The sequence below is a fragment of the Hibiscus syriacus genome, unplaced genomic scaffold, assembly GCF_006381635.1.
Source record: "Hibiscus syriacus cultivar Baekdansim isolate YM2019G1 unplaced genomic scaffold, ASM638163v2 tig00110206_pilon, whole genome shotgun sequence".
NCBI classification, from domain to species: domain Eukaryota; kingdom Viridiplantae; phylum Streptophyta; class Magnoliopsida; order Malvales; family Malvaceae; genus Hibiscus; species Hibiscus syriacus.
In genome coordinates, this window is record NW_024062627.1 from 1,971,771 (window position 1) to 2,525,805 (window position 554,035).

The following is a 554,035-nucleotide window of genomic DNA, read 5'->3' on the forward strand; positions in this document are numbered from 1 at the left end:
GTCTCACTGCCCCCAACCCGAAACTGAAACCTAAACACTCAAGAAATCCCCCCACCGGCGTAGATCTACGCTTAAAGCCTCGTCTTTTGCCTTTCTCGTCGGTGGCTTTTCGACTTCCAGCGTGATCTGGTTATTTACTAGTTTTGCTCTCCTTGCATGTGGGTTTTGAAATGTTTTTTTTGTTTCGTCTTTGGTTGGTTTCGTAGTTTTTCGTGGGTACTGTTGTTGTTGGCTTTCTGTGGGTTATGTGTGGTGGTTGATGTTTACCGTGTTCGGTATTGTGGATTCTCTGTCTCGGTTTACTGTTTCTGTTGATGATCTTTGTTCTCTGTTTGGGTATTGATGATGTCCTCCACACCGTGGGTACCCTCCCCTCTGCATGGCCTAACCGGGGGCTTTTTATAGCCCCGGTGTTGGCCGTTCAGGTTCCGAGATGAGCGGGATCGTGGTGGGTTGTTGCCGAGTACCTCGGGATGGTTCAGTCCCGGGGATCTCGGCCGGACTCTTCTGGCCGTTTGGCATGACTGGCCGTTTGGCATGACTGGCCGTGTTGGTTTCCCATACGGCGCAGTGCTGTGAGACATGTGGGAAACCCTAAGGGTCTTGGGCTGGTTCAGGCCCAACTACTTGACCTGTGCACTGGACTGGATTCTTGGACCTGTACAAACACCCAAAAACGATAAAATAAATAATAAAAACAAAACAAATAATAAATAAAAAAGAATAAAATACTATATGATAAAAAATGTTTTAAAACTTTATATAATATATATCTCAAAGATATTTTCAAAATCATATATTATATAAATTTAAAAACGTTTTAAAACTATATTATATGTTTCAAAAAAAAATTTCAACTATATATTATATAAATTTCAAAATGATTTTAAAACAATTTATTATATAAGTTTTCAAAATGGTTTAAAAAACTATATAATATATATGGTTTCAAAAATATCTTCAAAAACTATATAATATATATGTTTTCAAAAAAATGTTTTTAAAACTATAATATATATGTTTTCAAAAATGTTTTCAAAAACTATATATATATATATATAAGTTTTCAAAATGATTTTAAAAATTATATATTATATATATTTTCTAAAATGTCTTTTTTAAAACTATATATTATATAGTTTTAAAAACTATTAAAAACTATATATTATATACGTAGTTTCAAAATATGTATATATATATAAATATGTAGGTACATATAAAGGGGGAAAAAATGTGTCGACGAAAATTAGTGTCTACAAATGGCTTGCTGAAACTTGGATAAACGAGTGTTTTTACACTATGTTTGGATTCAATTTTGCATGGAACATGCATGTCTTACGTGGATACTTTATCTTTCTTTACGGGGGCTCGTTGTTCCAGTTGTACATGATGCCGAGAAAATGAATTTTGCTGAGATTGAGAAGACAATCAACAATCTCGCAAAGAAGGCAACTGATGGGACCATATCAATTGATGAAATGGCTGGAGGCTCATTTACAATATCCAATGGTGGTGTTTATGGAAGTCTATTGAGTACCCCCATTATCAACCCTCCTCAGGTTAGTGCTTACAAACTGAATATAAATGCATTTACACTAGCGACTCATCTGTTAATTTTCACTTTCAAAGCTTGAGCTCAATTTGAGATAAAAATCGAACTGTTTGAGCTCACTTAATCAAACTAGTTTATCTGGTAGAAAAGAGCTTGATTTTAAAGTCGATTATTTATATTCGAACTTGAGTTTGAATTAGCTTTTTCAATACTTTTAGAAATAAAAAGCTCGACTAAATTCCTTAACTGCTCAAATGAAATATCCTAATACTCGAATTGGAATTGCTCGATAGGTTGAATTGTTCAATCTTAAACTCATCTTGACAGTGAGTTGATTTCGAGCCCCTTTTTTTTTTGGTTTTCTAAAGTCAAACACAAGCGTTTCGTTTATACCCTTAATTGTGAATAGAATCTTAAATGCGTAAACAAATGGTTTTTGGCAGTCGGCGATCTTGGGTATGCACTCGATAGTGTCCCGACCAATGGCTGTTGGAGGTAATGTAGTCCCGAGACCGATGATGTACATTGCACTAACTTATGACCATAGGCTGATTGATGGAAGAGAGGCCGCCTTCTTCTTTCGTCGTATCAATGATGTTGTCGAAGACCCTCGCAGGCTGCTACTTGATGTATGAACTGCGAAGTCCTAATTGGTAAGATTCCATGGTTTCTATAGCACATTTAGCTCTTGATTTTATACACATCGTATTTAAAAAAGAAGAATAAATGCCTCAAGTTTTCGTAGGGCTTCATTTTTTTATTCACCTTTGATAATGAGTTTGGAAATTGCGGATGGCCATTGTTGAACCATAAAATATCTCAGTATTTTAATTACACATTTCCAGTTTTTGTTGTGAAACATGTTTTTCCAAGTTTTTAAATTTTTGTTTGAGACAAATGTATGATCAGGAGTTGGATGTTAATTCGCAAAAAGGGTTGATGCAGTCAATTGACAATGAATATAAACGTACATATATCTTATATACGTAGTTGATGAATCAAGAATTTTTAAGGATAATCTTACAACCATCACTCTTAGTGGGTAATCTGTAAATTTTTATGTAAATCTCAATTGGATCTTAGGTATGTCCCGGTGTTTGACTAGGAGAGTCACTCCTGACCTAAACTTTTAGCAACAAAAAAAATTAATTCTCACAAAAGTTATTCCTACTTTTTAATTATACTAATTTAATCTTTTAAACTTATTGAATTAAATCAATCGCATCCTTTGATTAATGGAATTTATCCTTATGATATTTATTATTAATTATTATGATATAGACGTGACAATATTATATTATTATGTTAACTTATAATTTTCATATTTATACAAATAATTATCAATCATACGTTAAACTCTTGAACGCATTTCTTTCTCTTCCTAATTGAAATTATATTTTAGATGTGGAGAACGAAAATAAAATCATTTTGAGAGAATGAACTTTAATCATTCAATAAATTTAGTAACCAAGAAATAAAATTGGGAAATGACAAATTTGGTCATATGAATGAAGCTGAAGCCACAAGTAATAAGATTACATGAGAAAGCATCTATTAGATTGTTTTGGTAACGACAAACCGGGTGAAAACTGAAAAAGAAAAAGTCAGCGCTTGCTATAAGGTCGCCATTAACATAGCTCGGATTTTGGCTCTTAAATCATTAGAAATCGTGGTGGTAGCAGATGGCATGGATGAAGCCCTTCCCTCCGCCTCATCCGGGATCGGGTTCGATATATCCGCAGAAGCTTCCCTACTAGCAACATTACCCTCGCTCAACTTAGATTGATCTGATTTTGCATAAATCTCTCCTTCCTCCAATGCTGCTTCTCTTCCTGCGTGAGATCTCCTCCTTTGATGATGGTACTCATCATCGGAGGACCTATGGTGCTTATATCGGTGTCTAGAGCATCGATACTCATCCCCAGAGGAGTTTTCATGCTTGTGCCAGTGCTCACCCTCGAACGAACCACTATGCCTATTTCCGCATCCTGGCCTACTGTGTTCAGTGTCTAAAGTGGTATATCTCTTCCGTTTGTGTCGAGAATGATGATGGTCGCTATCAGAGTTGTCAGACTTTTGACTTCGCTCATCATCGATGCTACTATCATGCTTATGCCGATGTCGAGAATCTCTATGCTTTGAAGAGGAATGCCTTTCCCTATGCTTCCGCCTATCCCTACTATGGTGATGCGATCTCCGCTTTTTACTGGAGTGCCCGTCCCTTACTTTCTCTTCTTTTTCTTCTTGTTCCACCTCCTCCTCCTGACCGCTATCTGTTTCATGTCTTTTTGATCTAGAACGGTACTTCCGCTTTGATTGCCGTTCATTATGATCAATACCAGAATTCATCTCTTCATGCTTTTCATTTTTATCGCAAGTATTAACATCCGATGCAACTTGGCTGCCTTCCCTTTCTTTTCCGAGTCCACTCTCAACACCAGAACCGCAAACCCCCAAGTCAGGTGGTTCAGCAGATAAACCACTCAATGCTTCAGTTTTATGCGGTGCAGAACCACTTTTGATCATGGCTGCAAACATCTTTGCCCGTTTTAATCGCTCGGCTTTCAACTTCTCTTCTTTTGTCAAACATGCCTCGGAGGAATCAGCCTCACTTGCAGCTACAATAGCTGCTGTCTTTGCAATTGCATTGGCAACAGGACCGGAAACACTTGCCTCACCTTTATGCCCTGCCTTCTGCTCAGAACTTTGAGGCTGAGACGAACGGGAACTACCAAAATTTGGGGCATGCCCGGCCTCACTGGTCGGAACCTGGCTGCTACCATTTATCGATGTCTTTGAGAGAACCTCTAGGTTAGGTTTCTTAATGCCTCTTGTGGCAACCTGAAGAATAGCAGCTGCGGCAGCTGCATCCACACTAACTCCAATTTGTGGCTGGGCAGCTTTGGAAGGGGGATCTTGTCCATCCTTCTTTGATTTGTTGATTACCATTTTAAACTTCTCTTTCCTATCTGAATTATACGGTATGCCAGATCCAACAGATGCACTATCACTTTCTCGGGACGAAGCAGCTTTCTTCTCTACACCACAGCCAGATGAATCATGCTTCATGGAAACAAAAGCTTTACCAGGTAATTTTGACTGCAAAAAAAAATTGAAAGTGAAGTATTGTAACTTAGAATTGAAGATAGAACCAAAGAGGCGAAGAATATGCTATCATGATGTAATCAGAGCACAATCACAATCAAATGTTAATGAATATGCAATACCAAAACAATTATAAGAACAGAAAAAGTTCAACCTATTTTATCCCATTGAAAAGTGAGAAACATACCTTTTTGGCATTTTGAAGAGCTTCTAAATAATAAGGGTGATACAGATTGGATGGCAACAGAAAAGGAAACCTCCCATGCTTAACATCTTGTTCAACCAGAACTGCTTCAAACTGTCTACCATTCCTCAGTATGAATTCGACAATCTTATCAACCACTCTCTTTAAATCTGATGGGGGCTCCACGACAGGTAATTCAACCTTCGATGTGGGTGGCAAAGAAGAAGCTCGTGATTTCTCAGCTGCAGAGGCATCACTTTCTTTCTTCAACCCAGTCGTCGTTCCAGCCTTAACTGTTGTTATCAATTGATTTCCTTTTATCACAGAAGCCTTTTCCTTTAAAGGAGCTGAATGCTTAGTCACCGTATCATATTTTCTATTAACACTTAAAGAAGATTCTTTCTGCTCTGGTCCATCAGTTGATGCTTTATCAATAGCAACCCCAGTTCTCACAGATTCCGTTCTCTTAACTTCAGTAGCATTTTCCGTTTCAACATCCTCATCTTCTCCGGAACCATATACAGTACCAAGCAAAGATAAAGCACCGCCTCTAACACTTGCCTGATCATGTGCACCATCAGCTTTGCCCTCCTCATCGACAGAATTGCTGCTCAGAAGTTCTTGGTGATCAACAAGAAACCTAAAGTATGGGTGAAGAGGATGGTCCGGCATCAAGAAGCCAAATGTTGGGTTGTCGCCCTGTTTGACCCTCAAAACAATCTCCGATTGTCCACCATGTTTGCTTACAAATAACGCCGTCCTTGCTATAATCTGATGTAATTTCTCCGTAGGAGGCTAAAGAAAAGATAGAAAATAACAAAAACAAAAATTTTCAAGTCAATAGTGAGAAACTTAACAATTGTGAAATCCAAGAGTGATTGAAAACTTACAATTAATCCCAAAGAATTAAAACTGAAAAAAAGAAAACTACAGAATCTCACATATATTCAGATAAGCACAAAGATCAAGAAATAAAGAACTCCTAGGAAGATATGTATCATCCCATTTGCTCAAGTGAATAAGGTTCCTGTAAGGTAACAAATTTCTATCATTCTAATCCCACCTGCAGGCACCCTTGTCATGACATCAAAAGGAAAAAAGAACTGCATCTGCGCTCCAAGCATCTGAAACTTAGACATCGTAAGCCTTAGAATAACACACGCACCTTACTCAACTATCAGACCGCCACATTGGATAAGTATCGACAAACAATTATATCTATATTATACAAAAAGTAAAAGATATAGTTTAAGATGAGCATGTACTTACTAGGTTTTGAAGTAAGGTTTTGGGCACAAGAAAGGGTGGCTGAAAACTAGACTCCACATCAGAATCCTTTAGCCCATTGGATTCACCAGTGTTTCCATATGAAAAGGAAACAGCATTATATTGATCACCAGAAGCAGGAGGTCCCTCATCATTATCTCCATATGGAAGCAAAATAAACCAGAATCAGAATCATATTTAAACAAAGATATTATACAATCATCATGTTAGAAACACATGGCAAACAGCACCAACAACAAGCATAAAAAAGAAACTGGCCAGGATACGCTAGAGTAAGGTAAGAATATTCTTACTTGTCTCCCCGAAACACGTAACTGTTGCAAACTAGATTCCTTCCTGCAACCTTGGAAAAGCAGTACAAGTACAGCACATATAATGTTCATGCAAACTAGAAAGTGAATCACCCATTGCTCAGCACAATACCACTATCCAAAATCAACTAATTTTTTTTATTGTTTCAACAATCCAGAATGAAAAGGCAAGGCAAGCACCAAAGACTGGTAATTCATGCCACAGGTTAACTTTCCTTAAACATCTTTCGAAACTCAAAACCCTAATAGCCAATACAGCTTTCTATATAAACAAAACGAAATATTATCTACTCTAAGTCTCTAACAGTAACAGGAATCATATGGTTTATTTAAGATGTCATGATTTTGTTAGAACAAACACAAGTTCAAACATAAGAATTGAATTCATCTGCTTCTTCATAGATATTTTCCCACAAACAATGTTGAAGCACAAAACCCTCAACAGTGACATGAACCAAGGAATTAAACAATCAAAGATTCTACTTAGCTCATATATTATACAAAAAAACGTAATAGAACGCTCTATTTTCCTTCCCACTAACACCTATCAGTAACAAAAGCTAAATAAAACACAATCTAACAGAAGCTAAGGAACTGTTTGGTCGCCACTCTTATTAAGAAAATGGATAAAAACAGCAAATCTCGAATATAAAGTTCTTTATTAAAGTAAAATGATTTTTTTTTGTTATTAGAAAGGTTAAATTTTTAATTTTTTATCCAAATGAAGCCTAAAGATTGAAATGATACTAATATTAATTTCTTAATTCACTAAAAATCTCATAAAAAATATCACAAGATAGCTCATTTTAATAATTACGGAAGGAATAAAATATTTGCATAAATCTAACCTTTGTTTAAACTTTTTTAAAAAAAAAGGAAAACAACTGTTTATCGTTTCTCACCTTGATGATCGGACAGCGAGGTAGAGGGAGGCAAATCGAGGTAACGCTCACGGTCAAGATCGGACTCCATCGTATCACCGGCGGTTTCGGATGGAGAGGAAAGATGGCGCCTCCTCTTACGACGGGAGGGAAGAGGTCCGGACAGAAGGTGGCGAACATCGTATCGGTCGATGGAGAGAGAGTTCCAGTCGACGAGAGCCTCCAGAGAGTTGACGAACGACGCCATGGCGTCATCGTCAAAGAGAAGCGCGTGGCGGCCCACCACCTCTAGATCCATCGGGGTTACGATAGGATTTGTTTAGAAATTTTGGATTTACTAAAAAGCGAAACGAGAGAGTTTTTTTTTCTTTTCCTTTTTTTTCCTGAACGAGAGGTTTTGCTTTTCAAGGCTAAGGAGAACCGTGTTAATTTACCTCTAAAAAGAACAATTGTTAGTAGGAGCTACGGGTGTAAACGAGTCGAGTTCGAGTATTGTTGAGTTTGACTCGACTTGAAAATTTTGAAATAGAGCTCGACTCGACTCGAAAATTCGCGAACTTAAAATTTTCAAGCTCGACTCGAACTCGAAATTCTGAACTGAAGCTCGTGAGCAGCTCGAAAAGGCTAAAAATTAAAAAAAAAATTCTTAAACTTAACTCGATTGAAGCCTCAAACTCAAACTCGAACATGAACCTTAAATACATGAAATCTTAATGTATTTTTAAAAAAAAATCAATACATAAATATTATTATTATTATTAATTTATTTTTTTTAAATAAAATCTTAATATATTATATTTTCGAGCTGCTCACGAGCTTTTCGAGTCGAATATCGAGTAGCTCGTTTCAGCTCGTTAAGAACTCGAGTCGAGCTCGAGTAGAGTCCATTCGATCCGAGTATTTATCGAGCCTTGATCAAGTCGATCTCGAATAGCTCGCGATCTGTCTCGTCTCATTTACAACCCTAGTAGGAGCCCTTGTAATAATTATTAGGTCAAACCACATGTTTAATAACCTGACTATCATTGTGGTTTCATTTTGATCATTTAATTACTTTTTAAAATCGTACTTAATATTAAATTTTAGTTTTGTTTTAGTCATCCGTTGTTAAAATTAAATATAACTGTTGATGTGGTAATTTTTTATTTTTATTTTTTTGAGTGATGATGTGGTATTATCTTATAGTACATATCAACATCACCGTAAATTTTTTAACAATGAGTGATCAAAGTGTAAATTTAGGTATGGTTTATAAAAATATAAATAAATAGGTGACCAAAATGAAACTTAAGTAATATTTGGATGATTAAATACATAATTTACCCTAAATATTATATATATTTTATAGGTGTTTTAGACACTAAAATTTGGAAATAAGACGAAAAAATAATTTAAAAAATATAAGTGTGAGAATTATTTTTGAATCTAGTTCATTTATAACAGTGTACGTGAAATTTATTATGAGAGTGATGAGTTTCATAAAATATATTTAAAAAATAGAGCTCTTCAATGAATCGAAAGAAAATTATATAAAACTTGTCATGAGGATATGACAAGTTCTAATTGTTTATTATATTTTATAAAACTCGTCATTTTCTCGTAACAAGTTCCTTCTAAACCGTAACAAATGTCCTAAATCATAAAATAATTCCCAAATACTAGTGTTCTTTAAAAAATTCTGCGTGGATTAATTAGCCAACAAGGTCTATTTCGGATGATAAATTTTAAATATTTTTAAAATATTAATGTTTTGAAGTGATGCGTTCATGCACTTTATATATTTTTAAAATTTAATCTTCTTACATTTGTTTATGAGCATTTAATAATAATTAAACTTGAATTTTTAAATTTAGAAAATAGAGAAATTAAATTTTTAAAATAAAATACAAGTATGAAATTTCAAATATATTAAGAGTATAGGGGGTTGAAGCATATTTTTAACCTAAATGAAAGGTTACGAGTAATTTTGAAAAACGAATTTGAATAATAAATTTGACAAGCATATTTCTCTTTTTTTTAAATGTGGTAACTTTTGAAAATTTTCATCAGTTTTATTTAAATAAGTATTTTTAATAGAAAAATCGATAAGAAAAATATAATTTATCCTCGTGATTTCTTCTCCAAACATAGTTTTAATTTGCTTAAATAACCTAACTTTTAAATAAAATTAAAATATTTTTTACAATAATATTATATTTTTTTCATCCCATAAAATTATAAATAATTAATATATTGAATATTAAAAAAATAAAATATTTTTAAATTTTCAAATTTATTAATATTTTAATAAATCAAACTCTTTGTATATTATTACAATGTTTATAATTTTGAGTAAAGTGCAAACAAATAAAAATCGAGAAGAATCATTATAAAAAAATTCATTAGTTCAAAGGTATTCTTATTCAAAGTGGTTGGAATTGTATAATACCTAAGAATTTGAAAATAATGACATTCACACTATTTTAACTAAAAAATGTTACCATTTACAAAAGAGTATTCCCTTATAATAATCTTTTATGTGAACTAAATATGATAATGCAATTTCGGAAAAGATTATTCCCTTTAGTAATGATTTTTTCCGCAAATCAAATGCCCCGAAAATATATTCAAAACACAGCAGCACCAAGAATTCTTAAACATTATGCATAATTATTTCTTAAACATTATTTAATTACATTAATAATATGTTAAATATAAAATTTAGATCGAGTCTATTTGAATTTTTTTTATAGACTCTCATATCAATATTTAATATTAGACATAACATCAAAAATGTCTTTAATATTTGATCGAATAATATCTTAGATTTTTATATAAATGAAATTATTAGTCAATTAACGGTTAACGACTTGAGATAATATAACAAAATAACGTTAGATGAAACGCTGACATGGTATAATACTATAATGTCCAACTATCCAACCAAACTACGATTTTGTGTTATTATCGACACAAATTATACTTATTATAATTTTTTTATATAATAATAAAAAAGAAATTTCTTAATTTTAATGAACAATGTTTTATTGGTTGTTGCAAAGCTGCAACACTTTGTCAGCAGAACGAAGTAGCAAAGTCATGCATGAAACTCCTGTCAATTACTTCAGCATACTGTAGCTACATACAACTGAACCTTCGTCAACGGGGATGGAGAGAGGCCGCGAGTACTCGTTCCTTTTAAATTTTTTAAATTATTATATATTTTAAATAACTTTTTTGTATTATCTCTATTAATAATATATATTTATACTTATAATTTTAAAAATTCGTGGCACTCTAAAATTTTAAAAATTCATTCCTAATATCAAATTTTATGTTCCTTCATATTTGTCAAAATATATTCGACACAACATCACACTAATTAACACTATGAAGCACACTAATTAACACAATGAAGAAGACAAGATGAATTAATTCAGGTTACCAGTCGCATCAAAACATTCTAATCGACAAAGCAACAGTAGGTGAGAGAAGCATATGATTAAATCATCAAAGCCGTTCAAAAATGACCAAATCAACTAATCAGTTATTAATCAACAATAGAAAGCCAAACCAATCACTAATCAGATTGAAGGTAAATGACACTAGTTAAAAAAACAGCGTATAGACCTACAAAATAACTGAAGTAGAGTTAAAAAAATAAAAAAAAATAACTGAAATAATAACACATGTTATCGTCGTAATGGCGAGAAATATAATATAATTAAAAATATAACAGTAATTTAAATCATTGCATCCAATATATTAAGTGCACCGACACCAATTATTTACTTGGTTGAAGCTTTCAAACAATCAATTAAACAAACAATCCTACCGATGATGATGATAAGGACGATAATGGAAGGGCACTTGAAGGGTCTGGTAATAATGGATTCACCAACAGGTTTACAGCTAAGCTGAATCTTTTGTTTCCTGTTTGTTCATTGGTTTTGAATCACGTTCAATTTCTTTACAAAATCCTCAACCAGACCCTGTGTTTCTCTTACAGGATCCAACAATGTCTCCTTTTCCATTCGATTTGATCCCCGACATACTTTGTCGGCTTCCAGTGAAGACGCTTCTCCGCTTCAAATGTGTGGCCAAGTCATGGCGTTCCCTCATAGATGACCCGCATTTCGCCAAACTCCATCTCGACCACTCTTTGAGAACCAGCACCAACGTCAAGCTCTTCCTTGATAATTGTATCGAATGATGACACGGCTTATGCAGTGGATTTCGACTCTCTCGACAACTTGGTTCGATTCCCTCGCCCTTTCATGGCCGAAATCACCAAATACCGTTCGAGAATAATCCGTTCTTGCAATGGTTTACTTTACCATCGTGAACAAGGCATTGCTTTGTGGAATCCATCGACCAGAAAATGCCGTTATCTGCTGCCGTTGGACGACGATATAGCCAGGGATCATAATGCCTTACCTGGTTATGAATATGTTAAGAATCCTGTGCTTGGATTTGGGTACGATGAAATAAGTAACGACTACAAGGTGGTGAAAATGCTGAGATCCAGGACACAAAATTCCTTCAAAGTTATGGTCCAGTCTTAAAACTGATTCCTGCAAGAGAATCGACGATTGCCCTTACGATTTTCCGACGAACTACAATGACGGCGCCTACGTACAATGCCCTTCATTGGGTAGGCGATGAAATAGGGGAATTCCACGGAGGACAAGTGATCTTCGCCCTTGATCTCGCCAATGAGAAATACTATGATGTTCCTGAAGGTGACACAAGCTTCAAAATTAAAGAATGTGGCGGCGAGTGTCCGTATTTTGGGTACATGAATGCTGGGGTACTGGGGGGATGTTTATTTGTTTCTAGAGACTACTCGAATTGTCCGGTGGAGGATCATATAAATGTATGGGTGATGAAAGAGTATGGAGTGAAAGAGTCATGGACCGAACTACTTTATCTGTCTCGACTCTCGAGATCAATGGCTCACCAACATATTTCATACTAGAGCCGTGGGGTTTTCGAAGAATGTAGATAAAGTATTGCTTGATGATGGCGGAGGTAGTCAGCCTGCATGGTTCAATCTGGAGGATGAAACAGGGGAAACTCTGAGAATTGCAGGTGCACCCCAACTTGTTTCCACTGTGATTTATGTCGAAAGCCTTGTCCCTGTTTAATAATTATCAACTTTTGGCTCGATTGGAAATAAAGATTGAAGTATTGGTTAGGTCTTCTTGTAATGTTTTTTATCTTTGTCTCTGTTAGGTTTTTTGGCTTTGATTATTGATAGGAGGAAAAGAAAACGTTTGATTTACTAGTTTGTTATAAATAAAAAAATCCATGAAATTGCAGTCCACAAACAAGTTCTTCGGATCTTCATGTTCGGAGCCGCACTACGGACAACTGCATTGAGCTAGAATCATCATAATCTCCCGACTCCTAATAAAGACTTTACAATTAATGATGATAATTTCTTAACTGAGAATTTCATACATGATCCTGTACCCAAATGATTCTATCTTCTATATCACAGCATAATATTGTTTCCTTGGTGATCTCGGTCAACTAATCAAATATCGATTGTTTTCTATCAAACAGATATCTACAGAAAATATTATCCCAATTGATATTATAACGCTTCGAAATTTCAAGTCAACGTATGAAAAGGTATATGGACATGAATTGATATTTTGAACCATTGGACCGCCGAATGTGTGCCTAATTGAATTCGATTGGGCCTGATTTGCCATAAAAGAGAATTTTTGAATTGGGAATAAAGGAAGAGGGACCAAATGAATAATTTACCGATTTATGAAAACCAATTAAATAGCAAGCTCCTATCAATTGCTTCAACGTATTGTAGTTGCACATCATATTATAATATGATGATATGTTTGAACTACGAATCTTTGAATTCTGTTTTAGTTTTGATCATATATTGATCGATTTCTATTCAAAATCAGGGTGAAGGTTTATCATTTTTAGGGTTTGAAGGTTTTTTTATTTGAGGGGTTTGGGGTGTTCTTCCAAAGATTCGAATGATAAGAATGTAAGATTACCAGTGGGAATAAAAGATTACCAGGGAATAAGATTACTGAGAATGTTGTATTTTGTGTTTGGTTGGTTTAGCATGAATGTAAGATTATCGTGTTTGGTTAAAGGAATAAAAGATTATTGAAATGTATATTTGACCAAATTGTCCTTATTATATATTTGTATAATATTACAAATTGTAAAATATTTATATATTTTCTTTAAAAAATTAAATTCATAATATTTATATATATTTTTTACAAAATTAAAAATATAAAAAAGTTTAATGAAAGGGTAAAAAAAATTAATCCCTGAACTTCATATAAAATTTTAAGGGTAAAGTATAGTAATGGTCACTGAACATTTCTAAAGCTTGCATTTAGGTACCTCAACTTTTAAAACTTACAATACAGTCCCCCAACATTTATTCTGTTTGTAATATGGTCCCCCAACTTAAACCACCGTTAGAAATTAGGGTAAATTATATAAAAGGTTATTGAACTTTTCAGACACTTGAATTTAGGTCCCCCAACTTTTAAAACTTGCAAAACAGTCCTCAATTTCATTCTAAACCTCAATTTCCAAAGTAATTCAATTTCATTCTAAACCCTAAATTCCAAAATAATTCAATTAAATTCAATTATGTCAGATTTATTATTATTTAATTTTATCTTATTTCACGTGATACGTATTTTTTATATAAATATAATAGTATAATTATTATCTGTTGAAGAAATTTTTTAATTAAAAAAGTAGTTAGGATATAGAAGAGGTTGAAAATAATTCGAATTTTAAATTTATAAAATGTTATTTTGACGTATAAATAAAAGTGTAAACTACTAGGTTGACAACTTAACTATCTAGCCCTTTTTACTTTTGTCATCGATCTTTTAAATTTATCAATCATACAACATAATTATTTAACTGTTTCAACTAAGCCACTAGTCGTTACCAATTGATACAAATGATGAAGTGGCAGTTAAAAGGAATTGACATTATTATACATTCAGTCTTTATTATTTATATAATCAATTTGGTCCTAAATTAAATAGAATTTAATAAATTAATCATTTAATTAGGATCTGACATGTGTTAGCACATGATCATGACACGTGTCATTGGTGACACATGTCACCACCTAATTATTTATATATGCTATCAATTTGGTCCTAAATTAAATAAAATTTAATAAATTAATCATTTAACCAGGATCTGACATGTGTTAACACATGATCATGATATATGTTATTAGTGACACATGTCACCACCTAATTAGAAGAAAATTAAGTTACAAAGAAGTAAAATTTGGGTCTTGGGCAAACTAAAACCTGAGTCACGTAAATGAAAGATACAGGGTGGAGCCACTAAGCTAACATCATCGTTTGTGTTAAGAGATATACAATAATACATATACTAATAGTATGACCAATGCCAGAAAAAAAAGAATATAATGGAAAATGGAAATAATGAGATTTGAACTTCGGCAAAAAATTTGAAAGGAATAAATAATGGGAAAAATATTATATTTTTTTACAATAAAAAATATTATACTTGATAAATTGTTTGATAGATTTAATATATTTTTTAAATATTAGTTGATACAATATTTTAAAAGAATAAATTTAAGATTTATATATTTTTAAACTAAATTTAATAATTATATTTTTCATATTTATAATTCATGATTATATATATAATCTTAAGTTGAGTATTTCTAATATAATTAATAATTTTAATTTCTTATTAAAAATAAAATATTCAAAAAATATAAATGATTCATACATTAATATATGAATATATTTTTTATTTATACATCTAAATATAAATATACATTTATATAAATATATTTTTATTCGTATATTGAAATATTTTGATTAAAATATAAACATATTTTAAATACTAGTTTATACAAGAAAAATAAAATATATCAAAAATATAAATGATTCATACATTTAAATATAAATTGAATCATTTATATTTTTTATACATCTATATTTAATAAGAAAATAAAATTATTGGGGGACTGTTTTGCAAGTTTTAAAAGTTGGGGACCTAAATTCAAGTGCCTGAAAAGTTCAATGACCGTTTATATAATTTACCTTAATTTTCTAACAGTGATTTAAGTTGGGGACCATATTGCAAACAGAATAAATGTTGGGGACTGTATTGCAAGTTTTAAAAGTTGGGGGACCTAAATGCAAGCTTCAGAAATGTTCAGTGACCATTAATATACTTTACCCAAATTTTAATTATAGATTTTTTTTTGTAAATCTAAAATAATTTAATGATAAATTTATAATTTAACCTTTGTAGAATTTTTATTATTCAATGACAGAAGAATGATATTTTTGAAAAAAAAATATATAAAAAATTAAGGACATTTTAGTCCAAAACGTCGATAATGTTACAATACCTATGGGAAGGGAGGTAATGACATTCCCGGTAATATACTCAAAAAAATCTACTATTGGTAATAAAACATTATCGAGAATGAGATTATCGGCCAACCAAACATGGGAATGTGGGATTCCCATCCCATGAGAATCTCACAATCCTTGAACTAAACACCCTCTAAAAGATTAACAATATACCTCAAAATTAGTATTATCCTTAACCACCAATAGAGATCGAAGCATTATATGGTCAAAGCTTTTGATGAATTTTTGTCAGTCCTAAATCAATTTTATGAAAAACTAAATTGATAAAAAAAAAAAGAGAAATAACAATATTTTTAGTATTAAATATGTCATGAACGATGACGAATAATGACCGAGAGGTCTAGTAATTTTTGAAAAAGAAAAAGAAAATAACATTATCGTCTCATTAATTCTTTAACGATATAATCACTAAAAATCAATTCAGAAAATTTAATGCCTTCGTTGAACTTTTTTATAATGAATGATTAAAACAAAACAACATTAAAAGATTAATAATTAATAATATGATTTAATCATATTTTTTATCCAACATATTTCATAACTAAAACTTAAATAAAATTAACTATGATTTTTAATAATATTTAGATTCAAATATTATTTATTTATTAGTTTAAATAAAAAATAAATACTTTAGTTATTTATTTTGATAAAAAGATATTTTAAGTACCTGATTTGAGTAAAATAATAAGTTTAAATATTTATTTTGACTGAAAAAATACTTTAAATATTTAATTAAAAAATAATGTAGTTTAGGTTATTTATAATATAAGTATTATTTATTTTTGGAACCACGTGTTTGCTTGCCCTAACGGCATGGCCACATTTCCTCAGCCTTATTTGGTCTCCTTTATTGTGCCACAAATGGTCCAAATTGCCCCCTTTTACTTTGTACTATACCATGTGAGAATAGCTCTACCATATGCGTCAACCTTCATTTTTCAGCAAAACCAAGTTATTTAATTATCATATATTTTATTAAACCATTCCGAAAATTCAAAATAAAAAAACCAACTGTTAGTGTATAAATAATTATCAATAAAGGGTTCGATCAATACATTAAAAATAAGTTTTTTTAAGATTTTTTTCATATAACGGGTTTCTAAGCGTCGCTAAAAGTCTTTGCGGTGAAAAACAAATACTGCAAAGAGTACCGCAAAAGATAGCGGCGTTTATTGGTCATAAACGTCGTTAAAGGTAATGTTTTTAGCGGTGGTTTGCACAAATGCACTAAAGATAATGATATATAGCGGTGTTTTTCACAAACGCCGCTAAAGATAATTGATGTCTTAACAAGTTAAATAGATTATATAATTACTGTTTTTTTACCGAATTCCTTTTATTGAGTTTAAAATATCACAAATCACTTTCCTTTAAATATCACTCGTGAACAATAATAATTTTTGTTACGAAAAGTTTACTAAGCGTCGGTGCTCCCTTAAAAATACTAATAATTAAATCGAGATCCCTAAAAAGTAAAGAGAAAAAGAGTTGAAAGCACTCAAAAATATAATAAATCCCAAGGCAAATAGGCTACTAGTGCTAATTAAACAAAGCCTGTAATTTTTATGAACCAAACTTGGGATCCATGAACGATATAAGTAATCTGAGTTGCTTAAGAACTAATACAACCCTACATTTTCTATTTTATTTTCCCTCAATATCATAAATTGGTTACTCAATTAAGCTCTACAATTCCACCACATGTTTACCTATTTCCCGTTTCTTAGGTCAACTCCTCATTTAATTTATTTAACACCAAAAATTTCTTAATTTCGAAATACGAGAAATAATAAGATTTGAATTCATATTTATCAATCAATAAATCATAAAAATATTACTGATTAAAAGTTATAATAATTATTAATAACCCATTAGTTTAATCTCATGCGATATTATATCTTTTAAGTAAAATTATATGTTTGAATCTTAATATTATAAAAGAAGTAATTTAGGTTAGATAGGTCACCACACAATGAGACTTTACGGTACCTATTCTGAATTAGTCTATAAGATGTTACAGCTAAACTCTCATAGAGGCTCTTCTTTTACCTAAACCGCAAACAGAACGTGAATCCGAGACATGTTAACAAGTCACTAACCAGGTTTCTGATAAGTTAGTTTCCACGCCACCTTTGGAAGTTCCTTCTCTCTTGCAGCTGGATTACATTGGTCGTATTATAGAAGCTGTTGTTTAGCCCTCGTTCTCTTTATTCATCAAAAAAAAATATTTATTAATAATGTATTTTAATATAATTCATTAAGTATTAAATTTATTATACACTATCACAGCATGAATTACAAATTATTTATTAAACGAATTTGTATTTAATATGTTATCAATCCATAAGTCTATATACAATAGTGAACTTTTAAAAACCTTTTTTAATAGAACTTTTTAGAAACTTTTTTCTAATAGAAAAAACTTAAATTTAGTAATAAGGATCATACCATAGCTCATCATTAGTTTATTAAATATAAATTTTTTATTAAAACTTGTTTTACTAAAATTATATAAATTACTAAGGTATATATATTTAAAAAATTATAATTAATGTTATCTGAACCTGTCAAGTGGTCTTAGTGATTAAATGAAGTATTATTCTTCCTAAAAACTTTGGGTTTGAGTAACTATGTCTACAGAGTGTATGTTTCTATAGTTTAAAAAAATTATAAACATGTATTATTTTATAATCATTTCAGATTATTTAAAAAAATTAATGGTGTTTAATTTATTAATTAATTAATTTGATCGTATATTATAGAATCTCATCATGAAAATGATCCTCTTAACTCATTTCTTCATATACACAATCATAATTTAAACATTTTATCTTTCTTAAAGGATTTAATATCTCATTCCATTAGATTGAATAATAATATATTAATATCAATTAAACTCCTTTGATTTTCTTATATAAACCCAACGTCCAATTCCCCACTTTTCCTTCACCAAGAACTCTCCATATATAGCCAGCAAAGCTCCCTAAAATCCAAGCCTTCAACTTCTCCATTTCCTTAACCTAAAAAGAAGAGCCTTCAAGAATCAAAGAAGACTCAAGAACCACACAGAAAGGAAATGGAGTTTTCAAAAATAATCGTCGTCACCCTAACTCTAACCTTTGCCATCACAATGGCGGTGGCAGATCAATCGCCATTGCCGTCCACAAGAGTGAACCGTTTCCTTCAAGCTGCGAACCCTATAGCGGGGCAGCATTGCCGGAAAGATGGAGAGGTTTGCACCGTCCAAGGCAGCGCCGCCACCTCGACTTGCTGCAGCAACAAGTGCGTGGACTTGGCAACGGACGACAACAATTGCGGCTTGTGTAACACGAAGTGCACGTACAGGGAGGTTTGTTGTCGAGGAGAGTGCGTCGACATCGCCTACGATAAACGGAATTGTGGCGCTTGCAATCACCGGTGACAACCCGGCGAGCTTTGCTTTTATGGAATGTGTAACTACGCGTGATTTGCTCACATATACACAATAAGAGGGGGGGGGGGAGCCACGTTTGAGGTTGTTTTTGAAGATCATTTATATAAATAATATAAAGTTTGTTTTTGTGTAACTACACTTCTTTCTATGCATGTTAAGGTATGCCTGAAAAATGTTAAACAAAATAATCTCAAAATTACTTCATACCGTTATAGTTTAATGCTCTCTTTATTGTTATAGTTTAAGGTCGGTTTAACATTATTTTTAAAAAAATAGATTTTGGGACCACAAGCAATCAGGGAGGAGCCAGAATTAAATATTGGCAGGGCTGAAATATTAGATTATTTAAGAAAAATATAAAGACTTATTAGATATTTAAACTCGAAATTCAGCATGAACCAAGCGACCTTGGTGATTACGGGATTATTGTTATCCATGAGGTCTCGAGTTCAAGCACGTATGTAGGGGTATGAGCGTTCATTGTCAAATAGTTGAAAGTCTTTGTATATACATTACCTTGTATTCACCTTAAATTAAAAAAAAAAACTCAAAACTCAAAAGACAACTTCTATTTGTCTAATATTTAAACTTACAATAATTAGACCAAAAATTTGAGAATACATACTTATCATTATTTAGTTCGACCCCTACTAGATTAAATATTTAATAATTTTTTATATTTTTTAAATTTAAATATTTATTTTTACATGAACTAAAATACTATTAAACCAAAATTATATCAAATATATAAATTTTAATAGGGACGTGCCCCCTTGAAACATACGGGAGCTCCGTCCCTGACCACAAGTAATTTTAAAATCATAAATAATGTTAAATATATAAATTCTCAAGAAAAAAGTTTAATGTCGCCCGCTAGGCATCTCAAATACATTTCCATGCATTAGTTTAAGGCTTTGGTTTGTCCATTAGTTTAGGAACGGTAAGCAAAGCTCATGTATAATTCAATTCAGGAATTAGAAAATAAAATAGATGAATTTATGTTAGAGGGAGTGAACTTTTAACATTTTACAAGTGTACTAACTTATAAAATTCTAAAGACGAAAATAAATTATCAATTAAAAATATTAAATCTAAAATATATACTAATTTATTTTTTTTATAAAAATGTCTGTCTCCGCCCACCCTTCAGACCATCCTTGATTCAGTTCAGTACAAGTGTGTGAGTTCCTGCAGAAATTCACTTAAGAACATTCTGCCTCGATCATTCACAATGGTTTAAATTAAACCCAAATTACACAAACATCTCTTCTTTGTTTGAAAGGGTAAAAAGCTAAAGGCAATATATTCTTTGTTTCGTATGCGGTGATTCAAGCAAAAGGGTTAAAGGATTTCTTAGTTTAAGGGGCAAAGCATATGAGAAAGTAAAGGCCTGAAACACGAGTTACAGTATCAATCTAATATGTTCACTTCATGGTTGAATGTGTAAAACAGTTGGATTATATAAACTGTTTATTATTAAATTTTGTAGATAATTTTGAGATAGAATTTCTCCACACTAACCCATGGAAGCAACCAAAAAGGAAGAAGGATGGGATATTGATGACATATCATATATGTATACGTTCACACACATATATAGAAATAGATAGTAAACAAAAAGGATAACAAACATAAAAAAGATGCAGTCCTTTGCTCTGCAATTTTTTTTCATATTGGCCTTAATCTCTCTTTCAATTGCCGCTTCTGGTTTTAAGTCGTCGACTCCTTGTAGTGGTGATTTCCTACAAATGGTGGCCTACAAAGAGATGAATAGTAAAGTAAACACCACCAAGTGCAGGAGATTATCAACTTTAGAAGCTCAATTCGCTTGGAACTACGACAAAACCCGTCACAACCAGACCCAAATCACCGTCCTCATCGGCATCAAGTTGATCCCAGCCGATATGGGATGGCTAGCCTGGGGTGTGAACCCTGACGTGCCACAAATGGTGGGGACTCGAGCCATCATTGCCATTAAGCTCCCGAACCAAACCACCCCATTGCTCAACACTTACAACATCACCGAAGATATTAAACTAGGGTGCAAACTCCAGCCTTCAATAGATCTTGATTTCAGGGTCCAAAACATGGCCGCAGTAAGTGATGCAGGGTTTTTCGCAGTGTTTGTCACACTGATTCTTCCCGATCGACAATACGATATATCGAGCCTGAATCATGTCTGGCAAGTCGGACGTTTCGCAGATGGCTTGGAACCGATGATGCATTCGACGAGTCTCGGGAATTTCGATAGCAAAGAGGTTTTGGACTTGAGGACAGGGCGTTGTAGGAACATTGGACGCCATAGGCAACATCTAAGAAAGGTAAAACAATTTGACTATGATGAATGTGAAGCAAAGATTTATTGAATTTTTGGGATTTTGCAATTTGATAGGTTCATGGGATTTTGAACATTATAGGATGGGGAACATTGTTGCCTATCGGAGTCATTGTTGCAAGGTACTTCAAACAATTTCCATTTAAACTTGATCCTTGCTGGTTTTATTTTCATTACTCTTGCCAAGTTCTGGGCTATACCCTTGGAAGCATTGGCTGGGGAATCGGACTGTTGCTCGGACATGAATCGAAATACTATTCCTTCCATCGACACCGCGTTCTCGGCGTCTGTATTTTTGGATTCATTACCTTGCAAGTAACTCAAGAAACCTCTTCTCTTTTTTTTCTTCATTTGATTTATCGAATGTGACTTTTTATGAACAAATCAACTTATATCAGATTAAAGATTCATATTGATTAATCGTAATTTTTGAATTGAAGTTAAAATTAACATGTCTAAATGCATATACTGAACCGATGTCATTGATTATTTTGTTGTTGTTGATGAAAATCGATGTAGATGTTAGCATTTCGATTCAAACCGGGTCGAGAAGACGAGTATCGAAAACATTGGAATGTTTATCACCATTTTCTTGGGTACGCATTGCTTGTGATGATCCCAGTGAACATATATGAAGGGATTAAGATACTGAGGCCTGATAATAGAATATGGAAATGGGCATACGATGGGATCTTAGTGTTCCTGGCTATGGTGGTTTTGGCACTTGAGATTTACACATGGGCTAAATTCTTATGTGCAAAATACTATAAGAAAGGTAATCAAGGATCAAATTCAAGGCCTACCGATGGCGGTCGCTTACAGAAGGAGATGCAAGTCGAGAAAACTGATCAAAGAGCCTGAAATCGGGAGCTAGAAACAAATGTTTTCTTCTTTTTTTTAAAAAGTATGTCCAAGAATTTGATGATTTAATTAGTATTAGGTTATTGATTATTTTTTTTTTCATTTTGTTATGGTCTTTGATCGTTTGGCTTTTGTTTGAATTGTTGAAGTTGATTATAACACCTGAATTATGAATTTTGCTGAAGGAAGATAATCCGTCTCTAACATTGAAGAACAAAGTCATTTTTTTATAAATTACACCCCAAGTCGCATATTAAAAAGTTATATATAATTTTATTCATAACCATGAAGTAGATAAATATTAAACAGAGACGAGGCTTTCCACGTAAATCGTAGTGGAGACAAGTTGGGGTGCACCTGCAATTCTCAGGGTTTCCCCTGTTTCATTCTCCAGATTGAACCATGCAGGCTGACGACCTCCGCCATCATCAAGCAATACTTTATCTCCATTCTTCGAATACCCCACGGCTCTAGTATGAAATATGTTGGTGAGCCATTGATCTCGAGACAGATAAAGTAGTTCGGTCCATGACTCTTTCACTCCATACTCTTTCACCACCCATACATTTATATGATCCTCCACCGGACAAGTCGAATAGTCTCTAGAAACACATAAACATCCCCCCAGTACCCCAGCATTCATGTACCCAAAATACGGACAATCGCCGCCACATTTTTTGATTTTGAAGCTTGTGTCACCTTCAGGAACATCATAGTATTTCTCAGTGGCGAGATCAAGAGTGAAGATCACTTGTCCTCCGTGGAATTCCCCTATTTCATCGCCTACCCAATGAAGGGCATTGTTTACGTAGGCGCCGTCGTTGTAGTTCGTCGGAAAGTCGTAAGGGAAGTCGTCGATTCTCTTCCAGGAATCAGCTTTAAGACTGTAGACCATAACTTTGAAGGAATTTTGCGTCTTGGATCTCAGCATTTTCACCACCTTGTAGTCGTTGCTTATTTCATCGTACCCAAATCCAAGTACGGTATTCTTATCATAGTGATTTCCAGGTAATGAATCATGATCGTTGGCTATGTCGTCGTCCAACGGCAGCAGATATCGGCTTTTTCTGGTCGATGGATTCCACAGAGCAATGCCGGATTCCCGATGGTAAACGGCGAGTAAACCATTGCAAGAACCGATTATTCTGGAACGGTATTTGGTGATTTCGGCCACGAAAGGGCGAGGGAATGAACCAAGTTGTCAAGAGAGTCGAAATCCACCGCATAAGCCTTATCATCGCATTCGACACAAGTGCTGGTTCTCAAGGAGTAGTCGAGATGGAGTTTGGCGAAATGTGGGTCGTCGATGAGGGAACGCCATGGCTTGGACACACATTTTAAGCGGAGGAGCGTCTTCACCGGAAGCCAACAAAGTATGTCGGGGATCAAATCGGATGGAAAAGGAGACATCGTTGGATCCTGTAAGAGAAACACAAGGCTTGGTTGAGGATTTTGTAGAGCAGGAAACAATGGATTCAGCTTAGCTGTAAACCTGTTGGTGAATCCATTATCAGACCCTTGAAGTCAAACCTTCATGTGCCCTTCCAATATCGTCCTTATCATCATCATTAGTGGGATTATTTATTTAATTTGTTGTTTGAAAGCTTCAACGAAATAAATAATCGATGTCGGTGCACTTGTTGGATTGTATTTTCATATCTGAATGAAAGTTGACCATCAAAATAATTGTATTCTGAAAATCTTCAAAGATATCATATATATATATATATATATACATGTATTTAGGGACTAAGGTTGGTCATGACTACTAGCGAAAGCTCTAGTGTCGTTCATATCGTAACACTTTTAATATGTTCTAGTTGGGAATTGAATTGGAGATATCACATTAACGGATCGAAATTTAGTCGAAGTCAAATTAAAAATAAATCGAAGAATTAGAACATTCATAAACCAACATGTATTAACTCCATTAACATGTATTATTAATACATTAAGATGAAAGCCATATGACAAAAAAGAAATCAATGATTTTGGCCTGCATCGTTGCACTTCCCACCATGAGTAAAACGTACACCAAAAACGACTAAGAAGAAGATGAGAAGCATCCTCGAATTCAACTCCACGCAGAGGGCACATGAATTGGTCATCTTTAGAAACTATATTATCTTAGTATTTATACATGTGAATCGTCTTCGACTAGACTCATATATTTCATTCCAAAATCTCCTTTCTGCAGAAATCCAGCAACGACTATTTAATTTGATTATTTATTATATTATGATATCGATTAGTTTATGATCTCTCTAACTATATAGGATACATATATAATTATTTATATTCTTTTTCACATTTGTAAGTAAGTACGATTTATAATATTATATGTTTCAAAAATAATATTTGTAATATTATTTTATTAAATTAAATATTACAAATAAGTTAAGTCTTAGTATTCATTGTAGCATTAAAAAAAGCAACACACCATTTCTACAATAATTGATTATCCAATATTTAAAAAATTTAATATTTGATTAAATTATTCTTTCGGTCCTAATTTTTTAGAGTATTTTGATCTTCAATATTTTATTTTGTGACAAAAAGGTATTGTGAATAGAAATTGTTAGTTAACAAACTATTAACACTCTAAAATAGATGTCTTTTTACCTTAAAATAAAATATTATGGGTTAAAATGTTCTAGAAAAAATATCAAAATAATTATTTGGTCAAACATTAAAAATCTTTTTATTTTAAAATCAAACATTGGACAAAAATACTCCAAAGAAATAGGAGCCAAAATGATATTTTGGTAAGTTTTGATGGGTAAATTTGGTATTATGCCAACCATAAAAAGAAGAAAAATTCACATCTCTAATTTTCCTTATCCAAATAAAAACCATAGAAAAGAGGGAAAATATTCATATTTATTTTCTAAATTTGCGCCACTTAAAAATAACAACAACAAAAATTAATTAAAAAAATAACAACAAAATTAGAAAGTAGGAAAAAAATGGCGGCTCCAGCAGTGGAGGGAGTAGCCGTGACGGCCCTCCGGTCTGTTCTACTCCGAGTACGACAGGCAGCAGAACGGGCAGGGACTCAACCCGAACGTGTCCGTTTTGTGGCCGTTTCGAAGACTAAACCCGAGTCACTTATCCGGCAAGTGTACGACGCTGGTCACCGCCGTTTCGGCGAAAATTATGTCCAAGAATTTGTTCAAAAAGCCCCTCAGGTGTTTTATGGGAAAATTAAATTCATCTGTTTTTCAAAAATAATCCTTCCAGTTTTTCTTTTTAATTAATTTTGTTGTTTCTGGCAGCTGCCTGAGGATATTGAGTGGCATTTTATTGGACATTTACAGAGTAACAAGGTTAAGACGCTTCTCGGTATGGTAATTTTTCTTATTTCGATTAATTATATTTATTATTTCAAGATTTTTTAAACAAATTGGTGAATTAATTTAAAATTTGTTCCCAAATTATAAAATAACATTGTGAAACATATTACTGATAATTCTTGGGTTACATTTGTTTTTGCTGCAAAAATAAGCTTCAGATTGCCAGAAAAATTAATATATTAACTTTAATAAATTCTAATAAAATGATTAAATAAATGTTAATCGATGCCAATATGCAGTTTGGCGAAGCTCTTATTAGTTATGCTGATGCCAATATGTATTGGATATGAATATATTCAAACCTTTTATTAGTTTTTCATGTAATTGAATGGTCATATCCTCAAATTCACATCCAGATATTGTAGTGTTATATCTTGTTAAAAAGATCATGGTCATTTCTGCATAGTAGAGGAGTAGCCGTGATCAGGGTTTCAAAAAACGGTCCGTGACTGCGATTTCGTCCGTGATATAGCGGTTTTTCCGCCGTCCAAGTTACCCGCGACGACCGCAATAGCGCCCGCGACGGCCGAAATCACGGTAGATCCGAAATAACCGAAAACGTGACCGCGACCGCGATTTGAAACCCTGGCCGTGATGGCCCTCTGGTCTGTTCTAATCCGTGTACTTCAATAGAAAATGAAGAGTCGAAGCAATCTGTAATTCTGTATAGTATTATTATAACTTGTTATAAAGATTATGGTCGTTTCTGCATATATTTACCTTTGAGTTTGTTTCCCCCTAAATGCAGGCGGAGTGCCAAATCTGGCCTTTTTTGAGGGTGTTGACAATGAGAAGGTGATGATTTGGTCCTCTCTGTTCTAATTTTTTGTGTGTATAAAGGAAAGTTAGGTATTTGGTTTTCATCCAGAACATCTCATGTTTGCCTACGAGGCATAGCAAAATACCTTCATTTAGACAAAATATACAATGTCTTGCTTGCATTTGTGATTTGTAGATCGCAAACCATCTTGATCGTGCAGTTTCAAGCCTCGGGAGAAACCCTTTGAAGGTTTTTGTACAAGTAAATACAAGCGGAGAAGCATGTGAGTCCTTGCTTTTAAGATTCAAATCTTCAGTTCTATTTGTTCGACCCTTACAAGCATGCCATTTAACATTGTGTATTTGACCATTTTGGTTAATCTTTCTAGTTGTATATGGCTGAAATTTTGGTTACTCGGCCACTTATTTATGCATGTCATATACTCATATATGGAGTAAATGGACATCATGTTTTTTGGTTGCTATGCTTATGTTTTCTGTATGTAAAGCCTTGTCTAAAATCCAATAGACTGATCGATTGATTGTCTCTGATGTTGTTTAGCAAAAGCAGGGATAGATCCGTCAGTTTGTGTTCGGCTTGCAGAACATGTTAAATTGCGTTGTCCGCATTTGGAGTTTTCTGGCTTAATGACTATAGGGATGCCGGACTACACCTCAACACCTGAGAATTTCAGGGTAATGGATTCACTAAGAAATGATTCTCTCCCTAGCATGAACTGGTCTATTTATCTTTATTTTCTGTGGTGGTTGGTTATTTTTGGTACTTCCAAACCCGAATTAGGCTTTTTCCTATTCCCTCTTTTCGTATATTTCATTTGTCGGGTAACATTCTTCAGCATTATTTTAATTCTTCTGATGTACAGACACTATCAAACTGTAGAGCTGAGGTTTGTAAGGCACTTGGAATGGAAGAAGATAAATGTGAGCTATCAATGGGCATGTCCGGCGACTTTGAACAAGCGGTAAGAGGAATACATTAAGATCAGACTTGAACAAACTTACTTTGGTTTGAAAAATTGAATGCATTCACTGAAAATCCTTCCATGGAAAACCGAAACTGGATAGAGTTGGGGGGGGGGACAGATACGAATCTTCTAAAACTTTCATTGACGCTCAACAACATCAATGGAGAACTCTTTAGCAAAGTTAGAAAGCTGCCCTCGTCCGTTTTTTTGTTATTGTTGTCGATTAATACATTTCCGTATTTGGTTAAACATCAATCTGCAGATTGCACCGTTGATAAATGTCACTTACTGGACTTTTGCAGATTGAAATGGGCAGTACAAATGTGAGGATTGGCTCCACCATTTTTGGACCAAGGGACTACTCAAAGAAGTAACTAAATTTATGTCTTCAGAATGTGTTGGATGTGTATTAACCAATTCTAATCTATGATCTTTTGTAATAAGCCCAATGCAATAAATATACTTTTAAATAGGCTATAAATAAAACGTTCAATCCACTTATATCTAAAGTAAATAAAATTTAGTAATAAAAGTATCTTAAATAATTTAAAATAATATATAATTAACTTAATTAATGTCTTAAATTTATCGTTCAAATATTTTTTTTATAATTTAGGACAATTACAGTATATCTATTCAGGATTTTTTTATCTTTTGATAATAACCCTATAAACAAAACCACTTGAACCTAAAATATTATTCTTTTGTTACAGATGAACGCTACAAAACAGTGGACAAAACATTTTCATCTGTAGTCATGTCTTTAACGAAGAGACACTGAACATCAGTAGGTGTCTACATTAATAGTGTAAAACCTAAGTTGCTAGTGCGTCTAGGTCGTGCTACGGGATTTGCTACACTGTTCACTTCTCGACTTACATAGGATATCTTGGCATTCCCATGGGAGTTAAGGTGCCTACGAATCCTGCAAATGATTGATGCTTCCTGCGGTTGGTTTGGGGTTAGGGAGTTGAGGATTCTCACAATCTCACTATTATCCACCTCCACGTCCACATGACGAGCCCTACACTTTCATGCTAAGGCTAGTACATTCAGCAACGTTTAAAGTTCGACATGAAATATTGAACAACCTTAAATGTTCTTGTAGAATCCTGCTAACCACACTCCACTGTTGTCGCGCAACACTCCTCCGTTGGTGGCCATCGTTGTGCCTCCGGTATTCGAGGGTTGTCATTTTTGTTTCGTGTCGCGAAAAATAGAGTTGTGATCAAGTTTTCTGATACAACTCTGAATATGTATCATATACGTTAAATAAGGAGTGTCAATTAAAAAAATTTAAATGTATATTTTAAAGATTTTTAAAGTAAAAATATTTTTCTAAATGTAATTTTTTATCCTTATCATAGAATTATTATGATGATTTTTCCTTTTTCATCCTAAATCAAATAATGAGACTAAAATATATTTTTTTTTTATTTGATTAAAATCTCCTTTTTATAAACCCTATCTGCATTTGCTATTCATCAACCTCTCTCTCGTCTGTGTTCATTTCTCTCGCATCAATACTGTTTCCTCTCGCCGGTGCTTATACTAGACGTCAAAGATGACCGTACTCGGCCAGTCCCCTTGTACCGCATCATAACTCATACAACCGAAACCTTCGTCGATTCCACTTCACGCCAGGCCTCTTCAACAAAGTCACCTCCACCGCAGCCGCCGCCTCTTCCAAATACTTCCCCTCTCCGACACTTTCTTCCGGAAGCGCTTCCGCTTCCAATTCGTCCCCTTCCAACATGGAAGCTTCTATAGCCGCCGTGGAGAGGATCCTCAACATTTTTGGTTAATTGAGTTGTTTGTAGCGGTACCATGAAAATTTTGCATTGTTATCATTGTTTAGGTGATTCCTGGTGAATATGGCTTTATTGCCCAGCTGAATGAGGGCCGCCAGCTTAAGAAGAGGCCAACCGAGTTCCGTGTTGATACGGCACTTCAGCCATTTGATGGCAGCAAAGTCAACTTCACCAAAGTCGGGCAAGAAGAGGGTACTCTTCCAGTTTGAAGCAAGTGAAGATGGTGAAGTTCAGTTCTTTCCAAATGCTCCCATTGACGTTGAGAATTCTCCAAGTGTCGTTGCCATTAATGTAAGCTAGTTTTACTTGTTCGAGTAGAGAACAATACTACCGTTCACCATTGCTTACTGAAAGTACTTTTGGGGCTAAAAACACTTTTGGAATCCTAAGCAATGTTAAATAGATAATTTTTGGAGAAAAATGCTTTTGAAAAGTGTTTTTCAATCCAAATGTAAACGTCGAAAATTTTAGCTTTTACATTTGGAAAAGTGCTTACGGAGTCAAATTACAGTTTTAACTTTCCTCTGCTTTAGTCTATTTATTTCACAATTTATAAATTTATATTTTTTATCAATACATAATTATATGATTAATAAATTATTTGTGGCTTTAAAATTTTTATATCGAATCATACCAATTCTTTAGATAAAAATTATTTTAAATTTTACATATTTTCATGGAATAGTATAATCATTTTTTATTTTTTGTATACATTTCAACAGGTTAGTCCCATTGAATATGGACATGTGCTGTTGATCCCTCGGATTTTTTAATGCTTTCCTCAGAGGATTGATCGGGAGAGCTTCTTGCTTGCACTTTATATGGCAGCTGAAGCCGGGAATCCATACTTCAGATTGAGTTACAACAGCTTGGGTGCATTTGCTACAATCAATCACCTTCGCTTCCAGGGATACGATTTCCTTATCTGGTACTTTGAGATATAGTTATATACCAGTTAGAAAGGAAAAGGTTTTAACTATTTGAATCGGTCCAGGCTTACTATTTGGCTATGCCCTTTCCCATCGAGAAAGCTCCAACCAAGAAGTTTACAACTTTGACCGGTGGTAACACTCTCCAGTCAGAGGTCTTGTTTTCGAGGGTGGTAACACTCTCCAGGACTTGTCTGACACTGCATCCGACGCCTGCATTTGCCTCCAAGAAAACAACCTCATCTCTGATTGTGGAAAGCGGATCTTTCTCATTCCACAGGTAACAAACTAGAACTGTATCGATGCAATTTTACCATCTACGTGAAATTGCTAGTTCTTACAATCAACTGTGCAACAGTGTTATGCCGAGAAACAAGCTCTCGGAGAAGTGAGTCTGGAGCTTTTGGACACCCAGGTGAACCCAGCCGTGTGGGAAATTAGTGGTCGTATGGCATTAAAAAGGAGGAAGGACTATGATGAAGCATCTGAAGAAAATGCTTGGAGGCTACTTGCCGAGGTTTCTCTCTCTGAGGAGAGGTTTTGCGAAGTCAATGCACTTATTTTTGAAGCCGTTGCAGGCCGTGAAGATGTTATTGGAAATGGGACCGAGACTTCACTTGAGGCTCCTTCTCTCGAAGAAGACGATGTCATTGCTGAAAGCTCCCACCGCGGTATGGTGTCTGGCGCACAAGAGTGCCTTGTTCTGGAGTAACAAGCAGAATTTTAACTAGAGCCCTGCCCCTTTGTGTCTGGGGTTCAGCATTTTGGTGTCTTCTGTCCAGGACTACGATTGTGTTTAGAACTTATGTTACTTGGGTTCAAATGGGAGTGTCCGGTTCCAAGTTTGTATCTGACACGGGTAATGCTTTCGTGATTCGCATTAATGGGCCACTTCCATGTTCACATTTGCATTTGAAGGGCCACTAAAATAATTATAAAAAATTTCCACGGTGTGAACGGATCTCGTCTCTACATGTATATTGCAAATTGCAAAGGTGTTTGACTTGATTCCACATAATGAAAATTATGGGTTCTTTTAGTACGTAATCAGTGAACTTTCACTGGCACAATTCATGCATTTTGAATCTTTAGTTTATAAAGTTCCTCTTTTTTTCTTCGTAGAAATTCATGTGAAGGTTGTATGATAAGTTTAACTCTTGGGTTCTTCCTCTTTTTGTATGTATATTTGAGCTGTCGAGTACAAAAGATGTTTCTCTTTGATGTTGTTTAGGCCCCTTTGGACAAGCAAATAATGGTCTTTATATTAGGGTGGCTCTTTTAAGATTGTTGCTTGTGTTGTGGGATGGTAGGGGTACAGCTTTTTATCTTGACAACATTTCAGAAATCAACCAGAAAAGCTCAATAACCATTTTTTCCCTATATATATATATATATCTGGTCATTTTTCTATGTTTAAGTAACATTTATATATACATGTAATATTTATATTGTTTTTTGAATTATGACATTTTCATATTTATAATTATTGAAATTTATCTAGTGATAAGGTACCTTGTACTCCTAAAGGAAAGAGTCATGTATTTGAATATTGAAGATATTATTATTAAAACGAATAATTGCAAATTTTAAACATAAACATCCATCAAATAGAAATTAAAATGCTATGAAAGAAAAAAAAATGAATTTAGAAAATAAATTGTATGCTTGTTAATTGTGAAATCCATAACGTATATTTTATAATTTATCATTATAATGTAATTTTTATAAAAATATGGTTTTGTATCATATTTTTATTTTTTTATAGTAATGTATTATAAATATATATTTTTTTACATTGATATGCTCATGTATTTAATTAATTATCATTTTATTGTTCATAACAGAAAAAAGGGTGCGGGGATTGAAATTCTTAAAACAGTAACAAAGAACCAATGGTGTTACAACACAAACACCTTTCCTACTTAATACATAGGAAAATTGGGATCAACATCGTTGGCCCATGACTCGAGTCCCCCGACAATATCCTTGGCTAAATCGAATCCCATGTTTTGGAGGCATTCGACAGCCCTTTGAGAATCATTACCTCTTCTGCATATTACATACAGGTTGGCTCCCGATCCACCGCCCTCCTCTTGCCCTTTAAGTGCAGAAGAAATCTCGGGCACCCGAGCCTCTAAGCTCGTCAGTGGAATGTTCAATGACTTGGGAAGAGAAACTATCTTGTAGTGGTGTTCTGGTCGCACATCCACTAAAACGTGCGGTTCCCCACTTACGACCCTCTCTTTGTACTCCTTACTGGTTATTCTAGATTCCGGGGTGAGTAATTTCAGCTTTTGTGGAGACTGCATGCAGCAAGTGGCAAACGTATTCAGTATATGGTTCATTTGGATACAATAATTGGTTGGGAAATGGTGTATTCATATCACTCAAAAGTTTGTTTTGCATGTGAATTGATTCCGAAAATAAATTACAAGTAAAATGCAACCTATAGAGTGATTAAGAATATGGGCAGCAGAGAAGGAAACTTACCGTTGACAATGGCGATTGAGTGAACTTCTCATAGTCAAAATCTTTGAAACGCTGTTGGTTAAATGTTGTATTTTCTCCGCAAACTTCACATTGGGGTGACCTGCCTCTTATTTTGACCTAAGAGGTAAGAAACTTGATATTAGAAAGTAGCATATATCCGGTAATAGCATTTTAAAGTGCAAATTTGCACCAAAGAGCAAAAGAATGAGTGGATAAGGGGGGACCGTACACTACGAATTCGAGCTGACAGCGCATCAAAAAGAAGCATCTGCCCAGAAAGTGGTTCACCGACATCACTTGCTATTTTAATGGCTTCTAGAGCTTGAAGGCAGCCAATAATTCCAGGAACTGAAAATAAATGTAGATCGATATGCATTGTAACTGAAAACTATGACAACTACATAGGGTTCTTTGGACTCTATTTTCATGATGTATTGCAGATTTGGATCGCAAAATGGAAAAATTATTTTGACATACCAACTCCTAGAACACCACTATCCGAACATCTTTGACAAGCAGTTGCAGGAGGTGGCATTGGAAATAGGCATCGATAGCACGGACCTCCTTTGTAATTATATACAGTCAGCTACACAATAAACCAACCGCATAACTAAAATTTGGAGTTTGAGCAAGATGTGCTAAACACACTTAAAAGGAAGCTAATTCATGTACCCCATGAAATGGAAAATATGGTTTGTATAACATACCTGCCCTTCCAATCCTAGTGCAGCACCGGATACTAGAGGCTGCATGTAAACACGGAAACAATCAACACTGGAATCAGTGGGCACATATGCATATTCAGACTTGATTATGAAGATATGACCCTCCAAATACATGGAAAACTTGGGGGGGGGGGGGGAAATCAACATACTTGTATCCGAAACCTGACTCCAAGTACAATGGTTTAAGATAAACGAGCTTGCAAATTGGAGATACATTTCTTTAACACTACAAATAGTTTAATAAAATAAGGAGATAGCACTGATATAGGTACCTTTCCCAACACAACACAGCAATCACTGATCATGTAACGACTAGGAGCATTGTCTGTTGCATCCACTACTATGTCATATCTAACAAATGTCTGCAGTCACGGAAATCACACCTCACAATCTCACATGATCCACTGAACAATAAATGAATAATAACATTTCTATGCATCAAAAAGGATACTGGCTCATAATTTCCAAAGCATTAGATGTGCGTAAAGCTTGTTCATGTTCGACAATCTGTATAGTGGAGTTGATCCTGGAATTGTAACTCCATATTAGATAACAACCAGCAAAGCAAACAACAAAAGAAATCATGACACGAGATTACAAGCAGCAAGTTTTATCCAAAACTAGATATTGTAAAAGAGACGGATCCCATAAATGTTACATACGATTGACAAGCTGCAGCAGCAGACTTCACTTTAGGCTGACCAATATATGTTTCAGTGTGAATAACCTGCATCACAACAGATCGATAATTATGTAAAGAGAAAATAATCTCAGTGACCGAAAATTCCTTATAATATACGATTTTGACCAATTTTTTTTCGATTTACCAAAATGACAGCAAAATCGCAATGCGATCTCTCCAGTATCGCAAATCAGTTTTCAGATTCGCAACACGAATATGTAAATCGTAACGCGATAATACAATTGCGATTTTCAAAGCGCCATAAGTATCGCAACGCGTATTTTATTTTCAAATTCCAAACACAAATATTAATATATTCCGTAATCGCAACTCTTAACCTAAAACCGTAAATCACAACTCAGTCCCATCTCCATCTCTCACTCTCTACGACGACATCCGTCCCCATCTCCGACGAAATCCGTCTATCTCCATCTCTTAGAGCCACCCTCACAATCATTCACGGTCAGAAATGGAAAATCAACCACCGAGGGTTAGTTTTTTAATTATTTTGAAATTTTTGCATTATTATTAGGTTTTTCATATTAAAATTGATGATAAGTTTACTATTAATTTCAATAATAGATTAACTATTTCAGTTAGATTGCTTATTAAATTCATTCGATTGCTATCAATACTGCTAAATTATTTAGTCTTTAACCCTGTGAAGTAATGCAATTCATTCAAGTTTCAATTTTAGACAATGACTATTTGAAACCGAGAATCGCAACGCGAAATGAAAATCGCAACGACAAAATCGCAATGCGATTTTAGTTTCGCGTTGCGATAATCATTTTAGTGTTACGATTTTCATGTTGCGATTTTAAGTTTCAGAAACTATTCTTCTGCAAATTTAAACTTGAATGAATTGCATTACTTCAACCAAAAAACAAAGACAAATACAAAATTAACATTGTTACAAATTTAAGTTTGAAGAATAAACTACTACTACTCTTTATGTTTATTATTGTTTTTTATATATCTTCACAGTGTAGCTTTTGGTATATCTAACTTGGTATATTTATTGTTTTTGTAGAACTTTTTTTCGGCTCAATTGACCTTAAGGAATAAAATAAACCTAGTCACTACAATTGCGTCGAAGCTTTCACCTGTACAAAGAAAATTGTTTGAGGATACTTGCTCCGAGCCATGGTTGAAAGTAAAACATCCGGGTGGAGATGCTATGTTGACCCATTTGTGGCTTCAGACCATGACTAGCGATCTACCCGAGAGTATAAAACGTGGCATTGAAGAGATGGTTTCATTTTCCACCGGCGTATACGTGTTTTGGGCGGGAGGAGTTTTGCTTAATCATTGGTCTACGCTTTGGACACGATGATGTAGGTCTATACACTAGTCATATTACTCGCTCATCATGGTTATCCCGGGTTTTTCCTGAGCTGTCAATGGAGAAGCCGAATTTACACGTCGACGACTTGACGAGATTATTTAATAAGAAAGATGGTTTTACTCGGATGGATGACGTCGATGTTGTCCGAGTATTCCTTTTAGTACTTTTGCATGCCGGCTTTTTAGGCAGAGAGGCTAGACAACCTATTCCTAAGGACCTAATATTATTGGTAGAAGACCTAAATGCATGGAACCTGTTTCCGTGAGTTCGTATCTATGGAAAGCTACCTGGAATAAATTGTCGCCTGCCTTTGATGACCGCAAAAGCTTGCGTGGCTATGATTCCAAATACACTTTGTCAGGTTTTATTTGTTCCTTTAAGGTAAAAATTTTTATATAATGTTTCCAAAATTATAATTAATTATTTAACAATTACTAATGTTTATGTATTATATTGTTTGTAGATTTGAATATTTGAGGTTTTTCCCGACATGCAGACATATGCATTAAAAACTTCAAATGATATTCCTAGGGTTATTACCTGGAAAAAGAAACGGTGGTTGTTGATTTGGGAAGAGTTACTACGGTATACGACAATAAATGATGTAAGTTAACACAAATACTACCATATATAATCAAGTTATTACTAATATACGTTTAACTTTGTTTGAGTTTTTATATTGTTAGGAGACCAACACTCCATTACAAATGCTGACACCCACGGAGACTGAGCTTGCCACTGATTGGTAGCAAGCTAGTAAGCGTTTTTTTGATGGCACGGATTATGAGCAACCTCCACTTCGAGAGTCATCACCTCACCCAGAGACATCACCTGATCGACCACACTATACACCTCTACATCATCGAGCCATCACCTAACGGAATAGGTGATGGCTCTCGTTGTAGAGGTGTATAGTGTGATCGATCAGGTGATGGCTCTGGGTGAGGTGATGACTCTCGAAGTGGAGGTTGTTCATCATCCGTGCCATCAAAAAAACACTTACTAGCTTGCCACCAATCAGTGGCAAGCTTAGCCTCTGTGGGTGTCAGCCTTTGTAATGTAGTGTTGGCCTCCTAACAATATAAAAACTCAAACAAAGTTAAACGTATATTAATAATAACTTGTTTATATATGGTAGTATTTGTGTTAACTTACATCATTTATTGTCGTATACCGTAGTAACTTTTCCAAAATCAACAACCACCGTTTCTTTTTCCAGGTAATAACCCTAGGAATATCATTTGATGTTTTTAATGCATATGTCTGCATGTCGGGAAAAACCTCAAATATTCAAATTTACAAACAATATAATACACAAAAATTAGTAATTGTTAAATAATTAATTATAATTTTGGAAACATTATATAAAAATTCTTACCTTAAAGGCCCAAATAAAGTCTGAGAAAGTGTATTTGGAACCATCGCCACGCAAACTTTTGCGGTCATCAAAGGCAGGCGACAACTTATTACAGGTAGCTTTCCATAGATACGAACCCCACGGAAACAGGTTCCATGCATTTAGGTCATCTATCAATAATATTAGGTCCTTAGGAATAGGTTGTCTAGCCTCTCTGCCTAAAAAGTCGGCATGCAAAAGTACTAAAAGACATACTCGGACAAAATCGACGTCATCCATCCGAGTAAAACTATCTTTCTTATTAAATAATCTCGCCAAGTCGTCGACGTGTAAATTCGGCTTCTCCATTGACAGCTAAGGAAAAACCCGGAATAAATATGATGGGCGAGTAATATGACTAGTATATCGACCTACATCATCGTGTCTGAAGCGTAAACCAGTGATTAAGCAAAACTCCTTCCGCCCAAAACACGTATACGCCGGTAGAAAATAAAATCATATCTCTTCATTACCACGTTTTATACTCTCGGGTAGATCGCTAGTCATGGTCTGAAGCCACAAATGGGTCAACATAGCATCTCCACCAAGATGTTGTACTTTCAGCCATGGCCCGAAGCAAGTATCCTCAAACAATTTTCTTTGTACAGGTAAAAACTTCGACGCAATTGTAGTAACTAGGGTTATTTTATTCCTTAAGGTCAATTGAGCCAAAAAAAGTTCTACAAAAACAATAAACATACTAAGTTAGATATACCAAACACTACACTGTGAATATATATCAAAAACAATAATAAACATAAAGAGTAGTAGTAGTTTATTCTTCAAACTTAAATTTGCAACACTGTTAATTTCGTATTTGTCTTTGTTTTTTGGTTGAAGTAATTTAATTTATTCAAGTTTCAATTTGCAGAAGAATAATAGTTTCTGAAACTTAAAATCGCAACACAAAAATGACTATCGCAACACGAAAATGACTATCGCAACGCGAATTTAACTATCGCAACGCTAAATGAAAATCGCAACGAGAAAATCGTAACGCGAAACTAAAATTGCGTTGCAATTTTCATTTCGTGTTGCGATTCTCGATTTCAAATAGTCATTGTTTAAAATTGAAACTTGAATTAATTGCATTACTTCAACTAAAAAACAAAACAAAGACAAATATTAACTTCACATGGTTAAAAACTAAACAATTTAATAGTATTGGCAGCAATCGAATGAATTTAATAAGCAATCTAAGTGAAATGTTTAATCTATTATTGAAATTACCAGTAAACTTATTATCAATTTTAATACGAAAAATCTAATAATAATGCAAAAATTTTAAAATAAAAATAATTAAAAAAACTAACCATCGGTAATTGATTTGGTTGATTTTCCATTTCTGACTGTGAATGATTGTGAGGGTGGCTCTGAGAGATGGAGATAGACGGATTTCGCCAGAGATGGGGACGGATTTCGTCGGAGATGTGGACGGATGTCGCCGTAGAGAGTGAGAGATGGAGATGAGACTGAGTTGTGATTTAAGGTTTTAGGTTAAGAGTTGCGATTACGGGATATATTAATATTCGTGTTTGGAATTTGAAAATAAAATACGCGTTGCGATACTAATGGCGCTTTGAAAATCGCATTGCGATTTTGTATTATCGCGTTGCGATAGTCAGAATCACGTTGCAATAGTCAGAATCGCGTTACGATAGTCAGAATCGCGTTGCGATTTACATATTCGCATTGCGATTTCCTAAAATCGCAACGCGATAGTCAAAATCGCGTTGCGAATCTGGAAACTGATTTGCGATACTGGAGATCGCATTGCGATTTTGTTGGTCATTTTGATAAATCGAAAAAAAATTAGTCAAAATCGTATATTATAAGAAATTTTCGGTCACTAAAGTTATTTTCTCTTATGTAAAAGCAAATTAGTAATAATTCAAGATCGTAAGGAAGAAATCTGCGAGGACTGACACATAAATATAGTTCAAACAAGAATATTGAAGCTCTAATTTAACGCTTCAATAACATAAAGTGAACACTCATATGCAGCTTATTCTATTTAATTCACCCTTACGATTTCTCACCTTCAGTTGTAATTGATGAAAGAAAAGAAAAATAAAACTTAAGGATGTAGGAAAACAAATGACTAAAAACCTGCAGCATGTATACTGATCTTGTGTAATTCACGAGTAAACATGATCAGAACAGCCGGATATAATTTGAACGGGAACAACAGTACCATTGTACATAAACAATATCATGAATGTATAACTTATACCTGTCTATGCATGTTATTAAGCTCAACAACATCATGATCAACGATTCCCAAGCGACCTACAAATCAAACAAAACAACTAAAAAAACTACAAATCCATTTTCAATCACGATGTCAAAAGAACTAAACGAAATATTGGGAATACCAATGCCTTGAAAATTCTGCATAGATACTTACCAACACCAGAAGCAGCAAGATATAATAGAGCCGGTGAACCCAAACCTCCAGCTCCAACAACCAATATTGAAGACTTCAAGAGATTTGATTGCGCTATAAACCACACCAGGGAACTAAATTACTAAAAGTCTAAAAGATAAATAAATAATTAAAAAATGGTTCCAAGAGAATCAAAATAACCCACATATGTTTTTCTATTGCACGTCACAAAAGAAGCTAATTTCTTTCAAACAAGCATTTTCTACTACAGCTAGCATTAAACATTCAGTTCAAGAAATTTATCATTTGATTTTTTTTTAATTTGTTGACATTTAAAGGGAAGAATAAAAGCTTTTAATTCAATTTAATCACGTAAAATCAAAGAAACGAAAATATTTCCTTTTCTCGGTTTTACCTTGGACTCCAAAAGAAGGGAGCAAAAGATGGCGACTGTAACGGTAAATACTACCCGCCGTCAATCCGTGAGCCAGATTGGCATCAGCGGCGGACAGTGAAGGACAACACCCATCGCAGACGCTTTCGTTTTCCTGCTGCTGAGGTGCTAATGAAACTTCTTCTCGGAGCTGATTTTCGAGCTCTAAAATCTTTTGCTCTATCCGAGCTTTTTCGTCCTTCAGAGCTTCGATTTCGCGACGGATTCGTGATGCATTGCCGCCGCTTGACTCCATATTTTAGCAGCGCCTGTGACGGAAGAGAGAAAATTAGAAGTAAAAAGGGAAACCCTACACGGACGACAGCTAATGGTTTTGGCAGCGCTCTCAGTTGGCCTTAGTCCCTTACTACCATTGACCGACCAGGGATAATTTTGTCTATTTAATATTAGGTAAAGTACACTGTCATTTGATTGTTGAGTAAGTTTTTATTTTCTTCACAAAAATTTTATATTTTCACCATTTTCATTTTCCTTCCCAAACAATGATTGTTTGGTGAGAAAATGAAGAGGTTCATGGAAGATGTTCAACAACAACTAATAATCATTTGGTTCAAAGCCTGTGGATAAAATACAAACCCAATAACTCTTGTTCTGAAGCCTAAACCTATTTGCACCCAACAGTGCGAGGTAATGCCTGTTGGACTTGGATCAAACCCAATGCAACTCTTTTACCGGAGCAAACTAATTCAGGGGACAGGTAAAGACAACTGATCCGTACAAATTTTAAATTATTATATATGAAATCTCTACGTTTTTTCATGTTTGGATATTGAAGTTATCATAATTGAAGACTCACCTGCCCTAATCCCTACACCAATGTCTTCCGATTAACAATAATATAAAATTACTTTATTATTATTTTTTGGTTATCCAAAAAAAAGAACATCAATTTCAAAGACATAGGTCTCACGGATCAAGTGTGAAACAATATGTTAAATAGACCAATGTCTATCCTTATCATTCCTACCAAATCAAATGTCAATTTTTGTCCACATCCATCGTCCACGTGTCTAAAAAATCATAATTTTATGTATAATTATATTTTTAACAATTCAATAACTAAATTTATTAATTTCATATATATGTGCATCACATTTAAAAACTGTGTTGGTTAACATACGTGTATTCATCTTAAAAAATATTTCTAGATCTGTCACACACTATGCATATGTAATTACACAAACTCAAAAACTTTGAAAAAAATAATACTATTTATCAATGAGATTGGTTTAAGTGGTGAACAGCTTTATATTATTTAAGCGTATCTCGATTTTGAATCTTTGTATATACATAATATTCATGTTAAAAGACTCACCCATCACAACCAGATATACGATTTGAGTAGCATTTTATTACTGAAACCACATAATAAATCCAGATAGTACATAATTAAAAGCTACATTAAGGGAGAGGTTACAATTCTATAAATATATGGTCATTCCAAAAAAAATTATATTTGAAAACCTATAACTCTAGCCGTTTAGAAAAAGGAGCAGTTCATAAGTCTTCCAAATACTTCAACCATTTAAAAAAAAACAAAAACCAAAATCGTACTCGTCACGCGTTGACAAAACAACACTATCATGAATTAATACAAGTTTAAAATTTAAAAAAGTAGGGTTACTTTTAGGCAATTTTTAATATTAACTTTTGGTTTTTTTCTAAAAAGAAAAACTTTTGGGAAAATCACACTAGTTGGTCATTTAATTATAATATTTTCATTTAAATCACCAAAAATAAAAAAAATTACAAACAAGTCACCAAACATAGGTTTTGCTTTCATTTGTCGTCACATTTCTGTTCTGTTTTTATTTGTCACTCATGGTTAATTTATGTTAATGATATGTTAATAACATGTGTTACCTTCTGATTGATTGAATTTTTTAAAAAAAAAATTAAAGGTTACCGGAGCAATAGTGCCAAACAGTAGCAGAGGGAAAGAGAGAAGGGCTAGGTCTATTTTAGAAATAAGAAACGTAAATGAAATAAAAAAGAAAAAATATTAAATTAATATTTTATCTAAACTTTATAGATAAATTAAAAATAATTTATTTTTTAACGTGGCATATCATTCTAATAACATGAGTTAACGACTCAATAACGAAAATGGAACAAATAGATAACGTAAGTAATCAAAATATAAAATTTTAAATTGTTGATTAAAATTAAAGTAAATTACTAAATAATACAAAGTTTGCATGATATCAAAATTTCTTCTATGTATTATTTGATTGAAACAAGGGTTCATCAACTTTTAAGAATTTTTTATAATTTAAATAAAATACTTTCTTATTAATTAAAAAAATGATATATACTTCACCGAAAAAAATTGAGCATTACCGTAGGTGTTGTCTCGGGTGAGAGCATTACCGTAGGTATCGTCTCATCAGCCATATCCCCCTCATCATCAGACCGAGGATCCTCTTCTGTAAGCATCGTTGAGCCTTGAAAAACACCTGTAAAAACTGTAGAACATGTTACTGTGTCTTTACACGTCTTCTCCGGTTTGCCATCCGCTGTGAACTCATTCCTGTCCACTGGCCTGAATCTTTTGCTTCCCCCACTAAAGTTTTCTTCATTTTTCGCCGGCTGTGTCACCAAGGTGACATGCGGGGTTGTTTCTTGCATGGTATCTCAATCAAATTATTTAATTATTTTTACATGTTTTTTGAATTGAAATATACTGTACCTTTTGTCACAATCCTAAGGCTAAATTACAACTTCATACATAAAAATGTTAATTGTTTCCAATAAAATATTTAATTCAACCCCCCCTCCCTCCCCCCCCCCAAAAAAAAAGACTGTAGTCTTTTGGATGGTTTTTTAGGTTCAGTAAAAAATAGAAATAATTAAACTCGTAATACTAAACTGAATAAAAAAAATTAAGTTAACATAGAAATAAAATTTCTCAAATAAAGTATATTTAAAATTTTATTTTTAAAATACTTCCCAAAAAATAATAAATTAAATTATTTTCAACATTTAAAAATCTTAGGATTGAAATAGACTTTGCCTTTTGTCACAATCCCAAATTACAACTTCGTACATAAAAATTCCAATAAAATATTTTAATGTCCCAAAAGAATATTAATCTAAATTAAGCATACCCACATCTAAGAATAGCTTAATAGCTGTCCCTTTTTCTCATATGTATGGGGTAAGGGGGAAGTAAGATAATAGGTTACCCCCAACGCCATGTTGAGAGCAGCTTCCGTAAGAGACTTCCGAATTATGAAATGCCTTCCGTGGGACTCGATCCCACGACCTCAAAATTAAAAACCTTGTGCTCTACCAATTGAGCTGGATGATCATTTTATACCCACATCTAATAATCTTTTGGAATAATTTATCAAAATTTGATCCAATAATAGAACAAAAACAACGATTAACTGTGAATGCAACGTTCAAATTAAGGGCAAAATAAAATTAAACAAAAAATGTCATTTTCAACAAATTATTATTGTTTGCCTTCCTGCAAAAAGTTAATGTATTATACATCCACATAAAGACAAAAAGTACATCTACTAATCACCGTTTGATTCGAAGAATCAGCATTAAAGATAACACTTGTATGGCCACGATGTACTATCCAGATCTAAATATAAAATATGGGTTAAAAAAACAGTGCTTGTCGGAAAAAAACGGTCGAGTTTGGTGGCTGCCATTGTGATTTTCAATCCCATTAGTTGGGTTTCCCCACTAACCCCACTCTCCCGTATAAATTAACGTTAAAATCACTTCATTTCTTCAATAATCATTAACCATTTCATTTCTCTTCTTCTTCAAAGCTCTGGCCATGGCTTCCCGAGCTTTCTATCTTCTAGTTTCAGCCATTGTTCTCTTGTCCGCCATTGTTGTCTCAGGTATGAGCTTCAAAGTGAATCCTTTTTTCTTCTTTTTGATGTCTGCACTTCAAGCGTGGAAACCCAAAGTTGTTTTTTTGGTTGTTTGTTTTGTTATTGCAGATGCCGCTGGTTCGGTCGGGATTAACTATGGTCGTGTCGCCAACAACTTACCATCGCCGGAAAAAGTCGTTGAACTGTTGAAATCTCAGGGGATAAACAAAGTGAAGCTTTACGACACAAGCGCCACCGTTCTGAATGCGTTGGCGAATTCCGGGATCAGCGTCGTCGTCGCTCTCCCCAACGAACTCCTCGAAGCAACCGCCACAGACCAGTCCGCCGCCGACAACTGGGTTCAATCCAACATAACCAAGTTCTACCCTCAGACAAAGATCGAAGGCATAGCTGTCGGGAATGAAGTCTTTGTGGACCCGAAAAATACGACGAAGTACCTCGTACTCGCCATGAAAAACATCCACGCTTCGCTCGTTAAATCCAAGCTGGATTCCGCCATTAAAATCTCTTCCCCCATAGCTTTCAGCGCGTTGCAAAACTCTTACCCTTCTTCAGCCGGTTCGTTCAAGCAGGAATTGGTCGAGCCGGTGATTAAACCCATGGTGGATTTCTTGAAAGAAACCGGGTCTTACCTCATGGTTAATGCGTACCCGTTTTTCGCTTACTCGGCAAATTCGGATCAAATCTCACTTGATTACGCTTTGTTTAAGGACAATCCGGGTGTCGTGGATTCGGGTAACGGGTTGAAATACCACAGCCTTTTCGAAGCTCAAATCGACGCCGTTTTCGCCGCCATGTCGGCTATCAAATACGACGACGTAAAGATGGTAGTGACCGAAACTGGGTGGCCTTCAATGGGCGATGATAATGAAATCGGTGCTAGTGAAGAGAATGCGGCGTCGTATAATGGCAACTTGGTACGGAAAGTTTTGAGTGGAAGTGGGACCCCGTTGAGACCTCGGGACCCACTCAACGTTTACTTGTTTGCTTTGTTTAATGAGAACCAAAAACCCGGTCCTACTTCGGAAAGGAATTACGGTTTATTTTACCCTAACGAGCAAAAGGTATATAACATACCATTAACACAAGAGGAGATTAAAGGAGGCCAGTCAACGCCGGTCAACACGAACACTAATTGGGTTCCTGTAGCCGGAGAAGTGTCGAAGACACAAGTTGGGCAGACGTGGTGCGTTGCCAACGGGAAAGCCGATAGGAAGAAGCTGCAAGACGCGTTGGATTATGCCTGCGGCGAAGGAGGGGCCGACTGTAACGCTATTCAACCCGGTGCCAATTGTTATAATCCGAATTCACTCGAAGCACACGCCTCGTTTGCCTTCAACAGCTATTATCAAAAGAAGACGCGTGCGGCAGGTACGTGCGAGTTCGGCGGTGCGGCTTACGTTGTCTCGCAACGCCCCGCATATGGGAATTGTGAGTTTCCAACTGGAGAGCACTGAAGTGGAGGGGGAGGAACAAAGGGAAAAGAATTGGTGAATTTCAGCAACAGATTTGATGAAAAGAGTAGGTGGAGTTAGATGATTTTACTCTCTTGTTTATAGTGTGTATTTTTTTTAATATTTATATATTATTATTATAAATAATGTTGTGGAATTTGATTTTATACGAATTTTTCTGGTATCTTCCATTAATATTTTAAAAATTAAAAATGTAATAAATAAGATATGAACTCCAGTTATAAATTATGGAATATATAACCCTCTATATTAGTCGTAGAGACCAGACCAAGCTCACATGGACCTTGATTTGGGCTACAATTTTATTAAAACTGGGCTAAAAAGACAATCTCAAAATATCTGGGTGATGAAACGAGTAAGGTATAATATCCAACGATTAAGTATTTTAACTTTAATCCGATTCATTTAAAATTAAATTATCATGAACCAGAGGTCTTAGGTTCGAATAATTATGCATGAAGGGTTAGGGTGCGTATATATTATCAATGATTCTTAAAAGACTCTAACAAATATTATCTTTGTAATAACTCTAAATTATTAAAAAAAATTAAATCATTATATTTATTAGATATATCATATTTAAAAATATTTAATTTTAAAAAAGTATAACGAAAGACCGTATTTTAATTTCATTAAAGTTCTCTTCTATTTATAAATACTTGGCACCCTTATTTCATCTTATATATTCAAATTTAAGGGCGTCTAATAAACAAGAATACAAATAAATAAATAATAAATTTCATCACTCAATTCCTTCTCATTCCTATTTCAATTACTTAAATTTAAAAAATTTCAATTTCTTCCCACTCAATTTTAGACATTAAATTGTTTTGGTTACTCCTCCAATTTCTCCTTTTTTTTCTTGCTGACATAACATTATTTTTCTGGTGACAGCATTTTTTTATTAATTTTAGAGTTGTCATGTAAGTGACCATTAATATTTTATTAATAATATTTTTTATATATTTTTTTATTGAATTAGATTCTCCATCAACCCCCTCGCCTATTGTATTTTCGTCCCCGTTACACCACCTCTCATCCCAAATCAACAATTATTTGAATGCTCACCGATGCATGAACCATTATGTCTTCTTCTTCGAAGTTCAATTCAAATGTAATGGTACTACCATCAATTTGAGCCATTACCAACTTAGTTCATCATCTCTAATAACGTTAACCCAATTCATCACCACCTACAATGACTGTTAATTTCCAACCGTTGTCTAAGTTAATTCATCACCATTATTAATGAGATGTTTATGGTCGTTTTAGCTCTCTCTCCCAACCTAAAAATAGAGATCATTTTAGCTCTCATTTCAATCATTCGAACATTCTCTCTCGACTATTATTCTTTTTTATGTTTTTATCAAAATTTTGAGAAAAGTAATATCATAAGTTTTCGCTTCATCCTTAGGTTGAAATTTTTTTGAAGGATCGTGTTAACCTCAGAAGAGAGTGTCCATTTTCAAAGATTATAACAACCAAGGCGATCTTACTTCTAAGATGAAGATTTAGTCCACGACACAATCAACGAATTCTTACTTTCAATTTTTATTATTTCTCTGTCAATGTTAACATCTCCATTTTGTAGTAGTACTTTCGTACGACCAACAAAACATATATACATTTTTTTCTTCTAAATAAATCAATATATCAGATGAGCTTTTTCAATATTGTGAGTAGAAAACCCCTAAAATCAGGTACCATGAACGTAGTTTACATAGCTTGGAAGAAAACAAAGAATTACTTCTTCTTTGGTGCATTTTAGCGCTGAAGACAAGCTTACAGGATTACTTCTAGGAAGTATTTCCGCGGTTCTGAATCTTCAAGTGCTTGCATTACCGCTTAACAGACTTTTCGACCCAGTTCCCAAAATCCTTTTTTGTAAATCGCCGGGGAGCAGAATAGCGTCGTTGAGGATTGTTCAGTAGGGATTCAATGAAATCACAAAAGTTGTTAAGCCGATAAATAATGGAAGTTGCTCTTTCTTCCTGGAAATATTGGGAATTTGATGAAATTAAAATCTCTTAATTTGAGTAAGCAGCAGCTTTCCGGTGAGTTGTCTATTGAGCTTTTTGGTTTGCCAAGTTTGCAAGTCGTTGCTATAGAAGAAAATAGGTTATCTAGTGATGTTCCTGAAGGTTTTAACGGCTTGCTTAGTTACCAAGTTCAGTTTGTTGAAAACCGCGTTCCTCCCCAACACTGTAATCTTGCTACCGTTGTATTTTCCTTTCATGAAAATGAAGTTCATCGACGTCAACGATCATATTTCTTCTCATGTGGAGAGTGTGTAGAACCCTTGCACCCTCTCCACCAGTTTTGAGCTTAAACCCGGCCCTTGCGGTAATGGATCGTCGATCACGCTGATTATTTCAAACCATGTCGCCGATGTATTTGAGGGTTTTGAAGTAGAGGCTATTTGAGCACGGTTAAACGAACGTTTTGAAGGATTTACCAGCTCATGGCCTCAGCAAAAAATGCAACAGTTTGAATATTGCTGACATACTCATTGGCAAGCATGTTAGACTGGATGACAGTTAAAATTGACTCGAAGAATGTGTATAATCAGTTAGAGTGGAATATCACGCAGACATCCTTATTGATATCATATGTTAACTTATTCAAAATTTTAAAGTAAAATGTAAAATGTTTTGGTATTCTGAAAAAGTGAAACAAATTAGAGGGTTATTGTGTGTGTGTGAATGATGGTGACATGGCATAACATTATTGGTCAACTAGTAAGCTTATCCCGACTCTTACCGGACACTACTCACAAGGTGGGCTCCATTTCTTTTCTCATTTCTTACCGAAAATATATATTTCCGGTAATATATCAAAAAAATCCACTATTAATAATTTTATATTATCGGAAATGAGATTCTCGGGCTAACCAAACGGTGGAATGTGAATTCCATTCTCGTGGGAATCTCACGTTCCCCATCCAAACGCCCCTTAGCTTTATCCGTTTGATTTTTGAATAACATTCATACATTTTTTTGGTTTACTTTTTAGTCCATTTTTTTTATTTTTTTTTTGTCAATTTAATCCTAGATACACATCAAACTTAATTTTTAATCAACTCATCGTCATTTAGATATTATTATTTAAATATATGTACATGTATAATTCGTAAATTGTTTAATCGCTAAATTTTAATTAACACTAAACATATTAAATCGTTTTAATATAAACTAATATTTTGATAATAATAAAAAACATATAATTATGTATTATATATAGAGAGATCATGTCTATATAATAAAACAAATTAATGATGTCTTTATGAGTTTATTCGTCAATTAAACTATTCAAAAAGTTTACCTGGAGATAAAATTTGGCAATGGAAAATGGACACATATACCTTAAACTTGGGTATATAATACATGAGATATAATAAAAAAACGTAAAGATGTGATATTGGGCGATGTCAAATGTGCGTAAATGACGTTCGACATTACACGTTGCAGTCTGATGGTGCTTGCTGCTCCCTCAACCAGCTGTACTTGACTCTACCAACAATTAATACCTAATGTTTTGCTTCACATGGAACATTAATCACATGTGACCTAAATTTTAATTTCTTTTAATTTTTCTGAAAAATAAAAGTTTGTAAAATTAAAAAAAAAACTCTCAAAATATCTCAAAATTCATAAAACTACAAAAAAAACATATCTAAAATCTTGTCATAAAACTACCCTCATTGGACTATCACCCTCATTGGACTATCATAACCTCAATTTCCAAAATCTCTAAATCTCTAAAATTAAAAGTTTGAATTTGGGTATTGGGATTTAAAGATTTAAGTTTAAATTTAAAGAATTGTGTTTAGAGATTTAGAGATTTTGGAGATTGAGATTATGATAGTCCAATGAGGGTGATAGTGGCGAGGTGGACCAACGAGCCGGGTTAATAATTTGAGATTAAGATTTTTGGGAATTTTTTGAGATTTTATGGAATTTTTTTATTTTTTAAATAAAAATAATAATATTTTTAAATTATTTTAAATAAAATTTTTAAAAAATTATAAACGTACCGTATGTCATATTTTGAGTAGTTGAATGATTTATAATAGAATTTTTTAACGATTGTGTTTGATTATACACCTAAAATGATAATATAAATATTTTAAATATTTTTATTAATTGAAAAAAATATAAACACCTAAACAAACGAAATATATAGTTTTAACAATTTTTTATATTAAGCCCTTTATAAATGATTGTACAGTGAAATCAAGAACCGAACGAGACCAACTTTCAGACCTCGTCTTCATCTTCCTTGTTTTCCTCTGAATTCTCGTAGGATTAAGATATCATTAAAACCCGAATTCTCAGCTTCTCACTCACTTTCTTCCCTCTCCTTTGAGAACCTAAACAAGCCATTCATTCATGGGAGACAATAGGGAACCATTGGTGGACCGATCAAGCTTCAAAAGAAGCATTTCCCACCCACTAGATGAGTTCCAAACCTTCCGAACATACTTACGTTGGATGTGTATGGACCAATCCAACATCTGGACAACTTGCTTGTCCTGGTTCTTGTTCATTGTTTTAGGTCTCGTGGTTCCTTCTCTGTCTCGTTTTCTCTTGGCTTGTTCCACTTGCGATGCCAAGCATGCGAGGCCTTACGATTGGGTGATTCAGTTGTCTTTGAGCAGCGTCTCGGCCACATCTTTCGTTTGTCTGACGAGGTTCGTCAAGAAGTATGGGTTGAAGAGGTTCATGTTTTTTGATAAACTTTATAATGAAAGTGAGACTGTTAGGAAAGGCTACACTGCTCAGCTCAATGTAAGTTTTCCTTTCCTTTTTTTTTTCCCATTTAATTCTTCAGTTTCTGATGAGATTTGATATGGGGTTTTGATTTCATTTCTGGGTTTAGGGTTCAATTCCTTTGAAAAATCCCAGTTTTTGAATGTTTAGTCGAAGATCCATAATTTACTGAAATTACAGTTACGATCATTGCTGAATTTGACTTGATCAACCGTTAATGAAATATTAACTGGAATATATTACCCGCCAAGCGTTTGTAAATTTGTCTCTTTCGGTTAACTTTTCAACTCTTCGTTTTGGCTTATAGGTTTGAAAATGTGGGACTATAAGCTTTTGAAGAAGTTCAAATTCTTTGTTTTAATGTGATTTATTTTGCAGAGATCATTGAAGATCGTATCCATTTTCGTTCTTCCATGTTTCCTAGCCGAGACTGCATACAAAGTATGGTGGTATGCCTCAGGTGCCTCACAAATTCCTTTCTTAGGCATCGTCTGGTTGAGTGACAGTGTAGCCTGTTTCATGGAGTTATCGTCGTGGCTCTATCGGACGACGGTTTTCTTCCTCGTCTGTGTCCTTTTCCACCTCGTCTGCAACCTCCAAGTTCTCCGGCTCCAGGACTTTGCCTTGTTCTTCCAAGTCGAGTCGGATGTGGGTTCGGTATTGATTGAACACCTACGAATACGAAGGCATTTGCGGATCATCAGCCATCGGTTTCGCTCGTTCATATTATGGTGCTTGATCTTGATCACTGGCAGCCAATTCACGTCATTGCTTATCACTTTAAAGGCCACATCGGAATTGAACATTTACAAAGCTGGAGAACTTGTTGTAAGTGTTCATTCATCAAAATATGTTCTAATCTTTAACTCTTTAGCTTTGATCCAGTTCTTTCACATCTTCTTATTAATATATTGTCTGTAGATGTGCTCTTTAACTCTACTCACTGGACTCTGTATACTATTACGAAGCGCGACAAAAATAACACATAAAGCGCAGGCGGTTACATGCCTTGCATCGAAATGGCACATTTGTGCAACGCTAGATTCTTTCGATGTGAATGATGGTGAGACACCAAGGACTCCGGTCATTCACGCCCACCAAGCATGTCCTCGTGTTGGAACAGATGGTGAATCAGAGAGTGAAGATGTTGGCGACGAAGAAGATGACTTGGATAACAATAATTTGATCCCGGTTTATGCTTACAGTACCATTTCGTACCAAAAAAGACAAGCTCTAGGTAAAAACATTGCTTTTGTTTATTTTTACTTAAATATATCAATTTTGCTCCGAGTGCAAAATCTTGACTTGACTAACCAAGTTGTGTAAGTTCGATTCAACTTGATTTGACTCTAGAAACTCAAAATGACCCCAACCTAAAAGTTCTTGAATCCAATTGTCAAACCTAAATGACATCAATGTTTGTTCACGTGTTTGATGACATTAATTTTCTTTTTATGATTACAGTGACATATTTTGAGAACAATCGAGCAGGGATTACGGTCTATGGATTCATGTTGGATAGGGGGACGCTTCACACAATTTTTGGCATTGAATTATCTCTTGTTCTATGGTTATTGGGGAAAACCGTTGTTTTCTCTTGATTCGGGTATTCGGGTATTGGTTTTTTTGAGGGAAATATAGTGTTGGAGGGTACAACGGGTTTTTTTTCTTCATTCAATTTTTTTGGGGGTTTAAATTTGCATTATATGGTTTATTTCCAATTCACTGTCTTCTACTTTAGTTATATTGTTGTTCATTATTTTCAGAGCATTTATTTTGGAACTTAAATTTAATGTTAATTTCCCGAGTTAAATGAAAAACTCATGATCTGAGATACCCTTAATATAACTCATTATAACATTTTGTTTTTGTTTTATAGTATCTTGAGAGAATATATGGCATAAAAAATGTAAGCATTATATCTTTTTATCTTTAACTACTCGAAAATCTGTTAAATTGACTAAACAAATTATATTTATATTCATTAATTTATTTGGGTACGATAATTTTTTTTTATTATCAATTATCGATGAGCCTAGAGATATATCTCTCTTACAATAAATAGAATAAATTATATTTTAACATTAAATCTCACTACACGGTTCTTATTATGTTCAAGTACAAGCTTTATAATTATTCGGTTAAATATAATGTTTGACTATGTCAAAACGTAATGTTTATTCCATTCACAATAACTAAAATTTTAATATTTGATTTTTTTTTTAAAAAATTAATGTCTCATCTTACTGAAATAATTGATAGTTAGTCTATGCTTTTATTCTCGTATATCAAAGACCAAGCATCAAATTACCACCAAGACAATAATACACTTGAGGAATGTTCAAATTTACAAAGCCACTTAATGAAACGCTGTCGTCTCAAAAGGATAGTTTCGTCAACCGATAAATAAAACGAACTCTTGTTTTATTCTCTCTCAATGCAAATTATTTCGCACTAAAAATTTCTCCCCTCCTTAATATATTTATTTTCTTCCAGAAAAAAACCCAATAACATATATCTTCAAGTTTCCCCTTTTTGACCCTCTAAAACCCTAAACCTTCTTCTTCCTTCCTTCTCCTTCTTGTTCTTCAGAGATGTTGATGTCCAGGGCTTTGTCACGCGTCTCAAGGAGCGTTGGTGCACGCGCCTTGCTTCTGTCTGCTCCCAAGAGCGTTCAAACGCCAAGCTTTCCCCCTCAGTTTCACTCCCTTGTCTGTGAATCACCGAAGAAGGTACATAAATATTTTCAATATATTAAGCAAATCAATAAAACCTTTATTTATTTTTATCGATTCTGAGAGGGATTTGATAGGGTTTAAGCATTCAGTTTAAATTGGCTCAAATTGTTGACTTCTTTCATTTGCTCATTCTATTCTCTTTATCTTTTTTCATCATGTTGGAGTTCTCTAAGTTTTTTGGTTGGAAGTTAAATTGGCTTAAATTTAAATGGAAGCGGGTTCATTTTTTGTAGTCTTTAGATTTGATCTACTTGTTTCATTTTCATTTGATCATTTTTCTAACTTATTATTAATTGCCTTAATGTAGTCATTACATTAATGATTTATAAGCTGCAATTTCAATTTACATATTCATTTAATCAAGGTCTTGTTTGGTTTTAAGATTCCTTTTTTAGTCAGTAATTGAATGATTATGCTGAAATTTTGGATCTTAAACTCATATTTTGATTCCTAGAAAACATAATCAAGTTCATAAAAATCGCATGCGCTTTGTCTTTGCAGGTGATTACAAATGATTTATTTAAGCTGCAGTATTCAAACCTAAATTTCTCTGCATTTCGACGATTTGGGATCTCTTCATCGGCCTCTCCTGAGCCTTCCGGAAAGGAACATGGGAGTACTGTAGAGAATAATGGTGAAGATCCTGCGAAGCCAAGTGGGGATACGAATCCTGGAGAGGCTGAAGTTACAAAAGAATCAGGTTTTAACTCAGAATCCCAAAATACATTGCCTCAATCTCATAAAAGGATGGGAGCCACTAAACAAACTGCATTTTCTGATTCAGATTCTGAGGGTGATGGTGACCTATCAATGTCTGATATGGTGAAACTTGTGGAGGAAAAAGAAGAACTCCTGAATGCCAAGCAAAAGGAAATTGAACAAATGAGGGACAAAGTTGTTCGGACTCTTGCAGAAATGGAGAACGTTATGGCCAGGACAAGACGGGAAGCGGAGAACGCAAAAAAATTTGCCATACAGGTAGTGTAGGTGAATCAATAATCACTCGATTTCTATTTGGAATATCAGGACGCGAGTGTAATTATTTGCTGATGTGCTGCAGAATTTTGCAAAAGGCCTACTTGATGTTGCAGATAATTTAGGAAGGGCTTCTACACATGTTAAAGGCAATTTCTCTAAGATCGATGAATCCAAAGACACTGCTGGAGCTGTACCCCTCCTTAAGACACTCCTGGAAGGGGTTGAAATGACCGAGAAACAGCTTGGAGAGGTAAGCTTTCTGTTATTTCGCCAGTCAGGTTATTAGTTTAAAATTTCAAAGCTTCCTATGATATTGGGAGGTCTCGTGAAGCTGAATTGTTATTGATCCATGATTGAACTTGTAGGATTCAATTTCCTTTTCCTTTCCTTGGTAAAGGAGCAAATTTGGTGAACTAAAATCACTTAACTCATTGGACTTTCTTCTGAAAACTTGTACTCAGTCATGTGAATAGTTAATTATCCAATTTGTTGTTTCTTCCTACATTTTTATTGAAATATCCGTATTTGGAAAATCTCCTATCATGGGTTTAGGGAAACCCTTCAAGAACCCTCAAAATATAAGAAAAAAACATGAAAAGATTGAAGATACTCGTGTTGGATATATGCCCATATCTGACATCTACACCAGAATCTGAGTAATATAGTTTTCTTCTATCTCTACATGTGTTCTATATCGAATTACTAACCAGATAGAGATGATATTGCTTTCAGGTATTTAGAAAGTTTGGAGTGGAAAAATTTGATCCTACAAACGAACCATTTGATCCACACAGGCATAATGCTGTATTCCAAGTACCAGATAATTCTAAGCCTCCTGGAACAGTTGCTCATGTTTTGAAGGTATTATCTTCTAATCGAACTTTATTGAAACAGTTCCATTTGCCTATAGTTCGTTATAATTGATTCCAATTGAAGTTTGATTCAAGAAACAGATTAGCTTCCAGTTACTTTATTTATGTTTAATTACCATTAAATTCATGTTGCTGTTCGTTATTACAGGCAGGATACATGCTCTATGATCGTGTTATTCGACCAGCTGAGGTCGGTGTTACTCAAGCAACAGATAATGATGCAGCTGAGAATATCACAAGCGACAAAGGCTCTGATGCTTGATGGTATCTTAGGTAAAGTTTTTAATGGCAAATTTTCAAAAACTGTTGCCTTTGTGATAAAGAATTATACACATTTGAGGGTTATCAATCTCTGATTACACTACTCATAGAAGACATGTATGTGCTCGTAAGTTATTCGAATTTGGTTTGATCGATATCTAGCTGAGCTTGAGTAGTTAACAAGTTGAGTTCGACCATTCAATACTTTACTCTAGTAACTGACAAAATTGAGTTTGATTTTAATAAATATTTTCATCATTCCCCCACCAACGACCGATGCAAGAAAAAGGTTTGCTGGACACGGCTAGGGATAGGGCTTTAACGGGGTTGGGCGGGGTGGATTTTTGTCCGTCCCATCCCGGAAACTAAATCTACACCGACCCTACCTCTCCCCGCCCCGGGTCTTTATGTATTGCAATGGTCGTAGTTTCTCATTCTTAAATCATTAGCTATATGTTGAAAGGAGATGATCTCAATCTAAGGGTTATGTATAAAAGCACAAATTTTTTAAAAGATAGAGAAAGAATACGAAAAATGTGTCACAAACGTAGATTTATTCTTATTAAAAACTAAAAATGAAATAAAGAGAGAAGAAAATCGGTGATCGGTAATCAACATTATTGTTGTCTTCTGTTAAATAAAATCAAAGAATAAAAAATTGATCTAATCTATAGAAAATGACAAACTCTAAAGAGAAAGAGGTAGAAATAGAGAGCGGTTTGGGTAAAGTTAGATGTAAACTATTTTAAAAAATAATATCAATATTTTGGATATTAATTTTTTTCTATGAGCCAAGCATTCAAAGTTATGTATTTATTTTGTAATTCTTACGCTATAAATTTCAGTGAAATATTTAAAAAGAAAAATAAATTGAAGGTAAATTTCAAATGGTTTATGAAACGCACCGTTTATTACGTACAAGTTATCAAAATATCACACACACACACACTCTTTTTTCTTTATCCTCAACAGCCAAAGCTTCAAGCTTCCACAAAGCAGCAACAATGGCGTTATCTGTTAACTCCATAAAACTCCACAATTTCAACCAAAAAACCCATTTTTTTGTACCAAAAAGCACCATATATCTTTCCTTCAAAAACCCAATTTTCCAATTCAATACCAAACTCCAAAGGGAACCCTTAACTTCTTTTGCCCGCCAAATTCAGTCGCATCAACGGCCAATCTCATCTCTTGTTAAGGCTTCATCAGCTCCTTCAAAGACTTCCAAATCCGAAACAGATAAGCTCCCAGCTGATGTAAAGGTCACTGAATCTCAAGAGCCTAATTCAAGAGTAAGATTTTGGTGGTTAATTCATAATTTAGAGCTCTTGGTGTTTTCACTGTTTCTTCATCTCATTTATTTATATATTTTTCATTAACACGTTTAAGACTTACTTTCTTTATCTTATCGAACGCTTTTATAGGTAAGATTGAACGTAGAAGTTCCGGCCGCCGTAGTTGAGGATTGTTACCGAAGGGTTGTTAAGGAATTTATGAAGCAAGTAAAGGTAATTTGGTTTACAAAGAAGTCTTCTTTGTTAAGCATTTCTTCATTTTAGGTTTTGATTTCATGCATGATTCTATAGTTTTGTTCTTTAAAAGATAACGTCATGACATTCTCGGTTGTAACTGTAATTATTATTATTTGCGTAACTTTTTAGTGTTGATATGTAACAGTTTAGGTTAAAACCGATCGCAATGTAACATTCTCGGTTGTAACCAAAATTATTACCAATTATATAATTTTTTAGGTTGGACATGATAACGTTTTAGGTTAAAAACTGCTGCAAATTAGCCTTAGGTTAGGCCGTGGAACAGCATAACTACCCTGATTCTATAGTTGGTTGAATAGCTAAATGTAGGGCTTCAATAGCTAGAGATGCTCTTGTGCTAGTTCCTTCCTTTGTTAGATTCACTTTGAATGCTGAAACTGATTGTTTTTAAACATGTATCAGATACCTGGATTTCGTCCGGGAAAGATCCCGGAGAGTATTCTTCTGAATTATGTTGGGGAGGAAAGTGTTCGGAAGGCAACGGTTGAATCGATTTTGAAAAGGACACTCCCCCATGCTATGTCTATGGTATGTTCAATTATGTTTGCTTCATCTTGTTCAAAGTTCCGAAAATTCTATAATCCTTTTCAGCCTGTTCGTAAAGAACCAACTTCATGATACTCAGTTGATCTTATTCTACAGGTAGAAGGAAGGGCTTTGAGAGATTCAGTTCGCGTAATAACCAAATTTTCCGATATGGAGAAACGCTATTCTTCTCATACCTCTCTGAGGTTGGCAAATATCACATCCTTAAATATCACTGGCATATTGATATGAAGGTTTATGGTACAATAATACACGCAATCTTAATTAGTTTCTAAACGTGCTTAAGCCCCTATTGACATTGATATGGAGGAAAGACTTAACATAATAAGTGCACTTAAGCTTCATCGGCAATGATACAAATGGTCATTGATTTTATTTGTTTTCTAGTTACGATGTCATTGTAGATGTGGTACCTGAAGTCAAATGGATAACCGAGAATGGGTACAAAAATCTGAAGATTGTTGTTGAAATCGACAATGAGATAGAAGCTGAAAGAGCCTGCGAGCTGGAAATAAGGCGCCGCCACAAGTCCATAGGTTCACTGAAAGTTGTAACTGACAGAGGACTACAGGTTATTCAAGCTTAAGAAACTCTCCTTCATTTCTTAGTGGTTATCGCTTTTTTCGATTAAACTTTCCTTCACTAATCTTTAGCTCCAACTGCTTTCGCACATTTTTTGAATTTATAGCTTATGGTGGGTTCAAATATTTCCAGGTTGGTGATCTTGTGGTCCTTGATATATCTGCAACCACTATTGACCAAGATGAATCTAATGTTCAAAAGATTCCAGCTGCAGAAAGTAAAGGTTGGTCGTATTGATCCAAACTGCCTTTATTTCGATTTTTACTGCATTCGTTCATGTATCCATTCTGTTCAGAACTTCAAGTATATGAGTATGACTACCGGGAAGTGATGGTCGGAATTAATATTAGAAAGGAAATATCACAATGTTGGTTCTGGTTCAAGAAGGAAGATTTCTTATCAATATTTCAGATCTAACTAAATGAGTAGCTTTTGTTAAATAATTGAGTCATGCAGTTGGTTGGATTCTTGATGTTACTAGCTTGAAGCTCTTCCCCCCTCCTTCCCCTTTCAGGATTTCATTTTGACACCGAAGATGGTGAGAGTGTACTTACCGGTTTCCTTGATGCCATAATTGGTATTCAACGAGGTGAAACGAAGTCATTTCCGCTCGTATTTCCTGAATCATGGCAACAAGAAAATCTCCGTGGTGTTGACGCGCAATTTACTGTGAGTTCCATTCGTTTTGTGATTCCAACTTTATTGTAGATTTATAAGAAAGTCTCCATAAAACTTCCGATTTCAGTTTACCTGAAAGGTGACACACACACTGGCAATTTTCCTTATAGGTTGAATGCAAAGAACTATTCTACCGGGATTTACCAGAGCTAAATGACTCTATTGCTGATAAGCTTCTTCCTGGATGCACTGACTTGAAGCAGGTTACAATTATGAACTGTTAATTTTCCTTTTTGCTTTATCTGATTCTAAACCTGACATTTGCGTTTAGATGAAACTTTCTGCTGCATGAATCTGCAGGTCAAGGAATCGTTACTACAAAGGTGCCAAGAAGTGGAGCAAACTGCGAGAGACCAAGCAACGGATAATACAATTCTAGACCAGCTTTGGAAGGTTATCAATCCTAACATTAAGATCAGTTTATTTTAATTGAGAATACCTTTTTGATGGTTGCTACTATGACGCTAACATTAAGATCAGTTTATTTTAATTGAGAATACGTTTTTGATGGTTGTTACTTTGACGCTCGATCAGATGGTGGAAATCGATATTCCTCAATCCTTGTTCGAGGAACAAGGTTGGCAGCTTTATGGAGCCAAACTTCTAGAGATTCAGGTAACCAGTACCTGTTTCTGATGACCGTGTACTTATAAATAAAGCATCGCTTTATGTTTGTCTTCCACCTGCTCGACTTTGATTTTGCATGTGTTTTACATGTATGCATGGTCATGCCATTGCCAGCTATAATCTGTTGTTTAACCATTGTAGGCACAAATGAAGCTAAGTGAACAGCAATTGGATTTGCTGTCAAGTCCGAAAGCGGTGAATGAGTTTTTGGAGAACCAGAGAGAGAACATAACGAAGTTGATAAAACAGAATCTTGCTGTAGGTGATATTTTCAAACGAGAAAATTTGCAGGTAATACATGTTCAAACTTGAGACATAATGGATACAATTAGAAATTCTATTCGAAACGTGTTCCGATTTGTGTTCACACTGCAGTTTTCATCCGACGAGCTTGTGAAAGAGGTACAGAATTCAATTGCTGAATTTGAACGTCAGAAGCAAAACTACGACGAGGAACGTGTGAAGGAACAGGTCAGGGCTCGGTTCTTTTGCATCTCTACATTCCCTGAACTGTTTAATAACAAGAGAGATTTCGGAAACTTCGGGTGCATTCAAATGCAGTTATTGGCACACACATGCTCCGTTGTTCGCATTTCTCAACTTTTTGGATCATGCGGTGCAGCGATGAATTGATGTCGTTCTGAAACTGTTTAGGTACAAGAAGTGCTTGAGGGAGCAAAAGTGCTCGAGTGGCTCAAAGAACATGCGGAAATACAGTACATAACTCGATAAGACGAAGAATATGCAAACCTGACCGGACGGAATCGGATTTGAATCGGGTTATTGTTCATACAAATTAATATCGCCATCCGGATATAGTAGAATTTGCAGTTTGTTGAGCCATTATCAAGTTTTGGTAAATATGAAACTATTGAGAGGTTGTTTAAGCAGTCTCAACATTTGATTAATTTTGCAAGAGAACAAACATTCTTTGCATCCTCAAAGTTCTGCACAAATAATGAGTTCAAGTTTTGAATCGATGATCCACCTGACATCATGTTCCAAAAGATCCTCAGTGGAGACGGATTACTGAAGAAATTCATTTTGGGTAAAATACAATCAAGGTCACTGCCCTTTAAATGTTAGACGAAATAATGACAAGATATAATAACAATTTTAGACTTCAGAATTTATTTAATAAATTTAGTCCTAATTCAAACCAATTTAATAAATTTAATTTTTCATACTTAAAATTTTAGCAATTTAGTTTTTATTTTCTTCTAAATTGCTTGTTTCTCTGCCAAGAATGCTATATTATATTCATGCTACTCTTGTGGTATAATAACAATTAATAACGGGATTATATTTTGTTTTGATTTTATTTTGATAACTTATTGTTAAAATATTAATAGAACTATTGACATAATATTTTTTTTTATTTTTTCAATGATGATGATCATATAATGATACGTTAATATCATCGTTAAATTTTTAACGCCGGGCGAATAAAATTAAATGTTCGACTGCGGTAGAGCACATAAAGAAATCGCTTGAATTGCTGACTAATCCATCAGCCAGTCAGTAATTTTGTTACAATGGCTTCCCTTTGAATCATATGGCTTTGATTTATTTGTAAATTTTTATTTATTTATTCAGAGTTTGGAAATTATGAACAACTGTTATTTGACTTGTAATTTCCATTTGAGAATCAGATCATATTTCATGTTTTTTATTGAAGATTTTTTTTCGGATTTTCATTTTTCGTCCAATGTTCTTGCTAGTGAGAAAGCAATAAGATTTTGGGTAAATTACGTGTTTAGTACCCTAACTATGACTTTTATTTTGTTTCAGTAACCTAATTATTATTTTGTGAAGATCATATTTAACGTTATGTTTTAGTTTAATTTTGATTATCTGTCGTTAAAAAAAATAATAAAATTATTGATGTGAGATTTTTTTTTTAAATTCAATGATAATGTGATATTATTTTATGGTGATAAGTTGACATTACCGTTAATTTTTTAATGGTAAATGATCAAAATAAAATGAAAGTGTAATATTAGATATGATTTAAAAAAAATTGTTGAAGCGATCAAAACAAAAAAAATAATAGTTGAGATGTTAAATGTGTAGTTTACCCCAAATATTTTTAATGAAATCCTCAAATTGTAAGCTGGATCCAGTCCTTCGACATTTTTCTATTGATTATTTGTTCAAATCTGTAACTAATTTTCATGTCATTTTTCAACTATCAATCAAATTATAATATATAATATATAGTGATATTATTTTTTTATTTACTCTTTCGGTTTCAGGATTTCACTTTGACTAATTTAAATCGACTCACTTCGTATACATGACTTTAGTGGGTGAGTCTCCCAATAAGAATTTTTTGTATACATAAGGTCTCGAATTCTGCTTAAACGATATCAAGTTGCTTATTACTTAAACTAGAGGTGTTCAAAATTCGTTTTAACCGAATTAACCGACCGAACCGAATTAGTTCGATTAATTCGGTCGGCCACCGAATTAGTTCGATCTAGGAACGGTTAAATATTTTTTTAGAATTCGGTTAACGGTTAATTCGGTCATAATACCAACACCGATTTAATATAAGCCAAGTGAGACTATTAACCTATTTATCAATAATATGATTATATCTCAAATTTTAATATTTGATTTAAGCAATAACTAAATATATTTGATTTTTTTTCATGGTTACAACCAAATGTTAAGATAATTAAATTCGACTTATTCAATATTCTCATACTGGACGCCACAATAATCGAACCAAAATTTTCCCGAACCGGATTAAAGATAGTTATAAATAAACAGCTTTTGTTAATCTGGAGAATGTTAAATTTCTCTTTACTTTCAATTATAAAGGTTAAGTTCTAGGATCCCAGCTCCTGCTATTTTCTTGCATTTTCCCAGGAAACCAAGCACAAGGTAAGTGCAATTATATCTGATCCGAATTTCATTTTTGCTTTGCTGAGAACCAAATCGTTTTCTTTAAAAGAACTTTAATTTTCTGTTTATGCAGAAGATTTGTGTAAATCGAGATCGGAATATGGGTTTCTTGGTAACAACCCTAATTTTTTCTGTGGTTGGTATAATTGCATCAATTTGTACCAGAATCTGCTGTAACAGAGGTCCATCTGCTAATCTGTAAGTAAATTTTTTTTCACATTTAAATTTATTATTTTTTATTAAGTTCTCTTGGGTTTAAAATTCATATGCTAAAATTTGTAGCCTTTTTCACAGTCTGGGTTGATAGTACTTCAATTGAAGTTTAAAGTGTGTATTTTGATTGATATACATTAATTAGACACGCTTTAAAATGGTACACTGTAAGTGCGCCTTTTGGATTGAATAGCAAGTTAGCAATGTGAAGTAACTACTGATTTCGTCGTGCTATGTTTGCTTACTGAACTTGAATGAATCCTGTCGTCTCTAGTCGATTCAATAAGAGATTGTTTGTGATCTTGCAAACCCTATATTGCCGTATTTTCTTCTTGATTAAGCATAGCCTGGTTTGTTATATACAGACTAGGAAGTTTTCTTTTCTTTGATTTTCATCTCCTGATATGATTCCCTCTATTTTTCTTTGCGCTCGCTGGAAAACTGCATTTTGCTTGTTTTATTATGCAGGTTGCACCTAACATTGGTCATTACTGCAACTGTTTGTTGTTGGATGATGTAAGTTTATTTATTTATTTTTCATTTGTCTTTCTTCTCTAGTAGCTTGACTATATATATATATTGGAATACGATTAGAGTTTTGAATCCAATATCTCTTTCATATCGATCGAGAATATTGTCTTTATCAATATATATATTCATATAATCCACTGCTTAAACATATGCCTATGTGCCATTCATATGAATAATCCATTTCCTGCGTTCACCACATAAGCATGCATCTTCAATGCTTTTCCGCTTCTTTTCTCTTGAAGTACTCGTGTCCGCCATATTTTCAGACAACTTCATCGAGTTTGATGAACATGCCTCATTTCATTTTCCTTCTGGTTTGTGATGTTAAATTTCATTTGCTTTTGATAGGTGGACAATTGTATATCTAGCACAAATGAAGCCACTCATTGTTCCCATTTTAAGTGAAGGAGAGTGAAGTTTCTTTACATTATTTCTTCTGAATTCATTGTTCATTACATGGATGATTCGGTGTCTTTTCATGTTGGTTTTGTATGATCTTTGAATTGGCATTGTGTTGGCCATTTGATGTTGCCAGATCCTCATTTGTTACATATGTTGCAATCATGTATCCAATTTTCATAAAAGTCAAATGCTGTTCTTTCAGACATTATATGTAATTTTTATAAAAACAATAATTTTAAGGTGATTTTGTTGAATGTTTATTTGATGACTAATTTAACATATCTATTGATATTCATGAATTTGAAATTCAATTGTTTATGCCCTTCCAAATAAATATATTTGTTAAATCTTAATTAATATGAGCATTTTATCTTTTTAATGATAAATTAAATCCAAGGCCACAAGAAAACTGACAAATTTCTCAATATAAATAAAATACAAGCAGAATATATTCTGTGATAACTACATAATACATATATCATATATGAAAAGAAAAGAAAAAGGTTTATAAGTAAACATAATGAGCCTGAAACTATGGAGATGATTTACACAAATTACCGTCGAAAAGGTAAAATTTAATCAAAGGAAGATTGAAAGCTCAGGTTTCGGGGTAAATGATAACATACTTTCACCAAAAAGTTCAAATAATGATGCCAACAAGTTCCCTGCATCTGTATCTTCCTTCCAAGCCTGAGCTAGAACAGTTGATGTCTTTGAAACTCGACTGCCAGCCTCCCTTCCTAGCATGTTATCATTTGATAATGGCCGAGACATTGATGAAGCGCCAATATTCGAACCTCCTACGGAGTTAGAAAAGCTGCAAGCTGCCCCTTGTAAATCAGCTTGCATGGAATTTATAGGCATCATTCCCACTGCACTCTCGGTTGCTATTTTCTTGACCGGTGGTTGCTGCATCAAGTTGTCCGTGCTTGCCTTTCGTTTATCTAGATTGATCAGGATAAGACGGAGCATAAGGGTAAAAAAGAGACTTGTGTATTAAATGTAAAAACGATGGTTTCAAGAAACCATACTTGTCCTTGTGACTTTCACGCTGTTTTTCCAGGCAGGACGAGTTGGAGAGGCTAGCAGACCGGGGAACATTTTAAGCCGATCATACATGCACAGCCCAGCTGCACGCTGGTAGCAGAAAATTAAACAGCATTGTTAGTTTTACTGCGTGGTAACATCAACTGCAAATACATGCGGGGATGCTCATAATCTGGTGTATCAAATTCGACAATAAACTTACCAGCAGAGCCCCATAAACACAATGAGCTTCGTGTCTTTTTATTTCATTCTTCTGCTTTTCCAGTGCCATTTCAGGTTCAAGAAGCTGCAAATATGCTTCAAGATTTGGCAGTATAAGTAGACGAACCTACACACGGAAGAAAGGTCATTAGTGAAACATAAGAAAGACATTTATAGGAAAAAACAAAAGTACTAGGTATAAGTGATGCCATGATTAAGATACCACACTGGGTCCAAGGGCTGCTAACCCTTGAATTGCACCATAATGCTGGGGAAATGTTTTGGTTGGGTCCAAAAAAACATGGAGCAGAGTCCTTGTCACACGTGGCTGAAGATTGTGATAAACATGCCCAAATCTGCAAAACATTATGTATGTAAAAGTCTGCATATAGAAGACAACCACTATGCCAGAAATTAAGGTTAATCCTTTCCGATTTAACCTAAAAGCAAAGCATATCTTAGTTAGATCATTGTAAAAAGAGTAGCCACGATCATCAAAATAAGCATGCCAAGCGATCCACATGACAAGCATGTTTGTACCTTTTTCATTGCACATGCAAAATAGCATAAAAATAAATAAACAAATGATTGCACCAGAGATCCAAGTTCGAACCAACACGTTCAGATACCTGAAATTCATAAAAATGAATATGCAATGTATAAGTCCAAAAGAAATGAAATCTTCACCTTTTGCATATTGATGCCACTAGCTTTGCTGCAAAGTTTCTAAGTTCCCAGTGATTGTCAGTGAATTTATTCCCTAATCTTTTTGCAATGAGGCAGGTAATAATAGATGGCATCAATTGGTGTAACTGTAGAACATTTTCAAAAATCAGATAGGCAGAAAATAAACCACTAGCATACGTGTATTATTTCGGGTACGTCTGAACACAATTGAAACAATAAACTCACGTAAGGTTCTATATGTATGTGATCGTTCTGGTGAAGGCTCCGGGTGACACGCATCAAAGCAGACAAAATAAGGAAATTATTTGAATTCCGTGCAACCTGGGATAAGCATGGGAAAACAAAAGCTCGAGATAACCAACCAGAGGTTCTTTTGCCACACACATATTAATAAGGTATGAAAGACCTTTAAGACTACCTCATCAGCAATGAAATATGTAAAATAGGGAACTAAGGGATGTAGTCCCGAGTCAGTTGACAAGTTTAGTATTGCTTGTTTAAAGAGAATTGAGAGAGATCTATTCATGGTAATCTCCATGATCTTGTCAAAGTAAAGCTGCATAGCAACCAAATCAGTCTCTTAATGTCATTCCCAGCAAAAAAGTCTTTTAACATAAAAATGTTTTTGAAGATGTAAAACATACTTGAAGTTCTCTCGATAATACATGCTTAACAGGTAATTTAACATCAGCAGAAGTTCCATCCTCTTTGTATTCAGCCTTTTTGCCATCAGAAGGTGCTGCAGGAAAAGAAAATGCCAATTCCATATAGAAATTAAGATAAGTTCGTAATAGATTAAAGTGATAAAACCGAAAAAGAATACAAACTATGAGTCTTCAACATGAATACCTGTGCAGACATATCAAACCCCAAATCTAAATTTCTAGTTTGGGGTTTTGTGGAAATAGATAAAAAGGCCAAGGAAGTTCAATATTCAGGATCTTTTATCCAACCAGTGTTAACTAAGACGTACCTTCAACTGAAGCATTCTCCGGAATTTCCGGTTGAATGCCTTCAATTGCAAGCCAGTGAGATGTGACAGATGTATCAATTGGTGCTTTTGCCAAAGACGATTCAATAACCTACACAAAGTACACGAATATAAGTTAAGATAGTATTCAATAAAAGGCAGTATCGATGGAACTTCTAAGATCAATGATTAATTCTTACTTCTTTAAACTCCACATCCTTGTCATCAATATAGAACAAATCCTTATGCCCAGCAGCTCTTTTGAATCGTAGTGCATCACGGGAAGTAAAGCCATATATCGGCTGATGCAAGATAGAAGCATAACACAAGCCAATTAACCAAAAGAAAAAAAATTAAGGCATGACTTAAACTAAAGATTCAAACTTTCAAAATTTAGTTTATAAAATTCCACTTTTGGTCAATTTTATGGATTTAGTACACATGACCTTGAAATTAATACGTCACTCCTAAAATTCATAAATTCTTACAAAATTATACTAAGAAATAACACTAATTAGTACTATTCTCAACTAATAAAAGAAATATATATGTAAGAAATTTACAATAAGCATAAAAAACATTATTAAAACTTGAAAATGTACCTCCACATTTCGCAGATTAAGAGCACTTTCAACGTCATCAGCTGCCAAAACCGTCCGCCGTGAGTGGCGCATGCATTTAATTGCCTCCTGCATTATGACTTGAATTAGAAAGAAAAAAGTTCCAAAAAGGCCGTATGAACAATATTTAAACTTCTTAAAGTAAACACTAGAATTTGAATCTATAAAAAGGGGGAATCGAAATTTACCTGCATGATTTCTCGAACACGATATTCAACATCAGGAGCCAAAGCAATGGCAACATCTGGGGATAAATTCGTAATGCCAATACTCTGCGCTATCACTTCAATGGCTTCTTTTGGAACGTTACTCATTCTTCCTTTTTCCTAACTTCAAATTTAATCGTGTTTCTAACTTCAAATTTGGGGTAGAATTTTGAGGATTGAATTGGGATTTTTAGGGCTAATCGTAGAGGACAATTGACGAACTGGATTTACAATAATGGTACTTCATTGTTGGGCTTTACTTCAGCCCAGTGCAGCTCTCTGTTTTTAGGCCAATATCCTATACGATTCTTGGGGCTAAGATACAGTGGTAAGGATGTTTATGGGACGGATTTCAATTAAAGGATAACGACGATTTATTATTATTTTTAAATAATAATAATTAAAATAATATTATAAACATGGATAAAGTTTGGATATTTATAAACTCAATTAATATTCTAATCGATTATTATTATCATATCACAATTTTAATATTTTTACAAAATAATAATATTAATCGAGTTAAAATTCAAACGGTATTAAAAATAAAATAAAATTTAATAGTCCAACTAGAAATAAATGAAATAGACGCGGTTAGAAGATTGGTGAATTTGATATTTTTTTTATCTTATTTGAAAAACCTTTAAATATATTTATTATCTTTTATTTTCATATAGTATATATCAATTTTATCATCTTGGTAAATAAAATTTAACTTAAAAGATTAATTTTTAATTTTTTACTATTCATTAATTAAATAAGAAAATTATGAAGAAATATAAAAAAAGTTACTTTTAAATCTTACAAATTATGAAACGCACGAAATTATATGAACCAAAAAAAAGATAAACCAAAATAGGAAAGGCGTTATGTCAAAATTAACCCTTAATATTTATCAAAATTATTATTTTGACCCTTATTCTTTTCTTTTTTGAAGTACTTTGACCTAACATTCCATTTTGAGATAAAAAGATCCTTCCTTGGATAAAAAAAATTAGTTGACAAATGATTAACATTCCAAAATAGGGACCAACAACCGGTTGATATAGTGGGATGAGGCACTAGGTCCCTTAAGCAACGTCAGGTGTTCGAATCCTGGCGTTTGCGAATGGAGCAAACTGGGTTGGGAGGGTCGCCCTTGCCTCTGCAATACCCGATCAAAATTAGTCGGTCAATAGATCAGATACCAGTGATTAATTCAAAAAAAATTCCAAAATAGGGAACTTTTATTCTAAAATCAAACGTAGGGGTCAAAATGTTTCAGGACAAAGGAATAAAGGTCAAAGTTATTATTCAATTATACCTACAATGCTCTAGAAAATAATACTTCTTCCGTCCCACTAAATCTGTCTTTTATTGACTTTTTAAAAGTCAAAAATTTTAAATTTGAACCATAATTATCTTAAATTTAAACAATTATTTTTTATAAAATATAAATTTAAAAATTAATTGATTGAAAGATTTTAAAATATATTTTTCATATTTTTATCAATAATAGATTTTAAATAATAATGAATTAAAGTTTAAAAAAAAAATTAAAAGAAGTCAATATAGGACATATTTAAGGAGAGAGGGAGTATGAGTAAAAATAACCCTTTTAATAAATGTTAGATGCTAATTTTGATATTTATGCCAATAAAAAGAGTCACGAAGTTTTCCAGACATTAAATCTAGTTTCAAACTCGAACAAGGGCAAGCTAAGCTTGTTGTTTTGGCTGTATCATTACAAGTATTTGACGAGCGAGTATAAACCGACCACCACAATCAGGATTCCGATCACCGCGAAGGGCGTGCACATACACCAGCATCCGCCATTGACGCGCTTGTTCAAAATCCCCAGCTTTTCCTGCACTCTCTGTTACAACAATAAAAAACACATTTTTCTTCATAAATGAACCCAACCTGGAATGATCCAAGCATAATCCAATTAGAGCTGCTTGAATGATCATGTAATCAAATACTGCAATGCTGTTCCCATGGCATGACATATTCTCTTGAGTAAATTCATTACTATCATATGAAAAGGTACGATGCGTACCGCTTAACTGAAACGATATTCGCCGGTAGGACGGATCGGATGAATAATTAAATGTAGTAAAAAAGAAGTCATTGGTTTCATTCAAAGGAAGATGTCATGTTATCTGCAAGTGCTTTTTACCTGCAGGCGAGAATCGGTGACATACACATGTTGGTCGAGGTTGTCCTGCAGGAAAGAGCGCAAGATGATGTAAAGTCTGCGGACAATGAATCAATTCATCGATATGATTTTAAAGAATGTGCAACATACAATGAGTGTGGTATGCAGATCAAGTTCTTCTCTGACTGCCAATGCGGTGTGCTTTGTGCTCACGATTGTTTCCTCCAGCTTCTCTAGATCCTCGTCTTGCTCTGCTCGAAAACACACCGTCAAACGTCAACAAAACTTGAGCCATTTTACGACGTAGCAGTAATTGAAATTACTTGCCTTTCATTATTTGGCATTGAAGACCGACAAGGCCGGAGTTATCCAAACCAAGTGTTCTACTCATAGCATCTGGCTTGGTTTCCGGCCCCAGCAAGCTGTCTCTGTTAGCAATGTTTGACATGTTGAATGCAGAAGCCATCTGATTCGCTTTCGATCTTAAGTTCGAAGTCATGTCCTTGCGACGATTCATCTCCTTCTCTGTTCTGAAAACAACGTATGAAGAATTAACAAACAGTCAAACCCGGATTATTGATAACGTATTCGAATTTGCAACCGACATAAGACATTATCAAAACACTAATCCGACATGTTAATGATAAATACCCTAAAGGACATTATTAGAACACAAATCCAATACCAATTCACTCCTATTAAGATGACTTACAATGGCTTCCCGGGGGGCCTAGACAAAAGGGACTGCAATCCGTCAAGTCGAGTCCCTAAGATTGTAATCTTCCTTCGGACAGCTGATGCGTGACGCTGCATTTCGGGTCCCAGCGCAGGCTTTGAACTCTTGCTGGATATCATGCCATTGATATCATCTGCAATTTTCACTGCTTCATTATATTCTCGTATCCATGTGTCTGATGAAGATGCCATTAGCCTTTCACAAAGCAATAAAATGGACTTAATATATAATAAAAAAGCATAAAATTACACACTTGAACATCATTAAGAACAATAAAAAAAAGAACAGATGAGAGCTAACTTAGCTACTTTAACCTTGCAAAGTTGATCAAAGATTAATTCCCGAGGGGAAAAAACACCTTTTTTTTGGCTCAGAAGCGAGGGAATCAAATTTTAGTTTAAATGATGCTAAATGAAGCTCAATTCTCTGGGGACAAAAAGGCCTATATTTAGTGGCTTCCTTGATTGATGTTCAGAAAACGATAACCTTTTTTATTTTACTAAAAAGGGGGCTAGAAGAAAGAAACTTGACTAAAACCTCATTAACAAAATGCAAACTTTCCAGTACTTCAATGAAATTAAACAAAAACTCATAACATAGAAAGGCAAATTTTAATCTAAAAAAATGAAATCCTGGAGGATCTTACAGTGATGAAAAGTAAAATTGGATGAGCTTATTTATTAAACCCAGAAAGTTTAAAGTTTTCAAGATAGATTTGATTAAAAGAATTGGCAATAGCTATTTTTTTATTTTTTTTATTGAGATATAGAATTTAGGAACGGGGAATAGAACGAATGCTAAGCGACATAGGTCATAGCGATATTAACAAACGGCCAAGTCTAGGAATTTTTTGCTTCCTTGTTTCTTCTTATCCATTAGTTTAATCCAATGAATTTGTCTAATTCTCAAATCGCAACATTTATAATCTCTTCTTTATATATATAATCAGTCGAATAGAATTCATTTTCCTCAAATCCATTTGAAGATGCATTTGGCATAACAACAACCCAGAGAAGATTGTTCAAGCATGTCAATTTTAAGGAATCGAAAAGGGCAGCCATTGAATATGAAGTAAAGGCTGAAAGGGGTTTTGCCAAGGTTGATAATATGCAAACCGGTTTGTTCGACAGCAAAACCGATAGGTCGGAAATGAGAAACGAGAGACGAATTTGGACTTCAAATGTCGGTGAAAGTATAGCATGGCATAAGAAAACAAACATTTTCAGACAATGTATAAGACAGCTAGAATCTTGTTTCAAACAGCAGCTTCATCTTCGTTTTCAGATGATGTATATGGCGAAAACTGGAATCTTGGTATTCGGACAATATAAGGTATCTTATGTACCAAAAAGTAGCATTTGCAGAATCTGATAATAGTATACTAACAAAAAGGGATCTCAGTGAGGGAATGTACAAAATTAACTCTGCTTATGAACCATTCTTCAATGTATCTCGAGTCCAACATTTAACAGTTAGTGAGGAATGTTCAAATGTTGAAAGCAAACAATTTCTTTTAGCAACTCTGATTAGATTAGATCGACATATAACATGAATTTTCCACTAAAACCAAAAAAAAATGTGAACAACTTCAATGGAAAAATGGATGATAATTCAAGAAGAGGAGACTTTTGGTTGTTCCTTTGTCCCCATCTTTTCTGCATGGGCCGATAGGTCGGAGTATGAATTTAATGGCACCAACCTGGTAATCCCACATATCAAAATCTGAAATCGGGATCCACATCCATTGCCCAAGCAAACTTTGCCAGAAGAGACTTGTTGAAAATCTGTGAAGCAATATATAATAGGCAAATGAACCTCGGTTGAATAATGCGTCATCCCAATAGTGAGAATTGGATAGATATGGTTTACCTTCTCGATGGGAACTTCGTGCCGCTTGCACCATGCAACCGTGATCCTAGGGTCAAGGTAATTGATTTTGGATGTGCCCAATGCCACAGTTTTCAGATCCTCCTTAGTTTGCATGTCCCGTTCCATCTTCTCGATCTTTGCATTTGTTTGTGCAATCTTTTTCTGTATCCTGCATCAAACATGAATCAACCAAGGAGTTGGTAAGCAAAAATTTATATGGAAGGCTTAACAAAAAAAGGGGATGAGCTATTATACGCTTCAGGGGTCAAGTTTCTCTTCTGCTTCCCATCAGCATCCTTCAATGGCGGCTTCCCTTTCTTAGCTCTATCCAAATCAGTTTTTAGCTCTTTTAGAACATCCTAAAAGCAATACAAAAAAGTCAGCCCAATGGTTAAAATGGAAAAGCACCAATTCCAAGAATAAAATGTTTAAATTTGAAACCACTCAGGACAATATCCTACGTGCCTATGTTACTCCGGCTCTTTTTCTTCAAGTATGTGGCAACACTCATGTCAGTCACTTTTCCAGACAGAGGTATGGGGATATAACCGTCAAAATACATGTAAAAACTTGAAAGTTCACCAAGAAATTTTCTAGAAGTGTAATTACCTTGAGTTCTGTTATTTTCTCAGTCAACCTTGACATCTGTGCACTATGAGATTTCGAGATACTACGTTGATGATTACAAATGATGGCAACCTGCAGCAAGAACAATCAGAAATCTAAATACTGAAAGTTGAGATTGATAACGTCCTCGGCTCAGCATCTAGCCAGAAACAGTCCTTACCTCTTTGTTTGCTCGCTGATAAATTACTACTTTCTCTGCCACATCCCCATCTTTGGTTTCTTTATTTAACTGTCATTATTAACACGGGAAAATAGGAAAGTAGTTAAAAAAATACATTACAAAACCATAATTGCATAATGCATGCTATCAATCACAGTGTTTGCAACTACACTGAAAGCTCTCATAAGTTGTTTATATATCACTATAACCATTATGGTCCAATACATTTGCCTCATATACTGATGTCTCACAATTAGGCTAAGCACACATGCATAATAGAGTCGAATGCATGTATGTCATGTATAGGCTGACATACCATATCATCCAATGTAATGGAAGCATTATAGGTACGGAAGACTTTTGCTGTAAGACCAGGCATGAGTTCCTTCAGATGAGCATTTAGTTTGCTTGTATCAAGCTCATCAAAAAGATCATCAGTTTTGCTTTTCCCTGCATAAAGGAGAGATCACACTCTTTAGCTCAAGTCATGTCATACACGTGAATTTTAACCACATGTGGTCAACAACTCACCAGTTTGAAACTGCCCTATTGCCTTGTACACAGGAAGCTCAACTTCTACTGTGTTCACATACTGAATTGAATCTTTACCGAGGAAGTCAAACTACAGATCAAAACAAAAACAAAAATGTTAAACATTAATATCGGCTAGCTGGTAAATGACTAGCTGCCATAGAATTCAACAAACAACAATTTCCAAACCTAATACTAAATTCATGTCAACCAAAACTAACCAGTTTTAAAATGCAAAGGCTTACAACAATTAGGCTCATTCCAACAAATTACAAAAGAATACTGAATATCTCTTCTTGGAGCATAATCCAGCCTTACCTTCAACTTATTTGGAGGAATACATTCCACATTTCCTACTTTAAGCGTGCAGCAACCTACAGTATCAGCTTCATCGTCATCCTGCATATGGAAAAATCAGCTCAGACCTTCTATTTCCTCATTGAATTCAATCCTACACACAGTTAATGTACTTGCATACAAATCAAAAGAAGCAGAACATGGATTGTTCATGGTATAGACATGATATACCTTCTCATTACCAGCCCTAAGAGCTAATTTATCAATAAGATATGTAGCAACAGCAATTTGTCTCTTTGTAACATCTTTCGCCGTAAAATCCTTAGTATATGCTGCCCTGATGTTCTTGATATAATCCTGCATTTAAAGCGCATATATCCATTTATAGATGGTTCACGAAATAAAAACTAAAAGCACCATCATATTGGTTATTACTTTCAGCAGCCTTGATTTCTCGTATTTCTCCTTGTCACTTTGCCCCTTCAAAGAACTACTGGCTGCCAAAAATACATATTTGAATTCTTTCGGATTAATGGGATCATTCCAGAAAGCTAACCATGTAACAGTATTGTCGTGTTTTATATCTTTCCATCTGCCAATCAAACAAAAAAGTCCCAGAATTAATATAACTAAATTCTAAATAATTTCCAATCTTTTCATATATTCTAGAAAATAAATACTCTCTGTCTGACTCTTAAGTCTTAACCTTTCACCAGGGATTGAGCATTCTGGAATTGGGGCATCCTTTCCGATATTAATGGTAATGTCACATGGACGAATACGCCTTTTCAACTTTCCCATCTGATAAACAACAATAAATTGAAAAGGCTTAATATAAGAATCCCATAAACTGAACAATCAAACTAAAGCGTGAAGTTTTCTACTGCTTTGAAGTTGTGAAGCATGTCACCAATACCTTTGGATGCTCCCCTCGACCTCGGAAAAGCCCAGGTGGTTCGACTCTGAAATTTCCTACCTGAAGTTAAAACAATCTGAATTAGAAAAAGGAAAGTGACACAATTGAAAGAAAGCTATTACTTTTTTGTAGATTTTGGTATTGGCGGAAAAGGAGAAAGAAAAAAATGCATTACTCTCCAAACACAGCTTAGAATGAGGATAAGCAAAAACAAATTAAATGAAATCAAGAAGTAAAGAAGTTTTAAAAGGGATAAATCGAATTCTACACTGAAACAAAATTTTCACCTTCTCTTTGACACCATCAACAATAGCCCACATATACTTTTCCTCCTGCTTCATCTTTTCTTCTTTCAGAGCCTTCTTTTCCTAAAAAAAGCAAACATGCTCAACAGTTATAAAACTTTGTGATATTATTATGAGTTTACTTTGAATGAACATGAAGCAATTAAATATTCAGGTTCTAAGACAGATGTAGTACAAAAAGCTATAGCATATCGAAGCCAAAAATTATTTTGAACCAACTTACTTCAGAACTCATTTGCTTCTTCTTCTCTTTCTCCTGCAGATGCCACTCGTATATTGGAGTGAAATCACATTTTTCCAAACTCTTAATGATATGGTTTTTCCCCAGTATCTTACTCCAGTCCTCCCAGAAATTCTTCTTGAACTGTGGCTTACTCATGTAATCTGTATCTTTCATTACAGCAAACATTGTTGCCACCTGCAGAATGAACAGATCGGGTTAAATAACCAGCAACAAGTCAAATGAGAACTTTGACATGAATTGCAATAACATTAATGAAAACAGTTCTCAAAGAAAACATATGATAAGAACATATAAAACAATAGATAGATAGACAAATAAATATATATATACATAGAGAGAGAGAGAGAGACCTCCTCTTGCTCAGAAGTGAGATCAATTGGTCGTCCATTGTACAGCATCATAACCCCATGAGGCTTGTATGTAGGTGGGAAAATGACACCATTGTGAACCAAGGTACTCCACTTTTTCTGACCATCACCAGAACTAGGTGACAGCTTTGTTGACTTACTATAATTAGAATTTTTCATATCTTTCTTCGATTTTTTATTCGTCTTTTTAAATGATGAAGAGACAACTTTGGTCGCTTTTTGCTTCATGGATGATGTTTTACTGTTTGATGAAACTGACTTTTTTATCCGCTGGGAAATTGGAATATGGTCATCATCTTCTTCAGCTTTTTCTGCTTTCACTGTAACTTGCTTGGATTTCATTGTTGTAGGTGTATCTGAAATCTTTGGCTTTTTAGCACAAGACTGATCTGATGAATTGCCCTTATCAAGAGGTCTCTTATCCGACAACTCAGAAGACTTTTGCTGCTTGTCTTTCATGGTAGAACCATTCTGCCGAATTTTAGAAGCCATAGGTTTCTTCTCATGAGATTCATACGGCTTACTACTCAATGTCTCTGTATTCGACTTCATTTTGAACCTTGCAGACAAAGGAGCTTCATCATCAGGATCTTCAGCAGATTTTTTTATCTCGATCCTTGGTACCAATCGCTGTGATTGGGCAGGAGTTGAAGTGTTTGCCCCTTTGTTGCCCTGGCTTGAGATACCCTTAAGCCTTGCACTCAAAGGTTGTGAATCATCATCATCGTCACTGTCGGTGTTTGTTTCAGTGGTTTTAATTGGGCTTTTCTCTTCCTTGACAGCAGTAAACTTATTCTGCTTCGTTGCTTGTTTTGACTGATCATTTAGTGAAGTGGATGCGTTAGAATTCATTACTGGTGACCTCACTGGTGATGCCTTCACAGATGAATTTGATGATTTTGGGTTCAAAATAGGTGATCGCACGGGAGGTGACTTGGAAGGTGGGATGGACTTGATCTGGGAACCGGAACTTTGACCATTGAGAGCTCTTGCATCAGAGGCCTGCCTCCCAGATTGTCCATCAGACCTTTGAGACAATGTCTTCTTTACTTCTGAGTTAAACTGATTTTGCTTAGAGGACGAGGCATTATTCCTCTTGAACACTACGGGCCCATCGTCATCATCATCATCAAAATCGTAAACATGTTTGGCAGGAGCCTCAACAGCCATTATCTGACCACGAACTGTGTTGGCATGTATATCAAATCAAATATCTGATTAAAACAGAATTTCAATTACTTTGGAAACAAAACATACTTTACATCTACAATACTCATAAATCGAGGACAAATTAGTTCAACAGATTGTAGTTACAGTACAAGCTTAATTAATAAACCATAAAATAATTAAAAATCCTGAAAAAAATCCCACTAATTTAACCACACCAGTTATGAAACGTGCCTAAAATCAGAAAAACAACCCAATAACTATCAAAGTAGCCAGAATCCCAAAAAAATAAACAAAGATTATTTCCTTTGAACCCTAAATGCTTACCATACACATCGAGGTGCCAAAAACCATAAAACCCTGTAAACCATCCCATTACAAAACTAAATAGGTAACAATAATAGCATAATATCGAATAAGAACCGACGAAACAAACAAGAGCTCCAAACAAATTCCACAAGGTAAGAAATACCCATTACTCCAAACACCCCAAATTCAAAAACCAATCTAATAATTAGCCCAATCATCGAAAATCTGCAAAAGGAAAAAGCGGTTTCCTTTAAACCCATGAGAATACAGATGCAAAATGTCACCAATAAGATCAGACTAATAATCTTCTAAGTTCTACCTAGCTTAAAATGCCAAAAAAAGAAAATGGACAAACGCTTCCGATAATGATAAACCTAATCAACAAAAATAGACCAATTGAAGCTCTTTTTTTCTCAGGAGAAGCAATAAAGCTAAATTCTTTTCTTCTTTTCCCAAAAAAACAGTGTTTTTGCTCAGAAAATTAACCGAATAGTATAAAACAGTGAGCTTAAAATAGCCTAATTCTTGAGAAATCTACAGAACTTAAAGCATTTAAGCAATTGGGAAAACAGAAGATTAACCAACAAAAAAATTCCCAAAATTGAGTGAAGGGAAACCCTAAGCATGAAAGAGATAGGGGATAGAAAAAAGGGTTGCTGAAATTAATGGGTCAAAGGAGTTACCTTCGAAACAAAAAGATCAAAGCTCGGATAGATCGATTCAACCCTTATCTATTTCTTTGTTCTTCCCTTTATCTAGGTTTTTTCCCCTTTTTTTAAAAAATATATATATCTATCTATTTTCTTTTTCTTCCTTGTTTTCTCTCAGATTCTGAGCCGTGTGCTAATTGCTAAAGGCTAAACTTAAAACGATAAAGTTATATAGACAAAATATTACAGTTTTGGTAGGAGTAGGAGAACAAGGCAATCTCAATGGGCTTATTCTTCTTTAACATATATACGCCTTTAGCCCATTTTATATAATTAGCTGACCCTTTTTCCATATGTAATAGGATAAGGAGAATGTAAGGTAGAAGGTTGTCCCCAACGTCAGGTTGAGAGAAAGAACTCCAATTATTAATTGTCTACCATGAGACTCGATCCCACGACCACAATATTAAAAGTCTTGCGCTCTACCAACTGAGTTGGACGGGCAATACCTTTAGCCTATTTTATGTTCTTTAAAAAAAATTAATGGATTAATATGTATTTTAATATTGGGAGTTTAAGGTTTAATTTGATATTTAATTTTTTTTAATTAGATACCTAAATTTATATTAGTGTCCAATTTAACATCTAAACTTTTTTTCCAAATTATATATCTAAATTTAATTTTTTTTTTCAAATAAATACTTGAATCCGACTTCATGATTCAAATTTATTAAAATGTGTCATTTATTATAATTATCAATTTAAATAAAAAAATTAAATTTAACTATCAATTTAAGTTACGAATTCAAGTACATATACTTAATTAGATTAAAAATTTATAGGTACCAAATTAAATTTAGATATCTAATTAAAAAATTGGCACTAATGAGAAATGAATATGATTTATATTTGATTTTTAAATTTTAATTTTTTTTATTAATACTAATGTTTCTTGGGGTTTCAGTTGAATTGTTTGGAATTAAAGGAAGTATACATAGAATAATATATCATTATCTTTTGGGAAGATAATGAATTAAGAAAAGTAAAAGGATTGTTGTGTGTGTGAAGGTTTGAGTAGTGGAGGATGACGATGGACAATACAAATGGATTAGTAAGGACTAAATTGATAGAATATTAAATTAGTAAAAGTTATTTTTTAGAATTTGATCTAAATTTAAAATAAAGTATAAAAATTGAGGATAAATTTATTACTATATAAATTTTATTAACTGTTATATCATCTTTCACTAGTTATATAATACAAATAGCCAATTTATTACTTTTTTAGGGCATAATATTAAAATTATTCTTAAAGTTTGACTAAATAATCATTTTGGCCCCTATTTATTCTTTTTAGAGCACTTTCATCTCTCAACTTTTCATTTTAGGGGAAAATCTCTTATTTTGAAGTGTTGAAAGTTTGTTGACTAATGATTTCTATCTACGTATGTGTTTTTTACCCAAAATAAAACGTTAAAATGACTATTTAATCACACATTAGAAATATTTTTGATACTGTACCTTTTTTAAGGCGGATTACCATTTTCTAAATTTTTATAATCGAAAGTCCCAATAAAACATTGCACAGATTGCTTTGCTCACCTAGACAGAAATGCCTCAAAACAAGGTATGCATTATACGATGCTTCTTATTGAAAGACCTTAGTGGTAATGGCCATGAGATTGTGTGTTTTAAGGCACCCACAATTGTTTAAGGTTATCATTGAACTATATTCCTTTTGTTGGCATGCTACGGTGGACCTTTTGGTCATCTCAAGTAATGGAGCAAGTGGAGACTTTCCTGGTTGTACAGATTCAGCATATTCGAAAGCAATCCAAGATGGTGTAGATGTTATTGACTGTCCTGTTCAAATGACAATGGATGGAACACCTATTTGCTTGAGCTCTATAAATCTCATAGATAGCACAACAGTGGCTCAAACAAGTTTTAGCAATCTTTCAACAACAATTCCAGAGATTAAGCAGGGCAGTGGAATATTTACCTTTAATCTGTCTTGGAATGATATTCAAAGCTTGACACGCAAGTTAAATTCAGTTCTTATTTGTTTGTGCTTTATTATACTGAACTTCTGCTTTCTTTTATTTTTTTTATTTTCTCTCGTTTTCCAACTCTTTCTACATTACTTTGCCTTATCATCAAAATCTGTGTTCCAGTTGCTGATATTTAGCTGGCTTCTTATTTCTCTGATAGATATGATTTGCATTAGCTTTTCATGAACTTCCTTGTTTTAATCTATCGTTACTTAACTACAGCTGTAATATCAAGCCCACAGTCAGATTTTGAATTGTTTCGGAACCCGAAGTTCTGAAATGCTGGGAAGTTCTTATCATTATCCGAGTTCTTAACCATGGCAAGCAATGCTAGCTCTATTCAAGGTGCCTTGATCAGCATCGTGGTCGGTTCCTTCCCTTCTATATTTTTGCTCTTCAATTTTCCTGCATTGGAGTTCTGTAATTTTATTCTCTATTTCTTCTTACATTATTGAACCTAATGATGGATGTTAAGAGTTTATGCACAGTGATTGTGAATGGTCGCTATTGTTCTGAGAAACATAGTTTAATTAATGAAAACATCTTTTTGACTGTTTACATTGCCTAAATCACTCTTGAACTACAATAATTCTATATGAATATCTCATGATCTTTCCTCTATCTGGGTAGCAAATGTCAAAATATTTTCTTGACATCGAGTAACAAAATTTCCAATCGTCCTCTCTTTTTGGTGATACGAAATCTACCTCTCCGGAAACTCTAATCTGCTTAAAATCTTCATTCATGATGATTAAAGCTAGCTAAAATTTTTCATGTGAAGAGTTTATATATTTTTTGACTTGTTTATTCCTTTCAGAATGCGGCTTTCCTTGCAGAGCAAGGATTTGGTGTAACTGATGCAGTGCTTGATGCCTCGAGCAAATTAGGCTACAATAACCAGACAGCTCTGAAAGTTATGATACAGTCTAGCAGTAGCTCTTTCCTAATGAAGTTCAAGAGTCAAACCAACTATGATCTCGTTTACAAGATTGATGAAGATATCGGTGGCACTCAGAATTCAACGATTGATAACATTAAGAGATTTGCTACTGCTGTGGTAATTAGCAAGGACTCTGTATTCCCCGTAAATTCATTATTTACCGCTAGTGCTACGAATGTTGTACCGAGGCTACAAGCTGCGAATCTCTCTGTCTATGTCCAAACCTTCAGTAACGAGTTCACATCTCAAGCATGGGACTTCTTCTCGGATGCAACTGTTGAGATCAATTCATTCTTCGTGGGGGGTTGTATTAATGGTGTCGTTTCAGACTTCCCGAAGACATCTAATAGATACCGGAGTAAGTGTTTACTGGTTGAATTTTAGCACTGCTATATGCTGAAGCTATAAAATTTCCTTGGCATCAGGCTACTGGCCTTGCATTTTTACGAATAGAATATGAATCTCTCACAAATCAGTATTGATGCGATAATCATTTTGTAGGGAACCGATGCTTGAACAGAGGCAATCGTACACCACGTTATATGAGTCCTGTGCAGCCTGGCAACCTTTATCAACTAATCACAGATCCTTACTTGCCACCAGCTGCCAGCTCCAAATCCCTACCTGACTGATGTGGAACTTGTCGAGCCCTCTTTGCCCCCCGTCGTCACGAAATCCCCAACTACTACTCCAAATAGTACTGCGGCTGCCCCAAGATCACCAAATGGACAGCCTAAAGTTGCTACATCAGTCATCATGCCGCTATTGACCGTGCTTCTAGCCATTTCTGCACTGTTTTGAAACCGTTAGAAACCCGGCCCCCCCTTAAGCCATTTCCCCCCATGTTGTCGTACCTTATTGCTTCGATATCTTGTTGCAGGCAGAAGATACTACATTTCTTTTTAATTCTTAGAGCCCAAACAGATGTTGATTCTTTTAGCATTTGGTTTTGCAGTTTTGTTCATTCTTCTCAGTTGTAATTTTCAAAAAACAACAAAATTCTTGAGAGGTACATGTCTTTGATGCCTAAATGATTTGTATAAAGATATGGTGTGATTATTCTTTTGTGGCAAAAATTTTGGATCTGGAATAATATATGTTGTGTTGAATGATGTATAGTGATATAATTGTTGAAAATAGAAGCAGATATATCTTCAGAGACCCAAAAGCCAAACCCACAAATTCATTCCATAGTTGCACGTTATATTATTAATCAAAGGGTAAAGTACTCAAATGACTACTTAACTATGGTGTTGGTATCGATATTTCGACTTTAGCCTTATGATCACAAACTATTTAAGTGATTTTCATGTAATCAACTGCCATTACAAAACAATAGAGTAATTGATGTGGACCTCTAACTCGTTGTTATGTAAATAACAGTTATATTATTATTTAAAAAAGTATTTTTAATTTGGGATTGAGTTTTTATTTACTTTTAACCGTATTTGGTGTGAACCATATAATAATATCAATAACAATTATGTGTCTTTTCTTATATTACTAGACATGTAAATATCGAGTAATAGTAATATATAACTGATAAAAAAAATGTAATACATAAAATGTTGTTGGAATATTATTATTTTAAAAAAGTATTTTTAATTTGGGATTGAGTTTTTACTTATTTTTAACCATATCAAGTTTAATTTTCTTAATTTAGGTTTGAGATTTAGAGTATAAAAATATAATGAGTTTATTTTAGGTTTGAGGAATAATGAGTATATTAATTAGGTATGGACTTGTGTCAATATGTTTGAGATTTAGGGTATAGATATATATAAATTAATATTAATAATCATATCAATAATATTTATAAAACCTTGAATTTTCTGATAAGGATCAAATTATAAATTTTGTAAAATTAATATCCAATGAAACTATACAAAAACATTATAATAGTTTGTTAAATATAGCACATGTCTTTGGATTTGGACAATAAAGTTCTTTTCTAACGGTATGACTGTATGAGGTAATTATAAGATGTATTATTTATTATGAATTTTTTTGAATTAATTACTGGTATCCGATCTATTAATTGACTAATCCATATAATGACTGTAGAGGCGAGGGCAACCCTCCGAACCCAGTTTGTTCCATTTGCAAATATCAAGATTCGAACCCCTGACATTGCTTAAGAAACATAGTGTCTCATCCACTAGATCAACTGGTTATTGGTTATTATGAATTTTTTTAACTAGTTGAGAATATATACATTTCCTACAAATATAAATGTTCGAATATAAATTCTTTAACGAAAATAACATTTATTTTCCAACCCCAAAGATAATTAATAGGTTCAAACAATAAAGTTAAAAATAGGGAATAACATCATCATTTTGTAATCCGCAAATCATCATTTGCGAAATTGATTTCGATTTCCACACGTTGTTTGTTGCTTTGCAGACATTAATTTGTTGTAGTTTACAATTATGTATGTAATGGATTAAGCTTTTGACTTGACTTTAGGTTTTTCATTATCCAAACACACGCATAGACCGTCGGATATTTATCCCACATGTCATGCTTTTGTTCTAATGATGTCATTAGATTTTCAACTAATATCTCACATTCTAAATAATTGAATTGTTGTTATCCCTCAAGATCTCATGTAGTAATATCGTATATACATGAGTATATAAATGTATATTATTAAATGATTAAAAATTTTTATACATATATTATCTTATATTCATATCTGATTAATCGAAAAATAATAATAATTGTGTTTAAAATTTTAAATACATTATTGAGAAAAATCAATAATTAATCACTACCTCTATTTTTATTTTATGTTTTCCTTTTAAAAAATTGTAACATTTGATATATTATATGTCTATTGAATAATATATTTTTTAAAAAAGTAATTTTTTATTTAGATCATATAGTTGAAGAAAAACTAAAATATTTTTATTATCTATTTGTAAACAAAAAAATGTAGATAATAAAAATAAATTGCGTATATTGTATATATATATAGTCAAGAATTTTAAATTCACCATTATATATTATAGAGAAAATAACTTCAGTGACCAAAAATCCTAGATAATATACGATTTTGACCAATTTTTTTTGGATTTACGAAAATGACCAACAAAATCGCAATGCGATATCTAATTCGCATTGCGATCTCCACTATCGCAAATTCGCGTTGCATTTTGCGTTGCGATAGTCTACAGTTGTCGTTGCGATTTTTTAAATTCGTTGCGATTTTTCAAATTCGTTGCGATAGTTAAAAAAAAAGATTTTGTTTCTTAAGAATTTTCTCTAAAAAGATAGTATCCGCGCGGACGTGTCAAAGATACGTATTACCACGACCATGACCCAAGACGAGACGGACGGAGGCGGCGGCGGCGCACGAGAGTCCCCCTTGTTCTCTATCACTCAACAAGGAAGTGGGAAAGTCAAGCCTTAAATACCATTCCCAATAGTGTTTCCAATACTATGTTAGATTGAGCATTACCAACACTTTTTTCCAATACAATGTGATTATTCATGAAACAATTAACAATCATGCACCTTAAAACAACTGAATCAGTAACTAATTGCATTAGTATTATACGATTAAATATGTCATAATTAAAAGTCAATCTACAATCAATCGCGATTATTGCAATTTTAAGCAAAACATTAAAAAAATAATATCACTATTTAAGGCTCAATCCCACATAGTATTGGGAACAAGTGTTGGTAATGCTGAAATCCCACATAGTATTGGAAACACTACGCCGCCGTCCGTCTCGGGTCGTGGTCGTGGTCGTGGTAATACGTGTCTTTGACACGTCCGCGCAGATACTATATTTTTAGAGAAAATTCTTAAGAAACAAAATCTTTTTTTTTAACTATCACAACGAATTTTCGCAACGAATTTGGAAAATCGCAACGATACTATCGCAACAACAACTGTAGACTATCTCAATGAATTTGGAAAATAACAACGACAACTGTAGACTATCGCAACGCGATTTTCAACTATCGCAACGCGAAATGCAACGCGAATTTGCGATAGTGGAGATCGCAATGTGAATTAGAGATCGCATTACGATTTTGTTGGTCATTTTCGTAAATCCAAAAAAATTGATCAAAATTATACATTATCTGTAATTTTTGATCAATGAAGTTATTTTCTCTATATTATATATTTTTCTCTATATTATATATTAAGTGACTAACTGAATTGGTGTATCGATTGAGAAATGAAAAAGTCACTTTTTATTATTATTTACAAGTATATAATATTAGATAATGTTATGATAATATTTTATATTTTTATATTTTTATATAATATTTTCATAAATAAGTTGAAAAGCATTACATAGTAAAGATTAGATACATATAAATAATTTATTATTTTATATGAGTGGGTAAAGATAAACGGTTTGATCAATCAACTAAAAATATATACTAATTATATGATTATAATTGAATTAATCTAATTAGAACACCTACATTGACTATAATGAAAGGCTCACGGGTTACGTGTGGACCCTTCCACAACCAACTGCATGGGTCACCACTACGAGAAGTGGTCCATACAAGAACTTAATTTTCATGGTTAATCATGATAATGCAATCAAATTATCTTTTAAAGGTCATTTATTACATGATTTGAATGCACTTTATCCTTTTGGGTGCAGTATAAGCAATATCATTTATTACCGTTTGGTTGGTCTTAATTAATGGCCTTGGCAACATTATTTAGGCTTCTATATCATTTTTAAAATTTATGTAATTTAAAATTTATTGTACCTAAAAAGAAAAACACTTCAATAAATGATTAACAAAGTTGAAGGAATTTTGAAAATACATAACGATAAAATTAGTCTTCAACGTTTGTCGAAATGATCATTTTGCTTTTATTCTTTTAAAAAAAATATTTTAACCTCTAACGTTTTAATTTTTGTCAAAATTATCTCGTTGGATGAAAATCGTTTATTGACTAGCGGTCAACGCATATTACTGGTGTGATATTTTTACATGTGCTTAACTAATGATGTAGTACATGTTATATTACCACTTTGGATGATGTGTCGTACGACACAACATAACTTTAGGTGATGTGATACATATTACATCATCGTTTTGAGTGATATGACACATATCACATTAGTATTATGAGCAATATGTGAAAATATTATGTCAACAACATACGTTAAAAATTAATCAACTAACGATTTGATTATTTTGACAAAAAAATAAGATATTATACTAAAATACTAAAAAAAAGATAAGAATCAAATTAACAATTTAAACAAACCTTGGGGACTATTTTTATCATTATACATTTTTAAAACTGAAAAGCAAACAAAATTATAAGAAAATTGGGGGCAACTTATTCCTTTTGGCAGGGGGAAATAGGGCAATTCACAAATCAATATGGGTTGGGATATATTATCCTCTCGTGTTTGTGTGACCGATAAATTCGTCAACGTTTTGTAAACCGAATCCGAAGAACTAATGACATAGTTGGATTTAACACGTGTGGATCATTGAATGGACGTGATCAAAACAGGCATAATCAGACATCATGGGAACGCCATGCTGACGTAATTTGAAAAAGGCTATTAACTTAAGCACAAGGAAACTCGCATCTGGTGAGTCCTTAATAGGCGAGGCCGCAACTCTTGGCCCCCACCCCTTCTCACCTTCCAAAATCCAATATTTTAACAACTCTCTTCTTTCAAACTTTTTCTCTCTCTATATATTCCTTCACACCCTTCACCTTTTCTTCACAAAATCTCATTAAAAAAAAGAACATTGAACTGAAAACAAACAAACCTACGAAAGAATGCCTGAGAAAGACAATTGTGGTGTCGGCATAAATGAGCCAAGATTGGTGGTGAGGAAGTTCCTGGCAAGGCCGCAGCATGAAGGAGTTGGAGCTGTCGTAAGAAGAAGCATCGGCCGGTAAGTCAATAATTTTTTCCCATTAAAATGAATGAATTTGAGTTTTTTAGATGAAAGGGTATATTCTTCTTCTTCTTCTTCTTTTTCAGTTTCGAGATAAGATACTTTGATCCTTTCCTTGTTTTGGATGAATTCTCAGGTTAGTGTCTCTGTTTTATGTTAGCTCTGTTTTCTGTATTATTTTCTCCCTCTTTTCGTATATTATAAAGATATTGATTTTGGAAATTGCAGTCACGGCACCTGCTGGATTTCCAGATCATCCACACAGAGGTTTGATTTCATTTCCCCACTAAATATGTAGACTCTGTTTCTGAAAATGGAAATGTATTTGCATTCTTATACAATACTCTGTTTTTTCTTCTTCTTTTCAACAGGATTTGAGACAGTCACCTATATGCTACAGGTATAGAATTTTCAACATTCAAAGATTATATGTGTTTGATTATAATATATTTAAAATTTAAATTTTTTATATATTTGAATATATTAAAATTGCATTCGGTGGTGGTATATTTGATTTGATTTCGCAATAGGGGTCAGTTACACATGAAGACTTTGAGGGGCATAAGGGGACCATTGGAGCTGGTGATGTTCAATGGATGACTGCTGGAAGAGGCATTGTCCACTCAGAGATGCCTGCACCACAAGGAACCCAAAAGGGTCTCCAACTTTGGGTCAATCTCTCCTCCAAATATAAAATGTAAGTTCAATCTTAAAAAAAAATGGGTTTTTTTTAAAATTAAGAAAAGAGATTTAAGAAAAAGCTTTGTCGAATCAAAATAATGTAATTCAAACAATGGAACAAAAAGTAAATACTACAATGATTTGGTCATGTTAAAGTGGTCTTGAATTCACCCATCTTAGCATATCTTTGCTGGATATGGTCAGCTTTTGAAATATGCCTTTATTTGAGACCCATTTTTGAAGGATGAGTCTTTAATCATGAAATGGTTTTTTGCTTGTCCCACTAGATACACATGATATCCAAAGCCTTTTTTGTGTGTGCATCTTGCCCAAATTTAGGTGGGTGTTGGATACTGAGCATATTTCCATGTTACTGTTTAGGATTGAACCAAGGTATCAAGAAATGTCAAGTAAGGATATTGTTGAAACCGCAAAAGATGGAATCAAAGTTAGGGTTATAGCCGGTGAAGCCATGGGAATAAAGTCACCAATCTATACAAGAACCCCAACAATGTACTTAGATTTCACTTTGGATCCCGGGAGTCACCTCCGACAATCGATACCGAAATCGTGGAATGCCTTTGTTTATGTGTTGGAAGGAGAAGGTATCTTCGGGCGGTCGAAATCATCACCGGTGAATGCTCACCATTTGCTTCTTTTGGGAGTCGGGGATGGCTTAGAGGCATGGAACAAGTCATCTAAATTGTTAAGGTTCGTTTTAATTGGAGGTGAACCACTGGGTGAACCATTGGTGCAATTTGGACCGTTTGTGATGAACACTCAAGAAGAGATTGATCAAACAATTGATGATTTCGAAAATTACACCAACGGATTTGAGAAAGCAAGGCATTGGAGATCTGAATTAGGTCTTAATCTAGACTTTTGATTCCTTATTTTGTTTTAAGAATTTATCAATTTAATTTTATCAATAAAATATAGAAAAATGATAAAATAATATGTACAATAACTTAGAAAAATAATATTTCTATAGACACGGTGTTGATTGAATTTCATCTATTAATTTCCGTAGTGTCACCTTAAATTTTACCTATAATATTTAATAAATTCGAGAGTGTCACATTAAGTCCTCTAAGCAACCAACGAATTACTAGCAATCATTTTTGTCATGCCCTAAAACATGGGCTAAAAATTGTGAAAAGGTAAGGAAAAATTTTGACCCTAATTAAAAAAAATGGGATTAATACGAGAAGATGAAAAACTTTTTGGACCTAAATAAAATTGAAATGTAATGGTTTAATTATTATTATTATTATTTTATTTTATTTTTTGAAAATATAGGAACCTAATCGATAGGAGAAAACTTGAGAGCATTTCGTGAACCTTAGAAAAATATAAGGTCTTGCCTTTTAACTTGCCCTATAATTAGGGCTACAAATTCTACTTCCAAATTTCACTATATTTTGTCATTTTGATTTTTAGTCATAGAAGTTACCCTATCTTCTCCCTCTTTCTCACTCTCTTTATCTATAAATATATTTTAAAAAATATATATATTTTTGAATCTATAGAACGATCTCAGTAGTTAGAAAAATATTATTTTTCTTAATAATTTTGAATTCAAACAATTATGTTTACGAAGTGGTGTACGTTATTGATATTTTTTTAAAAATAACATAAATTATTTGTAATTTACTTAAAAATTATATTTTTTAATTTTACCTCAGATTTAAATTTTATATAATTACGAAAATAATACAAAAAATAGAAACATACTAAACTGGTTGGATTTTTAGTTTTCGCTTTTCAAACTAAAACCAATAATTACAATCTCGAAATACTACATTTTTTAATTAAAAAAACATAGTAAGGAAAATTTCATCCATCCATCATTCTTTATCATTACTTCTCGTCCACCCATCCCAGCCACCACCAATACCTGGCGGTGAACCACCACCAACATCTGGCGGTGAACCACCACCAACATCTGGCGGTGAACAACTACTTTACGGCGGACAGTTCTCCAATAAACATTCCATACCGTAGACCCCATTTATAAAAGCCGTCGCCAAACATCACATCGTAGCCCTGGCCAATCATCCCATCATATTTGCCTTGGTCTTTGAACCCGAACGTAGCTTTAAATTCATGCGAAGCTTATTTCGAAAATGAGTTTATAAAGATAGCTGATATTTTGCCCGCAAAGGTGGCCTTGAGAACCGGGTCCAGTTGGTTTCGGTGTCATTACTCCGAGACATTGAGGGCCTCAATTTGTGAAGGTGGGAAGATAAGGATGGATCCTGGGAAGATTGAGATGTCGAGAGGAGGTGAAAAGCTTGAGGATGTTATTGGTAGAAATGAAGAAGAAGAAGAACTGCCTCAGCTTCATGATGGAGCTTTTGTGGTTGAAGGTAATGGAGGATCAAGGTTAAAGAGAAGGAAGCTTGTTGGGGAAGGGTTCTTGGATGAGTTTATACCTGTTGAGGATGATTCAAGCCATCCTATCAGGGAATTCATCGGGTCTATTGTTATTGTTGGTGCAGATGACTTTGATTGCCAAGAGTTTAAATTATATTTCGTTTGATTTTATGTAGATATGGATTACAATTTCATGCAATTCTCAATGTTAAGTTCTGGTTTTATGGATTCTGATGTGCGAAGCTCTGATTACAGTGGGTGGATGAGCCTACACTTCTGGTAACAAGATTCGAGTATGCTAACCTTTTCCACACGGTCACCGATTGGTACAGCGCGTACGTGCGTCTAGGGTCACCGGCTTGCGTAATCGGCCGCATTTGATCTTTTTCGATGCTCATTGTCAGGTACACATTGATCGGTATTCCATGTTCGGTTTTTGATGTCAACATTCTTCTATAAATGACATTATCATTCATGTACCAATATATGATCTTTACAATGCTGATCTTTAGTTCTTGGTTGAACATTTCCAGACACAATTAGATGAAACATGGAAAGCATTGTTTTCAAGCTTTAGATTCGCCAAAAGCTTCACTGGTCCAGTCTGTTTCCGCCATGTAATTTTCTCACCTTTGGGATACGAGACTCCTTTAGTTAGAGGGCTTAGTGAAAAAATAAAGTGTCATGGAGTTTCAGCTCATGATCTACAGCATAGTCCTGATATCCACAAAACAGATCGATTATCTGAGTTCGGAGAAATGATAACAGCTGCTTTCGGTCTTCCGGTAAACAGACACCGTGCCGGTAAGGCAGCCTCGGGTCATAAGGTTCTTTTTATCGGTCGATAAGATTATTTAGCATATCAACGCCATGAAGGTAAAGTTGAACCAAGACTTAGCAATGAACAAGAAGTGTTCAGTTCACTATCGAGCTGGGCATCTAATCATGTTGAATGCAAAGTGAACCTCATCAATGGGCTGTTTGCACATATGCCGATGAAAGAACAGGTCCGAGCCGTTCAAGATGCCTCGGTTATCATCAGTGCTCACGGTGCTGGTTTAACACACCTAGTATCTGCATCACCAAACACAGTACTTCTCTAGATTATCAGCAGAAAATTCAGACGGCATCACTTTCAATTGATTGCACAGCGGAAAGGGTTGGAATCTCATGGCATTCACCTTTATGGACCATATGTCAATCCTCAAATCGTCATTAATCGGCTTGACAGGATAATGAGGAGTCTTGGTTGCTAAATGAAAGGGTAATCCTTTCGTTATGCCTTTAGACTTGGCCTGACATGATTTTGCTTCTTCTTCTTTTCTTCCTGGAATTGTTTTTGGTACCAACTGAAGAAACATAGAAGAGAAATTGATTACACTTGAGAGGTGTTCATTCCATTATGGATTGAAACAATTTATATCCTAGTGAAAGACTACAAGGATAAAGAAGACGTTCAAATCTCTCTATTTGATGATGGATATAGGCAATGTTCATAAATTCATACATGGATTAAAAAAATTAGGGTTTTATATGTTTCTTTAAAAATGTAGACTCACAGATTTGATTTGATTTTCTTCCCTTCCATGGTTATAACTTTTCTCGTGGAATAATGAGATATATATATATATATATATCTTTAAACGTTGAATTCCTCTTGGAACTGCGTAACTCTATTTTGATTTAGAGTTATATATATAGGCAATGTAAAACTCTTTAGTTTTACATAGATTTAGGACCGTTGGACGAGTGAAAATAGATGACTGATATTTACTCCTTGATATTTTTTCAGTTAATATATTATAATTTTCTACTGTTAATCTTAGTTATCTATTTTCGCTCATCCAACGGTCCTTAATCTGTGTAAAACTAAGAGAGTTTTACATTATGTGAGTGGATCCTATCTCATATATAATTATATATATATATATAACTTATAACTTAAAGAAATATGAGAAAATAAAGATACATAACTTAGCCAACGGGTCAAATTTAAAGATTGTTTTAACTTCTAAAAGTAATTACATCAAAGTGTATTTAATATCATTTATAAGACGTAATTATAATAATTACAAATTTTAAATGTATGATATATATATATATTTAAAATTTTAAATTTAATCTTAATTCTATCTAGAGAGGAAGGGGAGTAGACTTAAGGGAAGAAAAAAGAATACTCCTAATATGTCTAGAACCGACGAACAAAAATAACAGCTTGAACATAGATAAATGTGCTTATTTTAAACTTATATTTAATTGATAAAATGTAATTTTATTTTAATGATGTACGTTAAATTTTGTGTAATTTAAATTATAATTTTGAACATATATAAATTTAGGTTTTAAATAATATTAATTATTAAAAAACTTTAGCATGTTTGTTTTTATTTATTTTTTAGAATCCTAAATTGTTGAACATTATCAGAATATGTTTTCTTATGTTTAAAAGTTATGTTGTACGTCTTCTGATTTATTACCGACTGCAATCTCGGTCTGAATAAGTTGTGGAGCTTTCATGCATAGTTGCAGCAGCATAGCCAACAGTAGGGGTTGATTCAGAAAACTCAGAATTATTAACCTCTCAATGCCAAAGAACAATATGACAGGGAAAAGAAAAAAGAAAGGAACAGTATAGAATACATGCCTCAGCACTCCACCGATATCGCCCGGCCACGTCCTCCAATGGGAAGCTTCTATAATTACCGTCGAGAGGACTCGACTGCAATTTAGAAACGAAATGACTTTAGATGAATGTATTGACGTGCTCTTCGTACTAAGATTACTCTTCTTACAAACGCTTAAAATTTGTGGACGATATTATTCTGGATCGGAGGTCTAGTGTTTATACCTTGACTTTACTTAAGAAATTAGTGATTATTATCATTATATCAACCGGTTGTTGGTTATTAAAATCGTCTTTAATTTCTATTATTTTGGAAGTCTTTGTACTGTAATGTATATTTTTAATCTGCATCAACCAAGCGATTTTCGTGGTTAACAAATGATTTATTTCCAGAGATTTTAAGTTCGGACACGATATTTGTATGTGTGTTTGAACGTTTATATTCAAATGGTTGAAAATCTTTTGAATATATATTATCTTGTAATCATCTTAAACTAATCAATATATATATAATTTAAATAACATTTATTAAACTTGTTAAGTTAAAACTTCGTTAAATTATATTATTATATTTTATCAGCTAAATATTATAATTATTATTTTAATAGTTATAGTTTCTTAAATCATTTTAGGATGTAAAACACACCTACAAATGATAATATAACATATTTTTTAATACTAAAACATGCTTTTGAAACTAATCCAAATCCGATCTAATTCTTAGGGTTTTTTTAAAAAAAGAAAGAAAATATTGCAAGCACATACTGATCCAACACCTGTGAGGCCCGGTTAAAAGAGAAGGGCTAGTGCTCTCTGTTTAACACATCAATTTGTAAATCAATTTGTAACATAGGTGAACAAAGCTTGATTCGAAAAAAATAATTTTTTATTTAATTTTATTTGAATAGAAAAAACTCAAATTTAATTGACTCAACTTATAATTTTATAAACTCGACTCGATTCGAAAAGAATGAAATGCAAGTCGAGTTATAAAATATAACTCGAATAACTCAAAATTTTCAATAAGATTAATTTTCAAGTTTGAGTAGAGTCTCTCAATTATGTGTAATATATATATATAGGGGTGTTCAAAATTCGGTTTTAACCGAATTAACCGACCGAACCGAATTAGTTCGATTAATTTGGTCGGCCACCGAATTAATTCGGTCAGGGAACGGTTAAGATTTTTTTGAAATTCGGTTAACGGTTAATTCGATTCGAAATCGGTTAATTAACCGAATTAACCTTTAAATATAATTATATTAAGAGGCCAATCCATTTAAAACCAAATCAATGTTAATTAATTAAAATAATATCAAAACTAAATGCAAAATGTTTGAATCAAATAATTATATATTATTTATAATTAGATATTATTTAAATTAATTGTAAATTGTTATTTTTAATTAAAAATATTAAATTCAAAAGTTTTAAAAAAATTTGGTTAATTCGAAAATTAACCGAATTATTTATTCGATTCGGTTAATATTTTCAAAAAAAAAATTGGTTCAGTTAACGGTTAAAGAAAAAAAAAAGTTACGTTAATTCGAAAATGGTATTTCGGTCGGTTCGGCCACCGAATAACCGAATGAACACCCCTATATATATAACATTAAAAAAATATGAAGAAATATATATGTATTGCATATAGTTATAGAAAATCATTTAAATTGAAATCACATAGTACCATAATATTATAAATATTTACAATTAAATTTAAATATAGACTCGAAAAACTTGATTCGATTAAAAAAATTAAACAAAATTTGAGTTATAAAATACTACTCGTCAACTCAAAACTTTTTTACTTGACTCGATTGAATGCTCACCCCTAATTTGTAGCATGAAGCAAACGACATTAATAATTAAAAAGATGATTGTTATTTTAAAGATCTGAGTTTAAACATAATATCTACAAAGGTATTCAAATATTTATTGTCAAGTAACTAAAAAATATTTTAGACAAAAATTATATTTAAATTATTAAAAAGTATATATATAATTTGTAATCTTAATTCCATGTTATTCAATAGTAGAGGAGTGGTCCCACAAAAAGAGCATTCATTTATTTGTTCCGTTTGCTTTTCTTTCCCATCAAATAAAGCATTGGGTTGGTTGGACGTTTAGGATTGGATTTGATATTTTTCTATTTTAAAGCAAGTCTCGAATAGTCTAAATCCACCTAATTGTTGACCCTTTGAGATATAAATCTCACTTAATAATAATAATGTAAAATTAAAATGGGACTAGTTGTTAATTTTACCGATCTTAATTAACAGGATAACATTCATCTTAGATAGTCGTTAACTCTTTTAATAGATAAAGAAAAATTTGAAATATATGAATAGTCATATGATTATTTTGTAACTTTTAATAATTAAAGGACTCAATAAAACATTATCTATAATTATGACTCATTTTATAACTTTTAATAATAAAAAACTAGACAAAACAACACTTTATAATTAAAAATCATTTTATACTTTATCCATTAAAATAATGTTATACGGTTTGATATTTTTATATTACTATAATTTGAAAATTCAATTATTTAATTACTTTAAATTGATATGATGTTTTTATTACTTTTGTCGGAATATTGTCTATACACTTGGTGGTTGGAATTGTTTACATAATACATATATTTTTCAATTTACTAAAATTTTACATTATTAATTTATTCTAATATAGTATAAATATGATTATAAAATTATTTAAATACTAATTATATAACAAATTATAAGACTACTTGAATTTCACATTATTATAAGTGATTGATACCTACCATTATATGTGTAAAAAAATTAATTCAAAACACCCTGAGTTAGTTATACAAATATCGGAAATTGTTGTGAGGACTAAGCGATAAAATAAAATATATTTTTTTATAAAATTTAAGTTCGAACAATAGGTTATACTCAGAGCCGTGGTTAGGTTGTCGGGGGCCTTGTATAAATTCTTAAATGGGCCTCTATTTTCTAGATATATTCGATTTCGGGGCAACAATAATGACGTTTTTTTTACAAACGCTGCAATTGTCCATCTATAGTAACGTTTTTTCAATAAAAGTCGTAACAATAGTGACATTTTTTTGAAAAACACCGCAATAAGTTCATCTATAATGACGTTTATTGGAAAAATGCCACTTTAGGGGCCTACACGGTCGCCCATCTCGCACCGCCCCAGTCACGACACTGGTTATACTTGTATTACCAATAACTGATAAATATATTAAACAAATTATACCTTAAAATCACTATAAATTATTAAAAAATATATATATGCGGATATTAATTGTTTTCTGATTGAAAGGCTCAAATGGATTGTCTGAGTTTGACCGGAAACACAAAAGCTTTGAATTTTTGGCAGTGCCATTGAAGACGGTATATGGCTATGGTATTTTTGAGGGATTCACATCAACCCATTACTATTTCAATTCCAATAACTATGATAACTTAGGGTAAATTATATGTAGTACATAAATTATTATTTTTTATTTTGTTTTGATACTCAAACTTTATTTATTTAATAGTTTAAGTTTTAATTTGGTATCATTGTTAAAAATTTAACAGAACCGTGATATTTTTTTAATGATGACATGATGTCACGTCAACATCACCACTAAGTTTTAATAGAGGAATACTAAAATGAAACTTAAACTAAATGATAGGTATAATTTTAAAAAATAACAAATAAATTTAGATATTAAAATGGAATAAAAATAATAATTTAAATACTAAACATATGATTTACCCAAACCACGAAGTATTTGAGCATTTATTATTACGTGATTAAGACTCTTTTGAATATATATTATATTATAATCACTCTAGATTAATAAAAAATTAAAGTATGTATTATATTTTTTATTTTTAAAGAATCAAAATATAATAAAATAATATTTTATTTTTATTAAAATGTTGACATTAATTATTATTTGTCACGTTATTTCCATCCCATTATTAACAAATAATTAAAATTCCAAAAAATATTTTTTTTTGTCTTTATGATTTTTTAGGGTTTTTTTTTGATTAATTCGGACTAACCTGCGTCACACATTTTACTTTAGTGAGAGAGTCTCATAACAAAGATTTTGTGCATATACAAAACCTATTGAACCCGCATGCGTTAATTAAAAAAAGTTATTTAATTTTATATTAACTATTTCTTTTTATCATTTTTATCATCTCAACTTTCAAATATTAATTGTAAATCATCAATTAATCATATATCAAATTATTATAAATAATTTATCCATAAATACTATCAATTCTTTTTAGGTCTCCTTGAGATCTAATATATAGTTATATAATCTACGATTTTTTTGGATGAAAAATGGTGTCGGTGCTTATATCATAATGTGAAATACATTTCGGATTTGTACTTTTCAATATACACTCGGAAAATAAATAAAATAAAATAAAAATATAATATATATAAACATTTTCTCAATTATAGGGTATTATTTTATTAAATTATTGATTATTAAAAAAATAATATATATAAATAAAGTATCGATACTTTCAAATTTTATATAACAAGTTTTGATCCTCATAACATAGGTATCGATATGTTATCTTTCAATCTTATCTTTATCAAAGTTTCGATACTTTGTTATTTTTAACAAGTTCCGATCCTCATAACAAGTATCGATCCTCATAACAAAGTTTCGATATTTTGTATTAAAGTATTGATATTTACACTATCAATCTTTTTCTTATTTTAACCGGTTAAGTTAACATTATTAAGTAACGTTATAGGTTGTGCCTTGTTATTTTTAACCAGTTACCTTATAACTATGACTAACATTTAAGATTACGCCTTGTTTTTTAAAAATTGGTAATCTTATAAGTAGGAGTAACATTAACGGTTGTGCCTTGTTATTTTTAACAGGTTACCTTATAAGTTGGAGTAACGTTAATGGTTGCGCCTTGTATTTTTAACTGGTTACCTTACAAGTAAAAGTAACGTTTACGGTTGCGCCTTGTTTTGTTTTTATCGTTACCTTATAAGATGGAGTAAAACGTTAACGGTTATCTTACAAGGAAGTAGGAGAAAAGGAAGTAGGAGAAACGGAAGTATCGATATTTTAACTTATTAATATTTTAATTTTCGAACTTATTTGCATACATTTTATATAAAAAGTTTAAAACTCAAGTATTTATAAGTAACTTGAACAATTTTTTCAAATGAACAAGTATCGAACATCAGAGCATAAGTACTTTTCTATCTTAACTTAAACATTTTTTCTTCAAATAAACAAGTATCGATATTTTAATTTTCATCAAAATTTTCAAATGCTAAAGTATCGAACATCATAGAAAAAGTATCGATATTTTACCATTCATCAAATGCTAAAATATTGACCATCAGATCATAAGTATTGATATTTTTTTAAAAAAAATCTCCTCCAAATAATACAATTACATATTAAAGTGTAACCATATATATTATAGATATTCATAACATTATAATTAATTAACTTATTTTGTTTTCGTGGAATTGTCTAAGCTCCATCAGCTTAAACTTTGGTAACATTTTAGGCGCAACCTAATATGTTAATAATATTTATAACAAAATAAGTAATTACTTATTTTGTTATCGTAATATTTATAAGACTCCATCAGCTTAAACTTTGGTAATGTTTTATGTTAATAATATTTATAAAAAAACAAGTAATTAATCTATTTTGTTATCGTGGTATTTCTAAGACTCCATTAGCTTAAACATTGGTAATATTTTAGGCGCAAACTAATATGTTACTAATATTTATAACAAAATAAATAATTAATTTATTTTATTATCATGAGATTTCTAAGGCCCATCAGCTTAAACTCTCATAACATATTAGGTTACAATATATTAGACGCAATCTAATATGTTGATAATATTAATAATAAAATAAATAATTAACTTATTTTCTTACCCTTTATAATATTTAGGCGTAAACGTTTCTAATAATTTACTTAAATTACTAAAATCAATATTTTCTTTGCTCATTTTACATACAATAATAATATTTCCAATAATACTTTTATCGAATCACGTCATTTATTAATCATATTTTAACCGCGTGACAACATAACCTCCCATATAATTTCTCTCAACCGTCACACAATATATCATAATATGAAGAGAAAGATCCATGAAAGAAGTGATGTTTTGAAGTAGTGATTGACGTGGGCGCTTGAGTCGATTGAAATTTTTAATATTTTTATATTTTATATTATAATTTATTTATATAATTTAGAATTTATCCTTAATATAAAATTTGATTTATAATGATTAAATTAATTTCAATGTTTATATAAATTGTATTTAACTTTTTTTTTTAAGTATTGTAGTTTTAAAAATTTTATTTTTTTATCAAAATAACTTATGTTGGTTAGAGATTATTAATTAACTACTTATTAATATATATTATTAATATGACACATGTATTTAATTGGTGACATGATATATATCATAATATAAATTCAGATAAAATGTCACATTAATAATAATTTTTTGGTAATAAGAATAGTCACAATATTAGTGGGTAGGTCGATCTAGCATATTAGCCAGGTCAGAATTAAAGGCGTGTCGAGTTTCTTAAGGGGCTGAGTAAAATGGGTACGTCATCAATATATCTTATCAACATTTAAACATATGTAAAATTGGTATGTCAACATAATATTTTGATCGTTAATCTAATAACAATTATTTTAACAAAAAAAATTGAGAATCAAATATTCTAAAAATTAATATATCAATATATTAATGGTATATTGTTTAATGATTTTATTTAAATAATTATTTAATTTATTTTTAATATATAAAGATTCTTTTTTGTTAATTTAGAAACAGATAGGACCAAATACGGTTAAGTTGTTAACACCAAACTTATCCAAGAACCGTGTGACCTGCCCATTCCAGGACACTCTTGGGAGAGGATATTCATGTTTTGGGTTGGTCTGCCCAAATTTAATTTTTTAAATATTATTTTTATAAAAGTTCATTATAAAATATATTAATATTAATATAAAATAACACGTGGTTTAGAAAAATACAAGTAAATTTCGATACATAGAAAATATAATATAATCATATAAACATCGAAAAGATTAAAGCCTTTGGAAAGCGTTCCTTAATAAGCAGAACTTCCCATAAATTTAATTCTATAATTATTATATAGTTAATACATAGAATGATTATGAGCCCGCATTTCCATATGATCTGTCTCTGACAGTAACCAGTACAGGTAATAAAATAATATGAGAATGAAAAAAGTAAAGTATAGAAATGATGTATGATTATAAGATTATAAAATGTTATTTTATTTAATCTTTTGATTATTAAAATTATAAAATAATTTTTTAATATTATTTGATTAAATCATTCGGTTATTAAAATTATAAAATGATTATTTAAATTTTTCTATTTTTTAAACTTGTTTTTTTGTTAAAAAATAATGATTGTATGAGCTAGATGTAAAATATTGATTGAGATATAATAAAATTTAATCCTATAACCGTTTAAGTTGTATTTTATTGATTACTCCATGTTTATATTATATCATCGAGCCAATGCTTGAAACATTATGTCGTCGAACTGCTTGAAAGTCTTGACGGTGGTATTAGACATTATTAAAATATAATTTTATCATATCTCATATAACATGTTAACCTAACTTGAATAATTGTTAATTTTTTAATAAAAAATAAATTTAAAATATATGAATAGTTAGATGATTATTTTATAATTTAAAAATCAACAAAATAATATCTAATAATCAATAGATCATTTTATTATTTTATATAATGAATAATTTATTATAGATCTTATAATCAACAACCATTTATATATTATAGTCATAAGAAAAATAGTGAATATTTTTTTTATAAATAATAAAACTTTCCATGTCTTTGTAATAATTGGAGTTTAGATAAGGAAAATAAATTATCCATAACATTGCCACTGACCGAACACTCTCCTAACCGACAAGCTTCCATACGCCTCTGCTAGTGAGTATAACCCACCTTTTTTTTCCTTTCCTTTTTGTAATCTGTAAGAGATTTATTCTGTGTCTTGTTTTTCGTTTTTTTCTTTTTGGTATTATATAGTTACAAGTCCATCTTAGTGCCGTGTACAAGCAGTTTACAAAATTAGAAAGAAAAAAAAAAGGTCAGTTCATTTCAAAGAAGACCCGTAAAAGCACCTCGATTTTGGAACCGGGTTTGTGTCAAGATCTTGGATTTCCAGCAAAAATTTTCAGTTTTTCCTTTGACTTTTTTTATTATTCATAGAGATTAGAGCCAGAGTCCCAAGGTGAATATGATTCATGTTCTCTCCTTGTTTTTTATTGTTCTGTAATTGTTCAAGTTAAAAGGGAAACTTGGGAAATTTCTTGTTTTTACTCTGCCTTGGATTCCCCTTTCTGTGATTTGTGAAGAAAAAAGTTAATTGCTTTATTGGAATATGAGCTTTAAGTGATGGGTCTTTGCTTAATATTAAGCCTCAGGTCGAACTAGCTCACTTCAAAAACCTCAAACCTTTCAGGATTTTTCCGTTTCTGGGTAGTAAGGGAATTCTCTGGTTCAATCCGAATGTTGGGTTTTGTAGTTGATTTTCTTTGATTTTTGCTTTTGAAGCTGTTGAGAGTTCAGTAAAAGGGTTTTCTTTTGGTTTCTTATATCGAAGAATTTGTGTTGAAAGTAAGTCTACAAAGGTTTTCTATTTTTTGCTTTTGTCATTGCTTCATTGTTTGGGAGTGATTTGAAGTTGTCAACTTAAAAAAAAAAACCAAATCTTTGAGTTTTTGGGTTCTATTTCTTTGAAATTTGGAAAATCATGTTTTTTATAGCTCAGGGAGGGTTTGGGGTTAATAACATGGCATCAATTTTAAATTTCACGTACTAGGGTTTTGCTTGGAGAATTTGGGATTTTTATTCTAATTAGGTTTTTGATTTGGGAATTGCTTCTAATTGGCATTGATATGTGTTTTTTATTTTAGAGAATTTTGATTTCACGTTATGCACTTTGTCTTGTTTTGCCAGGTTCATTTTATTGGTGTTAGCATGGATTCCCCACAATCGGTTGTGTCACCATTGAAGAGCTCTGTTGTAGCCGAGTGCGAGAAGCAGAAACCCAATTTTTTCAACGGATCTGATGTTAACAAAATCGAAGCTGTTTCGTTGAAAAAAGACAACATCCTTGGTGTTCTTGAGGTTTATGTCCATCAGGCAAGGGACATCCATAACATCTGCATTTACCACAAGCAAGATGTGTATGCTAAGCTTTGTCTCACCAGTGACCCTGAGAGCACAGTTTCCACCAAGATCATCAATGGTGGAGGGAGGAATCCGGTGTTCAACGATAACCTTTGCCTCGACGTTCATAACGTTGATTCGTCTCTGAAGATCGAGATATTCATGATGAGTAGAGTGAGGAATTATCTCGAGGACCAGTTGCTTGGGCTTGCATTGGTGCCACTGTCTGAAGTTATCGTCAAGAATGGGAAATTGGAGAAAGAGTTCTCTCTGTCTTCAACTGATCTGTTCCATTCACCTGCAGGTTTTGTTCAATTGTCGCTTGCGTATGTTGGATCGTCTCCTGATGTAATGGCTATTCCTGATGTTGTTCCTGATGAAATTGTGAAGGATTCGGAAACAAGTGAGTTCGAAAAGATCGAGTTTCCGGATCTGAAAATCGTGAATGAGAACCAGATGATGGTGTCCGAGTACTTCGGGATCCCATGTTCGAATTTGGACTCTGAAAGTTTGGCCACCTCTGATGCTGAGAACTCAGAAATGGGTGTTAATGTACTTGAAAGCTTCTCAACTGCTACATTAGATTCAAACCAAGTCCCCAAGCTTGATTCTCCCCCAAGCAGTGTGTCAACCAATAGGGTTTCACTTTCATCTCCATCCGCTGCAGCAAGCTCTGAGTCCTCCGATGGTGCTTCGAAGACTCCCACTCAGGGACACACTTCAGTCCTGAAAGAGAAAACAGTCCACGTTAGAGATGGCGACAACAGGGATTCCTCGGAGGCGAAACCCATTGTTTCTGTCAATATTGAGCCTGAAATGCAGGTGGTACAGCAAGATATAGTGGACATGTACATGAAAAGCATGCAGCAGTTTACAGAATCATTGGCTAAGATGAAACTGCCCCTGGACATCGATAGTGGACCGACCAAATCGGAAAATTCAAGTACTACAACCGATCAGAAAATGCAGGCATCGAAGAACAAGGGGTCACGGGTGTTCTATGGAAGCAGGGCATTTTTCTAAAGCCCTGTGCTTCAGATTTTCAAAAGGAAGACACACAGGTGACTTGAGATTTTAGGGTGGGTGACTGCAATGTGCTGTTTTGCTTTAGACATTCAACATGCCTTTAGATGAAGGGGGAAAACCGTAACTTACTAGCTTTGTTCCACTGCAACTACTGCTAGTATATATATGAATGAACCCATTTTACCCTTGAATAATGGCAAATCCTATTGTCTAATTATGAGTGGATTTAGCGACTTCAACATTTTCCTATTGGGAACCGCCAATGGTGATTTAAATTTGAAGAATCCAGAAATTTAAATCCCAGATTTTCTCGATATCCACAAAAAGGAAAGGAAAAGAAAATAAATAAAAAACCATGCCCCTTTTTACCTCCCTTACGGTGCTCAAATACCCTAAATCCTTAAATTTAATTAGAGAAATATCTAATCCCCTACACCCCTAAATTAAATTAGAGAATTAAGATTGTAGAGTTTTTGGAAATCAGGGTTTTATGAATTTTGCATTTTTTTTGTAAAATAAGAAAATTTAAGGGTTTTTTAATTATAAATTTTATTTTTTAAAAATTAAAGAAATTTAAAATTTAAGTCACATATTAAATATTAATTGATTAACTGATTTTTAACGAACTTTTTAACAATAATTAACGGCTAGACATTTCAATTGATAACTTCTCCGAAATTAAAAAATTTGTATTGTTTGAACATTTATATTTTAATTATGTCTTCTTTTAATAAGGTGTGAAGAGTCTGTTAACATCCAAACATGCTCCTCCTGGTAGCAACTTGTAATATTGCTTTATGGTCATGCATGGGGTGATGTGCAACTCGGAGAACCTGTGAATTTGCGGTGCAATGAGGGGCTATGCCACATTCACTGCAAAAACAGTACCCCCAACTCAGTAAAACCCCAGTTTAGTTCTGGTTGTTGATTTACATCTCAGTAGGGTTTCTTTTTGGCAGTAATTATTAAAGTTCCATCACCCATGTTTGCTCATTCATCAACACCTGAACTTTTTTTCTTTGACAAACATTTGTGAATAAAAGTAGATGGACCGACAAATTAAAGAAGTAAAAGATCTGCTGTTTCTCATCATCAAAGATTCTCTTCCCTCAGCTCCAATGGTCTAATCGCCGGGGACCAAAATGGAATTCGAACCTTGATCCGGTTCATTCAACATGATGACCTGAAAACCATAATCGAATTGGCTTGACTTCCGTCTCGATTGTTCGACATATCGAGAAATTCGGAATTCAAACTCGGGACTAGTTCTGTAGCAACAAGGCAACAAAAGACTATGGAGACTTAAGAGAGGTGATTTGGATGGTGGAAGGCTCCTAAAATCCACATAACAAAAAGCTTACCAACAAGTTCATCTCATTATCAGAGGACAAAGAATGCCATAAAATTATTCACATAAAGTTAAAGAGAGAGGACCACAACCATGTTAGTAAGGATAAGAACTCTCAGTATGGCCACAAAGTAGTTATTCGGAACAGATGGGAACCTCTGAAGAACACATCAAGAAAAGGCAATTAATGCATCATTTGTATCATTCCAGAAAAAGTAAACAGTCCGATTTTCCTATCGTATCCGTTTATCATAACCATACGAACGTCCTCGTGTCATGTTCTTTATATGTCAATATGAAGAAAAACGACGTGTCGATGACGACTTACCGAATGTTATCATATATAATCTAATGAAAAAAATGAATCAGAAACTTTTGTAATTTATTTTATTGGCATTTTTATATGGATATTTCTCAAACGATTCACACTAGCAAATCGAACCGAAACTCCTTAATATCGGGGAGAGAAACAATCCCAGATAATAACAAGAAAACGTAAGGACAGGACCCAGCAGCTCAGCCAGGCATTACAGCAGCTGTAAATTTTAAAAAGGAAAAATAATCAATACCCTATTGTTCGATGTACCATTACTGGCACGCGTTGCTGGAGATGCATGGTACATTAAATCGAACCAATCTTCAGGAGTGTATATCCCGCATTCTGGTTGTAAACCTCACTCAAATACCAAGAGGGGAACCTAAATTCTTTTCACTGTTAAAATAAAGAAGAGAAGTAAACAAATTCAAACCCCAAACCTTGTAGAAAATCGCTTGAAACTGCTCACTCTGAATGTGTATTCAGTATTTTTCAAATCATTAACCGTCGTTAGTCCCAAAAGATCAATCTCCGTGTATGCCAACATAGTAACGAGTCAGTTGTATCGAATTCACAAATTCTTCACATGTTTGTGCATATTCTTTCGGCCTACATTATAGTATCTGATATCCAAATAACGGACCTCCTAGGCAGCAACTCCTGAAGAAGAAACAATGAAATAGATGAATTAACAAATATTCAGAAGCTTTTCGTAAAGACCACTTAATGAACTAAAGAGTATTACCTCTACTGGACTGTCTACTTCCAGCACTGTAATTTCCAACATAATCCTCAGAGGTTCTTGCAGTATCATCTGCAGATGTATTGCCGAGCTCATAACCAAATGAGCTAGAACCATCCAAGTCAGGTGCTGCAAACTTCCAAGTTGAGTCACCATAGACCGGACCACTGCGGTAAAGATCCCCATAGGAACCTTCAATATTACCAGTTGGTCCAGCAAATGATGATGTTGGAGCTACAACAGTGCCGATATTTCTTCTGTATCCACCCCCTCCCAAACCATAGTTGTCATCGGCACTCCCAACGGTATAGCCAGAAGCATTTCCTCCACTTCGAGAAGGAAGAGAAGGGATCCAATTTTCCCCACTATTTCCTAAAGAACTGAAGCTACCATTTCCAGACCCCAAGTAACTAGCAGGGGTGGAAGCATTTGTGGCATTACTAAGGCCTACATTACCCCAGACATTCCTAGTAGTGGGGCTCAAAACAGGATCATTTCTTCCACTTCCGACACCATAGCCAATAGGAGTGTTATACCTGTTTGAATTCCCACCAAAATAGGGACTAATTATCCGCCCGTATCCAAGACTGTTGCCAAAGTTGGAATTCCCACCATAGTTTGGGCTCATTCCCGGTTCTATATTCATACCTATTCCATATCCAGTGGCACTAAATGGAGGAAACCCACTTCGCCCACCAGCGATAGGACTAAACCTACCATCAATCCGAACCCCAATGCCTCCAACCGGACTTAGATTATATGCTTGCGCGCATAACTATTGAGGAAGCTGGAAGCCCTATTCAAACCATAATTATATCCGATTGTAAGGTTGCGGTTGGTGGCTCCTGGAGATAGTTCTTTAGGCACTGCTCTCTTGACCTCAACCAATTTCCCGTTAAGTTCATGAAATGTTTTATGCAGGACTTTGTCTACCGATTCTTCTGAATCATAGGTGATGAAGCCGAACCCTCTCGGCCTTTGTGTGTTATGATCATACATCACCACAACATCAATAATTTTACCAAACTGATCAAAGTAATTCTTAAAGTCAACCTCAGTTACAGTAGATGCCAAACCTCCAACAAAAATCTTTTTTGTTCGTCCAAGACCAGTAGGTACAGTGATGCCAACCATGTTCCTGTTTAGAAGGAGTTGGTCGTCCCTAGGAACAGCCTTCTTTGCCTCAACCTGAAAATTGAGCAGTCAACAACTTGAATCGACCAATTGCAACTCGAATTCTGTCTCAAACAATTAAATCAAAGCCACAAAAACAGTTCAAAGTAGACAATTTGGTGGATTTAACTCGCTGTGATTATCACAAATATCGAATTAATCAAGGAAAAATAACATCCCAATACCAATTAAATCTGTAATACATGAAAGATAAATATAATCAAGGCTCTCACCGTGCGACCATCAATCATATGCTTATCCAAAATTACCCTCCCGGCAACAGCAGGATCGGCAAAGACAACAAAACCAAAGCCACGAGCACGGCCTGTGACACGGTCTCTCATGATCATTGCCTCCACCACTTCACCATACTTTCCGAAATACTCCTTCAGACGTTCCTCATTGGTGTCCCAGGATATCCCACCAATGAAGAGTTTACCAAGATCTGATTCCATCTTATCTACAATCACCATCATCGACCACCAATTTCAATCTCAAAAGCACAACTTGTAATTTTTTTTCAGAATAATGCTTTCCACAACTGGATTAAAAGATTAAATTTTCAAATTCAATCAGAATTCTAGCACCAATTCCATAAAAGAAACTCTTACGCATCTTAAAAAGACAATCCTCAATTATACAGCAATCAGCAGCAGCTGAAAGGATCCATCTTTATGCAGAAAAACAAACCAAAACAGATAAAAATACGAACAATAACTACAATCAAACACGAAAATTAAAATAAAATGCATACCTTTTGTTATGAATTACAGGTAGAATCTACTACCAACGACAAAGTGGATAGCTGTCAAATCCAATCTTGGACCATATCAAAAACTTATGCAGTAATCAGAAAAAAACCCAGAATTCCTGCCAATCATAACCATTTAAAATTGAGATTGAATTATGAGATCAAGACAAAGGACCAAAGATCAGGAAACAGAGAAAAACAGAGACGAAGCAAAAGAACAAACTTTACCATTTTGGAAATGGCCCAGATTAGAAAATGGGAATACAATTAAGATCTGAGATGAGAAATGATGACAATGGAAACAGAAGAAGAGGTTTTTCTGTTCATTTTTTTTAATCCGTTTTCTCTCTTATCCTCTCCCCTCTCTGTTTCTTTTGTATCTTTCTTTGGTTATTCCACTCCTCTTAATTAAATCAAAAGCGATGGAATTTGAGGGGAAAAAGAGGAGAGAGAATATATGCTTAGAGAGGCAGAGAAATTGGGATTGGCAATCCTCTGGGCTAATAATATTTTGGAGGAGATGGTGAGTTTTTTAATGGAAAATTTAAACTTTTATTTTGAATTTTACTATATTTTTAATCTGATTTTAATTTTAGTCTCACTAATTGGTTGAGATTTAAGATTCAACCTGTAGTATGAACTAAACAATTTTAATGGTTAAACGATAACTCTAATCTCTAGATGTTTTGAGTTTAAACGTGATGTTTATAAGGGTATTTAAGTATTAATTGTTAAATAGGTAAGAGTTTTCCGAATAAATATTACGTTGTAATCAACCTCTATCTCAATTTGATATAATTTAATTTGGTTGATAAATATTATTAATTAATATTACTAAAATTTATATAGAAGATTCATTAATTAGTTTAGTGGTTAAGTATCCATATTATCTCATGTTGTCTGATTCAAATTTTGATATTTACCGAATGTAATAATTCTTTATTTAAAAGAAATAATAGATCCATATATCAATTTGAATCTATAGAAGTAGATGCCAAATTTATTTCAAATTAAAACAAAAAGATTAAATCTTGAATATCAACATAATGGAGGGACTAAAACCAAAATAAGACCTTAATGCATATGATATAACTATTCCTTACTTGGATTGCATGTTAGAACCAACTTTTGCATATTTAATCATGAAACAGACTTTTGGACCACTTTATTTAGACCTTAAATTTGCATTATAATATATATATATAGAGAGAGAGAGAGAGAGAGAGAGAGAGGTTGGTTCAAGTTTTAGGCATGCTGTTGTTGTCTTAAGTTGATGTTACAATGAAGGTTAGGATACAGATTAAGCCTAGCTGGCTCACACACACATTAATTAATAATTTGTTTATTATTTTTCCATTTGGATCACACATCATCAATTCATTACAGTTCGATGGCAATCATCATGTCTTGTTGTCTGGATTTTAGGGTTTTTGAAGTAGTTTTGTAAGATTGATGGAACAAATTTATTGCAGTTAGATGGTATGAATTTAATTTCGGTGTAAACAGAAAGCAAGGTCCAATGCTTAAATATAGTTTATTGGAAAAAGAGATTGGTTTTACACTGAAATTAATGTTTTGGGGATATTCAATGATTTGGTCTGCATTCTTTAAATATGAACAACCAAACCAACAAAACAAATTTACAAACGAGACAAAATAGATCGTATACTATTTAAACTCGATTCGATTAAAGTTTAATCAACAATGAATTCAATTTAAATTCGAATTCGACTTGGGTTTTTAATGAATCAAAGTGAGTTATTCGATACCCAACTCGAAAAACTCACAATCAATTAAAAAATGATATATTAATTTTTTGTACGGAATGGACAAATAAAATTTAATGATAGACACAATCAATAAAATAAATAATTGATCAAAGAAAACTTAAATTTTATGATGGACATGTGCCCACCGTGAGCAAAACATACATGCACAACTCGAGTTCAAATTTTATTGAAAAATGTAATACAGATTTTCATATACTTAAGATTTAAATTCAAACTCGAGTTCAAACTTTAGCTTAAGTCGAATTCGAGCTTCAAATTGAAAAACTTTCGTTGAGTTGAGTTTGATAATTTTAAACTTATAAACTTTCAAATCGAGTCAAACTCATCTTTAAACTTTTCAAATTGAGTCGAATTCGACTCAACTAGTGTACAACCCTGGCGGTAATTTAACAGTTTAGCCGACTAAAATATATCATTAACATTTAATTATACAAGGAGTTCCTTCTAATTGTGTGAATACCGAACAGGAAAATTAAAGATTCTACGGATACTGTAATAAACAGCTATCTGTAGGTTGGCATATCCATGCACAAGAAGCAACTATAGCTCGATTCATCCAGCCCAGATAAAGAACTCCATCTCTTTCTTCAAGTGTATACTTATCACGGTAACCTTGAAGCAGGGTCTTGATGGTGGAATTGACGAACGAGCTCAACGGAAGAGGTTTAAAGCCTGCCATGATAAACCTTGATCTCCATTTACCCAAAAGTTCGTGTCGTTCTACTCTCTCAGGCCCTTCGCATGCTATGATGTTGACGATCTCCCGTGCAAGACAGTGTTGTTCAACGCTGATCCGTTCCTTGTGATCCCTTGGTAGACTAACATCGATAGATTCAAAGACGGCTAAGTAGTGGTTCATTGTCTCTAGAAAGCGGGGAACGAATGGGGCAGTATTCGTGTTTGCTTCTTGCTCGACGAGTGTTACCACCTTTGGAGACAAACTCTTTGCCAACCTTAACAGTCTGTCTCGATGGTTCTGAGTGCCCACACTTTCGTCTGGCATGTGATGCAGCATCATGGCAAAGTTTACAGCAATGGCTTCACCGGGTCGAATTCTGAGGTCATCAAGTTGAACCTCAGTACCGGAAATAGCAGCGGCTTGGAACTCAAAAGGAACCTTACATGACTCCGCGAGCTTGCGTAGTCTTTGTCCCACTATTTCAAGTCCTCCTCCCCTGGCATAAGAAGATGTAGAATCATCTATGCCTGTAATACGTATGCTTGGAGGTCCACCTGGTCTAGCAGCAAGAGCATGGATTAAGGTAAGCCATTGGCTTCCTTGTGCAATCTGGAAATCAATTATATGGATTCTACTTTCATCTTTCATGGCTTCAGCAATTGCACCGTTTGCCGACATATAGCCGAACTTGAAATACGGGCAGATCTCATAGAGTATGTGCATATATGAAAGCAGTTCAGCACTGGCAGCCTCTTTGCATCTTAAGGCTTTGTAGATAGAACTTCCTGAAGAGGCCAACCTCGCAACAAGCCCTTCCAACATGTAGGCTCCTAATCGTTGCTTCGGTTCACCCAAAACCGACACCATTTGACGCAATTGTGTCATCAAGCAGTCGGTCATATACATATCTTTATTTTCTATGGCTTTAGCACAAGCACATAGAAGTTCTCTCAAGTCCCCTCGGGCAATCATCTCCATCATGTACTTCCACCTCTCTGATTCAATCGAGACTCCAGTCGATCTGCTGGACCCCGTGATAGTGTGAATATCGAAAATTTCCGAATCAGTGCCTAGCATTGCAGTTTCCAATTGTCTTATCATGTGGCTCAAGTCATGTTCATGGTCTGTCACACAAGAATCACTTACCGGTGAACCGCATGTATCGTCCGGGGAATGATTTCTGCCCATCGGGTAAGATTGGTTCGACTGTGAAACTGAACTACCATTTGGTGAGAAACTGGCAGTACAAGAAGAATTCTGCATGCCAGATGACGTATCAAGGGTGCAGTATCGTTCCAATTTGGGAGGCCGACAATAGGACTTCATCTCTTGCACTGTAATTTTTCGATTCTGAGACGTTTGCATCGGAGAAACTTCTTCAATTCACTGCAACCAATTGTCCGACAACAATAGAAAGAAACACTGGAAAACTTTTCTGATGAACAAAGAGATTGCTTTAATGGCAGCCAAGGCACTTCACTTTGGCATCCAACACCTAACAAATTCAACGCAGAAGATCTCATGAATTAAAGGGTAAAAAGCTAGAATTCACCTTCAAATCAAAGCCTATATAAATAAGACAGTCTATTCATTGAAAAGACGAAATCATAATAGATACATGCGCCAATGCTTGACTTATATGCTTATAAATATAAAGTAATTTTTTTGCAGATTTTCAACCATATATCTATATTAATAATTATATTTGAAAAGGGGGGAAAAACTAAAAGTTCTCTGAGAAATTATAACAAGCATCTTAGATGCAATAAAAGATATGGAAGCAGATATTCATCATATATAATCAAACTGTAAGATTCATATATCAATGAGCACAGAGATACCTCTATACAAGATTAGAAGATAGTTCAAAATCTTTCTTAGCCATTAAACAACTCATTCACACTAACATAGCTGCTTGAACCGAGACATCTAAAAAGAACAACAGCCCTTTTACCACTGAGATCGTAGTTCAATAGATTCAGAAACTTTAAATTTAAACCAGCTGAAAAGCTACTTCATCATCATTTAACTCATTTCAGGCCATAAATAACCCATGTTCATCATATAGAAGCAAAATAAAAAAATACCAAGAAGAAAGCGGCAAACCCATTTCAAAAACAAAATCACACACACAAAAGGAGTTTTAAGTCTTCAACAAATCAACGATTATAACAAAAAACTGCTAAAATTTCAATACAAATTATACAGTTAAGCTTCTTTTTTTCTACCATACCTTATTGGGTTCGCCTTTGAAGCTGATTTTTTGGGTGTTCGTCACTCGGTTTAACTTTTCAAATAAGAAAGATCAAAGCAGAACCCAAAACGTAAACGGCCATGCCCGACATGTCGTAATGTGTATCAACCTCCACTTTATAACGAAGATCCATTAACAATCGACCTTCTTAATTGTGAATATTACGTAACTGCCACTCTCACAATGACAGTTAATACGATCATCCTTACGTAAGGGATTATCGCATCAACCAAATTTGACTGTCACCCAAGAGTCAAAATATTACTAAAAATAATTGAATCTAGCCCCTATAAAATAAAAAATTTAACATTTAACCACTAAATTAAATTATACAATTACTAATTTTATGGGATAAAAATAAAATGCTTTATGTTTAAAATGTTTTGGGGTCAACCAAAAAAATTTATTCAAGTATCAAAATATAATGAAATACATCCTCTTGAAAAAAATATTATTTAATCTTAATAACAATTTAAAATTTGCAAAACATTAAACCGAGATTTTACTGATTATAATATAATAAATTAAAATGACAAATTTAAAATATTGTTTTCACCTATAAATTATATAAAAGCTTGTGTATTTTTAAAGGATTAAATTCCTTTTTTAGGACGAAAGAAAGTCAACACCAAACTTATTTTATTATTCATCTTTTAGTCCTTATCTCTTTGATAATAGGTGAGTTAAGCAGTATACTATTTTTAAAAATTAAGAAATATACTTTTTTTAATAGTTTAGATTGATTATAAAGTAATATCTCTTCAGAATTTTTTTAACCATTGATAATGTACATACACTTTGCAGACACAATTACTCGAACTCATTATATCTTGGAATAACAACACTCTCTTTAATCATTGAGATCATTTAACTGATCTAATCCTAATCTTATCTAAAGGGAAATGGAGACTTCAGGGGAAGAAAAGGAAGTGCTTCGGATGGGTCTAAAATTCATGACCTAAAGAATTATGAAAAAATAAAGATGAATAATTTGATTAACCGATCGAATATAATTGCTTTTATTTCACCCAATTTGAATATATTGTATTAGGCTGAATCCTTCGAATAATAGTCAAATGATATACCTTTTCATGGAATAATTGTAACCCCATTTGTACCATGGATTGTACGGTTGGAAAAGGTCTAAAATTTGGGGCTAATCTCACCACCATATCAAATAATCAATACTATATTGGTTTATTTCTTCGATCTATGTGGTGGGTTTTCTTTAATCAATAACTTATTTAAATTATATGAAGAAATTAATAGAAAAACGGGGGTTTTTTCTATCATAAGTAAACCGTACATGATTACACCCATTATTAAATACCTCATGGGGGCATGATTTTAAAGGGTTAGAAAAAATAATTCTAGAAGTTGTTGCTTTTTATATGCAAGATAAGAGAAGAGAAGTGTGACATGCTTAAAAATTTCCTACAATTGTGTCCACCTTTTCTTCTTTTTCTTGATATGAGTACTCTTTAGAGTTTGAAATGTTAAACGATAATAGATTTTGACAACAAAGTTTGAGGGGAGTTATTTCAAATTTCTAAAACTTCTGAGGGGTTTAATTTAAAATTTTCAAAAAAGTAAGGGTATAACTAATATTTTTAAAAATTCTGAGACCTGACGAAAACATTTAAAAATTTTAGGAGGAGATTTAATTAAAAATGTTAGAAAAACAAAACATAATTTTTTATAAAAAATTGAAAGAATGAAATTGAAATTTTTAAAAGATTAAATATTAATTTGTTAATATTTGGGAGACAAGCCACCAAGTGTCCAAGTGTAACTTTGAAATAGCTTTTGATCCGGTCAAGTGTCAACAACCCACCAGTTGTTCTAGTGAGACGAGTTATTAGATTTTTTTTAAATAATGTTAAGAGTTTGAATCTTGAGGTTCGTGAATTAAATAAACCGGATTGAAAAAGCTAGCCTATATAATGGACTCTACAAAATCTAATATGAATTAGTCGATCGATGGATCATATATTAATATTAATTAAAAAAAGTTTTTACCCATGGTTATTGCCGACCTCTTTTAAGAAAGTTTGCCTTAATTTGTAGTGTTTATTTTCAATAATAAAGAAAAAAAAAGTTTTTTAGGAATATATAAGAAAGAGATTGAAATTTGTCCAATATTTCCTCCCAAAAGTCCAAATTAATTGCGTAATATTATATGGTTTTCAATGCCTCGACCACCATGTCACATTGATGCCAACGTAGGATTTATGAATTGTTATAATGCCTGACGAGAGGCATAGTTTTAGTGAATTCCAGATTTTTATTATCCCAAATATTTTTATAAAATTCACTTAAAAATTTTACAAAATAAAATTAAAATTATACAATCAGCACAATATCACACATTTATAAAATTCGAGTATTCCATATTTATTGAAACTATATAGTATATGATGCCATTTTCTTAAGGTAATAATATCACATTTCAATTATGGAAAGTCAAAAGCTTTCTGCGTTGTCTACGTGTAGACAAAGAGGCAGAACAACGTCATCAAATTAGATACCACATGTCCCATTGATTTTCAAAGGACATCATTTCCAAGACTTTCTTTTGTAGCAAATAGCAATTAAAACAAAGTTCAAAGTCAAGTATTTGAGTATATCAGGAAGTTGACTATTTAATGTTAATGTCCATTTCTTACAAGCGTAGAAAATGTTATTCCTTTTCTTAATTGGAAGGTAGCTTCATGCTAATTATTTAATTATGATCATTTTTATAATAAGACTTCCCTATCATCTTTTCCCTCCCATTGTTATCACGATAAAAGCAAGGTGGCCAATACTTCACCCTTCAATATATATATATATATATATATATATATATATATTATATAGATTTAGGGATGTGCACGAGACCCGAAACCGACGGGTTCTTACCCGATCTGACCAAATCGGGTCAGGATTTTTTTTAAAAAAAATTAGGTTTGGGTCGGATTCGGGTTTATGGTAAAAAATATCCAATCCGACCCGACCCGAAAAAATAATGTTACCTTATATATTTAGGACTAATTACAATAATATCCATCTATATATTTTTTTCAATTAAATCACCGTTTTTATTGAATAAAAATAATATTTTATTATTATTTTGAGTCGGGTCAGATCGGGTACAAATTTTATCTTAAAATGTCGAGTTAAGTGGAAGGTATATATTTTTCGGGTCGGGTGAATAACGTAAAATTTTTAGGTCCGGTCGGATTGACCGAATCCCGATCTATGCTCATCCCTATATATATTACTAATATGGATACATTTTGACGATGGTACGCTTAGTTGTGACATTTTAAGAAAAAATAAATTTTAAAATATTATATATTTATCTATTACTAATATGGATACAAATTGACATTGGTACGTTTAGTTGTATCATTTTAAGAAAAATTAAATTTTAAAATATTATATATTTATACACAATTAAATTATATGTGTATATATTGATAATATTAATTAGGATTAATGATTATATTTTATTTTTTAATATATATATATATATGATTAAAATAAATAACATTAAAATTTAGTTTAAAATATCAAAAACATTTGTACCAACTAATGTTAAGGGAGAGTAAACAGTTAAAATTTTAACTGATTGGTTGGGTTGATTTTTTATTTCTTTTAAAATCAGTCAGAATCTATAAAAATAAAAAAAGTATTTTTTTGGATTAAATCAAAATGATTAATTTGTGTAAGACCAAATTAAATTAATCGAACTAAAATAACTTCAATTGGTTCAATTAATTATTCGGTTAATTTTGAAATTTTGGTAATTTAAACTAATAATTATGTAATGCATATTTAATTTAGAATAATATATCCTTGTTTGCACTCGTACCCGTCTAGACTTGCAACATGATCTAAACTTGAGCCTTTATTTTGTTACCAACTCACTAATATCTAGAAATGGAGATGAGTCGCGTTGGATCAGGTTTCCAGTTAACCAAATACGACTAAAAAAATAAACAATATTCACTTAAAATATGAATAGACTTGAATTTAAAGTGATTTTATCCGATCTAAAATCCTACTCACTTTTTGAGATAAAATATAAATCTAAATCCAACCCAAAAATAAATATATTTATAAAAAATATTAATTTTATTCGATAAAATATGAATATAATTAAAAAATAATATAAAGAAAGATATTATTGGAATTATCTCTAAATAGATAAAGTATAATTACATTATTTTCTTAACTCAAGTCAGATTTTTCATCATAAATTTGGACATGATTTGATCAGAACTTATCTTTTAAAAACTTAATCCAACCCAAATCTAAATTATAGAGTGAGAAAATAAGAGAAAATTAGAAGAAATTGATGAATAAAAAAAGAAGATAAAAATACAAGGGGTTTTTGGGTTTAGTCGGTGGAGTGAAATTTAATTTTATATAAATTAATTTTTACATAAAGTAATTTTTAAATTTTTATTTTTCGTTTTATTTTTTGTGAGATCAATTTTTTTATGGAACAATTGACTTCATAATCTTAGATGTGATAATATTTGAGTTTAACTCTCTTCAAAGTTTAAAGATTTTAAGTAAAAATAATAGTAAAAATATATTCTTATCCTCCTAAATGATAAAAAAACTACTTTGATCCTTTAAAAAAAAAGTGTTGTATAAAACACATTATATATAAAATTTAAAAAACTTAAAAAAAAATGGTAAAAATATTTAAAAATCCAAAAAAATAAAATTAAAAAAACATTCTCTTTTATTTAAACAGCAGGGAACAAAAGCCTAACACTCCCAGCACAGTGATCTCCTAATCGATGTTGGCACTGTTGTTCATTCTGTGAGGATTGTAAACATGTTTGAAACTTTCTAAACACCTACACTGCATCCTCTTCTAAACATGTCATACCTCTCTTTTTCCTGTCATCAACATTTTAAAAAAAGTGTAGAACCATCACTTTTATGTTCTTTTGCCGTGCCGATTCTTGTAAACCGATGGGAAACCCAAGAAAACTGGTTTGCTCATGTATAAATTTGCAGGTGTTATCTTTCAAACTGGCATTCTGACTACCACTACCATGTGTTTCACTCGGCCTAAATGGCTGCCGAAACGCCGCTGCTTTCTATGGTGGGTGCAAAAGGGCTGTCCGGCAGATTATATCCTTCGCTGCAGTTTCGAAACAGCCGTTACACATGAAGCCCGTAATTGAGAATTACAGTACCTCCAAGGGAGACTTTAAGAAACGTAATTTAAGATAAAAATAATAGGGGTTTTTGGGTTTAGTAGGTGGAGTGAAATTTAATTTTATATAAATTAATTTTTACATAAAGTAATTTTTAAATTTTTATTTTTCGTTTTATTTTTTGTGAGATCAATTTTTTTATGGAACAATTGACTTCATAATCTTAGATGTGATAATATTTGAGTTCAACTCTCTTCAAAGTTTAAAGATTTTAAGTAAAAATAATAGTAAAAATATATTCTTGTCCTCCTAAATGATAAAAAAAAAACTACTTTGATCCTTTTTTAAAAAAAAGTATTGTATAAAACACATTATATATAAAATTTAAAAAACTTAAAAAAATTGGTAAAAATATTTAAAAATCCAAAAAATAAAATTAAAAAAGCATTCTCGTTTATTTAAACAGCAGAGAACAAAAGCCTAACACTCCCAGCACAGTGATCTCCTAATCGATGTTGGCACTGTTGTTCATTCTGTGAGGATTGTAAACATGTTTGAAACTTTCTAAACACCTACACTGCATCCTCTTCTAAACATGTCATACCTCTCTTTTTCCTGTCATCAACATTTTAAAAAAAGTGTAGAACCATCACTTTTATGTTCTTTTGCCGTGCCGATTCTTGTAAACCGATGGGAAACCCAAGAAAACTGGTTTGCTCATGTATAAATTTGCAGGTGTTATCTTTCAAACTGGCATTCTAACTACCACTACCATGTGTTTCACTCGGCCTAAATGGCTGCCGAAACGCCGCTGCTTTCTATGGTGGGTGCAAAAGGGCTGTCCGGCAGATTATATCCTTCGCTGCAGTTTCGAAACAGCCGTTACCACATGAAGCCCGTAATTGAGAATTACAGGTACCTCCAAGGGAGACTTTAAGAAACGTAATTTTCATACCTCTCTTGGTCATTGTTGTTAGTCTCTAAATGTTTGGTTTTTACATCAGATGCAGTGCTGGTATTGAGGGCTTCCAAGAGATAATTGAACTCCGCCAATGGGAAATCGAGTTGTTCTGCTCAGTAGAAAAGAAAAAGTGTTGGAAGGGAGCAGATAATGAAGGTGACATTAACTAATATGCTCGAAGTAGTCAAGTTCGATACCTTCCGACACTTTTAACTCATCCATGAAGTAACCAAAGGACTGATGGGCCAGAGGCTTTTGTGCCGAATGCATCTCCGAAGGACGTCTTCTCTGAAGTTGAAAGATTTGGTCTTGATCTTCGATAAGCTGCTCACGGAACAACCTAGACGTTGCATATCCTCTTGAAACTGAGAAAACCATACATCAGCATGCCAGATCAGAATGATGGCTGAAGCTGGCCTAGTGCTTACTGTTTATGTGGCTATGGACTGTAATTTGGATAAACAATGCGTTTGGTTCACGGAATGTAAGATTACCGGTGGGAATAAAAGATTACCAGGGAATATGATTACTGGGAATGTTATATTTTGTGTTTGGTTGGTTTAGCAGGAATGTAAGATTATCGTGTTTGGTTAAAAGAATAAAAGATTATTCGAATGTGTATTTGACCAAATTGTCCTTATTATATATTTGTATAATATTACAAGTTGTAAAATATTTATATATTTTCTTTAAAAAATTAAATTCATAATATTTATATTTTTTTTTACAAAATTAAAAATATAAAAAAGGTTTAATGAAAGGATAAAATTTTATTTTAACCCCTGAACTTCATATAAAATTTTAATTATAGACTTTTTTGTAAATCTAAAATAATTTAAGGATAAATTTATAATTTAACCTTCGTATAATTTTTATTATTCCATGACAGAAGAATGATATTTTTGAAAAAAAAATAAAATTTTAAGGGCATTTTAGTCCAAAACACCGGTAATGTTACAATACCTAAGGGAATGGAGGTAATGACATTCCCGGTAATATATCCCAAAAAATCCACTATTGGTAATAAAACAATACCGGGAATGACATTCCCGGCCAAACCAAACGGGGAAATGTGGATTCTATTCCCGGGGAATCCCACGTTCCCCCATCCAAACGCCCCCTAAAACAAAACCACTTACTTGAGTGAAGCTCAGGTTGCTCGTCCATGTAATGTGGAGAATAATACATCGGAGACTCGATTCGTTCCTGGTACTTCCTACAAGAAAATGAAATGCAGCTGTATGATTAATGTAGGAGAGATCAATGCCATGACAAAACTGTGGCTGCTGTGTGAGAACGATACCGATAAAGTTTGAAAAAGGAGAAATGGCTACTGCATTATACATTTCGATTCATGTAATTGGTATAGAACTCACAATTCCCAGTTTCAAAAATGCAGAATGGAAATAAAAAACAGTTACATTTACCTGTCAGCCTGCTTTGATTTCTCCCTGTAAGGTTTTACGAGAACACGAGCTCCGAAGACATAATGTGGATTTCCTTTAGCCAAAATCATCTTCACAGTATCTGCGCTGACAAAGGTTACGAACCCGAACATTCGTTTCTGTTGGCAGGGGATCCGAACATCTTCGACTTGTCCGTAATTGCTGCTATCAGACATGAGTAAAAAACCTTTGGGACAGTGAACATATATAAATGTAACTCAAATAAGCCTGCAAAAGGCTTAAAAATTCATGTAACCTGAAATAGGTGGAGATATCATCTTCACTAAATGTGCTCTCGGCCAGGAATGTAAGATATATCTGCCTCGATTCATTGAGGATCGGACCTGGATCGTTTTGATCATTTCGATTTTCCATATGCTTCAGAGCATCTTCAGCCAAAATGACAGCATGTTGTCCATGAGGCCTGTCAATCAACCACATAAGAGTTCATCAGTCGATGTTCCGCTGCGAATGTAGAACATCGTAATTCATAAACCGTACCTGTCTATTACTCGAATAGCATTTTTCAATCGAGCGAGAAGCTTTGTCAAACTATAGCTTGCTTTTCCATGTCTCTGGCTCTCTGTGAGATAACCATCTGCCTGCAGAACTTTACCGTATTTCTCGTAATATAACAATGGTAGAGACGCAATCGAAACCGGTTCCCCTTTCTTCGTTTTCAGGATATCAACTAATTCGATCTCTAATTTCTCGAGTGACATAATATTATCTTCACAACTAGCAGCAGCATCCAACTGGCCATACGTTTGAGGGAAGTTTTCCGAGACTTGGCCGTGAAGGTGCCTGCAATTACTTCCATACTTGCAGTAGCCTTTGTTAAAATAATGGCAGGTCTTAACTGGAAAATCGAGCACGTTTTGATGTCGACGTAGTCCCGGTCTTACTCCAACATTACAGTAACAATAATCATGTGAAAATCCATTATCACTTCTTAAGTTCAAAGATCCCATCTGATCCTCCAAGCTCAAGAACTGTGTACCGGACGGGACTGGCGGTGAGAAAGCAGTGAACTGCGAGACTAATTCCGAACCGGGGACCGAGTTCATCGTCGGGGATATCGGAGGCGATCCGGATTTAAGAGGCAACTGTTGGAGTTCAACTTTGATTCTATGGATTACTTCCTGGATAACAACATCAGGACAAATTGCCAGTTGAGCAATTTCCTGTGCACCATGGTCTTGCAATAGGATGTATCCTATGACTTTCAACGCATTTTCTGGTTCAATTTTCTTTATTTTATTGTATACAATCTGTGTATAGCCCGAAAACTCCATCCTGCATTTACCCTTTTTTTTAAACTTAATCACTGCAGATAAAAATGCAAAAAAAAAAAAAGTAAAAGAAAAGGAAAATTGAAGCTGCAGTTCTTCTTCTTCTTCTTCTCACATGATTAAGTCTCTTTATATCTCACTTCCATGAAAGTGAAGAACTTTCATGTGATTTCTTCAACTGTATGAATCAAAATACATCAATGAGTTTTTGATAGATTTTTAAAAGAAAAACAAAACTCACTCGCCTGCTGTTGCTCAATTTATATACAGAAAAATTCACCTTTTTATAAATATTTTAAATCATCAATGATTTTATTTTTAATTTAAAAAAAAGAATATAAATCTTCAAAGCTTAGATTTTTTAAAATTGAGTTGGAGAGAATTAAGCCAATAAAATTTCTTGATTTTCCATTTTGGTTGACTATTTAAATTACATACCTGACCCTTTTTTTTATAAATACTACGATCAAAATCCCATTAATTAATTAATTTATTTATAGAAAAATGAGTTATCAAAATATTATTTTTTTAATAATATTCCAAAATGCTATATTTAAATCAATGGTCTAGATTTTTGAGGACCATGGAGAACACATGCACCTTAGTTATGTATGCAAATTAATGCAAGTTGCTTTATTAATTTAAATGCTACACAAGGTAATAAATAAAATCACCTAAATGTACTTTAAAAAGGTATAATAATTTTATTATACCCTCAAGAATCATGTCCTATTTAAAAACAAAAAGAAAAAGCATAATATGAAAATAATTTTTCCAAAATATAATTAAAATATATTTAAATTTAAATAATTTGATTGAAAATTATTTTTTAATAAATGTTAAAAATTGGTAGGGTATGATTCTCTACAAGATAACATTTATACACTTTAAAGCTCTTAATATTTTCTATATATATAATAAAATATTTTTTGGTTTATTTAATTTCTATTTTATAAAAAATATAGAAAATAATAAAGAAATAATTAAATGATTGATAGTGAGAGGATGAATTTGGTAATTAAAGAAGATGGTGAGAAAATTATATAGGAGAAATTAAAGGGGATTATTCATGAAAGTGGTGACCAATTCTACAGCTGGAAGTCAAAATAAGATTTTTTTAAGAATTATTTTAATTTTTTGGTAAATGATAAATATTTAATGTTTATTAATTAACAAGGAGATTAAAGATATGATTAGATAGAAGCGCGCTTTTCTGTTGGGATTATCAGAGTATTATTCGGATCTATTGGCTTATTTCTTCCGACTCTATTATAATTTACGTGTTTTTTTTTACCTTTACACACTGTATTTATTTAAAATATAATTTATTTAGGGATTAATATTCGATCAAGTTGAGTTAAAAAAATTTAATTAGTTGAATTGATAAGTCTTCTTTTAAGATTTAAACTTTATTTTTTAGTTGAGTCGAGTCGTATCAAGTTAAATTTTTTAGTTTTTATTCAAATTTAATTACAAATATTTATAATGTTATGGTGCAGATTGATCCAATTTAACAATTTTTTCTAACCATACAAGGTATATAATTTTTTTTTCACATTGCAATGTTAATTAATTTAATCTTATTTTTTTAAAAGAAAATATTTCGAAGAAAAAATATTGAAGAGAGAATAAAAGAATTAAGACAAAGTTTAACAAAATAATTATAGTTAAAATATTTCAAAAAAAATATTGAAGAGTTTATAAAAGAATTAAGGTGAAATTTAACAAAATAATTATAATAAAAAAGATAAATTGAGTAAAAAACAAAGATAATGGATTAATAGTAAAATGAGTAAATATGTTATTAAAAATAGGAATTGAAGTTACATGATAAATAAGTACGTGATTCAAATTCGGTAAGGATAAACTTAAGATGATGGATAAATTAGGGGTAAATAATTTTGAGTTAGTTGAGCTGATGAATCATATTTCATCATTAAAACTTTATTTAATTTTTGTTCAGTCGATTCTATCGCATGAGATTCACGTCAAATTTTTTTCGAAATGAATCGAGTTTTACTCACCCCTAAATCCACTTAAAATAATTATATTAAAGCATAATTAATAATTAAAAGATTTTCTTTTGTATTAGTACGAATATTTTACATGTTGTTTAGTTGGATAATACGGATAAAAGAAAAAGACAAAAATCTAATATATATAAATAAAATTTATTTTTATTTTAAATAGATTTTCGGGATAATTGAAGTTTTATAATAACCGTTTCCATTTTAATTACTAATTTATCTCTGTTTTTATCTTTATAAATATCCTACCCTAACTTATTATTTTACACACTCAAAATTATTTGTTTCTTTATAATTTATCTTTTTCTATTATATATTTGAAAAGAGGAATATCAAGCGAGTTTTACTTATTGTTTCGAATGTATAAAGTTTAGAAGACGATGAACTTTGGGTACAATATCCATTTCACAATTACATTAATTCACGAAATAACTTCTGAGGTAATGAGTTTTACGACGACACAACTATATTCTTCTTCTTCTATCACTATTATTTATGATAATCATTACTAATCGTATTAAATTGTTAAATGTTTTAGAATAAATTTTTGTGAGTGTTACACATTGATCTTTTAACTTCTTATTATAAGTTATTTTATAGGGAAAAATATACTTTGATTTATCACGAAAGAAATCTGCTATTATCAAAGGTTTAAGATATAATGTTTTGAATATTATTAAATCATATAAAGATGGATGCATAGTCTTAAAGAGATCCATCACTTCAAATAATATTAAAGTTGTATCTTATTCCATTTTAATTATGATTAATTAATATATATTTTTGAGTAGAATATTACGGATTGAGAGATATTGTTTTTTCGTATTTAAAAATTGAGAGCGTTATTTTATTGAGTCTCCCGATTATTAAAAGTCATAAAATGATCATTTGACTATTTATATGTTTTAAACTCGTCATTTTCTATTTAATAATTGGTGGCAGTTTGAGCTGAACGTTAATATGTTGAAGGAGATATGAGAAATTTGATCCCAAAACCGTTTGAATTGTATTTTACAAATCAGCTCTCCGTTTACATTATATCGTCGAGCCAATACTTGAAACATTATGCTGTCGAGCCAGTGCTTCAAAGCAACAACGATACCAATAGACGTCATTAAAATATGATTTAATCACATCTTAGTCAGTTAACGTCTAGCTCAGATAACCACTAATTTTTTACTGAAAAAGGATAAGTTTGGAACTCATGAATAATTGAATGATCATTTTATGATTTTTAATAGTCGGATACTCAACAAAACAACGCTTTTATAATCGAATGATTATTTTATAACTTTTAATAGTGAGGAGATTCAATAAAGTAGTATCCTATAGTTGGGGGACCATTTGTATACTTTACCCTTAATTAAATTGGATAACCTAATCATTATAAACTCCGAAATTATTTGGAAAGGAAAAAATATTTCAACCCAAATATAAAAAAATATTTTAACAGTTACTAATTTTTTTATTTAATGGCCCCCGGTTCTAAGGTTTTATCTTGAATAATTCAGTCTGACTTGCGTCTTATGCCTAGCTTTGATGGGTGAGTCTCCGAACATGAATTTTCTGCATACACAATGACTCGAACTCGAGAGCTTATTTAAAAAATATCAAGCTGCTTACCACTTGAACCAATATCTGTTGGTACAATTACTAAATTTTAATAAATGTATTATAAGGTTAATTGATATTAATAGTTCAATTGCAGATTAATCGTCAGTTAACATGTTACAATTTTTTCAAAGACAACATAAGATAAAAGTTTTATAAAATTTTCGAAACATATATATTTATAGACACATTTTATTTTTATAAAACATATTTATTAAGACATATATTTAACTTTTTAATTTAAAATCTTACATGCATATAATTTATAACTTATTTTTAATTATATTATCTCAAAACAATATAATTTATTATTAATAATTTATTAACGGTTAACCTATTGTTAACCATATATCAAAATCCATAATTGTAATTGTTAACATGTACTGTACTTTTAGTTGTTCAATTAATTAAAATCGTTTAATCTTAACAGTTCGATTAGTTAACATATAAATTATAAGAATTACGATAGTCAACAGTTACAAATTTTGATAAATATACTTTAAATAGAATTAAATCTTTGACTCCTTATCAACATGTATATCTTGAGTAGTTACATAAATTTGAAGAAAATATATCAATGGAATACCTGAACACGAAGTTATAACCTTTCAAAATTTTAGATTATATTTATATTCAAGTATTAAAATTCATTTATCTAAAACTTACTATTTTAAAAAAATCTAAAAATCTTTAATTTTAATCCCTATATATATTTTTAAAATAATTTTTATGATCTATACTTCTTTAATTCTTTTTTCAATAATGATTGGGAGTATTAATAGTTGATCCAAAGTCAAATTCGATTCGAATTCGGTTATTCTATTTGGGATTAAATTGTATACTTTTCACAAGCCCAAAGAAAATTCAATTATTTATAAGGGCAAAAAAAAAAAATACTCGACTCCTGAGAGCAGGCCAGCCAAGCCAGAACAGAGAATTGTCAAATAAAATAATATACCCCCAGCTTGTCCAAAACGACTCCATTAGAACAAGAATAAGAGAAAAACGACGTAAAATTACCTTATTATTATTATTTATCTATTTTTAAACCTCCTTTCTCTCCTCGATCTGCAATTCCTAAAGCAAGTTCTCATTCTATCTTTAGATCTCGCCTTCCACAAATCCCTTCACGAAGCCGTCGTTTTTTTAATTTGATCCGCAGTTTCTTCAAAATCATCGTCTAGATCTTTGACGGCCTGCCGCTGAAGGTGTAAGCCATTCAATACGACGCCGGTTAGTTTTTTTTGGTAGGATTTGATTGTTTTGGGAAAGGTAGTTTTGAGTTTTTTGAAAGAGAATAAAATTTTTAGTCAAAGTTGAAGCTAAGTTAGTGTAAAAGGATTTGAATTGTGGATGAGTTGATTTAAATTCAGTTTAGGGATGATTGTAAATTTAAATTTCAACTGCTTTCTTTTTCTGTTTGGATTTAGATTAGTACTGAATTGAAGGAGCTGGATTTTTTGGGAATTAGTTGAATTGAATTTAGACTGTTCTAGGGTGTTCATGATTTTTTTTGGATTGTTAAACTGTGGATAACAGTTGTGATGCAAATATTGAATGCTTAAAACTGAAATAAAATGCTTAAAACTGAATAACGTTTTGTTAAAATAAAGAAATCAAACTTTTTGAGTTCAATTATGTTATATGTGATCTTTAATCATTATATTTTAGGTATTTGCTATTTGGAAGTTAATTATCAACTCGGGTTATGCTTTTATATAACACTTTTGCCTTAGACTCAAGGATATGGTTGATTTTTTTTTTGTTTGTGTGTGGCCAGAAGGAGTGCAGGTTGAATCAGCGGTATTCTTATTTAAATTTTGCTGTAAATTCATGGAGGCGGTTGTAATATTTTTCCTTTTGCTGGATGCATGGAATTAATGAGCATGGTAATGTTTACGAAAAAAGTGTGAATTTGAAATATTTAGTTTTCCTTGGTGCGTATGGTGCTGCTTGATTCTTGACAGAATCATTGGTGATGTCTGTGGAAAAATCTTGCTTTTTTTTTCTGGGTGATTCAGCTAAAATGTACTTCTTTCATAAATTTTCTTTTGTGAATGCTCACTATTGTGATATTATTTCTCCTGGCAGGCTTAGATATAAGAGTGCCTATTAATAACAAACTCAGTCATATTACTGATAATAATGGGGACTGAAAACCCTGGTCGTCCGAGTTTTCCCATGAGACCTTCCTCTACCCCTTTTGCTTCTGCTCCTCCTACTGTGAGGCCTTTTTCATCATCTGGTCCTTTGGCAGGATCAGAAAGCAGCAACTTTAGACCTACTTCACCTGGTGCACCCCCGACTATGACGCCTTTCTCAGCAGCTGGACCTAGCCCACCTGCTCGTTTTAGTGATCCATCAGTTCCATCTCCACCCATAAAACCTGTCCCACCTTTTGGGATGCCTTATCATCAATTTCCAACACATCCGTTTCCTTCAGCTGCCCAAATTCCCCCTAATCGTGCACCACCTGTGGGCCAGCCACCATTTCAACCTCCTGCAACTCAAGTATCAGTGCCGCCACCTTCTTTCCGACAACAGACACAAGTACCACTTGTGCCAATGGGATCTCCACCACAAAATGCAAATTTCCCTCTACCCAGTATGAATGTTCCTCAACCTCCATCCGATTCATCGTTATCAGGGCCTAGACCCAATTTCCAGCCACCTTTTCCTGGATATCCAAACAAGCAGCCTGCAGTTTCACAAGCACCACCACCTTTTCCTGCTCAGCAAGGAAGTTTTATGCCTCCACCTGCACCGCCTTCTCCCTTTCCTAGCCAGCAGGGAAGTTATGGTCCTCCACCAGTAGCAACCAACTTGGGTTACCAATCAAGGGACCACATGCAACATCCAGGCTCTGCACCTCCTATCGGCAGCGTCAAAGCTTGACAGAAGATTTTAGTTCACTCTCTGTTGCATCTGTGCCTGGGTCAATTGACCCAGCATTTGATCATAGAACACTTCCTAGGCCGTTGGATGGTGATGAGGTGCCAAGTTCTTTTCTTGAGATGTATCCCATGAATTGCGATCCAAGATACCTACGGCTTACTACAAGTGCTATACCAAATTCCCAGTCTTTACTTTCAAGATGGCATTTGCCTCTTGGAGCAGTTGTTTGCCCTCTTGCAGAAGCTCCTGAAGGGGTAAGTATCTCAAGAATCAATAATAATTTACTTGTAGGTGTTTAGTAACTTTATTTTCTTGAAGACTTATTTTTTCCTGTCAATTACTGTTGTTTTATGTACAGGAGGAAGTACCAGTAATTAATTTCACTTCTACTGGTATTATTCGTTGTAGAAGATGTCGCACTTATGTGAATCCCTATGTCACATTTACAGATGCTGGAAGAAAGTGGCGGTGCAACATTTGTTCTTTACTAAACGATGGTAAACTCAACTGACTCATGAAACATATGTATAATTCAACTGTTGAAAGTGCAATGAGTTACATCAAGCGTTCTAGTTGTGACTGATATTTATGGCTTCATTTTCGATGCTGTGCATTCTTTGTCTTTTATGCATTTCTTTTGTTTTTGGAATGTCAAATATTGTTGGAGGGCCATGTTGCCGTGACTCACTTTTATTGACTTGCAGTAAATATATTGGTCTTCTTCAGGCTTGATTGTTATGGGCATCTTTCCTAACTTTACTTTTAACTTTCTCAACTCACTGTAAAGTGCAAAATGCATTTTGCATTTCTGAGTTAATGATAGGTGTGGTGTGGGGTTTCACATTACATGTTAACTAACTGTTCTTTATTGGCAATGTAATTTTTGTTTATTTTATGTTGCATCCTATTGGTTTTCTTTCCTGGGTAGATCTCTTTAATAGTTAGAATTACAAAGCATATGCTTATTGATTCAACTTCCATGTTCAGTTCCTGGTGAATATTTTGCCAACTTGGATGCTACTGGAAGAAGAATTGACTTGGATCAGCGGCCCGAGCTTATAAAAGGCAGTGTGGAATTTGTTGCACCGACTGAATACATGGTGCGACCTCCAATGCCGCCACTGTACTTCTTTCTCATTGATGTTTCAATATCTGCAGTAAGAAGTGGTATGATTGAGGTAAGCATTTCCTTTAAGGCAGTTAATTATTTACCATAACTTGTTGTAATAAAGCATTGTGTTATTCTAATAGGAATTTTATAAAGGCATTTTTTTTCTAATTGTAATGTGAATTAAGAACATGTGAAGTACAGTTGAGGAGGTTGCTCTGTTTCTGATCAGCTATTGGTGCTCAATATTGTTCTGGTATTCTGCATAAAATGCTGGCTTGGGTTATCTAGTGTCTGTCTCATATATTTTGTACGCTTTGAAAGTGGTAAATGGGCGGTCTTTGCCACAACTTGGTCTCAAATATGGTTATAAAGTAAGGTTTGCAAGAATCTTTTGCCTTGCCATGAAATCCGTAGAGAAATATAGGTTAACCTTGATGCTTTATTACAGGGTTTGTTGGAAAGAGTAAAACTTGTTTAGCTGATTGTTCATCCTGGTTGTTCTAGGCATTTTTCAATCATACTTGATTAAATTCTTGTGATAATATGTACCTTGATAGGCCACACTGCTCTTCTTCCCCTTTTGTTTTTTCTCCTTACATTGTATATCCGTGTAATGGTTTCTGCTGACTTATAATGTATCTGTTAGGTTGTTGCTCAAACTATACGTTCATGTTTGGATGAGCTGCCTGGTTTCCCCAGAACACAGATTGGTTTCATTACTTACGATAGCACCATTCATTTTTACAATATGAAGGCAAGTGATTCCTGAGATGTGGAAATGTTTTTCTTAGATAAGATTTTTCTCCATTTCAGTCAAGTACTTCCAATAAAACTTGTGTGTTTTTTTGGTCTTTGCAGTCATCTCTTACACAGCCTCAAATGATGGTGGTTTCAGATCTGGATGATATATTTGTGCCATTGCCAGATGACCTCCTTGTTAATTTGTCTGAATCTAGAAATGTGGTTGAAACATTCCTGGATAGTTTGCCCTCCATGTTTCAGGACAACGTGAATGTGGAATCTGCTTTTGGTCCTGCACTTAAGGCAGCATTCATGGTTATGGTATGATATTCTCTCCACCATTTCTACTATTAGCCTTTACCAATGATATCTTTCTTTTTAGTTTCTTGCTGATGTTTGTGTTGTATATTGGTTTGACTACCTATTTACTGTAGAGTCAACTTGGGGGAAAGCTGCTAATATTCCAGAACTCATTGCCTTCCCTGGGAGTTGGGCGCTTGAAGTTGCGTGGAGATGATCTTCGTGTGTATGGAACTGATAAGGAACATATATTAAGATTACCAGAAGATCCCTTCTACAAGCAAATGGCTGCTGATCTTACAAAGTACCAGATAGGGATTAATATTTATGCCTTCAGTGACAAATACACCGACATAGCTTCATTAGGTGAAAAAAACACTGCACTTTTTGATATAGATGATGTGATGTTTATAAGAGCTTCTAGTAATACTTGATGTCTCTTTTATGAATTTCAATGTAGGAACCCTGGCAAAATATACTGGAGGTCAAGTGTATTATTATCCAAGCTTCCAATCAGGCATTCATGGAGAGAAGCTGAGGCATGAATTAGCCAGAGATCTCACTAGGGAAACAGCCTGGGAAGCAGTTATGCGCATAAGATGTGGAAAAGGTCTGCAGATTCTTTTTATTTGTTGTTTATATACTTGTAAGTGAATGCTATTAAGCCATAATTCCAATGTAGTTGGGTTGGCTACATGAGTTTTTTTTTCTCCTTCCACCTATATGTTGTGACATGGGCTAAGTCTTATATAAAATGCTATTAATATTTACTGTAACTTGTGTTATCTTTTCCCATGATTTTCGATAACGAAGCAATTGATTCATGTTAATTTGTTACTTCGCTCCAGGGATTAGGTTTACTACATATCATGGCAACTTTATGCTGAGGTCCACAGATTTACTAGCACTTCCAGCGGTGGACTGTGATAAAGCATATGCAATGCAGTTATCCCTTGAGGAGACACTGTTGACAACTCAAACAGTGTATTTCCAAGTCGCTTTATTGTATCCTTCAAGTGGCTCATTTATTATATCAGTTTTAATTTATTAGGTTATTCCCTTGTTGGCTGAAACTGGTACCTTTATAAGTGGAAAAAGGATATGGGTTACTGATGTTTCTTTAACAATTTAAAGATATACCGCATCTTGTGGAGAGAGGCGTATCAGAGTACATACAGCAGCTGCACCCGTTGTTACTGATCTGGGGGAGATGTACCGCCAGGCTGACACTGGTGCCATTGTTTCTTTGTTTTGTAGATTAGGTAAAACTTAATCAAAAGCCCTTTACAATAGATGCTATTTATTTTTGTGGATATTAGTTTCAGCGGATTCTTTTATTTTCTAACCAACTGATATTTTGCAGCAATTGAGAGAACTTTGACCAGTAAACTTGAAGATGCTAGAAATTCTTTGCAGCTAAGGATCGTAAAAGCACTCAGAGAATACCGCAATCTCTATGCTGTGCAGCATAGGTTGGGAACTAGGATGATTTATCCAGAGTCTCTGAAGTTCTTATGTTTGTATGGATTAGCACTCTCTAAATCAGTACCTCTAAAAGGAGGATATGCCGATGCTCAGCTTGATGAACGCTGTGCAGCAGGTTTCACGATGATGGCATTACCTGTTAAAAAGCTGTTGAAGCTTTTATATCCCAGCTTGATTCGAATTGATGAGTATCTTTTGAAGGTGAAAATTTTTAAACCTTTAAAATATTTCAATAAGGATGTTGAGCTTGCACCTGAACATCACTTTTGTCTCATATTTCAGCCATCTGCTGAAGCTGATGACGATTTCAAAAACATCATGAAGAGGTTACCTTTGGTTGCAGAATGCCTAGACTCAAGAGGTCTTTATATATACGATGATGGTTTCCGCTTTGTTATTTGGTTTGGTAGAATGCTATCGCCAGATATAGCTAAGAATTTACTCGGATCAGACTTTGCAGCCGAATTATCAAGGGTATGATATCTTCTTGATGAAGCTATATTCTTAATAGTTTCAAGCTTGTTGAATATGATAGGTTTAAGCTGTCTTAGTGACCATTTAATGTGTAAAGAAAACTGATCATTGTCGGTATTCAACATATACAAGATTTTCTTCAAATGCTGACCACGATGTAGCTGTTTTAAGTTAATCTGTTTGACAATTCCTTTGACCTTTCCTTGGCATGCCCCGTGATGAGTTCGTAACTGGTTCTTCATGTTGTTGATTTAAAATCAGGTTATTCTTACCGAGCAGGATAATGAAATGTCGAGAAGGCTGATGAAGATTTGAAGAAACTAAGAGAGAGTGACCAGTCATATTATCAATTCCTTATCTTGTAAGACAAGGCGAACAACCGAGGGAAGGTTTGCTGCTACTTGGTAATCTTATCGAGGACCAGATGGGTGGTACCACTAGCTATGTCAATTGGATAATGCAAATACACCGACAAGTCCAGCAAAACTGATGATTTACAGGTAATTGTTTCGGATGTTGCTACGTTTCGTCAAGTCTTCTTGAACTTAAGAATAACTATGCTCCTTTCATTAGGTATAATTCTTAAATCTAGCTTTAGTTGGAGAAAAGCTGTTTCTCGGGAGGTGTTCTTTAGTCCCTCTTGGTCTTGGTGTTAACGGTGTCCGAATTATGGGCTTCTTTTCTTTATGGAATACTTGAAACTCATCAACATTTGCTTTTGATTCTGTTTTACTTCAATCCAACAGGGATTCATTGTCGGTATGTCGTAAGTTCATCTGCACATGCTGGTTTCCATCGGAGCTTATGTGTTGAACGGATGGATCCGATCAGCCCGAAGATTTGCAGGAAACAAATTTTTTGTTCAGTTCGAAATTCAATAACTAGGGAGAAGAAAAGAAAGAAAGACCTGTGCTTCTAGTTATTCGTTATTGCAGTGGTTGAGAATTTAAGTTGAAAACAAATTACTGTATTTGACGGTTAGATTATTGCATTTAGAAAAGGTGTGAACAAGTATTATAAATTAAAAGTTTCTTTCTATAACATCAAGCCATTAAGCAACTTTTCACCCATGTAGATGCCTAATGACTCCGGTCCAGTCCATTTCCTTGTGTAGAGTGGTATTTTGGGCAATCAAGAATCTCACGTTCATGAAGTGAAGTGAGATTTTTCAGCCACTCTGGTAGTACTTCAAAGTTGTTGCAATTTTGAATTCGTATTCGCCGCAAAGTGGAAGAAGATCCTTTGAGAAGCAAGTCTGGCAAATCTTTCAACTCTTCCAAATCCCAGAGTGAGAAAGTTTTGAGGCTCAACTGAAGGTTTACATCATCCTCTTCTAGTTCCATTTGTAAATTGATTCTCTTGCATGAAGATATACTGAGGACTTCTAATTTGGTTAGAAATTCATGCTTCTGGGCAACGAGACAAGATTAGAACAACCCAAGAGATCAAGTGTTCGAAGTGATGTAAGATGCTTCAGTCCTTCTGGTAAACATTCTAAATTGTCACAGTCGATCAAGCCCAAGTATTGAAGACAAGGCCAACATCCTTTTTGAATCTCTGTCAAATGCTTAGCTTTAATAGTTATCTCTAGATATCTCAGCTCAATCAAGCATTTCATGCGGTTAGGTAATTTCTTCAAAGGAATTCCCGACATTCTTAGCTTTTGCAACAACCGGAGCTCATAGAAGGATCTCGGCAGTTCCGTTATACTATGACAGCCGGCCAAGTCGAGGTCTCTTAAGTGCTTCAATTTACCAATGTCCTTATGTAAACCTGTCAATGATGCCTGAGAACGTAGACGAAGTACTCGCAGGTGCTCGAATTTGGAGACACAAAGATCTATAAGAGATTCCTCAATAGTATTTGATTCTTTGACACCTCCTGGATGATCACTGTTCTAACGTTGTTAGTTTCTTCAAGTCTTCTGGAACCATTTCTAGCTTGTCATCAGAAATTGATAAATGTCGAACATTTTCATCGACGGTTGTTTGGCTACTCACCGTTTTACACTCCTTTTGGGACACTTCCAATGCAAGATCATGGAACAGATCGTGCATTCTAAAGGCAAAATAAGTGTCATAATCCTTCTCCTTCTGGATGATGCACCTTGACAGTAATTCATCCAAATACCGATCACCAACAGCCTCCCACTCTTGGTTTTCCATGGGATGCTCAAGCAGTCCATTTGCCATCCAAAGTTGGATGACTTCCTGACTACGATAAATCTCATCCTTCTTGTACAATGCCAGAAAAGCAAGACATCGTTGCAAACGAGACGGCAAATGATCGTAACTCAACTTCAACACGGGTAAAATACCATGTTCACTTTGCCGAAGTCTCCACATTTCACTATCTCTTACAGAGATCCAATTAGATTCATTTGTTTTCCGATGTAGTAGGTTTCCCAATGTTCTAACCGCCAGAGGAACTCCTTTGCATCTTCGCACAATGTCCTCCCCAATTCTCATGAGATTCGGATGTTGCCTCTCATCACCATCATTGAAAGCCCATTTTCTAAACAAGTTCAAGCAAACTTCATGAGGGAGGCCTTCCAATTTTATAGGGGGGTATGAACTCATTATCCTGGCAACCGTCAAACTTCGAGTGGTCACAATGATTTTACTTTTAGACCAGCCATCCATTGATATCAATATATTTCTGAACTCAACCCATCTTTCTTGATTATCATTCCAGACATCGTCAAGAACGAGCAGAAACTTCTTATCCTTCAGAAGACTTCGTAAACAGTTTTGCAAGGCATCAAGTGCCGAATGATCACATCTTTCTTCTTTGTTAATAGAGTGAATCATCAGCTTGAGCATCCTTGGAAGATCAAATTCCTTCGAAACACAGACCCACAGCTTCTGTTGGAAACGACGAGTAACTTTATGGTCATTGTACACCAATTGAGCGACCGTGGTTTTACCGAGACCGCCCATTCCAACAATAGGAATCACAGGGTCACTTGCTCTCTTCAAAAGATTAATAATTTTCTTTTTATCATCTTCTCTACCAATGACATCCCGAGAGTTAACGAAAGAGTGAGTCTCTCTGTGAAATACATGCCGGTTGTCGTCGCTACACTTTGCTAGGCCAAAGCTATCCCACTTGGGGGCGAGTTCGCTTAGCCTCTGATTGATCCCTTTGATTTTACGAGCCATTGTCAAAGAGAACGTACCGTGGCAGCGTTTAGCAGAAAGTCGGCCCTGGAAGCTGAGCTCGGAATGTTGGGATACCTGTTGGCGGACAGCCTCACACTTGAAAGCATCGATGACATCTTCGGCATCGTAAAAGATGTCTCTGAGCTTCCACATACAGAGACGCAAGTTCTCGTTTTGGTGCTGCTGCCGCTCGGCATCGAAAAGCACAGCTTGAATGTGGCTCAGGGTCTCCCTGAGCTTCTTCAAATCCCAGTTGACAAAGAAGATCGAGTGAGCTTGGTTTACTATAAGGCGGAATAGATTCTCCAGAACCCCTAATGCAATAGGGGCCAAAAACGTTTCTGCCATAATTGATCTCTGAGAACAAAGAAAGAATGAAGAGAGGCAAATTGTTTAATGAAATTGAAGCACTCAAAAAAATTCTCTTTTCTTTCAGCAATATATCGACATTGCCTTTGAGCAAATTATCTTGTGGTTGTAGATCATCAACGATTATATATATTCCATAGTTGAATAGTCTTGGAGGGTATTTTACAATAAATATCATCAAATTGGATCGTCAAACGCTCTAACGACTAGAACCATTTCTTATTCTCCAAGGAAAAGACATAGAAGGTGCTGGTGGACTTTGATTATATTTATTTGGCTGAAGGAGAGTTACCTTCCATGTGCTCTTCCAATAACTATGATCTTAATTAGGGGTACATGTTAACCTGTAACAATTAACCGTAATATATTGATATATTTATTATATTTTATAGGTTTAGTAACAGTTAATAGTTACAATGACGATTATGAATTTTGAGAAATTATTAACTATCAGTTAACCGTTATTAAATTATAGATATAATTTTTAAAGGAAAATAGAAGTATACTAGTTGTTTTATGTTTGTTAAAGATTTATCTTTAAATCATTAATCCTACTACAAAATTCAGTGTACACTTAATTTTGGTAGGTGAGTCTCGCAGCATGAATTTTCTGTATACACAAGAACTCAATCTCGAAACTTACTAAAACGATATCAAATCACTTACCACTTGAACCAATTATATATATATTAGTTTAGTGTTTGTTTAGGTCAGTTATACCGAAGTAATTTTAATATGGAAATACGATCGTTCGTGAATCTCGATGATAGTAATAAAGGATGAAAATGTCAACTCTGGTTTGGATAAGACTTTTTCTTTCAACTGAATTATTAAACGTAGAATAGAGTTTGACAATAACAAAAGGAAAATTAGATTAAGCCAATCATTTTCATTTTGCGATAAATTTGTTGATTAAGCCAACACGCTCATGAAGTAATTAATTTATTGATATGGCTGCATGTTGTGTTTCATTTTTTAGTCCTGCCAATCATGTAATAAAGAATATAACTTTTAATTGCATATAAATTGTAATATATATATATATATATATATAAAGTTTTCTGGATGTATAGATTTTCATTTTTTAGATTTTTTATTTATATATAAAAGAATGATATTACTCATCTTTGGTCAAACGATTACTATCTATATTTTGATATAATTCTTATTGTGTTCTTCTGTATTTTAATTTTTTCTCCTTTTTTTCATTATTTCAATTTTTTTCATAATTGATTTTTATATTATTTGTTTTATACTTATTTTTCCTCGTTTAATAAAAAATAGATTTTTTTTATTTTTGTAGCATTTTTTTTCTTTTTTTCAGTTTTGGATCTGACGTAATATCTCTGGTTAACGTTTTTTTTTTCTGTTGGGTTAGTTTTCTCGTATTGATAGGTACTCGAAATCATCTTATATAGATCGTGTTTGAGTTGTGATAAAATCATTAGACAGTAATCAAGATGTTGTCATCATTATATTTATTTTTGGCCAATGTTGATGGTGTTTATCATTAATCAATGTGTCGACACCGTTTTTTGCCAGGGCGAGAAAAAAATCGATACCGACTCGGGGGTTTTCTCTTTGAAAGGAATTTTCAAAATGTGAGGAGTCGTCACCAATCATTTAAAGTGCGATTGGAACACCATAAAAACCGAGTGATTTTAATAAAACATTTTATTTTTATCAAAATACCAAATTTTAAGGTCTACGAAAAATCCAGAAATCAGGTTCAGGAGTCGGTTACACGTGAGGAAGGATTAGCACCCCCACAAGCGCCCAAAAATTGGTACCTAGTTGATTACCCTATATTTAAAATCGAAAATGTTGAGTTCAATCTTTATTTAATTTGAAAATCATTACGGATGCAAGGTTGAAAAGGGTATTAGTTTATTGAGACCGATAGCATTCACTCTCAAGTGTAAATGCGAGATATCAACTATTGTGCCTAATAACTAAATATTGTCTCGTTTTTAGAAAATCATGATGCGATCTTTGAAAATGGTGTCGACCTATTTCGGGAATCACCAGTAGTCACCCCCTGAGCATACTTGCGAGGATATATTGTTAATTTCCTAATAAATGAACATTGTCTTAGGTTAAAAAAACAATGCAATCAAACAAATTCTTATTTTATCCTAATTAAGCTAAGGTAAATTAAAGGTTGTTTCTAACTTAAGGTGTCAAATTATGAGTCATTTCTTACCATAATAACTCCTTCACTGGCTCATCGCAAGCCAATGTTTGTTCAATAACATAAGTACAAATTAAATTGCACTCACCTATATCTCCTTGTCTTTCCCTCGATCAATCTTACTTGTCAATTGTTCCTGAATTGCTTTAGGCTCATAATCTATATAAATATACATTTTAAGGTAATTATCAGATATCTACACCTTGTAATTTGATGTTAATAACTTAAACGAATTTAATAAACCAATATTCATTTTTCATACCACTAAACTCAACTATCATTACTTAAATCAACTTATATCCATATAAACCATCTTTATCTTCCATATCTCCTCATGATTCTTAAAATTAAGAATCTTACTAAAATTTCAACTTTGTTATTAATCCTTTCTAACTTCATAAATTTCTTATTCTTATTGATGACAAGTCAAATTTCATCTCAAAGTTAATTTATTAACTCTTTTCCATAAAATTCATTTAGAAACTCCTTATCTTTAATCTTTCATAACTTCTTCATCTTTTGATTTTAAGAAAACTTAAGCTTTACTTAAGCTTAAGTATCACCTAAGGATCAAAACTCACACTTAAAATCAACGAATAATCAACTAATAAGAAAACTCACTTTTGCCTTGGAATCTTACGGGGAGAAGAAAAAGAAGGAAGAAGGGAGAGTTTTCTGGATAAACTCTACTCTTCCTATCCTTTACTCATATAAATCATCAGAAAATATCTATTGATCATTTACTTATCAAATGACCCTTTACTTCATTTAATAATTACTAGTAATAATTCATAAAATATCTTCAAATAAATCTTTGAACTATTTAACTATTCTACTTTAATCATCAAATTCTGACATTTTTCAAATTAGTCACTAACCTATAGTTTGGGATGTTACAAGCTGGTTGGGTGCAGTGGGCGGCTGCCAGCTAGATTAGGGTTGACTCGGGTCGAGTCGGGTCGGATCTAGTTGAGCCCGAATCGGGTTTAGGGTAGTTATGTTTTGGGTTTTTGTATTTGGTTTTTAGTTGTATTTTGGGGTTTGGTAGTTGAACTTCGGGTTTGGACTTCCGAGTTGGGTTTAATTTGTTTGGGTTTGAGGTTTTGGTTTTGTAATGGGGTATGTTATGAGAAAAATGGTAATTACACAAGGACAATGTTGTTTGTTCACATCTTTTATTTTCCTAAGTTATTTGGTTAGATTTTAACCGTTTTATGTATGCTATTATTTTCATTCTTTAATGTCTAGTTTGTGATTTTTGATGATTTTATAATAGGATTAGTATACTTTAACTTTTTGTAGGCTTATTTTTTTAATTTTAATTTTATTATATTTCTTATTTATATATTAAAATATTTTCTTATTAGTTTAATATATATATTATTTCTATGTAGTTGTAGAGATTATATTGTTGTAATAAATATATATTTGTATTTAGTTGTAGAGATTATATAGACAAATGAATTATTACTCAAAATCATTTTTCATTTTGTGCCACTCATGGTCTTAATAATGATATTATTTAGTACCTTTTGACATTGCAAAGGTGTAGGAAAAGTTGGATATTTGATGAGGTTTTCCATACGTAGGGACCTAGTAGCATTTTTTTAGTCTAGTTGTTCGGCTAAGCAATCAGAACGCGTCTGTAAGTTGATTCTGATCAAAAGCTTCTATCATATTCTTGTAAAATCTTCATGAATATTCATTTTCCATTGTTAAACATCTGATTGTTGAAAATAATAATTGACTTTTGCATCCATAATCAATGTGCTTATCTCAAGATTACGCTAACACTGCAAAGGGTTCTCCTTGGATAGGTTTGAACCATCAACGAATCTATAAATATTTTTTAGGGTGATCACACATATATATTAACAACAGAAAAAGTTTATATGAGATGACAAAAATAAAATTTTAAGATAAATACAAATAGTAAAATAAGTAATTATCTAAAAAATATCCGGGTTGAGCCGGAAACTGATGCAACGGGTAGGAAAGCAGTGTGTGGGAAACACATACAACCGATTTGACCAGAAAAGGAAAATTTTTAGCGCAACAATCCGTTGTAGTCTAGTTGGTTAGGATATTCAGCTCTCACTCGAGAGACTCGGCTTAACATCCCGGCAACGGAAAATTTTTGCTTGCTTGGTCAAAATAGCCATACAATTTACTCGAACAAAATGGATTATCAACTTAGAGGTTAATCGGGTTAGGCCGCCATTGTTTTCAGTTCACCACGTAACGATTATTCTTTACTTTTCATGTGATCATCATCAATCGCCAGGCGCCAGCATTCATATAGATGACATTTCGTGCTCTTTGAAACAATAAAATCATGACACACTTGAATTTAATTGAACATTATCTTGAGAGTTGAGAGCGGATCAACACACCCCGTCCTAATATTTTAGATAATTCCTTCTGCTGAATTAATATTAGCTGTAGCAAAAAATATAAGTTATTTTCTCAGACATTCAAATGACGCAGTATTCATCAATGTATAATCTTTCTCCGAAAATTGTGCTTTTACTGGAAAACTTGAACAGTAAAGTGTTTCACGTTCTTCTGATTCATCCTGCTGTGTGAATTATTTCCAAAATCCGTAATCATCATCAACTACACATAACTCTATCCTCAGCGCCGCCAGAGCCGACCTTGCTGCTTCTGCTCTTGCTTTCGCCTGTGTCATCAAGGGTCGGGGCTCAGAATGATTGCCATTGGATGATATATTAAAGTGGATGTGATTAGCAACATTATCATCAAGCATAAAAATGGCATATTGAAGACAGTTTCTACATAACAATACACAAATTAAGAAAACTACTTCACCTCTGATACTCTTTAGAGCGCTCAAGGAACTCTTTTGCAATATCTTTTCTTTCATAAGATTGCAATACTTGTCTGATATCAGCCGGACTATTGCGGGCTATATCTGTGGACAAATCAAAACAGATGGTAATACAATCAACAACTATAGTAACCATTTAAACAAAATGCTATTCAGGTGAGACTCTTTTCATCAATGATGAACCCTAACAACTACACTAGTTAGCATAGATGGCACATAAAATTCTAACAAAGGAGACTAGCAGAGGGAAAAGCAACAACATAAGACTTACATTCAAGGAATGGAATAAGATCCAAAAGTGCTGTATCATCAGTGTCGAGCTTATAAGGTTTAATAGGGACACAATTTTCTGGCTGAAGGCTAGAATCGAATGCATGAGCACTCACATATAAAATCTTGGCTGGATCCCTGTTTAGCTTTGAAAGATCCTGCCATCACAAAATATTTATTAACAAGAATACTAATTCCAAATTAGCTGCTCTTACAATTGCTGTCCCATTAATTGATACTCATAGTATCACAGAAACTGAGGGGAGATCAAAAAAAGAAATGTTTTGAAGGAAATTGATCAACTATAACATACTCTATGATGCTTGCCATCCTGATATTTAGTATCACCCCTTGATAGCCTATACCGTATGTAATGGTTAGCATCCAACCTTTCACAAACAGGATCGACATACTGAAAAGGCAAAAACAAACAAATAAAATTACTTGCTGGCATATTTATGTATTTAAAATGATAGTTGCAATGGAAATGATCAAATTACCATATTCATCTGGTCAGAATAGACGACAATTTCATAGAACTTTGCCAGATGTTCCAAAAAGGCATCAACTCCAGGCCTTTTGAAGGTACGCCAACCTCTCTCTCGCTTTGCCAACCAAAAAGGGAACATTTTAGATTCTATGAAGGAAAATGGGAAACAATTTGAAGTTAAATTCTTACCTTCCAATCTGTATAAAGTAACGTCTCATTCAGATCTAGGACAAGTGTAAAAACATGCTGTTCTAGAGGATGCAAATCAGGGAGAAGCTTATCTGAAGTTGGTTCAGTATACTCCTGAAATACAAGATAAACGTACATTATTTAAAAAAAGTAGTGCTAAAATAAAGAAGAAAAATACAATAGGGATTCAAGTGAAAACAACAGAAAGAAGAACACTCACCAGCAAATGTTCTTCCACTAACCTCCTGAGATCCAGATAAGATTCAAGTGCTTTTGCTGGAACTGAAATGTTAGAAACAAATAATCCGCAAGTAAATGGGGTGGAAGCAGAATACGTAAGCAAGTCAATCATTGAAAAACTTAATAGTAAAGCAGCCCAAAATTTTAAAAGCAACATTTCCGGGCACGAAATTAGAAATGCAAATTTAACTCCCTGTCATGCAAATATATCATTCTAATGATTAGGTTAGCATACAGAAGAAACAGATAAACATTAAGAGATAGATAAACATAGTAAGGTCCTCACCTGCCATAGAAGCAGAGTAGAGCAAGCATCGATATTTCTGAAAACAATACCAAAAACAAAATATTATTACTTACATATCTGATTTTTTTCCCGTAGGATTCAAACAAACTAACTAAACAACAGCTATATCATATTTATCAAGATTTAGTTGAGGTATCACAAATGTGCATTCAAATACTAGAGGACATTAACATACATACTTACATAAAAGACATCGATGTATTTCTTGCATTACAGCAATTGATCATAAAGGATGACCTGGGGGCTCAATGATCAATCAAATTATACCTAAACCATCTATATGTCTTAAGCAAATTCTCCAGTAAACAAACAACTAAAGTAAATGGAGAAAATTATTTAAAAACAATCAAATTCTAAAAAAAATCAAACTCACATCAATAGCAGATGCATCTTCACTAGGAGTATAACTCGCTGCAGCCCGCAATGCCTTTGTTTTATGATCTACTTCCTCGCATGAACACTCTGCAAATCAAATTAACTTCTTTAAATAAAGGGATTTTTTTTTAATCTTATAAAACCCCACATACAAAGATCAAAAATTAAATCACAAATGATACGATCCTCTTTCAAGGAGAACAAAAGAAAAAACTTACTATAAGAGAGATAACCAGCATAACCAGTAGTTCCCGTTACGGCTGCGATGAGTCCGTACTTGAGAAAGGTCCAAGATTTCCTTCCAGAAACCTCTGGGGAAGTTTCCGGCGCCGTCGGAGGAGGAGGCGACTGATCGGAGAGAATGGATTGAGAAGAAATTAAGGTTTCTTTGGAAGGATTCGAAGAAGATGAAGAAGAAACCACTCCTGAACATAAACCCCTTCGAAAAATGCTCTTAGAACTGCAATTATTTGAAATTGTTCGAGATCTTAGAACAATCGAAGACATTTTTATTAAAGCTTTTTGATTTGGTGATGTTTTGATCGATGGAGATTTTGATCATTGTTTAGGGTTTTACAAACCGTTAATGAGCGGTGAATTCGACATGTGGGGTTTAAGGGAATGTTTGGAAGCTGGTGCTCAATAATTCTGATTGGAATCTACCATGGGGTAGGAGAATTGGCTGTTTGGTGGCCGAGTTAGGTTTTTCTTTTCTTTTCCATATCATCATTTAATCATAAAGCAAAAGGTTTTCATTCTTCTATAATTTTATTTTATTTTCGTAATATAACATAGTTGAGCATCTAAATTATCGTTTTTCATAATTAAAAAAATACTAACAGTCTATTTAAAGAATATATTTTTTAATAATTAATTATTTAAAAAATAATTTTCAAATGAATGATTATTTAATCATTTTAATGTTGTCTGATAACCAAATTATAGTTAACAATATTAATCATATAATTCGGATCGATCAATATGACATCGTCGATTTGATTTTAGATTAGATCGGATTATTTCATTGTCTTAGACTCAAAATGAGATATATCTATCAAGACCTTCAATTGTTAACAAAGCTATTCGGCTATTGAATACAACAAAGTAGTTTAGGATTGAAAAGAAAATTAGATGATGTTAAGGGTAGTTTTGTGGTACAATATAATAATTTAAGGTTAATAATTACATAAATAAGCACAATAAAAATGAAACATTTTAAACATTTTAAGTTAGACGCAACTTAAAATATTATATTTTCACAACATTTTCTGTAATTCATAGTTGAATGAAAGTCGGGTCTAAGGACTGAGACATCATAGCATTAGTTCACTAAATAAATTATGTTCATTATCCATGGAATATATCTTTAACGATTATAAATAAAATAAAATAAAATATTTAAGCAATCTATAACATATCATAATAAATATATTTTTTAAAATCATCATATTAATTAATACGTTGAGACTTTAAAAAACACATATATGTGTAAATAAAAACGTGATTATAATTTTATGTTTAAAATTTAGTGATTTATTATAGTTTACTTGAATATAATTAAAAGAAAATGATTTATATGTCATATATGATATTAATTTAGACACACTGAAGTTAGAGAATCAGAGGTTATTATAAATAATTCTTAATCTTATAAATATTATAGCACGTGAGGGTGTCTAAATCGAATCACTAATTTCATGCATTGTATTGTAAAACATATATGTTCTTAAAAATTATATTCTTATATGTATATCTAATTAAATGTTTGATACGAATATTGAATATAAATATTCTGAAAATTTTAAATCTGAATTACATTAATTACACCCAACCCTAAAATAAGGTGGAAATTTGAAATATCAAAAGCGACTTAAAACTACCACGTTAATGCAAAGCATTGACGTGGCTTTCGTATCAGCCAATGCATACAATTTCTTGCAGGAAAAGGCGTTAATTAAAAAAAAACCTTAATAAAACCTACAGATATTTCCCATGTAACTTTCTCGATACAATTTATGCAAATACTTTATGGCCTCTTCATATGTATGTATAAATACCACCATTTCCTTGCAGTAAAGCTTTGAGTTATCAATGGCTCTCAGATGGCTCCTCAGTTCTGCGTTTACTGAAGTTTTCGGCCACACCGATGGCGGTGACTTGCACACCAAGGCAGTGGTATCATGCCGTAATGAACTTATCAATGGAGATTTAAAATGCTGCAAGGAGAGGGAAAGAGGGGTTACCAGCGTCAAAACCAGCAAAGAAGATTACCCAAATGGCTTCCAAATGCCGGTTCATTATCCTCGATTCTCGAAGACAGATTTCGAGAAGATGGAAGAATGGAGAATCGACATGTTGTTGAAAGAATATGGATTCGGCTTTAATGGCAGCACCGTGGATGAGAAGAGGGCATTTGCCATGGGAGCTTTTCTTTGGCCTGATCAACTTTGATATGTATAAGTTTTATTTGCTAGATTGTGTCACGTAATTAGTTTTCCTTTGTGAAGAAAGTCTTTGCATAAGGGATGCTTTTATGCTTGATAATTTTGATGTGTGCTAAGCATTATTTGTATTAAAAGTATGTGTTTAATTAGCTAATCTTCATTTAACAAAAAAAGAAGAAGAAGAAGAAGAAGAAGCTAATATTGTTATAGTTATTTTCATAATCTTGTATTGTATCTTTTGAGATTTGAGAAAATTTCCTTTCGGCACAATAAAAATCGTAACCGCTTATAGAATAAAAATATTAGGAGCATTATAATACTTTATCTTGAAATATATATAAAGAGATTATAGTAATTATGTCAGTTGAGATATTTTTTTATCCTAAATATGATCTGAACTCTTTTGTTTACAAAATTTACCTAAAATTTATTTTTCTAATAATTATATAATATTAAATCAAGTCAAAACTAATTGAATTTGAATAATTTAATTGTCTCTCCTTATATATATGTTCAATGATACTCTCAATCATTTTACATTTAACATTATACTTTTGGCATTCATGATGCTCAAACCTAAGATCTCAAGGAATAACAATAATTATTTTACTATCGATGTCGCTTAGTTCGTGCTTATATATAGGGTTATGATCCACTTACATAAAACACTTAATTATATTACGTGTAATTCCATCCTCCCCATATATATATATCAAATTCAGTTCATTGTGAAATATGGAATCTTTTACCAGCAAATTAGTAGCTTCCATGAAACAAATAATTTACTCGGGTCTTACAAAAAAAAAATGTTGAACCATGTTTTATAATATTTTGATATAACAAATTAGGGCAAAATGTTTTTGGACTTGATTGAATTTATTCAAAGTTTTCAAAAATAATTCAAAGTCCTTTAAACTATAATTTGAGCACAAAATTATTTTTCTAGGTACTATATGAACAGTATCGATACTGTTTATGTGGTACCAATACCAAAGTTAAGAGAAGTGTCGATACTCTCTAAGTAGTATCGATACTACCAGTTGTTTTCAAAATGCTCAAATTTCAGAATGCAAAATAGGTACTGATACTCAAAGGGGTACCGATACTACTTTACACAGTATTATCCATACCATGAAGCATAATATCGATACTGGGCAAGCCCAACAACCTTTAATGACTAGTTTATTTAAATATTATAAAGGAAATACCGATACTCATTAAAGGAGTACTGATACTCCCTGGTCTAGCAGTTTTATTTTGCAGAAAATTAGTCTCCAACAGCTAGAAACGACCACAAACTCATTCCAACATATAAAAATAAGTTGAGAACACTTGAAGAATGTTAAGAACACCTATCCAAGCATTTATACACAAGAGAATAACTTTTAACTCTTTATTTTCTTTCTCTTGTAAATATTAGTGTTTTAGTGAGTTTAATTTTGTAAACACATACCTTGTGAGGTTTTCTTATTTACAACTTTTATTCCTTTGTAAAAGGGGAGCGGTTCTATCTTAGCCATTAAAAAGACAGGGATTTGTAAATGTTATCTTTTTGTCTTGTAAAAAGAAAGAACAAATTAGTGAATTTGTTAGAAAATCCTAAGGATATAGACTTGGTTGAGAAGTCAAACCACTATAAATCATTGTGCATCATTTTTCTCATTCTTAAATCTCCTTAATCCCTATTTTTTTTATATCCACTTCAACCCCTCTTGGCAAATATTTCAGTTGATCATTTTGAGCTTCATTGAAAATCTCAACAATTGGTATTAGAGCTTGACTCATTAGAAGGTTTAACAACCTTGAGACGATCCTTGAAGAAGCTTTATCCATTTCCGACACAACCGAGAAGATGACTTCCACCTCTGGCTCGTTCTACATGGAAGACTCACAACTGATCGACAAGCATCCATACTTCAATGGAGCCAATTAACGTCATTGTAAGAAATTAATGAAGATATTCATCCAATCCAATGATCTTGATGCATAAGAGATGATTGAGAACAATTACTCTTATCCAAAGAAGAAGACGAAGGAGTGAAGTGCCCAAAAACGAAAGAAAGCTCAACATAATGCCAAGGCCATGCACATGTTGTTTTGTACATTTGGTCCCGATGTCTATGAAGGAGTTTCTTCTTGTTCAAATGCCAAGGAGCTTTGAAATAAGCTCGAGGAAATCCATGGAAACAAGAAAGAAGAACCAAAGGTGGTGTGCTTAATGGCTCTTGAAGAGCCCAAGGTAGCTTCTAACTCAAATGAATTCAATTAATATTCTTTTGATGAGTTACAAGATGCCAATAATGAGTTGTATTATGAATTTGAGACCATAAATTCCAAATATAATAAATTAATTTCAATATTTAAAGTTGAAAATGATTTGATTTTGAAAGCAAAAGTTGATTTTGAAAAACAAAATGAAACTTTGAAAAATGATTTAGAGCTTTCAAAAATCAAAATCAATGACTTAGAAAAAAATTGATTTGAAAGTTAAGCTTGAAAGCTTAACATAAGAAAAAAAATTCTAGAAACAACTCATTACGTTTAAAAATGGCAAAATGCTCATATTGTCATTTTCATGGTCATTTGGAACATACTTGTCCTTTAAATAAAGGAAAAAGTTTTAAAATTAAACAAGTATGAGTTTCAAAAGGAACAAGGGACATTGAAACTAACGTTCAAGGATCCAAAGCAATTTGGGTACCAAAATCCAAATAAATGCCTCTTATAGGTGTGTTGGAGCAATGATGATAAAGGTAAATGATTTCAATTGCTCTTGTCACACAAAAGAAGAATGGGTAACCTTTAACCTTAAAGCATTTTGATTTTGTAAATTGGATGCATATTGATTTTTATATGTATGTATGAGTATTGAGCATGAATGATAACTTGTTATTTTATATCTCATGTATGTTGAAAATATGTTATGATGAACATTCATTTTTAAAATGATTTTTATAAAATTCTATTTCATCATAATGTTTGTGTTTGGTTAAGTTGTATTTAATTTTTTTTAATTTTTTTCTTGACCTTAATTTTTTTTAAAATATTTATGCATATGATTTATTGCAAATGATATCTCTCTAACAATTGATATCAATTTTTCAAGTGCATAACATTTTTGGATAGCTTTATGCTGATGCACTTAAATATAACATTTGGTATTGCATAAAGTATATTTGACTTATATTTAATGAATTTCATGTGCTACTAATGTGGTTTCTTTCTTATCTCATTGAAATTCAACATTCTTTTAAGTGTTAAACTTTTGTGTCAAACGTTTTCTTGGAATGCATTTATTGGGGGAACTTCGATTTTTCAAATGATTTTAATTTTAAAATTATTACTTACTCTCCATTGTTATTTTGTACCTTAAAAGTTTGAATTATTTTTTATATAACAAAGGGGGGAGAAGTATAGGTTAGAAAAATTTAATTTCTCAATGAAAAAAGGGGAGCTTTAATATTTTTCAAATATTTCTCTTTTTCATTAAATGTTTTATTAAGGGTGAATTTTCTTAAAACCAAGTTTTTCAAATATTTTGTTATATAAAAAAGTGACATTGTTGAACCATGTTTTATTATATTTTGATATAACAAATTAAGGCAGAATGTTTTTGGACTTGATTGAATTTATTCAAAGTTTTCAAAAATAATTCAAAGTCCACATTAAACTAGAATTTGAGCACAAAACTGTTTTTCTAAGTACGTAGTACCAATACTGTTCTTACAGTATCAATACTGGTCAAGCTCAACGATCTTTAACGACTATTTTATTTAAATATTATAAAGGAAGTACCGATACTCCCTGGTCTGGACAATTTTATTTTGAAGAAAAATAATCCTAACGGCTCCAAAACATCCCCAATAGCTAGAAACGACCACAAGCTCATTCCAACATATAAAAACAAGTTGAGGAACTTGAAGAAGGTTATGAACATATGTCCAAGCATTCATACACAAGAGAAGAGCTTTTCACTCTTTATTTCATTTCTCTTGTAAATATTAGTGTTTTAGTTAACTTAATTTTGTAAACACCTATCTTGTGAGGTTTTATTGTTTACATCTTTTATTCTTTTGTAAAAGTGGAGCGATTCTATCTTAGCCATTAAAAAGATATGGATTTATAAATGTTATCTCTTTTTCCTGTAAAAAAAAGAATAAATTAATGAATTTGTTAGAAAATCCTAAGTGAGAAGCTTAAGTAGTGGATGTAGATTTGGTTGAGAAGTATAACCACTATAAATCCTTATGCATTAATTTTCTCATTCTTAAATCTACTTAATCCCTAATTTTTTCTCAAATCCACTTCAACCGCTGGCACATATTCCTGTTGATCAATTTGAGCTTCATCTAAAATCCAACAAAAAAAACCCCTAAATCGGGTGTTTAGGGAAGAAGGCAACCATTACATATCACAAGTAATGATGAAATTCAACCCTTTTTTCTCCTCTGCCATGGCTAACAAGTTTGCATCACTTTCAGAGGAAACGAGGGGGTTCCATAATGAAGCATGTAATGCAAGCAATAATAAAAATTGAACAAAAAAACATGATATAGTGTGGGATCAACTCGATTTTGCAAAATATATTTTCATGGCTTGGCATTAATGGTTCTAAAAATGGAACCCAGCCAGTTCAACAACAAACGGGTTGATTCATCGGTTCAACTATATACATTAAATCATTTTATTGGAGATCGAATGATATTTTTTAATAGTACATGTAGTGATTATAAGATAGTATTTGTTAAGAATTTTTTAATTAATTTACAACGCACACACATCCTGTAGATAGTAGTGGAGCCACATATTGTTCTCAATTTTCTTTAGTTAGTTACTTATTTTAATGGTAGTGTACATTCTGAAATTTTATTTATGTTCATTCTATTCAAAATTTTTATGTTGTTAATATATGTGTGTCAACCCTCATAAATATTTCCGGATCCGCCGTTGCTTGTAGACGTAGCTGTTCAAATCAAAATCTCTAAAAAGAACAATATTCTATTTTATTATTGAAATTGCTTGATGGATCCGATTAAATGATTTTTAAATGTTTAAGTTATATTTTCTTTTAATTTTTTAATAAACGGACGAGAGATTATCAAGGATCAAATTTAATATAAAGTATCATTTAAAATTATACTGACAGATGTAAAATTTAAAATTTTTAGTAGGTGATTGTCCTAATCATCCCTTTGATCTATCATTGTCATTAACTATAAAAGATCAAAATCATTCACACTGTCATAAAAATACAAATAACAGTAATAATATGTTAATAAACTCTCTTCATCACAATTTAATCACAGCATACCTTTGGTGATTACAAGTAGGGATGTGCATAGGTTAAGTTTAGGTTGGGTTTTGGCCAACCCGACTCAACTCGAATCCGACCCAATTTTTTGAGATAAAATTTTAACTCGATCCGAATCGACACGAAATAATAAAAAATATTATTTTTATTTAATAAAAACAATGATTTAATTGAAAAATAATATATAGAGAATATTATTGTAATTATTCCTAAAATATAAGGTAAAATTATTTTTTTCGGGTCAAGACATGTCGGGTATTTTTCACTCTATACCTAAATCTAACCCGACCCTAAACTTTTTTAAAAAAACCTAATCTGATCGGGTCGAAACCTGTTGAGTTCGGGTCTGAGTCCTATGCCCATCCCTAATTACAAGCGCTTACTATAAAAGAGAATCAACTTGATGTCTCAAGATAAATCAACAAAATAACTAAATAAACATTAATTGAAGAGGTAACATCAAATTTAATCCTGAAAAAAATATAAAATATTTTTTATAATCTGAGTATTTATAAAGTAATATATATTTAACTTTTTTAATTTTTTGAGAACGCATACACACCTTACAAATACAACTGCTTAAATTTAAAAATTTTAAGAATAATAATTCTCCCATTTATCATTTTTAAATGCGAACGTGAATCATTTTGTTGTTACTTGTTTATGAATTTTGTCCCACCTTTCAATTGATCGCCACGTATACGATCCATTTATCAATCCTATGAAATGGGTAAACACTTAGCCAAAGGGTAGATAGCTAGAAAGTTCGAAAGCATCAAGTAAATGGAATTTTCAACCCCTTACATATGCCAACTTTTCAATTGGTACAAATCACATGAATATTTGAAGTTTGGTTCACTTGACTTAAAACTTAAATTTAAATATTATTAATACATGAAATGTTAAAAATATATTTGAAAAATTCAATTAATGTTACATTCAAGTCTAAGCAATTTGATTCCTCTATAAAAGGGCAGTCCCCTTGGCTTCTCAGCCTTGCAACCTACCAAACATAGATTTCTCACCACTCATTACATTCTTCCATTTTCAATTTCAAAAATGGATGGAACAGAAAAGCAGAAGCAATCACTGAGTCAGCTCATAACTCAGTTCCAGAGAAAACCGAGTCTGTTTCTTCTCTCAGTTCCAGTTGTTTCCTTGTTTCTATCTCATCCATATTGGTTTCCTTTCCTCTACTCCTTTAACTCCACCTTACATGATACACTTGCTTTCAAGCTCTTTAGCCATAGTATAGATAAGAACATCGTATTCCTTCTTTGCAATGGACTCCTTGTTTTCCTTGTAAAATACCCTGGAGTCACTTCTTCATCAAAGCATGATCTTAGTGAATGCGTTCCTCGAACTCACCCAACTCGTTTGCAGCCCGAAACACCATTGTTGGAGAAGGAAGGTGCCTTGGAAAACAGTTCAGTGAAGGAAGGAAAACAAGAAGAAGAAGAAGAAAATGCTGGTTTTCTCGAAGAAGATAAAGAAGATCAGTTAAACTGGTCAATTGAAGAAGAAGAAGAAAGTGAAAGGTACGAGCCAGAAGAAGAAGAAGAAAGTGAAAGGTACGAGCCAGGAGAAGAAGAAGAAAGTGAAAGGTACGAGCCAGGAGAAGAAGAACTAATGGAAGGAAATAAAGCGTTGAGTACTGAAGAACTGAACAAAAAGTTCGATGAATTTATTAGAAAGATGAAGGAAGAATTAAGGATCGAAGCTCGACAACAATTAGTCATGGTTTAATCATCATCTTGAAATCATTATGGAGAATCAAAATCTCCATAATGTTCATATAGCTTCCATATTTGTAAAATCTTTAGTATATCTCCCCCCCCCCCTCCTCTTTTTCTCCTATAGACTATAGTTTTATACATAATCGGCAGTAATGGTAGTTTTAATAGTCTAGACCTGTCATCAATTGAAGGGAAGATGGTTGGCTTTGGATTGGCTCAATTCAAAACAGATTAATTCGTGTTTAAATTTTTATTAAGCATTTCTAATTTAAATTACTTTTAAATTCAAGTCATTTCAAGTTCGATCATTCAAGTTTATCCATTGAACAATATTAAAATTCATGCTCCATTTGCAAGGAAATGCACTAATACTTATCCATGTAGCTGGAATAACATTTGTCCCAACGAGATGCATGTTCATATATGATCAAAATTCAAAGAGTTGATAACCTAATTTTCTGGAAAAATTGATCCATGTTTAAAGAGAAATAAAAGATTAAGTTCATGAACTGATTTCGAAGATAATCAAACAATCAAAAATCAGGTTACTTGTCGAGTGAGTCGATCGCGAGTTTAGTAGCGTTCGACTCGTGGTCGTTAAATAAATTTATTGTTCGACTCGACTTGACGCGTTGCTAGTTAAGATCGCAAGAATTATTATCTTATTTTTAATTATATGTAAAATCTAGTAAACTAATAATTTAGTATCTTTATTCTCGTTTATTAGAAAATTAATAAATTAATAATTTAGCATCTTTCTTATTATCTATAAGTAAATTAATAATTATTAATTAGACTTTCTTTTTTTAATATAATAATTTTAAGGGAACTACTAAAATATTAAAAAAACAATTAATGAACTACTTAAGAACTTATCAAATGAAGGTGGACCTTGCTCGATTCAACTTATTAAAATATCGAATCAAGTTCGAGTTTAAATCGAGTCAACTCGAATTAAATGTTAATTCAAGTTCGAATAGCTCACAAACTACTCAACTCATTAAATAATCTAAATTAAAACTAACCTAATGATACAGAAAGAGATACTCTGAAGCCACTATTTATTTTATGGTTCCTGTCCGATACGAGGTCTTTTCAATTTCACTTCTTGCATTTATATTAAATAAAACTATGAATGAATCCATTCATCTTTGAAAGGTTGAAATCAAACCAAATCAGTGTTGATAGAATACCATGAAAATTAGTGTTGATCGTTAATGTTTGCATTGAAGCTGGCTGGAACCAAATAATTGGCTCTAAGATGGGCATTAATGACAACTAACCGACTACATCCGTGCCATAACACCGTGTTAGATACGGATACTGTTATGCTCCAAAGTTTATCTTCTCCGTAATTACTAACAAGTTAAAAATGAAAATTCATGGGAGATCACAACGTGTTAAGTTGGGTCGGATTAGATTTTTAATCTATCTTAACATAATTTGAGATGAAATTTTTCACCTGTATCCGATCTAATCTAAGTTTAAAAGGATCTCGTCTAAATTGAAATTTGATCTGATTTTTTAAGTTAAAATCCGTATTTAACTTAAACATGATATATATATATATATATATATATATATATATAAAGTTGGGATCTTCTTCCATATTGTAAATCTCATTTAATTTTGCATAAATTTAGAATCATTGGATGAGTAAAACTATATGGTTGAGATTAATTCGCTTTACTCATCTAACGATCTTACATTTGTGTAAAACTCTTATAATTTTACATTATGTAATAGGATAATATAAATATAAAATTCATTTTTATTAGGTAAAATACAAATTTGATTGAAAAAATAAAATAGAAATGAGTATTATTTCAATAATCCATAAATACATAAAAGATAATATAATATTATGTCAGATTGTGTCGATTTTTTCACTCTAAACACAAACCATTTCCGGTCACACTCTAGAAAGACTCAACCTATTTGAATCTGAATTTTCAAAATAAAAGATCAATTCGATCAGGTCGAATCAAATTGAAATCCGTCGATTCAGGTAAAATTTCTATCCCTAAACAAAACATAGAAATGAAATCCAGATTAGCATCCTCACAATTAGGGACATAAATAGAAATTTATATCAATAAATATAAATTTAAGAAGTTATATTATAAATTTCATATATATAAAATTAAGTTAATAAAAAAAATATTTAAATTATATAAAATTTAAGAATTTTAAAAGTGTGATCGTACTTCTAATACCTTCTATTTATCTTTTTTTTAATTAATTATTGGTGTCTGACTTATTGACCGATTAATCCATATTGGATTTTGTAGAGTCCCAATTTAGAGATGACTCTCTCAACTCAATTTGCTCCATTCACAAACATCAAAATTCAAATCTTTAATTTTGTTTAAGAAATATAATATTCCATCATATTAAACTAACCGGTTGTTGGTTCTCGATCTATCCTTTAGAATAATAGTAACGGTGTTGAAGACTTGAACTTGGCAGCCATTTAAACTGACACTTGTATATTACCTATTTCCACCGACTGATTTGAGTTGGAAGTGCAACTTTTTTGGGTCCAAAATAGAGCTTGCAACTTGATGGGGATGCACATATCACAATAAATCAATGTGAAGATACAAAAAAGGGGGATTTTGTTAGAAAAAAGACATAAGAATTTGTAATATTGCAGAGTTGAAAATAGGTTGGGATCTGTCTATCTGCAACTAACAGTGAAACAATGAGTAGAAAGTGACCGAAGAATCCATCATCTCTTTACACCTATGTGGCTACAAACTCAAGAGCTTTCATTTTCATTCACCCCTTTGTGGATCAACTTGTGTTTTTATTCACACAAATATCTGTACCAGTGAATGTGAAAGATCTAGAAAGGACCCCCTCTTCCCTTTGGGTATTAAGACTCGTTAACAATTACCAACTTTAACTATGTTCAAGCAAAATGAATTCTTTGCTTGTAAAAGTCCTGCAGATCATCGAAATGACGAAAAACCGAGATGTTTCTGCCGGCATGGCGATGAACTCGCTTTCGATCAGGATTCCGGCACCGATGTGAGCCATGCACGTGTGAAGTATGCAGAAAATATCATTCATTCATGGCTAATAATTGGAGTACTGGAATGCATGAATATCAATAATGGTGAGAATGCTATAGAAAACAATGGAATGGCCCATGAAAACTTGACCTATTCCATTGGACCGAAATAAAAGGAGCAAAAGGAATATCAATAATTTACATTCATTAACAAAAGTCTGTATGAATAAAAAAACAAAGCTTCACTTCTCATATCTATTTGCTGTACTGATCGCAGAATGTAAACAAGAAATCATAAACTGGTTCTATCTTCTACAGTTTTCTGTCGCTTCCAAATTCCAAATACAATTCAATACCAGATCTTCCTTGCTCTGTTACCGGAAAATGAAAAACAAAATCAAATCTCCTAAAAAAACATTTCTTTTTGCTATTAAAGTAACTCAATAAATTCAAGACGCGTATTATATTTTATTTTGATTAATCTAGAGTAGTATAAGGTAGTATCTGTTTAAATAATATTTCAAATGAAAAACAAAATCAAATCTCCTAAAAAAACATTTCTTTTTGCTATTAAAGTAACTCAATAAATTCAAGACGCGTATTATTATTTTATTTTTTGATTAATCTAGAGTAAGTATAAGGTAGTATCTGTTTAAATAATATTTTCAATCATTTGATATTGAACGCTCATATCTCTAAGCATTCATGGAGCTCGACTTCGGGACCTAAAAAAATAACAATAATTTATTTACCACTAAGGTTATTTAATTCATGCAACACTTGTATATTAGTATTATTTTTTTTATCGGACACTTGCATATTAAAACACTCAAATTCGGGTCATTTAATAGGAACAAGTCACCTATTATTACTAAGACTGGTTCAATATTTTATTAATTTTGAAGCTTTTATTTGTACGATAAATTAATATTTTAAAAGTTAAATTTAAATTCATATTTTTATCACTTTTGTTTAATAGTTTTAAATTGTATATATAAAAATTATATTTTAAGAATACTAATTTATTTTTTATTTATAAATACATGTAAATTTCTATTAATGTACATTTTAATAATTTTAAAAGAATAAAATAATTTTTGATGTATTTTGAAATGATCAATTAAAATATGTAAAATATTTAATATAAAAATTTTTCTCAAAATTTTTCACAGTTTACAATTTTTCGACCACTCCTAAGTACTCAAGATAGTTCGGTAGTTTGTCTCCTAGGATGCAACAACTAGATGATCAGCGTATAATAGAACAACTATAGAGATTAAGAGTCATGCCCTTGCATGCACCTATCACCTAAAACCAGAGGAGAAGAAAAGAGTTTTTGAGTTGTGTTTAACCTAGAAGGTTTACATAATATTTATAGAGTTTTGTTAAAAAATATAACAATCCAAGACGAAAAGGAAAGATAAGGGAAGATCTTATTAAAATAATCGAGAAGATCAATTTAGAAATAAATACATAATTTCATATTCACGGATTGGAAAAAAAAATTAAGGCCTATAGTTACACAGTTTTCTTAAGATAGATTTTCGGTCACTTCTCTGGTGCTTGAGGTTATTGATGTCTCCCATTATACAACAACTAGATGATCAGCTAAAGTTGCACTTTTGCCGAGATCACAGGCTATTATTTTGCCTTTATCTATCATCGAAAAACTAGAGGGAAAGAAAAAAATTCTTTTTGAGTTGTGTTTAACCTATTAGGTTTACACCGTATTTATAGGAATTTCACGTTGTAAATTATTGAATTTTTTTGACCTAATGAACCATTTAATTAATACGAATCAAGTAATTTCCAAAATTATTGTTTTGATTAAAATAACATTTTAATATCCTTTTAATTGTAAAATAAAATTAAAAAAAAGTATACTTTATTTGAGGAAAAATATTTTAATTATGGGTTAAAATACTCGCAAGCCAGCGAAAGGCTCGACCGATTCAGACATTCATGTTTTCCACGTTGTGCATATCTACACAGTTACGAACCAACAATTGGTTCCACGTTTTTCTCAACAACGTTTGGATCAATTTCTCATTCAAAACTCTAAAATTATCGATTTTTTCCAATAAATTTCATATAGAAGAAGAATTAGAAATAATATATTCTGAAATTAAGATCATTCATGAGTATCCAAAAAATTTTTAAAAATAAGCCAATAAAATCGTATGTGATCGAATATATATTCGTGAACTGCCAGAGAAAATTTTATTCGTAATGAATAAAATATTAGGCCCCTCTAAAATCTGAACAATTCAATGTCGCCCACATCGGGTAAGTGTACCCTCAATCTTGATGGATTCAACAAGCTTGGATTTGTACCCCAATACCTGGATGCAAGGTACAACTTCAATCAAAATCATTTAATGACTAACACGTGAGTCGGTGTATAAAAACACTTCATATGCTTGTTATCTTACAAACGTGAGATATGTGTTTTTGAGGTCCAAGTAAGTCATTGTCTTTAAGTTCATAATATATCGTCTATATAAATGCCTATTTATAGGCCTTTGAGGTATTTGTATAGTGAAAACTTTTTAGTAACAAGACAAATATAAATTTAAGCTTCAGTTGGGTTAATGTATATCCATGCTTCATTTGTATCTTTCACTGCACGTATAGATTTTTTTCTTCTTCTTTTATTATTTCCCTTATTAGTACTATGATCGTCAACAAATATTATTCATATAAGAAGACTATAACAAATGTTTCTGAATAATTTAACATCTTTGAAATATTTCTTCAAAGAAGATGAAATTTACATCCATTAATATGAATCAGTTTTTCAAGATTTATCAGAGACATGAAAGCACTCTTGGCTGATAAGGTTTACGTTGTCGATGTTTTAGGTATGTTTGAAAACAATCATGAAGAACAATTCTATGTTCAATCCGTTTTCCTCGTGACTTTTTATGCAATGCTATTTAATCAAACAGGGGTAATAATTTAAGTCATTGTAAGTTTAAATATTAAACAAATTAAGCATTGTTTTTTGAATTTTAAGTTTAAATAACTAATAAGTCATTATATTTTTTATTAAAAATTTGATATTTCAGCCCCTATCAATTTTCAATCGTGACTTTGTGACGAACAAACAAGAAGTTGTATATCTGGTTTATCAGTAACAGTCCTTTAAAATTCATATCATCCTGCAATTGTATACAAGCAGTTTTGGAATGGGATCCACCTCCAACAGGAACTGTTAAGTTCAATGTGGATGGGGCACCTATCAACGGGAGATATTAGAGCTATATTTTCGAGTCCAGTTTCTGACCCCGGACCCGAGTTTACGGAACTAATCACAATCAAGACTGCATTGCAAGTCTTCAAAGAGGCAGACTAGATAAGTAAAGCATCTGTTTTGGTAGAGTCAAATTCTCAAGTTGTCCTAAACTGGATCGCCTTTATATCAACGAGGTCGTGGAAATACTGGAATGTTTTTGACGAAATCAAGAGAATGAGAAATTTCATTACTGCAGTTTACGTATGTATCAAGAACTCAAAATGGTATGGCGGATCACCTAACAAGAGAAGGAATGTTAAGGGTTGAACTTTTTAAGGCATGGTGGTGAGGAGTTATATCTCGAAGAGGTGTGCTCTGTTTGGATTTTGCAGCTTCTGTAGCACTTTGTCTATACTTTTCTGGTTTTTTATATTATTCTGGTATGCAGAGCGATCATTGCTTTTACTTAGAAAGGAGGATGATAATTCTTATGTTTGTGGAAATAATACAGGAAGATGATAATTTCGTTATTTTTAAAATATTAATGGAGAAAATAAAAATTTACTCATACTTTAGTGACCCATTTGAAATAATTTACCCAAAATATTCCCTTCTGACTCCGAGTTCCATTCCAAACTTGTTTATGGGCTAACAAAATCTGCAAACTCTGGAAACAGCCAAACCAGGCAAGAACTCGTGTCATCAACTAACTGGTCTTTCTTTCAAGCTTTCTTCGGTTTTAAGCATTGTGATTCAGCCGCCACAATGGCGCCCGTAGGAACCACAGGAGGCGCTTTTGTCGCTGCAACTGCTTCCTTCTCCATTTCCATGGCCGTCTTCTCTTACTTCCTCTTATTCAAAAAGATTACTTCAACCCTTCATTCCAACAAGAAGAAAAAGCCCAGAACTGGAGTTTTCGATGCCATTGGCAACACCCCTCTGATTCGTATAAACAGCCTTTCTGAAGCTACTGGCTGTGAGGTTACTTTCAACCCTCTCTTGAATTTATTTCATTTTTCATGTTTAATTCTATCTTTATATTCAGATTTTGATAAACGGGTTTCCTATAACATGTCTCTTAACTGGAGCTTTTTTGTTTGAATTTGTGATTTTGATCTTCACTGCCTTTGTCCCCCCCCCCTCAATGTTATTAATGTTTAGCCTTCAAGTTACTGTTTTTGTCTGATTTTGAGATCAGAGTCTTTCATTTTTTTTCTGTGATTACTCAATCGTTTTTTATGGATTTGAATTAAATTGATTACTTCAATTGCTTTAAATTTGTTCTTTTTTCTTTTATGTTCTCAGATTCTGGGGAAGTGTGAGTTTCTGAATCCTGGAGGAAGTGTGAAAGATAGAGTAGCTGTGAAAATTATTGAAGAGGTAATATATATATATATATATATATATATATATCAGTTCAGATTGGTCATATAAATGAGAAAAAATCAATCTATAATGCACTTTATATTATACTTCTTGTTTCATATTGAAAGCTTGCATTCGAAATATAGCACTTTTAACCATGGAGGAGTACCGAATCCTTATGTTTATGGATAAGAAGTGTCTTTGCATGTTTTTCAGAATTTGGGGATTTTATGCTCATAATTGTAACTATTGCTTATGTTCATGTTCAACTCTTGCCATGTCTGTTTATTGATCGGTCTGTTTTCTGGTACAATATAGGCTCTCGAATCAGGTGATCTAGCTCCCAGTGGAGTTGTCACCGAATGGAGTGTGGGGAGTACCGCGATTAGCCTCGCAACGGTAGCTCCTGCCTTTGGATGCAAATGCCATGTAGTCATCCCAGATGATGCTGCTATCGAAAAGGTGTGTAAAATACACTGCGGATGAGCATATCCAAAATTTCTTCTCTATATTTTCTTTGAAATTGCAGCATAATTTGACTTTATTGCCTCTTGCAAACTTCTCTTAGTCTCAAATACTCGAAGCATTGGGAGCGACTGTTGAAAGAGTAAGACCGGTATCGATTACGCATAAAGACCATTATGTTAATATCGCTAGGAGGCATGCAGTAGAGGCAAATGAGTTAGCAGCAAAGAATAAAAAGGCCAGCCAAGTTGATGGAAAAGACCGGGATCAAATGGATGGTCGCACGCCTGACCAGGAGAAAGAAAAACCGAGTTTCTTGAGTCTTTGTCATGGTGGTTTCTTTGCTGATCAATTTGAAAACTTGGCAAACTTCAGGGCCCACTATGATGGTACCGGGCCGGAGATTTGGGAGCAGACTGGTGGCAGTCTAGATGCATTTGTTGCAGCTGCAGGCACTGGTGGTACCGTGGCTGGTGTTTCGAAGTTTCTCCAGGTAGAAATTTTAGCTTCATTTCAACCACTTGTACATATTTATACGAGGGACTAATGTAATTCATGAATGTCGGACAGGAGAAGAGTCCAAAAATCAAGTGTTTTTTGATAGATCCTCCTGGTTCTGGTTTGTTCAATAAGGTAACTAGGGGAGTCATGTACACTAAAGAGGAAGCGGAAGGACAGAGACTTAAGAATCCATTCGACACCATAACAGAAGGGATCGGAATCAACAGAGTGACTAAAAATTTCATGATGGCAAAGCTTGATGGGGCATTTCGAGGCACGGATAAGGAAGCTGTTGAAATGTCCAGGTCTATCTGTCATATTTTATACTTGCTCTAGCTTTTGTATTTTCATTCCCAAACGTACAAGCTGATTTATTTCAGTTTCATACATATCTCCTTAAGACTTATTTATGTTGAGTCTGATATGAAACGATTAGAAAGCAGTCTTGGCAGGCACCTCACACGAATTCTTTTGTGGTTTGGAATGTATGCTTGGATTGTGAGCTGTAATCTTTTATCTGCTTGACATTTCAGGTTCCTTATGAAGAATGACGGGCTCTTTCTTGGAAGTTCTTCGGCCATGAACTGCGTTGGAGCTGTTCGAGTAGCAAAGGCTCTTGGCCCTGGCCACACCATTGTAACCATTTTATGTGACAGTGGGATGAGGCATTTAAGCAAATTTTACAATGCCGAGTATCTGTCACAGCATGGATTGACACCCACGGCATCTGGATTAGAGTTCATGAGCATCAAATGAACCCTGCAAAGATTTCGATTCCGATGCAAACATTCTCCATCAAATCAATTGGCATATTGAGTAATGTTTGTCGATGGAAATTTCAGAAGTTACTCAGCCAAGTTGACCGTAACTTTGGGGGAACGAGCATCCTGAACGATTCATTTAGTTAGGATTGGAACTTGGCATTTTTTCATTTGAACTGCCTTTATAAAATTTGGAGACTCAATATATACCGAATATTTACACTTTTTTTAAATAATAAATATTTACACTTATATACTGCTGTTTTGCTACTTGCATTTCAGAGTTTAGATTCCTTTTGGAACTGCAAAATTCGGAGGCCTAACGATGAGTGCTTGCACTGCAAAAGTCGGTGTCTTTTGATCAAGCATGACTTGAAACTTCAATTTTGTACAATATAAACAACTCCATATTGAATGAAAAAAGATTAGTGAAATAAGAGAATTTCCAAATGGCTAAGCAATGACGCAAGTTCATACTGTTATGGTGAAACCATATGAGTTCCCAATTGTACCAAGGCTTAAAAATATGACTTTCAATGTCTTCTCATTAGTATTAAAACGGTTGATGGATTATTGTCAAACTACATAAGCTCAGTAATTAGCTTGCATACAACAAGACAAAGACTTATCATAAATGGTGCCGGTATGTTAAACTTTGCACCGTTTAAGTATCTTAAGCCACAGAAAGCTTTGATTCACTGGGGGTACGACTTATCAAATTGCGATTCATCGCAATGTGGGTCTAGCCAATCCCTGTGGGAACCCTTGGACATGTTGGGGCTTGCTTTCCCACCACCTACAAGCTCTTTCAAATTTTCCATCTTGTTCTCTCGCCCTGCCCCGCCGATCCTTCTATCAGCTTCTTTTAGTTTTTGTTTAAACCGTTGCTTACGACTGGACAGGTTCAGCTCCTGCTGCCTTGATTGTGATGGTGGTGCACCATGCGGTCCCAAGTAAATGTTCTCTTCTTTTTTGGTCTGCACAAGCCAAAATATAAACATGTCTACATATTAGCTTCTATTCGTCAACAAGACAAAAAACTTCAAATAAATGAATAGACTCTCTTGGCATCTACAGGTATAGATATTTGCAAATGACCTGCTGCGAATGGGGTTTTGATGTTTCTACATCTGAAGTATCAGATTCAATTTTTTCCGGTTCTTCAATTCCCAAGCTAGGAATCACGAATCCATCAGTGTCTGATGAAAAATAAAAAGTACATGGATTAAAATAAGATATCTCAGGTTAATCAATTTCAATGATATACCTTTTTTTTCTCTAAAACAAAGGAAGTAAACATAAACAATGTCTCAGCACATTAACATGTAACTTTATCAAAGCAAAAAACCGCACAACAATAAATCACTAATTCACTATGTTCATTGGAGACATGGAAACTCTCACCCTCTCTACTGATAACGATCAGAAAATGATGCAGCAGATTCTCTCTAATCCTAAAAGATGACCCTTTACAAGAGGCCACTTGGCACAGCCATCTATGAACTATGTGCCAAGATATAATGATCTGCACAACTAGTGGCGGAACATCCCTACCCAACCAAATGCCCCCGCCCTACAAGAGGTCACTAACTGAGGAAACATAAACAACAAACTAATGGAAACCAGAAAAAAGTCAGCAGCATATACAGACACAAGAGACATGAATCGGAATGTCAAGCAATTGCAAACCTGAAAGTAAGGAGTTAAACAAAAATGCATATGTTTTTACTATCATCTTGCTATAGAACCAAAGGCAATAAAAGAACAATGAACAACTAAAGCTTCATGAACTTATGCATCTGCAAATACAAACATGCTTTCTTTTGGCAGTTTATAAGTTTATCCAAGAGATGCCAAGTTATCTATTCTTTTACTTATCCCTCACACCGATATCCTCCACAAAGTGAAGCTTCATGAACTTATGCATAAGATCATCACAATCGATACAAAGGTAACCAGATACCAACTAATGCAATAAAGAATAATACAAGATACTATAATAGCATGGTAATGAAGGAAACACATAAACCTCAACTTACTGTAGCTCGATATGGATACGATCATGATCCACCAATCAAGAGAAAATCAACAAAAAAAACATAATTAAAATAGATAATTATAAATACCAAATATCGTCCAATATTCATAGTGAATCGATTCAAATATCCAATTCTCTCACATATATCAGTAGAATCTAAAAAGCCCACATCTAGAAATTAAAAATAAGCAAAAACCCAATTATAAAAATTTGATTTTTAGCTAAAGATCCAAAATCCTTCTATTCACCAGAATTTTCCAAATAAACAACCAGAGAAAGAGAGCTAATATACCCCACTCATCTTCTTGTTCATGGAGTGAAGAAGTGGTGTGCACTGGAGATGAATCCATGAGATACTGAAGATCATGGATTTCAAAGGCGAAAGGGCAACAAAGCCCGGAAAAAGAAAGAGAGATCAACAAAAATCAGCATAACGAATCCAAAAAACAAAAATATAAAAAGGAGAAAGTTGCGCAATATATAAATAGAAGCCAAAACTAATCTTAGATTTGGAACCTTATTCCTTCTTTTCTAGTTGGTATTTTTAATTCAATAAGGATAGACAGGAATTGAAAACCCTAACCCTTAAAAATGATTTTTGGGTACAAAAACTACTAATAAGTTACTTATTTACAATAGGTTAAATTATAGTTTTGGTCCTCGATAATAGGTTGTAAATGAGACGAGATCGCAAACTACTCGAGATCAATTCGATCAAGACTCGATAAATACTCGACTCGAACTCGAGCTCGACTCGAACTCGAGCTCGACTCGAGTTCTTAACGAGCAGAAACGAGCTATTTAATATTTAACTCGAAAAGCTCGTGAGCATCTCGAAAGTATAATATATTAAGATTTTATTTTTTTAAAAATAAATTATTAATAATATTAATATTTATGTATTTATTTTTAAAAGAAAATACAGTAAGATTTTCATGTATTTAATGTTCACGTTCGAGTTTGAGACTTTAATCGAGTTAAGTTTAAGATTTTTTTTTTCATTTCGAGCATTTTCGAGCTATTCATGAGCTTCAGTTCAGGATTTCGAGTTCGAGTTGAGCTTGAAAATTTTAAACTCACGGGTTTTCGAGTCGAGTCGAGCTCAGCAATACTCGAGCTCGACAATACTCGAGCTCGACTCAGCTTGTTTACACCCCTACTCTATAATAAAGTTATTTATTTAAAGGGGGCAAATTATAATTTAAGTCATTTGTCATGTTTAAATTTAAGATCTAACTCATGTACGTTTTTTTCGGAACTCAACAAACCAAGATTTATTATAGAGGCAGGCAATGGATCGCGCAAGTGCAAAGGGGCTGTCCGGGGACGAGGAGAGAGGAGGCGAAAAGCATCGCTGCTATCGATTTGAACAATAACTTATGCAATAGGTTAAATTAAAAACCCATTCTGCCAAGCGAGGTTGAGGCCTTCAAGGATGCCCCAGAGCTCGACTTCAAGCACACTTGTATCCCTAGATAAAGCGGCAGACCAAGCGCTCAATTTTATCACATAAACAGACGGGGAATTTACAAGCCTGCATAATGAAAGAGGGAATGCTCAGCAAAACCGATTTCGCAAGAGTAATACGACCTGCGAGCGACAGAGTACGAGTTGACAGCCCATCAAGTTTATGTATTCGGAGAGAAAAAGATAGTTGTCTTAAGCTTGTTCACTATGTGACCAGATTATATCCGAAGGAGTCAAGCGTATCTTCTATTAGAGTGGCATGTTGCAAATTGACCTTGGCATAAAGGATGAGATCATCCACAAAAAATAAATGAGAGACAGGGGTTCCTTTCGTGCAAGCTTGATTGCAGACCAAACACCAGAAGAGACACAGTTGGTGATGCTGTGACTCAGACGCTCCATGGTTAAATTGAGAAGGTAAGGAGATAAGGGGTCAACCTGGAGGATACCTTTGCCCGGGATGAAAGAGCGACTCAAACGTCCATTCCATTGGACCTGTATTTCTGAGGAAGAGACACCAAGCATAAGCAGGCGGAGGTCGAAAGCTTTCTGCAAATCCACTTTAACAACCATCCAACCAGTTTGGCCTTTTTTTTGAAGTCATTGTGTGAACCACTTCCTGATTAATAATGACGTTTTCGGTTATGCTCCGTCCCTTAAGGAAACTGGTCTGCTGTGGACTAATGAGACCAGGCAGGATATGGCGAAGCCTTCGGACAACAATCTTCGTAATGAGTTTGTAAAGGACAGTGCATAAACTGATCGGCCTAAAATGAACAAGAGACTCCGGAGTACTGATTTAGGGATGAGAACCAACGTAGTTAGGAACAAGTGACTAACGTATCATTTCGTTACTATTTTAAGATTGAACCGTCAACATCCATTAAAAAATCTATCACTTAAACATTATTTGACATTCAACTTAATTTATAATTTATTTTAACTTTTATTTAAAAAATCTAAAACTTCTAATTTCTAAAAAAAATCCCTAAAAGTATATAATTTCTCACAATACAAAACTATAAATTCACTATTTTTTCTATATAAAAAAACAAAGCATAAGCCCTCGTCTCCTCACCCAAACCCTTCATCTAAAATAACTACGTCTATTTAAAAAATAATATTATATTATTAAAATTTTCAATAAATATATTTTAAATATTTTAATAATAAATAATTTTATAAAATAATAATAAAATAAAATATTAATATTAAATATATAAAATAATATTATTAAGTATTTATATTTTTAAATTAAAAATTGAGAAAATGACTTACGGAAACGGAAGATTAAAACCGGAAGTGACTTTATACAAATTGCAAAGAAAATTTTAATACAATTAAATATCAAAAAATAATTTTTAAAAAATAAACAAACCCTTTAAAAGAGATTAAATTCATAATTTGAGTTTTATAATATATTATGATTATTCTCAATAAAAAAATAGAGAAAAAGAAGAAGAAAGAAGCCACCCCGGTATCAGCCCGCAAATTACCTTCATGAAATAGGCCCCACCAGTAAACCCCCAAAATATGGGCCCCACAACTTCCAAGATACCTCCAAAAGAAGATCTCAGCCCTTGGATTTACATCACGTAGAGGGACAAAGATCAGTGTCGTTCATTACATCCCATCTCCAATTTCGCCCAATTTCTGACAAGATGCCGTCCTACGTGTAAATTAACTGCATTTGAAATCCGGGTTTCAAGTCCGGAATTTGAAAAAATTGAAGCGCTCTGCTCCCTCTTCACCTTTTGAATGATCACAAATAGTTCCTGAATCACTGTAAGTTTTCTCTTTTTCTTTTTCATTTTTCAGCTTGCATATGGTAATTAGTCCTCAATTCTTTTAAGTTTGTCTTCTTTAAAATTTGAAATTTGGCGAGTTTTCAATTTTTTAGATTTAGGGTTGTTTCCTGTCCAAAATGAAAATCTTATTAAATTAAGCTTAATAGGCTTGGTTTTAGGTTTGTTAAAATGTGATTTATGATTTGTACAGGTAGAGAAACAAATGGAAAAAAAAAACGAGATTTAAAATTTTCTTTCTTGTCCTCCCAAAGGAACCAAAAAGGGAGTACTTGTTTTTTGTTTCGAATCTTTAGTTCTTATGGGCCAACTTTGTGGTTTTCTTCATTTTTCAACATGTTTCAGTCCCTCGGATCTCTAATATTGCAATTCAAGTCTGTTAAGGCTTTGTTTTTCTTTGGTGGTGTGAGGCTTTCTCCCCTGTTTGCTTCGCTGTAGCTCGTTTCAGTTGAAGGAAATTTTCTTCTCCCAAGTTGAATGTTCCTTGTACCCCCCCCCCTTTATGGAGAGTGCAGTTCTTCTCCTTGGTTACAACTTTTTGCTCATTTTATTCCATGGAAGCTTAGGAGAACTTTATTGTGTGTGAAAAAGACATTTCTTTTGTTATGCGAAAAGACTGCAATGGAAAACTAACTTACAAAATTAATATGGCCTGCCGATTATTCCCTAATTTATCAATTATTATTTTAGTGGGGGTATAGTGTTTGTTGCTGAGTGTTGTAGTGTCTGTTTAATGGTTGTTTTGTTTTGTTTTGTATGTAATAATTGTTTTTTTCATTATTTTGTTATTCCATCCTACAGCTTTGGAAGGCTAGAAGAACCAAAGTAAAGCATTTGCTTTGAATTGGTTTGATTATGGGTGAAGAAGAAACGAAGACTGAAGTCCCTGACCCAGTGGCTAATGGGACTGCTCTTCCAGAAAAATCTGTTGAAGTTGCATCTGATAAAAGAGAGGAAGAAGATAATGGGGTAAAGGAAATGGAAGAAGATGAGAAAAATGATGAGAAAGTTGAGACTGAGAAGATGGATGAAGACCAGCAGGTCAAGGAAAACAAGGAAAGCAAAGAAGCTGAAAGTGAAGCAAAGGAGGAACCTAAAATCGATGCAATGGAAGAAGAAACTGATGCAAAAGAAGATGTCAAGAAAGTTGAGGAGGAAAACAAAGATGAGGCAGATGAGTTGAACAAAGTTGAAGAGGAACAAGAAGAGAAGGCTGAAGATGAATTGAAAGGAGAAGATGAAGAGGAACAAGAAGAGAAGGCTGATGATGAATCGAAAGGAGAAGATGAAGAGGAGCAAGAAGAGAAGGCTGATAATGAATTGAAAGGAGAAGATGAAGAGGAACAAGAAGAGAACGCTGAAGCTGAATTGAAAAGAGAAGATGAAGAAGAACAAGAAGAGAATGCTGAAGAAAGTGAGGAGGAAAAAAGTTCAAAGAAGCGAGGGAAAGTTAAAAGAACTGGGGAGAAAGTTAAAGGGAAGACAAAAAAGTCAGAGGAGAAGAAGGAGCCAGAGCAAAGAACTCCTCTCACTGATCGACCTGTGCGTGAGCGGAAATCTGTTGAAAGACTGGTTGCATCTATTGAAAAAGATTCTTCTAGGGAATTCCAAATTGAAAAGGTCCCCCTCCCCCTTTTTCCTGGCTATCCATTTTACAAAACAATTTAGATGTTTAAAATTTTGATGGTGCATCAGATATTAATTGGTTGCTTTGGCAATTGCAGGGAAAGGGTACTCCACTTAAAGATATTCCTAATGGTGTGTTCTCTAGTTCTTATATCACTCAAATTAGTGGGTTTGTTATAGAAAATATCCTAAAATGGCTTTGTATGATGCTATATTTGTAAACCATAATCAGCTCATTTCTCCTATTGCTGTTCATCATTGATTTTATGCTGTTTGCATTGTCATGCTGCTTCCTTAGTTTAATTTTGCTCATTTCTTGGCCATACATATATCTACCAAGTTCCTTTAATGTGTATCGATATTCCTTTTCCTTTGAAATCAGATATGTTCTAGTATTTGCTATTAGTTTAAAACCATAAGCTGAGTGAAATAACATCTGCTATGTCATCTTCTGCAGTGGCATTCAAGTTGTCTAGACGGAAGACTGATGACACTTTCAGGTTGCTTCATACTGTTCTCTTTGGAAGGAGAGGGAAGGTAATCTGATTGCTGTCAAATTTTTTTCCGATACCATCCAGCATTTCCAATTTGTTGTTTCGTCCTCTTGCTTTGATGATAAGGGTTTATCTGCTTGCAAAAACACATAAACAGAGTCTATAGTGATGCATGTGTGCATGAGTACAGCATGAGTCATTGCAAAGAAACATACTTGGATGGTTCTGGGTTGCTTCAGTAGTACATTCCTGATTTTGCTTTCAGTTTACTCATATTCCTTGCTCTTTGCAGGCTGTTCAGATTAAGAGTAATATTTCCAGATTTTCTGGTTTTGTGTGGCATGATAATGAGGTAAGATGATTTTAAAACTATGAAGCTATATTTTTGTTACGGATGATTGATTTTTCTGTAGGAATTGGACTTATGGGCTTTAAACCTTTTAGGAGGCTTGTAGCTTTTCTACTTGTTTAAGTTGCTTATGTGGCTTATATTAGTGCACTATAGTAGGTTTTCTTGACCTTATTCCATTCTAATGCTGTGATAATCACAGGAAAAGCAAAAAAGTAAAATAAAGGAGAAGTTAGACAAGTTTAATAAAGAGAAATTATTGGAGTTCTGTGATGTGCTTGACATACCGGTTATGAAGGCTACTACAAGGAAGGTTTGTTTTGCTACTCTATTTCGTGCTTTAGTTCTGCCAGCTAGTCTGTTTGATTAGGTCAGAGCACTTTTTTACTAAGTTATTCAATATTCATGCAAATTGATCAATACAAACGCTACTAAGACTTGTCTGGTGGGTTCTTTTCTAACCTGGTGTGCAGTAAAATGTTGGGTAGCAAACCATGTCTTTACATAAAGTTTCATAACTATGTTAATCTTTTTCCTTTCTTTTTTATTCTTCTTTTCAATAAAGCTAAGGTTTTGTTGCCTTCAACTGAGAAACCCTCGTGTATGTGATTAGTTTTAATAGTTTGGAAAATGCCGAGAAATATTTGGTCACTTTGCTTATGTTTAGATGCAACAGTTATATTAGTAAGATCTTGATTCTAGGATTGTGGTTCAGTAGAAGGTAGGGGTGAATTTTAGAGTTGTTCTCAAGACCTCGGGTTATTAGGAATATGAAAAGTAGTACCACTGCAGAAGTCGAGTGTAATTTATATGAGAACTTATTAATAATCAGACTTTCACAATCCTTAACAAAATGCTAATTTTGTTACTGAAGAAATTGAATTTTTATAATCGGTGTTAATAAAGTCTAAAATGGACTTGCAGGAAGATATCATTTCAAAGTTGATAGACTTTTTGGTGGCCCCTCATGCTACCACTACTGTTCTACTTGCAGAAAAAGAAAAGGTTACATTTTTACCTACTGCTTTTGCTAAAGTTCCATTTTGACATGCTGATTTCTAACCTATAGTGTATTTTCCCCCAGTCAAGTAAGGGTACAAAGCGCAAAAGGGCTACAAAGTCTGGAACTACATCTAAACGGTCGACAAAGGTATTATTTCTTCCTTGTTGACATCAGAAATCTGATATTTGTTTTAACCACTGGAAGTTTTTGTTAGGACAATCACCTCTGGTTACTGTGTTCAAGGAAATTCTAGTTTACCATTCAGTTAGATCTCCTATCTGTAAATAACTTGTGCTAAATGAATGCTTACTGTTATGTTTTCGGCCAAGGACTAAAGGGTCAGCATTTGGTTTTACTTCTTTTTAAATTTATTTTCTTAGTTATTTTATTAGGTTGACCCCTTATTGTATGTAATATGCAGAGTCAAAAACAGAGCGGCGATACTCCAAAATCAGGGAAAAAGAACACTCCTGATTCAGAGGATGAATCTGAAGAAGAGGAAGAGGAAGAAGAAAAGGAAGAGGAACAGAATGTAGAAGAGAGAAATGAAAATGGAGTTGCCGAAAAATCTGAGGACGAGATGCCCAAGGATTCTGAAAGTGAGGAGAAAAATGAAACTGAAGACGATTCTGAAGAAGATGCAAAGAAGAAGAAAAAGAGTTCAAAGGTATCATCCAGAAAGCAGGAATCAGCTGGAAAAGCTAAAACCAAGAAAGTCACAACTCCCAAAAGGTCTACCCCACAGAAAAGAACCCCAAAAGCATCGTCGGCTAAAAATTCAAAGGCTGATGATGGTAGTGATGAAAGTCCTAGGGTGTCTTCAAGGAAGAAACCTCAAAAAGTCACCAAGGAGAAGCCCTCTACACCAGTGAAATCTGCCTCCAAGGAGAAAACCAGTAAGATAGCTGCCTACATTCTGTTTGTCGATGCCTTTTGTCAAGGAAATTGAATAATTGTCTCCCATTAGCCAAATTTGTAAGATCAGCTTTTGGTTATGAGCATTTACGGTGATATCTTTTTTTGTATCTTTAAAGGCAAAAGAGTGGGAATGGCGAAGGGCAAAGCTAAAGAGCAGAAACTGAAGCCAAGTGATCATGAACTAAGGGATACAATTTGTAAAATTCTTAAGGAAGTAGACTTCAATACGGTAAGATCTGCTAGTAATATACTACTATTAGAATAGCTGCATGCTTTACTAGACCTTTTTTGGGCTGGTCCTGACTACCATGACTATTTTGGTTTCTGAATTAGAGAGTTAGTTTATCAGGACTTTGAGTTCAGTGCTAAATGGGTTATCCATGGATAATAATTGTACTATCTGTAACCTTCATTTGGTGGAACTGGAAAGTTAGAATAATCTCCGAGGGTCACCGACTGCTAAGACTATTTGGTCGCATTTTGTCATCTCAAAACCAAACATTCTTAGCTGTTTCATTGAGTACGATGCTGCTATTGATGTTTTATTTTGAATCATTTCACTGAAGAACTTAGCAGTGTGGAAATGAGATGTACTCTTTTCCATTGTAGTTTTGGGAATGTTTATTGACAAAAATATTGCTTTTTGTACTTGATTTTTGAAACACACCGCCCTTGATTTTTGTACTTGATTCATTTCATTTCAATTTCTTTGCTTAAAGGAATTTGAAAATTCGTTCTCCCATGTTTTCATTTCATCATTTATATTGTTTCCATTGTTGTGGCTGACATAAGTTGTATTACTTTATCTGCAGGCTACATTCACTGACATTCTGAAGCTTCTTGGTATGCATCTTTCACTTTGTACTTGGTTCTCCCATCTATGTTATATACCAACACTTTTATGGCTCAGTGTTGAATTATGAAAGTTAACAATGGAAGATGTGCTTGTAATGGTTTTCCTTCCAAATTTCATTGTGAATTTTGATGGGACCGCTCAAAGGCAAACAATGAAAGCCAACAATGAAAACCATCTTTTTTTATGGCTAATTTAAATGTCTGATAAGGAAGTCATAGTAATGGTTTGCCTTCTAAATTTCATTGCTAAATTTTGGGGGCACCTTGATTTGGAGCATGAAATGCTTGTTTCTAGGGGAGTGGTGGCCTAGTTTCTAGGATATGTGTAGGATTTAAATTGAGATTGCGATCGCGTTTTTGGTTGCGTTGTGTTTATCACGATTGCAGTCATTGTGGGTATCACGGTTATGAAACAACAGTTTCGGATGACACCTTCATTGCTATATAACAGTCACTATTCCAGTAGCGGACCGCTATTTAAATCTCTGGTCACTGTAGACTTTTCTGATATGCAATGTCTTAATGGAGAATTGATTTTCATTTCAGCACAACATTTCAGTACCGACCTCACCCCGAGGAAGTCATCGATCAAGCTCATTATCCAGGAAGAGCTTACGAAACTAGCAGATGAAGCCGATGATGAAGATGAAGAAGGCGATGCTAAGAAAGACGAAACCCAGTCCGCGGGACAAGATGGAATAATAACTACACTGGAAAATGAAAAGGTGTAGGTATTGATGTCTTGTGCCAATATGTACTTTTTAGCTATTACTTAGCAGGTTTGCTTGTAATCTATTGTTGGTTTTTTCGATGAGCAAATTAGCAATTATCAAATACTAGAGAGGGAAACTGGAGTCACCTATCTGTGTTGCAGGATTTGTACAATCAATTAACATAATCTGTAGTACTTTACTATCAGAAGACCCAGTATTTTGAGTTACAGAACAGAACTGCTTGAGTTTATATATATATATATATATATCCATGTCTTTTTAGCGTTGAGAACTATATATTGCTGTTCGTAGATCACTGCTTACATTAATCATCAAGGAAAAAGAAAAAGGAAAATTACCTGATACAACTTGCTTCCTCCATTAATCGATTGAAGAAGCTTTTAGTAGAATCCAAAGCAACCTTAAGTAGCTCAATTTGCCCTTTGATCTCTTCAATTTTAATCACCGACTCCTCATTTCCGTCTCTCGATTCTTCAAACAAAGGGCTCAACAACTTGATTCTACGAACCAAATTCTCATGCATTTTTTTATACGAGTTTCTACACTGGTAAACCAGATATCTTCTTCGCTAACTCAGCTACTTGACTCAGCAATTGGCCCTTGGAGTCACCTCAGTCCCATGATCATTCAAACACAACAACAACAACAAAAAGAACAAAAAAAATCTAAAATTAAAGGAAAGGTTGATCCTTTGTGGGAAATAACCCAGATTATGGAATTCAGTTAAACGAAATGAGTAATTTTGGGTCTTTAGAAAGGGAAGCCATGGAAGATGGGAAATTTAAGCTGGTTGTTCTTGTTTAGAAAAAAGGGAAATTTTGATTTTGAGAGGTTTGATAATGAGGGAGAAAATAGTGACTAAATTCATAGAATATGTAAATATTAAGGACCAAATATAGAATTATGCCAATTTTATTAACAGACAGTCACCACCTCCGTTAAAAATTAATGATCAGTGACTTGATTGAAACATTTAAATAGTTGGGTGGTCTGATTGATTCAATTAAAACTTAGGTGATCAAATTGATTTTTGACTATAATTTCGTGGTCTCCCGTGTATTTTACCCTAAATATTTTAGAAATCTGAATTCATTCACGTTGGAATTTAAATTCAATTAAGAGTTAGATTTATTTAATAATTGGATTTTGAGACAATGGTCGAGTAACGGCTAAAAGGTTTAAAATTGTCAACGGTCGGATTTTGGTTTTATAAATTTATCTGAAAACAGAGGAAAAAAAGCGAAGAAAATACCATCAAAACGCAAATCGAAATGCCTAGATTCATTCTTCTCCCCATTTTTGTCCTCACTGTTTTGATTTCTAGAAATGCAGTAGTTGCCGACAATGCACCTTCCCCGTCTCCAAAGCCCACACCAATGGTAACTCCGATCACTTCTCCGGCGAAATCTCCAACTACTTCTTCATCCCCTCCACCCTCTAAGTCTCCTTCCCCAACGCCTGCGACTTCTCCTACCAAATCATCGCCGCCTGCCACGCCTCCACCAGTTCAATCCCCGTCCGCAACCCCACCTGCTTCTTCGAGCCCACAGGCTGCATCTCCGGCGTTGGCACCCGTGAGTTCTCCTCCTTCATCGTCTCCAGCAAGTTCTCCGCCATTATCGACTCCAGCAAGTTCTCCTCCTTCATTGTCCCCGGTCGGGCCTTCCCCTGTTTCTGCTGATATTCCTTCAAGTTCAACAACACCTGCCGAGAGTCCTGGGAGTTTCCCGTCGAGCAGTAGCCCTCCAAGTCCTACTCCGGTCAGTTTGTCCCCCGACAGTGCGGCGGGTCCTTCTGTTAATGATGAATCAAGTTCAAGATCCAGTTACCCAGTAGGATTCGTTCTAAGTTTTAGTTTGGTTATTGGGGCCGCCTTGGCTATTTAGATTTACTTACATTTTTGGATTTCATTTTTTATAACGCAGCATTAATCTTGGATTTCAAACTCTATGTATAAAAAAAATTAAGACTCCACTTCATTTTCTTTTATGGAATGCAGTTGAATTTGGTTTAAAAATTATAGTTATTAAAAAATAATATATATCTTTTTAATAATACAAGTGATGACAAGATAATATTTATAACAAAGCGCGCAAATAGGGTGAATTACAAAAGCTTTTGTAGCATTATCTTATATCCATAGTACTAAATTACAGTTGCAATGTCTGTCGCGGTTGTCGACGTTACTTTACGATTAAAAATTGTTGCGGGCTTGATAAAGAAAATGCATTGAAAAATAGAAATTGGTTGTAAATATATTAGCAGCCGTAGTCTTTGCGGCAGCTAAGAGTGCCAGCATACTGAGCCGTCTTTGTTACAAGTGAAGTTGGTCTTGCCACCATGCCGGATGCTCTTATGTAGCTTTCCTTCACCATCATATCTCCTTCCGATCTCCAATTCCAACTCTTCCAGTCATCAAATGAACTTTCACGTTTCGTCACCTGATTTCGAGTAAAAATATGGAGTAATCTTATATGGTAGTATGCTCTGCATTTAATGAATGGAGTTAGTATAGGTACATTTGGGTTAGAGAAACTTGCCTCCTTTGCATAACTGTTATCTGATGCTATGAACACATTCCCTTGGCTATTGATCGTTGGGTTCGCGCCTCCTCCGATTGCATACATTTCCCAACCGACGTATACATTATTGACAATATGAAAGTAACCATGCCTGCACAGTTTAGATATCGTGCTACTTATGTGTGTGCATACTGCTGTAGGTGAATGCTACCTCGGCATTCTCTGAACCAGTCCTTCCCCAAAGTAGTTGAATGCGATTGTACTTGCATGTTCTTGTCATCAAGGAACTCGTCACTATGGCCCATGAGCATGACTTCGTTGTGATGTAGCATATAGTTGTTAGAGATTGTTATGGATGTCGAACCGTATGTTAAGTCGATAAGCCCGTCGTAACACTTTTCTAGTGTGCAGTGATCGATCCAGACATCCCTTGAGCTGAATATCGAGATTGCATCGCCGTCGGATCCACTGGTTATCGTGTATTGGGTAATGGGTTCCACACCATTGCATCCCCTGAAGGTAAGCAGTCATGTATGTAAATGTTATGTATGATTACATTACTCACATTACGTAAGGTTATGCAAGGTCCGTTTGCTATTTGGATATCATGTCCTCTTCCATCGATGGTCTTGTACGAGCTGATAAGGAGTTGTCCTCTTGTACCATGTCATGATCAAAGATGATCCATAGAGGTTCAGCCTGAATGGCTGCATGACGTAGTGTACCCGGGGTTGGAGATAGAAGATCACCATCATCCGAATTCGTGACCACATAAATTTCACCATCTCGACCCCCAATGGCATCTTTACTGAACCCAATTGTGCAGTCGACTAGCTTTTTCCTGTTGGATTCCCATTCAGGGCCACACCTCGAGCAATGATCTATAAGATTACCAGTTGCACATTGTTCCATGTCCAACCGCCTTCTTGTTGAGTACCTATATACATGTCATGGCACACTAAAGAAACTTCACAGAAAATACAAGAAAATCATTAGTAGGTCGCCGGAGAACCAAAGCGACTTACTCAGGTACGGCTTCCGATATTTCCCAAAGAGCATGTCCGGAGAATGTTGATGTAGCATGTAGGCATACAAGTAGGGAAAGTAGATAGAATGTTGGCATCTCAGGGAAGCTTATAGTAAAGAATACAAGAGACAGATTGCAGGACTTATACAGATATTATTATGCATAGAGTTAAAGGACATTTATTAGCAAAATTGGTATAAAGAAACTCAGGAATTGAATGATGCTGTGAAAAGCTGGTTAGTGTTCCCACGTGAATGGGGGGGGGGAGAGATTTGTAGTGTAAAATTATGGATTTGGCCAGGAATGGCCACCGAATAGTTAGGTTCATAGCTGCCTGCCTCGCCTTCCTTTTTTTAAAAAAGAAAGAATTTTGTAGGCTTTATATAAATCCATGCCTAAGGAAGTATTTCCTGTTGAAAATGCCGGATGCAAAGGAGTCGGAAATTTGTATTATTTAAAAGAGAAAATAACCTCAGTGACCAAAAATCCCATATAATATACGATTTTAACCAACTTTTTCCGGATTTGCCAAAATGACCAACAAAATCGCAATGCGATCGCTAATTCGCAACGCGATCTCCATTATCGCAAATTCGCGTTGCATTTCGCGTTGCGATAGTTGGAAATCGCGTTGCGATGGTATACAATGTCGTTGCGATTTTCCCAATTCGCAATGCGAATAAGTAAATCGCAACGCGAATTGGGAAAATCGCAATGCGATACTGACTATCGCAATGCGATACTTACTATCGCAATGCGATAATACAAAATCGCAACGAGATACTGACTTTCGCAACGCGATTCTGACTTTCGCAACGCGATTTACATAGCGCCATTCGTATTAACACGTTTTTTTTTTCAAATTCCAAACACGAATTTTTTCTTAATAAATCGTAAACTGAACCGTCCACAGTAATCGCAACTCATAACCTCAAACCCAAAAACACAACACTCAGTCCCATCTCCATCTCTCACTCTCTACGGCGAAATCCGTCCCCATCTCCGAAGATTTCCTTCCCCATCGCCGGCGAAATCCCTCACAACCATTCACAGTCAAAAATCCCTTACAATCATTCAGAAATGGAAAATCAACCTCCGAGGGTTAGTTTTTTTATTTTTATTTTGAAATTTTTGCATTATTTTAGGTTTTTCATATTGAGATTGATGATAAGTTTACTGGTAATTTCAATAATAGATTAACCATTTCACTTAGATTTCTTATTAAATTCATTCGATTGCTGCCAATACTGCTAAACTGTTTATCCTGTGAAGTTAGTATTTGTCTTTGCTTTGTCTTTTGGTTGAAGTAATGCAGAAGAAGAATAGTTTCGAGAATGAAAATCGCAACGCGGAAATAACTATCGCAACGAGATAATCGCAACGCGAAATAAAAATCGCAACGCGAAACCAAAATCGCATTGCGATTTTCATTTCGCGTTGCGATTTTTATTTCGCGGTTGCGATTTTCATTTCGCGTTGCGATTGTCTGGTCGCGATAGTCATTTCGCGTTGCGATTCTCTCGTTGCGATAGTCATTTCCGCGTTGCGATTCTCATTATCTCGTTGCGATTTTCATTTCAACCAAAAGACAAAAACAGTGTTGCAAATTTTAGTTTCAAGAATAAACTACTATTTATGTTTATTGTTTTGTTTTTGGTATATCTTGACAGTGTAATTTTTGGTATATCTAACTTGGTATGTTTATTGTTTTTTTGTAGAAATTTTTTTCGGCTTTATTGACATTAAGGAATAAAGTTAGCCTAGCCACTACAATTGCTTCGAAGCTTTCACCTGCACAAAGAAAATTGTTTGAAGAAACCTGCTTCGGGCCATGGCTGAGAGTACAGCATCCGGGTGGAGATGCTAGTTTGACCCATTTGTGGCTTCAGACCATGACTAGCGATCTACCCGACAGTATACAACGTGGTGAGGAAGAGATATGGTTTCATTTTCCACCGGCGTATACTTGTTTTGGGCGGAAGGAGTTCTGCTTAATCACTGGTCTACGATTCGGACACGATGATGTAGGCCGGTACACTCGTCATATCACCCGCCCATCATGGTTATCCAGGGTTTTTCCTGATGAGTCAATAGAGAAGCCGAACTTACACGTCGACGACATGAAGAAATTGTTTAATAAGAAAGATGGTTTTACTCGGATGAATGACGTCGATGTTGTCCGAGTATGCCTTCTACTACTTTTGTATGCCGGCTTTTTAGGCAAAGAGGCCAGACAACCTATTCCTCAGGATCTAAATATATGGAAAGCTACCTGGACTAAGTTGTCGTCTGCCTTTGATGACCGCAAAAGTTTGCGGGGCGATGGGTCGAAATACACTTTGTCAGGCTTTGTTTGGGCCTTTAAGGTAAGAATTTCTATATAATGTTTTTAAAATTATAATTAATTATTTAACAATTACTAATGTTTGTTATTATATTGTTTGTAGATTTGGATATTCGAGGCTTTCCCCAGCATGCGGACATATGCATTAAAATCCTCAGATGATATTCCTAGGGCTATTTCCTGGAAGAGGAAACGTATGTTGGATTGGGAAGACTTAATACCATATGCGACAATAAATAATGTAAGTTAACACAAATACTATCATATATAAACAAGTTATTAATAGTAGACGTTTAACTTTGTTTTAGTTTTTATATTTTTAGGAGGCCAACACTCCATTAATGAGACTGACACCCACGGAGGCTGAGCTTGCCACTGATTGGTGGCAAGCTAGTCAGCGTTTTTTTGATGGCACGAATGATGAGCAGCCTCCACTTTCTCCACTTCGAGAGCCATCACCTCACCCAGAGCCATCACCTGATCGACCCGACTATACACCTCTACAACGAGAGCCATCACCTATCCCGTCACATCATCGAGTCTCTTCTCCACCATCACCTCATGATAGGCGACCGACAAAGATGCCACGACTTCTATCTCCCTGTTCTCCACCTCCACGGGATGAGTCAAGGGAGTTACGTGATGAGGTCAATGCCTTACGTGAGGAGATCGGTACTCTACGCGATAACGATGGTGCATGGCGTGTGGAGGTGTCTACTTTACGTGGTGAGGTTGCCGCTCTACGTGAGATGGTAGTATCGTTGCAGAATGAGATTCATACTCTAAGCAACGAGGTAAGTTTAAGATTTTCCATATTTAACTTGATGATAAATTTACTCGTAATTTCACTTAAATTAACCATTTCACTTAGATTGCTTAGTAAATTTATTCGGTTGCAGCCAAAACTGCTAAACTTTTTACTTTAACACTGTGAAGTTAGTATTTGTCTTTGTTTTGTCTTTTGGTTGAAAGTTTGAAATATATTTATCTTTGTTTTCACTGTTTAAATATCATGTCTGTTTATTTACTGATATTTGTATTTTTATTTAGCGGACCGATAAGGTGGATGCTTTACGTCGGGTTTTTCTTGCACGACAGAGTTCACGCATCAGACGGCGTGCACGTGCTATTAAGTCTCTGTATACCCCAATAGTGCGAAGACACCGCAAGAAGAAGCCCGACTCGCCTATCATCCCTCAAGAGTCCACTCCTATCGTTGAAGAGGCCCCTATCATTCCTCGAGAGTCCCCTCCCACCGTTCAAGAGGCCACTGTCATCGTTGAAGAGGTCCCTCCCACCATTCAAGAGCCCGATTCACATGGCGTCATATGTAGGATTCTTGAGAAACCCTCTGACGTGCCGGACATGATGGATTCAAGTTGGCTCTCGTATGAGTTACCGGCCAGTACCATACCGGTATCTGAAGAGGAGAGGAAACAACTACCGGACACAATTCTGGATAACACCCTTTGGGCTAAGACCGCAGTTGATTTTTATCTACATGAGCGAAGCCAGGGGTGTTTCACTGACATATGCAAGCTCAATGATGATATCTATTTGTTGCTTGATCGGTCTTGGTGGGGCGTATTATTAGGGGTCGAAGACAATGGCTATTTCGATGGAGGGGTAAGTCTTATATTTTTCTTATATTTCATTTGATTATTTTTTTTGTAAATTTATGTAAGTTACTAATATATGTCTTTTTTTGTAAAACAACATATCGATGCGTGGGTGTCACGTCTTCTAATAATTAGGAAACTTAAGGAAAATAAAAGAAATACACGGTATACAATTATGCCGACGTCTTTTAACGTCGTTCACTTGAAAAATCAACGAGATGAATCATTTGCGTTGGGCAATGGACAAGCTAAACTTTATCCTGCATGGTGGGAGGTCGATAAGGTTAGTGTTTATTTTAGATTGAGTTTAAAGGTATTCATAAATAAGTGCGCAAATGAATGAATTATTACTTATGATTGCAGGTGTTTATCCCTGTTTTGGAACGTAACCATTGGCTTCTCGTCGAGCTTCAGATCCCATCCCTTAAGGCAATAGTATATGACAGCATGATAAATTACATATCATTGGCTGATTTAAGAGATAATATTAAGGGATGGAGCTCTTATTTGGCTAAATACTTGGATGCGATAAATTATTGGACTCGTTCTGGAAACAAGAAGCCAAAGAAGCTCAATATTACAGTTAGCAGAGACGAGACCGCACCACAACAAACGAAAGGACCCAGAGGGGATTGTGGTCCTCTCGTATGCTTGGCGTTGGACCGTTTGATCACAGGAAGTATAAAGTATCTACCTCCCACCGATATAGATAGAGCTGCAGTAGGCTTGTGGTTTCGACATTATATGGCTAGATCGATATATACGAGACGCTGCCTACCTGCATCTGCGTTATAAAAATGTCCATAAACAATTGGTATGTTTATAAGCTTGTGGTTTGAAAATGTTTGGTTAAGTACCTAGAATTCAATAATTTGCTGTTTGTAGGTTTTATATGTGTAGAAAGTGTTGTTTGAGCAAATGTTTGGTTTATGCAGGTTAATCTCAGAAGTGAGCTGCGTGAAAATGATGTATGGCTGCAAAAGTTGATTCAATAGTAGAAGTGTTATTTTCTCTAATAATTATTGCTTATTTTTTGATTGTTTAATTGATTTGTAAAAGGTGATTTGTAAAAGTTGATTTGTTTAATTGATGTTAACATAATTCTTATTTGTGCTTGTTTAATTGATTGAAATGTAATGGTTGATTTTGTTGATTTCAATCTGCATTATGTTGAAGGCAAAAAGTACTATCGCAATGCGAAATTAGCGTTGCGATTTTCATTTCGCATTGCGATTCTCTCGTTGCGATTTTCATTTCGCATTGCGATAGTAATTTCCGCGTTGCGATGGACATTAAGATGATTGCCTATTAAGTGATAACAACTGGAACATATCATAGCAATTTTCAAACTCAAGTTACTAATACATGCCTAACTGAAAATGTTAAAAGTTCACACATAAAATCTACATAATACAACGTTTGCATTTAAAAATACCTAAGTTAACAGTCCCAAAAGGTGAAGCCTGTTGTGATTGGGATTTTAAAGATGATTGCGATTTTGATTGCCTTTTTCTTGACACCATATGAGCTTTGGATTTTGATGATGATCCATATTTTGGTAGAGGAAAAGATGATTGTGATGGCACTGGTGATCCACATGTCAACCTTGTATGACCACTTTCCTTGCACCGACTACATGTCGATCTCTTCTTCTCTTCACCCTTAGACGGTATACGATCGTGACTTTTTGGTCGGCCAGGTAGCCTTCTGTCCATGGCTGGTGGCAAAACTGTTTGTAAGTCATCTGGTATGTCCCACTCAGAAGGATGTGAAATAGGGTAGACAATCTCGGCATAAGTCTGTCAATATACTTCTGTAGTGTAGCAATCCATAGCGTATGTACTTGAATCATCTTGGTTTAGATGAAGAGCAACTTTTATAACATGGCCACATGGATAACCAGATGTTTGCCATTTCATACAACTACACGTCCTTGCATTTAGATCGACAAGCTCATTTAAGTTATTATCCAGTACTTCAAACAAAGTGTTTGAACATGGTTCAACTCTCCATGACGTTGACTTCACAACACGTTTCGTTATCTTTTTTTCAGTCCATGGTGTAACACGATGTTCCAATGTTCCTGTAAATTTAAATAAATAATACTTAGTAAAATATATGATAAGTTACGAATTCAGAGAAATAATACCTGCATGGTTTCTTTTCTTGTAGTACCACTGTTGAATAGAGGCTCAAAAAAACTCCATTAACATAGTAATGGGTAATTTCCGGGAATGACGACTTAGAGCGTTAATTGATTCTGCACTATTAGACGTCATGAAACCATATCTTGCTCCAAGTTGATGTACTCTTGACCATCTTTCAAACCCGACATCTTCTAGTGTTTGAGCACACTGAGGCAAAACACGTCTTAAACAGTTTATATGCTTATTGAAATCCACTTCCCGATAAGCCTTTACAGCCTTCCAGTATGTCCATTTGTGCTTTTTTATACCAGCAGACCTTGATTTTAGATTTCTATACAAATGAACACCACAAAGTCCATGAAAAGCATCTGGGAAACACCTTCTAACAGCGTTGTCAATTGAGTTTCCCCTATCGGATATGATTGTCATATTGCTAATAGGACCTATGCAATCCTTAAGATGCCCCATAAACCATGTCCATGAATCAGAGGTTTCAGATTTGCCAACCCCGTAAGCTATTGGCAATATCCCATTGTTAGCATCCATGGCTACTGCTAATAAGTTTACTCCAAGGTATCGACCTTTCAAATGTGCTCCGTCAACTATAATAACTGGGCGCATGCAAGTAATAAATGAACAAATCTACAAAATAATGTACACAAGAAATATAATCATTTAAATGTGAAATGCATGTAACTAACAGAAATGAGTCAATAGAATTATATTGATTTACTAACCGCAGCACCAATGGCTATAAACAGCAACTCAAAGCGTCCATCTCTATCTGTTTTGATATGAGTTACCGACCCAGGATTTTTCAGCTTTAAATTGTGACAATAAGCCGGCAGTTGGGCAAACAATGCTTCTGGCGACCCCCTCAACAATTCCAAGGCATAACATTTGGCTCTCCAAGCTTGAGAATATGATATACTAATCTTGAACCGAGCATTCATGTCAGTCATAATTTCATGTCCCCGATATACCCTACCATTCAAAAACATTAACTCAGCCAGAAAACCACCCAACACCTTTTTGTTTGCTTGTCTATGGTGAGGAAAAACTTGGGTTCTTGAACATGTATGTTTATCAATAAAAGTCCTAACTTGAAACATTGAAACTCGCATTGCGATTCTGTATTATCTCGTTGCGAAAGTCAGAATCGCGTTGCGAAAGGCAATCATTTGACCATCGCAATGCGAAATGCAAATCGCAACGATAGAATCGCAATGCGAAATGAAAAAGGCAACGAGGATTAACATGCATAAACTTTTAACAATTATTATTGAATTCTAGGTACTTAACCAAACATTTTCAAACCAAAAGGAGTATATATGTTAACCAATCATTTGACTATCGCAACGCGAAAATGGCTATCGCAACGCGAAAATGGTTATCGCAACGAGAAAATCGCAATGCGAAATGAAAATCGCAGTGCGATTTTCTCGTTGCGATTTTCATTTCGCATTGCGATTTTCATTTCGCATTGCGATTTTCTCGTTGCGATAGCCATTTCGCGTTGCGATAGTCTGTTTTGCCTTCAACATAAAGCAGATTGAAAATCAACAAATCAACTATTACATTTCAACACAAATTATTTACACATCAATTAAACAAATCAACATTTACAAATCATCTTTTACAAATCAATTAAACAATCAAAAAATAATAATAATTCTTATTTCTTCATCAATTATTGAATCAATGAATCAACAACTTTGTGACCCCGTACATCCATTTCACGCAGCTCACTTAAGGATTAACCTGCAGAAACCAAACATTTGCTCAAACAAGACTTCCGACACATCTAAAACCTACAAACAATAAATTATTGAATTCTAGGTACTTAACCAAACATTTTCAAACCAAAAGGAGTATATATGTTAACAAAACTTGCATTTGACTTACCAATTAACAATGGACACTTTCATAACGCGGATGCAGGTAGGCAGCGTCTCGAATATATTGCTCTAGCCATATAATGCCGAAACCACAAGCCTACTGCAGCTCTATCTCTATCGGTGGGAGGTAAAAACTCTGTGCTTCCCGTCGTCAAACGCGCCGAGCAAAGGCATACGAGAGGACCACAATCCCCTCTGGCTCCCGGCGATTGCTGTGGCGCGGTCTCGTCTCTGACAACTGTGACATTGAACTTCTTTGGCTTCTTGTGTCCAGAATGACTCCAATACTTAATCCCATCCAAGAATTTAGCCAAATGAGAGCTCCATCCCTTGAAAATATCTCTCAAATCAGACAGTGATATGTAATTGATCATGCTGTCATACACTATTATCTTCAGGGATGGGAGCTGAAGTTGGACGAGAAGCCAGTGACGACGTTCCAAAACAGGGATAAACACCTGCGATAATAAGTAATAATTCATTTATTTGCGCACTTATTTATGAACACCTTTAAAAAATTTAAAAAATAAACACTAACCTTATCGACCTCCCACCATGCAGGATAAAGTTTAGCTTGTCCATTGCCCAACAAAAATGATTCATCTCGTTGATTCTTCAAGTGAACTGCGTGAAAAGCCGTCGGCATTATTGTATATAGCGATTTTTTTTTATTTTTCCTAAGCTTCCTTATTATTAGTAGACGTGACACCCACGCATCGATATGCTGTTTTACAAAAAAATACATATATTAGTGAATTACATTAATTTTTAAACAAATTAATCAAAATCATATATAAGACAAATATAAGACTTACCTCCCCATCCAAATAGCCACTGTCTTCAACCCCTAATAGCACACCCCACCAAGACCGATCAAGCAACAAAAACATTTCATCGTTGAGTTTGCTGATGTCAGTGTAACACCCTTGGCTCCGCTCATGTAGATAAAAATCAACTGCGGTCTTAGCCCAAAGGGTATTATCCACAATTGTTTCCGGTAGTTGTCTCATCTCCACTTCAGATACCGGAAGGGTACTAGCCGGTAACTCATACGAGAGCCAACTCTCATCCATCATGTCCGGAACCGGTGGGGGTTTCTCAATACTTCGATATATTACCCCATGTGAATCGGGCTCTGGAATGGTGGGAGGGACCTCTTCAACGATGACAGTGGCCTCTTGAACGGTGGGGGGGAATCTTGAGGGAGAATATGGGCCTCTTGAACGATTAGAGGGGACTCTTGAGGGATGACCGGTGAGTCGGGCTTCTTCTTGCGGAGTCTTCGCACCATTGGGGGTGAATGGAGACGTAATAGCACGTCCACGCCGTCTGATGCGTGAACTCCGTCGTGCAAGGAAAACCAAACGTAAAGCATCCACCTTATCGGGCCGCTAAAAAAAATTAATACATAAATCAGTAAATAAACAGACATGATATTAAACAAAGACAAATATGTTTCAAACTAGCATTGTATTCACCCAAATCATTATTCTATCATAGTTCACAAAATGCTCAGATAACATTCCAGAAGTAAGCACTTATATAAACATTTAAAAGGACAACATATATAAACATTCCAGAAGAAGAATAGTTTACTTTCGCAACACGAAACTTAAAATCGCAACGCGAAATGACTATCGCAACGCGGAAATGGCTATCGCAATGCGAAATGAAAATCGCAACGCGAAATGAAATCGCAACGACAAAATCGCAACGCGAAACACAAATCGCATTGCGATTTTCATTTCGCGTTGCGATTTTGTCGTTGCGATTTCATTTCGCATTGCGATTTTGTCGTTGTGATTTTTATTTCGCATTGCGATAGCCATTTCCGCGTTGCGATAGTCATTTTCGTGTTGCGAAAGTAAACTATTATTCTTCTGCAAATTGAAACTTGAATGGATTGCATTACTTCATCCAAAAGACAAAAACAAAACCAAAAACAAATACTAACAAAAACAGTTTAACAGTATTGGCAGCAACCGAATGAATTACGAGTATGAAAAATCTTAAACTTACCTCGTTGCATAGAGTATGAACCTCATTCTGCAACGATGCTACCATCTCACGTAGAGCGGCTACCTCACCGCGTAATGTAGACACCTCAACACGCCATGCACCATCGTCTTTGCGTAAAGTACCGACCTCCTCACGCAAGGCATTGACCTCATCACGTAACTCCCCTAACTCATCCCGTTGAGGTGGAGGTGGAGAACAGTGAGATAAACGTCGTGGCATCTTTGCCGGTCGCCTATCTTGCGGTGATGGTGGAGAAGAGGCTCGATGATGTGACAGAATAGGTGATGGCTGTCGTTCTGGAGGTGTATAGCCGGGTCGATCAGATGATGGCTCTGGGTGAGGTGATAGCTCTGGGCGAGGTGATGGCTCCCGAAGTGGAGGCTGCTCATCAACCGTTCCATCAAAAAAACGCTTACTAGCTTGCCACCAATCAGTGGCAAGCTCAGCTTCCGTGGGTGTCAGCCTCTGTAGAGGAGTGTTGGCCTCCTAACAATATAAAAGCTCAAACAAAGTTAAACGTGTACTAGTAATAACTTGTTTATAAACATATGGTAGTATTTATGTTAACTTACATTATTTATTGTCGTATACCGTAGTAAATCTTCCCATTGCAAGGTCCGTTTCCTCTTCCAGGAAATAGCCCTGGGAATATCATTTGAAGTTTTTATTGCATATGTCTTCATGGCGGGAAATGCCTCAAATATCCAAATCTACAAACAATATAATAACAAACATTAGTAATTGTTAAATAATTACTTATAATTTTGGAAACATCATATAAAAATTCTTACCTTAAAGGCCCAAATAAAGCCTGTCAAAGTGTATTTGGAACCATCGCCATGCAAACTTTTCGATCCAAAGCAGCAGACGATAACTTATTCCATGTAGCTTTCCATAAATACGAGCCCCACGGAAACAGGTTCCACGCATTTAGGTCTTCTACCAATTTGATTAGATCATTTGGAATAGGTTGTCTGGCCTCTCTGCCTAAAAAGCCGGCATGCAAAAGAATTAGAAGGCATACTCGGACAACGTCGACGTCATCCATCCGAGTAAAACCATCTTTATTATTCAAAAATCTTGTAAGGTCTTCTACGTGTAGACTCGGCCTCTCCAGCTCAGGAAAAACCCGGGATAGCCATGATGGGCGGGTAATGTGTCTAGTGTACCGACCTACATCATCGTGTCCGAAGCGTAGACCGGTGATTAAGCAAAACTCCTCCCGCCCAAAACACGTATACGCCGGTGGAAAATCAAACCATATCTCTTCATCACGACGTTGTATAGTCTCTGGTAGATCGCTAGTCTTGGTTTGAAGAAACAGGTGTGTCAACATCGCATCTCCACCGGGATGTTGTACTTTCAGCCATGGCCCGAAGCATGTATCCTCAAACATTTTTCTTTGTGCAGGTGAAAGCTTCGACGCAATTGTTTTGGCCAGGCTGACTTTATTTCTCAAGGTCAATTGAGCCGAATAAAAGTTCTACAAAAACAATAAACATACTAAATTAGATATACCAAAAACTACACTGTGAAGATATACCAAAAACAATAATAAACATAAATAGTAGTAGTTTATTCTTCAAACTTAAATATGCAACACTGTGAATTTCGTATTTGTCTTTGTTTTTTGGTTGAAGTAATGCAATTCATTCAAGATTCAATTTGCAGAAGAAGAATAGTTTCTGAAAATGAAAATCGCAACACGAAAATGACTATCGCAACGAGAGAATCGCAACGCGAAACTAAAATCGCGTTGCGATTTGCATTTCGCGTTGCAATTCTTGGTTGATTTAATAAGCAATCTAAGTGAAATGTTTAATCTATTATTGAAATTACCAGTAAACTTATCATCAATTTCAATATGAAAAACCTAATAATAATGCAAAAATTTCAAAAAGAAAATAATTAAAAAAACTAACCCTCGTTGGTTGATTTGGTTGATTTTCCATTTCTGATTGTGAGGGTGGCTCTGAGAGATGGAGATAGACGGATTTCACCGGAGATGGGGACGGATTTCGTCGGAGATGGGTGAGAGAGTGAGAGATGGAGATGGGACTGAGTTGTGATTTTAGGTTTTAGGTTATGAGTTGCGATTACGGGATATACTGTGGACAGTTCAGTGTTCCAATATATTAATATTCATGTTTGGAATTTAAAAATAAAATACTTGGCCAGGATACTAATGGCGCTTTGAAAATCGCATTGCGATTATGTATTATCGTGTTGCGAAAGTCAGTATCGCGTTGCGAAAGTAAGTATCTCGTTGCGATTTTTTATTATCGCATTGCGATAGTCAGTATCGCATTGCGATTTTCCCAATTCGCGTTGCGATTTACTTATTCGCATTGCGATTTTCCCAATTCGCGTTGCGATTTACTTATTCGCATTGCGAATTGGGAAAATCGCAACGATACTGTAGACCATCGCAACGCAATTTTCAACTATCGCATTGCGAAAATGCAACGCGAATTTGCGATAATGGAGATCGCGTTGCGAATTAGCGATCGCATTGCGATTTTGTTGATCATTTTGGCAAATCCGGAAAAAGTTGGTTAAAATCGTATATTATATGGGATTTTTGGTCACTGAGGTTATTTTCTCTATTTAAAATCCATTATGGCTATAACCTAATTTGTAATTTATTCGGATTTAGAATTCTTTTACTTGCTATGTTAAGTATATTTTCAATTTTTTTAGGGTAGACCGGTACAGTACACAAATGATTTTTCGATTATAGCATATTATTTTGTTGAGTCCTCCAACTATTAAAAGTTACAAAATGATATTCCGATGATAGGGAGTTGTTTTGTCGTGTCCCTCTATTAAAAATTACAAAATGGTCACTCGACTATTCATCTTGTTTGAAACTCGTCCTTTTCCATTAAAATTTAACGGTCGTCTGAGCTTGATGTTAACATGCTGACTGAGATATGATAGTTGTTTGAGATTATAATCGGTGGACTATTTTGTAACTTTTAATAGTAGGGAGACTCAACAAAGTAACACCTTATAGTTAGGGGACCATTTGTGTACTTTACCCTTTTTTTAATAGTCTACGATGATTACAAGATAATTTATGTTCAGAATCTTTCTTAGTCATTGACAACGCACACAAATATACATACGTGACTGTTTGAATCTATAATCTCTAGGAATAACAATACTCTCTTTAATCACTTGTTTAAACTTCTCTTTTGTTTATTTATATATTTTTATCGTAAAACGATAATATTAATTTGGATATTTCTCGAAATAAAAATTGGGTATGACGTCAATAGTTAACTTTTAGTTATTTTCTCTCTTATGATATCAATTATGTTATTTTTTTAATCTAATTGGTCTTTCTTATTTTATTTTGAATAATAAATTTGACGTCACATTTTTATATAATATTTATTTAGTTATCTTATCGACTTATATTTACTTTTGATCCTTGTAATATTGATAGAAACTCACAATCATCGACAATATGTTATTTTTTTAGTTATGATAATGTGACTTTATCAACAAGCCATCATTATTATATACATTTTAAAATTATTTGTATCTATTATTTGTCTTAATTGTTTGATTGAGCTTAACCATTTTTTATGATTATTTTATATTTTCAAGTGATTAGTTGTACATTTTGACAGTTTAGTTTTTTTTTTTAAATGAAAATGAATTGTAACTTTAGTTATAATTTTTAAAAAAAAATTAAATGACCGAAATAAAATTAAAGTGATACTTATATGATTAAATATGTAATTTACTCTTATATATAAAATATGACACAAGCCTCGTTGCATGAATTGATTCTTAACCTATACAAAGTTAATATATATATATTCGTATAATATTGGGTATCTATTTATGCAAGAAGAAAGTTTGGGGAGATTCTAAAATATAACTTTTAGTAAGATTAAAAAACGATATAAACTAATTGTATTCGAAAATATTATAAAAAACATAACTTTTTAGATTAAACAAGATAATATTTTAAGTTAAAAACCACCTTAAATTAATTTAAACATAACTACCCAAAAACATGTGTTGTCGTTGTACGGGCTATTTATGAAATAAGGGTAAACTGCAAGATTGGTCACTTCGTTTAAATTGTGTATATTTTTTCTCACTAAATTTTGAAAATATAATATTTGTTCACTTTCGTTTTTATTTCATTAAGATGTGACAATGTTTGAAAAAGAAGAATTTTGCATGGTATTATTAATCGAACCCATACAAAATAAGACAAAGACATGTGTCTCACCAAAAACCTCCCTAAACCTAAATGGAAGAAAAAGAGTATAACATGTCGATGCCACTTAAAATAACAGCCCATACAAAGAGGTGCCAACCTCAGCCACAAACTGCAATAACCCACAGAGAACCACCCAACAACGAACCATACAATCAATGGCCAAGAAGCATAATACCGGCAGACACCGATAACAGCTACCCAACTCAAACACAACAAAGGGACCAACTTTACAACTTAAGTAGACATGCCAACCCATAATGGCACTTATGTTAGTGTATGATGATAATATGAATGATGTATGCATAGATTAATATGAGTCATGCATGTGTATTGTGCGTGAGGTGGTTAGAGTTGTCTTAACAAACTCTCTCTTTCCTCTAACGTCCTAACAATCTTTCCCTCTTTTTTTTCATTTCATCATATGCTGTATAAATAGCCTTGTGCTACTGCTATAGAAGGTATGATTTTACAAATGAATGAAAGCAGTAATTCATGGTTTCTGTGTGAGTTAGTTACTTAGCTATGGTGATATTTTAACATGGTATCAGTCGCCAGGACTGGTAGCCTATTTTTTGCTTTGTCTTTGCTGTGTGTGGCTGCATTTCATGGATATCTCCTCAGTTTAACACATTCCTAAGCAGGATGTGGTCAAGCTTTCTGAAATTACTTACCTACTATGGAAACATCAGGTTTCTCTCATTATAGATGGTTATGGATTACTTCGATTCATCACGGATGAAGGTGGACCTCCTGTGACGGTTACAACGGTGGAATCTGGAAATGTTGAGGACAGCTCGGCGTCCACTCTCTATCAACAACAAGATAAGTTGTTGGCATCATGGTTACTTACTACTGTCAGCACTGAGGTTTTACTACATCTCACTGGTCTTACCTCTGCTATTTCCATTTGGAATACTATTTCACGATTGTTTGGTGGTCGATCAAGTGCCAAGGTGTCATCACTTCGACACAGTCTTCATTCTCAACGCAAATTTGGCCAAACGGTGAATGAGTTTCTGGCCAAAGTCAAATCCATTTGTGATATGTTATATGCTGCAGGTAGTCCGATTGCTGAACATGAGCAAGTTAGCGTTATTCTTGCCGGTCTGTCCATGGAGTTTGAATCAGTCATTGCAATTGCATCTCGTGATAATGTCTCTTTAGACGTGCTCACTGAAATGTTACTTGACTGTGAAGCTTGTCATAAGGCGTTTCTCACTGAAGGAATTTCAGCAAATTTGTTTTCTAAATCTACAGGTGAAAATAAGGTGAATGAATTGGAGGATTCTGATATCACTATTGTTTCAAAACAGGATGAAGCTGTACGTGGTCAATCTAGTGGCCGTGGTAGAGGTCGATTTGATAATCGTCCTAAATGTCAGATTTGTGGCAAATTTGGTCATACAGTGCACAAATGCTATCATCGCTTTTATAGAAATTTCACTGGTGTTGATTATGGCAATCGAAACAATGAAAGGTGGAAGCCAGCTCAAGCTCCTGCTGGAAATCAGCAGTTCTCTTCAAATGCTCATGTTCTTAATCATGCAATGAGTGCTCCTTTTCCCTCCATAAGTGCATCGTTTTCATCCCCTCCTGGTTATTATTACTCTAATCCTCATTTTGTGATGCCTAGTCCAGGATCTTTCCATCAAGGGGTTCATTGGTACCCTCCACTACCTACTCATGTTGGTGTGGATTCAGTTAAAAATTCACAAGTGTTCATGGCTTCTCCAACTGGCTTTGCCTCTACTACTTCATTGCCTCGACCTGCTGCAACAACCAGCAGTACCGATCCAGTTTGGTATCCAGACACGGGGGCAACACATCATGTTGCAAATGATTCATCGTTACTAAACACTGGTATGACCTACACAGGTAATCAGTGTCTTCAAATGGGAAATGGGGAAGGTGTGACAATATCTCATATCGGTCAAAGTTACTTGCCATCTAAAACAAAGCAGCTGATTATGCAAAATGTTTTGCATGTTCCTGACATTAAGAAAAATTTACTGTCTGTTTCTCAGTTTACTCGAGATAATGATGTCTTTATTGAATTCCATCCGCTTGAATGTTTTGTGAAGGATGCTCGGACACAGAGTGTGTTGTTGAAAGGGAAGTTCACAGATGAAGGACTCTATCAGCTTTTGTCTCCTAAGAAGCAAATACAACTAAATAATGTGTCAAAGTCTTGTGGCTTGTTAGACTTATGGCATAGACGACTAGGGCACTCATCTGTTAGTGTGGTAAAAACTGTTATGAAAACTTGTAATGTTGCTTCTAATGAAAGTTCCTTGGCTTCTGTTTGCAATGCTTGCTTACAAAGTAAAGCTCACAAGCTACCATTCACTAGTTCACTCACTGAATACACAGCTCCTTTTCAACTAGTTGTTTCTGATGTTTGGGGGCCAGCACCATTTGTTTCCAGTGATGGATATGCCTACTATGTGTCCTTCATTGATGTATACAGCAGATTTACCTGGCTTTACTTGATTAAAAGAAAGTCAGAAGTCATGCATTGCTTTCTAAATTTTTACAAACTTATTGAGGTGCAGTTTGGAGTTAAGATTAAGAGTTTGCAGAATGATGGTGGAGGAGAATATCAGTCTCTAAGAGGTTGGTTTCTAACTAATAGAGTCAAGCATCGACTCTCTTGTCCAAGTACATCTGAGCAAAATGGCAAGGCTGAAAGGAAACATCGTCATGTGGTTGAAATAGGGTTGGCTCTGCTATCTCAAGCTTCATTACCTTTGAAATTTTGGAGCTATTCTTTCATCTCGGCTGTGTATCTTATAAATCGCTTACCTACAAAGGTGTTAAATGGGAAGTCTCCATTTCAGGTTTTACACCAACAATCTCCTGACTATTCCATGTTACGAGTGTTTGGTTGTGCCTGCTTTCCTTTGGTGAGACCATTTAATCATCATAAGCTTGAATATAGATCCAATCAGTGTGTGTTCCTTGGATACAGTCCATCACACAAAGGATATAGATGCCTTGATGATGCTGGGAGGATGTTTGTTTCGAGGCATGTCATTTTCGATGAAAACAAATTTCCCTATGATGCATGCAAGATGACAAATCAAGAACATACAGACTCACATGTTTCAACGTGGGAATTACCCATTGTCTTTGCTCCACAGGTTCAAACTCAACAAGGATGTGTTGATACTACTTCATCTATGAATAGTATGCAAGATGAAAAAGGTGCTGACAGTCAACCAAATCATGAAGTAAACAGTGGAAGAGCGACTGGAAGTCAAAATGCTCATGCAACTAATAGTGAAGATGTTATTCCAGCAGAATCGAGTTCCATTACTGTTCCAATTGAAACAACACTGCCACAAATAGACATGGGAGCTGATTGTAGCTCGATATTGAACATTCATCCAATGCGAACAAGGAGTAAGAGTGGCATTTCAAAACCAAAGATTTTTCAAGCCACGTCATGGATTGATGAAGAACCACATAGTATTAAACAGGCTTTGGCTAGTCCACATTGGAAGGCTACTGTTCAAGAGGAGTATGAGGCTTTGCTGAGAAATAAAACATGGTCTCTAGTGTCATTACCAAGTGACAGAAGGGCAGTGCACTGTAAGTGGTTGTTTAGAATCAAAAGAAATGTTGATGGTTCAATTGCTCGATATAAAGCAAGATTGGTAGCAAAGGGGTTTCTTCAACAACCAGGTATTGACTTTCATGAAGTTTTTAGTCCTGTTGTTAAACCAGTAACTGTACGTGTCATATTGACATTAGCTTTGTCAAAAGGATGGAAACTTAGGCAAGTTGACATCAATAATGCTTTTCTCAATGGAGTGCTTACAGAAGAAGTATACATGACTCAGCCCCCTGGGTTTGAATTTGGTGATGAGAAACTGGTTTGTAAGTTGCATAAAGCCATATATGGTTTAAAACAGGCACCACGTGCGTGGCTTGATAGCTTGAGAAGTTATTTAGAATCTGAAGGCTTTGTGGTAGCCAAGTCTGATTCTTCTCTTTTTATTCGAAAGCGTGAGAAGTGTTTAATGTATCTACTTGTATATGTTGATGATATAATCCTCACTGGCAGTAATCCGAGTGAGGTTCAGATTGTTATTGATAAATTGCATGCAAAGTAATCCGAGTGAGGTTCAGATTGTTATTGATAAATTGCATGCAAAGTTTGCCTTAAAAGATCTGGGAACTCTAAACTTCTTCTTAGGAATTGAAGTCAAATATGAATCAGGAGGAGTTGTTTTATGTCAACAAAAGTACATTCATGAATTGTTACAACGCAATGGATTTGAAAGCGCAAATGGCCTTCTTACGCCTATGGTTACAAACTGCAAACTTTCAGTTAATGATGGAAATCCAATTGAGAAAGTTACTCAATTTCGCAACATTGTTGGAGCTCTACAGTATGTTGTTATCACTCGTCCAGATATCGCTTTTGCTGTCAATCGTGTGTGTCAATTTATGCAAGCTCCTCTTGACACACATTTTCAGGCTGTGAAACGTATCTTAAGATACTTACAAGGAACGATTGACTTTGGTCTACGTTTCTTGGGGTCTTCTAGACTTTCCTTAGCAGGCTTTGCTGATACAAGTTGGGGAGCAGATGTGGATGATAGATGTTCCACTTTTGGTTTCTGCATTTATTTTGGGGGCAACTTAGTTTCATGGAGTTCTCGAAAACAACAGGTTGTGGCTCGATCAACAGCTGAAGCAGAATATCGGAGTGTTGCATGTGCAGCTGCTGAAATGGTATGGCTTGAATCTTTATTGAGTGAATTGCACATTGTCTCTCATGGTAAACCTACTCTATGGTGTGACAATTCAAGTGCAGTTGCAGTTTGTGCCAATCTTGTTTTGCATTCTAAGTTTAAACATGTGGAGCTTGATCTATTTTTTGTTCGAGAAATGGTTACAGCAGGGAAGTTACAAGTACATGAAGTTTCTGCATTTGAACAGGTTGTTGACGTTTTAACGAAACCACTGTCTGCTCCCTTGTTTGTAAAACACAGACAGAAGCTGCAGGTTGTGCAAATCAAATGTGCAGGCTGAGAAGTTTACAAGTTTGCTGCTACAGGGAGAATGTTAGTTTCATCATATGCTGTATAAATAGCCTTGTGCTACTGCTGTAGAAGGTATGATTTTACAAATGAATGAAAGCAATAATTCATGGTTTCTGTGTGAGTTAGTTACTTAGCTATGGTGATATTTTAACAACTTAGATTTTGCTGTACATCCCTCTTAAGCACCTACACGTGCAACGAAACCAAAAACAAAATTGGATGCAGAAAACCCGCACCATCAGTCAAGAAATGAAGATAATAAAGGGATCCTCACCCTGCCTTGCAACGCAAATTCACCAACATGGCTTAAGAAAACATATGCACGGGTTTGCCTACAACAATAATACTCGACAGCAGACAACCTAACATCAACTCAAAAATCACAGATGCACAACTGACAAACCTGCGTACCAAAAACAGAACCGGATGAAAACCACCACTAACCAATACGAAAGCAACTGAGCCTCTTTCAATCAACGGGGATCCAGGCCAAAAGGCCATCGAATAAAATCTGAGACCATAGGAAAGGATGTCGGCCATTTACACGTGCACCAAAAGCCTGTCCTGAAAAGAGAAAATTCAAAAAAAAAATTCCAGACTCACAGGGTTTTTTTTTTATCAAAGAGGGCCACGTTCCTACAGAGCCATATCGACCATACAATTCCCCTAAATGCCATATTCCAGACATCTTTAAGAGAATGACGAATAGGTTGATTGTTCCATATAATTAGGAAATCCTTGATGTTTCCAGGAATAACTAACGGAATATTCCACGGAGCACACCAATGTTGCCATACTTTCCAAACAACCTCATAATGAAGGAACAAGTTTCCATATGAACGAGGGTATGTCCACACTAAATTCCAAAAAGGGTCCCTATCAACCCCAAGACAAGAAACTATGTATTTACTAGGAGTGTATGTCCCGTTTGGAGCCCTTTTCCACATTAGCCGATCCACCCTTATATCACCATTGACATCATTGTTAATCACATTCAAGAAATCACACCAGATTTGTGCCTCCCACTCAGAAAGGGTCCACCGAAGTTCAATATTATTGGATTTTGAGCCAAACTCACACGCCTTCCCCAGGCTAGGTTGTTGGAGGTCCTGTGCAAATTCTGATAGATATACTCTATTCTGAGGCCCCTGTGTAAATTTGAACTTGTTTTTTCCAAAAAAAAAAATTGTTTGTTAACGATATTCGAACTTAGAATCAACAAAGTCATGGGCCCAATGATCTAACCACTACTCTATAGCTATTTTTTTTTACTTCTTAATGACAACAACTGATAGATATACTCTATTTCAGGGTCCCTGTTTTTTTAGGCCCTACGCCGTCGTGCACTTAGCGCATGCTCAGCCACACCCCTGGACTTCCCTGATGTCTTATTTTGTATGGGTTCGATTAATAATACCATGCAAAATTCTTCTTTTTCAAAAAAAAAATGTGAGAATGTTTGTTTTCATTTAATTAAGATGTAGTTATTTATCTCATCGACTTTTAAATGTTTAATCACTGAAATTTTAACTGCCTTTAATGAGAAAATTAAATAAAAGTAACCACGTCTTAATTAAATAAAAATAAAAATAACAAAATATTATGTTTTTGATCAAGTAGTTTACCCACGAAATAAATACTTTATATATACATGCAACTACTTTTTCTACCTATTCAAGTCTTCCAAAGCTTTCCTCTTAAATGTCTTTTTCATTTTTAAAAAATATTCGTAGTTTGTGGTTGTTATAATCCAATTGATTTTTCAAAAAAGAGAGCATACGTGGGGCTTATTTTAACACGATTCAAGAGATATTGAATCTAAATACGAATTATTTATATCTATAAATTATTTAGATTTACTTCACAATTTAAATTTAATTTGATTGATGTTAAGTTTAGCTTGAATGCCAACATATTAGATTAGTATTTTGATTTAATTAATAATTTGATTATTATTAAGTTTGACTTGCGTGCCAAGTGCCAACAGATTCGTATTTGTGTTTACAAATTATTTTGATTTAATTCACAATTTGAATTCAATTTGATCATTATTAAATTTGGTTTAAGTGTCAACAAATTAAATTAATGAATCTCATTATTTGTGTTTATAAATTATTTAAATTTAATTTTCAATTTAAATTCAATTCGATCATGATCATGTTTAGCTTAAATGTCAACATATCAAATTAATAAATCTATTCCTTTCTATTTATGAATAGATTTTAATTCATAATTTCAAGTTTGACTTGAGTGTCAACATATTAAATTGGTTAATCTCTTCATTTGTGTTTATAAATTATTTGATTTTTTTTTTTGGAAAAAATAATATTAAAAAATTATTGCAGAATCTCTTGGTGATACTTGCAAATCTCTCTACTGCAGTTTTCAAAACAACGTTCAACAGTTAAATATACACACACATAAGAAATGAAATTTTAACCAATGAACCAAGGCATCACCCCCTTGGACCATTTAAGATTTGGAATCCCCCATAGAATGAAACAAGCCATAATCAATTGCGTCTAATTAAGCTTTGAATCCACTTGCCGATTTCAGGTATCATCAACCTGCGAATGAAAAACGAAGCTCGGGAATGTTGTGGTGATGTCCCTGTTTCAAGGATGCAAAACAAGAATCATTTACGGTGAGAGTAGACGTGGGTGGAAGAAAAGGTCTTTATCAGTAACCTTTGGCAGCCAATTGGGTTTCGTGATAGAGAGAATGTTTGGGACTTACTTGAGGTATTGCAGGGTCATGTTTTTCAGAAGGGACGGATGTTGTAAAACAAGGCTTCTCCACTCTTCCTTGTCGATTCTCCCATCATGTTTTGTATCAGCTTCCTCAAAGGTCTGTTGCAAAGCTTGAAAACTTAGCAAGCATAAACTAGATCCAAGGAAAATGAACGTTATACATGTCTTTGATTGAATCAGATTCGAGTGACTGATCACCTTGTCGATTATACTTTCTATAACATCGTCTGAAAGGTTCATGCCTGATTCAGCAAGCGTAGCCACTACCATTTGCTTCACCTGTATGTAAAAATACATATGAACGATGAGCAGAAGGATCAAAGAAATATAGAGAATAAAATATTGAAATTGGAAAACATAGTACACACTTCCTGCCTCTCAATGAAGCCTTGTTGCTTGAGATCATATAGTTGAAAAGAGACTGCAAAAGGGCATAAATGAAATATGAGAAGACAAAGTACTCGGCAGATGAACAACTGAAAACTGAATCGATTCTTAAGTTCATAGTTCTATTTCCATGCTAGTCATTTAAACCAGTCACCAAGTTATTGGGGATTATGAATGATGACCAAAGATGCAAATAAAGATCATGATTCAGACAACTTAAATATGGTTCCATACACTCAATCTTATCATCAATTGGCGCATTTGGATGGAAGACAGAGAGAGCATGAGCAAACTCTTCGAAACCTAAAATTCCATTATGCTTTGTATCAAATAAATCGAATACCTGCAGTGAAATATGAAATACATTGACAACAGCTCAGGCAAGATAATAATAACTTCAAATATCGCTATGGTGAGATTTACGAGCATTCTTTTATCGAGGATGGAAATATATTGCACTTAATGCATGATATTATGTAGTTAATGTAGGATATTACTTTACATATTATAGGACCTTTATACTTGTATATATACCCATACTGTTGATGAATAAAATACAAGAAAGTATTCTCTTCATACTATTTTGACAGAAACAATATTAGTTAACATTAGATAAAAATACCCGATCTGCAAACAAGCTCTCATTTTTTGTTTGTTTTGAACAAGGCCAATTGAAACTCCTCCTGCCAAATGGTAAAATATAATAAAATTCACATATGAAAAAGCATATGCTGTGATCATCAAACCCCAAAACTTGAGAAATACAAAAAATAAAATATAAAATAAAATGCGAAGTAAAAAATAATAGAAAAAATACCTTGTTAATCAGCCCGTCATCTATCACAGCGCTACTTATCTTCTTGAAGAGCTCGTAAAGAGCTTCTATTTCACTTACACTAACTGCATCGAGGTGCACAATAAGGAAAAGTCTGACTAAGACATTATTCATTCAAAAGCTTAACAATATTATTAAAATAAAAGGGGGGGGGGGGGAAACGATGACATACACACAGTCTCTCTTGCAAGAAGTTCCGGATCATCCAGACGTCTAGATTGTTTGTACAAATCAATATCACAGCATTTCAGTACAGAAGCAAATAAATGCTTCAATCCATCTATGCACTGCAACATGATATTCTCCGCACATCAAAACACTCCATAACTATGCAACACAGGACCGAGGTTGGAAAAATTCCATTGACATCAGTCTTTGTTATAAACATAATCTGTCTCAAGACAAATAAAGAACATGACATACCTTTTAACCATTTCCTGATTCTGCTGACTTAAGCTCAAAATGTAAGACTCCGAATTCTTAAAAGAAGTCCTCAAAATCAAATCAATATCTGTTTTACCAATAAAATCCGGAATCCCAATTAGTGTCTGTTTGATGCTTTTCTCATCTCAAATGCAATGATATTTTCCCTTATTTTTGTGCATGGAGGTATATTCATGAATAAGAAAATAACTCCTCTGTATTCATTTTTCATACATTGGGTAATACGTAAACAATCAGGCAATGCACAACAGATGAATGATGAAATGCCAAACAGATTACAGGTTGTCAAATTTATCCATTTTACAAAAATTACAGGTTGACGAAAACACAACAGCCTTTGTTACCCCCATTAATATAAAGAATCTTTAATTATACAGACACTGAAGCCATTAAAAGCATGTGTAGACAGAAAAGTCCAATGAAGGAAACAGTTCAAAAACAAATCTCCATCAAAACAAAAACATTAAAAAGCTGATTCAAATCCAAAAATCATACCTTTTGTTACAAATTAAGCCTGATCAGATCCGACATAATCAATTCCACAAAAAATCACCAAAAAAGTTTAAAATATAGCGAACACAACGTGAATAGATCTATCAAAGATTGCAAATTTTGATTGAAGATGTTTAATTTAACCTCACATAGTTAAAAAAACATGATAGTTTATTCATAATTTTTTCTCGGGAAACAAACAGAGAAACATAATTTAAGGAGAAAATTGTTAATAATACCTGCGAAGAGTGATTCGGGGTAGTATGAAAAATTACGAAACCCGCTGTGATTTAATTGGGGATGAAAGATGGTAATGATGAGGGCGGAAATGCTTCATGAGCTGGAGATTTCAATCATTTATATAATGATGACTTGAAAAATAAGAATAAAAAACTTAATTTAATTAATTATTAAATTAAAATATAAAATAAATGAATTACGAAAATTTGACGGTTCGTGACACGTGATGCTGGCTCTACCGTGGTTTTTATAGTTCAAGAATTTGGTATAATTCCTCAACAGATCTCTGCATTATAAGGTATCAATCAATCCAGTCATTCTCAAAACTGTGGTATAAAAATTCAATATATATATATATATATTAATTTTCAAAAATCACAAATAATTTTTATTATTTTTTAAATAAAAGTAACCGACTTGCGTGTGAGAGAACAAAAACTTATCAAATAATAATAAAAAAATATTTTTAATGATAATTTAATATTTATGAAATCATAATATTAATTAAGTGATAATTTAATATAAATATAAATATAAATATAAATATTTATTTTATTTTATTTTATTAAATTAATTTATTTTGATTAATATTAATTTATTTTATATAATAATTGATAATATCAATCTATTAATATCATTATTATGAAAAATATTTTTATCAATATTTTTAAAAAGCACAAATAGAATAATAAAAAATATTTTATAATAAATTTAAGAATTTAAAAAAATAAAAAGGGGCATAATATCAGAATTATCATTTAACGTTTATTAAAATAGTCATTTTGATTTATATATTTTTTTTAAAATTTTAACTTAATATTTCATTTTAAGGTAAAAAGATCCTTCTGTGAATGGAAACTATTAGTTAACAAATGGTTAAAACTCTAAAATAGAGATATTTCATACTAAAATAAACGTTAGGTGTCAAAATGTCCCAAAAAATGAATAAGGATCAATGTGACTATTAATCAAACATTAGGATCTTTTTTGTCCAAAAACAAAACATCAGGTTAAAAATGCTTAAAAATCTAAAATGATCATTTTGATAAATCTTAGGGAACTAATAATGACATTATACCAAAAAAGAGTTACAAACAACAATATAAATTACAATATTTAAACCACTTATATTTTTATATTTTAAATTAAAAATAAATATATTTAAATCTTTTTTAAATTATAATTAATTAAATATAAATACACTTTAAACTAATTTATATCTATTGTTGATAACAATAATTAATCATCTGGATACACAAATTGTTTAAAGAGATAAATAATTAATCATCTATTGTTATTATATAATAAATCATAAATAAAAGGAAATTCGAAATATGGATACTAAACGGCGCCGTATATACATTTAGGGAAACAGGGATGCGGGAGCAACATAAAACCCCGCGACGCCTCCTTTTGAAGTCATAATACCTTAATGATTCAAAAGCTCAAAAACGCTTAGGAGGAAAAAGGAAAATCCCAAATTAATTTCTCCAAATCAAAGAAGAAACCCTAGTAAGTTTTCACATACAAAAAGCATTATCTTTGAATCAGAATTCACAATCAAATCCATGGGGAAGAGAAAGGAGCGTCGTTTAGCTGCTATGAGCAACGCCGGCCGCCGCGTTAAGCTCGATCTCTTCGCGGAACCCTCTGGTAATCATTTTGTCTCAGTATTTATATATATAAATACCTTGGAAACTGTTGAATGATTTGCTTTAGTTCCCTTGGCTCTAGAAAAGGTATATATACATATTCTTCGTTTGTTTTTGGTAGTTGATAAAGATTATGCTTTTAATATTTTCCCGTGAATGAGCAACCGGATATCAGTTGAAGAAGTTGTTTAGAGCTATTAAAAGTGAATAAGAATATAAATTGATTATGTTTTAACTTTTGGTTTCATTTATTGCAACTTTTAGAAGATTTGGGTGGCTCCTCAGTACAAGAAGAAATTGATGGGGAACCGAAACATCTTGCAGGGTTGCCCAATTCACAATCTTCTCCAGGTGGGTTCCGTCAGTTCTCTTCAAAAGGAATATGTAGAGAGAGCATGAGTGGTCTACAATATTTTGGTGGAAATTGGAATCTATGCCAGACATATATGTTGTTTGCCCCAGAATTTGTTTTCAGATTGTAGGTGTAAGCTGTGGTCTTGGGAACATTCATACGGAACTGATTGGGCCAAATCAATCTGATATTTTGAACGTGTAACAATCTGTTATGCTCTATTTCGCTGCATCCAAGCTTTTTGCAGATTTCTTCTGGGAAATTTTTATCTCGGTTCGTATGTCTCTTGTCTTTATTTCCATCATACCTCCACTGACATCTTTTCTCTGATTTGTAACAGGTGGCCAACAAGAATTGCTCATAGAATGCTCCTAATGCATCTATAAATTTTATCATATGGATTTTGTTCATCCTTTTATTATCTTTTCTTGTTTATGGAAGCTGTCACCTTTCTGACCTATCCTAAATGAATGTTTTCTCAGCCTATTTTTAAAGGTTTAGATATAGTGAAGCCATTAAGTTTAAATTGTTGTTTAAAGATTTAACATATTAATGTTGTGTCTTCAGGTCAGCAACCACCAAATCCTTTGTTATTACTCGGCCAATATAGTGATGATGAGTTGGATGAGAAGTTGGATAAAAGACAAGAGCATGGCACTTTGAATGGTTCTTTATCTGACCATGATGACCAGGTAATTTTTTATTCCCTTGAGTGCATTTGGTTCATGTAATATAAGATTACGGTTGTGAATAAGATTATGGAATGCATGATTACCGAATAGAATTATGGGGAATCTTACATTACCAGTTAATTTGACCAGGATGGTTCAGTGAATGTAAAATTATTTAGAAGTATATTTTATTACATTCACATTTTTATAATTTTTTAAATAAAATTTGTTCTAATATTTTGGTATATTTAAATTTATAAAAAAATAGAATAGATTTTTTTCAAAAAAAGTAAAAATGTAAGATAATTTATTAAAATTATAGAAAATGCAAATATAAATTCGATACCAAAATCAAAACCTATCACCACTTCAAAATCATTTTTGACTCCAAAAAAATATTTATAATTTTACTCTTCATTATTCTAGCTCCCAACGTAAACTAGTTAAATCAACCTATGTATTTAAGGTTTTTTCATATATATAAAATTTTACATGTTAATATTAAAATTGCCTATTGATTATAATATGTTTTATACTTTTATATAGTGTCAAATTTTAATTATCAAATAACATAAATACACTCTTGATTTGATTATATCTACCCAGATATTTCTGTCAATGAGTTTTAGGTTTTAAATAATAGAGTACTTTGTTATAATGTTATATAAAGTTATAAAACAAATTATAATCATAACTAATATATTAATATATAAATCATTAGAAGATGTATAATAAGAGAGATTTTTATTTTTAATTAGACACTATTTGTGAAAAGGATTAAATTGATAAAATAATAAAAACAAGGGTAATTTGGACCCAAATCTAAGATTACACCCTATAATCTTTGATAATGCGAACAACATGCCCCCTCATTATTGTTTCTGAAATTCAGGCTTTATTCTTTCTATTTCGTAAATCTATCATTTTTAACTGGAATAATGTGGGAGCATTGTGGGTTGGATTAGTAACTTGCTAATTTGAAATGGCATATGGTTTTCATTTACATTCTCATTGCTTCCTTTTGTTTGGTTAAGGGTCCCCTAAGTGAGATCTGCAAAAATTCAGAAGCTGACGCAGGTGAAAGTCTAGATACTCTAAAGGTCAATCAGCTGAACATAGAGAAAGATTCTACTCCAAACTCTATCCAGAACTTGGTCGGCATTGATAACAAAGGAGATATTTATCTCACAAATGAATCAGTCAAGAATGATTCTACCGAACAAGATTCTGTTGCTGGAACTTCTGAAGTACAGGCCACTCAAGATGTGGGTTCAGGCTGGAGGATTGTAATGCATGAAGAGAGTAATCAGTATTACTACTGGAACACTGAAACTGGTGAAACTTCATGGGAGGTGCCTACTGTTTTGAATCAGATAAACCAATCTACATCTCACCTGAAAGCACCTATTGTTGAAGATATGGAGGTTGCTCAAGTGGATGCACATGATTTGAGTTCAACTGTACGTACCCAATCGGTTGATGTTGGTGACAATGTAATTCTTCAGAGCAAGGTGCATGACAATGAGGCCAAGTTAGACGAGCACGATGGAGGATGCAAAAATGAAGCTTTGAAGGATAAAATCTCTGATGTCTGTAGAAGTGATTTCCAAAGTAGCTTAGATGCTGTCGATACTTGTTTGGTTGATGGGAGTTTAGATCAGTCTGGAAAGCCTACACATGATGTGCTTGCTAATGATGATAATAAAGCAGTGATTGATCTATCTATTCATCTTTTAAGGCAAGGGGAGTGTTTACTAGAGAGACTGAAGTCACTAAAAGTGTAAGGAATATCTAATTGCTTTCATTCATCTGTTATTAGGTTATTTGCTATTACTTGTAGCCAATATATTTTTACTATGTCTTTTGTTTAAGGTAGAAGACCATAATTTCTTTAGTTTTCATTGTTATTTGTGATTCTAATATGAAAATATTTTCAGCTCTGAAGACTATCTGCAAGATCAGGGCTGGATGTCTAAATGCATTTTAGAAGTTGAGATTAGACTTTCAGATATCAGATCGTTGCTTTCATATGGATCATCTTTATCACCATTTTGGACACACTGTGAAAGGCAGCTAAATCAGCTTGAAAGTATTATCAATGATAAAATTTACCAGCTTGCAAAATCAGCAATTATGGAAGAGGCTGAAGAAGCTCCCGACTCTTTTGAAGAAAAGCTCGAGATAAAGGAAGGTTCATACAACAAAGTTGAAGCAGATGGAGAGGATATCAATACAATTGCTTATGCACCTATCACTTCTCATGTTTCTTCTAATTCTGCAGCATTAATTGTAGGAGGTAGTGATGTAAATAATCAAGTTTCCTCCAGCAATGCTGCCCACAATGTAGGTGTTCCTACTTTTGGTTCACCTACTGAACGTTGTGAACATGAAATTGAAGAAGGTGAACTGGTAGATGGAGATACACTTTCTGGAGAAAATTCTAAGACTGGAGTCTATGCCAGAGAGGGTGATGATATGGATGTGGACATGGAAGTTGAAGATGTAATACCACCGATCAATGTGGCGCTCGGAGATGTGCCCCCCATCACTACAGGTCAACTAAAGAATTCCACTGATTACTCGGCTGTTCTGCCACCTCCAAATGAGGAGTGGATTCCTCCACCTCCTCCTGACACTGAACAAATTCCACCACCTCCTCCTGATAATGAACAAGTTCCTCCACCTCCGCCTGATGAGCCTCCCGAGCATTCATATCCTCTTGCCCCATCTCATATAGAGACTACACCTCTCACTTATGCAGAACAATACAACCTAATGTATTCTGATCCAAGTTATCAGTATTATGGACATGCAGTTAATCAAATTCCTGTTGGTGGTTTCTATGGACATGCTGATGGAACTCAAATTGCTGTACCCCAAGCATCATTTTACTATCAAGCAATTCCAAACACGTACTCTGAAAGTGCATCAGTTTCCATTAAATCTGTTGAACCTGTAATATTTTATGATCTTCAAGGTAGGGGAGCATCTTCCGTGCCTGTAGCTGGTGGTGCTGAATCTTTTCAGTTGCATAGTGAAGTGGGTACTATCAGTTCTAATACTATTGCCTCAAATCAAGTTGGATCTGGTGGTGATATTGCATTAGCAGGAGTTGGTCCGAGGGCCGATGATCCTATTGTTAATGAGAAGACTGAGGTTGCATCAGTGGGGAGCTCTTGTACTTTTACTACCATTGAAGCTCCTGCAACTGTTTCTGTTAAAGAAAGTTCTGCTGCCGCTGCTGCAACTTCATCATCAGCTCTGAAGGTTCAATCTAAAGGTATAATTTTGGGCCATAAGTTTTACGTGCCAATTTATTCTTATATGATGGTAAGAGGCAGATAGATTCAACCAAATTAATATTGGTTTATCAGAGTGAGTGATCCCTAGAATTTGCTTTTGACTAGTAACTTAGTTTGCGACTTGTTAAACTTCCTGACAATTGTCATATGTTTTACTGAAATTGATTAATTAATGATATGTCATCCTTTGTTTTTCAGCTGCACGAACTAAAAAGAAGACTGTTGCTGTCACATCCTCATTGAGGTCTAATAAGAAGGTCTCCTCTTTGGTGGACAAGGTATTGAGAATTTCCTGTTACTCTGGAGATTCTGTCGTTCTTGACATTTATCTAGTTTGTTTTTAGAATGAGTAGAATTATCGCTTTTGTTTTATCAGTGGAAAGCTGCCAAAGAGGAGTTGCAAGAGAATGCAGAAAATGAGCCTGAAAATGCTTATGAGATATTAGAAAAGAAGCGACAACGGGAAATAGAGGTCTCTAAAATGAACCTTTATTAAATAATTATTTATTCATTTTCACTTATCTCTGGGACTTACGCATCTTTGATTTCAGGAGTGGCATTCCCAGCAAATTGCCAGTGGAGAGGCTAAATATAATGCAAATTTTCAACCTTTGGGTGGTGATTGGTATGAATATAAAATTGCATAAGCTACTCATTGTTTTACTCATCTGATTATGTATATGTATTATGTAGATCTTTCCCATATGTACAAATAAATTCTTATATTGTTTTTCTTTTTCATGGGTTTTGGCCCTTTACTTTTTGGTGATATACTTTCTTCTTGATAATGAACATAGGCGTGAAAAAGTGAAGCGGAGAAGAGCACAAAAGGCCAAAGAATCAACAGAGACTTTCTCAGAGTCACTACCTGATGGAAACCAACAACCTGATTTAGATGAACTCTCAAGAGGTCTACCTTCTGGATGGCAGGTAATTGAGTATTGCTTTTGTAGTTTTGGTTCCTTGTTTTGCATAATCAGTTGAAACACTGTTATGGTCCTGGGATATGGATTGAGTCACTGGGTGATTAATGGGAGTGTCGGAAGCAACTGCCTTCCCTTTATTACTATTTGTTGAATGACCAGCGGTGATTAATAGTTTGTCTCATCGAAGGGAGATTGAAATCTCTCAGCTCATAGGGGGAGACTGAAACCTTAAGACTCGTTAAAAGAAAGACCAAGACTAAAACTTCTTAGTTTTATGAATCTTCTATTTTAATTGTTCTAGTTATGATTTTTATTCAAGATATGCAACCTTTATTTAAAGGCTGACTTGCATCAATGAAATTAAGTCAAAAATATTCAAAAACCTAAAAGATTTTAGTATCTATTTTAACAAGTCATTAGGTTCAATCTCCCTTTGATGAGTTGCGAGGTTTCAATCTCCTTTTGACCAGCTGAGTTCCAAGTGAACTACATTTGTAATCGGGACCTTAACACACTTCCAATTGGCTTCAAAGTTGTGGGATCAAAACGGTAGTTATCAACTAATGGCTAATGCCGTGTTCTCATTTTGCTAATCGAACTTTTGGGTCCAAATTTCATTCTTCATGACTTGTCTTTTCTCCAGGCATATTGGGATGAAGCTTCAAAACAGGTCTATTACGGAAACGTCAACACCTCGGAGACAACTTGGATTAGACCCACAAAATAAGTTTCGATACTAATTGTATGAGTATTTTTGAGTTGGATCGGAATATTTATTATAATTTAACGTTTCGTTTTATACCCAAAAATGTACATCTGTTTAGAGGTAGTTTAGTAATGAATCAGGCAATATTCCTTGATTGCTATGTTGTTGAAGGTTCAACTTTTATTTGGTCATTTCACTTATTCATTTAGCAGGTTAGGCTTTTCTGCCAAAATTTTACATTTTCCAACCAATTAAAAGGACTCGAATCAAGTTGAAAAGTTTTTAGCAAAAACGAAAATGACAGAATCCACTATAGATGCAAAAACGAATCTTCCTTTGATTAAAGAACTGAAAAGGGTGACTCGTCCTTTACATTGCGAACACCCATTTCTTTCTGCTTTTCATACACATGCTCTCAAACAAGAAATGAGAAAGACCAGTAACTAAAGTCATCTTTTGCCATATATTTGAGTTCAAATTTCAACGTCTGCAATATGTTTCGACATTCTATATCAACGGTTTCTTGCAATTCAGTCCCCCTTTTGAGGGGGGGGGGGAATGTACAATTGCACAATGATTGACAATATATTGTTTTTTAAGGGAGAATAAACAATGACATGGTTTCAATCTAAATAATAATTATCAGAAAATAAATAAATAAAATGAATAAAATAATGATGCAGGATAATGCAGCAGAGATAATGACCCTGTCTTCTACTCTTCTTTCTTCGCTTCTTCAAGAACAAATTCAGCATAGAGATCCTTTAAAGCAATCACAACAGTGGTGATCAATGGCCCCATGATTGCTCCCTGTGAAGAAGGAAACATAGATTCAATCATACCTAGTGGCCAACATTGAAAACAAAAACAATCTGGTAACATGATATATTTAGAGTCCTTTGAAGGATAATATCCATGTCTCGTGTCTGAGTATGCAAACGAAACAAATGTCGGATATGGATATTTGAAGGAAAATGAAGAATAGGATTAATGTAGGTTACCTCAAGTGCTGAAGGGAACAATGTCATTCCACCAATGATGCTAAGCGCTGTAAGAGTTACACTGTAACCAGGCATATTCTCTTGAATTTCAGAAGCACCATAATCCATCATCAAAATGTGAATCGTGGACAATGTCATAGCCACTATGTATCTACCATCCAGCAGTAGTTCCACAGCTGCCGGAATCGTCGCGAACCACGATGGAAATATCGGCAACAAAGGGCTAACGAGAGCAAGCATTGTTGACATATATACAAAATGTATATCAAACAGTCTGAATAGAAGCCATGTGATACATCCTTGAAAGAATGCAATCTGAGCCGTAGCCAAGAACACACCAGAAACAGCATGGTCAAGAACTTCAACACATCGAGTACGAACCGATTCCGATATCGGTATCATAGCCATGACCTGTTCTGTGACCCCACCGGATTCTGACGTGGTGAGGTAATAAAGAACCCAAAAGAACACTATTAACTGAGATAGAAAGTTCAAGACCTCAGCAGCTCCAGTGATAATGGAATTGGCAATGGTAAATATGATCTTTGCGCCACTTGTAAACACCCTTTGTGAAACATTTGCACCTTTAACAGCAAACCCTTTAGCCTTCTCAATCAAATCCAACCTTGTGATTATCAGTTCTCGGAAAATCAGATCAACCTCTGTGTAAATTTCTCCCCATTCACCGTTTCTAAGCCTCTCCCTCAACCTCAAAACCATCTCAGTGAAAGGAGAAGGGTTCATCAGAACCGTTGATTGCTCCGATGAACTATCATCCATTGATGTAATCACAAAATGCTTGATTCCAGTCACAAATTCAGTCATATTATACTGCATTGCCAAACTATCAATCTGCTCAGAAACTGTTTGATAAAACTGTGTAGAGTACTTATCCACCATTTCAGGGACATCATTCTCTTCTATCCATTGTTTAAGACCGATTTTCTCGGCATAGTTACTCTTTCGCAACCGAGATTTCACCGCAATCACAGTATCTTTTCCTTCAACACCGATCTTATACGAGAAAAATGTAGCTCCAGCAATAAACCCCACAATCATACCGATTATCAGTCCAATTGCCACAATGGAATCCAACCTTTTCAATATCCCATTTGTCAAATAAGCACTAATTGCACTTCTTCTGAACCGAGTGCTCCTAAATGATGAAACAGCAGACATTGTTGAATCCACATTTTTATTGCTAATCTTCAAACCCAACATGATGATTAACAATGACCCAACACTGCCGATTGTCTCATAGACAATTAGAAAAACAGAAAATGAGACAAGCCACTTCATTAGCTTTGAAAATATGCTCTTATTACGTCTTGAAAGCTTGGATTTTGGTCTTTTGAGAAACATCCTTAAACAAACATCCTTAATATCAACAAGGGTAACTATAAAAGCCTTAAAAACAGCAATAGGAACAGCAAGAACAGTTTCAGTGAGGCCTAATTCCAAAGGTTCTCTCCAAAATTCAACAAGGGCTTCATGAATACCTCTCAAAGGAATTGAACACAAAATTGCCCATTGAATTGTCCTAAGATACTCTTGCAAGAGCTTGCAAAGCCCGTATAAAATGCACAGAGTGAGGGCAAGACCAGCATGAGCCATGGCTATGTAAAGGGCTAAACGTACCTCGGCATCACCTGATAGGCTGTTTCTATAAAATGGGTCGGCGGCGTTTCGTGCACGGGGTGACGCGTGGGGTTCGTTTGGAGGATCGTCGTTGATTTCTTGTGGATGGGGAGACCTCCTCATTGATGCAGATCGGAACATGTCTCGCCATGGAACTAACTCCATTTTCCACGACAATTTTTTTTTAAATTAATACACACAAAGATTAAAAGAAAGTTCTTTCAGAAAGAGAAAGGGAAGAACATTAACCATTAATGATCGGAAGGTCATTCATGCAGATGTTTGTATGAGTATTATACGTGGGCAAATCCTCGAAATTCTGGCCTGAGTTTGAAAACTTTTTCGATTAACATGATTTTTAATTCGATTAATGATCATAAAATATTAACAACTTAAATCTATATGATATAATATAAATAACGGATTCCGAAATTTAAGGGTGAAATATAAAATTTTAATATTTTTTTAAAAAATAATATATATACAATTTTTTTCTTTAAAATATTAAATTAAATTTAACTACATTTTTAAAATAATGGGATCTATTTGATCTCCTAGGGAGTTTAATACATCCACCTTTATTAATATAAAAATGATCATTTGAAATAATTAAATTGTCTAGCTAAGACAACCATTATTTTTTTTAACGGAAAATAACGAGTTTAGAATAATGAATAGTCGGGTGATCATTTTGTAATTTTTAATAGTTGGAGGACACAACAAAATAGTATACTATAATCGGGGGACCATTTGTGTACGTTACCCATTTATTAATTGCTATGTCATTTGTTGTTAAAAACAATGTGTTGTTCATTTTATAAATTTTCATACGTTAGGGACTCAATAAAAGAATATCCAAAAATCAGGGGATAATTTTCATAGTTTACCTATTTTTCATTACTAAATATGGAGATGTATCTGAGGGTCAAAATCTATGATATCTATTTTCATGCGTGTGTTTTTCAAATGGGATGGATCAAAGATGAGTACAAACTTGGATGTATGTATATATGTATGTATGTATGTATATATTTGTACTACTTTTGGTGGTTGATGAAGAGTGCAGGGACACAACAGACAAAAGGGTTTAATATTTTGTCTGTGTTGAGACATTAATATTTTTCGGTAAGGCATTTTCTTAGCCGTATATTACGGTTGTCGTACAACAGAACTACCCTCAACATCCATGTTTGATCCACCGACTTCTTTTCTTCCAAATACACCGCTCCATTAATGTCATTCTCTACCAAGAATGGATTGAATAGGGTTTGCGAGTTATTTTTAAAAATTTTAAATTCTTATATAATTTAGATATTTTTATATTCTTTGTTCTTTTCTTAATAATTCATTTTTGTTCCGTAAATTTTATAAATTTATTCTTTTTACATAAAATAATGTGTTTGTTCTTACCTTACATGGGTCATTTATTTCCACCACAATTAGGGCTCTGCAAAACAAAATCTGATTTGGTTGATTTGATAAAAAAATCTGAATGTAATATCTTTTTTTTATTATCATATAATCCAAATCGAATATCTAAGAAAAATGAATAATCAGATCGATTATAAATTATCTAAAAAATCGATAAAAAATGTGTCTTTAGAGTTTAGACAACCTTTAGCCCAATAATTGAGTAACTCACCAACACATTAAAATTTTAATCCAATAAAAATTAAGATGTTTAATTATTTATTTTGTGTAAAAAAACTATATATATGTAATATGATAAAGATATAGAATATTTTGCATTAAGTCACAAAATATAAAATTATATTTAAATTTTTATCCAGTTAAATTTTATGTTCGAATCTAAATAAGTTAATATCCGTCTAAAGATTGAGATATCCAATTTTTTAGATTATATATGAATCGTATACTTTATGATGCAAATTTTAAATATGGGAAATTTTGAATCGAATAATATCTAACATTAAAAAATACACAGCCCTATTCACAATAGTTAATGACCATAGATCTCAGTATTTGTGTACATGATTAAACAAATTAATATATGATGTTTCCTTAACTCATGGTTTTCAGAACCGGATCGATTAGCGAACCGGTCATGCTATCGGTTCACTGGTTCAATCGGTCGAACCGGTCCGATCGGTCGGAAGAACCGGACGACGTCATAATTATTTAAAAAATTAAATAAAAATACTAAAAATATTTAATAAAAAATAATTTTTTATATCATAAGTTATATTCAAAGCAAGTCATAACATATATAAGTTAAAAACCATAAAATCAAGTGAAACAAAATTATTCAAATTAACTACAACATAATATTTAAGGTAAAACATATTAAATAATAAATATAATTATATAACTATAATTAAAAAATAAATTTGGGGTTAAAAAATCATAACAAAATTATATAACTATAATTATATAACTATTCTTTCACCTCAATCAAACTCGAATTTTAGGCTTCAATCGAGCTTCTAATTTTTTTTTGAGTTCAAGCCTTTTTGAGTTCAAGTTTCAATATTATATTTCGAGTTTGAGTTGAACTTGATAATTTTTAGCTTGTGAGTTTGAGTTGAGTTGAGCTTACTTTTAAAGTTTTAAAGTTTGAGTCGAGCTCAGCAATACTCGAGTTCGACTTGACTCGTTTAACAAACGACGTTGTTTGGTTTAATTTTTTTTAAAAAGAAAAACAAAAATCCCGGTTTTTTCTGGTTTTTTCCGGTTTTCAGCCGGTCCGGTTCGAACGGTTCAACGGTTCTGACCGATTCACTAATAACGGTTCAACCGATTTAAATTGAACCGAATTAAACAACAATTCTCGGTTAAATCTGTTAAACCGACCGATCCGATCCGATTTTCAGAAGAGAGCCTTAACTTCTCCGGAATCCCATGTCATCGGATTACGGAAAAGAAATTGTAAGAGATGATGACATGTGACATTGTGACATCATCACATTCACCCCTTGAACCTCACAGCTATTTATGGGGTTTGGTGTCACCCTCCCACCTAAATATCTAATCCCATTTTCTTTTTTTGAAATTTCCAATTATCACAAAACTAACTTCAGTAGGACATTTGTCTTTTCTTTTTTTTCTTTTTAAATTTTCAAATTTCATTTATCTTTTTCCTTTCTGATTTAATGCAAGACCCCATCTTTTGAAAAAAAATTGCAACTTTATCTACAAGTTTTTGTTTATATTTTGAAAATTGGGGTTTTTATATATTTCTGCCATTGTTATTGGTTCCTCCTGAAGAACATGTAGCAGAGATCCAAATAGATGCAGCTTTTGAGTGTGGGTATGGGGTTGTTGGATTTTCTGTTGAGTGCGGAAGTCAGAAAATCCATTAAACGGAAAGACAGTGATGCAGGTTCGGTTGAAAATTTCCTGGACATTTTCAGATTCATGTTTTGTCTGTGATTCTGGTTGTCTTAACATTATGATTCTTCTTCTTTTTTCTCTGGTTTTCTGAATGTTGTTTGACATTCATAATTTCTTTTATTTTGTTCAATCTGATTTGACATTCTGCAAATAAATTGATTTTCATTATCATGTCCATCGTCCATCGCTAGAGTTGTAATGGAAGACAAATGTGATTGATTTTGATCTGAATCTCTGTTAACAATATCATATTTTTTTTGGGTATAACCACATATATCATATGGATGGATCGATTAATCTGTTTAATTTACAATGTCAAATTTAAACATTTACCTTGTTTAAGAAGCATAATGCTTCATCATGTTTCGTAACAATTCCTTTTCTTCCTTGCCAGGTAAAGCATTGGAAGAGCTCAGAGGCTCCCTCTATAATGAACTTAGAACCTCAGAAGGAGCCATGTCCTTCAATTTCTTCGTTGCTGTTGCGATTATTCTGACAAACAAATTTGTTAGTTTCTTAGAATCATTAGTTTTTTTTCTTACAAAGATTTTGTATTCCGATAAATCAATAAAAGGTTTACAATATGTTCATTGAGGATCTTATACGAATCATGTTTGATTTTTCAGGTGACGGGGAGAGTTGGATTCAACTTCCCAATCTTCCTAACCCTGATACATTACATCGTATCATGGCTGTTACTAGCATTTTTCAAGGCATTGTCATGGCTTCCAGTTTCCCCTCCGTCCAAAACGACTCCTTCCTAGGCCATCTTTACGTTGGGAGCGATAATGGCTTTCGCATCCGGCCTTGCCAATACCAGCCTAAAGTATAACAGGTCTGAAGATCTGGGTTCAGATTATCGATTTCGAGAAACTGATTTGGCCATTAGTCTGATTTTCCTCACCGTTTAAGCTCATTTTTTGCAGTGTTGGTTTCGACCAAATGGCTAAAATTGCGGTCACTCCTACAATTGTTCTCGCAGAGTTCATTCTTTTTAGGAAAACTGTATCTTTCAAAAAGGTGACTGATAGTTCTTAGATGAACAGAACACTCTTCGGTTCTTTCTGATTTTCTGGTTCTTATTGAATCTCCATCATTATGCAGGTATTGGCTCTGGCGGTTGTTTCGGCAGGTGTCGCGGTGGCCACCTTAAGGGATTTAGAGTTCAATGCTTTTGGAGCGTGTATCGCCATCGCATGGATACTCCCGAGTGCTATAAACAAGATTTTGTGGTCTAATTTACAACAAGCAAACTGGACTGCACTTGCGTAAGTCACAAGTAATTCAGCATGTTGTGTTGTTCTTTACTTGTGCTGAGAAGAATTGTGTGAAATGTAGGCTGATGTGGAAGACAACACCAATCACAATTTTCTTCTTAGTAGCATTGATCAGGGTTTTAAATCGCGGTCGATGTCGTGTTTTCGGTTATTTTGGATTTACTGTGATTGCGGCCGTCGCGGGTAACTCGGACGGCGGCGAAACCGCTATATCGCGGTCGCGGACCGTTTTTTAAAACCCTGGCATTGATGCCATGGTTGGATCCGCCTGGAGTTGTGTTGTTCAAATGGAACGTAAACAATGTTTCTGCAATTCTCGTATCGGCATTGCTTGGTTTTCTCTTACAATGGTCTGGTGCACTGGCATTAGGGTAAGTTTCCGGTACACCTTTTCAATTCTGACTCAAACTTTAAATGATCTTAACCCGAATAATCCAAACAAGTAACCTATAGTTGATTTGAACACGAAGCGAATATTATCCAAAATGATCCGGTCCTATAATAATAACTCTAAATTCAACTGATTTGATCCAAATTAATTCGATCCAAAACCAACAGAACCGCCCAATCAACAGGTCTGGAAGAGAACCTAATTTTTTTATGGTAATCTGTCTGCTTGTTGGGACTTTGGTTTGAAACAAACCAATTGAAGGCTAATGGTTTTTTTTGGGTATTTTCTTGTAGAGCAACTTCTGCAACATCTCATGTTGTTTTAGGACAATTCAAAACTTGCGTGATACTTCTTGGAGGATACCTTCTTCTGGATTCTGATCCGGGGCTTGTGAGCCTTTCTGGCACCATTGTTGCACTCGCTGGGATGTCGGTTTACACGTTACTTAACTTGAAAGAATCAAAGGAGGGATCAAATAAGCAGATTCCAATGCAAAATCCTGTATCAAAAACAAAAACCAGTGAAAATGGCAATGAATGCGCATCAGTAATAAATACTACAAATGAAGTGTAAAAATATACGAGAAGAGATCGTATAGGCAATGAAACAAAGACCCAATCAAGTTTCAATATTCTTTTCTTTAATATGTATATCAACCAAATATTGAATTTGTTTTAATCAGTGCTTTGAAATTGAATTTCATAGGAAAATTGTGTCTACAATATGCGTGTATGCGCTCATAATATGCGTGTATGCGCTCATTATCAATTGACAAAGAAAATTTTGGTCAAATATTACTTTGTCAAATGAAAGAAATTAGGCAGCATTTCATTGAATATGAGCATCAGTCAATTAAAAGGAAACTAGAAACTAGGAACTTGCAAAACACCAATTACAGGTTGTATCAACTTTCCTCCCTAATCAAAATTTAATATACAGGTGAAATAATTGAAAGGAAAATTTGGTGAAATCCCACCTAATCTATCAATCCATCTATTGAAATCCCTTCTAATCAGGCATCTTAAGAGAATAATAAGTCCCAAAAAGAACTTATTTCCCCACCAGACATATATATGAGATGGCTTTAATATTTACAACCACAAAAAACAGTTCAGAGTTTCACCCGTTCCTAAGTCCCTCCATGTATTCTCTGTCGGGAAAGATTTCAAGGGTTCAGTAATTAGTGTTCCAATCGATTTGTGCAAGTTGAGGCTGCTGATAAGCACCGGATGCAGGGACTTTGGCTTCTGCAGCTGCCATGGGTTGAGGCTGTTGAAGCAGTGCATTAGCATTAGGAGCAGCTGGTGCTTGTGATGATTGATAAAGTCCAGCAATGGCACCATGACCGGCCTGTGCAGGAGAGAAAGGAAGATGTTGGCCGAGAAGGGAGACATTGTACAACGGATTAACCAGCAAGTTAGATAAATTTTGCCCCGGTGCAGCCATCCAGATATCCGAACCTTCATTCTGCAAAAACAATATACATCCAAAGCATTGTGTTAAAAAAACGTGATTGCTAATGAAAACACTAAGAAAATAGAACATTAAACAATGCATATAAGCTAAAAGTAAAGCCCCGCAATCACCATAAAATGTCTACAACCCAAACCACCAAACTCGAACACAGAATGACCTAGACACCTGAATGACCTTAACTCGAGATGACCTGGAAAGCCCAAATGACTTGAATCCAAAAATGATCTTTAAACAAAATGAACTAGAATTTTAAAACCCAAATTGACCTAATTCGAAACCGACCCAGCAATTGACAGGTTTATATAGAAGGAAATGGAAAGCAAAACTAACCAATGGTCCACTTGTATATATATGATTTTCTTTCAAATGCGATACTGTAAGATCCTCCTTGCCACTAGAGTTTCCGGAGGTCACTGATGGGACAGATAAATTGAAACCAACAGGTGGAGTCAATGGACCATAGCCTGATGGAATTGTGAAGTGAGCAGGGTTTCCAGCATTAGTTCCGGGCTTGAACTGTGGAAGCGGGAACTTGACCCCAGGTGCAGCTGCTCCAGGCGGCATGTATAGATTACCAGCAGGCGGTTGCTGAGGGAGCCCGGTCAGGTTCAAATATTGATGCATTGCATGCATATAAAAAGGATGAAGATAGTGGGGATAAGGGAAGTAATTAGGAGGAAATGGCTGATGGAAAAGGTGAACTGCTTGTAGGGCTGCAGCAACAGAGCTCTGAATAGGTGGTGTTGAAGTACCAGATGGAACTGAAGAATTCCCAGCCTGCAAGTTTGACAAATCAAGGTAAAATGCACGTATACTAGCGTAAAGCATAGGCTAAAAATTAATTGCACTATTGACAAGGAAAAACAGTACAAGTAGTTTTATGAAATTCATAGGAGTGTGATAACCTTTCTTGTCATATTCCACGCTACTTAAGCCTCAAAGGTAAACTGAGGAAAACACATACTATAAGCCACCTAAGGAGATGCTAGGAATCAAAATTTAACAATGTAATCAATTAATTCAGAAAATATGATGGTTAATAGGAAGAAGGAAGTGCTTACAGAAAAGTTTGCAAGGTGAGAAACATCATGTGCCCAAGCCTCGGGTCCATCAAACTGTGGTAGGTGACTTGTGGATGCAGGCATTAAACCAAATCCATAGCTAGGGGCATTTGGAATGGCACACTGATTACCTTCAGGGTGCAAATTCACTTCTGGATTTGACTGATCAACTTTCAACTCTGCATCAGAAGAACTATTGCCTTCTGGTTCTGGCACTTTCTCCAACTCCGGAGGAGATTGCAGTTGAGCATTTTCCCCTTCCAGTGTTGATAGCATACCTTTGCTTCTGCAGAAATCATAAAAAGCTTGATAAGATATAAAATATTAAAAAACATATTAGATAACTAGGAATACTGCTTAGAGGTCCCCAACCTTTAGCTTTATATACCATTTGCAATCAGGCAGTCGCATTTATAAACTATAATATTTATCCAATATGTTTAATCCCACCAATAGATACAACCAAAAACTATTCTTTTGACTCTTAAATAATTGAATGGCAAAGCATTAGGCCTTGATCAACTAAAGAAGAAGTTACAAACAACATACCACCAACACATCAAAACTAATTGATGAGATAAATGAAATAATTTTGAACCATTAGATAAATTTCTAGAAGGAAAACAATAAACCAAACAAAATATGAAGTTCAGAAACTATTGTTTACCAACCTAGAAGATGGCTCTCTGGCAGGCTCATCACTACCCATAGAAGTTACAACAGGGCATCCAGAGGTAATCTCCGCACTAGTGACATTATTGTGTTTTGTTCCCAGACCAAAACTAGCATCAAAGCTTCCAAAAGTTAAACCATTTTCAGAGACTTGGAAGTGGGTGGGAAAAGTAACATGATGACTGTTGGAAGCATTTGAATCAGCAAGCAATTGAGAATTGGCTTTAACAGTCAGAGTTGCAACCTCAGATGTGACAACTGTTTCACAGAAAAGAGCAAAGTGAAAAATCTACAATTTTTTTTTTAAAAGAAGAGCGAACAAAGGAGGTAATACCTTCTAGCAAGGTGGACTCTATAGGTTTGGATTGCTTAACTTGTTCAGCAGCCTTTGATTTGTCGGGTGTCTTATTTCCATGCATCGCGATAGGAACCTCGGAGGATGTTTTCTCAGTTTTTGATACATTAATATCATCAGGAACATGTTTGTTTCCTTGAATATTGATTATTTCAGCAGCTTCCCTCTGGCGTCCAATTTCACTTTTCATTGTACCCACCGTACCAGCATGGTATGACACGGTTGGCACCACCACAGGATCTGAAGAAGATGAATAGACACCAGACACAATTGTGGAAGTGGAAGAAGATAATGAACCATTAGAATTTGATGCGGACTTCTCTTGACCTCTGATCAAAGAGACAAAGGATGGAGCAGGAATGGTAGCAGAAGGTTCAACAACATCTGGTTGCACTGAAATAGCTGTTGGCTTGTTTGCAGGTAAGCCATCTTTAGTTTCACCATTAACAACATTGGCAGAAAATTGGGATCCATGACTGGAGCTCCCATTTGGTAAAGTTGTATAGCCATTTGTTATAGCAGCTGTTGTTCTGTAAAAGAGCAGAACAAAATATTTAGGTAAGGTATAATACCATTCTCTATAAGTAACCAATTAGCAAGCACATGAAAGTCATTTAAATGTGCATGTTTACTTCTTTGTGTGAGAAGCTGCATTATTTTCCACTTTCCGATTCTCCCTTCGAGCAGATGCATTCCTTGCACCTCCAGCATCTTAAAAGAACAAAGCTTGTCAAATTAGCAACTTACATATTAGTAAATGGGTAATATTAGTGTACAGAGATGCATAAAGGAGAAGAAAAAAATAATACTTTTACCAAAAGATGTGTGATAGTTCCCTCGACTGCCCTGGCCCCCTCTTCCTTGTACACCAGCTTTCTGCATATAAGAAGAACTGAATTGTGATTAACATTTAACTAAGCTAAAGAAAACAAAATCCCAACTAAAAATAACTCAGTTGTAATTAACATTTAACTAAGCTAACGAAAGCAAATTGCAACTAAAAATTTAAGTAATACAAGCACATTACAGCAGTTGAGCCTTTTTTATGTTTCTTATTTTTTCCATAATTGATACCAAGCAAACATCCAATAAACCACAATTCTATATAACCAATAGATTCAACAATGATCAAAATTGTAACAGTATGTAGAAAGGATTCAAGATAAAAATGAAGAGGAGTTCTATTTTCACCCATTAGAAAGGAAAATACCACTTGCCTCCTTTTTCTTATCACGTTTTCTTTTCACCTCATGAAATGTATCTGCAACCAAGAAATATAACCGTCATATATTGTATATACTTTCAAAAACAAAGTAAACCATAAGAAACATTAAGCAAAGACAAAGCTATTCACCAGCTATGGCTTTTTTACACATTTGCATGCAAATCATCAACCGTTATAGAAATGCCAGGTTTTTTTAACAAAAATAAATCTCTATCTTATCGCAAATCAGCAAAGCAATGATGAAAATTTAGAACTTCAACTTTGAGAATAAGAACCTCCAATCACTCAGATAAATATTGAAAATGAGAACAAATTAATTAGCTGCCCATTATAGCTGATAAATCAAAACAAAGCATACAGGTTATTAAACTTCTTACATCCACTGTCATCTCCCAGTAACCAAACAACAGATATCCTACGAAAAACAAAACCAGGTCCAAACTTCACTTCTCCATTAGCAAAAGGCAGAAAGACAAGCCAAGCTTTCCATAAAAATCCCATAAAAAGAAAATAAAATCCACTTTTCATTAGCAGAAACATGAGAAAGCTTGAAAATCCGAACGTTCTCAACAGAAAACAAACAAAAAACAGAGAGAGAGGAAACAGATCATAAACCCATCAGACCCTAGAAACCGGAAAACCAGCAAGAAAAAACAGCACAACGATAAATATTTAAATCTCCATTCTTACCCAGATGAAGAAGCTTTTGGGCAGTTTCATTAGGATCCATAAAGCACTCCTTGAGGACTGCATAGATTTCTTCATCGCTGTGTTGCTTCCCTGTGATCTCCCTAATGCTTTGGATCGTTTTCTTTGCATTTTCAGGGATCGAAAATCTAGACCCGCCACCAGCGCCGCCAACGCCACCTTGGCTGCTCATGGTAACAAGGAAGGAAAAAGAGAAGAAAGGAGGAAACGGAAGAAGGAAGCAAAAATTGAATGTGCTATGTATGTATATTTAGAACAATATCTAGGGCATAAATCTTGAAAGAGATGAACAATAACAGTGAGAAAATATTATATATTTTTTTCTTTATGGGAGTCGAAAGAGAGCATGCTTAAATTGTCTACATATATAGCCACCGAAAACAGGTTACTACCCAATAAATTAACACCCTTTTAGCCAATAAGGTTTCATCTTTCCGGCATCAATTTCTTATCTTAAATTATTTATTTTCTAAAATTAATTTTAGGTGATTATAAATTGTATGTTTTTAATATAAACGGAGAGTTTTATTAAAAATAAAAGATATTTAAATTAGAATGAAAATATATAATCATAATAAACTAAACATGTAATTAATACATTTTTCTATAATTATTGACATAAAAAATTAAATTATTTAATATTATACAATAACTATATTAAGAAAATATTAAAAAATAATTAAATAAACTCGAATGAAATATATATAAGAAAAAATATGATCACATCAGTAAACGTATCACAAAAATAGATTAAACTATTGAAAGACCATCGGCAAACCACAAATCATAATTAAATGAGGTGAGAAAACTATCTACAAATTCATATCCGAATCCAATTTTATGGTCTAAAGATCAATGTGATAATAAATTAACGTCATCTTAATCAGACATGACGATATCAAATCTAAACATAAAAAAAATGATAATACGAAAATAACAATCAAATAACAAAAATTATCAAAAAGCAGAAAAAAATAATCAACGACCAACATCAAGGTTAGTACATCATTAGTCACAAAGATAAATAAAATTTTCATTATATATATAGATTTAAGATCTATCTATTTATATAATATTTATAAATTACACTGCCGAGTTAAGTCGTTGGCTTCAAGGTCCTCCCTCAAACTCGTTACTGTCTCATCTTATTCAATTGCCGGCAGTCTAATAAACTCGGTGACTCGGCGAGTTTAATCAATCACACAAAATGGTGGCCGAGTTGAAGTACGAGATCTCACAGAACGCTTACATCAAGTTGGTTCTACATGCTCTGAAGCACAAAACCACGGCGGTCAACGGCGTCTTACTTGGCCGTGTCAACCCGCAAAATGAAAGCGTCGTTGAGATCATTGACTCGGTCCCTCTATTTCACTCTAATCTTGCTTTGTTGCCTCCTCTCGAGATCGCCCTCATCATGGTATCAATATTCTATTTTTTAGGGTTAAGTATATTTATATATATTTCTCTTATTCATTCAATAAATTTTCCCTTGGAACTCTTAGTTTGAAAAACCAGAGGTATGATGGTTTAATTATTTGGTTTTGATCACAGATTCATTTAATCATGGTATCAATTGTGTTTTTATAAACTATTCTCTTTGCAATTTGAAACTGATATATATATATGCATTTAGAAGTGTTCTGATAGGTTGGTTTTGATCAGATAGAGGAACATTATGGATCCAAGGGCTTGGGAATTGTGGGCTATTTCCATGCAAATGAGAGGTTTGATGATGCAGAGCTAGGCATTGTGGCAAAGAATATAGGTGATCATATTTTTCGGTACTTTCCCCAAGCTGCTGTTTTATTGGTATGTATTTTATTGTTCTGCTAATAGCTAATTGAATATATGCATGTGTGTTATTATATGCTGCTTTGGTGGTCATGGCTATTGGCTATGTCTCAGGTTTGTGATTTTCTTTTTTGTAGTTGGATAACAAAAAGCTTGCAGCTTTGCCAAAGGGGAAAGACCAAAGTCCTGTAATGCAGGTGTGTGTTGTTATGTTTTAAGTTTTAAGTGTCACTTTCTTGTTTTCGATTGATATGGGGGAAGTGATGGGGTAAGATTCCACCTATGATACTCAGAATTGGGTATGAGGTGTCGGATATGGGTATATTTCTGACACAATATGGTCAGTCTTGTTTAAAATTTTCCATAAATTTGGAGGGTCCTTCGTGGGTCATATTTTCCACTGCCTAGGAGATACTATTTATCTGTGGTAATTAGTCAGAAAATTAGCACAATTGCAGTGGGGAGAAAAGTTTAAGGCGGAAAATCACTATATACAGGTCAATAGGATTTCTGGCATTAGTTCTATCTGAGAACATACTGGTATAGGAGTTAAAATCAAAAGCTTATAGGTGTGTCTTAAGGTTTCTGTTGCTTTGTATATGCAATGTAAGTTTCTTTTTTGGCTTGCTTCCCATGGTTGGAGGTGTCGAAATCATATTCCGAGTACATGGATAACCTCGGGGTTTCGTATATTTGGTTTATGTATCAGTCTGTTTCGTAGACATATAGCTGTACCAACAGTATAGGCTGCAAATACAATTGCTATTCCCGATTCCAAGGTATAATTCTACATCTCTCTCTATCAGAATCAAGGTACTTGATAGGAGCAAGGGCTCATTGCTTTTTTCAACATCAGTTCTTGGATTCATATTTGAATCATTCAAATGCCCCCTCTCCCTCTCCCCATTAATGTGAAACTGTTTTATTTTGCATCAAATTTTGTAGTGGCCACCAGATATTGTGCATTAGTTGGCCTCCAATAGCTATTTTAAGTCCAAATTAGATCTTTTGAAATTTACTTTCAGTTCAACTCATATTGTTCATTAGTTACAGCATATGGCCTCTGATGGATACTGTTTTAAGTCCAAATAGATCTTTTGAAATTTACTTTCGATTCAACTCTGTCATTTTGAGGTGTTTTCCTTCAAAAGTTTTGGATCTGTAATGTATTCACGGTCCTATAACCTATACAATGCCTTTTTCTGATGGAAATATTCTCCTTGTCATGCATAAGCTTTATATAAGGGATGCATCCAAGAATTGGAAACTGGCTGGACCAGATGGAGGCAGCCGATTGGTAATTAAGGAACCAGCAGCTAATGTTGTTTTGTCGGATTATATTTCATCTGAAAAATGGCAGGATGTTGTAGATTTCGATGACCACCTCGACGACATTAAGATGTAATCCCCACATTCTTGTCTTCTCTTATGTTCTAATAGAGCAAGATTTTACATGTTGATCTTTCTGATTGCAGGGACTGGCTTAATCTGGAACTCTTCAAATAAGATCCTTTGATGGGCAACTTGAAGTAGGCAATAAATTCTAGAAACCATTGGAGATTTTGTTAAGATGTATTAATCGGGCATCGGTTATAGAATTCGTGAAGATGCGATCGTCATTGCTTAAGCAAAACATGAGCATTTTAAGGTCATTAGCTACAAATTTGTCAGTGGAATGCAGAGCCATTCTGTTTTTAGTTTATTGCAATTCCTTTGTCTTTTTTAAGTTTTTTCAATAATCTAGTGATTGGGTTTTGACATTGAGGTTGTTAATGGATTATGAACGTATTGACCATTTCATTTCAGAAAGGCCTAAAATACCATTTTCCTGCAGTCTTGATGAGGTCATGGATGAACCTCTTTTCATGGCCATTCCTTGAAAATACCTCTTAGTTGGGTGGGTCAAGTTGGTCTTGGATCAGGTCAATATGGGTTAGGGTTATTTTGGTTTTGGATCATTCTTGTTAGTTTTGAGTTCGAATCATTTTATGTTCAAGGTGTTTTCATTTGAATTGTTTTAGGTTCGGATTATTTTACATTATTTCGGATTTCTTGTTCAGATATTTTTAGCTTGGATCATTCAGTTTCAAATTAGATGGATTAGAATGTTAAATTTTTATGATCAAATTACTTTAGATCAAGTTCGGATCATTTTCAGGTTCGGTTTTTGGTGGTTGGATCAGAGTTGATTAGAGAGGAATATTTGATTCGAGTATGATGGATATTGATTCGACCTTAGATTTTTTATTTTTGAAAATTTTAATTCGGGTAATCAATTTTTTTCCTATATTAATCCCACTATTTTATTGTCGCAAGTATCTCTTTGGATTAAAGGAAGCGAAAATTTTACCAATCATTCTAAAACAACGAACTTGGGTGGCTAAATCTAAACAATCCTTGTCTTGAGCCAATTGGAGAAAGAAATGAAAATCACCATGTCTTCTTCGCTTCATTCTCTCCCTTCACCAGCTCAAACCCTTGTCTCCAACTTCAATTCTCCATTAGAGCTGAAGCAAGCTCATGCCCATCTCATTAAAACCAACTCTCCTCTCTCTCTCATCCCTCCCTCTCGAGTCGCTTCCGTTTGTGCTTTATCTCTCGCTGATGTCTCTTACGCCCATCGACTTCTCACCCATTTCCCTCAACCCCAAATCGTTGTTTGGAACTCTTGCTTAAAAACTTTAGCTGAAAGTGACTCCCCTTTTGATGCTATCGTTTTGTTTTGTCGTTTACGTGACCTCGATGTTGTTCCCGATAGTTTCACCTGCGCTTTCGTTCTCAAAGCTTGCACGGCTTTGTTGGATGATAAAAATGGTAAGATCGTTCATGGGGTTATCGAGAAACTTGGGTTTCATTGGAACTTGGTTTTACAAAATATGATTTTGAACTTGTATGGATTGTGCGGAGAAATGAGTACTGCTCGGTTGGTGTTCGATAAAATGCCCCAACGAGATGTTGTCAGTTGGAATGTTATGATTACCCATTTAGTGAAAAGCGGAGATTTCGAGGGTGCTTACAGGTTATTTTCCTGTATGCCAGAGAGAAATGTGAGGTCGTGGACAATGATGATTTCCTCGTGTGTTCACAACGGGAAGCCCAGGGAAGGGGTTGAATTGTTTATGGAGATGGAGAAGATTGGAGTGCAGGCTAATGAGATCACTGTAGTGGCTGTTCTTTCAGCTTGTGCTGATTTGGGTGCACTTGACTTGGGAAAGAGAGTCCATGAATACTCCAAAAGAAGTGGATTTGGAAGGAATGTTAGAGTTTTGAATACTTTGATTGATATGTATGTGAAATGTGGTTGCTTGGAGGAAGCTAGAACAGTTTTCGAGGAGATGGAGGAACGAACAGTAGTGTCATGGTCGGCTATGATACAAGGGCTTGCAATCCATGGACAAGCTCAGGAAGCTCTAAGGGTTTTCTCAATGATGATTGAAACGGGGATGATGCCTAATGGGGTGACCTTTATTGGACTCTTGCATGCATGTAGTCACATGGGGCTGGTTGATGAAGGTCGTCGGTTCTTTTCCGGCATGACTAGAGACTACGGTATTATACCCGAGATTGAACATTATGGCTGCATGGTTGATCTTTATAGCCGAGCAGGGCTTCTTCAAGAAGCCCACGAGTTCATAATGAATATGCCTCTAAAACCGAATGGAGTTGTATGGGGAGCTCTCCTTGGTGGATGCAAGGTTCATAAAAACATTGAACTAGCTGAGGAAGCTACTAGACATCTTGCTCGACTCGATCCTCTTAATGATGGATACTACATTGTTTTATCTAATATCTATGCTGAAGCTGAAAGGTGGGAAGATGCAGTAAGAGTAAGGAAGCTAATGAAAAACCGTGGCGTGAAGAAGACGCCAGGGTGTAGTTCGATCATGGTCGATGGAGTCATTCATGAATTTGTTGCTGGGGATGATTCACATTCTCAAGCTATTGAAATATTTGATATGTGGGAAAAACTAGTGGATCACATGAGGCAAAGAGGATATAAACCGGACACATCGGTTGTTCTATTGGATGTAGAAGAGAAAGAGAAGGAGAAGTTTCTATATCGCCATAGCGAAAAATTAGCACTCTGTTTTGGACTGATAAACACACCTCCTGGATCACTGATTAGGATAATGAAGAACCTCCGAGTTTGTGAAGACTGTCATGCAGCTTTCAAATTGATATCATCAATTGTTAATAGGGAAATTGTTGTTCGTGACCGGAATCGTTTCCATTGTTTCAAAGACGGTGCTTGCTCTTGCCAGGGTTACTGGTAAGCAGTTCAAAAACATTATTATGAACTATGTAGCCTGCAATAACTTTTTACAAAATTGATATATGTATAAAAGAAAGAATTTCGGTAGTTTAATATATGTAAAACATGATATATTGGATATAATGATATGGATCTTCAATCTTTGATAAGCAAAGACATTAACAATCTATTTCTTCCCTTTGTAACTTAAAACAAATTTCGTGTTTTTCTTATTACCAAAAAGATCAAGGGCTTGATTAAAGAATTGGGCACCCTTCGGCTTATTATCTCTGGAGATGTAGGGCAATGTGATAAAGGACAATGATTACTGGTTTCCAAGCCCCAACATTCTGATCCATTGGGACTATCAATGGCTTGTAAAGGGAATATGAGTACTCCCTTGAAACCAATCCCAATATCTACGGGAGCTGCAGTTATGTCTTTCCCACCATCCTATGTGCCCAAAGTCGAGTCAAGTCGATTTTGAGTATTGTTGAGTTTGACTCGATTCCGAAAGTTCAAAGTTGAACTCGACTCGACTCAATCACTCACGAGGTTAAAATTTTCAAGCTCAACTTGAACTCAAAATAAAAAGTTGTAATTCGACTCGAGCGTGAAAAAGCTTGAACTTGAAACATTCTCAAACTTAGCTTGATTGGAGCTTGAATTAGAGATCAATTCAATCTCGAACTCAAACTTTAACCTTAAGTTGCCCGCGAACTTTTGAGTGGGGTATTAAGTAACTTTCTTCGGCTCGTTACGAACTCTAGTAGATTCCATTCAATTCAAGTGTTGACCAAATTTTGATCTAATCAAACTCGAATAACTTATGATATATCTCAACTCATTTATAGCTCTACTTGTACGATGTGCCTTTTATAAACGTACCAATTAAAAATGTTTCCATGTCAGTCATCCTTAATTTTTCTAGTTGAGTCAGTATGACGTTTTTACACGGCAGTTAAATCAGCATTCACTACCATTGATTGATTTTTTTAGGTTTACTCAGCTTGACTGATCTCGAAACTTACGCTATTGATATCAAGTTGTCACGTTTATGATTAAGAATTTAAGAAATTAAATTGATAATGGAAGAAAGGTTACAAAGAAGAAGAAATGTAGAATAGAGAATAAGAATTTCATTCACAATGCATCATAATTCATAGATTTTTTAGTACAGGTTTTACTCTCTCCCAATGCTTTGCTTTCTATCAACTGATTCCAGCCTTCAATCCCTAATTCCCTTTTTCTAAGCCTTAATTCCTTCAATTCATTTGTGATCATCCTCAATTCTCCTTGTCCCAACTTTAATTCCTAAGCCTCATTGGTGACACATTGTTGAGAACTTTGTATCTCTTGAAAACCAGACCCAAATATCTCATGAACTTGTATGTCCTTCACAGTCATGGCTAAAGATTCTTCGGTGCATCATCATATACGTCCTCAATATTAGATTCTTCTGCAGAGTAAAAACTGTTGTCGGATTCATAATTCATATTGAATCATGATGAATTAAATCCAGAGGGAAAATCTACTGACAACTTGGATTGTCTCAAAATCTCAGTTGAAACACATGTACTAAGCAAGCATTTAGTTAAAGAACAATTATGGCCTTCCCAATCATCTGTAATTCCCTCTGGACTCTGCTTCATTGTTTGCTTCCCTTTTCACCACTAATCATTTCTGTTAGAGTTACATAAAGAATAACGATAAACAAAAAAATAAAAACGAGACACATTTTTATGTGAAGACTGAAGAATCGTTAGAGTAAAGAACAAAGAACAAAGGACATAAATTCACGAAAATATCAAAATTACAAGAGATTTATGAGTACTAGACCTTTTCCACTTCTAAGACTTAATCAGTAACACTAATCCTTCTATCTATTTATAGAGTTAATTACTTGACGGGAAAGAAATCTTACATTACAATGACTATTCTCCAATATCAATTCCTAGTTTCAATAAAAAGAAATCTTACACCCCAGCCAAGTTCGACCTGAGAGCCTCTACATCCACTACAAATTCCATTTTTTTCTCTCAATTTTATTTCTTCACTACACAGGTCGCCACGGAATTCAGGTCACAAACTCAGTTGGTATCTTCATTCCCCCATAGTATCATATTTAAAAAGTCAAAGCTTAATCTCTAGGTTTTTGCTAAGTTATACAGCAAAATCTACAGATGAGAGTGAGAGTTCAAACAGAGCAAACACCTACCCTGTTGTAAAAGCAGATGTTATTATAACAAAAATCAGTCTCAGACAAAAACACTCTTTGTAATTAACTCTTGAACGAATTTCCCTTTTTTATGTTGATTTTTTTAGGTAAAAGGAAAAGAAAAAAAAATCTGCACTTCCAGTTTTAATATTTACAACGTAGAACTAAAGGTTTTATTTTCTCTAAAAATGGTATAGCACCTTCTAAAATGACGAGCAATTTTATATGAAGAGCAAGTTGGATGTCATCCTGGTTGATTATCATTGATTAAAGCACTCCATTTTCTACCACAGGTCATTCACAAGTTGAAACTTCAATATGAACAATGGCAGAAAAATATGGTAATATCAGAGATGAAATACCTGTGCCTCTAATGTTGTGGGCTGGGTTAAGTTCTTCTGGGATATAAGATACATGAACACCACATTTCTCCACCTTACAACACTCTTTCATGTAAACGTAGAATTTAAATGAAGCCTCCTCAAAACCCTCGTCTTTTCTAATCATATTGCTGCTAAACAGAATAAACACGTGATCACCCACGTACTCATGCTTTTTCTGAAAATCTAGCTCATTGGACCACCCAGTGGTATAGTGATAACGGTGACTACCATCGGCGGCTGTCAATTTTAAGGAACATTCAAAATCTACACTTTTTGAGGCAGGCGTGAGATCAGCCACAAGGAAGATAGAAAATACCATGTATCTGCACCTGTTCGGCTCTATCTTCAAATTTAATGAAGAGTTCACACTCTGATACTCGAACTTACTTGTTGAAATTTCGTTTCCTGGGAAACAACAAATCATTTTTTTTGGACCATAAACATATTTTCCAGTCCATTTCTCTGCCATGGATCCAATTTTGAGCATGGCATTTTCCACGATGTTATCAATTGAATCTTGCTTCAAGCTCAAGCAATTCGAGAATATCATGAAAAAGTCATCATTGTCATCAAAAGAACAGGGCTCATAAAGATGTTGATTCTGATTCGTGAATGATACTTTTTCTAATGACGTACAGCCATGTGCGTTCAAGTACCGTAGATACAGCGGAAGCTCTGAGAGCAATTCGAGACTCTTGCAATAATCAACTTTCAAATATCCAAGGCTCAAGATTGATGAGGGCACATCAACTGTTGAAGTCTCGCTCAAACCAGGGAGGTCAACATTGCAGTGTAGCTTTTGAATACTTGAGCCCCTCATATCCAAGTACTGAAGATTAATTAATGAGTAGGAAGACAGGGACACTTGCTGAATTTGGGTCTCAGATAAGTATAACTCTTTTAAGCTTCTAGGGATTTCTGGAAAATTGGTGATCGGGCAATGACTAAGATCCAGACAATGAAGGGATTCCAACTTCAAAATATTGTTCGACACATTTTTAACACTCGAGTTTCTCAAGCATAACTTTCTAAGTCGAACGAGATGCTCAATTGAACCGGGAACTTCCTCTATACCAGTTTCTTCTAAACACTGCAAAGTGAAATGATTTGGGATCTCGGGAAACTTCTTGAGTTTATGACATCCCTGAAGCTCAAGTGTTTTAAGAGATGACAAATGATTGAGGCAAGGAAGTTCAACCAAACTTTCACACCCCCTACAGCAAAGGATTTCAAGGTGGATGGCTCCCAACAGGTTAGGAACCTTCCTTAAATTCTTGCAATGAGAAAGGTTAATTTCCCTTAAATTTGTAAGACCCTGTGCAATGAAAATAGCTATATTACTCCCAAGCATAGTCTACTTCAGATGATAATGAAAATGAAAAGAAAAAAATAATTACAACACTAACAACATAAAAGATTTATATTTGATAATAGATCAAATGATGTTGTTTCTTTTTTAAAAAGAACTATCTTTATTGTTGGGAACTTTTGAGATACCATCATATGATCCGTTAATAAATCAATTATACATACTTTTTCTAGAACAAAAGAAATCTTGAAAGAAGAAAGCATGAAAGAATATACCTGATGATCATCTTCATTCCAAAGTTGTTCTATGTCGCTATATGGTAATTTCAACACAAGAAAATTCTTTGGATTAAAACTTGATGATAAATATTTAAATGGGTAATACTCCCAATGGAGAAACCTTATCTCATAAGGAAGAGATAAAAAACCAACTTGGTTTGCATGTAGCTTCTTGTACTTCCCAACACTAAATGGAGGAAAATAGAAGTTAATATATCTAAGATTATGCATCTTGTCAAAAACAGTAGGACAAAACTTAAGATCACCAATCTGAGACATGTCTAACTTCATTCCTTCAATTCGATCAGTCCCCTAATAACAAAAGCAGTTCATCAAGTATTAGCATAGAGAAATTTATGTCATAATCTGATTCACTTATAGTGTATAAAACATGCACGATTAATAAATTAAATATAAACATCAAATATAAAATCTAATTGAAGTCGCACAAATATATATATATATAAAAGGATATAAATATAATTAGAGCTTACTTTGTTATGTATGAGCACTTGAGACACGTCTTCGGGAATCCATAACCTGCTGCGCTTTCCAAGGTCTTTAGATTCTTGACGAACAATGTTCTTTCCCATCTCTTCAACCATATCATGCATAGAAATAGATTGATCGAGGAAGTTGGTTATTCTGTCCCCTACGATCCTACAATGGCTAGTTGTCAACCAAGAATTTTTTAGTTGGCGATGCTTTCTCATGATTTCTTCCTTTCGAAACATTTCATTTATAGGGATATCTTTTACAGGTGATATATCAAGTAGATGCTTGTCCACCAAGTTGGTTATTCCACATACTGCACCCTTATAAAAGCAGCTTAGAATTTCTTCTACATTTTGCATAGGTTCCCCTTTAAAGAAGCATGCCATATCGAGAAATATATTATTCTCTAGCTCATCCAGTCCATCAAAGCTACTCTTCAAAATTTGAGAAATTTCTGGCTGGCCGTACTCCTTTAGCTTATCCATCTCACTTTCCCACTCTTTCCTAGACTTTTTATATAGTTTAGAACCCAAAACTTTAAGAGCAAGTGGATTCCCTTGGGCGTACTCCAGAAACTTGTTTGACAGATCTCGAAAATCAACATCAGGATTCAACTGCTTAAATGCAAATGTAGAGAAAAGTTGAAGAGAGTCGTCCACGTTTAACTTCTTCACCTCGTGTATTTTGTCAACTCCTACATTTTTGAGTACTTGTCTATCTCTAGATGTTACAATGATCTTACTTCCATCACGAAAATGTCTAACACCCATTAAATCAATTTGGTCTGGGTGACTAACATCATCAAGGACAACAGCTACTCTCAAATTGTTCAGCCTCTCTTGGTAAGGGGATCCTATTGAAGGGGTGTCTATACGGATTTCTTTCTCGTTTAATAGTTTGGAAAGAAGTTCATTTCGTAACGACTCCCTCCCTTGCTTTTTTATTTTCTCACTAACATTTTGAAGAAAGAAACTAGCTCGAAACTCTGGGGAGATTCCTTTGTATACAGAATCAGCAAGGGTAGATTTGCCTATACCACCCATTCCCCATAGTCCTATTACACGAGAGTCTTTCTGATTAATCAGATCCAAAATCATCTTTCTCTGATAATCTATTCCAACTAGTCCTTCAGAAGCACTTCTAGACATTTTATTCATCAATTTCTTTGTAACATCGTCAACAATCTTCTCGATGTACTCAGTTTCAGGTCTAGAAGAACATCAAAATATATGTTTATATATACAATCATATATGAAATCAAAATTAAAGAGAGAATGAGAAAAATATATATAGTTTTACCTGTCGACTTTGCCACCTTTTATATGCCATCCCGGAATTTCACCGACTTTAGCGAAGGCATCTTTCCATCGCTTCACTTGATCAATTGGTCTGTTCTTCTCATGCTTTTCAAAGGATGCCTTAAAATTCCCACCAAATTTTCTCACATGAGAAGGATCAACATGGTAAAATATGGGAATAACAAATCTTCCTTGAGTGCGCTTGCGATCCATCGTGTTGGAGAGTTCTTCCAAGCATGAGTTCGACGAAGCATAGTCTTTAGATAAAACGATTAGTGAGATTTTTGAGGCTGCAATTGCTTGAGAAAGTGCTGGTGAAAGATACTGATTCCCTTTTTCCAGATCTTTTTCATCGAAGAAGACAGAGATTCCCCTGTCTTCCAAAGCTTTGAGAAGATGAGCGGTGAAGTTAAGGCGTGTATCCTCACCTCTGAAGCTCAAGAAAACTTGATGCTTTATTCCACGGGAAGAGGAAGGAGAAGCAATTGCTTGAGGGAGTCCTTGCGAACCTTGCTCGTCTTTTCTCGGTTTTTCTTCATGGAAGAAAACATTCAGTGCCAGGTCTTTGAAAGCTTTAAGGAGATGAGTGATGAAGTTAAGGCATGTGTCTGTTTGAGGAGAAGAGGAAGAAGAAGAAGACGCCGCCATGAAGGAGTATGAATTGTGTGATTGAAGCAAACACAGCAAATATATCATGAAATTTGGATAAAATTCAAAATATTTGGTATCCCTTTCAGTAGAATGGAAGAGCTAATCCATGTGCGTGTGGACCTTTGAAATCCTTTCTCATTTGAAGACTTCTAAATCTACCTACTTCTCTTAAAAAAATGATTTTTCTTTTTTTTTCTTTTTTTTTTCTTTAGAGTTTATACCGTTTTGTATAGATTAAATCAATTTTTTTAAGTTAACGGTGATATCGATTTTAATGTTAATTATCGATTTTCAATTCTTTTAATGTTAGTTGTCGACTTTCGATTCTCTTCTCTCTTTAACTTTTTAGTTTTTATAAGAATAATTCTATTTTTGTGGTACGTTTATCTATGTCTTTATGACATTTTTTCTTTACTTTTTTTACACATTTTTTGATCATTGGCCGTTGCTTTTTACGTTATATTTTTTTAGTGTTGGATTTAATGACGTCACGACTGATCAATATGATATTTATTTGTAATATAATTAATCTTTTATGTTATGTACCCTTGGACTGAATTTGGATACGCTATTTTACGATTGTAGATAGTTTCTCACGACGCTCGGCTCTGACTTGCGATTTTCGACGGTCTTTCAATAGCTTAATTCATTGTTGTATTCGTTAGCCGATGTAGTCAGATTTGCTTGTATTTATTTATTTTAAGTATTTTGATTAGGTTTTTAACATTTTTCATGTATGACCTTATATGATCTTAAAGTGATTAATTTTAATATTCTAGAAAAATGTTCAAATTATGTATTTAGTTTACGATAATAGTTGTAAACTATTAGTGTAATCTTAGATATTCATTTTTTAATAAAATTAACAACTTTTATTAGAAAAATGTAACATAGTGATACTGTAGTCAAAAGATTAATTAAGTGGACAAAATAGAAAAATAACAATAGCTTGATGACTATTGATATATCTTAAATTTTTAATAAAATTAATCAATGGACAATTTTACTATTACTTAAAACTCAAAAAACTAAAGATGTAATTTACCATTTAGGAAGGATCAAGATCCATGTCATACTTATACACTTATATCCAAAATTACTATATCTAAATATAATCTGATAAGGTAAAATCCTATATATCATATGGAATGTCCAAAGCTTCACTTATTAATAATAACCACAACTCATAAAATGAAAGTAAAATTAAATCTGTTCGATTATGAACCACCCAAAATTAAGACCATTGTTGTTTCTTCAAGGACAAAACAATATTCATTCATGCATTGAAAGCTAGTTCAGCTTTGACCCTTCTTCTTTCTCTTCCTTTTGCATGGTAGCTCCCCCCCCCCTTTTTCTCTTTCCACCTATTTTCATGGAAGGGGAAGCCATTAATTACTTAGTATTTATTCTTTACAGTAGTTAGTAAGTGAACGTGAGAGAAATATGACTTATTTTTGGTCGACTGCGAAAGCAAAGGCCTTTCAGTTTCAAAGTTCTGATCTTTGAAAATATATGCATGTGTGTGTGTGTGTATCAGGTATTTCTTTTTTCTTTTCAACTGTATTTTTATTGATTAACATATGGGTGTTGCTGGAATTTTGGATCCAATGGTGGGGCTTTTTCCCCGGAGAGATCTTTATGAATCTTCTTTACTTTGTTATCATCTTCTCCTTTTTAGTTGTTGTTCTTCTATGTTCTTTATAAAACTATGAATGACTGTTTCATTTCTGTAATTTGATTAATTTCTTGAACTCCATTTTATTTCTTAAACTTTTCAATCTTAGTAACTAAAAAGGATTGCATTTCTAGGTGAGTTAGCTGTTTTCCTTTATACCCCTATGAAATTTATCAATAATGTTTCCTTGTTGACTTCTTGTGGTTTTTTATTACCTTTTGGAGATAATATTGATCTGATTCTGCAAGCAAATCTGTCTGTACCATGTTTTTAGCCAATCTTCATTGTTTTTATTGACGCATATTTAGGGATTCCACTTAATCTTGAAAAGGGTGTTGTACAAATCTTATTTGATTCTAGGTTCCCCTAATGTTTTTTGGTGAAATAAATTAAGCAGCTAGTCATGGTTTGTAGGTTTTCATTTAGTTTTTAATGCTTTTAGCTCTGTGAATATCACATGGTTGTCAAAATTTTGTTTGCAGGTTTTCTTTCAGTTATGGAAATCAGTTTGTTGTTTGGTGTAGTTGAAGATGAAGACTGAAGACTAATCGGGTTGCCAGTAGATAGAACCGTGCACCGATGGTTGGAAGTAACATAATGGTTTGTATAGTCCAACCAGTGTAACAAATTTGCCTTCTTTCGATGGCCTTGAACTCCAGCTCCAAACCTTCCCCGGAAAAGCAGAGAAAACCATCTGTTAATCAAACGGAATTCGGTAATTCTCGCCCGCCTTCTCCTATACAAATCACAAAGATGAGCAAATCGAAGCTTGTTACACCAGGAATAGTACCTAAGAGTGTGCAGCAAGTTGCATCGAACCAAGATTCTGTTGTAATCACAGAGGATATAAAAGCGTTGAAACCTCGTAAATTAGAGTCCATTGATTCCTTGCTGAAAAAAGTAGATTCGGGTCGATCTTTGTGTAATTGGAAAGAAGTTCAGAATCATGTTATTTCTGAAGTGAGTCGGATCAGTGAACAAGAAAAGAAAACATCGGAAACATGGGACTAATTTAACTTTGGCTAAATCCAATGATGAGATCACCGGCTGCGTCAAGACTAGTGGAGATGTCAAAGTGGCGATTGTCTCGATTATATTGAGTGGAAAGAGCAGTATGTGTAGAGGTAGTACGAGCAGTGATCTGAACGATGAGAGTATGTGTAGCACCTTAAGTAGCAATATCAACAAACCCCACAAGGCAAATGATATAATGTGGGAAGCTATACAGGCTGTCCGAACAAAAGATGGTGCATTGGGTTTGAACCATTTTAGATTACTTAAGAGATTAGGCTATGGAGATATCGGAAGCGTCTATCTTTTGGAATTAAGTGGAACAAAGTGTTATTTCGCAATGAAGGTGATGGACAAAGCATCCCTAGCAAGTCGTAACAAACTTCTGCGTGCTCAAACTGAAAGAGAAATACTGCAATGCCTGGACCATCCCTTCCTGCCAACACTGTATGCACATTTCGAGACGGATGAATTTTCGTGCTTAGTGATGGAGTTCTGCCCTGCTGGTGATTTGCATACACTTCGACAGAGACAACCAGCAAAGCATTTTACCGAGCAAGCAGTAAAGTACGATTCCTCCTACTTATAACATTATTGAGTTAAACTTGGATCAATGTTCTATGATATCCAACTATTATTGTCGGCTTCTTTTGGTATTGATATTATTATTACATCCAGTATCAATGTGTTCCCATGCTGCTTGACTATAACACCGTTTGTTTCTTTATAGCTAGACGATGTTAGGTTGAAACATTGAAACTGAATTATGATAGTCATTGCTAAGTTTGCCTTCAATATGCAGCTTCTATGTAGCCGAAGTTCTACTTTCTTTGGAATATCTTCACATGCTTGGAATTGTTTATCGCGATCTGAAGCCAGAAAATGTTCTTGTTCGAGAAGACGGACACATAATGCTTTCGGACTTTGATCTCTCCCTTCGGTGTACTGTCAGTCCAACACTAATCAGGTCATCCACACTCGAGTTTGAACCCTTGCGAAAGAATCCAGTTTATTGTGCACAACCAGATTGCATCGAGCCATCATGTGTGGCCCCAATGACATGTTTTTCACCTCGTTTCTTTTCATCGAAATCCAAGAAAGACCGCAAACCGAAGAATGATACGGGGAACCAAGTCAGTCCATTGCCTGAGCCAACTAATGCTCGCTCCATGTCATTTGTGGGAACCCATGAGTACTTGGCACCCGAAATCATCAAAGGTGAAGGACATGGAAGTGCTGTTGATTGGTGGACGTTTGGGATCTTCTTGTATGAGCTATTGTTTTGTAAAACTCCTTTCAAAGGGTCCGGGAACCGAGCAACCCTATTCGACGTCATCTGGCAGCCCCTGAGATTCCCGGAATCAAACGTCATAAGTTCTGCAGCAAGAGATTTGATAAGGGGCCTGCTGGTCAAAGAGCCAGAGCATAGTTTGGCGAACAAGCGAGGAGCAACAGAGATTAAGCAACATCCCTTCTTCGAAGGGGTAAACTGGGCTCTAATCCGTTGTGCAACTGTGCAAGTCCCCCGGAAATTCCGAAACCGGTCGAAATAGAGCGGATTCGAACCCCTATATCATCAGCTGGTGATAAACCTTGTGTTCCGGCTGCCAAGGATCGGAGTAACTACCTGGATCAGAGTAACCTTGTGTTGATAAACATGTGAATATGGAAGGATAATGGTGGAGAACATGCAACCCTAAATTCAAAACACGTGAAAAACAATCCCACGAAGATCGAGGAATTAGGTAAATAATGATGAACATACATACCTTTTCAATCAAGGGCGAGCTTGATGATGACACATCACATATATGTCAAAATCTGATTTTCCTTTTTAATTTTTTTTTTTTTTACGATTGGACCAGACATTCTTGTTGGTTTCATTCAACCTTATTCATCTTTAATCTTTACACAACATATGACATCTGTTCATCGTGTCGATGCTGTTCCTTAAAACAAACCCTTAATATTTTAAAACCTTATCAATTTGGTCGCCATTTTAATTTGAAATAATTTAATAATTTACTATTAATTCAATAGTAAATTTTAAATATTAAAATTAATTTAATAGAATATGTAAGTTTGGAGACTAAAACTATTATTATATCATGTCACGTCTTCATTTTTGTTAAGTCCTCAAACTTAGCGTCAAGTTAGCACAATCGAAACCAAAATATAACATTATATATGATTTTAAAAATAATAATTAAGTGACTGAAATAAAAATACGAGTATAGATGGAACACCAAACATATAGTTTATTCTAAAATTTAAAATATGGAATATTTTATATTATGGCGATTCAAAATTTTACCCACAAGGATTCATTGAAACCTTCAAAGCCGTGTGGACTAGACTTGATTTTAAGAAAGTTGGTGAGCACTTTATGAATGGAAAAATTTAAAATTGGGGTCAAACATAATATTCAAACAAACCTCCTATGCTTAGGTTATTTGATTTTTGTAGTCAAAATCAAATTAATAATCCAATTGAATTTTCAAATTGAAATTAAAATTGATAGGACTAGTTTTGAAAATTAAATTTAATGTAAAAGTAATTACTATAAAATTTATATAATTATAAAATAAATTTAAATTAGAAATTATCATTGAACAACAAATTTTTACCAAAAGTTATTAAATAATAATTCAAATCGAATTGAATCGAATAAATAAAAAGAGATGAAATTATATGGTTTTAATAATTCTTATTTAAAAGAAAAATAGTATACCCTGGTTATTATTTAACATATATTTATTATTCATTTAATTAATCTATTTAATTCTTAATAAATTTTAATTATATTATGTTTCACTTAATTTTAGATTTATATATAATTAAATTATATATCAATTTTGAGATGACTATCTAGCTCAGTTGGTAGAACACAAGATTCTTATCCTTGAGGTCGTAGGATCGAGTCCCACAGAGGGTATTTCATAATTCGGAGGACTTCTACGGAAGTTGTTCTCAACCTGGTATTGGGGGCAGCCTACTATCTTACCTCCCCCTTATCCCATTACATATGGGAACAAGGGACAACCATTTTTTAAAAATTATATATCAATTTTGAGATGACTTTATTTAATTATTCCTCATTTACATTAATTAACTTAATTTAAAATATATAATTGAAAATTTGATTAAAATACAAAAGTCAACAAAATAAAAGAAAAAATATATAATCATCTAAAAGTTAATACATATGGTTAAACTAAGTTTAAGAATAATAAAAGAAAAACCAAAAATGTAATTATCCTTCACAATTAAATAATTTAAGAGTGATAAAAATAATTTTTGAATTCAATAAATTTAGGTATAAAGTAAAAATTATTCCTCAATATTTATATATATGATCACTTTATTCATTTATTTATTTATTTTTAATATTGTAACTTCCAAGTTTCAATTTTTAAATAAAATAGACCTTATTGAATGGAAACCGTTAGTTAACTAACGATAAACACATGTTGTTGGCGTAATATTTTTACACCTGTTCAATTTCTAAATTGACACATAATGCATCATCACTTTTGAATGATGTGACACATGCTACGTCAATAATTGAACACATGTAAAAATATAACATTAATAATATGTATTTACCATTAATCAGCTAACGATTTTCATCTAACATAATATATTTTGTTCAAAAAAAATATTTGGAGTTAAAATATTTCAATAAAAATAAATAAAGTGATCATTTGTGCAAACGTAGAAGATAATGTATCATTATACTGGATTTTTATTATTTTTAATCTAAATTTATTGAATAGAAATATTGTAAACATAAGTAGAAAATAAGTAATTAATTTTTTTAAATTTATCTTTTTATTTAAAAGTATTTTTGTAGAAAAACAGAATTGCAACGAAGGTTGACAATTATAACCATACATAATTAAGATATTTTCTTATAATCATTTATGCAAGAAATTATTCACTTAAAATCACACAATAATTATATAAGGAAAATATTAAAAACCTAACAAAAAACTCGAACGAATGATAGATATAACCAAATCTGATTGTATCAACAAACGAATCACAAAAGGAGATTAAACTACTAAAAGACCACCAACAAATTTCAAATTAAAGTCAAATATGTGAGAAAACTCTCCACGAACGTAAATTATGTATCTAAACTTAATTTTAGAGTATAAAAAATAAAAAATTTATATGATAATAAATAAACATTATATTAATAAGTCGTAGTAATATTAAATTTAATCTTACAAAAAACACGAAAAATAACTAAAATATGCTAAAAAATAGAAAAAGAAAACGTATCATTAAAAGCTGGAAGGTGATCCTCAATGTATGGTTTAGTGACGAATAGCTATAATGTGAACATACATCAAAGCAAATTGCCTTTTTTACGAATTTAATAATGTCAAATGTTATCAGAATTTATTTTTCTAAATGATAAATTTTTCATGGAAATGTCGAATTATAATTGTATACATTGGGTTTATTTCATCGTACAATTAAAAAAATTATAATATAATACTTTTTTAATTAATTATTGATATTCAATCTATTGACTGATTAATCCAGATCGAGTACTACAGATATGAGAGTGATTCTCTCAACACAATTTGCTCTATTCATAAATGTCAGGATGAGGGTTGACAGATATTATACCTTCGGTCCTTTAAAAGTTTTATGTTTAAAAATTAAAATAATATATTTTAGTAAAAATATTAATTTTAGTTCCATATCTTTAAAATTATATAATTATAAATTAAAAATAATAAAATTATACATTTAACCTTTCAAAATTTTGTAATATAATTATAATTCTTAAAATGTTTTGTAATTTTGGTTTTGATTATATTTATAAATTTTAACTTAATTAATTTGTTATAAACTATCAAATCATTGTTACTCTAAAATCATTTGGAATTTACACATATTAATTCAATATAAACAACTTTTATATGTACAATTGAATTAAAATTAAAATCTTATATAAATTTGACCCAAAAAATATACTGAATTACAAATTAAAGATCATATACCGAATTACAAATTTGACCAAAAATACGTCACCGGGCTGCGGAAAAACACCGTATGTCAAACTTTTATATGTACAATTGAATTAAAATTAAAATCTTATATAAATTTGACCCAAAAAATATACTGAATTACAAATTAAAGATCATATACCGAATTACAAATTTGACCAAAAATACGTCACCGGCTGCGGAAAAACACCGTATGTCAATAAAGATCCAATATTTATTTATTTTTTCTGCAGAAAAGTTTTCTGGTTTTTTTATTTATTCTTATTCTTATTTCTTTTGAAGATTCTTGAGCTTAAATTTTCAATCTTTAAGCTACAAAGATAGCAAGAGGGAGGAAGTAGGTAGAACCAGAGCTTCTGAATTTAGATAAAGTAATAATTTTTTGTTATCGGAATTTGTTTTTTACTTTGTTTTTGGTCCTTCGTGAGAAAGGAAAGAAAACAAAAGGAAAAAAAAATGAGCACTGCTCATCAAGAAGTCATCAAGCAATTTCTGTCTTTGATGGACAATGGTGAGATTGAAGTATTAAAAAATATTTTTTTTAATATTTTCTTTTTGATATGCAAATAACCAACACTTATGATTTTTCTAATTTTCCTTTTGGAAAATTTGACTTACAGTTGATGAGAAAATGAAGAGCACATTTCAGGTCAGTTTCTTTTGATCTGCTGTGGGGTTTGCAATCTCATGCTTCTAGTTATGTGAAGTTGTAGTTGATTCAGTTTATATAACTTTCTCTTGCTCACTTTTTGTACTAGAGTATGGGGTGATTCAATAGTTGTGTATGTTGGCAAAGAGTTACATATAAGCTAGTTGATACTTGCTAGTTTTATCCTTAAGTTAATATGACTCTAAGGTTTGTTCGATTCGGGTACATATCGAGCTTTTCCATATATTTGGAGGACCATATTTCCATACCATGTGCCGGACATGGATGCTTCTAGAAAAATGAAGAGTCGGGATAACATAGGATCGATCTTTTGTGATTGGTTACTGAAATAGAATGCTAGCTTGTTAGTGATCATTCAACAGTGGGATGTGCAATTGTACTGTAGGGATCATCTTAAACGATTTGTGTATGTTTGATATTAACTATTCAAGCTAGAATACAAAAGTATCCCTTTTTGAGGTGTTTCGACAGAATTAAGTTCCTTACATTTATCTTTCCCTGATTTAGTTTGTCTGCCGTGCTTGTATGCTGCCATACATATACTTTTTATGCACTTTTGTGGGTGGAATGGATGAATACAACCTTTCAAGATACATGTTTTGTACTATGATCTGCCAATATGTAATTTAAACTCGAACTCTTTGGTCTGCAGAATATGCATCATGGGTATCCATCGGAAAGTTTAGTGCGGTTCCTCAGAGCGAGAGATTGGAATGTTCAAAAAGCCCATAAAATGGTGGGATTCATATGGTGCACTGAACTATGCATTAAAGATCTCTTCTTTTTCATATATTAATTCGTAATTTGTTGCCTGCTTCAGTTAATTGATTGCTTGCAATGGCGAATACAAAATGAGATTGACAACATATTATCGGTGAATTTCTCTATCATACACTGATTCTTAATACTTTTGGTTTATGAAATCATGTTGTTTTATTAGTTTATGAAATCACCTTTTCTTAATTATGTAGAAACCAATTGTCCCCACTGACTTATACAGAGCGGTACGAGATTCTCAACTTGTTGGATTGTCGGGTTACTCAAAAGAGGTATTTTCTTATCATTCTGATATCCATGTTCGTTGTGATTTTCATATATACATAATGTGGAGTTGATCTCTTGTACTTGTTTTAGAGCTACTAGGATCCCTTCAGAACAAAAAAATTTGTAACGTGATTAATCGACACATGCATTCTTACATTTTCAGGGTCTTCCTGTGGTTGCCATCGGTGTTGGGCTCAGCACATACGATAAAGCATCAGTAAGGAGATGATCTATTTAAATTTTTTCATTTCAGCATGTAGAATCTGGTTTGATGTTGAAAGAAATCATCCAAAGACTTGTCATGTTTGAACTTGAAACATTCTAGAGTTTAATTGAGGGGCATGATGTTCTTGACACATTCCTCTATTTCCTCCTTACCTTGACATACAATATTTGGCATTCTTTTTCCTCTTCCATGACCCTTTTTTCCTTCTCGTGGACATGCTTTATTGTTAATGCAGTGTCTGAAGTTATTTCTATATTAAATTTGTAATTCTTTTGTGTTCTAGGTGAATTACTATGTACAATCACACATTCAAATGAACGAATATAGAGATCGTGTTGTATTGGTGAGTATGGACTTTGGCAATATGATGTTTGATGATGTTTCTCATGTATTATATATAACATGTCGCTTTTGTTATAGCCTAAGGCCTCAGAAAAGTATGGACGGCATATTAGCAAATGCCTGAAAGTTTTGGATATGACTGGCTTGAAGCTTTCGGCACTGAGCCAAATAAAGGTGTGGTTTATAGTATGATATAGCCTTTTTCCTTACAATCTCTTTGAACTGTCTCTCTTTCTCTATCATAGTATCTTTAAATGTCAACTTATTACAAAATGTGTCACGAGTAATTTTTTATCTTTGTATTAAGCAAGTTTGTCGTGTATCCGTTTACGTATATGTTGTTTTGAGTCCCAAATTTCAGAACTACTTGAGAAGGGTGATTGAAATGTGCTAGTTACTGTATCAATACTTCCTCTTTCTAATGCTGATCCATCTCTCATCCTATTTGCCAATGCAGCTATTGACTACTATAACAACAATTGATGACTTGAATTATCCTGAGAAGACGGAGACATATTATATTGTCAATGCTCCGTACATATTTTCGACATGTTGGAAGGTTCTTGCCTTTCTTAATACCCGCATTCTCTCAGCTGAGTCATACAAAATATAAGCCTAATGCTTCAATACAAATGTTGGCAGGCTGTAAAACCCCTCTTGCAAGAAAGGACGAAGCTGAAAATTCAGGTGCTTCAAGGTTGTGGAAGGGATGAGTTACTGAAAGTAAGAAAATCCATTGCATCTTTAGTTGTGAAACTCTCTCGAAAACATGTTTCCTTCTCAAATATCAGCAATAACATCTTGTTTTTTTTCCTTCATAAAATGTACTTTCTTTGGACTCGGAAGTCCATTATTGTTTGCTGTTATGCTTCTGTAACATGAAGAGGATTGTTGTTGGTCTCGAGTTCGTATTCACCTATTTTTGGTAGTTAATGCTTTCGTTTTTACGATAGCCTGTTTATACTTACCTTCAAAAGATCCAAACCAAATACCTTTCCTAGTTTTGTGTACTGTTTTGAAAGGTAAGGATGTATGAAAAGATAGCTTTAAATAATGAATTGCTTCTCTTGGTAGGTCCTTTTTATACATACATACATACATACATACATACATACATATACAAACATTGGGAATCATGTTTGACATGTTCATTTGAACTATGCCAGATAATGGATTATTCATCCCTCCCACATTTTTGTCGAAAAGAAGGCTCGGGGTCATCACGTAACAGCAGCAATGGAACGCTAGATAATTGTTTCTCATTAGATCATACCTTCCATCGACAGCTTTACAATTACATAAAGCAACATTCAACACTTGTAGAGACTGGTTTGCTCAAACAGGGGTCGGTTCATGTAGATTTTCCTAAGCCGGGTCTAGAAGAAACTGAAATTGCAAAGACCGTAGAATCCGAGCTTCATAAGCTTGCAGACCAGAACGCTCTATGCAACTCATTAGATGGTGTTAAGGTAAATGGTGTTTAGATTTTTCGATAATATACCAGTTATTTGTTGCCAGTATGTGATCACATGGCAAAAGGCTTGTCGAAAACTACTTTAGAATGAGGGATGACCTTGTATCTCAACTATCAAATGTATTGCCAGAGCTTTCTTGCATCGGCTCGACGCTGGTTTGAAAAACAACTGAACTGGTGTAACTTGATATGGTTGTATACTAGTACATTTTTTTCCCTGAAATTCTGTCAGAAACATGATACTCCCTGTCCGAATAGTATCTGAATTCGGGAATGAAAATACAAATGGAGTTTCGTACCAGCAAATGGAGACTTTGTAGATCATTAGACATTAGTATAGCATAGAGCAGCAAGACAACAATCACAAACATAGATAACTAAAGGAAGAACCTTGGGCAGTGTACTCTCCACCAGCAATTTTGTCGAGCCAAAATCTGATATTTCTGCATTGTAGAGTAGTTCTGCAGATGAAAACAAGAACCAAAATCGTTTTGTATTACTTTATGCTTTATGATTGAAAAGTAATGATCTTGAGTCACAGTGCATAATCTTATGATAAACATACAATTTTGCATGAAGGAAAGAAGGATTAATCCCATCAAGCAAGATGGTTTTCCGAGCTTCCCTTTGCATGAACTCAGCATACGCAAAGATGAAAATGTGCTTCAATTTCTTTTCCATGAGCTCATGCAGAAGGACAGCTTGGAAAACCATCTAAATGAATTAGTTTGCTCAACAAAGAAGACAACAATGGTTGTGGTTTATAAGAGAAATAGTTGTTGAGGAGAAGGGAATTGGTCAAGAAAGAATCTTTCGAGATTTGGGGAGCGAAGAGTAGATAAAGAGATGAAAACGAGTTAGCTCTCTTTCTCAAATATTTATCGGCCATCGTTAATTTTTCTTTTTCTCTCTCTCTATGCAATGACACAAGTCTTGATGTTAGTCGTCGATTAATTACGCATGTATATACACATGTTTAATTTAGCCATTCCTAACTTGGATTAATTATATGTTTAATTTCTCTGAAGCCTTACCAAATAATGTGATAAATGAGATGCATGCATAAATTTGTGCACAAATAATCCCAAACAAAGCAGTGCCATTTCCTTTTCCCATCCAATCTAATCTAATCCGAGTGAAGAAAAAAAATGCAAAATAAAAAAAACATTGACCGTATTTTACGTTCTGTGAACAAAACTGAACTTGTATTCCTTTGAGAATGAGCTGCCCATGTATATATAGTATCATATCTTGCTTCTCATTCTCACCAAGTTTGCTAGTGTTTCTTGAGCAGCCAAGGTCTGGGCATGATTGTGCCCCAGCATGACCGTCCGAATACTAATACAAGTTCGGCACAGCTCTTCACCGCTATCGAAATGGCCACCTCTCAGCAGCAGCTTGGCTCTGGTTTCCAGCAGGGTGGCCTTCAGCAATGTCACTTCTTGCCATACGTACTCGTCCACCCTTTGCTTCCCTTGTAACTTGTTCCTCCAACACAGCGGCCCTTGAACACAAGATACGAACGACTTCTCTACTTCCTCCAACACACTCGTGCACACCTTCAATAACTCCAATGCTGAGTTGCATCTCGAGAATTTCGTGAAGGCTCCGATCGCCAGTGGTAGTGCCGTCTTCTTGATATATGTCACCATATCTATTGCTTTTAACTGCACAACGGGAGGTTCCGACTTGAACCCGAATACGAGAAATGCAGTAGCCCATAGGTGATCGGAATTCAGCAATGGGTTCCCGATCTTTCTTATGCTGAGGACAGTGCCTTTAGCTGCCGATAAGCACTCTTTTCTCTTTGCAAACGCTTGAGTTATAGGATGGAACTGAATCCAACATCCATTCTGCCCGTTGGCTCTTCTTGTCAATCCTAGCTTCACGAGGAGATTGGCACAATCTTCGTCGCTTTGAGTAGCTAAACCGCATCCACCGCAACAACTGAAAGTGAGACTTAGACACTTGGTCCATCTTTTGAATCTGTTTCCACCAACAGGCATGTACTTGGCCGCAGTAGCTAGCAAATTTGCCGATATCGGTGATGGGGCAAACCAAGCACCAACAAGAAGCATTCGCGAGGCTAGAATACCGTTCCTTCTGCCGTTGACTTGGTGCAAGACGGCGAAGCAGAAACATAGAATTTTCATCAGGAAAGGATTGTGTTTGAAGAACTGCTCATCAGCGGGTGAAGTAGAGCCATCTTCAAGTGAAGTAGAGACCTGGTTCACAGCTTCAAAGAGTTGAGATGGAGAAATGGGCAGTTTAGAAAGTAGTGAACCGATAATCGACAAACCAAAGCTCAATCTTCCCAGTTTCTCATCAAATTTTCTCAAGAACTCCATCTCATCAGCCGGGTAATCCTTTTTCCTTCTTCCTCGTACTAATATCATTGCATCAGATAAAGGCAATGGAGGAAGCTGCATTATGTCGAAATTCATCACCTTTAGTAGCCTACTTGTGATGATCACATGAGTCCCTCCGGTGTTCCTAGGAATCAACTCATGCAGGTCTTTCCCTTCCCACCACTCTCGTTCCGTTTCGAGATTGTCGATGATCAAAAGATAAGGCATGTCCCGAAACAGCTCCCTCTTCACCCGCTTGAATGCTTCCAATTCTTGATCTTCGAAGCTTCGAATTTGGCCCCTTTCCTTCTCCTCTTCGGCACTCACATCCAATCCCAAGTTGAGTGATAAATTCAGTATATTCTGCCGGAAATATCTAGCTTCTCCACCAACCCAAAGAACCAACTTATATCTCTGGGCATATCTATAGGCAAACTCAAGAACAAGCTCCGTCTTTCCAACGCCAGGGACACCATTTACGCAAATGACACCGCTGCCTAAGCTCTTGTAGTTCCCACTTTTCGACTTCTTGAATTTCGATCTTTTCATCGAACTTCTCCCCATAACTGGTTCAATACATGCCTCAGGCGTAGGCTCTTTGCTCTTACCGAATTCCAGATTGATGAACCTCCCCCTAGTGGAAACATTATCACTTTCTTCTTCTGCAAGCCCTTCGGATTGTCCGCTCGCTTCGCCTTTGATAATGGGCATCATCGAGCAACAATGATCTTGCTCAGCAACTCCAAATAAGGCAGATTCAATCTCCACAATCTCCTTCTCTCTTCCCACAAAAAACCTGTTTCTGGGGAAGGGCAGCAACTCAAATCCTTCACCAACAAAGTCTTTCTCTGCCACACTCTTCCTCCCAAGCTTAGTTCGTAGTATTACTGCAGTTTTAGCTACACAGCTTCTCCAGTTACCCTGATTGGCTTCCAGTTTGAACTCGTTACACTTGATTACTCCTTCGATTGCTTCTTTGCATTCTTTATCAAGTGAATTGCAGTTGAGAAGCCCAGTGATATCGGCCGGTCCCGTGTCGAAGAATAGTGGGATCAAGTTCTTCTTTTGAGTAAAGAATCTAATTTCCTCCAAGCTATGATGGTTGAGAAAGCTACAACTGGTGACCGCCACGACTCCATACGTGACCGAGCAGATGATTCGGTCCGCAATCTCATGGCTCTGAGTATCCGAATACTTGGCTCTATCCGCAACAAAACAAGCAATCCCCTGAAGCTCCAGCTCCGACTTAAGCCACTTACAGAAGCGACCCAAGTTAGGATTCTGACCATGGAAGCCGATGAAAACATCACAACTCCGGAGTTTGGCATTAGATGCCGGAGAAACAGGAGCTTTTGCGAAGGAAATTCGAGGCACTGGAAACGAGAATGAGACGCGTGGACCAGGATCTGGAACTGGAACACAAGTTACAAACTTGAGCTTTGGATACGAGGGGTCATCGGAGTACTCGTACTGGTCCGATGGTGGAGTGTAGGAACTACTCGGTATATCATCGGACTGTGAATCCCCTATGTGTGATGATGAGACTAGTGGCGACGATGAAAGAGAGACAAGAGCAGGGTTACAGTTAGAGTTCTCTTGGGGTTTCGGGATTGTGGCCCTCGGTGATATATACGGCGACTGCAAAGCGGAAACAAAGGCGGACGATGGTGGGGACACCAAGGAAGGAGAGTTGTAAGGAGATGACTCCATTGATGATTTTAAGCTCGGAGAATGCAGATCCTTAGCGGTCCAAGCTAAACCATCTTTATCTTTACCAGTTGTCTTAATGGTGAGCCCTGCTACTGATGCTTCTTCTTCAACCATTTCCATTACAGTAGATCTAGTGTTTGTACAATGTTTCTTCTCTAAAGCCTACACCATGATAGAGCTTGTACTTTCAAAAGTTACCATCAAATTTAACAAAGACAAAGTGTAGAAACAGATAAATAAAATCTGAGACCCTTTCCCTTTCCCGGGTTCCTCCTGCATCAATTATCTCTCTGGCAGATAATAATTGAGTGAATGGGCACCGCCTCTGACCAGCGGCTACAGTACAAGTTGAATGCAATAGTTATGTCAAATGGAGAAATCTGCATGTGATTCTCAGACTATTATCTCACTTCATTATCAGTGGGTCTTGCTTCCATTACAGCTAACACCTATTTCTTCTCTTCTTTTGCATAACAAAAAGGAGAATTATAGTCCATTAAAAACCTTCATAACTATATAACCTTTGCCCGCTAGTAGGATGCAATTAAAACACCATAAATTTACTTACCTCACCTCTGTTTTACTTTGAAGCAATGGAAAACAAGAGAAACCATCTGCTGCAAAAAAAAGGGCATCATTTCTATCTTTTTCTTTCCCCTTTTTTTAAAATCTTCTCTCACAAAACCAAGCTGTAAGAGAATAGGCTGGATTAGTGGGGGCTTGAACATAAAATATTAGAAAAATGCTTAAAAAGAAGTTGCAGAGAGAGTTTACTTGCATGAATAATTTAATAGATTGCATTGGGTTTAGGCCATTGCTTTTTGTTTTATGTAACATGGGGGTGGATTCCTTTGTCTCGGAAGCCAAGGATTGGTCAGAGAAAAACTGAGGGGAAAAGGGGCATTGGAAGGGGGAACCATGACTGGTTTTTATATTAAGGATTTCAAAGTTTGAAAACAACATTAGAATAATGCAAATCTATGTTTAAGATTCTGCAGATTAGACAATGAAGGAATTGTTCGAGTGTTGGTATTATGTTGATGCAGTGTTCATTTATTTCATCTGGAAGTGTACACATCACATCTGACACCATGTTAAACTTTTTGCGCCGGAAATTGGACCCAAGACCAGTCCAACTGAGAACTGAACAAATACTACGGCCTACTCTATTATTCATCTTCCTCGCTAACATTAGAATAATGCAAATCTATGTTTAAAATTTAATTTTAACATCTTTAAAAATAATATATTACTTAATAATTTATTTTAATTACTTAAGAATAAATAAAATTCATGATTTATATACTAAAATATTAACAGTGAGTTATTATAAAATATTTTTTATTTATATTTTTAATTTACAATATAATATCTATAATGTATTTTTTATCTTTTTACACTAATTTTTTAACAGTAATTTCAAATAGTTAAATTTTAAATTATATTTTTATATAATATTTTTAAAATTTTATTTCTACAACACATTTAAAAGTTACTTTTAAAAAATTATACTAAACTGACCCTAAGAAAAGCCAACTTGTTTTCACTTCAGCTATACGAACATCTTTTTGTTTCTTTCTTTGCATTATATTTGATAGTTGTGGCTTTTATCCGGGAGATAATGCAACTGTTTTTTAAGATGGACACGTATTAATTTTGAAATCTAAATTTTTTTTATTAATTATTTATTTTATTGATTATATTAACTCTAAAATTTATAAAAAATTTAATATTATTAATATATGTACATTTTTGCTAACAAATATTTTTAGATCTGCCATTGTTTTCATCTTATTTAAATCCATTGCTTTAAAGCTTTTTAATATATATATATATATATATATATATATATATATATATATATTATGAGTTAAGATTCATTCATCAACAATTTTAAAAAATGTAAAATTAAAAAAAATGTAAATTGATATTGCAAATATATATATACTCGTCATTCCCGAAAACAGGGGAAGCAAGTTGACGAGGGCAATAACTTTAGCCATTAATCTTTACAAAGACGTGAGGGGAGATGCAGCTCTACTGTAATTGATTGAACCTTTCATGGTTCTTATTCAGATCATTCAGTTTAATGAAAGTACCCTAATTGCTCCCCCCAATGCTTTGAACAAACTCTTGAATGCCAAATAAAGGAAAATTCATGGCACTCAATATTCAAGTCAAAGTGCTCAAAAGCATTAACCATTCGTTTTATCCAGGACACACCACTCCTAAAAAATTTGGGATTCAAATTAGACAACTCTACCATGAAAACTTCTAAAGATATTGATCAAGTTGTGAATCTCAGTCATTTTTACAATTCGCGATAAGTAAAATGAAATAGGAGAATGTGCTTGTAAGTGAAAGAAATTTTTTCTACAATTTATTAATTTTATTATTATTGATGTGATCAAATGGGTTGTTGTAGCGATCAACGGTTTATCCCTTTTGATTTGGTTGGAGTGTCGTAGTCGATGATGAATCGATCGTTGAACGATATCGAGAAATTTTATCTCTATAAAGAAGTATAAGAGATGAATAAGGGTGAGGTGATTTAATTTGAATTCTATCCATTCTTTCAATCTTGTTCGAGAGGTTTTATAGTGACTCTTGGAGTTGATTTCAGGTGTAAGGTCATTTTGGCTACCCGTAGATTGGAAGACAAATTAGGTGGATACAGTCGGTTGGGAGTAAATTTAACTCTAGTAGGTCATGTGGGCATGTCAGATGTCATATCAATGAATCATAATTTTTTGAGGTCCTTTTAGAGACAGTCTCCCTATGTCTTATGGAGCTCTCGAAGTTCATTCTCTAGGGTGCTCTTCCAAGATCTTACCTACAGAGAGATTCTTTCTCTGGAGACTTTGCGATGCAGATGTAGAGATGACCTGCATAGGACATTTGGTAGAGGAACATCATTTGTCCCTCATTAGTCGAGGAAATGTCATAAAGTGGCTTGACTCAAGACTTAGTCATTGAAGTGTTACAAGTCTTTAATAAACTATTTTTGGGGAAATGTCGGTTTGATTGTTGTTTCTTAAACCACTCACAGACATAAATGTACGACGTCTTGTGTTTAGCGCGATGGGACAATGCGTTGTTTTAACCGTTGAGAATGTATTATTTCGTTCGACTATATAAGGAGGATTGGGGTTGACAATCGTAAATCCTTCTGTTCATATCTTTGCTCTCATTGCACTATTTTCTAGAGTTTGCTGTTGTGATGATGAAGAGAAGGTTCAAGCCAGCAAAGTGCCGGAAGGATTCGAATGTGACCGTTCAAAGATTGTCTCTTGTTAAGGATAATAACTCCAACACCTCTGTAGTTCTTCTTCCTCGATCTCTTCTGATTCTTCCTAATCCTTCTTTTTAATTAGAGTTTTCAAATTATGAGTTTATATTTTTATTATAAAATGATAACATTAGTGGTTATTTTGTTAGTTTTAAAACTTCAGTGCTGAAACAAAATTGTACTCATACTTCAATTACCACTTACATAGTTTACCCATCTTTTAATTTCACAAATGAATTTAAGAAGCCGTAAATATTCTTAATTGTTATTTAAATTAATAAACAAATAAATGGAATATATGAATTCAGTAATAAACAATCATCATAGTGACTGGTACGTACATCAGCACCACCATTGTTCTATCCATATGAGGGGTAAGTAGAAAGCAAATTCAGCCCTCTGCAATGCGGACGATTTCAAATCAAGTTACTACACGTAAGAATAATATTATCTAACAGGCAGAGCTTATTATTGCATTAATCAGCTGCTTTCTTAACGATTTCTTATTAGCCAGATCAAATGAAAGGAACAGCGATAACCAAGTCATCATCATATGCATCAAAGAAAACCCAGAAAATAAAGCAGAAGAAAAGCAATAAATTTTTTTTGTTTTTAAAGAAGACAAGAGATCCCCCCAGTAATAGAACAAAGCATGATTAAGAAGAGGAGGCACAGGATCATGATCAGAAGAAGTTGGGATTGTAGCCGTTGCTTGAGGTGGCCAAGATGTAGTAAGCAACAATATGGCCAATGGATCCCCAAGTAAGAACATCGACGATGTTGAATCCCACAGGATCGTTGGACTTGAGAAGGCTAACATACTCCTTGGCTCGCGTGTCTCCAGCCTCGAAGTGAGTCAACCCATTCTGCTCAGGCACTTGCTTGGCAACGTTTTCCCTTTGGAAGTTGAAGAACACAAACCTACCCAAGAAGAGGGAGAGTGCGGTGCTGATGCTTATCACAACTGGGGCATTCAGCTCTGCTTTGATGGCAAACCTGGCACTTGCTGTTGCGATGGATGTGGGCTTGGATGAGGACTTGGCCTTGCTGAGGGGTCGGAGGCCTTGGAACGAGATGGTGGAGGGGGCGAACTGGTGGCTGCCGACGCCGTGCTTGTTTTGGACGGTGGAGAAGACGGGGGTGAACAAAGCTGACGAGGCTGCCATGGTGCCTGCGCTGAAGAATGTGGATAGGGAGAAACTAAAATGAGATGAGATGATTTTGGGGGGAAATGTTGTACATAAAAAATCATATAGGAAAAATAAGTGGTGGTAGGAAGAAGGAAGGAGGAAGGAGAGTGAGGATGAGATTGGAGAAAGATTTTGAATGCCTACCTGCCTTTCTTTCATTGGTTTCCTTTGGATAACGCATCTTTCCTTCCTCCCATGTCACAGCACACCACAGATTTTGGATGCCCCTCATTTGAACTTGCGCATAAAATAATGTTTAAAAGGTCTAAGATTAAAAAATTTTGTTGGTTGATTTTAATCCAAATATTTTACTTTGAATTTAAAGTAAAAATAGATAAATATATTTTCCGATTTTTATTATTTACACTCATATTATTTATACAAAACGTTCAATATATCACCATCTTACAAAATCTAAACCTGTGGTAGTGGGATCGAGTCCTACGGTAGGCAATTTATAATTCTGACTGCCGAAGTCTTCCACGGAAGCAACCTGGCGTTGGAGGCACCCTACTACCTTACCTCTCCCTCACCCCATTACATATGGAAATAAGGTCAGCTAATTTATTTTATACAAAATCTAAAGTTCTTTTGTTCAATTAAATGTTTCTTAATAATTTAATTAGGTACTTGAACTTGATTTTACGGTTCAATTTGATATCTAACCTTTTTTTTATCCAATTAAATGTTTGAACTTGACTTTTAAGTTTAAATTGATATCTAAATGTGACTTCACAATTCAAATAAATAATTTATCGTAAGCACTAATTTAAGTTAAAAAATAAGACTCTGATATTAATTTGAACTAATATGTCAAGTTCAAGTCACTTATTAAACAAAAAAAAAGTTTAGATATTACATTGAATCTTAAAACAAAGTTCAAATACCTAATTTGACAAAAAAATTATGTATAAAAAATTACACTGACACGGTTCTATTATAGCAATTACACACATAGACGATTTTTTTTTAAATAAGTGATTTCACCACGACACGGTTCTAATCTTTCGATTATTTATTTTTTATTACTTTGTTCAGTTAGTGCTAACGGTATGGTTTTACAATCTCTTTATTTCCAACATTTTGGAGTATAAATATCCCGTTTATAGGATGGTTGGTCGTAGGTCTAAGATTATTATGTATGTTAAAAGGCTGAAAGACTGTGTAAATTGACTGCCAACTATCAAAGGTCAAAGATTAAGGAGTATAAACTCTAATGATGGAGGGTGGTTTGAAGATGGCGTAAATTCTCTAAGGAACTTCTAAAAGTTCTGCTCAAAAGATAAAGTTTAACGAAATCTTTATCAACGGAATTTTGATTTTTTTAAGGGTCTTCTCCGAAGTTATAACAATTGCATAGCAATAATCAACATCATCTAATTCAAGGCATAAGTTTGATGAGTTTAACATTTTGCACAAAGTTCTGCAAATATTCACTTGGAAAAAGTTTCCTTACATTATGAAAGGTAAAAAGAAGATCAGCACACATCAATTGAATGACAGCATTGGAAGCTCCATGGAGAGTAGTATAAAATCTATAATTATCAAGCACAAGAATTTCCTTCACTATGATTATCCAACAATAAAGAGAGAGAGAGAAAAAAACCCAAGGCATCAGATCTGGAAGCTAATGAAGATTCATGCAATACTCCATAATAAGTAAAACTGAAATAGAGGGAAAAAGAAAGAACCTTTCTTGGTCTGAAGGAGGTTCCTTGCAGTTGCAGAGGAAGATGTTAAAGAAAGGAAAATAGCATCTGCATAGGCATATGAGAAGGGTGAGAAATGGATTTAGAAGCTATACAAAGAATTTGTTGGTGAAATACCTGAAATTGAAGTGGAAGCAGAAAAACCCAAGAAAAGGAAGAAAACTGCAAAGCAAGAGAACCATTCATGTGTCCCCAATAATATTACTGTTTTTTCCCTTTAAAGAGTCCAAGTTTTTTTTCAAGAAATATCTTTAAAGTTTCATCTTATTAGTATAATGCTAAAAAAATTGATAAAAATAAGTTGCAATAGAAGATTTTATAAAAAAATTGTAACTTTTTATGATGGAAAGAGTAACATTTTAAGTTGAAATCGAAAATGTTATAAATTTGTATAACTTTTTCGATATAAACCCTAAACCCCTCGCAATGTAATTTTTCGATTACAACCGAAAATACTACAAGTATAACTTTTTCGATATAAACCCTAAACCCCTCGCAATGTAATTTTTCGATTACAACCGAAAATACTACAAATTTATATAATTGTTTAGGTTGAATAAGACAAATTTAAGTTGAAAACCACCTTGAATTAGACTGACAACAGGACCATTGATCTTCTTTTTCTCTACTTCGAATTACCAGAAAATAAATAAAAAATAATAGAGGAATCAATTCAAAAATTGATTTATTTTTCAAAAATCAAATAATCATAAGTCTTAAATAATGTGAATTTAAAAATTTACCTATTTTCGATACATCAATTATGATTTATCAATCTTCATCCGGTTTTTTTTCAAAATGATAACATAATTAAATATTAAATATTTATTTCGATAAAATATCTCATCATTTTAAATGAAAAAAAGGTTATAATTTAAATACATAAATGAGAAGTAATTAATGTACCTTTATGTTTATAAAATAAGAGGGAAGACTACATAGAAGAGAAGAGGGAGTGTTATTTAGTAATGATTGGAATCGATAATTGGTATTATGAAAGTAATATACATTAATTGTTCAAACTCGAGATTTATAAAAAGAAAAAAAATATTTCCTCTTATCTGTAAAATTATTTGACAAGTGTATTGATCACAAATTTTGACCAAAAATACTAATAGTAGTATGCATTGTTGGATTATGGTTTTTAATTGGTAAAAAAAGGTTATAGAGACAAAATGAAGGACATTCAAGTACAGGGGCTGATTATATTTTGACCTTTTAGGATACACGTACATCAGTAGGAGAAGTTTTAGAGAAGCTACCTTGTCTTTGCATTCGTTTTATTGTATCATCACTGAAATCGTATTTGCACAATTTATCTGAATTTAGTTTGGGTTGAACCTTGGATGTTGGAAATTTAATAATGTTGTTTTGCTAATGGTGGTTTTGTAATGTTTGGTGCAGGGCAAGGCTAAAGATATTGAATTGAAGGGACACACTGATAGTGTGGATCAAGCTGATCTCATTGCAACTGCATCTGGTGATAAGACTGTTCGTCTATGGGATGCTCGAAGTAAGTGAAATGCTGTTTAATGTTATTGTTTAGAAGACTTAACTGTAAAGGGAGAGACTTCTATAGCTTGTACATCTCTTCCATGATTCTTATGTTGACTCCCAGCAAGCAGAACTTGGCGGGGAGAATATAAATATCACTTATAAACCTGACGGGACACACATAGCCGTTGGTAATAGGGTATGTTCTACTGTCTTATGTCATTTGGTGCACTTCAAAACATCTGTGGCTGGGAACTTTTTACAAGCACTTATTTTTTGTAGCGGTAGAGCAGTTTTTGTTCCCATTGTTTCATCACGATAATGAATTAGTTTATCATTGATCTTATTGTGCTTTATTCTCTGAAGGATGATGAATTAACAATACTGGATGTTCGAAATTTAAGCCGATTCACAGGCGCAAGTTCAATTATGAGGTACTTATCAGTTTATGCCGATACTTGCATTAGAGGCCTAGTTTTAGAAGGTTTAGATTTTACATAAAACACAAACTTGACTATTATAAAGTAGGAACCACATTTAAGTGCGCAACGCATTCACTTAATCAAATTGTTACTTAAGCTGTGTAATATCATCAACATTTTTTGGCCTAACCATGAGAAGCAATATGAAATATCATAAAAAGCTTTTGGCCTTTACTCGGCTAACTCTTTGGAACTAATGGCTAATCATGGGATGCTGTAGCTTTAGCTGTATGATTAAAAGGATGAATAAAATTTCTATTATTCTAATTCAGTGGTCGAGTCATACACTTCTTTTTCAGGTAAATGAAATTGCTTGGAATATGACCGGAGACATGTTCTTTTTGACAACAGGAAATGGTTGGAACAATTTCTTTGTTAGCAATTATGCTTCTCTCTTTCATTCAAAAATTGTTTATTATTATGCCTTAGTTTAAAGGTAGATGTTTGTATTCTCCTTGTTGATTGTTCTTCTTCTCAGGTACTTTTGAAGTACTTGCATACCCATTAGACCAATTGACACCCTCATGGCACATGCAGCTGGCTGCTACTATATTGCAATTGATCCAACAGGAAAGTTTGGCCTAAATCTCTCTTAATTTCTAAGCTTTGTTGCACCTTGACTTTATTGGATGCCCATCCTCATTTCTTTATGCATATATCATGTAAGAGTAAATCTGCAAATCTGGATATATGTACTGTCTTTAATGTTTATATATGTCACGTTTTTCGTACATGCAAGGTTATTTTTGTGTATTAAATACGCGGTATTTGTGGTCAGCCATCAATGAATATATATTTTTTCTTTCATTGAGATGATAAATGTTTCCAATAAATCCATCTCTATTTTATGGTAGATATTTTGCTGTTGGAAGTGCTGATTCCTTAGTCAGCCTTTGGGATATATCAGAGATGCTTTGCGTGCGAACATTTACTAAGCTTGGCTTGAGTATTTCACCTGACTTTGGAACTTTGTATTAACTTTGGTCATATTTGTCATTGGCATGAAATAATTAATTTGTGTTCCTGCAGGTGGCCTGTCCGGACAATAAGCTTCAATTACACGGGCAACTATATTGCCTCTGCCAGTGAAGATCTATTTATTGATATAGTATGTATCAGTTGTACTCCCTTATCGGTAAAGACAGTTCATAAAAAATATTGTAATCAGTTTGTGCTGTTGTCTGCAACAGTCCAATGTTCATACCGGCCGAACCGTGCATCAAATTCCTTGTCGAGCTGCCATGAACAGTGTGGAATGGAATCCTAAATACAATTTACTTGCTTATGCTGGTGACGACAAGAACAAATATTCAGCCGTACCGATGAAGGCGTCTTCCGGATATTTGGCTTTGAAAGCAGTTAAGTTAATGGTGGAGTTCTTATAGCTCTTGTTGAATATTTTTGGAACCAACTGTACTTAGATTTAAGTATTTTTGGATTTGTAAGAACATTTTCATTTTCTTAATCAGGAACTTAGGATGATGCATAGATTGATTTTAAAAAATAAATAAATGAATGAATGATTTGTTTTATTATTTGAGTCGTAAAAGAATTTCTTGTACATCTAGAAGAGCACACAAGTCGTGGTGCCATTGAAGATCACAAATAGCATCTCTTTGATAGTAGTATACAAGATCTCAGGCTCTTAAATTGAGGACCAGTTGAATGACTGAAGAAGGTTTATAGAATCGCCTCTGCTCTGCAACACCGTAGTGGTGTCTTCTTTGACCTGCTGCTAGTAATGGAGTTCATAGCTCCCAGCAGGTTTTAAATAAATCATTATCGGACCAAGATGCTTCATCCCCAATGAAGACCTCTGTGAACAAATTATCTGGTATCAAAACCCCAATAAAAGTGTTTAAAACGGCACCTTCTACATTGGAAGCATTTTCACAAGTCGTATTAGATTCCACAGAGCATGAACTTGCAGACCAGCAAAGCCAAACCGGAGAAGCAAACAAGTGCAACAGTGATCAGGTACTGAGAGCACCATGTTAGGGGCTTCCATTTAATCTCAACGCTCGAGCTCTTCATCCTCTTCCCAATGTGAGGCTCTTTTGACAAATCGAAGCTTTCCCCTTTCATCCTCAGCTCCTGAATGCACCTCGTGAGTACTCGGTTATCGCTCCGCTCCCTCTGCAACTGCTTCTCCACTTTCCAGTACCTGTAAAGCTTGACCTGGACCAAAAACACAAACACGAGTGAAGTCGAGAGCGAAACAATTGATGGCACCCACCATTTCCCGCAAGTGCGGTGGTCTTCTGCACCGACGGAAGACGTGAACAAGATGTTGAAGAAAAGTCCAAGGAAAATGACAAAGAAACAACACAATTGGAAGATCTCTCTCTTGATGGAGTCGAGCCTGGACTCTTTGAGAACGATCCTACGACCAAAAAGGTCTTCCTCTCTTTGCCATAACTTGAGAAGCAAGAGATGGCCCGGACTCCGAGAGATCTCCATTAATGGATGGTTTTGGATTGCAGAGATGGTGGCTAAAGCACATGAGAGCTTCTGTTGACGCTCTTCATCTACAGGGATTTCTACAATGTGGGTGTCTGCCATTTCGGCCATGACCGAAGAAACAAATCACAAAATAATTATAAATAAAAATATAAATTAAAAGAATTTATGCTATCAGAGAATAAATAAACGGAGGATTTTCGAAGATGAAATGAGATGAGATTAGAGAGATGGAATACGTTTTGTTGAGGCAAAATGGAAGGAGGCTGTGATATTTAAAGTGCTTTCTCCAAAAAAAAAAAACGCGTGAGATTGGCAACGGTAATATTTTTGATATCCCAACGGTCAGATTTTCTTTCCGCTAATTCACATACTTGGGCTTCGTAAGAGAGAACAAGGCCCAGCATTCTAATCCAACCATTCGGCTTATTTATTTATTTTTTATTCAGGCTTACTTTCCCACTAGTCTGGAGTTGTTATTTATTATTAAAAATCACATCATATTACTTTAATTATTAGTTTACGTTGGAAAAATAGAATAATTTAATTTCGGTGATATTTTCAAGAAACTGAATTTTAATTTTCGTTTATATCCCGCGTAACTTTTTTTGCTTTTTATGAAGAATAAATAAGAAGGATTGTTTATAATTTAATTCGAGATTTGATAATATATATTATAAATTCTAAATTTAATCTTAATCATATTCAAAGGAGAGCGGAAAGGACGACACTAGGGGAAGGAATGGAAGTAATCCTAATGAGTCTATAATTCATAACCAAAAGAAATATGAGATAATAAATATAAACAACTTGACCAACCGGTCAGATATACTTGTTCAAGATTTGATAACAATTAAGATAAAAAAATATTTTAATTGTTATATTACATTTTTAATTAACTTTTAAACCTGATAAATTAAATTTTATTATGCCATTTAAAATTTTACCTTTTTTAAAATATAGTTATTAAAAAAACTTAATTTGCTCGTTTTATAAGTAAATAAAAGACTCAATTAAAAAATAATATATAAAATGTACTATTTTTCTAAATATAATTTTTTTTATCAAAGTAGATATTTGAAGTATTTTTTCATATAGGTATTTAAAATATTTTGAATCAAAATAAGTTTAGGAATTTTAAATAAAAACACAATATATTTTAAGTGTCTAATTTAATAAAAAAATATCTAAACAAAAGTTATAAATATTTTAAATATTGATTTTGACTAAAAATACTTTAGATATTTATAGAAAATGACATATTTTATATATTTATTTTTAAAATAAACCTAAATAAAAATATCAAATTGAAGAGATAATGTGAAGTTAATTATTCAGTGGACCAATGGATGCCACGTTTACTAATTGAAATTGATTTGTCAAATGTAGAGACAAAAAGGACCCCCCCCCTATTCCAAAAGCACACGTACAATGATTGTTACATGCAAATCTATATATCTCAAAATGAAACCTAAACTTCTTAGTCAGAGAAAAAAATTCAGATATTTTCACCTTTTAAATTAAAATTCAAGTCAAATTTATTTAACAATTAAACTTCAAATCAAATTAACTTAACACAATTAAATTTAAAATGAATACATATATTGTATGTAGGGGTGTGCAAAATTACCCGAAAAAAAATCGGGTAATTTTCTTTTAAAAAATACCCGGTCGGGCCCGGATCACAAAAATTGTTTTTTCCGGGTACCCGGTCGGGTTAACTTGTTTTTTCAAGCTTTTCTGCACTGTTTTTTCTTGAAATAATCATTCTCAGACTTATGAATACTACATTTGTGCTTATTGTGCTAACAATGATCACGTCCAAAAGGCTCTTAAAATTAGAAAGGTAGGATGTTAAAATATTATTTAATTTGCATTTTGAAAACTTTGAATTTGAAATTTGGATTTATGATTTACTATTATTATATATTTATTAATATATTATATATTAAATTAAAGTAAACAACTTTTTTTTAGATTATTTTAAAGTAACACCGGGTATCCGGGTATATATAATATATAATTTATTTATATATAAAAAGTTAATAAAATTAAAGTAAAAAACTATTATATATTAAATTAAAGTAAACAACTATTATTTTAGAACATTTCAATATGGGATTTTTTTATCTAACATAATATATATATTAAATTAAATAATTATTTTTAAAACATTTAAAAAAACTAGGTATCCGGGTACCCGAAAACCGGGTACCCGGAACATCCGGGTCGGGACACGGACCGAGAAATCAATGACCCGGATGTTTCGGATTTGCACACCCCTAATTGTATGTAAGTAAATAGATAGATATGATTAGGGCTATAAATAAAATGATACATATCGCAAGGTACTCGAGTTCGATTTTGTTAATATTAGAATTGAATGGATTCGACTCAAGCTTGGACTCGACTTGGGTTTCGTAATGAATCAAAACGAGTTACTTAATACCCGACTTGAAAGTCCGTGAGCAACTCGAAAAAATAATATATTAATTTTTTTATTTTTTTATTAAATTATTAATAATATTAAAAATTATATGTTTTTAAAGGCAATATAAGGTTTCCATGTACTTGGAGTTTGAGTTTGAGCTTTAATCGAGTTAAGTTTGAGAATGTTCCGAGTTTGAGTCGAGCACAGGTAGTTCTTCAGAAGTCCAGTTGTTAAGCACGAACCTCAACGGTAATGGACGGATTCCAGATCGATCTATCAACATCCTCAACATCATCTATTGTTATAGCATTGATAATCAAGTCTTTCTGAGCTTTCTCCAAATCTGATAAGGTCATCATTGCTTCTCCCTCAAACATATAGCCACCAGACCTGAATGTGTCGTGAAAATGAGAAAAAACCATTGGTTCCCATTAAACCTCTTCTCCAGTTAATATCGCCTCCTTTCTTTATTGGCACCTATGAATTTCCTTCCTTCTTTGTTGATGATTGGGTTGATAACCCAACCCAAAATTATCAAGCTTGGTAACAGGGAAAATAGGGTTGATTTTTCCTTATAGAGAGCTCCCGAACCCTCTCCCTATCCTTGCACCTCTTCCAAAGGTTTGCTCAATTTTTATCTTGGTGCATTCTGAAAATCTTGGTTTGGAAATCTTACTCCCTTCAACTACGAATATGGCATTGACAAACTCCAATGAGCGAAACGAACATTCCAGAGCTTTCTCATCTACATTGATGTACGGGGCATCGGTGGTCATGCTTGCCACTATGTCTTCTTCAGCATTGATGATTATAAAAGTTCCGTCAATAATAAACTTAACTTTCCGGTGGAGTGTTGATGGTACTGCCCCAGCTTGATGAATTCATGAACTTCCTAAAAGGCAATCGTACGAAGGCATAATGTCCATCACTAGGAACTCTATGTTGTAAGTGGTAGGCCCAATAGTTAGTGGTACTTCAATTTTGCCAAGCACCTCCCTTTTCGTCGCATCAAATGCTCAAACCACACTTTGGCATGTTCTCATGTGGGAAGCATCCATTGGTAGCCTTTTAAGAGTGACTAAAGGCATTACATTAAGGGCATAACCATTGTCGATTAGTACAATTGGTAAAGCATGCCCCTTACAATGAGTGGTAATGTGTAATGTTTTTGCCCGACCTCTTCCCCCGGACGAAATCTCATCATCAGAAAATGGGATAAGATTATCAACTTGGATGTTATTAACCAGTCGGTCCAGCTTATTGACTGGTACGTTCTTTGGCACAATGTTTGATTCAAGGCCTTCAGTAGTGTCTCTCTTTGTGCCTCCAAACGTAGTAGTAAAGCCAATATTGAGATACGAGCTGGCAAGCTATATAACTGTTCCACAACGTTGTATTCACTGTATTTTAAAAACTTCAAGAACTCCACAACTTGTTCTTCTTTTATTAGCTCATTAACTGTTGATTCGTCTCCTTTAAATGGCTAAAGCGTCCTCTGGGGTAGGTTATACTTCTGAGGGTAGCACCTCTCACTTATAGTAGAATGCCCCACTTCATTGACATCTTCTTTTATAACACTCACTTGGCATTCGTACTTCCAGGGTAATTGCTTACTATCTTTGTAAGGGAAAGGTATTGGTGCCACTATCACCACTTTAGCTGGTACCTTGTCTGCCATCTTTGCTTTTGGGGTAATTATCAAAGGGCGGCCCGTACCGTATCCCTGTTCAGATGCATCTCTAGTTGCACAAACATCTTCTTCTGGAGTGTCCTTGTTTTCTTCGTAAAATTCTAGCTCTTTTCAGTCCATTATTAGCTGGAGCAAGGCTCTAAATTCGACACATTCTTGCACATCATGTTCGTCCTCATTGTGATAACGACGATGACTGGCACATTTACAATCTGATGTGCTAGGGTGCGGTGCAAGAAATCCCTCATTTATCATTTGCCTCCATACCCAAGCCATAGGTGACTTCACTTTGGAAACTTTGGTCATGACATTCTTGCCTTTTTCCTCAGTAATTGCATTAATTCCAGTCTCTTGGTGATTAGGTAAAGGATTCTGTGCAACATTGGGTGACTCTAGGTTATTGAAATGAATCCAGCTCTTATTGCGCATCCTTTGAACAATCCTCTTAAAGGCGAGGCAATTTTCAATAACATACCCCGGGACACCACCATGATATTCACAATATGTATTTTTATCATACCACTTGGGGTATAGGGGTTTTAAAGGTTCTACTGAATATGGTGACACCGCGTGTGTCAAAAAATTGCTAATAAAGTTTTTTATAAGTCATGGGAATATAATCGAAATGCTCATTCTCTTTCTTTCCTTGGTTGCCTCAAATCTTGTCTAGAAGTACTTGACGATACAATTGCAGTTAGTTTTGATTTAGAGATCGTAACACTTTTTATAAATATTTTTTTTATCAAAGTAGATATTTGAAGTATTTGTTTTTTTTTCATATAGGTATTTAAATTATTTTGAATCAAACTAAGTTTAGGTTTTTTAAATAAAAACACAATATTTTAAGTGTCTAATTTATAAAAAATATCTAAACAAAAGTTATAAATATTTTAAATATTGATTTTGACTAAAAATACTTTAGATATTTATAGAAAATGACATATTTTATATATTTATTTTTAAAATAAACCTAAATAAAAATATCAAATTGAAGAGATAATGTGAAGTTAATTATTCAGTGGACCAATGGATGCCACGTTTACTAATTGAAATTGATTTGTCAAATGTAGAGACAAAAAGGACCCCCCCCTATTCCAAAAGCACACGTACAATGATTGTTACATGCAAATCTATATATCTCAAAATGAAACCTAAACTTCTTAGTCAGAGAAAAAAATTCAGATATTTTCACCTTTTAAATTAAAATTCAAGTCAAATTTATTTAACAATTAAACTTCAAATCAAATTAACTTAACACAATTAAATTTAAAATGAATACATATATTGTATGTAGGGGTGTGCAAAATTACCCGAAAAAAAATCGGGTAATTTTCTTTTAAAAAATACCCGGTCGGGCCCGGATCACAAAAATTGATTTTTCCGGGTACCCGGTCGGGTTAACTTGTTTTTTCAAGCTTTTCTGCACTGTTTTTTCTTGAAATAATCATTCTCAGACTTATGAATACTACATTTGTGCTTATTGTGCTAACAATGATCACGTCCAAAAGGCTCTTAAAATTAGAAAGGTAGGATGTTAAAATATTATTTAATTTGCATTTTGAAAACTTTGAATTTGAAATTTGGATTTATGATTTACTATTATTATATATTTAATTATTAATAATATTATATATTAAATTAAAGTAAACAACTTTTTTTTAGATTATTTTAAAGTAACACCGGGTATCCGGGTATATATAATAATATAATATTATTTTATATATAAAAAAGTTAATAAAATTAAAGTAAAAAACTATTATATATTAAATTAAAGTAAACAACTATTATTTTAGAACATTTCAATATATGGGATTTTTTTTATCTAACATAATATTATATATTAAATTAAATAATTATTTTTTAAAACATTTAAAAAAACTAGGTATCCGGGTACCCGAAAACCGGGTACCCGGAACATCCGGGTCGGGACACGGACCGAGAAATCAATGACCCGGATGTTTCGGATTTGCACACCCCTAATTGTATGTAAGTAAATAGATAGATATGATTAGGGCTATAAATAAAATGATACATATCGCAAGGTACTCGAGTTCGATTTTGTTAATATTAGAATTGAATGGATTCGACTCAAGCTTGGACTCGACTTGGGTTTCGTAATGAATCAAAACGAGTTACTTAATACCCGACTTGAAAGTCCGTGAGCAACTCGAAAAAATAATATATTAATTTTTTTATTTTTTTATTAAATTATTAATAATATTAAAAATTATATGTTTTTAAAGGCAATATAAGGTTTCCATGTACTTGGAGTTTGAGTTTGAGCTTTAATCGAGTTAAGTTTGAGAATGTTCCGAGTTTGAGTCGAGCACAGGTAGTTCTTCAGAAGTCCAGTTGTTAAGCACGAACCTCAACGGTAATGGACGGATTCCAGATCGATCTATCAACATCCTCAACATCATCTATTGTTATAGCATTGATAATCAAGTCTTTCTGAGCTTTCTCCAAATCTGATAAGGTCATCATTGCTTCTCCCTCAAACATATAGCCACCAGACCTGAATGTGTCGTGAAAATGAGAAAAAACCATTGGTTCCCATTAAACCTCTTCTCCAGTTAATATCGCCTCCTTTCTTTATTGGCACCTATGAATTTCCTTCCTTCTTTGTTGATGATTGGGTTGATAACCCAACCCAAAATTATCAAGCTTGGTAACAGGGAAAATAGGGTTGATTTTTCCTTATAGAGAGCTCCCGAACCCTCTCCCTATCCTTGCACCTCTTCCAAAGGTTTGCTCAATTTTTATCTTGGTGCATTCTGAAAATCTTGGTTTGGAAATCTTACTCCCTTCAACTACGAATATGGCATTGACAAACTCCAATGAGCGAAACGAACATTCCAGAGCTTTCTCATCTACATTGATGTACGGGGCATCGGTGGTCATGCTTGCCACTATGTCTTCTTCAGCATTGATGATTATAAAAGTTCCGTCAATAATAAACTTAACTTTCCGGTGGAGTGTTGATGGTACTGCCCCAGCTTGATGAATTCATGAACTTCCTAAAAGGCAATCGTACGAAGGCATAATGTCCATCACTAGAAACTCTATGTTGTAAGTGGTAGGCCCAATAGTTAGTGGTACTTCAATTTTGCCAAGCACCTCCCTTTTCGTCGCATCAAATGCTCAAACCACACTTTGGCATGTTCTCATGTGGGAAGCATCCATTGGTAGCCTTTTAAGAGTGATTAAAGGCATTACATTAAGGGCATAACCATTGTCGATTAGTACAATTGGTAAAGCATGCCCCTTACAATGAGTGGTAATGTGTAATGTTTTTGCCCGACCTCTTCCCCCAGACGAAATCTCATCATCAGAAAATGGGATAAGATTATCAACTTGGATGTTATTAACCAGTCGGTCCAGCTTATTGACTGGTACGTTCTTTGGCACAATGTTTGATTCAAGGCCTTCAGTAGTGTCTCCCTTTGTGCCTCCAAACGTAGTAGTAAAGCCAACATTGAGATACGAGCTGGCAAGCTATATAACTGTTCCACAACGTTGTATTCACTGTATTTTAAAAACTTCAAGAACTCCACAACTTGTTCTTCTTTTATTAGCTCATTAACTGTTGATTCGTCTCCTTTAAATGGCTAAAGCGTCCTCTGGGGTAGGTTATACTTCTGAGGGTAGCACCTCTCACTTATAGTAGAATGCCCCACTTCATTGACATCTTCTTTTATAACACTCACTTGGCATTCGTACTTCCAGGGTAATTGCTTACTATCTTTGTAAGGGAAAGGTATTGGTGCCACTATCACCACTTTAGCTGGTACCTTGTCTGCCATCTTTGCTTTTGGGGTAATTATCAAAGGGCGGCCCGTACCGTATCCCTGTTCAGATGCATCTCTAGTTGCACAAACATCTTCTTCTGGAGTGTCCTTGTTTTCTTCGTAAAATTCCAGCTCTTTTCAGTCCATTATTAGCTGGAGCAAGGCTCTAAATTCGACACATTCTTGCACATCATGTTCGTCCTCATTGTGATAACGACGATGACTGGCACATTTACAATCTGATGTGCTAGGGTGCGGTGCAAGAAATCCCTCATTTATCATTTGCCTCCATACCCAAGCCAGAGGTGACTTCACTTTGGAAACTTTGGTCATGACATTCTTGCCTTTTTCCTCAGTAATTGCATTAATTCCAGTCTCTTGGTGATTAGGTAAAGGATTCTGTGCAACATTGGGTGACTCTAGGTTATTGAAATGAATCCAGCTCTTATTGCGCATCCTTTGAACAATCCTCTTAAAGGCGAGGCAATTTTCAATAACATACCCCGGGACACCACCATGATATTCACAATATGTATTTTTATCATACCACTTGGGGTATAGGGGTTTTAAAGGTTCTACTGAATATGGTGACACCGCGTGTGTGTCAAAAAATTGCTAATAAAGTTTTTTATAAGTCATGGGAATATAATCGAAATGCTCATTCTCTTTCTTTCCTTGGTTGCCTCAAATCTTGTCTAGAAGTACTTGACGATACAATTGCAGTTAGTTTTGATTTAGAGATCGTAACACTTTTTATAAATATTTTTTTTATCAAAGTAGATATTTGAAGTATTTGTTTTTTTTTCATATAGGTATTTAAATTATTTTGAATCAAACTAAGTTTAGGTTTTTTAAATAAAAACACAATATATTTTAAGTGTCTAATTTAATAAAAAAAATATCTAAACAAAAGTTATAAATATTTTAAATATTGATTTTGACTAAAAATACTTTAGATATTTATAGAAAATGACATATTTTATATATTTATTTTTAAAATAAACCTAAATAAAAATATCAAATTGAAGAGATAATGTGAAGTTAATTATTCAGTGGACCAATGGATGCCACGTTTACTAATTGAAATTGATTTGTCAAATGTAGAGACAAAAAGGACCCTCCCTATTCCAAAAGCACACGTACAATGATTGTTACATGCAAATCTATATATCTCAAAATGAAACCCTAAACTTCTTTACTTAGTCAAAGAGAAAAATTCAGATATTCTCACCCTTTTAAATTAAAATTCAAGTCAAATTTATTTAAAAATTAAATTTCAAATCAAATTAACTTAATACATTTAAATTTAAAATGAATATATATATTGTAAGTAAATAGATAGATATGATTAGGGCTATAAATAAAATGAGACATATCGTAAGGTACTAGAGTTCGATTTTGTTAATATACGAATTGAATGGATTTGACTCGAGTTTGGATTTAACTTGAGTTCGTAATGAGTCGGAAAGAGTTACTTATTACACGACTCGAAAAGTTCATGAGCAACTCGAAAAAATGAATATTTTTTAATTAATTATTAATAATATTAAAAATTATATGTTTTTAAAGGTAATATAAGGTTTTCATGTACTTGGAGTTTGAGTTTGAGCTTTAATCGAGTTAAGTTTAAAAATGTTTAGAGTTTGAGTCGAGCTCCGACTTTTTATTTCAAGTTGAACTTGACAATTTAAACTCACTAGCTTTCGAGTCGAGTTAAACTCAACTTTAATCTTTTCGAGTTTAGTCGAGCTCAACAGTACTTAAGTTCTCTACTTGTTTACAACCTATACATATTATGATTGAATAATTATTATAGTCGACTAGTTTTACTGAATTGAGTGTAATTTAATTTCTAAAAGACTAATTATTCATGTAATTATTCATAATGATTTTCAAACTTCTTTTTTATTCAACTTTTAATTAGTAGTAACTAAATTGTATGTAATTATACTTTTATTAATCAAATTTGTATAATTTTTTACGTTACGCGAGAGTACAATTATTATCCTAACAATTATATATATATTTTTTACAATTACTCAATGATACTGCTTAGTTTAGTTTAAGTTTCATTTTGGTACCCGTCATTGAATACTTAACGGTGATACTGACGTGTCATCATAAGATAATGTCACATCATCATTGGAAAAATGACACGTCATTACTTATGTTAATTTTTTAACGATGATACCAAATTGAAACATAAACTAAACGTTAGGTATGATTTTAAAACAAAATTGAGTTTGAACACTAACGGAACAAAAATAATAGTTATGTACTAAACATATAATTTACCATATAATCTAAGCCCACAATGATGGAACTAAGCATAGCCCTCCCCCGCTTCTTCTATGCTTGGGAGAGCCCTCCCCCACTTGTTCCAAAATTTGTGCGTATTCACATTTTAAAATTCAGTTCATGTTTCACTTGCACTTGTTTCATATAAAATATCAAGGGAAAAGTAGTACTAAAAATAGTACAATAAATAATATAAATAATATAAATAAAAATTTGATTAAATTCAAACCAAGTATTTGTAAATTAACTTACGTGATAATCTAAACCATTTAAATTGAATTATTGATTTGAAAAATAATTAAATTCAACTCAAATATTAAACTCTCAAATGTAAAATGATTAAATATTAGACAAAGTAAAGATATATTAGGATGATAATTTTTCATGGATTTCAGCTCGATCTTATAGGGTCATTTTTTGTTGAAATTTGAGGTTAGATCAAATTCTGATTTAGAAATAAAAAATATTTGAATTGATTCATCATGAGATAATAGTAAAATTGCGTGCGTGCGTACGCGCGTGCGTGCGTGTGCGTGTGTTTTATACAGATTTAGGAATGTTGGATGAGTGAAAATAGATGACTGAGATTGACTCGTTATTTTTTTCAATGAATATATTCTCATTTCTTACTGTTAATCTTATCTATCTATTTTCACTCATTCAATGATCTTAAATATGTGTAAAACTAAAAGAATTTTACATTGTGTAACATATTTCGATCTTATCTCATATATATATATATTCAATTAGATCCTTATTTTATCGAATAATATTTTTATATTTGAATCAAATCAAATCGAATATACTTTTTCAAATATTAGATAAATAATATAATATTTAAATGAAATTCAAGCCAACCAACTTGACATATCTGAGATGGATATAAAAATAATTGTGATTTTGAAGACAATACATTTGTAGTACTTTTTTCGAAATTAATTGAATTAATCGACTGAACTGAATTAATTATATTAAACAGTCGACCACCGAAATTAATTTGGTTTGGAAACAATTAATGGTATTTCAACATTCGTTTAACGAGCAATTCAACTCAAAATTGATTAATTAACTGAATTAACAAAAATATTAAATATTAAATATTATATATATTAAATACATATGTTAAACTCAAATCCATAATTAAGACCCAACTATTTTTTAGTCACATTTGACCCATTAAATTGTCATGATCTAATTAAATTTTAAATCAAATAAAAAACCCTATAATTAACTCAAATTAGTCCAACTAAAAAAATTATAAAAAGATTCGATTCAATTAATGATTAAAGAAAAAATTCAATTAATTCAATTTTGAGTAATTTTATCGGTTCGGTTGCCGACCGTTTGAATACATCTAGTTGTATAATAATCGGAATGATAAAGCAAAACATTCTAATTATAAAGCGAGAATTAGGGGTGAGCGTTCGATCGAGTAAAAAAATTCGAGTTGACGAGTCATATTTTATAACTCAAACTTGACATTTTTTTCCGAATCGAGTCGAGTTTATAAATTTCTATTCAAGTCAAGTTTTCGATTCTCTGTTTAAATTTAATTATAATATTTAAGAATATTATATTATGATTTTATTTGATTCCAATTTAAATGATTTTTTTACAACCATATAAAGTCGAGAGACTCGACTCAAACTTGAAAATTCATCCACTAATTATAAAAAAATTCGACTTATTAAAATTGTATTTTATAACTTGATTTGATCTTGATTTTTTTTAATCAAATCGAGTTTATAAAATTAAATCTTGAAGCAATTCAAATTGAGTGTTTTAGGATCAAATTGAATAGAAAAATTAATTTTTTAATCGAATCGAATTATGATGGATTTGACAATATCCTCATATGTTAAGTTGCCATGTAAAACTCAATTAGAGGGGCCACTACCATTAAAATATGTGCGTACACAAAACAATAACAATAATAAAACTATATTTTCATATGTAATGGGGTAAGGGGAGGTAGGGTAGTAGGTTGTCACTAACGTCAGGGTTGAGAGCAACTTCCGTGGAAGACCTCCATCAATCAGAAAATTAAAGATAAAGATAAAATGAAATGTACGTATAAATAAATAAATAAATACATAGTTGAACACTATTCATATGCAGTCTTCATATACATGTCTGTAATGTGAAGTAATCCCTGTAAATAAATTTTTGCACTAAAATCTCTGCATATAAACAGAAACGTAAGACCCGACTAAATTTAAAAAAAAGAAAGCTGAAGAAAATGATACACAATAGTCAAAGATAGAAAACATACGAGAAGGAATAAAGTCTAATGGGTTAAAACCTAAACTAAGACAATACTACTCCGCTACCCTAGTTCTAAACCTTCATAAATTCTAATGACAGAAACATTTATAAAAAATAAGTAATGAAAATTATTACAAAGACATTAAAAAGAAAACATAGATATAACACCATATATCTGTGACCCGTACTACCTCCCCTTCCCCAAGGAATAATACAAAAATAAAAATCAATTTCTTTTCAAACAAGAGAAATGAAATAAAAACACAAGCCAACTCCATTTCCTTCAAGGCTTTCCAAATCCAGTCATTCTCTTTTCTTTGGATAACAATTTATAGTTTTCCAAAGGCAAAATAATAACCCAGAAAAAATAATTTATTAAAGCTACAGTCTTGCCTTCACTCTTGAGGATTCAGATATGCATCTCTACAATGCATGGTTGCCCCCACTAGTTGCCGAAGAGACCAAGAAGGAGAAGGAATCTTTTTCTCGGGTCGTTTCTTCTCTCAAGGACCTTTATCGACCCGATGACCCGGACTCCGTTTACTCCACTCTCAACTGGATCTCTGTTATCGACCTGTAAGTAAATTCATCTCTCTCTTTCTACCAGCCTGCCTTTTCTTTCCTTTTACATTTATTTTTGATGTCAGGTTTTGATCTTTTCTGAAGAGATACTTGTTTTTCAGTTTCAATTTTTGTTTTGGTTGAATTTCTGTTCAATAATGACTTGATATTTCCCCTGAAGTTTCAGTTGAATTTTAGTTTTGGTTAATTTATTTTTGATGGGATTTTGATTGATCATTGGATTTTTATCGAGGGGGAGAGTAAGGAACCTCAAACAGGTAGGCTGAAGATTGGTGCTTACTGTTTATGTGGGCATTCAATCTTGAAGAGCTATGTGGTGATTGCTACTTAAGATTTTTTTAGTTGACATCTTCAATCTAGAACTTCTAGCTACGGGTCCCATAATCCCTTACCCTGGTTGAGAAGGCCTATAATCACTTGTGCCGTCTGAACCGTCTTGAATGGAGCCTAGATGGCTGGCATTGCACATGGAAAACCTGAAATCAATTATAGACTGGGCTCTTTCCTTATCCACAGTCAGTTTTCTTTAACTCCATCATTACCATTTGCTAGCAGCTACAAGAATTCCTGCTGCCTTGATCAGAATAGGGGTTATAGATGGGCGGTTGATTGTGTATGGCACATGCCATGCGTGCTGAATTTCTTGGATGTTACTTCGAACATACTCTCTTGCATGCCTGTCCTGTCAGCATTAGAGATTTTGGTGTTCACTACTTAAAATGACATTGTGCAGCATAGACACAGATGCTTGAGCATCTATGCTGTGATGCTGTCAATAAAGCTTGAGTTGCTCTCACAAGTGAAGTGACACCAACTAAATAGCCAAGTAAAAGAAAAAAAAGTTTTAATCATAATACTAAATATATAAGTGAGACATATAAAAGTAAAAGAAAAAGAATTTAGATACTTTTGAATTACTTTTGTTTGATAAACTTCAATGCATACAATTGCAAAAATAGTTCATTTCTTTAGTTAGGTAAGTCATTTTATATCTTTAACTGCTTTTTTTTCCTTCAATTTTACCGGTTTACCAAGAAAATTAGTCTTGATGGTGTTATTTATTTTTAACTTTTAAGAAGGTGTTAAGGCATTACATGTGTTAGAGTTAGCAGCGTAGAAGTCTTTTATGATAAGAAAGGATAAGTCTTAGGAGTCTTTATAATATCTATCTCTAGATAGAATTTTAACTTTCGCAGAAAAGTCCTATTAGAAGTGAAGTTAATTTATTTAATTTATTATAATCTCCTAAATTCAATAATCAAATTTCTTTCATTACCTCTTTTATTCTTTCACTCTCCTTTTGTTTATTTCTTTAGATTATAACATGCATGGGCATGTTAGTGCCATAAGGAAATGTTCGAAGCTGTTACTGGATGAATGATTTCATGTCTAGTCTTAGTTGGACTGATCTATTTTTGCTATATATGATCCATGAAGTTTTTCCCCTCTGAATAAAAAATTCTTACAAGTGTCTATAATGTATCTGAGCTTATGTCAATATTTAGTTTAATAGTTACTCACGCCTTGATTATCTGTGTCAACATATAGTTGATGTGAGTATTTGGTGATATGAACTGCCCGTTTTTAATTTTACATTCATGATAGTCTTGGAAAATGTCAGATTGGCACATATAGGCATACACATACTACACAGAGTGCTTATTCTGCGTCTTCAATGTTTTTTCTTAAAATGAATGTGTCCTTTCGTCATGTGCTAAACAGAGTCTGTATGATTAGTAATTCCTGTCTACTCTAGATTCAGTACTATGATTGTGAATTTATGCAAATGTAAACTTTTTCATTTGTTCCTTGTTGTCTCTAGATGGAAGAAGCAGAGGATATAACTTGCATGGATTGCATTTTGACTGAATAAATCTTTCTCATAAATGCTTGTTTCGTATTTGTCTATTGTTAATTGCACGGTTGTGCTTGTTCCCATTTCTAGTCCATTATAAGTCATAGTCAGTTATGAGTGCACCAAAATCACTTTCAGCAAAATAAATGTAAGTGTAGTACGTGTTGTGCACCTGACCATGAGAGTAAAAGGTGAATTGCTGGGCGCTGAATCTGACTTAATAGTTATTGCTTTGCAGTTTTATAAAGGCCAAAAGTGATATATCTTTGGACGATGTAGTTTCAGTTGTTGAGAGTGGCTTAGAATTATTCCACAAATCACAGAGCAAATTATATGTGCAGGTAGTACATTGAATAGTAGAAAGAATAATATTTTTATTTGTTCTTCTATCATTCATTCCTTTTTCTAATTGATTGTTCCTTGTAATATATTAGGTTAGATGGGGAAACCTCTTAGTCAGATTGCTTAATAAGTATCGAAAAAAGTTGTCCTTGAAAGCTCAATGGCGTCCTTTGTATGATACTCTTATTCATACACATTTCACAAGGTTAGTTATTCGTCATGTGCTTATAATAATAGCCATAGTATTTTTGAATCCATATTATTGGTAGATTTCTGGTCAATAAAAGCTTCTTTTTCCCAATAATTCGTCTCCATTTAAATTTCTGCTCTATATGTATTTTTTCTTCACCACTTAAAGCCACTTAATAGGTTAATATGATGGAACTATGCATTTAATTCAATTGTCTAGATGCTGCTTGTCCTTTGATTATGTATATTCTTCAGGAATACAGGTCCAGAGGGATGCAAATTGAAACAGCAGCATTTTGAGATGGTTACTTCCCTTGTTCGATCATGCCGGCTGTTTTTTCCAGCTGGTTCTGCCTCTGAAATTTGGTCAGAGTTTAGGCAAGTGTTCTGAGGTTTTCTCAATCAGTTTTAGCCTCATTTTCTCTATAAACTTGTGTGGTTTTGATGTCCTGTCTCAAGAAAATTAGTTGCTGTTTCATCTGATTGAGACTTACATAGATCCTTTTGTTAGACTGTTGTTTTCTGGAATGATAAGGAAGTAACAAGGTTTGCATTTTTGTTAATGGAGTTTCTATTTTCTTAGGAACAAATTTTGGAATCCTCTATAATACCATTCTGATGCTAAAAATTGTCTAATCAATAAGAAATCAAAGTGGTTGCTAAGGTCTTTGTATCAGAACCTTATTGACCTTTTCATTTAGTATCCATGGTTCTCACAAGAACTCTAGGTTTGGTTTTTTTCTGTACCTCACGAAATTGTATTATCTTCTAGGTAATTGTGGCTAAGATTTTTTTAAATGCTCCAATCAGTTTCATTTTTTTTTAATTCTCAGATCTCTTTTGGAAAATCCATGGCACAATGCAACCTTTGAAGGAGCTGGATTTGTGAGACTTTTCCTTCCTACAAATGCAGAAAATCAAGATTTCTTCTCAGAGTAAGGAGAACATATTTGGGAACTGTCATATGTTGTTTCCACTGGAGTACCTTGAGAAAACTAATTTCCAATTTTGTGACATGGCAGTAATTGGATTAGAGAGTGTATGGAACTCTGGGACACAATCCCAAATTGTCAATTCTGGAACAGTCAATGGACTGCCGTAGTGGCTCGTGTAGTGAAGAATTGCAAATTTATAGACTGGGAGGGTTTCTTACCAACACTATGTACTAGATTCTTGAACATGTTTGAGGTGTGTATAAACCGAGTGTCATTGATCCTTATTATTGTTGGTTTGGAAGAAGTGATCATATTCAAATAGTTGTGGTTGCTTAAACTCCTAAATACATGCACCCTTACTGATGAGTGATATATAAATTCTTTCTTTGGGAACTATTTATCAGAGACAAATTGTTAAACTTAAAACTTAAGCTGATCTTAGTTTTCTATAAGAAAGGCTTCTGTATGCCTTTCCTTTCTTATGCTAGTAATCTTTTGTCCCTTTTTTTAAAAAATTCTTCTTTCCTGCTAGCTTTTTGGTTATCTTGGAGTTGACTGCATGTTTCAGTTTCAATCTGCTTTGTTGTTATTGTTACGTCCCTTATTTTTCTCAATTCTTATTTCCTGCTAGGTTTTTGGTTCTCTTGGAGTTGATTGTTTCTTCCAAATTCTATCAGTTTTGTTGTTATTCAGACTATTCTTAATTTTTATATGTTAAATTTCTCATGCCCTCTCTGTCCCTTTCAGGTTCCTGTGGCAGCAAGTGTAAGTGGATCTTATCCTTTTTCTGTGGATGTGCCCAGAAATACAAGGTTCTTGTTCTCCAATAAGACAGTCAATCCTGCAAGGGCCATTGCAAAATCAGTTGTAAGATGAAAAAACCATGGCTCGTGTATTCAGGAATTTTGAATTGATGCTCATTTATGTTCCTTACGTAATTTTTTATACTCAATTTGAAACATAATATTACAGGTGTATCTATTAAAGCCTAGTAGCGCGGCACAAGAGCACTTTGAGAAATTGGTCAATCTCTTGGAACAGTTAGTTTACCAACATTTTTATATGCTTTAGTTCTGTTTTCAAGTTATATGTTCTACTCAATTGGTTCTATCCATTGATCCTCAGTTTTTGTTTTTTGCTTATTTTCTTTGTAGGTATTACCATCCCTCTAATGGTGGTAGGTGGACATATTCATTGGAGCGATTTTTGCTCTATTTGGTGATTACATTCCAAAAGCGCTTACAGCATGAGCAGCAGTAAGAATCTTCTGGCAAAATTGTGTGTGTGTTTCTTATTTGGAATGTGTTCCACTTATATGCTTTGATTTCAGGAACAAGAATAATAAATATTCAGATTGAGCTGTACTTTAGGAAAATCAGAAAGGACTGCATTTGTCAATGTACTGCTGAGGCTAATTGATCGTGGTCAGTATAGCAAAAGTGAGCATCTTTCTGAAACTGTTGCTACGGCAACATCGATCTTATCCTATGTGGAGCCCTCTATGGTTCTTCCATTTTTGGCTTCTCGATTCCATATGGCCTTGGAGACGGTTAGTAATGTTTTATGCTTTTTTTTTGCGATAGTGTTGTTAAAACTTTTTTGCTGGTTCATTTATTGTTTGATATATTTTAATCTCAGTAGTACATTGGTCTGACTTATATGACTCAATTCTAGTAGCTTTGAACTGAATGCTGCTTTCCTTGACATATTTTTGCCAACTTTTTATCTATTAGATGACTGCCACACACCAACTGAAAACTGCTGTGATGTCAGTAGCATTTGCTGGACGTTCTCTTTTTTTCACATCCCTATCAAGTAGGTCGGTTAAGTCAGTTGATCTTGAAGGTGGTGACGATACATTCATTGCTCTTCTCATGATTTCTTTATCAAATGCACTACTTGGTATGGATGCAAACGATCCTCCTAAAACCTTAGCAACTATGCAATTAATAGGCTCCATCTTTTCCAATGTAAGTTTCAAGCCCCTAATTCTTGCAGCATATTGAGTCATGTTTAATCTCTTTCAAATACTTGTCCCCCCCCCCCTCTAATCCACTTGCAATTTCAGATGGCTATGCTGGATGATAATATGGATGAGCTTTCATTCATGCCCATGATTATCTTTTCTGAATGGCTAGATGAATTTTTTTGCCGCCTATTTTCATTGCTTCTACATCTGGAACCTAGCAGTGTTCTGTAAGTGATTGGTGCTATTTGGTCACAGTGTTTGGTTCAATTATTTTCGAATTATTTGTTTCCTTTTTCCAGGAATGAAGGCCTTCATTCGTCAGCAACATCAGGAACTTTTCTAGTTGAAGATGGTCCGTACTACTATTGCATGCTTGAAATCTTACTTGGGAGACTTTCGAAACAACTATATGATCAGGTTCCTGCTTTCGGTTCAAATCATAAGGTTATGTATTTTTCCTTTTTGGAATTTATTTATGCTAACTCCTCCTTTTAATCAAAATAGGCTTTAAAAAAAATCTCCAAGTTTGTTCGGACAAATATTCTTCCCGGAGCAATTGCAGAGGTTGGACTGCTTTGTTGTGCTTCTGTTCATTCAAATCCAGAAGAGGCAGTTGTTCACCTTGTAGAACCAATTTTATCATCTGTTTTGTCCTCTTTGAATGGAACACCTGTCACAGGATTTGGAGGAAGAGGAACTCTGGATCCCTCGGCTTCAACAAAGGTGTTTTCTCTCTCACTCTCTTCAATGGTGTCCTTGGTAGCTTTTTCGCTCCTCCATATTTTTGTAGTGGAAGTTGATTTATATATCTTCCTTTGCAGGCTAAACCCACCCTTTCTCCAGCTCTTGAAACAGCAATTGATTATCAATTAAAAATATTATCTGTTGCCATCAATTACGGAGGTTATGCACTTCTCCACTATAAGGATCAATTCAAGGAAGTGATTGTTTCTGCATTTGACTCTCCATCTTGGAAGGTTACTCCCTCTTTGAATTAAATGATTTGTGAATACGTCTTGTTTGGTTTCACTATATTTTTAATTAATTTATTTTTTACTGACTTTTTTCTAAAAACAGGTTAATGGGGCTGGAGATTATCTTCTTCGCTCCCTTCTTGGAAGCCTTGTCCTTTATTATCCTACGGATCAGTACAAGTATTCTAAATTTATTTCATTTGCTCAAATATTTATGATTGTCCATTTTAGTTTTTCAACTCTCCTTAAAACAAAATAAAGGAGAATCTGGATTTTAGGTGCACCTTCAATCACCCTTCTGCTGCTGCATTAGAGGAATGGGTCAGCGCAAAAGATTATTCCAATAGAGCACTGAAGGGCCCTAAGTGGCATGTTCCATGTGATGAAGAAGTTCAATTTGCTGATGAACTTTTGATTCTCCATTTTCAATCGGCCTTAGATGATCTTTTAAGAATATGCCAAACTAAGATATACTCTGATCCAGGTGAACACAATCTTGTTAAATATTGTAAAAGTCTGATATCTGAATAATTCAGGAAAGCCCATATGGTGAAGGGTGCTAATGCTTTTCTTTTTTCATTTTCAGGGATGTTCATAAAGTATTTATTTTCCAACAGTCATGCATTAATTCACATGATATATTTTTCTTCTTCTTGACTTCTACATGCAATTTTTCATGCAGGCATTGAGAAAGAGCACTTGAAGGTGACTCTTTTACGAATTGACTCTTGCTTGCAAGGTGTATTATCATGCTTGCCTGATTTCAGTCCACCTTCCAGGAATGGCATGATCAAAGAATCGAGTTATCCTTCTTTTCTAATAGCTGGAGCTACAGGTGCAAGGGTTGGCAGCACTCAACTGCGAGAAAAGGCTGCTGAGGTCATACACACTGCCAGCAAGTAATAGTTCCAGTTTCTTTGTTTTCGAGCTTTACAATCTAGGCAGCTATAGTTGCTGAATCTTCTGCTTTTGTTGTGTGCACAGATACTTACTAGAGGAAAAATCAGATGATAGCATTTTATTGATTCTCATTATACGTATCATGGATGCTCTTGGAAACTACGGTAACGGATAGTACATATGGATGAAATGAATGTCTTAAACTTACGGGGGGATGCTAATAGTAATAGTTTGCTTTAATTGTTTTTTCCCTTTTTTGACCTGTATCTTCTTTCTCACATAAATTTATTTCCCAACCTGTTTCATATAGGAAGTTTGGAATATGATGAGTGGTCAAATCATAGGCAGGCTTGGAAGTTGGAATCTGCTGCCATTATAGAGCCTCCAATAAATTTTATAGTGCCTTCACATTCTAAAGGAAAGAGAAGGTACAATGTTCTATCTTGATGTTTTGTTTGGCAATTGCATGTCCAATGCTAAAGAGGATCATGATATCTAATTTATTTGCGCATTACAGGCCTAGGTGGGCTCTCATTGACAAGGTAGATATGCACAGCACTTGGAGATCATCGCAATCATCTTATCATCTGTTTCGCACTAGTGGAAATTTCTCTCCACCAGACCATGTAATTTTGTTGATGGATGATCTTTTAAATCTTTCTTTGCATAACTATGAAAGCGTCCGCATGTAAGTCTTTGCATATTTTAAGCTGTTAGGAGAGTACATCCTTCTCAAAACATGTTTTTGATCGTAACTGGCAATTGCTCTTTATTGTTTATTAGGCTTGCTGGAAAATCTCTGTTGAAGATAATGAACAGGTGGCCATCTTTGATTTCGAAAAGTGTATTCTCTCTGTCTGAGAATTTGAGGAAACCCAATTCACCTGAACATGCCGTTTTAGGTTCTTGTGCTGTGCTTTGTAAACAGACAGTGCTCGAGCATTTGACAATGGTAATCATGCAGCATAAATTGGTAGTAGTTATATTCTAAAATACTAGTTTCCATATAACCTCTCATCTTTTCAGGATCCAAAAGCATTCTCCTCATTTCTCCTGGCTGTTGTATTAAGGTGACCTCGATTTCTTTGCTAGATTTGCTTTAAACTATTCATAAAGCTACGTTAGATACCATTGACTTTATGTTTTTCCACAATTTTCAGCTCTCATCATGAATCACTGAAAGCCCAGAAAGCAATCAATGAGGTATAGTCTTGTCCTGTGGTAATATTCTGGAGGTCATCTGTCAAATTTCTCGCTTATTATTTCTTTATGCTTCCAGCTTTTTGTCAAATACAATATCCACTTTGCTGGTGTGTCTGAAAGCATATTTAGGACGATGGACAGTCACTTAGATACCCCAGACTTTGCAGATTTGGTGTCTCAGATTGGTTCAATGAGTTTTGATTCTACAGGTTTGCATTGGAGGTAAGGATAACTGTTTGTGCAATTGATATGATGTTCTTTCTTCTTTCTTATTAGTTGTCAACATTTATGTGGGCTTCCATGTATTTCAACTTTTGTTATCAATTGCACATGTGAGTTATTTTTATTTTACACGAATTAGTTTCCTACCCAACCTTGAAATAAAGGGATATTAGAGTAAGGCTCTTCTTTTCTTTTTTCTTTTTTGTGTTTTATTCTTTGGTTCCAGGTATAATCTAATGGCTAATAGAGTTTTGCTATTGTTGGCTATGGTGAGTCGCAGTGACCCACACATTTCACCAAAAATCCTTTCTGAAACTGCTGGTGAGTGTTTTTCTTGGTCACAATGGATGCTTTCTTTAACTGTCTGCCAATATTTGGCCCAATAATTTAGTAGGAACTTTTCAAAGGTTTATATATATTTTATCTTTTTTTTGTTCTTTTTTCTTTTTTCAATTTTTGCCTTCTTAGGTCACTTCCTAAAGAACTTGAAGAGTCAACTTCCTCAGACTAGAATACTTGCAATCTCGGCTCTTAATAAGCTATTAAAAGATTCACCTCATAAGATATCAGCTGACGGTCGATCGGTATTCTCTAAGAATTCACAAGAAAATGCCAAATCTGCCCTTGAAGGAGCATTACTGGAGATATTTCAGGAAGAGGGATTCTTTAATGAGACCTTAAATAGTTTGTCTCATGTCCATATATTAACTGATAATGACAGTGGCTCTTCTAGAGGAAATCATGGGAATTCTTCCTTTCAGAGCTTGGCTGACAGATCAATCACCCGTTTTTATTTCGACTTTTCAGCTTCATGGCCACGTACTCCTAGTTGGATTTCTTTATTAGGAAGTGATACATTTTACTCAAACTTTGCCCGAGTATTTAAGCGGTTAATTCAAGAATGTGGGATGCCAGTTTTATTGGCTTTAAAAAGCACATTTGAGGAGTTTGTAAATTCAAAAGAGAGGTCTAAGCAGTGTGTCGCTGCTGAAGCATTTGCTGGAGTGTTGCATTCTGATGTCAATGGTCTTTTAGAGGAATGGGATAGCTGGATGATGATACAGTTGCAGCATATTATTCTAGCCCAGTCGGTTGAATCCATTCCTGAGTGGGCTGCTTGTATACGTTATGCTGTTACCGGGAAAGGAAAGCATGGGACACGAGTTCCCCTTCTGAGACAACAAATTTTGAACTGTTTGTTGACACCTTTACCTCCATCTGTAACTACAACTGTAGTTGCAAAGCGCTATGCTTTTATTTCTGCTGCACTTATAGAGCTATCCCCGCAAAAATTGTCAGTGTCTGAGATAGAACTGCACAATAAACTTCTGGATGAGTTGCTGGGTAATATGTGCCACTCGTCAGCCCAAGTAAGCTTGCTTCTCATCTACATATGTCAATTTCACATTAAAATTATTGGGATGCGAGTTAGTGTTAACCTCCCCCCCCCCCTCTCTCTCTCTCTCTCTCTCCCTCTTTCTCTCCCTCTCCCTCTCTCTCTCTCTCTCTCTCTATCTATATATATATATATATATATATATATCGTGCTCAGTTCTGCTCCGAGTTGATGGACGGGTAACCTTAAAAATCTGGATATGAATGTGGATATTACCAATATGTTTTTCTTTAGCTTATTGGTATCATAAGTCTCGAACTTTTGAAAAATAATAATATAGCTCCGGAACTTATTTTGCACCAATGTGGCCCTTAAATTGAGGGGGGGAAAATCAAGCTAACCTTTTGATCAACGGAAATTATTGTTAACTTTATAGTACTGACATGACAATCAAGTACTGACGTGATAATCTATAGTAGATGATTACATGGTAAAAAGGTTTAGTTGATTCTTTTTAAAAGCTGAGGGTTTAATTGATTTTTTATAATCTTTTTAAAATTTGAGGGTTTCATTGATTTTTTTATAAAGTTTGATAGTTAATTTTTAGGGGGGAAAATACAATTATTTAAATTTAAATTTAAAATATTTAAAATATAAAATATTATTAAAGTATTCAAAATAAAAATAATTTTTATTAAAATATTTATTTTTTAATATTCTAATATTTTTATATTTTAAAATTCAAAATAATTTCTTATTTTAATTTTTTTATTAAAAATAAAGTAAACCCTCAAACTTTATAAAAAAACAATTAAGCTCTTAAATTTTCTAGAAGAATCAATTAAGTCTTTATGCCACGACATTCTCCACCCTAGACTGCCATGTTACCACCAATAATGGTCAACTACACATTCCATTGGTCGAAGGATTACAATAATTTTTTCTCAGTTTAGGATTACAATAATTTTTTTCTCAGTTTAAAGGATTACCATTAACCTTTTTTATTTTAATAAATCTCATAAATTTTGTGTTTGGTAGGTAAGGGAAGCAATTGGGGTTACCCTTTCTGTGTTGTGCTCTAACATTCGGCTTCATGTGTCATCTTCACAAGATCATTCAAATGAATGGGGAAAGACTGAAATTAGTAATAAGCAACTTAAGGAGGAAAACTGGGTTCAACTACTAACAGAAAAAGCTTCTGAAGTTGTTGTGAACATTCAGAATTCCAGCCTGTCTGATGGTTCAGATAAGTCAACAGATATAAATATTAGAAATGCTCATCAAAATGGTGATTCACAGGATGATGTCAAATGGATGGAAACTGTAATAATTTATTTTCTTTTTTTTTGTAATTTCTTTTAACTTTATATTCTTTGCTTTTCTGTATCTCGGTTTGATCACTTTTCCTTTGTAACATGGGCAGTTATTTCATTTTATCATCTCAACTTTGAAGTCCGGAAGATCTTCATATTTGCTTGACGTTATTGTGGGGCTTCTTTACCCTGTAATTTCCTTGCAGGTATGCAAAAGACATTCTTCTCGGTATTTGTTTTGGATTCTTTTAACTGGGATATGTTCTACCGCCTTACATCAAATCGAGTGGTTTATATTCAACTTAGTGTGCTTTTTGTTTCTCTCTCCCAAACATTATAGTAAAAAAAAGGCCAAAAAAATGTGGTTTTGACTTATATCGTTTCAGAAAATGGAGATAGAAATTTTTTTCCTTATTATTACTGAAAAAAATTTATAGTTATGTTAGAGGTGGATTCTGCGATTTATCATTCCTCATTCAGTTGGCATTTACAGTATGGTTTACTGTCATTGCATTTTTTTCATTTCTATTTCTTTTTAAGTTACATATGATTTTATTACACTCTTAATCTTGATTGGCTTGTTGATTTGTAATTGGTTGTTAATATGCAACTTCCATTTAACTCGTGTCCACCATCTCAATTGAGCTGTTTGCCTCTAGCATTTATTGATTTTTTTTTTGTTCTACCTGAGCCTCCTTCCCCATCCACAAATCGTTTTTACTTGCCAATGCACATTTTTGGTGATCACTAGGACACAGCAAGATCGAAGTATGATATGGCATCTTTAATAGGGCGTTCTTTCTTCATTTAGCATACATCTGCTCTCAGAATTCTTGGAGCAAATTGACATAGAGCTGCCTGATCGGAACTCTTTATCTCTCATCTCTTTAAAAATTTGGCTTTTTGATTAGCTGATCTGCTAGTGTCTTATTTTTTGGCCATCCCGACTTTATATCCAAGTTATTTGGGCCTTTTGAAGGAAACATCAAACAAAGATTTGTCAACATTAGCGAAGGCAGCATTTGAATTGCTAAAATGGAGAATCATTTTAGAACCCCATCTCCAGAAGGCTGTTTCTGTTATTCTTTCTTCTGCTAATGATCCTAACTGGCGAACTAGATCAGCAACTTTAACATATCTACGAACTTTTATGTTCAGGTGCGTTCTTTAAGGGGTTGGTAATTTCCGCCTGAAAATAGGTTGATAGAATTTATGTATGTGTCATAATTACTGTTGTGCTTTATAACAGGCATACTTTCATTCTCTCAAAAGGCGACAGACAAAAAATCTGGAAAACAGTGGAGAGACTCCTTCAAGACAGTCAAGTGGAGGTTGGGTTCTTTTTTTTCCATCTATATCTTATATGACAGTTAATATTCAACTTTATGATGTGGGACATTTTATTGATAAAGAGAAGGAACTCTCGGAATTTATCAGTTGAGTTATGGTCTCTGAAAGAAGTACAAAATAACAGAATTTGAAATCTTGTTCTTTCACAATATTTGTTTTACAAGGGATACCCTGGTTCAATATGTCTTTTGCCCCAGTTTGAGGATTAAGGCCCTCGGGCAGGAAACATCATATTATTACTTTCAACTAAAATGCTACATTTTCTCAGGTAAGAGAGCATGCAGCGGCAGTACTAGCAGGTCTAATGAAGGGTGGGGATGGAGATTTAGCTAGAGACTTCCGTGAAAGAACTTATGTAGAGGCAAATATCATTCAACGAAGTAGAAAGACAAGGTATTTATGTCAATTATTTGGTTTAATGGAAGCTAATTCTTTTAGATGCTATAAATTAAAGTTGTTTTGATGGGGTTAGAACTTAGAGATGATTGCAAGGTTTAATGAGAGAACTATTAATGCTAATCTTGCTAATGCCATGATAATTTTAGTTTCTATAACAAATTTCAGTTTACGTCCGTCCAAAGAAAAAACTATCAGCATTATAAATGATTAGATGCTTGTCCTACAGTGCTTCATAAGAATACAACTCTGCACAAATCATCAAGTCCTGAACATTGAAGTTGCTTGCTGAGTTTATAAGATTTATGTATTGACTCGGTTTTGGACTTCTCTCTGACATGATTGTACTTAGTGATATTTGGCTGTCACCCCATTTATGCTTACATTGAAGTTATTGTCCTCTTTGGGCATCCAAAAGTGTCCCTCAAGACTTTCACCCAACGGTGCACCTTGAGGGGCAATTGGTACTGTGTAGGTATAAGGACTCAAAAAAGAAAGATGTACTGAGCGAGGCACACTATCAAGTGAATATGCCTGTGAGGGGCTTGTGGTCTGTGAGTACCCAAAGAGGACAATACCTTTGATGTAGGTGTTTACATGGGTGTTGACTGAATTCTGGTATACATGGTGAGTGGTGCCACAGAGATGTCCAGAATCTGGTCATCTACGATTTGTGCTTGCAACTGCTATAAAACCTATATGGTGCCATCTAGATCAGAAAACTTATACAATCATCTTAATCATAACTTGTAATTAAATGGCTTATTTACAAATAAAATACATCCATTCACATTAACCTCTGAATGAGGTCCTGTTTTCGGTTTGCTGCTGATATCTATCTATGAAAGTCTAATCATATACTCATGAATGCAGGAATAGAAATTCTGGGCATTCCGTGGCATCTGTTCATGGTGTAGTCCTTGCTTTGGTGGCTTCTGTGTTATCAGTCCCATATGATATGCCCAGGTTGGTCTACGTTAAACATGATAAATAGTTCAAATGTTAGTAATAATTCAAGAATTATATGTAGTTCACCAAATGTTTTGCTAGGACAAAATTTAAAGCGCTCTTTCTAAATCCTTAGGTTTCAGTTGAAAACAGTACAATTACTTTATTTGTTTTCACTATGACTGTTCCAGGGGCAATTTTAAAACTTAGCATCCTAAGAAATATCATTTGGTCAATGCAAAAAAATACCTTCTAGTTTTAGCAATTTCCATTTATTGCTTACTATTTGTAGAATGCAACGGTTTACCGAGAACCGTATTTATAGTCTAGGAAGTATTATTCGGGTACTTGTCAGAAAAATATTTATGTTATTTAAAGGAGGTTGGTTTCACTCCAATTAACCTAAAAATAAGTGGACAGTGTATATTTTGATAATATAATTTTTACTACGAAGTAATAGTATTTCAGAATCATCCATATATTAGCTTTCTATTCTATAATACTTCTCTTCAAAGCATGAAGGAAATTGGCCAAATAATTCCGTTGTTGCAGAAGTGGAAAAATGTTTTTTGGTGAAAGATGCCCCTTTCATTGGCCAAATAAATTCATCTTTCTTGAGCACTTAAAATACTGCAGAAACCTTCTAAGTTAAATTATTAGGCACCCAGTTTGTTTAATATATTGACAAAGGTAGATAGATATATTGACATGCATTTTAGATTTTTATTATGGCTTGTTCAGTCTGTAAAATATATGGAATTATGGATCTAAAGTGGGACCCTAGGAAACTTGGTGACTCGAGGAAAATGAGATTGTTTCAAGCTTGTTAATTTTCAAACAGCACTTCTAACCATATTATATCAGGACTTAATTGGAGCGGTTAAAGCCAGTGAAACATCCCTCCCCCAATTGTCGCTGTTTTTTGCTATGTTATTGATGTACAAGTTATTTTTGCAGTTGGTTACCTGATCATGTCACATTATTGGCTCGCTTCAGTGGGGAGCCATCACCTGTAAAATCAACAGTGACAAAAGCAGTTGCAGAATTTCGACGTACTCATGCAGATACATGGAATGTTCAAAAGGATTCATTTACTGAAGAGCAGCTTGAGGTATCTGCATAGAGCTATGAATGACGTAGGATTTTTAGTTAAGCTGAAAATTATGATGCTTAGCTTTTGTTTTATTATTCTCTTTTATGTTTGCAGGTCCTAGCAGATACATCGTCCTCCTCGTCATATTTTGCTTGATCTAGATAGCTTTCCTTCACCGAGAGAGAAGATTTAGCAGAAATACAATGATCGAGAAAAATAGTGACAAGTTTTATGATTTACTTTATAAGCTTCATCGTATTTGAACTATAGAAAGTTTTATTTGCATTGCCAAATATTACCTTTTGTTCCTCACAAGAAGTTTTTGCCTACTTTGTTGTTAAAGGTTTCTCTATAAATAGGATTGATAAGATCATCGGATGGTATATCCCATAAGACACAATCTGCATCGAAAATGCTTGATGCATTAGGAAGTTCTTTCCCACCTTGGATTTCTTTCCTGTTTTCATCATTTAATTTCTCATGTGACCTCACTTGTTCTGCCGCGGTACATGTGCTTCCCGTGCACATACTTTGGCTCCACGGGGAGCCGGAGCTGCCCCTTCATTGGGGGAAAATGATGGACCATATTGATGATATCCAGTCACATACGCAGGGAAAATACTGCAACCCCCTTCGAAATCAGCCGACATCACCCTCGTACTAGTAGACTACCATGGCTTATTCATTGGCAGCATGTCTGGTTCTTGTATAGCCCTGGATAAATTCACTTTGATCTTCTCAACTGCATCATCTTTCTCATCTTGTTTGCCGCTGACACAAGGAACAGTGGTATTATTCCCTTGTGTCGGATTCGGTTGCTGAAGCTGGAAATCAATGCGTTTCTTAGTGAGGAGGTGGAGCATTTCATCCTTGAAACACCCGAGAGCCGCTTCCGCTAGGTGAGCCACCTGCGGTGGTGCCAGCGTGGAGGCTATCTCAGCCATGAGGTGAGAGAAAGGCTTGTGGGTCACCGGATCGATACCCGCCTGAAAGTTTCTTCTTCAGCTTGGTGTTTCCAATGATTTTTAATGTCGTCAGTCCGGCCAGGTAACTGAGTTGCAATCAAGGACCAACTGCAATAGGATGTAATTTTAGACACGGTTAATAGACACAATTAATAGCAGTGTGTTACCGGTTGCCAACAACAGAATGAGGTCTAACAATGGTCTTCTCCTAAGCATCCGAGAAATGGCCGTGCTTAAGGTCAGGCCGAAGGTAATTTGTCCATCGCAACCGGCAGCTTTTCCCACATCTTTGGAGACCTGGAAAATGAACCCCATCCCAAATTCTTTTACTTTGAAAACAGAAAGTAATATGAACTCAATTGCATTGCGTTTGCCTGGTAAGAAATAACAGACCAGCATTCTTGGGGATGAGACGCCAATTGCAGGTGCCATGTTGGGCGATGTAGAGGAGAGCTTGTTGTCTTCCTCAGGCGTCCACTGTCCTCTTTTAACATTGCCATTCTCACAACATGGAATCCGACCCATCTTTTCTTTTTCTCTTTATTTTATTTATCCATAAAAATAAATGCCAAAAATAAGGTTAAAGGGTAGGCAACAACAAATGGGAAAAATGAAAAGATTGTCGTAGCTAAGGCTAATCTTTGTAATGCTTTAATATTTATATGGTAAGGGATATATGGATATCAAACAGAGAAACAGCATGAGTGCATTGAAGAATTCAAAGCTGCTGAGGCTATGAAGAAATGGCAGGTAGCTCACCCTGAAGGCGCGTGGTCAACCCTCCCCTTTCTTTGACTCACTTTCAGATCCTATCATCATGCAAGCATGCATGCATCTTCTCCCACACAAAACAAACACAACCTTTTTCCTTTTAGGGTTTCCACTTCCACGTGTGGCTCTGGCTCATCACTTCTCTTGCTTTGGACACACAACGCCACAATCATTTTCTGGTCCAGGGCTGGATTTTCTTCTGCGCGAAGTACATTTCCACAGGAAAATATATGACCAAAGGCCAAAAGTTCAGTGCCAACACACCTAGTACTTGGTTCAAGTATGGGAAGATTATTGCAATCACAGTTGATGCAACATAAGCCGTTCGGAAGCATAGCTTGAGAGGATTCATTTGAAATGAAGGCAACAACGAGAGTTTGACGGTATACGAGTTATTCAGGAATCCACTGCTAAGGAACTTGCTGGTAAACGATCCCTCCACAAATGCAAACACAGGCTGACAAAATATCTGCCACCAAAAACAAATAAACATGTACTTAAGCCCTGAAATCGGCCTTACCGGTTCTTGCTGGATGTTCATCATCATCGCAGGCTCCATTAGCAAGTTCAAGGGTGTGTTGAACCATTGTAGAACACGACAGGTTTCAATATGAAAACTTATGAGCTATATTCTTTTACTATAAACAAAGATCCATTTATCCACTTTATGCAAATCATAGCTCTTGCAGATTGCATATAAGATAAAGCATAATGAAAGAGTAAAACCTCAGGAATATAAACAAAAAAATAAATAGCACAACAGTCTTAGATATCTTAATATAAAGTTATTGCTCTTAATCATGAATCCACAACGAATTCATCACACCAACAGAATGATCTCTAAGTCCATGTTAGCAACCGGTTGAAGTAACTGTAAGAAACATGGAATTGGAAACTTAAAACTTTACAAATTGCGGTGAGTGATTTAAAAAATGCGTCGAAAAAGTTTGTGTACTGTTTATTATATATCATATACTTACCGACAAGCAGTACTTAGAGAAACTAAAAGGATTGGAAGAGAATGAAGCTTGATCTCATACCTATATGCTATACATCTACATCTTTATGGAACTACAAGACTTGCAGAAAAAAGGAGAGTTTTCAAAGAGAAAGACTAAGGAGGTGTTCGTCCTTAACAATCCACACATATACATACATATAGATAGAATATAAGTAAAAAGTTGCAGATAGATAGATAGATATAGTTACTGTAATTAATAAGTGTCATTAGAATCTTAAGGCTTACCCAAATACAAAAGTAACGGAGTTCGTGTAAGATTCGGCTCTGTTGAAGCCAAACTCAGGGTGAGGGAACATGTAGCTGCCACTTAGAAGGTAAGTGGAAACAATGGTGACAACTGCAAAGGCAAGCATGGAGATTGGGCCTGCAATCCATCCGAGCTGAGCAATGCTCCACGCAAGGGATAAAACTCCTGCCCTATCACGCCTGTTATTGTGTGTGCTGTGATATAAAAGCAATGAACTATACATATATGTGTATACAGTAATAACAAAGTAAAGGGTCAGCAGTTAAAGAATATATATATATTACCAGTGCTTTTGACAGGTTCTGCTGATACTTGAAGGAGAACTTGCCGGCAATGGGGAGATTAGTCGTCTTCCCCAACTTCATGGCCCATGTCTGATGTCTTTTTTTTTTATGTATTCGAGACTGATAGAAGAAAAGAAACGTCAGCTGTTACTTGTATTATTCATATCCATACGCAAGTTGAAGGTATGGTAAGAATTTCAGTTAACCAGATTTATCAGCCACAGTGCAACATTCTCATTACACATACATGCATGGTTATAGTGAACAACAGACCATGATGTTTTCTTTATGTTTAATTAAATCATGAAGTTCAGGTATTATTTTAATCGAATTTGAGAACGTGTGATTCAATTCATCCTACTTATCCTTAGACATATGGTGCATATTTTTGTGTTCTCCATGTTTCGACTACTTGGGGTTTTAGTTCAAATGTTAGTGTTATTCTATGAAACATTTTACATCTTGTAAACAAAAACAAACCTATTTTCATAGCACAGAAAATAATCCGTGAAATCTCCAAAAGCTAGAATCTTGATACGTCACAGAACTATAATTATGAAAATACAAAGTTTAATCCTGGAAGAAGATGAGCATTTAATTTGGCTCTGGGTAAAAAAGAAAAAGAAAATGAAATATCTGCCTGTCAACAAAAATATTTACACCACCATGCTTATGCTTTCTGGGACAAACTTGTTTCAAATCTCCATGGTCTCTGCCTCTGAAACTTTAAAGTTTCCAAATACAATCATAATTCATCTCTTTTCCTCGTCATGTTTTCGGTATCTTGCTTTGACCTGCAATATTGAACCAGTAACATACATCTCACATCCATTACTAAAACAATGAGAACCACGGAAGAGAAACTGAAATCAAAAGAAAGAATGATTTGGAGAGGGAGTGGATGAAGAACTGACCAGTCGCGGAAGGATCTTCATGTACGAAGAAACTCGCAGAGACTATCAGATAGCAAAGTATAAGCATTAGTCCCTTGAAGTAGTTAGATGTTCCCTCCTGCGCGCAAAATAAAAGAAAAACAAAGTTAACTTCATGATGCCCTTTACTCAAACTCAAGTATAAAGTTCTTGATATGCCAACCTGCAGAAAAAAGGCTACAACTATAACAGTAATGAACAGAGTTGCTGTCTCGAAAAGCTGGAAGTCTAAATCCATTTCCCATCCCATCATCCAACCAATAACGACGCAGAAAGGTATCTGCAGATTAAAAGCCAATACGAGTTTAAAGGACCAAGGCAAAAGAAAGAATATATTAGCAACACTAACATATAAAAATCGGTTTCAGCTTTGCTCCAAAGTTGTGTTTAAATTCTACATTACTTGAACACTGTTCATCTTTAATATAATTACAAAGTAAAACCATTAAATCATGTCTTGGTGGTTCCGGCAACCAAAGAATAAAACCAAAAGTAAAACCAGTAAATCCCAACATTCGGATGTATGATATAATGGAGTGACATCAATAGAGAAATGGATGGATCCAAGGTACAATACATACCCCAAACATAGAAATCTGAGTTGATGATCCTATCGCCACTCCCAGGGATATGTCCTGAAGATGGTTTATGAATTAGCAAAAATGTAAATGAATATAAAAATGGACGTTAAGAGAATCACTTACGAGCTTGTCTTTCATGGCAAACATGATAGCGCTTGCATGCTCAGCAGCATTCCCAATTATGGGGAGCAAGATAACACTAATAAATGCAATTGGCACATTCCATGCATCAGATGCCCCCTAAGAAACAACCACCAGACAACAGAGAGATCATAGAAAACCAATCAGCATATACTCTCAAGAAAGTTGTTTATGAAAACAAAAGGCAAATCAATTTTAAAAGCCTGGTAAGTGCTGATTAATACCCTCCAACTGGAAAGAAAAAAAGAGCAAATGCGGACCTCTAACCAACTTTCAAACGATTTTGTAAGTGATTCATGCTCAGACTGGCTTGACTAGACATGACACTAGAGGATGCATATCACAAAACCAGTATTTTATGATTCATTTAACAACTTGATTCTTTGAGTGACCAACGACCTCGAATGTTTTGTAAGACATCCATCTCATTAACCAAGAAAGAGGAAAGATTAAAAAAACAAATGTTACCTCTATGGTATCCACCAAATAGTCCGACAGGATGGAAATCCAAGCAGTCATGATAGCAAGCCAAATTAGTGATTCCCATTTGGAGATTTCTGGAGCTTCATCATCATCGTCGTCCTCCCCATTGTGACTTCCTTCCTGATATTACACCATTAGCCACAACACTAAGTATTCTACACAAAATACTTGGAGACAAAATAACAAGACAAAACAACCAACCTCGACTACAGGGACATAGTTATCATCTTGACTTTTTAACTGGAAAACAAGATAGGCAGCATAAGCTAGAAGCATAACACAACTGCTAAATCTTGAAAGAGCCAACTCCGACTTTCCAACTTGCCGTTCAGTGTGTGTGTAGTGGAGGACTGCTGGAAAGAGTAGGCCCATGACTGCCATCAGCAGCAGTCCTGAATTGACAACAGCTGTGGCCTGAAGGTAAGTTTGCTTCAGTTTAGAGGAATCGAATAAAGGGAAAATAGAATAAATGCGATCAGACAACATACTAATACTTTTACCTTGCTGAAGACTTGTTCTTTTCCATAATGTACAAGCCCACCACAAAAGAATGCACATCCAAGAACAAGCAGCATATTTGACAAAATTGAGCCCAACAATGACAACTGAACAACACGTGTCATTCCACTTTTCAGTGCATAAATTGAAATAATCAATTCGGTTGCATTCCCAAATGTAGCATTTAGAAGACCACCAACTGTAGCTCATTTCAACAGATGAAAGACCATTACTAACATGAAATTTAAAATTAAAAGAGGTGTTTTAAAAGGAAACTTGGCAAGAAATTTAAAACCAACAAACTAGTTGCATAATCAAGAAAAAGAAAATCCGTAAGAATAAGGAATAGAAAAGAAAAACCTGTAGGTCCAGTGTAAAAAGCCAGCTGCCTAGATTCAATCAAATGAAAAAGCAATGTTAGGTGGAAATAGAACAACTAATAGCACCCAAATTCCAAATTGAAAGAAGAACATGAATCCTTACTCCGTAGCATAACCCAAACGCTCTGCCAAAGGTGTTATACCTAGTAAGCTCAGAAAGAAGACCCAACCCTGCAGTCCACCTTGTCATTTAAACAACTTATACCAAAAGGAAAACCAAGCAAAAAACGAGCATCAAAACTAAAACTCACATTACTATAACTCATTTTATGAACCATAATTGCCAGAGGCCCGAAAGGCATGAGCAAGTTGAGTTTATTTGAGAAAACTACGGTCTTTATGCTCTTATAAACACCATTCCTTGTCATTTTATAACCACCAACAGGCAAAACAGAGAACGGAAAACGTTGGTTTGAAAGAATAGGCTGTGTCTTTTGGGCATCCATTTCAGAGGAATAGAGGCAGTCATCATCGAGATCATGCATTGCCTCATCTAATGGTCCCATCTGCAACAATATGCACTAAAACATTAGAAATGCAGGCTCTAAATACACTAAAAAAATTAGCAACTTAAAATGCATATCAATCAACAAAAAGAAGGGTTGAAGAACAAAGAATGGAGGACGATAAAACATTAAAATATGAATTATAACGTACTTCAACATGAGATTGAACTCCGATTTGCCCCTTGTAATCCATCTTATCCATCTTCATCTATCAAAAGAGATATAAGTTCTCCACAGCCACTAACATAAAAGGCATCACAAAATAATGCGCTTGGTTTTAAATTCCTCAAGGTCCAAATAACATAAGCACAATTGAAACTCGTTCAAGATAAAATGGGGGGGGGGGGAACATTACCAAGCAAGCTTATAACACAAATAAATTGCAACAAAGCAAACAGAATCCCAAATCAAGATCCCATCTTTCAAGTTTATCCCATACTATCAATTTCATATTATAACAAAGTCAAACTCGATACTTATATGCATCTAACTGGAACCTACACCATCAAATCAATCCCATGAAATAGTACAGGATTCAATTCCAAACAATCAAAAGCAGAGAACGATAAACCACAGAGAGAGAAGGCATAAATTGCATAAAATTCAACGTTTATGCTAAAGAAACAATCCCAAAAAATATAAAAGTCGTCAAACATAAGTGGATCTGAGAAAAGAACAGACCTTTACTGCGAATGTTTGGAAAAGCTGAAATGGGTATAAATAAAAAATCCCAGAAAATTAAACAAAAGACACTCGATACTTTTCTTCACCGAAGAAAAAAAAATATTTTCTTTTTCTTTGGTAAGAAAGAGAACATCAAATAAATAAAAGCAGGTCGTTAACTTCAAAAGTATATATATGAAATATGCAAATTGCTAAATTCTCTGACTCTCCGTTTTCTTCGTGTAAATTGAACTGCTTGTCTCTGTCTCCACCTCCTTCTGTAATTCTTCCCATTTGTTTCCTTAAATAATACTACTAATTGTGTTTTTCGTTTTCTACTGTACTGAAATTTAAGATTTTACCCATTTACTTCACTTTACAATAGCTTGATTTTCTACTTTTATATAATGGTACACTAACTTTAATTTGATAATATTGTTTGTTACTGCTGTAAAATATAATATATTTTACATAATTTTAAACTTTTAATTAATATTTAGATTTATTACTATTAGTTAGATATTTTTTTATTTTTTATACGTGACAAAATCTGATTGGACCGCTTTGGGAGGAAAAAAAAACATTGAAAGCTCAACGATGCAGACAAAATGAAAGTTGAAAGACAAAGTAACCGAAAATAGAAAAGGTCAAAGTACGATTTTTACTCAAGTTAAGGGGCCACTTTAGGTATAAAGCCAAAAATAAAACATAGATGATGAAATGGAAGCAATGACTAAACAATTGGGAAGCATTGACTCGTCCGATAAGAGTGAGAAAAACTCTACACTATCCGAAAAATCGATTTCTTTCGTCTGGACTCGGGTTACAAAAATTTGATTCGAATTAATTTCAAATTATAATTTAATAAATTAGACTCTTCGAAAAAAATCAAATTCAAATCTATTTATAAAATACAATTCAAATAACTTGATATTTTTAATAATTAATATATTAAGTTTTAAGTTTTAGTCGAAACCTTCAACTATAATATATATATATATATATATATATATATATATATATATATATCATATAATATATATATATATATAAATTGAAATCAAATAATATCATAATATTATAAATATTTAAAATTAAATATAAACAAAAACTTGATTCGAAAAATTTTAAGTTATCAAGTTATAAAATAAGATTCGTCAATTTAAATGTCTCAAATTTTTTTTTAACTAAATTTGATTCGACTCGATCGAAAACTAATCTTATATAATGGGGAATGGATTCACAAGAAAAATGAAAAATTGCGCAATATATTTGAAGATAATAAGAGGAGTGGCGTCGGGGTTTACTATTTATGGTCAAGGAAAGAGGATGAAATGTCATAATCCATTTATTAATTAATTTATTATTATAGTAGGAGAAATCATTGACATCGAAAAACCGAAATTGTCTACCATTTCTATTTCCACGTCTATTTTTCTATTTATTAACACATTTCCTCCACTAATCTCATAAATAATCTATAAATAAATGTGTCCTTTATATATAACGGAGTGAAAAAGGTAATAAGTTCATAAATTAATAAATAATTCTAAAATCCGTGGTACACTCGCATTTATATATTCGAGAGTAAATAAATGTCGACACTAAAATTTGAATTAGTTTAATTTTTTTAGTAATTATTAATTTTGTTGATTGTATTTATCCTAAAAAATTTTTTGTGTTCCATCTATATATAAAAATTTTGTGTTGTTAATATATATTTAAATGTGGTGTCATCTTTAGATATCTAAGAATTTGATTCAGGTCCTCTAAAGGTTCACGTGGATCATTCATGTGTTAGTTAACAACCCTAGTTAAGAATGCAAAGCATGAATTGGTATTTTTAGTACTGTGAACAGAATCTATGTTTGTTACTTTATTGGACATATGTACTTTTGGATCACATTGAGCTTTCTAATTCACTCGTTATTCTATTTCTTTTTCTTGGATGTTTTGTGTCTTGAGAGATTGGGCCCAAAACTCAATTAGTGCAAAAGAAAAAGGTGTCATTTTTATTTTTTTAAATCGTGGCATGAGATATTATATAGTTTTATACATAATTTGTATTTTCTGAATTGAGTTTAGTGTTGTTTGTAATTTGCTTTATGGATTAATTTATTGATCGATGTAACCCTCGAGATTCGGTCGTAATATCTTAACGAGTATGACTAGTTATACTTTTTTTGGGATATAACAATCTTTACCTTAGATCAAGCAACCTATCATGCATGGGATGTATTTGAGAGAACCAAAATCTTTATTAACGATCTAATTTTTCCGTCTCTAAAATTTTATAATTTCACATTCCTAATATATTTTTTTAGAAAAAATTGTACCCCTAAAATGTTGGTTTCATAGCACATGAAAATACATAAGTACGTGGATTGCATGCTTTTCTACCTAAATATCAACCTATTTTTCTAATATTTCCGATGTAACATCATTTTTCTAATATTTCCCAAACTAGCACATATTAGAGTGAAGTGGAGCGAATGCGCGTTTCCGGGGTCACGCCTTCGCAGTTTGCTGATGTGAAGGGAAGACGCGTTTCAGGGGGAACGCCTTCCAGTTGGTGTGGCGCCGCGCCACGGTGGAAAGAACGTTTCAAAGGGCGCACCTTTCGAAAGCTTTTTTTGGGGAATGCACTTTTTCACCTAGTTTTGAATTAGGGTTTTGGTTTAGGGGGAAGGTGATAGTGGTTTAGGGTTATTAGAATTTGATAATTTATTAGGTAAAGGGTTTCGGTTATGATTTAAGAATGGTTAAAGGTATTTTTTAATTTTTTGTTTAGGTTAGAGTGATTTTACTTTAAAGTGGTATAGGGTTCGTTAAGGTGAAAGTGGTGAAGGATTTTGTGTGAAGAATAAGAGGGGTTAAGAGGGTTTATATAGGGGAGGATGAGGGGTTTAGGTTGGAAAACGGGTGGGAATTAATTGCCCTGATAATAGAAGGCACGCCCTGGAAACGCGCCTTCTGACACCAGAATTCCGCGAAGTCGTGCCCTTGCAAAGCGTCTTCTCCCGCGTGGCAGCCCAGTCAGCAGAAACCCATGGAAGGCGCGTCCCCTGAAACGCGCCTTCCACCTTGTCGGCAAAAATCACGTTAAAGCGCGCTCCCTGTAACACACCTTCCTTCCACATCATCCGAATGGGTGCCAGCTTGGTAAATATTGGAAAAATGATGTTATATTGAGAATATTAGAAAAATAGGATGATATTTAGGTATAAAAAAAAAAGCCCGGATTGCACTCCAAACAAACAAGAAGCAAAAATCAAGTTGGTAATCCTAACTTCCTCCTATTTTACTTCTATCTAGTTACGATCTAAATAAATAAGTTGGATTTGATTCCAAGAAATTGTAAAGTAGACACCTTGAATTGATTTTATTTAAATAAACTTAAGTCGGGTTAATTTATTTTTTAAAATCCTTAATCTTTTTGAATTCAAATCAATACAATCATCTTATTAAAATTATTTATAGCCTGGAAAAAGAAGCTCTTCTAGAAGAAAATGCTACAAGGACTTTCAAATACAATAGGACTCCTATCCGTACAACAATTAATGTGGAGATATTAATAACTTTCCGTCTAGGAAAGAAATCTTTAAATATTTTTATTACTTTATTTATTTTTAATTATATCTATATTTCATTTTATTCATTTAAAGATTTAAATACAAATCAATTTTATAAATTTAACCATATGTATAAGAATGATAAAATTACTTTTTAAAATATTTTAAATATAAATATCTTTCTACGTTAAATTTAAGTATTATTATATTTGACTTAAATTAATTAATTAATTAAAATTATATTTAAATTTAATAAATTTAATATATCAAAATAACAAATAATAAATTTAAATATCAAAATCCCATTGAGTTTTTTTAATTTTAAATAAAAATCTTTTTTTTGTATGACACATTTTTCTTGCTTTTGTGGTACATTTCTTCTATGCTCTTGTGGCATGTTTTATTCCTTTTGATATATTTTTCGCATACCATTACGGTCGTGTTTTGTGCTTGCACAAACACTCTCACAATATTTGTTTTTTGATTAGTTTTTCAGTGGTAATATATTATCGGATCTCTTATTTGATAAAAGATTGTTTGTCGATATAATCAGAATTATGTAGCGAAACATTCTGCCAAGTTCTTCGTTTCGCTCACAACTTTTTTATCATTTCGTAAAGTGTCTCATTCTGCATAGACAATTAATTTTATAAAATTTATTAAGTTCTTTTGATGTTTGATGTAATTCATAATGGAGTGTCTCCTTTTTCATCGTATATTTTGATCTAATATTTTTATTTTATGTATGAATTTTTGTGTGACTATTGTACCTATCTTTCTCTTAATATTTAGATGCGTTATAATTTTGATTCATTTCATTATTTTTATTAATAAAATTTAATTTTCATTATTCAGAAAGAATATCCAAGTCCCATTGAGTATCTATAAAAAGTAGAGCCGTTTTCAGGTTATAAAATTTGACCATTGATATCTGAATATGTTCCAAATAACAATTAAAACATTGTCTACAACTGCAATATCTAACTCGATAAAATAAATAAATTCAGAGGGAAAATAAAGTGAAATGTTTTATTAGTCTTCTAGAAACCATGGCACATGCTCTTATTTAGGTCATCTCAAAAAGTCAGGCTATTTGACTGACACCAATTTTTTTTAATATTCTCTTTTTAATATTGTTTGACTAATATTTCTCGAAGTAGCATCCTTTCTGTTGAGCTGGTAAAGGTGCATCCCCGGGGACGCGCCTTCACTGACTCGACTTCCACGTGTGGAAAGCGCATCCCCGGGGACGCGCCTTCAATTAAATGCCATAAATGCCCCCATCCGTTTTTCTTAACTACCCCTCCTCCTCCCTATATAAACCCCCTCAACCCTCTCTCATTCTTCACACCAAAATCATATTCTCATCTCTTATATAACTCAAATTCTCTAACTATTTGAGTTTTAAATTTGTTATTAGTGGTAAGAAATTTATTTTTATGTTAGTATTTTTTTAAATAGTTATTATTTTGATAATTCACTCCACCTTTAACACACATTAACAAAATACATTTGATAATTCTTACATTATAATCGAAACATTTTACATAATATATTATTAATTTATAATAATAATAATAAAAATAAAATATTTATTATTAAACAAAATACGTGGCAGTCGAGCTGGCGAAAGGCGCGTCCCCGGGGATGCGCCTTCCACACGTGGCATCCAACTCAGCGAAAACACGGGTAAAGCGCGTCCCCGGGGACGCACCTTTGCCAGCTCAGCAGAAAATGTGCTACTTCGAGAAATATTGGTCAAGCGATGTCAGAAAGAGAATATTAAAGAAAATTTGTGTCAATTATGTCAAATAACCAAAAAGTCAGGCCATGGGACCCTTAGGCCTATCCTTTATTTATGATAACTTGATTCATAACATATAAAATTAGATCCGGAAGGTAGGTTTACCATCCCATTAATTCCACAGACTAAAATTATTTATTTTAAAATTTTAATATAAATACATTTTTATAATACGTGAATAGAAAAATATTTTTTATTTTTAACTGATATTAAATTTTAAATTCAAGCTATTTCTTTTTGAGTATTTTACTAGGAACAATTTTGTAATAAATATTAAAATTTATTAAATTGCACACTTTCTAAACTTTATTTAAATATACTATTATCCGATGAAGATAATTAAAGAAGGTTGGGCATTGAATTAATTATATATCAGTTGTGATTTGACGTTAAATTTATTTTCGGAGGAGTTTTAAGCTTCCCCTCGGCTCCACGTCAAGCTTAATCAGCTTAGCCGCGCGCCTCTTGGTTAGTGAAACCATGCGCCCACATTCATTCAAATTCAACCAATTTATTACCCTATAATAATAATTAAAAATAATAATAATAAAAATTTATATTATAAACAAGTATTTAAAATATATTATTTTTTATTTAAGTATTTAAAGTATTTTTTTTATCAAATTTTGTATTTATTTTTTATCGTTCTGTTCAAACAATTTCAGTGGTTAAAAAAATAGTTATATTCTTAGAGGTCATGAGTTTGAGCACATCGTCTGTAAGGATATTTGAACATTAATTGTCAAATAAATATCAAAAGTATTTTTTGGTCAAAATAGGTAACTAAAATATTCGATATTTTTCATCTAAGTTCTAAAAAGTTAATATATAGTATTAATTAAAGAATGTTTTAGGTGTTTAATTGAAAAATATAATATACTTTAAATACATATTTTAACCAAAAATACTTTAAATACATATTTCGACCAAAATGATAACTTTAATATTTACTTTAACAAAAACAAAACAGGTACTTATATGTGATATAAGCTAATGATAACAATATTACATTAAAAAAACAATAATAACGTTATTTTACTTCAATTTAATTAAAAAATGTATAAATATTAGTTAGATCAATTTTAGTAATTTATTTTTCAGATAGTATAAATTAATATCAAGTTTTAGACGTGGTTTGATCCATTTAACTTACTTTTACTATCCTAAACTAATGAAACATTACTCTATCAAATTATAGTTTTTACACACAAAAATAATTCAAATAAAAAATTGCTTTTTCAAATTGCAGCCCGACATTTTTTAATTAATACGGGTAAGTAAAATGCAGTATTTGTTCAAAGATAACTCTCAATCATTTTACATTGAACACTCACACTTCTGATATTCATTGTGCTCGAACTAAGAACCTCCAAAAATAGTAACAATTCATTTACTACCGAGATCGCTTGGTTTGTGTTGTAACTCGATTTGTAAATAATCGTCATTGTCACCGTTTTGTGTATGAATTTGCATTTGAATACAACCATGACTATCTCATCTCATATACCAAGTTAAAATTCTTTTTTTAATTAAGTCTTTAGATTTTTTGAAGTTTGGAATTTGAGGTTAATGTGAATAATAACGAAGTTGGACGGATTAAATAGGAATTCGAGGGTTAAATAAGATGTTTAGGGAAGTTTAGGCGTGTTTTATAAAAGGTTAAAAACTTGAGTGAATAGAAAAGTTAAAAAAATAAAAAATTGACATAAGGAGTTAGAGTAAAATTTAAATTCCAAAAATATATTTACAAAATAGAATACAAGGATTAAAATTTGGAATTCGATAAAAGTATAGGGACCATTGGGGTAGAATAAAACCTTGTTTCATTGAATAAGTAACCTGTCATCAGCAAAAACAAAAGGTAAAGTACAGGAGGGATGGCAACGGGCCGGGTTCGGGCCGGGTATTAGTTCTATCGTTCCGGTCCTCGTTTTAAAAATTGATACCCGTCCCCATTTAAAAAACCACGGGGATTTAAACGGGGATCCCCGTCGGGTAATCGGGTAATCGGGGCGGGGATTACCAAACCCGTCCCCGTCCCCGTTTAAAATAAATGAATTTTTCCCGTCTCCGTCCCCGTTTATCATCTCCGAACCCGACCCATTTAATTCGATTTTCAGTTTTCCCCATCGAGTTCGAATTTTTTATCATCCCTAAAGTACAGCCTAGTGTAGCCGGAAAAGGAAATGAATAAAAAATATGGCAATGAATTCATAAACTAAATCTTCCAGAAGCTTTTCCAAGTAAGAAAAACTGAAGACAGTAAATCGATGATGTTAGAATTAGGGATGTTTAATGAGTCGAGCAGTTTGAGTTTAATTCGATTAAAATTTGGTAAACATTTGGCTTAAGTTGGCTCGACTTGAACTTGAACTCGACTAGAGATATTAACGAGCCGAGTTGAGTCGAGTAAAGTCTAACTCGACTCGATAAATTCGTGAACAGCTCGTTAATTTTTTAAAATATATTTTTAATAATTACTTCAAAATTATTTCATTCAAAAAATAAATCTAAATAATAATTATTAATTTATTAATAAATAATAAAAAAATAAGAAGTTAACTAATCTATTATTTTTTAATAAATAATAAAATATTATTAATTAATAATATTAATTTAATACAAAAAACCCAACCTAATATCATTGATATTGTATAGTATTAGTAAATTTTATTTTTAGATAAAAAAATAAGGTAAATTTTTATTGAGTTTAACGAGCAATCAGTCGAGTTGAGTATCAAAATTTTTTAATGAGCACGAGTCGAGCACAATTTTAACGAGTAACGAGTCGAGTTGAGCAGTAAAATTTTTTAGCGAGCATGAGTCGAACACAATTTTAACGAGCTTAACGAACAACGAGTCGAACATAATTTTTTTTTAACGAACACGAATCGAATACTTTATAACTCACGATCCGATCCACACGTTTTATAAGCACCCTGATTAGAATCCAAAGGCAAAACCAACAGACAAAAATAAATACACCACACTACACACCGTTTTTCTCTCTTTTTTACTTCATTCTCCATATATTTTCTTCTCAATTTCCAATTTTATCCCTTTTTAGCATTTGACCCTCATTATTATATAAATACATTCACCCGGATCACTCGTCCTGTTGTTTTCATTTCTCCTCTCTCCAAACCTCCTGATTCTACCGTTTTGCCCTTCTTTTTCCCCCAATGTATGCAACCCTCCCTTCCCCTCTCGTCGCTAAACCCATCCACAGTTTCTCCGTGAAGAAGACCGTCACCGTCAGGAACTCGGCGCAGGCGGCGTCGTTTAAGTCAGCCACCGTCAGGAACTTGGCGGGGAGTTTGTACGAGATACTCAAGGTGGAGAGAACGGCGTCGTTGAACGAGATCAAGATGGCGTACCGGAGTCTGGCCAAGGTGTACCATCCCGACGCGATGGGATCCAAATCGGACGGCGGAGATTTCATAGAGATACGCAACGCCTACGCGACATTGTCGGATCCGACGGCGAGAGCCGTATACGATATGTCGTTGGGGGCACGTGCGAGGCGTGTCGGTAACTGGGTGTACCCGATCGGAAGATGGGAGACCGATCAGTGTTGGTAGAAGAAAACAAAATAATACGAAAGATTAGGGTTTTTTTGCTTGCATTTGGTGGTTGTGGAAATGGGGAATCGTATACGCATCACATAATTTGCAATGCATTTTTTTGGTTAAAAATATTACAGTAATGTATTGTTGTTTGATTTTGGTGTAAATCCAATTTTCTTCTTTGTTTTGTTTATCGGCGGGAATTCAGTCAAACCCCCCTAATTTTCTTATTCTTCTATTGTGAATAAATGGTTATTGATCATTTTGAAATGGCATAATTTCGAAGTTAGCCCTCAATATTTATCAAAATGATAATTTATTTTATGTTATTTTTTTTTAGTTTTAGGATAAAAAAAATTGCAACATTTGATGAAGTGATTACTTTATCTTTATTTTTTTGTATTTTAATCTTCAACGTTTGATTTTAGGTTAAAAAAATACTTTTATTTTAGAATGTTAATCGTGTATTAATTAATAGAATAAGCTTAAAAATGTAAAAAAAAGACTAAAATGAAATTGGGTGCTAGAACTGATTTAATTTCGAATAATAATAATTTTTTTACATTATTAAAATTGTGTATTATTTTGATTTTTTTCCTTGCTAAAATATGGATCTATTTTTATGAAACAGAGTCATCATCTTTTAGATTATATACAATTAAATATTTATAAAATTATCTTTTAAAAATTATAAAAAAAAACATTTTTGAAAATATAATTTTGAAAATTTGCATTGAAAATTGTTATGATAAGGGACCCAGAAAAAAGCAGTCAGATCAACGGTTATAACCATTACAGCTGTCCAAGAGAACACGTGTCAAGAAGATGGATGTTGGATGAATTCATGCGTTTTTAATCAACTGTTTATAAGAAAATGGATGTAACAGAATGTGGAGGCATTGAAAATTGTTAATCAAAATACTTTTCTCCTCCTTACTCTTCTCTCTATAATTCATCTCCTTCTCTTAATTTCTTCTCCAACCCTCGTAATCATCAATCTGCTGGTTTTTCTTTGCTAGTTTTGCATAATAGTTCTTAACAAAAGTCAAAATAAAATTGGATTCGAGAAATGATTACGCGTAAAGAAAATTAAAGTATCTCATGATACTCAAAATTGAAATACTTTTAAAACCCTTGTGTTAGGTCAAATTTTAAAAAAATATTATGAATGCCAATTTAAATTCGAGTGACCAACTAAAAACTTATTAATAGTCAAGTGACTATATAGATAATTTACCCAAGCTTTAAAATAATTTCTACGTATCTTTAAATTTTTTATAAAGTATATTTGAATTGTTACATGGACTACTACAACATCATCGTTTAAATCTTAATAATTTAATCATTTTCTGTGTAATTTTACAAAATGTTAAAAATTGAGGGCTAAAGTATATTTTCTCTGGGTGCACGTTAGCAGGGCTAATGGCTTCTGAGTTTTCCTATCGATTCGCCGGCGCTCTCTTTATGTTTTCTGCCTCCGATCATCTTCTTCTGGTTTCTTAACATTGTAGTGTGTTTTGGCTGATGGATTGGAGACAACTGTTTGGTAGTTCAGCAAGCCACGACCTTGATTATTTCCCTCCCAAAATCTCGTGAAGGTAATCCAACTGTTCTTCCCCCTCTAGAGGTTCTGGAATTTGGAATTTCAGAATGGAAATTGTCTCTCGTGGGTCAATTCCTTGGAGTGCCACCTTCTTTCTCCTCTGTGCAACGGATCATCGACAACTTGTGGGGAAAAGCTATTCAGGGTTCACGAATTCAGGTTAGTACTGCTGGAAAAAACCTATTTGTTTTTTCTTTCTCGTCTGAATCTACCCGTGATTGGATCCTTGAAAACGGTCATTGGCATGTGCATAACAAGCCTATTATCCTCCGAAAATGGGAACCCAACATGAAAAGGCTTAGCTTAAATCTGTCTAAAATTCCAGTTTGGGTCAATCTGTATAATGTCCCCTTAGAACTGTTTTCTCGAGCTAGGTTAAGTTATATAGCCAGTGCCATTGGAGTCCCTATTTCAATGGATTCTATAACTGCTTCAAAATCGAGACTTGAGTTCGCTAAAGTTTGTATTGAAATTGGGGTTTAAGATATCATCCCTAAATTCATTGATGTTATTCTAAGAGACGAGCAAATGACTTCGATACAAGTAGAGGTACCTTGGTTTCCAACTTCTTGTAAGAGATGTGTAACATCCCAAACTATGGGTTAGTGACCAAATTGTAAAGTTTCAGAATTTGGTGACTAAAGTAGAAGAATGGATTAGTTCAGTGATTTATTTGGAAGTATGTCCTAAAAGTTGTTAGTAATTATTAAAGGAACTAAAGGGTAAAATGGTCATTTGGTCATTTGGTCATTTAAGGAATTAAAAAATGTGATAGTGGGGATATATATTTTACACGTGGGAAATGAAGGAAATGAGTTTCCAGAGTTTTCTTCTTCTCCTTTCTTCTTCACGCGTGGAAGCCAAGAGCAAAGGTGAGAATTTTTATTAGTTTATTATTATGTGAATTCTAAGTTGGTTTTGATTCTTTGGAAAGTAAGAAAGCTTAAAGAAGTCTAAAGATAAGTGAAAACTCAAAGATGAAGAGGTTAGAGGAGATTAAAGAAAATGGGGTTTTAAGTGAAATTTTGAATAAGAAGGTTTAAATGAATTTGGAAGATGAATTTGACTTGTCATCTATAAGAATAAGAAGTTAGAAGTGTTAGAATTAAGTTTGGATAATATGGAAAATTGGGTATGATTATTGATTTCCATATGAAAGATGGAATTTTGAGGTTAAAGATAAGATAAATGAATATTAATGAGTTTAAGTATGTATATGAAAGTTAGGAATATGAAAGGGGTTGAAATATGAAGGATTTAATCTAAAAAGAATGAATTTTCGGGTTTAAAAAGAGGTTCTGGGCAGAGTGCATCGATGCACATTCATAGTGCATCAATGCATCAAGGTTAAAACCCAGAAATCGTTTGAAGGTGTATCGATGCACAGGAAGTGCATCGATGCACTCTTTTAAAATAAATACATTGAATGCAATTCGTGCATCGATGCATAAGTAGTGCATCGATGCATCCCAGTAATAATACAATATCGAATGCATTTAATGCACCGATGCATCAGTAGTGCATCAATGCATACCTTCATTAAAAGATGAAATTGCCTTTTCTCTTAGTCTAAAGAGTCAACCATTAGAGTATATTAATTATAATACTAATATAGATCTATGTATGATGATGTAGATATAGAACGTGATCCCGTTCCGGATCAATTGAAGGATTATAATCGAATCAAAGCAAAGCTAAGGTGAGTGCACATTCTCTAGTATATGAGGTTCAAGGGAAAATAAGACTTGTGATAAGTCTATTTCCAATAGTGAAAAACATGAATTCATAGAAGTATGTATTTGTTATGATTTATATGTGTGTATGAGTATATGTGTTATTGATATGAATATGGTACGTAAAATGGATTAATGGTGATGATAAGAGTAATAATAAGGATAATGAAATGATAGATATATGTGAATATAGGTATTGATGTGTTTTGTATGTATTGTAAGATGATATGTTTATGTGATAACATGATAAGATGACAATGATTTACATGTCATATGAACACATGAGAAAGTATATGTGATACATGAGGGTGAATCCTATGTTTATATGAATATGAACTCATATGAGAATTGACATGAACTACGTGATTACATGTATATGTGAATGAAACCATGAGCTTATATGAATATATGATATGGTTACATGAATATGTAAAAGGATATAAAAGATAATGCCCATGTTATGTGTCATGAGAGCTAGGGGTATAGTTGGCATGCCAAGAGTCGAGGGTCTATGTGATCCTTCGGGACATATATGTATTCTTTGGAACATGTGTGAAGTCTCGTGAGACACATACTTGATCCTTGGTATATTTATATGATTCTTAAGGAATGATATGTGGTCATTCGGGACATATATGTATTCTTTGGAACATGTGTGAAGTCTGGTGAGACACATACTTGATTCCTAGTATATGTATATGATTCTTAAGGAATGATATGTGGTCCTTATGGACATTATTATATGGCACTACGGTGCAATTCTACGCGGCACTCCGGTGCAATTATATGTGGCACTTCGGTGCAATTATATGAGCTGTGGTGACAGCATTAATGCACAACCTCTATGTACTCACATATCTTTAGTTCTCACATGTGTATCATATGCTATTAAATAGATAATATTAATAAAGTGATATGATAATATGTTTGTTTCCTTGTGGAATTTCATGTGGGATATTGATTGTACAAATGGTAACTTATAAGACCATATAATGAAAGGAATCAATGATAGTGATAAAATAAGAAAGAAATGAAGATGATAATATAGTTGCTTGGGTGTACGTGTTTTATGATAGTATATATATATGGTTTACATGACATGATATGTATATGTGCAATTGGTTATGATATATATTGTATGATATGGACATAAGAGAACATAGGAACATGAGATAAGAGATATGAATGATAATGACATATATGTATGCATATATTTGTTACATGTAAAAGTATGAGTGGTATGAAATGATAGTAGTAATCGTTTAGGTATGATTATTATTTATCGTTTACCTTATATGTTTATATGCCTCACTAAGTCTTTGACTTAGCGTGTAAGTGATTTACACGTAGGTTTCGAGAAGAGTAAAGAGCAATGTGGAGCAAGACAGGTCAGTTCTTCTTACTAAATGTCAAATCAGAAAAGATGTGAATAATATGTATTTTAGTATATAAAGTTCTAGTTGGCATGTTTTCAAAAGAATATATTGTTTAAGCTATGAACAGTTTTATAAATGTTTCGAATAGTTATATATAAATAAATAAGTGAAATATACATGCTCTGATTGGTTTTGTAATAATGAAAATGTCTTTTATGTAAATTAGTCATTTATATGTTATAAAAGTTTTAAATTACTCACTATTTTATACAAGTACATGTTTTAAAAGGTCAATGTGACACCTCGGACTTATATTCGGGTTGGATATGAGTTAGGGGTGTTATAAGATGTATGGTGTTCGGACACAATGAAAAAAGCTGCCTTCATAAATCTTCTGAAACACATTCTGTTTCTCAAGTCTGGGTTAAGAAAGGAGAAAATCTTCCTAAAAAGGTTGACTCCCAGTTGGGTGGAGTTGAAGAACTACAGGAAATAACTAATTCAAAAGTTCAAGAATCTCTGAACAAGGAAGTTATTCAAGTTGATAAAGGAAAATTTGAAAACCAGGATGTTTCTCAAATTCCTGATGTTCCTGTTCCTCAGAATGTGCAAAAAGAAATGAATTCAGTATCAGAAGATAACGCCATTCCTGGGAGTGAAAATTCTATTCCATCTACTGATTTCATTGAAGCAACTGAGGTTGATAAATCTGCCCAGCAATTAGTTCTTAAGAAGGGACGAGGTCGGCCTAAGGAAAAGGCAAAGATCTCTTTAACAGATTCTCAAAATAGATATGGAATACTTAATGTTGATGAGGTCGCTCCTACCACTGGAATTCTGTCTAGAAAACCTAGAGCTGCTTCTCATGGAGTTATTGACTTGGTTAATGAACTCAAATCAAAAAAGAAGGAAAATCTTACTAAAGCTAAAATTGTCTCGGTTGGTGGTCAGGGAGGGTTCTCGGGTTCTCCTCTTCTTCAATGATCATTAGCTTTTGGAACATTAGAGGACTTAATAGCCCTCTAAAGCAGAATAAAGTAATTCTTAGAGCTATACAAAATAAGATTGATATTCTTTGTCTCCTTGAAACAAGAGTCAAATCTGAAAAATCTGAAGCTATCTTTAACTCCAAATTTTCGAGCTGGAATATATGTACGAATTACGACCATGCTACCAATGGCAGGATATGGGTGATGTGGAGGAAGGATTTAAATTTTGCTATAATTCATGTTGCTGACCAAAGTATAACTATTAAAGGTTCCTATCTTGGATTTTCAATCTTCATATCGGCTATCTATGGAAGTAACGCTGGGATTGCTAGAAGGCAATTATGGCAGCAGCTTAAAGAAGTCGGTGTTTTGGTTAATCATGATCCCTGGGTTCTAGGTGGCGACTTCAATATTTTTTTGCATGCTCACGAAAGTTCAGATCATGATGTGCTTGTAAATTATATAACCATGGATATGAAAGAGTTTCAAGATTTCAACAGTGAGATGGAATTACTCTATCACCCTTACTTTGGGCCAACTTTTACATGGAGTAACAAACAGAAGGAATTTTTTCTGGCAAGAAAGCTTAATAGAGTCCTGATTAATTTTGGCTGGGCTACTGCTTTTAATATTCCTTTGTGGAATTTCTTGCCCCAGGAGTTTCTGACCATTGTATGGCCATTACCTGGCTTTCTAAAACTGCTATTGCAAATAGGCTTAAACCATTTAAGTTCTTCAACTGCTGGACTACACATCATGGATTTTTGGAAGTGGTTCGACAATCTTGGATTCAAAATGTTTCAGGAGACCCTATGAGGATTTTTTCTCCAAATTAAAACGGCTCAAAGAATGTCTTAGGCATTTTAATAAGGATAACTTTAGCAGCATCTCAGATCGGGTAAAAGCTAAAAGAATTGAGTTAGAGCAACAACAAATTCTCTCCCTAAAAGGAGAAGATTCTTTTGAAAATGAATTTGCTATTCAAGATGAGTTGAAGCTATTGGAAGAGGCGGAAAGTTTATTCCTTAAGCAAAAGGCTAAAATCCAGTGGATAAAGAATGGGGACAAAAATACTAAATTTTTTCACTCCATGGTGGCCTTGAAAAACAAGAGGGATACCATTAGAGTTCTTATGGACGAAAGAGGAAATAGGCTTGATTCCTTTGACTCTATGGCTAAAGAAATGATTAACTTCTATTCGAATCTTATTGGAACTGTCGACCCCTCGGTTAAAGCTATTGATCTAAGCTTCATCAAAACTATTCTTAATTTCAAATTGTCCTACGAAGCTTCTTCTTCCCTTGTTAAAGAGATTACTGTATAAGAAATTAAAGATGCCATCTTCGACCAAGGAAATGAAAAAGCACCCGGTCCGGACGATTATTCCCCTATTTTCTTCAAGAAATCTTGGAATATTGTCGGTAATGATGTTATTGCTGCGGTTAATCACTTCTTTTCGAATGCAGCTTTAATTCCAGCTTTTAATTATACTGTTGTTGTTCTAGCTCCTAAAATTCCAAATCCAAGTTCTGTTAAAGAATTTCGGCCCATTTCATGTTGTTCAATTATTTACAAATCTATTTCTAAAATTCTTGTTAAAAGATTGACTGAGGTTCTTCCCGATTTCATTTCCTTAAACCATACAGCTTTCATCAGAGACAGAAACATTGTGGATAATACTATGCTTGCCCAATAGATGGTTAAAGGTTATAGTAGGAACTCCATATCACCAAGGTGCACTCTGAAAAATTGATCTTCATAAAGCATTTGACTCCTTTCATTGGGATTTTATTTCAGCTATTCTTAAAGCTTTAAATCTTCCTCAAAAATTCATCGATTAGACTGAAGCATGTTTTACTCAAGCAAGATATTCCATATCTTTCAATGGCACTTTGATTGGTTATTTTAAAGGAGCTCGTGGTCTTAGGTAGGGAGATCCTCTTTCCCCTTATCTCTTTGTCCTTGCTATTAATGTCTTATCCAGTTTACTCAACCTGGCTGCTAGTAAGGGTTTATCTGGTTATCATCCTAAATGTAAGAAGATAGGGCTCACTCACTTATCCTTTGCAGACGACCTCTTGATTTTCTGCAAAGGTAATTCTGATTCTGTTGCTGGCGTTCTCAGTGTCTTGGACCATTTCAAAGATAGCTCGGGCCTCAAGATTAATTCTTCTAAATGTGAGATATTTCATGCTGGAATTTCATCACTTTCAATTGACGACATCAAACAGATAACTAGCTTCAAAATTGGTCGACTTCCTATCAGATATCTCGGAATTCCTCTAGTCACCCGCAAGTTGAACGAGAAAGATTACAAAAAGCTCTTATTGATAAAATCAAGCAAAGTATCCACCATTGGTCTGCTAGGAACCTCAGTTATGCTGGCAGATTTGAGTTGATTAAATCTGTTATTTTCAGTATCAACAACTATTGGTGCATACAACTTATTTTGCCTGCTTCGATACTTAAAAAAGTGGAGCAGCTCTGTTCAAGATTCTTTTGGAAAGGCTTGGACAAACCTGCTGCTGGAGCTAGAGTGAGATGGGATAAAATCTGACTTCCTAAATCGAAAGGTGGTCTCGGACTGAAGAACCTAAAAAATTGGAATAGAGCTTGTATTGTTAATCTCGTAAAGAAAATGTTGACTGGTGAAGGTTCTCTATGGGTGGCTTGAGTTAATAGCTATGTCATTAAAGATCAAAATTTTTTGCAGTCTACACCTGGTCCAAACGTCAGCTGGTGTACCAGAAGAAATTTTAAACTGAGATCAGAAGCAATGTCTCTCAATTCAGTTACATGCGCGGTTAAGGAAATTTATGAAGAGCTTAGAACTAAAGGGCAGAAAGTACCTTGACATAAATTTATCTGGTTCCCACTGCATATTCTGAAGCATAGTTTTATCGTTTGGATGGCTCTTCAAAACAGATTGCCTACTCGAGACCGTCTGCAAATCATAGGAATTAACACAGACTCTTTATGCGTTAATTGCAGAAACTCTCAAGAGTCTAGGAATCATTTATTTTCTGAGTGTTCAATGGCTGTCTGCTTATGGAATTCAGTTCTGATTCAGTGTGGATTAAACTCTTCAAATCTGTCTTGGGATATTATGGTTAACACAGCAAGCTCATTATGGAAAGGAAAATCTCTTATCACCTTCATTTTAAAGATAGTATGGTCTGCTCTCATTTATTTCTTATGGAAGGAAAGAAATCATAGAATTTTCCAAGCTCGATCTAGATCAGTAGAACAATTGTTTACTGAAATTTTTGATGCTGTTCGATTCTGCCTTAGGGGGAAAAGCTTCAATTGGCTTGATAGCACTAACATTTTCCTTTGTAATGCTTGGGGCTTATAGTTTTTACCATGATTTGTCTAGGTTGTGCACTGATTGTATTGGCTGTGCAGATTTTGTTTGGTTGATTGTTTTGTAGCAAAACTTTGCTATTTTGGGTAATAATATCTTAATTATCCAAAAAAAAATAGAGCTAAAATGAAAACATAGATAAATGTTAGAGATTAAATGCATCATTATGCCTATTTTTTCCCGTGTAATGGCTGATTATTTAATATTTTAGTTAGTTAAGAGGTGAAGTGAGCAAGCAAACAAAAATGTGTTTCCCAATCTTATAAAACTTGCCTCTTTCAAATTGTCTTTGAAGCCACCACTTTATTTATCCCCTTCTATCTAACATTTTTTTAGGTGCTATAATAATTTTAATCCTCAACTTTTGTATTTTTTTAAATTTAACCTTAATTTTTTAAAGTAAATTTTGATTCTTAACTATTTTAATAAAAATTTAACTAAAATTTAATCTTAAGACAAAACTATTTAGTTAAAATTAAGGCATAGTAACAAGTTAGTACCTAACGTTTGAGTATCAAATAACTATTGTTTATGAAAAATATCACGTCAACAACATATATTAACCGTCAGTCAACAAACAATTTCTAGCTAACAAGGAGTATTTTGACCAAAAATTTAAAACGATGGGGGATAAAATTATCCAAAAAAAATAGAAAACAAAATGACCATTTATGTAATCGTTAGGGACTAATTTTATCATTATGCATAAAGTTAACTACCACGCCAACAATAAAGTACATATGAACCGTCACTTATTGTTATAAAAATTTAACGATTTAATATTCATTGCCATTAAAATCATAGAATAAAAAAATTCAAGTCATATTCAGTATAAAAAAAGAATCAAAATTATCAACAAATCGTTAACTTTATAAACTTTGATGTTCAAATTTATAATTATACACTTTTTACACTCTCCTATACAAAACCTACACATCTCTCTTTATAAACACCCCCAACTCTTATAAACCCATATAAAAAGAAAAAAGAAAAAAAACCCCATAAAGCTTTTAGTTGTTAGATTTGAGAAGATGGGTTTGTTGGTTTTGTGTTGCCCGGTATGCGTGTGTGTGACATGCCTGATTCTAGCGGCGGCTACGGTGGCGGCTACGATGGGGTGGTTGAATGGGTTTGGAGCTTTCCAGAACGGTATTCACAGGGTTAACGGTGCATTGCCTGCTGATTTTTGTGATCCTAATTCCTCTTATTGTGCAAGGCCTTTCTTTACTTACGCTGCTCCTCCTCCTTTCTAGATCCCATGCCTTTTTTCTTATTCATCTTCTCCTTTTTGCTGTTGTTCATTTCATATAAAATAATTAAGAAACAATCAAGATTGTTTCATTCTTTGTTGTGCATGGTCTTTTAATGTCTTTGATTCAAGTGTATTCAAGATGTATGTATAAATGTAATATATATTCTAAGCATTAAACAATATGTTTTAACAATATGATCGTTTGTCCATATTAAATAGATTCTATGAATCTATTGAACGATTTTAACTATAAATGAGAGTTTTATTATCCCTAGAAATTTGAGGGTTGAATAATTGCGTTTGCAGAATATTTATATCTTCATTGTTAATTGATTAAGAACATTATTCTAAGTGTAGAACATAGATATCAGTCCTCTTAGCAATTTCAAGTTAGGAACGGCCTGGTTGAGATAATAAAGCAGTGGCTTGATTTGAAGAACAGCTTAAATATAGGGATAAAAACTAGAATTTGACCCATGATTGAAGATTAGAAGTTTAGGGAGAAGACATGGCTAAAATTTGAGCATGAAAATGTTTTCTTTTAATAGGCCAAAAGCCCATCTCACAGAGAACAAACAACTCTTTAAAAAGGGCCTAATCCCACAACTCAAAGGTACCCAACCCCAAACCTTAGAAAGTACAAATGAAAAGCTCCTTTTTGCGAGCAAAGTTGTACACTTTGCCATCGTTTTTATGGATGAATTAGGTCAACATTTGTAAAGAAAATTAAAAAATTTCCGTGTGTTAGCAAACAAGGAAACGAGAATCTCTCTCCCTCTCTCTCATCTTGTAATAAAACTCTACCCTTTATGCCATTCGACACCTCGATTTCAATTTGAATCCCCCTAACGTCCAAGTATTTTCAAGTTTCACTTTCCTCTTCCAGATCCAAAACCCACCCTATAATTCCCTTTCTTCATCTCTATAAACACCCCAAGATCACTGAAAACTCCCCAGAGAAATAACCCCATAAAGTGTTGTTCTTTTCTGTTATTTAAGGATGTGTTGCGGGAGAATATGCATGCTGTGCACTTGCTTGATTCTAGTGGTGGTGGCCATCGGGTTGTTGTTCGGTTTCGGGGTCTTCAAGAATGGATTTCACAAGCTCAAAGATACATTCCATGAGGATATTTGTGACCCTAAATTCTCTTCTTGTGGAAGACCTTTTCTGGTTTATGCAGCTCCTCCTCCTTTCTAAATTCCCCTGTGATTTCTTCTTATTAGTTTTAAAAATTTCATGCTGTGATTAGAAATTATTGGGGTTTGCTTCTTTCAAATTTAATTCTACTATGATTCGTTTGTTCATACTGTGAACTTAGTTTGTTTTAATGGTAGTATGAATTTGAATCATCTTTACTGGCAATGGAAGATTGAAGATTGAAGATTGGGTGTTGCGTAGTCCCAATCTCAGAACCACTATTCAACCAAAACAGAACAAATGTGCTCCGCTTTGATGGATTGGGTGATATTGTTTAAAGGTTAAATTATGGTTTTGGTGTGTCTACTATGATTGCCGATCATCACCTCCCACGGACTCCGCCAAATGACTATCTACTCGTTGCCGATCACTTATTATCGTCCCAAACCCTCAAATGAACTTGCAATTTTAGTCATCAAGGAAGCAGTGGTATTAAGGTTCGTTTAATGGTTCGTTTCTGGAAAAAAAATAGGAGTTGAAAACATCGATGAATACTATAGATCATTAGTTATTTTGGAGTTGGAAACGAGCAGCATTTCCCCTTTTCTTAGTGACATAATTGCATAATTTACATGCGCAGAGCGTCGCATTAAGCTTCTGTTTAAGCTCTGGTACCTCAACTTCTTGATGTACATGAGCTATTGTTTTAACCTTTGCATCTGTTGCAGCTTGGAGCTGAATTGATGTATGAACTTGTGGATGGTTCCAACAAATTCCCGCATGTTGCTCCTTTTCCGTAGATAACGGTGACACGTGTTAGATAACAGTCTCTTTTTATATGATCGTGACAGATTTTTTTGGTTTACAAAAGAAGCCACTAGGAACTTTTGGACTGGTCTGTTTTCTGATGCAATACAATAAGAATTAAAAACTCTTTAAACTGCCGATGATGGTTCAGAAAAAACGAGAGAACCCAGGTTTCTTTTGCGCGAGTCCAGCCAGACTATCAGCAAGCTTATTAGCTTCTCGCGGGATATAACTGATCGTGATTTTCCATTGGCGGCAGAGAACACCTCTAATTCTCCTGATAAGCAAAGGTTCGTTGAGTTGGGGATCCAAATTAAGACGTATAACAGCTTATTGGTTGTCAAGCTCCACGTTTAGAACGCGAATGCCTATGTTCTAAGCTATTTTAAGACCTTCCATAACAGCCCATAATTCAGCTTGGAAAGCTATACAATGCCCTAAACTTATGCTAAAACCAGTAACCCAAGCCCCGGTATGGTCACGGATAACTTGTCCACACGTTGCCTCCATAGTCCCAGTGTGCATAGCTCCATCGGTGTTGAGTTTAAAAAAACCATGCAACGGTTTTGTCCACTTCGAAAGTCTGTTAATGCCACGACTGCAGTTGGTTACTGTAGTATGATTCTTCTTGATATTTATAGCCCAAGCTTTCGCCAAATGAATTATATCCATTACGGCCCAGATTTTACCATTGAAAACCACACTGTTATATGATGCTTCCACTTGTACGCCATGTTATCGAACATGCACTGTTAGTTAAATTCAAATGCATCCAATCTAACAGAGGGTAAGAGAAGAATACCGTAGTCCAACAGAGGGTGCGAGAAGAATACCGTAGCTTGTTGCCGTGAAATCAATTGAGACCAAATCATACGAGCGTGAGAACAATCTCTAAGAATATGGATTACTGTTTCTTTACCAGCGTTGCAAAGTGGAAATTTATCATCCATCGTAATTCCACGGCGTTTCCGCTCAGCATTAGTCATAAGCCGACGGTGAAGGACTGTCCAAATAAAATGTCCTATTTTCTGCAGCCATAGTTCCACCCCAACTTCCATTTGGAATCACTCGGTTCCCAACCGTCTTTTTGAATAAGGGAATAGACAGTTTTCACTGAACAAGAACAGGAGTTATCCCATCTCCAAATAGGTAAGTCTTCTCCCACGTCGTCACAAGGGGGGAGTAACCATGATCCATTGAATTATCTCGTCGGGGGAACACCTAGTTAATCTTGTCGTGACAGATTAAATATTTAGAAAAGTAATATTGAAAATAATAAACATTTATGTTAAACGAAAAATAATTTATAAAACTCATAAAACTTTTAAAACTCAGGAATGATACTACCTCAACGATTGCTGCTGGAATCTCGAGTACTAAAGACATCTGGGAAGATATCAGAGTTCCAAGAAAAAAGGTTTACTGGCACAAAGTGATTTGGTTTCCTCATCATATTCCTAAATTCAGCATGATCACTTGGATGGCTATTCTGGATCGTCTTCCAACTCGTGACAGACTCTTTAGGATGGGCATTACTTCTGACATAATATGTGTTCTGTGTAATGAGATAAATGAATCCCGAAATCATCTTTTTATTGATTGTTCTTATGCTTCTTCTCTTTGGAACTCTATTATGATGCTTTCAAGCATAAGAAATGCTCACAGGAATTGGGAATCTCAAATTGAGTGGGCTGCACATAAATGGAAGGGAAATTCTTTGCTTTCCATCATATTGAGGATTGCTTGGACGGCCTTTATTTACTTCATATGGGAAGAACGAAACAGAAGAATCTTCAACAGAGGAACAAGACCAGCCGATCATCTTCTCAAGTCTATTAAGGAGCATGTGCGGATCAAACTTAAAGATAAAAATATTAATAGACTTGATTATGTAAATTCTAGACTTTGTACTTCTTGGAGTATAGACTAATTTTGTTTTGTTGTATATTGGTGTTTTTACTCCCTGTTTTGGGATGAGTGTTGTTTGATGTACTTTTACTTGAATAAATAAAATTCAATTTATCCAAAAAAGAAAAATAATTTATATATCTAAAATAAACAAAGATATAGTCGCAAAGATATAATGTGGGCGATTATTTATTTAATTAAGTAAAAATTGTAAAATGGGAATTGACGTATTTAAGCAAATCCGATTTGCTCCTCTAAAAATTGTTGTAATTGTTTTGAGGAAGTTGAGCTTGTTGGGATGGGCTAGCTTAGACCTTGGGCCTCATTAATCCTAACAAACAGTGCGAATTATAAACAGACGCTGAACTCCAGACAATAATTTTCATCCCTTTCCCAAGTAAAATATAAAGAACAAAACAGAAACTTTGTTCCCAGAAACAATATAATTCAAGTCAATTGAAACAAGGTAAATCCTTTGCATTACACAAAATTAACCCAACAGAGGAAAGGTCTGAAACCAAGGGCAGGGATGAGAATTACTGTAATGACTGCAGATGAACAGATCGTCAGCTTAGACGTTGATCCTCATGAAACTGTTAAGTACCCTTTTATCCCTTCTTTATGCTTATCCTAAATCTCTGTTTCTTCGCTGATTTTTGATTTTTTTTCTGTCTTATAGGTTGAAAATTTGAAAGCTTTGCTGGAAGTGGAGGTCAGTTATATATACCCTTTTGGTTTATATGCTTCCTTTTGAGATTATTTAAGATTACTTTGTTTTCATTTCTTTGGTTCTCCCCAACCCCAAGGGTTTAGGGTTTTTGAAAATGAACTGTTGACTTCCATTTGCTTATATATGTTACTGGATAAAAGATTCGATTTTTTACATGTATTGGAGTTTTGAGAGTTGACTGTGATGCTAAGCTTATGCTGATTGGTTAGAACTTGTTTGGGTTTATGCCAGACAAATGTGCCATTGCAGCAGCAGCAACTTCTTTATCATGGGAGAGAAATGCAGAATTCTGAGAAATTGAGTGCTTTGGGTGTTAAGGATGATGATTTAGTTATGATGATCTCCAGTGCTGGTTCTAGGTAAATTATGCATTGGTTACTCATTTGCTTCTTTTTGTTTGAATCTTTTGAAATGTCAATACTGGATTTTAAAGGGACCTGGATGTCTGTTATGAAATTTAGCGCGGCTGTTTTTCTATAGTTTTACTTCATGGAAAGAAGGTTCTCAATCTTTTATTCTTTTTGTTGATTGATAAGAATATGAATCATTTACAGAGCACCTACTAATGATTTGAGCTTCAATCCCGATGGATCCGCTGTGAACCCTGGAGCTTTTCAGCAACATATTCGAAGCGATTCAAATCTAATTGGACAAATATTCCAGGCTGACCCTGAACTTGCACAGGCTATTCTTGGGAATGATCTCAACAAACTTCAGGACATCCTACGAATGCGTCATCGACAACGATCAGAATTACGACAAAAGGAGGAGGAGGAGCTTGTGAGTAGCTTTTCCTAGTGGTCTGTTCCTGTAGGTGGTTTAGTATGAGTGGCCAAATGTAAACACTACTTTTGCTTCATTATATCACGATTTAATTATCGATAATTTTATTAATTCTAAAAGAGCTTAATCATACTTATGATAATATTAAATTTCCAGATCATTTCTGTGATTGATGCTCATGTATTTGATTTTGTGCCATAGGCTCTTCTTCAGGCTGATCCTTTTGATGTTGAAGCACAAAGGAAAATTGAAGCTGCCATTCGGCAGGTTAGTTTTCTCCAACATTCTACTAATCTAACTTAGTTGGAACCTACTCACATTTGAAATGTGTCGAATGTTAATTTATGGTTTGACCAAGGTGGTTGTATCCACATGCATGTCCCTTATTTTTCTGGTCAATACGATCTTTGGGCTATTTGAAAGTTTACAATATTGTGATACAGAAAGGGATTGATGAGAATTGGGCTGCTGCCTTGGAACATAATCCTGAAGGTTTTGCAAGGGTGGTATGTAGGCTTGTCTCCCTTGTGAAGTGTACCTACTAAATTTCATTACTTTTTTCCCCTTACGAATTTGATGTTTCTTGTCATACTAATCAGGTTATGTTGTACGTGGACATGGAGGTTAATGGTGTCCCATTAAAGGTAGAGATGATGGCTGATATTGTATATAATCAAAAGGGGTCATTGTTATGTACTTCAGCCTATATAGATTCAATCATAATTCATACCCTTTATATTACATGCACATTTTCTTCTAATGTTCATCATGTGGTTATCCTTTTCTTTCTTTTACACCTTTAAAAAAACCATGTTGCAGTTGTTTATTATAGAGTTTTAGTTGAGATTCTGTATTGCCATAATATTCTATTGCATATACCTTGATGTTAAATATCGAACTCTTATAAATTTATTATCATTTTATCTTTTATCTTTCAGGCATTTGTTGATAGCGGTGCGCAGTCAACTATAATTTCAAAAAGCTGTGCCGAGCGTTGTGGGTTTGTGCTATAACCTTCTTCCTTTTTTGCATATGTAGCAATCCCTTTGCTTTATAAGTCATCATGGCACAATTGGATTAGTCCTTGAAATATTCCTCTTTCCTTTTTATGTGGGAGAAAAGTTTGGGGGAGTTTGTAAGTTTATGTTCCATGTTACTCGGACTTGGGTGTATGTTGGATATGGGTATGTACCGTACACAAGTATGGTTAGATTTTTCTATTCCCCCCCCCCATGTTTTTGGAGGCCCTTAGAGGTCGTATTCCCCTATCCATGCTTCGGACACGTGTCGAATACAGGTGCTTAAAGAAAAACAGTTTGAGCGACATAGTGACATCATTGTCTGGCTTATTGAAAATGGTCGATGATGTTCACTTAATGTTTTCTTCTCTGTTCTTGAATTGGTCATGTTATTATATTTGTCTCTTCATATGACTTCAAAACATATTGGTTCATCTTGCTTGGCTGGTGTTGACCCCTCCAGATTGCTGAGGCTTTTAGATCAAAGATATAAAGGTATTGCTCATGGGGTTGGCCAGTCAGAGATTCTGGGACGTATTCATGTTGCTCCAATCAAGGTAGGATGCATTATGATTTTCTCGTATCAGATTATGTTCAATATTCTTTCTTTTTGGTTGCTTCTTTTATGAAATTAGTCTGATAAGTAGTCTTATCCTATGTGTTGTGTATCGGCCCATAACTGTCATTACGTAACATAATTATAATTGATAATATGAATGAATCCAACTTCTTGGTTTGTTTCATGTTATCGTAGATTGGAAATATATTTTATCCATGCTCCTTCGTGGTTCTGGACTCTCCCAATATGGAGTTTCTCTTTGGATTGGATATGCTACGCAAACACCAGGTACCTTTAGCTCTACTTAATTTCCATACATATCCACCCGTTTTAGTTCTTAAGTTTCAATAATTCTGACTCGTGCAATTTGTTCAGTGTATTATTGATTTGAAGGAGAATGTTCTTAGAGTTGGAGGAGGAGAAGTTTCTGTGCCATTTTTGCCAGGTTGGTGACTTTAATTGGTATACTATGCAATTACGTGAGTTACCAGTTACCATGTGGTCATTGATGGCCATCTTTTTCGGGACTTTGTTCTACTAAATTTCTTTTCTTATAATGGAAGTTAACAACATATTTACTCTTCTCAGAAAAGGACATCCCTTCTCATTACCTTGATGAAGAAAGGAATTTGAAGCAAGCATCCAGCTCAGGAGCTGCTGTAAGTCCTTTTTCTATCTGCTACTGCAGATTTTGACTTTCATTCAATTGTGCATGGATTGCTGTTTATAATCATGAAATAAGTTGCATGTGTACAACTTCCAAGCCACTCCAGTCTTTTCTTTTATGCGCTTTCTGGATCTCTTCTACCTTGAAATTATGTCTCACGAAGGAATTACTTGGCTCTCATAAATTCCCATGTCTGAGAGGAACCTAGCTATGGTTCCATGTTTTACATTGTTTTTTTTTGGCTTCAATAGACTCCATGGCTTTTATGGACTGATAATTTGTGATTCTTCAGATGAAAACTGGAACCACAGAGAAGAATGCTAACGTGCAATCTGGAGGTCAACCTTCTGGTTAGTAATTGGCATCTGACCCATGTTGTAATTGCATGCATCTTGTTGCTTTTATTCCCAGAAATTCATCCAAGTTTATTGTTAAATTGGTGTGTGCACACATGATATATATACATATATTCAGCACTAATTTGTTTTCCTTGAGCATGCTTTTATCGCTCGAAAAGAGGTGTCACGGAAGTCCTCTCCAAGTGATTCTTATTCAAATTCTGACATTTTTTTTCTTTCTTTGCTCCCAGGGGGTGCATATGCTGATGTAACACGGGTATGTCTACCATCTTGGCAGAATATTTCTCCATCCTGAGGTTGATCATATATATGTTCCAAGTTAAACAGCTGTCCTAAAATTTAGAGTTGTTTTGATAATCTGCAGAAATCTGATTTTGAAGCTAAAGTAGCAAAGCTTGTTGAGCTGGGGTTTGCAAGAGAAATGGTGATAGAAGCTCTAAAATTATGTGATGGCAATGAAGAGCAGGCTGCTGGGATTCTCTTTGGAGGCTAGAGATGATATCCCATTTCTTATTCTTAGAAATAATATTGATCTTCTTCAGTTATTCAATGGCAAGCTTTTTAACACATCCAAAATTCTGTACTTGGTATGCATTTTGATTGGAGCTGTTTATGAACAACTTAGTATTGCAATTCTAAAGAAAACTTGAGCTACTCTTATTTTCCCAATTCCATTTTTATTTTCTTTGTTTTAAGCAGATAAAAGTTCAATGAAAATATTGCAATTTCAGCAGTTTTATAGTGGTGCTTTCCATAGCTATGTTCATCATTAATTGCACTTAAGATGCATTATCATTGTTAAACAAATGCACCTACTCAAGACCAGGGTAATACAAGGTACATTCCTACAAGCTTATATTTTGCATTAATCCATGTGCACTTCAAACTCAAAACCAATCCGCTGAAAAATCGTCTACATAAACTTAATTGAACCTAACTAGATAATTTGATCCTACTTCCAGCTTAATTCAACTTTCAGAATCGTATTCAATAAATTTTGAGTCAAGTTCGAGCTTCTCATTACTTAACTTGATTGTAAACCTACAAAACACCATAATCAATTAAGTTCCATTGTGATAAAATTCAACAAGCATTATAAGGGTAGTTTACAAAAATATCACTCAATGCCTCCCAATCATAACTTTGATTGAAAATACTCTCTCTAAAGCACACTCTATCATGTTGATCTATCATATTCTTCATTCATTTTTTTCCCTTCAAGGGTTCATTGTAGATAACTCTTACAAATCAACTACTCAGAGAACAAAATCTCAGACATATTCCAAATAACAAAGATCAAAACCTTTCTGCCAATCTAGCAGTAACTTGTCTAAGTTTCGAGTAAACTTTTCCAGCAGGGGAACCTAAAATGAGACTGCAAAGAGAATCCCTAGCAATCTTGATGTTGGCAAAAGATCCCAGTATATGAATCTTGGTATCAGCAATGACAATCCTAGTCTTTGTAGCATTCTCAATGGCAAACTTCGTTTTACCGCCTTTCCCGGATAATCTTCCTATGGCGCGAGACAAGTGCTCTCCTCTAAGTGTTTTGACATCCTTGATTTCGAAGGATTCCGCATATAGCTCATCCAATCTCAAAAGAGCAATGGCATCTGGAACATCAAAACCCAACATGAAAGCCTGGACAAAGTCGGCACACTTTTGTAGGTTACTAATGTCGGGCGTCTCAGGTCTCGTTTTCAATTCAACCTTCCGAGCTTTGAGATTCATACGGATGTCGACCTTCATCTGTTCATAAATTGGAGTATAGATATCCAACCAGTATTTCTTGAGAGGTGAATACCTATGAGGCGGAACTGAAACCTTCCTGAACTGGACTCGACCATCAGACATCTCATGAGCCTTAAGAGGCTCGAATTTTGGCTTTGGGGGCAATGTATTTGGTTCGGGTTTAGATTCAGAAGGCAATGATTCAATCTCCATGGTGGCAGGTGTTTCGGTAGACATCTTAACAAAAGCTAGTTGGAGTCTGAATAAGAAATAACAAAAAAGCTCAAGTTATGATCAATGTTCAAAGTAAAACATTCAAGGGGGCAAAAACATCATCATCAATTATAAGAAATACCTCAAAGCATGGATGTAAAACCCAAATCCGATAGTTCAATCATATAAGTCGATTTTTCATCATTGTTTTCTGTAAATATAATTTCTCTTTTTTTTTTTACTTCTAAATAACATCCCGTAATTTCCATTAACGCATAAACTAATTCAGTTTGGTTCTTCCAAACATGCCTATAAGATATTATCCTAATAAAGGAACACTATTAAATCTAAAAGAACAAATGTAATGGCATCAACAATGTTACTTTTATTAAATTCTTCATCTCTAAACATCACAATTCATAACAATAGAAACTTCAATAATACCCAAAAGAACAAATCTTGCATAGACCCAAATTAAAAACTGGAGAAAAGTTGATCTCTTTGGAAACATCAATACATGTAAGTAAATCCCAAATCATTGGAATTGAAAACGAAGAAATATAGGAATCAAAAGGTTGAGCTGACCTGGACTGGATTTGAAAGGCTAATTCGGCAGAATTGGTCCTTCAAAAGAGAGAAGATCGCTAAGGTACACCGATGCCTCAATCGAATTTAGCTGGGAGTCTGGAAGCCATAAGCAGCGTCAAACAACCACGAAGAAAGAATAACCGCAAACTGAGTACGGAAATCTTTTAAAACCCTAAACCTTACCGTACGTTTGAAAATAAAAGATTATCATGAATATGTTTATGTTTACCGGCAATGTTGTATTTTATATTTAATTGGTTTAGTAGAAATGTAAGATTATCATATTTGGTTAAACGAATAAAATATTATTGGAATGTATATTTGATCAAATTATCCTTATTATATATTTGTTTTTTTAACAAGTTAAAAAATATTTATATATTTTAAAAAAAAATCATAAAATTCATTTTACAAAATTGAAAATATAAAAAGATTTAATGAAATTATAAAATTTTATTTTAACTCCTGAACTTCATATAAAATTTTAATTATAGACTTCTTTTGTAAATCTAAAATAGTTGAACGATAAATTTGTAATTTAACTTTCGTAGAATTTTTATTATTCAATGACAGATTAAGAATATTTTTGAAAGAAAAAAAATTAAGGGCATTTTAGACCAAATTGCCGGTAATCCAACAATACCTAAGGAAAATGAGGTAATGACATTTCCAGTAATATACCCAAAAAAATCCACTATTGATAATGTAAGATTACCGGGAATGACATTCCCGACCAACCAAACGGGGGAATATAGATTCTATTCCCATGAAAATCTCACATTCCCCCAACCAAACACACCTTTATGGGTACTTATGAAACTGTGCTTTAAATTTTGGGCTTTGATTAAATGAACTCTATTTTTGTTTGTAATTGTAGTCCATAGCCTTGTAAATCAAGCCCAAACTGATTAGATAAGGGGTTGTTATTACTATTTTTTTAATTATTACTGAACTAATATTTCTTTTAAGTAAAAATGTCACTAATGTTTTTTTTTTCATATTTATGACACAATATTTTTTAATTTTTTTTCAAATTTCTCTCCTTTTCTTTCTCCTCATCAACTGTTCATATATATTTTCTTTAATACTTTTATTTAATCAATTCGATTATGGAATGTATAATCATCTAAATTTTCTTTAATTTTATTTCACCAATACGATAGTGACATATGATACCATCTTGCATAGAGATCCAACATCCAACTATTAAATTAGATCAGGTTTTGTTAATTTTTTACTAAAATTTATATTTAAGATATATTATATCATCGTATGAACCAAGTGATTTCAGTCTTTAAAAGACTTCTTGTTTTCCTTTGAGATATCGGATTTGAACATCATGTGTGTAAGGATATGAGCAATCACCTTATTAAAGAGTTGAGAATCTTTGAATATATACTACATTGTATTCACCTCAAATTTACGAGTTAAAAATGTATTAAAATGTAATATTGACGTCTCCGTAAGAATAAAAAAACTAAAAAACAATCATTCTATTTAATTATTTATTTTCAATATGACATTTCTTTCTAAACCTTTTTCACCTAATGAATGGAATGAGAAGTATAATCAAACCCCCAATAGTTTAAAAAATGAAAACAAAATCTACTTATGCTTCACCACCAAGGGACTTCTAACATAGTGGTACCCATCTGACCATGTCAACAACCCAAATACATACCCTTCATCACCTGCTGATGATCCTACAACTTTCCTCTTTGTTTTAAATGTCACTTCAAATTTCAACTCTTCACCAATCTTCTCAAACGTCAATCTCGATGGTTTAACCGTAACCGTAACTCCGACGGGCGATCTGACATGGGCTAAATATGTCCCCGGCATACCTACATTCTTAACTTTCCTTCTAATAGCGGCTGAGCCCTTGAATTCAGGGACTGTTATGGAAGGGTAGTTCAAGTCTGTAACACTGTTTGATTTCGGGCATGAGAATGGCTTGTCTGAGAACAGTTGTATCATGGTCTGGTTGTAGCCTCGAGCACACAAGTAGTTCAGGTAATCATCGACGTTTAAGTCGTAGACAAGACCGGGATCCATTGCACGGTTCGCTCTCACATGTCCTGCACCATATTCGAATGGGGTTGCCTTTTTGTTGTCTGAATCGAGCATTGGATTCAAGGTGTTGTCTCTAGTTCTTGCGGTGGTCATGATGGCAGATTTTAAAGCAGCAGGGCTCCAATCAGGGTGGAGACTCTTGAGAAGGCCGATGATACCAGAAACGTGGGGGCATGACATGGAAGTTCCAGACTCTGAGGTGAAGGGTATTCTTCGTTTGTCGGAGTCGTCTTCGGTTGGTCCGACTGCTTCAGAGTATGCAGCAATGATGCTCACTCCTGGTGCAGTTATATCCGGCTAAAAACAGACATGAATAACGTTAGATTTTTCTATTCAGTGATGTGTATGTGTAAACTTGCAGTTATATCATTGCAGGTTTACCTTGAGGATTGCTGGATCAATAATGTTGGGGCCCCTAGAAGAGAAAGAAGCCATAAATGGTGCAGGCTCTGCGTCCAATATTGTCTTAACTGGTGTTATATATGCTGTAGGGTTCCTATCATATGATCAAATATATATATATATATACACACACGAATGAGTTATTATGGAGGAAAAGCAATAAAACGTGAAGTAGATTGAAGTAGAAGTAAGAAAGATACTTGGTTGAATTGATGTATGCGAAAACTGTGAGACCATCAGTGTAATTTAAGTGAGTAGCCGGAAGCAAATGAGGATCAGCTATAATTTCTTTTCCACTTTTATTATCGTTCGCTAGAACCATACCGACTGCACCTGCATGAAGAGCCTGCATTCCTTTATCGGTTCTTGCGTTATCTCCGCGAAGGCATACTAATATCTTCCCTTTAACCTTTTTGGGATCCAATGATCCCGCTTGACATAGGATACTGCATGAAAAAAAACATAAGCTGTTAATCGAGTGATATAAAAAAGATACAGAGTTACAGTTCCAGGGTGCAGGAGTAAGCTTACGCAACACTAGCAGAGGCGCTGGCCGCTTTGGCCTGTTCGGCACTGATAAGCGGATACTGAGTTTTCGATTTCAATGTTGCAGCAGCAAGGCTAACTCCCTGACAAAGGATATACAATAAGAACAAGAAGCAAACAATACAGAGATGAAATTAGTTATTAACCAGCACATAATTATCATACCTTGAGACGCATGTTATTTCCTAGCTCAACATAACTCGTAAACTCCCTGTCAAGTGTGCTAGCACCAACGGTAAACATCCATGGCGACAAGTTCTCCGCAGTTCCTGGAGTCGGTCCAGAGTTTCCAGCAGAAAAAACGACAGAAATCCCTTTCTTGACAGCATGGAAGGCACCGATAGAAGTACCATCTTCAAAAAACTCAGATGGACCGCCACCCAACGATACAGAAAGCACGTCGACACCATCACTTATAGCAGCATCAAAGGCAGCAACGATGTCTGCATCAAAACACTCGCTACCATCGATGGGTGGCCAACACACTTTATAAGCAGCAACACGGGCTTTAGGAGAACCTCCCTTTGCAGTACCATTGCCATGACCAAAAACGCTAGCACCATCAACAAAGTTGCCGCCTGCTGTCGATAGAGTGTGGGAACCATGGCCGTCGTGGTCCCTTACAGTCTCAAAGGTTGCATTTAGTTTTTCGCTGACAAAAGCGGAGTAGCCTTTGTTAAAGTACTTAGCTCCGATCAGCTTCCTGAAAATTTTAACAAAAGATCAATTGAAGAAAGTTATCTTAGCTAACAAGTTTTACCTAATAGAAAGTAAGATAAGAAGCCATTGTGCTGCACAAAAAAGAGGTTAAAAAGGTAGAAAACAATAAGAATTATGACTTCATGATTTCCATGGTTAACTGTCAACATCAGTGTAAGAACAGTGTAAGAATAGATGGTGATGGTGATGGATAGTCCATTTTTTTTAAAAAAATAGTATTTAAGGTTATTTTAAGAATTACATCCTATATCTATAGTCAAATATATGTCATATATATGCATAAAACATAGTTTTTTTTTAAAAAAAAGAGAGAGAACCTAAAAGCCATGATTGATGATTTTGCCAACTTAGAATCAAAACCATGTGCATTGATTCAGAAGACAGCAGAGATCACTTAAAAAAACTTTAAAATAACATACGTTGATTTTGATCATGGTAAATAGTGAATATAGATTAATGAACCCAGATATTTGCTTACTTAACTTGACTGTCAAGCATGTGGTAGGGAAAATGATAATAAATAAATAAAGCAGGACACAAAGGAAATCACGTGTGAATAAACAAGCAATAACTAGGAAAATGTAGAAGTCAAAGAGATGCAGAGACAAATTAAAAGAAACAATAAACAAAGGGAAAAAAAGAAATGGCGGGAAAATACTATGAAATGCAATAATGTTATAGAATTTGAAAGCAAGTTATATTTATATATATTCATTTAAAAAAACAGAATGGATGTGAGATTCACATATGAATTCCACTATCAGTCCATAAACCATAAAAAAGAGGGTCAGAGGCACCACTTTAGAAAAACTTCAAAGAATGGGCCCTTTCTCCTTTCAAAAACTTTGCCTCATTATTGAGGTAGCTATTGCATGTATGAACATTACTTTAAATGAATATATATTCCCTTCAAAAGCACTCCTGGTTTCCCAAATTTAGCAATGATATTGCAGTTTGCAATAAAGCTTTCAATAATGATTTCCCAAATTTAGCAATGATATTGCAGTTTGCAATAAAGCTTTCAATAATGAACAATCACTATATCCTTAATCTTAAAAGTTGTTTTGAGGAAGCGATATTAACCTGTTACAATGAACAGGAACATCGGCGCCACGTTGACAAGACCCTCGCCAACGAGCCGGGACCGGTCCCATGCCATCGTCACTAAAGCTCTTAGATTCCGGCCAGACTCCTATACATCAGATAAGCCATTAAAGGGGGAAAAGCAATTACTTTTTAGCCGAAATATGTCAAAACATGGTAGCCATTGACAAGCAAACAGTGGCATACATAATATAAAAGAAAAAAGGAAGCTAAAAAAAAGCATGTATTGTATAGTCAAAAATTATTTGCTGTTGACCCTACCACTGTCATATTGATATAATGTTAAAAAAATGATCGAATTATTCAAAACAAATGATCGAATTATTCTGCAGATTAATGGCAAAAAGCTGAGTTTTTTCCCCATTCAAATTAATAAATCTGCATTAGTTTTAAGATCATTTGAAACTCTTTTGTTAATGATTAAGTCAAAACAATATCATAGTCAACTAGCAAGAGGCATATTTGATTAAATGATTCGTTTTTAAACGTGTAAACATCAAATCAAAAACGCAAAGTTTCATGCAAAAAAATGAATGATAATGGATAATCAAAACTGCCGAAAGAAATATGGGAAAAAAGATACAAACTTTACCAGTGTCAAGGTTTCCAATGATTGTATCTTCGCCAAATCTTGCCTTCGTCCAGAGAGAATCCAAAGGAACAATTCCATTTCTCTCCAATCTGAGAAAATCCCATGATCGTGTTGTGTGAAGCTTTCTTCCTTTGTTTAAAAAAACCGAAACCACATTCGGGTGCTCTACATCGACAGATGATGGAACAATGAGGGATTATGAAAAAGAAAACAGAGCAAAGAAAGAGTAAACAAAATTGAAGAACTTGAAAAACTCTCACTTGCAATCTGTGATGCTTCTTCCTCATCAAGGATAGCCGCAAAACCATTGATGTTCTTAGTATACGAGTAGAAAATTCTCTCCTTAGCAGTTCCAGTACTGTGGAAGTAAATTGAAACGAATGCATTAAAAAGGAGGGGAAATGAGAACATTTTCATGTAATCATCAAATTATATACCTTCCCACAAATGAACCCAGTAATTCGTAATGAGAATCTGTGAACAGTCTTGGAAGTAAGAAACAAAGAATCAAACAAATAATAATAATAATAATAATAGTTGAAGAAGCTTTACTCGCCTTTCTCAAAGCAAAAGTTGGAGTCTGCAAAAGAGAAAAAAAGAAGACCGGTAACAGCAAAGGAGAAAGCATTGAAGAAATCCCCATTGCTTTGTTTGCTTTAAGAAAACTATTTCAATCTCCTTCTTTGTGAAAGAGATGGTGTGAAGGGACTCTGCTCTCTCCCCTGTTTTTAAACTCTGTTTTTGTAGCTTTTGGTTTGGAAACAAATTCTCTTCTTCCCTATGATAACGGATAGCTATGGAATTCCCCCATTTTTGCAAAGCAACTTTTTAGGAATGGATTGATTTATGAATTTATCCATTTATATTACATTATATTTTGTATTTATTTGTAACAAATTCCCATAGAATTTATTCACACCAAAACCATTTTTTACATTTTAATTTAAACTTTTTAAAATATATATTTTGATAATGTGATGAAAGATAATCTGAATAAATTCTTTGAAGCCAAGATAGCGCACATATCTGCAAATTTGATGGAGATAATTAGTGCATTATCAATAGGACAATGATTTTATAGGAAGAGATCAAAGTTAAACAGTCCTACAAGCTTAGGGATTCCTTTTTCATTATCAATAAAATTTAGAATAAACTATGTCCTTAGTCACCCAGCTATCACTTTGGTTCTATTTTGGTCACTCACTGTTAAAAAATAAATAAAATTGTTGATGTGGTATATTTATTTTTTTAATGATGTTGCATTACCTTATGATGATATGTCAATATCAATGTTAATTTTATAATAATGAGTGATCAAAACAGAATCAAAATGATAATTGATCGAGTAAATACGTAGTTTACCTCAAAATTTATCATGAAACAAAAATAAATAAATAAAAATTCTAAAAGGTATTTTTGTTGGGGTTGGGACTATAAATAAAGGTGGAAAGCTCAAAAGTGTATGCATCAATATTTTTATATTTCTAACAAGTTTTACATCATGGAAATAAATAAAGTTACATGTGAAAGTTTTAATCTTTTCTTATTTGCCTTAAAAGTTAACATTTTTTTTATCTTTACTTATTTTTAATTAATATGATTATCCGTTTATTGATATAAGCTTAATACAAGAAAAATATTTTTTATTAAATAATAAAATATTATATTTTTAAGATAAACATCGAAATTTAGACTCACGTAAAATAAGACAATATAATCATCCAAATAGTATTTTTCTTAGTGCGAGAAGAATGGGAGATATGGAATTCTACGCTATAACCTATAAAATAAGAAAATGTTAAAATAATGTCATTATAAAAACTTGGAAGAAAATAATCAAGTAACGCAACGTATATATAGGGATCGGCATTCCGACCCGATCCGCATGAAATACTTCACCAACCCGATATAATTTAAAAAACCGATCCAACCTAAAATAATAATAAAATATATTTTTATTTAATAAAAATAATGACTTAATTGAAAAAAATAATATATAGAGGTATTATTATAATTATTCAAATATATAAAGTAAAATTATATATTTTTCGAGTCGGGTATTTTCACCCTAAACCTGAACCAAACCCGACCCATCACTTTAAAAAAAAACTGACCCGACCTGGTCCGAACCCAAATTTTTTTAAAAAAGACCCGATTCAGATCAGAACTTATCGGTTTGAGTCCCATGCCCATCCCTACGGTATATATCTTTTAATTGTTTTTTAAGCCATTTATAAAATTTGGGTTTTAGAAAAAATATTAATATGGATGGATTTACATTGAACGTGCACATCAAAACATATTATGGATTTTACATTGAACGTTGCACATCAAAACATATTAATGCAATACATCGAAACACATTATTAATTAAGTTGTTCTTATTTAGTAATATTAAAAAACTCAATGGTCACTCCATGATTAATCTAATTTAAGAATTTAATTTTAATTATTTTAATATGGGTAATTATATTTTTAGTACTTAGGTGTTGTTTGTTTTTGCAGAGGTAAAAGGTCTGCGGACCACATCTGTAGGCATCTGCAGCAAAAGATGTGGACCAAAAGTCTACAGTCTGTAAGAAGAAGACTGTTTATTTTTTAACGTCTGCAGACTGTTAAAATAAACTGAAATATAAATAAACTGATTTTTTAAACTTAAAAGAGTTTAGCAATACTGAGATTTAAATAATTTTAGTTTTACAATACTGAAATTTAAATAATTCATACAACTACAATAATAATTTTTTTAGAAAAACAAACACCACCTTATTAATTCAATTATAAGTCTTACATAATCACATGTATTATTAGTTTTATAGAATAAAATTTATAAATAATCATTAAATTATATGATTTTTTTAAATATGTAATTATATAATACTTTTACTTTTTTTAAATATATATTCATAATTTATTTTTATAATTATAAGATATTTTTAGAAAATATTTTTTAATTTATAAAATTATTTTATGATTATTTTTTATTTAATTGTGATTATATTTTAAAATTTTAAAAACATAATTTATAATTTTTTATATTTTAAAATCTTAATTATCAAACAATGAAATCATTTTTTATTAAATAATGTGGTTTAAATACTTATATTTTGTATAAAAAGTTTAAATATAATTTAAAAATAACAAATCCAAAAAATATTATATTTAAAATTAAATCAAAATAATTAAAATAAATATAAAATTTTAATAATATATAAAATAATTTATATGATACAAAATTAAATATCTTTAATATAATATTAAAAAATTAATATTTAATTTATTTAAAATTAATATCTATAATATAATATTAAAAATTAATATTTCATTTATTTAAAAAATTGATATTAAAATCAAAATCAAATATATTATAAAATTAAATATAAAACCTCTTTGAAGAGGTTAGAAGACTTCTGCAGACATAAGGCCACGTCTGCGTCACGCAGACCACGCGCAGACGTTAGAAGAGTTTCTGTCTTCTAAAAAACAAACGGTCTGCGAAGTCCAATGTCTGCGCGTGGTCTGCGCGGCGCAGACATAAGAGCTTTGCAGACCTTACACAGTAAAAATAAACACCACCTTAATCTATTAATTTTGTACCACTTTAGTACCTAAACTTTTTTTTTTAAAAAATCATACCCATCAATGTTGACGTGGAATGACATGTAAACTTTTTTATCTTTTTAGATTTTCATGTCATATTTCTCTTTCTATCTCAGTTCATTTTGGATAAGCCAATTAATATAATTATTCATTTATTTAATTTAATAAATGAACGCTAAAAAGAAAAATTCACGAACAATATTTCGTTGAACGCTCTATTTATTTATACCTTTAATGGCAACTCCTTTGGTAAGGCTCTCTTTTGATGGAACACCTTTATCTTACATGACACAAGAGTTTAGAGTTTAGGGTTTTATCAATAAAAACAATAATTCGAGTATTATTTAAATAAAATTATCTCAGAAATTGCATTTCATGACATCAGCTATTAGTGTTTCCCATTTCATATTCAATGGAGATTGTAGATTAGCTACTGCGTTATCCAAACTATAAGTCTCGTGTATATTAGTATATATGCCTGGATAAAAAAGTGAATTTCATTCGCAAGTTTACCACCTTCATGGTGGAGACTGTTCCGATTACACCGTATATGCCTGGATAAAACAGTAAATTCATTATTGTTGATGAGATCTGTATAAAATTATCTCACCTTACTTTTGTTTCACTTCTTTACGGAGATAAAACACTTAATTATCGGTCAACAATCAATCTATTATTAATTATAATTTTTTTAAATTAAAAAGAATAAATCGTTAAATAGTTATTATATTCTATTTAATCCTATCAACGATTATCATTTTTTAGAATTGCCCGTCCAGCTCAGTTGGTAAGAGCACAAAATTCTTAACCTTGTGGTCGTGAGATCGAGTCTCATGGTGGAAAATTCATAATTCTGACTGTCGAAGGTCTCCTACGGAAGCTGCTCTCAATCTGGCGTTGGGGGCAGCCTACTATCCTATCTCTCTCTTACCCCATTACGTTGAGAGCAACCTACTATCCTACCTCTCTCTTACTCCATTACATATGGGAATAAGGTCGGTTAACTATTATCATTTTTGACTTGGGAGAAATCCAAGTCCAGTGCACGACCGATTTGAGAATCTCTTAGCACAAATTGGAAACAAATAGGGGCTTACGTTGTCTTAGACCACAAGCCCATTGAAAGGAGGCAAAATTATCCCAATAAGGTATATGAGTTTTTTATTTAGTCTATTAGGACAAGTCAATATTTATTTTAAGATCTAGTCTTTTCTACTGTGACACGGAATTCGTCACGTCGAAATGACGAGTTTTAATAAAAAAATATTTTTTATTTTAACTTTTTACATCGATGTGATAGATTTTAATAAAAATTTATATTTTATTTGAACTCGTCACCTCGCGTGAAGAGTTTGAATAAAAAAATATGAGTTTGAATAAAAATATTTTTTATTAGAACTCGTCACGTCGGCATAACGAATTCTAATAACATTGTAAAAATATATTGTAGATCCCAAAATAAATTTTGACTTACCCTAATGGATTAAATAAAAAACCTCGTTATCTTTATTGGACTAAATCAGCTTTGGAAGGAATTACCTTTACAATCATTAAAACATTTCATTACCAAATCTGTCCAACTGGTGCGAAAACCATCATTCGTTCCAAAAATAACACTTCAACTCTCACATATGTTTTACTCATATCTAATTTTATCTTATTTTTATATCAATAAATGATTTAAAAAAAATAAAAACACTAAAATTTAATCTAATTAGTTAATATAAATCCTAACTAAATAAAAAAATATTTGAAAATAACAATTTACTTTTGGGTAAACCACAACATTCCTCACTTAATTTTACTTTCTCCTATTTCACTCACTGTACTTTTAATTTTTTCAATTTACTCACTAAATTTTTGAATTGCTCATGCTTTGGTCACTAAAAAATATTTATTATTATTATTATTATTATTATTATTATTCTATGACGTGACATTTTTATTATAAACAAAATATAAAACAATTTAAAATAAATAATATTTTCACTTCTCCACTATATGTAGCATCACCATCGCCATTTCTTGTCATTGTCGATCATTGACAACCATTTGATCCCAAATTGTATCGAGAGTCTCGCGTTGACAGCCTGAGTCTGAATCTGGTGGTTGTTTCACTGGAAAATATCCCAAAACATGTGAATCTCGATTGAAACATTTGTGGACTTCGAAGCATATTCTGAAAAAATGGAGGTTGAATTCAGACTCGTGGGGTCGAGGCAAAACAACCCATGAAATATAGGACCGAATGACCATTATCTTAGGTGGGCAACAGTGACCAACATTTCAATTTTCTCATTTTTTTATCAGATTTGAAGCATGTTCTAGGGTCGGATTCGAACTCAGGGAGTTGAGACGAAACGATCGATAAAATTTGAGGCTGAACAACCACCATTTACGACCATCTTGGTTGTAGAGTCCAATGTCGACGACCACCGTCTATTTTATTTTATATATTAAATTATTTATATATGAAATAATAATAAAAAATGTTACATCATATCAAAATAATAATAAATTAATTCAAAGTGATAAAAAATGAGTAATTTGAAAATTCAGTGAGTAAATTAAAAAGCTGAAAGTACAGTGAGTGAAATAAGAGAGAAAGTAAAATTCAGTGAGGAGTGTAGTAGTTTACTCTTTATTTTTCATACGCATATTTCTCTCTTATTGCTCTCTCGGAGTTGGGTATTATGGTTTTCAGCACAGGTCTCATGGTTTTCAGTTGTGTAACCAAGAGAATTTTGATTTGATGTTTTAGGTCAATCAGTAGACTTTCTTTCTCTGCATTTACTGCCAATAGGCCATGATGTGTATTTCCAACCCTTTGTCTGCCCATTTTTTCTTTGCATGCTACTTTCATCTTCCTTGTTTTCCTTTCTACTTTTTCTTCAAAGCATAGTACTAAGATGTGGATGCGATTGCAGTTGAGAAATCACGATTATAGATGTTACAAATGCGGTTTATGATATCACGATAATCTTAAACAATATTACGATGTGACTATTACACTACGATGTGATTGTTACACTGTATTATAGCTGTAATTTAATATTATAACATAAAATGTTCTTCGTGCTAAAATCATATGTACATTGACACATGATGAATTCCATCTTAGCAAAAGAATGTGTACAAGTCATAGTTTGTTGTTTCAACAACGGTGGAATCTTAGAACCCTTTCCAAGTATTTAAAACTTCATTAAATATATCAGCTATAAGCTCCCTATCTGCACATTGCAGGAAGTCATTCATATCATCTCGAATATCGTATATTTTACCGAACTTCACCAGATATCGCATGCAACTCAACTTCAGTTTATGCAATTGGTACAGGTTTGCATTTTGGAGCCTCTCCAGTACGTTCTTCGCGTCGATATCCTCCATTAGACTCTCATGGCACGCCTCTTTCAAGTCCAGGATGTCGTACTTGTCGGCTGCCTGGAGAAGTGCCAACCGGTGAGTCCGAAATTCTTCGTGTTTGATGTTCCCGTAAATGTACCTTAGGAAAGCCCGACAGACTTCAGTTGACATGTCGGATATGTTGATGATCGAGAGTTCTTTCTCTTGCAGGTTATGTGAAAACATGCTGTGGAAAATGGGTGATCTAGAGGCTAGAACGGCTCGGTGAGCTTCGATGCTTCCGTCGGAAAGATTGATGATGATGTCGGTGTTGATCCCTTCTGTTAACATTCGACCGAGGCATGCTAAAGCCGTTTCGTTCGATTGCTTTGTCGTGAACCCTCCAGCCCAAATGGAGCAAGGTTCACCACCCTGCAAATCAACAGTAAACCACCATAAAATTTTATAAGTTCGTCTACCTTAAAATATTATAAGTTTATCATCGCGACATAAAATCTTGTGTCCGTCCATATCACGAACATATATCTTTTGTTTATAGGAAGATCGTGTTAGAGACTTACGTTTGGAGATGCAGTCTTTAGATCAAGAAATTCAACGTCGATGATGAATTTCCCTGTTAAAGGAACCTCAATCGGCCACACAAAATCGTCGTTGTTCTTCAGCTGCTTGTCTGTAATTTCTGTAAACAGATGCAGCAAATAGAAAAAGGATCAAATTATGCTTCTAGTCCTTGTACTTTGACAAAATTTGAAACTTTTTATCAATGGAAAAGAAAACATAAATTAAACTATAATGGATCATAACAAATGAAGATTGTTATAGTTAGAGGGTTGAGTACCCGGATGAGTCAAAGCCTTCCGATCACCGGCTGAGCTGACAACTCGGACGATGAAGGAGGCGATCGGAGGATTATCTCTTGTCAGAATTGAAATCTCTGGGTATAATCTAACATACAATACCCTGTTTTTCTCCACAGATAAATGCCTTCATTTCAAAGGAAAACAAAAAGGTAAGATGAACAATCTCAATGACTAAAACAAAACAAAACAGGAACAAGTTTGTCTTCATAACAGAACATAAGCCATTCAAATTTGCAATACCATCAGGGGGTCTAATTGTGAGTTTAGTCCTCATACTATGCTGGAATTCGGGGTTTAATCAACAAGTAAGAACATGCTTTTAAAGAAAAACAGAACAAAAGCCATTAAAACAAGGTTAAACTTCAAAAAAAATCCACAAAGAAACAAGATTTTCTGCTTGCTGAATTAAAATTCAGATTCTTTAATGTTTTTCATAATGAAAAGCTTAAATGAATTCATTAAAAAAAGTAATCAAAAAAGAAAGAAAGAATCAGACCAATTCCATTTACCGATCTTGAAGGGATCGGATTTGCGGTAAGTGAAAGAGGCAAGGTTGTCGATCCGCCATTGAGCAAGCCGAGCAGTGGTTTCGACTCTATAAGCCGATTCGCTCATCCTAGAAAAAGCCAGAGCCGCTATGATTTCATGGATACAATCAAATATCCCTTCGAACAGATACTCCCCTGACTTTCCCAGGTTTACTGTTACTATCTCTTCACATAAATTCTTTAAAAAACAGAACCCACTTCTCCTTTCAGTCTCGAACACACTTTTGTTGACTGTATTCGTCTGAAAAAAAACCCCCAGAGATTAAACACACTGTCGTTGTTTGAGATAGGCGAGGTCCGAGGATGTTGGTGTTGGTTAACGGCAGTGAGGGGTGGAATAGGATCCTATTGGAGGAGAAACAGAGAGAGAGAGGGGAAGAGAGATATAAAGAGATAAAGGGAAGCCTTTGGATCGTTTCTGTTTATGGGGTTTACTACTATTTAGTTGTAGAATTCATTGGCAGTAGGCCCCTCCTTATGTTTGTTGTTGCTTTGCAACTTTGAAGCAAAGTATCTCATTCTTCCAATTTATAGATTGATTTAATTAAACATATTGAGCAATTCTTATAGCGTTAATAGTGTGTTAACTAATATTTTCATCTGTAAAATGAGCTTTTTGCACCAAAATGAAACTTTGGGATCCAAAATGCTTAAAAATATAGGGGCTAAAATGATCATTTTTATAAATATTAGGGGCTATTTTTAGCATTATGACTAAAAAGTAGATAGATTTAATTCGAATCTATTAAGTGACTTTAATAAAAAAAAAGAGAATGATGTTTTCCTTAGAGGATCTGGATTCGAGTAGTTGCGTCTACAAAGTGTGTATTGTCAACTAACTAAGGGAAAAACTGCAAAAATATTACTTTATAATTACCTAGATTACTCAAATAAAAAGAGATTCAATTCATTAATTTTATGATTAAATTAAAGAGGCAAAAATTGAATTTGAAATACATGGAGGAGTCATAATGCAACTTACCGTTGTACTAATATGTAATTCACAAACTCTTGAGGGACTAAATTTTAGGGGGAGGGGTGGTGTGGCCCCTGCTCAAACAGTGTCTTTTAAGGTCATTCTTTAATATTGTTTGATCAATTTTGAATAAAAGCAAGAAAGTATGTATTTATTCAAAAAGGAAAAGAAAAGAAAAGAAGAAAGTATCCAATACTTCGAGTAAATGGGAATACTTACTTTGATAAAAAAAATAGACATCTAAAATAAAAATAAATATAAACTTTTAGACTAATTTTTTAGAGTTTGGGGTTTAATTTCACTTTTGTATAAATGAGTTTCATAATCAAAGTATTTTTGAACAAAATTTTGAAATTTAGGGTTTTAATTTTACAAACAAAAAGCAAAGATGCATTGATCAAAATTGATGTGGAAAAAGATGAATTCATGAAATTAAGGTGTTTGTGACTTAGGATTGTTCAATTTTTTTAATTTATTTTTCTTTTTTCTCTAAAAAGTTGAAAGAAAAATAAAAAGATAAATAGATATTATGTGTCAAACATTTATTGGATATTTTCTTTAACGAGTAATCTGTAAATAAAAACGTAATAAAATGTTTTTAATAAAAATAAATACTTAAAATAAAACTTAAATATAATTTAGATATTTATTTATTTCCATTAATTAAATATAACTCCTGGGTTTACGTGTACCCAATTCAACTCAATGATTTGCGTGCTCCTCTCTTCCTCTTTTTTGTTTTATGTTATTTAATTTTCCCCCAACATCACGACTTTGTCTAACAAAGATGTAATGTAACCCAGAAAGGAAAGGGGATAAAACGGCATTTAGTCCCTGAATTTGAATTTTCTAATTTAGTCCTTGAATAACTTTTTCAATATTAAGTACCTAAATATGGAAACTTTTCCATTTTCATACCTTTTGATGATGTCGTGTCATCAATTGAGAAGTGGAGTAAAAGATCCTTTTGCTTAAGCATGCATTAAAATTAGGGACAATCATTTTTAATTCGATAAGTTAGGATCTAACTCGATTTGATAACATTATTTTAAAAAATTTAAACCCAGGTTTAATCGGGTCAGATGTTCTAAAGGATGATATTGGCTCAGGTCAATTCTAATTTAAGCTAAAAAATCTTTAACTTGACCCGCGATAATAATATTAACTTTCTTTATATATTTAGGGATATTTGCTATAATACTAATTTTTCTATTTTTTTATATCAAAATTAGGGTCAAATTTTGGGTCAGATGAGATTTCCTCAAATCGGGTTAGATTCAAGTAAAAGGGATATATTTATCGGTTCAGATCAAATTAACCAAAAATTCAACCTAGTGCAACCCATTATCATCCCTAATTGAAATAAATTAAGCTGTAGATGAGACTAGAGCAATGGAAGATCAATTTTTATTTGAGATTAACCAATGGAGGAGGCACTGATAACCTATATTAAGGGGTTAATTGGAATTTTTTATTCCTTTGTTTACACTTAACCAAATGTGTTATTGTTGGTCTAACGTCAGTATTTTTTGTGCGGATAATTTCATTTTATTACCCAAAGAAATAGAGTTCTGCTACAAAAACAATCAGCAACCTGATTTCATATGAACATCCTACTCACAAAATCAAAACATCGGTTAAGCTATACCCCAATGATTACAAAGAGTAATATTAACACTATCTAGTCTATTTAGTTCCTACCCTTAATTGTAATAAATGATCTCTTGATTATATGATATTATTTTATTAAGTCTTCTTATTATAAAAGTTATAAAATTGTCACCCGACTATAGATAGTTGCTTTCTTGAGTCCCCTAATTATTAAAAGCTACAAAATGATCAATCGACTATTTATTATGTTTCAAACTCGTCCTTTTCCGTTAAATAATTAACGACAGTTTGAGTTGGACGTTAATTTTCTGACTGATATTTGATAAAATCTGATCTCATATTCTCAAATGACTATCATATCTCATTCAACATGTTAACATTCAGCTCAGACGACCATTGATTTTCTTAACGGAAAATGATGAGTTTGGAACATAATGATAGTCGAGAGACTCAATAAAATAGTTGCATATAGTAAGGAGACCATTTGTATACTTTATCCAAGAAGATATTGGATATATATATATATTTCAATAATTGCATAAATAATTTAATAAGTTTCTGATTTTATTTGTTTTTATTTCTCAGCAATCATAGTGTTGGAATACCCTATCTTGCAAGAAATCTTGACAAATAAATCTGAAATGATCACACCCATATACACATACTGTCCTAAACTTACTTAACGAATGGTCTCCATCCTTTTATGTATGTATGCATTATGTCTCAAGCTTCATCATCATGCAAAACACTAATTGAGTGTACACTAGGCTACCTATTTGGAAGACCCACTTTCGTCTTCAATTTTCACATAATCTCTCTGCATTATAGTTTTTAATTAATGACAGACATAATTTTAAGGATGAATATATATATATATATATATATTAATAATATAAAATTTTTATTGAATGAACACAAATAATATTTCAAAATAAATATATTCAATAGAATGAATTACAATAAAAAAAATTAGATTTTAAAATCGACATTTACCTAAGCTAATACAAGGATGAATCCGTCACTTTTCCTATATCCATTTTTAATTAAATTAGTGAAGAAAAACCATAAAGTCAAAGTTTAGTTGCAATTAATCATTTTGTAGTTTGACTTGAAGATACATTGGGGGGCACTTATTAGGTAAAATTGCAACGTACGAAAATAAAAATAAAAAAAAGTCATGAAAATTTCAATGATAAAGATTGGGTGATACACTTGTATTGCATAAGATATTGGCAGGCATGATTTAGTGCATAAATTGGACCGCTTTTGTCTGATATTTATAATTAGTCTCTTCCATATGTTAATATTAGACAGTCGCCTAAATATCCTCAATATATTTTTTCCCAGAAAAAGAAAAGCCCATGCTCTTGCAAGTGAAAACGACGTTACATATAAGAAGAAAAAGACAAATGAATTATGGGGTTTCATAATGTTCAAAGTTAGGAAGGGTGGGTGTAATTTTATTAGAGGGTCAAATGTGACACTTGGCTGCTTTAATTTAGATTAATGACGTATTTTCATGTCGTAATCTCTAGATTCACCACGCAATACATTTTACCTATGGGACTTATTATAGAAGAAAACAAAATTACAACGTACTTAAGCATAAAAAGAAAATGAGAATAATATTCATAAAAAGTTCATATAAAAATAAAATGTTAAACCTAAATATACGAAGAAAAATGAATCTTTCTCTTGAGAATGACAATAAACATCAAAAGAATTCAGTAATCTTCATAAAAACTTATTCTCTCTGTCGAACGAGACGTTTTATGAAGTGATAAGGGCTGGTGAGCGAACCAAACTCTTTGGCATGCTACTTCGCTACACAATTTTGATTATGTCGATAAACAACATTTTACTAAAGAGGGGATCTGACTATACGTGACCACCGACAAATCAATCAAAATATTTCTTTATGAAGTGATAAAGGACTGGTGAGCGAACTAAACTCTCTGACAGGCTACTTCGCTACACAATCATGATTATATCGATAAACATTATTTTACCAAAGGAGATCTGACTATACGTGATCACCTACAAATCAACCAGAAAATAAATATTGTGAGGACCTTTGCGGGAGCACCAAAACGGCCTCAAATGTATGAGAAAAATGTACCAAAAACCATAAGGATCATATCACAAGATCACAGAAAAGTGTCACAGAACAAAGATTTTTATTCAAAAATGAAAGAAAAAACTCAAGAAAAAAATATATAAAAATAAGAGAACTAATAATCACCGATGATCAATAATCAATATTAAAATTGATGTCACCGTCGACTAAATAAAAATTAAAAGAAAAAGATAAAAAAGAATTTATAGAAAACTAGATTAAAACAAATAAATGATGTCACAGAAAAAAGTACGTGACCCAATTGCCTATAATTTACCACGAACGTCAAAATTTAATGTTTTTTTCCCTACTTTTCTAAATGTTCTTTAATCATTCAATTAATAATCAATACAAATATGCATTGAATTTATATTCTGAAATATACAAACACATAATTTCAAGAAACTAAGCCAATTACATATTGTAACTCTATTGAAAAATTAAAGCAAATTAAATTAAATAAAGATAAAAACATAAACACTTGCTTACGTCAAAAGAAAGTATGGTTTCAAGTAAAATAATATTTAAACTCATCAAGTGATAAATACAACTTATGATATCTATACTTTTATTTCAATGATACTTTAATATATATGACACATGTAACCTAAATTAAAACCGAGAATACATAAAAACTTAAGTAATTCTCTATGGATTTTATGCGCGACTTCCTTGAGAATTTTGTGATATGTTTAATGGGTACCTAAATATATCCATAAACATCACATGATGGAACAAGGTGCTTGTTGTTGGTATGGATATTCAACCAATATTTTTTCACATACTGAATCGGGATACGGGTACACGGTATAAAAAGTCGAAGTATTCTCCTGATCTTTTTTCTCCTCTTTCTATTTTTTTTCTCTTCCTTCTCTTTGACGCTCAATATAATAGCATTACATAAGATTTAGAATCGTTAGATGAGTGAAAATGAAAGATTGATATTAATATATATGCGATAAAGTTGGAAATTGGATGCCATTGCCAATCTTGTGTAGCAGCAGCAATCTTTAAAGCCTCTGTTCGACATTTGTCACAGTTCATTGGCACCTTGAGAACCATCTTTTGCTGCATAATATTACTTACATATCAGTTGTAAGAATCATTTATGTTCCTTAGAGCTATAGGATAAAGGAATATGTTGAGTTGTAGGAGAAATTAGAGAGAGCTTACCTTCATATCTGATTCTTAGTATCTACAATTCTTTGAAAAGTACGAATTAGAATGAAGGATAAAAGTGACAGACACTAGGGAACCTGGTAGGGGCCTAGGACCCCTTGGCTTAATAGTGTAATTTCAGTTTTGATCCCTTTTAAACATTAAAAATTCATTTTAATCCTTTTTAGCATTTAAACTTTATAATTTTTTAACTTTACAAATGTTCATGTATTTTAAAAATGATATATATTAAAATTATTATTTAGTAATATTAGCAAAGTACTAAAATAAATTTTTTGAATAATTTGAGGTGATTATAAGATAAAATTTGTTCAACATCTTTCCTAACCGTTGATAATATACACATCATCTTCTTCTTAACAATTGAGATCACTCGACCCGTTCACTAAAATAAAATATTAATTATAAAGGAAGAGTTAATGATATATTATTTATTAGTTTAAAATGCCACATCATCTTCTTATCATCAATTAACAATGGTTGACAACACCATATTTATTTATAAAAAAATCAAAAGTTTAATTATCATCTTATAAATTTTGAAAGCTTAATGATAAAAATCATTTTAACATAACTGCTTTAGTGACAGATCCAAAAATATTTTTAGAGTGGATACATATATATTAAATAATAATAATTTTTTGTAAGAGGTAGATATTGTCAAGAGTGTTTTGTGTCTATATATATTACAAATCGTGAAGTTGATTGTTGTATCGTGTCCTTCTAAGTTGATTTTGGAACACTGTGGAACAAGGAAAGGATGCCTTCAACAAGAAAGAATTTGTTTTTTATACAAGTATCAATAGCCATACTTCAATCATGGATAACCTTATGTATATAATATAATATATAAAATGATTTTAAAAAATAAAGTGAAACAATTGGGGTTTATAGATTTACATTATATTGTCTAAACTCTTCATTTTTATTACTTTTTTTGTCCAACACTTGTATGACACTTGGATATAGGATAAAACCCCCAAGGATTCTCCAAATATATAGAAAAACAAATAAAAAAATTAATCATACGAGTGTCGTATACATACTCGTGTTCGACGTTGACTCTCGAGTCCGAAACATAGGATACACATTACGGGGAGGATGCTGTTTTCTCTGTATGTGGGCTTGACTAGGCCAGGTCATTGACATTCCTGGCATGTTATAGCATATTTCAAGTATTATTATAAGACAACAGAGATATCCAAATGGCTCCCCTAGTGCGACTCAAAAGACTTCTGGACACAGAAAAAATGAATTCAACAATGGGGACTCTTAGGTCCAATGAAGTCAAAACTGTTTCAAAACTAGTAATTTGAAGCTCAACATGACTAAACCTGCTCAGGCAGTAAATCAGCGGTGGAGAAGACTGGTGGGTTTGAAAATCAGCAGCTCTTACTGCACTGTTGCTGAGGGACAACCACTTTCCGGTCATCATCATCATCATCTGTTCCAAAATATCGGTCTCCAAACTCGCCCATACCGGGGACAACACAGAAATCTTCGTTTAAACCGATATCAATCTCAGATGTCACTATCTTTAGTCTTGGGAAGCTTTTGCAGACCATATGTACTCCCTGAGGTGCCTGCGGAATCGAGTGACGTGGTCATACAGCAAAAATGATAAGTAAATATGAATAGGAATCAGTCGAGAGATGACAGCAACAAGAAACTAATATTTGTAAGGGATTTAAAACAACATATAACTTACAGATATGAGATTGAGAAAAATGATGTTGGACTCTGGTACACCTTTTTTTATTAGCAGTGATATAGCTTGAACAGCTGAATTGCCTGTAGAGTAGTTTGCAATATGTTAAAACCGCATGATTATTACATTAGATTAAATGGAGCCATGTCCGAAACAAACAGCTAGCTTAATGGCATCCTTGATGGGATTCTAGTTCTTGGCTAGCTCACAGGATGACTCAAGGCAATGAAACAAGAATTTGTAGATTTTTCTCGGTTGCATAAAAACACCAACTACAGCTAAACACAAAATCGGTAAGCATGTGAACCGAATTATACTAAAAAAAACCAAACCACTACGTAAAATGGTTGAGTTAAAAAACATATGTACATAGCAGAAGATGATTATCAACCATAACTGAAACGAACCTGTTCCTAGAATAGGATCAAGTAGCAGCACGTGCCTTTCGGAGATGTCTTGTGGTAACTTTTCATAGATAAGCTAGTCAATCATAAAAGCATGAAAGAAAGAGTGAGAATAGGCAAAAAAAAGGGGGGGAATCTCACTTGTGGAAGGTAAAAGTGTTTACAAACCTGTTGACCGTTGTCCCGTACTCTATGAATAAGAATCTTGCCGATCTTGATACCTTTGCAACATGCTCGCAAAGCATTCTCCATACTCTCACCACTATCATTAATGTTAAATGGTCAGTCACTGATGGTTCAAAATAACAATATATCCATATCAATATGTTAAACAACATCTATTGACTCCACACAAAGCCACAATTACGCCTTAAGTAACTATTTTTACCCTTATAACATCACCATAATGTCATGTGATTCCCACCACAGAGCCATGACTGACACCTTAGTTTCTCACCGTTACTCCCTAATATTTTTTCTCTTCAAAAACATCCCTACCTCCTTCCAATATTCCAAGAAAGTTTTAAACCACACAGGGCCAAGCAATAGAATTATTGATACAGTGCTTTGAAGATTTTAGAGCTGAGATGCACCTCCTAATAATAGAGACTCCACATAACCTCTTACAGAAATCCACACCTGTATATACAGATCCTGCATGCAAAATAACACCAATATAACAATCAATGACCATGTATATATATATGCGAATGAAATCAACAAAAAAACATGAAAACTGAGAGCATTACATAAACCAACTTGCCATCCAGGATGGACCGAGGTTGAAAATTTCAAATTATCATATATCTTAGATTTTTTCTTTGTATTTTCTATTGATAATCTGTTTTCACCCCCCTAGAATTTTAGAAATCCGTCCCCTTTTAAAATTTTAGAAATTCGCCCCCTAACATAAATCCTGAACCCACCTTGTCGCTATCATCAACATTATAAACTTATTTGGTAAATGCAAAACTCGATTTCAGAGAACATTGCAACCAGATCGTGCTTAAGAACAAATATATACCATTCAGATGTGATGTATATCACATAAGCATAGTGTAGGGAAAAAATGGTAGTAGAAGTATTTATAAACGGTGTCAGAAGCAGCTGTGTAGTAGTAGTATTAGTAGTCTAATTTGTTTAGGAGTCTTTTATGATAAGAAATATAAGTCTTATGAGTCTTTGTAATCTAGATAGAAGTTTTTCTTTAGAGTCCTACTAGAAACCAGCTACTCAGTCTATTTAAACTCTTGTAATCTCCTACTTCATAAATCAGATTTTTTTCTTGTGTTAACTCCATTATTCTTTCCTTCTCTCTTGATTTATTCTCTTAGATTGCAACAAACAGAAAAATACCGTATAGGAGGCCCTGTGCTAATCAAACATCAGCTTACCTGTAGGAGTTATCACCTGCTTTTCTGTAAATGGCAGATGTCCCAACCCATGTTCAACAACCTGGAAAAGAAGCCCTAGATAAGTGAGAAACCTAATGATTTGAAGAAACCAGAAGACAAATTAATTGCATCACCCACCAGACGAATCAACCGATCAGCATAAAAGACAAAGTCATGTTTCGTTGTTTGAGAGTCACGAATGAGGGTATGCATGCATCGTATCTGCAAAATAATATTAAAAAACAACCATGTTCTTTTAGCATATGGACATTAATCTTTTTCAAACAGTTAGGTGGATTATGTACATGCAGAAAAATACTGCACCCTTGGTTAATTCAAGAAGAGAAAAAAGGGATGTCACACCTGAAAAGTTGATTGAATGACATATAGGTTCGGATAGATTTTACAAAGATCATGCTGGCCAAGCTTCGTCCTAATATGTTGCACAATCAAATCAATTGCTACATGATTATCTCCTCCTCGGGGAATGATGATATCTGCATACTTCTTTGTTGGAAGTATGAAGTCATCGAAAGAAGGCTTCACAAATTTTGAATACTGCATTAAAAATTAATTGCATGTAAATATCAACTGAAAAGAAGCACCTCCAAAAGAATATGAATCTGACATATTAGTAAACAAGATAGAAAAGATCTTATATTGACGCATCACAGAATTCTTGCATTGTGTAAATTAAATCCAAGCTTTAGCACTGCAATAATCTTAAGCTGGAAACAATTTGACAAGCTTATTTAGTAGAGCCCCAGTTCTACTGCTTTTAGCTGGAGACATGACACAACACCATTCCGAAACCTCAAGGCAATTTTTTTCTTTAAATGCACAAGTTCTTTAAAGCTTATAGTGAAGCACATTTAGACCTGATCAAGGACAACACCAATATCTCTGCCTTTCTCAACAGTATCACGTCCTATTCTTCTTGCCAGTCTCACATCAGCATCTGCACTGAAATTTTTGCAATGTGAAGTAATGGGCCAACTTGGTAATTCCAACAAGAAATGAGAATGACAAGTCCCCTAATACATGCAAGTTATTCCACCTAAAGTTTTCAGCAATACATACTATGTAAGTTATCAATTGTCGTTTTGTTACCTGTAAGTTTAACTACATCCACATCGAACATAGCAAAGCAAACAAAACAGTCTCATATTTCAAGTAACACACTGATGAAATGCTGTACATCCAACCTAATTTGCTCTTAGCTGAAGGGGTCATGGATCTTGCAAAATAACAGTGATACTGTGGGGCAAGATAACTCATTCCTATACTACAAACAATGATATATTATATCATTGTATTGCCTACAGCCAAATAAACATAGAATTTATGCAAAAATAAGGTTGCATGACAGACATATGCAGAAAACAAATGTGATAAGCCAAAAGATAGAAGTAAAAGTTTAATTAAATAACCTGTATCAACAAATATTTTCATGTTCATCAACTCTCGGACTCGAGGCTCATGGAAAATAAGTATCCCTTCCAAAATTATAACATCTGAAGGATTAACCTGCAGAAAAGTTTATGACCGTAAGAGTTTTGACACGTCCATAAACAACAAATATGAGTGGAAATCTCATTGCTAAAGTTCTTTTGCAGTGAAAAATATTCAAAAAGGCTGTGAAAAGGTGCTAAGCTTGTTTGTTCTTCATTAGTGCAGGATTGTCATATGAACATGTATTTTGAACATTGTGAAATCTTACCCTTCTTACAGGAAAAACATTATGTTTATAACTCTTGAAATCGTATTTTGGAATATCTACTGCTCGGCCATGTCTCAAGTTATCCATAGATTCTAATAATTTCTCTGTGTCAAATGCATCTGCAGGAAAGAGCCAATATTGTATCAATAAAACTCATAACGGACAAAGTAGGACCAAACAACATGAACAAACAAAACTGATGAAGAAATCCCTTTTTCCGTTTGCTGATTAATACTTGAATGTTCTTAGAACATACCAAATACTTCATAGTTTAGCACATATGCATGATATTAAGTAGTTAGAATTTAGAATAAGACAAACTAATTTCAGATAGTACTCTTGTTACCGATCCAATAAGTAGAGAACACTTTGTAAACAGTTAAACAGAGACATATAGATAGGGTAGAACTTTTTGTTAAAAAATAAGCAAAAAAATTCAGATGGTCATGGCTTTCTAGATACTTTGAATCGCTGTTATAGAGATATTCTCACCAGGATGGTCAAAGTTGTATTCATGAACTCTTGCAAGTTCCTCTTCAGTGAGTTTGTGATAAAAGGAATCCTGGCACATTGTTCGTGTTAAAAATGTATCTGATTGACCAATGGTTACTTACTGTACGAAAAAAGAGCTAAAAAGAAGGTGAAATTAAAATGTTGAAAAGTTTCCTTCCACAAATGATTTCCAATGATAAAAACCCTCCCTTTTCTTTATGTGAATGACCGGCCAACAAATTATAATCAATTCAATGAGGAGCCAAATAAGACAGAAAAAAACCAAGAGTGAAAGAAAGACAATGGTTCATGACAGATTGACCGAGTAAAGCAAGCAATTCAGAAATCCAATTTTAAAATTAATTTAAGTCAAAACAGGTGGATGGGGGAATGCATTTCAAATTCATACACTTAAGAGATCTTTAGTTGTTCAACTTTGAAAATTCACGGGAATTACAAATTCACATGGAAGATTTTTCTCGATGTAACTCTTAACACAGCCTACATTTGGAACTTGAAGAAAATACCTGATTAACTAATACCACACGCTGATCATGAAGTTGTTGAATAATCATATCGCAGACTGTAGTCTTACCAGATGCTGCTCCCCCGGCAACTCCTGACCCATAAAATAATAGCCAAAGTTAGATCAAATGAAAACCGAAAAGGGAAAAGCTCAAAGTAATTGAAGCAACCAATGCATTAACCAAATACTACATAAGTATTAGTTCAGCACCTTTACATAGTTTTTAAATTATAACTCGAACAAATTGAATAAAAGGACATTATACGTTAGTATCATAAACAAGTTTCGAGTCTCAAGCACAATTAAATGAAAAGTGCCTACATTTGGTAGATAATTATGCATATTAAGATAATACCTCCTACAAAAAGCACAAAAAAGAGCGGTTGTCCATAGAGTTTTTTGTAGCAATCCTATCAAAACATTTTCAGTAACAACTTTTGATCATTAGTGCTTCTGAAAGACAGTGTGAGTAATAGTAGAACAACATTCATCATGTTCGAACTTACCTATAACAAAAGGTTGATTATGCATATTTTCAGTAGCTGCTGAGCTTGTAGGCTTCTCAAAGTGTCTTGAATCCAAACCATCCATATGGAACCCAGAAAAATGGAACCCGGAAGAGGCCTCTATCATATCCTCAACTGCTACAGAACCCATTTGCTTAAACCTACACAAAAATTTACATGTAAGGCAACAAAATAATGAAATAAAATGCGGTAAGATCAACTCTTGCTTGATTGAACCGAGTCTTGATCCATTAATTTTCCATTGGAAAAAAAACATTCACATATACAATTTCCTTCGTACAATCTTATCCATGAAGCAAAGTTCTCCCTTACTAATTACACATTTCATGTCTCCTTTGATCAATTTCAACGAACAAGACATAAAACAGTCAGGAAAATTCGCAACCCGATTACAGCACATCCATTAAGAAGCAGAATCTGAAAGAAACAACCCCAATAAAGTTCCTTCCTTGCTTCGATTTTCTTTCCAACTAATTTTCAAGAACAAACATAAATTCAAGCTCAATCACAAACATTAAACACGAGTACCACCCTTTTAGTATGTCACGTGAATCAAATCTCTCATACAACAAAATGAAGCAAAACTCAACAGTAAAAATCCACCGGCAAAAACAAGCCTTTACCTCAAATCATAAAATAACACATAACATAATCCAACCATGTGAAGCTAAAATCTATATTATCTCCTCAAAATCACCAACGACCACTACCCAGCAAAACTAAATCTAACACCTACCCAAAGAATTTTAAAAGCCCAGATCAAGATTAGCACACTCAATGCAAGCAAAAAAGAAGAGAATTTCTACCAGAGCACTTAACGCAGAACAAAGAAGCACCAAGTAAAAAAAAAGAGATTAACAAGTATTTCAATGGGATTTGTTGAATTGAAATTACCTGATTTAATGGATTATTAGAGAGAGGAAGGGGAGAAAAATATCTTTTGGGAGAGAGTTCGGGTGTATGGGGAAGATTGATTTCATTTCAAGGTATTTATACAGTTTAAGAGTGAGAAACAGCTTTGCATAAGCCATGGCATCTGCAAATGCAGTTTGCACCCCAAGATGTAATGTAACACCCCAATTTAGGGGCTAAATTTAAGAAATTATAAAGTGATGAATTTAATTGGTATTTTTGGAAGGAATCGGGTATTAAATTATAAGATTTCAAAGTTGGCAGACCGTTTTATGAAGTGCATAAAGTTCAGTGGCTAAACTCTTGGTTTACCCATTGTTGATATATGTTGAATTATAAATCTCTTCTCCCCGTGCGCAGATGCATATTTTCCAGTTTTCCCCTCTCCAACAACCCAGCTTCAAACTCCGATCTACTCGTCGTCCGACCTCCAAACGACGAGCCGAAACCACCATCGTGTTCGTTGTCAACCGAGGAACAAAACCCCTCAAACCTTTCGTCGTGAATCATCGCCGTTCGTCGTGAATTTCAGTCGGAAGTATCGTCGGTAATAACTCGGTTTTAGTTGGTTTTTCATCGATTCAAGACAATCGGGTCATCCGTTTACGACACCTCCCGCACCATCGTGTTCCTTGTGCCGTTCCGAGTCCACCGGTGTTCTCTTTTTTCTCCGGCGGCGGCGGCGCGTTGGGAGGTGAACCGGTCAAACTTTCCGATTTGTTGAAATCGAGCTCTCCGCCGTTCAAAATTGTGAACCGAGCTTTGTAAGTATCTCGAAATCGCTCAAAATAATTTTTAGAAATTTTTCCGGGATTTTACCACTGTTCACGCGCCCCCACGCGCCGCCACTGCGCGTGGGGAAGACAAAAGTAACCGGTTTGACCGGTTTTGGTGGATAGTTGACCGGTTTGACCGGTCATAACCCGACCCGACCCGTTTACCCGACCCGTTTATCCGTTGACCTGACCTTTGACCGTTGACCTGTTGACCGACCGGCGTTGATTGTTGACCAAAACTTTGACCGGCTTTGATCGGGCATAACGATTTTTCGACGTCCCAAATCCGATTCCGCTGTCCGTTTTTCGAAATTCGAACCCGAAGGCCTCGAAATTGTCGGTCAAACCCGTTGACTTTGATTTTGACCGAAAATTCCAAATTTCCGAAAAGTCATATTTTATGCTTTCGACGTCCTGAATCCGAATCCGAAGTCCGTTTCGCCAAATTCGAACCCGGTAAGCCGTCTTTCACTGATTTATCACCCGATTCGATCCGTTTATCGCAATTAAGCTTCGTTTCTGATATAATTTATGTTGATATGTATCTGAGGAATTATTGGAAGTTGAATTGAAGATCAAAGGCGTTCGAATGAAATTTTTATGGTCGATCAGTATTGCACGGAAATCGAGGTAATACTTTACTACCTCTTTATGCTTTATGGAACATGTTGATATTGGTAAATGCATTAATAAGATAATGTTGGTCACTTTTGTGGAGTTGAATAATTTATTCACTCGATATGAATGTGGTAGAAATTCTGTAACGGAATACGGATCGAATGACTAAGATAAGAGATTGATAATTGTTAGAATTAAATTACAAGTTTGTGATTGGTGATAAAGAAATCAGCTCTGGATTTGTAACTTATATTTTATATCATCAAGGGTTAAATGTTAAAGATACTTGGATGAAAAATTATGTGAATACTCTGATATGGTAAAATTACGAAATTACCCTTATGTTGGAAAATGATAAGAATTGCCCTGGAAGTTGGTTAATAACTCTGAAAAGACATATTGAAATTATCCGGTTAAGAAATTACGAAAATGCCCTTGAGAGATAAAATAGTCTGATTTGACCCTGAATGAGAAAGTACTTTGAGGATTTGTACTTAACTCGATTAAGTACGAATTTAATTGTTAAGATCCTGTCTTTGTACAGAAAAATTTATAATATTCCGTTTGTAAAATCTGAGAAGACACTTGACTCGAAAATATTCGAATAAGGAGTAAATACTTGAAGAGTAATTTATCGGAGGTATTCTGCTGACAGAATTGTTCGAAAGGACTGAAGTAAATGATAAGATTGAATTAAATAATAAGACCGGATGGAAGGAAATGATTGAAATATTCTAGAATTATAAAATGACCAAATTACCCCTGGAATGGAAATGACTCAAGAATGTCACCAAGCTCAGGAATGAATGGATATACTCAAGCTGTGAAATGAATAGAAAAAAAATGTTAAGCACCAAAATGACCAAAATGCCCTTATGACCTAGAATAAGTAAATGTCTTGGATTAATTAAGAAATCCAAATAAACATGGATGTTGTGCTACCAGTAAAAGTTGTGGAACGCAACTTAAGTGATTAACCAACGTTAGTACTATATCATTACCTGAATGATATAAGTATCACTTGAATGTTTGTTCATCTTCTCAAATTTGGATCGATGATAATTCTGGAAGTACTTGGCGCAGCTCAACTCTAGAGCGCATACAGTACTAATAAGTGGGTAGTCGTTAGTCAAATCAACCACGAATACCAGAATGACTTTATTATATTAATAAGTTGAAATGAAATGAAGTACAACGTGTATTTGAAATTCAGAAACGTCTGAATTATTCTGGAAAACTTTAAAGTAATCGGGATAGACTTGCTTACCAAACGAACTAAGTAACATCAGTGACTAAGGATTAAATAGGTGATTTGATGAGTTTGGAAACACTGTTGAACTTACATGATGAATTGTCATTATGGGTTATGAGCCATGGATCAAGTACGTCAGTATTTCCTGATATTGTTGAAACGTGGAAATGAAATAAAGACCGTTGGAAGATTTATTCAGTGATGATTATGGGGATGATCTATGGATCTGCACTATGGTATTAAAGAGTGAATACACTGGAAGGATAATGAATTGACTTGTTGACATGCATCAGTTTGAGAGTTGTGTAACTCGAGTTGTTTGATAATATGATCGATAGTCGTAGATTGTAAATGACTTGAATCTTCGATTCTATATTTCATCTAAAATCACTTCGGTCATGTTTGAAAAAAAAAACAAGTAACGCAGATGGAAAAGATTCTGAATATCCCATTTGGTTCAATTGGGCTGAAATCCTATGAATTTAAAGTATATTCATGAATACCCCTGATTGTTTGGGTAATGGAATCACTCGCAGTAAATCTGAATTTAGAATTATTATGTATAAAGGTTCCTGAACGTTTTCCTAAAGCACACGAAAATATAGTGGGATTCTAATGTATCAACATTAAATGTCTGGCTAGATCGGTTAGTAATCGATTCTCCTCAATAGAACCTTGTTCCAGGAATTTGATCAAATTTCATAAGTTTCATGTTATCCAAAATGATAACTACTGGAAATACTGGGATTCTCTAGTGTGTTCCCTACTTATTACTGAACTGTTTTATTGGTTTTAATATGTGGTACACCGAATTCATTGGTTATTGTTTTATTGATGCACCAATTTAATGTGACAATTTATGGAATATGGCTGCTATCTAATTTTTGTTTTGAACTGGTATATGATTACCATGTTTTTGGATTTATGGAATTTGTGTCACGGTGCAATTGAATTTTGGAATTGAATTACGATGGAATAGCTCTGATCAAGCTAACTGGGCCTAATGTGACTCTTGAGGGCCCCAAGATGTTTCATTAGGTCGGCTTTCCTTTGCTGTGTGCTTAGGGTAAGCTATATGGATTTATTGACTTGGGCTTAAGGATACAAGCTTCAGAGCCTATCCTTAAGTCGGCTTTCTTTTTGCTATGTGCATAAAGTAAGCTATATGGAAAATAATTTTGGGAACTACTGATGGTGTACCAGAAAAGGGTTTAAACTATGATTTTCAAAAGTTAAACTCTTTTACAAAATTGTGAGATTTACTGGACTAAGATTTGTACCTATTATGATTTTATTATACTGTTGGAACACACTAGACATCCTATTCGATCTCCTGAAAATATCATACTTTGAAAGGTTTCTTATGAACTGAGATTCATGGCTTCTACTCTATGAACTTCTAAGGGAACCCCAAATTATTCTGCAAGCTGGTATACATATGATTCAATAAGGAAATTATATGGCTTTCCATTTATCTACATGTCATGTAGCATCATCTGGTAGTTCTGTATTACTGAGCTTTCCAAAGCTCACTCTATTACTCACATTTTCAGGTTAAAACAATTATACCAGTGCATCTATCGACTTCAGTAAGGGAGTTCTTCCGGCGTGGTTGCAGAGTATGGTACTTGTGATTAGGGGGCATGTAATTGTATTTTGATTTATATACGAGTTTGGAAATCTGTTTTATTTTTAAATAGTGATAAATGATTTTATAAGTTTACATGTTCTGATAAAAAGTTTTAAAATTTCCGCTATTTTTACGGTGGGTCGCTCCGGTGACCCTAATGTGACTTCCCGAATCGGATCGGGCTAACCGCATCGGTTTGGGGTGTTACATTTAGTGGTATCAGAGCTTTGGTTGAGTCAAATTTTTCAAGATAGATCGGCCGGTCGAATTTCAAAAGATGTATGATCAGTACATGCCCCTAGACTACAATCATACCTCTCTGAGCCGGAACTCCAGGGCTGAGTCCCTATCTGTAACGAGTAAACCAAAGTTTCTATCCGTTAAGGCTATACTTGTACAAAAAGGAATACCAGTAACATCTGTCTAAACGCTGTAAAGTACCTCACGAGCCAGGTGAGAGTTATTCATCTGAGAAATTCTGACTCGACTCCGGAAATGAAATTGGGATATGTTGTTGCTATGTGAGCCTATTCACGTAAACAAGGCTGAAATGATTTCTCAAGGAAATTTTCGTTCAGATTATTTTATAGAAATGAGGGAGAGTTCTAATAGGAATGTATACTCAACTGGTTAAGGATTAGTGGAGGATCTGTATTTCTATAAGAGTTACATAAAAGATATGAAAGAACTGATGGAAGTTTATTTCTACAATTATGTGACATGAGTGAATTTCGAGGACGAAATTCTTTTAAGGAGGGAAGAATTGTAACACCCCAATTTAGGGGCTAAATTTAAGAAATTATAAAGTGATGAATTTAATTGGTATTTTTGGAAGGAATCGGGTATTAAATTATAAGATTTCAAAGTTGGCAGACCGTTTTATGAAGTGCATAAAGTTCAGTGGCTAAACTCTTGGTTTACCCATTGTTGATATATGTTGAATTATAAATCTCTTCTCCCCGTGCGCAGATGCATATTTTCCAGTTTTCCCCTCTCCAACAACCCAGCTTCAAACTCCGATCTACTCGTCGTCCGACCTCCAAACGACGAGCCGAAACCACCATCGTGTTCGTTGTCAACCGAGGAACAAAACCCCTCAAACCTTTCGTCGTGAATCATCGCCGTTCGTCGTGAATTTCAGTCGGAAGTATCGTCGGTAATAACTCGGTTTTAGTTGGTTTTTCATCGATTCAAGACAATCGGGTCATCCGTTTACGACACCTCCCGCACCATCGTGTTCCTTGTGCCGTTCCGAGTCCACCGGTGTTCTCTTTTTCTCCGGCGGCGGCGGCGCGTTGGGAGGTGAACCGGTCAAACTTTCCGATTTGTTGAAATCGAGCTCTCCGCCGTTCAAAATTGTGAACCGAGCTTTGTAAGTATCTCGAAATCGCTCAAAATAATTTTTAGAAATTTTTCCGGGATTTTACCACTGTTCACGCGCCCCCACGCGCCGCCACTGCGCGTGGGGAAGACAAAAGTAACCGGTTTGACCGGTTTTGGTGGATAGTTGACCGGTTTGACCGGTCATAACCCGACCCGACCCGACCCGTTTACCCGACCCGTTTATCCGACCAGTTGACCGTTGACCTGTTGACCGTTGACCTGTTGACCGTTGACCGGCGTTGACCATTGTTGACCAAAACTTTGACCGGCTTTGATCGGGCATTAAACGACCTTTGACTTCGAACGAGTATACCTATCCTAACATTTTTCGACGTCCCAAATCCGATTCCGCTGTCCGTTTTTCGAAATTCGAACCCGAAGGCCTCGAAATTGTCGGTCAAACCCGTTGACTTTGATTTTGACCGAAAATTCCAAATTTCCGAAAAGTCATATTTTATGCTTTCGACGTCCTGAATCCGAATCCGAAGTCCGTTTCGCCAAATTCGAACCCGGTAAGCCGTCTTTCACTGATTTATCACCCGATTCGATCCGTTTATCGCAATTAAGCTTCGTTTCTGATATAATTTATGTTGATATGTATCTGAGGAATTATTGGAAGTTGAATTGAAGATCAAAGGCGTTCGAATGAAATTTTTATGGTCGATCAGTATTGCACGGAAATCGAGGTAATACTTTACTACCTCTTTATGCTTTATGGAACATGTTGATATTGGTAAATGCATTAATAAGATAATGTTGGTCACTTTTGTGGAGTTGAATAATTTATTCACTCGATATGAATGTGGTAGAAATTCTGTAACGGAATACGGATCGAATGACTAAGATAAGAGATTGATAATTGTTAGAATTAAATTACAAGTTTGTGATTGGTGATAAAGAAATCAGCTCTGGATTTGTAACTTATATTTTATATCATCAAGGGTTAAATGTTAAAGATACTTGGATGAAAAATTATGTGAATACTCCGATATGGTAAAATTACGAAATTACCCTTATGTTGGAAAATGATAAGAATTGCCCTGGAAGTTGGTTAATAACTCTGAAAAGACATATTGAAATTATCCGGTTAAGAAATTACGAAAATGCCCTTGAGAGATAAAATAGTCTGATTTGACCCTGAATGAGAAAGTACTTTGAGGATTTGTACTTAACTCGATTAAGTACGAATTTAATTGTTAAGATCCTGTCTTTGTACAGAAAAATTTATAATATTCCGTTTGTAAAATCTGAGAAGACACTTGACTCGAAAATATTCGAATAAGGAGTAAATACTTGAAGAGTAATTTATCGGAGGTATTCTGCTGACAGAATTGTTCGAAAGGACTGAAGTAAATGATAAGATTGAATTAAATAATAAGACCGGATGGAAGGAAATGATTGAAATATTCTAGAATTATAAAATGACCAAATTACCCCTGGAATGGAAATGACTCAAGAATGTCACCAAGCTCAGGAATGAATGGATATACTCAAGCTGTGAAATGAATAGAAAAAAATGTTAAGCACCAAAATGACCAAAATGCCCTTATGACCTAGAATAAGTAAATGTCTTGGATTAATTAAGAAATCCAAATAAACATGGATGTTGTGCTACCAGTAAAAGTTGTGGAACGCAACTTAAGTGATTAACCAACGTTAGTACTATATCATTACCTGAATGATATAAGTATCACTTGAATGTTTGTTCATCTTCTCAAATTTGGATCGATGATAATTCTGGAAGTACTTGGCGCAGCTCAACTCTAGAGCGCATACAGTACTAATAAGTGGGTAGTCGTTAGTCAAATCAACCACGAATACCAGAATGACTTTATTATATTAATAAGTTGAAATGAAATGAAGTACAACGTGTATTTGAAATTCAGAAACGTCTGAATTATTCTGGAAAACTTTAAAGTAATCGGGATAGACTTGCTTACCAAACGAACTAAGTAACATCAGTGACTAAGGATTAAATAGGTGATTTGATGAGTTTGGAAACACTGTTGAACTTACATGATGAATTGTCATTATGGGTTATGAGCCATGGATCAAGTACGTCAGTATTTCCTGATATTGTTGAAACGTGGAAATGAAATAAAGACCGTTGGAAGATTTATTCAGTGATGATTATGGGGATGATCTATGGATCTGCACTATGGTATTAAAGAGTGAATACACTGGAAGGATAATGAATTGACTTGTTGACATGCATCAGTTTGAGAGTTGTGTAACTCGAGTTGTTTGATAATATGATCGATAGTCGTAGATTGTAAATGACTTGAATCTTCGATTCTATATTTCATCTAAAATCACTTCGGTCATGTTTGAAAAAAAAAACAAGTAACGCAGATGGAAAAGATTCTGAATATCCCATTTGGTTCAATTGGGCTGAAATCCTATGAATTTAAAGTATATTCATGAATACCCCTGATTGTTTGGGTAATGGAATCACTCGCAGTAAATCTGAATTTAGAATTATTATGTATAAAGGTTCCTGAACGTTTTCCTAAAGCACACGAAAATATAGTGGGATTCTAATGTATCAACATTAAATGTCTGGCTAGATCGGTTAGTAATCGATTCTCCTCAATAGAACCTTGTTCCAGGAATTTGATCAAATTTCATAAGTTTCATGTTATCCAAAATGATAACTACTGGAAATACTGGGATTCTCTAGTGTGTTCCCTACTTATTACTGAACTGTTTTATTGGTTTTAATATGTGGTACACCGAATTCATTGGTTATTGTTTTATTGATGCACCAATTTAATGTGACAATTTATGGAATATGGCTGCTATCTAATTTTTGTTTTGAACTGGTATATGATTACCATGTTTTTGGATTTATGGAATTTGTGTCACGGTGCAATTGAATTTTGGAATTGAATTACGATGGAATAGCTCTGATCAAGCTAACTGGGCCTAATGTGACTCTTGAGGGCCCCAAGATGTTTCATTAGGTCGGCTTTCCTTTGCTGTGTGCTTAGGGTAAGCTATATGGATTTATTGACTTGGGCTTAAGGATACAAGCTTCAGAGCCTATCCTTAAGTCGGCTTTCTTTTTGCTATGTGCATAAAGTAAGCTATATGGAAAATAATTTTGGGAACTACTGATGGTGTACCAGAAAAGGGTTTAAACTATGATTTTCAAAAGTTAAACTCTTTTACAAAATTGTGAGATTTACTGGACTAAGATTTGTACCTATTATGATTTTATTATACTGTTGGAACACACTAGACATCCTATTCGATCTCCTGAAAATATCATACTTTGAAAGGTTTCTTATGAACTGAGATTCATGGCTTCTACTCTATGAACTTCTAAGGGAACCCCAAATTATTCTGCAAGCTGGTATACATATGATTCAATAAGGAAATTATATGGCTTTCCATTTATCTACATGTCATGTAGCATCATCTGGTAGTTCTGTATTACTGAGCTTTCCAAAGCTCACTCTATTACTCACATTTTCAGGTTAAAACAATTATACCAGTGCATCTATCGACTTCAGTAAGGGAGTTCTTCCGGCGTGGTTGCAGAGTATGGTACTTGTGATTAGGGGGCATGTAATTGTATTTTGATTTATATACGAGTTTGGAAATCTGTTTTATTTTTAAATAGTGATAAATGATTTTATAAGTTTACATGTTCTGATAAAAAGTTTTAAAATTTCCGCTATTTTTACGGTGGGTCGCTCCGGTGACCCTAATGTGACTTCCCGAATCGGATCGGGCTAACCGCATCGGTTTGGGGTGTTACATGTAATCTTTAAGCAAAATAAGATTTATTATTTACAATTGGATCTTTTTTTAGCTCTGAAGTTGATAATGAAATGCAAACTCATTTTCAACTCACAAGTAAATTACTCCAATCCCTTCATTCCTATGAGCAAATAAAAATAAACATCTTGATCAACTAACTAAATATATTTGTTTAAATTTAAATAATACTCGATATTTTTTAAAAATAAATAGAATTACCATTATCTGGAAACTCGAATATCTACAAGTATATACTTAACAATTATTTGTAAATGATAATGAAATCATAGAGTTTTTCCATTAATGAAGGTTTTATGTGTCTTAAAATTTAAGGAAAATTTATTTATTTTCATTTAGTACATTTGTTTTATTAAATTCAGAAAAAAAAAACGTTAATATTTCTGGCAATTGATGTATTTTTTAAAATTTAGGAAAGATATTTTTTTGAATTAATCATTGATATTTAATTTATTGACCGATTAATTCAGATAGAATACTGTAAAGGGGATGACGATCCTCTCAACTTAGTTTACCTTATTCACAAATGTCAGAATTCGAATAAATGACCTTGGTGAAATAAATGTTTTTTAAAATGGAAAATGTAGTTAATAAGAAACAAAGCATTTACTAGCATTTACCACGTCAATAAATAAAAGCACCGCCCCGTTCCGAGGGAAGAGCACGTGGACAACATGAGGGATTTGAATGGTCAGATTTGGAGAAGCGGGCCCCACTGGCAGGTGTGTAAATATTGTCCAACATAAATGGCGGGTCCCCCCTGAATCTTCAATTATTTTCTCACAGCTGTCTTTTTCATGTTCATCCCCTTTTTACGTCTTTACAAATTACAACGCATAATATAATACAAAATTATATGCAAATGGTTTAAAATTTATTTTATATAATTCTATTTTAATTTTGATTTTTAAAATTTAGGATAAAGTATTAAAAAATTATCATTCAACTCCAAGGTGTTATTCTGTTGAGTCTTCAGATTATTAAAAGTTATAAAATAGTCATCCAATTATAAGACGTTATTTTATTAAGTCCATCGTCTATTAAAAGTTATAAAATGATCACTTCACTATTTATATGTTCTAAACTTGTCATTTTTCGTTAAAAATATTGATGATAGTCTGAGCTAGACATTAACTTGTTAACTAATATATGATTGTTGTTTGAGATTTTGAGATCAAATTTTATTATATCATAACTAGTATAGGGGTGTGCATTTTCGGATATCGGAAATTATTCGATCCAAAATTTCATATATCTAAATATTCGAATCATTAAAAGATTCGTATCCGATCCGAATTTTAGAATATATGAATTTTGGATCGAATATATGTATCCGAATATAAACTGTAATTTGACAAAAAAATATATTTAAATTTAATAATATTGTTATTATTAGTTTATTACTAGTATGTATTTATACATTTTTGTAGTCAGATAATATAAAATTTTGGCACTGTTAATATTAACACCTAGTGGCTAAAAAGACAACGGATTATAATTGTACTCAATAATAATAATATATTTAATGGTGCTATATATCTTTTAAAAGAGTTGAAGTTTTCATTATTAATTCGCATATTATTTCCCTCTGTTTTATTACATATTTTTGGATTTTTCAATATATCGGATCCACATATCAAAGGATCGAATCCATCATATCATATTTTTTTGCACACCCCTAATTAGTAGGTTGACGTCCAACTTAGATTGTCGTCAAATTTTTAACATAAAATGATGAGTTTAGAACATATTAATAGTCGGTGATCATTTTACAATTTTTAATAGTTTGGGGACTCAACAAATTAATATCCTATAATTAAGAGATCATTTTATAACTTTTAATAACCGATGAACTTAATAAAGTAACACTTTATAATGAAAGGCCATCTAGGTTCTTTATCCTAAAATTTAAAACTTTACTTACTAAACCTTAAAGGTTTCGGTGGACAAATAATTCAAGCGGAAAATTTTGTGGAAATGTAGGTGTTAAAAAATTAATTTAAGATTTAAACTATTTGTTACTGATTTTAAATTTTTTTCGTGTTAAAATGAAGAATTTTATAAAATATAATAGAAAAAATAATAAATATATAATAAATTACGATATAATAAAACTCTAATAAATAATTATATTTCATCTAAAAAATTATAGTTAATGCAAGGTTTTAAAATAAAAATGAATTTAATATTTTTATATTTTTAAATTAATTCGTTTCACAATTATTTTTAAATGATTATATGTGAATTATTTTAAAAATATAATTATATTAAATATTCATTTAGACAATCCAAAGTCACAAAAATAACTTAAATCAAAAATAAATTTATAATTCAAATCTTAATTTTTTACCTACAATTTTTTTAATTATTTCTCATTTACTTTAAATTTATAACAATTTAAAAGTATCGTAAAAAACAATTAATTTAATTTAAAAATATTAAACTTATTTTTATTTTAAAATCTCGCATTAACTACAATTCAGTATATATATATATATAGGTGGTGAAATGTGTCACCTCTTATTTAGAGGGTTATTTTTTATATTAAATTAAAATTAAGACTAAATTGATAGAATGTATAAGTACTAAGAACTAAATGTATAATTATTTCAATATTATTAACTCCCACATCAACATTTTTAGTAAATGTTAACGGTAGATGGTTTGATTGAAACCATTTAAATAATTATGTGATCATATTGACAAAATTGAAAATATGATAATCATATCGGCACCAACCTATAGTTAAGTGGTCATTTGAGTAGTTTACCATGTAATTATATACTTTTTTGTTGTTGAATGTAATATCTATTCAAACAACTCTCCACCATTTGATATTGAACGTTCGTGCTTTAAATATTTTAGTGTTCGAACCAGGACCTTGAAGAATAACAACAAAATAAATAAATATTATATTAGTAAAAAATAATCCGTAATTACGAATGATTAACTCGAATCTTGTTAAATCTCAAGGAATCATATATAAATTTAAAATAAATAAAATTTAAAAATAATTTGATTTAAATTAACCAAATGAAAAATCAAGGAATTAAGCTACATTTCAATTGTCACCATTTTGACTAACGTGACCTTTTACTTGCTTATAAAACAAGTTTAGTATTCAATTTCAACCCAATTTTAAACTTTCTTTAAATTGCCAAACCAAAATAGAAAAGTAAAAAAAAATGAAAAAAAGGTAATGAGAGAAGCAAAGGACACCCTAATCATTAAAGGATCCAACGTTCCAAAATGGACCTTAGACTGCTTTATTTTGCCCCTTCTTCATTTCAAACCAACCAACGGAATAAACCATATCCCAACGTATACTTGTTGCCAACACAAGGATAAGGCAAACAATTCAAAAAGATAAGGGGTGGTTGTGATTTTAATATTCTCAGGTGAACATTTTCTCACCTACCTTATCGATGTGGAGGTCTGCCTCTGAAAATTTTAAATTTTCATATATTTTAGATATTTGTTTTTTACCAATTATCTATTTTATATTTTTGAATTTTGTAATTTCATACCTTAAAATCTTAATACAACTTTTTATATTCGCAGATCTTAACATAAAATCTTACGTCCATTTATGCTTCTAGTAACAAAACATTGTAGCTTAAGTTTGAAAACAGGTAAAGAATGTCTAATAAATTAGCATATAGGACCAGAAGAATGAATGGCAAACTAATCATCTCAAACTTTAATCAAGAAATGTAATCAACAATGTTCATACATGCTTAAATAATCACATACATTAAACAACATCATATATATATATATATATAAACCTTTCAATGCAGAACGGTGTAGTGGAAGCGTTGAAACAAGGTCAGGTAATTAATACTGTTTACTATATACTTTATTATAATTTCATGTAAAAGTAATAATAAAAGTTAATTAAATGAATTTTTGTGGTGGTCTTTAATATATTGAAGACACTAACGTTTAAACTTTGAATTTGAGGAGTTTGGTTCTCTCTGTTCTTTTCCACTCTCTCACTCTCTCGTACACACACAGACATACATATAGTGTCAGTCGTTAGATATATATTATATTATATCATATTGGATCTATCAAAGTAATTGAACTGATCAGCTTCAATCCTTCAACTTGTTTTTCTCTCCAACATTCCTGGGTTTCTGCCACAGTTTCAGCACCTCCCATTAGGTTTGTTCTTCTCTTGTTTGCGCTGCTGTTTTCTTTGAAGCATATGTTGTTGTTTGCAGAAATTAAGAAAATGGTTCTTCCCAAGCTTTTTTGCTTTCTTGTATCCGATTTTCCATGTTAATACTGCAACTTTTCTTACCAACTTTTTTTTTGGATTAAACTAAAGTCATATTCACCAGCATTGTTTACTGAGCTTGATTAACATAATTCTGCTTGATCAACATTGTTGTTTATTATTTTCCAGTGATCAAAATCTTTCTCAAGGCTTCTTCTGGGGGAAAACCAAGAGGAAAGTGACTGATAAAATGCTTCAGCAAATCAACTCTAATCCAATTTTTACTTCTCCATCCAAGAATCTGAGAGGACTAAAGGTTTTAATATCTGACAATGAGGCTTCAAACACTGATGATGTCTTCAATGAAAATGAATTAGCTCAAAGAAAAGCTGAAGAAGCAGGTACTCTGTTCTCTCTCTCTCTCTATATATATATATATATCAACAACCAATCCTTCAATATCAAAAGAGAATTTCTTTCAATCATCGCAGTGCCTGATCAGTGTATCCCTTTCATATTTGAAAACCAAATTGTTTAATTTCAGTTCTTTGTTGTTCGAGTTCCCTGAGAAAGTTACTTCTAATATTATCAATATTATTAAACTGTGTTGTTGGTCTCATTATAATTTGATTTCAAAAGAAGAGAAAAAGATTAGGGGGGAAAAAAGAACATTATATGCTACATGATGATGATGCATGATGATGCGCAAAGTGCGGGAGATCCCATGGTTTTTAAAGTGATTTTGGGTCCACATTCATTGGTGTGTTAGGTCTACATTTTATTTTAGTTGGAAAATAGACGAAGGGTTTGTATTAATCAACTGGCTATGCCTGCCTAAGGTTCAAAAAGTAGCATTCAGTATGTTAGAAGTTTGAATTCTCGACATTTATAACTCTTTTGTAACACACTCCTCATTCTGAGGAGACCCACCTTTGTATATTACTTTAGTTTTGGTGTAGGGTATTGGGACATTCCAACCAGTTGTTATCAGTGTGTCGCTTTCTCTTTTCTTCTTTTTCTTTTCCTTATTTTTGGGGCTCATAGACAATGGACATCAATTGTATAACTTTTTTAATAAGAAGTTAATACAAACTAAGATGGTAAAAGAAATAAAAAGGGAGGAACAAGGGTAAACATAAGGGTTATCTTATTTAAAACCATAGGATAGATTAAAAGTGTAGAAATACACAAGGAAGATGTCTGCAATGAGGTAACCATGTCGCTCCGACTAATCATTTTTCTTTAAGTATTCGTATCCGACACACACATATATATATATATTTGGAAATGGTTATTAGGATATGAGCCTCCAAACCCTTACATATATGGAGAAAACTTGGAAACTTTTTGAAAATATTCGTGTCTTACACTTACTGCAAAGTCTGTGTAACATGGGACCACATTGTTCTAATACTTTAAAGGCCAGAGCAAATAGCTCAAACTATTTATAATTTAGTTCTAAATTATGATTAGGATTTATGAACATATGCTTGCGGGAGACAAATGAAGTTTGGAGTAGAAAGAGCTATATTGCTTTGACTCTTCAACTTTTTTGAAGTATATGTATTTGATATTCGTGTTTGACGCATAGATATGAGGATATGACCCTCAAGGATCCTCTAAATACATGGTAAAAGTTTGAGAAATCAGACTATACGAGTGTCAGACACATAATCGTATCCAGCAGTCACACCCGAGTCGGAGTAAAATACAGAAAAACTAACAGCTTTAATACTTTATGTCAATAAGCTTCGAGGCGGTACCAAGCAGCAGAATGGCTAAGACAGGTGGACCAAGGTGCATCAGAGTCCCTGCCCAAAGAACCCTCTGAAGAAGAGTTTTGCCTTGCACTTAGAAATGGGCTCATTCTTTGCAATGTTCTCAACAAAGTCAATCCTGGAGCTGTTCCTAAGGTTATCAATGGATTGCTGTTGTATTTATTTCATAAACTTCATTATGTTCTTAGAACAATAAAAAAGAGCTTAGAAACATCTCTTATGTGCACAAATTTAGAAGAATTCTATTTATATTTGAACTTAAAAGCGAGTTGCTTCTGACTAAATCTGTTTTTCTACAGATAGTGGAAAATCCAATAATCCCAGACCAGTTAACAGAGGGGGCAGCACAGTCTGCAATCCAGTATTTTGAAAACATGAGGAATTTCCTGGTAGCTGTAAAAGATATGCAGCTCTTGACCTTTGAAGCTTCTGATGTTGAAAAGGTTTGATTTTTCTTGAACGGCGCTTTTACGCACATGAGTCATTATAAATATATGGAACTCAGCATTTCAGAATGCATAATTAATAAATTAGAAATGTATTAAACTAGACTACTGCAACGTCAGTTCTTCACCCTTCATAGCAAACTTCTAGTTGGTCTACTTGGAAATCCAAGTAGTTCAAGATTCCATCAATTTATTTCTTTAAGAAGCATTATTCTGCTGATTGGTTTGAATTTCCTTGCTATCTCCGTTGTTATCTGGATGATTCTATATCCTTATAGTATGCTATTTTATGAATATAAAAGACTTGAATTTTCAGGGGGGCTCAATGAATAAAGTTGTGGACTGCATTCTCTGCCTGAAAGGATATTATGAGTGGAAACAAGCGGGAGGATTCGGAGTTTGGAGATACGGAGGAACTGTAAAGATTACAGCCTTCCCAAAAGGGTCACCGCCTTCCTTGATCGGAAGTGAAAGTGCTGACGATTCTCTGGATGGATCAGAATCATCACAATATGAACAATTGTTGGAGTTTTTCCATCTCTCCAATGAAGTCGCGATTGAGGAGTCCAAAACTGCCAATGCTCTGGCTTTTCTTTTTGATCGCTTTGGGCTTTGTCTTCTACAAGCTTACCTTAGAGAAAGCAATGGGATCGATGAGTTCCCCTTGAATACAACGGTAGGTAAGACCATGCCAACTTGTTGATAAGTGTTCAAATAATTGACTAAACTAAAATGAAGCGATGAGTTGGTTCTTTCTCTTATCGTGTAATCCGGATTGATTGATTGATCAACCTTTGCAGCTAATAGATACATTAATCCGTAAGATTGTGAAGGACTTCTCTGCATTGATTGTTTATCAAGGAACACAGGTAATACGAACTTTCAACTGCCACTGGCCCAATTAAGTACTTATGCCTTGGAAATCAAGTAACTGTGCTTTTAGTTACAAGGCAAAGACCTTATTTTCATTCTTCCAGGGATGAAATGATCTAATAGTTCATTGGCCTGCTTTTTCCCCAGCTTGGGCTGTTTCTGAAGAAACTCTTGAAAGCTGACATAAGTTCTCTATCAAAATCCGATTTTATAGAAGCCATCTCACTATATCTTGGTCAACGGACAAGCATGGCTTCAAATAATTTCTCCAAGTTCTGCATCTGTGGTGGGAAACGAGATGTTATTCGCCATACTGTTAGCCACTCAGTTGCTCATGCAGAGCTTCTTGATTTTCAGCACAGAGAAATACGGGTTTGGAAAATTTTCCCTCAAAAACCAATCTGATATTGATTTGTTAGCTTGAGTATACTTCTAAACGTACCTTAGACAATCGAAAACCTTTTGTCATATTTTTTGTATCCTTCTAGGACATGAAATCAGATTTTCAACAAACAAAGCTTGAAGTTAAACAGATTCATTCAAATTGGGAGGAAGAGCTTAAAAGGCTAGGTAAGAATATCCAACTTTGTTCAACCACAGACTTTATATGGTCATTTAACAAGTTAATGAATAAAATCATGAAACTATATATTCTTCCCTTTGTAGTGAATCATATTAAGGGTCTTGAAGTGGCATCCTCTTCTTATCACAAGGTATTAGAAGAAAATCGTATGCTTTACAATCAAGTCCAGGACCTCAAAGGTGTGCATCTCTGTTGGATACATGAACTGAATCTATACAAGTTATGAATGGCACAGATTTAACTCCTTTTTACGGCTTTCAAACAGGAACGATACGAGTCTACTGTCGAGTGAGGCCCTTTTTGCAAGGCCATACAAATGGACAATCAACTGTAGATTATATAGGAGAAAATGGAAACATCATGATTCTCAATCCTTTAAAGCAGGGAAAAGATGCAAGAAAAGTATTCTCTTTTAACAAGGTGTTTGGACCAACCGTCTCACAAGGTGTTTCCTATTCCATGGAGTTAGGTCTTTGTTATCCTTCACTTCTTTGTTCACATATTCAAATCGATGATATTAATGTGCAGAACAAATATACGAGGACACTCGACCTCTGATCAGATCCGTCTTAGATGGCTTTAATGTTTGCATCTTTGCATATGGGCAAACTGGCTCCGGAAAGACATACACAATGGTATTTTCACAAACTCTACTTGTGTATGTAGCTGCACTATGTCTTCTTTTCTTTCATCTCTCTTCAATTACAACTCATTTTTTTTGCTCTTCACAGAGTGGTCCGGATTTGACTACTGAACAAACATGGGGTGTAAACTATCGTGCTCTACGTGACCTGTTTCAAATATCCAAGGAAAGAGCAGACGTTGTTAAATATGAAGTTGGGGTGCAGATGATGAAATATACAATGAACAAGTGAGAGATCTATTAGTCGTCGATGGCTCTAACAGAAGATATCCTTTAACATACTTAGAACTACAACTTTATTGGTTCTATCTTTTTTTTTGTCTATATAGGTGTGTAATTTCTATATTGGCATATAGTTCACCTTAACAACCAATACATTGGATATTCGAAATAATTCCCAGTTGAATGGCCTAAATGTGCCTGATGCAAGTTGGGTTCCAGTTGCAAGTACTCAAGATGTTCTTGACTTGATGAGAACTGGTCAAAAGAATCGTGCTGTAGGTGCTACGGCTTTAAACGAGCGAAGTAGCCGTTCTCACAGTATTTTGACTATTCATGTGTACGGGAAAGAGTTGGTTTCTGGATCTATTCTCAAAGGTTGCCTGCATTTGGTGGATTTGGCTGGAAGCGAGCGAGTGGATAAATCCGAGGCCGTTGGTGACAGATTAAAGGAAGCTCAACACATCAATAAATCACTCTCGGCACTAGGAGATGTCATTTCAGCACTTGCACAAAAGAGTGCACATATTCCTTACAGAAACAGCAAGCTTACTCAAGTATTACAGGATTCTTTAGGTATACATGCACACAAATACATATGCATGTTTCCCATCATTTGTGATATATTTGAACCTTTTTGTTTGAATTTTATCTTCTTTACTTGTTCATATCTTATTTTCTTTTATGGAATAGGTGGTCAAGCTAAAACATTAATGTTTGTACATATAAGTCCTGAAGTCAATTCCATTGGAGAGACAATTAGCACACTGAAATTTGCTGAGAGGGTTGCTTCCATAGAACTCGGGGCAGCTCGATCCAACAAGGAAACCGGTGAAATACGAGAGCTTAAAGAAGAGGTGGGTTATTAATACTTTTAACTCCAGTTCTTTTAAATTTTTATGCAAAATTTTCTTCTACCTTGTTCAATCATTTGACAAAAAATGTATTTTAGATATCAAATCTTAAACTTGCATTGGAAAAGAATGAAGCAGAAGTAGAACAACTGAAAGGTGGAAATGCTCGAAGCATGACTGAAACTCAACGAGAAAGAGCGGTTTCACCTTTACAAATTCCGCGACAAGGAATGTCTACCAGCATGAAGCCTGAATCATCTCAGAGACCTAGTGATTATAATAGAATCTCTGAGGTAACTGAAAACATATCTGAAAGTTTGACAGGATTTTGTCTAAGAACAAACGTTTTACATCTATTTTATGGCTATATTGGATTTTCAGGCTAGAAGCTGCCCTTCAGGTAAGCAAAGGAGGTCAAGATTTCCATCTGCATTTGCAGACAAGGAGGCATTTCCGAAGATGCCTAGTCTAGCCGAAGAGAGATCAGTGAGTGCGGTAAAGGCAAGGTCACCGTCTCCTCCTGTTCGAAGGTCCTTATCCACTGATAGAGGGACCTTAATTAGAAGCAGGATCAAGGCTGAAACAGTTGACAATCCGCCAGTATCAAAAGTACCATTTCCGGCTAGAGTACCAGTTAACAAATCTTTTGCCACAACAACTGCGATCCCCTCAACAGTTAGCAACTCCTCCAGGGTTCATACAAGTTCCCAAGAGACTTCCAAACAAGATAACATCTCAGACTCATTTAACAATCTCCATAAACATAGCACCAAGAAAGTTCACTCGGAACATGAAGATGAGCAGTTTAGGCGAGCCCTTAATGTTAGGCAGGGTGGAATTAGGAAAAGCAAGGTTGAGAGCAAGGCTAAAACAAAGCATCAACTGCCTGCAAGACTTCAGAAAACTGATGCCGGAATCACATTGCTTTCTGAAATGGACGCCACTGAGAAAATACAGGAGCCTCGGAAAAGTGACTTCACCGAGCCAGAAAATGAGCATTCACTTGTTGGCTCTGCTGTTCATGCCACGTTGAAGACGAAGAGGCTTCGGCAGAACTTTACTGGGAATTCACAGAATCTCGAACCAAGGTATACTTCAATGCTTTCATTTACAAAGGGTATGCCATTTGCATATAAGATTTATCATCATGTTTAGTTCTAATGAATATTGCATTACCATGTACAGGGGGTTAGTGCAAGCAGTAGAACCCTTTCTGGGAGAGAAAAATGACCGAATTCCGAATGGTGTGAGCTGCCAAGCAAAGGAGGGAAGTAAAACTTCGAAGCCCGAATTTCGGCGGAGTGATCATCACCTCGTGGGAAATTTTTGGTTTTGCCTTGAGGATTCTACCGTATATAAGAATGAATTCCTGGACTTTGACATATTCTTAAAGCTTCGTACAGTGAGTATTGAGGTTGGTGTTTCGGGTTGCATTTTGAAAGGATATTGCTGATCAAGATATGTCATTGGAGCTGTTTATATGTATACTTAAAAACTTATCATCTTTATCTATACATATACATATATATATATATATATATATGATTTGTTTTATTTGATTCTCTCTTTTTCCATCCATGGCAATCCTGCATTAGAGAATGTCTATATTTTGTAGAACAATAATCGGAAAAATCGAAAGCAGCAAACGGAGGGAAGGTAAAGTAAAGGAATACCGTTTATTTGTTAAACCAGATACCAAATAACTGTCTTTCATCCATTTTTTTTTGGCAGGAAATCTTGAACACTACTGTTTTTAAGTATTACTAAATTTAGATTTCCATTTGAATGGTTTTTTTTTTAAAAAAAATAGTCAATGGTCTATAAATAGTAATAGCAGATAAAAACCATAAAATTTCTGTTTAAGATTGATAAACATTGACAACCTCATCTTACATGTAAATTTATCAAAGTTTAACTTCCATTGTTACCAACTCCAAAATCCATTAGCATGGAACCATCTCTTGAACTCATATATCTGCAGTTGTTCATCCCATTAATACATAGCAGTTCCAATATATGCAAATTCCATAACTTGGTGATTTTCATTCCTCAACAAATTGGTTTCTCAAATTCAATCATCCTTAAGTTGCGACATTCGAGGCCAAATATCTCCACCACTTCATGAAGAAAAGAAGGTATATTCGGATGAAACCGGCGCACTAGGTTTAATAGGAGTATCAGAGTCGATATACAGATTTCGGTAACAGCTAGGAGGAACCCTGTTTCCTGGGGTTAACTATTTTGTGGACAAGTTGGAAATACCAAGTAACCTTGCATCTCCGGAATCACATCATGTCGAGGACCTTAACAGTGTTAAACAATCTTGAGGGAGCTGCATTACCAAACATTCCAAGGCCACCGCTGTCAACGGAGAAGGAAAAGGAGATCCAGGCAACAACGGATAATACTGCACAATGCTCAGTCACCACAATCTACGGTGCCGACATTGCGAACTTGTACTGCAAAGTAATGGCCACATGGTGCAAAACCCCTACCAGTCATTCCTTTACTATCAGTGTAGAGAACCCTAATGATGATCAAAATCCCAGTACCATCAAGATCGATTTAACTGGATGGCAATTTTGGAGAAGAAAAGGTCTGAAAAACATGGAAGTAGATGGCAAAAAGGTAGACATTTACTGGGATCTACGACAGGCTAAGTTCGACGATAGCCCCGAGCCCTCCTCAGACTATTATGTGGCAATGGTATCTGGTGAAAAAGTGGCATTAGTTTTAGGAGATATGAAGATAGATGCTTTCAAAAGAACCAGAAAAAAACCTTCCTCCGTAGACCCTACCTTGATGTGCAAGAAAGAGCATGTTTGTGGGAAAAAACTCTTCTGTTCCAAGGCCAAACTAGGTGAGGAGAAACAAGAACATGACATTATAATCGAGAATTGTCTATCCGGTCCCGACGATCCCGAAATGTGGGTTACCATAGACGGCATCGCCATGATTCGGGTTATGAATCTTCATTGGAGGTTCAGAGGAAATGAAATAGTCACAGTGAACAAAACACCGGTACAAGTTTTCTGGGATGTGCATGATTGGTTATATAATAAAAGTCCCGGTTCTAGCCATGGATTGTTTATTTTCACACCAGCTGAACCAGGTTCTTCAGACTCCAAAGCTAAAAGTTCCATCATCAACGACGACGACTATTGCAACATAAATGATCCAAAATTTTGCTATGTTCTATATGCTTGGAAAACCGGGTGATTGAATATGTATTTTACCCTTAATTTATAAATTGAAAAGTTATTTTATTTTTTATAAATATTATGTCAACGATCAACTATAAAATTGAACAGAACTCGAGAAACGAGTTTTTTTTAAGAAAATAAAAATAAGGCTTAATTATATATTAAAAAGTGTTCTAAGTATACATTTCCCCCCACATAGGTGCATAAACTTTTTTTTTATTTCCAAATCTATGTATTTAATATTATAAATGTTATCATTTTAAGTGTCTTGACTGTAACAGCCGTTAAAAATTATATTAAGTGACATGTCTCATATTTATATACTTTTAAAAATTTATTTAAAATAAAAAATTATAATTGAAAAAACACAATTTTCTCAAATCTTAAAAGAACTCAAAACTTTGAAAACCCTAATTCCAATCTTTATATCTACGTCAGACGCCTTCATTTACCGTTGTTACAATTTGGTCAGACGTCCACCCGACGACTAGACTCCAACGACCCAAAAACTGGTGAGTCCGACGACTTTGAAATATCGCGACACCTATGTGACTCGACACAAGAACGAAAACAAGAACGACGACAGCTGATAAAGGAGACGACAAGGACGACGGTGATATCGGTAGTTGTGTCCACCAAGAGAGATAATAAGGTTAGAGTTAGGGATTTTAGGATGTTGGGTTTTTTTTGCACTTTTAGAAAAATTAGGGTTTTTTAATAAAATATTTGTCGAAACGATTTTTTTCTTTAAAAGGTGAAATTTTAAAAACCACATTAATTATTAATTTACCTCTTTCAATTGATTTTTAATTTAAAAACAAATGTGATTTAAAAAACCTATCGTTTTGAAAAATTTTAGATTTCCTTTATGATAAAAAAAATGGTTCGAAGAGTCGCCACCAATCCTTGATTAGGGTGTGATTGGGCACCCAAAAATGTTTTGTCATTTTAAATAAAAATTACTTTTAATTAAAACAACAAATTGAGGTCTGCGTTACCAAAAAATGAGTTCGGGAGTCGGTTACGTGTGGGGAAGGATTAGCACCCCCACAACGCCCTAAATCGGTACCTAGTCGATTAATTAATGTCTTTGCAATGAACTTTAGAAATTCGAACTTAATTTGACTTTTGATCCCATAAAACAAATATGTAAATTTGAAAACATTCAAAAGCACTCAAATAAATTAAATTGAAATTACCAAGTCGTTTTAGAAAGATAAAGAATGTTCGATTATTTACAAATATCGAGACCAAATCTTAAAAGCTATAACAACCTTTTTCTCGATAAATTTAAATAAACGAACATTTCTTTTTCTTTCGTTCCCAAATTTTAGGCGAATCAATTTTTTTTGTTTTACTTTCGGGATACACTTTTAATTTAAAATAGTCAAAACGACCCTCTAATCAGTTAAGACAGGCCACTCAAGACAATTTTAAATTAAAATGGTATTACCCTTAGTCTGATTATGTAATAGGTCGAGTTATGCACATGAGGGTATCATACAAATTATGCAAAAATGTCATGCCAAAATCAATTAAACAAAATTAAAAATAGCATACAACGTGAAATACAAAAAATTATATACATATATTTAAAATTAAAAATTATAACCATGCATATTAACCTATAATGTACAAATGTGAGTCAAATATAAAAAATAAATATGGCATACTAAACTATAAATTTTAAAAAATATATATATCCCTATTAAAGCAATGACTAAATTTAAACATACGTAAAATTAAACATCCTGACTAAAAATTTAAACAAAGAATTAAATAAAAACGAACATAAATATAAGGAACTTAACCCTAAATAACTCAAAATAGTAACTAAAACAAAAACTGGAAAATATCTAAGTTGAGACAAATTAAAAAAAATTCAAAAATCAAGCCCTATAGGTAACTAAATTATAAAAAACGTTATACTTAGGAGGATTTAAAGATAATTTACACCTAAAGTTATAATGACTAGACCCTAATTTACCCAAAACATATAATATATAACCTAACTTAAAAAACCTAAATTATTTGTTAAAACTAAAGAACATGGCCACTTCCAATACCCTTCTCCACTTTCCCTTTCTTCCACGCAAAGCATTGCCTCACCCACGCTCAACTTGCTCTCTTAAACGAACTGGTAAGGAATCTAACCTTGACATGAACGGGCCTAAAGCTCCGGTGAACCATTCCCAATGGCGAGAACTACTCTTTTCAAAGGTAAACAACCACTCCCTCCCTTCTATTTTATTTTAATTTTGTTAAACTAAATCTCGTCTTTTTTCCTTGACAATAGAACCACACAAAGAACAAATAGAGTCAACAAGACCCCATTTATGTTCAAGCAGTCTAGGTAAATCCTAATCCCTTGTGAAAAATATCTTAATAGACTACTTTACACTTTAACAACAGCAATTGCCGAAACACTTTATGAATCATAAAATGCACAGCATCAGTCGGAAGGCAAAAAATAAACACTAAGAGATTGACATTAAGATTGGAAACAAGATGAAGAATTCATAACTAATATATAAGGTACCTGATAAACCAGCAACATGTTTATCAAATTTGTATGTGGGAGCAAAAGTAATAACTGTTTCCCGCATTCCCTGGAAAATATTTCCAGCTTCCATCTCAGCTCGGAGTTGATCCCTTTCTCTAAGCCAATCAAAGCATCTTTGAGATATAAAATCTCTAGCTTCATCGTATGACACATCATCAAGTCGATAATTAAAATCGCCAAGAAATACAACCATGTCTGCCTCAGATAATTCAGGCGTTCCTTCAACAGACTGGGTACCCATAGCATTAGATCCACGAACCATTTGAACAGCCGACGAAGCGCCAGCTGCAATAGAAAGGACCAATGGCAAGCTAGATCTCTATTGCTTTCTTTATTTTTGAATCGTGAGATTACACTATGATTCCTTTTCGCATCCCCTTTACACTGTGAAATTGCCGAAATTAATAAGGTTTTTTTGCTCGTAGTCTCCTCTCTTCTCAAATGCTTTTTCTTTTCAAATTTTTCGTTGGTCTCCTCTTTTTCTAATCTCTGTTGGTGGTCCCTTTTTTTCTAATCTCTTTTTTTCTTTTCCTTTTGCTTTGTAACCTCTCCCCCTTGTTTCCAGTGGTTGATCGTGGCTTATAGTGGTTTCTAGGAGTTAAAAAAAAACCGACCCCTCTTGATAATGACTTACTAACCCTTCTCATAACTGTCTTTGATTTCCATGTTGGGCTTCTAATTGGTTTGGGCACGTGCTAGATTCTCCAGGGCTCCAACTTAATCCCGGATAAACCGAGTATCTACAGCTACCCCTCTTTGCTCATTGTCGTGTAACGAGAATAGAGCAAAGATCAAAAGATAATCGAGTTTGTCCGATCCTGAGAACTTTAAAAGATTAAACCACTCCACTGTTACTTCGAGATAAATGAAACTTGAAAAATCTTCAAATGATAGGTATGCTCCCTCTTGTTCAGGGATTAAGAAACTTGAACAATCTTCTAAAAATGGGTTCGCTCCCTATTGCTTCAGGGAGTAGAACTCGAACACTCTTCTGTTTACGGGTTCGCTCCCTCTTGCTTCAGGGAGTAGAACTAGAATAATCTTCTGCTTACGGGTTCGCTCCCTCTTGCTTCAGGGAGTATAACTCGAACAATCTTCTGCTTACGAGTTCGCTCCCTCTTGCTTCAGGGAGTAGAACTCGAATAATCTTCTAGTGTGATTCTGCTTCACCATTATTCCATGAATGCTCAACTTTGAAGGTTAATCTATATATGAGAATCTTCTTGGACTCGGCTACCATCTAAACCTCTCTCTTCCTGGGACCTTGAATCGGTTAATTCGTGCGCATTTTCTTTCAATCAATTGTTCCATTTCTTTGTACTTGAGAACCTTCTCTTTCCTCCCACATCTGATGATCTGATGGCTGGCTCCAATGCTCTTCCGAGAAGGCTTAAAATGGCCCGGAGGACTTATCATCTTGGTGTGAAAATATCCTACCCGAAGGTCTTATGGATGACCCGAAGGATTTATCATCTTGTTCGAGAAACTCACAAATGACCCGAAAGATTTAATCATCATGCTCGAAAGACTTATTGATGGCACTTACTAACGGATTTGCTTCACTACTCTTCCGTGAAGGCTTAAAAATTACCCGAAGGATTTAATTATCATGCTCGAAAGACTTACTGATGGATTTGCTTCACTACTCTTCGGTGAAGGCTTACAAATTACCCGAATGATTTAATCATCATGCTCGAAAGACTTATTGATGGGTTTGCTTCACTACTCTTCCGTGAAGGCTTATAAATTACCCTAAGGATTTAATTATCATGCTCGAAAGACTTACTGATTGCCCTAAGGATTTAAACATCATGCTCGAAAGACTTATTGATGGCCCGAATGACTTACTAAGTGCGAAATTTTGGGGGAAAAATCCTTTTTAGTTTTCAAAGGTTTCATTTTCTTAAAACATCACTTTTTGATTTTTCAAACTCATGTGAAAACATCCTACCCGAAGGTCTTATGGATGGCCCGAAGGACTTATCATCTTGCTCTAAAGGCTTATAGATGACCTGAAGGATTTTTAATCATCATGCTCGAAAGACTTACTGATGGCCCGATTGACTTAAATTGTTTGCTGGGTATGAAACCTTACTTATTTTTCAAAATCTCAAATTTCATATTTTAATGAGAAATCCTTCTCATTTCACTTCATAAAATGACTTAAAGGTCGGGCCTCGTTCCCCGCTTCAAAGTAATGTTTCCTCTGCGGATTGACCCCTGCGTTCCTCAGGTTCTGCCTCTCTAAACATGATTCCCTGTATTTGATGTTTACCTTCTACCTTTCAATTATCGGGATTTTAACATCCTGTATCTTCTCTTTTCACTGGAAGATCTATCAAAACCATGTGTTTATGCATGAAACACAAATGCAATGAAATGTATCAGCGTAATGCATTTTCTTTTATGCAAATGATGTTCTTATGAATGCATAAATGTCGATTCAATCTTCATTTTACTTCAAAGTGGCAAACTCAGTCTTCTTCTACTTGATCATTCCTCTCTGGGGTTTACTTTGATATCAGTGTAGCAACTCATAATTTCATGCTTGCATTCTTCCGAAGAGCCATCTGATCTTCTTCTATCTTCTTGTTGTCTTCATTTTCTATCTTCATTTTGGAGAAATTGCTTTCTCTCTCAACTTCTTGCTATGATCAGAAATGCCACTGTATTGCCCCATTTCTGTCCTTGGCTCAAGTACGATTTCTGAGTTGTTCTTTAAGGACTCTGCCATTGATTGATGTTCGGTTGGCTTCCTCTACAACTTAAGCTCTGCTCAAATTCACGGTTTGCCCCTGACACTTCAAGTTGTGAGACCCATTCTCAAATATGTTCTTGGTTTAAATCTTGTCATCCCAACATGATCTGGATTTCTGGTCATCCCCCAAAGTGGGTACTCATGGATTTCTTTGTGCCCAATATATCATAACTTGAATAGTCTCAATCCGATGTCACTAAACAACTGTATTATCAAATAGCTCGAGGGCTTCTCTTTATGTCTCCATAAACACTTAAGAAGTGGTCAACTCTTTTAACAAAATGTCTTACATTTTTATATAAGCTGGTATAATGCCCCTTCCGAATAATGAGACCATCTTCTTCTTGGCGGGTTACTAACAACGTCACAAGGAAATGCTGCAAGCTGTATTCTTTAGTCTTTCTAATCTCTCGGACCACTTGCTTTCAATACTGTGAAATGCTTCACTATTCTGGCATCATTTATTTTTTTCTACAACAGAGGCAGAATGAATCTTTCCAGCTTCAAGGACCTTTGACATTTGAGACTGTCCTGTTTGAAAATGTTTTTCCCTTTTCTCTTATTATAGGGATCAAAGAATGAAAGAATTTTATAAAGCATTGCCCCTTAATTCAGGCTTACAATCAAATCAAATCATAAACACGAGTTCAAAGAATATCAAAAGAATCAATAACTATTTAATTTTTCAGAGTTATAACTCTTTGACAAGTGTCAAAATTGATGGGTTGGCTTGAGGTTGGCTTCCTATTTTTTAAGGTTTCGGCCAACAATCTTACATTTCTTTCTCGGTCCTTGCGAACATCACAACATGCCCCTCCTTCTGGCTTGGTATTTTAATCGGACACGGACAAAATGAAGCAACTTGTATAATCAATTACTAGACTTTATAGAACAATTTTATTTCAGTTCTCTGAAATCTTCCATTTGTTCAAGCCTCGTAGACTCCTCTAACAAAGGCAGTGCAGAAATATCAATCTAAAAATGAAATTCCTGAGTGCTCGTGTGAAGTTGACTATAACAGGTTTTCCTTAACTCCCTTAGTCAATCTTTACCGAAACTCCTTATTCATAAAATTGATTTAATTTGCCATTATCTGGCTAACTGAAATCAGCTTTATTGTAATTTGCCTCTATCGGGCTAGCTGAAGGGTTCATCTCATCACAAAGTCTTTGACTTGACAATCACAGTGGAGCATACACCAAATTGCCAGGTACCCGATCAAGGTCATGGTTTGAATATAATCTATTCATAAAGCCAGGGCTTTCGAGTTTCCTCTATAACCAATTGCTTTAGCGGAATAGCTCAGCTTTATTGTATATATATAATATCATCACCTTTATTAGGCTAGCTAAATTATGTCCATAAAGCCGGGGCGTTTAACCAATTGCTCTAGAAGGACAGCTCAAGCTTTATTGTATACATATAATATTATAATTTGGGTATACGGGTCCAATTTCTTAAGCTTGTCAAGAAGAACCTGTCATAGTCTAGGTGTTGTTGAAAGTCAGAAAATCTCATCGTTAGAGTTCAATTTCCAAGCAACTGACCTAAACTAGATTCACCTACTCGACTATTTCATCCGTAAAGATCATAATCATCATTGAACGTCATCAACAAAAGTGTGGTCTATTCAGTTTCGTGACATCATACACAAAAGATGCCCCACGTTGTCCGCTCCTATACATACCTGAATACCAAGCCTATGGCTCATTCCATTATGATAGAAGAAGGCTATATCGGTCCCTGCAATAAAAAGGTATGGTGTTCGATTGTATCTTCTGGGGATAAGGTCAAGGTCCTTGTTTTATCAGGTTTCAACCTTGTCATCTTGTCAAAGATTTATAACTCTAATCATTTAAAGAGTTTTTAATTCAGTTGATATTCAAAGAATTTCAAGTTGCAAATTCGATTTAATGCTTACCATCCTTAAAGTAACATGAATTTATTTAAATATCATTATACAAAAAAACTGAGAAATGATGAAAAACAAGTTCAAACATGATTTTGCAAATGGAATAAAGCTTCATGATAGAATGAAATGATCTCTTCCTACCTAGGATGCCCCATTACCCATCTAATGTAGTGGTACTTAACTCAAACGGATATTACATATTGCTCTTTGATGCCCCACTCGAGCTCTTCATCCACTGTTCCACCAATTCCTCTGTTAACGCCCCATTTGCCACAAGCATCTCTATCTCCTTTAACAGCGGCCTACAGTTTCCCGTAGAATGTCCCAATGCCCCCAAGTGGAAATTACAAACACTATCTTGATCATAGCTATGAGCAGAAGGGTCTGGTTGCACTTTCACTGGCCTCGGTGTGAGGTATTGACCTTCAATCAAATGGGGATACAGATCTGAGATAGGAGTTTGGAACACTTTCAAAGCATTTTTCGATCTTGGGACTTTCTTTGGACGCCTCGAGTAACCCGCTACCCCTTTTCTTTTACGACTTTGAGAGTTCTGGACGTGACATTCATTCACCTCATCAGCTTGTTCCTTTTGATCGGTTGGGTTTTTAAAAGTGTCTTTCAAGTTTCCTTTGCTGATTGCATCCTCAATTAACTCTCCAGCTGTCATAAGATCCTTGAAGTTATTCGTCGACTTTCCCAACATTAACTTAAAGAAAGGAGCTGGAAGAGAATCGTGAAACATATATGATATTTCTTCTTCTAACAAAGGAGGTTGAACTTGTGCTGCCACTCCTCTCCATCTTAGGGCATATTCTTTAAAGCTCTCAGTAGCTTTCATTCTTATCCTTTGAAGGTCATGACGTTTTGGGGCTAAGCCTTTAACATATAGATATTGTCCTAAAAAAGCATCAGGTAGATTGACCCATGTCTTGATCTGTTCTTTGTTCAAACGGTTATACCATACTATAGCTGGCCCAACAAGACTATCATGAAAGTAATGAATCAACATACTGTCATTATTTAGGTACCCTTGCATCTTTCTACAAAACATCTTTAGATGAATTATGGGACAACTAGTGCCATCATATTTCTCAAAATTAGGCACCCTAAATTCATGTGGGATGACCAAATCAGGGACCAAACTAAGTTCTCTAGCTTCTAACTCCTTGTGAGGGGCATTAACAATCTTCATATCTTCAATGGCTTTATCCAACCACCTGAATTTGTCTTCAAATTGCTCAAAATTGACGAGGCTCATCCCTAGGTCTGAGTTAGACGCTCCAGGGCAAATTATCACTCTTGATGTACCAGTCTGATGAGATTGATTTTCTTTATCCTATATTTTCTCTTTACTAGCAGCATGTGGTACCAGTACCTGGATCATTTGATTCGATACGCCTTGTAAAGAACCCGATGCTTGATTCCCCGTATCTTGTTGTGACCCGACTAACTGCTCTTGCAACTGATCTTGTGATCCCTTATGAGATTGCTCCATTGTTTCCATTTGCTTGTTCATGATGATGAGGAAGTAGTATGAATGAATGATCTTGTTATTACTGTCACATAACCTTCCATAAATTATTTTTGTGTTTTTATAATTAATGCATGTAAAATGCTTAAATAAATACATGTAATGCAAATGCCAAATGCAAATACAAAAGGTGTCATTCCAGAGTGACCATCTTAAAACAACTTTCATTGAACACAAAGGTCTCGATACATCAAACAAACTTTACATATAACGGACAGCTTTCGCTCCGAGCTTTTCTATCTCCTTCAAAAGCCAATTTAATTTCCACTTATGCTCGGGGGTCGAGTTGTCAATCTGCTTCAATTCTCTTGCAAAGCCAGCTAAATTAACCCATTTCTGAGCCACATTGCTTGCTTGGGTCATAGCTTCTTTCATGACGTTGTCTCTTTTCTCTATCCTGAGTGCCGATTCTCGGAGCTGTAGATACTGCTGTTGAATCTTCCTTGTAAGAAAGTCATTTTGGTTATGAAGCTCTTGTATAAGATCACTACAATCATCCACAATCTTCATCAACTTCTCATTCTTAGCTCTAACGACTTCTAGATCAGCGTCATTCTCTCACTTGTGGCGTTGATATGAGATTTCCATATTGGCAATGAATCTGTTCAACGTTTGAATTTCGGCCTGATATATTCCCAAATTATCAACAGCTATATTGCATCTTTTTTCTTTAATTTGTAAATCATGAGAAAACTTCTCGGCTCGACCTTCTTGCACCTTACAATTCCTTCTCCACTGTTTAGCATCATTCTTCAGTTTAGCGACTCCTGTTATCCACTCATCTAGGACATTTCCTATACCAGCAAATTTAAAAGCTTGACTGATCCTTTGAAAATCATCTCGTATGGTTTCCATCTCTCTGTTCAATTTATCATTTTCATTTCTTAAATGACGAATCTGAGCTCCGTACTTTGGCAAACAATCTTATTCTTGGATATCCTCACTAATACTCTTATCTTTGGTCACTTTTGGTTCGAACCCAACAGGATAATCTGTTACTAAACTAGGTTGTCCTTTCAATTCAAACTCCAATACTCCATGATCTAGTAGAAGTTGGACTCGACGTTTGAAGGTAGAACAATTCTCAATAGAATGTCCTTGAATCCCAGCATGATATTCACAATAAACGTTGACGTCATACCAACTTGGATATGGAGGCTGCAAAGGTTTCACATAATGCGGGGCCACTTCTCGGGCTTCTAACAGTTCATCATACAATTCCTTATATGATATTAGGATGGAATCACAACGAGAGTCACCTCTCAACTTGGGTTGAACTGAAGTTTCCAGTTTTATTTTCCCTGATGTTGGGAGTAGTCTATCAAACACCAACGAATTTTGATTGCATGTCTTCTTTTCATCCTTCTGAACTTCTATAGTTGCCACTATTTCCTTGGCATTTCCAAACAATTTGTTGATACGAACAATGATTGTGCGTGATTTCTCATTTTGGCCAGAATCAGCAGGTTCTAAAGTAGTCCCTTGCGTATTTGACACCTCAAGATTGTTTTCACCGAGCTCTTTCTTTTCTTTGGTAGAAGTCTCATTTCCTTTGGACAAAGCATTTATTCTATCCATCATCTTGGACATCTTCTCTTTTATCTCTCTTATCTCCTTGTGCTCTTCGTCAGACATATGATCTTTATGTGCGCAAATCTCCACTATTTTTGAAGCTTTCTCAGGATGCCATTTCTTGACTGTGTTATAATCTGTTTGATCACGAAACCCCTTGTCCGTCATGAAAACCTTTTACTATGATGACCACTCACAAATCAACACCTTTTGAATATGTCATGATCATGCAATGCAGACAAAGAGAAAAACAACATAAAAAACCAGTTAGTACAAATAAAATAACAAAAGGACAAAAAGCAACAATAGCAAAAAAAAAAAAAAAAAAATAAATTGAAGCTAATAAGAATGCAAATGCAAATGCAAATGCACAAGGTGTTAATCCTAAAAGTGACCACCATAGAACAACCTTCATTTAGACAACAAGAATTCAGAACACCATGTAGTCAAAATATAAATGTGATTCTTCATTTCTTCATTTCCTTGAGCCATATTCTTCATGGAATCTAACATTGAACCCAAATTTGTCGGCGTATTTTATCACCTTTGATGACGCCAGATGTCTTTAAATCGAATCGTGAGGTCTCCATGTTTGCTTTCAATACGAAGTAGTCTCATGTATTTGTGAAGGGTCTTCTTGTCCTTGGTGTAACTGTATCAATCTTCTGAGGGTATCTTGGCCTTCACTCTTTTAAAGGAATTCTTCAATCAGCTTCAGATTTCTTCATTCATCGGATGTCATTCTTCATGGATCATCTGAATATCTTTGAACCTCCTGATTTTGACTACATGGTTAAGAATTTCTTGTTTCAGTATGACCAGCCTTCTTATTAGTCAATCACTTGCGAATTAACACCTTGTGATGACATGAAGATGTAAATGCAATAAAATCAAAATAAAATAGACATATAACAAAAAATGGGTTAGTGCACATAATATAAACAACAAAATAATAAGTACTATAAATATCAAATAAAACCTACCCTCATATATTGGCTACCCAATCATACTTTAGTTGATCCTACCCAACATGATATCTACCCCATACTTTGTCATTCACAAAAAATCATAACCACATGATATCTAATTCGCATGTTTGTTCGAGAAAAATAAACCTAACCGCATGATTTCTAGTTCGTATACATTTATTCAAAAAGCAAAATTAAATGACTCAAAAAGCTTTTCCTTGTGTACCCTCCTCACGGGACTCTTAAGGTTCGGGTTAGGCTCGACCTAAATTCGGGCTCTATGTTCACTATATGCTGGGTTCGGTTCTAAAGTAATAGGTTCTCGAATTGTCCTTGTCGGTGCCCCCTTGGGCTGCCGAACCCTCAATCCTAGCCCATCATAGGCTTTAGGGGATCGAGTTCAATTTCGAGGGAACACACCTCCTTATGTCCATGCGGAGGTGATTACCATCACGATGACCATAAGGCGTGAACTCCAGGAGTGATCCACTATCCCATGCGGAGGTGAAAACCACACGAGGGCATAGTCTCTCACTCCTACTTAAACAGGACGGAGCGGGGTTTTAGCTCATGTTATGATAATGCAACTGTGCAGTGTGTGAGGAAAAGCGAAAAAACAAATAATAAAAACACTCAAAATCAATTCCCAAAATACACAATTAATCTGAAACCATTAACAAACAGATCAGTACAACTATATATTGGTTAATCATATTATAAACAAAAAATATTAAAACCAAATAAGGGATCAAAAACCAAATTAAAACAAATTTATAGCTTTCAATTGCAAAGACACATAATTAATCAACTATTGGCCTGACTCTTTAAAAAAATTATCCCCAGTGGAGTCGCCAAGCTGTCGAAACGATTTTTTTCTTTAAAAGGTGAAATTTTAAAAACCACATTAATTATTAATTTACCTCTTTCAATTGATTTTTAATTTAAAAACAAATGCGATTTAAAAAACCTCTCGTTTCGAAAAATTTTAGATTTCCTTTATGATAAAAAAAATGGTTCGAAGAGTCGCCACCAATCCTTGATTAGGGTGTGATTGGGCACCCAAAAATGTTTTATCATTTTAAATAAAAATTACTTTTAATTAAAACAACAAATTGAGGTCTGCGTTACCAAAAAATGAGTTCGGGAGTCGGTTACGTGTGGGGAAGGATTAGCACCCCCACAACGCCCTAAATCGGTACCTAGTCGATTAATTAATGTCTTTGCAATGAACTTTAGAAATTCGAACTTAATTTGACTTTTGATCCCATAAAACAAATATGTAAATTTGAAAACATTCAAAAGCACTCAAATAAATTAAATTGAAATTACCAAGTCGTTTTAGAAAGATAAAGAATGTTCGATTATTTACAAATATCGAGACCAGATCTTAAAAGCTATAACAACCTTTTTCTCGATAAATTTAAATAAACGAACATTTCCTTTTCTTTCGTTCCCAAATTTTTGGCGAATCAATTTTTTTTGTTTTACTTTCGGGATACACTTTTAATTTAAAATAGTCAAAACGACCCTCTAATCAGTTAAGACAGGCCACTCAAGACAATTTTAAATTAAAATGGTATTACCCTTAGTCTGATTATGTAATAGGTCGAGTTATGCACATGAGGGTATCATACAAATTATGCAAAAATGTCATGCCAAAATCAATTAAACAAAATTAAAAATAGCATACAACGTGAAATACAAAAAATTATATACATATATTTAAAATTAAAAATTATAACCATGCATATTAACCTATAATGTACAAATGTGAGTCAAATATAAAAAATAAATATGGCATACTAAACTATAAATTTTAAAAAATATATATATCCCTATTAAAGCAATGACTAAATTTAAACATACGTAAAATTAAACATCCTGACTAAAAATTTAAACAAAGAATTAAATAAAAACGAACATAAATATAAGGAACTTAACCCTAAATAACTCAAAATAGTAACTAAAACAAAAACTGGAAAATATCTAAGTTGAGACAAATTTAAAAAAATTCAAAAATCAAGCCCTATAGGTAACTAAATTATAAAAAACGTTATACTTAGGAGGATTTAAAGATAATTTACACCTAAAGTTATAATGACTAGACCCTAATTTACCCAAAACATATAATAATATATAACCTAACTTAAAAAACCTAAATTATTTGTTAAAACTAAAGAACATGGCCACTTCCAGTACCCTTCTCCACTTTCCCTTTCTTCCACGCAAAGCATTGCCTCACCCACGCTCAACTTGCTCTCTTAAACGAACTGGTAAGGAATCTAACCTTGACATGAACAGCCTAAAGCTCCGGTGAACCATTCCCAATGGCGAGAACTACTCTTTTCAAAGGTAAACAACCACTCCCTCCCTTCTATTTTATTTTAATTTTGTTAAACTAAATCTCGTCTTTTTTCCTTGACAATGGAACCACACAAAGAACAAATAGAGTCAACAAGACCCCATTTATGTTCAAGCAGTCTAGGTAAATCCTAATCCCTTGTGAAAAATATCTTAATAGACTACTTTACACTTTAACAACAGCAATTGCCGAAACACTTTATGAATCATAAAAATGCACAGCATCAGTCGGAAGGCAAAAAATAAACACTAAGAGATTGACATTAAGATTGGAAACAAGATGAAGAATTCATAACTAATATATAAGGTACCTGATAAACCAGCAACATGTTTATCAAATTTGTATGTGGGAGCAAAAGTAATAACTGCTTCCCGCATTCCCTGGAAAATATTTCCAGCTTCCATCTCAGCTCGGAGTTGATCCCTTTCTCTAAGCCAATCAAAGCATCTTTGAGATATAAAATCTCTAGCTTCATCGTATGACACATCATCAAGTCGATAATTAAAATCGCCAAGAAATACAACCATGTCTGCCTCAGATAATTCAGGCGTTCCTTCAACAGACTGGGTACCCATAGCATTAGATCCACGAACCATTTGAACAGCTGACGAAGCGCCAGCTGCAATAGAAAGGACCAATGGCAAGCTAGATCTCTATTGCTTTCTTTATTTTTGAATCGTGAGATTACACTATGATTCCTTTTCGCATCCCCTTTACACTGTGAAATTGCCGAAATTAATAAGGTTTTTTTGCTCGTAGTCTCCTCTCTTCTCAAATGCTTTTTCTTTTCAAATTTTTCGTTGGTCTCCTCTTTTTCTAATCTCTGTTGGTGGTCCCTTTTTTTCTAATCTCTTTTTTTCTTTTCCTTTTGCTTTGTAACCTCTCCCCCTTGTTTCCAGTGGTTGATCGTGGCTTATAGTGGTTTCTAGGAGTTAAAAAAAACCGACCCCTCTTGATAATGACTTACTAACCCTTCTTATAACTGTCTTTGATTTCCATGTTGGGCTTCTAATTGGTTTGGGCACGTGCTAGATTCTCCAGGGCTCCAACTTAATCCCGGATAAACCGAGTATCTACAATATTAATTTCAGGTTTTTAATTTAAAATAAAATTTAAAAAAAATATAAATGCAATAATTGTCACTTAACATACTTTTTTTAATGGTAGTTACGGCCTAAGCAACTAAATTGATAATGTTTATAACATTAGACACCTAAATTGATAAAAAAAATATTAGACACCTAAATATGAAAAAATATATAATTTAAACACTTTTTTATATATTTAGCCTAAAAATAATATATAACTGAATGTCACAAAATTAATATCTAGGAATTAAATTTTAAATTTTGGAATAATACATATAACGTATCATGTTGAAACAAAAAAAAAAGGTAAACTATTTTTGTTCAATTTTGATCACTGGTTTTTAAAAAATTTTGATTTTATGTTATCGATTTGTAATGTTTTGATCATTGTGACGTTAAATGTTGTTAATTTAGTGATGTTGTATGTTAGTTAAAGAGGCTAATTTTTAATTTGAATCTTGAACTTAAGATAAAATATTAATTTGACCTTAAATTTTAGTTAAAATATCATTTTGACTCTGAAAGTTTGGATAAAATATCAATTTAGTCATTGTATTCGACCAAAATTCCCCATCATCGGTCAACACTTGTCATTGTCGTTGATCACCACTGGTCACAATTGATCGTCGATGTCGACATTCGTTGGATCCAAAAATTTCAATTCACTCATTTCAACTTATTGAAAGTGAATTCGATATATGTTTCATTGAAAAATGTCTCAAACTTCACAAATCTAAGCTAAAACTCTTTGGCACGAACCAAATTATTTATGTGGTTAGAGGAATAGTTGTTATTCCTAAAGGTCCCGAGCACCGGCAACTACAACATGATAATTAAATGTTCATTGTCAAATAGTTGAGATTATTTAGAACATATGCTACTTTGTAACCACCTTAGATTAATAATAATAAAAAACCCTAAAACTCTTTGACTTATTTTAAAAAGTAAATATTTCGAGAGATACTTTAATTCAATTGGCCAGTCCATTAATTTTACATGCCATTAGGTATATATAACCTATAACAAAGAAAAGTAAGAAATCTTCAAAAACAAGTGTTTTCAGTTTATATATATATATATAAAATAACATTATCTCAAATATCTCGATAACTATCAACCATTTAATATTAAGCGTTTATATTCCTGGTATGCTAGGTATTCGAATCCGATACCTCAAAAGATAATAATAATTCTTTTACCACTGAAATGATTTGATTCGTGCATATACAAAAAGTTTAAATACGAAAGAAGACCAGAACATAAGGGTTTCCGTTGGGTATAATATATGCATTCTTTGGCCCATTAAAAAAGCTGAAATGATTAAATTAAAATTTAAGAATTAAATTAATATTATATTTAAAACTCAAGGATTAAATTAATATATTATCTAAATTTTAAGGGTCAAATCAAAATTCAACCCTTTTTACTAACGCATTACGTTATACATTGACGATATGGATGGCCAAAACATTATTATTTTTAGTGATTAAATAGTGATTAAATAGTGAATAAAAATGAAACGAAAGTGAACATTTTGTAGTTTACCCAAAATCAAAAGGGAGTTACCATGACGATACGCTGTCGTTCAGTCACAAAGTTCAGCTTAGGGATTTTAACAGAATGCTAAAGCTCTAAACTTGAAATTGTGATTATGAAAATGTCGAGTTTTGCGGGTAATATGAGCTACAAAATCTCCGTCACCCTTCAGTTTCGTGCTTTCTCAATTCCCTGGTAAGCTCTCCCACTCCAAAATTTGGGTTTTTCTTTTCCTATTTTCTGTTTTGTTTCCTAGAAAAGTGGAAGTTAATTGCGTGATTCATATTAAAAAAAAAAACAATAAACAGGCCTTGAGATTTTGGGTTATTGAAAGCTATGATTTTATGCTATTGTTCTAAAGCTTTGATTTCTCAGGGTGAATGGAAACAAGGGAATATTATGTTTGAAGGATAGGGAATATAGTTCATCGGTTCCAGTAAGGTATATTCCTAAGAAACCTTTGGAAACTGAAGAACCCGAAATTTCTTCCCATTTAAAGGGTTTGAGAAAGAATGAATCTCATAAATACTCTGCTTCGAATGCATTTGGAAGAAAGTTTACAAATAATAGCAGTATTGTTGATAAAAAGTTGCAAACACGAAATGGAATGTTCAAGAAAAATGCATTATATGATGATGTTAAACAAGGTATGCTGAAGTTTTACATATTGTAGCATGTAATGCTTGTGGATTGCTATTGGAATTGATGGTTTATGGGACTTGTGTATGCGAGCATCCATAAAATTGTTGGTTTCAAACTCATGTTATGGATGTAATGGTTTTTTTAATCTTATGTGTGTCCGTTTACAGAGTTTTAGTCTGGTAATGTAGTTTACATGACTCGTGTATGAAATTAATGGTTTACAAGATTTGTGCATGCGAACATAGATAAAATTGTTGGGTTTGAAGTCATAGCATTGTGGATGTAATGATTCTGTTGGATCATGTTTATGTCCATTGATAGAAGCTTACACCTTTTAGATGGAAACATTTTCATGTTACCAACTTTAGTCTTCCTATTATTTCCAGATATGTGCAAAATTGTGATATAACATGGTTTAAACCATTTATCACACACGCTGATTTGGAAAAGTTAAACTGCTTTAATTTGTAGATCATGAAGTAACACAGAATCCTGTAGATGTGGTTGAGGAGATGCCTCAAGGACAGGGTAATAGTGGAAAGAATTCGTTACAAGTTTGCAAGGGAATCTTAGATGCTGAGAAGTCAGCAATTGAGTTACTTGCGGCAAGGTTAACATATTACTATCCCTAGCTCTGTATTTGTTTCATATTTATTGGAAATGAAATTCACGTATTATTTCAGTATGGTGCTTATTTGTTTCACTAGTTATTCGCTGAATGCAATCTTCGTTTTCTGCAGAGCATATACTGCAGTTGAACTGAGAAAGAAACTGCTTGCGAAGAGATTCCCTCCGGATATTGTTGAGACAGTGATTAGGGATTTCCACAATAGGTGTGTGACTGTTTTTAGGGAACAATATTTGGTTCCATACGTAAATTGATTTTGCGATTATAGCCTATTCGGTTATTTTAGCTTTTGCTACATTATTTTTGGCATTCAATTTTATTATGTTAAACAACTATTTGACTATTTTGCTCTATTGTAGAGGGTTTATCAATGATAGCTTGTATGCGGAAGCATTTTCTCGATCTAGATGGTCTTCATCAACCTGGGGACCAAGAAGAATCAAGCAGGTAAGCATTCTTTTTCTCAAAATTAAAATTGTTTTGTCAAAGTTCAAAAGCATGCATCTTAAAGTCATTCCATCTTAATAACTGGTGGGGCTTTGTTTTCTTGGTAGTAGTGAATTTCCTGAAAGTGGTTAAGAAATTCAAAGTTATTATGAGATCTTTTTATCCAATTAAAAAGAGAGCAATTACTATCTGAATATGTAAATAAATAAAATTCTAGTGGAGAAAGATGACTACTGTTAGATTTACACTTGGAATATGAGTGTTAAATTTTGTCCTTTATGTTTGTTAACAATATTTAGCTTCTGGCTTCTATTTGTAATTTAATAGAGAAAACAAACGGAAAGGGCGAAGGAAAAGAAGTAGCATGGTTTGTTGATTTCTAGTATCTGATGTTTTCAAGCAACAAATTTTAATTCTTGGTTTATGGAAATGTTGAATCAGGCATTGTTCAAGAAGGGAATAAGCGAAGCTGATGCAGAAACTGCATTAAAACTCGTGTTTGAGGGTCAGGTTGACGACTCTAACGATGATCAGGAAACCCGGATTGGTTTGTCAAAGCTTTCGATGGATCACCTATTAGTTCAGGCCTCAAAGCAATGGTTTCGAGGTCATGATGTCCCCAAAGAGACACGCAAATCAAGGATTGTACGGTGGCTTCAGTATCGCGGTTTCAACTGGGGTGTTATTGGTTTCATTGTAAAGAAATTGGAATCTCGGTATCCTCCTTAAAGCACCAAAGAGGATGGTTTGGCAGTACAAAGGACAATTCCAGGTTTTGGCTTTAGATTAGGTTTAATTATCCTAATCCGAGTTTCAAAATTCATGTCAGAGAGAAATAATGATAGGAATTGCTTCTTTGAAATGTCAACCTTAGTAAACAGCTCATCTTAGCTCCTACCTCTACCAAACTTCATGTTGCCTTAACCTTCCTATAGTGACCCTTCTATTGTCCAAATGCGGTGAGGTTGATTTTTTATCTATATTGCTCCGAGTCTTCATTTCTCTTGAAGCATCCGTATTTGACTCTCATGTTTAACTCATACTTTGATCCTAATTTCTAAACCCTAAACTTGTGTCTAAGTGCTTGGAAACTCCGAAAATTTGAACATTTTCATGTCAAAGACATACTCGTATCCGACACTCGCACTTTCTAGTACCATCTTGAGCCTTGACATTGATTGGATCCACCAAATTTTCCTTTTACGGCTTGTGTCATGTGTGACGCTAATTTTCCAAGGCATTCTGTACGGTAGAAAACCTAGTAAATGAAGCTATTTTTAGCATGCGCACATGTATGTGCTTATAGAGGAATTCTTGATTAAAAACTGTTAAGACTTTCACCATTTGGTGGATGTGTTGTTTCTATCTGTTGTTTTTTAATGATCTTGAGACAACATCAAATATCCAGACAATGACAGTAGCCTCTGCTAGTGGAGTTTGCATTATCCTTATGTATGTAGATCTCATTTCTTTTGCAGATTGGAGCACTATGATTATGGAACACTTATTTTGTTTTTCAATTTATATTCAAGTATACTCGTCTTGCTATCGACATTTCTTTGGTGTTTATCTGAAGATTTGTATTTAATATATTTCTCCAAATACTTGAAAACTTGGGAAAATTTTGAATATATCTATGTTCGATATTTATATCGGAGTACAGGTCCTAATAATGTAGATTGCTACTGGCATGTGCTGCAGATTAGGACATATAGAGTGTTCCAAACCTAGGCCAGTTTTACCTTTGGGAAGGCTTCTTCTAACATTGCTGGAAGAAAGAAATGTCTTTGTTAGACAGCACATGGACATGTGATGTAGGGAACATGGGACCACATGATCACTGCTGTTAAGCTAGGTTTTGAGACACGGAATCTCTTTCTTGTAATAAATTCTAATTGTATAAATCCAACACTAACATTGTTCCAGCATCAACTACAACGACTCAATCCTAAAGCCTATAGTTGTCGATTGATAATATGCATACATTGTAGACGTAGTTGCTCGAATCCGAACAACATTCTCTTTTATCATTGAATTTAATAAGTTATAGTTTTTTAAATAAAAAATAAAAAGCTGAATTGATTGTCATAATTCATAAGTAATCAAAACTATTCTGTTTGAATTAGTTTTTTTCATTATTACTGCAAGCTAGAATACCAAATATAGCAGAAATTACAACTCGAACTAATCTTCAATGCTGAAGCACGCGTGGATTCTTCAATGAACTATGAACAGGTTACGTACTATCACATAGATACAACTTGAAACCTCTCCCTTCATAACTGACTCGAATCTTCGGAGAAAGCAAACGAGCAGTCTGTTGATTCTTGCTGCACCACTATTCTGGACGGCAGCGATGGTGACGACCGAGGGGCTTTTAAGGTTCCCTTTGAAACGTTAGTTTCGGACCTTAAGGTTTCGAGATGACGAATTTCTTTGAGCATAGCAACAACATCTTTCATTATTGGACGATCTTCAGGTCGGGTGCTAACACAGAGGAATGACACAGCTAATGTTTGTAGCATTTCATGCATAGCAGGGTCAGCCCTACCTCTAAGCTTTGGGTCCAGAATTTCACTTGGGTCTCCCTTGCTAGCCAAATGGTCCCGAACCCATTGAACCAAGTTTGCACCACCTGGAAAAGTTGGGTCTAATGGGTGTCTTCCGGTTAGAATCTCTAAAAGGACTATACCGAAACTGTAGACATCACTTTTCTCTGTGATAGGTTGCATTGTCGCGTGTTCTGAGAGTAACGATGGTATATTATAAATTATTAGCGAATTTAACTTGAATAAAATAAAAAAATTGAAAATAATTAAACCCTGAAAAGGAAAGTAGCAATACCTGGAGCCATGTATCCATAAGAACCAGCTAGGTGTGATCTTGGACTTGATTTGGAAACTTTATCATCATCATTATCATCATTGCTATTCAAAACTCTGGCTAACCCGAAGTCAGCAAGGTAAGGCTGATAACAAGGACCCAATAAGACATTCATGGCTTTGACATCTCCATGCAAGATTGCGGGAACGCAATCATGGTGCAAGTAAGCAAGGGCATGTGCTACACCGAGCACGACGTCGTAACGAGTCTCCCAGTCGGCTCCTCCCTTACCGCCACCATGAATGAGAGAACTCAAGCTTCCGTTCGGAAGATAATTGTAAAACAGTATCTTCAATTTCAAGTTCGAACCCCAACCGAGAAGCCTAACAATGTTCCTATGTCTGATTGAGCCTAGTGTCTCGATTTCAGAAATGAATGCACCAGACTCTTCGGATGACCACATCTTCTTCACTGCTAGTGTTTCACCATTTGGAATCGTTACCCTGTATACAACCCCAGAGCTCCCGGTGCCAATCACGTTAGCTGAATTTAAGTTGTTGACTATGTCATCGAACGAGAAGTCGAGTTTCTGATACAGGGTCACTTCCCACGTATGATCTTCCATAAGGCCACTGTCGGAAATTCGGGCACGGGTTAACATGTAGATCGCGAGCAGTACTAGAATAACACTGGTAGTTATAAGGATGGACATTGCTAGCTTCACTATTGGTTTATCACGCCTTGAATGTTCAAGATCAGCCGAAGTTACAACTCCGTTGGAGATGTAGAGGTCTTTGTTTGATTCAAGGTCACTCAATGGGAGTTTTCGGAAAAATGGGGACTTCGGCAACTCACCTGAGAACTCATTGAAGGAGACATTAAGGGAAACAAGGTTTTGAAGACTTGCAAGGACATCTAACTTGCCAGAGAATTTGTTGTGGGAGAGGTCAAGTACTGCTAGCTTGGTAAGGCCAGAGAACTCAGATGGGATTTTACCGGAAAATCGATTGCAGCTAAGGTTTAGAGAGATTTCGAGTGCCGGAATCTGGCCTAGTTCCTTCGGTATTTCACCAGAAAAACCATTGTCACCCAGGTTTAACAACTGGAGCTTATTACAAAACAATATCTCAGATGGAACTTGCCCGGAAAGTTGATTCTTTCCCAAGTTAAGCTTAGTCAATTCACTCAAGGACCCAATTGTACGACTCAGTTGGCCTGTAAGGCTGTTGTCTGAAATGTCAACATACTGTAGGCTTGTAGGAAGAGTATCTGGCAATGATCCAAAGAGTCTATTTGAATGGAGATCAAGAAACTCAAGGCTTTGAAATTCGGATATCGATGGAGGAATTCCTCCGACGAGACGATTATTGCTTAAGTCGACAAAGTTCAAGCCTTTCAGATTTCCAATCTCTGATGGAATTGTTCCTGCAAGCCTGTTGCCATTTAATCTCAACCTATACAAACTGGTGCAGTTTCCGATTTCCTGCGGAATAAATCCGGATAAATCATTGGAAAGTAGCAGTAACTTGGTGAGATTTGTCAAGCCAAAAATGTCTTTCGGGATTGAACCCGAGAGGCTGTTATAGGACAAATCAAGTGCCTCGAGCTCCTGGCACTGAGCAAGACTGCCTGGAATGCTTCCGGACAGCTTATTTTGCCAGGCAAAGAATATAGTCAAGCTCTTTAGCTTGCCTATGTCGATCGGAATCTCATCGGAGAGGGCGTTGTTGTCGAGTTCGAGATGAGTCAACTTTGAGCAGTTCGAAATTTCAGATGGAATTGTACCTGACAACTGATTAACACTCAGTTGAAGCTCTTGAAACTTTGAAAGCTTCCCAATGCTTCTTGGTATGCTACCTGTTAGAAGATTCTCCGATAAATCGACCATGGTTAGCTCCCTGCAGTTTCCGAGCTCATCCGGTATAGTACCGACCAAGCTGTTCTGCCACAATAACAGACTCTGAAGCTTGCTGAGCCGCCCAACTTGCCTTGGAATCTGACCGGATATGGAATTCTGATACAAGTAAAGATTTTGCAGCTCACTGCAATTACCAATCTCTTCAGGGATAGAGCCTGATAACAAAGATGTGTAAATGGCTATGGTTTGAACCCTTTTCAGCATCCCGATCGACGAAGGAATATTTCCGGAAACACCGGTCTCGGCCAGGCCTAACATCAACAAGTTGGTGCAGTTTCCAATCTCCCATGGCAGCTCACCTTTAAGATTTTTATTCCCACCGGCTCGAAAAACTTCAAGTTTTCTCAATTCCCCAATGCTCTTTGGTATTTCACCGCTCAGTTGATTGTCAAACAGTGTCAAATAAACAAGGCCGGAAAGGTTTCCGATTCCCTGCGGGATTTCACCTTCAAGAAAGTTGGTATTGAGGGCCAAAGTCTGCAGTTTTCTCAGCCTGCAAATTTCCATGGGGATTTCACCTGAGAGCAAATTGCCACTAAGGTCAACAAACTTCAGCTCATGGTAATCCCCGAATTCTCCAGGAATCACGCCACTGAGATTGTTCGATGAAAGCACAAGAGTCTTCAAGGACTTGAGAAACTGGAAATTTGAAGGCAGCGAGCCTTGCAAATCCATTGATTTCAAGCTTATCTCCACAACCTCCATTTCCGAGCTGCAACGAACCCCGAACCAGTTGCATGGTGTAGGGTCCAATGAATTCCAAGATTTTAATGCGTCTCTGGTGGTGTTTAAGCTGTTCTTCCATGCTAATAAAGCTTGGCCTTGGTCATCAATGGAGTAACAATGGTGGAAGAAGAGAGAGGTAAATGAAACAAGGAAGGTGAAAGAGAAGATATAGGAAGGAAACAAGAGGTTCCTTAGAGTTGCAGGCATTGGTGCTTGGAGAAGAAAACAGGTGATCCGTATTGGGATTGTTGAGGGTGGAACACCATGGTTTTGTTTATAGAACAAAAAGCTGAAGATCTGCGATCCAAGAGCTCTTTCTTTTTCTATCATTATTGTAATAGCTGGAGTTGTTAATTAATATATGTTGTTTTCTATATTCCTCCTACTCTTTATTTTTCTTGAAATTCTCGTGTTTACAGAGATAAATATGTAATTTTATATTAAAAGATAAATTTATAAATTTTAAAAAATTAAACCTATAAAACTTTAAAATATAAAAATAAATTATTAATTAGAATTATTAAAAAATTAAAGTATATATAAATTTATAATTTAAGAGATAAATTTCTCCTGTTTTAATTATTTTATCGTCTCTAAATCTAAACACCCTTTTAAAATATAATTTGAACTAATAAATTTTAATTGTATTTTCAAACAAACTACAATAAGGGAGCAAACTATTAAAAGACTATCGACATGCACAAATTAAAGGCAAACATCGTGATAAAATGTATATAAATCTAATTCGAGAGTTCAAAATAGAAAATGTCAATAGAATATTAAATATACGTCATCTTGATCAGTAGTAGCAATAATAAATTCAACCCTAAAAAACAACCAATTAACTGTTTAAAAAGATCAAAACTATGTCGAAAAGAAGAAAAAACGTATCATAAAATAAAATTATTAAAAATAAAAAAATAAAATACGAGATAAAAATAAGTAAAGGAAGATAATTAATTACAATTATTTGAATGACATGTTATAATATTTATAAAAATAACTATTCTTATTCTTGAAAAAGGAAGTTGGAAACAACAGCAATAATGTGTAGTGTAATTAGACAGTCCAAACATAAAGTGGTCCACCAAATTTATGTGGTCAGGCTGAGAAATGATAAAAAAAAATTATTATCGATTTTGTTATTATTTAAATAATAAAATTAATAAAAAATTATTAAAAATATTATTATTTTTATCAATTTTATTATTATTGGGTGTTTTATCGGTTTTGTTATTTTTCTATCGGTTTTGTTATTGTTCGGTACTTTATTGAAAATATTAAAAAAATTGATATTTTAGGTATAAATAATAATATTTTAGGTAATTTTTTTATCGATTTTACTATTTAAATAATAATAAAATCGATAACATCTTTTTTTTTAATTATATATTAAAAGTGTCGCACTGTAAAACTTTCTGTTCAGATTGAGTACCCAAACATGTGTTTTGTTTCTCCGTAGAATTCAAATCGCTTTGCAATGATTTTTAAGTACAATTTTTTTTTTTCAGACAACATATGTATTTATGAGCTTTAGATTGATGTTTTTTCAGTTACTCGAACACTAACTAAACATTTTCTTTTTCGAATAAAAGGTCATGTTTCAATTGTCATTTTATGTTATTTAATCACTTTGTTTAATTTGGATACGTCTGATTTTCAATAAACCAATCTAACCTCCCACAACTATTATTATTATTTAAATACAATTAAGATCATAATGAAATTGGATCTAAATCACATTTGTGGCACTTTGACTTGATGGTATGAGATCCATCGCTTCACATGACGAAGTTGATCCCCCATGAAACCAAAGTTAGTAGGCAACAAATGTGTCATGTGATTTGGTCTAACATTGGTGTTTTCTATTACATTGGCTTTTGCTTTGTCTTTTAGATTAACTTATTGATATAGTTATATTTTATATTGTATTTGTATTATTTAATTGTTTAAAATTATACATGATGATGCAGTGGACCCTAAATGAAATAGTGGAGACAGACAAAGGGTAGTGATCAAACTCGACTTTTAGCCAATTTGTACTTAGTCGCACGTGCTATTGTGGATAAATCTTTCACCATTACCATACGAGTATTAAATTCTATAACCCTAATCAAACACTATAATGATGAATCTAAAACACCCCTTCATTTTGGGCAATAAATAGACGGAGATCCCAAAAGGAAGCTCCATCTAATCAAACCAAGATAAGTTCCATTATCTTTATGGGTAAAATATACCGAGTGTCATTAAATTTTAGATTGTATTTCAATTTAGTTATTAAAATTTAGAACATTTCAATTTTAATATTAAATTTTAGTTTTAGATTTAATCATGACACTGAACCACTAAATCCTTAATAATACGATGATATGGTCGTTTCTTCCTCGTGAACTTTAGTCTGTATATTAGTTTTGTCACTAAATTTAAATGTCAACAACTCAAAAACTCTAAAAAGTAATAAACTTCCAAAATCCTAAAATGATAAGTTTTATGTCTGATTTCACGAGTTTTAAAGAGATTTTGGAGGTAGATGAGATTAATTTATCAGTATCTAGGGTGATCATAAAAGATGCTGGAGAATGTGATTTCTGACGGTAATTAAAAATACGTGAAATGCTTCACTTTGATGAAGAAAAAGATGGGTTGAAATAAAAAAATATTATTTTACTTCAATGTCAGCACTACATTAACACTAAACTATCACATTATTGGATTGTTAATGGTTGAACAGTGTAATACTTTAATGGAATCTAGAACTAAAATTTAATATTAAAATAAAATGAAATAAAAGTTTAATGATAAAATCAATACGAATCATAATAATAAGTGACATTTAGGGCACTTTATCCATTCTTTATTTTCCAAAAGAAAAGCCTTAAATCGTTTATTCTCACTTGATTTTGTCTAATGCCATACGATTTATGGGTTTAAGTTTCCTCGTAATCATTAATCATGAGAAACAAAACATTAAAACCCTTGGGTGTTTGCCAAATTATTCAAGTTCCACTCGTTAACTAGTTGTTATCAAAGGCTTCTAGTCGACTACCAATAACTAGTTGGTCTAATACAATTAGACACTAGGTCTCTTAAGTAAGATTAAGGGTTTGAATAATGGCGTGTGCGAATGGAGCAAATTGGGTTGGAAGGGTCACCCTCACCTCTGTTGTACCTAATCTGGATTAGTCGGTCAATAGATCGGATACTAGTGATTAATTTTTTTTAAAAAAAAAAACTTCTAGTCGGCTGATTTAATTTTCCTGTTTTTCCGTAACTTTTCTTTTTATATTTTTCTAGTAAAAGCTTAGTTTGGGTCATCAATCAACTAATATCAATCTTTTTTATTTGTATATGTACACCAACGGTCGAGTTTTTAAATTTCATTAATAAAATTAAGAAAAATAATAATCTTTTAATATTAATTAAAAACATAAGCGGTTTTTAATTTCATTTGTATAATTAAATAATTTTACTGCTAATTTATCAAATAATTATTATTAAATTTATATTTTATGGGTGAGTGAGGCTGGACTGCCCAAACATGAATTAAAGTTACTCTTTTCCTCCATTGTTTTGGGTCGTTTTGATTACGTTGTGTTAATGGACCCCTGGGATGCCAATAATTACAGTTATAAAATGCAATAATAATTAATAAATAAAGAAAACAAAGGTTTGGTCATTGCATAAGCTCCATGTTTAAAGGTCAAATCAGAGTATTGCTTTCCCTAATTTCAGGATTTGGGATCCCTACATATCTTCTTCCTAATTGTGGGTTTAAAGTGAGGTTTGAAGCTCCATTTTAGTCAATTTTTGTGTGCTGATGGGTAAACCTTTGTTGTTTATCAGATATTTATAAAAATATTAATTGGCTTTAAATTGTTGGCTGGAAAATAAGTAGCATGGTCTCATTAAAAATTCTTTATAACTGAATTAAATTAAAGTTAATTAGAGACAGCGGAAGGAGAAAAGAGTGTCTGACATTTTATTAAGAAATCAACAAGTACAGTACAGTAACCATATTAACCAATACATAGTAGCTGCTCTATTACAACGAGACCTTATGGGAATTGACCCTGTATAGATCAGCCACAGAGAAATAAAACTGACGCACGTATCCCAAACAGACAAAGGATACCAGAGCCACATCAAATTCCATCACCCTATGGAAGGTAATAAAAAGCAACACGGAACTAGATTTGTTAATGAATGCGTACAGACCTTTCAATACCCTCTTTTGCCAAAGAGTGCCTTGATGTTCTGCAGTCGATATATGTCAAATAAACCACCAGTCTTTAGGAAACTGTCATTCAATCTATTTACCGAAAGGGAAGTACAACGGAGTCGCCTTAGAAGGATCCTTAATCCAGTCGATAGCCACCTGACAATCGCTTTGGATAATGAGGCGATACTTGAGATTCCAATCGGAAACTAGGAAGTAAACAATATTGAACTACCAAGAGTTCGGCTAGCAAAGCCGTCCCTGACCCGGCTGGATTTGAGAATTCCATCAGTCTTATCATCACCGTTCCCAAGTCACACAGCCCAATACATCCATTATAGGCCCCATCTACAGAAAATGATAGAAATCCAGGCTTCCAAGTAATCACTGGACAGCCCCTTTTGCTTTAATAAACCTGCAGGCTGCTGCAGCCAACTATCGAGGGGTCCGAAATTAAGTTATCCAAGGGTGCTTGACTTTAAACCACCAGGTCTTCCGAGTTATTGGCTGAAAGGTCATCTTATCACAATTCAAAACTTTCTTATATCTTTCCCCTCACACGACTAATTTCATTGTTTCAAGAAATTAAATAAATTGATATTATTTTTTTGTTAATACAATTTAAATAAAGTTAAGTAATATATTTTTATTATTACTTGTTATTATTCCTCAAGAGCATCGTATATATGAAGAGTATGAGCGATCAATGTGAAATAATTTAGAGTTTTTGAACAAATATTATCTTGTACCAACCTTTGATTAATAAAAAAAATAAAGAATGTTTAACACGATCTAGATCGAAGTAATTTAATCAAACACCGTTGAGCAAGATGCCATAATTATTTTGGTTTTGTTGAAAATTCAAAATCCTTCCGGGGGACAATAATCTCATAATACTGAATAGATGATGATGAAGCTACTGCCTTACTGTTTTAAACATCAGCCAGAATCCCATTTTTATAATCTTATTTTTACTGATAGTTTAGGGTTGAAAAACTCCCAACACGAAGAAACGAGTAATGAATTACGAGTGAAACGTGCAGGCCAATCCCAGATTTCCAGCTTACAAACATACCCCGAATTGATGCAACTTTCCCAGATTGGGTCACGGGAAACCGATTCATTAGAATTAATGGAATAAGATTATAAATGTTGAGGGTAAAAGACCACAGGCAAGCCAAGTTCATGCTATAAATGGAATAAGTACGGCTGTTCTGAAAATTTTGATGCAGGTAAAGGTACATTTGTTACAGTTTTTCATCAGAAAATGTTGACAACTTGGAAGCAATAAAACATGAACTAACACCGTTAAAAGTATACAAGGCAAAAGCAAAGGTGAAAAGTGGCCAGGTCACCTGCCGAAACAGCTAGTAACTGAAGACGTAAGAGCCGATGTGAGAAATTTCAACCCAGCAGATCCACCAGGGAAGTAAGAAACAGCATAGTATGCAAGTGCAAGGACCTACAAGTTTCACGGAAACGGCAAGAAAATTGATATCAAAACTGGATGATCATGCGGGCAGCTCATAATTCGATAAACCTAACAAGTTTAAGATAAAATAACCGAACCAAAATGACAGGTGTAGTATACCTGTAACACAGAAAAGAGAACGGAAAGGATGTAGCTGTGAAGCACCATGGAAACATAGATGGTACCCACCATACTCCCAATAAAAACCAGAGTAAAAGGAAGCCTCTGCAGCAATGGTGTGAAAAAAAGAAATAACATATTAGATGCACAAAATCAAACTAGATGATTGTTAACTTTTCTAGCACTCAGATTGCTGACGAAAACAAGGGGGAAAAATCAAAGTATATCATAAATACCTCTTTTGATGACATGTGGGCTAACTGATTCTTTGGCCCTCTAAGAGCAAAGAATGATCCAATGATAAACCCACATCCAAGAGTAAAGCAGATAGCAAATTTCTGTGGCATGATCACCATGACTGGAAGAAACATGGTAAAAGCGATGAAAACGAAAAAGACTCCACTCGCCAGAAATAAACCAAAATAGACAAGCGCTTTTCCTGAAGGAACACTGCTCGTGGCAGATTGGAAGTTCCCGGGAATATCTCTCACCCCTTTTGAAACACTGGAGCACCAAGAACCAAACCAAATATGAATTAACAGGATAAAAGCATGATCTTAGGCCTTGTACCTATATGTTTTTATTGAACTTCTAATGGGAGAAAAACAACTTTGCACGAGCTTTTGTTCAAAGATCCCACAACAATTGCTCTTGCACCACTATAGGGTTTAGGGTATTCCAATATGTATTAGTGGTATAAATATAACTGGGTAGTTAAAAGAGAGAGGAAGACGAGAACCAAGTATAGCTAGCGAATTGGAAGTGCAAGAGTCGATTTTACTAAACCCTGATCTAGCTAGGAGTCTCGAACCAAGATCTAAAATACCAAATTATTTCTTCTTAACCGATGTGGTCTTAATGCCCTCCTCTACCCATCTTCAATCCTTCTATGCTAAATCAAATCAATTTTTAGCATAGCATCTTAGATACATAAGTGTGTATATTAAATACAAATTCATTTACACACATCTATCATGCAAAGAGGTGACTGCTACAAAATCAAAAGTCTAACAGACCCCAATTTTGAATGGCATTCACATACTAAATCATAAAATTAACAGTGAATCATCAAAAAACCATAATTCAACAATCAATTTTAGTAACATTCAACGATGGCACTGCGGGTTTTATTACTAAATCAACGTACTTGAAAATCCGAAAATCTTAAAGCCCTAATTCCCATAAAATCAAATACACAACACCTATAAGCCAAATCGAATCAACTAGTAAATCTCATAAACAAAATGTTCAATCAAATCCCATACGAAACCGTAAAAAACACGTTAAAATCGAAACTTTATTAAAATTTCCCAGATCAAGAAGAGTGGGACGCTGGCTTACACATTGAAGGTACCAGTGACGGTATCATTGGCAGACCTCATAGCAGACTCAAGATCAAACCCAAACGCAGTGCCCTCATCTGATTCTCTTGAAGCTGCATACGAATTCCAATCTGCTAAAAGCGAGGATCCTTCTTTTCCCTGATCCTCAACCACACTACTGCCCCCCGAGAACCAAGCTTGCATTTTTTTTTAAAAAAATTAACTGCTTTCTTCGAAGAAAAAAAGAGCTCTAAGATTCACCCTTTTCTTCTTGGGGTTTTTGTTTCTTGTTTTATGGATTATTTAAGGCTTAACCACCAGGGAGTGGTGAGGTAGCCGTATGAGAATAACTGCCCTTTTGGCTATGGGAGCTTACGAATGAAAAAAAAAATGTTTCTTCGTTGTAGTTTGACAAGGCAACGGTGACGTTTTGGAAAAGTCTGTTGGTATTTATTTAGTGCCCTTAAATGCACTCGAAGCAGTATTTTTTATATGTTATAATAATAAAAATATCAAGTAAGATCAGATTTGTTAAATTAATTTATTTAATTATTAAAAATATAAAATTATGTTTGTATTAATGTTTTCCACAAGTAAATTAAAATAAAAAAATTAAATTAGATCCGTATTAAATGAAATGAATATTTCAACCTTTTTCCAGGGAATGCATAGCTCAAATTTTGGACAGATTCTATAGCTTCTCCCACCAATTCCTTCCCATTAACTGTCAAAACTGAAGCTCTCGTGTTTCCTCCCAAAATTTCTTTCAAGCTTTCTCTAGAGCTACATCTCTCTCTTTCTCCACAAGAAAAAAAAATTCTATCTCAAATCTCAAGAATTAATGTCGGTATGTAAATATATATATATATATATATTAAAAAGCTTTGATTTGATTTCTTTTATTTTAGATGGATTTAACCCTTGGTTTGTTTTGATTCATACCTTTTTTGGGTTTGTGATTCATGATTTCCCGTCTTTTTCCTTTAAAAAAAGAATCAATCTTTGATCAAGTTTTGTTTGTCTGGGAATTCCTTTTGAACTCTTGTTTTGTTTAACTTATAGATTGTATAGCATTTGAGGTGATTATACTCAATTGCAACTTTGAAAAAAGAAGAAAATAGATCTATATGGAATGAAAATGGGATGCATTAAGCTAATGGGTGATTTGTTTTGGCCTGTTTTTAGAGTCTTCGTCTTAATAAGAATCAGAAAGTTTTTACTTTCAAATAATGTATCACTAATTTTGAGTGGAAAATATTGTTTTTGATTTGTCATTGAAGCCTGCATAGGATCATGATAAGGTTCTTGATGACACATTTAGAGTCAGGGTGTTCATTTGGAAATTTAGATATGTATTTCATTTGATATGTAGTCTGTAACAGAGAAATGCATATAAATACACTATTAATAAAATATAAATTCTGGAATTTAGTTCCTTAAATGATGGCTTGAAATTAGATTTTGTTGGAGTTTTTAGTGTAAATTATCCAACCCTAGGTAATTATTAATTAGACTTCTTTATGGGATCTTGGCAATGTTTTATTTTTATGTTCTTTTAAAAATAAAAGCTGTTTGGATATTCATGACTTGCTATCATTTTGAGTGTTAGTTTATGTCACTTGAAGTTTGACAATTTGGCAGGTTCCTTTCTTATCTTTGTTTGAACTTTGAAGATATAAGACGAGCTTTTCATTGTATCTTCCAAAAATGTGACGATTTCAAGTTTCCTTGTTTGTTTTGTACTTTTTATTAATGTCATATGCTTTTATGCAGTCTTCTTTTATCTCCTTTAATGGTCATTATGAATAGCTGCAATCAAGTATTCTCATTTGAAGGGCTCTGGTTTAGCTGATGTTTCTCAAATTCATATACGAATGTAGGATACAAATACGTTCAAATCTTAAATTCATTCTTTTATATATTTAAAGGGTCCTCCGAGTGTCATATCCCCATACAGCCATACCATGTATGACTATGACTGTTCTATTTGACATATTCTATTGAAAGAAATAGTGATCAAGGTGAACTTTTGTGGTCCTGGACCAGGTTTCTTTTTGTATGCTTTTTGTAAGTGATCAATAACGAGCTTTTAAAACTTTTTTTTTGAGTTTCTGTGTTCGACTTGTGTCTGAAATCCGACTAACATAGATTTAAACTGCATTGTCTATTTAGGCTCAGTGAGTTAACCTGCTCAGCTGAATTCACTTTGTTTGTTCTCAATGTTGTAAAGCATGTCGATTGATTTTCAGTTGTTAAAATGGAAGGAAATTTGTTTCAAGCTGAAGCTGAAGTTTTGCAAATGATGGCATTTAGGGATTCAGATAAGGTTCATATCCTAACGGTAAACATTGAAGAGTGGTCTATAGTATACTCTAATTCCTTCTAACAGCTTTTCGAGTTTAAGAACCATTTTTACTGTAGGATTTCTTCCTTGTTGAATGTGGAAAAATTGTTTTGTCCAAGCTGGGAATCGATCTGTATGCTTATTTGGAGAACTCGTAGAACTAGCAAATAGTGACCAACTTGGTATGATGTATGATTGAGCATGCTGTAGCTATAGGCTGCTTTGGGAACCTTAGACACATTCTAATTTTCTTTTTGGTTAGGATGTTAATGGGAGCATTTTACTTTTCTGTTTGCCTAGGACGAAAACAAGGGTCGGCCATTGCCGAAATTCGGTGAATGGGATGTCAACGATCCAGCATCAGCCGAAGGGTTTACCGTGATCTTTAACAAGGCAAGAGACGAGAAGAAAACTGGCGGCAAAACCGAGCCAGCAGCAAACGCTGATGCTAATAGTAAGCCAGGGGCGGATCCTGGAAAACCCCAGCAAGTAAGTAATCCCAAATATGATTCCATCTGAATGCATATACTAGGCATTGGTGAAAATCTATTGTTTCCTGATGATAAATGCCCATTTTTTTCCAGAAAAAGAGTCTCTGCTGCGTGTTGTAAACCGTAGCTGTTCTCGACTTCTATCATGATGTGTCCTCCTTCATTTCAAAAAAAAAAAAAAAAGGCTTTGCTGCGTGCAAGCAACACTGGTGGAATCTTGATGAAGTCCGGCATGTACGCAAGCTTCTGCAAGTATGTCCAAGCCACCACCATATAATTTCTAAACAAAAACCAGATCTGTAGTGATGTTATAAGTCCTGGAATTACTTTTCTTTTGGTGTGTGTGTGGTTTAAAATTTAATTCGCTTATTTGTCAAATGGCTTTCTTTCTTCTCTTCATATGAACAGATATAATTTTATGCGATGCCTTATCAATATGCATATCCGAACATATATATATAAGGATATAATATGATGAAAACATAAAACAAATTGTACATGCTTCAGATAAGACACACTCCTTTCGGGTACCCACATCGAAACCCGAGTATCCGATTAACATGGAGTAAATGTTTTCTAGTAAACCGACTTTGAAGGTGATGTGAGCACGTAAGGTTCGAACTTCAAAGGCTTCGGTGAAGAACATTAGACGACACGCTTTATATGGTCCCGCTTATCCAAATTTGACCAAAGTTCTTATTTGATCAAGTCTGAATTTGGTGCAATGAATCCTCGTATCCAAACTAATGTATCCAACCATGATTCAGGTCAACATTATAACGTTAAACCAAAATTTTGGATAGTTACATTAAGAACCTTTACTATTTCATCTTATTGTAGAAAATGACTTCTAACATAAGGTTTGTATTAAACCAGCCTGTTCTTGAATAAAGCTTTTTTATTATGAGGGAGAGAGGCCCCGGGGCCTAGAAACTAAGGGACTAACAAGTTTGCAGTAAATCTTGATTAAATTTTGTTAGAAGATTATGAATATATATATATATATATATATATATATATTCACTATAAATATGGATTTAATCTATTAAATAAATACGAGAATAAGTGGGTGACCAAATAAATAGTTTACCCTAAATGAATCAATTTAGTTCATTTCTTATATCAATTGGTTTAAATTATTTTTACTATTAAATAAATTAATTTAATCTATATTAGTAAAAGAAAAAAAAACAAAATTTTATATATTTAACACTTATTATTTTAAAACATTTCATTTGAAGTATCATAAACAAAAGATATAAAAAAACAAAATTTCATTCACAATTTAACTCTAAACAAAATATTTCATTTGGATCATAAAAACAATGAATAAATTGACCTTATCAAATAGTAAATGACATTTTTAAGTAATAAATGTTAACTTTTTTAAAAAATAGTTTATTCGATTCTTTTACAGTAAAGATATTAAATTGAAAATATTTAAATAGTAGAGACTAACCGAAACCTGTTTATAATAGAGGAATTAATTGAATAGTAGAAGTAATAAATTGATCAATTTGACAGTGACTAAATTGATACATTCATTATAATAGAGGTAGCGGATAGATACTTTTCCCTGATATTTTAAAGCTTCATAATCTACATCATATTACACAAATCCCCCTTTCGTACTAATCGAAGTTACAGCCCGCAGAAAAACGAACTCGGGGCTGGGCAACTACAGAAGAAAAGAGCGGCTTCGACTATGCTAGCGGTTGTTCAATTGTTATTTTGACCCTTCTTTTCAAAATTTTCCTAGGTTTTTTCCTATTCGGTTTCAATTTGGGTTTTTTTCCCTAATTTTTTCCTTTAAAGGTAAATTTCCCCCCTCTATTATTTACTCTCTTGTTTGTTGGTCCTATTCTGGGTTTGAGTTTGTTTGCTTTCGTTCGTTGAATTTAGAATTCATTTTCAATCTTAGAATGATTTTGAACCTTTCAGGTTTGGGTTTTAGGTTCTAATTTGTTTTCAAAACGCTGACTTCTTGGTCAACGACATGGTTGTCTTTAGGTTTGAAAGGTGTATATGCATGCTTAGAAATTTTGGAAACTGTTTTAGTGAAATAAAGAAAATGGAATAGAGAACTTTTTTTTGGGTTTAGGGACTGCATTTGTAAGTTTCATCTCCATAAGTCTGTTGAATATTGCAAGGTTGAAGCTTTTAGCAATGGCTGGTTTGAGTAGCAATAGCGTGTAATTCCTTTTAATTGTGTCCCCCTCCCCCCAATTTTATGTTTTAGTGAAAATAAGAACATGGGAATGATGAAAATGGAGTAGAACTTTATTTTTTTGGAGATTAGTTTTGGGAGCACTAATAAGTTTCAGTTCCATGTAAGTGATAAGTCTTGAATTGTTGTAACTTTCTTTGGCTATGGCTGGTTCAAAGAACTTGGGGGAGAATTCACTAACTGTAGTTGTCTTCTTTCTTTGTTTTTTTTTGGTGGGTGGGGAGCTATTCTGGCTCACTTGGATGTTGAAATACAATTCTGTAGTTATATAATGGGGATGAATCGCATGTTTAATACCAAATATGCTCTTTAGTATTTAGTCATACAGTGTTTAGTGTTTACTGCTAGGAATTTTAACATGACACAAGGCGAGGGAGAAGCATTATGCACTGTTGAACAGGTTGGTCTCCTTATCCTAATTGAACATTAGATTTTCATATCATAACTCCTTTTCTTCTGGTTGCCCCTTGACTTTTAAAAAATAAAATAAATCCAGACATTTTGGTTCTGTGTTTTAACCTAGAACAAAGAAGGTTGAGTCCATTGGGTTCTCAGAGGTGTTTTGCTTTATGAGCAGGCAATTGACTTGATTTCAGTGGTTAAGGAGATTCATGGGCTTAACTCACAGGAGCTTAATAAGTTGCTGAGAGACTCTGAAAATTTCACCATTCACTTGTTACTGAAAAGGGATTAGAAGTAAAGGTACAACCTCATGTCTTCATCTCATTACAGTTATGGTTTCATTCTTCTTTTCCAATGAAACATCTCATGTTGAATTGTTTTGTCTTTCAGATTGATGTGGAAAAACTTGCAGGATTTCTTCCTTTGCATCTTATTGCAGTGCTTGTGTCATCTGATAGAGATGAAGCTCTTCTCAGATATTTATTATGTGGCATCCGGCTCTTGCATTCCTTGTGTGAATTGGCCCCTCGCCATACTAAACTTGAGCAGGTTGCTCTTAAAAATAAACATATGGTTATTTACTATTCTAATAATTTTATTTATCCTTTTGTTCTATTATTTTCTTAGTTTCTTGAGTTAACAAGGACTTGAAACTAGTTGAAAAAGTTCTGACATCAAAATGAAGGTGGGTATAGAGATACTTCAGTGTAGGATAAATAATCACTGCTCACTGTAAACTGCCTTCATCTTATACATTTCAATGTTTGGACTTTGAAATTAGTTATAAGATTGGAAATTGTACTGTAGGATATATAAGCTTACTCCTTAACTTTAAACTGTCCTTCTGTTATTTCAGCCCATATTATGGACTTTGGAGTTAGTTATAAGATTGCAAATGCTTTTTAGATATAACCTGGGGAACAACCCCTTTTCTGCTTCCAGTGACTGTAATGCTTAATAGCAAGTGTTGCCAATACCTTGAGATCCCCGTACATCCTTAATTAGATCTAGAATGGGTTTGAAACATCTTGAAAACTTCTGAGGATTTGAAGTCTAATCTGAGCCTTTGCTCTATGAAAGTCCTTAATTTAAATCACCGCTGCAGTTATTACGGATGGTACCTGCTTAATTGCATTAGCTACTTCTCTATCCTACAACTTATTCTGGTGCTATGAATGTCCTTTTTGAATTGGATTTTCAGTTTTCTCTTTTCATCAGCAAATCTACTACACAACAACACAGCAAGTCTTGATGATTTCTGGTATAACGTGAGTTTTCTTTCTCCTAATCATTTTCCTTTTATAACATTTACAGGTTCTGCTTGATGATGTAAAAATATCAGAGCAGCTGATTGATCTGGTCTTTTATGTGCTGATTGTTCTCAATGATTATAGACAGGTTCCTTTTTATCCTTTCCTTCATGTCTTATCTTCAATATATCCTTTTATTTATTTCATATATTCAATGGATTTATTTTTATCTTTATTCAAACATATTACATGCTTCATTTTGTAGGACATCCATGATTCAGGTCCTGTGCCAGTTTTGCATTCAGCACTTGTGGCATGCAGCCTGTATCTGTTGACTGGATGTATATCTTCACAGTGGCAAGATCTGGCTCTTGTGATGGTAGCACATCCTAAGGTATCTCTTAGTTAACATTATTATGAACTGATTTCGAGGGAAAATGATATGTGTTACCTAAAGTTATTTATGGAATAATTATGCATGCTATTTCTCTTTTTTTTTTTTTATGAACTTGTATTCTTTACATGTCTCTTCCTTAGCAATTCTTGACAATACTAGTCTTAACGAGTTCTTCATTCTATCATGTCTGTTGACTGTTGTAGTGATCCAAATTCGATTTCAGGTTGACATGTTTATGGATGTAGCTTGCAGAGCAATTCATCTTGTTGTCAGGTTTCTCCAAAACAAGCTGCTTGCTCAGCATACTGATATTTGTGCCAAGTCTAGTCCCACTTCTGAATCAATGGTTAACTATCTTTGCCAACAATGTGAGGCTTCTTTACAGTTCCTTCAATTATTGTGCCAGCAAAAACCGTTTCGGGAACGCTTGCTGATGAATAAGGTTTGCATACTAGCATTTCATTTATCTGTTCATCTGGCATAATGTAATGTATTGAGAGATACTGCCCTCACAAAATAATCTATTTTGATCATAACGTTTAATTACATACTAGCAATTTCTTGTGAAAAACAAGAGAGGAAGATTGCTAGTGAAAAGAAGCTGAGATCTGAAATGTCATAATTTTCATTTAGGTGGTAAAGAAATGGTTTCAATAAAGCAACCCATAATTTGTCAATAATTGTATGGTAGATCTTTACGAGATTGCTGTGAAGGTTTGAGCCCTATTGACTCTACTTATTTAGAGTATTATTGTGATCTACTGGGATTTATTGCATTTTAATCAGACCAATGTTTTTAGTAATAAAATTTGAGGCACTCTTTTCCTCATTCCGCTGATTATGGAACATCTTAGGGTGTTTTAGTAATCATGAAGGGGTTTTTTAACTAGGCCTCCACATTTTATCAAAAAAAAAAAAAATCAGACCAATGGGATTTCATCTTTGGTATTTGTTCAGGAACTATGTGGAAAAGGTGGTATTCTTTTTCTGGCTCAATCCATCTTGAAGTTACATGCACCAAATTTTGTAGAATCCTCCTCAATCATGGCTGCATTATCTAGGCTGAAAGCTAAAGTCCTTTCAATCGTAAGTCCTAGGCCTGGGTATTTGTTTTGTCCATACATGCTGAGGTTTAAGATTCTTCACAATCTTCTGCAGCTCCTTTTTAATATGGCACTAATGTAATGAAGTGTCCTGTTTATGCAGTTATTGCATTTGTGTGAAGCAGAAAGCATTTCTTACCTTGATGAGGTTGCCAGCTCTCCTGGAAGCCTGGATTTGGCAAAATCTGTTGCACTCGAGGTTAATGTTTTGTTGGTTATGGAAGTTCTATTTTTTGGCTAGAGAATTACACTCAAAGTTGTTTACCTGGATGCTTGTCTTTAATACAATAATTATAATGAAGCAGGTCCTTGAGTTGTTGAAGAGTGGGCTTGGTAAAAATCCCAAACATCTCACTGCTAGTTCTGATAGAACCCATCCTTTGGGGCTTCTTCAACTTAATGCAATGCGTCTAGCTGATATCTTCTCTGACGATTCAAACTTTCGATCGTACATCAATGTGAACTTTGTAAGTTATTATAGGTTCAAACCTTAGAATTTTGTTAATTTGATTTTTTGAAGAATTGCTACATCAGTTCTTCTGTGACCACTGACAGAATGTTACTTTCAAACATATCATAGTTATAACTTCTCTTTTACTATTTTCCCCCAAAAAAATTTACATTATTCCCTGCGGAAAAAAACCTTATAAACTTTTGTGGCAAAATATTCTAAACTTTTGCTGGATTTTCATGTAAATTAGATATATTTTTGTTCTATTATTCCTTTTTTGAATCCTTTATGGTAAGATTTATGGCCTGCTTCTTTTATGTTCCTTCAGACTGAATTTTTGAGTGCAATATTTTCACTCTCTCACGGAGATTTTCTATCCATGTGGTGTTCTGCTGATCTCCCTGTAAGAGAAGAAGATGGTACCTTGTATTTTGAAGTATTTGCTGCTGCTGGATGGGCTTTAGATTCAGTTTCATCGCCTGATATATCAAACACAACAAATCTGGAATTCACTTTTATCCCCAACAACATGTCTCAGGCTTCCGATGTACATCAAAGAACATCTTTATTTGTCAAAATAATTGCAAATCTTCATTGTTTCGTTCCCAACATCTGCGAAGGTACATTTCCACCTGAAGGATGGCAGGTTCTATACGAGATCTGTGCTATTCCTTTTTCTTAATGAAAGAGAGGGTTAAACACCCTGATTGTGCTATTATTTTTATGTTAATTGAATTATCTGTTTCAATCCACAGAGCAGGAGAGGAATCTCTTCCTTCATAAATTTCTTGGGTGCTTGCAAATGGATCCATCTAAGCTATTGCCGAGTTATGTCTTCATCTCTGGTCCACAAAAAGCTGCTGCTGTTTGTAGGAACCTGCGTAAGTATCTTGTTGAACTTGGTTTCCCTTTTCCTCCAAGAATGACAACGTTGCAAAATTTTCTCTTGTTTCTTATGAGTAACCTGTTTATGTAGGTTCCCTGTTAAGTCACGCTGAATCTTTGATTCCAACTTTACTGAATGAGGATGATCTGCAGCTCTTGAGGTGCTATGTAGTTCAGTTTTTATTTATGAAATTCCAGCAAAGTTCAGAATTTAGTAACAGTTTTTACTATATTATCCCTTCCTGTATAAACAAGTAGTGCCTTCTTGAAACTCTACCACCAAAATGTTTGAATAACCACACTCAACAGATGGGTGTTCATAGCAACTAAACATTAATACGATGCTCTTTGAATGTGGCCTTCTTTTTCATATGATACCATGAAAGATATATATATATATTTATATATTTTTGTAAAACATCCTTGAAAAAGTTGTTTCTACAATTTTAATTGACTATTACTGCCCTCTTCTCTTTTTGAGTTAATTTATTGATTTCTCTTCTTAAACACTTTTTATATTTTTTTCAGGGTATTCTTTGATCAATTACAGTCACTGATAACTCATTCTGAATTTGAAGAAAACAGAGTAAAGGTAAACCACCTTTATCTTATAAATGATTAATATAATATTCCTATCTCCAATCCCTCTTGTTGTGGTTGGTATTTATCTCCTTATTCTGTTATACCTTTTTTTTTTCATTTTACAATATCTTTAATAGCCAACACTCAGCAACGTTTTATAACTGATAGGAGGATCGAAGTGTAGGGGGTTGCTTGTCTCCTTTACAAAGAATAGAGCCTCCAAATCTTAATAATCGAAATGGTAACCTGAAGGAAGAAATGTCTGAGAATTCTACTTTCCAAGAAGATCAGTTTTATGTCAGAAACAATCATATGGATCAAACTGATGGTTTAACAAGGGAATACATGATGGATGATAAGTATAAATCTGTTACGCCCAGTGTCTTGAGAGAGACTGACAGAGACATGCCAAACGCTGAAACAAGTGGGTCAGATACAAGTTCCACAAAGGGAAAAAATGCTGTTGATAAATTAGTAGAGCGCCACAGAGAAAGTACAAATGCAGATGTTCAAGAATATGAAAAAGTTGAAACTATTCAAACTGAAGAAAAGCATCGAAGGAAAAGAAAGCGAACTATAATGAATGACGAACAGGTGGCAATAATAGAAAGGGTCCTTCTGGATGAACCTGAAATGCAAAGAAATACTGCTTTGATACAATCTTGGGCTGATAAATTAAGTCATCATGTATGTAAAATAGATCTAGTTATGTATTTTTGACCCATGCTAATTTAGTTATTCATTTCAAATAACATGCTTCTTCTACATTCGTTTCTCAGGGCTCAGAGGTTACATGTTCACAGCTAAGGAACTGGTAAGGAAGACACCTCTTTCTGAAGTATTTTACATGCTAATAGTTCTTGAAACCATTCTGATATCATGAAAGTAGATTCTTTAATGATAAAAACAAAGAATCGGGGAAAAACAAAACAAAGAAAGCTTATAATAATTGGTATGTTTTGGATGTTCTTTTAGAGTTTAGAGTTTTCCCCCTAGAATTTGATAAGTTAAAATGAAATGAGTGTTTTGCTGCTTTAAAGGCACAATTGGAATAACTAGTGATTATTGGCTAATATATCAGGTGATCAACATATTTTTTAGCACCTTCTATAGGTCCTATTGGTTATTGTGTGAAACTTTTTGTGTTGCTGCCATCAGGCTCAACAATCGGAAGGCCAGGCTTGCACGCCTAAGTAAGGATGCTCGTCCTCCTCCAGAGCCTGACAATGCTTTTGCAGGAAAGCAAGGTGGGCCACAACAAGGTCATTCACTAAACGCTCCTGATAGTCCTGGTCAAGAGACTGCTCCCTCAAATACCAGAGGCACTCGAAGCATGTCAAGATTGAGCAGCAGCGAAAACCCAGCAACTACAGAATTTGTTGATTATGGTACGGCAGAATTTGTTCAGTGTAAGCCTGGTCAGTTTGTAGTGCTTGTAGATGAAAGAGGTCAGGAGATTGGTAAGGGAAAAGTACATCAGGTGCAAGGTAAATGGTACGAAAAGAGCTTGGAGGAATTGGGAACATGTGTTGTCGATGTGGTTGACCTAAAGGCTGATAGGTGTGTGAAGCTACCCTATCCATCTGAACCCACAGGTACCTCATTTGAAGATGCTGAAAAAAAGCTTGGGGTAATGAGAGTTATGTGGGATTCAAACAAAATATTCATGTTACGACCTCAATAAATTAGTCTGTTGATTTTTTTTTGTTCTCTTGCCACCGGCAATTAACTATAACTTATAAGCTGGTTTAGCTTTGATCTATCAAGCTCGTAAGGTAACACATTTCATGTTTTAGGAAACATACCCTACAACCTTAAGTCGGCTAGGCAGGAAATTAGGAACTTGGAAGGTGGACTTATCTTTTGATATGCTAACCTATGTTATTGGATTGGGGTGTGACTGTCAGATATGAATGTTTTGACATGGCCAGGTTAAATTTGTTGAATATAGTTGGAATCAGATATGGAGTTTTAGCAATGCAGATAGATGCCAGCTAGTTATGAAACCAAATTTGATTAAAGAATCTGAACTCAAGTTATGAGGGGTTCCTTCTATCCTTTTTCCTCTTTTCACATCTCATCAAGTAGATAATTCTAATGATCGTTGAAATGGCAGTCGCCCAGTTTCTTTTAAAATTCAATGGTGAAATTTGAAGTTACAGCTGCATATATTATGTCTGAAGTCTGAACTGCTTTGGTATCCTTAGGCTTGGGTCCATTACAGGTCACACAAACTGGTTGCAGCACAATGAGATTGAAGATTGGTGATTCATTTTGAGTAATTTGAGGCATTCATGGCTGTTATTGCTGCCCCCACAACCACTCAGGGGGGACAAAAGGGCTTTAAACATTGATGTCTCACTCTGACTTTGGGTTAGAATTTTTGAGTAATAATTTCACTAGTTAAGTGGATTTTTGACTTTAAAGGACTGAAATGGTTTAAATGTATAGTTTAAGGACCCAATTGAATATAAATTTTAATTATTAAGGATTGAATTTAAACAAAATGTGGAACTCATTATTCTTATACTTTTACATCCATAATGCAATAATAGTCATGAAAGTGGCTCACTGAAACGAATATCAAATTTGCGTCCAAGAGAGCAAAAAGGAAAAATGAGTGAATTGAAAATTTTGGGATCCAATGATTGTCAACAATGAAGGTTGATGGAGATCGACAATAATGGTGGTTAGTGACAACAGACGATAAGAGATTTTAGTCGAATTTAAAAGTCAATAATATTTTATCTAAAGTTTAAGGTTAAATTAACTCAATTTGACCAATATACTATGCAATCAAACTAAAATGAGTTAATGACTTAATAACTAAAATGTAACGATTAATAATGTGGATAATCAGAATTTAACAGATCGATAACATAAGTGATGGAGCATAAGTTTTTTAAATTTGATGAGAAAAAAATGCACAAATATAAAAGAAAAAGTGCCAATCGCATAATTAACCCATTCTTCTTATACTTTCACTTCCATTATGCAATAATAGAGTCATGAAATTGGTGCCATGCATATCTTGATTCTTCATTAACATGTATGTATTCCCTTTTATTTGTGTTATAATTCGTGAAGGACCATTTTGCTATCTATTTTTATTTATTTATTTATATTTAATTTATTAATGGATTAATTTAAATTTATATTTTTTATTATCTATCTTTAATATCTATATATAATATAATATTAATTTGTTTTTGTAATTAGGTACCTATTTTTATAACATGATCGGATATATAATTTTTAATTTTTTATATAACTAAGTAACTAGTAAAATTTTAAATTATACATTTTATGTTCAGAATTTCAACCCTGAATTTCTTAGATTCATATTTCTCTAGTTAAATAATATTTAAATTAAAAATATAAATCAATTAGAATTTAAAATGAATAATTAAGTATTCAATTATAAAAATTAAAATACTCAATTGCATTATTAAAATAAATTAATTACTCAGTTGCATGAAAAATTGAACATCATATTGTCCATAAATGTTCAATTCCTTGTTTAAATCTCAGATATTAAAGAATTAATTTTTTAAAAATAAGAAATTAGGTTTTCATTAAATAAACAACTAAGATATAACAAAAGCAATAAAATCTTAACATGAAAATTTAAACGTCATGAAAAAACATAAAACTAAAACTTTCTCTCGAATACATTCTCTATCTTCCCCAAAAAAAAAAAAGCAACTATTGTCTTTATTCAAAATTAGATGCAATACTGATGTAGGCATGAAGATTAAAAGAACTGATATGAAAAAATTATTCTGCAAATGATTTCAAATGCATCGACAAACTGTTACAAAAGGGATCTAATCATACAAGACATTTTTTTTTTCTGATCATAAGGTGCGTTGTAATACAACATCAACCGTCAAACTATAAATAAAAAAAATAAATTATAAATTTATTTATCATAGTTTACTTAAAATCATCTTTGTTATAGTTGTGTAACGTTTTTAGTTTAGGTAGAACTTCATTATTTTAGTTATTCCTATTTAATATTAAATTTATTTTTTAATTTGTATAAAATATTATTTTTTAAATTTATTAATCATAAATTGATGAAGAGATGTGTATAATAAAAATTATCTAATGATCATTATAGTTAATCATTAATTGGAGTAAATATATTTGGTCGGTTGATTAAACTGTTTATCTTTATTCCTTCATACTTTTATTTAATCAAATCATATTCTTTTAATAAATTTAAGAAATGTAGTTTTTGAAATATTAAATATTTTAAAATAGATATATTAAATGGATTTTATTTATTATTTAAAGTTTGATTTGAGATAGCACATACATAGTTAAAAATTAAAATTTATATAATTATTAATTGTTAAAATTATATATTTTAACCCATTTTATTTCAATTGGACGGATAATATGGAATTTATTTATATATTGGAGAATTGAATTGAATTGAATCGCATCGCATCCCTCACACCACACGCAGCAGCCATCAGCACAATTTTTTTATTATTGTGTTTATTTCAACAACCGGCTCAATTATTAAACACGTATAACAAGGGAGGCAAATTATCAAGTGTACAAGGTAGAGGCAAAGACCAGATAAAAGAACCGAACCAAACCGACGGCAACCTCTCCCCTCCGCCGAGTTCCGGTCTTCTCCCTCATCCTAATCCTTTATTTTTCTTTAATTCTTCCTCACTTTTCAATCAATCAATCAGAGAAGGGGGAACAAGATGTCGATGCGCGAACTGGTAACCGGAGGAGCTGCTTGTGCCGTTCCGGGATCTTCTTCCTCTTCCTCCAATCCTCTTGGTGCTCTCGCCAACGCTCTTATCGGTTCTTCTTCCAAGAACCAGGTCCCTTTCTTTTTTATCTTTATCTCATCTTTATTGTTTTATTCATGACTTTTTTATCCTAATTTCGATGAATTTTATTATTGTGTTCTGAGCAGGGGGTACTGAAGGAGATTCCTAACACTTCAGTTGCCGCTCCCCACGCCCAATTCTATACGCGGACCGATGATCCCGTTGCTGCTCTTCCTGGCTCTGAGCTCGATCGCCCCTTTCTCCAATCTAACGCCCAGGTCCCCTTTCAATCTTTACTATTTCTTCTAATAAAAATGAAAACTAATTTTGGGATACAAGTTTCCGTTGACTGAAATTATTAAACGTTAAAAAAAATACCTTCAGGGTTCTGAGTTCATCAGAGGCTTCCGCGCTGCCGACGCCAATGGATTCGCGGATGCATGGGAAGAGATACAGCGTCAACCTCCCTTTGACCCTACTGCTGGTCCAGCAGCACCGATTCAACCCGCTCTTGATGGTATTCATCCTTTTCATCTTCGTTACATTTTTTGTTTTGTTTTCCTTTTGTTTGGAGGGTGTAAAGAACAAACAAAACGATTCTAGTCTTCTTGTATCATATTTGCTATTGGCTACACTTTAAACTTTGCAACTGTGTTTCAATGGGTATGCTCAATATATGCTTCAAAAGCACGTCAATTAAGGATTTTGACTTCTCTGCCCTTAAACATCAAGAAAACTGTTCTTTCTACATGCTATTCCTTACTCACTACCCTTCTACTGTACTTCAGGACCACCTCAAAGGGTGTTGTCAAGCTTTTTGCACTCATTTGTTGACAGTAGCCGAAGTGGAATTCCTTTACATCCCACTCCACTTCCTCTGTTAGGATTGTCTCAAGGTGATAAACAGTGCATACGTGATCGTAGCAGCATAATGGCCCGTCACATTTTTGCTGATAGGAGTGAAGAATTTATCAATTCTCAGGTTTTCTGTCCTTTGTTTGATTGGCACTACATGGTGTTATCTGTTACGAAATTACACTTATGATTTGATACCTCGTTTTTCATTTTGCTTGTAAAATGTTTCCAGGTAAATGCACTCTTGAGTTCCTTGGAAATAGAAAATGATATCCATGCCAGGGGACCCATGCCTGGGAGGTTTAGAGAGCTGGAGGACTACTGGAATGAATCCCAAGGTGTCATGAAGCCTGTTGCTCATCCTGCAGATGGATGGGTTACTGAATTCAGCCAAAACAGAATACACCATGATGGTCCGGATGCCTGGGCTCACTCATTTGAACAACAGCATGGTGCTGGTGGTTGGGCCTCTGAATTTGAGCAGGTAGGAAAGCGGCATCTCCTTTACAATAAATGAAAACTGGTTATAATTTTGTTTTGGAGTGAATGGATGTTATTGTAGCTTGCTTGAATGCATGGATCGGTTTTTGTAGCAACATAAAACTTGGTGCTTCTAGGTGAAGCTGATAGGTAGGTTCTTTCATTAACCAAATTAAAATCTCTTCCTAAAAGGGTATATTGTTGGTTGTCAATTACTGAGTTACCATAAAACACATTATAGTCTTCATCCTCATAGCTATTCTATTTCCTATCTTCTGGACTATATTTCTTTCTTTTTGTTCTATGCAGATGGATATATGTTCCTTTTTTACTTTAGCTTTCCTTTTCGTTCTGCTACTATCTTGTGCTTTGAGTAGTCTTCGTTTGCGTGTCTTCTTTTATAACACAATTAATGAGCTATAACATACAGGAACAAGCTCAGTTAACATCTGCAGATCAAATGAGAGGGGGAAATATGGGAAATTTGGCTGCAATTCAGCAGACTAGAATGCTTGTACATACACTCTCTCAAAATAGTGATCCTAAGTTCCAGGTTATTTAAAACTGTTTGGCTAAAATACATGCAATGTCTTAAGATAGCTCTTAATAATATGATCGTTGCCATGCATTAGTGAATATATGCACTTATGTTCTGTATGTTTTGGGGCATGCAGAATTCAAAATTTCTTCAATTTGTATCAAAGATGAGTCGTGGTGAACTTATTATTGACGATAATCAGGTCAAACCAGCATCAGAGAACTGGGCAACAGAATATCAGCAACAGTACAATGGGGGTGCTTCTTGGGCTGATGAATTTGCTCAAAATGAGGCAAGTAGAGTTCTTGTGGAAGCTCAAAAAACATTTAGAATAATATTTCCTGATAATCAGTAACAAATTCCTTTCGGTAGCTTCCTTGCTTTCTTCTGCCTTTTTGCCTTACATAGACTAAAATGGGACTAACATCACCATCCTTAGCTGCTAATCTCCTTCATCAACCTGGTTGGTTGGAAATTGGTTTGATTATTTGAAAATGTCTAAATGGTAATGGTGGTTTGGTTAGTACTATTATCGATATATCTACTATAATTTAGCAAATAGTGCAAGTGACCGATGATTCTTTATTATAACATCTTTTCTGTTTAACTTTTAAATCAACCAAACCTCTAAATCTACTATAATTTAGCAAATATTGCAAATAGTGTAAATCGTATATTTGGTGGTTCTTAAGATTTCTATAGACCTAACTAATGGATAATCATGTTTGCTACTAAATTGAGCTGTGAGAGTTTTTAATTATAATAAATTAGAAGACAAGCTGTCACCGATGCTTGTTATAATTGTATATCCTAGTTTAGTGTTAAACCAGCTAAAAACATCTTAATTTGTTTGAAAAATATGCTACTATGTTTGGTGGTTCTTTGGTTTTATTCAACCTTATCAATGGGAGTTTGCTACTCTCTGAGAACAACTGGGGTCATTTGACTTGTTATTCGTGACACAAACTGTGAGTGATCATTTTGCATATTGTAGACTCTTGAACCATATAAACCTCTTATTATTATTTGAAATAATCTAATTTTCTTTGTTTTATTAAATGTTCTTGATTTTCCTATAAAAAAAAAATTAAATTTTCTTGATTTGATGGTTCTTAGGTTTTCCGCGGACCAGACCAATGGGCCAATGAATTTAGTGCTGAAAGATTGCAACAAGAGCCTGTTGATGATCAATGGGTCAATGAATTCTCAAAGTTGCATGTTGATGATTGGGCAGAAGAATTTGGGCGTCAAGTTGGTGAGGGGGCTTTGGGAGATAGTTCATCTGACTGGGCAAATTCATATGATGAGTGAGTCTGGTAGCCTTGAAGAAAATTATTTTATAACCTCTCTAGTTGGATATGATTTTATTTTGTTTAGTTATGGCCTTTTGAAAGCCTCTTGCATCATTTATATTGTTGATTGAAATCTAGGATAGCATTCTAATGGATATTCTATTTAATTACTAAGGCCAATTTGGAATTGCAGGGTCATATGATAGTCAGAGTCGTTTTCTTTCATGGAAAATCTAGCTTTCTTCTACAATATTTTTGGAATTGCAGGGTCATATGATTGTTTGGCTTGTTAGCGTATGCCTTTAGATCACATCTATTGCCATAGTGTTCTCACTGATTTCAATCTACAGCATTATGTTTCCGTCCAAGTTGTCATCAATGATAAATTTCTAATTAATGTTTAGTTTATGGTAACTGAGAATGCTCCAAATATCTTGTTAACTTGACGAGTTTATCAAGTTGTGGGAAGTTTGAATTCCCTTTCTATATGTTTGTGATGTTAAGCACGTAAAAATGTTCTGGTCGTGAAAACTTGTAGGTTTATTAATGAGCAAATAGCTGCTAAGCAGCGGTCAGACGCTTCAAGGGGTGTCCTATGTATTTTCTGATATGAATCCTTATGTTGGCCATCCAAATCCTTTAAAAGAAGGTCAAGAGCTATTTAGGAAAGGGCTTTTGAGTGAAGCAGTGCTTGCTCTAGAGGCTGAAGTTATGAAAAATCCTGAAAATGCTGAAGGTTGGAGATTGCTAGGAATAACCCATGCTGAAAATGATGACGACCAACAGGTAATTCTCATCACTCTAGTTTGTTAAAGTTTGATAGTTTATGTGTATTCTTACATGAAAAGACATTGTTTTTTGTTTTCTATAATACTGCAAGAATTTCTATTAAGAGATGTGACTGCTTGTCTACTTCAGCCATCTGTTCAGCATCTCTGGTTATGATTCTTTCTCTGGCAAAGTTGACCAAATACCTTCCTATTCCACCTGAATCAACATTATTTTGAAGCTTGTCTTATGCCCTGTGAATGCCATCATATATTAGGAAACAGAACAATCATTTGGTGTAGAAAGCAAGAAAATCTTTCAACACAAAAGATCTACTTTCTTGTCCCATTGCTCTTCTTGTTTTATTTTCTGGCTTAATATAGCCACTTTAGTTTGCCATGCAATGTTCATTTCTTATTTATGGTAACTTATATTGGAAAGGGGTAAAAGGAGCTATTTTTCATTTAAACATCCATGTTTGCAATATGGTTGATATCTTAGTGGCCTGAGGTGACGCAGGAGCTTATATCATTATAATATTTATTTTAGTTTTATTAAATATTATAGATATTCAGCCTACTTAATTAAATAGCTTACGCATACCAAGCCTAGTCTACTAAAATAAAATAGGGCCTTAGGTCTAGGATTGAATTATCCTTGTAACCCTATTATAAAGAAGCTGTAAAAATTTTACAGCCACGACTTATCATTATTAATTTCTTTGAACTAAAAGAAAAATGGAGGTTTCCTTTAACCCTAAGTTTTTCTTGAGTTCCATCATCTTTCCTACTCGTTTGTTCAGCCTCATTTCTTTTTATTAATTTTGTTTTTCTTCTTATCTTTTTTTTGATAGAAGTTGGAGGTCTCATTAAAAACTCCCTTCGTATTCTTCCACATACTTAGGAGTATGTTGAAGAACATTGGAAGGGAGAAAAGAGTATCTCATATTTTATTAAATAGTAAACCAAGTACAATTGGTAACACCGATCCCTCATACGGGAATATATGCCATTACAAACCAAAAACCTAGAAATCTTACATCTTCAAACAAAACGACCTAAGACAAACCCTATCTCTAAAAAACACCTCAAGATATAAGATAACATAGCCAAATAAAAACCAACAATTACAACCCCAAACTAGAAAACACCTCTGAATACTGCTGCCGAAACATCACAATCCAATAGGAGGAATAAGATCAAATGAAATATCACAATCTTCAGGGACCCAAGAATTAGGTTTGAAGGAAGGATCAACTTCATGTACCAAGACATTGAATGAACTATCACCGACCTTCAACTCCAACAACTCATCAATTCTCCCTTTATCATTTGTGAGTATTTGAATTTTAGCCCTATCAAAGGACGATGGAAACTCACAACTGTTGTCAATTGCTATTAACTTGCCCCACTTAGTTGCGATGTTTTTGAAAGTATCCCAATTCCAAGCGTGAAAAGGGATACCTTCGCAAACCAACCACACGCGCCTGCACTCCACCAATAGGCTCTCTGACCATGTTTCCACTCTGGAAAACCATTCTGCAAGCATCTCTAACTTATCATCCTTCACGCTTCTCATCGAATCAGAGTCTTTAAAAACCATGAGAATTACATTACCAGCAGCTCTCATCAGCGTGAAACCAGCTAATCCTTTTGCTTGTATTTGGTTAGCAAGATTACCAATTTTAATAAAATTCTTGCACCATCCCACAAGACAATTGCTCAACACTTGTAGTTTATCATCGTCCACTACGCCCTCAACTTTAAAGAGTTTATTCCTTTGGAGTAACATCTCTCCTAGAGTTACTATGAACAACTGTCGAGGCCTTCCTCCAGAAAGACTGTCGGGGTTTATATTTAGCCAGAGAGACTCTAACTTTGCAACCGTAAATATAATTACCATTCATCTTAGATATCGCTATCCTGGTTTCTTCAATTGTTGCATAGCGAATAAACCCAAAACGAACCCCTTTCGAGTTTCTTTTTTTAGGAATGAAGGAATCAATAACTTGACCATGTGTGCCAAAAATAGACCCAAGTCTCTTCCAATGGATCGTCTCTGGAAGGTTTTCGATAAAAATCGTGAAACAACCATTTATGACCCCATTTCCGATTCTTGGATGACCATCCATCGACAAATTTTGGAACCCATTTCTTCTCCTCCTCGAAACTTCGGGAAACTTTTCAAAGGAGAGGCCTTTCATGTCGCTCTCCTTGGTTCCGTCTTCAATATCAACGATAGGAAGAGCTGGAGATACCCGAACTAAAGAATTCTTTCCTGCCTTTTGTCTCCCTCCAAGAGAAGAAGACAATCCGATGTCAATATTTGCAGCAGACTTTTCAACACAACCCCCAGAATTATCAGGCACATGAAAACTTGGAAACGCTACTGGAGCTGAATTCGACACTGGCAAAACAGGAGGAACAGGATAATATTCTCTACCTATTCCTCTTTTAACAACCAAATTCTTCTTTGCCATCTCAATATGCAAAAAAGACTTCAACTTGATATCGAAAACCATCTCCTGAAGGGCAACCTTGGCAGCAACTGCAAATTTGACATTAGAGAAAAGAGCAAAAGCCTTAGGCTTTTCACCCTTATAGCTCACTTGCGAGACTTCATAACCAGGGAGCCATCTCAACAAATTTTGCAGCTCTCTCACTTTGACATCTTCAGGCAGACCCGAAATGAAGATAGTACGAACCTTGTCTTGATGAGAATGATGAGATATTGGAGAAGACGATGCTGCGGATGGTGGAGGAGCATGGACCGATGGTCTCTGCTGGTGACAAGGATCGATTCCAACACCCTCCATATAATGAAAACCCAGTGACCTGACAAGAAATCCCGGCCGCTAGTCCGGCGAAAATATGCTGTGACTTCAACGAAACCGTCAGAATAAAACGGGATCGTGAAATATGTGATGCCGGCGAAGAAGAGAAGGATGGAAATGATGAAGACAGTCCGACTGTCGGATCTTAGCCGGTCAAAGGCAGAAAAACGGAGAAAGGCAGCGACGCTAGGATAGATGGGAATAGATCGCGATTGTACGACGAGCCCGGTGATATGACGGTGAACCTTCGACGGCCGGAGGCGAAAGTCGGTGAAGGACGGCGTTTAGATCTGCGCCGAATGGATTATTTTCTCGTAAATCTAATCTCAAAAATGAAATCAGAGTGAGGAAACGATCTTTCTGGGTAAAAATGGCGGCGAACGGATGACGGAATGTGGCGGCGGACGGCGGAAGTCGGACCGTAGACGGCAGACGTTGTACAGTAGACGACGAACGCGATGTATAAAGATGGCGGGCGGTGATGGTTGAGATGAGATGAAATGATGGATGAAAAAAAACAAAAAGCACCTTGAACCAAGAGAGAAGCTCCTGCTTCTCTCACTAGGTTTATTTTGCAGTAGAGTTGGTTCCTACATTTTTTTGATAGGAATAGAAGGCCTCGTTAAAAACCTCCTTCTTGATTAAAAGAGCTTGTAGAAAAGCTCCTTAATCAGCGGAAGGAGGAAAAGAGTGCCTTAAGATTTCATTAACCATAAGAAACATAAGATACAACCAGAAAAGCCTCCCCCAACATAAACAAACAACCCAAAAACAGCCAGAAGAACCCTAAACAGCAACACTAACACAGCGAAATCCAATTAAGCTATACCGACAGTCACAAAAATGACTGACCAGATTTAACACCTTAACTACCCGAAAACCAACACAAAAACAAAAACAATTACAGCAGAAGCCGAATATCACAGCTGACTCAAACCAAAAAATCCAAAATCAAAAACAAAAAGCCCTGAACTTCCACTCGAAGAGTACAAGACTCTTCTTCCGCATTACTGCCTCTTCTGCCTAACTGCCTCTTCTAGCTCGACTTGTCGACATAGACCATCCTAAACTCCAACTATAGAGCCTTCAAGATCAGAAAAAACTCCCTCTCCATGCACCTTCCTTTGAGACTTCTTGCTTTGACTTTAACTAGGCTTCCTTTGATGAGCAGAGAATTTTTCTTGAAAATTTCGGAGAGAACTAAATATAGCATTTCTCTCCTCCAAAGCTGTTTTTTTCTGACGCCCAACCACTTTCTCGGAATTCGACAGCCCCATCCCCTGACCAGCAGGCAATTCCTCGTGTACCACCAATACCTTAAATCCATCAGAAGGTATGGTCGAGGACGGCACAACTGGCAGCTGCATGTTATCTTTAATTACACCCTTAGACCCAAAAGTGCCACCAGTTTGACAGGCATGATCCTGCACAGCTGTCCCACTTACCGAACTAACAATCGGGAACTCCAAGAAACTATTACTATTTAATAAAACCTTGGTCTGCCGAGAACCAACATTCCTAATTGGAGCCAAACGCCTACCACTAACAGCAAGAGACATGTGCTGCACATCTTTCGAAATTGCACTATCAATTCTAGCATCACACACTTCCAAACCTGAGCCCACATGAACCCCACTAGCTTCCTTCAAAATATTAAAATCTGCATTCCTTTGGCCAACTGAACCGAGCGTAGCTTCCCCATAACAGTTTGTCTGGTTATCACAAAACGACAGCTTATGCCCATGCACATTAGACCTCACTTGCGCCCCCCTAGCTACCTCCAAAGAATTAAAAGTGCCGCTCATCTGGCAATCAGACCCATGCGCAGCTGTACCGTAACGGACTGTCGGGGACACAACTTCCACAGCCCTTACCTCATCGGAAAATGGACCATTTCCTACAACCTCGGCACCTGAACCACACATACCACCACCAGAATGCGTGCCTTCAAAACACGCTCGAGTTCCTAGCTGAGCTTCCTTAATATTAGTGGTAGTTTTGTAAGAGGTAAACCAATCAGGTTTCTAAATTGGTTTACCCTAAGTCAGTGGTGTTGGTTATGGTTGTTTTTGGGTGTCTTCTGTTTTTCTGTTTTTGAAGGGGTGTTTTTCTGGATGTATCTTATGTAATTTCAGGTGTTGAATAAATTTCTAAGGCACTCTTTTCCTCCTTCCACTGATTAAGGAGCTTGGTTATAAGCTCCTATAATCAAAAAGGGGGTTTTTAATGAGGCCTACAATTCTTATCAAAAAAAAAAAAACTCAGAAACAAATACTGTAAAAGACTGTTCCCCAACTTCAAAACACAGGCTTCTTCCAATCGATCTTTGCGGTTCGTAATGATCTGAAAAAAGGCCCTATCAAACGAGCCAGGATTAACGGTTCCTACGTCAATGGAGATAAGAGCTCTCCATTTTTCTGCAATGTTTCTGAAAGTTGAATGGCACCACACAAACGGAGGGATCCCTCTACACGATAACCATGCCCCACCGGCTGCTACAGTGAAAGTTTTCCGACCACAGATCCACTTTGTCAAAGCATTTATTCAATGCTCCAATCTGATTTTTTAGAGTATAGCCCTACTCTCTTCATCTTCAAATATAATCAAAATAGCTAAACCACTTAACCTCATAATTTTCGGGCCTAATATGCCTTCCTTGTGCATAATAGCAGCTAGCTCTTTCATTTTTAAAAATTTTCTGCTCCAACCAACCAAACAATCTCTAAGAGTAATTAGCTTATCCTCGTCAACTACACCAATAATGGGCGCCTCTTGGACATCCGCCTCGCTGCTCTTGACCACAGCTGAATTTGAACCAGAATACTTTTTCCTCCAGAAAACATCACGAGGTTGAAATCTCTCCATGAACACTCTGACCTTTTTATCTTGAATCCAAGATCTATCGGCACAGATGATAGCCCTTCTCGCGTCCTCCACTCTAGAAAATCGGACAAAACCGAACCGACTACATCCCTTGCTTCTTTTGCTAGGGATGAAAGAATCGACCACCTCGCCATATTTATCGAACAATAACCTAAGACCTTGATAATGAAGACAATCTGGAATATTGAAAATAATAACTGTAACGCAATTCTTCCCACCAGATCTTCTCAACTGACTCGCCATTAAAGGATTCGAAGGTGATAAAGAAAGAAAATTTTGAAAAACACCTAAATTTTTAGAGAGAAGGAGGAGCTTCTCTCACTAAAATGTCACAAACTAATAATTTCTTACCTACATCATGAGGTTTCAGTCTTGAGTACCAGATCATAAGGTCACACTCTGCCATTCTGCTGATGTTCTGGATCTAACCTATTATCTTTTGTTGCTTCATGAAGTACTAGCATATTACTATTTGCTTATCATTGAACCATGTGAAAACCGTTTTGGCTGGATTAAAATTAATTTGAATGGCTGAGGTTTCTGAAACTATGCTTATTTTCAAGCCCATGAAGTGTAATGTTTTGCATTTATTGCAAATTGTTTTGGATGATTAATATGTCTGCATGTCATTATCTTGAGACTTTTATGGATTATATAAAACCTATTATATTTTTGTTAGACTTTATTACCACATCTGAAATTTTAAGCAGCCTTTGTTGGAGTCCAAAAAATTTGACTGTGTAGAAAAAATGTAATGAATTTATTAGATATCTCTGTACAGGCTATTGCTGCAATGATGCGTGCTCAGGAGGCCGATCCTACCAATCTGGAAGTGCTTCTTGCTCTTGGTGTGAGTCATACAAATGGTTAGTGAATGTTTATCTCCTTTATATAAGATGAATATAAAAATTGAGTGTCAAACAAATAACACAGTTTGAAAATTTCAGAATTGGAACAGAGTGCGGCTTTAAAGTATCTGTATGGATGGTTACGTCATCACCCAAAGTATGGTACTCTTGCTTCTCCAGAGCTCGCCAATTCATTGTATTATGCTGATGTAAGTGCACTTGTTTAGTTCTTTCATTCTGTTTTTATTTGACTTTTGCCTTTCAGAACAATGCCTTGATATATAGCAACCTATGTTTAGTTTAAGCTACTTCCACTAATGTTACTTTGGGACACCTTGCTTCTTTTGTGAATGCTGTGGATTACAAGAATGCCGTTTTACATTTGATTTCCACGACTGCAGTGATAGTATTTTGGACTTTGAGTTTTACATATGGTGACAGGAGATCAGTTTCCTTGAGACCACAAGAAGCTTATCCTTAACATAATAACACTAAATTTTGGGGGAAAAAAATCGTTATATTCTGGTCTCCATCAGAGCATTTTCTGCCATACAGGTTGCTAGATTATTCAATGAAGCTGCTCAGATGTCTCCTGAAGATGCTGATGTGCACATTGTCCTTGGCGTTCTGTATAATTTGTCGAGAGAATATGACAAGGCCATTGCGGCTTTCAAAACTGCTTTGAAACTTAAGCCTAATGATTATTCTCTGTGGAACAAGCTCGGTGCAACACAAGCCAACAGTGTGCAGAGTGCTGATGCAATATTAGCTTATCAGCAGGTAGTCCTTTCATTATTACCCTTTGAAAAGTGGTGGCCGGTCAGAATGCCACATGATATGTTAATTTCAAAAGTATTTTGGGGTGTTCTTTACTAGTTAGAATACTTGTAATATGTATAAAATTCGTAATATGCTAGTATTGGGATTTTACTAGAGAGCAATTTATATGGTTTGTTGCCCACCCTTATGCATTTTAAGGCCAAAGTGAACAATGACTTATGAAGGTGCCAACAATGTTGTCGAGGGGGCAAACTAAAGTCTAGGTGCCAGAACCATTTGAGGTGCAAGACTTTAAAATGCGCTTTATAAAGTAAGGTGGATGTGTTAAAATCTGTGCTTTTTATGTGTCTGGGGGCTTTTTGCTTCTATATGCTTACAAAATAGTGTGCCTCGATGCTTAATCAATTGAAAAGGATTGTGACACTTTTGTTATTGGCACTAAGGTGCGGTACCTAAGCACTTGCATTAACAGTGGGTGTCATATCCTTTGTTACTTGGGCTCGTTTATGTATTCGACGCGGGTATGGTTAGTTTTTTTCTAGGTTTTCGTTCTATTTGGAGGATCCTTGGAGGTCATATCCCATATTCATGTGTCGGACATGGACACTTAAAGCATAAAGATTGTAGAACATGTCGATCCTCAGTATGCCAAACTTGTATGGGTGGCATTATCTTTTCCTCCTGTTCTCTTCTTTCTTAACTTTCAATGGTAACGTGATGCATTGGTGTGTTATACAGCTCTCTTATAGGGTGGTATTATTTGCTTACTTCATCCTTGTAACCTTAGGATGCTAAAAGGATTCTCCAAATATTCTGTTGCACCTAGTTAGACTTTAGAAGATAATTATTAAGCTCTAATGTAATTAGTTATTTGATATGCTGAAGCTATTAGTTAATTTAAATTATTTGCTCATGTGCTTCCTCAATTTAAATATATTCTTGATCATCATCTCTCTCAAAATGTGTTTTTTTAATGCTCTTAGATCTTGCACATGCAGTTTGATTTGTTTAGCCTCTATTACTGAAATTCTGTGTACATTTAAAATGATTTGATGATAAACTTCCCTTTCCCTGTCCAGCCCTTATCTTTTACGCATTATTGAATTTAGCCGTTTGGTCTATCTCTTGATCTTCAGGCACTAGATTTGAAGCCAAACTATGTTCGTGCTTGGGCAAACATGGGTATCAGTTACGCCAACCAGGTTTGTTATATGCTCTGCACTCTCCTCTCATGGTCATGGCATCCGTGAAATAGGAACTGCATTTCTTATTTTTTGTCTTCATTTCATTTTGTATATTTATGAGATGGTAAATCCTTCTAAATGGAAGTTTACTAGCAACTCAGGTTTGACTAATTTCCAAGGTTACATTAAAAGAAAAAAAATCTTCATGTTATTAAATTTTGCCCATGAAGGGAAAAAAACCATTTGGTTTTCATCCATCTAGATATTCCTTTTATTGGTTGAGGGCGACAATGCAGTTTGATCTGACTGAACCTGTAAACAAATTTGCTTCCAGGGTATGTATGAGGAGTCAATCCGATACTATGTTCGAGCACTGGCGATGAATCCCAAGGCTGATAATGCCTGGCAATATCTAAGAATATCTTTGAGGTATCATCCTGAAGCAGAGAATATGCGGTCTTGTAATCATGCGAACTACTTCCACTTACACATATCTCTATTGTTTGCTTCCATTCTTGCAGCTCTGCTTCGCGGAATGACATGGTAGAAGCTTGTGATTCCAGGAATTTAGAGGTTTTACAGAAGGAGTTTCCTCTATAATCTGAACGTGGTTTCGAATTTTTAAGTAGGATGGGTATTGTAATGAACTGATGTACACCCCCGACGGGGTTGTGGCTAGATCCATGCCGGTGCGTGCATCCTTATCCCGAATTTATTTAATTGAAAATGGTTTATGGTATTTGGGGGGTAACAAATAGTATAACAATCTTAATATTTTATTTATGGCCCGACACCATGTAATAAGATAATATTAAGTAGCAGTAGTATGTAATTTTGTTAAATGAGAGGTGGTATGATTGAAGATATAAGCAAAAGAGAATGTTCTATTAGGTGAGAGGAAAGCAGGAAAATGAATGAATAAGCTTTATTTCTCACACTCAATGTAATTGATGATGGTTGTAATATGTTAGGCTGTGCCGCGTGGGATTTGCATCATGTTTTACTTATGGAGCATTTTCACATCCACCCTTTTTAGTTGCTGGTTTAGGGGATTAAAACTTTGTTCACGTATTCGCGGAATGGTGCGTTTGGTTCGCGGAAAAGATTATTACTAAAGGGAACAATCTTTTCTTAATTACATTCTCACGCTTAGTTCACAGAAAAGATTATTACCTGGAAATATTCTTTTTCCAATAGTAGGTATTTTTTAGTTGGAATGATGAGAATATCATTATTCCCAAATTCTTTTGGTGTTGTACAATTCTCACCATTTCGAATAATAATACTCACTATTGAATTTTTTTATAATGATCATTTTTAATTTTTTTTGTTTTACTCAAAATTATAAACATAATAATAATATATAAAAGAGTTTGATTTTATCGTAAACAATCTGGTCTTTGGTCTTCTTCTCTTGTTAATTGCCTTTGATCAATCAAAAGGTGTAGTAGAGACGAGAATTACTCGAATGATTGATGATCTTCTCTTTTGTTTTATTAGGATTCTTACTCCAAATGGATGAAGGATTTTCAGCTTCTCTTCAAAAATTGATTTTTTTTTATAAGTTGATGACAACTGTTATAATTGGATTAAGGAATAATCAGGAATTCAAACCCCAATTATATATTCCCCCGAAACCAAAAACCAAGCATGTATTAATATTTTACAAGATATTATAGAGTGTAAACAGCTTTTAATGCTTTATAATTTTTTATGTAGTGGTTATATTATCTGTTTTGTTTCTTATTTTAATTTAAAAAATAATATCATTCTTCCTCTTTTATATCATATCTATAATAATATTAATCACATTGTATTCAATTTTTGCGACTTCGCATTGAACATAGGAATTTAAATTGCGATTGCAATCGTGTTTTCGGTTGCATCGTATTTATCGTAATTACGGACATAACAAATATTATTATTGTGGATGCATGTATCGACATGCGATAACAATATCATAAGATACTGTAATCATTGTATAACGAATATTATTACGATAACATGTAACTATTTAAACCCCCGATTTAACGTATAAAATTCAAATTAGACGGAGTATGTGACTAATTGTTCTACCCGCGACCTAAGCTAGTATACTGATTCAACGGTTTTCTTTTACAAAAGTTTATCACGTCAAATTACATGCTTTATCATTTCCATATCCACTTAGCAAAAAGATTTAAAAACAAACTAAAGCATGTTTAATCTTTCAAGCTAAATTACGCTGATTATTACATTTTAATATTTAAAATTCAAAAATGATTTTGTCTTAAAAAAAAAAAATCAATTTCTTAAGTATTTGCATTCGATAATTGAAATTTAATTGATACACCCAATTCTCGATATGAACCTCCAGCCCTTATCTTTTCAACAATTACTTGATTCGATTGATAAAACCATATTATCATGCAATCTGCAAAGATAACTATTCGAATATAAATTACTTTAAAAAATAATATTTTCTTTTCTCACTAATATGATTGAATGAATTTTAGACAAAATATAATTAAGGGTAAACTATATGTTTAGTATCTAAATTATTATTTTTATTCTGTTTGGTACCTAAACTTTATATTTTTTTAAAGACATACTTAACGTTTAGTTTAGGTTTCAATTTGGTTCATGCCATTAAAAATTAACAGAATTGTTGACATGCCATTTATTTTATTCTTTCAATATTGACATGACATTACTTTATGGTAACACGCCAAATCACTGTTAAGTTTTTTACGGAAGGTACTAAAATAAAACCTAAATTAAACGTTATGTATAATTTTGGAAAAAAATAAAATTTAGATACCAAAGAAGAACAAAAATAATAGTTTAGATAGTAAATGTGTAATTTGTCTTAAATTAATTATATACTAAATAAATTAATGCCATTTATTTATTGTCAAATGTAATTTAATTATATACAAGATAGGAAGTTTTGATATTTCCCGAGCCTTGTAAGTAAGAAGCATGGATGCCACAACATTCTAAATCTCGTCTCCGTTCCAGTTCCTTTTCACCTTGGGACCCGTTGGCCCTTCTTCCCCAAGCACTTCATTCGGCAGCCCATTCACAAATTTCTCAAACGCCGTTTTAAGCTTTCCTGGCAATATTTTCTCCACCTTCTTGATCTCATCCGCCAAGTCATAACTAATATTCGGACCCCATTTCCTGAAATAGTTCAGCCACGGCGGCTCCACAACGGCGGTGGTACCCAAGTACTCGGCCGCAACAACCGAAAACTGCAGCCCTGTATCCATAACAATCTTACTCTTTGCAGTGTCATTCCGAATCCCTATCCCACCACTTCCCTGCAAAACCAGTCCGGGTTTCGAGTACATGGCGTGGCCATGCAACGATGAATAAGCACAAGGCTTATTCCCGTGTTGGAACTCCAGATCCGACCCATCCACCCATGAACCTCCACTGTGTTCGGAGAAATACATGCGGTGTAATTCTCCGTTGAAGTTGCTGATTCTCAATGTTACATGCTCCCAATCACCGACGTGTTCGCCTATCTTTCCTAATGGAATGTCGATGAGTTCCACTTTGGCCTTTGCTGGTCCATTGAAAGGGTAAAACACCCATATAGCTATGTCCGTATACGTTGCGCCCAACATGGGTTTTACATGCAGATAAACTTGGGAGTTTTGTAAATCTCCTTTCTTTACTCTTTCCTTGTTTGCTTCGTCCACCGGAAGATCCAACCAATACTTGCCGTCGTTTGAACCGCCTTGGGGAAGGTTGGAACCCGTTTGTTCTATCGGAACCGGTTTCGATTCTTCGCCGGTAGTGTACAGTAATGCACCGTTCATAAAAAACCATGTGACGGACGAGGGGAGATAAGCTTCTTTAGGGTGGAAATAAATCCATGGAGAGTAAGCTTTGAACAAGGTGTCGATTTGTTCGAGATTTGGCATGCAAGATAAGTTAGGTTTGACGTTTTTCAAGCATGCTAGAGAAGACTTTTGGGCGACAAATGTGCCCACACAAACTCCCATGTCTTGTGTTCCTCTATTTACTGGCCTTGAACTGAAAAAGTTGATTTCATTTGCATTCATGTCTTTACCAGGTCCCCATATCCATGTATAATTCTCAGCTTCGTCGGTGAAATCGGATCGAACGCAGCGGATTTTGTCCGGCGAAGGCTTGGCGTTGGTGTTGGTTACGACATGCCCGACTGCCTTGTATCCTTGTGGGGCTACGGGTAACCAAATGTAGCCATTGCCATCTTGCTTGATTTTCAAGGACTCACTGCTCCAAACGAGGGTGTAATCGACGGGCTGTTTGAGTAAAGAATCATCCGAACTCTCATCTTTGGCTGCTAGAACCCAACCGGAAAGCAACCTGTTGTTGGGTTGAGCATAGCAGCCTAGCATGTAGTACCCATCCGGTACCGATGACGGTTCGAAAAACGACGCACCAAGATTTTCCGGTCCTCCTTCGTGTGTGGTCCAGACTTTTGAGGAAGATGACATGTCACACTGGCACACATGTATTCCACCAAGATCAATAGTTCCACTTGCAAACCCTTCCCCTGGTGGATGAAAATGAGATATTACACACACAAAAATGATGAATGTCTAATAGGGCAACACCATTAGAGAAGAAATAGAGGTACCTGGAGGCCATTCTGGTAAAGGAGACGGAAGCGTGAAGGCGCTTTCGATCGGCAAAGCCCTCTTCTTTTTTAAGACATCTTTGGGACAAGACGATGTTAGACAATTCCCCATAGTTGTGGTTTCAACAGTATGCTGAATAATTGATTGGATGTGAAGGTGTATGAAAAGAGAAAAGAGAAAAGAGAGTGATGTTTACAAGAAGAATAAAGGTAGCATATTCAGTTTTGGGGCGATGTGGGCAAGGAACTTTTGAAACACAAATGGGAATAAGACGAGACTTGAGGATATGACGTGCAAGGAAAGAAGCTGTGTTTAACATGCTTGTGGACATTGTTCAACCTCTCTTGTACACCAAGCTCCAAATTCAAAGCAATATATATGTTTTTTTAATAATTAGAAAATGTTACAAACTAGTATCTGTTTAAAATTTTCTTAACATATTAACAATGCACGTACACTTTACAGACACAACTACTCGAATTCAAGATCTCTAGATAATAACATTCTCTTCTATTTAAGGACGAAACTACGTATGGGGCACTGCCCTTTAATTTTTTATCATTAAAAATATATAGGGATAAATACCTTTTTAAACCTTTAAATTTTGGTTTATTTTGATTTTATCCTTCCTATTTTCTATTTTTAGTTATACATTGTCCCATTGAATTAGAATTTTGGCTTCGCTTTTACCACTTGAAGGGTTCCAAAGACAAAACTTGAATATTATGTTTTTCTACGAGTTAATTGTATCGTATATCATCAAAGTATGATTCTCATTTCAATTTAGTTCCTAAACTTTTGAATATTGTAATTTCGTCCTTAAATCATGATCCTCTTTTTAAATTGGTCTCCAAAATTTTGAATATTCCAATTTCATCCCCAAATGCATCTAATTATGTAATTAGTTTCAACCATACTTTAACCTAATTTTTGTTTTCCCCCCAAATATAATAATATAAATTGGCCTAACAATTTTATTAAGATTAGTATATATGTATAGTTTGAGATGAAATTGGAATGTTCAAAAACTTTGAGGACCAATCTAGAATGAATGCCATGAAATTGAAATGTTCAAAATTTTGAGGACTAGTTTAGAATGATAGTCATAGTTTAAGGATGAGATTGGAATATTTAAAAGTTTAGGGACCAATTTGAAATGAGAGTCATAATTTGAGGACATGTGATGCAACTAACTCTTTTTCTACTAAAGGTGACATTATTTGAGTAGTCAAAAGACATTAAAGCTTTAAGCAAAGTATCAATTGATGAAATTTCAACAGAAATTCGTGTTGGACTCAACTAAAGGAAATGTTAAGGTGAACAAATATTGAAGCAATAACACACACAAAAAAAGAACAATTAGTTGTAGTCAAAAACTCTAATATCATAATACATTATATTAGAATCAAGTCCAAAGCAACTTTGAATACTTCCAAAGCAAGGATATCGAATATCTTAATCTTGAAAAGTCACGACATGTTGCTACGATTTCTAATAAGCTCACATGATCTACCAGAATCAAGTCCACTGTCAGTTGATCGTATCCACACAATCTGCCAGCCTACGGATAACCAGCATTTTCCTACACCTGACACCAGAACCAAGACCCATTATAGAACCTCTCGAGCATGACCAAGAGAGGAGATACGACCTCAATAAAACTACTTCACTCTTATTCCTTTATGTTCTTCCTCCTCGTTAAGACAGAGCCCTTTAATACCAATCAACAATAAAACCATTATCCACTATAAATGTCATCCTAATATCATACATATATACTACTCACATCCCTTGTTAATAAAATCTTTAAGCCAAGTTACGTCATTATATGTTTAAAAAAAACAAAATTTAGGTTAAACTATAGTTGAAACTAATTACAGATTTGGATGAATTGGAATATTTAAAATTTTGGGACCAATTTAAAAGAGGGTCATAACTTAGGGATAAAATTAGAATATTCAAAAGCTTAAGGATCGATTTAAAATGAAGGTTATGGTTTAATACAGATGATGCAATTAATTCAGAATTAAATATTAAATAAGATGTCACGTATGTTAACACACTAGTGAAATTTTAATGTGTTTTGGTTTGGTTGTTGAGAAATGAAACATTGGAGTGGGTGGTTGGCCAGTTGCTAGTTTAGGAACATTACGGATAATATTCTCAATGTCAACTGCTCCAAAACATATTCTCATTACTCCTACTCCATTTATGCAATGATTTTACTCTGTAATCAGGTTAACAATTAAGACTGCAAACCCTTTATTAAATTATATATATATATATATGATTAAGAACGAACATTTGTGTATGTATGTATAATGTGATCGATGACATATGATATATGCATAAAGATATTAAAAACCAGGAAATAAATAAATAAAACTAAGCTGTTCCATTTAGTAGAGTAGTTGTTTGAGCAGTTGGAAGCAAATATTGTGTTGTCCAGCCTTTTATGATAGGATGTGGCAATAAATAGATGCAAATACAAGATTTTATGATAAATAAATTTGAAAAGTTTTATAAAAATTTTAAGAGATTAAATTATAAAACTTTAAGATACGTGAGATAAAATTACCGATAAAATTATATTTAAATTATACGAGAATTGAAATTTTTATATATTTAAATTATACGAGAATTGAAATTTTTAAAGGATGCAGTAGCACCTTCGATCCATCTGGATTATAAATATATTTTACACATAACACACAACAGTATGCTTGTATGATCATCTTTTCATCTGAGTTTATGTAACTTGTAAAATAGGTGACCATGACTAATAATGAAACCTCCAAGCCTTGGAGACCATTCGGCTCGAAATGTTGCTCAGCTGATGGCCAAACAATTATGGGGAATATGAGGACGTCCAAGTCTGACTTCTCCAATAACAGTTCCCCCATCCCATCGTTTCGACTATTGTCATTTTCCGACCTCAGTCATTCGTCGTCGACGCATATCAACGAGGACCTTGCCCAGTCTTTTGGGGGTGATTTGTATGATTTCAAGCTAAGCGAGCTGCGGGCCATAACCCAGAACTTTTCAGCGGATTATTTGCTAGGGGAAGGTGGGTTCGGGACTGTGCATAAAGGGTTCGTGGATGAGAAGTTGAGGCAGGGTTTGAAGGCTCAAAATGTTGCTATCAAGCTTTTGGACGTTCAAGGCCGTCAAGGACACCGTGAATGGCTTGTAAGCAAATTCAATATATCTTAATCTTGGGTAAACTACATATTTGGTCACCCACCTATTATTTAATTTTTGTTTTTATCACTTAACTATTATTATTATTTTTAAAAATTATACCTAACGTTACATTTTGATTTTGTTTTGGTCACTTATTGTTAAAAATTTAACATTGATACTAATGTGATATTTTTTTTTCAATGTTGACATGAAATTAACTTATGGTGATACGTCAACATCATCATTAATTTTTTGATGGTGTATGACCAAAATAGAACCAAAATGTAATATTAGGTATAATTTTGAGAAAAAAACAGTTAAGTGATCAAAATAAAAACCAAGTAATAGGTGGATGACTAAATAGGTAGTTTACTCTAATCTTTTTTACATAAAAAATTTGCTCTAATTCTGAATTTAAATCACTTTAAGAAAACTAAGAAGTAGAGGGAATATTTTTTTTAGTTTTCATGAAGTTGAGGGGTGAAATTCAAAGCTAAACAATGTATTGGAATGGATATAAGCAATTGATGATGGGTAAGTAGAAATATATATTGGTGTGTAGGTAGAAGTAATATTGTTGGGGCAGCTGCGGTACCCTCACTTGGTGAGATTGATTGGGTATTGCTGTGAGGAGGAACAACGTCTCCTTGTATATGAGTTCATGCCCAGAGGAAGTTTGGAGAACCATTTATTCAAAAGTAACTTCCTTTTTGCCAAATTATATATATATATATATGAAATATTTATGAAAATGAAGTTTAAAGCAGGGACAGGGATCTCAACATCACTGCCATGGGGCACCAGATTGAAGATTGCCATTGGAGCCGCAAAAGGGCTTGCATTCTTGCATGGGGCTGAGAATCCCGTCATATATCGTGACTTCAAAACTTCAAATATCTTGCTTCATTCTGTAAGTGCGTCTGATATACTGTTGTGTATTATATATATATATATATAATACCTTGGGTTAAGCTTAATTAATTTTGCTTATCAGGATTTTACGCCCAAGTTATCGGATTTTGGACTTGCCAAGCTGGGGCCTGAGGGATCGGACACGCAGGTCACGACTCGCGTTATGGGGACCTATGGGTATGCTGCACCGGAATATGTATCAACAGGTCAGTTGACGACGAAGAGTGATGTGTACAGCTTCGGAGTAGTACTACTAGAGCTGATTACAGGAAGAAGAGCAGTGGAGAAATCAAGGTGTAAGAATGAGCAAAACCTGGTTGATTGGGCTAAACCCTACTTGAACAGCAGTCGGAGGCTGCGCTATATCATGGATCAAAGACTTGGCGGCCAGTATTCCGTGAAAGGAGCAAAACAGGTGGCTCATCTGGCTTTCCAATGCATTAGTTTGAACCCTAAAGACAGGCCGAGGATGCCAACCGTTATTGAAACACTTGAGGCCCTGCTGCACTGCAAGGACATGGCAGTCTCCTGTGGTCAATGGCCTGTCTCCAATACAAAGATTGGAGCTGCTAATTGCAGAGCACAAACTAGAAAGGGCGTTCAGAATAAAAAATCCACTTCAGCTAATTCAATTCCAAGGAAGACTGTATGATTCATTCAGGTCCACCATAATTTAACATTATATATATCTACTCTACCATGTATGTATGATTAATGCAGCCCTGCTTTGTAAATATTTGAACAGAGGCAAACGGTTGATATATATGTAAGTATTTAGAGTGCACCATCCTTTTTATTTAAGTACTTCAAATATTTTTAAGATAAAAGTAAATACCTGATTTTATCATTTTGATCAAAACATTTACCTAGAGTAGGTACTTAAATGAAAAAAATAGTATATTTTCGAAATATATTTTTACCCAAAAAAATCTTAAATACCTATTTTGATCAAAATATAACTTTAAATACTTATTTTGACTAAAAAATACTTTAGATATTTAGACAAAAAATATATATGTATATTTAACGTAAATCGTATAGTTAATAATTTTCTTCAAGAATATTACTATAAGACATTTATATTTATTTAAAATGACACTTGCTCCTACCACTAGCACTCCTCAACTTCTAAATAATGAAATTAAAAGCCTAAGTTTAATCATGAAAACGACACGCTGCTGATGTCTAATGTTCAATGGAAACAACAAATTCTTAGTAATACGCTAAGCGACCTTCCTTTCGTTGAGCATTGTAGTAGTAATAATATTTCTTAGTCAACATCAACAAATTGAGCAACCAATTTCTTCTCCCTCCCTCTCCAACCAATACCAGCACATCTCTTCCCTCCGCGTTCAAAATGCAAGCTCACCACATTTCTCCCAACCCAGAATCATCTTTCCCTTTTCCAGCCAAAAGGGATCATCCACAGATCATGCAGGCAGCAAAAAACCCAAAACACCCAGAAACAAAGAAAACCCAAATTACCTAAGCATTACGGTCGAGATTACCGATCTATCTCTCTTTTCATCTTTTTTTTTTCAATTTTGTCGCCAGGGTTTAGAACTTACTATCTACATGGATGCCAATGCTCCTCAGGAAGTATTGAGTAAAACTGCAAGCTCAGTTCTCCACAGCCAACAAATCATGTCTGCAGATATCACCACGGCAAAGAGGGCACACCCTGCAAGCCATAACATGTCAGGACATCCCTGAGGCTGAAAACACAATAACATTACTGCGATTATAGTAGCATAAAAGGGTGAAAAGAAAAAGGAAACCAATTCCACCACCCAAGATGGCATTCAGTAGGAAAGAAAATAACTAGTTGAGTTTTGGAAAACATACCCCATTTCACGTCTTTTTCTTTTCTATTTTAGTTTTAAGGATTCCCATCTCCAGTTTTAATGCATACATGATCAACAAAATAAACCAAATAACAAAATGTGGAAACTCTTGGTTTTAACTATAACTTGGAAACCTTGTTATCCAGTTTACCAAATTTAGTTGATGTACCTTCTTTTATTTATCACAATATTAAAGTAAAAATGGTGATAGAAAATGAAAAACATTTCCCAAACCAAACAGGTCCTTGTTGTTAACATTTTCGAAGTTTGGAAAAATATGTTAATGGTACACACTGGGAAAGCCTGTGTGGGAGTTACAGTCTTTGCAGATATTATGCAAGTGGACACACCTTGGTTTACCAACAAATATATAAAACCAGTGAGGCAAAGTGAAAAACCTCATAAAAGAAATTTCCAAGATTTTATATTTTTATTGCAATCCTTACTAAGTTTACACGATGAAAGTGTCGATAGTAAAAATCAGGCAGGGCTCTATCTAGCCAAAAATAATTAAAAGACGGTGGATATATCATAAGTTATGTTAATGGAAAGAAGGAATCTATTTCTCCACACATTTTACCACGAGGTTAGGCAGCAAGTATAAGACATCCTTCACGGTATTTTAAAGGAGCAACAAAACTTTGATAGGTAGCATTTGACAGATCATTTCCTAGGGGAATCACATGGAAGGAAAACAAGAGGTAGATTGATGAGAAGGAAAGATTACAGCATGCAATTCCAAATGCTCTTAAGACCAACAAGCTATAAGTCTTCCAGAATCACCCTTTGGCAGTTTTATATATGTTGTATCACCATTCACCACATAACATAAAAAATGCATTTCTACAAAATTTTCAGAGGGGAATATTGACAGTTTTTCAAGTATCATATGACTTCTTTCTGTTTTGCTTCATTATTCTTACTTGACAACGTAACATGTGGCATGCATCGCAACCCATGTCCTACTTCAGGGGAAGAAATGGCAAGCCTATTTTATCTAGTACACCCTTAATCATACATTTACCACAGCGTTAAGCCGTTAACTTAAAAATGAATTGCAATAATAGTTGTCAATCTTATACCTGTGAATCTCCTTGAGCCACTTGTCTACACAAGTTCTGTGGAATTCATGATTACAAGGCAATATCCGCATGCTATCCCCCTCCTCATACTCCACAAGGCATATGTAACATCTGTTAATGGAATATAAAAGACAATATTAAGACCCAAAAGATGCCTCATTGCAGACTAATGCCATATGAGGTTACTGAAAAAGAAAGCATACTGAAGGGTTAGGACCCTTAGGAACCACATATCCCCCCACTTTATATCTCAATGCAGGCAGACAATACCTACTTGATTGTTTGAAACCAACCTTCTTGAGCCTACTAGTGACTATAATTTGGAAGAATGCTTTAACAGTTAACGTCCATAAAGAGCCCAAACTTCATTTTCAGCTACCTTATTAGTTTAAAAAGAAATTATCTGATTGAATAAATTAGCTGATTGAATATTGATTTCAAGCCATTCTGTTTTAAATAATCCCAAACAAAGAAAATTTCAGCTACCTTATTAGTTGAGTCTCATATTGTCATTAGCTTAATAATAGTTATGATATAGGTCAAGAAGACTCATCATCAGTCTACAAACATACTGTAGTTTAAAAAGCTTTCACTTCTTCCTACAATCGATTACGTTACATCTAAGCTCATGATACACATTTGTACCTTATTCTGAGCTAAAATGTCAACCACATATTCATTCATTGCAGATCCATTTAAAGTCAAGGCATATGCAGTTAAATCTAATCTTCAACTACCTCTCGGAGACAATTTTTCAAGTGTGCTTCACATTTTTCAAATATCAGAGGAAAATGAATACTTACTGCCCAGCTTCATCATTATGAAGTTTGTGTGACTTGTTGAATACTTTGACAGGAAGTGATTCCACAACTTCATTAGGTGCAGGAACAGATCCAATTGAAGATACAGAAGGTCGTGATGATAAAACCACCGATTGCTGGTGAATTTCATCCAGAACCTAGTTAAAATGCATAGAAATTTAACTCCAAGAGATAGGTGCAAGCGATAGATGGTCAATCCACCCAGAGAATGCAATAATAACATAACAAATTAAAATCACCTCAAATAAAGCTTCAGCTAACATAACAATTCTAGATATACTAGCCCTAGCACTTGTCTCATCATTTGAATTGGAATCTCGATTATTAACACGGCAAGTGCATCGACCAGTTCGATGTTGACCAGATAATATACAAGACCTTTCATGTCCAGAGAAGTTCTCAAAACGGCTTCCCAGCCGTTGAAGAGCTCGAACCTAAATCAGTCACATAAGTCAGTAACTAAAGGAAACAGATAAAAATAAGCATCACCTTTCACTGAGGAAAAATATTCAATCAACTTATGGCAGTGGAATGAAGGCAAAACCTAAAGAAGGAGCAGACACAATGAGGTACAAATAAAGCACTAGGAAACATTGTCAGCCAAAGCAACTGTTGTATTCGAAATGTTAATGAAGAATGTGCAGTTCAACAGAGGTTGATGAGATGCTATCTGCATAATTCAGTAATCATCAGATATTAAATTCGAATATTACAAACCTGAGATCTTATTCTTCTCCTCCTTTCAAGGAAATTGGATCTGTGCTCGAGTAAATCGTGATACCTAGCTTCTCTAGATCGTGAATTTTCAACTTCATGGTCCTGAATGTTAAAAACGGGATTACTGGGTATAGCGGGGGCGGTGGATGTAGATGTGGATGTGGAAGGAGAGTTAGCTGATTGCCGTGACTCTATGTCCGCTGCATATGCGTGAGTTTGATTGATGTTTTGCTGTAAAGGGCAGAATGTGAAATCTGATAAGGAAGCTCTACGAAGAACACGGTCACGAAGCCTTCCAACACTCAATGTTCTGCTAAAACGTACATTCCCTTCAACAGGTTCTCGACTTCCAACTCCAACACGCCTATCCCTATTTGTGTCTGCATCATTGAAGATTACGGGAGAACATAAATTTACAGAAGAATTATCCTGGCGAAGTTGTTGAGGACGTTCTTCAAATGTCTCGGAGTTGTCATCAGGGTTCAATATTGCAAGACTTGAAGGATATGCCCTAGACGAACCCAAACTATTAGCTCTGCTTAATCTGAAGCTAACATTACCCGGAAGGAAGCTAAAGCCGGAGAGGCAACGAGAAGGAGAGTGATGCACTGTTGCGGTGGTGGCTCTGCCAGAGCTGCTACCACCACTGGAAGACATGCATGGCAGCGGCATTTCGTAATCAGATGCCGTTTCCCCTTTAACCTTCCTAGAACATTCCCTTTTGACCTGATCCGGCTCAGATTCTGGTTCTCTCCGGTTCCGGTTGGTGAAACTAGAACCGCAGTCTTTATTACGGGATTCAGCAGATCCAGAAGGCGGCCCAAGGCAAGAGGATTGGAAAACCCGGTTCTTCCCAATAGATCTTCTGGACGAGGAAGCTCCTCCTTTACAAGAACCCTTGCTCCCACCGGATCCCATCTTCAACCTAAATCACAAACAAACAAAAAGGAAATGGGAAAAATTATAGCCTAAATTTACGTCATTGCCATCTTCATGATTTTGCTTGGAAAAAAAGTATTCCACGCAAATTACAAGCTCAGGTCAAATGAGATACACCACTTACTGATGGTGTTTCCGATTTCAGATCAGATCTGGACGATGCAGTCGCGGCTTGAATAAGAGTTTTAAAAATTTGAACTTAATGACAATACATTTTCTCCTTAAATTGTCATTTTCATCTCTATGACTATACTAAGCTGTCTCTATGTCTGTGGTATATTAATAATGAGCACTTCTCTTCCCGTTTTATCAATTTTGTTATCATCGTTTAATTGTTGTTTTAAATGTATTAGAATTTCATATTTACTTATTTTTAGGTTTGAGGGAGTGACATTTTTTAGAAAATTAATTAAGTTTTTATGTAATTGATATTATTCTTTCATCGATTATAATAGTGATGTGATAATTTATGGTGATTGAACTTTCATTATCAAATGAATAAGAGTATCTTATTCAGAACAAGTACTATTTTGTAATTATGTTTGCTTAATAAAATAATAATAATTATATGAAAGAGAAAATTGATTAATTTTTAAAAATAAAAGAAAATTTTATTTTTTTAAAATAAAAGTCTATTTAACTTTTAAATAAAAATATTTAAAATATAACTATATAAAAATAAACAATTATTAAAATTATTAAAAATAAAAAATACTATTAAACTTTTAAATAGAAATTAAAAATTTAAAAGATATTAAAAATATAAAATTATAAATTACTAAAAAGATAAAATTTTAAAAATATACACAAAGTATTAACAAAATATATCTATCGAAAAAGTCTTTGATATCTCTTATCAATATAATTTATCGTTATTCTTTAAACATATTCTCAACAAAATTAATCTTACACTAAAGTAATAATATTTTAATTTTTTTATCATAATTTAAAAGAGATAGAATTTACTCAAAAATAATATCAATAAATAACTAAATTACGATATTAAGAAGAAAATCAGGCATTTAATTAAAATAAATAAATATCATTACACTCAAATAATAAGATTAAGTAGTAAAATTTACATCAACCTAATTTTAAAGATATTGACTATCATGGATGGATGAGAGAAGCTATTTACAAAGGAAGTGGCAAACTCAAATGTTATAATTTTGAGTCTTATCTTTTTTTAATTAATCACTGGTATCCGATCTATTGACCGGCTAATTTAGATCGGAAACTACAGAGACAAAGGCGACCCTCCCAACCCAATTTGCTCCATTCGCAAACGCCAGGATTCGAACTCCTGATTTTGCTTAAGGAATCTAGTGTCTCATCTCACTATATCAACTGGTTGTTGGTTGAGTCTTATCTCTTTAATTCAACTCCTAAGGATATTTCTATACAGAGAGGTTAGGATTTACTTAAAAAAATTAGTTTTAACTAATTAAAAACCAAACAAGTTGTATAAACAAGTGATCGTACAGGTCTGGGATTCGAACACTAACGACTACAGTGTATTTGAATATTTATTTTCAAATTATTAAAATTCTTTAAAACAGCCACCGGTAATCTATCTTAAATTAATCAAGAAAATATATAGAACAAGTTTGCCTTTGCCAAGCGTGTCAGCAACTGCATCATGTAACTATGGCCAGCTGCAACCACATTATTAGTTAACCCAAATTGACTTGTACAAGAAGAAAAAATGAAATTATTTGACATTGGAAGTACGGCCCCAGGGACGGCGATGCAACCAACCGAGCCATGTCTGCCCCGTTCAAGCTAAGAGTGTAATTCGAATCTGAGAAGCTGGCGTGTGCCCTTTGTTAGAAAATAAGATTGTATAATCCTGAAAATAGACGTTGCTCCTCATATCAATAGAATCTTTCATATTTTGTACATTTGAAGTGAGGAAGTAGAATCTGCGTATGTAACTCTCTTCAACAAAGAATTTTTTAGAAAAAAAGAAATCACAGCTAACGTAATCAACCCGTAAGAGATCGAGGTGAGCGTCTATTACGCTAACATAAGGCACCCTCGGATGTATGACTAAGTAGCCTATAAGGGTAACGATGCCTGCGATGATTACCGCCAAGCTGATGATGGTGCATACGATGGCAGCACATCACAGCTAGAAAGGTGTATGTCGTCCCCAACCGGATGAGAGTTTTGGATTTGAGGGCATTGAGGTTGGGGGTCGACTGATGGCGACATTCCAATTTCGAAGAGATTTTAAGTTCTCTGAAACAACGATGAAGAAAACGAGGCACACCTATCCGCAGCCTAGAAGTTCCTCGAAGAGTCGACCACCTTTTTGATGGCCTTAAACTCATCCCCGGAACCCGTTGGCAATATCGTTTTCGGCGGCAGGGGTCGTTTGATGTTTGAATTACAACCTAAATTGATAATCCACTGATGTAAACTTCCACTTCTTGTGGTTGTAGTTGTAACATAATATTTTAACCTTGAAAAGCTTCGGAAGCAATACGTAAATAGCCTTTACATTTTTATTGAAATTTTGTTCACCAAATCTAATGTTATATCTAGTAATTAAGGACTTCCTCCTGAGTGTCTTCCCCTTTTTCGTTTCGTAGAGCCTCCACGATCCACTTAGCATCCATTTCAACGATGAGTCTCCTTGCTCCCAAGGATTTTGTAAGAATGAACCCTTGACGAACTCCCTAGACTTCGACAGTTGATCTACTTGTGGTTCCAATCTGGAGCATAGAGCCCCCTTTCCATTCCCCATTTTCGACGCGGATTAAACCTCCCGCCGCTGCAATTCCGGTGGACGTATTGTGCGCCGTCCGTATTCAAGATCCACATCCCTTCAGGAGGCTTCATCCACTTAACCCAAAAGGGTTCTCTGGTAACTTTAATGTACATTGTTTTTGTGGCTATCTTGATTTCTTCAGCAAGTTTAACACTGTACTGAGTGATTTGTTTTGGATTTCTGACTCTGTTCCTGAATATTGCATCACTCCTGAATATAGAGGACTATAATACTTTATGTAGTAAATTTGGTTAGATATTGTTTTGAAAAAATAATTTTCTTACATAAGGTGTTAAGATAATTATTTTTTTCATTTAGAATGAATATTATAGTGCTCCATAGAAGACAGCGTAAAAGACCCATCAACTTTTGAAAGGGATCTAAAAGATCATAATCATAATTCTACTTAAAATCCGTTTTCTTCTTCAGAATCCACAAATTTACAGACTTGTCTCACCATCTACAGCCTTGTTTCTTGTTTATCCGATCAAGTTTTTACTTAATCACCATAAAAAAGTTTTAACTCTTATTTAACTGTTTTGTAACGCTGAATCTGAATATTTAACCAAAGAAAAGAATAAGTAAATTGTGACAAACAAGAATGATGTGGACAAAATAGGGAAATTTTAGGAAAAGGTAAATTTAATATAAAATTATACAAATTTGTCTTTTTCTAAATTTCTTAACGACAAAATAAGGTTGAGTATAACATGGGAAATTTTACAGTGTGATATTTTAATATAAAGTTAAAATAAAACGTTATCGATTTTATTATTGTTTAAATAATAAAGCTGATAAAAATTATTTAAAAATTATTATTTTTATCTAAAACATCGTTTTTTTAATATTTTCGGTAAAAGTGTCCAAGAATAATAAAATCAGTAACGTCTAATAATATTTTCGATCATTTTTAGCACCTAATAATATTTCTGATCATTTTTTCGAAATCCGATTAAAACACCTAATAATAACAAAATCAATAACGCCTAATAATGTTTCCGATTATTTTTTACCAATTTTATTATTTAAATAATAATAAAATTAATAATATATTTTTGTAATCATATATTAAAACTATATCAGGTGATCATTTATTAGCTAGACTAACATCCCACAACCGAAAATAAGAGTTGAAAAGGACAAGCAAATTATGTTATGGAATGTCAGCTATCACTCACTTGGAATAGGAATAAGAATAAAAATATAGAGCGAATAAAAGATCTTTTGTGTCTGTCATTTTGCGTGACCAATATTACTCCTAATCATGATAAGTAAATTGTTTATATATACATGCCTCATGCCACGTGCTAAGCAGTCCTGTCATCATCACATCACATCCTATATATCGCATCAAGTTCACGATTCAAATGAAAAGTTATTAGTTTAGTTTTTTTTCTTAAAAATATTAATCAGAGTTATTTAATATTTATTCTTTCAGTCACCTGTCACCACTTGACTGACTCAAGAGGTTCGGCGGAACTTAAAAGTGTACAATGCATCTGTACATGGCTGATTGTGTGGGGCTCCAATGCTTCCATCTTTCTTTCGAAGTTGGATGCAAATTGTCCAGCTCCAGTCCAATCGCTTCACTTCCTTCCATCCTTCTTCTTCGCTCACTCTTGATGCCACCCAAACCATGAAGATGAAATCACCAACTCCTCTACATTTCACCCCCAGACCCCTCAGAACCACCGCGCCGTCGATGCAATTCGGCCTCAATTCTCACGATTTGGCACCGAATTTCAAAAGGGTTTCTGTACTTCACCCTCCTTGTGCCGCCGCTAAATTCCCACTCACCGGAACATCTCTTCATCCAACGCGAATCCCATCAGTGGCCTTTGTTGCAGCCAATTCCCATTTGGACACCCAGACCTCGTCCAGTTGCTTGGAAGCTACAGAAGAGCGTATAGAGAAGGTCTGATTTTATATATATGATTCTTTAGATAAGATATGGTTTCTTGGACTTATCTCCATTTTTTTGATGTAATTTTACAGGTCGTTTATCGACGTCGGTTTATGACTCTCCTGGCTGTTTTTGGGTCTTTAACAGGATCAATCCTTTGTTTCATCAAGGTACTTGATTTTCTCTTCTCATGTTTACTTGGTTGTCTTCTAATCTTAATCGACTTCAAGATTTGGTTTCATGGATGTAATATTGTTTACTTACACCTGAGGTTTTGAGATTCTAAACATTGCAATAAATGTCAGGGATGTAATATAAAGAGCTGATAATATGTCCTGTAGAAAACATAATTTATCATGTTTTATTCCATGTTCCACTTGTTAGACGAGGTGACTTATAACATTGCATTAATCTGTTATCTTAAATGCACTTATGATATGCAGGGCTCTACTTCTATTGTGTCATCTTTCATGGAATATTTTGTCGATCGGAGCAAAGTGATTTTGTTGCTGGTTGAGGCCATAGGTGAGGGTTTGTTCGTTACTGAAAGCTCAATATTTTTTGCTCTTATGGTTATGGATGATAGAGAGTATAAATCAGAGATGCTACAGAGCTTTTCTTTGTTTCTTATCCACTATTTATTTGATGCAATCTCAATTACTACTGCTACAATCTCCGGTCATTAGGCCATCGATTGAAATTAGGAACTTACTGCTAGGAATGATATACATAGGTTAAACTTGTTCTACAGCAACGCATACAAGTAATGCTTAAATTTCCAGGCAGAAAGCAAGTTCCCTATTCAAAGTTCATTTAGGTTTTACATAAGAACAGTTGCATCAGCATCAATGTTCATTAAATCGATTCCCTTTTTCTCTCTTTCAATTTATCTTTTAGAAACTTTTTGAAACCATTGATTCAATAAAAAGAAATCATGGTATTGATTCGATATGACCTAATCTGTTTAATCAGTTAGCGATCCTATCTCGTATAATTTCATTCGGATCTTCTTTTTTGTTTCCATACACTGATATTGATTTGGAGTCTAGATTGGCATGCTGATACTTTTCTTGTGTGGCAACTTAGGGTTTTGCATGAGTAGTAGACTTAGCATTATGTTCTTAATCAGTTAGCATTGTTTCATCATTCTTGTGTGAGTGGTTAGATCCTATTAAGATGAGGCCACTATCCACTGTATTGTTCTTCCAGATGTCTATCTACTGGGAAAAGTAATGCTGGTTTTTGGAATGGGTCTCTATGAGCTCTTTGTTTCCAATCTTGATATAGCAAAAGCACAATCGAAGGAAAAGGGTACATCGACATCAAATCTCTTCGGCATGTTTGCTTTAAAGGTCAGTCGAATTTTTTGGCTACGTTTTCTTGTTGGTCTTTTCTATTTGCTGTCTTGAGGATCTTTAATACCATTTGATTGTGGGATTAACGAATGCATTTATTAGCTTGTCAAATATAATTTGATTTCTGATGTGGCTGACTCGGTGCCCAGGAACGACCAAGATGGTTGGAAATCAAATCAGTGAGTGAACTAAAAACCAAACTCGGTCATGTAATAGTGATGCTTCTTCTGATAGGATTTTTTGACAAGTGCAAGAAGAATGTCATACACACTACACTGGATTTGCTTTGTTTCTCGGCTTCTGTACTTCTATCCTCCGGTTGCCTGTTTTTGCTATCTAAGCTCAATGGCCCTACATGAGACTAAGTTTTCTCTTCTTTATATACATGTATGTTAGATACAAGGGGTTGTTCCTGCTAGTTTGTTATGTATGTAACGGGGGATATATCATTCGGAAACTATACATGTAATACATGCTTAAAAGGTTATCAGTCGTAATCTTATATGATTGTTTAAGTCTTCTTCTTGGATTAGTATAACAAAAATCAACAAACTATTATGAACAAGGACGCTTCCATGCAATACAAATGGTCGGTTAGTGTAATAGATGCAAATTACCTAGGAACACCATCATCGTCATGACATTATATGTATCAACAAGCTATTATGATTCTTTTCTGTAAAAAAAAGTATAGCAAAAAGGCCAGCAAAAAACAAACAAACACGAACCTGTCCCACTGCATCAGTTTAGTAGTTCCTACCAAGCATTTCTGCAAGATTCCCAAACAACCACATTCATTCACCTCGAGATAAAGCCTTGTTAAACCCAAAGATTAATATGGTAAATTGAGATGATAGTTGATGAAGTCTGTAGAAACCATTGGATTTAATGAGTACCGAAAACTCATATCTTCCCATCGCCTCTCAAACCATGGACATGTCCCCTGCCCCGGTTGCAAGTGTAGTTCTGACTGCACCCAGCACCATAGCCACTAAAAGGCCCATGATTGACGTGGGATCTCTGTTGGAAGTTGCCAAAAGTCTGGAAAGTAAAAATTGAAATCAAATTATTTAACAAACCTTATTTTTTCCATGTTATGTGCCTCTCTCTCTCTCTCTCTCTCTCTCCGCCCTCTCTCTGCACATGTGCGAAAAATATAACACAGCCTCAAAAAAAAAAAAAGAGAGAATTTTAACAGACCTCACTCTCTAACTTCGATCTCTCAAAAAAATGATTGTCCATTTCTTGAACCACGAGATTGAGAATTACAGGATATTGTGTCATAGAACTCATCCTTCATATAAGCAGGCTGCAGGAAAAAAAACACCCATTAGAATTCATACAAACTTCTATGAACTATAACTGTAGTATATAGAGCATAAAGAGGAAAACCTTGGGATCATATTTTGACAGTATTCCAAGAGCCTGTTTGTCTACAAAGCTCTGACTTGACACGTCATCCTTTTGTTTTTCCTTCCCAAGATAGCCCCACAGTTCATCCTTTTTAAACTTCTCATACGTGGCTTCAAAGTCAAATTCTTCAGTAAACTGTATGGAGTACAGAGACTGCAAAAATTCAATAATATATAACAGTTATTACTAAAATTTCAACCTATCCAATACTATCTACACAAATGAATATTAAACACAGCCTTGAACTACATATTAATCTAATTATATAAAGAAAGGAAATCTTTTAGTTTTCAACTAATAGAAACAAATCACAATATTAATGCATCGATATTCACAAGCATCAGCATTCAGGCTCAACAAAGTAAAAGAAACTTCGTAGAAACAAAAATGAGCCCGTTGCGCAGAATTCACAGACGGAGAGCGAAAGAATCCAGATGCAAAAGCAGTTGTATCCTTATGACCAGGATACATATTCTGTGTTGAAGAAATCACATTAGATCCGGTCTGTGCTAACTGACCAGGAGTTAACGAAGATGGAGATGATGCTTGCGAGGAATATGAAGAAAATGCATGAGAAGGCATGGAGTTGGGAAGAACAGATGAAGGATAGGCATCATCAGCAGGGCTATTAACAGCTTTGCCAACAGGTTGAAGTTCAATAATGTTTGTATCTTCGAAAGATGAAGGAAATGAAATCATTGTTAGTGATACATTTGCAGCCTGTGAGGCTTGTGCTCTTATTGGTGAGCAGCATGGCATACCAGAGGTCCAGAGGACATGGAACGTTGTACTGGAGTAAAAGAGCCTGCAACGGTAGAATGCGATGAACTGGATGCAGTAGATGAAAGGATAGGGTTAACAGGTTCTGGTGCATCTATCAATCCCATAATGGGAGAAGAGTGAAAATTAGGACTGTTTACATGACTCTGCACAGTCATAGGAGATGACAATATTGAAGGAGATTGGAATGAAATAATCTGTTGTGTTTGAGAAACATTGATTAGTTCGCTACTGCATCCATGGCAATTCAACGGTGTGGAAAATAATGGAGAACCAGTGTTTTCAGCACACTGGGATTGATTTGATTGATCGACCTAGTAGGCCAATAGATGTGTTGATAAAGCACTCTGATGAGCTCTACTAGCTAATGCAGGGGTATCCTGCCCCTGAGGTGATTCTATTGAAGTTCTACCGCCAATTGAAGTTGATGGAGAGGACCTAAGTGGCACACCTGAAAACTGTGACTTCGAAGGGAAGTAACACAAAACAAGAAAATCAATTACACTGAAATTTGACCCATGAAAAAATTTAAATGTCAATACCTGAATAATGGCAGGGTCGTTGTGAAGCTGCTCATCTATTTGCACAGGAGGGAAGGACTTAACCTGCAAATCCTGGAATTGAATGTCTCAATAGAAATCAGCTTACACCATAAAACTAATATTTTTAATATGGATGGTCGAGTGCATGCATACACATGATCATATACCCATATGATTAGATAGCACAATCAGATTCAAGGAGCAAAAAATTGAAGAGCTCCCACTGGCCAGCCATAAGATATAACATTACCTTGAGTACAGGAGTCAAGCCAAACCCTATTTTTAAATGGTATACCTTAGATGCTTTCACTACAAACAATAGCCTTTTCTGTCACATTTTGTAAATACCAGAACATATCCTTCTCCTTTGAGATCTAATATTTTGAATAAAAGCAAGCATAATATATTTAAACTTTTTTGGGTCTGATACACCTTGATATCGGTAGCCATATTAGGCCCCAACTAAATGCAAAGTTGAGTGGGGTCAGACCCAAGCTCTCCCATCGTTGTTTACTTCACCCACAAGACTCGAGCCCGAAACATTGTTTAAGGGGCATCGAACTCCTCGAGCCAACAAACCTTGTTAATACTTCAATATTAGTTTTCTGTTCTTTAATTCATAAAGGCTATTGAAATAACAAAAGCATTGGAATTAATTTTTTTAATACTAACAAAAGCATTGGCAAAAAGTTAAAAAGAACATGCATAGGTCATTACAGACAGTCAAATCCCAACATGTAAACTTCATAAAAAGTTAGGAAACAAGAACTGTTTTCATAGGAGTCATAAAGGATAATGCATCTTTACAAATGATTCAATCTACAAGGATGCACAATCACTGGGTTAAGACGCTCTAGCAAAAACATATGGCACGAGATTGGTAGCGGATTCAAAATTAGAACCTAGGGGACATATCTATGAAATGCTCTCACTTACTTCAATGTCACTTCCACTGAAGAGAATGAGTTCATAAACTTCATTGCTTGGTGGCACTTGTGCACCATCCTTCTTCCGACCCTCTGTTCCATAAGATCTTACTGCAACATCAAAAGGAAGACAATATACATAAGCGAACTCGGAAAACAGCAGAAGTAACATCATATTTAACAAATAATCACCTTGAAACAAATGCCCTATCAAACTTTCAGCAAAAAATCAATCTAAAATAGAGGGGGGGAAAGTACGAAAAAAATTCTCAAATTATAAATTCAAACTACATTACAGAACAGATATTAACCTCACCTAACCTAACTCGTAAAGTCATCATCCGAAGGACAGAGCATCATCCATTCGCCAAACAGTAAATACAAAATAAAAAAGAAGATACATAAGAGGCAAAGAGATGCATTGCATAGCACGCGTAGTGAGAGAGTGAGAAAACTAGCTAGGGCTACCGTTTCGGAGGCCAACGGTGGAATCTTTGACGTTGATATGATAAAGAACACCTTCGTAGCGTACCTCATACTTAGAGATGACACTAATGAAACTTCCTAGCAACAAGTCCCCTGCATTTTTGGAATTCGACCAAGAATCGCTCGCCATCTCCTAACCGAAGAAAACTGCGGCGAATCTCTTTCTCTTCGTAATCAAAGAAACAAAAGAAAATAACTCTTGATTCTGATCCTTGAATATTCTAATCCTAAGGCTTACTCCTGCTGCATCTACACAGTGGAATATTTTCAGCTATTTGTACCGGGAAATTGCCGAGCATCGTAAATGGCGTCGTTGCAATTCTCGGTTTAGATTCTAAATAGGAGTGTATTCGGCTCGGTTTTTCATTCGGTTTTTCAATAAAAGATAATTGAATCGTCCTTTTGGGTTTTTAAAAAACCGAAAGCATAATCGAAATCGAATCACATAAAATTGTGGCTTTCAATTCGGGTCGGTTTTATTCGTTCATTATTTTTCAAAAATTTAATATAGAAAACTACCTAAACTATATTTTAATTTAATTTTAAGTTTTTAAATTTTTTTCGTTAAAATTATCTAACGTTTTCAACATTACAACCTTAAGTACATTAGCTGTAATGATTGTCAAAATAAATTATTATATAACATGTGTCGTACTCATATAATTTTTAGAATTTTTATTTTTAAAAAATAAATAAAAATATTATTTAAAAACAATTTATTTTTTAACCCTGTGTTAACATCCCCGCCATCCCTTTGAGGCGGCGTCATCCGCCACCTCTCGCCTCTCCCGTGTCCCACGTTCAACAAGGATTTAACGAGTTTATTGTGAACGCAAGGACTGAATAACAATCCTGGTGTGAATGCAAGAATTGGATTTACGATGCAGTGTGAGAGCATAAATGCCACATGTCGTCGAAAATTTTAAAATAGATTAGAAATTTAAAAGGTTTAGAGATTTAGGGTTTTGGGGGTAATGTTAAGGACGATAATCGGTCAATGATTGAGCTTCAATAAGTAAGTGATATTTCGGCGACGGAGATAGTGGTAATTGGAATAATTTGACATAGAAGTTGATGAAGAAATGTTTTGATTGTATTGCAAAGAACTTGTACGATGGATATAGTAAATATTTAACATTGTTCAAACTTGTAATAATTTGATTGAAGTTTAGCATAAATTATGCATGGATTTTTTTAATAAATCGCTAATTTTATTCAAAATATGAAATATCCTACCTTATAATAAATATTTAAAATCATAATCGTAAATTGATCATATAATTAGGATAATTTCCTATAATCATTGAAACAAAACTAGCAACTTAAGATCACATAAAGACTATACAAGGAAAGATTAAAATTTAACCAAGAAAACTTGAACAAAGATAGATACAAACAGATCTGATCGCACAGGTAAACGAACCATAAAAGGGGATTAAGCTACTGAAAAAACATCGACAAACCGCAAATCAGACTCGAGTGACATGAAAAGCTATCCATTAACACATAACGGATATTCAAATCCAATCCGAAGGTCCAAAGAAGGGAATATCAACAATATATTAGATAAGCGCCATCTTGATCGTGACAATGTGTAATCAACCCTTAAGAAAAAAATAAGTGAACAAAGACCAAACGGCCGTAAAATGTGTCAAACGACATAAAAAACGTGTCATAAAAGCAGAGAAAAGCGTACCATAAAGGCAGAGGAAAACGTGTCATACATGCAGACTCATTGAAAATAAAAACAAAAGAAAATAAAATGACAATAAAAAATATCGATGGTCGGCAACCAACATTACATGGTATTGCCGTCAATCAACAAAGACAAAAAAAAGAGAGATGAACGGATTATCAACAAGAGAAAACTAGGAAAGTAAACTAGAAGAGAAAATATTAACTATGCATGGAATCTATAATAACGTTATTAAAAATCATTTGATATAGAATATGATAATATGAAGTTAATGAATGTTTGATTGCACATATTGTTCTGTTTATTTTGAATCGTTAAAGTTTATATATATATTGTTCTGTTATATTTAATGTAACGTCTGGTCCGTAGCTGTTTGTGGAGTTCCACCAATATGAATCGAGGGATTAATCTTATTAATTGTTATTACGATACAGAGACCAATGGAATTGGGAGGACTAGGCTTTAAAAGTTCAAAATACCATAATAATGCTTTTATAATGAAGATGGTTTTTCATCTATTATTTGGTACTGTAAATTATGAGATCCATTGGCGGTGGCTTCAATGATAACGGAAAATGAGGCATTGGATTGGGACAGATTGCTGCTAATGATACCAGAGGATTTGATACGCAAAATCTTTGTGGTTAAGCTGCCGCAAGAGGCATTATTAGGGGGCGATACTCCTGGTTGGAAATGGTATTAAAAGCAAAGGTTCTGAATTAAGTCGTCATATCGAACACTGGATTCGCAAGGTGAGTATACCATGGATGAACGACCGAAGACTATTTGGCGACTTGAAGTCCCTAAAATTTTTATAAGAATGACAGGGAAGATGTGGGGCATGTATTGTGTATTTAGCAAGTCGCACACCTAAAATAACGTCACATCATCTATGTAACAGAAGTTAACGTTTGATTTATAATTTTGTGATAATTCGATAAAGTGACCAAAATATAACTTCTGGAAGTTGAGTATACAGAGTAAAAAAATTAAACAAAAGTGACCATAAATGTAATTTACCCTAAAACTAAAATTAATACAACAAAAAGGACTAATTTCAGCCTCTTTTAGGTTCAGATTACATTTAAATATCAAAATCCAGCAACCGTTTCAGAACATATAACGTGACTTCTTGTTTGGATTATACAGGGCCGTGGAGCACGGCTTTGCCTTTCTGACACCCATGCAACGCCTAACTGGCTAAATTACACCCAAGCTCCACTCTCACACTATATGCACATAAACATTTATATAATATAATCATCAGCTGTTGCCTTTCAATTTTCGATCATTAAAAAATAATCCCCCCAATGCAAGCAAACACAAAGAAAAGTGAATTTGTTTGTAAATCATGATAACCCTGTGCCATAGAGTACAGAATGCAGAGACTAGAACATGCACCGTGAGCTCCTGAGTTGAATCTCTCAGGTACACTTACACATATCATACATCATAATACATCATACACAAAATCATCTGTACACCACTCTCTCTCTGCTCCTTGCCGGTTAACCCGATACATCAGATACCCACTCAACTCAAGCATACATCATTCCATACATACCCAGTACCCAGGGAGAACTTGCACTTGTAAATAAAACACAAACTGCTACCTAGTAGTAGTACTCGTAAACTCTAATAAATGGGATATTTAGCCTCCTCCAGTATTGCGATGCTAACCAACATACACCAGAAGAGAACACTACTAGAAAACAAACACGCTTGATACGGGCTGTGTTAATGGCTTCAGGCAATGAAGACTTCATATGTTGTAGGATTCTAACTAAGCTGATGGTGATTATAGATGTTGAAAAACCAGTGACAACACCTGCTATTGTTTCCCACCTCAAGTATCTACCTCTCCCCTCTATTGAAAACCAAGACCGTAAATTCTTGGTGGATCTGATGCCATCAAAACAATGAATAATTAAAAACAGAGCAAAGCAGCATTAACACACCAAGACATCAAAATAGACAACGTGCCCTACTCAACTATTCTGCAACTATGATCAACAAAAGTAATTAGCAAATAAGATTACTTCACATTAGCTTAATGATAAAAAATACGGCATAAAAATGCTTGCATCATTCTCCGCAAAATATCAACTGCAATCTAAAGCTAGAGAAATTATTCAACCATTCAATTTTCATTAGTCCACTTCACTATAAACCCCTACCCTCTCTCTTTCACTTCTTTTCCTTCTAACAGAGTCCATCACCTTCTTAGAATTTTCAAGTCCTATCTCACTGGAAACCTATATTCACATGTTCATGTTCTCTCTTCCAAAATTCCGTAAGAGCTCAGCTGCTGTTTCCCAGAATACTATTCATTACATTCAAAACAGCATAACAACTTCAGCTTTGCACTCATCAGAAAATATAAACCACACACTTCCTCTATAGCTACACTGCCATAAAACAAGTTTTCCACACACAGATCCTCAAATTTTACAGAGGAAAGCCCTTTTTCTCTTGCTGTTGTAACCCTTATAAGGCTTGAAACAAAATGAATCTCATTTGTAACACCGAGGGTAAAAAATATTAACTAGAAACCCAAGTTCAAAAAGGCAATGGACCAGAATGTAAATCTAGTTCATCCCAACCAAACAATTTAACTACATGATAAGCGCATTGTTCAGAAGAAGGACAGGAAACAACTTCCGGTAACTATATAAAATAAAATGTAAAAGGAAACGGGAAAAAAGGGACTTAAGTAATAAACTAACATTATTAGATATCGTTTCATCATTTAAATTGAGGATGGACCTTTTGCTTGGCAAATGAAAAAACCATCATCATACAACTTTACTGTGGAAATACCTAAATTATACCAGCAGTCATAGGTTTCATTAACCTGAAAAGAAGGATTTGTTAGATATATAAATATAATTGCAGTTTAAAAAAATTAACATAAAAAAACCATTTAGTCTGCACATCATCATAAGGAATAATAGGAAATTGAAAAAACCACCTTAAACTTATCTTTGGTCAACCATGCAGCGCCAAAGTTAGGTCTGCAACTAAGAGGAAGGGCCTCATTCGGTGCCTCTGCTAAGGCAAGTTGCGTCTGACCCAAAGAATGGTCTCTGTACTCCACCTGCAATTGCTTCGCAGACAATAATATGGAAATAGCGATATTTTAGAGAACTTACTATTGATGCCTTCCTATTTTCACAAATCTGATCAGTTTCAGTAATACAACTAAATTACAAGATTTGCAAATCCCAGAAACGAACCAATAAATCTTAGGAAAATAATCAAGAAAAAAATGCAAATAATATGTAACAATGGAAAATAATCACGATGAAACTGCATAATTGCCACAATTAAAGAACATCCATATTTTGCATTTTTTAAAAAAAAAAGAAGGGCTGATGACTTCGATAAGATAATATTTACCTTGAACACTGAGGTCCAGTAATAATCATATCGGCATCTAAATTTGCTTTTCTCGAAAGGATAAAACACATGCTTTGCCTTATAATTCAACAATCCAAGCTCGCAAACCTTACTTGACCTAATATCTACACCTGATTTGAAATAATAAGAATTGACAAGAAATAACGATAACAGGTGAAATTGTTAGCTACAGTTGAAAATTATGCCAAAAAAGAGAGATTAAGTGTGAGAAAGATAATCAAAACTGTAGACACCCGTTTTTGTCCGGGTCTTTTATATTTATTTTTTTTATTTTTTTTATTTATTTTATTTTATTATTATTAATTGTTATTATTAATTATTTTACATATTACATTTTTTGTAGGCTTAGAAGCCCAATTCAGATTACAATTGGCCCAATCCCGGAGCCCAACAACCCACCAGATTAGGGTTTCAAACCCTAAATCAGTTTAGGGTTTCAAACCCTAAAATCAGTTTAGGGTTTCAAACCCTAAAATCAGTTTAGGGTTTCAAACCCTAAATCAGTTTAGGGTTTCAAACCCTAAATCAGTTTAGGGTTTCAAACCCTAATCCCCAACTGCACAGCCGCCGCTCAAGCCAGAGTCCAATCCCTCAGCCGCACGTTGATCTTCACCAGTCATGCCTGAGCCGCGTGAGCAACCGTGAGCCAATCACCGAGCCACCAAGCCGAGGTGTCCCGTCGCCGCCGACTGTTCTCCTGCATGAACAGTAACCGGTTCTTGTAAAAACAGTAGCCTAAATCCTAGAATCCATTTAAAAAACAGATCTATTAATGATACATAAATTAAGCATATTGTATTTTCTACTCATGACGATATTATTTAGTGGTAATTCAAAGATATGATATACTTTATAGATAAGAAATAGATGAGATAGCTTTCCCGTTGGAGGATTGCAAATCTTGAGATTTCTTACCAAGTGAAGTATTTCTATTATTTTATTTTAACAAATATTCAATAAATAGATCATATTTTTTCCTTCATATTCCAATTGTAATTTCCACCATTTACGACGATGTGTAAGCGACACAGTACCAATTTTGGGCGTTGTGGGGGTGTTTATCCTTCCCCACACGTAACCGACTCCCGAACCTGTATTAAATGAATCTTTGGTAACGTAGACCAAATTTTTGTCTTATAAAATTATTTTTCTTAAAATTGTTTTTAAAAGACGTTTTTGGGTATTCGACCTACCTAACCCAAAGGTCGATGGCGACTCTTTTAAATTTTATTCAAATCCGTTCAAAATCATCAATTTTTCCAAAATAAAGTCGTAATCGTTTTTAAAATAATATTAAATTGTTTTACCTAAAAAAAAATGGTTATGACAAAAACATTATAGGAAGAGAAGTCAAAGTTAGATAAGTAAAAAGAAATAGAGAGAAGCATACTGCTAGAGACTATCTTGCACTGTGTGGGGACAAAAATAGGATTGGAAATTGATAATTCTCCCATGAAAATGGCAAGGAGTCCGACGAAAAAAGATAAGGAAAAGAAAGCGAAGATGGGGAAGATAAGGGCAAAGGCGATTCGAAGTAACATGTAGCAAAAACCCTTGTTTCCATTATCGGGGAGTTCTTGAGAATCCATATACTCAAAATCAACAATCAAAAGAAGCTAGACAATTTTCCAGTGAGTGGGCCGGTCACCGGGACCATTTATCCGGTTATCAGAGACTTTTGTAGAGTCAGAACAGAGAATAAATGAGAAGCAATCTGCACTAGGGATCGTTGTCCCATTTTTCCAAGCGGAACTGGGACCGGAACATACATAAATTTGATCCTTAATAAATTAAAGGCATAATATCGCATTTGGTACCTGAATTTTGACGAAATATAATGAACGCACTCTTAAAAGGTCTATTGTGGAATGAAGCTGTTTTTTACTGTGAAAAATATCTTCGTCGATTTGTGGCATCCACCGGAGGGAAAAATATTCATTACATATAGGGGTGATCAGTAGTGTCTCTTCCGTTTCTTCTATCAAGTAGATTTGAAAAGAGTCCTTGGGGAATTTTATACTTTTTATAGGGATTAATACAAAAATAAAATTTTAAATTTTGTATCAAAAAATATTTTAGTGCTTAAAAAATTTCATTAAAAATAATTTTCTAACGTTTTCATCGGAGATTTTTAGGTGTCTAGACCATAACGACTGTTAAATTTGATCGTTAAATAACACGTGTCGCGTTTTGATAATTTTGATAATTTATTTTAAAAAAAATATTTTTATTAAAAAAAATACAACCCAGCCTCGTGTCCCCTCCCCCTTTTTCTTCTCCTTTCCATGGTAGTCAGCTGGTTATCCGTGACTGTTATTGTCATATTTATCGACACTGACATCGACCCCTGACCAAGCCCTCGTTGGATTTTCGTTATAAAGTGTCACCATTTATCGTAGAGAATCGTTCAAAGGTTCGTCGGTTTCGGTCCCGACCATCATTGTTTTTTGTCAATTTTGGTTGATCTCGCGTCTATAAGCCACATTGACACCACTATTCGAACCACCGTGCCATTCTGATCAAAATCCAAGTGTTCGACGATAATGGTGGCCAGAAATTGCTGGCGACAGTTGGTAATGGGAGTTGAAATGAGATATTTTTTTAGATTTTTTTATAATTTCATTAAAAGTTCGGATTTTTTTATAAATAAATTAATTTTTTAAAGTTTTTTTAATAATATTTTTATTATTAAAAATTTTAAAAAATATAACGGTAAACACTTAAAAGTGTAACTAAGAAAATGTTAGACACCTATTTTTAATAAAAAAATTCTTTAGTAACCAGAACATTTTCGATTCATTGTTTAAGGTATTTTCTTATAATCATTTACTTCTTCTATGAAGGGTAAATTATTAAAAAAAATCAAATTATACCTCTTTCCTTATTTAGGTGTTTCAAATTTTTTAGTCAATATAAATATCTAAAGTTACTGATGTTATCATTTTAAATGTTTCGAACATGAAAAACATTAAAAATATGTTATATGACATGTGTCTCGTTTATATTTTTAAAAATTTATTTTAAAAAACCTTCAAATATTATTATTTTAAAAATCCTAATTTTTTTTCTAAAATTTCAAAAACACTCCAAATCCCTTAATTCTTAATTTTAATCTCTTATTATTGCTGCCCGCCATCGACATTGTCGATCGACCACCACCAATGTCACAAATGAATGTGGAGGTAACATGACTTCTATTTTCACCGAAGGTTTGTCGACAACCAATGATTATTTATAAGGATTTAGTATTTTAGATTTTAGAGATTTAAATTTAGGGGTTTGAGACGACGACAAGGGTGCTGGCCAGTCAATGGATGACTAGCGACGGATGTATCTCCAGAGATGGTCAGTAGTGAGAGTAAAGGAGATTAGAATTAGAGATTTTAAAATTTCCATTTTTTTAAATTAAGTTTTTTAAATAAAAATTTTCAAAAAAAAATATAAACACAACACGTGTTAAAATAACATATTTTTTAACAATTGTGAGGGACTAATCACTTAAAACAATAATGTTAGACGTCTACTTTGAAAAGAAAAAAAACACCTAAATAGGAAAAGAAGTGTAATTTAGACAATTTTTTTATATTAAGACTATATAAAGTATATTTTATATTTGGTTAGTATCTATTTATGTATATATCCGAAAGACACTCTGAAATTTGTAAACATGTCATGTTGTGACTCGTTATTTTTATTATTTGAACTGTCTCGTTAGATTATAATGTTAAAAGTTTATTGGATCTTGGAGTACTTGCTCTATTTGGTGTTACCAATGTATTGTCTACATATTATGTTGTTTTATTCTGTTGAATGTTTATATTGCTCAATTATTTTAATATATTATGTATGTTTATTATGTTGAATGCTTCGTTCATATTTTTTACTTAATATTTTGTTTTCTGTTTACATTTTCATATCACAATAATTTTTTTTTAATTTATTCACATATTTATATTTTTTTCATATAATTCTGACTGTTCAGATCATATCGATATTTATATGTAACTTTATTAAATTTTCTTTGATATATAATTAGTATATTACATATTTTATTTTTACTACCAAATTATGAGACATTTTAAGTAAATTATAAGATTTTATAATTATTTAACTTTTTAGTACCTAAATTATTGTATTGTATTCTATGTGTTTGTAAACTAAATTAATAGGATTCTTAACCACGGAGGGTTAAGCCTGTGTTTGTTTTCACTGTTCAACCTCTTTAAACCTCTTATGTCTGCGTCGTGCAGACCACGCGCAGACATTAGGCTTCGCAGACCGTTTGTTTTTTAGAAAACGGAAGCTCTTCTAACGTCTGCGCGAGCTCTTCTAACGTCTGCGCGAGCTCTTCTTGGTGCAGACATGGTTTTATGTATTTAAAGGTCTTCAAACCTCTTTAAGAATAATTATAAAATATGGTTATTTATTAAAATAATTTTAAATAATTTAATAAGGTTATTTATTTTTAAATAATTTATTTTAAATAATTTATTAGTATGGATTGATTTATTTTAAAATATGGATTGATTTATTTTAAATAATTTATTACTATGGATTGATTTATTTTAAAATATGGATTGATTTATTATTGTAGTTGTATGGATTGATTTATTTTAAATAATTTATTACTATGAATTGATTTATTTTAAAATATGGATTGATTTGTTTTAAATAATTTATTAGTATGGATTGATTTATTTTAAAACATAGATTGATTTATTATTGTAGTTGTATAGATTGATTTATTTTAAATAATTTATTAGTATGGATTGATTTATTTTAAAATATGGATTGATTTATTTTAAATAATTTATTATTGTAGTTGTATGGATTATTTAAATTTCAGTATTGTAAAACTAAAATTATTTAAATTTCAATATTACAAAACTCTTTTTAGTTTAAAAAATCAGTTTATTTAAATTTCAGTTCATTTTAGCAGTCTGCAGACGTTAAAAAACAAACAGTCTTCTTGTCTTCTTTCTTGCAGACTGCAGACTTTTGGTCCACCTCTTATGCTGCAGATGCCTGCAGACGTGGCCCGCAAACTACAGACCTTTTACCTCTGTAAAAACAAACACCACCTAAGATTTGAGAGGAATAAAGGAAGACTAAATTAATTGAATATGTACGTATAATGAGTTAAATTTATTAAATTATTTTAAATTATGACTAGTCAATAAAATGTATAAGTTTTGGATACTAAAACAATTATTATATCAGGTCATGTTACCATATCCGTTAGTTTTCAACAATTAATGGCTTGACTGATTGACCCTAAAATAAAATATTAGTGATCTAATTGAAACGTAGAGTAATCAAAATATAATTGATTCTATAGTCTAGTATTTAAATAGGTATTTAATCGATTATGTAATTTACCAAATTATGGATGATGTGTGGTCGGCTTGCAGCAAGCTTATGATGGATGCATGAGGGCATGTAGATCAAGTTGACGGCTTTTTGAAATATTCTTAAACTTCGTTTATGTATATTCAACAAAGTTTGATACAGTTAATATTTACGTGTTTATCTTGAAAAATATTTTTAAATATGTTATTATTTATAAGAATTTTTTTCTTTAAGAAGAAAATCTTCCAAGGTGCTATTAAAGATTCTAGTGAGAAGTTTTCTCCATTTGGGTAACCTAATTCCATTATCTTTTTAGTTCTATAAAAAAATATTTATTTGAAGAAGTGTGCTCTTTGGTTGGTTGAATTTTGTTGTTGGAAATGGTTGGTTTATTGAAACATTATCATTGTTGATTTCTTCCGTCGATTGTGCGTATTTCATTGCTTGAATCATGCCACCAAAGAGAACTCGTTGGGGACAAAGGGTTGTACGCAACGCCTTAGATTTTCATAGATTTTTTTTTATGTAAATTAAAACGGTTAATTTAATTGAAAAAGTAAAAACAAAAATATCTAAAATTATATAATAAAGATTTATAATTATAAACGTAAAATATACATATAATTAGAATATTTTTTTATAATCATTAACATAAAAAATTAGTCACTTGAGATCATATAAAGAAGACCAAATATGTTCCAAAAGACGGGAAAAAATGCCATAAATAGGGATGGTCAAAATAACCGAATCCGATGGATCTCGATTCGACCCTATAGGGGTAGAGTTTTTTTTTTTTGAAAATTCAGGACTCAGGGCGGGGCAGGGTTTAAGGTGAAAAATTACTAACCCGACCAAACCTGGTTAATTTATATTTTTTATATAAAATATATTTAATATTTTCATAATTTTAATTTATATTATTAAAATATTAATTATTCAAAATATAAAAATTATTATAAAATATATTATTTTAATTAGTTTAAAATATTAATATATTTGAATCGGATCGGACCGAAGTTTTAATCTAAAAACCGGGGTGGATTCAAGGCTGCGCCAGCATAAGAAATATGTTTTCAGGTCGAGATCGAGGAGGCCAAAAACTTGACCCGAACCACCCCATGTCCATCCCTAACTATAAAACCAGAGAAAAATATATCATAAAAATTGTAAAAACGTGCCACAAAGTTAAAATTATCTGAAACTAAAAAGATTTGTGCTACGGTAGAATTATGTCAACAAAGATGAAAAAAATAAAAAGGGACAACGACGTAAACTTGAGAGGAAGCTAGAGTTTAACCTATGATGAAAATGATGGGAAAAATATGGAATTATAATTTCTGGTTTGATCCCTAATGATTTGTGTCTCTGTCTATTTAAGGAGATAATTCAAAATTCAAAAGTTCTTTTTTATCTCCTGTTCGATCATTCTGCCTTATCTCCGATTCAAATCTCCAACAAGTCAAGAGAGATTCTTGGGTCACACCAAAGGCGGCCGGAATGATAAGTCATGGCTATCAACTAGCAGATTCTCTTTTCCTCCCTTGAAGTCTCTTTCCTTCAGCCTACATTCATCCTAAAAATAAGAAAGACACAACACCACCACTTATTCCCACTAAAATCATAAAAACAATACGAGAAGCATAAACTTTGAACATATGCAGGAAAAAAAATTGTAATTATGCAACTAAATGGACTTAAATTCAAACAATAATCTCTATAAAGAGATATAAATTATATCTCTTTTATCGAGTTATTACAACTCCAAACTTAAACTATTACTTATCCTCAAACAATGAATATAACAACTTACCACGACAATTATTAACAAGAAATATCTTTGTCCCATAATTCAATCCTCAGCCCCGTGACAATTTATTACTATACTGGATCCATATGGGTACCTTTAGTATTTTTTTAATGAAAGAAAATCAATTAAATAATCTACTGTTTCCTGGGTTCCTTAAAATTGAAGAGACACAATATAATTTAGTAAGATATCAAAATTATTCTGAAAGTTGGTTCAACACTAGTCCTCAAATCTAGTAGTTTTCAATCAAAATTGCCTTGGCAATTTTTTTTCATGATATGACATCATAATATGTCTCATATTTCGAACAAGCAGTTGTTATGCATCCTCTTCCCTAAATCATCTGAATAAGAAGAACGACCATACATCCTCGAAGAACACCGTGAAACAACCAATGTATCGACCCCCGACAAGAAAAAGTCCAAGTCCTGCTGTTTTTAAGTTTTATTTTTGTTTTAATATAGATTCAAGCGTACCGTAACTATTTGTACCTGAATATTACCAAATCCATTGCAAATTATGAAAAATAATGCCTAATTATCCCAATAAAATATCATGCAATATAAATATTTTTTAAAGAAAATTTAAATTTGTACAATTATATTTATAGAATATACTTACATTGTCAATTAATTAAGAAAAATTATAAACAATTACTATCTTATAAACAATAATAACACTACAATAATATCAATTATTTTTTTTCCTTTTTATTATCACAACATCAATTTTTTTTAAAAAAAATATTTAATTTTTTAAAATCTAATTAGTTGTGCACTGTAATCGATCCCGTTTGCACTTGTCTCTCTCTCTCTCTCTCTCTCTCTCTCTCTCTCTCTCGCTTTTCCCTCCTCTTAAGTTTACTTGTTTTCTTATTGCCGCTTTGTTATTTCTTATCTCTTTATCGTAGTATACACAATCAAAATTCTCTTCTGTGATTCCCGTGTTCTCCGCAATGTTGAATTAAGAAAACTGTTTTTGAAATGAGAATTTAGCATCTCTGATTCTTCCCAATTTCAAAGATAAAGTGACTGAAGGTTAGAGATCAAATGACTTAGGCGGATCTGATCTTGCGTAAGCAAAGATTAGGATCTAAGCTTCCGATTTTGCATACTAAGTTGGAATTTCGGCTGTTGTCGAAAGGACAAGAATGCCAAAGGTGGTGTACGAAGGATGGATGGTGAGATATGGACGAAGGAAGATCGGCCGTTCCTTCATACACATGCGGTATTTCGTGCTCGAAAATCGGCTTCTGGCTTACTACAAGAGAAAGCCACAGGATAATCAGGTCTTCAACTATTTTGTTTTGGACTTCTTCGTTTTGCTTAGCCATTTTTTAGCTTCTTAGAATATTGCAGTGTTTTATAGTATTTGCTTTTGGGTTCAGTAGAGAGAAAAGTTGCTTTTAAAATATTAAATTAAGAGAAATTCAGTTTTGTTTAATATTATTTTCAGTAATTAAACTTGTATTTTTAATGATGCTGTGTTTTTAGCAAAAGCAGGAGCATCTTATTGAAAAGGTGTCTGATATCTTTGAATTCTTGCTGTTTATGAAAAGTGAACCGATTAATTTCTATTTTCCTTTTTGGAAGAATCTTTGGGTTTCTTTTGACTATTCTCTTTTGTGCAATGTCGTTAACGATTAAGAATTCTCGTGTTTTCAAAATCAGGTTCCAATAAAGACCATGTTGATAGACGGAAACTGTAGAGTGGAGGATCGAGGCTTGAAGACTCACCATGGACACGTGAGTTGTCTCTTCATTTGTTTGTGTGTGTGTTTGCTTGTATTCTATTTTAACCCGCCGTTTTTTTAATGGTAATGACCGTGAAAAATGTTGCTGTCAGTAGCCATGAGCTGAGAATGTCCTATATCGTCTTTACATAGATGTATGTGAACATATGTGTAAACATAAGCATATAATCAAATCAGAAATAACCAGGATTATTTTTTTCCTGGCCAAAAACAATCAGCATTCTTATGCCAATAATTACTATATTTTATATTGTTTTCTTCTAGTGATTTAGTAGTCACCTTATTGACCAACTGTAATGTTTATTTGCTTAGTATATTTTATTTCTATCTTCCCCCACCTCACTCTCTTCTGTCAAGAGACTCATGCTTGGCTATTGACCACTATTATGCTCCATTAGGAGTTATATTCTGGTAATGGTGAAATGCATTCCTTCTGATAGAACCTCATTTAGTCTTCATTTTGACTTTCTCTTGGTTTATGTTTTTGCAGATGGTTTATGTTTTATCTGTTTACAATAAGAAAGAGAAGTCCCACAGAATAACGGTTTGTTCTTATTTTAATTTATAGAAAATAGCAAATGAATGTGTATTCTTTGATGCTTAATAACCTCGTATAGCATTGTTGGTTATTCAATTTGGAGAAATCAAACAGGCTTTTGGCTTCTTCTTTTTCTCTCTCTTAGGTTCTTACCTGCCACTGGGAGGGGAGTCCCAAGGAATTAACCCCCGTTGCTACTTTGCTATCACCAAATTACTTTATCATGTACTTTGACAAATGAACAGTGGTTTTGGAGGTCATATGCTGAAGGACTTCGGTCACATTAGCATAGATTGATAATGCACTTGGCTTTAATATGTAGACATATACTTGGGTTCCCCTTTGTTTGCTCTTGATGGTTTGGTACATCCTAAATTGAGTTAGCCTCTTTTTATGAACGAATTTGTTGTTAAATGGAACTGAAAACTATATATGACGAAGGTAGAGTGATATATGTTTAAATGGCACCATGTTTCTGTCATTGTGAAAGCATAAGTGACACTTTTTTGAGATTTACTATGTGGCCTCTTTGATCCCTATGTTTTTTTACATCCAGTTGCAAAATCTTATGCTTTTGAACTTTAGGAACCTGAAATAAATTCATGTCTTCATACGTCTTTCTAGATGGCAGCATTCAACATACAGGAGGCCCTGATGTGGAAGGAAAAAATAGAGTCTGTAATTGATCAGGTGCATCTCCGAGTTTGTAGCTTAATTCTTGCTTTCTTTCCCTGTTTCAAATTTGCATTTTGAAGTTAGGATCATACTTTTATATTTTCTTCATGAATTGAGTATATTGTTTTTATATGTTAATCTGTTACCCAGATTGTTTCAATTGTCTAGTTATATTATTTTCATGTCCAGCATCAAGAGTCACAAGTTGAAAATGGCAATAAATATGTTTCTTTTGAATATAAATCTGGGATGGATAATGGGAGGACTGCTTCTTCATCTGATCACGAAAGTCAGTAAGTGCCAATTTACCATCAGATTTCTATTTGCTGTTGGCTATGTGTGTTAATAAAAGAGAATGTTGTTTTTGTGGTGAGTCTGGTGGGTGTGGGGCTCTGGGCTTTCAAGGTACTTGGACTCCTTGAACTCTTTGGATCATCAAATCCTCATGGGTAGAGAGTTATTGTCATAAATGAGTGGGCGAAGGAAGAATCATTAATTGTGTGTTATGTTTTGTATGATTTCTTACATGTCTTGCATCTTCCCCGGTGTTATAACTTTTAAAATACATTAATGGATGAATTCTATAAATATTTCATGGTTGGAACAGTTGAATATGTTTTGCTAATTTCAATGTCAGCTCAGGTCTTGACTCTTGTGGGACTACTTTGCTGATCATAGATGAATATCAAGTAGTTCATCATCCTTGCATTAATGCTGGTTTAATGCATGATTGAACTGCCTCTTTACTGACAATCTGAATAAAGCCCAGTTCATTTGATGTAGCTCTATACAACTGGTTGTAAAATTAAAATGAATTGAATCACCTTGTTTCATATTTTTTGTTGGCATATTCCCTAGTTTGGTAAATGATAAGACAAGTGATTTGTGATCTTTAGCCAAACTTTATTTCTTAATATTTTCTTCAGGTTTAGTGCCCAAGAGGATGAAGATGATGCTCCTCCAGATTTTCTCAGGAGAACGACAATTGGAAATGGTTCTCATTTGATTTCCTTTTCACATCTTTTCCACATTATTTAGTGCAGTGATCAGAAACACAACATTTAAACAAAATGTCAGGTCCCCCAGATGCAATATTTGACTGGACACAGGAGTTTGACTCAGAATTATCAAATCAAAATGCCAACAACCAATCATTTTCTAGGAAACATTGGCGCCTCCTTCAATTTCAAAATGGTCATCTTTAAATTTAACATTCCATTTTATTGGCTTTAAAGTTCAACCCAAGTAGGTTTTCAGTTATCACAATGTTCAGTCGCGTCAATGGATCATTATGAACTCGAACCTTTTACTTGATATGACAGGACTTCGCATTTTTGAAGAGCTTCTTGAAGTTGATTATCTTGTATGGAGCTGTTTCATTTCTTGCTCTATGCCTTCTATTTATTTATTTATTTATTTATTTTCTCAGGGCCTCAATATCTTTTGGGTGATAATTATGGTTTATATTTTCTTTATGTAGCCAAGGAGCTGTAGTAGAGCAATGAAGGCTGTAGGTGTTGTGGAAGCTACTTGTGAAGAAATATTTGGTCTTATAATGAGCATGGACGGGACTCGATTTGAGTAGGTTTCATATTTTAACTGTTAAAATATATACCATTTAATTTTCTCTATGCATGAGACAGATGTGTACCCCGTCAATCCACTGAATTTGTGAGACTGTTCAAAAGTTTTTTTGCTTGTGATACTTTGGGAACTTTCCATATTGCTTATTTATATTATTTACCTTCTGCAGGTGGGATTGTAGCTTTCAGTATGGTAGTTTAGTTGAAGAGGTAGATGGGCATACAGCTATACTTTATCACAGGCTTCAGTTGGACTGGTTCCCTGTGTAATATGTTCTCTCCAATTTAAATTTCTGTTTTCATTTAGTAATTATTTATCTTTTGAAGAAGTACCATCATATTTCTGTTTTGGGAGCCAAAATTCTTAGGAAAACACAAATCAGAAATTCTGAACCCCCTTTTATCACGTTTGTCTTTTTATGCAAGCTTTGGTTGTGGACACTATATTTTATCTGCCAAAGCATTTAGAAAATTCTGAAAAGATGACGGGTTAAGCTAAGTATGCTGGATGCATGTTGGTAAGCAGTAAGCACCAAAAGAGGGAATGAGAAAAGATAAAACTTCGCTGAATGAATAAAAGTCGGGGAGGGGGGCATTGAGCGATTGTAACAGAAACAATAGAAAAGGTCCAGAGATGGGGAGAAATGATTATTTGTAGGTGCATTTACGAGAAATGAGGAATTGAACCTCTGCATTTGGTTGTTTTTTTTTTCTAGCTTTGATATCTTATTGACTGAAGTATTGGCTTGTAATTTAGAATAGCTTTAGAAAAGATTGATGAGAAGTTGGTGGTATTGCCTGCTAAAATTTCTTCATATAAACCTTTGTATGAACTTACTTGTACGGGCCTACTTATTGTTAAGCTTTAATTAAAACACTTTGTTCTCTTCATTGTGCATTATTTTTGCAACCTTGTAGAGCATTTCTAAAATTGTGCATTGATTTTCAAATGAAATCTCGTTTCTTCTTTGTTCATTTAAGTATGGGAAATTTTAAAATGTATGACTCCATATTTTTGCAGGTTTGTATGGCCTCGTGACCTATGCTATGTGCGTTACTGGCGTCGAAATGATGATGGCAGTTATGGTAAGTCTTTGCAGATTTACCTATGTAGAACTATATATTTATTTTCTAGATTCAGATATTTCCCCTTTTCTCTTGTTTCCGTTATGGTGCAGTTGTATTATTTCGTTCTAGGGAGCATGAGAATTGTGGCCCACAACCAGGATATGTGCGGGCTCATGTTGAGAGTAAGCTTATGTGAATCCCTTGGTGATGTTGAGACTTGAAAGACTAGTACTTAATTTGTAGTATATAATTTCCTCAGGTGGAGGGTTCAACATTTCCCCTATGAAATCACGGAATGGAAAGCCTAGAACACAGGTGCAGCATCTCACGCACATTGATTTAAAAGGATGGGGCGTGGGTTGTATTTCATCATTTCAGCAACATTGTCTTCTTCAGATGTTAAATAGTGTTGCCGGTGAGTCTTGTCCAAATAAACAGGTTGAAGAAATAAAATTAATGGTGTGAGGGGATGTTAAGAAAACGCCATTCCTTTCATGTTTTATCCTGGCTCTATTCATTACATTTTTTAAACATTGTTTTACCTTATTACAGGATTGCGTGAATGGTTTGCCCAAACAGATGAGAGAGGTCCTCCTCCCCCAGTTATGGTCAATATGGCCTCATCTTCAGTTTCCTCAAAGAAGATTCAAAAGATAAATGAGTTGTCTGCTCCCCCTGCTCCTTCACTTGATCAAATAAATGCTGCAAACCGAAACTCTGTGTTGATGGATGAATACTCTGATGACGATGAAGAACAAATGCCTGAGACAGAACAAGAGGTTTTAAATTACCATTATCTTTGCATATTTTTTGCTTGATTATTCCTAACTGGAGATTTCTTATTTCTTTAAAATTTCTAGGCATATCCATCTAAAAGTGACAAAGATGTCAAGAGAACAGGTGGGGTCCTAAAAATGTTATATTGGACTCTTTATGTAATTGGATCAGATAAATTTGTGGGACTGACTTCTCGTATCAAATATAAAATATTTTTATGAATTGAAGCCCTGGAAGAAGAATCAATTCAGAAAATTGATTTGTCGTGCTTTTCTGGTAATCTACGACGTGATGATCGTGATAATTCTCGTAACTGTTGGACAATCTCCAATGGTAACAATTTCAGAGTCCGCAGTCAGCATTTCGGTTACAACAAAACAAAGGTTCTCATTCTTGTGCTTTGTTATTCTAATACACTTTGCACATCCAAATCAGTATCTTATGTGTTTGTTTGTTTCAACTTCCCCCAATATGCAATGAAGATCCCTGCAGGGAAGTATTTAATGGATCTTGTTGCTGTTGATTGGTTTAAAGATATGAGAAGAATGGATCATGTTGTTAGGCGTCAAGGCTGTGCTGCGCAAGTGAGTCTGAGAACTTACCTTTTATGTTGTTTGCCTCTGTACTGTTCTGCTTCAGTAAGCTGTATCTTATTTCCATAGGAAGCTTATTGTTACTGTATCATTGGTATATTAAGTTATTTCTGTTTCATTTTCTATTCTCGGTCTCTGTTTTTTTATGATGGATTTTGTACAAGGCTAAACAGGAAGCCTTTTTTTGGTTGGAAATGAAGTAGGATTAACTTGAACCAATGGAGTTAGTAGAACTTCAAATCAGGGTAACACTTTTATGTTACTGCAGTGATCATGCTAACTTAATGTCGTAAAATGGATCAAGTTGGGAATCACATTATACTTATAAGAACCATGTTCTGCCTTGACCAAGTTTCAACGGTTAAGTTTTCTTTATGTTGATGTGGAAAATCAGTTAATTCATTTGTGGAGTATATTTACGGTTCTCTGATCCTTGTTGCTTCTGGTTGTAGATTGCTTCACAAAAGGGGCTTTTCTCTTTGGTCTTCAATGTTCAAGTAAGTCATCATGATGCAGGAGGTGTTTTATATTAATACTGATGGATCTGGACGCTGAGTGGATTATGTTGTTTTTGCTCCAGGTTCCTGGCTCAACACACTATAGTATGGTGTTTTATTTTGTAACTAGGGAACTAGTACCCGGTTCCCTTTTGCAGCGATTTCTTGATGGTGATGATGAATTCCGCAATAGTAGGCTGAAGCTTATTCCATCAGTGCCAAAGGTATCTCTCTTTATTGTTTTTGGATTAAAGTTCAAATCAACATGTTTGAGACAGTTGGAAGCAGTCTTCATTCTAATTGTCCCTCCATTGTTCTTTTTGTTTATTATTTGCTTCGACTCTTATAAAACTTGTTCTTGAATCGTTCACATTGAATCTTGCAGGGCTCATGGATTGTGCGACAAAGCGTTGGGAGCACCCCTTGTTTGTTGGGAAAAGCCGTTGATTGCAACTACATCCGTGTCCCAAGTACTTAGAAGTAAGGATCCTTATGGTATCTTTAAAACCTAAATGTAGCACTATGTAAGGATCTTTTTTATTGATATGGGTCTATCTGTTCATTTCTCTATGTAGGTTGATATTGACATAGCTAATGGAGTTCTGGGGCTTGTCATTGGTGTAATTACGTCATTGGTAGTTGACATGGCTTTTCTCGTACAGGTACGCTTCTAAAACAGAACTTGCCCTATAACCCTGTATTGATAGGCTATACTATACGATACACTGACTTACAAGCAATCGGATTTAGTAGGAAACAGCATAAATGGTTGTTTTCATTACTAATGACATGTTTGGGGCAAAGAGTAGATTCATAATAGTTTTCACATAATATTTAACTGTACAGTGCTGGATGGGGGCATTGAAGTCACATTTGTGATTTACTTGTAGCAAATTTTATGTTGGCTTAAAATTGGTTGCATAATTTTTTTTTTTATATATAAAAAAATCCTTTTCTTTTCCCCACTTTAGGCAAATACAACGGATGAGCTGCCAGAGCGGCTAATTGGTGCAGTGCGTGTTTCTCATATAGAGCTATCGTCTGCCATAGTTCCGAAGCTCAGCAGTGATCCATCGTGATTGTTTTGACAGACCACAGCTGATTTTATACGATTTATTTGTTCTGATATTCATATTTCCATTAGTATTTTCTGTCATTTAATGTTTACGGAAGAAGCCATCATTTCTTTTACAAATAGGATTTTCTAAAAATGTAGTTAAAGGAGATGAAAATTTTATTAATTCAATTTCTGGCTGGCTATTTGTTAATGGAAAATACAAGTATGTTCATATAGAAGAAATGAAGAGGGTGGGTGCTTTGCAGGGTTCATGCATCTCACCTCAAAAGTACACCTTGCTTTAATTCAATCCAACGGGTGAACGTCCAAATCAATATTTATACGTGCATAATTAATTGGTTTGTGTTATTTATTTCTTTTTATTTATTAAAGGAGGTTGTAGTTTTAAGGATACATAAGGGAATTTTTGTATTCGTTTTGTGATTTTAATTTTTAATGTATTTGTATAGTATAGTAAATTTATCAATGCGAATTGCAATATATTTCATAAAATTTTAATATTCAAATTCATTTTTATATTTACAAGTAAAAATTATTATTTTTTAGAGATTTTGTTACTTTATTTGTCCCTCTCTTATTAACTTTTTAAAAATTAAAAATTAAAAATTTTGATCACGATTATTTTAAATAATTAAATTTTTTAAAATTTGTATTTAAAAATTACTTGATTTAAGGTTTTTTAAAAAAAATATTTTTTATATTTTTATCAATAATAAATTTTAAATAATAATAAGTTAATGTTAAAAATGACCAAAAGAAAAAACAATCAAGAACATATTTAATGAGACAAATGGAATATACTATTTTACATGTTGTTTATAAATGATCATTTTATGATTTTTTATACATGCACAACACGTTTAAACTCTTTTTCTCTATAATTTTACATCTAAAAATTTGGTTTTATATAGAATTTAACATACATTTTTAAAAATTATACAATTCATTATAATGTTTTGGTTTTTTTAGGAAAAAAATATTTGCATCAGTATTTTGGGAGCCCGATTGGAATATTATCTCTTATTGATTTAGAATTTGTACTTGATTTAGTTGTAAAATAATATTTTAATTATTTTCAAATGATATATTTAAAAGAGTTGATCTATTTACTTGCATACAAAATTAGGGGCTGTTTGATAAAATAAAATGATTAAGCGCTGAATGATTCAATGACCTGAATGATTCAAAGGCTCTGTATAAATTAGCTCTGAATGTGACATGCTGTTTGATAATGGTTCTGAATGTACAATCTGAATTATGAATATTTTCATTTTTACCTTCATAATGATTTATTATATTATAAGATATGATTCTTTAATAAGACAACATGTGAAAAAATATGTATTATGGTAAAATATCGGGTGCTTAATGATTCAGAATGTACTTTAATGCTGAATCATTCAGCAGTGTTTTACTGTTTCATTCAGCATAGTCTTCATTCAGAGGTGAGAATCAAACACGCTAAATGTTGAACAGTTCAATATTCAGCGCTGAATGGTTCCATTCAACAATAAACAAACGACCCCTTAGTATTGTTATTCAATTCACTCGAACTTAAAAAAATGATAAACATTAATTCATGAATCAATTTAAGATTCATAATTAAAGTGATTCAATTTAATTTTGTAATTTTTTAATTAAATTTAAGTTGTTTATTATTAATGATAGAAAATTTTGGAAAACCCCACCTATAAAATTAGTAATTTTTATTTGTTAAAATTATAATTGAAAAACTGAAATTCAAAATTTTGAATAAATATATAATTTTTAAATATGCAAGTATAAAAAATATGAAAACATTTGGTGTAACCAAATGATATATAAATAGTTTTAAAATGGTCGGGTAAAACTTAAGTATTATATATAATTTCAGTCAAATTTTAAAATTGAAACTGAATATTCTCTAATTTCCGTAAACCTTATAACCAAATGATATAAAATGACAAAGTAAAATATTTAAGAGGCTTCCTTGTCTTTGAATTTCTCTAAATCGAAGTATTATAAAGAGTTAATTTCATAGGAGGTCCTTAATCTATGACTTATTCTAAATTGATTCATATTTTTTTTAAATATTCCATAGCAGTCCACAAATTATGACCTCATTCTAAATTGATCCTTGGTTAAAGTCACACGTATGTTTGCTTTTTAATTAATTGCTCTCTCAAATTTGCTACTTACGTAATTATTTTATTCAAACATGAATAAAAAAAATGAAAAACATCAGTAGCGGTATGTTGTGGGTGTTTAGAAATTGAACGCACAATTGTAAAGTGAAACATAGACCATACTGATTCAACAATTGATAGCAGCGTCACAACGCAATGGCTGCTTGACCAACACTCGGAATTAGAATGAATTATTACCGGCCAGTCCAAGACGCTACATCCGATTCAGTCCGCTTAAATGATTAGATAAAATAATATTAATTATTATTTAAATATATATTTTTAAATAATTTATTATCTAATCAACTCATAACATTAATTTGATTAAAAATCATGTGATAATAAAAAGATATAAAAATAAAACATGTGTATTATATTTAATTTTCTATTATTTGATATAAATATATATAAATATGAATATAATCTTTAAATATCTTCATAAAAATATTAACATATATAATGAGCATAAATTTATATCCATGTTCTTTTTGTCCCTTTTGTTCATCTCCATATACTTAAAAAATGTGTCAGAACCAAATCATAATAAATATGAAATCAAAACTCAAAATCTAATCATGTTAGATCATCAAGATAAAAATATAACATTAGATATGTGAAAGCGTATTTAAATTTATTGACGGAGATCACCTAAAAGATGATTGTGATTCTCCAAGAAGATAGGTTTGTCCTTTCCGTAAAAGTCCATTATAATACAAGTTAACATATTTATTAGGGACCATTATTTTTTATGTAGACTGAATATTAGATTAGTCTATTAAGTATCTAAAATTTTATCTCTCGTCAAATTATAAATACAACTTATGAATCTACATTATTATTTCTATGACACTTTAATACTTATAGCACCTATAAAATAGTTGATCATTTAATTTTATGTCATATTTTATAATAACATCGTACATTATACATATGTATATACAATTTCAAATTTTAATCCAACAAAAGATTGTACTATAAGTCTAGGAAAAGATGAAAAAGAAAATGGGGACTGAAATTATTAATCAAATAGTAGATGACTTGGGGTGACCGTTTGCTGGCCAGGCAATTTCCTTTTGAATGCCATTTTAGACTGAAATTCCAAGTCCACCAAAGGATTTTGGAATTGGATTGGGGCGGTCTAGTCAATAGTTTTTAGATTACTCCCACATCTCATTCCATAATCACAACGGTTCAATTTAATGATAAAATTATATTTTAATTTTAATAAAATTCAGAATTTATTTTATTTTTTAAAAAGTGTTTTTTATAAAAAAAAAAAAAATTTGCCTCACGTTAATTGGACTATCAATGCCCGACTACATGCGGCATTGGGCGGCTATAATGCGAGTCTGCGTCTTCAATCTTACCTATTCCAAATCTAAACCTAATAATTAATGATCATTTTTAATACATTATGTCATACCTATAATATAATATAATATAATATAATATAATATAATATAATATAATATAATATAATATAATATAATATAATATAAATATATATATAATATAATATAATATAATTGAATCACACTGAATTAATCATTTTTGTAGGAATTAGAGGCATATGTAAGCTGAAGAGAGAAAATGGTTGACTTATGCTTATTGTAAAATAAGATGGTCATCAAGAATTGTAAACCCTGTGCCTATTATGTAAAAAATTACATCTTTTACTATACTCAGCCATATTATAAATTATTTTAATATAATTTAATATAATTGAAACCCGCTGAATTAATCATTTTTGTGGGAATAAGAGGCATATGTAGCTGGAGAGAGAAAATGGTTACTATGCTTATAGAAAAATAAAATGATTATCATGACTTGACTCTCAAAAAAATCACATTTTCCCATTAAATTATAGAAGAATATGCACGAATTAAATAACTTTGGTGGTAAATGAATAATTTTTTATTTTTTGAAGTCCCGAGCTCGAGCATTAAAAATGTCAAAGATATGAACGTTCAATATTTAATGGTTAAAAGTTATCTTTGAACTTTTTAATTTTTTACACTAATTGAACAATTAAAAAAATAAAAAGAATAATATAAATTTTGTTATGGTATTAACTGCTGCCAAAAAAATGAATTCGCATGTGAGAAAGTATGTTTAAACTTTTTCTTATTTATTTAATATTTAATTTTTTCTTATTTTATAGTGTGAATATTCAAGTACGTTGCAACATGTTGAGTTGTTGTTCTATTTTGTTTAGGTTGTCTAGACAAATACATCTTTGAAGGTTAGATTTAATCTTTCTCAACGCAAAATCCTCGTCTAGATTATTAAACTGAAACATCTTTATAGAGTTGATTTTTTATCCCTCGAAACATATGTTTTTATCCTTCTAGGGTTTTTTATCCCTCGAAACATCCTCTCTTTTTTTAATCGAATCATTAATCCTTTACTAATAATTTTTAAATTTAATAAGGGATTAAAACGATCGAAAATTCTGCTTCATTATCATTATAGGACAAAAATGTAATTAGACCTTTTTTTTTATCATGGTTCACATTTTAAATTTTTTATAATATTTTAAGGGATAATTTCCTTTTCTGTATCTCTACTTATTTATACATTTTTCTCAATTTCTTTATATTAAAACCATTTATATTATTTATTTATTAGTAGTCATTATTTTTTATTACAGTTAAGTATGGTAAACATTTAGTTTGTACTCATTCTTTTTTGTCTTCTTGTTATCTTGTATCTATAGAACTGGAAAATTGAATAATTTAGTCCAACATTTCTGTGCTGACTGCTGAGTCAAGTCCGCACACTCCCCATCAATATTTCCTTTTTCCATTGCCACAGTGCCACTCATTGTTATTAATAAGCCAGACCTTCGAACATTGGAAAACTCAAATCAAAAGGCAAAGCAAAGGTGATCAGAGCCTAAAAAAAAAAAAACATAGCGGTCCATTTTGCAGCCCTTGACGAAGCTCAAACTGCAAACCTACTATACCCAATATTCCTCTAAGCTCTGCATCAATGGCAACGAGCTTGAACTCACATTTCAGCCTCGAAACTTCAGAATCCAAAGCTATTCATTTTCCTAACTGGTATTCACCGGAAACTGGAATCTATTCCAGTAAGCATCCCTCTATATCTCTCCCCACTGATCCATTTCTTGATATTGTTTCCTTCCTTTTCTCTCACCAGCACGACGGGGTCACTGCTTTGATCGATCCCTCGTCTGGGTTTTCAATACCTTATTCAAAGGTTTTACCTTTAGTCCAATCCATGGCCTCTGGCCTCCACCACCTGGGTGTTTCTCAAGGTGATGTGGTCTTGCTTCTGTTGCCAAATTCTGTTTACTTTCCCATTATTTTCTTGAGCGTTTTATATTTAGGTGCTGTTGTTAGCACCATGAATCCGCTAAGTAGCATGTTTGAGATCGAGAAACAGATTTCCCATTGTAGTGTGCGTTTTGCTTTCACTTCGCTTGAAAAGAGTGAGCAACTTCAGAACTTGGGTGTTCATGCAATTGGGGTACCGGAAAACATTGACTTGGATTCAGAAAGTATTGGTTTTTCCCCTTTCCATAAGCTTATCGGGTGTCGATTCGGTAAGGCGTCGAGGCCGGTGATCAGGCAGCAAGACACAGCTGCAATAATGTATTCATCGGGTACTACAGGTGTTAGTAAGGGAGTTGTTTTGACGCATGGGAACTTAATAGCAATGGTTGAGCTATTTGTAAAATTTGAGGCTTCACAGTACAAGTATCCAAGTTCAAAGAACGTTTATTTGGCTGTAGTACCTATGTTCCATATCTATGGCTTATCACTCTTTGTGGTTGGACTGTTATCTTTGGGTACTACCATCGTTATTATGCGGAGATTCGATGCTGGTGAAGCGATGAAACTGGTCGATGACTACGGAGTTACTCACTTTCCAGTTGTTCCACCTATGCTGGCAACATTGACAATGAGAGCCAAAGGTGCCTGTGAACATAGCCTCAGGAGTTTGAAACAGATTTGCTGCGGTGCTGCTCCGACGAGCAGGAAAATCATAGATGACTTCCTTCAGGTTCTTCCTCACGTTGATTTCATTCAGGTATTAAGGCCTAAGTTCTAACACATACTATCCTCCATTTCGATGGCATTCCTTACAGTTCTTATTGATGCAAACCTTGAATTTGATCTGTTCATAGGGTTATGGCATGACTGAAACAACTGCTGTAGGAACTCGTGGCTACAACACACAACAATTTCATAAATATTCGTCAATAGGACTGTTGGCACCAAATATGGAAGCTAAAGTGATGGATTGGAACTCTGGCTCTACACTGCCTCCGGGATGTTACGGCGAGCTTTGGCTAAGAGGACCTGCAATTATGCAACGTAATTAATTTAACTCTTCCCTCAAATATGGTGTGGTCTCATCTTTGAGTTGCTTTGAATACGAGGATGACACTACTCCAATTTTGCAGGATACTTGAATAATGTTGAGGCCACCGCGATGACAATCGACAAAGACGGTTGGCTACGTACCGGTGACATAGTTTGTTTCGATGAAGATGGGTATTTGTATTTGTCCGACCGGTTAAAAGAGATCATAAAGTACAATGGCTATCAGGTATGGCTCTTTTTTCCCTATGACTTCGATATTTTATAATCAATCATAATTAGCATGGAATTTATAGTTTTATGTGTTATATCAGATAGCCCCTGCTGATTTAGAGGCAATATTGATTTCCCATCCTGAGATACTTGATGCTGCTGTAACTGCGTAAGTACTGTTTTTGTCAAGGATATGTCTTATAGGATAATGAACCTTAATGACCTACTGTCCTATTTGTTTACTTTGAGTGCCTCAGGGAGAACGACGACGTATTTGGGGAGATTCCGGTGGCATTTGTGGTGAGGAGACATGGTATCCCACTGACCGAGGAAGCTGTGAAGGACTTCGTGGCTAAGCAGGTGCCATATATACATAAGACATCAAAATTAACCTCCAAACGTCTGTAAAATGATTATTTTTTTCATATCCTTTTGTTTATTATTTTAACTCTCAACATTTTAATTTTTAGTTAAAATGATCCAGATGGAAACCCTTAATTGATTAACGATCAACATCCGTCGTTGTTGACGTGATATTCTCATATATATTAAATTATTGATGTGATACATGTTACGTCACCAAGACGACGATGTGACACATAATATTGATGTACATATCACATAAAATGATAATGTTACATGTGACACGTTAGCAGTCTAATACATGTGAGAATATCATGTTGACTGTTAGTCAATTAATAATTTTCATTCAATAGGGGTTATCTTGACCAATAATTAAAACGATAGGAATTGAAATGCTCCAAAAACAGAATAAAAACTAAATTAACCATTTAAGTAAACGTTAGAGGTTAATTTCAAGAGTATGTCTATACATAATAATAATAATAATAATAATAATAATCCCTTTCGAACATGCAGTTACCATCTATTCTCAGCTCTTTTCTTTACTGACGTCTTTAGATTAAACACTTACCATATACTTTCTTCTCTGTTTGTGTTATCATCATTAGGTTGCACCTTACAAGAAAATAAGAAAGGTGGTGTTTACAAGTTCAATACCAAAGTCTGCTGCAGGCAAGATCCTCCGAAGAGAGCTTAGAAAGTTGTTAAATTGTAGACTTTAAGATCTTTGTTCCTGCCCTTTAAAACCAAATTATCTGAATCAAATTGCCTGTCTAGTCTACTCTAAGTAAACACCAGCAAAAATTGCAGGAAAATTCCTTCCATTATGTCATCATCGCATGATTTCTTTAAACAGTAATCCATTCTTCTCCATGGGAGTTATCTTTTAATCTTGCTTGCAGAGAAATGAAAGAGTTACTTTTGCACGGAAAATCAAATATTACAATCAATTTGGATCAATGTCGAGGTGAAGTCAATAACTTTTATAGCGGAGAATTGTTAGATTACTTTTTAAAATAACTAAAAGATGTCAATTTTTTATAGTCATAATGATACAATTAGTGCTCAATGTGTCCAAATAAATCTTTTGATATTTATTCTTTTTAGAGTATTGTAATCTTCCAACATTTTAATTTTTAGTTAAAATGGCCCCTATCGGATGAAAATCGTTAATTGACTAAAGATCAAAATATGTTATTAACATGACATTTTTTCATGTGCTAAATTATTGACGTGTCACACTCCATATAGCTTAAGATGGTGATGTGACGTGTTAAATCACTCAAAATATTGTATAAGATAATAACATCACATGTGTCATATCACTTAAAATAAAGATGTGATACTTAAGGTGATTACGTGACATATATCATATCATTCAAGATGATCACATAATACATATTACGTCACTCAAGATAATAATATGACATAGTAATTATATGTGTAAATATCACGTGATTAATAATTTTCATCATGATCATTTTCATCAAAAATTAAAATATTATAATTTAAAATACTCCAAAAAGGAATAAAAATTAAAATACTCCAAAAAGGAATAAAAATTAAAATGATCGTTTTAATAAATGTTAGGATTAATTTGAACATGATGTCTTTCATATAATCAGACCTTTGATCTTATATATTTACCGTTGAAGGGAAATAGCAAAAGGCTTTAGTTTCTTAAAGTGGGTTGGGCTCAATATTGCAATCTTTAGAATGGTTCCATATTGCAATAAAGGCCCAAAGAAAACCTTTTACGATTTAGATCAACGAAATGAATAGAGGAAAATGAAACTTGTTCCGGTTACCTTGATGATTAATCACTCTCCCCAAAAGTATTCGGGGGGGGGGGGGGGGGGGAAATCTCATCATGTTTCGATGAGACGGCAGTTTACGTCCATACAAACTTTTGATCGTACGCGTCACCTCACATGGTGAAAATGGAACTTTCCTGGGAACTTTGTACACTCACATTTTTCAATGGCTTCTCCATTGGTGACCATCACACCCGCAAATTTGTCTTTCTCTTCTTAACCATCGCCACCTTCTTTGCAGATCCTTTTCCTTTACATGTTTCCTTTTACTCCATCCTTCCACAGGAGCCGTAGACACCGAACACCTGTTGCTTCACATGGGAACCCACAGTTATTTAAGCATGGAGACAATCATTCCACTGCTCCTGCTCCCCATAAGTCCACCAGTGTTCTTGGACCCAAATCCAATTTCCTGCAAATGGGTACTCCAGAGACCAGCTCTTACAGAGAAACTTTACTCAAAGCTTCTGCTTCAGATAGTAGCAGCAGTACCACCTCCACTCTCTCTCAGAAAGTGAGTAAATCTTCTTTGTTTTTAATCAAAAAAGAAAACTTGATCAAATGTTTCTTGACATTTTTGTTGTTGTTTATATAGGTATTTGGTGTTTTACACTTGGTTGTTTCGCTTAGTATAGTTCTGGCAATGGATAACTTCTTGAAAAAAGCTTTTGTGGCTGCTGCTATAAAGTTTCCAAGTGCATTATTTGGAATGTTTTGTACATTTTCTGTTTTGGTCATACTTGATTCCACTATCCCTGCTGCCGCAACAAGCTTGATGAACTTTTTTGAGCCAGCCCTCATGTTCATTCAGAGATGGCTTCCTTTGTTCTATGTTCCAGCTTTGGTGGTTCTGCCACTTTCTGTTAGAGATATTCCTGCTGCTTCAGGCCTCAAGATATGCTTCATCATAGGTATATACTATAAAGCTTTGATGAATTATAAATTTTGTTATGGCTTCTATGATTGTTTCTGAATTGTTGATTCTTTATGGATGGATTTGTTATAGTAAATTACTGTTCTCTTCCGAAAATCGGAGATTAGGCCTTGAAAATCACTTGCCATTGTTGCTTCTAAATGTAAAATAGAAGTTTTAACCTTTTCTTTAGCAAGTCTAGGATGTAGGTACATGTCTTTAGAAAGTTGTTCATTTTACTTTGAAATAAATCACTATTCCACCAGGAGAAAACTGGGTGATATTTTATGAGTTCATCTTGAACTCGCTATTATAAAGTTAGGCAATAAGGCCTCTGTTTTATGTTCATTTATCATGAATGTCTACTGTTAAAGCTTTAATGCATGGTTTCTCATTTGTTACTGATTTTAATCTTTAATATAGTTACAAATATTGATTCCTTATGCAGCTGGAGGATGGTTAGCTTCGCTTTGTGTGGCGGGTTTTACAGCCATTGCCGTTCGAAAAATTGTGAAGACAGAAATGATAGATGCTGAGCCTATGCAAAAAACCTTCCCCATTTGCTCCTATAGAATTCTGGACTTGGGGTGGTATCTTTCTTGCATCATTTGTTAGTGCATTGTTCTATCCTACAGCTTTAGGGACAGCCGCCCGAACATGCCTCCCCTTCCTACTTGCCTCCACTGTGCTAGGCTACATGATTGGTTCAGGGTAAATTTCCATTTCCTCTTTTCAGAAGATTTGTTTGGACAAAGTTTTCGTAATAACAACAATAACAAACATGCTTTCTATATCTACCCTTTTGAATTTTTTACCAATTTGCATTCTTCTGATTTTCAGGTTGCCTTCTGGTTTGAAAAAGGTTTTCCATCCGATTATTTGCTGTGCGCTATCAGCAGATCTGGCAGCAGTGGCTTTTGGGTACTTATCTGGGTCTGGAGTTGATTCAGTATTAGGTAAAAGTTAAACATTAATCTTTCTCCTTTTTAGTTATGACGAAAACTGATATGCAACTGTCACATATGCATCCGATCCTCAGATTTGCAATTCTTGACAAGTTCATTGCTTTATGTTTGTGCTCTTTGTTTGTACATATGATTGTTACTCTATGTGGATATGACAATGTTGGTCTTGGTTCCTGCAGGAGATTACCTTACAAAGGTGTCATCTAATCCTGGAGCTGGTGATATTCTCATGGGATTTTTGGGCTCTGTTATTCTTTCTTTTGCTTTCTCAATGTTCAAACAGAGAAAGGTAATGTCAGATAGATATGTGTATTTAACACTCACCCTCGAGTACGAGTAACGTAAGCCCCAATCAATGAAATTCTATTTACTTTTTCAGCTTGTTAAGAGACATGCAGCTGAGATCTTCATATCAATCATCCTGTCAAGCCTTTTTTTCTTTGTATTCAACCGCCCTTGTTGGACGTCTTCTTGGATTAGAACCAAGCCTGACTATTTCGATTCTACCAAGATGTATAACCGTGGCATTAGCTCTCAGCATTGTTTCCTTTTTTGAGGGTAAGAGAACTTGCCTTCTACACTTTGCAGAAGATTGCAGGCAACTTTGTTTTCTGATTCATTTCTGACATAACATAACTAAACAAAAAAGTTCGACTCTGAGCACATAAATGGAAGATAAACCACGCTTCAGAGTTGCCGGTTGCAATTATTGGATTAGTTTCAGTGGATATGATAGCTTGTCTATGTTGCTTGTAGGCACCAATTCATCTCTCACGGCTGCTGCAGTTGTAGTGACTGGTCTAATTGGCGCAAACTTTGTGCAAGCAACGCTTGACAAATTACGTTTCCGTGATCCTATTGCTCGAGGGATAGCTACGGCATCTAGGTATGTACCTCCATGGTCAATAATGAAACCAGTGAGAGCTCACTATACTCGATTTTACGACTAGTCTTAGTCTCATTTTGTTGACATATTTTCTTTTTGTGTTGTTCCAGTGCCCATGGATTGGGAACAGCTGCACTGTCAGCCAAGGAACCTGAAGCCCTTCCATTTTGTGCCATTGCTTATGGTCTCACTGGTATATTTGGCACATTGTTTTGCTCTGTCCCGGTAATCAGGCAAAGCTTGATCGCGATTGTTGGCTAAGGTTGACACTATCGGTTGCAACAATTCTGCACACTTGCATGTCCCCTCCAGAATCATTATATTTACAGCAGTATTTCAACTCTAAACAATGATGTTGCGGATGAAATCATCGTATGATCATTCGTGTTTTCCAAATTTCTTTGTATAAAATGCTCTCGCTTTGCTTCATTCTTAAATGTCATCCAAAAAAAAAATGAAAACGAATTCATCCTAAAGAATATTATATAAAAGGGTAAACTATATCGATCTCACTGAACTATAATTTTTGTCCATGTAATGATATGGTCAAAATGATATCATTTTATTTTAGATATTTGATACTCAAAATGAAACTGTTTTAAGATTTTATTAACCATTTCTTTTGTATTTCGGTTTTGTCACTAAATTTTAAATATTTTAATTTTAGGCACTAAACTTTTACCACTTTTGGTTATCAATTGAAGCCTGTCACGGATTGTCATTCAAAGCAAAATCAGTATTAGCACATTCATATTTCACTCATCTTTCTTATCATCGGATTCGTTTTTCACAAAACTCACTAGAAATTGATGAAAATCTAACTAAAGGTTAAATGTGTTAATACTCTGACGATGGTCGTCAATGAAACTAATTTTAAAGTACGTTGTTCATCTTCATGAAATAATGATTCTCAGTATTTAAATTTTCGAACAAACATCTCAAATCTTTCAAATTTAACCCCGAGAGTTATAATTTTTTTTATTATTTAATTTCGTGTTAGCTTTCACTTTGGGCCCAACCCGGTCGCTACAAACAACGTTATACAAATCCTCTTGTTCCAACAAAAGGTAAAATCGTAAGCATCATTATGGCTAACAACGTGGGGATATCAGCCTTGTATGAACTTCTTTAACTTGAATTTGATCTGGGATTCATTTTTCTAGATTACAACAGAAGAAAATATATAGGAGCATGCTTGTTCTTAGGAGAGCAAAGGCCTAAGGCTCAAAATGAAAGTTGAAATATGAAGTGGAAACTGTGGGAAGCTAAAAGAGGAAGCCAAAACTTTGTCCAATTAATGAGGAAAGTCTTAGGCTTTGTTGCTTCAAGTGGAGCAGCAGTTTTGGTAGTGGTAATTGCTCGTAGAGGTCTCTTATCTTCAACCCGACAATAGTCTGGAAGAGGCCGGTTCCGTTGTTACTTCCAGGAAATCAGAATGCTTCAACATTTGTTGGGTGACTTCCCATAGAACTTGGTAGATAGGTTGCTCAAATGGCTTTCAACGTAAATCAGTTCATCTAATCTGTCAAATTGCCCGTCCATTTCCAGAATAGATACCTAAAGAGATTAAACATTTACGTTTACATGGAAGATTTAACAACTCCAGAGTTCATTTATGGACAGAGAAGGAAGCATACCTCGTTCCCGAAGTATGAATCGGGTCCGTAGGCGAATTTGATGCCAGGGTAAGAGCAAGTGAGTTTCCTGCCGCATGGTATCCATGAGACGGTTGAGCCTTCATCAAACAGGTAAACTGGACTGAAATACTCCACCCCTTCTTTCATTATCAACCTAACTCTCAAAACCTTCCCCTCGTTGTCGTCCGGAATCAACTGAGTCGGCAGCACTTCGATCACTGCATCCGCGTATTGCTTCTGAGGATCTGCAGTGCACCCACCAAACACAAGATTATTGTAAGTTTGTATACATGTAGCTGCCATTCCTAGATGTGTACGGTTACTTGTAAATAAAATTAAATATGGAATTATATAGGTAGGGTAAATTATACCGCTATAGGCATCGAAATCGGGCTTCCTGGCTTCGATGCGGCTTTAATGCTCTCAAGGCTGTGTCCTCTCTCAGCCCATGTCCCTCTATGTTTCCATGACAAAAGTAAGATGACGCTAACCAGCAAAATCCAGGCTTGGAACAACATTTTTTTTTTACATTACAATACAAAGTACTTCACCTGGATTTTCATGCAAACTTGACCTCATTGCTGATGTCCAAATAGATACTGAAGTCTAACAGATCCCTCACACGCTCATCAAACCTATATTGAAGCACCCCAATTTGCATCAACAGTTGTAGTTTAAAAAAAGGCTTAAGTAAAAATAAGCCCCTAAACCATGCCCCCTTTTTTGTTTTAAGTCCTTAAATTATTGTTGGTCAAATAAGTCCTTCAAAAAGTATATGCAGGCCCAACAGCCTAGAGAGCAGCTTATCACCCAGGGGCTGCTGCTGCTTCTCTTTCCAGCGCTGTAGAAAACTAGGTGCTTTTGGTGAGAACTTAAGTTTTTTTCGATGGTGGGAGATTGAACATGTTGAACTGAGAGATCCAGTGGTGTAAACTGTGCAAACTACCATTGCTCTCTCTTGGTCTGCCTGCTAGAGGAAGAGAATTTAGAGAGCTTTTAAGGCAGGAAGAGGTTGCTAAAATGGTCCTCAGAGACCACATAAAAGAGAGTTTGGATTGTTTTACTTCCAAGGAAAATTTTGGAACACAAAAAGAAGAGGAAGGGTTGAAGGGAGAAATGGAATTGCTAAGGTGATGGAAAGCTGAGGTGTCTTTTGTTTCTGGATTCCTCTAACTGCCCCTAGTTTTGGAGGTGATATGAATGGACTCTATTCAATTGGCCATGGATAAAAGAGTCATTTCCAAATTCATTTGCTACAGGGCATGGGGTGCTATTTTTTTTGTAGTTTTGGATATTCTTGTGTGCCACGTGGCATGGAGGGACTGGCTTTTTAAAGATGAGGGGTTTGGGGGTGGAGGTGATATGCAGCCTATGCCATGCATTATGCAAGTCAATCTTTGGACTGTTCCTTTGTGAAGTAATGTTTAAGGGGTCATTCATTTCATATGCACAAAGAAATAATGGGCGAAAAAACTAGGAGTGAAGAATAACAACAGCCTACCGTTTGCAAAATACGCTCTTGCAGCTGCTTGTTTTATTTTCATGTAAGTACAAAGCTTCTCGACCTACCTTATTTCAAAATCAAACAACTGGTGTGGTTACTGATGTTAGGCCACAATGGCTCCTTTCTAAGCTCTTCAAGTTGGGCTTATATGTGTAAAGCTAGTTGGATCTTTTAGAGGACCGTTCTTAACTCAAATCTTATGGGTGAACGAAGGATTTCGGTGGCCTTGGGTGATCTCGTATAAAGACAAAGTGGTGGGTAATTCCAAGGAAGATCCTGATGAACATCAAGCCATTTTGGATGATGGAAGACATTCAACTCTTTGATGAAAACATGATTGTGGTGAGATTGACAATATGCCTTCTCGTCCTCCAAAGTACGGATTTTACCCATGTTGTTAAGGTATTTGTAGGGAGCACAGTTACAATACTATGCATGATCAGATTTATTATATATTAAAACCATCCTACCTGCTAAAGCTTTACTGATTATCAAACGGAAAATTATCGAGTTCATTCTATTTCGTTAGTTGATTTGAATTCGATTTATCGATTAAGAAAAATAAAAAAAATTAACTTGATTGAAAGTGAAAATTTTATTTTCTCATATTGATCGAGAGATAAAACATGGTAAAATCATACGAGGGAACATCAATTGCAATACTATACATAGTCAGATTAATAAAAATTAAAACCCTCCTACCCTACTAAAGTTCATTAATAGAAAATGACTTATTTCTTAATCAATTTTATGTTAGAAGCGATTATTTAAAAGTCCTCTTATATGGTCCTGGATTATTTTTTGGTACTTTTTGACAGTCGAGCTTGGTCAAGTAACTTTCAACCTTCATAGTCATATTTAGAGATTATGGAATAGATTAGGCTCTTTGGTTTGATAATTACCATGTATAATCATTGGGTTTATTCTATTTTGTTAGAGATTGATCTGAAATAGATATGATTCAAATTGTTTTTGAGAAAATATAAAATTTAGTTTGATTAAAAATAGGATGTTTAATTTATTTTCTGCTGATTGAGTATGAAACAAATTTGAATATATTTCTTATAATGTAGTTTTTTTAATCAACTAATCATGTAAGTAGATACTACGGAAATTTATTCATGAAGATTTTATATTTTTGTCCATTTTCCAAAATAATTTTTTAGATAATACATTTATTTATCATATGATCATTATATTCTTATAATCTTTTAAGATGTTGATATACCAGTGAGGATTAAATAGAATGGTAAATTGAATCTCTACATATGTTACATTTTAATTGTGGAACGTGCGGCCATATCATGATGATTGGCCCAAAAAAGAGTGACTTCGAAGAATGATTGTAACCCGACTTCTACACTGATTTGAGTTATTAATAAATTAAGGTTTTACATTCAAAGATGGATTAATTTATTTAAAACATGTTTGAGGACATGCCACATGAAAGTATAAACCAATAATTGGAAATAAATTTCGATGATTACAAATTCGAAATTACTTGAACCCTCTTCCAACTCTCAAAAGCCAGTAAGAACTATGATTTCGTCGAACTACACAGTTGTAATGACATACAAACCGTTATTGTATCAATCCATTCCACAATCATAAAACGACATACAATAACAAGGTATACTATTTATATATAAAAAACCAATTAGATGGAGAGAAGCACCGTCAACAAACATCCAGATATGACCACAGCATAGCCGCATTTTTGTATCTCTTTACTTTGTGCCCCCCACCAAATACGACCACAGCACAGCCTCGCTTTAATATCTTTACTTGTGCCCCCTAAAGTACAAGTAAATTTTCTGCACAGACAACACAAAATAGTTGAGCAACTAAATATCAAGGCAAAGCAGTTACAGCTATGTGTAAGAAAAATTAACAGCAGCAGCAACATAATCAAACGCATAAATTATTTAATCTATCATGACACTGATTTGATAGCGTATAGATCTCAGTTTTCATATATTCACCTAAACTTGTAAAAACAACTGTGCAGATTTCATGAGCAGCATTAATAATTAAATCAGATGACATAGCCACATATCCTTTTTATTAAAATAAAAATACATTAATTAAATAACTAACTATTATGAATCAAGAGAAATGCTGTATCTAAACCTGAATAACCCACAAGCTCAGCAGGGACTCCAAGCAAAACAGTCCAAAACCAACAAGTAGAAATCTGTAAAACACAAATAAATTAGTTAAGCCCAAATAGTTAATAACATAATGTTGAGAAAAGGGTTAGACTCTATCAAAAGCAAAAGCATCCATGGATTATCATATATCTCTCAATACTCTCCTGAGAACAATGGTACTTGGTAAATTTTATTTGTCAAAAAATTGAGGACAACAATGTACATCCCTTAGGTTGCTACAACTAGCTGCCAATAAGAGGGAAATAATTCCAACATGCAAAAGAAGTGCAACTTACCCCTGCTATCATATCATCCGATAAATCAATTGCCGCCAGGATACCACTGCAATTAGAGGCAACAGAAAAATATAGTAAAATACAAAGGTTTTTTTTATAGAAGTTGGAGGTCTCATTAAAAACTCCTTCGTATTCTTTCACATACTAAGAAGTATGTTAACGAACATTGGAAGGAAAAAAGAGTACCTCAAAGTTTATTAATAATATACCCAATACAAAGATAACACGGAATATCCTCCTATGGTGATATTCACCATTACAACAAACACCTTAAGCTCATAAAACCTCATCCAAGTCGCAATCGAATCACTTATTTCTAAATACACCTCCAGCAATAGAATTAAACAACGCAACAGAACATAATACAAAAGGGACGCAACACCTGCAACCATATAAACTAAATCAAAACACAATTAGAGAGACAAGATCTATGAGACGTCTTCTTCAGGTCCAAGAGTTTGGCTTGAATGAAGGCTCTATCTCATGCACCATGATCTTGAAGGAGTTGTCACCAACCTTCAATTCCAACGTCGCATCAATTCTCGCACCAGCCTTTGCGAGGACTTGAATTTTGCCCGATCAAAGGATGATGGTGACTGACAGCTTCATCGATTGCTAGTAACTGACCCCAACAATCAGCAATGTTCTGAAAGTATCCCAATTCCATACGTGAAACGGAACACCCTCGCAAACTAACAATACTCGGCGACACTCCATTACCAAACTCTGACCTAGCTTCGACATGGAGAACCACTCTGCGAGAGTCTTTGATTTATCGTTCTCAACACTTCTCAATGAAGCAGAGTCTCGAAAATCATTAATACTGCTACCAGCAGCTCTCATTAAGGAGAAGCAGTGAGGCCCTTTGCATGCATTTGTCTAGCGAGATGACCGATTTTGATAAATTCTTTGCACCTCCCACTAGACAATTGCTCAACACCTGAAGTTTTTCTTCATCTATAACCCTTCAGCTTTATAATGATTCTTCCTCGAATCATCTCCCATCTCGGACTTACGAAAAACACCTGTCGAGGATTTCTCCAATAGGAATGTCGAGGTTTGAATTTAGCGAAAGAAACTTCAATTTTGCTGCCGTCGATATGATAGCCTTCATTTTTGAGATCGCTCTCCTGCTCTTCGATTGATGCGAAGCGAATGAAACCAAGTGAACTCCTTTTGAATTTCTTTATTTGAATAAAAGCATCAGTACCCGACCGTGAGAGCAAAATAAATATCCAAACCTCTTCCAATGGATCTTCTCTGGTAAATTCTCAATAAATAACGTATACATCCAGACTTGTCATTACTGCACCCCTTTGTGGTGGACTCCCGATTCCCTCGTGGACACCATCTACTGCAGACTTTTTAACGCAACACCCAGTTTTAACAGGCACATGAGTACTAGGAGATCCTACAGAAGCTGGATTTGGCAATGGCAATACTGGATGAACAGGAAAACGTCCATTGTCAAAGCATCAGAATCAGAAAACTCTTTTAACAACAAGATTCTTCCTTGCCATCTCAATGTGCAAAAGAGACTTCAACTTAGCATCAAAAACCATTTTCTGAAGGACATCCTTGGCAGCAACCGCAAATTTGCATTAGAAGAGAGCAAAACCCTTAGGCTTTTCTCCCTTGAAGTTCAATTGCGAATCTTCATAACCTGGAAGCCATCTAAGTAGATTTTGTAGCTCTCTCTCTTTGACGTCTTCAGGCAGACCATAATGAAGATAGTACGAACCTCGTCAGGATTAGAAGGGTGAGATGGGGGAGAAGGTGCAGCTGCAGAGGGTGTATGAGCATGGACGAAGGTCTCTGCTGGAGAGAAGAGTGGATTCCAACACCGGCAAGTGATGAAAGACTGATGAAGTGAAAAACCTAGATACTTGACGAATAATCTGGAAAAAAAATTCCCAGAATAAGAGCTCAGAGTTGAATCGGCAGTGTCGGAGGAAATCCACCAATAAATGAGTCTGAAGACTGGGACAGCAGAGGAGGAAAGCAGAAGGTTTAGAGCAGTGAACGTTTGTTCTTGCTGAAACTGCTTACTACAAAACTGCTCACTGCGTCTGTTCTACCGACGAAGTAAACTGAAGTTACGTATAACCCCTGGAATAAAAATTTCCAGAACAAGAGCTCAAAGCTAAATGGGCGTGTCGGAGGAAATCCACCAATAGATGAGTTGAAGACTGGGTCGGCAGAGGAGGAGAAAGCAGAAGGTTTGGAGTAGTGAGAGTCTGTTCTAGCTGAAACTGCTCACTACAAAATCATGGAGAGAGATGCAACTATTTCTCGACACTAAGAAAAATGGTTATGGTCGCGAAAGGCTCTGAGTACAGAGGAGATGCGATGTCCGGTGTACGTTCAACGGTGATGAGACGAAAACGGCCGTGAGCGGCGTTTAGATCTACAACGAAAAGAGTCTAATCGGAAAACCAAACCCAGAATAGGAAACACCTGGCGATCTTCCCAGGAAAAAAACGGCTTCAAACGGTGGTCGGAGTGTGGCGGATGATGGATGACGACGGCGGCGGCGGTGGCGGACGAAGGCGGCGGACGACTGGTGGTTGTCGGTGGAGAGAGCCTGGGGCTCGTGGAAATTTGAATTTGAATTTTGAAAACGCCTAGGTTAGAGAGAAGCTGAGCTTCTCTCACTAAAACACGTACTTTTGAATAGGAATATATTTAAATCTAATACAAAGAGGTAGAATGCCTGGTAACTAACAAAAAAGGAGATACACTACAGGCATCAGAAAATACAAATCATAAAAAAATTTCAACCAAATAAGCAGCATCTTGACAAAGCAAAACAGAAAAAAAGAGGTTAGAATGTCCGGTAACTAACAAAAAGAGGTTAGAATTTGGAACATCCAGAAGTAGCTATAACAGCATCTAAACAGGCTCGAACATCTATACATTCAATCACAACTATACATACAAAATTGCTTGGACAATCAACAACTATGCCAACTCAAGGTCTTTCCGCAAGAGCAAATTAGGGAGTGAAGAACTTACGTTAATGATTTCCCATGAAAGACAACAGGAGGAGCAATTGCAGCAAAAATGCAAAACCCAAGGTGGAGCTACACAAAGCAGATAGACAGGTTAAACGAAAGCAATAAATAACAATAATGCTCCCAATCACTACTAAAACTCACCAAGTAGAACATGAAAAACCAACCAAAATTCAAGGCACTATCTGTCCTGTAAGATGAAACCCATTAGAACAACTCTGTCCTGTAAGATGAAACCCATTAGAACAACCATCAGCACAAAATTTTATCTTTTTTCAAGCTAAAAATAGAATATTCAAACCAAGCACTAAATATTTACCTCATTCCTCGGTAGAGAGGTCTGTACCACAACACATATGAAAGAGGGCATCCAAGCAACATGTAGATTACAGCAAGGAAAAAAATTTTAACACCTAAAACGTATGAACCGAGTTAGAATATAAACACTACTGCATGCCTAGACCACATTCCAGAATAAAGGCAAAATATCGGAGAATCAGAAAATACTTACCACCACCTTGAATCCAACAAACAATCACCGCAATAACATTAAAAACAAGGCAAAGAACTACGCCTGACATATGATAAATTAAAGCATGTCAGTAATACAAAACATGGAGAGGTGATAAGGCACAAACTTTGGCATAATTGCCAAAATTAATACCATACTGTAACTATTAAATGAAGATTAAAAGAAAATCCTAAAAGAAGAGAGAGAGATAAATACTCTGAATACATTACACGATAATGGCATCTAGACAAACTGCATAAATTTGGTCATCACTTTTTTACATGCATGTATGCACAAAATAATAGTATTATTATTGTTTTTCTTAAGGATTAAACTGGAAAAAGAACTACAAGCGAATAAGATATTTTTAGATACATTCAAGTATAAAAAGGACAGAGACTAATACAACAACAAAATTCAGTTGCAAAAAATTGAACACATAAAGTTTACAAGATAGTCTTTTGTATATACACTCGAACAATTTACATTAAAAAGGCAAGAATGGAGAGTAGCGGAGAAAAATCCATGAAAAGATAAACCTCCATACCAAGCCAACTTGCAAATGCAAGATATTGCAGCCTCTGAGCATGAACTGGTATCTCATTAGCTATATCATGATGTATAATTGGGAAAATTGGTGGCCAGTTTTTATTATCTGTGGAAACACCAGCTGATATACCATGACAAAAAAGAGGCATCATTTAGTACTTTTTCAGACCACTAGAAAAGAAAGTAAAGTTAGAAAGTTGCTTGTGGTCCAGTTCTCTTACTTTGTGAAACGGCAGCTTCCCTTCGCTTTATATCCTGAAAATAAAAACGAAAAAATAGAACATAAGTTTAAATAAAGAACTCAAAACTCAAGTTGAGGTAGCATCATAAGAACAATTAATGTTGTGCCCGCGAAAGGAGGCATCACAGGATATAATCTAGTGAATATATGTATTTACTTGAAGAAAAAAGAAAGCAAGAGATTTATGCTTCTAAACAAGCACAGAGTTAAAAACAACCTTTTCCCTTCTTTTGAGATCAGCTTCCCAAGTTGCAAGTTCCTTTTCTCTTTTCTTGGAATCCTGCAATTAAGAAAGTCAATAAAACAAAATAATCAGTAAGTATTAATGCTATTGAAATGTAAAGGACACGGAAACTTCATTACGTTCATTGTATCCAGAGGTATATCTACAGTAGCATCATGTTTCTGCCCAAAACCCCGAGGTTCAGATGCAAGCGGTCGTGCAGGAGCAACACCACCACCATTCTGCAATGAAACTCAAATAAGTAAAAACACTAAACAACATGGTCTAATATATTTAAAATTTTAAATTTAATGCACACCAAAAGACGACGGAATAAGATGGGAAACATCAGTATCAAGAGATATAAATCATGCCAAATAAGCATTAATTGTCCAAATAACAGCACTTAACATGGTGTATACTATAAATGTGACTAGTGTGTATCAACGTTATTACTAGGGGTGCTTAATGAGTTGAACAACTCATGAGTAGCTTGAACTTGAGTTGGTCAAAACTCGGTCAACATTCGGGTTGATTCGACTCAAACTCGAGCTTGACTTGAGACCATAACGAGTTGAGTCGAGCAAGATCTAACTTGATAAGTTAGCGAACAATTCATTAACTTTTTTATATTTTTTAATAATTACCTTAAACAATCATTCCATTAAGAAAAGAAAGTCTAATTAATAATTATTAATTTTCTAATAATAAGAAAGATATTGAATTATAATTAATAATTACTTAATTTATTAATTCTATAATAAACAATAAGAAAGATACTAAATTATTAACTAATAATTTACTAGATTTTACATATAGTTAAGTGAAAAATTTTGGTGAGCTTAACAAGCAACGAGTTGAGTAATGAACGTAGAGTCTAGTAACAAGTAAAATTTAATTGAGCTTAACGAGCAACGAATCGAGACATATTTTTATCGAGTCAAACATTGTTCAATTCATGATTGACTGGCTCGATAAATACCCCGAGTTATTACATAGATGGTCTCACGGTTAACAATGAAGAAATAGGTTCACGTTCAGCTTAAATTGAACTTGTGTGGTCCATAAATTTCCAAATCATAGTAACCAATTTTGAAACTACATTCAATATATATTATTAAGAAAACATTTTAATTTATATTACGTTTTGAGAATCGAAAAAAAAACACCTAAAAAATACACACAGAAAGTTCAGCAGCTAAAATATATAGTTTTTTTCATTAATTACAACAAAAGAAAAAAAATCAACTAGAAGCATTCATCACCGAAATGTCAGCAATCAAAGTTTTCAGATCCAGTATTCTCCAAACCTAATTCCGAAACTAGCCTTGAGAAGTCGAGAAACCGACTAACGCACACAAAAAACAGAACGAAAAAATGTAAATCTGAAAAGGGCAAAAAAGGGAAATAAAGAAAAACAATACCGAAAATGGATTGACTTCTTCTTCATCGAAAGGATTTGGATCGTGGTGGCGATTCATACTCTCGTTCTCTCTCTCTGTTTCAGATCCAAAATTTTCTCCAAAGTAAGGCCAGTTTTTGTTGAGACTTGAAATAATGAACTTCTACTTTACTCTTTTCGTAAATTGGCTTGGCTTGGGAGTGACGCGGGATATTGTGCGCAATTCAATATTTGCCCTTTTTATTTTGAAATATTTACGAGTTTGGACCCGCTATTGGTAGACACTAGACTGGGTAAGGTAACAGATTATCTCTAGTGGTAGTACACGTGGCAATACCACTGTGATTACACCTTAAAATTGGTAATTCACTGGTTGCGAAGACGGGTGAAAATCACGTGTTTCCAGCTTTCGCGAGGGTCCCCTTTCCATTTTCCTGTCCATTAAAAGAAAAATTATAAATATCTACTCTATATTTAAAATCCACATAATATAATAAAATAATTTTAACGTTTGATTTTATTGTCAAATTTATCCATATTATTATTTTTAAACATTTGATCTCAAAATATTTTATTTTGAATTAAAAAATACATTGGTTAGATGAAAATTATTAATCAACTGACGATCAATACATGATGTTGACCAAATAGAAATAGACCCAAACACTAACGTGGCATGTCCAAGTCATCTTTTTAGGTCTTGAAAGGTTGAGTTTTTAAGATTCAGAACCTGCTTTTTATTCGATTGAGAGGATAGGTGATTTAGGATTTCGTTTAGAAATCATGGTGGTTAAAGGAGGGTGTTTGGCGATTGTTAGCTCCTCATCGGAGCCTTTAAAAGGAGGAGGAGAAGGCTTTGTTCGTGAGTTTCTCCTGAGCGAAAGCATATTTTGTTGTTTAGTTTAAATTTAAACAAATATGGTATTAACACGTGTCATCATCTTATTGGACAAAAATATAAATAAATATATAAATATTAAGAATAATATTATATCAAGGGTGAAAGTGAACAAAGAACTTTTCAAGGGGTGATTTACAATTAAAGCTGTTATTTTTAATATAAATATATAAAATTTAAATTATTATTAACGTGTCATCTTAAACTTGTTCAAGGGTTAGACAATTCGTTTAAACCCAAAGATCTGCCCAAAATATTAGAATTTAGATATATCCGAGACATCCTTATGTTCTCTAGTAGATTATGAATATTGATTTATCTAATAGGATTTTTTATTATATTATTGCTTCATTTTGTTGGCATTAACCTTTACGGGGATACTAAGCCCATACTGTTACTCTAAGTTGACTAGACTTGTATTATTCTGTTATTTTTTATCTTTATATATTTTGACTTCTGGTAATTTTATACTCTGTTGAGTCTTGACATAGAGGTTTTCATTTCCATCAGGAACAGAGTGTTGGTATTTGTCTTGTACCAGGCAGAAGCTGATCGTATAGAAATTGTGCTCAAGAGAAGGTAAATTTTACTTCCCTTGTATTTAAAAAATAAGTTATCTCTTAATTGGCAAAATAGAATGGGTGGCATTTAAAATTTGAAATTTGTTTTTTAAAATGGGATGCATGTTAAATAAATAAGTTTGAAAATTCATTCCTTTAATTAAAATGGCCCTTGAACTTTGATATTATTATAGGTCTCATCTTAGTTTTGACTTTAATTAATCACCTGAGCTATTAAAATCTGCAAGAATGGTAATCATCTAATTTGATGATATTAGTCCAACATGTCATTGGGTGATATTAATGTGGAGTTGTGCAATTAAATATCATAAGAATTATTGATGGTTCAAGCTGGTTGGGGTTAAAAGTTCAAAATCAGTCTTGCACACGTGATTGCGTCAGAATTTAACTATCATTTTATTTCGACTTCTTGCTTTTTTAGTTTATTTTGTTTTATTTTTTCCTGGTGGCTGGAATGTTGTTTCTATACATGGTCGCAAAGCACAAAATGATCGCACTAAGGCTTTATCATTCAAGAAAGGAAGCTGCCCTTTGATGGTATACTCCTGCAAATTATATTTTGTTTTTAAATATTGTTACAACTTTCTGCGGAAAGCCAATGTGTGCAAAGATTAGTTGGATCTCTAGACTAGATTGCAGTACTACTATGGTCCAACCAGATAAAAAACGAAAGCACACTTGGAGCCTGGGGTTTTATGTTGATTTTGACTATAGGCCTTTGCAAAATTTGATTGGTAAGTAATATTAGGCATATTGATACTTATTAACACCTTGTGATTCAGGTAGCTATGGATGTTGCTGCTAGGGGATTGGATATTCCAGATGTAGTAGTGATCAATTATAGTTTTCCTCTCACTACAGAAGATTATGTACACCGGATAGGGAGGACAGGAAGAGCTGGTAGGAAGGGTGTTGCTCACATATCTTCACTAAGCAGAACAAGGTAAACTAGTGCAAATTTATTTTACACCCTTAAATTAAACAAGTTGGTTTCGATAAGGATTGGTGAGTGGAACATGGTCAATTTTATTTCTTTCAAACAGTGACAAGCTTATGGCAGGGACTCGCTGGAGAACTGGTAAATGTTCTCAAAGAAGCTGGGCAGGTTGTACCACCAGCACTGTTGAAATTTGGAACTCATGTCAAGAAGGTGGTTTGTTTTTTTACCCCTCTCTTGCATGCATCCTTGTGTGCCTTCTGTATTAGTGAAGGGCAAAACCGTCTTGAACTTTGAACTAGTATGCATGTTTGATCATCGTCTTAATACAGTAATCCAAGCTATATGGGGCTCACTTCAAGGAAATCGCTGCTGATGCTCCAAAGGCTAAAAAAATAACATTTGATGACTCAGATGATGAAAACTGATATACATGGCCTGAAGTAAAATATGTAGAACTGATTTTTTTATTCTATGTTTTTCCACCATTTTTATTTTCATTTTAACCAGTTTTGTATGCATTCAGACACAATGTATTTTAAGATATTAAGCATATATTTAAACAATTTGGTTACATGGACAATTAGTTCTGGATTGAATAGAAAGATAATTTGTTTTATGACAACTAACAAAAATATTTTAAAGTCTAAGCATATAGATATTAAGTTTTGTTATTAAAGAAAATTTAGAGTAAGGTGTTCATAAAACGTATTGGTATAAACTGAGGTGGGGCTAGGACAGCGCAACGTGCGCGACGGGACAGGGCTCCGGAATAGAAAGGGCCCCAAAAAATTAGATTTATTGCTATTGTTACAATAAAAAAACAAACAAAGTATTATGGATAAGTGGTAAAATTTTTGGGCACAAAACCACAGAACCTGCGATCAAATCTTGTTGAAGTCATATGAGAAATATTAATAATTAGTATTGTGCTACAACTGTAAAGCTTATCTCATTTTTTTGGGTCTAACTCCACTTTACGAGAAAGGAGTTCAGGAAGAAGTTTAGGCCTCTATTTGTTTTTGTTTTAAGAATTTGCACAGGACCTCTAACGTCCTAGTCCCGGGCATGAGTATAAACTTATGGTTGTACGTTTATCAAGGGATTATTACTCTAGTTATTATGAACACACTAGTCATGCAGATATAATATCATTCGAGGATATTTAGTTTAAATAATAGTTTGCAATTTTTAAAATGTTCTTGTGTTATAGATACAATTTAATTACTTGTGTTAAGGATATTGTAAGGTTACTTATGCAGAAAATAAAGTTTTTTTTTTTTTCATTTATTACATTCTAATTTTGGTAAAATTTTTGGTCTCATTAATGTTTAAATAGGACCAATAGTATGTTTGGTTCATATTGTATATAATTTTCATGCTATTGCCCATAATTGATCTATATCATTATCTACATTTTGCTTGTATACATTAACATTAATGAGTTTAGTTATGATTGATATGGAGAAGATTGTTTTGATCCTATATGGACATTAGGGGCGTGCAAAAAAACATGATTGAAATTAATCAATTTATTTATCCGATGATTGATCTGAGTATTCAAATATTGATCTGAATTTTGAATAATTCATATTGGATATATGAAAAATATTGTATAATCAAATTTAATATGTACTTGAAAATTTTCGATTTCATATTATAATAATGTGCTTTTAGCTATAGGCCTAGTAGCTGAGACATTTTCAATTCTTCTATTATTATTATTATTATTTATTATTATTATTATATTATTATTATGTCTTCAACCGGTTAGAAAATATGGGATTAATATCGTTAATTATTATTTTAAATTTATTGATGCAAATCTTATTTATAAACCCACCAAAGGGCAAATAGAACCTTGTTTATAGAAGATTCATGTTATCCAAATATGCTCACTGACTTGATAAATTAGGAATGAACACTGCGGTGAAATAAAGGGTCCCCATGGATCAAATATTTACCCGAAATTTCATAGTTTTAGATAGCAAACAAGGGATCTTATCTACTATAAATTATTAATATTATATATCATTTAATAAAAAATATATGAACCTAATATACTATGTAATCTTATTTATAAAGAGTTCGAAATAATTCTTAATAATATAACTACAATAGTCCATAACCAACTGTATCCCTTGCTCTTCCAGTTGAAATACACATATACACATAATATTGGATTTTCTAAGTTAGGGGATGTTTGTCTACTTATATGGTTAAGCTCTAAATGATTTAAATGAATGATTCAGAGGCTCTGAATGTGACATGCTGTTTGATAACTGGCTCTGAATGATCATAATGTATTATGTGTTGAATCATTCAACATTGTTTGTTGAATCAGTCAGCACTGGATCATTAGAGGTACGAAACAAACGCGCTGTATGCTGAACGGTTTTAACATTCAGCGCTGAACGATTTAACGTTAAGAGACAAACAAATAGCCCCTAAAATCTTAAACTTTAGGTACATGAGGTGGAAGCTCAATCACATTCATATGTGTTTTCAGACAATAAATCTACTTCTCTTCGTTTTTTAAGTGATATGTTTGGATCAGATTTTCAGATATTATTTTATTCGAAAAAATCGGATATTTAATTTTTTGGATTAAATTTAAATCATTGTTTTAGCTATCGAACATTCGGATATTTAGTTTTTTCAGATTGGAATTGGATCACTATTTTAACTATCCGAAATTTAGGATACGAATTAATGGCGTTAAGTTTAGGCACTGAAATGAAAAAAAATTGATAGTTTAGATGCTAAACAAGTAGTTTACCCCTAAAAAAATTACATCCAAATGACAAAGAATCTAATCTAAACGACTAGGGATTGCTTAGACTAGGGAGGATTAATAACTCGCTCGCTGAATTTGGGGGGCTCGACAGGGTCTCTGTTAGCGAAAAGTCTAGGGCTTAGAAACCTAATCCTAGAGATGGATGCAAAATAGATTATGGACCTCTTTAATGGAGACAAAATGGTTGACGCCTCTGAAATTAATTTGGTAAATGATGTTTAGAATCCTTAAGGAAGGATGGGGTTGAAGTTCGGCACATCTGGCGTGAAGGAAATAAATGCGCGATAAACTGCGAATCTTGCACTTCTACAAGGAGATGATTCCGCTATTCTAAAGTGCCTCCACCTGAAATTCAGGCGTTGTTGGGAGCGGATAAGAACGAGGAGCACCAGCTGAGACACTAGTTTACTGCTTTGTTCAAGTGTACCAAAAAAAAAATAATCTAAACAGACAAAAACCCATGACTCCAAGCCAACTTAACCTAAAGCCAACCCTAACCTAAAGCAGTCCCCACTCTTATAATCTTCTTCCCTTTCACTGTCTTTTTATGAACTTTGGTTCTCAGTTGACATTTCACTTTTTGTCTTGACCGAATCTAAGATCGGAAGACCTTTTGTCTGAAATACAGTTTCAACATGGTTGGTATTTTCCTAGATTTTCTGTTCGGAAGGCTGGCCATCGACGATCCCATAGTTCTCTTGTAAGAATTTTTTTCTTTTTTCCCCAAGGATTTGTTGAGTGGAATCATGAAACATGTAAATCTAAAGATTACTTTATATCTTCTTTTGTTGATCAGTGAATTCTATTTGATTGATGACATGTTGGAATTGGTTGATGTACTTTAAGATGTCAAATTTGATATCAATTTGTGATCTGACCTTTCTTATGATGTGATACTTTTTTGAGAGTTTCTCTATCCCAATATGCCATTTAGTTGCCTTAATTTTGGGATTCATTTGATGACTATGATGATCCAAACCCAAAAATTATTATAGAAGCTAAAGCAGATGTTCCTTATTATTAATATGTTGAATTGAGTTGTTGCACATACATGAGTACGGCTAATGAGTTACTAATTGTGGTTCAGGTGGAAAGGGAAGTCGTGCTCCGAATCCGGATGTTGTTTGCACCAGCTGTGGCTACGCTTCGGCTCATGGAATCGAAGTAGTGATCGAGTTTAAACCAGTAGAACATCCGATCGAACCTTTGGATGATGACCAACCAATCCAATGCCAGCTACCGGAGCCTTCGATTCTAAATGTAAGCTTTGGGAACTCATCTTTTGTTTTCGGTTCATGTTCTTCATATGGAGTTGGGATATCCAAGTCTTCATTCCCAATCCAATCAAACATGACTTGTGTACCTGTTAGCATAGCTTGTCACGGTTATGGTAAAGGGGCCATATAACTTCTCATGAGCTTGTCATTGATTGTGCATATATGTTTTGTACATGTGTTGTGAAATCAGGATGGAAGAATATGGAAAGAGCGAGTATCGGCTACGGCTAGTGTACGACGGAGAGCTGATTTGCCGGCAATGAAGGATCCATCCGAGACGAAGCTACTACCGGAACCAAACCCGGCCGACCTTGAATCGCATGATATTACCGTCTGTAAGCGCCCCAGAACATGATTTATTAAATCTCCTCAAAGAATGCGGCGCATCTGGGATCTAAACCCTGCTATCAACCGGAACATACTTCACCTTCATTCCAATAATTTGCCCATCATCTATAAACTCCAAAACTGTATTTGTTTTTTTGCCTACCACTTGGTTGAATATATTATACATCATGGAAACGGAATGAAAATAGTACCTCACCTCACTTGTATATGTGTAATAAACATCCGAGTTCCGATCCATCTTTACATTTTGCTTCAAATTTTGTTAGTCGTATCCATTTTTATAAATAGAAATTTAATTTTCAATAAAAATTTAAAAAGATTACTTAATTATATAAAAATTTGAAATTTTTAAATGTACGACCGTAAACTTTTAATATATGACTAAGATTATAAATGAGATGAGTTGAGTTTGATATTGAGCTCGATTTGAATTTAAAAAAATTGAAAGCTCGAGTTTGGCTTGAAAGATGACGAGCTTAAAATTGTCAACCTTGGCTCAAATTTAAAATAAAAATTTGAAGTTAGATTTCATTTCGAAAAAAATTTGATCTTGAAACATTTCATATTTAGCTTGGTTGAAGCTCGAACTGAGTTGAACCTAATACTTAAATACATGAAATCTTATATTGCATTTTAAAGAAAAACATATAAATATTAATATTATTAATAATTTAATTTAAAAAAATAAAATTTCAATATATATTTTTTTCGAGTTGGTCTCTAATTTTTCGAGTCGAATATTGAGTAGTCACTTGACTTGTTAAAAATCGATATAAATTCGAGTCAAATTCTTTTAAATTAAATATTAACTGAATTTTTATTGAATCAAACTCGAATAACCTATAATATTTTGTCGTTTACATCCTATGACCAGCGAAACATCCCTTTAAACAATAAATTCCATTGAACTTGTGCAGCAAGGAAACTCGGGAAAGGCCCACTATGAACCAACTCTTGCATAACGCTACCCATTTTGCCTTTTATCCCGTCCCGAATTATACTTTTGCCTTTTCTCGGTCCATTAATTCTTTTCTTTGAGCACAAGACACGAGTAAAACATATTACTCTAATTTTTTCATTCAGAGTTCATATATTAATTATTTAGGGTAAAGTATAGTATATTACTAAATTTTTCTAAAACTTTTTTTATTTATTCCAATTTTTAAAACGTGCAATACAGTCCTCTAATATTTAGTCGTTTGCAATTGATCTCCGACTTAACCGACTGTTTGACGTCGTTACACTTCCGTTAGTACGTTTGCAATATGGTCACTGAACTTTCAGGCACTTGTATTTAGGTCCCCAACTTTAAAACTTGCAACACAGTCCTCAATTTCCAAAACATGTAAAAAATCCAATTCGTTCACGATATCAGTCTCATAATCAACATGAAATATTAAAAAGAATACGATCAAATCAATACAATTCCCAGTAAACTAGTACCAACGTCTCTCGGATTAAGCCTTGCGATTTCACTATGTCGATACTCACAACCAATTCCCTGATTTAAAGAAAAACCAAACAAAAGATCAAAAAAATTTAGCCTATGCCCTCTTTCACTTCTATTATGATGCACTGAATATCTTTCATAAGGAGTACTAAAAGTTTATTAAGAAGAAAGAAAGAAAATTAGATGGTTTGGTTCAAAACTAACACTGAATATCCAGATCATTGACATACAGTTCCAAAAACATAAAAATTTAAACAAAAACACATAATGCGAGTTGTAAATGGGAAAGTGCGAAAGAGAAAAAGCTTACTTCCGGATAGCCCAAAAAGAATAAATATCTTTTTGCAAGTGAGGGGAGAGGCTAAGAAATAAACGCAATCGGTGTTGCGTTCCAGCAATTCTTCCTCCATTTTTCTTTGTAAATAAAAAGCTAAAAGACAACACTACTTGGGTTTACAATTTACATGGCGGAAAATGAAGAACAAAAACCAAATGAGAGTGCATGTGAACGAAAGAGACTGAGAGGTGAATGAGTTGTTTGAGATTTCATTATATTTAATCATCTGTTGGAAAATCTTTAACCACAATGATTAAACGAATAATTATTATATACCATTTTACAAAATAATTTCAGCTTTGTTGGTGATTTTCAACAATGATACTTAGTTCATCTTAGTAGTATTTGTCAACAATGATTAAACGAAGAAATTATATGCACAGGGGACTCTAGCTGGCCGATCCGATAAAGGGCTGTTTCCCGTATTGTCATGGATCTCTCATGATTCTCATTTTCTACATAAACTATTCCTCACTTCTTCTTCTACTACCTTCCTCTCTGTTGTTAGTCGTCACTCGTAGCCACTCTCCGAACTGGAGGGGTTGCTGCAATTGTTCCGAGAATCCCGGGCACTCTGTAAGAAATGCTCGATAATCCCACATCGATGACAAAAGGAAGACAACCTCTCATATTTCAACAAACACTTTCTCGGCTGACCATTCGCAAGCTGCCCCATTTGGCGCATCTCCGCAACGACTTCGAGCAATCGATCAATCTAACTCGGAGATAGTCACCATCCTTCCTTCCCCACCTCGTGTCAATTGCAATCATATTCCTATTTTATTGCCAATTTTTGCATTTCTAGCCTCATAAGTCCCAAGGGAAGCTCATAGATTCTCACCCAGATTGCTAAAGGCCGAAAGTCAAATTCTGTGAGATTGTGTGAGTGCTTTGGTTCAAAATTGTTCAAAGCCTTATTACTTTAAGCATGTCGGAGGAGGTTGCGGATTTGATGAAGCCTCTGATGTTTACTGAAGAAGAATCGGAGGACATCTCTCCGTCGAGGGTCATTTCTGAAGATGATCTTTGGAAATGGATAAGTGGGTAGTAGCTAAAATCATCGGCTAAAGAAGGTGGATTGCGATGTGGTGTTGAGGTTTTCAGGTCCATATAGGGTTACGATAGACTTTTGGAGTCCAACATACTGAAAGATAACATGTTCCTATTTAAGTTCAAGACCCTCAGCGATAAGCACACTATCTTCAAACGTACACCCTGGAGTTTCGAAGGAACTCTTCTGGCATTAGCACATTTCGACCCCACGCTAAGTCTGGAAGGATTTGACTTTCGGCCTTTAGCAGTCTGGGTGAGAATCTGTGAGCTTTCCTTAGGACTTATGAGGCTGGAAACTGCAGAAAAAATTGGCAACAAAATAGGGAAGACGATTGCAACTGACACGAGGTCCAGGGATGAATGGATGAGTGACTATCTCCAAGTTAGAGTTGAGATCGATTGCTCGATTGGAACAACTGCAGTACCCTCCAGTTCGGAGAGTGACTATGAGTGGCGACTAACAAACGGACAGAGGAAGGTAGCAGAAGAAGAATGGAATGAATAGTTGATGTTGAAAATGAGAATCATGAGAGATCCATGACGAGTACGAGAAACAACCCGTTATCGGATCGGCCAACTAGATTCCCTCGTGGCAAACCGTGGGTTCCGGAGAGGGACCTACTGTACTCATCTAGCATATTCCAAGAGGAGGACTCCAACCCTACTGACCCTTCGGACTAGATAGTTCACTTCCGCGTATGTTCCCGAATATATTTTTGGTTTGGGATCCTACAAGGGAAGAGGAGCAACAGCAGGCCCGAACTCCTGTGTGGGTAGAGGTGAGATCTTCAAGCGCCGGAAAGAGGAAGGATGGAAAGCCGAGTAAAGGAAATAAAAAATTCAAGAGGCGAACATCACAAAAACCATGCTAGGGCTGGTACAAGTGAAGAGGAGGATCCAAGCGAGATTCCGACGGAAAATACATAAGTCGTTTTACTGATGGCGGTGGCTAAGGTTCAGCCCCGCCAATCGCCATGACGATTTTGTGCTGGAATTGTCGGGGGCTTGGGAACCCTGCGACAGTTTGAGAGCTACGGAGGATCATCTCCGAAAAAGACCTGCTACTTACCTTTATCTCGGAAACTAAGCTAAGGAAAAATAAAGTGGAGTCGATACAACTTGCAACGAGGATGTTCGGTTGTTTTTTGTTGAAAGAGCAGAAGATTGTGTTGGGTTGCTTTTACTTTGGAAGAAAGGTATTAATGTTCTCTACAGAGTTTTTGGCCTTCACATTGATGCGAAGGTTCAATAGAACGAGCACAGGTTCAGATTTACTGGATTTTATGGTCGAAGTGCATGGACTTTCACATATGTTATACCTCACTCCCTTGGTGTGTGGGAGGAGATTTAATGAGATTATCCATCTTTCTGAGAAAAAAGGAGGCCGAAGACGGGTGAAGGTGCACATAGATGATTTTCGAAGGTGTCTTAGAGCTGCAGATTGTGGGATATTCGACCCAAGAGGGGGTGGTTTTCATGGGCGTGTGGTACAAGGGCACATTCTTTTGTGTAAGAGCGTATTGATCGGTTTGTGGCTAAGAATTTTGGCTACTTAAGTTCCTGGTTATTCAGTGTCTATTTTGATAGCTTCTTCAGATCACTGTGCTCTTCTACTTAGTTTAGAGAATTATTCTCCAAATCGAACACATAGGGGTGACTACTTCAAATTTGACGCTTGCTTGGCGTCTGAGGAACAGTGTAGACACATTGTTCGTGAGATTTGGGAGAACAAAAAGGAGTCATTATCTGGCAAAGTTTAGAAGGTGGGGGATCAACTTGATAAATTGCAAAGGGTTCGTAGAGGGCAAGCAAAGCGTGAGGAGACGCACTAAGAGACCAAATTCTATTACTTGATTGGCGCCTATTTCGGATGATGTCTGCGAACAACGAAGCAAGGCCTTAGCGGAGCTAAAGGATCTTAGGACAAAGATGAGACATATTGGCTGTAGAGATCAAGGGTTGCGTGGCTTAAAGACGAGGGCCGAAATTCAACCTTTTTCGATGCTAGAGTGAATGGTCGTAGGAAAAAGAATTGGGTTGAGGGGTTGGAGAGTGAGGGGGTGTGGTGTGATCAACTAGATGACATTTTGATGTAGCGAGCTACTTTACCTCTCTCTTTCGGTCATCAGGAGCTGCGCCTGATGAGGAGATCCTGCGAGTCATAGATCGTTGTGTGACGCTGGTGAATAATGAAAAGCTTTGCCGCAACTTCACTGCTGAGGAAGTCACTCAAACCTTTTCTCAGGTTAATCCTTCAAAAGCACCAGGTTATGATGGTCTTTCTGGTCATTTTTCCATTCTTTTTGGGATGTTATTGGTTGTAATTTTGTTGAACTATGTTTAAGTTTGTTGAATGGATCTTCGAACTTTGATTTTGTAAACCGAACTATAATTGTGTTAGTTCCCAAAGTAAACAGTCCAAAGTCAATGAAAAATTTTAGACCGATTAGCCTTTGTTCGATCATATATAAAGTTGTGTCCAAAACCATTATGAATCGTCTAAAGTCTTTTACATCCTTGGCATTGTTTACAGATAACAAGTATTATGGGGACGAGGTTTGAGTGGCTTTACCGTATTCTTCAGTCCTTCAACTCAGGCGATTTAGCTCACTATCAAAAGTTGTGTCATTTGCACAATACTGCAATGAGGGTACAACAAGCCTTGTATAGAATGAGAAAAAGCTCTTGGAAAAAGTCAATATTTTTGCTTAATGGAGATTATATCAGGTGTGCGTTTGCAAAGTCCGTTGATGGATCAGTTTAGACTCCAGGGTTAGTGGCTGACAACTGTATGTGTAGTTAAACACTGAACTACAATATGTTTCCTTACAGCCGCCCATCTGGGGACCAAACCGTTCCATTAAATGTTATTGCTGAGCGAATAAAACTGTCAATTGAGAATGTTGAGCACCTTTTTATGAAGAGCTTGTATGTAAGTGAACTTGTACAAGTCCAATCTTTCTATTTCCTTCTCAAACGTTCCTTTGCATCATTGGATACATTTAATTGCACCTCTGCCTACAACTTCTAGCCATTGTAGAAAGATAAAACGCCTGAAGATCACTTGTATGACCTTTACGTGAATCACTGCTACAGGTTCATCTGATTGAGGGCACAATTGATAAAGTTGAGGGAATAATTCATGTCACCTGGGTGCAACCAAGATTTTGGGAATACCACAGATCAAATAGTTACGTGAGTGGTTGGATAATTGGGTGGGCAAGTACAACCGCTTCATTATCGATTGTAACTGAAACCTGATCTTATTGCATCATGATTTTTTCCCCTCGAGTTTGTTTATTCCCATTGTAACAATTTTGTTATTCGAAAAGAAAAAGAAAAAGAAAGGAAAAATCAATCCATGGTGACAATGAGGATAGTGGGGTATTATAAGTTGATTCTCGAACTATGCTTCTGAAAGGAGCGAGTCCTCTGTAATTTCACGTTTTAGTCATTTGTTGGATGTAACAGTGGCACTGGCATGCCTAAGGATACTTGTTTTCCTATTTTTCTCTTACTTCAATGTTTTCCTAGGATGGTTCAAGGTTCAAGACGATATAATCAAACCACTAAACAGTTTTACAGAGATAAACTGCTCAACTTGTGTAACCTCACCTGTCAAACAAGAAGATTTGTTCGTGTTTGTTTGTTAAAATGATAAACGAACACAAATAAATATAAAAGAACAAATATAAAATATTATTTTTTTATAAATGAAACAAAAATTCTTTAAAAATATAAATAAATGAACATAAAATATAAATTTAATTAAACAAACAAATATAAACGATCATATTAACGAATATAAATGAAAGAACATAAACAAATAGATTATTGAACGTTCATGAATATAAATAAACGAACGAGCTATTCATTTGTGTTCATTCATTTAATTAAACAAATAAAAACATAAACGACTTGTTGAATGTTCGGTTTATTTACACCCGAAGGACAAATGAACTTGGGGACATAGATTTCCTTTTCCATTTGCTTTCTGATGAGTTCCTTGGTATGAGCTGTCACTTTAAAGCCTTGGTCAAAAGAGGTACCTGTTGGAGAGGAGCAATATTGCATCCAAATATATTTTTGGTGACATGGGTGCATCCTTATAGCTTATTCTTACTTACTCTGAAGCTAAACGACATTTTGGCAAGTTAAGACAGCACTACATCACTGTGACGTCCAGTTTTGCTAAAAGCATAGTTATCGGGAAAATCTCAAGTGCGGTAGCCTTAATATACGTTTAAGAAAAGACGTTATCGATTTTATTATTATTTTTTTAACAAAATTGATAAAATATTACCGGAAACATTATTATTTATACCGATTTTGTTATTATTAGGCGTTTTACCGATTTTGTAAACATATCCGGTAAAGCGCTACTGCTTTTGTTATTTTTTCTACCAATTTTGTTATTATTGGGCACGTTACCGGAAATGTTGAAAAACATTAATGTTTTAAGTAGAAATAATAATGTTTTAGGTAATTTTTTTACTGATTTTGTTAAAATAATAATAACAAAATTATTAACGATTTTCTTTAACCGTATATTAAGACTGTCACGCAATAAAACTTCTCATAAGTCTCCAAAATGCACGTTTACGTAATACACTATATGTTTGGCAATTTTCCCAACATGTGGTTTTTGATAGTGAACATTCCTAGGCACGGGAAAGAGACGTTGAGAAAAAATTAGAGATTTAAGTATAATATAAAATCAATTTTAACGAATAAGTATCCTTCTATATTGTATGTGTAAACGTCTGATAACAAAAATCGACTTTGGTAAAATCGTCTTCAATAACTGACGATTTTACTTTAATTTTGTTTTTATACTTTATATTAAATTAAAAAACATGAAAGTATAGAGGTTATAATAAAATTTTATAAAAAATTTATCAGTAATTTTATTAAAAGTTATGTTCACTTCTCAATATTTTATCAAAATTACTTTTTTTCCATTTACGACTTTATCAATAATTATAAGGGTAAATTATATAAAGGGTCCCTAATTATAGGATGTTATTTTGTTAATTCATCTGATTATTAAAAGTTCTAAAATGATCCCGACTATTTTTATGTTTCAACTCATCCATTTATGTTAAAAACATCGATGACAGTTTGAGTTGAACGTTAACTTTCTGACTGTAACATGATAATATATGATGCCAAAATCTCAAAAACTTATATCTCAGTCAACATGTTAACGTTCGATTCATACTGCATTCAATTTTTTAATAGAAAATAACGAGTTTGGAACATATAAATAGTAGAAACAATTTTATAACTTTTAATAATCGAAAACTTAACAAAGTAATGTCATATAGTCGGAGACCAATTTATAATTTTTAAGATGATTTAACAAAATAATATTCTATAATCGGAGATCATTTGTATATTGTACGCTAATTATAAAAATATCTTTATTTGCTTAATTAAATAAATCTTATTTTTAGATACAACTTTTTTTCTTCGACGTTCAATTCCGCCTAATTTTACCATTTTGTCGGACATTAACATATTGCACTTTTGCTTAAATTTCAGAGGCTAAATGCGACATTAATTCTTAAGCTAATTAGATTTTGCATCAAAAGACGAAAGGTTCCGAATCGAAGATCATAAATCTGACCGTCAAAATCTCCGAGCTAAAAAGAATATAAGAAAAGGAAAATCGCAAACTCAGAGTTGAAATTTAGACTTGAAAGCCAAAACCTTCTCTTTGATCAGGTATAATTTTCTTCCCCTTTTTCTTATTTGAATATTTGATGCTTTCATTAGAAATTTTGAGTATTTATTTGAATCCAAACGCAAATCTGAGCTACATCTTTTCTTCTTTTTTGTATTAGAATTAGTAGTTTATTCCATTCTCAGTTAACAAATAAAGATTTAATATTTGGGTTACCATGTGATACAAAATCAATGTTAATTTTTACTTATCCCTTAGCATATTAGTGGGTCTTTGCTCATTGTTTTACAGAGTTTACAAGATGAGATTCTCCCATCTTAATATTTCTCTCTTTAATTATTGGAAACTAATGCGCCAAATGTGCAATAAAGCTTGTTTTGTTGTTCTGCTAAATTTCTCTTACCCCCCTTTTCACTTCTTTCCTTTTCCTATCAATTACTGATATGTTTTTATGCAGCATCTACTGTGAAGGCCCGAGAGATGCAGAAATTGGGTGATTTCAAGCTTCCACACTTTTTCAATTACCCTCCATACTTCACGTATTCACCTCTCATTTTCCTTTCAGTGTTTGCTTTATTCATTTGCTACTAGCACTGTCGCTGATTTATTGTTCCTTCTAGTTTCTCATTTTAAGAAATGAAGAACAGTAATAATTTTAAATGTCCATGAAGAAGGTTGATCTTCACCTGTGAAGTATGCTGGATACTTTAGTTCAAATTTTTTATATATGTATGATATTTATGGTATTGGAGGTTACTAGAGATGAAACCTTGGCAATTGGAATTAAGAGTGAGCAGTCCCAAATCAGATGAATGTTGGCATTTCAAATTTGTGTTAAGTTGTGCCTGTATATGATTGATATACACTAACTTTATCTTGCTTACGAAGGCATTTAGCTTTCCATGCGACGGCTTTCCTCTACTCGTACAGACCCCTAACCAAATCAGAGCTTTTGACAAACGCGCATTCCTGAAACTCTGTTTTGCCTTGGGCTTTTTCGTTCACTAAATATCTTATAATAAGATTGTAGTGGATCCAAACTACGCCTGGCTTGCACGCTTTCCTTTCCTCCACCTGGGTTCTAGATTCATTCAAGTGAATGAGATCAGGTTGAGGGTTATGTTTACCTCATACGTTTTATCTACGGTAACCTCTTTCTTTCTTGAACAAACAGATCAACCCCGACACCTGGCTTTATCAAACCAGGTCCGTAGGAGCCTGGAACAACCAGATCTTTTACCTCCGCCTGGTGTTAGAAAACCATATTTGATCCCTGGTATAGTGTGTGTGTGTGTGTGTATAGTTAGTATTTGAGGTTATCAGAGATTGAAACTTGTTTACTAGAACTAAGAATGAGCACTCTAACAAATCAGACGAATGTTGGTATTTCAAATTTGTATTAGTTTGTATATGTATGTATATATAATATTTCTTCCGTTATCAACACCTATTTGAATCTTTTTTCGTTTTATTTCACCTTGATTGTTAATGAGCACTTTAAGAATTGGGGTTGATTTTTATGCAGTTTGCAGCCGGTGAAGGAGACTCGTGAGAAACAGATACAACTTTGGAAGGAACTGATTCTGGATTACTGCAGGACTCAGAAGATATTTGTAATTAAGCTTGAGGAAGAATTTCCTCTCTTCTCAAATTCTGTGATAGAACGTAAGAACTGTTTTGCTTAAATTCTGGTTAAGCAATCTGATTAGAGCTATCAAACTGTAATGGTGCATTTGTCTGTGGCCATTGTGCTTATAAAACAATTCTACTTTGTTTTCTTGAGTAGTATATACATAAGAAGATACTTTCTTCTGGCCTTGGTGCAGGCACTCTCAGCCACGAAGCCAGGGAAGCATTCCTCTCGGCCTTGGTTGCAGAAGGTCTTCGCTGGTTCTACCGGTTGACTACTCCAATTGTATACTTCAGCATTCTTAATTCATTGGAAGCTCTTAAATTTTTGTTCTTTTGCAACAGGACGCTCAGAATGGTTGGATAAAGGACGTAGGAGTTGCCTTATCCTTTGGCACCGAATTCAAGATTGGGCTGACATTATTGTGAATTTTGTGAGTTATCCTTGGTTCTTTCACTATTCAGGTCATAAATTCTTAGTTTTACATGGCATCTTCCAAACCTTATTTTATGATATTATTTCTGTATGTTATAAGGTGAAAGATAATGGCTTTGAGGACAGTGTTATGACTGTTGAGGAAATACGATCAGGGATTGAATCACGAGGGACAGGTAAAATATACACTTCTTTAGATTAAGCAGGTTATTGAATCCTGCTGCTTGATAGTTATTGGAGATGGTTCATTTTCCTTCTTTTCTCTTGCCTGTCCATAGTTTTAATAGAGGGTCTGGCTTGTGGATTATGCTGGTTTGGAGTGCTATATATAATATCTATAAACTGCATATCCCCATGTAAAAGAACGAAAATGAAATCGGTGACTGCTGTATAGAAGTTATACCTATCCTAATAGATTGTAATAGGATTTCCATGGGGAACTATGTATTGGACTGCAGTTATGTATATACACTTTCAATTTCTCACAAGTTCCTGTAGGTCTGAGGCAAGGTCCCTTAACTTCTTGTTAGCGTTTCATATTGAAAGAATCTATGCTATTCAAATTAAGTATCAACTTATTGACATATGAGTTATGGTTCTTATCCAATGACAGGGAATGAATTTAAAGAATCTATGTCATTCATATTCAGCAAAACTTTTTTCTTTTTTAATCTTTGGTTTGTAAGTCTTCCTCACCACAGTAGAACTTCTCCATCCGGAAAAGGAAACAAGAGCATATATCATAATCCATATTCATCTATGCGCACATTTAATCATGTAAACGAACTTGACTTAGAGAAATTTCCTTTTCCTGCAGAGCTTCATGGGATAGACCGAACGATTCTAATGCGGGCTTTGAAATTACTGGAACAGAAGGGGAAGCTTGCAATTTTTAAGGGAACTTCAACTGATGATGAAGGCATAAAATTCTCTGTATAATGATTCATTCAATTGGCGTTCAGGGGCAAGGCAACCTATTGCCTATTGATCATAAGAACATTAATCAGGAACCCTGCAGCCTGTTGGTAACTGATATTTGTTGAAATATGTTGAAAACCAAGCCTGTTGGAATATTACACATCCTTGGTCCTGGACAGGAGCATTTGATCTGAACTAAATATTTACTTCTCTTTTACAGTAAAAACCAGTTAATAGCGGGAAATGGAAGGGGTTATTTCTTGCAATCAGTCTCTCTTTAATGCCTAAAATAATAAAAATTCACAAAAAGTTGGTAAATCAGTATCTATAGCATTTGCAAATAAACATGGAGGATGCAATTGCAAATTGCCAAGCCCCAAAAACAGACAACCGAAACCTGTACTGATCCCAGCTGTACCTGTATCAAGAGATATTGAGATGAATTTACATTTTCATATAATTTAGATATTTTCTCTGTGTTTGTATTGATAATTTATTTTTCTTCTCTAAAATTTTATAATTTCATCTTCCGTTCATCTTAACATAATTTTTTTTCGTTCGTCTCTTTCCTGTCACGTACCTCCTTTGTCCTTTCTTCCACAAAATATTGCCAAAAAGCCTCCATCTTTCTCCCTCTCTTTTCATAGTTTTATTTCATAGATTTTGCTAGCTTGCCTCTGCTCCAAAGGTTTTATTTTCAACTCTAACCTTATCTTAAGAACTATTGATGAGCACAAGAGGATATTTGTTTAAGTAAATATCATTCTCCACCAGTCTTCTATATTTCCTTCCAATGTCCATGCTTAATAATGTTTTCCACTGTGTGCTCTTTTGTTCCTCCACTTTCTGGGCATATTGATTGATTTCATTCTATGTACTACAAACCATGATGTGTCTTTTAAGTGCTGGATAATATGGAAATTCTCTCATTAATATGAGTTCTACTGGAGATTAAACATCTTCTCATGTTTTCCCTTATATATGTGAATATTGTAAAATTTTATGATTTTTGAAGTTTCATTTGTTAAATTTTATGGATTATTTGTTAAAAATATGAATGCAGAAGCTTCGTTCGCTACAATTGTTCCTTGTGGGAAAATTAACTAAAGATTTTGTTGATCAAACTGCCTTCATGGATTATTTTCAATCCTATTGGGTGCCTAAGAATTGTTGTTTCTCTTTCACTATTACTCATGCACAAATCAGGACAGAGTTAAGATTAAAGATCGGGAGGGACCAATTTGTTTTGTTTCCCTACTACGGATTTAAACCTAAAAGTTAGAGGGGACAAAATCTAAACATTGATGGATCTTTGGAAGAAACCAATGGATGACTCGATTGTATTAGATGAGCCAGTTGCCTTGGCCAACCAGATGTTCGATCAAATCAAATAACTTGTTGAACTGAATAGTTCAGATGATATTGCCGTTGTGGTCAATAATATACCAAAAGAGGTTAAGTACGTAATTGCTAATTGCATCATTAAAAAAAATAGGTACCCAAACAAAAAAGTGTTGGTTCAAGTAATAAACAGTTTGATATCGCTTAAGGTCTCGAGTTCGAATCCTTGTGTATGCAAAAAATTCTTATTGAATCTGGTTTAATCAAAACGAAGCCTTAAAACTGGGAGGAGAACCAAAAAACTAGGTACCCAATTGAAAAAAGAGAAACCACATTGTACTTCCGTGCCAAAAGTTAAATACTTCATGGTTATCATGAAACTCGTTTTTGTTATAGGTAGTGAAAGATAAAAGGGTTTTTAAAACTGACCTTTTTTCTGTTTATATACATAACCATATATGGAGGTGGTGAACAGGGGGAAAATAAAATCAAATGCCATTTACGCAAGCAAGCACTTGAAACATTACATTACCATATTTATTTGAACTGAACTCAAGGCATTTTTCCAAGACAATCAATGGAACGTCATGATAGCCCCACAATGAATCCCTAGAATCAATTGGATATGTAAATCAGAAACATTTGCATCAAAGAACCGTTCTTCAGCGAAATATAGAGGTTATGGTTTGGGTATGTGGACTGTTGGGTTATCATTTACAGGTACTTGAGCATACCACGACCCTCAACACTAAGTTTAGTCGCCTGCAGCTGCTTCTTTTTTGGGGCTTTCAACTGCTGCAACTTCTTATTCATCTGGCCATGAAAGAAAAGTTAAAACATTAGCATTTCAGAAAATGTAGAGAACAGATTAAAGGGCGTTAGGGTCTAGGAATGGTTGTTGCATCTCATTCAATCTGTACCACTATGAACTCGAATTAAGGAGGCATTAAGAGGGTATTATGTTAGGCGTTCTGACTACTAAAGGAACAATATAAGATAAACATCCCCCCTTTGGTTTTGTTAACCAACCTTATCCAAATAATAAAACTAACTCAATTTAATACTAGAGAGAGAAGACAAAACCTTTAAACGACGCTGATCTTGTGCAACTTATTTTGCACGAGCCCTAATTTCATCTGGATCAATCTTAGACTGGGGACGCACAACAAAATCCATTGGTGTTGCATCTGGTCATGAAGCATGTTGCCTTGAAGAAGATTCAGACCTGGAAGCATTTTGACCTGATGATGATCGACCAGACTTGTAGTCCCTGTATTTTATAACCAACAATCGTCAATAGCATAAATTAAAAAAAAAATAGTCAATAACATATATGACCAGAATAACAATGTTATAAACCAAATGTTTGGTCACACATTTGGTCACACATCATACCGAGAAATATCCAAATCAAAATCACCATCTCTAGAGTCCATTGATATCTATTTGCAGGCCTACAAAGGAATTTTTGAAAATCAGTAAGAAACTACAACATGAAAACACACGCACATTGTAAGCAAACATGAAATCGTACTTTGCATAAAAGTAACTAAAGGGGTACCTCTTCACTGGTGGCCTTCACATTGGAACCCTATCATCATCAACATTTCTCATGTCTTTAAACCTAGTGCTCTTATTAAAGATTGGCCTACTCTGCATTATGTTCAAAATTATTAATAAAAGGGACTTAATAGAATTAGACAAAAAAAAGACCATTGATATCTGGAAAAAAGACTTTTAAGACATCGTGAAATATTAATTTAACAAACAAAATTGGATTAAAATAAGCTTATGTAGCATTTGGGAAATTGGATTTCAGAATTTGAATTTCAAACATAGTGACAATTGCGTAATAAAATACTTGAGAATGAAACATTCATGATTATTTCTCAAATTCATGGATTTGTTCGATGCCTATTTAGTAGTGATTTTGAGATTCCTAATATACATTTGGATTTGATAAATGCATGTTTTGATGCTTTTCAACTATATTTTCAATTGAATCTTAACTTTATATCCATAACATATGTACTTTTTTTATTATCATTCACATAGTCAATAAAATCCAAATTCTGAAATCCAAGTTTCCAAACGGAGCATTAAGTTTTCACTGAAATCACAAGCACTAAAAATTCAGAAATCAAAACTATACACCTAAGGCCACGTACTTATCAGTGAAAAAGATAAAACATAAAGGTCACAAGGAATGGTCATTGCTGATATAGATCCAAAGATGATAAGAATGAAGCAGGGGACAACTTTAGAATATAAGCAGCTGGAGTTTAAACCGGAACATTACCCATTTATCAACCAAATCCTTAGCAAGTTTCCTGTTGGAAGTGGTTTCCTCATCAGATTTTGATAAGAACATGATGACCTGCGTTGAAAGAATCAAAACCGAAAGATGTTTCAAAATACAAAGCTGAACAGGATTGTTGTTGTAAGGAAGTTTCTTACTTTTCCAAGACCATTTCTCTTTAGCTGCTCCCTTCTATCATGCTGTTCTAGATCAATTGGAAACTGCATGAAAGACAACATTTCAGTATCCATGCCAAATAAACATCAGGGGATTGGCAATTATTATAGAAAGATGCCAATTTATACGTCAGTTAAAATCTGCAAAATAGCGGCACGGATATTTATATTTGGTAAGCTGCCATCAGGAAGGGGTTCAAGCCAATTTTTCAACAAGGTTAAAACTCCATGATCTAGGAATTCTGGTTGAAGCTGCTTCCTGCATAAAGAGAAATTTAAAAATACGAGAATGGTCATTTCTTGATAAATTCAAGCAAAGGTTTTAAACTTGGGAAGCAGCTTACTTTGAGAGAACCTCAGTGAGAAGTGGTAACTTCTTGAGTTTATTAATTGCAGGCTTCCCTTGTCTATTAAGCTCTGCATCTTCTTCAGCAGTTACCTCAAGCTCAGCCATGACACTGTCAACTAGCAATGCAATTTCTGCAGGACTTATCTCATTCTTCTTCCGTTTTTTACCCACCTTAAAAAACTCCTTAATCTCTGGATCCTCATCATCTTCTTCTACCCAAAAGATCATTAAAGTAAACCAAAAATCTATAAAAATAACTTCATATCACATTTGAGCTACCAATAAATTTGAATTTCAAAGTACATAAACCTAAAAATATCATAGCACAACCAGTTTCCTATAACTCTTTATCAACATGAAGACAAACATGCATGAAAGCCATATAAAGATGATTGACAACCTGAGGGGCAGCACCAGGCGACCTTGCTTCATTGTCACTCCCGTATCTATCTGCAGGGTCAACACCATTCTTGATCATTCATAGTCCTATGACCCTCTTGATCATTCTATTCCAGAGAAGAGACAGATGAACAAAAAAAATCTTGGTTAGCCTTTGACCTAGTTTCATTAATTTTAATGAAGAAATTTGATAAATCAACAAGCTTTTGACCTAGTTTCATTAATTTTAATGAAGAAATTTGATAAATCAACAAGCTTATCTTAGCAGGCCACTTCATACATAAATCAAATAGAAATATAGAGGAGATAAACAGATTCATCAATTAGTTAGCGGATCAATTACAGGATAAAATTGGCTTATTTGATAAAAAAAATGACAATGATAAGTCCGGAAGCCAGTATTTTCAAAAATGATTCATAAACTAGTAAACCGTAACTTCCTTTAATCCATGAACTGAATGGATTAAAAACCACCCATTTTAGCATGCTCGCACAAAATTTTGCTTTCCAACACTAATAAATAAAATGTTCAATACCGTTTATAATAAGAAAATGCTAGAAACAAATCTTGGGTATTTTCACAGAGAACTATTACATATCACAAAGTTCTCTAATAAAATGAAGCTAAACAGAAAGGAAGAAAGAACAGTAGCAACTGAAATCATGTTGCCTTATCCTTTTCTGCTTTACCTTATAAACAAGCTTTGGACTTAAAATAAATACAAACCAATAAATATACTGATTACAAAGTTCAGTAAACAACTTAGGAATTTACCTAAGACCGGTAAACAACGACAACATAGTTTATCACTTTTTATGCAACTGAACCTATTGTAAATCTATAAAATGAAAACCCAGATTTCTTAAACCACAAGATCAATCAGACAACATTCGATAATTCTAAAGTGAAGGAAAAAAATACCTCAGGATTAACCCAGTTCCACATCTCATTAACTTCCTCAGACTTCCCCAACTTTTTAACAGTCCCTTTCTCAACACCACCACCACCAAAATGTTTATCCTTGTGCCTCTTCTCCTTTTTCTTCCTCTTATTCCCATCCGACTCCGATCCTTCCCTCCCAAAATTGGCCTCTTCATCCATACTCTCTTTTCCCATAGAGCCACCTTTCTTGACCAGCCTTTTTCTGGGCTTCCCTACCTTATCGGTATCGTAAACCGGCGTCTGCATCGTTCTCGTTGGCCCCAATCTTCCAAGTCATCAAGAAGATCTTGCCTTGGCTCCGGTGAACCAGGATCCGACCGAATGTCATCATAGTCCATAATCGGTTCTCCTTCCTCATCGCGATAACTATAAACGAACCAAAACAGATAATCAACATGTGTAAACCCTAAATTTTTTTATAAAACTTTTTTGTCAAAATTTTAAGCCTTGAATTCAAGGTAAAGGTGAGAGAAATCTTACGAGTCCATGGCGAAGGAGATCAATCACAGGCACACAGTTGAATTTCTTTGATTTTGTGTGCGTGTTTCTAATACTTTGTATAGGCGAATGGAGAGACGGAGAAGTTCGTTAATGTCAGCTGAGCGTCAGCGGGGATGAAATATAATTTCACCCGCCAAGTCGGTCCAAATCCGGCCCAATTTTAAACCTTCTTCTTCTTTAAAATTTTTGTCTAACCCGTTCGGGTCCGCTAATATTCAAAACTACTATTTTCTATCAGCGTTTGTTTCTCTTGTTGTGTTCCACAATTTATAAGTTGTGAAAAACATTTACGGCACATTTGGTTTACTAAAATAAAGTTAGGGTAAACAATAATAATGATCCTTTTTGTTTTCGGTATATTTGATTTTGTAATTCATTATTAAAAAATCATATTATAATCACTTTTATTTTTTATATGTCGTATTTTAGATATTGAGTCGTTGGCTTCTATTAATATGTTAATGTGACATGTTAGTAAAAGTGATTAAATTTTAATTTGACGTTGATATTTAGACAGAATATTCATAAATTTTGAATAAGATATTAATGTAATTTGACCTCAAACTTAATAAAAATGGCTAAATACCTCATGTGAGACTTAGGTCACATACACATCAAGAACGTACATCTAATAGCCTACGCCTCTAGGCTATCTAGATGTATCTAAGTCGTAATAGTATTATAGTAACATCCAACTAGCATTCTTTCAATGCCTTAATACCACTACTCTTGGAATATCCATATATTTGCTCACACAATACTAGACGATATTCATACATTAGTAACTCGAGTTTTATCACTACCTACATAGTGTCTAACAAAGATATAAGCCTTTTAGAATCTTATCACACAATATCTTTATGCTTATCAAACACAAATAATCAAGTTCTCACTTCAAACTTATTAACATTCACATAGTGTCAAGTTCTCACTATCAAGTTTTCACTTATTAGTTTATTAATTGATCTCCTTAGCTATTAGATTTGTCACACTTGAGTCGCAACTAAAAATTAAGATCCTATCACTAATGGTATTGATATATGTACATAGGTATTGATATCATCCCATGAGTTACTATTTAACAAATATTATGTTCTATACCATTTAACAAATACAACAAACGGGTTTGATAGTAAAGTAGTCTAGAGATTTTTCGAACTCAAGTCTAACCCTCGAAGGCAGATATTTTATTTTTTTATATTTTTTCAATTAATCGAATTATGATATGTGTCATTTTAATAAGAGGACACATATCATTAGTGAAAATATTTTATTCTATTGAGTATTAAACTCACACCTTAAAAGAAATAACTCACAATATAGAGATTATTGAATTTTTTTTATATTCAAAATACTTACAACTCATTAAAAATGTACACTTCTTGCTAAACAAGAAAAATGTACATGATTTTTTTTAAATAATAATAATTTAGAATAATATAAAACGACAAAAGACCTAAAAAAATAAAATAGAATAAACTTTAAAAAAAAAATAAAAAAGAAAGAAAGAGAAGTCCACAAAGAAACCAGCTTTAACAACCACCACACTCCATCCATCTTGCAGTATTGTCACCATTATCAAAAGTCTCTTCAGCCCTTCTTTCCTCTTAAACTTGAGAGTTTTGGTTTAGGGTTTTACTAAAAAGGAAATAAGCAGAGTAAGAAATGCATATTGCAGGAGTAACAACCGAGGTGTTGGTAGCAATCCCTTCAGCTGGAACCCTCAGTTTCAGACACTTTAATTCCAACCACTTCTGCTCATCTTCTCCTTTCTTCAAAGTATGACCCTTTTCTTTTCTTTTCCTTTTCTTAATATAGGTGTTTATATGTATGTTTCTGTTGCATTGATTTTTCCAAAACAAAAAGGTCATAACTTGCTTACTTATTTCTTTCATTTGAGAATTCAGGACAAGATTCTAAATTCTGGGTTTTTTTGTCCCTTGAAATAGTTGTTTCTTTGTGACATAGAGAACATAAAAGTTGGTAGTTAATTAGATAGTTGATACGAATTGCTGATGAGTTTCGTGGTTTCTCCTCTTTTTCTTTTTCGTTTCTTGATACTAGGGTTACGTTAGTGGTTTGCAAAATCCAGCTTGGTTGATGGTTATTAGGAATCTGTTGAGTGTTGAAGCTAGAAAATTTTCTTGAGGGGCCAAGGCCGCTGCCTGTTAGAGCTTTCTTTCCCACTGGATGCAATCCGCTGGCAACTGCATAATCTTTGTTCATATTTTCTGCCATGATAACATAAGTCAGTTGGATACTTTATTGAAAGATTGGAAGATGAAATGCTCGGATTCTACTTTGATCTTGTACTTGTCTTGGTGAATCCTAAAGAAATAAATATGGAAAATCTCTGTAGCATGTTTCTTTTATCAAGTAGTTTAAACAGTCCTTGAGTTTAGATGGCCTTTGGATCTTCATGCTTTAGTAGGTGCACCCTAGACCAAGAAGCCTTTTCTTCTCTGATTGTTCGATGGTTTACCATTATTAGGAAATAATGTAATTTTGATTTTTAAAACATGACGTTGTAATTGTGAAATACCGAGTAGCTGAAAGCAATCTGGTTAAGACAATAGTCTCTTGTTCGTGCAAATTTCTGTTCGAGTAAAAGTCAACTGTAGAGTATATACGTTACCTGTTCCGGAATACTCGCTCCTAAAGCATGTATGTTATAGAAAAAAGCCTTGCATTATAAGGCAATGCCTGGAGGCTTGAGCTGTGTGACTAAGCATAGAATCTTCAGTCTTTTGATACTTTCACTTGTCTTCTTAGCTCTCAAAGAATCTTTTCTATCCAGAGATGTCCTTCGTTCTGCACTCCAAAGTTAGCAATGGTCCCTGATAAGTACCGAGGAGGAAGATGCTTAACTGTGAGAGCCTCAGGGGAGTCGGGTGATAATTTGTCACCAATTGCTCCTGTAGAATTCGAGTCCCCAGTTGGCCAGCTTTTGGCACAAATATTGAGAACTCATCCTCATTTACTGCCTGCAGCCGTTGATCAACAGCTGGATAACCTTCAGAGTGATAAAGATGACCAGAAAGAAGAAACTCCGCCAAACCAAGATCTCCTCTACAAGTGAGCATCTCTTTCCATGTTAGTTCCTTTTATTGTGCAGTTGTTGTAAGTTGAAAAATTCTATCACACTTAACATTTGGATGTGTGTGCACACGCATGTGAGTTAGACTAAACGAAAAGGTTTTTGGTTTTGTATATTAACAGGATAATAGGCATTTACCAGTGAATCGGTTTATGTTATGCTAAGTTCCTTATAAAAAAAATTTGGTTTTTGACTTGGTTATTTCAAGTTTCTACTAGTGATTAGTTTATTGTTCGTTTGCTATTAGTCCATTATGAAATTACTGATATAACTGAAACAATTGAACTGTAGGAGAATAGCTGAAATTAAAGAAAAGGAGAGGCGGAAAACATTGAAGGAAATAATATACTGCTTGATTGTACAGAAATTTGTTGACAATGAGATTTCAATGATTCCCAAGGTAACAGCAACTTCAGATCCTACCCGACGTGTGGACTTTTGGCCAAACCAGGAAGAGAAATTGGAATCTGTTCATTCTCCTGAAGCATTGGAAATGATTCAAAGCCATGTATCCCTTGTACTTGGAGACCGAGTGGTCGGTCCCCTCAGCACCATTGTTGAAATTACCAAGATCAAACTTGGAAAGCTCTATGCTGCTTCGATAATGTATGGATATTTCCTTAGAAGAGTTGATCAACGCTTTCAACTTGAGAGAACTATGAAAACCCTTCCTGAGGATTTCACTAAGGACCAAGCAAGATTTGAGTTTCCAAATCCGGAGAAGCAGCTCTGGGATCCAGATTCTTTGATCATGATCCCACCTGATGATGGTGATGGAGGAGGATACACTGACGCTGAAGGGAAATCATATAGACTGAGATCCTACGTCATGTATTTGGATTCTGAGACACTTCAGAGATATGCAACCATAAGATCCAAAGAAGCTATTTCATTGATTGAAAAGCAAACACAAGCACTGTTCGGGAGGCCTGACATTCGGATTCTTGATGATGGTTCAGTTGATACATCGAATGATGAAATAGTTTCCATCACTTTCTCTGGGTTGACAATGCTAGTCTTGGAAGCGGTGGCATTTGGTTCGTTCCTATGGGATGCAGAGAGCTATGTCGAATCGAAGTATCATTTTCTTAAGAGCTAACCAGCATCTTTGCAATTGTTGTGCAATGAACGATTCCCGTTGCAGATATATCAAGCAGGATGAATGGTTAAAAAGTTATATTACATGCTAATTTCGAGGGAATGTGACGTTGCAAGTTTGAACAAGTTCGGAACATGTAAACAATGCTGCAGAAAAAGAATAAATACTGAAACTCACGTTGTTCCAAAAACATGGTATTTTGACTGTATTTTTCAGTTTGAAGTTCATCCAATTTTGCGCACCTTTTTAAGCAAAAAGACAGTAGAAATAAAGCAGGTCCTACCGGGAGTCGAACCCAGGTCGCTGGATTCAAAGTCCAGAGTGCTAACCACTACACCATAGAACCATTTTGTTATCATCTTTCATCTTTCATTTTAAGATTACATTTGTAAATTATAACATGCCTTTAAAATGGCAATATATAAGCATTATACGTCTCGGTCGAAATCAATGCTCCACTTATACTAAATTCCAATTTATCTAATTCATATCCTTTTGTATCGAAAGGAAAGGGAAGCTTCTTTTATTTGAAATTATAACAAAAAATGGAAAACACAATCAAATTTCCAGAAATAAATAAAGTACTTTCTCTCGTTTTGTACACTAGATTAGATTAGAGGGCTGTACAAATCACATTAGCCCTCTAGTCTTTCTACTATTTAACTCATTATTCTTATTACTATGTGTACCCACACATCTCCCCCATGAATATTTGATGCAGCAGCAGCAACACCCGGACAGGCATTTCGGTTTCCGGCAACATTTCACACAGCTCGGTGGCCAGCACTTAGGCCACCAGCAACATCTACTGCATCTTGGCTTTGGACATCTGAGGCATTTGGGTTGGCATGATTTAATCTCACAGCATCTGTCACTTGTAACCGAGGAACTAGTATTTGACCTTGTTGGTAGACGCAAACTCTGCCGTATACTTTTAAGGCGAATTTCCGTTGTCATGTTCTCCATTTCATAAACGAACTTGTAAAGATGACGTATGTAGTCGGGGTATTGCTCTAAGTTGCAGTGACCACCCCCTTTCACCCACAAAGGCTCATACGGTTCCCTTGCCTTTTTCCACAGTCCGTTTCCATGCAGCCAGTTGACAACATCATCTTCTGTGCCCTGATTAATGATAATATTTGATATTAGCACAACTATATGGTTTAAATAGACAATAAGAAGATTTGCTGAATTCGAAAGGTACTTACATGTATTACAAGCACAGGGCACTTCACCTTTTTTACTTTGTTGATATTCTGCAGTTTTAAGAACAATAATTAGCTCAAGCAGCGAACTGAAATACCAATCATCAGACTGTCCTGAAATCAATACGATTAGATATCGTTCTCACAAGGCAGTCGATTTACGGATTATTACCTCGAAAATGTCGTAGCAGAATGTAAATTTAACATGGCAAAGCACACGAAGGCCGGAAAGAATGCCGCTATGCAGAACTACACCTCTCAGCCTTGGAAGTTTAGCTGCCAAATGTAACGTCGGTCCACTTCCGACCGATTGGCCATATAGAATTAAGTCTTCCTGGCTAATTCCATACTCAGTCTGAAGACATTGGTACACAGCTTCTATGTCAGCATAAGTGTTGGATTCACTTGGCTGTAAATCATACAATCAAAACATTAGCAAAATCAACATCAGGTTTAACACTTTAACATCAACAAAACGAAATAATAAGAAAAAATAATCGACCTACCTTACCAGTTGATGCTCCATAGCCAGAATAGTCATACCTGCAGTTTAGCATTCAGCAAACAACCCAATAAAATGTGCATCATGCATTTGCTCAAAGATCTCATTGTTTAAAAACTTGTAGCTCAAGTGACAAGCAATATATCTCTCCAAATGAATCAGAAGAGAGATGTAGAACCTCATCTGCTGCCACATTGCACTAAAGTCTAGGACTTGCAGGAAAAAGTAAAAAGTGCATGCAGAAGAGGAACCCCATTTTTACTTGCACTTTTAATGGCTACGCCTACAAACCATCTATGAGGGATTTTACCCACTGAATAGTGCCATATACTTAGAAATAGAGGAATTAGCTAAAGAAGAGACTGATTACAGATCTAAGCCAAATAAGACCATTCGGACCCAAAACAAGAAGAAAACATGATATTTACATATTGAAGACAGCATCAACAAGAACAACCAAGTTACTCAGGTAAAGCACAGATAAGTGCAGGTGACGAAATTTTGAACTAAAAAATAAAATGAGAAGAATAAGAAGAAGACTGTACCCCATAAGATTGACTCTGAGGTTGGCCTTGAGCTGGACAAAGAGGTCATGGAGCTGGCCAAGGTCAGTGGCATTGCCATGAGAGTAAAGCACAGTAAGGCGAGCGTATGGGTTTCGCAAATAAAAACCAACTATCTTGTTTCCAAGTTTGGTGTCAATCAAAAGCACATCCAAAGAAGGATCATCAGAAACACCAGCAAGCGCTGAAGAAGAAGAGGAGGAGGAAGATGAAACCACAGTGAGCTTCCCATTGTCACGCTTCTTTATCTGATACGTGGGCGGAGATGGTGGAAAGAAAGCAAACTTTGCAGCCAACTGAGAACACATACACCCCATTCAACCCCCCCAACAAGAAGAGCTAAGACAACCCCAAGTCATTGAAAAATGAGCAAGCTTGAGTGCATGACACCAGATTTGGAAGAACTGGATTTTAATTAATGGGCTCTCCTTCACTTAAAGCTATGAACTTTCAAAATGATGCAAAAAAAGAAAATGAAAAACATATCAGACAGGCATAGATGTGAATCTGTTGTTGTGCATAACTTCATTGCGTATGCGTGTCAGTTTGAACAGCGGAGTGAATTCGTACAATCTCTATCTTCGGTCTTTGCTTGCTACCAGTTCTGCTACATCAATAAGACAATTTTCTGTTTTGTCTTTTTGTTATTTCTCCTTTTCTCCACTCTCATGCGGGTATCAATCTCTGATACTCGCTTCTCTTCAGTTTTTACTTTTCTGATTTCTGGTCTAATTTTGAATTTTATCCTCAAACTTTATTAAATCTGAGAAATTACTTCATTTGTTGGTGAATACATGAAAATAAATTATTAATATTTAATAATTCATTGAATACAATTTATTGAATAAAATGGCTGTCCCTTTTTCCCATATGTATGGGATAAGGGGGAGGTAAGATAGTAGACTATCCCTAACACCAGGTTGAGAACAGCTTCCGTAAGAGACCTCCGAATTATGAAATGCCCTTCGTGAGACTCGATCCCACGACCTCAAAATTAATAACATTGTGCTCTACCAACTGACCTCAAAATAAATTATGATTAATTTATTAAAATTATTTTTTAATATTTTTGTTAAAATGATAACCAAACAATATTTCTTTTATCAAAATAACACCCTTTTGACAAAAACACATTTATGTGTAGGGATGGCAACGGGTCGGGTATTGGTCCCCCGTCCCTGTCCCCATCTCCGTTTAAAAAATTCATACCCATCCCCGTGGATTTTCCCCGTTTAAAAAATCGCGGGGATTTAAACGGAGATCCTCATCGGGTAATCGGTGAAAACCGCGGGGAAACGAGTATCTCCGTTTAGCATAAATGGTTATTTAAACAGGTATCAGGCCGGGTATATATATATTTAAATTAAATATATAAATATTATATATATTTATATTAATTTAATTTAAATTTATTAATAATATATATATATAATTATTTTTAATATTTATCGGGCCGGGTAATCGGGGCGGGGATTACCAAACCCGTCCCCGTTTAGCATAAACGATTTTTTTCCATCCCTGTTTAATTCAATTTTCCCCGTCGAATTCGGATTTTTTTGCCATCCCTATTTACGTGGGAGCGTATTTTAAAAGGGGTTTTTAGGAAGAGTTTTGCCTACATTGTAGATCATTTGGACAATTTCTCCAACACTGACGTCACTAGGATTAAAATGAAAATAAATAAAAAAATATTTAACAAAAAATGTACGAATTTTATTTAAAAAAAGAAAATGAAACAACGCACGTGATACATGTAAAAGATACGTAATCGCATGAGCATAAACACGAGTCAGATGTCGATAGCGATACACGCGTATATGTTTAGTCTTCAACACTCAATGAGTGTATGTTTAAAAGAATATATTTAAACACTTAAAAAGCCTCATATTATAAGCAATGTGTGATTTCATAATGTCGTGACAAAAACTTGTTGATTTTGAATGAAATTTCTTAAACTTGATTAAACTAGTATCAGTATGACAGTTTTGGATACTGAGATCCCGATTATTTCATAAGGAAATACTTATTTTTAACTGTCATATTGATATAAGATTAAGTAAAAATGAAGTTGATTCTAATGAAGTTTTCAATTTTTGTAAAGTAAAAATGATAAAATTTGGTTTTAGACATTTATTTAAAGTAATTGGATTTTTGTAAAGTCGAGGCTTGATCATTATCTGGACTTTTTTTTATATATAAAAAAATTAGCTTTGTGTTGATTCCTAAGACTAATGCTATTAGGTATTTGAGCACAATCTTTATCCTTGTTGGTCTTTAATGATTTCATTTAGATTTAAGACATAATCATATAAAGAGTGAACAAGTTAGTCAAAAAAATGCTTGTGTCAAATCTCACCAAAGAGAAATCCACTCACTTTCTTTTATGGATTTGTTAGAATATTTTCTATGGAACACTGTAAGTTAAACAAATGGTGTCCGATTATACAGTGTTATTTTGTTGAGTCCCCTTACTATTAAAAGTTATAAAATAAGTATTCAACTATTCATATGTTTCAAACTCATCCTTTTCCGTTAAAAATTTGGCGGCCGTATAAGTTGTACGTTAACATATTGACTAAGATATGATAAAATATGATCTTAGAATCGTTTGAGCTGTATTTTTTGGATCGACTATTCGTTTATATTACGTCATCGAACTAGTGCTTGAAACATTATATCATTGAGTCAGTACTTGAATAATGGCGGTGCCACTAGACATCATTAAAATATAATTTTGTCATGTCATAATCAATATATTAACATCCAACTTAGACGACCGTTAAATTTTTAATGGAAAATGACAAGTTTGGAATATATGAATAGTTGAGTTACTATTTTGTAACTTTTAATAGTCGGGAAGCTCAACAAAACGTCCTATAGTTAGAAAACTCTTTTGTAACTTTTAATAGTTGAATGACTCAATAAAACAACATTCTGAAGCCCGAGACCATTTGTGTACTTACCCTATTTTCTATCATTAAGTAAATTACTATCTTAAGAGTTATGATCAACTTGCACATTCTTTCTGGTTTTTCACAGATTTAAGACTATTAGATGATTGAAATTAACAGTATGAAAAGATATTTACTATAAAAAAAATAATCTCAATTGATGATTAATATCAAATGTTAAGCCTTAATAATTTCAATGTTAGATATGTATAGAATGTATATTGGAATAAATAATTTTATCATTTCATTTTCGTTTTTAATACGATGATTAAATTATTTATAATCTTTATTTAAGAAAACTATATATTAAAACATGTTTAATTTATATCTTCTAATTTATTATAATATTAATAATGTTGATCAAAATAAAATTCAGTTAATTTAACATTTGTTTTATTGATAAAAGAATCACACTAAAAAATGTGTATTTCGCATGAAATATTATTTTAGGTTACATTAATTATGATGATGCTGACAAAGCCATAAATAATCGAAGAAAGATATGCATCGTCCTTTGAGTTTTTTTTAATTAAAACATTAAATTCATTTTTAAGTGATTTTATCTAACTAATTAAGTGCTAATACTTTCAAGTAACAAAATAGAAAAAATATAGATTATCCCAATATATATAGTGTTGAACATAATACAACATGAATGGAAATTTTCTATACACTTAAGGGTAAACTATACATTTAGTACCTCAACTATTATTTTTTCCGTTTTAGTCGTCAAATTATTATTTTTTAAATTATGCCAAACGTTATGTTTTGGTTTCATTTTGGTCACTGTTCGTTAAAAAATTAACATAATTGTTGATGCGTCATTTTTTATCTTTTTTTCACTGATGATGTGACATTATATTATGATGACACGTCAACATCACTTGTAATATTTTAACGGTAACACTAGGTATGATTTTGAAATAAAAAATAATTGAGTTACTAAAATAAAACAAAATTTATAGTTGGAGTACTAAATGTATAGTTTACCCTACAATTAATTGATGCATTGGGAATTCAGTTGTAAAATTCTTTCTCAGAGACTTTTTCTTTTAACCTTCTTTGATGAGATTTTCCACTTTCTTAATACAACTTTATATAAAATATATAGTTACAAACTCCATTTAATAAAATAATTACAAATAAAGTAATAAAAATTATATAAATTTATTAATATATATGTATATATATATATATATATATATAGTTTCAGTATCATATATACATGGGTACAAGCGTTGAATGTCTGAGAGTTTTTTATTTTTTTAGATTAAAAATCAAAATTAGTCAAAATAGAATGTGTTTTGTATTAAAAAATTCAAAGTTATATAATACTAGATTTAAATGATATATGTTTTATCTGGTCTCATATATTTATTAAATATTTTATAATAGTTTTACATAATATATTTTAAAATAATAATTATTTTTTTAATAGTCTAAAGTGATTATAAAATAGTATATGTTTAGAATTTTTCTTAATCATTGATAACACATACCAGACGCATTTGCTCGAATTCAATATCTCTAGGAATAATAATAATCTTTTTAACCACTTAATCACTTGATGAGTCCATTTATTAAAATTTTAAGATCATACCAAAACGGATTAAATCTTTTGTTAAAGTTTTAAGATTGGAATGGGATTTTGTTACGCTTTCATTGCATTGAGTCTTAGTTGAGCCAAATTAAATTGTACTAAAATTAGAAACAAATCAAAATTAGTTATAAACTTGTAAATTTTAAGTTGAAAACAAGCCATTATCATCCTGACGTGTCTCTGATCATATTCCAACGGCTCCTCCACGTGTAAACCTCACAAGTTTGCCAATGGAAGAGCATAAACAGGGTGGCGCGTGGACCTCAAAACACACTTGCCAGGCTACATCATCAATATTTCTGAGGTTTCAGGTCAGGCCCAACCTTTAGATTTCTCATCCGAGTTAGGAAAATCAACGGATGGTGATGCCTCATCCAATTTAATATTTTCTATAATTGACGGCTGTCCAGACCCCACGTCGTCCTTACTAATCTTAGTAGGCACAGAGTCCACGCTGGATGCAATCGGAATGGGCAGGGAATTGCATATAAATGACAGATGAAAAGTTATTTGGGTTTAACTCTATCGGTATTTGAGTTATATAAATTTGGTCAAAACTTAAATTTGACTCAAAATTTTAAAATGAATTATTTGATATTCAACCGAACTAAGTCTTGGAATGTTTTGAATTTAAGTTTTTTTCGAGTTCAAATTAAACTTTAATTTTTGATTTTAAACTCGATGGATTTCGATAATTTTACACTTGCGAACTTTTAGATCGAATCAAACTGAATTTTAAATAATAATCGAGCTCGATTCATCTCACTACGGTCCTAGCAGAGAATATTTTCGGCAACTAAATTAGTTGTCCCTTGCCAATCTTTTATTCGTTTTATACGCAGTTCCCAAAATTAAACCTCTAATTCGAAAGTTGATGCATGTAATTAAACTTCAGGGGATGAAAAAGAAAACATTAGGGACTAAACTCTAATAACATAATAAAATAATAAAATGAAAAGAACAATGAATATCGAGGTGGTGACCTGGTGGGAGACGGTCCATATACATTAAAGTTTAATTTCCAAGAGACGGGCACAATTTAAAACGTTGGTATGACACTCTTGATTACAAGAAATGGGAATAGAAAATTTGAGCATCCAATCTAAGAAATGTGAGATGATTCGAAAACATTGGGAATGCAAAACAGTAATCAAATAATACATAGAGAAGGGAATGCATGCACTTGTTTTTGTATTCTATCTATGTTTCTTTCTTTATTTTATTACAGTCTTATTATATTAATTTGGCTTGTTGTAATCCATGCATATAAATAACATTAAAAAGGGAAAGCATCGTCGTGCACTGTGTTTTAGTTTGAATAGATTCAACAAATGGGAAGATGGCGTGGGGAGAGTGCATGTGATCCTCCCTTCTGCACATCAAAATATATGTATAAGCCACTAGATCTATCCATCCAACGACATCTTTTCAGTATTTTAATTCAGCGCTCACGTGAGGTGGAGATTTAACCTAGCTAATAAACAAGTACTGCTTACTAGTACTGCTGTGCTCAACTGTTTATATTTAATATTGTGTAGGCATAATCTCATAAAAAATATCATTAATGTTGGATGAAATAGTTTTTTTTTTAACATTTAAACTCAAACATTTGATTTTGGGGTAAAAAGGATTCTATGTGGATGAATATCTGGTCAACAAACTATGAACGTTATAAAATAGATGCATTTTGTCTTTAAATGAAATGTTAGGGGCTAAAATGATTCCAAAAAAAGGAATAAGAGATAAAATGAATGTTTAATCAAACATTAAAAGATATTTTATCCTAAATTAAAACGCAGAAGGTAAAATTACTAAAAAAATACAAATCAAAATAACTGTACAATGAAACATTAGCGGTAGTTTTTAATATTATTCTTTAGTATAAAGGTGATCGAGTATATCCTTGCATGCACCATCATATCACGAGACTTCCCACTCTGTTCAGTTAGACTCTAGTCATTCGTGGAGAGTAATATATATAAGTGGAATATGATCCACGCGCCACCCTGTTAATGCGCCTCTAACCCTTGTTTGCCATGTATGGCACGTTTGAGGACATTGTATCGCTCAGTCATAGATGTATACGGAGCTTGTGCGTATGCATCTTTAGCCTGCCCAAAATTAAAGTCAATTCTTACTAAAGAGATCAACAAGCACAGACATATTGGACAGTAATTATCTAGAGTTTTCTAGAACATAGAAATTATGTGAATAATTGTTATGGCCAGTACAATCGCTTATCTAATAATTTTAAATTCATATTATATTTTTATTGACAATATATTTTCATCTTTTAAAATATTACAAATTTGTTTTTAATATAAAATTCTATTTCCATTCGTGTTTATGACACATTCAAGCAAAATCTTTGAGGTAGCCATTTTCGTCAACATGAAGTTACGATACAATCAATATCTACAAGTGTAGTCAACCATTTTTTACATAAATATTTTTTTAAATAGTATCTATTTAGAATTTTTTTTAAATAATTGACAAAACACACTCTGCAGATAGTTGTTCGAACTCAAAATTTCTAAAGAGAATAATACTCCCTTGAACTACTAAGATCACTTGTTGAGTTCATCATCGTATATAATAAAGCTTATATGAAAATCATAAGAGATAAAGTCTGATCTGCGCTTTGCATGGATCAGATACTTTATCATGCAACACCCAAGATCCATTAATTAGCTGATTTATAAAACTGGATTAACTTTTCAAATCCAAAATGTGGTCAATAATCATCAAACAAAGAAAGAAAACCTATGCATCATAACTAGGGTTGATGATTGTTACTCCAATTATGATTATGATGGCTGCAGACAGTCCCAACGGTAATATTGCTATAAGCACCAAGGATAAATTGTGGTGTAGTACATGCTCTTTTCTCCTTATAAATTGTAATTTGGCTAATTTCATTATTCTCATAATCCTATGACATTCTTAATTTCTTATAAATGTTCCAAATACCTTATGATAACCGCTCTTTCCTCTTTTTCCTCAGCTGTGCACTCTTCTCTTCCCAATTCTCTCACTTTCTTTCTTTTCAAGTCATCCATTGTTGGAGACGATTAATTTTGTAACAATATCTCAGCATTTTTTAGATTTCTAAAAAGGTAATATTTCATCCTTTTTACCCGGATTCATTTCTAATGAAGATCGCTTAATTATTTTTTCCGTTACGTCATAAGATGTGCCGACAGTACCAACAAAAAAGATCTTTCTAACCTCATAACCATAACTTCAAAAAACAATTACAGGAATGGAGCGAAGATTTCCAAATTCTTGATATAAAGACAATGAGAATTGGCTAGAGTATAGTATTTGAAAAGATGATGTGTTTTGTTTATGTTGCTACATTTTTACTAACAAGAGCAAGAGAGATGGTAGTGCATTTGAAACTGATCAATTCAACAATTGGAATAAAGAAAACATATTGGAATTGCATGTTAGACGTACAAATAGTTCTCATAATATAGCCATAAGAAAATGTGACAATTTGATGATGCAAAGACAGCAGATGAGAGATCTAAAGTCTATAAAACACCTTTGCATGAAAGGAAAACACTGAAACTAATCAGAACAAACAAAATGACACTCAAACGTCTCCCCCCCCTCCAAGTAACTTCCAAACTCTTTACCTAAAGGCAAGATCAAATTCTTACTACAGTTCCCAATTATATATGCTATATGCATAAACTCGTAACATTGACCTAAGAGTCTTGTTTCATACCATAAATATGAATCACAGCCAGAAACAGAGGACCAGCAGTCCAGCAAACCTGGAGGCTTGATTTATCCAAGGAAATTCATTATCACTAAATGAAGCACCAAATTGCAAAGAACAAAATCTGCAAAAGCTCGTTCAGGTGGTAGATCCTGCAATTGATATGAGCATTTTCAAGTTAAGTATTTATCACGTGGTAAGAGGATATAAATATAAATATACATATACCCATCACCCAATAACCACCTCAAGGAGACAATAAGTAATTTTTGGAGGTTTAAGGCAGATCAAATGCATTATGCATCGATTTAAAGTCTAACAAAGTTTAGAAAGATTTACAGTTTCAATATCATTTGAATTTTAGAAAGATAATAAGAACATTCCATTTTGTATCGATTCCTCTGCCTTGTAACTCATGTAGTAAAGCCAAAGAGACTATGAACAACCTTACCTTGAATTCCTTGTTTTCTTTGTTCACTTGAATACGAAGACAAACTGAATCAAGAGAAACGAAACCCGTGTCATATGCAATCATTTACCTTGCAAAGAGATACCATAAAAAGCCGACTTACCAGCAAGGACTGCTGTTCCAAAGCAAGAAAGCACCCCAGAAAGAAATGAGTTGAAAGGAAATGATCCCACGATAGCCATGTAAACTACCTGCGGTCCTCAATTAGAAGTTTTGAAAATATATGCAACTAAATTAAGTATATTGGAATATTAGCACAGAAATAATCAAAACATTGCAACAATGGTTTTTGGAAGAAATATAAAGAGTAGGCGAGCAAAATCAAAAGATACAATTACCTTAATCCAACAATTAAATGGTTCCAGGGAGCATTATACTCTAATTAGGTTCTCATGGACTTTCAAAATACATTTAAAAATATACTTGCATTTTCTAAAAAATAATTATGCATTACCTTATTCTTTGTTAAGTTTGATGTATTTTAAAAAAGTGAAGTTTGAGCGGATGAAATATAGTGAGAAAGCAAAGATTTAGGAAACGCGTTTCTGAAGATGAATGGAAGTACCTGGATCAGGGCGGTGAAGATTGCGAAACCCACATATAGATCAATGATCTGTAAATAGAAAACCCCAGATTCAATTAAAGAGGTAAAAGGGATCAAAAACTCAAGATTTGGATCAATTTAAAAAGGGGGAAAGAAGGAGAGAACCTTGAGATTGACAGGGGTTGCAGCGTAAGCAGATCGAAGAGAATGGAAGAGGGCTCCGGCGTCTTCCTTGCTCGATGTTCTCCCCATGTTTTTGCCCTAATTCAATTGCTCTGCCTCTCGTTCGGATCTACACTCCTACTGCTAAACTTGTTTGTAAATTGTACCCAGTCGCTCAAGTCTCTACTACTATCTATTAAATTGGACCTTCATTTACTCGGGGCCCGGGATGACTAAACTAAAATAATTTCACAATATTCGATACAGTGAAATATTTTTTAATTGTATTTGAAATTTTAAAAATTATTAATAATATATCAAATAAAAAAATAAAAATAAAAATATGTTATTAAAATTTACGTAATAAATAATATTAGATATAGTGATAAATGTTTTTTATATTAATATTATAATCGTAGTTTTAAATTTAGTTTATTTAAAGATTATATAATATAAAAAATAAAAGTACGGTTAAAATAATTATTGATATGAAATTCAATCAAATATTTAAATAATAATATATATGAATAAAATTATAATATTATTTTCTCTATATATTTTTTTTGTAATTTCTATTAAATAATATTAAAAATATAAATAAATTCATACATAAATTTATATAGAAATTTTTATAAATACATTTTCTTAATTTAAAAACAATTTTTTATTATTAATAAATTGAGTTTATAGACACCAATTTTTTAAAAATAATTTTAAGGAGAAAATCATTTCAACACTTGACATTTTTTTATTAATAATATAATTTAGTATATATTATAAAAATTCACAATTATTTGACAATAAAAGCTCAAACAAGTTTGTAATCTCTGATGCTCGAGTTTGAAATCCCTCGAGATAACAATTATATTTTTAAAGCTTTGACCACTAAAATATTTGGTACGCACCTCCATGCTTGACATTGTTTACGTTAAATTTAGTTGAGATTTTAAGTAAAAGTATTTTCATGTCTACATTTTGGTTTTATTGGCTAAGGAAATATTATTGAATTTTGTCACAGTGATCGTGTGACGCAATGAAGCTTCTTTTTCCGATGAGGCCATACAAAGATGACATATGAAAATTTTATTAGAGTGTTGATTCAAACTTTTCATTTTTTTAATGAAAGTTAGAGGTATCATTAAAAATTTTCTTAGTATTCGTCCACATATTAAGAAGTATGTTAACGAACATTGGAAGGAAGAAAAGAGTACCAAATAGTTTATTGAATAGAACACCCAATACATATAAAAACACGAAATACCCTCATACACCGTTACAAAAAAGAATCACCTAAAACTATCACATCCACAAAACTCCAAAGACAACCACCTTATTTCTAAGTTACACCTCCAGCAACGAAAAAAAAACCGCAAAAGGACATAATAAAAAAGAAAACAAACACCCTAAAACTTTTGCTTGATTTTCTTCACCACACGATTTCTTCTTAGTTTCCCAGGAAGGGGCACTACTGAAGTACCTACCATTAAAAGGGGAAAGACCCATCAGAAGAACATCTTCCAAGGCATGGAGGTTGACTCCATCAAAGTGGTCAATTGATTTATCAATTGAGTGCTTCACAAAATTTTAACTGGATTTATATGGAAAATAATTTATTAATAATAAAGTTTAGAATTATATAACTTGATTAAATTAAATATTTTCAATTAGAATTATATTACTTTATCGATATAATATAAATACTTAACTAAATTAGTATCCTGGTTAACTAAATAATAGAAAAATATTAAAAACATTTACCAAAAAACAAAAACAAAAATAATATCCACCCAGTCGGGAAGGGTTATTGATGGGATGACGACTTTAGCCACAGTTTTTGAATAGATCACAGCAAACACTAAAGCAGGTCCAAATATGCAGGCAGAATCCTATACCAAAAATCCTTACAGCAGACGCTATAGCCTGCACCTCTGTTTCCCCTACTTTCTTCCACACTCCATCCATCATTAGGTGTCCACAAGTGCTGCTCGAAGAAACATCTTCGCTACCCAGTTCATGGTACTTCTCCACCGTTTCCTTTAGTTTCTTAGGGCTTGAGATATTCATTAGCTGGATATCATCGCTGGCTTCTCTCTTGCCACTTTGTCCCTTATGTTCTCGCTTGTTCTTCCCTTCCATTGATTCTGTATCCTTTTGGCAATCACTATCACCGTCAAGAACCGGAATGCGACCAGAAGACCCAAGAGTACGTGGCAGCATACCGAGTGGACATGGATTCCATGATTTTGCCACAACCCATCTGTTCAAGTTTCTATCATCGTCTGCTGTTTTCATGACAGCGTTCTTCCTTCCATGAAGCTTCACAAGTTCTAGCTTCTTAGCTGCTTGATTGATATATTCCTCATTTTGACTAAAACTTCTTGAAATCTCGTTTGAAGTATTTTCTTCCATAACCTCTGTACTTGACAAACCTAAGGAACGAATTTTGTTGAGTTTCTCCATCAAAACACTGTTTCCGACCAGCTGTGCAATATGAAGGGCTGAATCCAAGAGATGGTCATTACAGAAAGCCGACACCAAAAGACAGGTACGCAGTAGCTCCAGTAGAATTGAATTTGACATGCCTATTTCAACAGAACCTTTGGCGTGGGCTTTTAATTCCAAATGTCTAACCAGCCATGCAAACAAAGATGAGAGATGCTCTATTTCGTAAGCCTCTTGTCTACTCTCTAATGATGCCGAATGACCTTCTAAATAAGAATCAGAAAAAGGAGATAGATAGAAAGTAAACAAATGCCAAATTAGGTAGAAGTGTTCCACTAAGCTAGCAATTGACAGGCAAAGACAAAAAGCGACATTCAAAAGGGATGCACAACCTAGTCGATATAATTACGTGTTTACCTGTTTCATATTTTGATGCATCCTTTGTCCCAATCATATCAAGAATCCTCTGAAGAAGGGCAAGAAGCAATTCTGGTTCCTTCTTTGAAATTTTTTTTATGACAGGCTGCCAATCATCCAATGCAGCATGTTTATCTAGGCCATCTTCGGTCCCTTTTGAAATGTTCATGGAGCTTGACGAATCTAAAGCCTTCAGCAAGAATTCCAATAATACAGACACTACTTCTGAGGACGAAGTAGAATATAAGCTTACAAGACTTTTTAAGGTTTTGCTAATCCGTTTCTTAGCACCTGAAAATACAGACACACTCATCAGAAAATGAGTAATTTTATTAGACATGAAGTGCACATTCTAGAAAGCAATATCTCAACGCATTCCAGTCAGAGCACATAAAAAGAAAAAAAGCCTGTAAACTCTGCATAGATTATACACCACTCAATTTCACTTTTCAGTGGAAATTTCATTAAAAATACTGCAAAGTTTCAAGAAAAACCAATGCTCTTCATCTCCTATATTTTGAGCTAAACAAGGACAGGGAAGGAAAGGGTGAAAATGAAACAACATAGACAAAGAGAATTTAGGAAAGAACACATTTTTCCTAAACTCAACTTAGGGTGTAAATATATGCTTCTCTTTGACCTATAGATCTAAAAGAATCTGTCCGACATTTCAGGTGAAACAAATGCTTTCTAATAATTGATAATCGTATAGAATAATAGAAGTAACTTTCATGGGGAAGATAATTTCAATATTCTTTAAGATGAAATAATGAAGCAACATGTTCTAAACAGGTCAACCGAAGAATAGTTTAATTAAATCATTTGGTTTCTGATACTAAACATCACAATTCTTCTGTACAAAAAATGCATCTAAAAGTAACTGATCAGGGAGGATATACCTCCAGATTGGCATGAATGAACCTTCCCTGCCATGAGTGAAAAGAATTTACTACGGCCGCAAAGGTGTTTGACCTGTCTTCCACCTGTAAAAAGAAGAAAATATAAACTATGGTGTTTTCAGATGAACCCTAAAGATTAGGAGGAAAATATTACAAAAGGTACCAGGTAATGGGAACCATGCTATGTTTGATGCAGGACAGAAAAACAGTCTGATAAATAATCCATGGAAGAAATCACTTACACTTATATTAGTTGCAGGAGAGAGAAAAAAGGCTCAAATATTATGTGAAAGTTAAGGAAGAGACAAAAGCACCTTTTCCTTTGACAAGCAAAGATCTAAGTTCAGGATTCTGCTGGACTTTTATGCATAAAGCCAATTCACGGAGTTTGGATTTGATTTCTCTTTGAGTATGAACAATTCCATCTCTATGAAATGAAATTAGCTTCTTCTGAGGTTCCCAATAATAGGATTTCAGCCAATTAAGTGCCTGAAATTAGTAAGAACCACAGAACACAGCACAATTTGAAAAACAAAAAATACAAAGGAAAGAAAACGACTATAAGATAAAGATGAAGAAGATGAAAAGAACAAATGAAGCGCCTACCACGACTGATGAATCCCGAGCAATTGTGAGGGCTGGTAGGTCACGGTGAGAACCCTCTGCCAATATAAAGAAACAAAGAAATCAAATCATTTTTTTTCTTGTTGGAGCTGAGTGACTAGATGAAGATATCTTTCACACTACCACCATACTAATTATTAAAACTGTGCTTACCATGACGAACATCAATCAGTCTTCTTGGAATACCAATGGCATCAGCTGCATCAGCAATCGAAATCCCAGTTCTCTTACGTGTCTTCTCGATGACACAGTTAACAAGCCTTCAAAGGTTAACATTAAAAAAATATCAAAGCATAAAACTATGAAGGCATTAACTATAGACCCCCAAAGGTTCCCCAATTACTAAGAAAAAGAAAGAAATTCACCTCAAGATTGCCATGCAATACAACATAGCTAGCATTTGTTCTGAATGTGAACCATCATTTGATTTGTCACCTCTACAGAAATAAGGAAACTATGCATAACTCTGTTGGAAAAAGTAAGGGAAATTTTAATGAGTAAATGGTTACCGGAAGAAAGGATCGGACTGTTGAATTTCAACGATTGAAGCAGTGACATCAATCACAACTGGTAAACAACCTCTGCTCCGCCACGTTGATATCTAAAAATGGATACTTTATGAGAAACCAACAAAGAAAAATGGAAGAGAAGAGAGAATTCTATGTACTCTTGAGAGGGCAAAGGAAATCTTGCGTGGAGAAGAAGAGAAGAGGGATTTTCTAACGGATTCCCATTCGGCCCAGTTCAACCAGGGGACCAATTTGTAGTCACCGGAAGGTGTGGATGACGAAGACTCTTGATTATAAGCTTCAATAGCTTCCTCTTCAAACCCTGGCAGCGGTTCCATTAGTGGGAGGTGCGGGGGAACTGAACAACGATGTGCAGAGGTTTTTCTCCTTTTTCTTAAACCCTTCTGAATCTAAGAAATTGGAGTTGGGTTAATGGATTGGGTTTCTTCCTATTGAACCCAAATAAAAATTGTTGGGAATTTTATTACTGTTAGCTTCTTCTTTTTCTCTCTCTAAGTTTTGGGAGTTCAGTCCATTAATTACGAAATTGGTCCACAAATACACAATAGTTTTAGTATTTTGTTTTTCTGGACAAGGAGCAAAGCAATTTTAATTTAGTATAGTTTTTTATTTATAAAATTTCAATCTAAATCTTTTCTTTAATACACAAAGGAGATTAAAGACATGAGAACCTAAGCTAAGCACCCATCGTTTTGCTGAGCGTAGCTATGAGCATCCCCATGCAGCAGTAATCCTATTGCATTAGGTGGGTGTTGGAAAGTTCGAACATCAAACGGAAGAGTCCATACCAGTTTTTTCATGCCATCCACAATTTTATTTCTTTCTCGAGTCACATAAGTGAACTTCAAACGTCAATCATGTTGATCAACAATGTGCAGAACCATAGGGGATACACCCTCCATTGTTGCACCCTGTTCTAGTAAAGACAAAACGTCCTTATTATCAATCTCCACAATGATAGCCTGCATCGCCATCCCCATGTAACACCCAGTCCCTCATACACACCCCAGAACTCTACATGAGCCATATAAAAACATAACTTTCATAAACCACATGAGCCATATACCAGTAGAGTCCGTAATACACCAATATTGATGTGGGTAAGAAACAAAAATAACATTTATTATAAGAAATAAGACATGACAAAATAATAGAAAATAATATGAAATTCAAGAAAATAATAATGATAAGATGTGAATGTATGTATATTGAGATTACAAAAATAATTTAATCCTAACCCTTAAATAAAAACATAAAGGTGATAACCATACAAAATATCTCCCATATTTTGAAGGTAAAAAGGCATAAAGCTTATTATTATGATGATTATTTTGTATAAGGCACATTTTGGGTTTGTTTTCTTCTCGTATTTGTTAGCTGGTGTGATAGAAAAAACTCTGAAGTGTTGTCATTGTTGGGGACCTGTAGGTAGTTAGCTTTCTATGTTAGTACTACGTTAGGCTATTTGACATGTGTAGTTAATTTTTGTTGAGGTTTTTCTTTTTTCACTTTCGCAATTGATTCTCTGTTTCTTATATGATTTTGTCTTTTATTTTTTGGATAAGGTTATTTGTTACATATCTGATTGTTTGGTATTTTATCTGGATAAGGTTCCTCAAAAGTTATCATTTTTATTGGAGTTGTCGGCTTCGAATGATCTCGTTGGCTTCAAAAGTGCCATTGAAGAAGGGTGTTCTGATATCGATGAGCCGAGCTTATGGTACGGAAGGAGAATTGGTTCGAGAAAGATGGGGTTTGAAGAAAGAACACCCCTTTTGATTGCTTCCCTCTTTGGGAGCAAGAATGTGGTGAATTATATTGTCAAAAGTGGACATGTTGATGTTAACCGGACGCATGGTTCGATGGCGCCACTGCTCTTCACTGTGCTGCTGCTGGTGGATCATATTGTTCGATTGAGATTGTAAAAATCTTGCTTGATGCAGCTGCTGATTACCAATTCTCTTGATGCTAATGGAAACCGACCTATTGATTTGAGTACACCGGCTCGTAATTTAACTTTCAGCTTGAAGAAAAAGATATTGGAGTCTTTGTTGAAAGGAAGCCCATGTGACGGTGAAATAGAAGGTTTACCCGCGGAAATAGAAGGTTGTTAATGGCCTGTGTTCTGAAAGATGGAACTGAAAAGAAAGTGTATACAAATTATTTTACTCTTCCAGATAATAAAAGTGACATGTATGGCACAGACGAGTTTAGGATGTATAATTTCAAGGTCACGCCTTGTTCAAGGGCGTACTCTCATGACTGGACCGAGTGTCCTTTTGTTCATCCCATGGAAAATGAAAGGAGACGTGATCCTAGGAAAGACATTTACAGTTGTGTTCCTTGCCCTGAATTTCGTAAGGGTCCCTGCAAGCAAGGCGATAATTGTGAGTACACACATGGTATTTTCGAGTGCTGGCTTCATCCTGCCCAATAGCGAACTCGTTTTTGCAAGGACGAGACTAACTGCAACAGGAAGGTTTGTTTCTTTGCTCACAAGCCTGAAGAGCTTCGCACCGTGTATGCTTCAACAGGTTCAGCAATGCATTCCCCAAGATCTTATTCAGCTATCGATTCCTCTTTAGACATGGGTTCAATGAGCCCACATGGTCTTGGATCCCCATCTCTATTGTTACCTTCAACATCAACACCACCCTTGACCCCTACTGGTAGTACATCTTCACCTATGGCTGGAGTGATGTGGCCTAGTCAGTCCAACACCGTACCGTCATTGCAGCCTCATGGTAGTAGGCTGAAAACTGCTCGATGTGTTCGGAATATGGACTTGGACAAGGAACAACTTGGATCGGAAAGGTGTCACCGCAGCCAAACTCAACGGCTAATTGATGAGATACCTGGTCTTTCCTCCACCATAAATTGGAAAAATCCCTTGTCCACTACTTCAACCTTTTCTGCATCTACTACAAACGGAACAATCAAATTGGTTTGGAGGAATCTCACTTGATACTTCAACTCATCATCTGCAGTCTCCCACTGGAGTTAGCTACATGACAAACCTACCATCCTATCCCTCGAAGGCATCTCAATCCTTTGGGGTCGAACCATCTAGGTCGACTGGAGGTACAATTTTAAGTCAAATGCCAGCTGCCTTTGCAAACCAGAGCCCAAGATTTATAGAACTTACTACCGTAAATCACTACTCGGGGTTTTCTTCACCAAGTGTAGTGTCTTCTAACTTCTCAAATTCGCCTGTTGGAAAACTAGACTGGGGTATACAGGGAGAAGAGCTGAATAAACTAACACAAGCTTCGAGTTTTGCATTCCGAAGCAGTAGCAGCAATTTAGGAGATCCAACACAATCAATGTCGTCAATTTCAGACGAGCCAAATGTGTCCTGGATCCAGTCTTTGGAAAAGGACATGGACACCCTGTCCGAGAAGTTAAAGTTCGAAAACGAGCAATAGGAGCAGCAACTATCTCACCTTAACACCGATGGTTCGGCAATGTTCCCTGCTTGGGTGGAGCAATATTATATGGAACATGAGTAGATGGCGGCATAAAAACAAAGCTAGCAAAAGGTAGGCAGATCAAAAGGTTCCAGCTATACTAAAGAAAGTTCCAGTTTCGTCCATAAATGATTCGACCTTCTGATTTCACTTAAAAGGTTAGAAATCTAATGCATCGTTTCACTATGTCAACTTATTGTTAGTAATTAAAAGTTTAATTTTAACGAAGGCATTAATGAATACTCAAACTGAGTCGACTCATATTGATTAGAATAAAAATTTTGTCCAATGCTGGACTAAGTAGAGGGAAATTGCAATACCAACGACTAAGCAATTTTGTCCAATGCTATTTATCTAAGCTACAACTCCTGGACTAAGGAAACAAAGATGTTGGGCAATTGTCAATATGTGTTGTCGAGAAGATTTGAACCATGAATGAGAGGATAGTTGTATATAATTTGTTTCCATTGTATCAACTGACTTAATATATTTGAAGCACGGTTTATATTTTAGGGCTTACCAGAAAGCAAGCGTCACACAACATGTGGGCTCTTGACTTCCTCCACACCTTATATTACACTCTCATTTGCCACAAAATTACTACAACTGTTACTCCAACAAGAAATTTCCCCTACTTGGTTTTCGATAAATTACTAATAACTTCCCCGATTTATCATCCATCGTAAAAATCATTAAAAAAAAGTGAGGGTTTTACGGGCAATTCACGAAGAGCCAAGACCCTATTTTTCTGGTGCATTAGCAGCCTCACTGCAAGAACCTAAGCCTGCACCATTCCCTTTATCGGGGCAGCTAAGGGTGCCACTGCTACTACTCAGAGCGGTACTTATTTGGTGAACGGTTGTGGATAAATGGTTGTTGATGGCTGCAATGCTTGAGAGTTTGATTTTTGCTGTTGGAATTGTGCTGGCAAGAACTTGAAGTCCAACGGTGAGTAAACTGCCTGCAGACATATTTCCATTTGCCTCTTCAGTATTGTGAGCATCTTTGATGAGTTCCATTGGAGTTATGAAAAATCCCAAGGGAAGCAATGGGATGGAAGATAGGTCCTCCCCGCTCATCGCAAGCTGAACTGAATCAACATCCACAGTTGAGTAAACAACGAGGCTACCGGATCGGTCTGTGCAGCTCTCTTGCAGCATCAGCTCTACGTTATGGGAGGAGTTGCCAGCAACCTGCGTTTAACGTATTTAGAAACCATAGGGTTAATTTTATGTAAAAGAGGGGAAAGATGTGGAAATGTAGCATTTAACAATCCGAGAAGGAAATTATTACATCGATTCTAAGAAGTGAAATGCAGTTCCCATGGTGGGCGCTATTAGCAATGTGAGCCACCTCATGTAAAGCACTTCCATTTGAAAGAATCTCCAGCTGCATAATATTATATTAAAATCCAGCATTTTAAGAGGAAGCAAAAAGAGGCACCAATAATATATATAGAGAGAGATGGAACCTGAGCTCTGCGGCGTTCATCCCTCAGAAGGTCAAAGACTTGGTGGTGAGGATTTGGCAGCCAAGTAGTGGAAACAGCACAAAGAAAAAGTCCATTGTGCTGACCTGGTTCACTGACTTTCCTTGTAGTGATTCTAACAGTATCGTCGGAGGAATCTGGAATAGCCGTCCATAACTGACCGCTGGAGCTGCTGATGTTGACACAGAATGTTCTTATCATCCTTTGAGATAGTCCCATTAGATTCTTCCTTGCTTCTGGAGAAGGTATCACTGAAAGTGAAAGTATAAATGGGTGTAAAATCTGAATATAATGGAAACCAAATCATAAAAAAAAGTGGAAATTTTTTAACCTCCAATGTCAGTGATGTTTCTGGCCATGAGGCTAGCATTCCTTTCGCATTGTCTCTCTAAAACAGCTAACCAACGATTTGCTCCAAATGCCATTCCAGAGTTAACAAAGTGAGTAAATATGTGATGGATTGGTTTCTCCTCTATCTCTGCATGTTCAACCCAAGTAACCATTGAGTAGCCGTTAGGCATGTCATGAATCAAACCAGCCAGAGGGCCTTCTCTTGTATAAGGGAAATGAAGACTGTAAGTTATTATGAAAGCCATCCAGTGGGAAATCAACAATTGCCCAATACGTTTCGTCCTCCAGATTTTGTTGTTGGCAATAACGAAGGAAATATGCCTCTCGTGTGGGCACCAATGGAGATAGAACATGAAATTCTGCATACATCTGCTCAAATAAACAAAAGCAACTTATCAGATGGACGACTAAGCATAATGAATATAATGTAGACATGGCATGAAATGCGAGTGTATACCAGCTGGAGACAACCATTTGTCCCTGAAACACCCGGTGATATAACTTGAATACTTTTAGCTCTGGCAACTATTGAGGGAAAGAGCTCGGTCCATTTGTTCTACAATTGTAAAGAAATCATTTCAAAACGAGATTTCTGCCATTAACAATAGCGCTATCGAATGAAATTGTTAGATAAAAATTCAAGGAAAGGAAGCGTACGGCATCAAGAAATGCTTCTACCAAAGTGATGCTATTCATTATAACGACTGCACTGTCACGGCTAGCTTCAGTCCTGATCTCACTTGAGCACTGCTCGAGATTTAGTGGCCAATGGAACAACTTGGCATGCTCTTTGAGGTCGAGTAGTTCCTTTCCATTTTCTTTGTTTTGTTTCCAGAGAGGCTCATTTGCTCGGCACATCTTCACCAGTTCATCCACGGCAGACATAGCAATCTCCACTGCAATAGTTTTCTCCTCGTCCAATAAAACCGGGTTATCATTCAGGGGAAAGGAGGCTGTTTCAGCCAATGTAGGAGCTATAGGCTCTGAGAATTGCCTTGGATAAATGTTCATGTTCAAATCCAGTGAAGGTGGGATTAATGAACCCGCTGTTTGGATAGGATGCCCCATATATTGTGAAGAAATGGCGCAGACCCGTTCTAACTGTAAAAACATATCAAAATTATCAACAGTAAATTTTAATTTAATTTCCTCCTGTGTATATAAAGTAGAGAAAAGTAATATCATTTTGAAATAACCTCTTCTGCTAGTCTTGCATTTTCTACACGAAGTTCTTCAAAGGAAACTCCTCCAGGGACAGTTGGACCACCACAATTGGGACAAAAAAATTTGATGAGTTCCACCTGAAGCCGGTAAAACTCATTCTTAAGAGATTCATTCTCAGCTCTAAGTATGACATTCTCAGATCGATCTTGTTGAGCCTGACAATTAAAGATTCAAAATCAAACATCAACTATATCCTTAATGGCCATAATGAGTATAATTTGCATTAACTGTGCGAAACCTTTGGGAAGCACATGAGCGGGTAAATGAGTTTAATGCAGAACACAGTCCACATTTATGAATACAGACTGTAGTTGCAGTGGCCCCAAATTAAAGAAGATCCTTCTTTTTCAGCAGTTTAGACCTTAGGATTTGAGCTGTTTTTTTCATGCAAACCAGTCAACGCGTTTCCTTGGTACACGGGGTTTTTTTTTGTTTTGTGATAAATCTCTCAAACGATTCATTTTCAGTATGTGTAGAGAGAGACGAGAGGGAGAGATATGAAAATAACTAGTTCTGATTTCACCTTCATTTGAGTGCGGCGATTTTGGAACCAGAACTTGACTTGTCGAGGCTTAAGGCCAAGTTCTTGGCTTAGTCTCATCCTTTGCTTGTCATCCGGATGTGGACATTCCTTAAAAACACTGCAAAACACCAAACATTGCTCTCTGTAAACGAAGGCAATGTTATAAATGGGTAGAAAAAAGAGTTAAAGAAAGTGGGAAATACGCTTCCAACTCTTGAATCTGGCGAGCTGTATGACGATGGTAACGTTTTCTCTTGAGTGGCTGCTCACTACAATTCTCTTCATTCCCGGGCTTGTCTTCAGCTTGTAGTTCACTCCCAGACCCGCTTTCCATATCCTCTTTTAACCCATTTTCTTCTTTTCTATTTAATCCCAGGAAAAGTAACTTACAATGAATAAACAGTACAGTTCAAGCAATAACAAGGGAAGATGAATGACTTACAGGGATCATAGGAAGTAAAGGTTCAAATGGCATGAAGTTGAAATTAGGGCTTTGAAATGTTGATGAAAACAAGGTTTCTGAACAGACCTCGTTCCCTCCCATTGATGAAAGGACTGAGCAATCTTCATACATTTTCTCAACTAGACTAAAATAGTTCTCCTGTTGAACCTGCACCAATCAAATAGTGTAAGACAAACATTTTCAAAAGGAAATAAAAGAAGAGAAAATACCCTTCAAGGCAAAGTAAACATGCACTGGTTGACGTTTAACCTTAGAAGAATCTGCTTCTATCCAATTACATATGTAAAAGAAATCCTGAGAAGAAAACCAAAGCTTCAGAAATTAGAGCAAACACACACACACACAAAAAAAAGGGAAGAATATTAGAGTTAAGTAATAATTAATGAAAAGGAGTAAATACCGCAAGCGATCAGTGTTTTCTTTGAAGAAGAAGAATAATAAGAGAACCAAAACACTTCCCTTTCTCTTCTTTTCTTTGCTTTTTTACTTTGATTTTTATACCTAAAATAGACACTCACAGTCACAGCTACGCCCTTGTAATAAAATATTAGGTTAAACTACAAGTCTAGTATCTAAACTATTACTTTTATTTCGTTTTAGTCATCCAACTATTTTTTGTTTCAAAATCATACCCAATATTACATTTTAGTTTCATTTTGTCCACCCACCATTAAAAAAATTAAGGCTTAATGCAAAAATAAGTGTTCAAACTATACATAAACTTAACTTTAAGTGCCTAAATAATTTTTACTCAAAGTAAGTGTTTAACATTTCTAACGTTACACTTTTAAGTGCATACGTTGTAATGATCGAGAAATTTATCGTTATCTAAAACTTTGTCACAATTATATTTTTTTTGAAATATTTATTTTTAAAAGAAAAACTTAAAAATATTATTAATTTTAAGAAAATACATTTTTCTAATATTTCAAGAAAATCTATTTTTTTAAAAAATATAAAAAAAATCTCTCATTCCAAACCCCCATTATCAACTGTCGTATGTCATCCCTGGCCACAATTTTTTAAAATTAATAATATTTTTAAAAATTCAAAAAAAATATAAACATTACATGTGTTAGATGATGATATTTTTTAACAGTTGTTACTACATAGGCACCTAAAAGTGTATTGGAGAAAACGTTATGCATCTATTTTAAGCCAAAAAATCTTTAGGCACCCAATTTTAGCAAAGGACATATTTTGGGCACATAATTTTTCATTAAGCAAAAGATTAAAGGTGATTCTAATATGTCACCATAAGATAATGTCATGTCATCATTGAAAAAAATTAAAAAATGTCATCATTTTGTTTTTATTTTAACGTTGGGTGATCAAAATGAAACCAAAATATAATATTAAGTATGATTTTAAAAAAATAATAGTTTAATGCTCAGTATGGAATAAAAATGATAGTTAAGGTACTAAACGTACAATCTATCCTAAAATTTTATGATGCTGACTGCTGTTTCATAAAAATCAAGCAACGCTCAAAGTCACAGGCACGTGCTCGTTTCGATAATAAAAGGATCAACTCTTCCATACGTTTCCCAAATTAAATATAGAAAATTAAAAAAGTCAAACAACGTTTTTAGTATATCTTCCTTAATACACGCGCATGACGAGTGTCGTGAAGTTAACTTTCATTTGATTTTGATTCCTTATTTACCTTCACGCCCTCCCCTCGCGTGCGTTATGTTTGTTTCGTAAACCTTTTACTTCGGTTTGAAAATAAGTCAAAAAGGAAATTTAGAGAAGGGAATA

At 34.2% G+C, this 554,035-nt stretch overlaps 65 protein-coding genes, 1 non-coding gene and 20 pseudogenes across 94 annotated transcripts; 46 read left to right on the top strand and 40 right to left on the bottom strand.

The window, feature by feature from the left end:
- Positions 1 to 3,032: 3,032 nt before the first annotated feature.
- On the bottom strand, positions 3,033 to 7,725 carry LOC120219517 (splicing factor, suppressor of white-apricot homolog). 3 transcript variants are annotated; one of them, XM_039216331.1, is made up of 5 exons: positions 6,533 to 6,696; positions 6,111 to 6,271; positions 4,845 to 5,636; positions 3,518 to 4,651; positions 3,033 to 3,481 (listed from the first exon to the last, which is right to left on the bottom strand). In XM_039216331.1, exons 1-5 carry the CDS (start codon positions 6,534 to 6,536, stop codon positions 3,167 to 3,169), a joined length of 2,406 nt encoding a protein of 801 aa, XP_039072262.1. In that variant the 5' UTR covers positions 6,537 to 6,696; the 3' UTR covers positions 3,033 to 3,166. The 3 variants fall into 3 exon arrangements, with proteins under 3 accessions (XP_039072262.1, XP_039072264.1, XP_039072261.1); XM_039216333.1 differs by lacking the exon at positions 6,533 to 6,696 and adding an exon at positions 7,342 to 7,725 and having other exon boundaries at positions 3,033 to 4,651; XM_039216330.1 differs by having other exon boundaries at positions 3,033 to 4,651; positions 6,533 to 6,695.
- A 3,478-nt stretch (positions 7,726 to 11,203) lies between these two features.
- On the top strand, positions 11,204 to 12,526 carry LOC120219518 (annotated as a pseudogene).
- A 6,290-nt stretch (positions 12,527 to 18,816) lies between these two features.
- Positions 18,817 to 19,161, top strand: LOC120219521 (stigma-specific STIG1-like protein 2). Its single transcript, XM_039216335.1, has one exon. The coding sequence runs from the start codon at positions 18,817 to 18,819 to the stop codon at positions 19,159 to 19,161; it is 345 nt and encodes a 114-aa protein (XP_039072266.1).
- A 1,652-nt stretch (positions 19,162 to 20,813) lies between these two features.
- LOC120219269 (cytochrome b561 and DOMON domain-containing protein At5g35735-like) lies at positions 20,814 to 22,369 on the top strand. The gene is made up of 3 exons (XM_039216101.1): positions 20,814 to 21,494; positions 21,566 to 21,823; positions 22,028 to 22,369. Exons 1-3 carry the CDS (start codon positions 20,814 to 20,816, stop codon positions 22,367 to 22,369), a joined length of 1,281 nt encoding a protein of 426 aa, XP_039072032.1.
- Positions 22,370 to 22,670: 301 nt separating this feature from the next.
- On the bottom strand, positions 22,671 to 23,781 carry LOC120219519 (annotated as a pseudogene).
- A 1,511-nt stretch (positions 23,782 to 25,292) lies between these two features.
- LOC120219520 (pyridoxal phosphate homeostasis protein-like) lies at positions 25,293 to 27,923 on the top strand. Its single transcript, XM_039216334.1, has 7 exons — positions 25,293 to 25,557; positions 25,645 to 25,711; positions 26,471 to 26,517; positions 26,678 to 26,765; positions 27,044 to 27,177; positions 27,366 to 27,464; positions 27,770 to 27,923. Exons 1-7 carry the CDS (start codon positions 25,336 to 25,338, stop codon positions 27,839 to 27,841), a joined length of 729 nt encoding a protein of 242 aa, XP_039072265.1. The 5' UTR covers positions 25,293 to 25,335; the 3' UTR covers positions 27,842 to 27,923.
- Positions 27,924 to 29,221: 1,298 nt separating this feature from the next.
- Positions 29,222 to 30,945, top strand: LOC120219270 (annotated as a pseudogene).
- A 1,103-nt stretch (positions 30,946 to 32,048) lies between these two features.
- Positions 32,049 to 40,026, bottom strand: LOC120219522 (adenylyltransferase and sulfurtransferase MOCS3). Its single transcript, XM_039216336.1, has 11 exons — positions 39,650 to 40,026; positions 39,256 to 39,348; positions 39,082 to 39,137; positions 34,085 to 34,149; positions 33,874 to 33,948; positions 33,695 to 33,773; positions 33,405 to 33,443; positions 33,175 to 33,283; positions 32,927 to 33,045; positions 32,698 to 32,814; positions 32,049 to 32,510 (listed from the first exon to the last, which is right to left on the bottom strand). The coding sequence occupies exons 1-11, from the start codon at positions 39,921 to 39,923 to the stop codon at positions 32,130 to 32,132; spliced, it is 1,407 nt and encodes a 468-aa protein (XP_039072267.1). The 5' UTR covers positions 39,924 to 40,026; the 3' UTR covers positions 32,049 to 32,129.
- Positions 40,027 to 43,455: 3,429 nt separating this feature from the next.
- LOC120219523 (glucan endo-1,3-beta-glucosidase 12-like) lies at positions 43,456 to 45,011 on the top strand. The gene is made up of 2 exons (XM_039216337.1): positions 43,456 to 43,551; positions 43,654 to 45,011. The coding sequence occupies exons 1-2, from the start codon at positions 43,485 to 43,487 to the stop codon at positions 45,000 to 45,002; spliced, it is 1,416 nt and encodes a 471-aa protein (XP_039072268.1). The 5' UTR covers positions 43,456 to 43,484; the 3' UTR covers positions 45,003 to 45,011.
- Positions 45,012 to 49,320: 4,309 nt separating this feature from the next.
- On the top strand, positions 49,321 to 51,411 carry LOC120219525. Its single transcript, XM_039216338.1, has 4 exons — positions 49,321 to 49,807; positions 50,168 to 50,617; positions 50,711 to 51,026; positions 51,254 to 51,411. Exons 1-4 carry the CDS (start codon positions 49,409 to 49,411, stop codon positions 51,388 to 51,390), a joined length of 1,302 nt encoding a protein of 433 aa, XP_039072269.1. The 5' UTR covers positions 49,321 to 49,408; the 3' UTR covers positions 51,391 to 51,411.
- Positions 51,412 to 52,286: 875 nt separating this feature from the next.
- LOC120219527 (grpE protein homolog 1, mitochondrial-like) lies at positions 52,287 to 54,793 on the top strand. Of its 2 annotated transcripts, none has more exons than XM_039216340.1 (6): positions 52,287 to 52,521; positions 53,029 to 53,227; positions 53,306 to 53,505; positions 53,588 to 53,755; positions 54,238 to 54,366; positions 54,526 to 54,793. In XM_039216340.1, exons 1-6 carry the CDS (start codon positions 52,384 to 52,386, stop codon positions 54,637 to 54,639), a joined length of 948 nt encoding a protein of 315 aa, XP_039072271.1. In that variant the 5' UTR covers positions 52,287 to 52,383; the 3' UTR covers positions 54,640 to 54,793. The 2 variants fall into 2 exon arrangements, with proteins under 2 accessions (XP_039072271.1, XP_039072274.1); XM_039216343.1 differs by having other exon boundaries at positions 52,288 to 52,521; positions 53,312 to 53,505.
- An 806-nt stretch (positions 54,794 to 55,599) lies between these two features.
- On the top strand, positions 55,600 to 59,575 carry LOC120219526 (trigger factor-like protein TIG, Chloroplastic). Its single transcript, XM_039216339.1, has 14 exons — positions 55,600 to 55,930; positions 56,063 to 56,146; positions 56,594 to 56,719; positions 56,834 to 56,922; positions 57,125 to 57,308; positions 57,452 to 57,542; positions 57,834 to 57,988; positions 58,108 to 58,200; positions 58,298 to 58,390; positions 58,532 to 58,612; positions 58,766 to 58,915; positions 59,000 to 59,095; positions 59,279 to 59,433; positions 59,477 to 59,575. The coding sequence occupies exons 1-13, from the start codon at positions 55,643 to 55,645 to the stop codon at positions 59,354 to 59,356; spliced, it is 1,608 nt and encodes a 535-aa protein (XP_039072270.1). The 5' UTR covers positions 55,600 to 55,642; the 3' UTR covers positions 59,357 to 59,433; positions 59,477 to 59,575.
- A 1,870-nt stretch (positions 59,576 to 61,445) lies between these two features.
- Positions 61,446 to 62,737, top strand: LOC120219528 (V-type proton ATPase subunit e1-like). Its single transcript, XM_039216344.1, has 4 exons — positions 61,446 to 61,517; positions 61,611 to 61,732; positions 62,216 to 62,263; positions 62,627 to 62,737. The coding sequence occupies exons 2-4, from the start codon at positions 61,635 to 61,637 to the stop codon at positions 62,691 to 62,693; spliced, it is 213 nt and encodes a 70-aa protein (XP_039072275.1). The 5' UTR covers positions 61,446 to 61,517; positions 61,611 to 61,634; the 3' UTR covers positions 62,694 to 62,737.
- Positions 62,738 to 63,136: 399 nt separating this feature from the next.
- Positions 63,137 to 66,558, bottom strand: LOC120219529 (transcription initiation factor TFIID subunit 6-like). Its single transcript, XM_039216345.1, has 12 exons — positions 66,394 to 66,558; positions 66,188 to 66,274; positions 65,786 to 65,887; positions 65,589 to 65,697; positions 65,260 to 65,354; positions 65,034 to 65,171; positions 64,841 to 64,936; positions 64,616 to 64,740; positions 64,152 to 64,284; positions 63,930 to 64,055; positions 63,712 to 63,817; positions 63,137 to 63,624 (listed from the first exon to the last, which is right to left on the bottom strand). Exons 1-12 carry the CDS (start codon positions 66,517 to 66,519, stop codon positions 63,260 to 63,262), a joined length of 1,608 nt encoding a protein of 535 aa, XP_039072276.1. The 5' UTR covers positions 66,520 to 66,558; the 3' UTR covers positions 63,137 to 63,259.
- A 1,550-nt stretch (positions 66,559 to 68,108) lies between these two features.
- Positions 68,109 to 69,994, bottom strand: LOC120219306 (syntaxin-51-like). Of its 3 annotated transcripts, XM_039216125.1 has the most exons (6): positions 69,931 to 69,994; positions 69,261 to 69,479; positions 68,876 to 69,078; positions 68,699 to 68,799; positions 68,570 to 68,614; positions 68,109 to 68,266 (listed from the first exon to the last, which is right to left on the bottom strand). In XM_039216125.1, the coding sequence occupies exons 2-6, from the start codon at positions 69,473 to 69,475 to the stop codon at positions 68,135 to 68,137; spliced, it is 696 nt and encodes a 231-aa protein (XP_039072056.1). In that variant the 5' UTR covers positions 69,476 to 69,479; positions 69,931 to 69,994; the 3' UTR covers positions 68,109 to 68,134. The 3 variants fall into 3 exon arrangements, with proteins under 3 accessions (XP_039072056.1, XP_039072055.1, XP_039072057.1); XM_039216124.1 differs by lacking the exon at positions 69,931 to 69,994 and having other exon boundaries at positions 69,261 to 69,574; XM_039216126.1 differs by lacking the exons at positions 68,109 to 68,266; positions 69,931 to 69,994 and adding an exon at positions 68,321 to 68,379 and having other exon boundaries at positions 69,261 to 69,572.
- Positions 69,995 to 70,687: 693 nt separating this feature from the next.
- On the bottom strand, positions 70,688 to 76,855 carry LOC120219530 (DNA topoisomerase 1 beta-like). Of its 4 annotated transcripts, XM_039216348.1 has the most exons (17): positions 76,761 to 76,855; positions 75,713 to 75,815; positions 74,584 to 75,331; positions 74,213 to 74,407; positions 73,972 to 74,052; positions 73,685 to 73,744; positions 73,475 to 73,569; positions 73,204 to 73,360; positions 73,000 to 73,125; positions 72,790 to 72,870; positions 72,472 to 72,562; positions 72,257 to 72,390; positions 71,941 to 72,009; positions 71,763 to 71,852; positions 71,409 to 71,512; positions 71,154 to 71,322; positions 70,688 to 71,068 (listed from the first exon to the last, which is right to left on the bottom strand). In XM_039216348.1, exons 2-17 carry the CDS (start codon positions 75,769 to 75,771, stop codon positions 71,000 to 71,002), a joined length of 2,328 nt encoding a protein of 775 aa, XP_039072279.1. In that variant the 5' UTR covers positions 75,772 to 75,815; positions 76,761 to 76,855; the 3' UTR covers positions 70,688 to 70,999. The 4 variants fall into 4 exon arrangements, with proteins under 4 accessions (XP_039072279.1, XP_039072277.1, XP_039072278.1 ...); XM_039216346.1 differs by having other exon boundaries at positions 74,584 to 75,815; positions 76,761 to 76,854; XM_039216347.1 differs by having other exon boundaries at positions 74,584 to 75,785; positions 76,761 to 76,826.
- Positions 76,856 to 77,672: 817 nt separating this feature from the next.
- On the top strand, positions 77,673 to 80,520 carry LOC120219271 (annotated as a pseudogene).
- A 4,932-nt stretch (positions 80,521 to 85,452) lies between these two features.
- On the top strand, positions 85,453 to 87,270 carry LOC120219531 (pirin-like protein). The gene is made up of 6 exons (XM_039216350.1): positions 85,453 to 85,625; positions 85,715 to 85,764; positions 85,857 to 85,895; positions 86,000 to 86,028; positions 86,159 to 86,325; positions 86,691 to 87,270. The coding sequence occupies exons 1-6, from the start codon at positions 85,507 to 85,509 to the stop codon at positions 87,193 to 87,195; spliced, it is 909 nt and encodes a 302-aa protein (XP_039072281.1). The 5' UTR covers positions 85,453 to 85,506; the 3' UTR covers positions 87,196 to 87,270.
- Positions 87,271 to 87,520: 250 nt separating this feature from the next.
- Positions 87,521 to 89,941, top strand: LOC120219273 (annotated as a pseudogene).
- Positions 89,942 to 99,474: 9,533 nt separating this feature from the next.
- On the top strand, positions 99,475 to 101,764 carry LOC120219536. Of its 2 annotated transcripts, none has more exons than XM_039216356.1 (2): positions 99,475 to 99,615; positions 100,344 to 101,764. In XM_039216356.1, exon 2 carries the CDS (start codon positions 100,365 to 100,367, stop codon positions 101,577 to 101,579), a length of 1,215 nt encoding a protein of 404 aa, XP_039072287.1. In that variant the 5' UTR covers positions 99,475 to 99,615; positions 100,344 to 100,364; the 3' UTR covers positions 101,580 to 101,764. The 2 variants fall into 2 exon arrangements, with proteins under 2 accessions (XP_039072287.1, XP_039072288.1); XM_039216357.1 differs by lacking the exon at positions 99,475 to 99,615 and adding an exon at positions 99,694 to 99,866.
- A 1,533-nt stretch (positions 101,765 to 103,297) lies between these two features.
- On the bottom strand, positions 103,298 to 106,388 carry LOC120219535 (annotated as a pseudogene).
- A 1,753-nt stretch (positions 106,389 to 108,141) lies between these two features.
- On the bottom strand, positions 108,142 to 109,877 carry LOC120219534 (scarecrow-like transcription factor PAT1). Of its 2 annotated transcripts, XM_039216354.1 has the most exons (2): positions 109,528 to 109,877; positions 108,142 to 109,402 (listed from the first exon to the last, which is right to left on the bottom strand). In XM_039216354.1, exons 1-2 carry the CDS (start codon positions 109,605 to 109,607, stop codon positions 108,184 to 108,186), a joined length of 1,299 nt encoding a protein of 432 aa, XP_039072285.1. In that variant the 5' UTR covers positions 109,608 to 109,877; the 3' UTR covers positions 108,142 to 108,183. The 2 variants fall into 2 exon arrangements, with proteins under 2 accessions (XP_039072285.1, XP_039072284.1); XM_039216353.1 differs by having other exon boundaries at positions 108,142 to 109,877.
- Positions 109,878 to 116,369: 6,492 nt separating this feature from the next.
- On the bottom strand, positions 116,370 to 119,525 carry LOC120219533 (zinc finger CCCH domain-containing protein 18-like). 2 transcript variants are annotated; one of them, XM_039216352.1, is made up of 7 exons: positions 118,705 to 119,525; positions 118,460 to 118,627; positions 118,186 to 118,365; positions 117,898 to 117,974; positions 116,956 to 117,123; positions 116,753 to 116,867; positions 116,370 to 116,659 (listed from the first exon to the last, which is right to left on the bottom strand). In XM_039216352.1, the coding sequence occupies exons 1-7, from the start codon at positions 119,496 to 119,498 to the stop codon at positions 116,587 to 116,589; spliced, it is 1,575 nt and encodes a 524-aa protein (XP_039072283.1). In that variant the 5' UTR covers positions 119,499 to 119,525; the 3' UTR covers positions 116,370 to 116,586. The 2 variants fall into 2 exon arrangements, with proteins under 2 accessions (XP_039072283.1, XP_039072282.1); XM_039216351.1 differs by having other exon boundaries at positions 118,186 to 118,368.
- A 4,662-nt stretch (positions 119,526 to 124,187) lies between these two features.
- Positions 124,188 to 131,180, top strand: LOC120219537 (annotated as a pseudogene).
- Positions 131,181 to 131,532: 352 nt separating this feature from the next.
- LOC120219274 (putative disease resistance protein RGA1) lies at positions 131,533 to 133,648 on the bottom strand. The gene is made up of 2 exons (XM_039216102.1): positions 132,140 to 133,648; positions 131,533 to 132,036 (listed from the first exon to the last, which is right to left on the bottom strand). The coding sequence occupies exons 1-2, from the start codon at positions 133,646 to 133,648 to the stop codon at positions 131,533 to 131,535; spliced, it is 2,013 nt and encodes a 670-aa protein (XP_039072033.1).
- Positions 133,649 to 138,295: 4,647 nt separating this feature from the next.
- On the bottom strand, positions 138,296 to 141,130 carry LOC120219542 (mitochondrial import inner membrane translocase subunit TIM50-like). Its single transcript, XM_039216365.1, has 10 exons — positions 140,798 to 141,130; positions 140,578 to 140,666; positions 140,184 to 140,220; positions 139,878 to 139,939; positions 139,658 to 139,771; positions 139,479 to 139,583; positions 139,292 to 139,390; positions 138,980 to 139,136; positions 138,690 to 138,792; positions 138,296 to 138,540 (listed from the first exon to the last, which is right to left on the bottom strand). The coding sequence occupies exons 1-10, from the start codon at positions 141,084 to 141,086 to the stop codon at positions 138,495 to 138,497; spliced, it is 1,101 nt and encodes a 366-aa protein (XP_039072296.1). The 5' UTR covers positions 141,087 to 141,130; the 3' UTR covers positions 138,296 to 138,494.
- A 1,540-nt stretch (positions 141,131 to 142,670) lies between these two features.
- LOC120219275 lies at positions 142,671 to 143,139 on the top strand. The gene has a single exon (XM_039216103.1). The coding sequence runs from the start codon at positions 142,671 to 142,673 to the stop codon at positions 143,028 to 143,030; it is 360 nt and encodes a 119-aa protein (XP_039072034.1). The 3' UTR covers positions 143,031 to 143,139.
- A 6,185-nt stretch (positions 143,140 to 149,324) lies between these two features.
- On the top strand, positions 149,325 to 150,281 carry LOC120219545. Its single transcript, XM_039216368.1, has 2 exons — positions 149,325 to 149,865; positions 149,953 to 150,281. Exons 1-2 carry the CDS (start codon positions 149,394 to 149,396, stop codon positions 150,078 to 150,080), a joined length of 600 nt encoding a protein of 199 aa, XP_039072299.1. The 5' UTR covers positions 149,325 to 149,393; the 3' UTR covers positions 150,081 to 150,281.
- A 6,805-nt stretch (positions 150,282 to 157,086) lies between these two features.
- On the top strand, positions 157,087 to 159,554 carry LOC120219541 (cysteine synthase 2-like). The gene is made up of 6 exons (XM_039216364.1): positions 157,087 to 157,302; positions 157,627 to 157,701; positions 158,005 to 158,148; positions 158,255 to 158,644; positions 158,722 to 158,957; positions 159,186 to 159,554. Exons 1-6 carry the CDS (start codon positions 157,087 to 157,089, stop codon positions 159,406 to 159,408), a joined length of 1,284 nt encoding a protein of 427 aa, XP_039072295.1. The 3' UTR covers positions 159,409 to 159,554.
- Positions 159,555 to 160,016: 462 nt separating this feature from the next.
- LOC120219546 lies at positions 160,017 to 161,975 on the bottom strand. Of its 2 annotated transcripts, none has more exons than XM_039216369.1 (3): positions 161,744 to 161,975; positions 160,512 to 160,612; positions 160,017 to 160,399 (listed from the first exon to the last, which is right to left on the bottom strand). In XM_039216369.1, the coding sequence occupies exons 1-3, from the start codon at positions 161,799 to 161,801 to the stop codon at positions 160,109 to 160,111; spliced, it is 450 nt and encodes a 149-aa protein (XP_039072300.1). In that variant the 5' UTR covers positions 161,802 to 161,975; the 3' UTR covers positions 160,017 to 160,108. The 2 variants fall into 2 exon arrangements, with proteins under 2 accessions (XP_039072300.1, XP_039072301.1); XM_039216370.1 differs by having other exon boundaries at positions 160,017 to 160,390; positions 161,744 to 161,972.
- A 2,665-nt stretch (positions 161,976 to 164,640) lies between these two features.
- LOC120219540 (protein DEK) lies at positions 164,641 to 170,918 on the top strand. Of its 2 annotated transcripts, none has more exons than XM_039216362.1 (12): positions 164,641 to 164,703; positions 165,525 to 166,343; positions 166,448 to 166,481; positions 166,807 to 166,886; positions 167,136 to 167,195; positions 167,395 to 167,505; positions 168,117 to 168,197; positions 168,277 to 168,342; positions 168,617 to 169,091; positions 169,230 to 169,342; positions 169,926 to 169,956; positions 170,515 to 170,918. In XM_039216362.1, exons 2-12 carry the CDS (start codon positions 165,579 to 165,581, stop codon positions 170,697 to 170,699), a joined length of 2,001 nt encoding a protein of 666 aa, XP_039072293.1. In that variant the 5' UTR covers positions 164,641 to 164,703; positions 165,525 to 165,578; the 3' UTR covers positions 170,700 to 170,918. The 2 variants fall into 2 exon arrangements, with proteins under 2 accessions (XP_039072293.1, XP_039072294.1); XM_039216363.1 differs by lacking the exon at positions 164,641 to 164,703 and adding an exon at positions 164,898 to 164,988.
- Positions 170,919 to 171,958: 1,040 nt separating this feature from the next.
- LOC120219544 (classical arabinogalactan protein 4-like) lies at positions 171,959 to 172,691 on the top strand. The gene has a single exon (XM_039216367.1). It carries the CDS (start codon positions 171,974 to 171,976, stop codon positions 172,586 to 172,588), a length of 615 nt encoding a protein of 204 aa, XP_039072298.1. The 5' UTR covers positions 171,959 to 171,973; the 3' UTR covers positions 172,589 to 172,691.
- Positions 172,692 to 172,960: 269 nt separating this feature from the next.
- LOC120219276 lies at positions 172,961 to 174,374 on the bottom strand (annotated as a pseudogene).
- A 21,612-nt stretch (positions 174,375 to 195,986) lies between these two features.
- On the bottom strand, positions 195,987 to 198,825 carry LOC120219543 (annotated as a pseudogene).
- Positions 198,826 to 200,176: 1,351 nt separating this feature from the next.
- LOC120219538 lies at positions 200,177 to 206,392 on the top strand. 4 transcript variants are annotated; one of them, XM_039216359.1, is made up of 10 exons: positions 200,177 to 200,373; positions 200,640 to 200,723; positions 201,292 to 201,416; positions 202,424 to 203,175; positions 203,333 to 204,675; positions 204,896 to 204,975; positions 205,074 to 205,169; positions 205,249 to 205,322; positions 205,495 to 205,627; positions 206,267 to 206,392. In XM_039216359.1, exons 1-10 carry the CDS (start codon positions 200,289 to 200,291, stop codon positions 206,348 to 206,350), a joined length of 2,856 nt encoding a protein of 951 aa, XP_039072290.1. In that variant the 5' UTR covers positions 200,177 to 200,288; the 3' UTR covers positions 206,351 to 206,392. The 4 variants fall into 4 exon arrangements, with proteins under 4 accessions (XP_039072290.1, XP_039072289.1, XP_039072292.1 ...); XM_039216358.1 differs by having other exon boundaries at positions 200,178 to 200,373; positions 200,637 to 200,723; XM_039216361.1 differs by having other exon boundaries at positions 200,309 to 200,373; positions 200,640 to 201,001.
- A 607-nt stretch (positions 206,393 to 206,999) lies between these two features.
- On the bottom strand, positions 207,000 to 209,117 carry LOC120219547 (transmembrane protein 245-like). The gene is made up of 2 exons (XM_039216371.1): positions 207,331 to 209,117; positions 207,000 to 207,139 (listed from the first exon to the last, which is right to left on the bottom strand). Exons 1-2 carry the CDS (start codon positions 209,107 to 209,109, stop codon positions 207,044 to 207,046), a joined length of 1,875 nt encoding a protein of 624 aa, XP_039072302.1. The 5' UTR covers positions 209,110 to 209,117; the 3' UTR covers positions 207,000 to 207,043.
- Positions 209,118 to 212,105: 2,988 nt separating this feature from the next.
- LOC120113437 lies at positions 212,106 to 214,697 on the top strand (annotated as a pseudogene).
- Positions 214,698 to 214,814: 117 nt separating this feature from the next.
- On the bottom strand, positions 214,815 to 219,733 carry LOC120219550 (GBF-interacting protein 1-like). Of its 4 annotated transcripts, none has more exons than XM_039216376.1 (9): positions 219,467 to 219,733; positions 218,762 to 218,812; positions 218,367 to 218,423; positions 218,184 to 218,262; positions 217,531 to 218,081; positions 217,196 to 217,454; positions 216,525 to 216,810; positions 215,794 to 216,240; positions 214,815 to 215,454 (listed from the first exon to the last, which is right to left on the bottom strand). In XM_039216376.1, the coding sequence occupies exons 1-9, from the start codon at positions 219,654 to 219,656 to the stop codon at positions 215,161 to 215,163; spliced, it is 2,214 nt and encodes a 737-aa protein (XP_039072307.1). In that variant the 5' UTR covers positions 219,657 to 219,733; the 3' UTR covers positions 214,815 to 215,160. The 4 variants fall into 4 exon arrangements, with proteins under 4 accessions (XP_039072307.1, XP_039072305.1, XP_039072309.1 ...); XM_039216374.1 differs by having other exon boundaries at positions 218,361 to 218,423; XM_039216378.1 differs by having other exon boundaries at positions 218,367 to 218,427; positions 218,769 to 218,812; positions 219,467 to 219,732.
- An 827-nt stretch (positions 219,734 to 220,560) lies between these two features.
- Positions 220,561 to 223,108, top strand: LOC120219554 (ER membrane protein complex subunit 8/9 homolog). The gene is made up of 5 exons (XM_039216381.1): positions 220,561 to 220,901; positions 221,147 to 221,293; positions 221,413 to 221,472; positions 222,510 to 222,676; positions 222,751 to 223,108. Exons 1-5 carry the CDS (start codon positions 220,692 to 220,694, stop codon positions 222,779 to 222,781), a joined length of 615 nt encoding a protein of 204 aa, XP_039072312.1. The 5' UTR covers positions 220,561 to 220,691; the 3' UTR covers positions 222,782 to 223,108.
- Positions 223,109 to 223,592: 484 nt separating this feature from the next.
- Positions 223,593 to 225,633, top strand: LOC120219551 (pentatricopeptide repeat-containing protein At5g48910-like). The gene has a single exon (XM_039216379.1). It carries the CDS (start codon positions 223,699 to 223,701, stop codon positions 225,547 to 225,549), a length of 1,851 nt encoding a protein of 616 aa, XP_039072310.1. The 5' UTR covers positions 223,593 to 223,698; the 3' UTR covers positions 225,550 to 225,633.
- Positions 225,634 to 226,688: 1,055 nt separating this feature from the next.
- Positions 226,689 to 232,258, bottom strand: LOC120219548 (disease resistance-like protein DSC1). Of its 3 annotated transcripts, XR_005525311.1 has the most exons (6): positions 231,510 to 232,258; positions 230,210 to 231,419; positions 229,713 to 230,027; positions 228,108 to 229,443; positions 227,067 to 227,200; positions 226,689 to 226,986 (listed from the first exon to the last, which is right to left on the bottom strand). XR_005525311.1 is itself a non-coding variant. In XM_039216372.1 (5 exons), the coding sequence occupies exons 1-5, from the start codon at positions 232,202 to 232,204 to the stop codon at positions 227,148 to 227,150; spliced, it is 3,609 nt and encodes a 1,202-aa protein (XP_039072303.1). In that variant the 5' UTR covers positions 232,205 to 232,258; the 3' UTR covers positions 226,689 to 227,147. The 3 variants fall into 3 exon arrangements, 2 of the variants coding, with proteins under 2 accessions (XP_039072303.1, XP_039072304.1); XM_039216372.1 differs by having other exon boundaries at positions 226,689 to 227,200; XM_039216373.1 differs by having other exon boundaries at positions 226,689 to 227,210; positions 231,510 to 232,257.
- A 1,559-nt stretch (positions 232,259 to 233,817) lies between these two features.
- LOC120219552 lies at positions 233,818 to 236,523 on the top strand (annotated as a pseudogene).
- A 3,612-nt stretch (positions 236,524 to 240,135) lies between these two features.
- On the top strand, positions 240,136 to 243,889 carry LOC120219553 (phosphatidylinositol/phosphatidylcholine transfer protein SFH1-like). Its single transcript, XM_039216380.1, has 11 exons — positions 240,136 to 240,380; positions 240,490 to 240,518; positions 241,192 to 241,275; positions 241,360 to 241,413; positions 241,511 to 241,588; positions 241,747 to 241,800; positions 242,093 to 242,152; positions 242,230 to 242,325; positions 242,609 to 242,710; positions 242,794 to 242,874; positions 243,318 to 243,889. Exons 1-11 carry the CDS (start codon positions 240,326 to 240,328, stop codon positions 243,633 to 243,635), a joined length of 1,011 nt encoding a protein of 336 aa, XP_039072311.1. The 5' UTR covers positions 240,136 to 240,325; the 3' UTR covers positions 243,636 to 243,889.
- A 912-nt stretch (positions 243,890 to 244,801) lies between these two features.
- LOC120219555 lies at positions 244,802 to 247,837 on the bottom strand. Its single transcript, XM_039216382.1, has one exon. It carries the CDS (start codon positions 247,801 to 247,803, stop codon positions 244,870 to 244,872), a length of 2,934 nt encoding a protein of 977 aa, XP_039072313.1. The 5' UTR covers positions 247,804 to 247,837; the 3' UTR covers positions 244,802 to 244,869.
- A 3,745-nt stretch (positions 247,838 to 251,582) lies between these two features.
- LOC120219558 (photosystem I reaction center subunit V, chloroplastic-like) lies at positions 251,583 to 252,176 on the bottom strand. Its single transcript, XM_039216384.1, has one exon. It carries the CDS (start codon positions 252,136 to 252,138, stop codon positions 251,656 to 251,658), a length of 483 nt encoding a protein of 160 aa, XP_039072315.1. The 5' UTR covers positions 252,139 to 252,176; the 3' UTR covers positions 251,583 to 251,655.
- Positions 252,177 to 255,046: 2,870 nt separating this feature from the next.
- Positions 255,047 to 257,242, top strand: LOC120219277 (annotated as a pseudogene).
- A 109-nt stretch (positions 257,243 to 257,351) lies between these two features.
- LOC120219556 lies at positions 257,352 to 258,451 on the bottom strand. The gene has a single exon (XM_039216383.1). It carries the CDS (start codon positions 258,416 to 258,418, stop codon positions 257,750 to 257,752), a length of 669 nt encoding a protein of 222 aa, XP_039072314.1. The 5' UTR covers positions 258,419 to 258,451; the 3' UTR covers positions 257,352 to 257,749.
- Positions 258,452 to 271,194: 12,743 nt separating this feature from the next.
- LOC120219278 (proteasome activator subunit 4-like) lies at positions 271,195 to 286,826 on the top strand. The gene is made up of 36 exons (XM_039216105.1): positions 271,195 to 271,355; positions 271,878 to 272,045; positions 273,455 to 273,557; positions 273,651 to 273,763; positions 274,003 to 274,125; positions 274,581 to 274,682; positions 274,770 to 274,935; positions 275,430 to 275,549; positions 275,655 to 275,722; positions 275,837 to 275,938; positions 276,036 to 276,231; positions 276,416 to 276,652; positions 276,751 to 276,878; positions 276,951 to 277,068; positions 277,156 to 277,374; positions 277,473 to 277,628; positions 277,729 to 277,805; positions 277,904 to 278,109; positions 278,308 to 278,524; positions 278,610 to 278,689; positions 278,836 to 278,953; positions 279,043 to 279,213; positions 279,309 to 279,477; positions 279,552 to 279,595; positions 279,686 to 279,728; positions 279,805 to 279,950; positions 280,177 to 280,271; positions 280,419 to 281,320; positions 282,325 to 282,609; positions 282,710 to 282,805; positions 283,579 to 283,757; positions 283,849 to 283,930; positions 284,218 to 284,342; positions 285,219 to 285,311; positions 286,251 to 286,404; positions 286,501 to 286,826. The coding sequence occupies exons 1-36, from the start codon at positions 271,195 to 271,197 to the stop codon at positions 286,540 to 286,542; spliced, it is 5,604 nt and encodes a 1,867-aa protein (XP_039072036.1). The 3' UTR covers positions 286,543 to 286,826.
- On the bottom strand, positions 271,360 to 293,546 carry LOC120219559 (vacuolar cation/proton exchanger 2-like). Of its 2 annotated transcripts, XM_039216386.1 has the most exons (13): positions 293,347 to 293,546; positions 292,941 to 293,195; positions 292,793 to 292,860; positions 292,670 to 292,698; positions 292,312 to 292,508; positions 292,013 to 292,225; positions 291,797 to 291,931; positions 291,311 to 291,427; positions 291,188 to 291,241; positions 290,770 to 290,886; positions 290,589 to 290,685; positions 290,439 to 290,468; positions 271,360 to 271,375 (listed from the first exon to the last, which is right to left on the bottom strand). In XM_039216386.1, exons 1-12 carry the CDS (start codon positions 293,401 to 293,403, stop codon positions 290,443 to 290,445), a joined length of 1,365 nt encoding a protein of 454 aa, XP_039072317.1. In that variant the 5' UTR covers positions 293,404 to 293,546; the 3' UTR covers positions 271,360 to 271,375; positions 290,439 to 290,442. The 2 variants fall into 2 exon arrangements, with proteins under 2 accessions (XP_039072317.1, XP_039072316.1); XM_039216385.1 differs by lacking the exon at positions 271,360 to 271,375 and having other exon boundaries at positions 290,179 to 290,468.
- Positions 286,689 to 287,970, bottom strand: LOC120219562 (annotated as a pseudogene).
- Positions 293,547 to 298,290: 4,744 nt separating the features above from the next.
- LOC120219560 (protein DNA-DAMAGE INDUCIBLE 1-like) lies at positions 298,291 to 321,700 on the top strand. Its single transcript, XM_039216387.1, has 17 exons — positions 298,291 to 298,298; positions 315,226 to 315,232; positions 317,493 to 317,565; positions 317,650 to 317,682; positions 317,932 to 318,059; positions 318,255 to 318,480; positions 318,685 to 318,750; positions 318,927 to 318,989; positions 319,083 to 319,127; positions 319,422 to 319,483; positions 319,966 to 320,059; positions 320,257 to 320,349; positions 320,437 to 320,506; positions 320,650 to 320,720; positions 321,021 to 321,078; positions 321,318 to 321,343; positions 321,452 to 321,700. Exons 3-17 carry the CDS (start codon positions 317,500 to 317,502, stop codon positions 321,578 to 321,580), a joined length of 1,230 nt encoding a protein of 409 aa, XP_039072318.1. The 5' UTR covers positions 298,291 to 298,298; positions 315,226 to 315,232; positions 317,493 to 317,499; the 3' UTR covers positions 321,581 to 321,700.
- LOC120219561 (chaperone protein dnaJ 11, chloroplastic-like) lies at positions 302,368 to 302,822 on the top strand. Its single transcript, XM_039216388.1, has one exon. It carries the CDS (start codon positions 302,417 to 302,419, stop codon positions 302,813 to 302,815), a length of 399 nt encoding a protein of 132 aa, XP_039072319.1. The 5' UTR covers positions 302,368 to 302,416; the 3' UTR covers positions 302,816 to 302,822.
- Positions 308,493 to 310,900, top strand: LOC120219279. The gene is made up of 3 exons (XM_039216106.1): positions 308,493 to 309,274; positions 309,360 to 309,819; positions 310,433 to 310,900. Exons 1-3 carry the CDS (start codon positions 308,493 to 308,495, stop codon positions 310,898 to 310,900), a joined length of 1,710 nt encoding a protein of 569 aa, XP_039072037.1.
- A 564-nt stretch (positions 321,701 to 322,264) lies between the features above and the next one.
- Positions 322,265 to 323,715, bottom strand: LOC120219564 (RNA-binding protein pno1-like). Of its 2 annotated transcripts, none has more exons than XM_039216390.1 (2): positions 323,617 to 323,715; positions 322,265 to 323,077 (listed from the first exon to the last, which is right to left on the bottom strand). In XM_039216390.1, exon 2 carries the CDS (start codon positions 323,053 to 323,055, stop codon positions 322,384 to 322,386), a length of 672 nt encoding a protein of 223 aa, XP_039072321.1. In that variant the 5' UTR covers positions 323,056 to 323,077; positions 323,617 to 323,715; the 3' UTR covers positions 322,265 to 322,383. The 2 variants fall into 2 exon arrangements, with proteins under 2 accessions (XP_039072321.1, XP_039072320.1); XM_039216389.1 differs by having other exon boundaries at positions 322,265 to 323,066; positions 323,617 to 323,628.
- A 1,485-nt stretch (positions 323,716 to 325,200) lies between these two features.
- LOC120219281 (subtilisin-like protease SBT5.4) lies at positions 325,201 to 329,699 on the bottom strand. Its single transcript, XM_039216107.1, has 10 exons — positions 329,609 to 329,699; positions 329,494 to 329,530; positions 329,317 to 329,414; positions 329,057 to 329,221; positions 328,444 to 328,552; positions 326,806 to 327,343; positions 326,626 to 326,723; positions 326,295 to 326,540; positions 326,074 to 326,188; positions 325,201 to 325,989 (listed from the first exon to the last, which is right to left on the bottom strand). Exons 1-10 carry the CDS (start codon positions 329,697 to 329,699, stop codon positions 325,225 to 325,227), a joined length of 2,262 nt encoding a protein of 753 aa, XP_039072038.1. The 3' UTR covers positions 325,201 to 325,224.
- A 6,105-nt stretch (positions 329,700 to 335,804) lies between these two features.
- LOC120219565 (BTB/POZ domain-containing protein At1g55760-like) lies at positions 335,805 to 337,769 on the bottom strand. The gene is made up of 4 exons (XM_039216391.1): positions 337,376 to 337,769; positions 336,858 to 337,003; positions 336,580 to 336,698; positions 335,805 to 336,430 (listed from the first exon to the last, which is right to left on the bottom strand). The coding sequence occupies exons 1-4, from the start codon at positions 337,492 to 337,494 to the stop codon at positions 335,828 to 335,830; spliced, it is 987 nt and encodes a 328-aa protein (XP_039072322.1). The 5' UTR covers positions 337,495 to 337,769; the 3' UTR covers positions 335,805 to 335,827.
- A 6,621-nt stretch (positions 337,770 to 344,390) lies between these two features.
- Positions 344,391 to 351,127, bottom strand: LOC120219566 (uridine kinase-like protein 3). Its single transcript, XM_039216393.1, has 15 exons — positions 350,975 to 351,127; positions 350,060 to 350,220; positions 349,555 to 349,646; positions 349,028 to 349,097; positions 348,536 to 348,654; positions 348,246 to 348,342; positions 347,694 to 347,773; positions 347,179 to 347,373; positions 346,954 to 347,037; positions 346,816 to 346,876; positions 346,015 to 346,075; positions 345,590 to 345,683; positions 345,425 to 345,497; positions 345,018 to 345,100; positions 344,391 to 344,892 (listed from the first exon to the last, which is right to left on the bottom strand). The coding sequence occupies exons 2-15, from the start codon at positions 350,208 to 350,210 to the stop codon at positions 344,692 to 344,694; spliced, it is 1,461 nt and encodes a 486-aa protein (XP_039072324.1). The 5' UTR covers positions 350,211 to 350,220; positions 350,975 to 351,127; the 3' UTR covers positions 344,391 to 344,691.
- A 13,319-nt stretch (positions 351,128 to 364,446) lies between these two features.
- On the top strand, positions 364,447 to 371,529 carry LOC120219567 (kinesin-like protein KIN-14F). Its single transcript, XM_039216394.1, is given in 19 exon segments — positions 364,447 to 364,601; positions 364,846 to 365,057; positions 366,406 to 366,569; positions 366,734 to 366,877; positions 367,197 to 367,556; positions 367,681 to 367,749; positions 367,901 to 368,125; positions 368,242 to 368,323; positions 368,420 to 368,515; positions 368,602 to 368,781; positions 368,865 to 368,971; positions 369,068 to 369,185; positions 369,188 to 369,245; positions 369,356 to 369,774; positions 369,892 to 370,055; positions 370,151 to 370,345; positions 370,434 to 371,140; positions 371,238 to 371,353; positions 371,356 to 371,529. Coding segments are annotated over 18 exon segments (3,393 nt in total). The 5' UTR covers positions 364,447 to 364,601; positions 364,846 to 364,906; the 3' UTR covers positions 371,394 to 371,529.
- A 736-nt stretch (positions 371,530 to 372,265) lies between these two features.
- LOC120219282 lies at positions 372,266 to 373,271 on the top strand. Its single transcript, XM_039216108.1, has one exon. It carries the CDS (start codon positions 372,345 to 372,347, stop codon positions 373,269 to 373,271), a length of 927 nt encoding a protein of 308 aa, XP_039072039.1. The 5' UTR covers positions 372,266 to 372,344.
- Positions 373,272 to 389,581: 16,310 nt separating this feature from the next.
- On the top strand, positions 389,582 to 392,268 carry LOC120219568. Its single transcript, XM_039216395.1, has 7 exons — positions 389,582 to 389,743; positions 389,924 to 390,195; positions 390,662 to 390,800; positions 390,931 to 391,023; positions 391,178 to 391,265; positions 391,707 to 392,092; positions 392,123 to 392,268. The coding sequence occupies exons 1-6, from the start codon at positions 389,664 to 389,666 to the stop codon at positions 391,992 to 391,994; spliced, it is 960 nt and encodes a 319-aa protein (XP_039072326.1). The 5' UTR covers positions 389,582 to 389,663; the 3' UTR covers positions 391,995 to 392,092; positions 392,123 to 392,268.
- A 1,108-nt stretch (positions 392,269 to 393,376) lies between these two features.
- LOC120219569 (LRR receptor-like serine/threonine-protein kinase) lies at positions 393,377 to 397,089 on the bottom strand. The gene is made up of 2 exons (XM_039216396.1): positions 394,110 to 397,089; positions 393,377 to 394,008 (listed from the first exon to the last, which is right to left on the bottom strand). Exons 1-2 carry the CDS (start codon positions 397,060 to 397,062, stop codon positions 393,542 to 393,544), a joined length of 3,420 nt encoding a protein of 1,139 aa, XP_039072327.1. The 5' UTR covers positions 397,063 to 397,089; the 3' UTR covers positions 393,377 to 393,541.
- Positions 397,090 to 402,115: 5,026 nt separating this feature from the next.
- Positions 402,116 to 404,253, bottom strand: LOC120219570 (protein transport protein SFT2-like). The gene is made up of 4 exons (XM_039216397.1): positions 403,884 to 404,253; positions 402,779 to 403,046; positions 402,543 to 402,647; positions 402,116 to 402,413 (listed from the first exon to the last, which is right to left on the bottom strand). The coding sequence occupies exons 1-4, from the start codon at positions 404,066 to 404,068 to the stop codon at positions 402,303 to 402,305; spliced, it is 669 nt and encodes a 222-aa protein (XP_039072328.1). The 5' UTR covers positions 404,069 to 404,253; the 3' UTR covers positions 402,116 to 402,302.
- Positions 404,254 to 404,537: 284 nt separating this feature from the next.
- On the top strand, positions 404,538 to 407,074 carry LOC120113430 (protein NOI4-like). 2 transcript variants are annotated; one of them, XM_039134607.1, is made up of 3 exons: positions 404,538 to 404,711; positions 406,509 to 406,701; positions 406,793 to 407,074. In XM_039134607.1, exons 1-3 carry the CDS (start codon positions 404,706 to 404,708, stop codon positions 406,846 to 406,848), a joined length of 255 nt encoding a protein of 84 aa, XP_038990538.1. In that variant the 5' UTR covers positions 404,538 to 404,705; the 3' UTR covers positions 406,849 to 407,074. The 2 variants fall into 2 exon arrangements, 1 of the variants encoding a protein (XP_038990538.1); XR_005515300.1 differs by having other exon boundaries at positions 404,546 to 404,711; positions 406,509 to 406,697.
- A 1,260-nt stretch (positions 407,075 to 408,334) lies between these two features.
- Positions 408,335 to 416,013, top strand: LOC120219571 (nodulin homeobox-like). Its single transcript, XM_039216398.1, is given in 18 exon segments — positions 408,335 to 408,514; positions 409,240 to 409,326; positions 409,504 to 409,597; positions 409,600 to 409,628; positions 409,719 to 409,877; positions 410,643 to 410,726; positions 410,844 to 410,972; positions 411,199 to 411,417; positions 411,933 to 412,061; positions 412,182 to 412,277; positions 412,384 to 412,545; positions 412,858 to 413,149; positions 413,285 to 413,410; positions 413,506 to 413,575; positions 413,943 to 414,006; positions 414,165 to 414,683; positions 414,776 to 414,810; positions 415,155 to 416,013. Coding segments are annotated over 17 exon segments (2,775 nt in total). The 5' UTR covers positions 408,335 to 408,514; positions 409,240 to 409,284; the 3' UTR covers positions 415,681 to 416,013.
- Positions 416,014 to 418,568: 2,555 nt separating this feature from the next.
- Positions 418,569 to 431,853, top strand: LOC120219572 (peroxisome biogenesis protein 5-like). Its single transcript, XM_039216399.1, is given in 17 exon segments — positions 418,569 to 418,676; positions 418,711 to 418,843; positions 418,939 to 419,070; positions 419,177 to 419,309; positions 419,581 to 419,774; positions 419,880 to 420,131; positions 420,558 to 420,680; positions 420,802 to 420,957; positions 421,782 to 421,972; positions 422,496 to 422,532; positions 422,534 to 422,743; positions 429,223 to 429,307; positions 429,389 to 429,498; positions 429,845 to 430,069; positions 431,206 to 431,271; positions 431,588 to 431,682; positions 431,775 to 431,853. Coding segments are annotated over 17 exon segments (2,223 nt in total). The 5' UTR covers positions 418,569 to 418,674.
- A 2,262-nt stretch (positions 431,854 to 434,115) lies between these two features.
- On the bottom strand, positions 434,116 to 436,002 carry LOC120219574. Its single transcript, XM_039216400.1, has 2 exons — positions 435,866 to 436,002; positions 434,116 to 435,781 (listed from the first exon to the last, which is right to left on the bottom strand). Exons 1-2 carry the CDS (start codon positions 435,975 to 435,977, stop codon positions 434,232 to 434,234), a joined length of 1,662 nt encoding a protein of 553 aa, XP_039072331.1. The 5' UTR covers positions 435,978 to 436,002; the 3' UTR covers positions 434,116 to 434,231.
- A 2,606-nt stretch (positions 436,003 to 438,608) lies between these two features.
- On the top strand, positions 438,609 to 440,613 carry LOC120219283 (probable serine/threonine-protein kinase PBL15). The gene is made up of 4 exons (XM_039216109.1): positions 438,609 to 439,055; positions 439,612 to 439,747; positions 439,817 to 439,959; positions 440,044 to 440,613. Exons 1-4 carry the CDS (start codon positions 438,642 to 438,644, stop codon positions 440,611 to 440,613), a joined length of 1,263 nt encoding a protein of 420 aa, XP_039072040.1. The 5' UTR covers positions 438,609 to 438,641.
- A 572-nt stretch (positions 440,614 to 441,185) lies between these two features.
- On the bottom strand, positions 441,186 to 445,594 carry LOC120219575. 2 transcript variants are annotated; one of them, XM_039216401.1, is made up of 6 exons: positions 445,489 to 445,594; positions 444,426 to 445,350; positions 443,948 to 444,142; positions 443,691 to 443,845; positions 442,888 to 442,998; positions 441,186 to 441,642 (listed from the first exon to the last, which is right to left on the bottom strand). In XM_039216401.1, the coding sequence occupies exons 2-6, from the start codon at positions 445,341 to 445,343 to the stop codon at positions 441,582 to 441,584; spliced, it is 1,440 nt and encodes a 479-aa protein (XP_039072332.1). In that variant the 5' UTR covers positions 445,344 to 445,350; positions 445,489 to 445,594; the 3' UTR covers positions 441,186 to 441,581. The 2 variants fall into 2 exon arrangements, with proteins under 2 accessions (XP_039072332.1, XP_039072333.1); XM_039216402.1 differs by having other exon boundaries at positions 444,426 to 445,355; positions 445,509 to 445,564.
- A 4,056-nt stretch (positions 445,595 to 449,650) lies between these two features.
- On the top strand, positions 449,651 to 451,825 carry LOC120219576. Its single transcript, XM_039216403.1, has 5 exons — positions 449,651 to 450,052; positions 450,133 to 450,210; positions 450,484 to 450,565; positions 451,250 to 451,392; positions 451,545 to 451,825. Exons 1-5 carry the CDS (start codon positions 449,666 to 449,668, stop codon positions 451,752 to 451,754), a joined length of 900 nt encoding a protein of 299 aa, XP_039072334.1. The 5' UTR covers positions 449,651 to 449,665; the 3' UTR covers positions 451,755 to 451,825.
- LOC120219578 lies at positions 451,738 to 455,889 on the bottom strand (annotated as a pseudogene).
- A 2,735-nt stretch (positions 455,890 to 458,624) lies between these two features.
- Positions 458,625 to 462,377, bottom strand: LOC120219577. Of its 2 annotated transcripts, none has more exons than XM_039216404.1 (5): positions 462,049 to 462,377; positions 460,638 to 460,768; positions 460,210 to 460,335; positions 459,965 to 460,092; positions 458,625 to 459,140 (listed from the first exon to the last, which is right to left on the bottom strand). In XM_039216404.1, exons 1-4 carry the CDS (start codon positions 462,245 to 462,247, stop codon positions 459,988 to 459,990), a joined length of 561 nt encoding a protein of 186 aa, XP_039072335.1. In that variant the 5' UTR covers positions 462,248 to 462,377; the 3' UTR covers positions 458,625 to 459,140; positions 459,965 to 459,987. The 2 variants fall into 2 exon arrangements, with proteins under 2 accessions (XP_039072335.1, XP_039072336.1); XM_039216405.1 differs by having other exon boundaries at positions 460,059 to 460,092; positions 462,049 to 462,376.
- A 6,587-nt stretch (positions 462,378 to 468,964) lies between these two features.
- Positions 468,965 to 476,583, top strand: LOC120219579 (annotated as a pseudogene).
- A 4,907-nt stretch (positions 476,584 to 481,490) lies between these two features.
- Positions 481,491 to 484,248, top strand: LOC120219580 (4-coumarate--CoA ligase-like 6). The gene is made up of 6 exons (XM_039216406.1): positions 481,491 to 482,597; positions 482,695 to 482,884; positions 482,974 to 483,119; positions 483,205 to 483,272; positions 483,361 to 483,463; positions 484,075 to 484,248. Exons 1-6 carry the CDS (start codon positions 481,533 to 481,535, stop codon positions 484,186 to 484,188), a joined length of 1,686 nt encoding a protein of 561 aa, XP_039072337.1. The 5' UTR covers positions 481,491 to 481,532; the 3' UTR covers positions 484,189 to 484,248.
- A 1,273-nt stretch (positions 484,249 to 485,521) lies between these two features.
- On the top strand, positions 485,522 to 488,471 carry LOC120219581 (plastidal glycolate/glycerate translocator 1, chloroplastic-like). The gene is given in 10 exon segments (XM_039216407.1): positions 485,522 to 485,794; positions 485,876 to 486,191; positions 486,642 to 486,736; positions 486,738 to 486,904; positions 487,034 to 487,149; positions 487,338 to 487,447; positions 487,538 to 487,591; positions 487,593 to 487,716; positions 487,915 to 488,044; positions 488,155 to 488,471. Coding segments are annotated over 10 exon segments (1,521 nt in total). The 5' UTR covers positions 485,522 to 485,536; the 3' UTR covers positions 488,306 to 488,471.
- Positions 488,472 to 489,156: 685 nt separating this feature from the next.
- Positions 489,157 to 490,357, bottom strand: LOC120219309 (annotated as a pseudogene).
- Positions 490,358 to 492,673: 2,316 nt separating this feature from the next.
- On the bottom strand, positions 492,674 to 499,751 carry LOC120219284 (secretory carrier-associated membrane protein 4-like). The gene is made up of 12 exons (XM_039216111.1): positions 499,594 to 499,751; positions 498,310 to 498,411; positions 498,164 to 498,226; positions 497,927 to 497,960; positions 497,704 to 497,826; positions 497,157 to 497,219; positions 496,965 to 497,058; positions 496,790 to 496,835; positions 496,647 to 496,714; positions 493,632 to 493,677; positions 493,316 to 493,399; positions 492,674 to 492,999 (listed from the first exon to the last, which is right to left on the bottom strand). Exons 1-12 carry the CDS (start codon positions 499,648 to 499,650, stop codon positions 492,967 to 492,969), a joined length of 813 nt encoding a protein of 270 aa, XP_039072042.1. The 5' UTR covers positions 499,651 to 499,751; the 3' UTR covers positions 492,674 to 492,966.
- A 603-nt stretch (positions 499,752 to 500,354) lies between these two features.
- LOC120219285 lies at positions 500,355 to 506,652 on the top strand (annotated as a pseudogene).
- Positions 504,933 to 523,987, bottom strand: LOC120219582 (annotated as a pseudogene).
- Positions 514,869 to 517,978, top strand: LOC120219583 (vacuolar protein sorting-associated protein 25). The gene is made up of 7 exons (XM_039216408.1): positions 514,869 to 514,976; positions 515,393 to 515,474; positions 516,461 to 516,600; positions 516,762 to 516,815; positions 516,910 to 516,998; positions 517,101 to 517,176; positions 517,818 to 517,978. Exons 2-7 carry the CDS (start codon positions 515,416 to 515,418, stop codon positions 517,937 to 517,939), a joined length of 540 nt encoding a protein of 179 aa, XP_039072339.1. The 5' UTR covers positions 514,869 to 514,976; positions 515,393 to 515,415; the 3' UTR covers positions 517,940 to 517,978.
- Positions 523,988 to 525,436: 1,449 nt separating the features above from the next.
- LOC120219584 (UV-B-induced protein At3g17800, chloroplastic) lies at positions 525,437 to 528,224 on the top strand. Of its 3 annotated transcripts, none has more exons than XM_039216409.1 (3): positions 525,437 to 525,705; positions 526,724 to 527,001; positions 527,315 to 528,224. In XM_039216409.1, exons 1-3 carry the CDS (start codon positions 525,592 to 525,594, stop codon positions 528,120 to 528,122), a joined length of 1,200 nt encoding a protein of 399 aa, XP_039072340.1. In that variant the 5' UTR covers positions 525,437 to 525,591; the 3' UTR covers positions 528,123 to 528,224. The 3 variants fall into 3 exon arrangements, with proteins under 3 accessions (XP_039072340.1, XP_039072342.1, XP_039072341.1); XM_039216411.1 differs by having other exon boundaries at positions 525,568 to 525,705; positions 526,699 to 527,001; XM_039216410.1 differs by having other exon boundaries at positions 525,591 to 525,711.
- A 172-nt stretch (positions 528,225 to 528,396) lies between these two features.
- Positions 528,397 to 528,468, bottom strand: TRNAQ-UUG. The gene has a single exon. It is a non-coding gene; the product is annotated as a tRNA-Gln (tRNA).
- A 250-nt stretch (positions 528,469 to 528,718) lies between these two features.
- Positions 528,719 to 530,803, bottom strand: LOC120113442 (alpha/beta hydrolase domain-containing protein 17B-like). The gene is made up of 5 exons (XM_039134614.1): positions 530,375 to 530,803; positions 529,834 to 529,870; positions 529,500 to 529,736; positions 529,331 to 529,378; positions 528,719 to 529,244 (listed from the first exon to the last, which is right to left on the bottom strand). The coding sequence occupies exons 1-5, from the start codon at positions 530,707 to 530,709 to the stop codon at positions 528,753 to 528,755; spliced, it is 1,149 nt and encodes a 382-aa protein (XP_038990545.1). The 5' UTR covers positions 530,710 to 530,803; the 3' UTR covers positions 528,719 to 528,752.
- Positions 530,804 to 538,557: 7,754 nt separating this feature from the next.
- On the bottom strand, positions 538,558 to 540,061 carry LOC120219207 (dolichyl-diphosphooligosaccharide--protein glycosyltransferase subunit DAD1-like). The gene is made up of 5 exons (XM_039216059.1): positions 539,849 to 540,061; positions 539,705 to 539,752; positions 539,243 to 539,330; positions 539,122 to 539,165; positions 538,558 to 538,822 (listed from the first exon to the last, which is right to left on the bottom strand). The coding sequence occupies exons 1-5, from the start codon at positions 539,933 to 539,935 to the stop codon at positions 538,739 to 538,741; spliced, it is 351 nt and encodes a 116-aa protein (XP_039071990.1). The 5' UTR covers positions 539,936 to 540,061; the 3' UTR covers positions 538,558 to 538,738.
- A 1,605-nt stretch (positions 540,062 to 541,666) lies between these two features.
- Positions 541,667 to 545,089, bottom strand: LOC120219286 (pre-rRNA-processing protein las1-like). Its single transcript, XM_039216112.1, has 9 exons — positions 544,895 to 545,089; positions 544,737 to 544,828; positions 544,593 to 544,664; positions 544,381 to 544,487; positions 544,210 to 544,265; positions 543,918 to 544,092; positions 543,604 to 543,687; positions 542,705 to 542,995; positions 541,667 to 542,550 (listed from the first exon to the last, which is right to left on the bottom strand). The coding sequence occupies exons 1-9, from the start codon at positions 545,072 to 545,074 to the stop codon at positions 541,667 to 541,669; spliced, it is 1,941 nt and encodes a 646-aa protein (XP_039072043.1). The 5' UTR covers positions 545,075 to 545,089.
- A 762-nt stretch (positions 545,090 to 545,851) lies between these two features.
- On the top strand, positions 545,852 to 548,266 carry LOC120219287 (annotated as a pseudogene).
- A 556-nt stretch (positions 548,267 to 548,822) lies between these two features.
- LOC120113386 lies at positions 548,823 to 552,409 on the bottom strand (annotated as a pseudogene).
- Between the last annotated feature and the right edge of the window lie 1,626 nt (positions 552,410 to 554,035).

Coding starts and splice junctions, on each gene's coding strand:
- LOC120219517 (XM_039216333.1), bottom strand. CDS start 7,618: ATGGATCTAGAGGTGGTGGGCCGCCACGCGCTTCTCTTTGACGATGAC. Junction 6,272..7,341: donor CTCGCTGTCCGATCATCAAG/GTGAGAAACGAT, acceptor TTTTGCTTCCAT/ATGGAGATAATGATGAGGGA. Junction 5,637..6,110: donor AAACCTTACTTCAAAACCTA/GTAAGTACATGC, acceptor TCTTTTCTTTAG/CCTCCTACGGAGAAATTACA.
- LOC120219521 (XM_039216335.1), top strand. CDS start 18,817: ATGGAGTTTTCAAAAATAATCGTCGTCACCCTAACTCTAACCTTTGCC.
- LOC120219269 (XM_039216101.1), top strand. CDS start 20,814: ATGCAGTCCTTTGCTCTGCAATTTTTTTTCATATTGGCCTTAATCTCT. Junction 21,495..21,565: donor ATAGGCAACATCTAAGAAAG/GTAAAACAATTT, acceptor GCAATTTGATAG/GTTCATGGGATTTTGAACAT. Junction 21,824..22,027: donor TTGGATTCATTACCTTGCAA/GTAACTCAAGAA, acceptor AAATCGATGTAG/ATGTTAGCATTTCGATTCAA.
- LOC120219520 (XM_039216334.1), top strand. CDS start 25,336: ATGGCGGCTCCAGCAGTGGAGGGAGTAGCCGTGACGGCCCTCCGGTCT. Junction 26,518..26,677: donor AGGGTGTTGACAATGAGAAG/GTGATGATTTGG, acceptor TGTGATTTGTAG/ATCGCAAACCATCTTGATCG. Junction 26,766..27,043: donor AAATACAAGCGGAGAAGCAT/GTGAGTCCTTGC, acceptor GATGTTGTTTAG/CAAAAGCAGGGATAGATCCG.
- LOC120219522 (XM_039216336.1), bottom strand. CDS start 39,923: ATGGAGTCAAGCGGCGGCAATGCATCACGAATCCGTCGCGAAATCGAA. Junction 33,046..33,174: donor TAGTGGTGTTCTAGGAGTTG/GTATGTCAAAAT, acceptor ATTTATTTTCAG/TTCCTGGAATTATTGGCTGC. Junction 32,815..32,926: donor TGTCAGCTCGAATTCGTAGT/GTACGGTCCCCC, acceptor CTTACCTCTTAG/GTCAAAATAAGAGGCAGGTC.
- LOC120219523 (XM_039216337.1), top strand. CDS start 43,485: ATGGCTTCCCGAGCTTTCTATCTTCTAGTTTCAGCCATTGTTCTCTTG. Junction 43,552..43,653: donor GTCCGCCATTGTTGTCTCAG/GTATGAGCTTCA, acceptor TTGTTATTGCAG/ATGCCGCTGGTTCGGTCGGG.
- LOC120219525 (XM_039216338.1), top strand. CDS start 49,409: ATGGGAGACAATAGGGAACCATTGGTGGACCGATCAAGCTTCAAAAGA. Junction 50,618..50,710: donor ACAAAGCTGGAGAACTTGTT/GTAAGTGTTCAT, acceptor TATTGTCTGTAG/ATGTGCTCTTTAACTCTACT. Junction 51,027..51,253: donor CCAAAAAAGACAAGCTCTAG/GTAAAAACATTG, acceptor TTATGATTACAG/TGACATATTTTGAGAACAAT.
- LOC120219527 (XM_039216340.1), top strand. CDS start 52,384: ATGTTGATGTCCAGGGCTTTGTCACGCGTCTCAAGGAGCGTTGGTGCA. Junction 53,228..53,305: donor TGAAGTTACAAAAGAATCAG/GTTTTAACTCAG, acceptor CTGCATTTTCTG/ATTCAGATTCTGAGGGTGAT. Junction 54,367..54,525: donor CAGTTGCTCATGTTTTGAAG/GTATTATCTTCT, acceptor TCGTTATTACAG/GCAGGATACATGCTCTATGA.
- LOC120219526 (XM_039216339.1), top strand. CDS start 55,643: ATGGCGTTATCTGTTAACTCCATAAAACTCCACAATTTCAACCAAAAA. Junction 55,931..56,062: donor CTCAAGAGCCTAATTCAAGA/GTAAGATTTTGG, acceptor ACGCTTTTATAG/GTAAGATTGAACGTAGAAGT. Junction 57,989..58,107: donor GTGTTGACGCGCAATTTACT/GTGAGTTCCATT, acceptor TTTTCCTTATAG/GTTGAATGCAAAGAACTATT.
- LOC120219528 (XM_039216344.1), top strand. CDS start 61,635: ATGGGTTTCTTGGTAACAACCCTAATTTTTTCTGTGGTTGGTATAATT. Junction 61,733..62,215: donor AGAGGTCCATCTGCTAATCT/GTAAGTAAATTT, acceptor TTTATTATGCAG/GTTGCACCTAACATTGGTCA. Junction 62,264..62,626: donor ACTGTTTGTTGTTGGATGAT/GTAAGTTTATTT, acceptor TGCTTTTGATAG/GTGGACAATTGTATATCTAG.
- LOC120219529 (XM_039216345.1), bottom strand. CDS start 66,519: ATGAGTAACGTTCCAAAAGAAGCCATTGAAGTGATAGCGCAGAGTATT. Junction 64,937..65,033: donor CATATTTCATTGCTGATGAG/GTAGTCTTAAAG, acceptor TGCTTATCCCAG/GTTGCACGGAATTCAAATAA. Junction 63,625..63,711: donor CGTGAAAGTCACAAGGACAA/GTATGGTTTCTT, acceptor TGATCAATCTAG/ATAAACGAAAGGCAAGCACG.
- LOC120219306 (XM_039216125.1), bottom strand. CDS start 69,475: ATGGCATCTTCATCAGACACATGGATACGAGAATATAATGAAGCAGTG. Junction 69,079..69,260: donor AGGCCCCCCGGGAAGCCATT/GTAAGTCATCTT, acceptor CGTTGTTTTCAG/AACAGAGAAGGAGATGAATC. Junction 68,800..68,875: donor TCAATGCCAAATAATGAAAG/GCAAGTAATTTC, acceptor GTTTTCGAGCAG/AGCAAGACGAGGATCTAGAG.
- LOC120219530 (XM_039216346.1), bottom strand. CDS start 75,771: ATGGCTGTTGAGGCTCCTGCCAAACATGTTTACGATTTTGATGATGAT. Junction 73,126..73,203: donor AGAAATCAAGGCTGCTGAAA/GTAATAACCAAT, acceptor CTTTAAATGCAG/GATTATATCAAGAACATCAG. Junction 72,871..72,999: donor TTAGGGCTGGTAATGAGAAG/GTATATCATGTC, acceptor TTCCATATGCAG/GATGACGATGAAGCTGATAC.
- LOC120219531 (XM_039216350.1), top strand. CDS start 85,507: ATGCCTGAGAAAGACAATTGTGGTGTCGGCATAAATGAGCCAAGATTG. Junction 85,896..85,999: donor TCCAGATCATCCACACAGAG/GTTTGATTTCAT, acceptor TCTTTTCAACAG/GATTTGAGACAGTCACCTAT. Junction 86,326..86,690: donor CTCTCCTCCAAATATAAAAT/GTAAGTTCAATC, acceptor GTTACTGTTTAG/GATTGAACCAAGGTATCAAG.
- LOC120219536 (XM_039216356.1), top strand. CDS start 100,365: ATGGATTCCCCACAATCGGTTGTGTCACCATTGAAGAGCTCTGTTGTA.
- LOC120219534 (XM_039216353.1), bottom strand. CDS start 109,746: ATGCAAACGTCTCAGAATCGAAAAATTACAGTGCAAGAGATGAAGTCC.
- LOC120219533 (XM_039216351.1), bottom strand. CDS start 119,498: ATGGAGTTTTCGGGCTATACACAGATTGTATACAATAAAATAAAGAAA. Junction 118,628..118,704: donor GCTATTCGAGTAATAGACAG/GTACGGTTTATG, acceptor GTTGATTGACAG/GCCTCATGGACAACATGCTG. Junction 116,660..116,752: donor AACAACAATGACCAAGAGAG/GTATGAAAATTA, acceptor TCGAAACTGCAG/CGAAGGATATAATCTGCCGG.
- LOC120219274 (XM_039216102.1), bottom strand. CDS start 133,648: ATGGCAGAAACGTTTTTGGCCCCTATTGCATTAGGGGTTCTGGAGAAT. Junction 132,037..132,139: donor CCCAAAAGGAGTGTAAAACG/GTGAGTAGCCAA, acceptor TAACAACGTTAG/AACAGTGATCATCCAGGAGG.
- LOC120219542 (XM_039216365.1), bottom strand. CDS start 141,086: ATGTCTTCGATTGTTCTAAGATCTCGAACAATTTCAAATAATTGCAGT. Junction 140,667..140,797: donor TGCTGGTTATCTCTCTTATA/GTAAGTTTTTTC, acceptor TTTGATTTGCAG/AGTGTTCATGCGAGGAAGTA. Junction 140,221..140,577: donor AAGATGCATCTGCTATTGAT/GTGAGTTTGATT, acceptor TATTGTTTTCAG/AAATATCGATGCTTGCTCTA.
- LOC120219275 (XM_039216103.1), top strand. CDS start 142,671: ATGGCTCTCAGATGGCTCCTCAGTTCTGCGTTTACTGAAGTTTTCGGC.
- LOC120219545 (XM_039216368.1), top strand. CDS start 149,394: ATGGATGGAACAGAAAAGCAGAAGCAATCACTGAGTCAGCTCATAACT. Junction 149,866..149,952: donor AATTGAAGAAGAAGAAGAAA/GTGAAAGGTACG, acceptor ACGAGCCAGGAG/AAGAAGAACTAATGGAAGGA.
- LOC120219541 (XM_039216364.1), top strand. CDS start 157,087: ATGGCGCCCGTAGGAACCACAGGAGGCGCTTTTGTCGCTGCAACTGCT. Junction 157,702..158,004: donor CTGTGAAAATTATTGAAGAG/GTAATATATATA, acceptor GGTACAATATAG/GCTCTCGAATCAGGTGATCT. Junction 158,149..158,254: donor ATGATGCTGCTATCGAAAAG/GTGTGTAAAATA, acceptor AACTTCTCTTAG/TCTCAAATACTCGAAGCATT.
- LOC120219546 (XM_039216369.1), bottom strand. CDS start 161,801: ATGGATTCATCTCCAGTGCACACCACTTCTTCACTCCATGAACAAGAA. Junction 160,613..161,743: donor TGAACAAGAAGATGAGTGGG/GTATATTAGCTC, acceptor ATTTTTCATCAG/ACACTGATGGATTCGTGATT. Junction 160,400..160,511: donor CAAAACCCCATTCGCAGCAG/GTCATTTGCAAA, acceptor TTTATATTTTGG/CTTGTGCAGACCAAAAAAGA.
- LOC120219540 (XM_039216362.1), top strand. CDS start 165,579: ATGGGTGAAGAAGAAACGAAGACTGAAGTCCCTGACCCAGTGGCTAAT. Junction 168,343..168,616: donor CATCTAAACGGTCGACAAAG/GTATTATTTCTT, acceptor TGTAATATGCAG/AGTCAAAAACAGAGCGGCGA. Junction 169,957..170,514: donor TGACATTCTGAAGCTTCTTG/GTATGCATCTTT, acceptor TTTTCATTTCAG/CACAACATTTCAGTACCGAC.
- LOC120219544 (XM_039216367.1), top strand. CDS start 171,974: ATGCCTAGATTCATTCTTCTCCCCATTTTTGTCCTCACTGTTTTGATT.
- LOC120219538 (XM_039216358.1), top strand. CDS start 200,289: ATGGGGAAGAGAAAGGAGCGTCGTTTAGCTGCTATGAGCAACGCCGGC. Junction 200,724..201,291: donor CAATTCACAATCTTCTCCAG/GTGGGTTCCGTC, acceptor TTGTGTCTTCAG/GTCAGCAACCACCAAATCCT. Junction 205,170..205,248: donor AGCGACAACGGGAAATAGAG/GTCTCTAAAATG, acceptor CTTTGATTTCAG/GAGTGGCATTCCCAGCAAAT.
- LOC120219547 (XM_039216371.1), bottom strand. CDS start 209,109: ATGTTCCGATCTGCATCAATGAGGAGGTCTCCCCATCCACAAGAAATC. Junction 207,140..207,330: donor TGTTCCCTTCAGCACTTGAG/GTAACCTACATT, acceptor CCTTCTTCACAG/GGAGCAATCATGGGGCCATT.
- LOC120219550 (XM_039216374.1), bottom strand. CDS start 219,656: ATGAGCAGCCAAGGTGGCGTTGGCGGCGCTGGTGGCGGGTCTAGATTT. Junction 218,813..219,466: donor CCAAAAGCTTCTTCATCTGG/GTAAGAATGGAG, acceptor TCTTGGTTGCAG/ATACATTTCATGAGGTGAAA. Junction 218,424..218,761: donor TAAGAAAAAGGAGGCAAGTG/GTATTTTCCTTT, acceptor ATATGCAGAAAG/CTGGTGTACAAGGAAGAGGG.
- LOC120219554 (XM_039216381.1), top strand. CDS start 220,692: ATGGTGGCCGAGTTGAAGTACGAGATCTCACAGAACGCTTACATCAAG. Junction 221,294..221,412: donor CCCAAGCTGCTGTTTTATTG/GTATGTATTTTA, acceptor TCTTTTTTGTAG/TTGGATAACAAAAAGCTTGC. Junction 221,473..222,509: donor ACCAAAGTCCTGTAATGCAG/GTGTGTGTTGTT, acceptor GTCATGCATAAG/CTTTATATAAGGGATGCATC.
- LOC120219551 (XM_039216379.1), top strand. CDS start 223,699: ATGAAAATCACCATGTCTTCTTCGCTTCATTCTCTCCCTTCACCAGCT.
- LOC120219548 (XM_039216372.1), bottom strand. CDS start 232,204: ATGATATATTTGCTGTGTTTGCTTCAATCACACAATTCATACTCCTTC. Junction 231,420..231,509: donor AAAGGTGGCAAAGTCGACAG/GTAAAACTATAT, acceptor ATGTTCTTCTAG/ACCTGAAACTGAGTACATCG. Junction 230,028..230,209: donor AAGTGCTCATACATAACAAA/GTAAGCTCTAAT, acceptor TTTTGTTATTAG/GGGACTGATCGAATTGAAGG.
- LOC120219553 (XM_039216380.1), top strand. CDS start 240,326: ATGAGCACTGCTCATCAAGAAGTCATCAAGCAATTTCTGTCTTTGATG. Junction 242,326..242,608: donor CGGCACTGAGCCAAATAAAG/GTGTGGTTTATA, acceptor TTGCCAATGCAG/CTATTGACTACTATAACAAC. Junction 242,875..243,317: donor GAAGGGATGAGTTACTGAAA/GTAAGAAAATCC, acceptor GAACTATGCCAG/ATAATGGATTATTCATCCCT.
- LOC120219555 (XM_039216382.1), bottom strand. CDS start 247,803: ATGGAAATGGTTGAAGAAGAAGCATCAGTAGCAGGGCTCACCATTAAG.
- LOC120219558 (XM_039216384.1), bottom strand. CDS start 252,138: ATGGCAGCCTCGTCAGCTTTGTTCACCCCCGTCTTCTCCACCGTCCAA.
- LOC120219556 (XM_039216383.1), bottom strand. CDS start 258,418: ATGGCCGAAATGGCAGACACCCACATTGTAGAAATCCCTGTAGATGAA.
- LOC120219278 (XM_039216105.1), top strand. CDS start 271,195: ATGCATCTCTACAATGCATGGTTGCCCCCACTAGTTGCCGAAGAGACC. Junction 275,939..276,035: donor CGCTTACAGCATGAGCAGCA/GTAAGAATCTTC, acceptor ATAAATATTCAG/ATTGAGCTGTACTTTAGGAA. Junction 279,478..279,551: donor TGCTCGAGCATTTGACAATG/GTAATCATGCAG, acceptor TCATCTTTTCAG/GATCCAAAAGCATTCTCCTC.
- LOC120219559 (XM_039216386.1), bottom strand. CDS start 293,403: ATGAAGATGGATAAGATGGATTACAAGGGGCAAATCGGAGTTCAATCT. Junction 290,887..291,187: donor CTCAGATTTCTATGTTTGGG/GTATGTATTGTA, acceptor TTTAATCTGCAG/ATACCTTTCTGCGTCGTTAT. Junction 290,686..290,769: donor TTGTAGCCTTTTTTCTGCAG/GTTGGCATATCA, acceptor TTTTGCGCGCAG/GAGGGAACATCTAACTACTT.
- LOC120219561 (XM_039216388.1), top strand. CDS start 302,417: ATGTATGCAACCCTCCCTTCCCCTCTCGTCGCTAAACCCATCCACAGT.
- LOC120219279 (XM_039216106.1), top strand. CDS start 308,493: ATGATCATTAGCTTTTGGAACATTAGAGGACTTAATAGCCCTCTAAAG. Junction 309,275..309,359: donor ATCATGGATTTTTGGAAGTG/GTTCGACAATCT, acceptor AGAATGTCTTAG/GCATTTTAATAAGGATAACT. Junction 309,820..310,432: donor CCCTTGTTAAAGAGATTACT/GTATAAGAAATT, acceptor GGTCTTAGGTAG/GGAGATCCTCTTTCCCCTTA.
- LOC120219560 (XM_039216387.1), top strand. CDS start 317,500: ATGAGAATTACTGTAATGACTGCAGATGAACAGATCGTCAGCTTAGAC. Junction 317,683..317,931: donor AAGCTTTGCTGGAAGTGGAG/GTCAGTTATATA, acceptor GGTTTATGCCAG/ACAAATGTGCCATTGCAGCA. Junction 319,484..319,965: donor AGCTGTGCCGAGCGTTGTGG/GTTTGTGCTATA, acceptor TGACCCCTCCAG/ATTGCTGAGGCTTTTAGATC.
- LOC120219564 (XM_039216390.1), bottom strand. CDS start 323,055: ATGTCTACCGAAACACCTGCCACCATGGAGATTGAATCATTGCCTTCT.
- LOC120219281 (XM_039216107.1), bottom strand. CDS start 329,699: ATGGGGATTTCTTCAATGCTTTCTCCTTTGCTGTTACCGGTCTTCTTT. Junction 326,724..326,805: donor GAAATAACATGCGTCTCAAG/GTATGATAATTA, acceptor ATCCTTTGTCAG/GGAGTTAGCCTTGCTGCTGC. Junction 326,189..326,294: donor GCATACATCAATTCAACCAA/GTATCTTTCTTA, acceptor ATCATATGATAG/GAACCCTACAGCATATATAA.
- LOC120219565 (XM_039216391.1), bottom strand. CDS start 337,494: ATGAGCGAATCGGCTTATAGAGTCGAAACCACTGCTCGGCTTGCTCAA. Junction 337,004..337,375: donor AAGATCGGTAAATGGAATTG/GTCTGATTCTTT, acceptor TTTGAAATGAAG/GCATTTATCTGTGGAGAAAA. Junction 336,431..336,579: donor TAAAGACTGCATCTCCAAAC/GTAAGTCTCTAA, acceptor GTTGATTTGCAG/GGTGGTGAACCTTGCTCCAT.
- LOC120219566 (XM_039216393.1), bottom strand. CDS start 350,210: ATGGGTTCTGTAGCAGTTGAGGATATGATAGAGGCCTCTTCCGGGTTC. Junction 349,098..349,554: donor GTGTGGTATTAGTTAATCAG/GTATTTTCTTCA, acceptor ACAATGTGCCAG/GATTCCTTTTATCACAAACT. Junction 346,076..346,815: donor GCAGGTGATAACTCCTACAG/GTAAGCTGATGT, acceptor TTTTGCATGCAG/GATCTGTATATACAGGTGTG.
- LOC120219282 (XM_039216108.1), top strand. CDS start 372,345: ATGTCGAGGACCTTAACAGTGTTAAACAATCTTGAGGGAGCTGCATTA.
- LOC120219568 (XM_039216395.1), top strand. CDS start 389,664: ATGAAAATGTCGAGTTTTGCGGGTAATATGAGCTACAAAATCTCCGTC. Junction 389,744..389,923: donor CGTGCTTTCTCAATTCCCTG/GTAAGCTCTCCC, acceptor TTGATTTCTCAG/GGTGAATGGAAACAAGGGAA. Junction 390,801..390,930: donor ATTGAGTTACTTGCGGCAAG/GTTAACATATTA, acceptor CGTTTTCTGCAG/AGCATATACTGCAGTTGAAC.
- LOC120219569 (XM_039216396.1), bottom strand. CDS start 397,062: ATGATAGAAAAAGAAAGAGCTCTTGGATCGCAGATCTTCAGCTTTTTG. Junction 394,009..394,109: donor TTATGGATACATGGCTCCAG/GTATTGCTACTT, acceptor CGTTACTCTCAG/AACACGCGACAATGCAACCT.
- LOC120219570 (XM_039216397.1), bottom strand. CDS start 404,068: ATGCAAGCTTGGTTCTCGGGGGGCAGTAGTGTGGTTGAGGATCAGGGA. Junction 403,047..403,883: donor GTCACTGGTACCTTCAATGT/GTAAGCCAGCGT, acceptor TTGGTGCTCCAG/TGTTTCAAAAGGGGTGAGAG. Junction 402,648..402,778: donor CCCACATGTCATCAAAAGAG/GTATTTATGATA, acceptor CCATTGCTGCAG/AGGCTTCCTTTTACTCTGGT.
- LOC120113430 (XM_039134607.1), top strand. Junction 406,702..406,792: donor TGGAAAACCCCAGCAAGTAA/GTAATCCCAAAT, acceptor ATTTTTTTCCAG/AAAAAGAGTCTCTGCTGCGT.
- LOC120219574 (XM_039216400.1), bottom strand. CDS start 435,977: ATGGGGAATTGTCTAACATCGTCTTGTCCCAAAGATGTCTTAAAAAAG. Junction 435,782..435,865: donor TTTACCAGAATGGCCTCCAG/GTACCTCTATTT, acceptor TTCATCCACCAG/GGGAAGGGTTTGCAAGTGGA.
- LOC120219283 (XM_039216109.1), top strand. CDS start 438,642: ATGACTAATAATGAAACCTCCAAGCCTTGGAGACCATTCGGCTCGAAA. Junction 439,748..439,816: donor GGAGAACCATTTATTCAAAA/GTAACTTCCTTT, acceptor AGTTTAAAGCAG/GGACAGGGATCTCAACATCA. Junction 439,960..440,043: donor CAAATATCTTGCTTCATTCT/GTAAGTGCGTCT, acceptor TTTGCTTATCAG/GATTTTACGCCCAAGTTATC.
- LOC120219575 (XM_039216401.1), bottom strand. CDS start 445,343: ATGGGATCCGGTGGGAGCAAGGGTTCTTGTAAAGGAGGAGCTTCCTCG. Junction 443,846..443,947: donor TAGCTGAAGCTTTATTTGAG/GTGATTTTAATT, acceptor CATTTTAACTAG/GTTCTGGATGAAATTCACCA. Junction 442,999..443,690: donor CATAATGATGAAGCTGGGCA/GTAAGTATTCAT, acceptor TTCCATTAACAG/ATGTTACATATGCCTTGTGG.
- LOC120219576 (XM_039216403.1), top strand. CDS start 449,666: ATGCTTCCATCTTTCTTTCGAAGTTGGATGCAAATTGTCCAGCTCCAG. Junction 450,211..450,483: donor CAATCCTTTGTTTCATCAAG/GTACTTGATTTT, acceptor TATGATATGCAG/GGCTCTACTTCTATTGTGTC. Junction 451,393..451,544: donor TCGGCATGTTTGCTTTAAAG/GTCAGTCGAATT, acceptor CTCGGTGCCCAG/GAACGACCAAGATGGTTGGA.
- LOC120219577 (XM_039216404.1), bottom strand. CDS start 462,247: ATGGATTCTCAAGAACTCCCCGATAATGGAAACAAGGGTTTTTGCTAC. Junction 460,336..460,637: donor ACTGGACCTCAGTGTTCAAG/GTAAATATTATC, acceptor AAGCAATTGCAG/GTGGAGTACAGAGACCATTC. Junction 460,093..460,209: donor TGACCAAAGATAAGTTTAAG/GTGGTTTTTTCA, acceptor CCTTCTTTTCAG/GTTAATGAAACCTATGACTG.
- LOC120219580 (XM_039216406.1), top strand. CDS start 481,533: ATGGCAACGAGCTTGAACTCACATTTCAGCCTCGAAACTTCAGAATCC. Junction 483,120..483,204: donor TAAAGTACAATGGCTATCAG/GTATGGCTCTTT, acceptor GTGTTATATCAG/ATAGCCCCTGCTGATTTAGA. Junction 483,273..483,360: donor CTTGATGCTGCTGTAACTGC/GTAAGTACTGTT, acceptor TGAGTGCCTCAG/GGAGAACGACGACGTATTTG.
- LOC120219284 (XM_039216111.1), bottom strand. CDS start 499,650: ATGAATCGCCACCACGATCCAAATCCTTTCGATGAAGAAGAAGTCAAT. Junction 497,827..497,926: donor GGAAGCTGCCGTTTCACAAA/GTAAGAGAACTG, acceptor ATGGTATATCAG/CTGGTGTTTCCACAGATAAT. Junction 497,220..497,703: donor TGCATTTGCAAGTTGGCTTG/GTATGGAGGTTT, acceptor ATCATATGTCAG/GCGTAGTTCTTTGCCTTGTT.
- LOC120219583 (XM_039216408.1), top strand. CDS start 515,416: ATGCAGAAATTGGGTGATTTCAAGCTTCCACACTTTTTCAATTACCCT. Junction 516,601..516,761: donor CTCAAATTCTGTGATAGAAC/GTAAGAACTGTT, acceptor GCCTTGGTGCAG/GCACTCTCAGCCACGAAGCC. Junction 517,177..517,817: donor GATTGAATCACGAGGGACAG/GTAAAATATACA, acceptor CTTTTCCTGCAG/AGCTTCATGGGATAGACCGA.
- LOC120219584 (XM_039216409.1), top strand. CDS start 525,592: ATGCATATTGCAGGAGTAACAACCGAGGTGTTGGTAGCAATCCCTTCA. Junction 525,706..526,723: donor CATCTTCTCCTTTCTTCAAA/GTATGACCCTTT, acceptor TTTTCTATCCAG/AGATGTCCTTCGTTCTGCAC. Junction 527,002..527,314: donor AACCAAGATCTCCTCTACAA/GTGAGCATCTCT, acceptor ATTGAACTGTAG/GAGAATAGCTGAAATTAAAG.
- LOC120113442 (XM_039134614.1), bottom strand. CDS start 530,709: ATGGGGTGTATGTGTTCTCAGTTGGCTGCAAAGTTTGCTTTCTTTCCA. Junction 529,737..529,833: donor ATGGAGCATCAACTGGTAAG/GTAGGTCGATTA, acceptor TATGATTTACAG/CCAAGTGAATCCAACACTTA. Junction 529,379..529,499: donor TCTGCTACGACATTTTCGAG/GTAATAATCCGT, acceptor TTAAAACTGCAG/AATATCAACAAAGTAAAAAA.
- LOC120219207 (XM_039216059.1), bottom strand. CDS start 539,935: ATGGGGAGAACATCGAGCAAGGAAGACGCCGGAGCCCTCTTCCATTCT. Junction 539,331..539,704: donor TCTTCACCGCCCTGATCCAG/GTACTTCCATTC, acceptor TGAGGACCGCAG/GTAGTTTACATGGCTATCGT. Junction 538,823..539,121: donor AAGAAAACAAGGAATTCAAG/GTAAGGTTGTTC, acceptor TATCAATTGCAG/GATCTACCACCTGAACGAGC.
- LOC120219286 (XM_039216112.1), bottom strand. CDS start 545,074: ATGGAACCGCTGCCAGGGTTTGAAGAGGAAGCTATTGAAGCTTATAAT. Junction 544,266..544,380: donor ACTGATTGATGTTCGTCATG/GTAAGCACAGTT, acceptor TTATATTGGCAG/AGGGTTCTCACCGTGACCTA. Junction 542,551..542,704: donor TGCATCAAAATATGAAACAG/GTAAACACGTAA, acceptor CTTATTTAGAAG/GTCATTCGGCATCATTAGAG.